The 556021-nt window shown below is 53.8% G+C and overlaps 3 protein-coding genes and 1 non-coding gene across 23 annotated transcripts; 2 read left to right on the forward strand and 2 right to left on the reverse strand.

Annotated features, from left to right (window-relative positions):
• Positions 1 to 10909: 10909 nt before the first annotated feature.
• SH2B2 (SH2B adaptor protein 2) lies at positions 10910 to 34282 on the reverse strand. Of its 9 annotated transcripts, none has more exons than XM_045075008.1 (11): positions 34133 to 34282; positions 33122 to 33267; positions 29302 to 29355; positions 21734 to 22488; positions 18630 to 18731; positions 17001 to 17092; positions 15609 to 15700; positions 15337 to 15501; positions 14597 to 14832; positions 11903 to 12074; positions 10910 to 11438 (listed from the first exon to the last, which is right to left on the reverse strand). In XM_045075008.1, the coding sequence occupies exons 4-11, from the start codon at positions 22457 to 22459 to the stop codon at positions 11095 to 11097; spliced, it is 1929 nt and encodes a 642-aa protein (XP_044930943.1). In that variant the 5' UTR covers positions 22460 to 22488; positions 29302 to 29355; positions 33122 to 33267; positions 34133 to 34282; the 3' UTR covers positions 10910 to 11094. The 9 variants fall into 9 exon arrangements, with proteins under 9 accessions (XP_044930943.1, XP_044930947.1, XP_044930940.1 ...); XM_045075012.1 differs by having other exon boundaries at positions 15337 to 15498; positions 28079 to 29355; XM_045075005.1 differs by having other exon boundaries at positions 28079 to 29355.
• Positions 34283 to 35180: 898 nt separating this feature from the next.
• On the reverse strand, positions 35181 to 387795 carry CUX1 (cut like homeobox 1). Of its 7 annotated transcripts, none has more exons than XM_045075001.1 (24): positions 387492 to 387795; positions 311397 to 311507; positions 224652 to 224699; positions 197081 to 197159; positions 178414 to 178551; positions 174454 to 174577; positions 171568 to 171644; positions 169829 to 169895; positions 140734 to 140782; positions 126129 to 126233; positions 119533 to 119721; positions 111726 to 111784; positions 108261 to 108309; positions 107149 to 107245; positions 105493 to 106164; positions 104277 to 104342; positions 102853 to 102954; positions 99878 to 100707; positions 97851 to 98016; positions 97263 to 97319; positions 76721 to 77023; positions 73101 to 73289; positions 67171 to 67435; positions 51933 to 61931 (listed from the first exon to the last, which is right to left on the reverse strand). In XM_045075001.1, the coding sequence occupies exons 1-24, from the start codon at positions 387552 to 387554 to the stop codon at positions 61205 to 61207; spliced, it is 4632 nt and encodes a 1543-aa protein (XP_044930936.1). In that variant the 5' UTR covers positions 387555 to 387795; the 3' UTR covers positions 51933 to 61204. The 7 variants fall into 7 exon arrangements, with proteins under 7 accessions (XP_044930938.1, XP_044930937.1, XP_004761657.1 ...); XM_045075000.1 differs by lacking the exon at positions 387492 to 387795 and adding an exon at positions 385900 to 386767 and having other exon boundaries at positions 119533 to 119715; XM_045074999.1 differs by lacking the exon at positions 387492 to 387795 and adding an exon at positions 385900 to 386767.
• Positions 183790 to 183895, forward strand: LOC123390732. Its single transcript, XR_006605302.1, has one exon. It is a non-coding gene; the product is annotated as a U6 spliceosomal RNA (small nuclear RNA).
• Positions 387796 to 443263: 55468 nt separating the features above from the next.
• On the forward strand, positions 443264 to 524711 carry MYL10 (myosin light chain 10). Of its 6 annotated transcripts, XM_045075017.1 has the most exons (12): positions 461120 to 461604; positions 462701 to 462843; positions 480948 to 483001; positions 485160 to 485295; positions 502185 to 502326; positions 517648 to 517735; positions 520137 to 520229; positions 520725 to 520800; positions 521633 to 521737; positions 522600 to 522678; positions 524135 to 524183; positions 524446 to 524711. In XM_045075017.1, the coding sequence occupies exons 6-12, from the start codon at positions 517733 to 517735 to the stop codon at positions 524542 to 524544; spliced, it is 504 nt and encodes a 167-aa protein (XP_044930952.1). In that variant the 5' UTR covers positions 461120 to 461604; positions 462701 to 462843; positions 480948 to 483001; positions 485160 to 485295; positions 502185 to 502326; positions 517648 to 517732; the 3' UTR covers positions 524545 to 524711. The 6 variants fall into 6 exon arrangements, with proteins under 6 accessions (XP_044930954.1, XP_044930952.1, XP_044930953.1 ...); XM_045075019.1 differs by lacking the exons at positions 461120 to 461604; positions 462701 to 462843 and adding an exon at positions 443264 to 443946; XM_045075018.1 differs by having other exon boundaries at positions 461120 to 462843.
• The last annotated feature ends 31310 nt before the right edge of the window (positions 524712 to 556021 follow it).

Raw genomic sequence — 556021 nt, forward strand, 5'->3', positions numbered from 1 at the left:
GTTGGGGGCCAGGACTGGGGAGTTTCTAAGGATGCAGGACTTTCAGTGTTAAAAGGAGAACTGGGGCGTCTGGGTGGCTTAGTCGTTAGCGTCTGCCTTCGGCTTAGGTCCTGGTCCCAGAGTCCTGGGATCAAGCCCTACATCAGGCTCCCTGCTAGGCAGGAAGCCTGCTTCTCCCTCTCCCACTCCCCCTGCTTGTGTTCCCTCTCTGGCTGTCTCTCTCTGTCAAATAAAAAAAATTTTTTTTTTAAAGGAGGAGAATCTTGGGCCAACTGGCACAGCTAGTCGCACTGGAGGGGTGGGCACTCCTTTCATTTTTCAGTTGTGGTTGGTATGTAGAGAAATAAAACAGCAAAAATGTTTACGACTATTCTGTAATTTAAGTTTCTCATGGAATTAGCAAGTCATTGGTCTTTTTTTTTTTTTTTAAGATTTTATTTATTTATTTGACACAGAGAGAGAGAGATCACAAGTAGGCCGAGAGGCAGGCAGAGAGAGAGGAGGAAGCAGGCTCCCCGCTGAGCAGAGATCCCGATGCGGGGGCTCGTTCCCAGGACCCCGAGATCATGACCTGAGCCGAAGGCAGAGGCTTAACCCACTGGGCCACCCAGGTGCCCCATCAAATAAATAAATCTTTTTAAAAAGACAAGCATACACGTACCATACAACCCAGCAATCTCACCGCTAGGCATTACTCCAGAGAAATAATTGTCAGGCTGTGATATATCCACATGGGGATGTACTGCTGAGGAATAAAAAGGAAGAAACTATTGATATTTGCAACCACATGGATGAATTTCAAAAGCATTATGCTTGGTGCATGAAGCCGGATTCAAAAGGCTACAACCTTTTGAATGATTCCATTGCTCTACATTCTGGAAAAGCCAAAATGATACGGACAGAACGCAGCTCAGTAGATGCCAGGGGCCAAGGACAGGAGGAGGGATCTGACTTTTAAGGGTGATGGACTTGTTGTATGTCTGTATTGGGGTCGTGGTTATGCAAACATACACGTTTGTCAGACTCATGGATGTTTATGTTTAAGAAGGGTGAATGTGGGGCACCGGGGTGGCTCAGTCATTAGGTGTCTGCCTTCAGCGCGGGTCATGATCCCAGGGTCCTAGGATCAAGCCCAACCTCAGGCTCCCTGCTCAGAGGGAAGCCTGCTTCTCCCTCTCCCTCTGCCGCTCCCCCTGCTTGTGCTTTCTCTCACATAAATAAATAAAATCTTAAGGAAAAAAAAAAAAAGCCCTTCTGAGACAGACATTCTTTTTAAACTTCTAAATCGTGAGATGAAACACACACGCAGAAAAAAATGTAGAAAAACAAGACACCAAACTAACACCCGTGGGACTCCATTCCCATCAAGGTCTAGAACACGGACCTCAGGCCACTCCTGATGCTCCAAATCACGACGGCCCCCACCCCACCATCCCGAGGTAACCCCTCTCCTGGCTTGAATGGTAATCGCTCTCCACCTCTTCTTAATATCTTTATATTTTCACCCCCGAACCGTACATCCCTAAAATTCATGCGGTGGGTTCTGTTTCTGGAGCTCCGCCTACTAGGAATCTGTCTGAGGGCATCTTCCTCCCTGTGCTCACCTGTTTTCTTACTTAAGAGCATCAGTTGTTGGGGCACCTGAGTGGCTCAGTGGGTAAAAGCCTCTGCCTTCGGCTCAGGTCATGATCCCAGGGTCCTGGGAACGAGCCCCCGCATTGGGCTCTCTGCTCAGCGGGGAGCCTGCTTCCTCCTCTCTCTCTGCCTGCCTCTCTGCCTACTTGTGATCTCTCTCTGTCAAATAAATAAATAAAATCTTAAAAAAAAAAAAAAAAGAGCATCAGTTGTCAAAAAAAAAAAAAACTATATTCATTCAAATACAGTCAAATCTACCACACTTCCTCTGTGTAGGGCTTTCTGTGTCCTATTTTTAAAAATCTGTTCTTACCGCAAAGTTATGAAGAAACACCCCTCTGTTACCTATTAGCGCTCTCTTGGCGTGCCTTTCCCATTTGGATCTGCCATTTCCCTAAAACTGTTTTGGGGGTGTCAGTGGATGTCAAGTCAAGAACTAATTTCATTTTTTCCACATACCAATATCTGGTTTCCCCAGAATCACTTATTGAAAAAAATTCATCCTTCCTCACTGCTCTTGTGCCTTACTTTAAATCTTCCCAACCAGATTTTTAATTGGGGCCTTGCCCCCCCTACCCCCATCCCCCAGGGCATGACACAGCTCTTGCTTCTAGCTCTCAGTCCCTCTGTGTCCTCGCCCAGATCCAGAGCTGCCTCGCCAGGGGAGTTAACATTACGCATGGAATGCTTGACCAATGGGGACAGGAGTTGGATAAATGCTTCTCCCAAGACTCCCTGGGTGGAAAGTTCTGAACTGTGCTCTATATGGCTTCTTAGAGGGTCCAAGTTGGCTTGAGCCCCGAACGCCCACAGCAGGGAGCAGCTCAATCCTTCTCTCTTGGATTGGTTTTTTTTTTTTTTTTTTTTCCTTCCCGGTTTCTATCTTCCTTGTCCTCTATATTCTCTGTCACCCTGGGATCGCTTCCCAAAATAAATGACTCACACTTCTGAATGGAACCCAGACGAAGACAGTCTCGGTACTAGAAGTGACTCAAGAAAGCATCGCCTCGGGATAGGATTATAGGATTGGACGGGGCCCTGGACAGGCTGCATTTGGGATCCCTGTGCTAGGGGTCAGTGGGGTGGTAATTGCCACCCGCAGGCAATTACAATGTAATCACTCATGCTTTCTCCTGTGACAGCTGGAGCTGACATTCAGGTAGAAGGCACTGCATTGGCCTAGACGCCCCGATGATCCTTGAAAGACCTGGGAGCAATGGAAAGTAAGAATTGTGCTGTGGCCTGTTTTCTGAGAACTTGAAAACAGGGTTGAAAGAAGAAAACGCACGCTTGGGTTAGCCAACCATGAACTCAGGACAGGCTGCGGAAGTCAGAAGGCAACCAAGGTGACTGGCAACACCAGGAAGACAAGATGGCTTGTCTAGGATGGGTCATCCTGCATCTGTCCTAAGCCACTCCAGGGATGGTGCAACTGGTCCAGAACCAGACCTCTACTCAACCACACAGAGAACAGAAGTTCAAGTGCGATCAGAGCACGGTGACAAGCAGATAGCCTGCCATGTCCTGGGAGGCCTTCCCTTCCTGGGGCTCTTTGCAGCAGCTGCATTTGCATGAGCTTTATTTGGAAGATTTCCACCCTTTGCTGACTCATACGCAGCTCAGGTCAGCTCACACTCCCTGTGTTCGCACCCCGCACCCCCCTGGTCTGTTGAAGCTGCTGCAGAGGGGGAGGGGGACACACCTGATGAGTCTTCCTGCTGAATTTCCTTCTGGGGACACTGCTGTCTCATGGGCTGGCCTGGATAATCTTGGACCAGGGGCGTGACTCACTCCTCTTTACCTCCCTGGCAGCCCCAGTGGGATGCGCAGGGCCGGCACCCTGTCCTTAACAGCTGCCACCCAGCTTCGTGAGGGAGAGAGGCCAGCCGTCACCAAGGCTGCAGCTGCTGTGCCCCTCACTCCCCTCCAGTGGCTGAAACTCCACCCTCGCCGCCTCCAACTCGTCTCACTGCTACAAGCTTTGGAAGCGTAGGAACTTGGATTTCAACCCAGGCTCTGCCCTTTGCAGGTTTTTGGATCCTCAGGGAGTCACCGATCTTTCTGAGCCTCAATCCCTGACCTTTAAAATGGGAATGGGGCGCCTGGGTGGCTCAGTGGGTTAAAGCCTCTGTCTTTGGCTCAGGTCGTGATCCCAGGGTCCTGGGATGGAGCCCCGGCATCCATCGGGCTCTCTGCTCAGCGGGGAGCTTGCTTCCTCCTCTCTCTCTCTGCCTGATTCTCTGCCTGCTTGTGGTCTCTCTCTGTCGAGTAAATAAATAAAATCTTTAAAAAAAAACAGTTATAAAATGGGATTAATAACGCTATCTCATGGGATGATTTTAAGGGCCAATTAAGATCGAAAGTGGCATTCGGCTAATGCAGTCTGGGATATACCTGCCACCCTCGCCAAGGTCAAGCCTGCCCCCTGGGCTCGGCGTCCTATTTCCCGGGACCCTCCAGAAGGCAGTTCGTCCGTTCTTTTCAGTCTGTCCATCAGCATATAAACATGCCCTTCCCCTGGACTTGTCTCCTCTTCACCATCAAACTTGTGCCTTTTTAAAAAGCTGAATTGTGGGCGCCTGGGTGGCTCAGTGGGTTAAGCCGCTGCCTTCGGCTCGGGTCATGATCTCAGGGTCCTGGGATCGAGTCCCACATCGGGCTCTCTGCTCAGCGGGGAGCCTGCTCCCCTCCCCCTCTCTCTCTGCCAGCCTCTCTACCTACCTGTGATCTCTCTCTGTCAAATAAATAAATAAATAATCTTTAAAAATAAAATAAAATAAAATAAAAAGCTGAATTGTGGGAGCGCCTGGGTGGCTCACCCTCAGCTGGACATCTGATTCTCGATTTCTGCTCAGGTCATGATCTCAGGGTCATGAGATCGAGCCCCGTGTCAGGCTCTGGCTTGAGATTCTCTCTCTCCCTCTCCTATGGCTCCTCCCCCTCTGCCCCTCCCCCCACTCGTGCTCTCTAAATAAATAAATGAATGAACGAATAAATAATTTTTGAAAGGTTAATTGTGGGGTTGCCTGGGTGGCTCAGTGGGATAAGCCTCTGCCTTCGGCTCAGGTCATGATCCCAGGTCCTGGGATGGAGCCCCTGCATCGGGAATCTCTGCTCAGCGGGGAGCCTGCTTCCTCCTCTCTCTCCGCCATAAAATCTTTTTAAACAATCAGTTAGTTTAGGGGTCCCTGGGTGGCTCAGTTGGTTAAGTGTCCGATTTGGGTTCAGGTTATGACCTCTGGGTCCTAGGATCAAGCCCCATGTCCAGCTCTGTGCTCAGCAGAGTCTGGTTCTGCTTCTCCCTCTGCCCCCTCTCCCTGCTCACGCGCACGCTCTCTCTCTTAAATAAATAAATAAAATCTTTTAAAAAATCAGTTAGTTTATGGGGTGCCTGGGTGGCTCAGTTGGTTAAGCGCCTGCCTTCAGCTCAGGTCATGCTCTCCAGATCTAACCCTGCATTCAGCTTCCTGCTCAGCAGGGAGTCCGCTTCTCTCTCTCTCTCTTTTACTCTCTCCGTCTGCCCTTCTCCACCGCTCACTCTCTCTCAAATAAATAAATAACATCTTTTTTAAAAAGTTCATTATATAATATATGTATGTGCCCAGATGGCTCAGTCGGTTAAGTGTCTGCTTTTGGCTCAGGTCATGATCCCAGGATCCTGGGATGGAGCCCCGCCTCAGGCTCCCTGCTAAGCAGGGAGTCTGCTTCTCCCGTTCTCTGCCCCTCCCTTGCTCATGCTCTCTCCTTCTCCCTGACAAATAAATAAACCCCTTCTAAAAAAAGGAGTGAAAAATATATAAATCACATCCAATTTACCATTTTAGCCATATATTTTTTATTTTAGCTATGTTAAGTGTACAATTTAGGGGCATTAATTATATTCACAATGTCGTGCAACTTTTACCATGTCTATGTCTAAAACTTTTCTGTCACTCCACATGGAAAATTTATACACATTAAGCAATAACTTTCTCTCTCCCACAAACCCTCAGTAACCCTTAATCCACTTTCTGTCTTTAGGAATTTGCTGGTATCTTTTAAAGCTTCTGAGCACCAAATTTTAATCTCAATTAAGCCACAAAATAGAGTTCCAGGAGCACCTGAGTGGCTCAGTCAGTTGTGCAGCTCTTGATCTCAGCTTAGCTCTTGATCTCAGGGTCGGGAGTTCAAGCCCCGAGTCGGGCTCCAGGCTGGGCATGGAGCCAACTTAAAAAAAAAAAAAAAAAAAAAAAAGTCTTCCAATTTACAAAGCTCCATGCTGAACGTCACAGTGCATAAGTCTACATGGGCATAAAATCTGTCACTGTTTTACTTTTAATTAGTTCTCTCTAGCTAGTCTAAAACAGGGTGATTAAGGTCAGTGAGAGAACATTTTCCAAGACCACACAAGAAAGACCCCTTTCACCTCTAAGGTCTGGGTCCTTGTCCAGTTTGTTTTACAAGACCAGAAGTCTTGATCATGTTCAAGTAATCAGGAGGTTAATTTATGCCACAAGTAGACGGTCGGACAGGGAAACCAGTGGAGGGCTCTTTGGACAGGAGGCATTTGATTTTTTTTTTTTTAAGATTTTATTTATTTATTTGACAGACAGAGATCACAAGTAGGCAGAGAGGCAGGCAGAGAGAGAGAGGGGGAAGCAGGCTCCCTGCTGAGCAGAGAACTTGATGCGGGCTTGATCCCAAGACCTCAGGATCGTGACCTGAGCCGAAGGCAGAGACTTAACCCACGGAGCCACCCAGGTGTCCTGAGGCGTTTGATTTCCTATTGTGCCGTTGTTTCTCAGCTTCTTCTGAACATTCTTTTTCAAATACATGCAATTTGTCTTCACCCCCCCCCTTTTTTTTTTTTAAATGTAAGCTCTACACTCAAAGTGGGGCTTGAACCCATGACCCTGAGCTCAGGAGTGGGATGTCCTGCCAGCCCAGCCAGCGAGGCGCCCCTGTCTTCACTCTTTAAGAGCGGGGTTGTTCATCTGAAGGCCTGGGATAGCTCATGCATAAATCATTCCGTAAGTCCATGAACTTGAACGGGGATAAAATTACATCGTTAACTAACCTCTAAGAACTACAGTTCTTTGATTTAAGGAGAGACCACAGCAGTATTAGCGGCTCCCGCTGCTTTGCCACGACTAGAAGTCAGGCATATTTTCCTATCAGATCTCGGTCATTGCAGAAACTTTGAAGTGTGAATTACACTAGTCACTCTTTGGAATTACGGTGGTTATTAGAGCCGCTGCTAGAGTTTGCTATTTGAAGTGTTAATAAAGAAGCACGTATATTACCGTATCATAAGTCCAAAATTTTACTTGATTTATTTTTTTAAAAGATTTTATTTATTCATTTGACACACAGAGATCACAAGTAGGCAGAGGCAGGCAGAGAGAGGGGGAAGCAGGCTCCCTGCTGAGCAGAGAGCCCGATGTGGGGCTCGATCCCAGGACCCTGAGATCATGACCTGAGTCGAAGGCAGAGGCCTTAACCCACTGAGCCACCCAGGCGCCCCTGAATTATTTTTTTCTTACAGTTCATACTTGGTTTGAATGCCAGTATAATTTGTTTTCTTTGTGAGTCTACGCATTTGTTTCACGGGTTTTAAAACACTATTCTGAGCAGGAGTCCTTCGGCTTCATCAGAACGCCACGAGGTCTGAGGCAGAAAACAGACTGAGGGGGGCGCCTGGGTGGCTCAGTGGTTTAAGCCTCTGCCTTTAGCTCAGGTCATGATCTCAGGGTCCTGGGATCGAGCCCCACATGGGGCTTTCTGTTCAGCGGGGGAGCCTGCTTCCCCCTCTCTCTCTCTGCCTACTTGTGATCTCTATCAAATAAATAAATAAAAATCTTAAAAAAAAAAAAAAAAGAAGACGGACTGAAGATCTTGTCCTTCCCTACCGGCAGGATGGCAATCTGGGTCAGATGAATATATATATATATTTTTTTTAAGTAGGCTTTATGCCCAGCTTGAAGCCTTAGGTGGGGCTTGAACTCACAACCCTGAGATCAAGATCTTAACAGAGATCAGGTGTTGGACGTTTAACTGGCTAAGCCACCCAGGTGCTCCCTTTTTCACTTAAAAAAAAAAAAAAAAGATTTGAGGGGCACCTGGGTAGCTCAGTTATTAAGGGTCTGCCTTCGGCTCGGATCCTGGGATCAAATCCTGCATGGGGCTCCCCACTCAGCGGGAAGCCTGCTTCTCCCTCTCTTACTCCCCCTGCCCGTGTTCCCTCTTTCGCTGTCTCTCTGTCAAATAAATAACTAAAATTTTTCAAATTAAAAAAAAAACACACATTTCATTTATTTCTTTGAGAGGGAGAGAAAGCACGAGTTGGGGGAGGGGCAGAGGGAGAAGCAGGCTCCCTGCTGAGCACAGACCGGGAAGCTAAAGCCGGCTCCATCCCAGGACCCTGAGATCATGACCTGAGCGAGTCACATGCTTAACTGACTGAGCCACCCAGGTGCCACCCACCCCCTTTTTTTTTACTCTTTTAAAGGATTTGGGGAGAATGAGGATTCAGTACTCAAAATTTGCATTAAAGGGCTGCTCTGTTGTCTCTTAATGCTGAGCATAGGAGAAGCCCCCTAGGTCCCAGGAATTTTCTATCTTCTACTCCAAAAGGGTCCAAACTTGGCTGTGAGGAGCACCTACCCGAGAAGACCGTCTATTTGCATCACTGCCGGCACACTGATTCTTTCTCTGAAAGTACTTTCACCACCAGGGCTGTAAAAGCCTGGCTTTGCGAGTTGACGGAGCCGGCACAGGTGCGGACCCTCTGCCCTCCCCGCCGCGCACGGACCTCCATTCCCGTGGCCATGGCCGCCTTGGGGCAAGTTCAGCGTCCCTTCCGCAGGCAGGGCGGAGAGCATTTTCGCACTTCGTGGCCTGGCTGGTGGGTGACTGAGTAAGGGAAAACCCACCTCTTACCTGAAGGGAGAGCCCGAAGAGATGACAGAACCGGTTGGATGGGGACCGGGCTAGAGAGAGACAGACCATGCCTGGGACCCCTGCTGGAGACAGGCAGGATTTCTTCCTTCTCTCCTAGGTGTGGGGATTGGAGTCCGAGTTCTCCAAGGGGGTCTGACTGGCCTCCAAGCCTCAAGCCAGAGATCCCCCCGGCCTTCACCCCTCAGTCTCCGCGTCTGCAGCTCATCTTTCCTCCTCCTCCTCTTCTCTGCCCTGGCCCAGCTCATGGCCCCGCCCCACACCTACAGCAGCCAACCTGGCCCCCGCCGTCTGGTTTACTCTGTCCAATCCATCCTCCTCCCGACCCTCTGGCCCCACGGTGATCTGTCTAAAACACAAAATGGACCACCTTCCCTCCCATCTCCAACTGGCTCTGGCTCCCCAGTGCCCTTCAGTTCTGGCTGGCATTCAAGGCCTTCTCAACATGGCTGCTCTCACATAACCACTCCCTGCCCCTCGTACCTGTGGTCCCCAGCCCCCTCAAGGCCCCAGCTGGCAGCCCGGGCTCGTGGGCCATGTGACGGCCGCGCACGGGCCAGCCCTCTGTGGCTGCCCATCGCGCCGCATTGGGCCTCCCGGGGTGCCCCCCGCTACCCTGTGGGCCTGACCTGGCACGTAGTGGGCACCAGAAGTGCTCCCCACACCCCCAGAGATGCTGCTGCCACTGGGCCACAGCCGTGGTTTCCCCAGGGTCCCACGGAGTCTGGGCTTTGTGGAAGCACCACTTTGAGTGGCAGGTCTGAGGGTCTCACCCTGAGGGAGAGAGCCTCCTGCTGCTGGGCCCTTGTGTGCCGTAGAGAACCCAGGGTGGTCCCCATTCTCTGCTGTTCTACCCCAAATTCACTTTACCCTGGAAACACCTCAAGAACAGTGCCTGATGACCATCCCCGGGGTGGGTACAGATCCTTTCCCACTTTCTCATGTGCACCCAATTCAGCAAAGGCAACAGGCTCCAGTGTCCTCTGCCCTACCTCCATGCCCAGATTCCTCCTCGGGGCACTCTGCAGTGGCCAACTGTGTCAGGAGGGACGGAGGGGAGGACCTGAGGTCGATATGCTTCGTGTTCAAGTCTTACCCTCTCCCCTGAGGCTACTCTGAACCCTTGCAAGTGGCAATCCAGAGGGAGTAAGGTTGGAGCCCCAGGCTTGGGGTGATATCTGCGGCTCAGTGTCTTGCTAGAGGGGAGGAATGTTCCAGGACTCCAGATGACTGAGAGGCAGAAAACAGCCAGAGTTCTCACCAGCTCTTGGGCTTTTGCCCAGGGTGAGCCTTACCCCAGGCCCCCTGTGCTTCTCTTGGGGTGGGACAATCCCAAAGCACCAGGGCATGGGGGCAAGGAGGTTCCAGGTACCTGGATGGAGATACTGGGGTGCAGGCCGCTCCCCAGAGCAACAGCCTGTACTCCTCCCTCTCTGAGGTGCGGCGGGAACATGGCTCAGTGCCTCCCAGGTCATTCTGTGAATCGGGACTGGGCAGTCGCAGCAGCAAAGCCCTGGGAGCTCAGTGGGGGAGCTCATGCCCCTCGGGTGGAGAAGGGCCTGTGGGTGCTGCAGACCCAAGAAGGCAGGGGCTGGGGGTCCGAAATGCACGTCCTTGGGTCTGTGGCCACAGGTGTTTGCACTGGAGGAGGGGTGCTCTTTAGCTCAGCAGGAAGGAGATGGTCCTCAGGGGGAGCAGTGCCTGGGAGCTGGGTGCTGTGACCTTGACCAGCCTGTGTTTCCAGTTCCCCTGGGGACACAGGAGCCGCTGCTGGACCTCGGCCAGCAGGACAACATGGGCTGGCGCTGCGGGACCGAGGGTGAGGGGACCTGCAGTCCCCTACGGGAACACCCTTACTCTCTCTTAGCCAGCAGTGGGGGACCAGATCCTCATCCTGGCATTCAAGGCCCCTAGGCTTGCCCCCGACCTCCATCTTCACCACGTCCTTGCGTCAGGGACCTCTTCCTTCTCCTCTTTCCCTCTGCCGCGCTGTGTTCTTTCCCCCAAGCGTCCGCTCAGGTCACCGCTCACCCGGAATTCCACGAAAGCCCCCTCCCCCATCCCTTCCCCGTGGGCAGTTCCCTCGCGGGTCAGCTCTGTGCCTCCTTCAGGTACCACTGGTTGTCTCCCTTCTGGATGTCTCCCTGCCAGACAGGGAGCTCGGTTCCCTCAAAGACAAAGCCCGGCCGTCCCCAGGCCACTGTGGGCTCGATGCAGAGGAAGGAGGTGGGGGGTGCCATGTGTGGTTCCCGCCCCCCCCCCCAGCCGTCCTTTCCCGCAGTCCCAGAGGAGCGGCGTCCGGGAGCGGGGCATCAGAAAGGATGACAGGAGAGCCTTGTGCAGTCCCTAAAACAGGCTCTTTAATAACATTTATGTCTTCACTGAAGAGCTTCGCTTTTCCCACCCAGCGCCGGGCTGGGGCCGGCCGGGTCCGCCGGACAGACGGGCGGACGGGCACGGGGGCGACCGCACGGCGGGCGGCGGGGCCGGGTGGCCCCAGGGCCTTGGCGCCGCCGCGCCGGGCTAGTAGAAGGAATACTGGTTCTCGACGGCGCGCGTGCGGCCCCGCGCTCCTTCGCCCGCCGCGGCCTCCGGGGGCTCGTCGGCGCCTCCGCCCGCCGCCTCCAGGAGGCGCTCGGCGCTGTTGCTGCGGCTGCGCGCGCTCAGCGGGCCCTCGGCGGGGCGCGGGGCGGCCGGCGCGGACGCGGCGGAGGACGACGAGGCGGACGAGGACGAGGCTCCGCCCGCCTCCGAGGGCGAGGCGGGCGGGCAGGCGGCGGCGGCCAGGCTGGAGAAGTAGTGCTGGCCGGCCGGGTCGCTCCAGCAGGCGGGGGGCGCGGGCGCGGCGCCGGCGGACGGCCCCGGGGCTGTGGCGGGAGAGCGCGGGCGCGTCAGGGCCCAGGCGGCCACCGTGGTCCCCGCTGTCCCCAACCCCCACGCGTCACACGGAGACCCGCGGAGACCCGCAGGGGCCGGGTGACCTGACTCTCCTGGTTCCAGACCCCCTCCCTGGATACCTGATGTCCCATATGCCGGACACCCTTCCCAGCCCCTCCAACACTTCCTTCAGCCGCTCTCCGCGGGGCCCCAACTTTGCAGGGGATCCGTGCGCTGTGAGCCACCTCCTTCCGCCTGCCCCCAGTCACTCAGGACCCGGACGGGGCCCGCGCCGCCACTCTCCCTCCATTCCTGATGGCCCAGATTGCTTACACCTGCTCAGGACCCCGTGTTCTTCCCACGGAGGCTGGGTGGCCCCCTGTGGGTGCCTCCCTCCCCCTACGGCGCACCTGTCTTCTAGAGCCATCACATAAGCCACCTGGGGAAGTCTTACCGGGTGGGGGGCCCTGGGCCCGCACGTAGCTTCGTAGGGTGATATCTGCAGAGCCCCCGGACTCCAGTGGGATAGGGTGGGTGTGGAAGTGACGCAGCATGTCGAGCACGGACTGGAACCACAGGTGCTGCACGTGGCACTGCCCGTGGCTGTTCAAGGACAGGCGCAGGTGCTGTGGGCACAGGTGGATGTGGTCAAGCCGTGGGGTCCCCCGCCAGCCAACTGCTTTGCAAGCGCCTCTGGAGGTCATTACCAGTATGGAGTCTCACAGAGGCCATGCGGGGCTGTGTCAGAGCTCACACACTGAGCCCCATCTCAGGGGGTCACTCCCCTAGTCGGGGGGCAGGGTTACATTTGGTCCTGCATTTGGTCCCTATGCTAGGAGCACACGCCTCGTGCCCTCTGCACCCCCATCTCTAGTCTCCAACAGTCCCAGAAGGTAGAAATGAAAGCCCCCATGTTAGCGATGGGGAAACTGAGGCACAGGGAGGGTGGAAGGGACTCCCTCCCCCACCCTAGTCACAGAGATAGAAAGAAAATTCTTTTGTGTGACTCTCCCACTCCGGCAGGCTAGGAATCTGCCTGCTGTTGTTCCTGCAGAGCAGAAGCCGGGGAGAGGGGTGTCGGCGGTGGGGGTGGGGGGGTGCGCTGGGGGAAAGCAGAAACAACCCAGCGTCTAGCTGGGGAGGAGTGACCCCATGTCCTTCTTAATGGTGCTGCAGTGGGAGCACCGGGAGCACGAGGAACAGGGCTGGTTCCTCCGCGGGTCTCCAGGGCCCGCATGCGACAGGTGCCTTAGGGGGATGAGCCGCAGGTCTCTGGTTTCAGCCCTGTTTTGCTCCATGTGTGTCCCGCAGGAGGAAGACCGACTGTCTCGTGGGGGGCGAGAAAGGGTCAGAGATAGAAGGGTTTTAGGTTATGCATGTGACTCCAAGCCCAGGAGGGCAAGGTGGCCTGGCCCCCTGCATAAAGGACAGAGAAGCCCTGGGGGTAGGAGGCACGAAGGCACCCCCTGAATGAGTTCTGCCACTCAGCAGGGCCCGTAATTGCCCGAACAGTGTGGCGAACCCACAGAGCGTTCCTGGCAGCCCAGGGCAGGGGCTCAGCAGGAGAGGAACAGCATAGTGGAAGGGGTCCCGGCACAGCCTCAAGTCTGGGTGCGGCCTTCAAGGGCACGGGTCCAGGCAGAGTTGGGCCTCAGGGGGCCGGTGCATCTCAATTTTCAGGAAAACCTTCCAGATGTTTCTTATCTGAAGGTGAAAGGAGCTGCCTAGGAGGTGTGCACGCAGGGGACTGGAGGTCCTGCTCTACCCCACAACCAACTGGTCAAACCGTGGCCAGTCACCCAGCTCTGAGAGGGCAGCAGTTGGGGCGAGTTCAAGGCCGGGTCATGCCCCAGGAAGGAGAGAAGCCTCCTGCCCTGCTTCAGCCGCCTCCTTCTCCCCCTCGCCACCATGCCCCACAGAGGGCTGGGCAGCATCCTAGCCTCTGGCTTGGGCATGAGTCAGATCCTGGCTCCCGGGAGGCCGCCTGGGGCGGTGTTGGCCCAGAAGCAAACTTTGGGCTGCTGGGGACAGCGTTAAGCGCCCGGTTGCCAGAGGAACTGGTAAGGGCAGCTGCTTTCCAAGGAGGTGTCCCCAGGGGGGAGTGGTGCCTCTTCCATGCTGGGGCCACCGCTGCCAAGGAGAGATGCCCAGGGAAGGCCAGTTGGGGGTTGGGATACTGATCACCAGGGCAGGCCTGGAGCAGGAGTCCTGGGGTGCCCCCTCCTCCAGCAGGGAGGGATGGGAACCATGTCCTGGGAGGAGCCGGGGCCAGGTCTCTTCCTTTATGGGAAATTTGGGATGGTGGGGAAGCGGGGTCGAGGTTTCCGCCCATTCTGGTCTCATTGTAACCACAAGCCCCGCCCCCCCTCCACATGCACCAACATCATTTGACTTTTCTGGGATAGTTTCCTTTGCACCTTATTATTATTAGCACACAGGGTCCTTCCTTGAGAGCCCCCGATCTGGGCGCACTGCTACCCCCTTGCTGTGCCCCGTCTGGACTGCCCTTCTTTACCTTGAGGATTCTCAAGGTCACTGAGCCCTTACTCTGGCTGTTGGGGTCGGGAGAACCGCTCGCCGTAAATGTGCGGCAGCCCTGTGGCCCAGTCCGAGGCCTCTCCTCCTGCCCGGCTCTTGAGGGCCCGCCTGGGTGTGGTTCTGTGATCCTGGGGCTGCCACAGGCCTGGCTCAGAGCTGGGGCCCAGGAGGTGTTGGTGAACTGACCCGAGCCGGGAAGAAGAGGGGCTATCTGCGGGTGGGTGGGGCAGGAGGGCCTTGGTTGACCTTGGCCCCGCACCAGTGTGGCTATGGGCAGAGACCCTCAGAAGCCTTCGTGGTAAGCGACCCCCGGTGCACAGGGTCAAACTGAAACCCTCAGAAGGGCCCGGCCTCCTGTGGGCTCAGCCACCAGTGGGTGACTTCCCCATCTGGATAATTAAGAAGCCACATCTGGGGCTGAATGCAGCCCTCAGGGAGGTGAGTGGGGGGACGCAGGTGGGGTACAGGCGCGCCGGTGGGAAGTCAGGCCTGCTCCCGGGGCACGGGCACAACCTCGGGCCCGGCACCACCTCAGTACTCCTCCCTCAGGGCTGGCCACACTGCCCCTGCGCACCCCACCTCCCCCCCGGACCATCCCCAGCCGACTTGCCTTGGCTTTGCCCTGGAAGTTGAAGGTCAGCACGTACTCCCCAGGCCGGGTCTCACTCTGGCGGATCACGAAGAGGCCGTGGCTCCGGGGCCCCCCTGCTAGCACCAGCTGAGCTGCCCTGACCCGCGACAACGTCCCGTGGAACCAGGGGTAGTCGGAGAGCTCCAGCTCGGGCTCAGCCTCGGGCTCCGGCTCCGCTCCCTCCTCCCCTAGAGAAGGAGGATGGTGTGAGGGGCCTGGGGGAGCCGAGGCGGGGGGGTCCGTGAGAGAGGACCCGCAGCGGCTTCTTGGGTGTTGGCATGCAAAATGCTGTTGGAATGATCTTAGAACGAGTCAGGGAGCCAACCCAACCCACTAGTTCAGCGTATCAGGTAAACTGAGGCAGGGAGAGACGGACTCTCCTGGAGTCAATCCGTAGGTCAGCAGGAAACCTGGGAACAAGTCAAGTCTCCTTGTTCCCAACCCTGGTCCCAACCCTTCACCTTCTACTCCTTCCTCTGAGCATCTTTTATGGAATCCAGGGCCTGTGGGAAGGGTCACCTTCCCGGACTTCCCCATAAAAACCAGAACTACTGAGCTGCCACGCAGTGTGCCCGGTGGGATGGAACTTCATGGCTTCTGAGGCTCGAGAAGGGCCTCAGAGGGAGCCTGAGGGCCCCTGTGGGCAGGAAGAGGACAGGTGTGTGGGCGGGGGGCGGGGGGCGGGGAGGAGGCCCAGGGACAGAAGACTGTGCACACACCTGTAGTACTGCTGTCCCTGCCCCCACCGCCTGGGGACTCCAAGGTCTCCAGGAAGGTCTCCAGTGGGACATGGGCCAGGGACTCCCCAACGCCATCTCGAGCTCGGCTGTGTGGAGCTGTCACCACGGCTGCCGTTGTCTCTGGGGGCCGGGGCAGGTCGCCTGCTGGAGAAGTGGCAGGTGGGAAGCACATCATCTGTTGAGCCATCTGGGCCCCAGCGCCCCCTCTGACCCTGCCCTCCGCTCCCCTCACCCGCTCCGCCCACACGTACCGTCGGTCAGCAGCTCACAGCTGCAGGAGGCCACTCGGCTGGCCAGGCAGCCTCCCCGGGCACAGGACAGCTCAGTGTCTTCCTCGCTGTCCCTGCGAAGGTGGGAAGGCACAATCGTGTCCCGCCACGGGCGGACCCCAACCACTGGCTGCACGTGGAGCCCCCAGTGACGGCTGATGGTCCCATGGCCAGCGGCAGCCCTATCCTGCTCGTCTGGGTCCCTCTGTCCCATACCATCAGCTTGCTCTGTGGCCACGGCGGACATGACTAGGCCATCCAGGGAGGTCTCCGAGTCTCCGAGTCCTCCTCGAGGCCACGTGAACCCTGCCCACTGACCCATGAGGGGCTGGCCTCGTCTTGGGACCCCGGGGGCTGTCCCTCAAATGATGGCAGGACAGCTCCCTTCCCCACCCTGGCCTTTGTCTCCCTGTCCCTGACATGAGTTGTCTGGGGCCCAGCCAGCTTCGTAAGACCGCAAAGTGAGGTTCACCTTCACAGGGGCTGGGGGAGGAATGTGCAGGCAGATGGCAGGGAGGGTGGCGGGCGGGCGGAGGGCGGGGGGGGGGGATTAGAGCCATTTGGGGGATGGGGCGGGGGGTGGGGGAGCAGCCTGGAAAGCACTCAGGCCTTTAATTGCGCTTCCTCAAATGAAGCTGTTAATTAGAAAGCAGCGGCCCCTCCCCCCGGGCCTGGCTCACCCCATTAGCCAGAAGAGCTCCTGCCAAATCCTCTGCTGTTGGCCGGCCTGCCCCTCCCACTCCTGGCCTCGGGATCTCTCCCAGAGCACGGAGCCAGCCTCCCGGCTGTGCGCCCGCACACAGCTGACCGTAACTGCCCTCTGCTCGCGCCCAGCCACGGCTGCCCACTGCACCCAACCTATCAGCCTCTCAGGCTCTCATCAAGACCCCCCGCATCAGCTCTACGTCTGGGGGCTGAACGGCCCGGCCCTCCCCTGGAAGCCCCAGGCCCTCACACCCCTCTGCCTGGCTCAGGCCTGCTCCTCCTTTAAGTCTTGGAGGAAGGGCGGACTTCTACCGTACGACTCTGAGCCCTAGGGCCGGATTCGGGGCCTTGCCTCCATTCTGCCACCCCTGGCCCTTTGGGCTCCCCCTGTCACTGCCCATGTCCTAGTGGTCTCAGATTCCCCTATTGTAAAGGCAAGTCTCAGTCCAACTTTCTTCTGGGTCCCTAGGCCTTGGCCCTATGGAGCAGGTCCCAAAGAGCTTGTCGGGGCTAGGGGTACAGGTGACCCCAGCCGGGACTGCTACGAGAAAACCCACCTCCCAAACTCAGGTTCTGCCCCCACCAAAGACCTCACCCTGTATGGGGGCACCACGGGGCCCTACTCGGTCAGCACCCCCAAACCCATTCTGGGGCCGCCTGGGCACTCACCCGGGGTCCACGCAGCCCTGGATGTCAGCCACCCACGAGTGCTTCTGCAGCGAGTCAATGGTCTCCAGGATGTACTCGGCTCCGTTCTCGACCTGGGGACAGAGCGGCCCAGCGTCCAGCCCTCAGCACAGGGCTGCAGACTCTGGGGCAAACGGTTCGCCCGCCCCTCCCCCATGGGGGCTCACGGGCACGGGCAGCAGGAACGACAGTGGGGTCACCGTCCGGCACCACCTCAAGCCGGGGTCAGGGGCCGGCGGCAGAGCTGTGGCCGCACTGCCAGCAGCCCCTCCCTCCGGGACCCGGCAGCAGGGATTGCTGGGGCTGAGGTCCTGTCCCCTGAGCTCAGGTCCTCGGGTCCTGCAGCCGCAGCCTCTGAGGAAGCCACGCTGGCCTGGCACCCCGGAGATGGGGCGGAACAGCACCCCAGCCGTCAGGCCCTTGAAGGTCCATAGCCTGGCACGCGGAGCTAAAGGCCTCCAACGCCTTAGCGCCTGGAGCCCTATCTCTGGGGCCACGTGAGCGGGAGAGACAGCGCCCAGAGCATCATCCTGCCCATGTGTGACAACCTCCTCCCAGTGAGGGAGGCGGCAGGTTGTCCCCATTTTATGGAGGACAAGACTGAGGGTCAGAGAGGGCAGGTGACTCGCTCGCACATGCGCTCAGTGGCAGCACTGGGACCTGAACCCAGATCTCTGTGATGCCAAGGCCCCAGGCTCTCAGCTTCCGGTGTGTGTCCTGGTGAAGTGCAGTTGGCTGCCTGCCAGCACCTTGGAGCTGGGAGGGGCCTCAGAGACCACCTCCCACCCCAGTCTGACTAGATGGGGAAACTGAGGCTCAGTGTGGGGCCGGCGGGTGAGCCCCCGCGTCGGGGCTCCTGGGTGCAGGCGGCAGCATGGTGGCCAGCTGGCTGTCGGGAGCGAGGCCCTGGGCCTGTCTCACCCAGTAGACAAGCATGCCAGGCGGGGAGGGACTACGTCCTCAGCTCCTGGGGGCCTGGGGTGACTCAGGATATGGGGTTGACACATGTTTGGTAAATGAATAAGGGAGTCTGTGGCTAACTCTGGGCCTCCTTGGGGACTTGGCTTGACAAACACCCAGTGCTTTGAGGAGGTCCAGGGCCACAGCCCTGGCAGCCGGGAGCTGTGTCCTCAGCAACCCAAGCCGGCCGCCCTGGCGGGGTGGAGCCTGGGAAAAGGACGAGTGGCCCCCAGACCCACCGGGGTGCCTCCCCGCCCACCCTCGGTGCCTTTGTGCCCTCTGTGGGACCGGGCCGGTTCCCACACTCCGGTGCCCAGAGCCGGGGGCATTTGCATAACTGCCACAGGCTACGGGGTGGGTATATGCTGCGTCCAGTTGGGGAAGGGGGGCGAGGAAGTGAAACTCAGGGGAGCGGCACTAGGCCAGGAGGAAATGGGAACGGGGGGCCCCAGACGGTGGGGGACACCCAGAGCCCACGGCGCTATAGCCCAGATCCGGATTCAAGTCCTAGCTGTGTGCCAGACACCTGTGGCGGGTCCAGGGCCCTGCCACCAGAGCTCCCTCCCTGGGCCCCTCGGCTAACTCCTCACCCTCTCTCCAGCGCTAGCCTGGGGCGGCGGGGGGATTTCTGGGGCCGGGGGTGGGGCTCACCTTGAGCACAAACGTGTTATCTTTCTCCGGCATCTCCAGGGGCATTGTCGTGCGGACCTCAATGATGGCCGAGAGAGGGATGCTGACCTTGGGCCTGGAGGCCTGGGAGGCCAAAGGGGCAGTGAGAGAGAGTCAGCCAGGGTCTTCTGAAACCCTCTGCACCCTCCCCCTCCTCCGAGGTCAGGGGCGCCCTCGGCTGGGGGCACCATGGCGACCCTGGCTCCAGTTCCCAGATGGGTAAGTTGAGGGAGCTTCTGGGAAACAAAGGGACCTCCCCACACAGTCACACGGCAAGTCACAGAGCTGGAACAAAATTCTGAGTCTCCCACCTCTGAGGGCCAAGGGGAAAACTCCACCCGGGCTGCCCTCCTGCCCCGTGCACCCTCCACATCTGTGGTTTTCCCATTCTTGACCCTGACCCATACCAAGCAATAGATTTGACATTGGGACCCACTACATGTGAACTTAGGTAAGAATGTCTTTGGAATGAACATCTCACCAGACAATGTTTATCCTGTGTGTAACGGGGTAAGATAATTTCAAGTCCATCTTAGTACGCCTGAGGAAAAAAAAAATGCTGCCCTCCCCGCTTTAGACCAGACTTCCCAGAGCATGGCTCTGGAGTCCCTGACTTAGAACGGGGCTCCTGGAGCAGGGCACGGCCGTGTCCCGGGTGGAGGGAAAGGGACCAGTGTGGGGTTTAACCAAGGTGAGCTGTCAGGGCTCCCACGGAGGGCCGCTCTGCGCTTGGCCCTTCCCACTTTGTTCCAGAGCTCCTGGCCACGGCCCTAAAATCCCCCAGGGCTGGCTTGAGACAGCTTCCCAGCAGGGCTTGGGCTCCCGAACAGGGACTTTCTCAGGAGGAAAGGGAAGGGCCACACGCTGGGTGGGCAGGCTGATGGGAATTCCTGGTAGCCCTGGCCGCCAGCCATCGAGCGCAGGGCTGGGCTTGGAGCAGAGACCGAGGGCCTCAGCGGACCAGGGCAGGCCATCCCGCCAGCCAGTGGGGCCGGGGCTCATGGTCCCGGAGTCAGGAGAGCAGATACAGATGGGACTGTGCGGGCCCAGACTGGGAGCTTTAGCTGGGCTCCCACGGGCCGGAGGGGCCGATTCCCGTGCCTGGCCTCTGAGATGCGCCGTCCTAGCTCAGTGAGTGGCTCTGCCCCTGCTCTAGGCACACCTCGCCGTTTCCCTTCCCCAGCCAGAGCCAGCAGGCGGTGTCCGCCTGTAGCCTTTGCTCCCTCAGCTCATGCCTCCAGAGAGGCCGGTCTTGGGGGCTCTGCTCCTAGTGGACACTGAGACAGTCCAAACTCCCCCTCCTTCGGGCCCCCAGAGGTCCCACTGCCCTCTCCCCCGAGGTTTACCATCCCGTCCTAGACATGCAGGCTTCCTGATGGCTTCAGAATGCTTGGGTCGGGCCCCCTGCTCCCTGGCTCCCCAGGGCTGTCCTGGCAAAGGGCTTCCTGCAGGAGGAGGGTGCAAGTGGCCAGAGCCTTGACTCATGGGGACATGTGAGAGGGAAGGCTGAGGACCCCGGGAAAAGGTCCCTGAACCGCAGACCCCACGCTCCTGGGCTCTGAGGGTGCGGCCAGGCCTCCAGGGGCAGAAGGAGATCTGGACCGTGGCGGGGTGCACAGAACTAAAAAGCTCTGGGAGGGGGTATCAGGAGGGATGCCCCGTGGGGGCTCACTCACCCTGGGGCCCAACACATTTGGGGAGCCTGACCTGAGCCCTTCCCGTGGGTATCACCTGCCTTCCACGGGGCTCCCTCCTGAATTCACAAATACTTCCTTGGGAAAAGGAGGGTCCAAGGCCAGATCAGGGGTTAGGAACCCAGCTGCCTGCCTTCCTGCAGGGGCCCTGCCCTCCGCCAGCAGTGCATGGTAGGACAGGAGAGACTCAGGGAGAGGCCGAGCCCCTGCACCCCTCCCCCCCAAGGGCAGCAGACGCTATTTACAGCTGGGCAGCTGTAACTGCCACTCAGGCCCAGAGGCATTGAGCCCTGGGCCTTTGCCCTTGCCCTCCGGGTGACTCTGGGCCAGCCCCACCCCGCCTGCCCCACTCACCAGGCCTCGGTCTCTCTCTGACAAGTGGTGGAGCTGGACTTAGTGGTCTAGGAATTCTCTCGGGAGGCCTAATGGTGGGGGCCTGGCAGGGAGAAAACCCTTGGGATGTCTGGGTCCTACAACTCAAAGGAATACGTGGGTTTCCCCGGGAAATCATTTCTCCAGAGTCCGCGTGGCTCGTGGGTGTCCAGCCTTGGGGAGCCCACGCCCTGCCCCTTGAGTGGGGAGAGGCAAGGAAGCGCACCCAGAGTCCTGACAGCCTGGGAGATGGAGAGAGCCGTGAGGCTCGGGGTGACTAAAGGAGCCAAGGAGTAGAGTGGGCCCAGGAGTTGGGGGAGGGCTGGCTGGTTCTTGGGGTGCTGCCAGCTGCTGTGCCAGCACAGCCTCCCCCCCTTTCTGAACCTCCCAGTGCACAAGCAGCTCCCATGTCCACGCTCCTCCGTTCTCGGGACCACCAGGGTAGTGGGTATTAATAGCCCAGCTCTGGCACCCACCAGCTCTGGGACTTTGGACGGGGCCACACCTCCTCTCAGAGTACTCCTCTGTTCTTTCTTCTGTGACTTGGGGACCATGACGCCCATCCAACAGGGGGTCTGGGGCATGAGACTGGGCCCCACGCTTAGGGCTCGGTGTGCCGGGTGTCCTCAGAGAACAGGCACTATTGTTCCACTGATTCCCACTTGCCCAGTACGGCAGGTCAGCCATCCTGGAGGAGGCCTGCAGCTGCCCCCAAGGCCAGCTGCCCCCAAGGCCAGCCCCCAAGTTGGGGAGAGGGCGGGCTGCTCTCATGGGGCAGCAGTGCTGGAGACAGCTAGATGCTTAGCTTTCAAAACCTGGACCAGGGAAGGGCCACTCACCAGGGGCTGGGCCGCAGCCTGGGCGGGGGCGGGGACGACAACACATTTAGGGCACCCTCCCTGAAAGTGCGACTGTCACTGGTGTTTGGGAGGCCCCAGGGGACAGCAAGCCAACAGGAAACCTGCTGGAAGCCAGCCCTGGCACCCTCAGCGGCTGCCTGGGTGGGGGCTGGGCACTCACCTTGGGTGGCACGAAGAACTCCAGCCGGAAGCGCTCGCCGGCCACTGCCCGGCGCAGGAGCAGGCGGCACTTCTGCCACTGGGCGGTGCCGCCGGAGCCCGCGGCCGCGTCGTCGGCCACCATGAAGCGCAGCGCGCCCTCACGCTGAATGTCCACCAGCTCCACCTTGGCCGCCAGCGTCCGCGACAGCCGCAGGCGCCTCGTCCACTTGTCACGCGGCTCGGCGGGGGGCTCGGCAGCCCGCGGGGTGGCGCCCGCGTCGGGCTCGGGGGAGGCGCGCCGGTGCCACATGTCGCGCACGCCGTCCACCACGCAGAGGCTCATGTTGCGCAGTGAGAAGCCCTTGCGGACGCGGGCCTTGGCCACCGCCTGCGTGGACACGTCCTCCGAGCTCCGCGAGTGGCCGTAGGCGGCCGCCTTGAGCGCCGCGGGCCCCGCCGGCTCGGGCTCCATAGCGTCCGGGGGCTCAGCCGCCCCCCGCGACGCCGGCCCGGCCACCAGCACGCGGCGCACCTCCTCCCCGAAGACGTCCAGGAAGTTGGCGGCGAAGTGGCGGGAGAAGGAGGCTCCGGCGTCGGGCGTGTCGTAGGCTGGGTTGTCCCGCAGGAAGCGGCAGAACTTGTGGGCGAAGTCCACGGCGGCCGCCTGTGCGTGCAGCTCGCAGAACTGCCGCCAGTCGGGGACCGGGGCGGGGGCGGCGGCGGGGCCAGGGGCGGCACCATTCATGGCTCCCGTCCCATCGCAGCCCCCTGCGGCTGGGGGCGACAAGAGCGACAAGGGCGGGAAGTGACTCCGGGGCCTCAGCAGCCCCTGGCCCCTCTCCCTGGGACTCCCTGGGGCTGTGAGGGGGGCGGGGGTAGGGGGGTGACATCCTGCAGCCTTCAGAGCAGAGAGGGACAACCAGGGAGGTGAAAGGCAGTGTCTGCAGAAGGGGGTTCCCTCTTCCCAGCCACTCTTCAATCGACATTCTCAAGGTCATTTCTGGGGCCGGTGGAGGTTGGGTCCCTGGTGCCTAGATCTGAGGTCCCCAAGAGTCTCCTGTTACCTACTTCCAAGCTGACCTCTTCTGAGGGCCCCCAGAGACAAGTAGACAGGAGGAAGTCATGTGCATTCCTCTTAGCTCTGCCTTTGAAATATGCCAAGAACTCAACCTTTCCTCCACTCTCCATCAGGGCTGCCCTACGGGGCCCCACACGACCCCTTCTCTCCCCTGCCCTACTTTAGCAGCCTCTTCACTGGTACCCCGGAACTTCACCCCTCATGCACACCGCCCCTACCGCTCCCTGTACCCCGCCCCCCACCGCCATCACTGTTCTCCACCCAGGAACACAGTCATTTCTCCTAAAACAAGACAGATCAGGTCTCTCCTTTACTCATAATCCTGGATCGCCTCCCATTCCACTCAGAGTAAAAGTAGATGTCCCACTCATAATCCCCATGGTGTCACATGATCTGCCTCCACTTATCTCCCAGAGCTTATCTCCTGCCACTCTTCCCACCCACTCTACTCTGGCTGCTGCTGGGTCCCACCCCAGGGCCTTTGCACTTGCAATTCTGTCTTGCACTTGCCTGGCACGTTCTCTCCCCTACACTCTCTCAACTCCTTCAGGTTTCTGGTTCTACACCGTCTTGCCCAGTAGCCTTCCCTGACCCCACTCTGCTGAGAGTAAGGAATGTTCCCACCCCACCCAGCGCTGCCGTCTGCACGTCTTAAGCTTGCTTACTTTGCTCCATGGTGCTTATCCCCATCTGACACACCATTTGTTCCCTTGCCTGGTTGTGTTGTCCTACCCCCTCCCACCCCCCCTGCTCCCCACCACACCCTTCCCCTGAGAATGCAGTTTTAAGTTGCTGTGTCCCCAGTGCTGGGCTCATGGTAGGCACGGTAAACACTGAATGAATGGGGGCGCCTGGCTTGCTCAGTCAGTAAAGCATGTGACTCTTGATCTGAGGATCGGGAGTTCAAGCATATAGAGATGACTAAAATAATAATAATAATAATAATAATAATAATAAAAAACACGGAATGAGCAAATGAATGTGTCTGGCACACATTCACACAAGGATGTGTCAGGTATGTCACAGCTGTCACTGCCTAAGCCCTCGCATGGTGCCTGAGATCACGCAGCTCATTAGTGATGGGCCTGGGATCCTCCCCCTGGTCCAGGACCCCGGGGCTCACCCCTCCAGTGCGGATCACGTAGGATCCACTTTTCCTACTGGCTCTGAAGGCACGCTGCCCTCTTAGACTGCTTTCTGTCCCCGTGTCTCCACTCTTCCCACCTTTTGGAATCCTGTTCCCTCCGGGGCTCCCATCCAAACCCGGGCTTCCTGCAGAGGTCCTGATGGAGGGACTCCGGCCCGCTCACCGGCCAGCTTCCTCCGGTTCCCAGGCCCGTCCAGCTTTTACTACAATGGCTCACCAAACTACTGGTTGTGCCCAGGCATTCGGGGGCCTTGCCCCCTTGTCCCCCAAGGTAACCACCACTCCTGGGGCAATGGTCCAGCCCAGTGTTTATATATCCTACCCCTGCCCCCAGGCCAGGATGAAAATTACCAGTGGGAGTAGCTGGGGTGGGGTGGTCCCACCCTGCCTTGAGGAGCCCCTGTCTGAGGGGTTCAGGGAAACTAAGACAGAGGGTCATGCCCTCACCTGTCCTCCCAGGATCCCCACATTTCCTGGCATGGCCTTTCCCTCGGAGCTCCTGGGACCCAAACTTTGTAATTAAACGCCTCATAAAGATAGCTGCCCCGCTTCTGTGCAATCCTCTGTGGGGCCTCTGGCCCATGGGGCCCTGTGGGAATTCCCACTCACCTCGGCCATCGATCTGCAGTCAATAACCACAGGACAGCCCCAGGGAGGACATGGGCCACTTGACGAGGCCACTTAGCACAGAGGACAGTTTTCTGAACCAGCGGGACTGCTTAGAGACTCCTGCCCGGTACCGACGGGGGAGAGGGCAGCAGGGAGCTGGCCCTTATGACAGTAAAGAGAGAAGCGAAGAGTGACCCCTCTGTAGGGATGAACGGTAACTGGGACCCACTGGTCTTCCTTTCTTCCTCTGGCGAACTCCTACTCATCCTTCAATAATGAATGCAGGGGCCACTTCCTCCAGCCTTCCCGGACCTTCCCCTGCCTCCCCCAACCATGAGGCAGGAGTGTCTCCTCCAAGCTCTGACAGTTCCCTCCCAGGACCCCCTCTAGCAAGGTGCCAGTGACGGGGTGCTCCAGGTGTCCATTCCCAGGTCTGTCTCCCCATCTGGCATAAGACGCTCCTTGGGAGCAGAAGGCAGGCCCGAGTCATAGGCCAGAAATGAGGGCAGAAGTGGGAACGCACCTGCCACCACCACTGAGGCCTCGAGGGAAGGTTGAGAGCCAAGGCCCTGTCCGGACTTGCTGAGGCGGCACATCTGCAGGGGGAGGAGTCGGGGAGCGGGGGGAGAGCCCTGCAGCTAAGCCTGTGAGGCCCCGTTCCTGTGCTCCAAGCCATTCACCCAGCGGGGCCGTGCTCCCTATACTGGCCGCTTCTCTGCCTGGACCGCCGGGAGGCTCGCACTGGGTCGCACAGCAGCCCGGCTGCCCCACCGGGGGCCGGGGGTGAGCGCGCAGGGAGGAAATCAGTCCCAGTGCACATCTTCGCACATCAATTCCTGGTCCTCCCATTCTCCCTGCTGGGTGAAGGCGCAGAGCCGAGGGGCAGGGCCCTGGGGGGAGGCTCTCACAGTGTGGGTCCCACCTAGTCCTCACAGGAGGTAGGGGTGGGGCTCAGAGGAGAACCTGCCATGGATATGGTGGCCCCGGTCATGTCCTGGGTAGGGACCGGCCTGGGAGGCACTGGGAGGTCAGGCCTGCCTAGACCTCCCCGAGCCACCCTTGCTGGCTGGCCAGGAGCCTGGAGGCCTGAAGCCCAGCCCGGCAGCCCTCAGCGTCCCCTGGGCCTAGTGGGGGCTACACGGGAAGGACAGGGGTTGAGCCCTCCAGAGGTCAAATTTACAAGCAGCAGGACCAGCAGGGAGCCCTGCACTGGGTACCGATGGGGAGATGGAGGCCCAGACGTGGCTTTCTGTGAGGGGGAGGCCACCAGCCACAGAAGAGGGCTCAACCCCAACCCAACTGTCCTTGGAGTCCAAACTGGGGATGACACCAAGTGCAATGAACTTGGCTGTCCTGGGCCAGGCCTACCGGCCCCACTACCCCCTGGGTGAGGGATGCTGATCACAACACCCACCTCGGAGCCTGCTTGCTCACTTTATGGGAAGTGAGAGCCACCCCGTCCCGGAAGGACAGTATAGGGTGTCCGTGCGGCCATGGGCAGAGCCAGGGGCCCCTTAACCTCTGCATGACGAAGCCAGGAGGCCTTTCCAGCCTTCTCCAGGGACCAGCCAGTAGACAGATCCCTCTCCCATTCTGCAGGTGGCCAGACCCAGATGTGGGAAAAGCAGAGCCTCAGGGGGGAAGGCCATCCCAGTGGTACCAGAAGCAAGGTGGGTGAGTTCAGTCTGGTGCCCTCTGTCTGGCTGGCCTGGAAGGCTCATGGATGAATCCAGCTGGCCCTGGGCTCTCCCTCGTCCAGCAGCTCCTTGGGGATCCCCCTGGGTGTTTGCCTGTGCCGCTCCCCTGCTTGGACGGCCGTCTTTGCTCTCTGGACTACTAAATTCTCCTTGGCATTTAGACTGCGTAAAACTTTTCTTCCAGAAAGTCTTCCCCCTACACTGGCCCTCCCTCCCTGAGCTCCCATGAGGTCCCTGTGGCCCTTGGCCCTCTTGCTTCTGTGGGCAAAGTCCCAGTTCCTCTGCCTATGGCCCCAGGAAGCCGGAGAGACCTGCTGAGTCAGGACAGGAAGGCGCCGGATTGGGCGACAGTGGGCTCGCCATCTCAGTCCATGCCCTGTGTCTCCTCTGGCCTTGGCTCCCCACCGGTGACACGATGGTGCTAAGCAGTGGCCTCTAAGGCCTGGGGCTGTCATGGCCCTTGGACACTGAAGACTGTGGTCCCAATGTCACCCCCCCCTCAAGGGACCAGGGACAGGCAGGGGTTGTCTCTCATCTTCAGGCTTCTTCCGGGAGGACCGGAGCTGGGGACGAGGGGCGCCCACCCGGACAGACCACCCTCCCCTGATCCATCACCCCGCGGGTTTCCAGGCTCCACTGACCTGCCTGGCTCCTGCTTTCTTTTTGTTCCCACTTCACCAGGGCTGGAGCATGACGGGGGAAGCCTAATCAAGTCCTTGCCTGTCACCTTCCCAAGCACGGGCTCTCCTAACCCCGGGGCCCCGCCGAGAACCCAGATGAGAGACCCCGCCCTCTAACCGGTTAGAGGCCTGGGAGAGGGGGCGGCGGGCCTTCCGGGGTAAAAATAGCGTTCACAACTGCAGTACAAAAAAGAAGGCCGGTCATCAGCCCCCGCCACAGGCAGTTCCGGACCCCACGGCCAGGTCATTCCTTAAAATATGGATAAGCAGCCTAGCCACCCCCGCTAACAGGCGGGCAGCGCATCGGTCCACCCCGCAGCGGGCAGAGGCCTGGGGAGCAGGAGACACCAGCCTGACCCTCAACCTGCAGGGGCCTCGGGGCCTCGTGTGCGAAGCCCAGCAGCAGTTTCTACCTCCACGGGAGACGATCTACCCCCAGGGAAGGGAAGGAAGCCCTGCAAGGCAAGCTAGCCAGCCAGCACCCCGCAAAGCCGGCTCGCACAAGCTTGTCCATCGCCAAGGGCCTTGACCCTCCTGCCCCCTCGCTCAGCTCCACGCTCACCCGGACAGCCAAGTGCCAACGGGATGCTGGGGGTCAGAGAGGAGGGTGCTGTTCTGCGCTGGGGTGGGCAGTGGCCCCCCCAATAACCATTCACGATGGGGAAACTATGGTCTCTACCTGGGGCCCCCCAACACAAGATGAGGCCTCACTCAGCCTCAGCCATGCCCACTGATGTCCTGTCCTCTGGGCTTCTCAGGCCGGGGCGGGCCTGGCTCACCCGACCCCACACTTGACCATGAACGCTCCTTCTGTCCTCTATCGTGCCGTGCTTCCAGCTGACCTCCTGGCCTCTGGGGGGAGGTCCCCTGCAGCCCCCGCTCTGCACCCCTTTCCTCCATGGGACACAGACCACGTCTGGGCTAGTACTTCCTTCAGGAGTGCCTGCCACCCACAGGCTGGCTGCCTGAGTTTCCCCTGGGAAGGAAGGCACGTTCCCTGTGTCACTGTTGGACGTTGGCTCTCTAGGCTAGTCCCCAGCCCGCCCTATCCCCAGAGTGTGTCCCCCCAGGGCAGGGTTCTGAACCAAGACCTCCGGCGAGTGAGGTGTGGCTGGCATTCCCCAAGCCTCCCACACAATGTATCTGCGCTCACCCCGTGACCCCGGCGGAGGCACAAGTTGGCATCGCTTCTGGTCCGAACAACCTTGAACCTGCTGGGACTTTGCTCCGACCGGGTGTGGGAGGAAGGTTCTCCGGCTAGTGACGGGGACAGGTGCAGAGTCGGAGCCCCTGGGACTCTTGCCTTGTTTGGGTGGCAGTGGGTTGGAGGTTGGAGGGAAGGGTGCTCAGGTGGGCCTGGCTTTTCCGAGCATCAGTGTCTCTAGCTGGAAAGGGGACCACCCTGCTCTCCCACGCGGGCTGCCTCGTGGTCCAAGGCCCACGCTGACAAGCCCCATTAGGAGGCGGCTACCGGGAGCTGGAGCCGTTCTGTGCTCAGTGCCACCCTCCATACCTTTCACATGCTGCCAGCCTTTGCCCCTGGGGGAGGGTGGAAGCCCTCGGGTGAGCCCCTGGGCTTTCACTAATGCCCCCAACCTGGACAAACCCTGCTGGCTCTGGGACCTGCAGACCCCCTGGTCCTTGGGGGTCCCCAGGTGCTCCCATCAGAGGCCCCACTGCCTGTGCATCTCCCCACCTGGTCACCTGACCTGTGGGACAGTGCAGAAGGTTAACGGCCTGAGATCTGGGGGAGCCGGGCTGGTTCAGTCGGAAGAGCCTGTGACTCTTGATCTCGGGGTTGTGAGTTTGAGCCCCATGCTGGGTGTAGAGACTGCTCCATAGGTAATTGGTTAAGAAATCAAAGCTCCTCTGCTTCTGTTTTGTAAATGTTCTGCATCCATTCCCTCTTGTCCTGTCACTGCTCTGAGCAGATGGCTACAGAGGCCTCCTCCCTGGTCTCCCTGTTTCCCATGGTCCCTGCCAAACCCCAACAAATCCAGGCTCCACAGTGGGGCCAAGGTCTTTTCCTAGAACCCACACCCTATTGAGCTACGCCCCTGTTTCAGAACCTTTTTCCCTCAAATGTGCCCCGCCAGGAAGAGAGGATTCACCCACTGCACAAAGAAATGGGGTTCTGGCAAGCGTGGTGACTGACCTATTGGTCACTGGGTTCCCACTGTGTGTCAGGAGACATGCTGGGGAGTCCAGGGTCATAGAATGGGCAAGAGGGGAGGGTGAGGCCAAATTCAGGTCTGTCCCTTTCTGTAGCATACGCTATTTGAAACAAGGCCCTATCCCTGGGGAGCTCTCCTCTGAGGGGATTCAGGGTGGGGGGGACCCAGGCCCTGCCTCAGGAGAAAGAAGGGAGATACCCACCCTGAGAAGGGGTATTCTGACAGGAAGGAGGACTGGCGAGTCCTGAGCTGGGCCCTGGAGGAAACAGAAGTCAGACAAGCAGGCACTGGGGCCCAGGACAATGAGCTATGCTGGGGTCTGGGGGCTTGGGCGGGAAGCCCCTCCTCCTTCAGAAGCACCTGGTGCTGGACAGTTCCTGGGCAGGCTCTGTAGGTGGAGTGCAGGCTGGGATGGCTCCAGCTGCACTATCCCTGCCCTCCCCGAGTACAGAGCAGAGGCACCCTCTCCCCAACCTTGAAGTCTCTCCTTCTCTCCCAGTGCCATGGATCTCACCTAGGCCCAGATTCATACCCTTTTCGGACCTGCCTGGCCCAGCCCCTGAAACCTGTAAGACACCCACCCCCTCAACTCCTGCTACCCAGCCCATCAGTCTGCCTTCTGACTTTTCCATGACACACATACCAGCGACTCCTAACCGAGACCTCAATATCCCCCCCGCTCAGATCTGAGTATCCCAGACCTCTGCGTACTATGGGTTCTTATAAAGCTTCCTTGGGCCTTTCTCTGAGCAATACACTCCCAGCCTGGCTGATCTCCAGGCACCTCAGACTCACCACTTCCGAGTTCTTTTATGTCCTCTTCCTCCAACCCCTGCTTTTTCTCTGCTGGGAGCCTCAGTACCCAGCCCAGCATCGCCCCACCTGCTCCAACTCCTCTGCCCCAACAGCTGCCAGGCCCCTGAGCCGCTGGAGGCCTTGGGAACACCCCCTTTGTCTTGTCCCCGCCTCCACCCTCACTCTCCTGCCCCTCTACAATAGCACCAGACCATGACCCCCCGCAGGTGTTATATACCCACCCCCAGGGGGGCCCTATCCACAGAGAGTCCGAAGAATCTGGAGAATGGGGTCCAAACCCTGCATCATCCACAAGAGTCAAAAGATAATATAACCCTACACACTGCTACCCTGCCTAGCTCTGCCCAAAAAGGTGCAGGCTGTAACTTTCTCTAGCTAGAGTGCAGCCAAGAAACAGACCTAACCAGGTGAGGGGGGAGGAGAAACTTCCCCAAAGCTCCACGGCTGCCACCTTCCCTTGGTCCCATGTGAACAATGAGAAGCAGGAAGCGAAGCAGGCTCCGAGAACCCCATGGGCACGGCAGCCAGGAGCTGCCACGGCACCTAGAACCCCAACTCCCCACAACCCAGGATGGGCACACAGCGGAAGAAGTAGTGGGCAGGACAGGTCAGAGACCCGTGGCTTAGAGACCTGGCTTATTGGTTGAGTGACTCTGGCCCAAGTGATTTCACTTCCCTGAACCTGTTTCTTTCTCTGTAAAATGGGGGTAATAATAGTACCAAAGCCACAGGGCTAGTGTGAAGATTATATGAGACTTGGGGGGACATCAACTCAAAACCAAAAGCTTGGCCTTGGGGGAAGCCCACTCTTCATTGTGGGGGTGTGTGTGTGTGTGTGTGTGTGTGCGTGCGCGCACGTGTATTCTCCCTAGGAGACCCATTAAGGAGGGAGAGGGGCTTAGAAAATCTCGACACATTTTCCACAACAGGTAAGAGGAAAAGCATGTATATATGATGAACCCTTGACTACTTAGAACCATTTGATTAACCCGCTTCAAAATCTCTGACCCACCATCTGCATGCCCTCTAGAGGGAGAGCGGGGTAAAGGGAGCAGAGCAGTTGGTGGGAAACTCTGCCTCCCAGACCCCCATAAACGTCCGGACTCAAGTCAGCATAAGAGCACTGCCCCTACTACCAGACCTCTCCCAAAGTTCCTAGAGCTGGAAGGTTCTAGGTCACTCCCCTGACCAGTCGCCTCCTGGATGGAGCAGGGAAGCTAGGAAGGAAGAAATCTGTTTAAAGCGGCAACAGAGTTGGGGGGGCGGGGTTCAGGTCACATCCCCCATAGAGGCAACTAAAGTCTCTTAGGGAAAACTCGCCTCCCTCCTCCTGTCCTCACTCACCCCATGATCGGTGGCCTGTGTTGGAGTGGACAACACTTGCTGGCCACCCAGCTTGGAGGGAGGCAGCACCATCTCCATTTTACAGGGTCCATAATGGAGGCTCTAAGTGCAGAGGCAGGGTTCAACCCGGGTCCACCTCCCAGCCCTGAGGTTCTCCTCTGCACCAAGTCGGTGTGAACACTGATTCTGGCTTATCCCTGTTCGGTTACTCCTGAGGCTGGCTGCCGATCCGCCCTGAGGGTCCTAAGGGACCCCAGTCACTGCCGACTTCTCCCTTTAAAGACCTCCCTTCGTGGGCCGATGGGGGTGCCCGGCCGGGTCCCAGCCTCTGCTTGGCCTTGGCCCGCTGAGCTGGCGCGGTTCCGGGCCCCCGCGCGGCCCCGCAGGTTCATCAATGGCTGAGGCCGGAGGGCCTGAATGGAGGGCATGAACCCGCCCCTTCTTAAAGGCGCCGGCCTCTCGGGCACCCACAGCGGTCCTCCCCACTATCGAGGGCGGTCGGAGAGCTCCTGGGGGTGGGCGGACCGAACTGGCGACCGTGAGAAAGACCGCCAGGGCCGAATGGAGGGCGTGCCGGCCGGGCGACTGTGGACTGGATAGGGTCTTCCCGGGGCTCGCACCCTCCTTCCAGGTTGGCCCGCCCCCCTCCCTCGCAGCCCAGGGAAGAGACCCGGGCTCCCTCGCGCCGCTCCCCAGCCAGAGACCCCTCCTCCAGGGGCCTCGCAGCGCTCGCCACACCGCGGGCCTTGGGCCCTAGGAGGGGGCGGGGGCGCAGCTGCTCCGGAGGCGGCTCGGCCCCTCCCGCCACTCCCGCCCGGCCGGGGAGGGGGGAGATTCGGCGAGGGGGTCCCCGCCGGGGGCGCATCCCCTCCGTCGCGCTCCCTCCCACCCGCGCACACAAAGACGACACGCGCGGACCAGGGCGCGTGCGGCCGCGCTTCCCGGGGCAGCCGTGCGCACACACACGCACACCCTCAGGGACGGCCGGGGTCTGGGGAGATGGACGAGGGAACTGAGGACAAGCAGACCGTACCTACAGGCGCTCAGCTGCGGCTGGGCGGGCCGGGGCGCCGGCGGAGCGCTGCCCCGACCGCGGCCCGGCTCCCGGGGCCCGGCGGCTCATGGCCCGCGGCGGGTTCGGGCTCCCTCCGGGCGGGCGCCGGCGTTGGCTGGGGCTCCTCCTTCGCTCGTCCGCAACCTCGAAGGCTCGTGCGCTCCTCGCGGGCCCTGCGCGGCCCCGGCTCGGCGGTCCCGGCGGCCGAGCCCCGCGCGCTGCGAGCCCAGCCCCGCGCCGCGCGCGCCCCGCCCGCTCCCCCTCGTGCCCCCCGCCCGCGCGGCGCGCGCCTCCTCGGCCCCGCCCCCGGCGCGGGCCCCGCCCCCTCGCCCGCCTAGAGCCGCGCCGGTCCCGCCCCCGGCGCGCCCCCAGCCCTCCGCCGAGCCTGAACCGCGCCCGCGGCTGATGCTACCTTGGTTGGGGCTGCAGCGGCGGCGGCCGAGCCCTGGGGCCCGAGGGGTTAGGGTCTGGCCTCCGGCCGCCCCTTTTGGAGCGAGAGTCCTGGAGCGTGCCCTGGAGCGGGGTGGGTGGGGGCCGGGTGGGTGGCCCGAATAGTGGGGTGTATGGGGGCGTCGGCGCCCCTGGGGATGGGCGCCCGGCGGAGGCCGCCGCTGTCTTGGCTCTTGCGCCGCGGGAACAATGGGAGCCTCGAGGAGGCCCAGATGTCGCAACGGGGGAAGTCGACGTCTGGTTCTCATAAATCCCGAGGGCGAGCACCACGCCCTCTTCTTTCGCCGCTCCCCGTGCCCGGAAATAGCCCAAGGGTTACAGGGCGGGGAAGCCCCCGAGCACTGCCCCATCTACGCACCTTCACTGTGATGGGGAGACTGACGCCACCCGGAGAGGTCTTCAGAAGGGGCTGATGGGGACCAGACACAGACCTGGCTTCTTCACCTCCGCTGAATTCTGCAGCCCCCAAACCCAAGGCATAGGTTAGGGCAGACACCACTCTGGCTGAGAAAACAAAGACTCCTTCTGGTCCTTGCGGTGCAATTGTGGACTGACCCCTGGCAAGCTGGGGCCTCCAGGGGCCAGAAAGGGGTCGGGCTGAGTGGGAGGGTGGGTCAGACATCAGACCTATTGCTTGCTCGTGGGGAGAGACGGGAGGGCGCTGTTGCTCCTTCTCTCCTCCTCTCCCTTGCCTCCTGCCCCAAGCCCTCACCCCCCGACAGGTGGTCAGATCAGTTCTCCCTGCCCTTACCAAACCTTCTGCAACTGCACCATGGGCAGTTCTGTGGGGGGCCGTGGTCCCCCCCGCGAGCTCAAAGGCCTCCATCTGTTGTCCTCTTTCTCCCATACTGATCTCTGACCTTGGTGGAGAGCCCTTTAACCTTTCACAAAGCCCTGTCCCCTCTGATTTCCCAGGAAGCAGGGCAGGCGAAGAAGGGTTTTGATCCCGATCTGGGAGACAGAAAGGGTGGGCCTAGAGAGGAGCAGTGGGTTGTGAAGGTGTAGGCTGGCCGGGAGCTCTGGCTTCCTGCCCTCCCCCCATAGCCCTGGGCTGCCCTCTTCCGGGGTGCTGAAGCAAGGCAGGATTCATCGGAGGTCCTGGTCCCTAGTCTCTTCCCTTCCACACACAAACTAGCCGCCTTCTCAGCGGTACCTGGCCAGCAGGCACTCCATGAAAGCTCAGACGTGGACCAGCTATCGCTTGGAGCCTCCCAGAGGCCTCTGTGGCTGGCTGGGAACCAGGAGGTCTATGAATGAAGCCCGGAGAGCTGTGGGAGCCAGTGTGGGTGGCCTGGCTGTGGACCCCACCCTTCTGGGAGATGGGAGAGCCTGCTCCCCTCTCCCCCCCCCCCCGCAACCACAGACTAACCTGGTTCTGAGTAATGGGTTGAGCTCTGCCAGTGGGCTGTCATTGGCCAGAGGGTCCTGGGCAGGACGAGAGCTCTGATCCCCAGGGAGGAGGAAGTGAGCCGGAGCCAGCTGTTTGTGACTCCGGCCCCCGCAAGGAGGAACTGGTGGGAGATGTGGAAGTGGCGGGAGGGTGGAGGGTGTCCGGGATTGGCCAAAACCAGCACTGTCATGGGGACAGCAATGACAGGGAAGATAGGTTCAGCCGGGGTCCCTGAGGGCAGGAGCACCTCTGGGGCCTTGGAGGACATTCTGATGGGGCGGATGGTGAGGGGTGCTGAGGATGGGCCCCCAAGGAGTGCCCCTGGATGTATGGGCTCTAGAGTGTTCAGGGAACGCCGGCCTGGTGCACTGCAGGGTGGGAGCTGGGTGTGGTGCGGCCTCATGGGCCACCTGGCCAGTGGGGTAACGCCAACCACCACAGATCAAGGGGGAGACCCTTGGTGTGGGTGGGCACAGGTCTGTGCCTGGGGCACAGGGACCCACATGAGTGGATGAGCAGAGCTGGGTCGAGGCTGACCGGTGGCTCAGGGGGTCCCCCTGCACGGCTGGAACTCAGGGGACTTGGTCGGTACAGGCTCTGCAGTGCCTGGCAAGCTGTGGCCCAAGGGAAAGGGGCATAGGGTACGTAGCTCCATGACACCCAGAAAGGGGAGAAGGGGTTCCCCCGGAGCTGACATTGCACGTCCCAATGCAGCCTCATAGTCGTCTTCTTCCTCTTCTTCTTCTTCTTCTTCTTTTTTTTTTTTTTAAAGGAATCGATTTCTCTTTTTGATCAGGCAGCCTGGCGGCTCATGGGAACTCAGACATTGTGGGTTTGGGTTCTAGCAAAGGTCTGGACCCACTCACGGAATTCCTGGGGGATGGACAAAGGAAGGGAGCTCCCATAGTTGAAGGTCATGCCTCCCATCAGCAGAGCATCTGAAAGGTCCAGCCCCAGGTCCCAGGCGTGTTGCTGTGGGCTCCCAGCGGCCGCCTGTCCCCCCAGAGTCACAGAGCATGGCCACCAGCACAGCTCAACTACGTGTTTATTTGAAATGTGCAAAGCTGAACGCGCAAGTGCAATTCTACCTTAGGGAGATCAGCCAGTGGCCCCAAGGTGGCCATGCTAGGGTGGGCCACGGTCTGTTCTGTCTTGGCTGAGAAGCACCTGGGCCCCTCAGACCAGTCCTTAGGGCTGAAAAGCCTGGGGCACAGGGGCTCACTGGAGATCCCTCCTTGTCTAGAAGCTAAAATATCTTGCTAAAGAAGAAAGCAAAAATCACAATGGGTCTGGGGGCAGGGAGAAGGTGACAGAAACTATCCTATGCCCTCCGGGGCTTCCCCTCTTTTTGGGGTGGGGTGGGCTTGGTGACAAAGCCTGCTGGCCTGTGAGGAAGGGCCCTCTATCTCTTGAGTGAAAGTGGTGGTGGTAGATCGTGGGGGAGCCCGAGGGGATCCCAGACCTGGCTCAGACCTGGCACAGAGAGACCCAGGGGACCCGACCCAGATGAACTGTGCATGGCCAGAATCAGCGAGGACCCAATCAGCATCATGAATGGTGATGGGAGGTAACTGCCACCAGGGCCAGTGGTCAGGCTGCGGGCCGAGCCAGGTCACCAGCCCAGGATGGGGCTGAAGGGGCCCCCTTGACTCTGCCTGGCTGGGCCTCGGGGGCTTTTTGGACCTAGGGATCCTGATGTGGTTGACATTCTCATAAGAGTTTCCAGGGGGACCTGGGACCTCTGGCTCTGGAGGGCGGAGGGCAAGGGCTGGTTCTGTGGGGAATTCTCTGGGGAAGTCGAAGTCATTAGAAGCAGCCAAACAAGCAAGGGGTAGGGGGGTACAGCCATCAATATGCTGGGGAGGCCTGGGGACATCACTGCCACAAGTCACCGGCTGCCGCCCCATTGTCATTCTCGTGGAACTTGTGCAGGTGATCGGCGAACCTGTTGGGGATAGAAACCTTTGCTGAGAACAAGGGTAAAAAGGAGAGAAGTGTGTGTGCGCACATCCGCATGCACACTCACGCACATGTGTGGAGGGGGAACGGAGATCCCCAGGGGGTGTGCTCCCTGTGACAGGGGAGGTGCTGGGGAGCCGGGTGGGGGGGGGAAGGGTGGCGGAAGGTTGGGGGTGGGGAACACAGGAGGGGCTCGGTGGTGCAGGTGGGGGAGTCAGTGCAGGGCCCTGGGACCCGGGTGTTGTCCTCACTTCTTAGCACAGAAGGTGGCACAGTCCCTTTCCATGCTTTCACTCCACGCCAGCTTGTAGAGCACCTGGCCAGGTAGAAACACAGTGAGCCCGACGCACGGCCCTTCCTGCCGCCCCCTCCAACCCCCCCGGGCCTGGCCTCCTGGGCGCGCAGGACTATTGTCCTGGCCCAGGCCCCAGGGCAGGAGGCCTTAGAGATGCCCCTGTGGCCGCCTGTTTCACACACAGTCAGACGGGCCTCGACGTGGCAGTACTGTCCTCGCCATTGCTGTGTAGGACACTGGCAGGCCGGGACCTGTTGGCCCCTGGGGACAGAGTTGGAGCCCAGGCTAAGTACGGAGGGGCCATCCCTCCCTGGGGCCTTACTCGGGATGGGAGCCTCCAGGGCTGGAGGCTTCCACGGGCCCGCCTTGCCCTCTCCGATTCCCTGACCCAGTGGACTTGCCGACGTCCCCAGGACGGTCACTCTGCACTGCAGGAGATTCAGTTCAAGATGTCCCTGCGTGTGCAGCCCAGCCGGCTTTTCCTTAGTGACGTGAGGCACACCTGCATGCATTCCCGCCTGCCTCGGGCCCCCACAGTGGTCGTGCCCTCCCCCAAGCCCTCCAGAGTGGGCCGTGGGTGAAGTCAGCCAGGCCCCTTCCCCAGAGTGGCTGGGCTGCTGCCCCAGGCAGAGGGCCTGAGGGGTGGGCTTGGCACCGTCCCCTTGAAGAGGACAGAAGTGGCCAGGAGCAGACAGTGTGGCCTGGGCTTGGCCCAGGGAGCCAGGCTGCCCTTGGCGGTCCGGGAAGCGTGGTGGAGGCATCCCTGGCCTCCTGCCTGGATACTCACCAGGAAGACCAAGCAGTGCAGGAAGAGCGTGTAGAAGAAGCCAATGGTGCGCGCCATCTTGTTGGAGAGAACCAGTCGCCCCTGGGGAGCAACAAGGTGTGGCGTGGGGGTGGGGCAGGCCTCACCGACCCCTAGAGGGCTGCCCCAGGTTCCTGCAGAGAGGGCCCCACTACAGAGAGGGCAGCGGTCTCCCACTGTGTAGCCTGGGAATTGGGGCCACAGGAATGCTAGGGAATGGAGCCCCCTGTGGCACGATTCCAGAACCTTCCAGGACCAGCAGCTGTCCGGGAGGGAGAGGGACCCTGTTCTAGGCCTCATGGCCAGTCTCAGCAGGACCTATGAGGGGTGAGTGGGGTCCCTGGGGCTTCTCCAGATGGCACTGAAGGCAGGTGTGTGGCAGAGGAGGGAACTCACCATGCTGAGCGTGGCCTTGTCCCAAGGGCTCAGGCTCAGGTACTTCCGCTGCCGCTCCTGAAGGGGGAGAGAGGATGAGGGGAGGCCCCCCAGGGCCCCAGAAGCCCCAGGCTGCTGCAGAGGGGGACCGCAGGGGGCTGCTGGGGTCTGTCTTCCCTGCTGTCCCCTTCCACTCAGCGTGACGCCCCAGGCTCGCCCAGCGAGGGTGCGTCCTGCAGGCTTCCCCGCGGCCCGCCCACCGCCTGGCCAGGGAGCAGCCCCTGCGGGCTCACACACCCGCTTGCTGAAGGAGGAGAAGGGGTCCAGGCGTTCCTCGTACTGGGAGGAGTACCGCAGCTCCGTGTCGTCACTGCCACCGCTCTGTGTGAGGGGGAGAGACCCCGTCATTCAGGGAATGACCAGGAACAAGGCCGGGGTAAGGCATCCTGAGGCTGGCAGGAGCAGAGGGGAGCCTCAGTTTCCCCATCAGCACCACGCTCTAGAGCTGGGAGAAGGCTGGGTGACAGCATGAATGTGGCCGGGGCCACGCGTCCGGGAGTCGTGCCCGGGTTCAGAGACTTCCCGCGGGCTCCGGGTCAGGGTGACTCGGGGCAGGTAGAGGGACTGAAGCCTATTGAGCTCCAGTGTACATCACAGACAGGGCCAGGCCAGTGGGGGCCAGTGGGGGCCAGTGGGGACCAGTGGGCCTGGGAGGGGTTTGCGGGAGCCTGCAGGGTGGCTGTGGGCAGAGGGAGGCACCAGAGGGGTGAGCCGGGCTCCCCAACCCCAGCAGGGCCCTGGGTACCAAGTAGGAGTTAGCGCAGAGTCTGGCGCCCTCTGGTGGCCCGAGTGCAGCTCCAACAGGTGGAGTGGGGGAGGGGGCGGGAGCTCTGGTCCTGGGGAGGCCCCCACCCTGAGGGTCCCTGCTCCCTGCGTTTCTATGGGCCACCCTGTCACCCCACAGTCACAGAAGGGTTTCCTCCCACGAGGGGGTCCCCTGTGAAGCCTGGGGGCTGAGAGAAGCCAGGGAGGGCCCTCAGATGCCCAGAATGGAGTGAGTGGGTTTTTATTCTGTTTTCTTGATTGGTTTGGGGGTTATTGGACCCAAATCTGGGTTTTTGTTTGTTTGTTTGTTTGTTTTGTTTTTTAAGAATGTGAGTTTCAAACATACGGATTCCCCAGGGCCTCTCCGGCCTGCTCAACGGCCCTATGGTTTGATCCCCGGATCCTGGCTTCACTAGAGGATCACTCCTGTTTCATAGAGGGGACGGCCCGGCCCATGGGCCCACCAGCCCTGCCTCCTGCTGCCTCTCCCCGCCTCCTGGCTGGCTCTGATGAATGAACCTGCACAGAACCTCCACTGTGGGGGCTTTCCTCAGTTCAGGGAACACAGCTGCCAGGCAGGGCAGACTGGATGGCCTCTGGGGGCCCCTAGGCCCAGTGCTGCCCAGCGGGTCACTGCCCCCCAACTCTCTCGCCTTGGAGGGCCTGGTTGGCCTCTCTCCTTGCCTGGTACGCCTGGGGCCACAATCGGGGAGGGCACTTACACGGCCTGGGTAGCTCTGCAGGAACTTGATCTTCTCAAAGAGCTTGATGTTGTCTGCACGCAGGCTGTCCAGCTCGCTCTGCAGGGCCTGGATGGTGTGCTGGGCCAGGCGGTTCTCCTGGTGGGGCGGGGGGGGGGGGCAGCGGGCAGGTGGGCAGGCAGGCAAGGCCCACGGTGGAAAGGGTAGTGGGGAGAGGCTGCCAGACCGGTGCAGGTCCTGCTCGTCTACCCGGAGCCCCTTCTTGGCCTGTGGCCATCTCCCTGACCTTCTAGACTCTGGCAAGTCCCCTTCTCCTCCTGGGACCCCACCCCAAGCAGAAGACAGATTTGGGGCCAGGTTCCTTCATGTCTTGAGTCGGTTTGTTTATGGTATCATCAACCTTTGAAAGAACTAGCGAGATGTAATTCGTGAAACGAACATCACTGTCTTTAGGATTATTTATTTATTATTTTATTTAGTATATCCACAGTGAATATGGTGAACCATCCCTGCCATCTCACTCCACGATACGTTTATGACCCCAAAGGAAACCCCCGACCCCTCACTCCGTCCCTCTTCCCCTACCCCCTGGTCACCACTAATCTTTCTGTCTCTTTCGATTTGCCTCTTCTGGACATTTCATAGAAATGGAGTCAGACGCTACGTGGTTTTAATGTTTGCCAATCCGGGAGCAAATGAAAGGCGACCTCGGTTTTCAGCTTATCCAAATGCCTAAGTAGGTGTTTTCTTCATACTGTTTAAAACATTTAAACAGGACTGAAAAGTACACGGGACACGGGACACGGTAGTAGGGCAGTTTTTTAAAAAATGAAGCCTAGGGCGCCTGGGTGGCTCAGTGGGGTAAGCCTCTGCCTTTGGCTCAGGTCATGATCCCAGGGTCCTGGGATCGAGCCCCGCATCGGGCTCTCTGCTCGGCAGGGAGCCGGCTTCCCCCTCTCTCTCTGCCTACTTGTCATCTCTGTCTGTGAAATAAATAAATAAAATCAAAAGAAGCCTAGAATTATCACGTGATTCAGCAATTCCACTTCTGGGCAGCTACCCGGAACACCCGTGTTCATGGCAGCATGGTTCACAGTAGCCAAAAGATGGGAGCAAACCAAAGGCCCCTTGACGGATGAACGGATAAATAAAACCAGGTACCCAGTACAACAGAATGCTGTTCAGCCTTAAAAAGGAAGGACCTTCTGACACCTACTACAGCAGGGATGAACCTTGAGGACATTCTGCTCAGCGAAATACGCCAGCACGAAAAGACAACTACTGTAGGACTGTACTCACATGAGGTCCTCGTGTGGTCAAGGGACACAGAGAGGAGTAGAGGCGTGGTGAACCCGGGATGGGGGCGGCGGGGGGAAATGGAGTTCGTGTTTAGCGGGGACAGAGTTTCAGTTTGGAAAGAGTAAAAAAGCTCCCGGACGGGGATGGTGGGGCTGTTTGTACAACAGCGTGAATGTACTTAATGCCCCTGAACCGTACACTTAAAAACACTTAAGACGGTAAATTGTATGTGTTGTGTGTTTTACCACAATTTTTAAAAAGTTAGTACCTGATTGAAAAAAACCTAGATTTTTAAAGCAAAAGGTAGAATACGAAAACACTTTTCTTTCCACTTTATCTGTTTTGAAGGCCTCCTTTTAAGGGCTGCCCAGTATTCCATTGCGTGGCTGTCCCTAGTCCCCGAGGGGAGTGAGTGTGACGTTTCCAGTCCCTGCTGTGAGGGGCGGCTCGGACCATCCCTCCTTTGAAGCAGATCACAGGAGGTCCGATGGGGCCGGCCCAGCCTTGCCACTGGATCAGCAGCAGGCCTTGCCTGCCGTGGGCACCCAGTTAATGTTGGCTTCTCCCTGGCCTGAGCTTGGGAACCCCAGGGGGTCAACTGTGCGTTTGGAGAGGAAGGGTCTAGAAATGTCATCATCAGCTCAGGCAGTGACTCTTTGAGAAGGATGGAAAGCTTCCGGGCTCCTGTTTGCACCGGGAGAGCTCAGGGATGGACCCAGGAGGGCTCTGGGGGATGGGGAGTCTGCAGAGTCCCCAAGGCTGGGACAGCGCCCCCTCCAGGTACACTTCTGGTCTGTCCCCAGGCCCTCTGCAATCTGGGTCTGGCGTGCACTGCCTCTGTGCGCATGCCCGGGCCTGGGCCTTTGTACCCTGATCACCCTGACCGTCTCTTGCTCCTCCTCTTTTCTTTCCCTCCCTGACCCTCTCTCGTATCCTGTTCCCCCTTCCAGGACCGCTCCCCAGTTGTCTTCCCAGGCCGGGTTCCATCGGGAAACTGGCTGCCGAGTGACCCTTCTTACGCTCCATTCTGCCAGTGTCACTCCCTTGCTTAAATCCTCCGGTAACGCCTCAGCCCAGCAGTAGGGCCCTCTGTGTCTTATTCCTGCAGCCCTGTCACAGGCTTTCGGGCTTGTTGGCCTCCTGTCTCTGCTCACCTATCTGTCCTCCACTTGGAGCATCTGAGTCTTCTTTCAAAGCCCAGTGTGGCATAACCCCCTCCAGGAAGCCCTCCCTGACTGCACACAACAAATCTAACTCCTCTGTGGTTTATGGTCTGTGACACATCTCTCTGCTCCCAAGAACTGTGGGTCCAAGGGACATAAGAGAGGGAACAATGCAACTCACGGCCTCTAGCTCCTGGTTCCGGGCACGGAAGCGTTCCCTCTGGCTGGAGATGATGGAGAGCAGCGAGTCTACCTGGCCCTCGGGGAGGGCGCCACTCGCCGGTGCCGACGGTCCTAGGAGGTGGAGGGGAACGGTGGGTTCTCAGGTCGATAGCCCCAGCCCAGAGGGAGCTCTGGCCAAGGGCCATGAGGTACAAGGCACAGGTGTCTGAGCACAGGTGCTGAGAGGCTGTGGAAAGGAAGGGCTATCCAGGGGACTAGGGATCCGAGCAGGGGAGGGCCCCTGTTCCTCAATATGAGGATCTGAGACCCTCGCATCTTTCGGACGAGGCCCCCCGTTCCTGGGGAAGCGAAAGGACACTGGAGGCACTGGGAAGCCGTGAGAGGCTCCCTCCAATGTCCCCGCCCAGCCCCAGGTTCCTCCTTGATCCTGACGCCGGAGGAGGCCACCTAGCCAGCACTGCTGGGAGCTCTCTGGCTGTCTCTCTTCCCGTGCCAAGGCCTCCCTGGGGAGCTCATCACGACCCATCAGCCATCGACAAGGCCACTGGCAGGGCAAAGGGGGCCCCAGTCCTAGGCGGGGTGTCAAACTAAGGCATTGAAGGGCGGACCCAGCCCCACTTTTGGTTGCTGCTGCATTGCTAGGACGGGGGGCCCTGACCTTCTTGGAGGAAGGGGGTGCTCTTTAGGGATCACGGCTCAGACTGTAGCACCCCCTTTCTCCTTTCCCTGCTCCCGCCCTGCCCATTGCTGTGTCGGAGACGGGCCAGCCCCTCCTTACCATAGAACAGGGCAGTGGCTTCCTTGATGGGCTCCGGGATCTTCTCCAGGCCGTGCTCAGCTGCGCCCTGCAGGGGGGAGCAGGCGTGACCATTCCCTATGTGTCACCGAACGTACCCTTTCAGGGTGCCAAGCAAACGGGGGTCAAGGACCAGGTGGGGCGGTCTGGCGGCGGGACTGGGCCGGTGATCACAAGGGCTCCTAAAGGGAAGGCTGGGCCTTGGGTTGACCCCGAGGCAGGGCCCCTGTGGTGGTGCCATCATGGACCACTGGGCCCTGCTGGGCCAGCCCCGCTGCTCTCTCCGAGCCCCATTTCTTCTAGAAAATGTGGTGGGTGACAAAGTGACCCCCAGGACCCCGTGGGCTCCAGCCTTCCACGATCCCTGGGCCTCGGGTCCTCCAGCTGTGGGATGGGTCGGTCTTCCTGCCTGGCTTCTGCCCACAGCTCTCAGGGTGGAGGTCCCAGCCTGGCCCTGTGCCCTTTGGCCTGGCGTCCTGAACCGGGCCTCTGTGATGAAGTGTGCAGGCGATACCTGCGCTGTGGGTGACAGCCTTGTGGGCCTTGTGGGGGCAGGGCCCGAGGAGCCGGCTGGTTAACCTGTGAGGTTTTCCTGGATGAGAGCTCAGGGTGGCGAGGGGGTGGGGCAGAGGGGGCGGCTCACCTCGGCGTCCGGCCGCTGGATGGTCTGGATGGTACTAAGGTCCTGCTCCAAGCGGGCGATCAGCTCCCTCTGCTCGGCTGCTGTGGCCATGGCCTCAGTGACATGCACCTGCAGCTCTGCGCAGCGCCCTGTGTCAAAGGAACACACGGCCATCAGAGGGAACCTGGTGTGGCCCGTGGCGCCTTTCCCACTCGGCCTCTCCGACCCACAGCCCGAGGGCCCACCAGGAGGCCGGCCAGCAGGGCCACTCCTGGCCCTAAGAACTCAACATGCTCCTGAACTTCTCCAGGCAGGCGAGGGAGCCCAGGGTAGGGATCCAGGGTTCTCCCCGGCTCTGCTGTGACCCGCCGGGAGCCTGGCCAGCCCGACTGGCCCCTTGCCCTTTCAAGGCCTCACTTTGCCTCTGTCAAGCCAGGCAGAGACATGGAACCCAGCACACCCCAAGTTTCTGCCAGGGCTGATGCTCTGGGATAAGGACCAGAGGTAGGAGTGGGGGAGAAAGGAGGGGCAGCTGGGGATGGGCGGGCCTGCTGGAGATCAGCAGGAGGTGCCCGAGGGAGGGGTCCTGCCTCTGGAGCTGTCACCAGACCCGCTTGCCCCCTACCCCGACAGGCTCCAGCCCAGTGAGGGGGATGGGGCGCCCCCCCTCCCCACAATACCCTGACCCACACGGTCTCGACTTCCCTCACTAAAGTGCCCATGGCTGTCTTTGCGACAAAATCGAACCCAAAATAATTCTGTATGGAGACCTTCCTGTCCTTTTGGAGGGTGAGAGGTGTTGGAAAGTCCAGGCCCCGGGGAGGGGTGGGTGCCAGGAGCGGGTGCGCCCGGGGGTTGGGGGGTGCGCAGCCCAGGTCTCATTTCTAAATAGTGGCAGTAGATCTTGCTTGGCCACCAGGGGGCTCTGTGGCACCAGAAATGCCCAAAGGCTCCAGGCTGGGGACCGAGCCAGGAGGATGGCCCTCTGCCCGTCCTGTCACAGGGATTTATTTGCCCATCACCACGCGGCCTGCTGACCTGCCCGCCAACCCGGTCTTGGCTACACTCAGCGTCTTGAGCCAGGGTGGGGGGCCGCTGACCTCACCCCCACCCCCGCCCTTCCTGCTCCCTCTCCTGGGTGCCCGCTGCACGCCAAGCTCTTGACACATCTCGCGACAAGCCAGTCAGTCCAAAAAAGGTGACCCCCATTTTTACAGATGAGGAACGGAGGCCTCTTGGTCCAGGACCAAACCCAAGGGTGTCCCCTCCTGGCTATGTCCAAGCCCTTCCCCCACAGCGGGGTCTGCACTGGTTCCGGCCCCGAATGGACTTCTGCCTTCAAGCATTGGTGCCTGGCTGGTGCTGGTGGAAGTGGGGGACCCGAGATGGGGTTCAGGGAAGAGGCTGGACCTGAGGGCCCAGGGTCAGGTCATGGAGGGAGAACGGGGTGAGGGTGGCAGGGTATAGTTGGGGGAGCCCGAGGTCCAGCCGGCAGCGTGCATGTAGCCTGGTGCCGAGGAGACCGAGGGTCGATAAGGCACCAGCAAGATGATTGCTTGAGCTGCTGTTCTAACCGGCACGGTCTTGGTCAGGCCCCTGGGGTCCCGGGGTGCCCGGCCCGGGGTTCCCCTGCACTTGTACCCATGCCCCAGCTGGCGGGTGCCAGGCCGCTGCCAAACGCTGCTGCACCTGCCCCCAGACACTGGGATAGCCGTTGAGGGGCTCTCTGCGGGGAGCAAAGCTGAGTGTCGGGAGTGGCCGTTCCCCCCAAGAGGGGACTCTGGGCGGAGCTGAGGGCTGGCCGGCCCGCACTCCCAGACGGCATGGAGCTCGTGAGACACAGGGAAGGGGCTGGGCGAGGCAGGGCAGCAGAGGTGATGCGGTGAGGCTGAACGGAGGCCCCGGGTGTGGTGGGATGCGGAGACCGCAGAGGCAGGGCCAGGAGCCCAGCTGGACCCTAGCAGTGAGCTGACACCCCACACCGGGGGACGGGAAGCAGCTGCACGTGTGGCGTCTACCCCAAAGAAGAGACCTCAGTTACAGACCCTGCTCAGAGACCCTGTCCCGGAGCCACTTAAATCTGCCGTGTCAGGGTCCCCTGGCTGTTACCCCTATGCTTTCCTCTGTCTCTGCTGGGGGAAGGAACAGCCAGACCAAGAAGTTGGGGGCACCTTTTTGGGAGACCACTTGGTGTCAAGGGAGGTCCTGAGCTGGACTCCACCAGAACTGGGGCAAGGCAGTAGAAGGTGCTGGAGACAGTTGTGATCCCTTTGTCATACAGAACCCAGGAGGTGAGGCCCGTGCCTGGAGCTGGTTCCCCAAATGTGGAAGGGGTGAGCAGCCGCACGGTTGGCCTTCGGTGAGTAGGAGGTACTAATGGAGTGGCTAAGGGGTCATGTGGATGGGGGGGGGCGGGATGCATGGCCGGAGGCCAGAGATGCAGGCTGCGGAGAGCTCAGGACCGACCCCCGCCCCCTGGCCAACCCCCCAGGGCAGTGAACATGGAAGCCCAGAGACAGTCTGCAGTGAGAATGGCCAGAACTTTCAGGCACGCTGACATTTTCAGGGGTGTCCCAGAAAAGCCCCTGAGAGGAGGTGGCAGGAAGCAGGGGGAAATCAGGAGAAAGTGTGTCAAAGTGCCCAGCTGAAGAGGGACAGTCGGTGAGTACGGAGGGGTCCTTGGGGTCCCCAGAAAGGCTAAGCAAGGAGATGGAGCGAAGCCTCTGGTCAAGGTGGTGGTGGGACGTGGAGGCAGGGGTGTGGAGGGACTTGGGAACGAGCCCACTCTGGACAGATGCCAGGGGGCAGGGCCTGGTGCGGGGCAGCTTGGGAGTAGGGCGCAAGCAGAATGCGGAGAGGGAGAGGTCAGGTGGGGGCAGGTGTGCGGGCGGGAGTGACGGACAGACAAACGCTAGGGGGATAGAGGGGAACCCTCACCTCTTCAAGATGGCCCATGTGAGACGGGCCAGACTGCCTCCCCCCGGGAAAGTTCCTGGGAACTCGTCCTTTGGGAAGAATCTGGGAAGGCTGCCTCGGGGATGCATTTCACAGATGGGGGGGGAAAGAAATCAAAGCAAAGTCGAGGTCAAGATTTAAGGAGCCTGGCTATGACTTAAGGTCAAGGCACAATTTCCTTCCTTCCTTTTTTTTTTTTTTTTTTTAAGATTTTGTTTGTGAAAGAGCAGCAAGAGAGAGTGAGAGTGAGAGTGACCACAAGCAGGGGGAACAGCAGGCAGAGGGGGAAGCAGACTCCCCACTGAGCAGGGGGACCAATGCCAGACTCGATCCCAGGACCCTAGGATCGTGACCTGAGCCGAAGGCAGACGCGTAACTGACCGGTTACCCAGGCGCCCAAGGCACGATTTCCGACTGCGGATCGATTACATGCAAAAACTTATCACAACCGGATGGCAGACCCAGGGGCGTCGTGCTCACGGCTTTCCCGCACGTGGGGGGCCCTCCTTATTCAGCCGCCTGCGCGCCCGGTGGGAGCATGGGAGCTGCCCCTCACCCACCATCTCTGCACCTGTCTGTCCCCACAGGTGGCCAGAGACGAGTGCTGGGCTCCTGTCGGCGCGGCCCCTCCCTCCGCCCAGCCAGGGTCCTCCCTCTCTCCTGCGACGTCGGCTAATGTGCTCCTTGCCACAAGCCGCAGGAGCGTGTTGGGCTGCCCTCTGAAAAACACACACACACACACACACACACACACCCTCTCGACTCTACTTCCCCTCCTGCAAAACTCTCTGAGGAAGTTCACCTGTTCTCAAGCGTCCACATCCTTAAACCTTTCCCTTCGGACTTGGACGCCCACTACGCTGACTGTCCTTGCCAAGGTGGCCGATGGCCTCATGCATCGCCGTGTCCCCATCCCTCATCTTCCCGACCTGCCAACTCCTGGCTTCCAGGTCACTGCGGCCTCTCGGGCCTCCTGCCTGGCTGGCCGCTCCCCGTCTTTCCTTTGCTGCTACGTCTCCCTGCAAAGCTCCCAATGCTGCGGGACCTGCGCGCTGTCCCCACACGCCACTCTCCTGTCCTTCACTCCAACCACCTTGCATGTCCTCCGGGCCACTCCTCTCCCCAAGCTCATTGCATGGAGTCCAGACCGGTCCGAACTGAAGCCCGATCCCTGCTCCTGGAACCTACTTCGTTCGCCCCAGCAGGCCTCCCTTTGCACAGCCCGGGAGGTAGAGTCCTCGGGGATGGGGGAGCAGGGGCCAGGCGCTGCTCACTGACTCAGCCCAAAGCCCAACCTTGGCTCTTCTCTACCCCTCTGTCTCCATCTACTCTGTCTCCAGTCCTGTTTTCGGCTCCACCCTCAAAAAAAAACCATCCAGAATCCAATCACTTATGGCCACTGCGCCACCTGGTGCAAATCATAGCCTGGGTTTCTTATGGCAAGAGCCTCACAAAACAGCAGCCAGAGAGACACTTTCCAACAGTCAGATCAGACCACACTCAGTCCAAACCCTCCAATGGACCCCAAACTCTACGACGATCTACAAGGCCCCATCTCCTGCCTGTGTCTCCCTCTCTCTCTGACCTGGCTGCCCCCAACTCTTGCCCGTGGTGGCTTTGCTTCAGCTATTCTGGCTCCTGGGCACCTTAGTACCACAGGACCTTTGCACTCACTGTTTCCCCTCTGCCTGGAATGTTCTTAGCTCAGGCATGGGCATGGTTCACCCCCTCCCCTCTGTCAAGACTCTGTTCATGCTACCTGCTTGGTGAGGCCTACCCCGACCACCTGATTTAGAACTTCCACCCCTCACCTTGCTTTTCCAGTCCCCCTTACCTGGTTTTTCTCCTCTAACATTGACCACTAAGGCACTATGTAATTCACTTGTACTCCGTCTACTGTCTGCCCGCCCCCTCTGAAAGGCAAGCTTCTTGTTTGTCCCTTACTATCACTGCGGGTCAGTGGCACGGTGAGCCCTCCATGTCTATCAGCTGATGGGCTGAGTCCACTCCTCCCAGTGGGGAAGCACCCATTCCTTTAGGTAGAAGGTTGCAAAGGGATTCCCGGGGCACGGCCTCCTGGGCTGGGTCCGAGCTGGCTGGGCCTTGCTTGGCCAGCTGGCCTCTGCTGGTCCTGCCAGCTGGTAACTGCTCAGGCCTCACTCAGAACCCTCTGGAACCCTCCAGAATCTGCTTCGTTCTCGCCAACAGTGTGGCTGACCCCCAGGCCCCCTGCCCACCCTGCCCGTACACGGGGCTCACTGTCCCCCTGACTTGTCACGTTGCAGACTCTGTGCCCCTGCTTCCCCTCACTTGGGGGTGCCCCTCACCCCCCGCCCCGTGTCCTGCAAATGCCTTTTCCCATTTTAAGGCCTGGGTTATGGTTCCGCACTGCTCTGTCTCCCCTCTGGGCTGGGAGCAGCTTGAGGCTGCTGGAGCATGTCCCTGGCACATGGTGGTTCTCGGTGACGATCTGCTGACTATGGCCGTCAAGGAGCCCCAGCCTCCTCGACTCAGCACTGCTGACATTTGGGGCCACATCATTCTTTGTTGGGGGTCAGGAGGCTGCCCTTCGCCTTCTATCAGCATCTCTGTCCTCTTCCCTCTAGGTGCCAGCGGCGCTGCCCCAAATGCCCCCAGTCGCTGCCCAACGCCCCAAGGGGCAAAGTCCGCCCCCCTCCCCCGGTCGAGAACCACCATCCCAGAGAATCTGCTCTCCTCCAACATAAGAGGCTCCCGGGTTTGGGGGGTCCCGGGGCAGGGAGCAGCGTCAGCAGATGCCTCAGTCCGACGGAGCCTCTAAGAGGAAACCAGCTCTGTAGACGGCGCAGCCCCCCCTCCCCCGTCCCCAGGACAGAGGCACAGGAAGGGGACTTCCTTCCTGTCTGTGGCCAAACCCAGTGTGGCAGCTTCAGCCACACAGGAACTGAGACTTGAATTTTTAGCCGAGGCCGGAGAGAGAGAGCTGCTGGGTGTGGGGGACTCGGCTGCCCAAATGCGGGCATCACGGGCCCCCCTGTGCACCACTGGGGGTGGTCAGGCCGCAGCCACAGGAGCTCTGGCTAGCCCGCACTCCCACGGAGGGGCTCCTCTGGCCCCAGCACGAGGTGGAAACGACTTTGACCGGAGGGAGCTGCTCCAGCCTCCAAATTCGATGACGCAACGCCCATGCCAACCGCCAGCACTAACAGGTCCTGGGCACCTGCCGTGGGCTCGGGCCCTGTCATGAACACCGGGGTCATCCCTCGCTCCTCCATCCCACCGCGGCAGCCCCGCGAGTCTGGCATTATTCCATCCCCCTCCGCAGAGACAGAAATGGAAGCTCAAAGAAGCTACGTTCATTCATTGTCTCAGAAAGGGTTTCCTGAGTTGACGAGGTTTTGCCCAAGGTCGCGCGCCAGCCAGGGCGAGAAGATGGTGGGACTCGAGCGCATTGCCACCCGACCACACACACAGAAGGGTCCCAGCGCCTCACTGGGAAACGATTGGGGTCCTCCAACCTCACTCCCCAGAGCCCCCCACTCCACTGTCCCTAACAGAGCAGCCTTTCAACTGTCCACAGACCAAGTTCTTGAAAAAAGAAAAAAAAAATGGCCTTTCCCTCTGGACATTCTGAGAGCCCAAGCTTCCTGGAGGAGGCAGTCGCTTCTGAATGCCCGTCGCACACTGGGCACACGCTGCGCCTCCCACTTCCGCCGACGTGGCACCCCCTGCACTCGGAGGGCCAGATGCACAACAAGGGTCTGCTGACCAGTAGCCCTCCCAGGCAGCACCAACACCAAAACGGCTCTCCCAAGCCCTCGGGGTTCTCAGCTCGGCCCCGCGCCCCTGCCCAGGCACCAATGCCACGCCCAAGAGACCAACAAGCTCTGTGCCCCCCGAAGCCGGCACGCTAGGCATTGTGGAGGCGACGGCAACGTACCCCAACCCAAGGCAGCCGCTCAGAGGCCCTTTCAGAAACACACGCGGACAGGATCCCAGCGGATGCCTCGCACACCGATGATTACTGCTGACCCTTGGACAACACGGGTTGCAATCACGCGGGTTCACTTACACGTGGATTATTTTTACAGTTCCCTAGTATAAATGGGTTTTCCTTGTGCTTTTCTTCATAACATTTGTTCCTCTAGCTTAGTTCATTCTAAGTATACAGGATATTATACGTATAAACACAAAATACGCGTTCAGCGACTGTGTTCTGGGGTAAGGCTTCAGGTCGGCAGTAGGCTGTCAGCAGTTACCTTTCGCGGGAGTCAAAAGCTACCCGTGGGTTTTCAGCGGCGTTGGGGGTTGGCGCCCCTGACTCTTGTGTTTTTCAAGGGTCAAGTGCATGTCCTCAGGTGGCCTTAGCCTATTTCCTGGAGTCATCAAACAGTGCACATCATTTTGTCCAGACCCGCTTAAGCACAGGGAGAGGGAGGCCACACACAAGGAGGCTGAGACTGCCTGGATCGGGGGCGGGGGGCACCACCCCGTTGCAGTCAGAGCACAAAACCTTGCTCCCTTCTCTGTCTCGGGAGCTGGCCGTTTACACAGAGCCAGGCCTAAGGAACCATGGGCAACTAGAGTTTTGCTTAATTAAATCCTACTTTAAAAGCACCGGGGGAGACTCTCTGGGTTGGAAGTCTTTGTGCCAAGTGTTCTTTATTTTTATATTTTTTACATGTTGTATTTTAATTTAGTTAACAGATCTTTAAAGAGTGGGGGGGGGGCATGCCTTAACTAGCCATCGGAGAAGTAGCAGAATGTTAGGGGAGTCAGACTTAGAACGTCAGACTGGCAGAGCTCGGTCGGTTTTATCCTTAATTCTTCCCTCTGTGGGGGCAGACATCTGGGGACAGCTCTAGCCACGCTCGGGTCTGACAGATGAGACTCAGGGCTGCCCAGAGCACCTGGCATTGGCAGGAGACTGCCCCGTGCTCGCGGGGGCTTCTCCTGCCGGAGGGGCGACAGCTCATGCTTCTGTACCACATGGGGGAGCGTCACATTCTGAAACCTACAAATTCACGCACATTCTGAAACCTACACATTACGGCACAACAAACCAATCTCCCCTGCCCCGTCACACATCGGTGAGGATGGCAATAATTTTCCAAACTTCTAGATTTCAAGATGAGAAACCACCTCAGTCACGAGCACGTGGACCACCTAGCCACCAATTCTGCAGAGCTCTCTCTCGGGTCCAGCCCCGAGCGCTGGCCGGAGACCCCTTCTCAGGAGCCTGATCGTTCCAGAAACCCACAGGCGCCATGTCTTCCTTTCTCTTTCCACTCACTTGGCTTGTGTCACCGGGTACCCCAGGCCTGTCTTTGACATCGGGATTCAGGGACCAAGTGAGAGACAACCCCTGCCCCCGCAGCCCCACGCACACAGATGAGGCTAGGCCAGGCCACTGGCTGGGTGCACACTGCCCTGCAGGGGTACCTGGCCGCAGTCCCCCAGGGCACCCGAGCTCCACGCAACCTCGCCCAGCACCATCGGCCACCATGCCCAGTCCTCCAGAGCCCGCGCGACAAGCGATGGTGTCATTTCACAGACAAGGAAGCGGGTGCCGGGACGGTCAGCATTGAAAAGCTACTGAAACAGTAAGGCCCACGACAGCAAGCAGAGCAGGGACGCAGGCCCAGATGGAGACGCGGTGCAGCACGCGCTGCCCAGACCCCGCCGCGCATCCCACCCCACGCCTGGTCTCTGCAGCCAGATCGGCATGGCGACTCCTGGGGTACCCTTTGGACCCAGAATGAGAGTGTTTGCTGCTTCTCCTCAGGCCGGGGCACTTTTAAATAAAAACAACCCACGCATTCTTGTGTTTGTATAAAAGATATTTACTTCAATTATCACACCTAGGGTGCTAGTGAGTAATAATACATGGTGTGAGTTTCATACAGTGATATTGCTTCTCCATATCATATAGGGACCGTTGTACAGTGCTGAGAACAAACATCGTATGGCTAACCAAGGACAGAAGGGACAATGCCAGGGGCCGACGGGTGCCTCCCCCACCCCCACGCCAGCTGGATCAACTTTTTTGACTCTTAATGTCGAAAACAAATAGCAAGAAAAAAAAAAAATGTTACCAGAGATGGGTCACAGCAACACAACAGAGGCTTCTCGAAGCTATTTGTACAAAAATGACGCCTTTTTTTTTTGTTGGTTTTTTTTGTTGTTGTTTTTTTGTTTTTTTTTTGTTTTGTTTTTGTTTTTGGTCAGTTGGGTCTCTGTGAGGATTAAAAAAAAAAAAGTCTGTGATTGTATTAACAAACGAGCTCTAAAAACATCTAAGACTTAGTGCGTTACAGAAAATATAAAATACTGCTAAAATGTAAAGACACCACAATACACGGGGGGGCGGGGCAGGGGGCGGGGCAGGGGGCGGGGCAGGGGGCGGGGCGCTGAGCTTATGAAAGGTATCCCGGAAGAAGTCCGCCACTCTGCGAGCGAGCTCGTCTTGTGCTGTGTTAGTAGTCTGGACAGGAGCGTGGCGCTACCCGCTCTCATGGCAAAGTAGTTATTGCACATCGCAAAGAGCTAGGTCTCACTCAGCGGAAAGGGACGCGGGGAAGCCCTCCTTTCCTCTTTTTTCTTTTCTTTTTTTTTTTTTTTCCTCCCACTTCTATTTTCCGACGAATTATGCTCAAAGGCTGTAAGAATTTTTGCATGAATCCTCTCGTCTCCAAAATGCACAGCATTTTCTGAGGGGTCTCGGTGGGACGGGAGATGCCCGTTTTCTCAAGGACAGAGGCAGAAAACGGCTCGAGAGAGGAGAGAGAGAGAGAGAGGGAGAGAGAGAGAGAAATGCATAGACTAATTCGAGAGAAATGAAAACCCTTTGGTGGTGGTGGGGGGGGCAGGCGGAGGGATGGGGGCGATGATTTCATTGGAGGGCTTTCTTTCAAAGAGACGAGAACAAGATCAGGACCCCCGACGATTTCAGAGAAGGGGAGAAGTCATGGCACGGAAAGCGAGGCCGGGGTTGGCTGTGTGGCCCCACCAGGACCTTGGCGTCAGGGGGGAGCCCCATCCTCCTGGGCCAGACCCTCCTCACCGTCACACCTGATTAGCAAGCATGATGTCCCCCCCTCCACGCTTCACCACATTAAGGGGGGCAAAGGGGCTCCCCCAGGACCTCCCCGGTGAGGGTCTTCAAGCCAAAGCTGGACTCGCAAACACCGCTGTTTCACAAGATGGTTTTGACCCAACTTTGTACGCAAGGGAAGCCACCACAAGAACGACAAGAAAAGCCAACACGACAGAGCAAACCAGTGCGAGCCTTGCGAGAAACCTCTCTCTCCCTTGGAAGCCACGGTCTTGCCCAGGCCAGCCGCGCCTGCTCTGACCAGGGCTCGCTGGAACTTCATGAACCCAGAAGGCTTACCAGAGGCTCTAGGAGGCTTTGGGGGGAACTGAACTTCGCTTTTCTAAGTCTCTGTAGCCCCTCAGGCGAGTGTTTTTCAACTCTTTCATTTAAAAAGTCAGACCCGGGGAGACCACCAGCTTTTGAGCGGCTACCCTGGAGACAGGTGTCTGATTCTGCCGGAGAAGCCTCCTCTGCCCCCCAGTCAAATCCCCAGACCCTTCGGTTCTTTTGGGGGGGGGTTGTGTGTGTGTGTGTGTGTGTGTGTGTGTGTGTGTGGCGGAGGGGAGAGGGCAGGAGGCAGAAGACAGTAACCACCGGAGTGATAGCAAAAAGCATTTATAGCAACAACACAAAACAATACACTCCTGATAAGAACTTAAATGATTAACCCTAACAATAAATAGAAGAGGATAGAAATAAATTTCTTTTTCTTCTCAAGGAAACATCCTTTTATAATTATCCTCACGCACGCTGGCAGGTCAGTAGCAGTCAACTCATCTCAAGGAAAGGTTAAGTGCTGGAAGGGATGGCCTGGTCTCACAATCGGGAGGGTTCTTAGCTGCTGAGTCACCCCCCCCGCCCCGCCCCCCACCTCCCCTGCCACCCAGCCGGGTTCCCCCCCAGGGCCTGTGGGCCCTGTACACCTAGCTTGGGGGGGGCGGTCAGCAAGAGGCAGGCTGAGAGAGGGGCGGGGGCTGGGGAGGCCTGTTTTCCCTTCAGTTCATAAACAAACGGAACTACAGTGAAAGTTCCCATCCACAACCTGAATCGTCCTGGTCTAAAGCTTACTTTGAGTTCATTTGGTGTGCAATACATTATCTCTTAAAAATGAAGAAAAATGATTTCTATTGCACAGAGCTTTTTACACACATAGTCATCTACTTAAGTGCTTTCTGTTTAAAGCAAACTATACACACGCGCGCGCACGCACCCACACACACAAAGGACAGCAAAGAAAGCAAGCAAAGAAAAAGATGGAAAAAATGGGAACGGAGAGGAACTTTCAAACAAAAGCAGCCCCGTGCCACTTTTCAATGCATCTAGCTGAATGGTGTCTGGTTTCACCAGTGGAAGTCCTAACGCTTCCTTACACTGTGCTTCTGATTATTTTCCATAGGGATGTAGCCGTGACATTGGGATATAAGGCACCTTTCCTTTCTGATCACAGAAAGCTTGATACATAGCATAATAGCATATTTTGTGGTAGAAATTAAAGCCTAAACACTAAGGAAATGACAGGAACACAGACTATACCTAACGTCACTGGAGAAACTAGACCCATGGAAAGCAACTCAAAGTTATTTTCAAAGGCTTTTAACAGGGGGATGGGGAAGTGCACATTTATGCATAGCCTAATGCCTTTCTCTCGCTAGCCTTTTTTAGGATTCTTCGCCTACAATGCCCAACTTTTAAAGTTAGCATTCCGGAGGAGACTAGGCGCTTTGGAAATGTCTTGTTAAAGCTAAATGTCACTTCATGCAAAAATTAGAATGGAGATACCACCGACAGTGTGGTCACAGCATCTTTGGAGGGGAGGAGGAGGAAGGATGGCCGCAAGGCCTGGGCAGGTGCGGGCAGGTCCCGCCAGTGGGAGAGACTGGGCAGCTGCATCTCCTCCTTCCCTGGCGAGGACGGGGCAGGGAACTCGGGTGCGGGCTCATGTCCTGCCCAGCTCTCTGCCCTCCATGCCCCTCCTCTGCCTTCCTCATTCACTCCGGGGGCTCGGGCCTCTGCTTTCAGCACACCTCTAAGGGTTTACAGACTGGATCTTTCTGGAACTTTCCTTGGGAACTTGTTTCCTGGTTATTTTTGTCTACAAAAAGGCAGAAACCGGTGGGAATGGAAATACATGTTGCTAAACTGGACCTCTGTCTCCGCGAGTGTGCAGGCCAGACCCGGAAACGGAACTCTGCTGGAGGCCCCGGGCCGCCATATTGCCACTTGGGGCGGGAGCTCTGCCTTAGGGGTCATGAAGCCTCCCCCTGTTGCCACCAAGGCCCACATGAAACCACAAAAGCACCGGGGTGGGGGTTTCTAACTGTGGGCTTTTTCTGACAAATGCCCAAGTGCCTGACGATGACACAGATCCTTAGGCTTCCGCTTCTAAATCTTTCCCATCAGGAGGACACACTGGCCACCAGAGAGTGTGGAGCCATGTCTAAGCAGCCGCTCTGGGAGCTGGGCTTTTCTGCACTGCGTAGAAATCGGTACGCTCTTTCGGGAAGAGTCTTGTGATTGAAGACTGGGTTTGCAGACGGGAGAACACCCTTTCCTGTCCTGTCCTCGAGACGCTTCCAAAGGACACCTCACAGCGGAGCCGAAGTCACTTCCCTGTGCCAGGGACAAGTAAGGACAGAGTTCCCCAATGCCAGGGAGGAACCCCGGGGCTGTGTCCTCACATGGCCAGCCAGGGGCAGCCCAGGGCAAGGGGAACGGCTCTGACACATCCTGACAGCTGAGCGGGAACGGGCAGAAAGCGAAGGCCGGCCAGCGCGGGGCCCTCTGAGGCCTGAGACCGCCCCCGCCTGCCAAGGAGACGGCTGCCAGTGTGTCAGGAACAGGTGAAGTCGAGAGAAGAATCCACGTGCCTCGAGCAGCACAGCTGTCTGTCTGTGTTGTGCTCACAAGAGAGGAGAGGGAAGGAGGCCTGCCCACCAGGCCCAGACACATTCACGAACGCCACGATTCTAGCACTTTCGCCCCCCCCCCTCCTGCCCCGTGCCTCGCGGTTCTGAAGGGAGTAACGCCAAGTGGGAGCACAGGTTAGTGAGGTAGAAGGGGTCAGAGGAGTGTGCGGACAGGGACGACATCTCGGGGAGGGAAGGACACGGCCTGCCTGAAGGAACGCGGCCAACAGCCCGCCCCGCGGGCCGCGCAGGCCCGAACCTCGCCTTGCTCCCATCCCCCCACGCGGCTGGCTTGCTGGCTCCCCACAGAGGGGGCTTGCGATGGCTAAGGGCAGACTCTTGTCTTTAGGCCTGTCGAGAGGCGCCTGTCCTAGTGCATTTAAGGCAATGGCTGTTGCCCCCCAGCTCAAGATGGAGTAAGTCATGAACACCGCTTCCCGCGGTGCGCATCCCCGAAGGGTGTGATCTACTCCCCGCACCCCGGGTCCTCTGTTCTCTTCAGTGAGGTTTGTTTTTCTGAGATGTGAGGAGGAGAAACATTGCATAGAACGTCAATCGAGTTCATTGATCACTGCTGCGAGAGAGGGCAGGAGTTCTGCAGGTACAAAGAAACCCAGTCCACCTGCTGGGAAGGTACCCGCCTGTGGACTGAGTCGTGCGTGTGAGACAGAGACTGGGGCATGATCTCAGGGCCACGAGCCCACGCCACAGCTTTCCCTCCGATTAGAGGACAACCTGCCTTCTGCTTGGTTTCCTCACAGCCCCACGACTGACAGGGCTCGGGCCACGGAGGGAGACCAGGGGTTTCCTTCCTCCTAGAGCCGGCCGGCTGGGCCGGGGGCTGCGGGTCCACGAGGAGGGTCTCTCACAGCCACAGAGAGCACAGAGAAACCCTCAACCCTGTAGCTCTATGAGTCTGGACCACTAGCCAGCGGACCCGAATGTCCGCATCGGACAGGATGGTTTTTAAATGGGGAGAAAACAAAGATGCCGAAAGCCAGGACACGGGGCAGGGAGCCCACAACTGTCACCTTTTTGCCTCAGTCCCTCTCATAGACATTGTGGCTGTGGTTTAAGAGTAGTCATAGGAGTCAAGAGCCTGGTATTTCCTGGAGACTTCTGGAAGCCTGCGTCCCGGGACGGTCTGCTGCTCACGAGCTACCTCAGGTCTGGGTGCTGTTACACACAGGTCAGCTCTGAGAATAATTGAGTTGAGCCAGCTGGCTGGGATAATCCTTTCTAAAGGGCGGCCTGACTGGCGGACAGAAATCACAGACATCCGACTGATCCCGAAGTTCAAGGTTGGCGGTCACCTGGGAGCCAGGCGGTGGAAGCGGGCGGGCCCAGGTCTGGGACAGAACCCACACCCCTTCCACCTCAGGTACCCCACAGGGGAGTATGGGTGGGAGCCCAGGGTCGAGAGGCTGGATGTGAACACTGATTTTATACCGGGCCTCCACTTAGCCAGCTAAGTAATGGCAAAAACCTTAAGTCATGAACACTCCCTCCAATTAACAAAAAGGAGCCATTTAAAATGGTATAATGGAGCTTGTAATTAAGTGTTAGTGTTTTATACGGAACCGTTTTCCCCAGGGGAGAGGTACAAATCAGCTTTTTAAACTGATGGAGCAGAGAGGGGAGGGGGTCGGCTGCCTGTGGGAGCGACTGCTTGGAATGCCAGCCAGCTGAAGGTAAGCCCCCCGGAGAGGATGCTGTTCAAGGCACTTGAATATTGCTTATCAAGATGAAAGATCAACCCTTAGACTCGAACTGAGAGGTGTGACAAGGAGGGGGGATGCTCCCCCGACCCCCTGAAAGGTTTCTGTTATTTAGTGGCAGCTCTTAAAAGTATTACAGACAGTGAAAGCTTGACACAAAAGATCATACGGTTGGGGTCACAACTGAAAAAAATAAATAGAGGAAAAAAAAATACAAACACAGAACCGCAAGCAAACTTTAACCAACTGATTGTATCGAGCACCCAGATGGAAGTCTGGCAAAAAAAGGTAGAGTGGAAATCAACGATAACCTAGTTAAGAAAACAAAACAAAACGAAACAAAACACAAACCAACCAACAAAACCCAACAGAAAGGACTAAACCGCTTTGAAGAGCCCGAGTGGCTGTTTTACTGTTTCCATTTGGCCACTAGAATGGACACACTTATTTATACTTTCTCAATTTCCTCGGGTTGAACACCTTTGTAAATAACAGTCATGCCTTTAAAACTAAAACACTACCCTAGTATTTCGGTTAACTCCCTGGTTTTCATTCTAATGAAAAAATCAGATATTCAGAGATTGATCACACACGATGACAAAATTCCCTCGAGGTTTTCGTGGAGAGGACACCACAGTACTGTCAGGGGCTCCGCTACTCACTGTCCTAGGGGGTCACTAACGCAAACTCGCTCTTCTTAACGCACCTGCATCGAGCCAGATGGTAATCTGCTTCCCCTTAAGCTCCTCCATTTTGAATTCTCTTCTCACTGAACCAGGTATCAAGTTCAGAGATGAAACGACCATCCAAAGACAAACAGCCTGCCTCCCAGCCTCCTAGAGCCTTCTGAAAACTTCTTATTCATGAAAAGGCATTGTCTTTAGTGTAGTGACTCTTAAATTTGTGAAAACTTGAACTAAGTGCTGCGGTTGCAGGTTAAAAGACTGTAAATGAACTACATAATTCCTAAAACATCATGCAAGAAATGTGGTTTCACATCTTACAGTCAAAGTCCTACAAAGTTAATTAATACAAGCACACTCAGGTGTAATAGTGGGAGCATACCTTGAAAATTATAACTCCCTCCCACCCCCCCAAATCAAAAAAGGTAATATTAATTAAACTTAAGAAATAATGAATGCACCATTAAAATGCCATCCAAAGATGTTGACCTAAGACAAAGGTTCCAATGATACACAATACGGTCAAAAAGTTTTCAATCAGTAATATACAGTAGGACAACTACATCTTGTAAATTATACCCAATACTGCCGGCAGTCTATCCCTCTAAGAATATTTGCCCCTTTCATCCCTTCCTAACAATCAGATAATAAAATACAGCACCTATAAATAAGCAAAAAAAAATATATATATATACCGAAATCATCTATTGTTAGTTTAAAGATATGGCAATAAAGGAGTCTAAATTAGCAAACTTGTAGAAGCCATAACTGATAAAACAGCTTATTGAAAAAAGGTGGCAGTAATGCACTCTATGTGTGCACAGGTACTTAAGAAAATACACAGACGTATAAAATTGCACACACGCACACACGCACACTCTCATCCGCCTCTATTCTCACGCATATACACATAGACAACAGGAGGAATCCGAGACAAGTTAGACTTCTGATTTGTACTTAGACTGCCCTAGACTGTGCATAAAAGGACTGTTCCAAGAGGCAGAGTGAAGGGAGGGGCCGATGGAAGGTCTGGTCTGGAAGTGAAGAGCGACAACGTTTTGGTGTGAGTGCGGGCCGTCTCTACAGGGGTGGGAGCAGAGCCCAGACTGCCACTTCTCTCTTCTGCAGGGAAGGAAGCTTCCCACGACGTCAACAGTCCTCAGTGCTTGTGGTGGGAAGAGCGGGTGGGGTGGGGTGGGGGCGGGGGAGAGAGAGTGCGCGTGCGCGAGAGCCCTGCCCAGGCCCGGGGAGCGGCGGCCCCTGGTGGGGCTCAGTCCATCAGGCGCCCGGGAGCCCGGGAGAGTGCTGTGCGGTGTGCTGCCTTCTGTGCCAAGGAAAGCCTGCTGCCCACGCCGGCCGGGCCCCTGCGGCCCCCGACTCTTTCCTCCGTGCTTTCCACGCTCGCACGCGTGCCGACGCGCTAACACAGACGTAGACACCATAAATTAAACAGAATGAACGGGGACATGCTACAGTTCTAACTTGTCTCCTAAACCTCCGAGATATGAGGTCTGATCAGCGTGCTCTGCGGTTAGAGGTTAAAAAGCAGATTATAAAATACCTAGATTCGGATCTTTTCTTTTTGTCCTGATTTGGCCTAGAATGGAGTGTATTAAACAGACCCTGGCCGGCAAAAGCCCAGGGGTCAGTTAAAGCTATGGATCACTGTGCACTACATGTCAGGATTCTATGCACGTACGAGAAAACACTACCTCAGCTACCACAAAATCAGATCGTTTCCTGATGTGACTTCTCTTTCTGTTAAAAAATATGTGGAGTAAATGTGTTTTATTTTAATTCAAAGTCTCAAACGAGAAGATTCTTTACTTGAAAATATTTAGGAATCCAAACTAGTGTGTTTAGAGTCGGTTTGACTGTGCAATCTCTTAGTGGCAACTGAACAGCTACAAAAACGTTCTTTTTTAATTTTTCTGAAAAATCCCCCCTCCCCCCCCTTTTTTTTCCTGGTTTAAGAAGATAATAGTGTATTATCGCTCTGAAGCCATTAGATGGCAGATAAAAAGCCCCCTTTTAATATGTGGGTTTGATTTTTTTTTTTTTTTAAAGCCCACACGAAAGAGGAGGGCGCAAGGCAAAGCTGTAAGAGTTATTCCAGAACCTGTGGAAATCACTTAGGGCAATAAAAAAAACACTTCAGGGTACAAAAAAGCTCGACTACACATTTCCGTTTTCTTCCTTGAAAACACGACATAGATTGGGCTTAATGCTCCTTTGTTTTCTATATGCACCTTGGCCTATGGCGATTTTGCCCTGTGGCCCGCAGGGCGGTAAGTGCGCAACACGGTCCAGGCCGCGGAGTCGGCGCCCGCCCCTCTGCCCGGCCCGGCCCGTCGCGGCCCGACCCGGCCCGGCCCAGCCCAGCCCGGCGCGGCTCGGCCAGGCTCGGCTCGGCTTGGCCCAGTTCGGCCCAGCTCGGCCAGACTCGGCCCGGCTCGGCCAGACTCGGCTCTACCCGGCTCGGCCCAGCTCGGCCAGATTCGGCCCGGCTCGGCGAGACGCGGCTCGGGGAGACGAGGCTCGGCTCGGCCCGGCTCGGCTCGGCCCGGCTCGGCTTGGCCCAGCTCGGCCAGACTCGGCTCGGCCCGGCCCAGCTCGGCCCAGCTCGGCCCAGCTCGGCCCCGCTCGGCCCCGCTCGGCCCCGCCCGGCCCGGCTCGGCGGGCGGCGCCCTCTCAGAACTCCCATTCGATGGGCTCCTCCCGGCTGGCGGCCTTCTCCAGGCGGTGGATTATGCTGTTCAAGTTCGCGGCCTTCTTCTTCCTCAAGGGGTTGTCTCGCGAGTCCCTGGCGCCCGCGGCCTCCGGGAGGCCGAAGAGGCTCTGCAGCGAGCTGGCCCTGCGGGCGGCCGCCGGCGCGCTGGTGCTTGGCAAAGCGGAACTCCTGTCGGCGCCGTCCCGGGCCCGGCAGGGGCCCTCCGCCGGCGGGGCGGCTGAGGTAGCGGCGTCCTCCCCGGCCGCGGGGGCGGCGGCGGCGGCGGCGGCGATGGCGGGGTTTGGCACGGACCCCGGGCCGTCGGCGGGGCCCTCGGGCGGCGGTGGCGGCGGCGGCGGCGGCGGCGGCGGCGGGGGCGCCCGGGGCCGGCCCTCGTCGTCGGCGTCGTCCGGGGCCGGGGCCCCCGAGGGCGGCGGCTGCGCCTTCTCCGCCGGCCTCGGCGCCTCCTCCCGCTCCTCCGGGGCCTCGGCCGGCCCTCCCTGAGACTTGGCGGCGGCCGCGGGGCCGCCCGGCTCCTCGGCGTCCACGGCGCCCGGGCCCTCGGCGGCTTCGACGCCGTCGCAGCTGTCGCCCTCCGAGCTGGGCGCCGCCCGGCTGCTTCGGGCCGACGGGGAGTCGCTGGCCCCGGCCTGGCCCTGGCTCCCCGCCTGAATCTCCTCAATGAACAGTTCTCTGCGGATCCGAGACCTGCGAGACACAAGCGGGAGGGCGCCGTGAGCGGGGCTGCTGGGGGGTCACCCGCTGGTTCCCAGACCCTGCGCCTTGGCCGGGGGTCCCTCGGCTGGCTGCCGGCCTCCTCGTCCCCGCGAGGACGGCGCGCCCGTGTGCCTCGTCCAAGGGCGCCCTCCCCACATGCCCCTCCCGCCCCGCCTCGCAGCAGGTTGCGGGTGGCCCGGTCGCACTCTGCACACCCGGGCCACGCCCGGGGCGGGGTACACGGTGGTGACCTCGGACGGGACTAACAGCTGGAAATGCAGGACGAAGGCTAACGTGAGAGAGAACCAACGAATACACAGCGCCCAGGGCCAGAAGCTCGAGCCTGGTGCTCTGAGCCACAGGCCGGGGCCAGGGCCCTGGGCAGGGTCACTTTCGATCAGGCACGAAGGAGACCACATGCGCGCTCCAACACACCAAGCATGTTGCCATCAAGCAGGACCGCCCCTACCCGGGGCCCAGCGCTCCCTTCCTTTGTTGGGTCTGAAGGAGCAGCTACAGATGGACCCTGGCCTTCCCCGTTTTGGGGCCCTGAGTGACATCGAGAAAGGACTCTTCTTAAGTCTGTTCCTGTGCCAGAGTTCCTCCTTCCGTCTGCTCACAGCACTAGGCTCCATCCGAACTCTCTAGATGGTTATTCTGAAGAGCCGAAAAGCCTCTGATCAGTGTGCCAGCTGTTACTGGAAAAGCATCCTCAGGTCAGCGGGCAGAAGCCCACTGTCCTGCAGAGACTGGGCCTCCCGACAGCCCTTGGTTAGGCATGCGATGAAAATATTTTCTGCAGTACACAGACCCCAGGAGAGCTGACATGCTTGGAGAGCCCACTATATGCCAGGCCTTGTGTTGTGGATGTGGGGAGTGTTGAAGCCAGGGAGAGCGTTTTCAGTCCGGTGTGTCTAAACCCTCGGTGGTGGTGATGTGTTCACGATGGTATCTGCTCCCTGCACAGCCTGAGCCCTGACCCTTGTCCCGAGGATGGTTTCTGAGAGAGAGCTGCAGGGTGAGGTCCTAAACCTAATCCCCTCCATCCCCACCCACCGGAAGTTCTCTGGCATAAGTAAAGACTTTCTTCCTTCTCTGGGGCTACCACGGGGGCCCGTGAAATGCAAGTCCTTGTAGATAGGCTCCTGGACACGGGGCTTGAGGGCGAGCCTGTTCTGCTGCCTTTCAAGGCCCTCCGCAGCCAGCAATGCCTGCTGGGGTGAACGCCTAATCCTGTCCCTCCCCGGCTGCAGAGGTGGGAGCTAGATGGGCAGGCCACAGGTCTGCTGGTACTAACTCTGAGTCCCGGGGCTGGACTGGCCCAGAACAGAGCACAGGCTTTACAGAACCAGGCCAACCTGGGTTTGAAATCTGGCTTTGTAAGACTTACTAGCTATACAGCTTGGAAGAAAGGTCCTAAGCTGTTTTGAGCTTCAGATTTCTTATCGGAAAAATGTGGAGGATAGCATCTTCCTTGCAGAGCTATTAAGACTACAATAATAACGTATAATATGGGACACAAAGTAGACCCAGAAAAAAAGGGGACTATTCAGACCCTCCACCTGCCTTTTGAGTGACAGATTCCCTGGTGTTAGGTGCTAAGGCTGAGCTAAAAGGCCTGGGGGGAGGGAAGGGACAGCTGCACCTGGGGTCTGGCCTCCTGGCTGCCACCCTCGGCTGTTCGAGAATCTGATTAGACGCTCCTGGTTGACTGCCTGGCATGTACTACATGCTCAACCGACCGGAGACCTCATCCTTCTTAGTCTAGATTTGTCTCCATCCATGAAAAATACCGCCTTCTGATCTAAGACCAGGTCCCAGGAGTGGATCTGGTTTTTAAACAAGTCACACAAGATTCGCAGGACACCGTGGTGTTTTAGGGCCCGGCAGAGTTTCTCCTGGTTTGACCTATTCTTCTAGGAGGAGACCAGGTGTCCTGTGGTAGGTAGTCTGTTCTGGCTTTCCTGGCCCTGTTCCTGGTTGAATGGTCACTCTAAGATACTTCTAATGCCCTCAGAGTGAAAGGATAAGAGGAAGTAAAATTGTATTTTTTTGATGTGACTAAAAATTGATGCCCCTTCCCTGTTATTCCCTGTGGGGTCCGGTAGGGCAGGGAAAAAAGAAAATCAACTTCTGCCATCTAACTCCTGCAGAATGTGAAACTCTCTCCTCCCTGAGGAATTTGGTGCATGTGCGCCAGTCCTTACGTGAAGCTCTTGGGGGTCTACCAGGCTAAGTTGGTCTCTGTTGGAAGTGTTTAGCTGGAGAGCTAATGCCATGGAGGGAGAACTCACTCTCTGCTCTGCACTTTGCCTCCTGGGTGACTGAGTGACTTCAGTTCTTTGGGTTTTATGCAAATTCTGAATGACCTAGTGCTCACTTCTCATCTGACCTATTTTGTGGCTTTTAAGATTCTTTTCAGGGGCGCCTGGGTGGCTCAGTCGGTCAAGTGTCTGCCTTTGGCTCAGGTTATGATCCCGGGGGGCCTGGGATCAAGCCCCGTATCAGGGAAGCAGGGTAGCCTGCTTCTCCCTCTTCCCTGCTTGTGCTCTCTCTGAAATAAATAAAATCTTAAAAAAAAAAAATTCTTTTCAGTTCTTTTTTCAAGACCTTCACATCTCACACCTCTTCCACAATATTTTTCCACATCTCTGCAGCTGAAACAAATCTCTGCCCGGTTCTTCCATTTGTCTTAGCCCGGCCCACTTTGTCGCGGTTCTTTCTTTCTTTCTTTCTTTTTTTTTTTTTAAGATTTTATTTACTTATTTGACAGAGATAGAGATCACAAGTAGACAGAGAGGCCGGCAGAGAGAGACTGAGAAGCAGGCTCCCCGCTGAGCAGAGAGCCCGATGTGGGGCTTGATCCCAGGACCCTGAGATCATGACCTGAGCCGAAGGCAGAGGCTTTAACCCACTGAGCCACCCAGGAGCCCCTTTTGCGGTTATTTCCGAAAGGAAACATTTACTGAACATCTACTCTAGATCTGGATCTGAGCTGTTTTGCTAAGTTCCGAGTTCTCCTGCTCCTTCTCTCTCGCGTGGCATACGCTTGAATTTGCTCATGTTCAGTGCACACACGGGGCCTCACCACACTGAGCGGTTGACCAGCTCTGATAGGGTGGGCAGTCCCATAGCTGTCAGCAAGATGAGTGACAGAAGCTGAGAATTCTGGAGAGCGCGTGCCCTGGCCGGGAGGCAGGGACCGCCATTCAGCTGAGGCCTGTAGGTGAGATCTGGGGAAGAAGGTGACCCCAGCGGGGCCGGGGGAAATGGTTCCTGGAGATGCTCTGTGTAGCAGGCAGCAACTTGACTTGGTCCTCTCGAGTTAGCACACTTGCACTAAAGTGTGCAGAAGGATCAAAGTACATATTCAAATGCACCTCTGTGTCTGGAAAGTGAAAATGGGGTTGCACGACACCTGGCAAAGGTGGAGAGGCCTCCGGGGAACTCTGCCCAGGTTCCCATTCATCCTCCTTCATTTCCCTTGTCTACTGTTCTTGAAGCTTCCTTCCCTGCAGAGGGAGCGCCACCGTCACCCCTGCTAGCCTTGCTCTGCCTCTGGTTTTAGCTCATCTGTGAATTTAGGATGAATAAGCTGGTCATGCTCAGCTCGTGTGCTTGCTTTGTCCTCACAGGAGGCAGCCCACACATGGGGAGGCCTGCGGGCGACAAGTGCTGCCATGACGGATAAATCTGCCTGGTTCCAGGGGGTCAGGCAGCAGGGCTGTTAGGCTCTCACGCTAAGCTACAAATGCGCACTTAGCTTTCATCAACAGTCAAGGTATTATTTTGGCTTCTGTCTAATATTTTAAAAACCCAGTTGGCTCAGCACCTGGGGGTGGGAGTGAGGTTGACAGGCCACTGGGGAAACCACAGCAGAGCCTAACAGATAAGGCAGGGGCCCGCTGTCTAGGGTGTGCTACTGGCCACTGCCTGTTTGAGGTGAGAAACTGAGAGGGCGCTACCTGCACTGGCTACGTGTGTGTACTGGTCGCCTGGGTAGAACCAGGAGCACCTGCCCCAGTTTTGTTGAGCCCTGGAGAAAAGGGACATTTTGATGACAACCAGCAACTGACGGTCACCTCCAGGGCATTCGGCGCTCACTCCCACCACGGCACTGGGAAGTCGAGGTTTCTGGCAGAGAAGTCTGGATTACAGCTATGGTCAACAAGGCTGTGTGTCCGTGGACTTTCATGAGCTCATCCCAACATTTTACCCTTGTCTGCTTTGTTCTGTGGGACAGCGCTAGGCACTTCTGCCTCGGTCCTTTACTTAACCCCTCGGAGTTTTAGGTTTTCCACCTATGAAGTGCAAGTAAAAATGTGTCCCTTAAAAGACTGTGAAAATCAAGTGGGACTGTGCTGATTAAAACATTTGGGGGGTGTCTGGGTGGCTCAGTGGGTTAAGCCGCTGCCTTCGGCTCAGGTAATGATCTCAGGGTCCTGGAATTGAGCCCTGCATTGGGCTCTCTGCTCAGTGGGGAGCCTGCTTCCTCTTCTCTCTCTGCCTACTTGTGATCTCTGTCAAATAAATAAATAAATCTTTAAAACACTTGGGCTCAGTGTCTGGAGATCTAGTAGATGCTCAATAAATCTTCATTAACTTAATTTATTTAATGACAAAACTACTCAGATTTATTTGGAAGATAATGCTGTACAAGACTCCCTGGGTTTCCACTAAGAAACCTCTGCTGCAGGGCGCCTGGGGGGCTCAGTTGCTTAAGCAATTGCCTTCGGCTCAGGTCATGATCCTGGAGTCCTGAGATTGAGTTCCAAATTGGGTTTCCTGCTCGGTGGGGAGGCTGCTTCTCCCTCTGACCTCACCCCTCTCATGCTCTCTCTCTCTCTCTCTCATATAAATAAATAAAATCTTAAAAAAAAAAAACAAAAAAAGGAAGAAACTTTTGCTATTGTGGAGCCACGGATGCCTACGTTCTTTCTGAGTGATGACTGTTTTTCTGGTCACAGCAGATGTGCGCGGTCTCTGACCACGTGATCCTACATCTTGGGAGTTAAAAACTCTAATGAAACTCTGAAAAGCCAACTAACCGACCAAATGCCAAGCTTTTAGGAACCCCCAGCCAGCCAGGGCCAAGTCCCCAGAGCGTCATCCCTATGCACCGTCCCCAGCCACTGTCTGCGGGACAGACAAGCCGCTTCCTGAGGGCGGACGGCGCGCTCTCCCGGAGCCCTGATTCCCTGGGCCCAGAGCGGCCTGAGCCGAACCGTACCTGTAATTGTGGAACCAGTTGATGACGGTGCTGGTTTTCAAGTTGAGCTGGGTGGCGAGTTCTTCGATGGTTTTTGGTGACGGGTATGGCTTTTGCTGATAAGCTCGTTTCAGAGCTTCTTTCTCCTCCGGAGCCAGCACCACTCGGGGTTTCTTCAGCTGGTGCTGGGGCTGGGGGCTGGCGCCCTGGCTGTAGTCAATGCCCGCGGAGGGGGGCTCGCAGGGCTGGCTGTCGCTGACTGAGCTGTGTCGCCGCTTCATGTACGCTGAGGGAGGAAGAGAAAGCGGACTGAGCTGCAGGCCCCACTGGGAGATCCGCCCAAGGACCCAGCCCCCCTCCAACAGTACCACGGTGCCCATCGGTTCACAATGACTTCTGTGTAGACCGTGCCAGCTGGCCGTTCTGCCCTGCCCTTCCAAAGAGCGTCTCAAAGCGCTTGGACTAGAACTGTTTGGAATCCCAACACACACTCATCAGGGACCTGCTCTGCTGTACTGCGAGGTCGCCGGCCATCCCTGCTTAACGGCTTAGTGGGGGATGCAGAGAAGTGTACAGGTGACCCCTGCAGAGCGTGCGAGGGGTCAAGGGAAGCTTCCCAGGAAAATCTTGAAGGCCAAGGACTGATTAACCAGAAAAAAATAGCCTTTTTGGAGGCTATTCCAAAAAGTGGGTCAAGCATGTGCAAAGACCCAGGGGCACGAGATGGCACAGTTCCAAAGTGTGTGTGCGCGCGTGCACAGGGGGTGTGGAGGGGGATGGAGGAGCTGGAGAGACAGGCAGAGTCTGAGTAGATGGGACGCTTGGACTTGACCTTAAATGCAGTGGGAAGAAATGAAAAGGTTTTAGTTCGGGGAATGGTATGAGCAGCTATACATGTTTTGGAAAGGCTGCTCTGGCCGCAGTTGGGAGGATGGGGCGGATGGGAGGGCTGGCAGGAAGACCCTCAGTTGGGAGGTAAGAATGATCAAAACTGGAACTGGGGAGGCGGTGGAGGAGTTGGAGAAAAGAGAGGGCGCGACGGTGGAAAGGGCCAGAGCTGACAGGACCGGCGGACAGACTCCTGATGGACCGAGGCGAGCGGAGGAGACCCCGGTCTCCGGCTGGGCAGCACGGAAGAAGGGAGAAGACGGAGATTCGTCTGGAAACAGTGAAACTGGAGGGGGTCTCTGAGTCGCCCGCAGGGAGATGTCCAGGAGGCAACGGGACAGGCAGGGATGCAGCTCAGAGGAACAGCCGGGCTAGGGAGAGGGATTCTCGGACCACCGGAACCGAAACCACGGTTGCCCTCTATGCCGTTGAGGAGAAAGACTGGGGCTGAGAATGGACACCCATGGGCAGAGGTCCGCCAGGAAGCAGCAGCCAGGAGGGAGACAGGAGGAGACAACGGTGGGGGAGAAGGGGTGAGTGAGGAGAGATGACTGATAGCCTCAGTGCTGCAGAGAGCCTGATGAGGACCCAGAGCGCGGCTTTAGCGGTTAGGACAGAACTGGGGGCTGCGGTGAACGGTGCAGTGTCGCTGTGGGAGCAGAAGCCGGGCGGCAGGAGGCGGAGTACTCCACGGGAGGTGAGAAGGTGATGGCAGGGAGCCTGAGCTAAGACGTTAAGATGCTCAAATGAGAAAGAACAGCGAGAGACAGGATGGCTTCTAGAAGGCAAGTGAGGGCTGAGGGCGGATTTAAAGATGAGAGCGAGCTGACAGTGTTTCCAAAGCTGAGGGGAGAGAGCTGGGGGTACAGGTCAGAGAGCGGATCCCTGCAGGTGCCGCGGAAGGCAGGGCGGGCGGGGGCGGCAGGTGCAGACAAGCTGACGGGGCAGGGTGGGGGGGGAGATGGGGTGGGAGAGCTGGTGGCCCGCGTTCTCCCGAAGGAGGGAGGCAGGAGCAGAGGTGACCTGAAGTGATGGGGACAGAGTCTTGAGAAGGGTGGAAGAAAGGGGTGGCTGGGGGAGGGGAGAAGAGCAGGGACCCTGCTGAGGCTGGGGCCCCCCCAAATCTAAGGCGGCACCAACCCATGTAGAGCTGGGGTGCCCCGGTCCCGGGAGCCAAGGAGGGCGGGTGGAGAGAGCCGGCAGGGCGCACTAACCCGAGGCTGGGATTTGCTGGGGGATGGGGAAGGGGAAGGTGGAGAGAGAGGAGTCCATCTCGGACGGCCAGAGCATCCTGGAATGATGGATCGTGGAGTCTGGGATGCTGGCGGAAGGAGCTAAGGGTACCAAAGGCCAAATGATGGGGCGAAGCATGGCGGGGGTGGAGATCGGGGGCCTGGAGGCCGAACGAGCCAGGGAAACATGGAAGACAGCAGAAAGTGGTCAGCGATTGGGGTGTCTGGGAAGGAGAGCAGTTGTGGGTGACGGCAAGACTCGGGGAGAAAAGCCCAAGGTTGAAGAGGTCAGAGAACTTGAGGCCCGAGACGGGGTGGGGTGGGTTTTAAAATCCCCTTGGATGGGGCAGGACACGGGTATGCGGGAACGCCGCAGTCTGGGGGCCACGGTCTTGAGAAAAAGTCTAGAGTGACAGAGAGTGGGGGCACTGGAAGCCCCGTGGCTGGAAGGGGCCGAGGCGGCGGGGGTCTGCCCTGGAGTGCAGGGGAGGGGGCTGGGCGCTTCAGGAAACGTGCACCTGCCCTGGAAGGGGCAGCAGGTGACAGCCCTGTAGGCCACCAGCTGGGAGGGAGCAGAGTAGTCCTCATGTCCCTGACATGGTCTTTTACCAGGAGAGGACTGGAGGGGGCTGCGGGCAAGGAAAGGGGACGCGCCTCCAGGTTCAAGCTCTCTGTTCTGTCTGTGCTGTCGGGCTTCCCCTGCCCCCTCTGTCCTGACGCACTGCCCCTTCCCAACTACGCTTCAAGTTCAAAGCCATGCAGACTTCTCCAACAAATGAGTCCTCCACAGTGAGCTTTCTAGTGGGTTAGCTAGAACATGGTTGGAAAATTCCTTACAACTTCTTAAGACGGATGCAAAGTGGGACGTAATATTATTTCCTTCAAGCGGCAGCAGGGAGGGGGGGGGAGGAGCGGCCGCAGCAGCAGCAGCCAACACCTGCCAAGCGACCCTCCCAGTTATGCCCCGGGAGAGGGACCTTGGCCGTCATGGTGTACAGAGGAGGAAACCGAAGCCTGGGAGTGAGATGACCTGCCTCGGGTCACACAGCTGGTACGTGACAGGCAGCCCTGACGTCTGGGTCACAGATGAATGTCACAGGAGACGACTGTGGATGGTCGGGGTTCATCTGCAGCCATAGGGGAGAGGAGCCCACGAGCTAGCCCAGGCGGTGCGCGCGTGCGGGCGTCCAGGGGCCGCGTGAACAGGCTGGTTCAAGGGCCATCTCGGCAAGGGACAGGAAGCAGAAGGTGGACCGCGGTGGAGACGAGATGTTCAGGGGAAGGAAGAAGGACGGAGAACAAGACGCGGGAGCGAACAGGAGAAGCAGCAAAGCTCTCGTTCGGGAAGAGCGGGAAGCAGAGAGCACGCCGGGTCACTCGGAGCGTAAGTTCTCCTCCAGTCTAGACCGGGAGCCACGACGGGCTTTCGTCTGTTTTAAAGGGGCCCAAGTTATTCTAAAAACTCATTTGCTGAGCGGTTCCGTGTGCTGGTGGTTATGCTCGGCATGTTCTTTCTGCTGCTCACGACCTAGAGAAGTCCGCACGACCGGCCTCGTTCTACAGAGGCAGAAACTCTGACCAGAGAGTGATGAACTAACTTGCTGTTTTAGGATTGTATCTAAGAACACAGTTGAGGAGTCAGTGGGGGGCACCTGGGTGGCTCAGTGCGTTAAAGCCTCTGCCTTTGGCTCAGGTCATGATCCCAGGGTCTTGGGATCGAGCCCCGCACTGGGCTCTCCAGGGAGCCTGCTTCCTTCCTCTCTGCCTACTTGTGATCTCTGTCTATCAAACAAATAAATAAAATCTTTAAAAAAAACAAAAAACATAAAAAACCAGTCAGTGGCCAGAATGAACCTGGGCTGGTGTGCCCAGTGGGTCGCCCCCATCGGGTGGATGACCAGTAAGAGGCGGAAATCATGGCAGTGCTACGCTCTGGTTCACCCACTGGTGTGTCTGGGGAAGGTTCCTCTAGTTAGCATCCCTGCTAGAGGGAGGGAGAAGACGATGGGTCCACAGCTGCTTTTAGGGACCTTGGGATTTGAGGAGGGGCTGGGCCCGGCTGAACAGTAACTCTTCTGTAACACAAGATGGCGCCCAGAGCCCATGCTGAAGGGTGCAGGACTAGGAAGCCCCCCGAGATCTACTTGTGGGGACAAGGGTTCTTCCCTAGTGGCCTTCGAGGAGAAACATACCAGGGGGTGATGGAACCAGGGCTGTCCCTCTCCTGATGCCTACAGTCACGGGGGTGGGGGGCTGCTCAGGGGGTGGCCTCGGAGGGCTGGCCACAGGAGGGGGCTCCCTGGCACCAGGAGCAGCCGCCACACCGAGCTCAAGGCGGCAGGCGTTGCTTTTTGACAGCGTGCGGGAAGCCTGAACGTTGCTTAGGTGGGCACTGAGAATCGTTGAAACTTGGTAATGGATGTACTGGGTTCATGATACTGTTCTGCCTTTTTGTTTCAAATTTCCCAAGGTAGAAAGTTAAAGAACTTTTAGGGGTGATGTGGCACCAGGTGCCTGTGGCCGCCCAAAGGGCTGTGGCCTGTGTCAGGGCCTCGGTTTACACACTGGAGGGCGGGCCTGAGCCTACCGGTCCCAGGGTGGCGGGCTCTGGGCACAAGGAAGCGCGACACCCATCCGAGAGCAGCGGCTCCGGAGCCGGCCAGCCCGTGACTCTGGAGTCCTGCTCCCGCCTGTTAGCATCAGTCAAGTCTCAGGACGCCAGGGCTGCAGCTTTCCTGAAGAACACGCCTACACTGGGCTGAGCAGGGCGGACTGCGTGAGGCCTTAGCACAGCCGCTGGCAAACAGGAGGCCCGACCCCACGGAGCTCTTGGAGGAGACATCAGCGACGCTCCCTTCCTCCAGGAGCTCTGGCCCTTGCCTTGGCTAGGTGACAACAGTGCCACCAGGCCGGCCGTGAACAGCAGACTCTCTTGGTGAACTCAGATGGTGTAAGCCTGGGCTCCGTGCCCAGCCCCCGGCTCAGTCACGAGAGCCCCAGCCACGTGGGGGTGGCGCCTCGTCTCCACAGCTAAGGGATTCCGATGTGGCCACTCCACGAGCTTACAGCGCTGTGCCCTCTGAGGGCAGGACGCACGAACGAGCAGCAGCGGGTGGGAGAGCAAACCGGGAGACGGAGCAGACATTACTTGGCACCACTGAGGTGCTCCCGCTGGGGGATTTCTGCTTTGGGGTCTCCAGGGCAAGAAGGCTGATGAGAACATTCGAGAGGGCTGCAGGTGTACACGGAGAGAAGAGCCGCACTTGGCCTTCAAGGGGGCTGAATCCCGCACGGCCCCACAGCCCATAAAGTAACAGCCACAGAGACCTGTTCTGGCGAGAATTCGCTCTTCTGTGCTCTAGGCTTGGTGACCTTAACAGAGGTACGCAGCTTCTCTGAACCTGAGTTTTCTCTGTCTACCAACACGTTTATGAATGATCTCACCAACAAGAGACGGTACGGAAGGCCCTGGCTCGTGGTTCGCCTGCACGAGACATACGACCCCACGCACCCTCCATCAGTGATGTGGAGCTCACCTTTTGGTGGCTTTAAAGAAGAAACAGGGTACAGTGATGGCCAGGGCGACCATGAGGAACCGTGCGGTGGCCCCTCCCTGACGCTAAAATGTATTTGGGTTCAGTCTGCTGGGGAGAAAGTCACAGATCTTTCCAGTCTTTGTAGGTACTCGTCAATTGATGATCGTTGAAAACCCCTTTCTGCCCTGCCTGACCACAGATCAGTGGCCCTCCCCAGCTCCGCGCACAGGCCTCACAAGGATCGGCGCATTCGCAGATAAGAAGGCAACTGGCCAGAGCGGGCGGTGGGGCTTACCTTTCTTTTCCATGCGCTTCATGTCCATCAGCTTCTCCACGTTGTTGGGGTCATTCAACCACAGCTGCATCCGGACAAAGGGCTCCCGTCCCTTCAGACTGAGCTTGTGCCAGGGCTTTGGGCGAGCGAGGAGGTCGGAGACGGAGCCTTGGGTGAGCCCTAAGATGGTCTCCCCAAACAAGCGCTGACCTGGGAACAGAACCGAGAGAGATGTCATGACGGAGATCCTAGCATCTGGAAGGACAGGTATGAGCTGAGGTTAAAGTCAGACACGGGGCCTGAAGCCCCAGAGTCTGGTCAGCTGGGTCCTGCCTTGGAGCAAGCACTTTCTAGAAAGCCTTTCTTCAAGGGCGCCAGGATGGCTCGTAGGTTAAGGGGGCGACTCTTGGTTTCGGCTTAGGTCGTGATCGGGAGGTCGTGGGATCGAGCCCTGCGTTGGGCTCTGCGCTCGGCGCGGAGTCTGCTTCAGACTCTCTCTCCTGCTTGCGCTTGCTCTCTCTCTAATAAATAAAATCTCTCTCTCTCTCTTTTTTATTAAGAAGCATCTCTTCAACCACACTTGTGACAAGCTCCATAGGTAACGAAGTCAGTATTCCTCGAGCATTCTGCGGGACACGATGATGTTTCTCTCAAAAAAGCCTCCAGGCTTCGGATGTACTGAGGCCTGGATAACACACCTGCAGCGCTTGTCAGAGGTGGTTAATCCCTCGCCGGAGCCCGGGAGGTTAAGTGGCGCATGGGGAGCCCGTTCTTACACAACCTCAAACCACAGGGCTGTCTGGCTCCTCTCGCGATTAGCGAGGTTATCCGGTCTTGCTGAGAAAACAGGCCACTTGACCCAAGGTCACAGCAGGAAAGAGCAGGAGAAAGAGCCCCTCAGCTCTGTTTTTCTGAAAAGCAGGCCATTTCCAATTCTAAAGTCCATTCCCGCAGTCTAAGCTGCCTCTGCTGCCTGGAGCTCAAAGGGGATCAAAACCCCTTCCTAGATGCCTTTTCTCTGAGGCCGTGGTGGGCAGCCTGCTCCCCGGGCTGATCAGAGGGAATTCTGCTCTGGAGAGCTGAGCAGCCCCAGGTCTGGCATGTTTGTCAGAGGCTTGAAAAGAAAATTTCTCTTCTCTGAGAGCCATTCAGCTGCAGGTTAAGAGGGGCCGGCACTTTTGAAGGCGCGAATGAGAATCAGGGACGGCCTGAGCGACTGGATGGCAGAACACAAATAATAGGACTTATTAGGTGGAAATGGAAACTGGGATCAGACAGGCCAGCGTTTGGGGCCACAGAGTGTAGGGAACGTGACCCCCGGGCCCAGAGCAGCTCTGCCCCTCCGCGGAAGGGTGACTGTGGGTGACAGGTCCATGCCCTCCGTCTGCGAGACAGAAACACCGCTGCGTGTGCTCACAGTGCAAGTGTGAGAAATGGCAGAGCTCCCCCTTGTAAAAAAAGCCGGGCTTCAAGCTGAAATTTACTGCACGGAAAGCTCTGGATTTGAGAATGGTTTTTTTTTGGCATCATTTTAATTTATAGATACGTTTACCGGTTTCATAAACCTGTGGTTCCCTACATTTTAAATTCTTAGTTTACACTATAAACATCCTAAGTCCTTACCAGGTTTCTGTTGTGGTTGTTTTATATAAAATTTTCTCATTCTCATCTGGCAAATGAATCCGGTCTCCTCCCAAGGAGGCTGCTGTGTTTAGCAAAGTCATAGATGTAATAAACAGCTCGTTTTCTGCGTGACCCACCTTGTTGGGCGGTGGGGGATCAAAACGAATATTCTTGGACATTTTTATTACTTCCAGAGGTATCAGAGCAGCAGCTCTCAGTCGTTTTTGGGTCATGGACCTACTTGAGAGCCCGAAGAAAGCTACCGGCCCTTTCCCGATGAAATGTGCACGCACACACACTCTGCTGCTGATTTCAAGTGACTGGCCCGGAAACCCCGCAAGATCTCACCTGGAGAGGCAAGAGGACACCTGGGCCTCCAGCCGCAGGATTCAGCTCTAACTTGGCTCCCTCTGCACCCTTTACTCCACTGAGAGACCCCAGCAGGGGAGGCGGCTGAGACCAGCTAGAGTGACTGCGAGACTGCTTCTCAGCTCCACACTGGTGCTGCGAAGGAGCTCTTGTGGAAGTGACTGCTCCGAGAGGAGGGCGGCCCCTCTCTCCGGTGTGGGCAGGTTCACCCCGGATTTGCGCTTCCCAGCCCTTGAAGATGGGAGCTCCACGGGCCAGTGGGGCTGTGATCTTGCAACTTCTCAGTGGCTCATTTATTTATTTTTAAAAAAGATTTTATTTACTGATTTGAGAGAGAGAGAGAGAGAAAGAGCGCACAGAGGCCAAGTGAGAGGAGAAGCAGACTCTCTGCTGAGCAGAGAGCCCGATGCGGGGCTCGATCCTGGGACCCTGAGACCGTGACCTGAGCTCAAGGCAGACCCTCAGCCGTCTGGGCCACCCAGGCGCCCCTTCTACATACGTGGTTTAGAAGTTTTCTTCAGCTGCTTGCCAGTGATTAGAAAAACGACATTTCCTGTGGGGCAGTGGGCGGCAATATTCTATCGGGCCCGCTTGTTTGGACACATGACAAGGCTGTAAGGGAGGGCTTGTCCTGTGTCCAGGAGACCCTGTGTGTTTCAATCATTGATGAACATGGGGGACATCGTGGCCATTTTTATTTCTTTGAAATCTTAATTTTTTTGAATTAACTTAATTACAAGCATTCTCAGCGGATGTTACTTTTTCTCTTGTTTTGTTTTGCGCATGCGGTGGGGTGGCACGCCGGCCACTGAGCCCCCGGGCTGTGCAGTCACCGCACAAGCTTCCCTGCGACTTCCTTCTTTTCCTATCCCCTGGGAAACGCAGACACGCAAGGCCCCTCTGCAAAATGCAGCTGCTCTTTGGGGTTGTCTTGACACGCACCGCACAGAACAGTGCCTCTTAAGTGACACCGACACTCGGGAAGTAAGGACAGAAGCGTTTGGGGCACTTGGAGCGCCTGGGTGGCTTAAGTCGGTGAAGCGTCTGACTCTTGATCCTAGCTCGGGTCTCGGTCTCAGGGTCGTGAGTTCAAGGCCCGCATTAAGTGACTGGGGAGTGGCTGTTTCCGTGCCCCGGGTGCCTGAGCCACGAGAATCCCATGTGGTTAATACTGCACCAGGGGAGCACAAGGGTTTATAATGACCAAACGCTCTGCTATTGCCACAGTCACAGCTAGTGTCTGTGTGCCACAGAGCCCCTCGGCTGGGGCAGGCACGCGGCGGATGGCCTGGGTCTGGGGTGCGGCCAGCTCAGTTCCACAGGGGCTCCCTACTGCCTCCCAGTGGAGGGCGTGGGGAAAGGGAGACCGCTGCACCAGGCAGGAGCTGGGGACCATAAGGGACCATAAGGGACCATAAGGGACCATAGGGGACTATCAGCCGCCGGGCGGGGTGCCACTCACAAGCCCAAGCCACCGCCCCACGGTCCCAGATTTGCAGGGGAGGCTCCGAGAGTAGCTGTTCCTAGAGGCAGCTATCAACGTTTAAGCCCGCTGGCAGGCTCAGCCCGGGTGCCCTCCACCCATCCGTCCAGAAACCCACAGGAAGCGACCCGCCGCCCCCGACCTGGCAGCCGGGGAGGGAACCTACCGAGATTGTTGTCCGTCAGCACCTCCTTGACCCTCTTGGTGATGCCGTAGGTGTCCAGCTCTGGAGACATGGCCACCAGCTCTTGGATGCTGAGGGCCGAGTGTCCGGAAAGAGGCAGCGGGGTGGCGGGCTGGGAGTCGGAGGCAGGTGGGTCGCTGGGCTCTGGTGGTTTGCCATCCTTACTAGCTTCGATGGGGGGACAGGGCTGTTGGACCAGCTCCGTCAGACTCTTCACGGACTCGCTGGAGCTCATCGGTGACTCGGGGGCGGGGCTGCAGCTGGCGGAGGTCTTTGGAGTGCTTTCTGTAATTAAAGCACACGACAGTCCGGGTCTGAGAAGAGGTGGCTTTCACGGCGCACGTCTGCTTTCCTGACCTAGGAGGTACTGGTCCAAAGCCCGCGCGGGCGGATGGCGTGGCAAGGTGTGGTGCTATGGCGGGGGGAACCTCTCACGTTCCGACAGAACAGAACGGACCGGCCACAGGAGCCTAGTCAGGGGGTTAAACAAAAGGTTTCTGTGGGCTCGGAGCAAGGGCGCTCTGCTGAGAACCTGCTGGCCTACGAACCGTGGGCTCTGGCAGTCACGATTCCTTCCCACAGGACCCCATCACTCCCGAAGTCTGACGAACCTTGGTGCAATCATAATCTGCCGGTTTATTTTGTTCGTAATTTCCAGAACAAAATGAATGGGTGGGTTCTTAAAGGACTGCCCACGGGGCGTGGCCACCATGGTGAGGAAGACCCTCCAAGAGGAGATGTAAGGCCTCGGTGGCTGGCCCCGGGGGGTGCCCAGGACCGAGTCCCGGGACTCCATGTGGGTTTCTGCTGTGACCCCGGGGGGAGGGCCCCCCAGCACCCAGCCTGGAGGGAACCGACCGAAGAGGAGCGCCCACTCTGTTCCCTGTCAAGCCCCAAGATGCGCTTTTGAAGGCCGAGCTCGGTTTATCCATGCCACCCACGCTGCCCCCACCACCGGGACAGATGGGACCAGAGTGGCTCCATGCTCTCCCTTCTTAAGAAGGGTCTCTGCCCCATCACAGGTGACCAGCGGGAACTGCCACCTGAGCTCTGCTGGGGAGCTTCTGGTTGGTCAGCATCACCCGTGAAACCCAGCATCCACTTTAGTTTTGGGATGTCTGGAATAAAGAAAGGCTTTGGCCATTTCCAAATAAATTACGAGAGAGAGATAGGCTGTGTCCGGGAGGAAAGCCCAGAATCATTTAGCACCACGGCCCTACCCATGAGGTAAAATCTGCCCATGGCTCGAGGTTTAGGATGGTCCCCCTGCCCCCCATCAAGCAGGGTACACCACACAGCGTCACGTGTGAGGGGCCAGGCCAGGTGTCGTCACATGGGTTCTCTGGCCCCAGACAGATGATACGTCTCAGAAAGCAGCCCGCTCGTGGAACACTGGCACACACGGGCATCCCCCCCCAAACACTCGCTACACGACGAGACAAAAATGTTAACGCTGAGTAATGACTGAGTTTCAAATAGCCACAGACATGCGGTGTCCTTTCCTGGACATATCACATCCAGGATAAAAGCCTACCCTAAATTCAAGAGTGTGGGAGATGTCTTCCGAATACAAGGGCTCTTTCGTATACACACCCAGGAGAGAAAATCCCAAATGAAACACCGCAATTCAACCGATAAACCCGTTTATTGTCCTAAGCAGGAACAGAGTTCCACTGTCTCATAAACCCGTGTCCTCAGCCTCGAAAATGTGGCTTAAAGAAAAAAAACAAAAACAAAAACAAAACCAGAACCTGGTGGTTTGCGAAAGATGTAAAAGAGATAGGCGTAAACAGCAGAAATGATCTGTACAAATCTTTAAGGCATTACGAATCCTACAAATCGGATTTCTCCTCTCCGCTCACCTCCAGGTCATCGCACAACTGGATATAAAACCCAGCAAATGTTATTTTTGTATCTGAAGCAGCAAAGAAATTGTACTGTAAATTTGCCCTGATTCACCCATGCGAGGGAGCGATTTGGCAGATCATCCATCTTGCTCACTGCGGACTGTCAAGGATGGCACGAATCCCCACATGATAAACAGATTCCTTCTCAGGTTTGTGTCCTGTAACCCACAGCAAGGTCAAAAGCATGGCTGCCTGGCGGCTAACAGACCGCACCGGGCCCCTGCCATGGTGCTTTCCCTGTTTCGTGCCGCGCCGGCCGAGACTGAGCTCCCGGCTCCCGGGCCGGTGGGACGTTTCTTCCTCCCACGCGTTCCCAGCAAGGGCTCGCGTGGGTTTTTGCCACTGAGAACCACTGAGAAGCCCTGAGAGAACCACACCGAGGTACTGGTTGCACATTCCTGGCGCCTCTCGGAGCTCCCAACCATGACTGCAGGCACAGCCAAAGCCCTTAAGATCGAAAACTCCACCGGGGACCTGAAATGTACCGGGCATGTGCTGCCGGGCTGGTGCGCCCCAGACTCCGCTCTGAGTCCGGGTCTAAACCGTAACAGACTCGAAGCAGAGCGTTCGTGCTGGGGGACGTTATTCAGAGACAGACACACATGGACACAGATGCCACTGTGTGCTCAGCTCACAGAAAGCAGGATCGGGCCCCGTGTTTGGACGGGCACGGACAGATGCAATAGCACACGGCCTGGTCGGGAGACGCCGCGAGTCCTTACGCGGAGAACATCTCGGTGGAAAGAGTCGTTCATTCATTCCTTTCCTTCCTTCCTCCCTCTCTCTTTCACTCTTCTTTCTTTCAAGATTTTTTTTTATTTATTTATGAAAGACAGACAGAGGGAGGCAGAAGATCAGCAGGCTTCTTGCTGGGAGTGGAGAGCCTGACGCAGGGCTCGATCCCAGAACCCTGGGATCATGACCTGAGCCGAAGGCAGATGCTTCACCGACTAAGCCACCCAGGCTGAGCCTGGAAAGAGTCATTTCTTTAGAAAACTGTTTCCAGTGAGCACCCAGCTCCAGCGAGCCTGGACCAGCAAATTCAATAACCAAAGCCACTTCCTGTGCGTAGGAAGGTCATGTGGTTGCACGTCCTTGACCATCACGACAGAACACAAGACGTCAATGGAAAAGAAGAAACATTCCTGTTTTTTTTTTACCCCAAATATCAGCAACTGGAGGCTTTTGTCTAAAGCAACAATTTCTGAAGGAATAAGGCTTTCTTCCACTCCATGTAATTCAAAGTCATTTTGAAAAGAAAAAATAGGAGGCGGCCTGGGCTTGGCTTTAAGATACGAACTCAGGGATGGGGCGACCTCTACCAGCCAGCTGGGTTCACATTAACGACATTCACAACTTCTTGGGACACCCTGGTTTCCCCACCTGGAAAATGCAGACAGCGTTGTAACAAGGAATAAACCCCCCATGTACCTGGTGCTGAGAAATGCAACTTGAATTTGATGGGTTTTGTTGTTGTTTCGTTCTTATAAAAAGCTATTAAACTGTATTGAAATTTTTTTTTTGTTGGGGCGCCTGGGTGGCTCAGTCAGTTAAGCGTCTACCTTCGGCTCAGGTCATGATCCTGCGGTCTTGGGATCCAGCCCCGCGTAGGGCTCCCTGCTCAGTGGAGCCTGCTTCTCCCTCTGCCTTCTCCCTCTGCTACTCACCCTGCTTGTGCTCTCTCTCTGACAGATACATAAAAATAAAATCTTTTCTTAAAAGAAATGTATTTGCTTAGAGGGTGCCTGGGTGGCTCAGTGGGTTAAGCATCTGCCTTTAGCTCAAGTCATGATCCTGGGGTCCTGGACTGAGTCCCATGTCAGGCTCCCTGCTCAGTGGGAATCTATTTCTCCCTCTCCCTCTGCCCCTTCCCACCGATGCACTCTCTCTCTCAAATAAAATAAATGTAAAAAATGTATTTGTTTATAGGAAGGTCCCCTACATTTAGGAAAATCTTGTGATTTACTGTGGTTTCTTCCACAGTTCCTGGCATGGGACAGATGAGATGACATTCTAGTAAAGGTAAGACCACAGGGACATAAAGCACATCTGTGACTGCTGGGGGCTGGGGGCCAGGGCTAGGCTACAAAGGGGCAGAAGGGAATTCTGGGGTGGGGGCGGCGGTGATCGAACTAGCTGCGTCTTGATTGCCAGAACTCACGGGACACTTCCAGGGGCGCAGAGGGAAGTTTGCTGTGTGTAAATTATACCTCAGCTCCAATTCATTCAGGACAAAGTGCCGGGAAAGAATGAAGAGATGTTTCTCGGTTCATTCTTTCACTCGTTCCATAATCTGCTGAGTCGGGCCACTGGCAGTATGGCGGTAGCCTGGCCAGAGGTGGCCCTGTCCCCTTTGGGGCTCACACCTACGGGGGAGATGGCCATTCAACACAAGTCCCTAAGGGGCAGTGAGGGTTCTGATGAGGGATGGGGGCCAGGGAGTGAGGAATGATGTGGCCTGAGGAGGAGAGAGGCCCCCGCCCAGAGAGGGACATTTCTAGCATGAACAGGAGTTAGCCGGGGGGTCGGGAGAGGCAGGAGTGTCAAGGAAGGAAGAAGGTAGCCAGCGCCGGTCCTCCGGTGGGCCGAGGCAGGAATGAAACGCAGGTAGCAAGGATACAGGGCAAAGAGAGACCCCCCAGGATGGGGCTGGGGCTTTGAATGGGCTAAAAAGTCTGCTTTAACTGCTGGGCACGGGCACTAGGGAGCCAGGTTTAGAAGACGGGCCTACCCCTCATCCCAGCAACGCTTCTCTTCTGGGGACGCCAAGTGGCCACTAGAGTGTGTATTGAGGCCTTTTCTGGAAGAGCAAAAGACCGGAAACCGTGTCCGTCACCAGCAGACCAGGTCTCCCAATCGCGGCGTGTTCCCGCAACGTACCGCGAGCTCTGAACCGTGGTGAGGCCGTCGAGGCCGGGACCATGTCTACCGGCGCCCGGAGCGTACTGGGGGAGGCCACGAAGCCAGGGACAGGATGACACAGAGCATCACGTTCCTATGTGCTGAGAGTCTGCACCTCCTCCATGTTTTGCGTGGCTACACGGCTATGCAGAGGTGAAGATTTAAAGTCATGCCCAGGAACGATAAACAGCCAAGTCCAGGAGAGAGAGCGGTCGCCTTCAAGGCGGACTGGGATGAGGGAGGGGGCTGAACTCCATCTCTGATGTTTTGTTTCTTTTACAAATACAGGACCGCACACTGACCCCACGTTCAGGGTAAAGCTGGGTGTTGGTATATGGATATTCGCACGTGTTTCGGAAATTTTAAATATTACAGACCTAACATTAAAAAAACAAAAAACCAAAAAACAATGCAGTTAAGTTCCTTGTTGCTTCAGGGAGAGAATGAACTTGCCGACAGCAAGGTAGCTGGGGCCAGGAAGCCCTGTGGTCCGGGGACAGTGGGTCACAGCCCGTAAGGGGGCACTACATACAGTGGGGAGATTTTATCTAGGTTTCAGACAGATGTAGGGGGTAGCTGCAACAGGCCTTAGTGGCCGGGTGGATGTGGGGAGAGGGCTGAGGAAGGGGGAGAAGCAGGGGCGCCTCCTGTGGGAGGGGCCTGGACATGTCCGAGTGCTATTGAGAAGGGGCTTGTGACAGCAGGAGCATCCTGGGGTGGGGTGGGGGAGACCATATTAAGGAGCCTTATTTTGGGGCACCTGGCTGGCTCAGTCGGTTAAGCATCTGACTCTTGATTTCAACCCAGGTCATGATCCTGGGGCCGTGGGATCGAGTCCCACGTTGGGCTCCACGGTCAGTGTGGAGTCTGCTTCTCCCTCTCTCTCTGCTCCTTCCCCAGCTTGTGCTTTCTCTCAAATAAATAAAAAATAAAATAAGAAAGCCTCATTTTATCCTCATTCGTAAGAGCAGCAACTACGTAGGTGAATGTCATTTCCTGTGCATTCCCTCGTGCCAGGCGCCGGGCTAAGGCTCTGGAGAACGACCGTCCGCCCGCGCTCCTTGTGGGGACCTCCCAGTGTGAGGCAGGTACACCCGTCTCCCTCCTTTGACAGACTCAAGATGTCCTGTCTGGTGACACAGCCAGGAACCGGTCAGATGTTCTGTATTCAAAACAGGCCACCCGTACGGCGGGGCCTGCACCTGCGTGTCCACTCACGGCCGCACGACGGGGCCGGCCTTCCACGACACGACTGCTCTACAGTCCAGATGTCAACATGCCTGAATCTCAAAAGCGGGACGGGCCGCACCCCAAGGCCAACCTACTCCTGGGATTAGGGGAGGGAACGCACTCGTACCCAGTGCACACGGGCCAGTGAACGGAGGCCGCGTTTAGACACTGCTGCATCCGATTCCCCTAACGGCCCCGCGGCGGGAATATAAACCCCGAACTCCAGGTGGGGAAACCGAGGCTCAGACGGGCAACGTGACTTGTCCAGGTCACGTGGCTAGAAAAGGCTCTGAACCGGACTGAGCAGGCCTTCCCCCCACCCTTTGTCTGGCCTGCCCGTCGTCCATTCATTCGCTCGCTCGCTCGCCTACTGAAATCCTGAAAAGGATCCTGAAAGCATCCTGAAAGCACCTACTGTGTCACGCAGTCTGCCGGGCACTGGGGACAGGAGAAAGCAGACCCCCATCTCGGTGAGAGAAATCAGACACCCATCTTGCCTCCGCGGCGCCCGCAGACAGCAAGGCCAGGCCAACTGAAAACGGGCAATTTGCATATTGGAAAAGCCCAGCCACACAGCTCGTCTATCCAACGTTGACAGCAATGGTAAGGTGTTCCATTAAGAAGCGATCCGTTGTGGATTAATTTTTTTTTTTTTTTGCAAAGCTTTGAATCTCGCACGGGAGTCGGGGCAGTGACTCGAGGCCTTCTGAAACGCACGAGGCATTCAGGGACTATAAAAGGATTATGAAAAATATTATATTCCAAAAACAGCAGGCAAACAACAGCTGCCTTAAGTTTTCAATAGCAGCCGGTGGAAAACACTCACCCGTGGTAATTTCCAGAGACCAATCCCCCTGTAGTTTATCCGATCCACGGTTGAAATTTCCATACCCGACCCTCTATCTGCAGTAATAATAACCCAAATTCCATTTAGTGTTCATTTGAGCAGTCAGGATAAAGTCATTTCTTATTATCTCCCTACTGTGTAAAAAACAGCTTGAAGGTAGGAAGTCAGCAAGCATTTTCACCAAAAAGTAATTATTGTAAGTGACATTTTTACTGCTGGCGTGCCATAAGGCGGACTGTGCATTCAGAAGGACAAGTTGCTGAAACAAAATGACAGGGTACTCTGTGACATTCTGACAAGAACCCAAACATTATTTAACTGGTGGCTGGTCTGATGCACCACTTTTCATTATGTCCATAGTTTAGGCTTTGAGCCCCTGCCAAGCCGGGAAATTCCAAGTGACTGTAAAGACAGACAAGTATGGGGAGAAGAGAGAGGGGAAGGAGAAGATGGGGGTGGGGCGCTGCCAAACAGGGCTGGGGACAGCACGGCCGGGGCCCGGCCCATGGGGATGGGAGCGAGGGGCGAAATCAAGGAGACGAGGAAAAGCGGCTGCGGGGGTAGAGCAGAGTGGAGGACCGGGCCGGGGGCGGGGGGCGGCAGGCTCGTGCGCTGTGGCTGCACGGTGGGGCCAGGGTGGACCAAAGGTCCTGGGGTGCCCCGTGCAGGCATCCTGGGTCCAGGGGGAGCCCTGGTGGCCTGGAAGGACCCTGTCCTGCCCGGGGTCTTCCCGGGAGACGGGGCTGACAGCTTTCGAAGGCCACCACGGTGTGGCCGGCAGTCTGCAACGCTTCCCAGTGGAGTTCAGATGTGGGTTCCGTGCCGCAGCCGCGGAATCCGAGCTGATGCGTCGGGATCTGCTTGCCTTCTTCGAAGAGACCCCCCAACCCTGTGCCTCTCCACCTCGAAGACGCACGGTGACGCTCGTTCGCCCTCCTGATTTCCGTCAGAAAGCGACCAGGCCTGCCCCACACGGTCCCACGAGAGCCCTTTACTGACTTCCCCAGTGCCAGACCCAGACCCAGACCCAGACCCAGCAGCGGTGGAGCCCAGCCGTGAGGATGAGCTCCTCCGTCCCGAACCCCGCCTCAGGGTCTGACAGCAGACACCTGCCGCCCCTTAGGACCACCGCCGACTTCTCCAGGCCAAGAAAAAATGTGGAGCTGTTTTGTTTCTGAGCCTGAACAGGGCTTCAAACAAAATACAAGGACCTTTAATACATGTCAGAGCCTTCTACACCCTTGGTTGTTTTCTACGGAGAAAGGAACAGAGAGGACCTAGTAGCACACAGACGTGTGTCCACACTACAGAACAGCCTCCTTCCCGAGGGCTGGGGCCTGCGTCTGACGCCATGGGGAAAGGCGGCCAGGGGCCTCACCAGGTCCCATTTCCAAGGGTCCCCGGCGGTCACCCGACCCGCAGGAAAGGACCATTCCCAAACAGGCGGTGGCATCGAGCATCAGTGCATATCATCCCCGCACCCAGGCCTCGCCTGCCCCCTCCTTGGGCTGGCAACACTGTCTCCGGGCCCCGAGCCAGCTCAGTTATTGCCTGAAGTCACCGGAAATCTCAGCAAACTGACCCAATTCCTTGTGGTTCCTGTTTTTCTTCCCCCGATGGCAGAAGGAGTAACCTGGGCAACGTTTGGGGCGGGGGGAGCTGGGGAGAGGCCCCAGAGGCTGGGTGGGACCTGCTGCTGTGTCAGGAAGGGAAAATGTCTCTATCGGTCCTAGTTTCTTCTGGAACACACCACCAGTGCTTCTCTCCCATACACACGGCCCCGGGCCAGCACAGAAGGCAGGCAGATGAGACTAGAGCTCTGGTGCACGGTAGGTACTGGGCTCTGTGTGTGTGTGTGTGAGCGAAACGTTTTTAAAAGCCTGTCCAAGGAAACTCGTCTAGTGACGTCAAAGCCAAAATACTTCACTTATTAACAAAGAGAAAAGCCCCCATAAAAGTAAGGTTGTTTTTTAACTTGACCCATGAATAGTGTACCTCCCCAAACTTGACCTCTAAGCACTTGGAGAAATGGCCTGTGTCTTTCATTCAGCGAGGCGGTCCTCTAAGTGCCGGCAGGGTGCTAGGAGACGGGGCGCGGTGGGGAGCCGGGCAGACTTCACGAAGCAAGTCATGGTCACCAAGACCCCGAGACAAGGGCAGGGCAGGGACGCTTGGGGGGTGTGTGGGGTGGGGGGCACCGTGACATGGAAGCTGAGGCTGGGTGAGCCGGGAGTGAGTGAGGAAAAAGATGGGGGCCGGGTCGCACACTGAGAAGGTGGGGCTCTGGGTGGGGAAGGGGCCGCAGCAGGGGAGGGCCCCAGCCGGCTGTGCCATCTGGAAGGAAGGCTCTGAGGCGTGCGCCAGGGTGGGCACCGCGGGAAGGGGAAGCAAAAGGATCGGAGAGACACTTAGGGAATAGAAACTGTCGGCATGCACACGAGCGTGTTCGGGAGGGTGCGTGAGGAGGAGAGAAGAATGGAGAGAGGCTGCCCGACTTGGGCTTAGACCACAGGAGTGGGGGCAGCGGTATGCTGTTCACCGAAGCGGGCAGTTCTGGGGAGACAAGGCTGAGTCCAAGGTTGGGTGGACTTCACCAGAGGGGGCGCTGAGCTCCCGGCTCTGGTGGTGGCAGTGGGCCCGCCGCCGTGGGACCAGGGAGGAGGCAGGACCGTCCTCGGCTGGGCACCTCAGCCCGGTGCATAGCACGGGGGGGGGGGCAAGAGATGGTTTTTCACTCTTTTCTCCCCCAACTGGGAAAGCGCGCGCGGTGGCGGTTGGGGAGCTGGGGAGACGTTCTCTGTAACCCTGGGGCTGACCCACGTGGCGCCTTCCTGTGGCGGTGGCCGAGTCGGGGTGGGCTTGGCAGACGATTCGGGGCATCTGTCTGCCCTCTCTCGGGGGGCCTCGTGTTTCTGGTGTGTGTTTTATAAGCTCTGAAGTCACTCTGCACATCAAAGGCAGAGTTTGGGAATTCGACGTTCATTGAACTCAGCTCAAAATTAAAAACGCTGCTCAAATTACCATTCATCTCTTGTCGTGAACTCGGCCTGGCAAAGTTACAGAAGCAGCACTGGGTCACACACTTGGCCCAGCTTCAGGAGCTCGGTGCTCACCCCGGTTTCCAGCTTTTCTACAGATCCATACTGATTTAGAAATAATGCTTTCAAATTACCTTCAATAACCTTATTACCGAAACAGCTGTGTGTATGAACACTTATCAATGCGTCCCTGTGCATTAAGAGAAAATGTATGTCATACAAACAGTCTAAATATATATTACCGAGATGGGAAAAAACAAACCCTCTAGTTAAATTGCTTTGCTGTAATCAAAGATTAATCACCGTGCGAGCGCGTGTGAGTGTGTGCGCCCGCACGCCCGTGTCCTCGCTCTTCCTCTAGGTTCCTTCCTGGCTTCGGGCAGACCTGCCCGGCCTTTTCCGAAGGCCAATGCTCCCCGGCGGACAGGTCACACTCGCTGTTCCGAGAGCAGAACTAATTTCCCCAGATTTGCAAGAGGCGGTTTTGAATGTGGTTTTATTCCTGAACCTTCCAGGCCTGCGGCTCAGAGACTCTCCTTTCCCCAGGAGCCGCGGGGGAACCACAGGCTTTGCGGGGTCCGTCTGTCTGGAGGTGCTAGCGTCCCCCACCAGGAGTGGCCCGTCCCCTCTCAACGACACCACCGGGCGGCCTGGCGTGCGGGTAATGATGTTTGGACTGTGACAGAATGTTCCTTAGAGAATCCGGGGCTGACGGCAGCCGCTGGACATGCCGGTGTGGGGGGGCTGCGACCCGGTTTTCCAGCAGGACAGTTTTCCAGCGGGTGGGGGGGCTGGCACGCCCCCTCCCTGGGGCACCGGGTCGTGTGGGGGCAGCGGATGGGGACTAGGCAAGCTATTAAGGTGCGTTATTTTACACCTCCTCCTGATCTCTCCACACTGCTTTACTTAATTTGTGATGAAATTGTTGAGAAAGGGTACTTAATGTAGGACAGTCAGTAAAAGTAATTTATCATCTCCCCGCTTCAGTGCTCACGTTATCAGCGAACTCATTTTCCGCATTCATCATGCAATCAGCCTATTATTTGCATATTAATCAGGCAGTGGACCATGAAAGAACTGTATCGCAGCCAAATGCGGCACTATCTCAGGAGAAACACTCCGTAATTATCATACATCAGTGTTATGATGTGGTAATTGATTATAACATCTTTCGGCTGCCCCTGGGGAGCCCCGCTGCTCACCCGGCTCCAGGCACTCTGGACAGACTGTCCTCCTCCTCCCCAAAACAGACGAAGCACGGCTCTTTGCTCTGCTCTATTATTTCGCTGGAGTATGGATTCTCTCTCCCGATCTCAGGAGCTATTTCAACCACGTGGAACCGAGCTGCCCGTGACGCACGGGGCCGAGCGGGTCTAGCCAGGAGGAAGGCACATCCCTCTGCACTCCACGCCCCCTCTGTCGCTCCCCCTTCCCAGCTTTTGGCTTCGGAGGTACTGCGAACAGCTTCCCAGAAAGTTTCCTTATCAGACAAAACGCTACAGCTCCGGTCCCTCCTTGTCGCAAAGTTGGTACAAAGGCAGTTTGGCTGCTTTATTTAGGTGCCAAATGACAGACTAATTTTGGTCCTCTTGTAAAGGACAAATCCAACATCTGCCAATTCAGACTCGGGCTATATTTAGGGACTCTACTTCCAAAGGGAAGAACAAAACACAAAATCAGGAGGAAGCCGGTGATGGAGGCTCCTGGCTGGCTCTTTAGCGGAGACGCCTTCCTCCTCTCGCGAGGGCCCCGAGTGTGGCCCAGGGGCCAGCGTGCATGGGGGGACCAGGGGCCTGGGGGCCCGGGGTCCCGGGCTGGCTCAGGGCCTCCGGCAGGGAGAGGGCACGACAGCCGAAAGGCAGGGCTGTCCCTTAGCACGGGAGAGGGCGCTGGGCCACCGTGTGTATTTCCCTTGGATGTAGACGGCAAGGTTTCAAAGCAGCGTGGACATGTCTCACGGGCCAGATGGATTACAAACGTTTCATTGCAAAACTTCACAGAGTTGGGTCCAACTCTGCCACTGACCCGTCACTGGGTTCTCTCCCCTTCTCCCGGCCGAAATATAAGGGATGCATCCCAGAATAACACAGGTCTCAGATTTTCTACTGTCTTCCTGTCTTGGATCTGCTTTTTTGTTATTTGTCCAAATGTGTAATTTGAACCGGTTTTGCTCCTTGGTTTGAAACGTGGCCTTCACTTCTCTCTGAGTGTGGCTCCAAGGACCTACGTGGTTCCAAGGACCCCCGTAGTGGGGGGACTACGCCCTCAGGGGCAAAGGGCAGCTCGCCTGGACCCCAGCTGGGCCGCTGGTCTCAGGACGGTCTTCCTGCCGTTTCCATCTTCCTGACTGGGGCCAAAGCACCTTTTATTTCTGGGCCTTGGTCTTCTCCGTCCATGAGACCGGGGAAATCACGTCCTCTTACTGCTGAGGGATTAAAGGTAGTAGTAGTGTGGCCGGCACACGGACACACAAATACGTGCGTTTCCTCATTTCACTCCTACCACATTTTTTAAACTACCTGAGCATGTCCAGCCGTTCAAGCGTTCTTCGGCCTTCGCGAGAACCAAACCACTGAAAGCCCAAGTCCTCGTTTGCCCCTGGGACCTACTTTTGCTTCTTGCACTGAAGGCCCAGTGTACGGTAAATTCTGTTTTCCAAAGGAAGTCTAACGGGGACCGAAGGCAGACACGTCCAGAGGCCCGTGACCAGGGCCTGCAGGGCTTTCTCCGAAAGGGGAGCTGGGGTGTGCCAGCACGGAGGGGGACGGTACTATCCCTCGCCTCTGCCAGTGGTCAACCCTTGTGTCCAGACAAGATGGCCTGGTTCCATGATGGTTCGCACCCCAGACGCCACGAGGGGTAACCCGCAGTCTTATTCTGGAAGCTCAGGATTTGGGATCGACTTTACACAACGGTGGCTGCACAGGCAGCTTCCAAACAAGGATGGCATTTCAGAGAAGCGGAGACTCTGGAGAGCGACGCGCAGTTATCCCTTCAGGGGACCCTCGGTGCCGGCTGCCACGCAGCGATGTTCGCGCGCAATGAGCTCCACCCAGGGAGTGAGCGGCTCGAATTTTTTCCCGTTTTGAAGGCAGAGGCCTGACATTTGGGATGTGCATGTGCACGACGCTGCAGCTCTCCCTGCACACCGCAGCGGCACAGGACGGTACTGGTTGTGGCGTCGGCAGAAATAAAGGCTCCGACAGCGCTTGCTCTGGGCCAGCCTGCTGTGGAGGCTTCTGTGCACAAAGTCATTTAAACCTCCCAACAGCATAGCGGACAGGTACTGTCTTCTCCCCCTTACAGACGGCACTGAGACTCAGTGAGAGTCACTTGCCCAAGGCCACACAATCGCTCGCTGGCAGCGGCTGGACGAGCCCGTGGCAGTCCGCGGAGCCGGCCTCATTGCGCTGCTCATTGGTGCTCAAGGCTGCTGCTCTCTGTGGGAGAGTTTCTTAGGTTTTGCTGTTAAAAGTAGTATTTTATTTTATATTTTATTTTATTTTCTAGATTTTATTAGCGAGAGCGTGTGCCTGCCAGTGGTGGGGAGGGGCAGAGGCAGAGAGAGAAGCAGGTGCCCCGCCCAGCAGAGAGCCCGATGTGGGGCTCGATCCCAGGACCCTGCGATCATGGCCTGAGCTGAAGGCAGTCGCTTTAACCGACGGAACTGCCCAGAGGATGTTAAAGGTAATTTGCATCTCTCTCACTCGTGACTGGTTAAGTGAAATACGGTATATATCCAGACACGGGACTCCCTACGGCTGTAAAAACAGGACGTGTACTCTGTGTACTGGCCTGGGAAGCGTCTGCGGTGTATTGCTAGTTGAGAAGAGAAGGCACAGCCCTTTGAGGCCTGCGGGCTCCCTTCTCTGCGGAACAGTATCCAGCACCGGCTACGGGGAACTGGGAGCAGAATCGTCTCTGGGGAGGGCGGCTGGGAGACTAGGGGATTAGGGAAGGTGGGCGACTTATTTTTAAAGAAGTGTGTAAGCCCTTCAAAATCTCGCCTTTTATAATCATGGTGCCATTTCATTTATTCAAGAAAACCCACAACTCATCATTTAAAAAAAAAGTCAAATAAATCTGTTACTTTGAGTTACTCTAATTCTCTCCTTTTTTTTTTTTTTTTTCCTTTTTGGTATTGGCATGGTGGCAAATCCCACTTTATGCCAGAGCAGCCTTTCCCGGGAACGGTGAGGCTGACATCTCCTGCCTGAGAGCAAACCCCGAGCAGGCTGCCTGCTCAGTGCTGGCTGCCCAGGGAGGCCTGTGCGGGGCCTTCAGGCACAGGATGCTCCAGGGGAGGGCAGGCGGGGCTGGGCCTCCACTCTCCCCTGCCCTTCTGTGTTGTACTGGGGCTGCTTCAGGGTCATGTGGCCGGTCTGCTGCAACCAATCCCACGATAGTCCCAGGGGCTACGAGAGCTGAAAAGCAGCGTGGGCATGAGCACAAGGGGAAGGTGGGACCAACGAGTCACACTGCAAGGGAATCTGTCAGAGGGCAGGCTCCTGTCCCATGGCGTGCGGGCTGGGAGGGGGCCCCCCTCTGAGGCCCTCATGGGCTTGCTGTGCCCCAGTCTGTATCTTGTCGCTCTTGAAGGATTAGCTGTAGTACAGCCAAACCCCTTCTCACCCGAGCTCGGCTGAGAGAAGGTTGGCAATTTCTGAAAGACATTAATCAGATGGAAATTCACAGAGCGCAGTTTCCGGGACCATCCTGGCAGGCACGGGGAGACGCCTCACTCTTGGAAGAGCAAGTTACGGCACTGCACCCAAGGTGGGCAAGGAATTTTCTAGGCCCTGGTGGGAAGTTCCTGAGTTGTACCTCGCCCAAGGGTCTCAGGCCTGGCTGGTTCTGGAGCACACACTCCTCAGGCTCACCTTCTCTCCAGAAAGAGCCACCGGCAGGGGAAGAAGCACGGAGATGAGAGGCAGCAGGCTGGCTTCCCAGGCCCAGCACCGCCAGGGGACAGGTCGCCAAGGTCACCCAGAAAGAGCAAGGAGCCTTGGTCCCTCCCACGTCTGTGCTTTTCTCCCTCCTGTACAGCCTCCAGGCAGCACAGTGACTTCAGCTACACAGAGGAAAGACAAAATTCTCCCAGAACCCACTTTCTTCCTGTCATTTTATTATTATTATTAAAAAAAAATATTTTAAGTAATCTCTATGCCCCAAGTGGGGGTCAAACCCAGAGCCCCGAGATCAAGAATCATGCGCACCAGCAACTGAGCCAGCCAGTCGCTCCCTACTGTCATTTTAAGAGGAAAATAAAAAAGCTGACTGAGGCGCTTCTCACCTTTTCCAAAGGTTCCACCCATGCCCCGTTCTTCCCGGCTCCGAACCTCATGCCTGCAGAGCTCCCTCTGTGATGTTCTCCCCACCGGCGCCTGGCCCTTCCCGGCTCGGCCCCTCCTGGGGACTCCCTTAGTGCCGCGGGGTCTGCACCCACACATGCCCGACGACAGACAACAGGAAGGGAGGCTGTGCCTGCATCCAGAAACCTGTCTTTTCTGACCGTACGGAAGCCAGTCATTTCTTTATTATGGCATTCTTGATACAATGAAAGCACCTTAACGTAGGTTTCAATCAAGAAAGAAAAGGAACGAACGAACACTGTTCTGCAGGCCACCGAGTCACCGCATCCTGGCGACAATGAGTGGGTACGCAAGGCTGAGCCCCACATCCCATGAGGGCCGGCAGCCATCTTGCTCGGGGAAGGGCACGTGCTAGTTTGCCTTCTAGAATTCTCTTTTGTCTCTCTGTTGTCTGAGACTAGGTCTAAGTCAGTTATATACAAATCTTTTCAGGAGTTAGAGAGTAACTCTTTCGGGAGAGAACCAGCGGTTACTATCGTTGATTGATTTATTCTGATGAGAAGGAAAGGGGGCGCCCGGGTGGCTCAGTTAAGTGTCTGCCTTTGGGATCGAGCCCCAAGATGGGCTCCCTGCTCAGCCTGCTTCTCCCTCTGCTCCTTCCCCCTGCTCAAGCATGTTCTCTCTCTCAAATATATAAATAAATAAAGAAGATTCCCCACCCCCCCAAAAGGGAAAAAAACCCCAAATCAAATCTGGTCTAATGTGCCAGATGATGAGTTTCAGACAGGGCCACGGAATCTTCTGGGGGTGCGCCCAGCCCCTCCCCTTCCTATTGCCATGCTACCCAAATGCCTGCATGAGAATCCGATAGCTGAGTTCAAAGCACTAACCCTGCACATACTTTCCCGGTCATCTCATGGGCACAAAATGAGAGTCATTATGCATATCACAAAGGAATGTCAGCCTGTCCCTCACCAGGGACTGCGGCCGCGGGACTCTCTGGGGTGCACGAGGCCATGTACGGCACCCAGCCCGTGGCCGTCGTGTCAGTGAGGGCGCACACGTGAGACCACCCACGTTCAAGACGCTGTCACAGCTGTCCCCTCCAGAGGCATCTGATGCCATGCTGAGAACAAGGACACGGAGCCATGGAATTCTCCACGGGGGGGGGGGGTGGAGAAGACTTGGAACCCACAGCCCCCCACTGACACAACACTGGGAAAAAAGCTTGATGTTCTAGAATTCAGCTGAGGAGGCTGGGCCGTCCTTTCGTTTAGAGTCTGCAATAATCCATCGGAGGCCGGGCCGGAAGCTTGTAAGCTCCAGTACCCAAATGCTCTCCTCTTAAAAAGTTACACAGCGGAGCGCACTGTCCTCTGGAATGTAGACTAACATGGCATCCAGGAAAATCGCTACCAACCCCCCCACTCCGGCTCTTTTATTTCTGCCCCTTTTAGATCGTCTCTTGTCTCCTTCCTTCCCTTGGGGCAAAAAGATTAATCACACCAAGGAACTGTGAATATGAAATGAGCTTCAGGGAAGGAAAATGGAAAAAAAAAAAAAATCCAGTGGCTTCCTGGAGCGTATCTACCTAGTGATCCAGGCATGGACCTACCTACTTAGCTATCCGTGGGCACGCATGCAACCCCCTTCCTTGAAGCTTAAGGTTTTCTTCCCTTTAATAAAGCCAGCTGCCCGGTAAGCTTGGACAGCAGGACCCACTCCAAGAAGACCAGCCGCACAGGGATCGCCCCCGTCCTGTAAGCGCTTTCCTGGCTTCCCCAGAGCACCGCGATTGCTAGGCACTGCGAGGTCGGCTGATGCGCCATCCCGGGAGCAGACGACAGACAAAAGACGACGTGGAGAGTCTATCCCTAAAGGCCGCCCCGCCAATCCACCTTCAAGCACGCCTGCCCTATTCGATCAAAGACGACCCTGGATGGAGCTGGCGACGCCCCTCCCCGAGACATTGGCCACTTTGAAAGAAGCCGGCTCAGAAATGTTTGCGGAGGGCTGGGCTGCCTGGAAACACATTCACTAGTACGATCTGAAGTTCTGGCCTTTAAGCCCCACAGCCTCTTCTTTTTAAAAGATACTCATGTGACTGGCACGGAACCCCCCGCTTTCCTGACCCTTCATCGAGGCCCCCACAGCTTCCGAGAAAACGCACAGGTCGCCAGCAGTAGAGGGCATCAAGCTTCCTGAAGGCCCAAAGCCATCACCCCAATGCTCAGATCATCAAAGGAACATTCGGGAATGGTTCCGGTCACCGAGAGGAACTGGTGATGGGATTCCAAGTTCGGTCTCTCTCTCGCTGTGAAACTCACCAACAAGCTTGACCTACAAATCGTTAAGGGAAACAGAGACCCTGGGGGCGACAGCGCCGGGCAGGAAGAGGCAGACGGGGATTCTGTAGTGAGGCAAACGGATTCCCGCGTCAGCAGTCTGCGGCTCGGATGAGTGAGGCCACACTCCACTTGCGGGCATCATCACCATGGTAACGGAGCACAGAGCCCTGCGCGGGCCCACGCATTCTCCGCTCTGAGACGTACCTCCCTCCCTGAAGGGCTGTGGACAGGCCGGTGTCCCAGAGGCCTTCCGCGCTTGGGACAACCCTCACCGCCAGGCCAGCTTGGAAACGCTGAGCATTTCTTGCCGGTGTTCAGGAACCAGCCCACCTGGGGTTGGGGTAATCCTCCTGCTGCCACCAGCCCTCACGGAGCCACGACGAAGGACAGCATCTTTCTAGGTCCGCGGGGCATCTTGGAAGGATTCCGTGGTAGCCATGGTGAGGACAGAGAACCAGAACCCTGGGGAAATCCTAGAACCGGGGCCTTCATGACCGTGCCTTTGGGGCAGTGTCACTGAAGCCTTCCTCAGAGACACCCTGATTCTCTGCTGGGTCGGGGAAGGTTCTGGACTCTCCCCTGGGCATCCATCCCAGTGATTTACCAGTAGTCACCATCATAAAATGATTCTGTTCTTCACATCTAAATTCCATATATTGAAAAGCTCAGCGACTTTGATTTTTAGAAACGCTCTTGAAAAGATAACACTGATAGTGAAGAAACACTCCTGCCACCATGATAATCGTCCCTCTCGTTCCGACAAGCACTATCTAGTCTTTGCCGATCCAGAGAAACATTTTGGCTTAGCTACCATTGTGATATTAAAAGAATTTAGGAGGATCTGGGTGGCTCGGTCGGTTGAGTGTCCGACTCTTTGGGCTCAGGTCATGATCGTAGGGTCCTGGGATCGAGCCTCGCATGGGGCTCCGCACCGGGTGGGGAGGCTGCTGGACATTCCCCTTCCTCCTCTGCCCCCTCCCCTCCCCATGCATGCATGCGTACGCACTCTCTAAAATAAATCTTTAAAAAAATTATATTTTTCTAGAATATATGAAATATTTTTCGATTTCTCTCCACAATCACCATGACTACTATGTCCACAGTTTCCCTATTGCTGACTGACAACGTGCATGGTGGGGGAACGGTCTGCAGTCCGTCTTCGTCTGGCTGAGGTGACACGGGGAGAGGCCCGCCTGCCCCATATTCATGGAAACCACTAGAAAGTTCTTCAGTGCTCACTTTTACCCAGGGGCTCCCTACCTCTGCCAATCTGCAGACCTTCCAAGAGTTCCACACATCGCCTTATTCTATACCTTACAAATACCATTTACGGCCCTCCGAGGAGCCTGCCGTGGTTTTCCTACGTTGGGAACGTGACGACGGACAATGGAAGTCCAGCACGGTACCAACGACCTGCCATACGAGAAAGAGCGGAAGGCCATTCTTTTTAAGGATTTGTTCGCGCGTGGAGAAGATTTGGGCATCGATCATAACGGACCTGGAATTGCAGGTTTCCCGTTTTATTTAGGAGCAAGTGGTTTTGATCACATCCTGCCCAACGTTTGGTCCTGACTCCCGTGGGGCAGGAAATGCTCTCGGAGGGCTCAGTGGGAGGTCAGCTCTCCATGGGAGCAAGAGGCAGGGCCAATTTTCCATGCAAGCGTCTGCAAAGCTTGGGTGCAAACAGCTCTGGGCACCACTTGCCCTCCCGCATCCGGAAGGGGCGCTGGGGTCGGGTGAGTCCTCCGGGGCTTGCCAGTGACACTGCCCGACCCGCAAATGATGCGAGAAGGAAGAACCTGGGATCCTTCTGCGGGCGGACAACCGCGCCAGTTAGATGCCCAGCCAAGGAGATTGACCATTTGGGTACAGGCAGCCTCCCGCCCCCACCTGGGTCAAAAGCACACGAGGACACCCTATGCGCGACCCCGCTGGGCACTGTGCCACCAGCGGCCGGTCACTGCATCTGTGCGTGGTTTGGCATCTCCCAGCGGTAGCGGCCGCTGCCGGCCAGCTGTTCCCCACGCTACACATGTTTTCCCTCGTGAAACTTGCAGCAGGCTGGCGGGCTTCGCGCTCCTCACTTAGCTTTGTTTGTGTTTCCAATGAATCAATGGGATATGGAGACTAATCAACATGTTTAGAAAAGTAAAGGAAAAACGAGGAACAGCTCAAGATGCCGCCTGTGCCTGGAAGCCGGGCGAGCCGAGCTCTGCGCCAGCGGGAGTGTGCGGAGGACACGCAAGGGGGTTGGGGAGCACGGCGCCGCTGCGAAGGGTCTGCAGGGCAGGAACGTCGCCTCCGAGACCTCGGGGCTTCAGACGCCAGTGAGCAGCCACTAGTGTCCCAGTCGGCGGGCACTCCAGGCCCCCCACCCACCCCCGCCTCCAGGCTGGATTCGCATCCTCAGCCCAGAGCTCCCGGGCATCAGTGGGTCTGCATCCAGTCACACCCCGAACGGTTCCCAGCGGCCCTCGGCTGGCTCCTTTATGTGACCCTGCCTGCCGTGTCCTTCCCTAGCCTTCTTGCTTGAAGGTGGCCCCAAGTTCTTCCAAATGGACTGAACTTCTCCCCACCATGACTCTGCTGGGGGAACATCACGCATCTGATCCTGTTCCCTCCTATTCATCCAGAAGCCCTCTGGGTAGAGAATCTGTCTCTGGCCCGGACCCCAGCCCCCAGGCCCGAGCACCAGAAGCCACAGACGGGTGGAAGACTTTGGTGGCAAGCAGGAACATGCTGGAGGAAACCCCTGCTCACCTGCCAACTCTCCCTGTCTCTATTAGAATGTAGGACCACGTGAACCTAGCGTGCCAACGGGATAGAGCATTTTCAGCCCCGCTGGATCCAGCACCAGGGATCCACCAGACCAGCGGACAGGGAAACATACATACAAGGGACGTAAGTATTTCACACCAAACAACAGAAATCAGCTACTTACCTGAGCTCACACAGCCCTGCTGCAGGGGGTCCTGTAGTGACGTCACAGAATGGAGAACTGAGTAAGACAAGGGTGACAATTAGATGAGGAAACAAGCCACAGCGCTTAGAGCTTCCTAATGCACCCAGCCCAGTGGAATGCGGGACAGCGTAAGGGCCCCGAAGGTCCCACTCCTTCCGGGGGGGCCCGAACTCGGGGCCCGTGCAGGCAGGCACAGCTCTGCCGGGAGAGAGCCGGGACCTCCCGGCGGGGGCAGGTGGAAGCCAGAGCCGTGCTGTCTTTCACCTCTGAGTCTTTCGCTGATTTTCTCTCCTGATTCCCTGATTTAGCTACTTGACTTTTACTTGTATTTATGTATCAACAGCATTTTCTTAATTAGTAACTCATTTCCCGCTGCTTATAAAATGAGCGAGGCACGATCTTCTCTCCCCTAAAAGCTGCCGTCGTCCCAAAGCGACAGGTGGAGGAGGAAGGGGACAGTTCACGGCCTCCGGGCACCGGGCGACCCCTGAGGACTCAGCGGGCGGCCTCCTGGGCACATTTCCCCTCCCCCTGCCCCGTAGGTGCTCTGGCCGGGGCTGCCCTTACCTGGGCCCTGCTGCTGTCCCTGCACGGGCAGGACACCCTGGCCCAGCTCGCCGTTGAGCCAGAGCTGCATCCGGATGAAGGGTTCACGGCCTTTCTGCGTCAGCTTGCTCCAAGGCTTTGGCCGGGACAGCATGTCACTGACGCTGCCCTGGGACAGGCCTAGGACCTGGAGTGGCAATCAAAGACACGGCATCAGGGGCGGGATGTACCACGAGGCCGAGATGGGTGACACCCAGTGTGCGTTTTAGGGGCTGAGCACAGACCGTGTTCCCCCGCCCCCACCCCACCCCTGGGCTGGCAGAGGACCCCAGCCTGGGGTGGGGGAATAAACGTTTCAGGGTCACGAGGGGGCATTGCCCTGGCAAGGGGGCATTAATGTCCTAGCTTTCTGCTCCCGGGGAGAGGGAACAGGATGTCGCCAGGGGCCTCAATCCTGCCGAGGCCCCGGGGCTCTCATCCTGACACCCTGAGGAGGCAGTATTGAAGCCATCTTGCTCTCTGGGGGCACCAAGAAAGGGAGAGGTGCTGGGGGTGCCAAGGACCCCTTTGGCAGCCAGAGCAGCGGATGTTGGCGGGAGGCCGGTCGTCCTTGGGGTGCCGGGCCAGGCAGGCCTTTGGAGAGGTCCGCTCTCTCTGACCACGCCCTGCTCTGCAGTGGGGGCCCAGAGGTGAGCCGGCGGCAATGGGGGCGCCAGCCCGGGAGTGAGACTCCCTGCAGACGACCGACAAGTTGCACGTACATGCCCGAGTTTTCTCGAACGCTCACATATGGCCATACATATGTATGGGCACAAACACCCCCCACAGGACACAGATGCAGCCCAGAGATATTTAGGGGCTGCATTCGATCACTCTTTTGAAAAGTTCTCAAGTTCCAGAATAAACTGCACTCACGGGCCAAACAAGTTCAACGCTATTAAGTCTCTGCTAAATTTAAGGCATGAGCACAAATGTCTATTTAAATGTTCTCCCATGATATTTTTACAACACTGAACTAGAAATTTCAAGGGACTTTAAATTCTCAGCCTCACTTCTCTCCACCCCATCACCTTTTGCAAAATCAGGACAAAGAGATCACCGTTGAGATATTGTAAGGCTCCGAGGCTTGCGACGTTGCGAACGCTGACGGGAAGGAAGGCAGGACAGTGCGGGGCTGGAGGGGACACGGGGCCGGGGGGAGGGAGGGAGACCCCGCGTGGGGCCCCATCAGAGGCCACTGCTGACCCTGCCATGTGCCCTCCTCCAGGGAGGCTGCCTTTTAGGGGAGCGGAGGGCTTCTCACGATGCTAGGAAATGACGCGGAGTTATTATGTTTATCTTCTGCTTTACATGCCCGGTAAATCCCCATTATTCTGAATCTGTTACCGGGAAGTGCCAAGAACAGAAAGGGTCTGGGGGCTCATTCACGAACTGTTGTGCTTTCAGGAGCCAGGGAGGAAGACGTGCAGAAGGGGACTCCCGGGGCCAGCTGCGGGCACGGCCCCGCCGCCTGAGCCATGGATTCTGGGCAGGTCATTTCACCAGTCTGGCTGAACAGATTATGATTATGATTATGATTACTCGGAATTACGAGAAGGTACGACTGATTATGCCTATCACGTGACACGAGATTTTCCTATCTCGCGCCTTTTGCGTCTCTGCACACTGGAGGGCTCCCTATGGGCTCAGATCTTTTTTGGCCAAAAAAAAAAAAAAAAGCCTGTGGAGGTGCGTCTGGGCCCCATCTGGCAGAGAGGTGGGACTTGAACTCAGCCACTGGCCGCCTGGGGGGCTACAGTTGACCTCCCTGAGCCTCACTTCCATTTTCCGTCGAGCGGCGACCTCAGCGTCACCGGGAGCAGAAAGGAGCGTGGGGGGTGGCGGGGCCTCACCCCAGCCGGGGACACGGCAGATGGAACATTCGCCGGCCAGCCCCTCCGGAAGTCCGGGGGTGGACGAGCCTTTCTGCTCCGCGGCTCAGCACAGGGGCGACGGCCACGTCCTCCAGAGCGACGGGCAAAGCCAGGCCCCGGAACCCAGCCCCTCACCTTCTCCCCGAAGATCCTCTGACAGATGCCGTTCTTGGCCAGCTTCTCCTTCACCTGCCGGGTGAGCTCGATGGTGTCCACCTCCTGGTACATGTAGATCTCGTACTGCTCCGGGGTCAGCGGAGGCACCGAGGGCTTGGCGGGCTTGGACATGGGCACGATCGGGGAGGAGGGCAGGGGGCTGTTCTGGGGCGTCTCGCTGCGGCTGGCCCCGGTGAGGCTCAGCTCCGAGCTCTGGGAGTACGGTGACTCGGCGCTGGGCCACTCCTTCCAGTACTCCGACGACGAGGGTCCCTGGAGCTGGCTGCGCTCGGCCCGCGGCTGGCTGCTGCCACCTTTCTCCTTCGCGCCGCCGGTGTCTTCCGACTTGGTGTCCTCGGGGGGCGCGGTGCCCTTGCGCTCGGGCTGGACGGGGCTCCACCAGTGGTCCTTCCACACGCCGCCGCGGCCCAGCTCGCTCTTCACGTGTCTCAGGACCCCCTGGGCGGACTCGGCCGCTCCCTGGAGGTCCAGCCCGGGCGTGTCCTGGGACTCCTTTTTGAGGGCCGGGGGGTTGGGCAGAGCGGCGGTGCCGGCATCGGGGGCAGAGGGGGGCTTCTTCAAGGAGAGGGCGAGCGGAGGGTAGCTGGACACGGACGACATGGGCGAGGAGGGTATCAACTTGGGGGTCAGGATGGCGAGGTCTGCCTGGGACAGTGGCGCGGGCTTTAAGGCGGGGTCGAGGGCGGCCTGCTGGGCCTCCATTTCGCGGCGGGCCTGCTGCAGGATGGAGCGGATGGCGTCGTCGGAGCTGCCGCTGCTGGACGTGGACGACGGCTGGGCCGGCTCTGCTGCACGGAGCAAACACAGATGTGAGATGGTGGTGGGCTCACCCCCTGCGGCTGGGAACTCGCTGCTTTCCCCCAGCTTCCTTCTAACCGGGCCTCCCACAGAATGCGGATTCTCCGGGAGAACCAAGCTGCCCTCTTCTGCCAACGTTTCCTCGGGCAGGGGACCCCGCGAGCTTCCTGTCTGGGCAGGGCCAGATGGACTAATGTCACCTCTCTGAGAGCCGCTGGCCTTTACCTCACACCATCTAAAAGGGTTCGTTATCCCCGCGTGTGGGGGGCAGAGGGCAACAGGCAAACACCCGGGGACACGCCACCATCCCTGAGGATTTCTAAACAAAATTCTCGTGTGCTAAATTCCAAAACTGTAGTGGTTGTGTCAACCTTTAGGAACAGAATTTCTGCTAACGGTTGCAGCGTGAGACCAGTCTCCAGTGAGACACGGTGTGCCTGGGCTGCCTCACGTTTCTTCCTCCCGGGGCAGGTGACTGTGGCGTGGCCAGCAACAGTGGCCAGGCCTTGGCCGGGAAGCCAGGGCTGCGACCTTGGGGAAGTCACAGGGGATGGCTAGGCCTCAGGATGCCCCTCTGTGAGCGTGGGACGGGTGATGGGTTAGATCGAGGACTCTTAATGAGGGCTCTGCCCCAGAATCACTCGCTGGGCTTGTTAAAATGCATGTGCCCAGGCCCCAGCCCCCAGAAGACCGAGGAGCAAGGCCCTGGCTGAGCTGCGCAGGCTGAAGGCTCCCGTTCGCAGACACTTTCGCGTCTGGGGGAGGGAATCACACAAGCCAGCTCTTCATCCACCTTGAATGAGTTAAAAAGTCCTTCAAGCAACAGGGACAATCTTTTAGGCCTCTCGAGGCCTTGGTTTTACTGGGTGACCAGAGGCCCCGCTTCTCAGACCCACGTGATCCCCACAGCACCCTCGGGGTGCAGGCGGAACCCCACTGCTCTGCAGGAGAAACCGGGCCTTTCTGCTCCTGATTCGGGGCTGCCTCCCACCCCATCAGGGTGTCTGGCCAAGCTTCTTTGTTCAGCCACCGGGGGGAGGGCCTGGCTTGCAAGTCAGCTCTGGTCTGGTGAGGATGAGCTACGCCACATGGAAGGTTCCCCGAGCGTCAGGCCTGAGGCCTCACAGGACAGTCTCCCCCCCGGTGCCCTGGGGTCTCTGTGAGGAGGCAGATGGTGGCAGAGGGGCAGGTGCCGGGACAAGAGCTGAGAGACCCGGTTTGCCACCCAGGACCTGCTGTTTAACAAGTCTGTGCACAGCGTTCTCACTTGGAGCCCGAGTCTGAGAATCAGCGGGAGAGAGAACAGTACGTGTCTCTCAGGGCAAGGGGAGGACCGAGGCTAGATAGGACGGGGCGTCAAAACTGCCAAGCCCAGGCCTGGTCCCCAGAAGGGAGCTCCGGGCTCACACTGAATGAATCACGCGGGAGTGGGCTGGCCTGGGGGGAGAGCCCGGGTGGTGGCCTGGAGGGAGCCCTGCGCCCAGGTCCGCGGGCGAGCGGCTCCGCAGACGGGGGCCTCACGGGTACGGGGCCGGTGTGTGCCCATATGTCGCACCCCAGAGCGAGACCCCAGGCGCTCGGGTCTCCTCCTGGCAGCAGGTCTGAGCCGAATCTACAGCCGGTGTGCCTCACGGTCAGCACCCCCGAGCGTGGGAACACTCTCCCCCAGCGGATGAGGCAGCTCTCAGGGAGGCCACCGGACCGCAGAGCCGGACCTCTGCCCACTACAACCTCCCACTCGGCCACGTTCATTCTGGAAAGCAGCTCGGGACTGATTTTGCACCCGTTCTCTTTCAGGGTTTAGGCAAGCATGTATCTGAGTAACAAAGCCCGTGTGGCATCCGGAGAAGGAAACGACACACACTGCCTGTCCACGTAAGTCAGGGACAGTCCAGGCCAGGGGTACCCTTCTTGAGTCAATGCTAGGATGTGGCCTGATCAAAAGACGGGTAACTACAGGAAGATGGAGATCACGCAGAACTGCTCCCCTCTGCACTTGCCTAAAAGCTTGAAAACACACCTTCTACTGCGTGGGGTTTTTTTTTTTTTTTTAAGTTAATTACCGCAAAGCACAACACTCATGACAATTCTTCTAATTAAGCCTGGAAGACAGTGGTCAGTAGCGGATTCCGTACCCGTTTTCTGCACCTGCAGCTCCCGTTTGGCTTGTTCCAGGATGGACTTGATTGCTTCGTCGGATCCGGAATCGGAGGCTCGGATCCGGGTCGTGATGTTACCTGCGGGAAAAAGCCACAGCCATGACGTCAGAGCCGCCGATGGTGAAGCAAACAGCCAAACACAAAATCAGTGCTGCGCGAAGAGGTCATTCTGATCAGCGGCTCCCGAGCCGAGCCGAGGCCGGTGGAGGTTAGGGAGGCAGGCGTGGCCTCCCGCTGAGCCGTACCTGCGGAGCGTGCCACGTCACGGCCCCGGGCAGGAAGGGCTTCCTGCGGAATCTACCTGGTGGCCAGCGGGACGAGCTCTCCCAGTGACCCCAACTGGACGGCACCCGCGGGGCGGGACCAGGGAGAGCAGGCCAACCCACTCCGGCGCGAAACCAGAAGAAGGCCCGAAAAAGGCACTGGTGTTTGCGAGTTGTTTAAAAGGGACCCCAACAATTGCTTTGGCCTGGGACCGTGCTCGAGGTTCTGCACGTCTGTTGGGACACTGGTGTCCCCCCCTCAAAAAGCAACGATGGGAGAGGCGGGTGGAGGGTGGAGGCGGATGACCTATCGGTCAAGGGCACATACAAGGTGAAGAGGATGAAGGCTTCCTGTTTCGGCTCTAGGATCACATGCCGTCTTTCAAAAATTTATGAATGAGGCGAGGAGCCTGCAGGGCTCCATCGAGGACAAGACCTCAGTCTCTTGGTCACAGGGTGGCGCTCTGCAGAGTAGCCACATGCACGGACACGCGGAAGCTACGGAGGCCCGGGGGCTGGCCCCGGCTCCTTCTGGAAGCCTTCCACAGAGCATATCTGACTTCTCCACTGCCTTCTAAGTATGCGCCACCACACCAAACCATTGCAAAACAAGCAGACCGCGGGGGCCAAGCCCCTTTCAAGATGCAGCACCAAGGAGCGCAGGGGGGGACCAGAGGAGAACCGACCACGTGTGGAGTTCGCTGGAATTTGTTCGTTCTGTAGCACCTTTAACCCAGTTCAGAGTTTAAAGGAAGTACAAGGAAGCAGCAGCATGTCACCTGACTCAGCCATCTGATTTTTCTCAGAGCGATGACTGTTATGCTCTTGCCCGCTTCTGAGAAAGGTGTGGGGGGGTGTAATTTGCACCTGAACAGGGGCAGGGCTGGCACTGGGGCACTGATTCTTAGGGGCGCTTTCTCTCCTGGCCTCTTCCGCACCCGGCAGAGCGCGGGCAGCTCAGGAGGAAGGGACTGTACGTCCCTGGGCCCGTGCTCTGTTTCATACTTACTAGCTGTTTTTCCATCAGGTTCCAGGCCAGAATCACACTGCACAGTGTTTAACCCAAATGCACAGCTAAGGACATGCTGCTTCCTAGATTTTACTAACTGCAAAGAAAAACACCTGCCTGCGACATACCTTCGGACCCATTTCTTCGTTTCGGTACTTCCTGAAATAGTCTGTTCAGGCTCTGGCCTGGGTTCTCTGTTGAAAAACAAGTGTGGTAAGAACAAAACAATCAGGGGGATGGTGGTGTTGACGGTATGGGCTGTGCGACATGACATCTGAGCCGCCTGTCACTACAGAAAGGGCTCAGGGCTTCCTGTGCGACTCGGGAGTTAACCAGAAACTTCTGAGAGGCCCTTCCCTGGCCAGCCGGCCTGCAGAGGCCACGGCTCTGCTGCGGAAGATCAGACAGACCTAAAGAGTGGCCCACGGCACCGATGCCATGAGGGTCCAACGGAGGGAGCACCGCCTGCCGCCAAGCGCATGGCCCACCAGCCCCCAGAACAAAGCTCACATTAATCATCCAAAGACAGTCGATTTCAGTAAACATCGCCAGAGAGAGCTCGATGTGCTTTGTGCAAATCGACACCGTTTGGAACGGCTCCCTCCTCCGTTTGTCGTGTTTCAAATGCGTCTGGTAAGATCTACCCCTCTCTACCACTGCTGGTTTAGCAGAACGAACCCTGTCGTTCAAGAGGGATGCGATTCTTTCAATCAGGGACGCGAACGGACTTTTGCTCTTTTGGGGGAGTGTGGGGCAGGTAGGCTGTTTCAATAAAACTTTCACGCGTCTTTCTCCAGGCAGGCGTGTTTGGCTCACGGGGCTGCACAAATCGCTAACAGAGGCCAGCACAGGGAGGGAAGCCGGCCACAGGACACGCTCCCTTGTGGGTGCGGGCAAGAGGAGAGGACACGTGGCTGATACGCTCCCCCCAGGCCTGACCCCGGCTGCTGCTGCCGCGGCCCTAGGGCCAGATGCCACCAGAGGGCTCCGTGGGTGAGGCCGGCACCCACGGCCCATCGGACCACTGGACATTACACCCGTTGGGATGTGTGTACGGGGTGTGATTCTGTCTGATTCGGTGAGGTTCTGGGTCTCCTATATGCGAGGTGCTCAGCAGGGGTCAGAGGCCATGCCCCCCCCCACACCCCCCCCCGCCCCAATCTACGGGCTCTGGCTCACGCCTGCCGACCCTCGGCCCCTAGAGATGGCAAAACTCAAGAGAATTTTACCTGATGTGATGCGCAAATGTTTTGTCGCGCGCGCACATGCACAGTCACACGCACACGCACACACACAGCCCTGACCGGGCTCCCACGCTGGCGCCGGCCCCCGAGAGCCTCTCACCTCTTTGTCTGCCTTGGATGCTGCGAAGAGCCAAGATGTTCTGCTCGTCCGAGAGGAACTGCTTCATCTTGTGAAAGGGCTCCTTGCCGCGAACGGTCAGTTTATTCCATGGCTTGGGCCGGGCCAGAATCTCGCTCACGGACCCTTGAGACAGTCCCAAGACATAGTGTCCGAAAATGCGCTGTCCGATATTGTGCTTGATCAACTGTTCCTTCACCTGCCGGGCGATTTCGGCCGTGTCTATCTCCTCGCCCTCGGAGACGCTCCCAGCGCTTTCTGACTGGCTGGGAGACGGGGCCATGCCATTTACATCTGGGCTCTGTTGTAATGGACTTTGGGAAGATATGGAGTTTGTGCTGTATGGACCTGTTGAAAAAATCATGCTTGTGCTTCCTGCTTCCTGTATGGCCTTGGAGTAGAAGGACTGCATGAGCTGTCGTTGGAGGAGGGAGTTTAGTGCAAATTTTCCCGAAGAAGCCAGGGGTAGGCTGGGGCTTGCCAGGGATGAGCTGAAAAAGTCTTGCGTTAACCCCGCTGGTGAGAACTGGTGTGTACCATTAGTATTGGAAGCCTGCTCCCCCGTGTTGCGGGACAACTGAGGAGGAGGGGAGGCCGGCATGGGTCCAGGGCGCCGACTCTCAGGCTGGTCTTTCCCTTTTCTCCTGGCTGACCCTACAAGGAAGGGCAAACATAATGCATTATGGGGGATTCAAAAGGGAAAAAAAACCAAGACCAAAATGCCAAGTTTGCCCCGCACAAGGGAAAAAAAAAAAGTGCAGATTTTTTCCAAGGGCCAATGAGGTGTGTTGGTTTGTTTTTCGATTGAATTTTTCAGTTAGCCAAACGAGGCCCCCCGAAACAAGCAACATGCATTTCATGTTTGCACCTTTCTTGTACGTTGCAGCCTGGAGAGTCCCCTCGACACGGATTCAAACCCCTAACGTGGCAAGGGGCCGGTACCACACACAGTAAAGAGTCGACAGGTCGCGGGGCCTCGGGTCGGCCGCTAGCGTTCGAGCTATTACCAGAAGGGCCCCGCCTGAGGCGCAGCAAACACTGACATTTGGGGACCAACGGATCCTCGCACACCACTTGCTCTGAGGCGAAAGCACTGCACCGAGTCCGCTCGATCGAAGGCACGCACATTTTTAAGAACGAAATATCATCGGAGCCCGAGACACTGTTAAACGGTTTACCAGCTGCCAAAACCAGAAGCAGTCAGTGACGCCACCATTTTGGGACGAGCAAAGAAAGGCTAAGGACGGGGGACGCGCTCCCAAGGAACACCTGACAAAGGAAGAAAAGCTCCGCTGAGGCCGGGAGCAGCCCCCGAAACACCACGAGACAAAGGCCGCACGCCTGGGAGCGGACCGGCGAGGCCGCCGTCCTCCGAGGGTCCCTCCCGGCCGCTCCGGCCACACCGGCCCTAACTGACCTCCGCAGGCGCCTGCGGCCACACGCCTCGTCGCGAGCCTTGGTAAGCGGGGCGGGGGGTGAGGGGAGCCGTGAGGAGGACCCGGAGGAGACCAAGCGCTCATTAGTCAAGGCTGTCATCGACCGCTGCTGCTCCCGCCATGCATCGACTCACGGTTCACCTTCCTCTTCCTCGGCCCCTGGCGGGGACCGAGCGCGGCCCACGACACCCTGTCAACCTACCACTCAGGTCGCTGTTGGAGATGCGCAGTGCGGCGTTCTCGGACTGCAGCGAGCGGTTCTTCTCCAGCAGCAGCACCTCCAGGGGCTTGGATGCGTCCTAGATGGGGCAGAGCAGGGCTCACCATGGGGCCGGCCGCCCTCCCGCTCCCAGGGGCCGCTGGACCCCGTGACCCCTGCTGTGATGGCCTGTGCACCTGGCTCTCTGGCGCCAGTGCGTTCCTGGAATCTACCTTCCCCTGGAGATGCTCCCACACCAGGGGCGAGCACTCGAGTTCCTTTCCGAGAGGATGCGCTCCTGTCCTGGCCATTCTTCTTTTAGCCCTGCGCAGCTTCTAGAAAACTCCCTGCTCTCTGTGCCATCCCCAGGTTCCATGAGTCTAAACCTGTGCCTTATTGCGAGGATGGGCCGCCGAGCCACAAACCTGTCTGCAGGTCACTGCAGAGGTGACCCTTTCCTTGCGGCCAGCCCCAGAGAGTCAGCTGCCGTCGGCGCACAGGGAGCAGCACTCCATTTGATGCCTTAAATTCTACCTCGCTCCCAGGCTCCCGGGCACCAGGGTCATTTTGCCCAGTCTCTTTTTCACGTGAGGCAACAGATAAAAGTTCCTGGGGTGCCTCAGTGGCTCAGTGGGTTAAGCCTCTGCCTTTGGCTCAGGTCATGATCTCAGGGTCCTGGGGTCAAGCCCCGCGTTGGGTTCTCTGCTCAGCGGGGAGCCTGCTTCTCCCCCACGCCCCCAGCGCCTGCCTCTCTGCCTACTTGTGATCTCTGTCAAATAAATAAATAAAATAAAATAAAATAAAAAAGAAAGAAAGTTCCTAAGCCAGTCCATTTGGGTCTAAAAGTGGTCTTATCCACGTTCTTAGCGCCTGCCTGAGTGGAACCACAAAGTCATGTGAACTGAGAGCTACCCGTCTGGAAAACACTCACTTTTCTTGCCTCTTTTTGATGAAAGATAATGCGCTTGAACTTGCTTAAGGTTCCCGGGAAATGACTCGTCAGCCGTAGGCGGGAGGTCTCATGGAAATTTCGAGAGCGTGAGGCTAGCCCAGGGACGGACAGTGACCACGTGAGCTGGCCCTCATGCACACTGATAGCAAGCGAGAGCACGTACCTGTGTCCCAGCGCCCTCGGACGGTGCGAACTCCATGGACTTCAGGATGCTGTGGAGAGCAACACAGAGCGGTTATTCCCCGCTCCTACCTTTGACAATGGCCGCACTAATGAGCGCGAACATCGCGCTCTCCTGCACTCCAGGAACGGACACCCTGACAGCTTTAACAACCTCTCTGGCAGCAGCAGCATCTGATAGCGTCTCTAGAATAACTATTCAACTAGCAGTTGGCCAGCGAAAGTTTCCTGCCCGGCATGTAAATCATTCCATATGGAATCACACCAGGGCTGTTCAGAGTATAATTTTAAAGTTGAACACAGACGTAACATTGTTGCAAGTGGAATGTATTTGCCAGGCTTACAGGGAATGAGAAAGTTGTAAGCAGGAAGCCAGAGAGAGAAACCTCATCCCTCCCACCTGCCCCAGGGCCAGACGCTCACTTGGTGGCGGGCACGAGGGACCTGGGAAACTAGGCAAAAGGCCAGGTCCCAGAGTGGTTGGCTCAACGGGCGGCCACAGCCCTGCTCCAGGGCCCCCCGGCGCTGCAGGGGAGCGGGACTGGATCTCCTTTGTTCTCCTTGTAGCTGCAATCACCTCGGTCCTGGCCTGTTTCCACCAGTCCGTGAGCCCAGCGAGTCTGGGTGCCCAGAACCATGGTTTCCAGCGTTCCTTTCAAAGGGACGTGCCTTCCTGTGTCTGAGTCTATCCGGGAGGGAAGGGCGGTGGGCCCACATGGCCCCAGGAGCTTGGGAGCCCCGGCACCCAGCCACCTGAGCTCTCCCAGCGTTCTGATGGCCGTGACTTTGGCCTCTGTCCTCTTTAAGTTCCGCAGAAGTGTCATCAAGAGAACCCGGTGTAGGGGCGTCTGGGCGGCTCAGTTGGTTGAGCGTCTGCCTTTGGCTCAGGTTATGATCCCAGAGTTCTGGGATCGAGCCCTACATCGGGCTCTAGGCTCGGCAGGAAGCCTGCTTCTCCCTTTCCCTGCTGTTCTGCCTACTTGTGCTCTACCAAATGAATGAATAAAATCTTAAGAAAAAAAAAAAAAGCAGCATGTTGTACAAATGCCCAGGGGCCCAGGAGATCCCCCTGCTACAGCGACCGTGGCAGTCACTAAGGAGCTGACTGCTGTTTGTGGCTTTATCTTCGCAGTGACCTGCGTCACACAGACCAACAGAACAGGAACGAGAGAGCAGCTGGGTGGGAGAGGGGGAGGTGGGGAACCTTGTAATTTTATTTTATAGGGAGCTATTGAAAATACTAAGAAGTCGGGGCCGCATTGCGTCAGCCGGGAGAGAGGTGACGAGCAGTCTAGAACTTGTCCTCTTTTAAGGCCGTCGCGTTTGTGCTATGTTCTTGTCTGAGATCTTCTCGAGAGCTGTGTAACAAAAGGCTGAAGTGAGCCTATGAGCTTACACCCCAAACACCAGCGTCGGCTCATGTGTTCCCTGGATCTTTACCGATGGCCTGCCGGGTGCCGGGCACTCGGAGGGCCAGAAGCGCTCTGCCCCTCGCCCTTGCAAGCTCCACAGGCTGTCACAGGCCGGCGACAAACTGCAAGCAGCACTCGAGGGAGAACACCTGCCGGGTGCCCTTGGCAGCAGAAATCTCCTCGGGGGTGGAGACGGGGTCCGTCTCCGGAGGAGTCAGTTTCTGAGAAGGGCCCGGGACAGGGATGGGACAGCAGGCGGGCGCGTGTGTGGAAGGGCCCTCAGATCACTAGGAAGCGGGAGGGCAGGAATGTATTTTAGCAGAAAAGCCACCCGAGTGGGGCCTCCAGATGCCAGACCCAGGGCTGGGGGAGGGGGCGCGGTGTGTGCCTGCGGCAGAAAGGGCTGCGGGGAACGTGCGCGCCGCTCTGGGAGGAAGAGGCCCGCCAGCACGCAGCGGCCGGCCGCGTGGGAGGGCAGGGACCTTGAACGTGCTGCGGGGCTGAGCTACGCGGAGCTGCAGGACTGAGCTTCGGGGATGGGAGGGGGCGGGGGGCGAAGGCCTCCCCATCCGAGTACTAGGAGGCACACGTTGTTTGCTTGTGAGTGGGAGGAAGAGGAAGGGCGGGCGACGGGGCCAGGAGGGGCAGACAGGGAGGGTCGGACCCGGGGACAGGGCGCGCCTCCAGCCGGAAGAGGCCGCACCTGACCGTGGGCAGGCGTAGGCAGGTGCAGGGGGTGTTCCAGGAGGTGCTGCAAGGCTGTCTGCGGCCCGGGGGGCGGGACTGTCCAGGGAAAGACACTTTGCACGGCGGGGCACGGGGCGAGGAGCCACTGGCACGCGGTCGCCAGCGAGGCTGGGGGAGGCTGGGGGAGCTCGTGACCGAGGGAGGGCGACGGGCCCTGAGGGCAGGAGGTTGAAGAGGCCTTCCCGTGGGCTTTTTTAAGCAAACCCGAGGGAATGGAATTCAGAGTACCAAGAACAGCATGGCGAGTGGGTGTAGGCTTATTTTAAAAGGAGAAATTAAAAGTGTTGGGGGGGGCTGATGGGATAGCAGGGGAGTCGGGAGGATCTGGGGTGCGGGTGGGGGGCGTCAGCCTGGAGACAAGGGAGGGAGATGCCCCACCAGAGCGGGGGTCGGAGGCCGAGGAGGTGTCTTTGGTGGGGTTGGAGCCCAAAAGGGAGGGGCAGAGGGACGCCTTTGCTGCAGCAGTGCGGAACCCAGGCCGGCGGGGCCCAGTGGCCGTCTGGCGTATTTGGGAGCCCAGCCATGGAGGTAGGGATGCCCGTGAGCTCCAGGAGGGCCGGAGGTGGCCCTGGGTGAAGGATTTTGGGGCGACAGGGCACGGCTGGGAGGCCAGGCACGAGGGGGCAACTTCTACTTGGGAATATTTGCATTAGACAGGCCTTCAGCTTTGTCTCCCGAATGGGAAATTGTACCTGAGAGCGGGAAGTCCTGGTGTCTGAAGGTGGTCAGGGCGGTGTGAGGCCATGTGTACTCTTTCCACTGGAAAACACTCCCCTCGGGGCGCCTGGGTGGCTCAGTGGGTTGAGCCTCTGCCTTCGGCTCAGGTCATGATCCCGGGGTCCTGGGATCGAGCCCCGCATCGGGCTCCCTGCTCAGCAGGGAGTCTGCTTCTCCTCCCTCTGTCCCTCCCACTCTTCCTCAAATAAATAAAATCTTTAAAAAAAAAGCAACCTCGAGACAAAACATTTCCCTGCTCTGCTCCTGTCTGGGAACTCACTGCTGGAACACAAGCTCGTATTTCATAATTTCTATCAGGGCACCGTCTCTCCCAATTCTGTGCATACTTAAAATGACAACTTCTCAGAAGAAAAAGTCCCAAGAGCTCAGGCACAGGCCTGAGTGCACACGCCCGTGGCACCGAGCCGCCCGGGACCCGGCCCAGGGATGGAGCAGTCGCCAAGGCCCAGAGCAAGGGCCTGCGGCCGCCTCGTATCTGGCATAGCGTTTCCTTAGCAGAAGTCGCCAGCGAGCTCTGGCTATGGGGTGGCCATGCCGGTGTCGCCACTTACTTTAGTTCTTTCTTCACTTCTTCATAGTCAGCCTGTCCTTTGAGTTTTTCTTCCAGTTGCTGAAAACAGAGGAATATTATTAGTGGCCGTGTCTGCAACAGGTTGCTTCAATATGAACCAAATGTTTATGTCTCCATCCTGCACCCCCAAATCTGCATGTTGCATTCCAGCCCTCCAGGGTGACGGTGTCAGGAGGCGGGGACTTTGGGGGCGACTGGGTCACCAGCAGGAGAGCCCCATGGATGAGATCAGTGGCCTCACCCCAGTGTGTGCGGACATGGTGGGAAGTCTCTGTGAATCGGCCAGGGCCCTGATGGTGGGACCTCCCAGCCTCCGGAACTGGGAGAAATACGTGTTTTTTGTTTAAAACACCCCTGATGTCCTATTAACGGCCGTCTGCACAGACTAGTCCCCAGAGAAAGGCCAGTTGTCCCTAGAAGGCACACAAACACGTCAAAGTGAATGGTGCCAATGTGCGGGGTCCCTTTCCTGGCCATCACACTTCTGGTCTGGTGCGAGCGCTGAGTGTATACGAGCCAGTGTGAACACGCACACGCACGGGGATATATGGTGTAATGTCAGACTCAACCAGGGTAGAACGGAACTTTCCAAAAGGGGAAAACAGAATGAGAAAAGGCCATTTTGTACAAAACGGCAAACAGAACAAAGAGAAGTTCTCGGCACTTGTGTGGCTTTCCGCGAGCTACGTTAGGCTAGCTGACGCGTGCGGTCAGTTGTCGACACCGCTGACGGGACCCTGCTAACGAGGGGCACAAGCCCTTGGTCGCTGAGTGTTGGCATCGGAGAGGCACTGTGGGGAAAAAGCATCTGCACCTTCAGATCCGTCCCCCAGCCCCCCGATGTGGGCGTTTCAGGAGTGGAGGCCTGCTCAGCTGGGTGGTCTTTTTGTCAGGGTCCCGCGGGAGGGCCCTGGCAGGGCACCAGGCCAGCGGGGCCAAGGCTGGGCACAGTCGACTCTCCGGCCCTCGCATGCCCTTCAGAGGGGGGAGGAGACGACACACACCCCAGCTACGCTGCTGCTCTGAGAGCTCGCGGGGCACCAGTGGGGCTGGTCTCCGCAGGCTTTTCTTGCTTTGGGTGGTCAGAGAGGAAGTCTCCCTCCACGTCGGTGCTCGGACTAGTGGCTTCCGTCCTCCCACAAAGGGGAAGGGAATGAGGCAGCCTCATGTAAAACAAAGACCCAGCCCAGCCGGGGCACAGCTGACAATTCAGCACGTTCGCAGGCTTGGGGTGAACGAATTCCAGGTCCCAAATCCAAAGCGCTCCCAGTTGCCTTTTAAGGTTCTGCTTGGCCAGCCACGGCTACGGCCACAGTTTAAGGCTGACAGAGAATATTCTAGAATTTGGGGAGGAGATGCCCATCGGGCCCATTAGTTCACCCGAATCTCAACTTGCTGGCTGCTGAAGAGTTCAGGTGTCCTGGAAACTCCACTCACTCAGCTCATCTTTGCCCATCGCCTTTGCTGGCCGTTTCTTGTCTGTATGTCCATCGCGTAAAAGGGCTCTCTGTCCTAGCTCCCTTTTATGACCTCCTGCAACCTGATGTATCACGATGGTGTCTCATCATACCCAACGGAGTGGGGGCGGTTAGCATGCACTCATTTTCCGACCACAGATCTCCGGAGGTGCTCTCGAAGAAGTGATGACTGCGTTCTTTCTCTAGTCGTGGGCCAGCCCTCCCGAACAAGAGACCACTGGGTGCCGCTGGACGCAGAGCGCCTTTCAGGCTGTGGAATTCAGACGCTGGATATGAAACGCACAGAGAACTACAGTAGGAAGGGCAGCGAGACGGGACAATCCAGACCACTTTAGAAGCCAGCAAGGCTCTGAACCTGGAATCAGGTCTGTCGCTTATGAGCGGGACACCTTGGGGCACGATAATCAGTGTTTCATCTGTGAAATACTCAAGGGCAGCAAAGACCTCAAAGGGTTGGGGGAAGGAGCACAGGGCCAGGTCCTGGTGTAGATGTGGCACTACAGGGCCTCTGAAGTGGGCTGTCACCAACGCCAAGCCTCCCAGGGAACACGGCTTTGCAGACCTATGAGGGGCCCTAATTAGAAGGTTTTAGAACTGGAGTCATGTCACTTGGTTGGATGTGACAGTTTTCACCGAGGACGGACTCGTCTGCTGAAATTTCTGCTGCCTGCCCGGGGGCATCTTAATCAAGAAGAACCTCAAGTTTGCTTCTGTAAACCTCTGACGCTCGTTTCTTGGGGCCGACACCAGGATGCAGGCCTGGCAGGGCTGTCCGACAAAGCACGTGAGGACCTGTGAGCACCGGGAGCCCGTCCTCACCAACGTCTCTGGGGAGTGGCACTTCCCAGAGCCACACCCTGTCCTCTGCTTGGGTCTTTGACCAGAGACTCCTCACTGGGTGTCTGAAAAGCCTAGTTTCAAAAAACTCTCAATCTGGACTGGGCAACAGGGGCCCTGGCTGTTGTCCTCTGGGGAGAAAGGCTCCTCCCAGATTCTGCGAGCGCTCCTTGGAGGGGCCAGATTCAGGGCTGGGTTCTTCACCCCCTAAGACTAGCTCATTTAACTGCCGCGCTTCTGTGGAGGTGGCCGTGTGCCCCCAAAAAGAAAACAACCCCCCCGAGTCCCACCATCAGATCGCACTGGGGCACGGGCCGGCCCCACCCACGGGTCCCTGTGATTCCAGGAGGAACTGACAAGGCGCATGCTGGCAGGCCAAGCCGGGTGCTCTCTGGAGGCCGGGGCTCCGGAGCCCAATAGATCAGCCAAGGCCTGGCTCTGCCGCTCAGTTGCAGGGTGACTTTGAACAAGACACAACTTCTCCGAGCCTCAGTTTACTTGTCTATAAAATGGGGATAATGGCATCCACGGTAAGGGGGCTTTGGTGAGGCTGGACAGGATAATGCTCACTGGAGTGTAGTACGCAGCAAAGCACCCTGGAGATGGGGGGCGGTTACTGTTCCTGGTGTCATTAGGACTTTATCCCTGGGGGGTGGTACTGAGTAGGACCGTATGATTCTGGAAGGGGCTCCCTGGTTCTGAATACAAGGGCTCTGTTTACGAAGTTCTCCACTTCCTAACAGGTGTAGCCTGTAGGGCCTCATCCTCTTCCTCTGGACAATGGGGACAGTAAGAAAATGGGTCCTCGCGGGCCAGCAGCGGGGACCTGCAGGACGAGTGCAGGCTGCCAGCACCCCTCCGACAGGACCGTCGTAGGATCCAGTCCCATCCGTTCAGTGACACAGCACACATTCATGGTCCCGGGAGCTCAGCAGGCACTCAACGAGAAGACTTTGAGTTGCCAGAATAATTATCCATATGCAGTTCTTAAAATGCTCTAGGGATACCAACTCACAGGACTGTTGGCAGGAAGACTGATGCGGACACCTTCAGGAAGGCGTTTCTTTTGGGTGGCCCGGCGAGGCGAGCCTGCGGCTGTGTGTAGGTGGTGAGTGACACTGCGTCTTCACGGGGATCCCTGGGCTGAGGGGCCACCAGCCGTGAATAGGGACGTGTGACCAGGCTCCCTGGTCCTGGGGGTGGGGGGTGGGGTCAGATGCATCGCCCCTTGGGTTAACACGCCATGTCTGAAGTCCTGGCTGAGGCCGTGTGCACCTTCCTTCCCTCGCACAGGGAACCGTCTGGTCTCCACAATTCCTTGGTGAGAGGTTGACTTAGGATCTACTGGGTTAGTACCCAGGACCAGACTGTGGCAGGGGAGTGATGGTTATCCTGGAGGGCTCGCTGTCGGCGGGAGCAGCGTGACCCCGGATGGGGAAGGGCGATCCCCAGGAAGGCAGCCCTGTTGGAGGTCACTTCCAATTTGCCTGTGCTGTGATCCAGGTGTGACGCTGGCAGCTGACTCCTCCTCACAGAATGCTGCCATCACAGACCAGGAGGGTTCAGGCTCAATGCTCAGGCCATAGGGACACTGCCTGCAGGTGGAAACACCCGGGTCTGACGTGAGGTGACCGGGGCACGTGTGTCTTTCTGAGAGAACAAGTCCAGAAGTAATCAGCTCCTGAAAGCCCTCCTAGTGCCGCGTGGTCTACTACAGCCGCCCTGGGAGGGCCCCCTTGTGACCTCCTGCTCCCCCCACAACCTTACGCGGACCTCGAGGCCTATAGCTCGGATGGAGTCCTTTGGTTTCTCCAAGATTGATTCCAGGGCGCTCTTCCCTGGGCCCTCACCCCAGTGGCTGGGCAGATCGCCTCTGCTTCCTGTGCAGGCGTAACCTCCACCCTCCTCCTCCCCACGGAAGCCTCACTCCTTCCTCTCCCTGAATCTGTGCTGCTCACACGGTCTTTGAGACGCAGCCAGCACAAGGCTGGGGGAGGCCCGGCCCCAGACTCTCTGCTCCCGGGACTTTTGATGTTTGGGCTCATCTGTGCGACCAGGGTACGTCTCTCCTGCTGGGGCACGGGAGCAGTGGAAGGACTCGAACGGGCCTCCCCTGACCTCAGCAACCTCCTCTGCGAGACCACGATCGCCATCACGGCGGCTCGAGGGGCGAGCCTGAGACGTCGATGAGACGCTCACTGAAATGCGACTGAAGGTAGCCTCATTGCGGAGAAACCCGCAGCCGGGTTAGGGAGCCTGTGTAGCGAAGCGCCAGCGTCCAGAAACCAAGAACTGAGCCAAGCTAGAGAAATGGTTTTCAGTTCTTTCCCTGGCCCAGCCCTCGGAGGGTCACAGCGTGCTCCACGGGGCTCAACAGGGGCTCAATCAGAACTGCAGGGGTGGGGGGCAGAGAGTGGGTGCGGCATGTGGTTTGGAGACAGCTCCCCGCCCCAGGTGATTCTAACACCCCCCCCCCGCCACGGGGAAGTACTCATCTTTAGAAAATACAGTGTCTCCCAAGGGGAGATTGGCATTCTTTTAGCTAGCCTTTCTCATAAATAGCCATTTTCCACTAAAGCTATTGGTAGCGTGATCTTCTGTGCTTTAGCGAGTGAAATGCAGGTGACCGCCTAATTAGACTGCGTCTGTCCTGAGCCGCTCCAACAGAAGACCACAGAACAGAGTCATCAAAAATAGCAGTCCTGTAATGGCAGTGGGTTATTTCCTTAATCACGAACACAGAATTAGCCCACACAAGCAGCGATGTGCCCGAGGACTTGTCAGATTCGGCAGGTAGGAACCTCTCCGGCTTCCGAGTCTGTTTCCACGTCTGTGTGAAGATGGGAGGGGCACCCTGTGTGTGGACAGCGAGGCGTATAGGGTGAACTTGGCTTGAGAAAGCAGAACACGGAGAAAGAGAGACGGGCAGACATGCAACTGTTGATTCACCCTCCTGGAATTACCAATTGATCGTCGGGATGAGGAAACGTTGGTTGCAAGAGATGGAGACTTTCGAGGTGCTAGAGAAAGCAAACCCGCGGGTCCCCAAATATATTCCATTTCAGGGTATGCCACCGAGAAAACCCCGACAAGCTCAAGAGCAGAGACACTGCCCTGTGAAATCAAGTCCCCGAGCGCCATCGGCATTCACGGCAAAACCATGTCCCCTGACGCCCCAAAGCGGAGTGGGGGCCGTCAGCCGAAGCATCCCCAGCCGGCCATCCCGCTTTGAGCCCCGCACCATGTGTCCCGGAGTCTCTGGCTGCTGGGCCAGAGACCCTCTCACCCCCTTGCCCGTCACAAAAGCATCAGGTTGCCAATTTGATGGGTCTCATTCAGAACATATTTTTCCTAATAACCGTATTGCTGTTTAGTTTAGATTTGAGACTATAAATTATACACACTAGGAAAAAAAAAAAAAAGCAAAGCCCTCGGAAGATATCTCATTCCATTAACCTGCCTCCTTCGGGTGAGGGAGGTAGATGAGCCTGTCTGGGGAGGCTAATGCCTTTTGTGCGAGGGTTTGGTATTGGGGGGATCTTCACTCCTGGTGACAAGGGGTTAAGATAATTAGAATCAGAGAAGTCTCGTTACTAGAGGATATGTTTTGATTATTAGATCAGATGAAGATAAGGGAGCGATAATTTTGGAAGAAGTATTGCCAAATTGTTTCATTAACTGCACCGTATTAAAGAATTCCCCCAAGATACGGATAAAGAACATTAATTTGTGAAACTGCGTTTCATTTTTTGTGTGTGTGAAGGCAAACATTAAAACCTTAACTGATTTAGAAGCAATTGCTCCATAATAAAAAATGTAAGGTCTATAGCCTCCTTCTAGTCAAACGCAGGATGTATCTTGAGTCATACCCCTTAACTATAACAAAGCAGCGAAAGGCAAATTATCTAATAATAATGTCACTGCTGGGGTCAGAAATGGCTGTAACACGAGAAAATTAGATTTAATCTAGAAATAAAAAATGAACGCTGGCACTCATTGGGCAGGCTGATGGGAGAGTAAGAACCACGGAAGAAATAAATGCTTTGGTCGATAACGAATATGTCAACCCTCTCCCCACATCAGCAGGACTGGCTCCTCAGAGGGGCCCAGGCACCCGGCAGCTAGCTTCTCGGACGGCGCACGACGTGCACTCCGAAGAGGCCAGGAGGAAACCAGGAGGGAGAGCAGTGGGTGCCCCGGGTCAGGGAGGTCAGACTGGCAAGCCGCCCACCAGATGGTGGCTCGGCTTGAGGTCAGAAACACGGTCGTGCCTCGGGAAGGGAAATCTCAGTTTTTCAAAAAAAATTAAAACGGGCCTAACTACACTCTGGAATTCCTTTACGTAAGAGAAAGTTTTCCTGACATTTTCACAGCTGACCTTGATGCACTGTATTTAGTACACGAAGACTGCGCTTGGCCATCATTCGCACTGCGCGAACAGATGCTGGGCGGGCATCGCGCAGGCTGGGGAGGGATGGCAGAGTGGGGGCCTGTGTCGCCCGGGGGCCGGGCCCACACCCTTGCTGGTCCCGTCGCCTATCATCAGATAGGACACCTCTGAGGAGGCCCTTCTGGCCCAGACACGCCACAAGTTTAGTGTGCGAGGATTTTCCTCGTGTTGTGCTAACTATAACAGGTTGAAAATATCTCCAATCAAGTATAATTATTTTTTAAAATATACTGAAAGGCTGGCAGAGCTGGACGAAAGGCATGTCTGTGCAGATGGCCTGCGACCTTGGCAATGACTTCAATCCCACACAAGCAGGTGCACAAAATGTCCTTCTTCGGGAGGCCAGGTGGGGAAGCAGCACCGTGGGTGGGCCCTGAGGACGGGGCCTTCCACCAAGCACTGCCTGCGAGGGACAGCCCGTGAAGGGCAGTGCCATCCTGGCAAGAGCTGGCAGAAGGGTTCAAACTCACTCTCCCTGCCTTGGGCTCCGGACTCTGCTTCTAGCTCCCTCACGGAGATTCAAGGCTGTCCTACGTGCAGTCAGTTCCAGACAAGACGCTCTCCGGAAGGAAGCTCTGCCAGCCCCTGTGTGCCTGTGCCTCTTTTAGAGATGTGTCCAGGGGAACCTCATGCCTCCTTCTGTTCCCACTGTTCTCACCGGAGGGAAAAACTCTTGCCGATGGTTGCAGCTCAGGCTGACAAAACCCTGAACCGTGGCATCTGCTTTTAAGGTGAGGATGGATTCTGACCGTGACCTGGGCAGACCACAAACGTGAAAGACACTTGTGCAACGGCCAAGGCGGGGCTGACAAGGTGGCCTTGGAACGAAGGCCTCTTGCTGCAGTAAAGGACACCCAGCATGTGTCCCAGACAGTGAGGACAGAATCGACCCCCTGGGCCGCTTCGCCCTGGGCTCCCTGCAGGGTTGCATGCGGAGGAAGGCAGAGGCAGGGTGTGTGCGCGTGTGCGCGCGGGTGCGCGTCCGGCCCTCCCTCGGCCCGTGGCCCGCACGGCGCCCTTACTTTGAGTGTGCTGTTCTTGGCGCTCAGCTGCTGCTCGAGCTGGGAGATCTGGCTGGCCGAGTTCTCCCGCAGCTTCGTGAGGCTGGCCTGGAGTCGCTGCACGTCCTCCACCAGCTGCGCGATCTCCCGCTCTTTAGCCGCCAACTCAACTTCCAGGCTGGAGCGGGTCAGCACCTCTATGGCCTGCTCCTGCGGAGGAGAAAGGAAATGACAAAACTGTCCTGGCTTCAAGCGGGGCTTGTGCTCACCGGCGCTGGCAATGGAGGCAAGAACGTGCACGTGGAGTGACAGGGACGGCGCATTTGCCTTGAGATGTCACCTCCTGCCTCCGCTGGGGCGGACGTGCCAACGCCCACCCTGCCCACCTTCCCGTCTGCACCATGAACGCGCCTGGATTTGGTCACCGGACGAGTATTTACTGGGTGCACACCCGGAACCAGAGACACGCTGTGAGCACCGGGGGAACAGTCCCCATTGTCCCAGGGCATCCTGTCCGTGCGTGGCATCCTGAGATGCCAAAGCCTGTTGGGCCCCAACTGTGCCACCCCGAAACTGAAGCAGGGGCGGGGCATGGGGACAGACTTGGGGGAGGCAGTGGGGAGGGTCCTCGTCGAGATGGGGACACCTGGGCCACCACCTGAAGGTGACAGGGTCTTTCTGCGTGCTGGGGGTGCCAATAGAGCAGGCTCCGAGGGGGTCCCCTGATAGAATGCAAAGTTCGCTACTGTCCTATCCAGAGGCTGGGGTGGTATCTGACCAACTGATTCCTAGTTGGCATTTTAAAGAAGAGCTAAAAGATGTGGCAGGGCGCATTTAGCATTTCTTTGCTTAGGAACGCTGATAACTGACGTTAAAACCTTACTGCCATCCACCCTCCCAACCCCCCGCCCCAATTTGCTCATTTTGGAAACTATACAGAATAGGAAAAAGGTATTTAAAAAAACAACAGAAGAAAAAGTCAATTCTACTCCCCAAGGACTAAACCTGTCCTTTTTTCAAGTTTTAAAAGGAAGTCTGGAAGCTTTCCTGGTGGGTGGCCGCACTTTTTCTGGGCGTGGCCAGGGGACAGGGATGGAAAGACAGGACACCCTGGTCTCTGTGACAGCAGGGACCTGGGGGCAGCTCAGACTACAGCGTGGGGTGTCATCCTCGCTGTTGTGCCCCTCCCCCTGAAGTGCCCCAGTTCACGTCTTGCTCTCGCCCATGCTGGCAGGTGCGCCCCGCCACGCCAGGCACAATGTGCTTGTCCCGGGGTTATCAAGGTCGGGGACAGCCAGCAGTCAGGGAAGCAGGTTTTTCACATCCCCCTGCCGGGAAATTAAGGATCCAACCATTCAAGAATGTAAAGCTTTGTGTGCAAAGGAATGGCCCTTTTCTTCTTACTCTCTTGGAAAGTAAGGCCTTCATCCCCCCACCCCCCAGTCCTGGCAGACACGCACATGGCCCCGGGGAGCACCTTCCCACCAGCTTCTTTAAAAAGGCACGCGCTGTCCTGATCAGCTCTGTTCCGAGTGTGCTCCCTGGGCTGGCACCAACTCAGGAAAATGTTGCCGGTACACAGGGAGACAAGCCCGGAGAGGGAAACTGAGTGTTCAGAAACTTCCCTAGCAATTCAACGTTACTGTGACGCGCCGACTGCCTTCTGTAAAAGGACCCATCTGCAACAGTTGGGGAATTAACAACAAAACCAAACCCGCTCGCCCCTGACCTCTGAGCGTGTGGGAAGCCCCGCCCCCCGGCAACGCTGGCTGGGACCCAGGTCAGGAGCCAAGGGGACCTGAGACCCGTCCTCCTGCCTGTGTCAGGGGTTAGCGCCCAAGACAGGGAGAGAAGCGCGTGGAAGCGAGCCATGAGGAGGAGGGAAGGGGGCAGAAAGACTGGGGGGCTTGGTCAAAAGAAGAGGGGCTCCATGTCGGGGTGGGAGCACTAGGGAGGCACGGAGATTACAAGAGCAGGGACAGGGCAGGAGGGGGCGTCACCAATGCTGTGGACAGCTCGGAAAGGGGCGAGCCCCTCGCCACCTGACGGCCGTTGAGGAGAGCGGCCGGGGTGCCCACACTTGTGGCAGTGGGCCTGGGGGGGCACGGAGGGGATGCGATGAGAGGGTATGAGGGAGGTTGGTTTCATGGGGTGCAAACATTGAGCCACATTGTCTCATTTTAACTTATTTATCAATTTTCCAACCTGATACCATGATAATGGTTTCAAGTGCTCTCCGGGAGAGTCTGCATCAGGAGCCCAAATGGGGCTCTGGGGCTTTATTTTCCTAGTTTTAATTTAATTTAATTAATTTATTTTTAAAAGATTTTATTTATTTACTTGAGAGAGAGAGAGAGAGAGAGAAAGTGAGAGCAGGAGAAGGGAGAGGGTCAGAGGGAGAAGCAGACTCCCCGCTGAGCAGGGAGCCCGATGCAGGACGTGATCCCGAGACTCCAAGATCATGACCTGATCTGAAGGCAGTCGCTTAGCTGACTGAGCCACCCAGGGGCCCGATTTTTTTTATTTTTAAAAGATTTTATTTATTTGACAGAGACACAGCGAGAGCGGAATACAGGCAGGGAGAGTGGGAGAGGGAGAAGCAGGCTTCCCACTGAGCAGGGAGCCTGATGTGGGGCTCAATCCCGGGACCCCAGGTCACGACCTGAGCCAAAGGCAGATGCTTAGCCACTGAGCCACCCAAGCTCCCCGAATCTGGGGGGGTTTAAATGGGGAAGGGCAAGTTGAATATCCCAGGGTAAGTGGTTCAAATGGTATGTGTAGAAACAGCAGCCAGCGATGCTGAGCCTGGAGTCAGGACGGGGACCAGAGGGCCATCTGCTCAACTCCAGGGCCCGAAACTGGCCTGGCCCCACTCTGCCCGTGCGACCTTGGGCACGTCAATGGACTCTCAGGCACCCAGGCCGGATTCCTCATTCATAACATAGCCAAAGTCATTTGTGTCTTACATAAGCTCCAAGAGATGAGATCATCCTCCCCAAAGCAGTAAGACCTTGGAAATGAGACAGAGAAGGTCATTCTACTCGAAGCCCAAACGGGCTCACTTCCTGGCTGTCCCATCACGAGGACACGCGGGAGATAAGAACTAGACAAGGGCCCAGGAGGCGATGAAGGGGCAGGGGGTAGAGGGGGCGGAGGTGGGTCTCAGCCCCTGGGCGCAAGCTACAAAGGAAGTTGTGTGATGCAGTGAGCACGGGCTGAGAGGGGTGCCCTGCACGACTGCGGGGAGGTCAGCGTCAGGCACTGGAGATGCTCCTGCGATCACTGCCAGGAAGTGAAATGTACACGATTCAAAGAGGGTCAGGACCGCGGGCTCCCGTGTGTCTCTCTGGGCCTCAATTCAGCTGTACCTGAAGCACCCCGGGGCTTTAGAAAATACATGGGCTCTGGGCCCTCCCCTGGAGCCTGAGGCTCAGCATCAGGACTCTGGCTGGGATGAGCCTCTGAAGGAAGGAACAGAACTAACTCCCCCTGGGGGGCACCAGAACCAAGTCCCCAGAGTCTGTCCCAGCAGGGATATCCCTGTAGCTCCAGGCTTCCACGGCCTGTAGGGGGTCCTACGTGCTTCCGGGTGCCAGGTCTCGGGTGTGGGAGCTGCGATGGCTCAGCGGCCAGGAGAGGATGTGGGAAAACTGTCTGTAGAGTCTGAAAACATGGTTAAAAAGGCAGGCCTTAAGATGATGAGTCCAAAGGGAAAAATGAATGTTAAAGCAGAAGTTACTGATGCAGGACTTTGTCCCCCTAAGCCCTGTTCACCCGCCCTCGCTCCCAAGCTGCGCGCGTCTGAGCCCTCCAGCGGAGACCAGCACGCCCAGGCTGAAATGAGCTACAGAACCATCTCTTTTACCCTGCAGCCATTTCCGTATCAAATATGGATGAGACACAAGAGCCCTACTTGAGATGGGAAAAAAACCCAACATGACATGATGGTGCACCTAGGACCCCAGACTCAGAGAGAGATGCCCGGCTCTCGGCTAACACCTGACTTACATTTACCCCGGGCGGGGAAAGGGGAGGGCCTCAGTTTCACTTTCTTACCGACCCTCTGTGTTTCTGCCAACACCAAGTGGCCGGACAGGCTGATTCCATCTGGAGGATTCACCTGGTAGGGTCGGCTGACACACAGGCGTGTTTCCTAATATTCTGGTTTGTTTCGGTTCAAGGGGCGGCCTGCCATAAGTACTTGACAAAGGACCCGCTTCCGTCCTGTCTCACTGACCGCACGCGAAGGCGAGCAGCTCGACGGAGGGGAGAGGAGTGCGTCATGGAGGACGACTTAGGCTCAAACTCCAGCTTGATCACGGTCGAGCTGTGTGACCTCGGGTAAATGACTTAACTTCTCTGAGCCTGTTTCTTTATTTGTCACACGAGGATAACAAAACCCACCTCTAACGACCGTGTTGTCTCAAGACATAAATGAGCCAACCAGATCAAGCCCCAGTGCGGCCCCCACCTCAGCGTAAGAGCCCACCGCGAGGCGGCTCGCCTTCCACGACCGGTGAGTCCGTTCAGACACCCAACGGATCGGCTTTTGCTCCATCTATGGCCTCCACTGTTTCCCTGCCGCGTCCTGCCAGCCAAGCCCAACAGACATTTTCCCACTGGCCTTGTCTGCTGTGTTTGCTCCGCGGCTGGCTGGAGCTCGAGTTGGAGCTACTGGGAGCGCAGGCCTCGGTCGGGGCGCGGGGAGGCCTGGCAGGGCCGCTCTCGGACGACTGAACCCGAGCCACGTAAACACGGCACTTAGCCCGTGATGAAGTGTTTAAGCGCCTCGAGGACCCACAACTTACTCTACCTGTAAAAACATTCACTTCCTTCTGAGATGCTCTGGTTGCTGCCGTCTTGGATGGTGCCAGAAATCCTCTCAATCAGAAACATTTAGCTCGGGAGCCCCATGCAGACACACGAGGATGGACGGCTTTCTCTCAGGAAGCCCAGGCGACCACAGAGGCCGGGAGAGCAGCCGGACCAACTCCTTCCTCGAGGGTTTCTTGCTGCCCTGGCCATGGCGCCAGGTCCCATGCTGGCACGTGTGGGTAAAGGGACAGTGACAGAGCCAAGGGGATGTTTCAGGTAAAATGAATATCGGAGTCCACGAAGTTGTGATGGCTCCTTAAATGGAAATCTTTCCTCTGCACTTGAACCCCTTAAATCATGTTCTCTGGAATGTTAATTGACTAATTATTTTTAAAACGGAATGTCAACTTAAGGAAAGGAAATGAAAAATCCGTTCTTAAAAAGGGGTCCTCACACTAAAACTCTGCTTCGGATTCTCTCCCGGGGAATCATTTTAAGAAGTCCTGCTTGAGTCCTGGCTGGGCCACTGGGGCCGAGCCTTCTGGGCCCACAGGTTTACATTCTGGAACTTTCACTTCATCATGTAGGTGAAGAAAGGAAATGCCTGCCTCACGGGTTACGCGGAAGAGTGGTTGTCTAAGCGATGTGTGAGCGGGTCTCCTGGTAAGACCGTGCCCCCTCTGGAAGGGCCTGCCCCTCCCTGCTCCCTTGTTCTCCCACTGTCCACACAGCAGGCCTCTGCTAAAGGAAAGGACACCCACAAACACAACTCACCCACCACAGGCCTCGGGAGCAGGAGGGCCCTGGGAGCCACTGACTCCTGCTCTGTTCACAGGAAACTGAGGCCGCCCAAGTTTGGCTACCTGAGGTCTGTCAGCAAACAGGGTATGAGCTGAGCTTTGAACCCGGGGCTCCTGGATCAGAGATGGTGAGGCCAACCGCAGTGAGTCAGTGCTGAGGTTCTGAGTGACTGTGATTTTAGGTTAGGACTTGCTCTAAGCGCTTTGCTTATAAGGATTTCCAGAACTCTTACAACACACATGATGAAACCCAGGCCTGGGGAAAGTCAGGCTACTTGTCGCAAGTCATGCAGCGCTGGGGTCTGACCCCAGAGGCCTGGCTCTGACATCCAGGTCTCAACACCACGCTGCCCCCCATCACCGCTCGGCGCTCAAGGCAGGAGCCTGGAATCTCAAAGTCAAGGCTGCCTCGTTCGAGCTGGGAAGTTTCTGTCTAAGAGCAATCTGTATTCATCTCAGGAAAAGGAATAAGATGTGTGCCTCACTCCTTCCGAATGCTGGGACTTGGAGTGCATATGCTACTACATGCGCTTGGGAGCCCACGACCACTTTATTCCCTCTCTGGCCTGCCCTGCTCGTCCGCAACTGTTTTCTCAGGCCGGAAGGACACACTGAAGGCGAGACCCAACCTCCCAATTACCCGGTGTAATTCTGGCAAGGCCCCTGCCTCACACACCCAACCTCTGGCAGCGGCTGTCTCTGAAGAGGCCTAGCCAGGAAGGCCCTCTCTTTGGTGAGGGGAATCCCCCGCCTCGGCCTCCAACTTGGCCTTCATGCCGGGCGGGGGACACGCTGACCACTGAGCTCGAAGCCCAACCGGCAAAGCTCTTCCTCTGACCCGTACGTGTCCCATCCCCAGAACGCCCGAAGCATTCCCGTCCAACACAGCAGCGTTGGTGAGAATATTCTCCCGAGAAGGCCCGTCGAGTAGCAAGCAAGCAGCTAGAACCCAGAGGGGTGGAGGCTCGGCGGCCAGAGTCCCCGCGGGGCCGGGCTACCCACCACGTCCGGCGCCTTCTGGATCTGTGAGGCCAGCTGGAGAGAGTGGTTGGCCGACGAGAGCTGCTCTCTCAAAGTCTCCGCCTCTCTCTGGGCCACCTCTGCCCTCTGAAGGAAATGAAAAGTGTGAGAAGAGAAAGTACATTCGGTTTAACAACTGACAATTATTACAAGAACATTCATCAATTCATGCCTGACTGACTATAATTGATTTTCCTAAACACTCAACCTAATAAATGCGCGAAAAAAACATAGAATGTGATGGATTTTTATTTTAAACAGTACAAGGAAGAAATAATTGAGCGATTATGACAGTAATTTAACGCTAGGAGCAAGGAGTCCCCTGCTGATACTAATGCTCCGGCCCACTGAATTTCCCAGACTGAATAAATACGAGTGGAAATAGAGTCTTTTGATTCAATTTCTTTCTATTCTCATAGACCAAGAAGATTTTATTGCAGGATTACTCCTGGGAGTAATTCTCACGGGTAAACAGTGAATTAAAGACACTTTGGCCATTCTCTTCCTGAAGACGCGCACAATGTTGTGGTTGTTTTCCTTCAGCAAGTATTTCCATGAGCGAACGGGGTGGAAAGGCCGCCTCATCTGCGAGGGCCGGGCTTCGCTCGGCGCGTTTAACCCTTCGCCCGACAGCGTTTTCCGACGCGGACGCGGGCACGTGCAGCCAGCCCGGCCGACCTAGGGGCCCGAGCCGGGAGCGCGGCCGGGCCCGCTGGGGGCGAGGGAGTGCGGAGCTCACCGCAGGAAGGGGGCCGAGGGGAAAAGGGGGGGCAGCTTCTGCCACCGGCGCTGTCGTTCTGCCACCGGCGCTGTCGTTCCCAGACGAGAAAACCAATGCAATTGACGGCAGTGCAGGATTTCCCACTGGACGGGGACACGCCGGTGCCCACGGCTGGGAGGGCATCGTGGTGCTGCGGATTGAGCAGCGGGGGCAAGTGACCTATGCCCACCAAGCTTCTTCCGTCCTACCCCCCCCCCCCGGAATGGGACGCAGTCACTTGGTCAGCTTCTCAGGGACCCGCGGTGATCAGGGTCCACGGGAGCGCACAGGACTTATTTACGACCAGGCTTGTCCTGCTTTTACAGTTATGATGGAGATGAAACTCGGGGACGGGGGCGGGGCGCGGATGGTGGCACTGGGTGTGTGGACCAGAAGTCACAGGCTGCTCTACCCACCGGGCTCGCACTATGCAGGGAGAAAAGAAGAACGAGAAGGTTCTGGCTGAGCAGCGCTAGGTCGTGTGTCTTCCTTTTTTTAAGAAAGATGTTATTTATTTGGCAGAGAGAGCGAGCGAGAGCACAAGCAGGGTGAGTGGGGGAGGGAGAGGTAGATTTCCCCGCTGACCAGGGAGCCTGATGCGGGGCTCGATCCCAGGACCCCGAGATCATGACCTGAGCCGAACGCAGACTCTCAGCTGACTGAGCCATCAGGCACCCCATGCCGTGTGTCTTACTTCGCAGCGCGACAGTGTGTGTGGGCTAATTGCTAAGAAAGGACTGGAGAGGAGAAACTGAAGTGAGCCTGCCCAGGTCCTTCTAGATCAATCTAGCTGGCCGAGGAACGGGTTTGGCAGCCTTGAGCTGTTCGGCTGCAAGGCTGTTCTGCGAGTCTAGCTCTGCAAGCCAGCAAATTAGGATATTTCTAACAGCGGTTACTTCTGCCCTGGGCACTGCTGGTGGCCGTCCACCCTGCTTCCCCCGGGGCGCTTGGAACTTCGCTCCGTCTAATTCAGGCCAGGCCTGTCCCCGCTCACAGGGCTGCCTCCCACCCTCTGCTCCAAAACCAATCTGGAACGGCCCGCCCGGCGAGGTGGCAAGGCTACCGGCGTGGCGACGGGGGCAGGGGTGATTCCCTTTCCAAGGTTTTCTGATAACCGTGTCATTATTCCTGAAAAGTTTACTCTTCTCTTTCTAGTCGGTGAAGCCGTTGGGCATAAAACCTCCAGAGCTCTGCCAGGAATGAGGTGTATTTGACATATTTCTCGCCTCTCGGACAGGCAAGAAGATTTCTTAGCCTGGCGGAGAAGCTGTTTCAGTTGCAGCCAATGAGGCTGTGCAGCCACCCTGCCCCGCCTGGCGATGCCGGCTTGGCGCGGTTCCAGAAACACCGGAGCGCGGGCAGGCCCAGGCAGCGGCCACATGGCAAGGCTCTCATACGGGCATTTCGCCGTGTGGGCCCAGCTCAGGGGACACAGGATCCCGCTGTTGAGGATTTTCTCCTCGGCTGGTGGGAATTCTCTGGAGCTTCAGCACTTGACTCAGTTTCCAAGTTCACGTTGGGAGTCACTCTGCAGCCTATCCACGGTGGTCGCAGTCTTCTACCACATTGGGCTTGACCTGGTGACTTTGGTGCAACTTTTTGATTGGTTAGGATCTGTGCAACTTGTTTAGGGATCATGCCCGAGGGGATGCTTTTATAAAAATAAAAGCACATGATGGGGTGCCTGGGTGGCTCAGTGGGTAAAGCCTCTGCCTTTGGCTCGGGTCCTGATCTCGGGGTCCTGGGATCGAGCCCCGCATTGGGCTCTCTGTTCAGTGGGGAGCCTGCTTCCCCCCCACCCCCTGCCTGCCTCTCTGCCTACTAGTGATCTCTGTCAAATAAATAAAATCTTTAAGATAAAATAAAATAAAAGCACACGAAAGAAAAGGAGTTGAGGTCATCTGTGCGGCTGAACAGGCACAGAGAGGATCAAAACTAAAAGTGGTTTGAAGGGCCAGGAGCAGACGCCGGTAGGCAGCTGGGGGGGAATTAGTTCCTACGGTTGTAAATTTAGTCTCATCGTTGGCAGCTGAGGCAGGAAAAAAAGAAGGGGTGCTGTGCTGGGTCCACCCCGTGCTGTCACTCGTGCGCAGAGGGCCTCCTGGCTTCCTGGGGACCACAGTCCCACCAGACGGAGTTGTGTTTCGAAGAACAGGCATGAGTGACGGCAGGCGGGCGGCTCTGGAGTTTTCTGACCAGGAACGCCAGGAGACAGCCATCTCCTTGTTTCCGCGGGGCGGGCTCCCTCGCCCCTCCTTGCCCCTCGCGGAGGCCAAGCCTGGGAGGCCCGAGGCCAGGGTTCTGGCTGGAGGCTGGCGCTGCCCCAGGGCTGCTGCTGACTTTCTGTACTTCCCTGGGAAGCCAGAGTCGGTGCTGGCAGCCCGGGGAAAAGTGAAGCAGGAGGGCACCCGACGAGCGGGGACACTGCCTGCCTCTGGCGGGAGCCCTGACCAGAAGCGCAGATGCAGCCCAGCTGCCGCGTGAGGCCTCACAGGCCTACTGAGGCCCAAGGAGGTACCAGGAGTCCAGGGCCCGACAGCGCCCACCACAGGGGGACAGGTGTCCAGTCATGTGGACTATTAAGGCCCCTGCTAGGCGCTGCCTCGGGTGGTCATTGCTCCTTCCTCATGTCAAGATGGAAGACTTCTTCGGGAAAGATGACCAGAGGCCGCGGCAGGGCTCCAGCGGTCGGCAGGCAGGCAGGAAGCAGCCAGCAGCACTTTGGTGTACGAAGTCTTCCATCAGTCAAGCTCCCAAAAGCAGTGCTGAGTCCCACTCATGTGACACTGGCTGGCCCAAGGCACAGTTTTGTTATCTCGGGAAGGGGAGCCTGAACTGTGGGTCCGGGGGGGTGTCCTCATCTGAAAACGAGGCCCACGGGGACCTCCTGGCCTCCACCTGCCTCCTCAGGGCTCCCCAAGGGCTCCAGGAAGGGCAGGAAGGAATCTTTCCCTCAACGCAGCCCCTGAAGGAGAACACATTAGAAGGCCGACATAGGATGCTGACAGCTATTTCCAGACCTTAAAGTCTGAAAAATCTGATTCATAAAATATGGAGGAGGCACGGTGCGGTGGGCCAGGGGGCGCAGGCAAAGGCTCGAGCCTCGGGCAGCTGCAGCTGGCGGGGCGGGCGAAGGCCCGGGGGAAGGCCGGTGAGGCCCGTCACTGGCTGGCGTGAGGCGCAGGGCCCGGGCCCACGCAGGGGGCTGTGGTCAGGCATTGTCTAGGGAGGCGGGTTTTCGCTCTCCCCAGAACCAGGCTTGAGACCTGATGGAATCCAGGCTCTTCCCAGTTTACCCATTTCAGGTGTAGTCCCTGGTTTGAAATGGTTGGTGTGGGTATCTGATCCTGGCTTCTGCCCAGCTTGGCCCTGGTCTTTGTGTCTTGTCCCCTTCTGTATGTGTGGCCATGAAAGCCCAGGCCGGGGGCCACCAGTGATGAGTGAGCCCCTCCAGGGACCGAGCGGCCACATGAGTTGGCAATGGGCTGAGCCTCCGGGTAAAACCAGGGCTTCCCAGAGGTGGGAACCGGCTGGGAACATGAGTCCATCAGCAGGCAAGCCCTCCTTCTATGATTTCGCTAAAGCTATGGGAACAAATGTCTACAGGTTTAGTGGATTTTAACAACACACATTAATTATCTGATACTTCTGGAAGTCAAGTCTGCAGTGGGTCTCACTAGGCTAGGATTGCCGTGTGGGCAGGGCTGCACTCCCATCTGAGGCTCGGGGGGAGAATCTGTTTTCCTGCCATTTCCGGCTCCTGGAGGCCACCCACATTCCCTGGTGCATGGCCCCTCCGTCCACCTTCAAAGCCGGCTCACCGCTCTGATGCGGGCTCTTCTGCGTCTGAGGACCCTGTGGTTACACGAGGTCCACTCACACGCTCCCGGGTCGTCTCCCCACCTCAAGGTCAGCTGTTAAGATCCTTAGCCTCTGCCAGGGACACTAATGTATTTGCAAGTCCCGGGGTAAGGAGGTGGCATCTCTGGGGGCCATTTTTCTGGCTACCATACTCAAGGTACAAGTAACACCACATTTGGACAATTTCGAGAAGAAGGCACACTCTCCTGGGGGATGACCTCCCGGCCTGCTCTCCACAAGGCCCTGTACTCTGGGAGGAGAGCAAAAAGAGAGGGTAGGCTAGCGAGGCCAACAAATGAGCCTTCCAAAGGGACAGGCTCCGTTGCTCTGGAAAGCACACAGCCACCTCGTGGTCCTCTTTCCAAATCAAACCCACACACGACCCCAGAGAACAGCCAGAACCCCAGAGGTCACCCCACTTCAGTGATGTTATAGAAGAGAGATCAGGAAGGCCTACTACAGGCCAGAGAGGAGTCCCTGTGCCCTGTGTCCCAGGCTGGCCTTGTGCCGGTGGCCGGAGTCCGTGTTTAGATCCACCTAGCTCTAAGACCTCCAAGTTAGGGCAAATTAGGACGCGGTTAGAGAGATACTAGGTCACCTGCCAACCTTATGAAAATCTCCATGCGATCAGGACACCCTAAAACATCACACACCTCCCAACCCAGCGGCCTATATCCCTTTTCAGATATTAGTTTGGCTCCCCGAGACCCAAAGCCTTAGCTAAAACAGTAATCATCATATCATCATCATCGTCAACATGCCCAGGAGTTGGGCCCATCACCTACTGGTACATCTGCTTATTTTATGTCGAAGAACTGGAATCTCAGAACCTTTAAATATCTACAAATATGGCAGAATCTTATAAAAAACCACCTAGAATTAAAATGGCCATCAGGAAGAACATTCCAGTTAGAGAAGATCACTTAAGCAGTGTACTTGAAAGCAAGGGCTCCCAAATCAAACGAACCCAATGGGGATACCTGTTTAACTGGCAGGCAGAAGTCTCCAAGAGGCTTTAAAATTCCAGAACAGTTTCATTGCAAGGTGCATTGCAAAAGGCTAGTTAATCAGTGAATACAGGTTTATCTACTTTGGGCTTCCCTTTACAGAGGAACTAAAGATACTGCGGTCAACCAGTAAGACACGTTTTGTGCCACACTGAAAACTTACTATGAGAAACCTCGTTTCTAGAAATTATACAACGTATCTATATACTTGCCAAGCCACAGGGCATTGATGTGAAAGTTCAGGCTTACTTTCTTCTTTGTTTCCACTAGATATTAAAGGTTCCTAATGGCTAAAAATTCTAATATAGTTAATGAAACTACTAGAAATAATAAAGGAAACATCATATGTAAGGAAAGTAAGATGGGTGTCTTCAAAGAAGGTGTGAGGACTGGAGAGGCATATGCGTTGAGGGAAAAGAAAATGATTTTGTCTTAAAGTGAGGCTATTTACTTCAGAATGGGTAAGAGGAAGAAACAGGGCAAAACCTGAATGTAAAAAAAGAAAAGTTGTAGACTTGTGGAAATGAGATCTTTGGAAAGAACTTTCACGTGTGGTCAAGCTAGCTAAAATTAGAATACATGTAATATATTTTGATGTTAAATGGTTTTTAACTTCAAAATTGATCTGGTGCAACATTAGTGTTTGGTTTTCTTTTCTTTTTTAAAAAAATATATCTTATTTTTAAGGAATCCCTTTACCCAATGTGGCGCTCAGATTCACAGTCACGTGCTCTACTGACTGAGCCAGCCAGGCGTCCTGGTTCTCTCTTTGAGAAGGACAGAGTTTTCTGGAACTACTGGTTTGCTCTTGATAAAAGACTGTAAAAGGTCTTCTTTACCTTTTAAGGAACCTGCCCGGAAAACAAAGATTTTTTGTCTGGTTAAAATAATTTCCCAAGTCTTTGTCAGGTCTTTGATTTCTTCTTCTTCTTCTTCTTTTTTTTTTTTTTTAACATACATACACTCATTCATTCATTCATTCATTTATTTGACAGACAGAGATCACAAGTAGGCAGAGAGGCAGGCAGAGAGACAGAGGAGGAAATAGGCTCCCTGCTGAGCAGAGAACCTGACACAGGCTTGATCCCAGGACCCTGGGATCATGACCTGAGCCCAAGGCAGAGGCTTAACCCACTGAGCCGCCCAGGCACCCCAGGTCTTTGATTTCTTAAGAAAGCGGTCTTCTCTACTAAAAGAGCTAAGGATTTTTTTTTTTTTTTCCCCAAACAAGTATTTAACTTCCGAATTTGCCTTCAAGGTCTTCAGTTGTCACTATGGTTAAACAGAGGAGTAAGTATTGTGTCATAGTGACCTATGATTCTATTTGACCAAGTGTTCTAAAATTCTTTGATATTTTTTGACAAACTTCTGTGCTAAATGAAGTCTTTTTGACTTTGAACTAACTTTGAGATTTTTCTGAGGGGTCCTTGGACATCTCAAAGGATTTGTTCTCTCACCTTATAAAAAGGGAGATGTTAAAAGAAACTCGGCTTATTTGGTTTGTTAAATCACATGGGAAACTTTATACTGAGTCTTCTTTATGCTGCATTTGTATAGTTACATTAAGTGTTTTTAGAAATTGTGTGAAATTCCTAGGAATCTGATTTGTCCTGGTATTATGTCATGATTCCAGTCATTATCTTAAAATGTCATCCCTCACAGAAATGACTACAATTCCTTATCAAATGAACTGTCAGCAGATCTTTAACAATGCACATTTTAAAGTCTTTGTCATTGGGGCACCTGAGGGGCTCAGTCAGTTAAGTGTCTGCCTTCGGCTCAGGTCGTGATCCCAGGGCCCCGGGGATCGAGCCACATGTCACGTCAGGCTCTCTGCGTGGTGGGAGCCTGCTTTTCCTTCTCCCTGCCGCTTCCACCTTGCTTGTATTCTCTTGTCAAAAAAATAAATAAACAAATAAAATCTTAAAAAAAAAAAATAAAAAGTCTATGTCATTTACAGAGTTACTGTTTTACTCAGATGCTTTTGCAAAAGTTTCCCTACAAAAGTACTTCGTCTTCATGGGGTTTCATGGAAAGGACTGTGACAAGTCTGAATTTTGGATAACCAAGATCATTAAACTGAACTGGGTGAGAATTCCCAGAACTTACGGGAAAAGCAAACCAACAAAAAAGCAACCCAAAAAACCCAACTGGGTTCAAGCAGAATGAGGGTTAGTAACAAGTAAATGGATGAGCGGAGGAGGGTAACTATAATTCTTACGGCTTCTTGTTTGAAACACTGATGCTTCAAACAGCGATTTGGCAATGTTTACATTCTTAAACAAAACTGGAACATTTACTTTTTCTCCCAACCTGATCCCTCTAAAGCTCAGAAACTACTCTTTTCACGGCAATATAGTCAGTTTTTGTGTAACTTCAATGAGAAATGTGTTCTCCTTATGACAGGACACAGCTGGAAATATTGGGAATATTACCAAGGGTTTGTCCTACTGGTCCCTTTTGAGAGAAATGCAGACTTGGATAGACCAGACAGCTTTAAGGAACTAAGGCTGACTTTCTGGGGCCATTGAAGAAGGGCTGGTTCTTTGCTTATGAGGTGCCAGCTTTGAAAGCATGGAGGAGCTGACATGGTCAGTCACTGTTCTTGCTGCACTTATATAAATAATCAGGCCAAGCTGAATGTAAAATTACTCCTACTGTGATTTTCTGTAGTAAAAAGTGAATAGGGGTGATTGCAGAAAGAAAATCCTGTAACTGTCTTTGAAGTTTTAGGATAAAACCTATAGACTGGACTGGATCTTGAATTCTTCTAGTTTCCTCATATCTGGCCACGACTCTGGAAACTGATGCTTCCAATTTTCTCCCACCCTTCTTCTTCTTCTTTTTTAAAAAAAGATTTTATTTATTTATTCGATAGACAGAGATCACAAGTAGGCAGAGAGGCAGGCAGAGAGAGAGGAGGAAGCAGGCTCCCCGCTGAGCAGAGAGCCCAATGCGGGGCTCAATCCCAGGACCCTGAGATCATGACCTGAGCTGAAGGCGGATGCTTTAACCCACTGAGCCACCCAGGCGTCCCTCTCCTACCCTTCTGATTTGGGTTCCCGAGGAACAAAGACTGCCCTTGAATCTCCTTGGAAGGGAGAAGAGGTCCTCCTCACTGCCCAGATGGCAGGCAGACTCTAGGGACCTAAAGTGGCTACAGATGTCATTGCTCAAGGAGGCTCCAGCTGACGGCTGGTCTTGGTTGAACGCTGAGACCTTCTGCATGGAATGACTAGGAAGAGAGGCAGCTAACATCGACTTGGGCTGCTTCTCCCCAAGATGCCGAAGACCTCACACTTGAACTGAACATGATACCTTTTCTTGTTCCCTTTTGTTCCTTGACTCTGGGGTTAGCCCGGGAAGACAACACCAACATCCATATCTCCCAGGCCACCGCTAGGAGTTGGGTAGCCTTTGCCTTTCAGACTGCTGGATTTGTCGTAAAGAACTCCCACCTGTCCATTAACAGCGCCACCTTAGTGGGAACGCTCTGTGCCCGGACAGGGCTCATCTTTGCCTGTGGCGGTTACCATTCTACCTGGGCCTGTGCCAATCTGGCTGGCGGGTGTATGCCTGGGCAAGGGCTCTTGGGTTATCCAACGTGCCCCTAACTGTGTGCAGATGGAGATGGATCACTGCAGCCTCCGAGTTTCGAGTCAGAAAGGACCTACCTACTGGGAGGCATTGGTGATTTAGGATTGGCTTCCTCTGGCCAGGCCCTCCTTCCCGGGTTAGCAGTAAATGCCATGAGGTTACGACCAGGGACCACTCCTTAACTCCTGAAAGCACCGGGGGATCCATCGCCAAAGCAACGGCCACTCAATAAAGACCCTTAGAGTCTCTGGCCAAGGTTGTTTTTGGCCAGAGAAGGGATGATGGGAGAGGCCTTGCTTCTCCTGGCTGAACAAGGTAGGGCCTGTGCTGGGACCAACACCCCTTTACTGCACCTGGGGTGACGCTTCTGAGAAAGCAGAAGTGTCTCTACTCTTGTGCGCAGAGACACTGGGCAGGCCTCCAGGCTTACAAAGGGGACTCTTCCAACGGGATAGCTCTTTGACTTATTTGATTTTGAATCGTTTGGGTCTTGGGGACCACGGCTCCAAAGTGCGCTCTGGATACTGGGAATAATCCCGCTTATAATATTCACTATAACCTCCTTGGTGCGCTGTATTCTCTCAAAAGCTTTAAATGCAGGCTCGAGGCCACGAACCGTCAAGCGAATGATCTCAAGACTGGAATGTCAGAACGACTCCGCTAAGAAACGGCGAGCCTGAAGTCGTGACCCCGTGACCACCACAGGAATTCCACAAAAAACACTGGGATCTGGGAATATCACACAGAAGATCAGCAGTAACGCCTTCAATTTTGACCACGTCTCTCACTTAGTCTGAGAGTCGGATCAAAAGGGAACAACTGTTAAAAGAGAAACAACAGGCTCCAAATGGGAGTCCCTTGTGCCAAACCCCATGTCAGCAAAACCGAGACGGAAGACCTAACCTAATTGCAGAGTCAGCCTCTCCCGGGAAAGGGACTTTTAACCCGTCGATCTGGAATTTCCTGGTCAGCGCTAGTGAGGTCATCTGTCCGAGAGAGCCCTCCCGGCCCCTGTACGAAGGCACCCGCCTGAGACAATCAGCTCTTTCCTCGTCCTTCCCTTTTCTCTTTTCTTTTTAATATTTTATTTATTTATTTGACACAGAGAGAGAGAGATCACAAGCAGGCAGAGAGGCAGGCAGAGAGAGAGAGAGGAAGCAGGCTCCCTGCTGAGCAGAGAGCCCAACTCGGGGCTCGATCCCAGGACCCTGAGATCATGACCCGAGCCGAAGGCAGAGGCTTAACCCACTGAGCCACCCAGGCGCCCCTTGTCCTTCCCTTTTCTGCCTACAGAAGACTTCCATTCTGTACAGGTCCTCAGAGTTCCTTTCCGTCCGCTGGATGGGCTGCTGCCCGATTCATGAATCGCTGAATAAAGCCGATTAAGAGCTTCAAAATTTATGCAGTGGATTTGTTTTTTTTTCAGCAGTGTTCTCTCAGATGTGTGAATTACCACCCTCATTCTGTAGATGGGGAAACACCCCAGGAGCCTAGGGGTTCATTCCAGGCCACATGGCTTGGAAGTAGGAGATCTGGGATACAAAGCCAGCTGTTCCCCACTGGAACCCAGAAACCTTGGTCCAAGCAAGCACCGTGCCTTGCTGGGAGTTCCTGTGGCTCTTTTCCTCAGGGGGGAGGGGGTGAAGCTGTGCTTCAAGCTGATGGTCCCCCCAACTAGGGCAGCCTCCTCCGTCAGATCAGGCAGGTTAGCAGGAGGAGGGCCACTCACAAAAAGGACCTTCTCCTGCCCCCGGCTGGGGCTCTGTGCTGCCAGCAGCTCCCATCAGGGCTGATCGGAAAGGTGCGCGGGTGAGGGTACAGCTGGCCGAGTGCTAGAGTGGCCGAAGCCCCCAGGTGGCTTTCCACGGTCGCAAGGCGCAAAGCCGGGGCTTCTTATTTACCACGCGGTCTTCAAAGCTCTGAATCATCACGGCCACCAATTAAGGCGGTGGGTATGAAGGCAAGTGCCTTGAAGTTTGACGAACAGGTGCAAATGAGACCCCGAGCTGTCGGCCGCGGACTGCTCTTCCACTTTTGCACAATAGAAACACAAGTGCTGTAGCCGTAAAACAGCTTCAGGTCTCAGTAGAACATTCTGACTATAAACCTAGTGCAAAAATAATGTTATATGCCAATGAACTAGTAAATTGCTCCTCCTGGGGATTTCCCTTGATGGGAAAGGCGGCTGAACCAGATGTCTGGCTGCGCCTGCACAGGGCGCGCGGCTCCTTCGTCCCCCTCCTCCGGCCCTGTCGCCGCCGCCTTCTCTCTGCTGGGGCCCGCCTCGTTGCAGTCCCCGAGTCATCCCTGCCCTGATGTAGCACGACAGCTGCTCTCCTGGCTTCCAGTCGTTCCACTCCCGACTGTTCTCTGATGTTCCGCCAGGGGGATCCTTCTAGAACACAACTCTGACGTCTCACTCCTGCCCAGGATTCTCCACCATGCTCAGAAAGAGGCCTTCCACGCAGAGGCCTGACGTTCAAAGCCCTCCCCCAAACCTGGATCTAGGTCCCCTCCTGTAGGCCCACTTTCCCACCCTGCACCTCCATACTTTGGCTTTATGGAATGGCCCAGAACGCTCAGGGCTCACCCTGCCCTTCTGTGCCTGCCTGCATTGCTGTCTTCCTCCTGACCACAGAGTCAAGTGCACTCCCTCCTCCTGTTCCCTCTGTGTTTGATCCCTGACCTCAAACCCTCAGCAAGGGCTGGGCCGCACCTCCCTTCACAGCTCCGGGGGCACACAGGTCTGGGCATCTCTGGAGAGCCAGGACTGACAGAAGGCTTCTCTAATCGAGACTAAGACCAGCCTCCAAGTGTGTCCATGACCATGAAAAAGCCTGACTCCTTCCCTGGGCCAGGCCTGGAGAGCTACGGGACAGGATCCATGATGTCCCCACCCGAGGGCCTTCCCCTTTGTGACCGTGTCACATCCCAAGTTCCTGCAATTATTCCTCTGGTGCTTGGTGTCAAGCCCCAATGTCTTCTTTCCCTTGTTCCCCAGAGATCAGGAATGTCCCCAAACCTCCTGATTTCTTTTGTTGTTAGGGTCCCTTTCCCGTCCTGGCTGTGGGGTGGAGCCCGAGTGGTACTCCACGTCCCAGGTGTCCTCATAGTGTGCTTTCCAGAATATGTTATAATTCCCCGGGCATGGACTGGTTGCTGCAGATAGGCGCAGAACTCCACCTCCTTCATTCTAGAAACTCTACTTCTATGAATGCAGCCTGAGGTTGCGTTCATTTCTCCGGGCAGCCACATCAGGCTCTAACTCACCCTGTGCTGTCCGTGAGAACTCACCGATGCTTCTCCCATGCCCATTGCGCTGGTATTTCCCCAGCACGGGACTGTACAATTCTCCCACCAAATACACGCTTCTCCAGCAACTACAGATTCATCTAGGTTCCTACTTTGTACTCGGGCATTTTAACCTCTAACCCTCCGAGCAGTCGTGCAGAGGAAGTACCAGTTATCATGCCCTTCCTTTCTTTCTTCTGTTTTAAAAAAGTTAAAACATTTTAATTATGGCAAAATACACAGAACATACACCATCTTAACCAATTTTCTAGCATCTGCTCCAGCACTGTTAATTAAGGACATCCACGCTGTCGTTCAGCTGATCTCCTCAAGTTTTTCATCCTGCAAAGCTGAAACTCTGTACCCACTGAACAAGCCTCAGCCTCCCTCGCCCGGCGCCCGCCAACCGGGATTCCGCCCTCTCCGTGACTTTGACTCCTCTCTCCTGTAGCGTGTTCGCAAAGTTCATTCTTTTCCTTTTCTTTTCTAAAGAACTACTAGCGGGCCACACAACCAGCACACACAGGGCTGGGACCTGAACCAAGGGGTGGCCCCTTTCTCCGCAGTCCCGCCTGGTGTCTCCCAGGACGGAGATCCGGCCAAGCGGCCTTCAACACTTGGAGAGGCACGCCAACTTGGCCAAACTTCTTCAGTACCTGGGGACTGCCGCAGAGCCAGTATGGACAGTCCGCTCGACCTCCCCAGCCTGCGGCTGTCTGGTGCACAAACCCGGAGCTGAAACCCCAAAGCACCGTCAAAAGGAGAGGCGCGCTCGAGACTGGCCAGGAACAATCATGGATGCTCAAAGAGCAACGGGCTGACGGGAGCGGGTGAACCTTTCTAGGACCTCCTTCGGAGCTAAGGCCTTTGCAAAGTTGAGCAGCGCCAAGTCAGTGCGAAGGGGCCAAGTCAATTTGTTTGCAACTGAAGGTAAACAAATGCTAAAGCACTTTGGGGAGGTGAAGGGGAAGCAGCGCTGGGCAGCGAGGAGCTGTGCGGACACGGGTGCGTCTGGGAGCTGAGAGGGTCTGAAGAAAGCCAAAGTGACGTCTGTTTGCGTCCCGGGTTCTGAGGGTGGCCGTGAGGAGCGCGGGCTCCAATCCCGGCTCCGCACCGGACCAGCCACTGACCTGTTGTTCCCCTGTCTGTAAAGTGGGAGTCTTTAGAGCAGCAACCCGGGTGGGCTGCACGGAGGGCTCAGAGGCTCAGTGCCTGGGATGCGCTCAGAGGAGAACCAGGCACAAGTCGCTCGAGAGCCATTGGCCCTTCTTGCGACGGACAGGGCCACTAATACACAAAGATTCCACCTGAGACAAAGCGCTAAGCTTTCCTGCGACTGTGGCCACAGCCTGGTGCCTTCTGAGGCCGAGAAAGCGATCTCAGTTTTGACTCTTTCTCCCCACGAATAGAGGAGCTAAGCGGGGAGACTCTTTTCAAAGCAGCAGCACCATTCGCTAAAGCGCAATGTTTTCCTTCCCCGGGGCTGCGTCCTCGGAGAAGAAGTTAGGGGTTCTGTGTTTGTGTGGGGGGCAATGTTCCAAGTAGCTGAGTATTTATTTATTTATGTGAGGAGGCCCCATGCCCCGTGTGGCACCCGATGCGGGGCTTGACTCATGACCCTGAGCTCAGGATCTGAGCTGAGATCAAGGGTGGGATGCTTAACTGACTGAGCCCCCCAGACCCCCCGGCGGCTGAGTGTAGAGCCGCCCTGTTTTGTGCTGGACACAGTGCCAAGCACGTTCCCCAAGGCCCCTGTGACTCGCTGGTACAAACGCGAGCCTAACGGCTGCCGTGGCACCACAGTCGGTCATTTGAGAAACGGATTAAGGACAAGGAAAAGCAACAGCCACTGTGTAGTCACCGAGGGAGTCTGGGATGCTGGGACCACAACCGAACACTCTGCCAAGGGACCTTCCACATGCTTCCCATGACATTGGGAAACATCGACATTGACAATCACGCGTAAAAAATACGAGAATACCAGGCCTTTGAACTTAAGACGCATCTAGCTAGACGACATACGTGGCTATGTTGTTAGGATTTTTAAGCCTGAGGCCGTGAAACATCCTACCTGGTTTGCTCTTTCAAGGTCCGTCATGATCATTTCAATTTCGTCGGCCCTAGAAAGGTGAGAGAGAGAGAGAGAGCCGTTAGTGGGCAGTGGGCGGGCTCGGGGTGACCACGGTTCCCAGCTCAGCACAATGACCTGCCCCCTGGACCTGTGAGGGGCTCCGCTGCCCACCTGGAGGAGGTGTGCTTGTGTTGTGGGAATGGCCACCCTGCCCTTGGGGGTTCCAATCTCACTGGGGAGACAGAGTCACCGAAATACGAAATAGAGTGTGTCCTACCGGGAGTTTGAACAGAGCGCCCTGAAAAACCAGGAGGCAGAAAATTCTCGGGGGAGGGAATCTGGGGCGGCTTCAAAGGAGGGGATGTGTGAACTGGGTTTCGAAAGACGAACAGAAGTCTGCCAGGGTGGGGCGAGCCCCAAGAACGGGGAGAAGGATGTGGCAGGATGGAGATGGAGGCTGGGGGACCCTGTAGTCGGCTCTGTGAACCACCCAAGTTCACGGCCTTCACCTGGCTGGCTCGTGCACGTGGAGCCGCTAGGGTCTTTTCTCCCTTTTTCTGTTTTCAAAGTTCTCCTTTGAGTCATCTGAAGGCAAATATATGACTCCAACATATAACATCATGAGAGAGAGAGTTCTAATAAAGGCCTAATTTCTTTATTAGCAGAAGGGTAGAACGGGCTACTGTCAGGGCCCCATCTTCTACGGGACTGCTCCCCATGGCCCATCAGGAGGCCAAGGCTGAGAGTGGCCGCCACCCAAGGAAGACTCAACGGGGTCATGGCAGCAAGGGAGCCCAATGTCACAGCCACGGATCCTTGCTGGGATTCAGGGGCCCCCCAGTCCATCTCCAAGGAGACCTACAGGCCCCTGTGCCCTCCCTGGTGCTCTACACCAGGCCCTTCCATGAAGCTCTGCCCACCCCTCAGCCCCAGGGCCCTGTGCTCCGACAGCTCCCACCGCCCGTGAGGCTGTAAAGAAAGAGCCTTGGACTACATGATCTCCCTGGCTTGCCCTCCATTCCGGGGACCGCATCTCCTACTTCTGCCTGCACCCCCAGCACTCTCCAAAGCCTCCTGATGGCTCCATCTCCTGAAGGAAATAGTCCAGTCCCTCCCCGCCCCGCACAGGTTTGAGTCGACAGGCTAGAGGGGCGGTCCTGACAGGTTAAAGGGGCGGTCCCCACACAATGGGAACTTTTGAAGGCTGGGCTGCGTGTCTCCTGCACCCTCATCTGTGCCGGTGCAGGGCTTGGCTTCTGGCTAGAGACTGGGGTCCTGGAGGAAGCGTGTCCTGCCAGCGGCGGGCCAGTCTTCCCCCTGGGCCAGCTTGGGGCCCCTGGAACAGGCCCAACTCTGAGCAGGTCCTTCTGTCCCTGAAAGCTGCTTGTGTGGCTCTCACCGGCGCCCAGCCTTCACATCAAGAGTTGGCTAAACCGGACTCGGGCCCTGGCTGCGCTGGTTTTGCTCTTCGCTGCGCCCAGCGCTCCCTCTGGCCCCGAGGCCCTTCCAGACGAGGCAACCGTTTCAGATCCCGGCAGCCTGAACTGGGTAACAGAGGCCCCGTGATCAGGTTCCGCGCTCATTAGACCTGTTTGAAACAGTATCCTGCTTCCAGCTGGGCCTGAACAAAGTCTGAAACAACTCTTCAAATGGCCTCGTGAAATGAAGCTGTGTTTAGGGGAACTCTGTAAAGAAGACCCAGTCTGGGCCCCTGCCGTGAAGTGCTGGGGGTGGGGTGGGGGGCGGGGGGCGGCGACATTAGGAACCGCCTCACCAGGCAAACCTCTAAGACCTCTTGGAAAAGCCTCAGTACTGCAGAAGGGAGTCTGCGGACTCCTAAAGGGCAAAGAATCAATTGAAGGGTGAAGGTCTTAAACCGGGCAGAGGCTTCCAACCAGGTGCAAAACTTCGCTGGGCTCAAGGTGAAAGAATACGTTAATGGCCTTGTCCCAAGGCAAATGCCATTAAGCACAGTTTGGAGCTTTAGTCAGACAGTTAATCATCGCTGTGTTTACAAAATCCGATCTACGGTGGATTTCCTCGGCCACCACCGGCAGAGCTCACGTACTCCGTCATCCCATGACCATTTCCCAGCACCTGCCAGTGTCCACGCCCTGGTCGGGGACTCCACAACAGGATGGGCCCGTAGACACGCAGCTCCTGCCCCGTGTTTGTGGGAGACGGCGGGAAGGCATCACGGCCGGCGCCAGGAACCAGAGCTGCAGGCCGCCACGCCTCGGTTTCCCCCTGGGCAGATCCAGGGAGCCTGACGCTCAGTTGTCGGTCTGCAGGGCAGGGGCCTGCCTGGAAGGAGCCGGGACCCTGAGCCTGTGGCAGGGAGGCTGTCCTGCGGGGTCCTCTGTGGGCCCCCGTCTCCTTCCTTCCCTCCGCAGCACGCAACCTTGGCTTTGCACCTGCTGTTTCTTTGGCCGTTCCTGCTGCCTTCCGGCTTGTTCTTCCATTCGACCCGGATAGATGCAGCTGCTGTACCTGTCAACTTTCTTTGGTTCCTTAGTTTGGTGGTTCTGTTCTTCCTACTGCATTCAAGTTTTTTAGTTACTCCTGGTTTCTGCTCTACCTTGCTTACACCTTCCTGGTTTGCTGGAGTATGTTCCCACGCCCGTTTCGGTGCCTGCGCTCCATCTGTATGGTTTCAGATCACAGACACTGTTGGGTTTGGGGTGTGTCTTCCAGAGGGGTGTTCCCCTCTGGGGCTCACTTTCCCCTCGAGTACCAGCTACTCCTGGCAGTGCAGGCGGAGGGAGGACAGAGAGGCAAGTTCTGCTCAGTGTCTCTCAACAGGAATTGTCCTCAGCGGTAACTCCCCTTCATCTGGAGAAGCCTCTGGCCAGGGCTTTAGTTCTCAGAGCGAGGCTGCACGAGGAGCTGCCCTTGGTACAGTCCCCCAGTCCCAGGGGCTTAGAGAGAAGGGGTGGACCTGTGGCCTCCTGGGGGTCCAGTGGCCTACTCTTGCCTATTTTCAGCCACTTCTTGCCTCGCTGCTGCCAGTGGCCAGGGGGCCAGTTCAGGGTCCAACAAATGCTGTAGAGAACAGAGGGTTTCCTAGGGTCCTGGCTTCATCTAGAGGCAGCGACGGGCCAGGCTGGCATGCTGCGGGCTGGGAAGTGGCAGCTGGCTCCTGCCTGGTTTGGGGAAAGGGTAGTCTCAAGAGCCTCCTCGCAAAGGCAGACTCTCAGAATTTCTTCTCAGACAGCAAATGGTTGTGGATACCCATTAATATACCGAACATCCAGAACACAGTGCATCATTTCCAAAGGATTTCAAGGCACTTATTTAAAAAAAAATTAGTCACACTAAAACAGGAAGGTGCCTTCTTGGCAGTCTGAGGCAATCCCTGGAAACGAATTTCAAGTTTTTCCATTTTCTGGTCAGTTTCACTTGGGTTACTAAGCAACCGGTAAACTGACCAAAATATCGAACCTGATAACAACTAGTGCACTTACCTTTTCATTCCGGGAGCAACTCTCAGATTTCCAAAGCTTTCAAATGATAATCAAAACACTGAGCTCTGTGGTTCAGGAAGTGTGTGTGCATGGCGGGGGGTAGCTATTCAACACTAGGCATCCTGATGAAGACAGGGCCCAGAGGGGCTGCGGTTCCCATTCACAGAACGGACCAGAAGCCACCGGAGGAGACAGTGGAAATAACCAGGGATGCTGGGAGGGAGGAAAGGCTCAGATTCGTATTTTTTAAAAGTCTGGAGGCTCATAACTGGCTTTTCCAAGGGGCACACTTCTTAAAAGGTCAATGAAGATACAACTAGCCGGCTATTTCTGTGTGATGAGGGGTGTGGCCATTGGCCAGTGTAGACGAGGACCAAGATGGCGGTTCTGGAAAGCGTGTGCTGGCGTCGTCTTGAGGACACACCTGCCACCGAGTCCACTCCCCTCCGAAGTGCTGCCCTTAGCGCCCCCCACGAAATTAATCCTACCAGACACTCTGCCCTTAGTAATACAAAAATGCCCAGAGGTTAATACCACTGGAAACATCCTCCTAGAAGGGAGTCATGAAGGCCACTGCGTGTCCTTTTGTAGCACGGGTGTCGACAATGGTTCAGAGGCTTTTCATTCTGCTCATTCTGAGTCCTGCCTGCAACAGGACCCAGAGCCCGACATTAGCCTAAAATCGTTTCTTTTCCAGAGTCTATAATAACTAAGCATATTGTTTGCTCAGCGAAACGATTATAAAAATTTGGTTCCTTCACCTTTTCACGAGCTGACAAAATAGCTTTCGCTGATCTGTTAACCCGCACTACATTATTCTCTGCTTTGGCTTCAAACGGCGGAGCATTTCTGCTTGGCCTGGAACATGCAGTTCCTTCAATCAGTTCCCTACAGATCATGTTGGGGTGTCCTCTGGCCTAGCACAAGATTTTCATGAGGAACTTAGAAGGACAGGGTCAGTGACAGGAGGGAAACGACTTCCACTCTAGGCCCCCGACGCTAAGGCACGGCAGTAGGGCAAGGCTGGCATGGATTTCAACTCCAAAGAATCACAGCCCCGTCAGGAGCTGTGAAAACAAAGGGCATCCACAGGGCAGCTAGAAAAGCCTCCGGGGCGCCCTTCGGGTCTGTGTGTCTCCTTGGACCCAAGTCAAAAGCCAAGAGCCTCAACATGAGATTGTGAAGTTCTTGGGCACCCAGAGAAGAAGCACTGAAAGATGAATTCTCCCCGCTTTAAACTTAATAATTCTATATGAGGATTTTATAATGGTGTATTTTTTCAGTATTACAGTGAAAATGTTAAAAAAATTTTTTTTTTACAAAGCCCTAGGATGTTTAATAAACATCCTAGGCTCCCCGCCTCCCCCAACCCGTCCCGCTCACTGCCGACCCCAGAGGCCTGGCCTTGATGGGTCTCTGCCATCAGGAAGGCGGTTACTTTTCTGACATCTTACACCCCAGGCCTGGCTCTTTGAGCACAGGGGGCAGAGGTGACGCAGAAGCAGGGCTCCCTGGACTGGGTTCAGAAAAAGAAGGTAGGAAAAGGAAAAGGAGGTAGCCAGGGGGCCAGATGTTGAGGAAGATTTCTTGGCTATGGTCTGGAATCCCCTAAATGGGGAGTGTGTGTGTGGCGGGGGAGGATTTCTCTGGAAAGGTAGCTCCCAGCCCCTGCGTGGGAATGCAGTGTTACCGAGAGGAAAGGTTGGTCTGCAGAGTCTCCTGTGAGAGTCAGGGCAAGACTAGACCCAGAAAAGGCGGCACGGCGCCCTCCTCCAACACTGGCACCAGCTCGCTCTGCTCCAAGTGGGACCCCGGCACTGTCTCCTCCGTGGGGGGTGCCGGGAGAGGAAGAGACCCGAGTGATTCTGGGACAATGTGGCACAGTGACAGCCCTCCGAGGGACAGATGGACAATGTCTCCTTTGCAGACAGGAGGAGGCAGAGTTTCACGGATTCGGGGACATCTGGTCTACATCCCAGAGGGCAGAGGAGTTTGCGGGCCTGAGGGAGGACCTTCCAGACAGAAGAAAGAATCACAACGCGGTGGGTGTCCGTTTGAGCCTGGAACAGCTTCTCGGTTGTTCTCTTGGGCTTTGGAGTGTCCTGTGCCCTTGTGTGCCCATGACGGGGCTGCGTCCTCCTGCCTTTTCCTGTCTCTCAGTTCTTTCTCTTGGAGGATGGCAGTGACCAGCACTCCCAGAAGCACATGACAAAGCAAGGTGGCAGCAGGGATCCCTGCCTGGCGTCTTGACCGCCAGGGCATGCAGTCATGTTGCTCATTTCGGACTTTAAATAGATGTGTTTTGTTTTGTTAGTGAAATATCCAACTGTTCCTATTTTATTAAGACTTTTTAATAAAAGATGGATATTGATTTCATTAAGTACCTTTTAAAAAAGCATTTATGGAGCAAATTAAAAGGTCTTTCTCCTGTGACTCGCTAAATCGGCAAATTACACTAACTGTTATTTGCCTGTTTGGTTGTGGTTAGTGTGCTCCCGAATTCTGTGTGCTGACATTTTATTTAGTATTTTTTTTTTTTTATAAATACTTTTATATGAGATTGGCTTTCAGGTTCTTTTGTCTTATCTTTGCCATTTGAAGTCATATGACATACTCTGAAAGCATTTCCCTCTCTCTGTAGACAAAGCAAGCTATTAGAGATTTGACGATGCTGCCCTTTTTTTTTTTTAAAGGTTTTATTTTCAAGTAGTCTCTATACCCAACATGGGGCTTGAACTCATGACCCTGAGATCAAGGCTTGCCTGCTCTACCGACTGAACCGGCCAGGCGCTCTGACGGCATTGCTCTTAGAATACCCAAGCTCGGACTCTCTCTGTGCAGTGTGCACGAGGCTGCTGGGCATGTGAGCCCTGAGATGTCTCCACCTGCTGTCCCCCTCCCCTGGCCCGCACTGGCCTGGCCACCACCTCTCTGGGAGGGCCCGGTCAGGCCACGGACTAGCCCTTCCTTCCACTGCATTCCCTGGCGGTTTGTGGTCAAGCCCAGTCTGCAGGCCACCAGTCCGCTATGTTCGGAGCCGTGGATTCCAGGAGCTTCTTTTGGGCTTGCTTCCTCCCAGGAAGGCCTGAACACCCCTCATGCCCTTGAGGGCCCAGGCCCTGCAGGGAGCAGAGGCTCAACAGCAGATTACAGAACCGCCTCCCATAAATACCTCGGCTCCTTCTCCAGACTTTAGGCCATCAAGGCTTCAAAACAAACAAGCCTGAGAAAGGCCCCGCTTCCCCATCGGAGCCACTGGGCTTGGGGAGGACTCTGCTCCTGGCGGATTTTTCTGTTTTTTAAAGATTTTATTTATTTATTTGACAGAGAGAGAGAGATCACAAGTAGGCAGAGAGGCAGGCAGAGAGAGGGGAGGAAGCAGGCTCCCCACTGAGCAGTGAGCCTGATACGGGGCTTGATCCCAGGACCCTGGGATCATGACCTGAGCTGAAGGCAGAGGCTTTACCATTTTATTTATTTATTTGACAGAGAGAGAGAGAGATCACAAGTAGGCAGAGAGGCAGGCAGAGAGAGGGGAGGAAGCAGGCTCCCCACTGAGCAGTGAGCCTGATCCGGGGCTTGATCCCAGGACCCTGGGATCATGACCTGAGCTGAAGGCAGAGGCTTTACCCCACTGAACCACCCAGGTGCCCCCTGGCGGATGTTTTTTAAACCCGTTAGAAACAGGCATCCCGTGTAAATGTCCTCCTGACGCTCAATCAGTTAATGCTCTCGTGGCTTCTTCAGTCCTGTTCCTGGGAAATCTGCTTGGCCACAGGGTTGTCCCCTCTGCTGGGGTCCCTACAGGTGGCTGTTGTCACTAGTCACCGTCCACGGCTCAGCCCTGGTGGCTGTCCTCTGAAAAGCCTCCCAGCAGCCCTGCTCTGCTCTGTCCACTCATTTTTGCACTTATTCTGGTCTCCAAGTATCTTATTCATATATTGATCACTCACTCGCTCACTGCTGTAATCTCAGAGAACACAGCAGGGGCATGCTAGATATTGGCCGGCTACATATGCAAATACGCGACATCTGCGTGCTATGGAAAATCCACTCTGCACCTGACAAGCAACCGTTCGTGGGCTGGTGTTTTATTTTACTTTTATTTTTTAAAAAAGATTTTATTTATTTGAGAGAGAGAGAGAGAGAGAGCGCACGAGTAGGGGGAAGGGCAGAGGGAGAAGCAGCCTCCCCGCTGAGCTTGATCCCAGGACCCTGAGATCATGACTGGCGCAGAAGGCAGATGCTCAACCGACAGAGCCACCCAGGCGCATGGGCTGGTATTTTAAAGAACAGAGGGCGTAGGGGTATTTTGCCAAACTGCACACATGACTTTCAAGGAAAGAGTGTGTAAGTTGCTGTAAGGGCCTATTTAGCCAGAGGGATTCCATCTTGGGTTAAACAGCGATTTTGCTGTTTATGCAGTAAAACTTAAACTGACCCTGCCCCACCTCAGGAACTTATTTAAAAACAAGTCCCGGGAACCAGTCCCAGGTAACAAAGCCCAAATACAAGAGTGTGTCAGGCCAGGTGGAGACATCCAATGTGGGGGGGGGTGTGCGCATACTGTCTCCCTAGTTACCAAGAAGTATGGGCCCTGCCCTTTGGATGCCTTTTGGGTGCCAATTCTGACCAAGGTGATAGGCTAATTCAAATATCTACTAGGGTAAATTGTAATTCAATTGGTCACTTATGTGTGACCTAACATGACTGTGCAGCTTTCTCTGTGTGTTACAGTTTCATTGGCCACCTGTGCGTGGCCAGGCCCAACCACATGGCCTTTGCCCTTAAAAGCTAGTCTGTGAAGCAGAGAAAGGTCACCCTCTCTGTAAGAAGCACGACCCCCAACGTTCGGTCTGATTCTTGATGCTTGGCGCGAAATAAAGCTTTGCTTGACCTTCGCTTTGTATCAGTCTCGCTCCTTTAATCACAGACCCATTATTGGGGGACCTTTCAGTTGCTTTTGCAGATTTAAGTTTCTTGCCACTTTTCATAGCCTTTGAAAAAGGGGAGAATGATCTCCTTGGAGAAAAATGTATGTCAAGATCTGGAATTAGGCTCTGTTTTGTGCACTGGACCGTGAGCTCCCCGGGACGGGGCCAGTCAGCCTGGCTCCCAGCGTTTCCCTGTGCCTGACACAAAGCTGGGCAAAAACTGGGACTCGGCAGAAAGCGGGGAAGGGTCTTCTGGACAACCCTGTTGCATATGACCAGACCTATCTCTCGTGTTCTACCCGAGCTGAGCTAGTTCTGCCCTGGCAGGAGTGGAGGGCAAGGGTGAAGCCACTAGGCTCCCTTCCAAGCCTCCGATCAAACAGGTCACTCCCTCCCGTCAAATCAAGGGCCCAGGCAGAGAGGACTGTGGTGCTTAACCTCCAGGCCAAACGTTCCGGAAATCGTGGGTTTTCTTCTTATTGCAAATGAAATCGTGTTCAGACAGTGAAATGGCCAGAACGTCACCTCTGCCTGCTCAGAAATTAACCACAATTGGTTTGTTTTTCTGACCATTCTATTTCAGCTTAAATGATACAACAAGTAACAAAATCAATTGCAGTTCCGTCTCCGCTTGTCAATCCCAATGGGGAGAAAACTTCCCTCCTGGCCCCACTGTTTAGCTGACTCGGGTGGCTAGCTGACCGATGGTCTTCTCCGGCCTGCACGAGGCTCAGCATTGGGCCGAGCTAACAGGACAGCTCCAAGCAGCCCGTCCCTCGCCAGGGTCTGACCCTCCGTGTGATCACAAACAGCCTGTGACTGTCACTCAGGCTTCAGTCATCTCTGGGCAGGGACACGGGACAGCTGTGGCTGACAATCAGATTATGAGATTGCATAATTCATTCTGTTTTGGCTACTGAGACCATCCAAAGCCTCTTGGGACAAGTGTCTGGATGGAAGTTTGGGGGGCTTCTTGCCATTTCTCTAGCGTTCTAGCAAGGATGCTCTCAGAGCAGCAAGGAGCAGGCTGGATGGAGATTTCTCTCCTTAAACCAAGTGCCGGGGGCCCCTGGGAGGATGGAGGTCCTGGAGGTGAAATTAGGGAAGATTGTGGTCTGGAAAAGCAAACGAGCGTGGCCTGTGGAGCAAAGAGGCTCAAATTCTTCCCCACTGCCTTAAATGTTTGACCTTGGGCTGACTCGTGAGCTGGACAGCCATCTGCGCCGCAGGAATAATGCAGCCTTTCTCAAGGAAATCGGCACAGGATAAAGTAAGAGCATTGCTGGGGTGAAAAAGGGCATTGCAGACCAGGACTCACGCACATAACGGTTCTTACTGTCGCGCGTGAAAACCAGGATCTTTCTCTTCTGCCCAGGGCTGATTTTCAATACCCGAGAACATTACAAAGATACGCAACACCACCTAAAGGGTGGCTTTTGCCCAGAATTTCCAGTCGGAATCTGATCGAGCTTCTAGGTTCAACGACACACCTACAGGAATTAGAACACGGGACAGAAGAACGCGCTCAACCACTTCCGGGGATGCTGTCAGCGAAACCCGGACTGTGGGAAACTCTTCAGGACAAACGAGCCAGTTTCTTACGCAAACAAACTGCCAGGAAAGGAAGAAGAAGGGGGGGGTGGTCCAGAAAATGAATGAGGCATACCAACCAATCCCAAAGTCTGGATTTTATCTGAATTCTGAGCCCAGCAAACTAAAAAAATTAAGCCATCTATGACTGGGGGTAACCAGAAATGTAAGAAATAAAGTCATTATGAAATTAGTTTTTGATCTGATGCAAGTATTGCATAGAAGGAGAGTCTTTACATGAGGTCGACATGTTTAGAGGTGAAGGGAAAGGATTCTGGAAGAGCCCAAGGATAAAACGGGGTGGGGGTGGGGACAGGCACGACAGGTGCCCCCTAATGGGGAAATCTGGAACTGCAACCAGGCACCTCGGGGTCCCGTCATCTACTGTGTGTTGGAAATTTAGCACAAAAAGTAAACTGAAAAAAGCATAAATAAGAAAAGCTACGACCCTCACAGCAGTTTTGTATCCTTCCAACACCAGGCGTGGACTAGTGAAGCTTGTAGGAGGTCGACCCTGCCACCCGTTTGTGCAGGAACGAGAAGCAGAGCAGGCGGGCGGCTGCCGTTGAGCCCCAGAACCCCCAGCAGTGGGGGGGCCTCTGTGCCGATGTCCAGCTCCGCCCGGACGCCACACTTTGCGGGCTTGTGTGAAGTCAATTAACTCCCCAGAATCTCAATTTACTTGCTCAGCAAAGGGGAGAAAAAAAATGCACACGGAAAGCTCATCTCCATAAGATAAACATGGATGGAAAGTCAAACGTGAATATTTTTCTTTGATCCAGAGAAAGGCTGCTGCGACCAGAGAACAGGAGGAAAATGAACTCCAGACGGGACACCCAGGTCCCGCGCGCAACCCCTCACCGCTTGCATTGTGTCTGTGCCCCCCCGCGGAGCCAGATGGCCAGGACGAGGGACCTTCCAGCAGAGATCTCCACCAGCAGCCTGCGGACCCAGACTGCTGCCTGCTCACTTTTCGTCTTTAAAGCGATGTTAGGGAGGGGCCGCCGTTCGTGCCATTTTTCATGCACGCATTTAAGTGTCTCCTGAACGCATTCAGTGTAGGCTCTGTCAGCACATCCTTCCGGAGGCTGGAGCCCTGCTTCCCCAGTCTGAGCCCTGGCTCTTCCAGAACCCCCTTTCAGATTGTTTCTCTTTCCCTGTTTGCTTACCCCGCAGCCCTGCCTACAGCTGACAGGCGCTGGCCCGGCTACCGGCCCGAGGCTCGAGAGAATGCCTCTGATTCCGGGCCCTGCCCCTGCTGCTCGCCGGCTCCAGGAGTGAGCAGGGCACGCTTTGCTGCTGGGAGCCACAGGCCTACAGGAGGAAACCGCTCAGATTTCACAGGTGGGGAAACTGAGGCCCGGGGGCAGAGTAGTGACGGAAGGGGCTCATGGTCCCAGGGAGCAGCAGGCCCAAGGCGGGAGCCCTCCTTCTCGTCCCCAGCGTAAAGAACCCTAATTTACCCCCCTTCTCCCCTAAGTACTACTTGGTAGGATATGTTAAGAGGAGGCTTGGTGGCAGAGAAGCTAAAGCGAAGAATAAAAACAGTTCTCGTTGCACAGCTACGACTCTCAGCTGCTCCTCCCTCCTCTCCTCCAAGCCCACGGTCAAGGCGACGGGCCCCAACCTTGAGCGCCCTGCACGTGAGCCAGCCCGAGGTGGCCTCCGCCCCCAGGGCTAGGAGGCAGAGGGGCCCAGCACCCCTCAGGAAAGACAGCAACCTTCCTCTTCCTCTCGCTGGCACCAAACGTCTGCATTTCGGCCGCGTAAGTGCCTTTTTTAGGGCAACTTGAAAATGAATAATTCAGCGGTTCCTATTCTACTTGTGAAGTGTTAGACAAACAATCCAGACGGGGCCAGACTTGCTGGCCCCACGAAGACCGTCCGTTCCCTTCGTTCTGACATCATCGGATTTGGCCATGAATCTTTAAGAACACCCTCCATCCTGTCTAATCACTAAAATACCACAAAGGAAGTTCACAATACTTAGACACCCGGGCGGGGGTGGGGGCGGGGAATAGAAAGGTTAATTGCACATAAAGTTTTCCCTCGTAGCCAAGCAAACAGTGCATCAGTCCCAGTGATAGGGAACTCTTTAAAAACCCTACGTATGGAATGTCTTAGTCACTCCAGGCTACCGTAGTTGAGCTTTTTTTCTTTTTTTAATTTTAAAGATTTATTTCTGTATTTTAGAGACTGGGGGGAGGGGCAGAGGGAGAGAGAGTCTTAAGCAGACTTAGGACTGAGCATGGAGCCGCACGTGGGGCTCGATCTCATGACCCTGAGATCATGACCTGAGCAGAAGCCCAGAGTCCTTTGCTCCAGATATCCCCCACAATGGAGCTTTTAAAATTCAAATCCAAGGCCTAAAAGTATCTTCCCCGCAGAACTCCCCTTGAACTCCCCTCATCTACCCTAAGTGCCTCAGGGATTCTGTGTTTTGTGTTAAGGCCACTTTTGAATATTTTGGGAGGTCGAGGTGATGACAAATTTTTTTTTTTTTTGAGGTGATGACAATTTTAAATTAAACAAAAAACCTTCCCGGTTTTATTAGAGAATTCATTTGGGAAGGGATTCTTAGTGGACAAGCCAAACCCTCTTTCACACGTCAGGGCTGGAGAGCCACAGCTGATGGCATCTCGAGGCCCTGCCTCAGGAGGACATGTACAGCCCACAGCCGCCTTACCACTCGGCTACGTCTGTGATCACTGATCACAGTAATTCTGGACAGAAAACTGAATGTAGTCACTTTTCAAACAAGGTAGGGGCCCCCCCAGGTTTAACCTGTAGGAGAAAGACCCCGAACACCCAGGGGATCAATTTCTGAGATCAGTAAAAGTTAAACAATGCATCCGATCCTCTCCTGCTGCCTCTCTGCCTACTTGTGATCTCTGTCAAATAAATAAGTAAAATCCTAAAAAAAAGGAAAAAGAAAAAAGAACTTTCCAGACATAAGGCACAGTAAATGATAAAGCACAACAAGCTTGAACTTGTCTTAAATCCTGAGGCAGGAAAATCTATAAAACAGGTAATATAAAAACGTACAGAGATGCAATATATAGAATATAATCCTATTATAAAACCCACTACAGAGCTCGGAGAGCAGGGCACAGGGAACGGGTTCTAGCACATAGAATTGGAAAAGCAGGTCACGGTTGAACTTGAATGGGGGAAGCGCTAGATTGGCCGCCGTGAACAGGACAGACAACTCAGAACCCAGAGGCTCCTTTATTCTCCGCACAGAAATAAGAGAGACGCTCCTTTCAAGAACAGGAACAAAAGAAGAAGATTGGATGTCCTGGTTGTTGCGAAAGGGCGCAAATGCACTATTTGCGGGCGATACAGTCACATGCTCACCAAATCCAAGGGGTTCACTGCAGCAAATGAGTGGAGATAACCCATGAGTTCAGCAAAGCCTCAAGTTTTTTGGTAAGTACATAAAAAGAAAAAAGAAAAAAAAAAGATACAACTCCCATGTGCCAGTAATAAATATCCAGAAAACAGAAGATCTATCTTACCTACAACAGGGATATAAATATTAAACACATGGGAATTAAAAGAACACGGCATGAATTCCTTTTCTAGAAAATCGAATTATAAAGTGCTAGTGGCAAAGGAAGTTAATGATGACATTTCTTACTTGCAGTTGCATTGAAGAGAAATAAATTATAAATTCTCCCAAGCTGATTAATAAAACTTGGTGAAGTGACAAGTTGTGTGCCAAAAAATTAGGGGATGAGAATACCAAAGGTCCCCCCCCACCAATGATCTATCGATCGATCTATGGATCAATCTGTTTAGAGTGGGGAGAGGTGGAGGGAGAAAAAGCAGAGCCTACGACGAGCGTGGAGCCTGATGCAGGGCTCGATCCCATGACCCTGAGATCATGACCTGAGCTGAGACCAAGAGTCAGAAGCTCAACCAGGCACCCACACTGGAGTTTTTTTTTTAAAAAAAAAAAAAAAAAAAAAAAAAAAAATATCCCAACAAGAGCAAAGTGGGTGTGCAAAACACCCAAATGGAAAACAGAGACATGAGCAAACCCCCGTGGTGCTTATTAGAACAGAAAGTTGATCAACAGAACGGCATTCCGGACAGGAATCCAGATGTATATGTAGATATTTATGTCGGATTTTTCCAGTGTTCGACACCAGCGGAAGGGATCGTCAGCCGCTGTGGGACGAACTGGATATTCAGACGAGGAATAACAGACAGACACGTACTCTACCTCATATGCCAGAAGGAATTCCAAACAGGCTGAAGTTAAATCATAAAACAATACTAAGAAAATGGATTGGAAAAGGAAAGACCATCTTCCGCGACTGAAACTGCATTGAAAATAACTTGTGATACATTTGATGGCATCTGTCTCCTATAAACTAGATAGAATATCTCTGCACAAGGAAATCACTAGAACGTAAAAATGTGAGTAATTAAAATCCAAAATATGTGTAGAAATTACTACCCTGTTTCCACCCTAACCATGTTCTTGGGATGTAAGGAAACACACAGGGTAGAGAGACAGGAAAATACCGAGTTTTGTGCTAACGTGAGGTCCCACCTCGATGGCAGTGAGATGGTGAAAATCATTGCAGCCTGCCCCTTATCTTCTGGATTTGCCACAGAAGTTCTGAGACAAGCAGTGTTTCTTCTCCAGGCCAGACTGGAGTTCTGGGCTTACACCCCTGGAATTTGGGCTGGGGTTGGGGGAGCAGAAAGCTGAGCTGTTCTTGCAAAACGGTCCATCCCTCTGCAAAGCAACAAGCTAAGAAGTCTTAAGACAGTCTCTCTTTTGCCCTATGATCTCTCTTTCTGAAAAACAGTTTTGGGGATTATTTTTCTGAACAAAAATTCATCACGAACAACCCAAATAACCCAGGCGCTCACCAAGCAAGAGTGGTAAGAACAGTTACATAAACCCTAATTCATTGAGAGAAGAAAATACAATTTTGCCACCAAAATGACAAATCAGCAGATGAGCAGGTGTTACAGGAACCTACAAGTGATGTAAGACAAAAGGACAAAGGACAGTATACAAAGCAGAAAGTCCTGAGCTCGTCCGTCTGTGTCACCAATGTGCATGCGTGGCTATGTGATGCGTGTACCCACTGCCATGGGCATCTGAGATATGTAGACGTGTCTGTTCTCGAAACTGGCTACGGAGAGATAAAACATGGCTCAGATCTCATTTTTCTATTGAGATGGCTAATTACTGAACTGTGAACAACGGAGCCAGGCCCGGTGGAGGGTCACGAAGCCCTCTTGGTAGCGGCTAGCTTTGCCACAGGAGCCGGAGCACAGGGCGTCAGACACGTTCGCAGGGATGGCAGCAGCACCCATCACCTGGCCCCTGGCAATGCGACCACTGAACACTTTATGCCTATTAACCTCTGGGAGCTCGCGTGGAGGCAGACACAGTCACAGAACATGAAACCCAGGCCAGCGGGAGGCTAACTGGACTCGCCCGGGGGCTCACTGTTTGCGGCAAGTGGACCCGGGTGAGCCCCCAGATCTGTCCCCTGTGCCAGGAGGCTCAGCCTCCTCTCCATAGGGTCTGCGGGGTACACTTAACTAAGCTTGCAGGAGAGAAGTACGGGCTGCTTTAAAGATACACACATTCATGAAGACGGTTCCAAAGTGCTATTTCGTCTGTCGTAGTGATGGACTCTAAGCTGGACAGAGATGGGGCTGAACACGGGCTGTGCCTTCGGAGGGAGGGAGGTGCCTGATGGCTTCAAGGCCACTTTGGATCCACTGATGTGAAGGCTCCAGAAGGACTAAACAGGTACTCATTGAACAGGAGATTCAAAAGTCAGAAAGTGGGACGGTGAAAAGGCACCTGCCGGCCCCAGATCCCCTCCGAGAGCCGGTGTCTGCATTGACAACACGCGGCGCGGGTTCAACGCTCAAAGTTCAGAGTCCTATGCTTCCCGCTCAAGTACATGATTTGGACGACATCTCTCCGCAGCAGCACGTAAGGAGCTTCTGCATCCGTTGAGTCACAGCAGACTCGCTTAGCGATCACCCTGCATGAGAACTCCAGAAGGCCAGAAGCAGAAGAGCTCAGGTCGCCGTGAACCAGCCCTGCCCCTCGGAGCCCCTCAGAGTCCCTCGCACCGCTCTGGTGCCACCAGGACCCTGGGGCATTCGCAGGCCACCGAGCAGACTCTGCCAGGCTTGACCCAGCAACCTGGCTGCATGTCCTAATTATGCATTAGAAAACCCCTCATTCGGTACTTTTACACCTGGTATTGGGACACCCTGGGGAGAAGTCCAAAGGGTTGCCAGACACCGCACAGCAGAGCCCACGGGGCTGACCGTGAGAGCGCCAGCTACAGCTACACGCACGCGCGTGCCTCCCACCCCTCCCCTCCCCTGAGTGGGCTCTCGAGATAGGCTGATATCCCAAGGATCTTGTTCATTAGAACTTCTGGTGAGGGGCAGACACAGTGACTGTCAGAGTACCAAGGTCAAGGACATGAGATGATGCAGGGAGGTGTCTGCTCACCCCCGTGCACTAGCTCGAGGATTATCCCAACACTGACGGACACCCCGGTCAGGCACCGTCACAGACTCTCGGAACCCATGCGTGAGCCCTTGAGGAGCTCCTGGGCTGGTATGACAGACGGGACTGTCACACACCAAGTCTGACACAACGCGGCCCCGTGGAGGTATGCATGCGCTCGAGCACTGGACGCAGACGAGGTGCTCCAGAAGGGCCATCGGAGTCCTGTCCCTTGTCCTTATTTGGGCAATTCTGTCTTCAAACCAAGTATCAGCCAAATGAAACCACAGCGCCTAGATCAGTTTTCTGAAGGGTGGTCGCCGGACCCCCACCCCAGGTAAGTAATCTCCGAGTAAGTGTCCACGGCAGAGTCAGCGCCTGTGGGTGGAGCCCGTGCTCCGGGCTTTTGCCTTTCATTTGCGACCGAGGCACCCTGCTGTCCCCGACCATCCGTGGCAGCCAGGGAGGCTCTCTCCCCGCCTTGCCCGTTCCTTCCCTTGCTTTAATTTTCTTGGTAGCACATGACACCTGACTCTACCTACACGTTCATCACCTGGCCATCTGCTCTCTGCTCAGTGGTGGCCTCTAGAGCAGGGACCAAGAACATCTGTGAGCGCTGAGTGGGCGCTGTTCTGGGCACTGGGGACACAGTGGCAAAGGGACCCGGATTGTAAGGAGAGAGCGATCAGCCGAGAGAGAGTCAGAAGGAGGAGAGGAAAGTGGGAAAGTTTGGTTTTGCCGTGAAGCTTGTGATATTCGTTACGGGCGGGTCGGGGCCAGAAACATCAGTGTGGGAGCCATCAGAATACAGATGGGATTTAAAGTGAACCTCCCAGGGTCAGGACGATCAAGTACAAAGACGGGAGTCCTGAGGCCCATGCCTGAGCCCGAGCCCAGCACCCAGGATGCACTCAGCAGATAATGACTGAACAGACGAAGCTTCAAAATAACCCTGGCACGGGGGAAAGGGCACTGCCTCCCTTTTTGTGGAAGGAGAAATGTCCCTTAGCTTAGACAGAAAATGCTTTCACCCCTTCCCCTCGTTAGGAAAATGAGCTGCAGATTTCCTGATGCTCGTTCTTTTATGGTGACGGAGCTTCGCGCCCCATGTTAGGCCGACAGCATATGCTGCGGACCGTTACAGGCTTGGCCCCTCCGACAGCCTGAATCCCCGCGTTGCTTCTTCCCACGGGGGTCTAGGCATGTGGGGGGCAGACCCTGAGGGGCAAACAAGCATCCTCCATCCCCAGAGGAAGGGTCCATCCACACAGCTGGCACTGCTGCATCTGTGGAATTGGGACGCTACTCACCCCTGCCTTAGGCCCAACTGTTTCACACCTGGAAGAGGGGGGTTTCGTGACAGCCGCACGGACTATCACTAAAACCCCCCGTAGTGGGGGACAGCACTATGCGAAGTCGTGGGGTAAAAAAGGGGGAGGGTCTAGTTGGGGCCCTCGAGACGCTGCTGGTCTGTGATGGATGCTGAACCTTCCCTGAGCCGTGGTCCACAGTCTGGCAGAGAGTATGGACCTCTTTCTAGAAAAAGGTTTTCAATATCCAAGTTTACTATGGGAAATAATCATTCTGATGTGCGGTTATTACGGTACCTAAAAAAAAAAAAAAACCAAAAACACCCAAATTTATGATGTAGTAACAAACATTCTTTGTTATCCGTGCAAGGAATAACGAATCTGAGGGTATTTACAACCATTTTAACGTGATGCAAGATCCACTTGCAACCGAGCCTCAAGATTCTTATTCCGGTCTGGTGACTTCACGTGCAAGGGAAGGAAAAGCTACTGCACAGTCAGATGTCAGTAGAAAATAAAGATGTATGTTTTCTGGATCCAGATTCATGATCCCCGCCCCACCCCGCATTCCCTCTGTGGAAAGAGAGGGACCAGAGCCTCCGCTCACGTGTCCGCGCGGGCACAGGCACGGGCCGGAGAGGCGGGAGCTGCTGCGGAAGGAAGCTGGGAACTCTGAGCGGGGATGTCGGAGCCTGGTGAGCCTGGGAAGGGCCCGCGACCCCCCGAAGGCAGGTGGGGAGCTGGAGCTGGTGTGAAATGAGGCTGTGAAGTATTTGGGGGGGGGGGACGCGCTCATGAAGCGGCTCAGGGTTGGGACTGTGAGGATTTTTCAGTGGAAGCAAGACAGAGCCACGGAGAGACTTTAAGGAGGAAGGATTTTAACAGGATCAGATTTATATTTCGGGAAGACACTTTGGGCAGACAGACACTTGGAGGATGGATTAGTCCAGGGAAGAAACTGGCGGCAGGGAGATCCGCCGGGAAGACAGTGAATTTCGGGGCCGAGAGATGAAAAGAGCCAAATTATTACAGTAAGAAGTGAGGGATACGGAAGGTCTCGAGGAGGTGGAATTAATACGGATTAGGGCAGCAGGAGGTGAGAGTCGGGAAGAACCCTCCGTTCTCTGGAATAAAGGCAGACCGTGCTTGCCTGGGGTGGGGAGGACATGCGAGGGAACAGTCCGTGGGGAAGAGGGGAGTCACGGAGGATGGTGAGTTCGCTTGAGTTTGCGACGCCCACGGCAGAACTGTCTAGAAAGGAGGCGGAGCTGAAAATACAGAGCTTCCCACCGTGGGCCTCATGCTTCTAGAGATCTTCCCCACCCTCACATCAAAGAAGGAGCCCCCGAAAATTTCTCCTCGTGTTTTCATGCTTTCATTTTTTACATTTAAAGGATTTTAAACATTGAGACTTGGTGCTGCTGGGGCTCAGCTCTCTCTTATCTTCCCCACGGCCAATTATTCTGGTGCCACTTATGAGAAGCGCCATCCTTCTGACTTACTTAAACTCACGCAGTTTTTATAGACAGCTTCTTCTCAATTTTTTCCCCCTTAATTTAAAAGCCTTCACTAATATACAGAGCTACCAGCAGGGAAAGAGAGAGAGAAAGAGAAAATAAAAAAGACAATCAACCATAGGCCTACACACAGAATTGACCACTTGATGTAAGTGGTTGATTCTTCGTGACTGATGACAACTTCTAGATTTCTAATTATGCTTGAGTTTCCCACGAAAAACATGGGAGCATCTGGTGGCCTTTTTGTTGGGTAAATCCTGAAAACTGTACAGCCATCTTCTGGCTAGAAGAAGGTGCAGAAGCACGTTCGCGTGGGAACAGGCCGTCTTGGAAAAGATAAATGAAAAGGTACAAATGTATGTATGCCGTCCAATAAAATTTTGAGACTATGCTGCTTTGGTGCTCCAGGCTATGCTGAGAACATCCCAAACATTGCAGGACTGAAAAAATTTCTTTTTTTCCTCCCGACTCCTTTAGGTTTACCTTTAGGGAAACGAGAGGGTGCACGTGTGGTCATCGGGGGGTTAAGCCCCCCTGGTGCCGATGTCCCGAGTCTTCGCTTGTTCATCAGGGTATTAAATCTGAAAGCTCAGGAGAGCAATGCAGCCGGGCTGCCAGAGTGAGGCTATAAAGTTCTGCATTAAAAATTCATATCACAGGCTCGCCTCGGAACTCGGCTCTGGCTGAAGGGGGAGCGGGCGGGGAAATATGAGACACCCCACTGTCTTTCTGGCAACTGGAGACATTCCTCAACAAACAGCACCTCAGGAAGGGAATGAAAGGCCAAACAAGCCGTGAAGGAAATCAATGAGTTCAATTATCTAGCTCGCTCTCGCTTTCCTGGAGGAAACTTTTCATTCTTAAGGCTGGTTCCAAAAAGTTTTTTTTTTTTTTAAACGCTATCCCAGAATAAGAGCCGCAGACATCTTTGCTGGTGCCCAGATGTTTGGCAGCTCTCTTAATGTGTTTTACAACAGTCCAGAGAGCCCCAAATTCTCCAAGCCACACGGGGTGAGGCCTCTCCTGGAGTCTGAGAGTCGCCTCGATGTGACCCTCCAGAGGTTAGGGCATTAACAGGTGTACAACGCTAGGCACTTGGAGCTTTCTGCTTCCCGCCCAGCAGCACCCAAGTGGTAAGTGGTCAGGATTTCTAATTCCGAGCCCTCAGGACGAGGACTCCCCCAGCTGCAGCGTGCCGACGTGGACAAAGAGGCCTGGTGGCATAGACATCCTGATTTTCCCAAGGTCACCACGGGAGAGGATGAGGGGTGGCTGGGGCCCACTCGCTGAGGGTCCGCTTGGGGCATTCCTCCACCTCGCTGTTGAGGACACCACGTCCTGAGGACAGAAACTGGGTGCCCTGCCCACGGTTACTCGTCTCACTGGGTCAGCAGTCAAGCCTCATGGTGACCCTGAGAGCGGGGCTCTCCCCCTTATGCTCCCACTGTCCCCCGCGTCTGGGTCGGTGGCTTCCCTGCAGGCCAATCTACAGAGAGGCTGTGCAGGTCCTGCTGGCGGACAAGATCGGAGATTCAGCTTCTGGGAAGCAGCTGTGGGGTAACGCTCAGAGCCCAAGAAGGGGGCGGGCTCTTCGATGCTGCCCACAGCCGTGCAGCCCGGTCCCATCGTTCTACTAACGAGGACACGGCTACTGTGAGGGAGGGGACTTCGTCAGGACCCACCTGTGACAGAGTTGGGGCCCGACCCAGGATTTCCTGACTCTAGGCCTAGTGCCTTCCACCGTCCCCCAACCAGAGGAGGCTGTGATGTCTATCACCGTCACAAAACAGCAGTCTGGTAGTGAGGCGAGGGATGCTGGGGCCCTTGGAGCATTCTGGGGTCCAGGCTCTCCCAGTATGATGACGCTACAGGGAAGCCACTTGAAAACCCCGCAGCCACTAGTGGGACAGTGGCATGAAAAGACGGCACGAAAGGAGTTTTCTAGTTTTCACCTGTGAGGTAATGACAGCAGTGTAGAGCCGGGCTCTACAAGAGGGCAACCGAGGAGTAACTGACCCCACAGCACACCTATCTGATGGAGCGCTGGACAACACCCATCCGGTTTCCGAAGGGAAGTTACCGACAGCAAAGAAACAGTTACACCTCAAGTAAGACAACAACAACAAGCAAACCAGCCACACCAGCAGCCTAGAAATGAAATCTGACGCAATCTATACGACACAACAGCAACAAAGCACTGTCTAGAAAAAACACTGGAGGGACTGGGCCAGGATGTTACTGACGGTTCTCTCTGTGCGGTAACGAGCGATGACCTGTTTTCTAAAACTGTTTAGAATTTTCTACATTTGGTGTAACACACACGGAGGACTCCTGTAATGAAAAATACTAAGTATCCCACAAAGGGGACTCTCTTCACTGATCGGGGGGTGTGCCGCGGGAAGGTCAGTCGCGCCAGCCCTCCTGCCTCCCTTCCAAAGGGCCCTGGGCCGGTCGGTGCACCTCCTGTCACATTCCCCTCAGCCACCTGGGAAGCACGGGAGGAGATGGGCCGCCTCCTGGTGACCGGTGCGGTCCTGGGCCTCAGCAGTAGCCAGGGACTCCTGTGCAGAGGCAGAAACGCATGGCTTTTGGAGGAATTCCCAGGGGAGGGCCCGAGGCAGTGCGCAGTTCCAGGCAGGGCCTCCACAAGCCTTCCTGCCTAAAGCACTTCAAAGGTTCAGATGGCTCCTGCTTTCCTCTTAGAGGTCATCAGCTTCCTTTGGGAGTCTCCCAGGGAGTAAACAATGTCACCGGTCAGGGTCCAGGCCGCACGCTACAGAGACCCCACCCGGCTGTCGTCAAGGCGAAGGCTCACGCTGACTGACGAGGTCACCCACGAGCGTGGGGACGTGCACACGGTGTACGGACAGGACAAGCCCTCTCCGGAGGCAGTTCCGCTGGTGTCTGTCACCACCGAGCGGGTGGCAGGAACACTCGCAGTACGTCCTGGACGTAGGCAGGCACAGGTCACGACGTCCGTCCGACAGGTCTCTAGAGGCACTGGGACGGCTGTGCTCGCCATCAGTCTCCTTCTCCGTTTCCTTGAGCTGCAGACTGTGAAGTTCCCAAGCTTTACCTTGATCCCAAAATGAGGGAAACCTCAAGGGTCTCTATAAACACGACATTTTTATAAAAGCATGCCAAGCCCCGGCGACAGTCAAGGACTAATGCTTTTCTCTCTAATACGCTCTTCAAGGATGCCGGAGGAGCGGGGTTACTCTCTCTCTACCCACAAGCTCGTTTGTACACACACCCCGCCCAGCATCGCGTAGGCACATGGGTACGTGGGTGTTTCAGCATTCGGAGCGGGGCACGCGAGCCCGTGCGCAGATGGCATCGGGAACGTCCCCGCCCCCTTCATTCTGCAGTCCCCGCACTTGACACCGGGCCTGACATTTTAACACAGGCTTCTAGTGAGCGTGGCTGAAAGGGGGGAGGCGTAGAGACCCCGGTCTCCTGCCAATGCTGGGTAAACGTCCAGACACATCTGGAGTCCACGGGACGGGTGAAGGATCCTCGGCACTCAGAGGAAATTCGACGTGGACTTGGAAAGACGAAACAATCCCCTTCTTCCCACACAGTGCCCTGGGCTGGGAAGAGCCTGGCTCTGGGCTGTGCTGCTTAGAGACGCTGCTGTTGCTGGAGAGGCCGAGGAGAGCCCTCTGGGCCTCACCCAGGCGTCGGATTTTAGGTGTGAGGTGAAATGCTGATACAGGGATGGAGAATCCTAGGATTCTACAAAATGCATGTCACGCTCTTTGGGAGCTAAAGCCACAGAGCGGGGAAAGCCCCCTCTTCTCCCCTCAAAGTCCTTAGCTGTTCCCCGCAAGCGTCATCTGACCGCCTCTAGGTTGAAGGGACAGCAGGTTCTTTATTCAAGCCCAGCCCCTTGAAACCATCAAAGTGGCTGTCTCTCTATTTTTAGGGAAATTAATCTAACCAGGATAATTACAGCAACTCATACTGGAAATTGATGACTCATCAAAAAGACAGGAAACAGAAAATGTTCCGCTCTTAAAGGTACAGCCGAGAGACTCCATTTCAGGAGACCAGCGCCGGTGTTGTCAAGTTCAACGGCGATGCGCAGGCGTCCAGCGGGATCGTCAGAACAGCTGTGCGGTTCTCGGGCTCCGCCGCCTGCGCTCTACCGGGCCCCCTTCCACAAGTCCTTCACGGGGAGGTGTCAAAATAAATAAATAGAGGAGCAACCAGTCTGCCAGGGCTGACAGGAGGGGGCCGGAGGGAGAGCGAAGGCTTGAGGGGCTCCACGGCGACCTCTGGCCTGGCTGGCCCTCCCACAGGTGACACCGCTCTCTTCAAGGCGGTCACGCGTCACCACCTCAGGGTGTGCAGGGCGCTGGATTTCGGGGCCAGGCCAGAAACCTCCGGGGACTAGTCCCCAGTGACCCGCGCTCGCGGAGGGTGTCCACCCCACCGCCAGTCTCCAGCAGGTGGTCTGCACGTAGCCCCACCTGCGCATCGGGTCTCCAGCTGCCGGTCCCCTCCCCTTGTCAGAGCGCCTCTCGGGGCCCACGCGCCCCACTGCTGGGCATTTCTGCCCTCAACGACGTGGGGCACATACAGGCCCCCTGCCCAGGCAATTCCCACAGAGCCCTAAGCCAGGCTCACTTCTCAGAGTGCACGGTGTCCTGTGAGAAGGCACTGGTTCCCTACGTGCTCGAAAGAAAATACTCTAAAATTAACCCGAGCGAAGTTGTTCACAAATGTCCCTTTTTGTAACACACGATGGAAGTCGGCGTGTATACAATGCAGGGCTTTCTCAGAAGTACAGAGGAAAGGACTAGAACATGAACAACCTTAAGAAATATGAATTCTTCTGGCAGGAAAGGCTCGGGAGGTGCAAATTCTCCTAAGACTCACATTAGCTGTAAAACACAGAGCATTTCAGTACAATTCGGTATTTTCTTCCACGGGAGGCTCAGACACACAGGCCACAATCGAGAGGAACGCAGTGAGCGGACTGTATGTGTTGTAACGGAAGCTCTTTCTGTGCCAGGATTCCGGGGACCCAGCAAAGAGGGGACCGTGGACGGGAGGAGAAATTCCTGCACTTCGGCCCAGGATGCTAGTCGGGGAGACAACGCTCCCCTCCTGCAGGGTGCGGTGCTGACCAGCCACGAACCCAGGCGGCTGGCTGTGGAAGGTGAGGGCCAGGCTCTCTCCGGGGCCAGGTGCCACGTGCCCCGAAGCAGCTGTCCACCTCCACGGGCATCCAAGGACCTGTTTACTTACTAAAATCCACACCCCTCTGCTTGGCTGACCTGTGCAGGTTGAAGTCAATCGGGTTGCTAACTTTCCATCTGCTAATGCAAGTGGGAAGATCGGGACCCAGGGTGCCCCTCTCGGGGCAAAAGAAAAAAAAAAAAAAAAAAAAAAAAAAAAAGAAGAAAAGAAAAAAGAAAGGAAAAGGGTGTGTGGGGGGGGAAGCAGAGACATAATTCATTTATTTAACCCAGAAACGGTTATACTCTGCAACCCTGCAATCCTCTTACACAACTGTTTTGGCAAACCCCCCTATGTTCCAACAAATATTAAACTGTGCTTGCCACTTGTCTAAGGAATCTTGCATTAATAAACATGAAGAAGAACACTTTTACCTCCCACTCTCAATGACGGGACAAAACAAAGACCAGCTGTATTCATCAATGGGTCCTTGTTCTGCACATAAAGGCTAATTACATTTTGCTTCAAGCCTCCGCGTGGAAAACTTCCCCGCTGCAAGTCGGCCCGCGCTGTCCCAGCTGACGCGGGGTGGTGACTGCTCACAATAAACCGGGCTCTTAGACCGGCCTCGGGGCCTTCGACCTGCGGGGCTGCTTTCCCAAGTGCGGGGGACATCTCCCAGCGACAGAGAGGCGAGGGCAACATGGGCTCTTGGAAGCCCCTGGGGAGCCCACCTTCCCCAAGGTCTGCTGATCAGAAGCACATACCAGGCCCCACTCTGCTGATCACGGAAGACGGAACGGTCACTATTGGCCATGCTAAGGGCCGCCCGCACCCCCTCCCCGACTCTGCACCAGGCCGCTGTGCGTGTCCGCCGTTGGGTGAGGAAAGTGGGCGTGGTGGTCAGCGAGTGCCCCCACGGCCACGGGAGAGGCCCGGACCCCCGCCCTGTGAGCAGGGAAGCCTTCTCCGAAACCAATGCTGGACCCTGCCACCCCATCCCCCTTTTGTGATTTAAGAATTCCCTACTCTCGGAGAGAGAGCAAAGAAATGGTTTAGAAATGTTTTAAGACCATTTGTGCGAAGGTTTGCCCCCGGTGGGCTTCTCCTCGTACGTATTCACGAGAAGACGTCTAGGCTACTAGGAGACACGTACGGTGGGCCCGAGGCGGATGGCGGAGCGACAAACCTTCCCCATAAAATAAAGGGGGCGAGGGATGCGAGGTGGGAGGCTCCACACACAGGCGCTCTCCCAGGCCGATGGACTCCCCGCAAAGCTACAACAGAGTCGTGAGGACTGACTCAGTCCATTCTCCACATTTTTTGTGGATTACTTACTCTGGGAAGCATGTACAGTAAGTTTGGCCCTAGGCTGCCTTTTGTTAGCAGTCAGTCCACTTCCAACTTGGGAAATGCCCAACCCCTATGCGGGCCTGAGTCCACTGTCCTTCCCCCGCTCCCAACACACTCGGCATCCGCCCTGCCCCATCCCCATGTCTGGCACGTCTGGCGGGTGAGCCCGGCGGCCCCGTGTTCTCGCACACCCGCACTCCTTTGCCTCGAGCAGCCCCTCACCCGAACTCATCTTTCAACCACAAACCACATGTCACCTCCTTCAGGAAGGCTTCTCTGATTACCCTTTCCTTTTGCTCCAGCTGGCTGAGCCTCCCCTAGAGGCTGCCCACTGGCTGCTGCTGAGTTCGGCCATGGGAGTTCTAGCAGTGGGAAGCGCGGAGGGTAAGGGCAGGGGTCACTCTTCGCCCCAAAGGCCACAGGTCCTCGCAAGCCTCAGTGTGGTACATCCCGGCCAGTCCTGGCTCAAGCTGCCACATTCCCTCTGTGGCATCCCTGCTGCCAGCCCCTCGCTGGAGTGCGCAGTCTTGGGGACACCCTGGCAGCACACACGCTGTGCCAGCTGACGGCCCCCCTACCACAGCAGTGATCACACTGGATTCCAACGGCTTGTCTCCCCGAAGCTTCTACCTTGGGATTTTCAGGACCGAGCACAGGGCCAGGCTCAGAGGGGGCCCTCTAGGAATGTCGGCTGTGCTGAGCAGTGGCTCTGTTCTGAGTCGTGACCCTCCTGAGTTAGGCTTGTTCTTGCCAAGCACACGCAGGCGCGCCGCACCCCTGCCTCCCTGCTCCTCTAGGGGGAGGGCAAGCAACTCCCGGCTCTGATCCTGGAAGGTGACGCGCCCCGAGCGCCCATGGCCCTGGAAAGCAGTCTGTGACAATAGCCGGTCCCGAAGCAGAACATTCTGTTAGAATAAGCAACTCTCATACATTCTGCTTCTATTTCCACTTACTGGAGTTTAGCGAACATAAGCAAGTCACCCAGGGGTTTTCATTTCATTGGATTTTTGGGGGAAAAATCTTTTTGGCCTTAGGACACACTGAAATGATGAGAAACAATCTGGAAATATTTCTCACTGAGCCCACACCAGTGACCGCCACTGCCCATCAGATGCCAGTAGAGTTGTAGGAGTTGAGGGGAGGTCTGGGGCCTCTGGGGCCCCCCTGGTGACCTTGCTGGTTCAGGGGACCCAAGATTTAATTCTTACCTGTAACAGGACAGAGCTGGCTTCTCTGTCCAGCCCAGGAGTCAGTGTGTCTATAATCCGTAACTAGAAAAACACTCAAGACTGAAAATTATCTCTATCATCTTAAGAGGCGGTCACCTGGGAGCAGGGCCCTGACCGGTGGCCGTGCTGTCCTCCCCCAGCGTCAGCCTGGCCTCTAGCGAGGTCAGAGAGGGTGGGGACAGAGGAGGAGAGACCCTGACCCCCTGGGCTGTCTCCCGGCAGCTCCCCAGCCGCCAGATTCCCCACCCAGCGCGGATGGAAACCTGGGGGCGGGGAGCGTGTCAGCCCTTTCTACATGGCTCTTTTGGGCTAAGTCGCTTCCCCAACGCCTAAGACAAACCATTCAATGGACACAAATTTTCTCTGTGGCTTCTCTAGAAGCCCAATAAAGAAAGGATGAGTCTAACCCAGGGACCAGTACTTAGCACTCAAGTGACAAGTAGCATTATTTGCTGTCATTTCTGAATGGCTTCGGTAGAGGCCGGATGTCTCCAGGCTGCTTCTCTTCCCTAAGCAGGTGCATGTCTGCGGCTAACGGCACCTCCTCTCCGGCACGCCCCGGGAGGACAGGGCAGGAGGCACCAGCTTCTGGAAGCTGAGCCTCTTAAAACATTCTCAGAGTAGCGGCTTTCAAAGTAATTTCTGATTGAGACCCCCCCGAAAGAACTGCATTTTACACGGCAACCCAATAACCGTACTTTTGTGTTTTTAGATTTCTACACACAATGAACACGAAAGTGTCACAAAACAATACTCGACTTTACCCTGTGCCGGGAGCCGGGATACTGTCTACTCCGCTCTGTTTTTCTGTTTTCCATTCTTTTTTATTGCTCAACCCGCCGGGTGCCGCTCACTACACTGACTTTGTCCCTGACACCCAGTTTGAGAAACACTGGCTTAGAGGGGCTCAGAGACGGGCTGCACAACTTTTGAAGTGAGCAACAGAGCAAGCTTTGGTTAATTATAGAAATGCAAGACGTATCTATGTCTTCTAGAAAGAAATGTGGGTTACAAAAACAAAATAATAAACCTTGTCGGGGGGAAAAAAAGAAGGAATTTACCAAGAAAGACAATGACTATTCTTAGTAGAATAAAATCCAGGAAGAAATAATAGAAAAATAAGGGTGCCAGGCTGGCAGAATAGGGGGCCAGATACCAACGCCCCCCCACCCGCCCCGGGCAGTGATGCCCGCACAGGCACAGCAGGAGCACAGCGGGGCACCCTTCTTACTGGCACAGGCAGCCTGGGGGGCATGGGCTTCTGGGGGACACTGGGGGAGGCTCCCAGGACAGGAGGTGGCTCAACTTCTTGTCTGGTGGCCCTTCCTGTCTGGACTTTGACAGGGGAGACTGGGGAGGGACAACTGCTGCTGCTTTGTCATCTCTCTTGATTTCTGTCACTACTGTTCCTTCTTTTCTGGTGTTCTGCACGTGGGTGGAGTGTGCCCGTGCTGCCCCAGATCACGGATTTCCTTCTGGCAAGAGCCTCGTGTGACACACGCCCACCCCCAACAGATGCAGGCCCTGTGTGTCCGTACATGGATGTGTCTGTACATGGATGCCCAGTGTGACGCGCGAGTAAATACATCTGTGTGGGAGCCAAGGTCGCAGACACAGGGAAAAGGGGACGTCATCTGCACAGACCCAGCTCCCCCAAGGGTCCCATGTGTCCCCTCTTCTGTAAGATGCCCTGTTCCCAAACTTTCTTAGAAAAAAAGCACATGCTGATGAGGCTTCCTAATAATTAAGGACACAAGTTCCAGTGTTCGACGATCTCCAGAGCTTACTGTCACACCACGGTCATCAGATTGACGCGAGCAGCTCATGGTGGTGCTGCTGTTGTCCCCACGGTAGCCCTGAGGCTGAGCGCCTCCTAAATCCCATACCGTTTTGTGAAAGCCAACAGACAGGAGGGCAAAGTGGGGTGGCGGGGTGTCTTCCATGGATTAACAAAGCTGGGGACACCTGACCGAAAGCATGCAGACGGTGGAAGCCAGGCAGAGACTTACTTGGCAGTAATTTCTTCATCGTATTTGGTTTTCAGGTCGAATAATTCTGTTCGAGTTTTTTCCAGGGCTGAAAGGCAGAGGACATAAAACCTTAATATAAGACACCAGTCGTTCGAATTAAATCAGAAAAGGTAAAGTAGGGGCGCCTGGGTGGCTCAGTTGGTTAAGCCTCTGACTCGGTTTCGGCTTAGGTCACGATCTCGGGGTCACGAGATCGAGCCCTGCGCTGGGCTCTGCACTGAGCGCGGAGCCTGTTCAAGAGTCTCTCTCTCTTCCTCTGCCCCTCCCCCCGCCAAAGAAAAAGAAAGAAAGACAAAGGACACAAGCAGTGTATACGCATCCGAGGGGTCCAGGATAACGGAAGTGCACAGAAGGGGCCCAAATCCCCTTCCCTTCCGCCTCCTCTTAGCCACGCCCCTCCTCGGAGGTAATTCCTGTTATTGGTTCAGTGTGTAGATTCCCTGCTTTTACATATATTTTATTATTTAAAAAATGCTCTCATACACAGTTACATATATATATATTTTTTTTTCTTCCCCTCCCGACCCTGCACAGATAGGATGATCCAAATACTTTCTGAGACTTGCTCTTTTCCTTGAGCAGAACTGCATGGAAAGCTCTCCGTATCGGGACACAGGCAGTAACAGCAAGCTCTTGCACGAAGCCGGCCAAATGCTGGGCACCTGAGGACCCTCAGGAGCCAAGGTCCTGGGGTAAGGAGCCGAGACATGCTGGAAAGACAAAAGCCAGCGGGCTGGCTCCCCAGGAGGCAACTTACGTTCCCAGCAATACCAGGAGTGTGACTATTTTCTTATACTCTCACCAACACTGCATATTATCAATTAAAGAAAATTCTTCTGACAGTATGACAGGCAAAACAATCTTTCCCCTGATTTAATGAGCATCCTCTTGCCTGTTAAGAATTGTTAATATTTTTTCATGCATGTACTGGCCACGTGCGTGTCCCCCCTCAGACCACCTGTTTGCATCTCTGGCCCCTCGTTCTACTGGACCGTTTATCTCTTTGTATGGATTTCCTAGTGAGTTTTTAAGGTGTCTTGAGATCTTGGGGGGTCTCATTCACGTGTCTGGAAATGTGCTGTGGTTATGTTCTCACACTCTGGCATGAGGTACTCCCTCGGATTATGAGGTCTTCTGATGTTTTCCCCCCCACGTTCAAATTAAGTATATGACGCAGTTTCCCTTTCAGGGGAAGAAAAGAAAGAGAAAGAGAAAGAGAAAGAGAAAGAGAAAGAGAAAGAGAAAGGAGGAGAAGAAAAAAAAAGCATAAAGAAACGATAAAAACTCCAGAACAACCTTTTCGGGCATCTTAAATTTTAAAGTTCTACTAGTACTGTGCTTAAGACGGGAGGAAGTGTTGTTTTTTTTTGTTTTGTTTTTCCCCCTCTTGGTTCCAAATGAGACATCGGTCCTTGACAGTTGGGCGATTTAGATGTGTTTGTTGGAAAAAGAGCAGAAAGAAAGGGCGGTGTGTGGAAGGGATGGGAAAGGAACAGACCCTCCCACCTGGATGTGACCCACTCAGGGTGGGTAAGAATGAGGTCAAGGTCGAGAGGCTGGGGGGAGGGGTCTGAGGAGCGTGGGCGCCTTCACTCGTCCAGGGGGCCTGGGACAGGGATGGGGGTGTGGAAGGGGGAGTCGGGGGACAAGGGCACAGCCCAAAGCCCCCCACTTCCGTCTTCCCCGAATGGACTTGACTAGGATGCAGAACGTCCCACCTGTCTGCAGACTTTGAACTTTGTGTTCCGCTTCCTCCAGCTTTGAGGTGGTAGACATCTGCGTCTCCTGCAGCTTTCTAGAAAGGAAGAGAATAAAGCCAACTTGGTCATCTTATTCCCCAACGTGAACGTCCTATGTGCTTTGGAGCTCGGCGGCCAACAGTCTTTGTGGCAATCCATGCCAATGGCCCTGGGTGCATGATGGGGCTACCGCTGGGGGCGCCACGAGCGTCACGTGGCTGCTCCCCAATCTTCAGCGCCCAGACTCTGTACCCACATGCGACACAAGGTGGAGCGTGCATCCCGCGGGACCTGATGCAGGCTGATGGCCACAGCCGGGCATCTTAAATGTAACTTGCTCTTCACGTGCCAGATATTTAAAAAAATAAAAATAAAAATCATCATCACGCACTCATTGTTTTCCGAAGTTCCCCAAGAAGAATGATACATTTACATTTTGCTGACACAATGAAGGAATTTGTTGGGATAAAGGATGTGCTAATAGATGTGACAGCTGCTCCACGTCTGTTATAATGGAATGTAAATGTGACCATAATACCTAATGCGCGATTGTCAGTGTTTGAACCCAGCGTCCCCGGATTTACATTTCCCCTGATCTCCAGATGAATTCCCTGGTCAATAAATAGCATTCCTTCCTCCTCATCTGCAGAAAATGTCTAAAAATAAGTTTATTATTTTTACATCATATGAAGAAAACACACGCTCTCAGACTAACAAACCTGGGAATACAAAAAAGTAGAAATTACATCGTTTAAAAAAATTGCTCAAATTTCCATCCCTTATGGAGAAGGGATTGCTCACGTTTTCACATATTCCAATTATAAAACTATTACAGGTTCTGAGTTAAAAAAAAAAAACAAAAACCCACCGGCTCAAGTATACTATAAACTCACACGTAATATACAACAGTGTAATAGACATTCCCTGTCCCTTTCAGTGTGAAAGGGATCACAGCACACGCGGCTTGCCCACTTTTTCACTTACTTCCTTACTTTGGAAATGTTCTACACCAGCATACGTGGCTCCCCCTCATTCTTATTAAATTATTAACGTAACCAGCCTCTGCGGACTGTTGGATTGTTTACTGCCTCTTCCTACTAAACAATTCTGCAGTGATCATTATGTAGACATTGTTGCGTAATTGTGACAGTGAATCTGCTGGAGGAAGTTCTAGCAGAGGAGTTAGAATGGTCAAAGAGTACGTGTGATTTTTTTTTTTTATTATTGTTGTTCTGATAGATATTGAGAAACTTCCCAGTAACCAAAAAAAACTCACTAATTTAAACTCTTGCCAACAGTATGTGAGTGTTTGTTTTCCTGCGCCAACACTAGATAAAATTAAACTGAATTTTCCTGCTGAGTAAAGCTGAGCATTTGCTTCTCTTCATAAGAACTGTCTGCGTATCTCCGGCGTCCACTTCATAGCTCTCGTTTTTTCCTACTAATCTGTGAGGGCCCTTATGTGGTTGGAAAACGTCTTCTCAGTTTTTTGATGCTTTTACAATGTTTATTGTTATTTATTTTTAAATAATCAGTTTTCAATTATGATCAGAAAGAAATACCTACTCCAAAATTACTTAAAACAGAATACTTGCCCAAGTTTTCTTCTGGTATGTACACAATTGAATTATTAATGTTTAAAGCCTAGATTGCTTTCAATTTCTTGGTGTAAAGAATGACATTAAAAAAAACATCATCTAGCTTTATCTTCTCTCCCGAGTGGTCAGTCTGGTATTTGCATCTTTAAATATAATTAATTCTTTTACCTAGTTTGAAAAGCCAATTTAATAATATCAGATTCCCTGATGAACTTACTCTCACCATTTTCAGATGCATGACTTTGCTCTGTGTAGCGGTAATCACGCTGTATGTAATTGTCTATCCTGCATTTTCCACTCTGTGTCATGCTAGATATATCGCTGGTCTTACTTCAAATTCTACACTGTTATTATTTTAATGGCTGTGCCATGTTCCAGCTGGCGATGGCCCGGCTCTACCTACACATTCCTCTCTGGCCGGCATTCTGATGGCTTGCCTCCCCAAACCCTCACCCTAGGTAGTATCAGTAACATGGTGAGAAACTGCTCTGGGCGTCAAGTGCTGTTCTAGGAGCCCTGACCCTGTGGGGCTCCCTTTTCCCCTGGGGGCAGTACCCAGCCCTGCTCTCCCACACTGTACAGGACCTGCTTTGGTCCTGCAGCGAGGACTCTGGGAGGCTACGTGAGACCACGGGGGAGGCCGAGGCTGGAGTGCTGACCTGGGCTCTGGTCCCACCTCTGGGACGGACCAGGCCGGCCGGGAGAGCAGGGCAGGTCCCGGATCTGAAGCCTTGTTTCTCTATCTGCAACAGATTTTACTGACATTGGCTGCTTGATATATGGAGTGTGGCGAGGTACAGAAAAGAGGCCAAAAACCCAAAAAAGCCCCCCAAAAAACAAAAACCCCAAGATTTGTGGCTGATGTTAAATATCTGCATTCATTTCGGCAGGTGGCAGGATTTCAGCGTGCGTCTAGGGCGTCCCCAGAGAGGGCACAAGGCCACACCCTGTCATCTCAGCTCACATCAGTGCACGCCAAGCGCACACGCTTTGTGCTCAAGCCTTGGACCCGCGTGGCCTTGACAGACACACTTGACTACCTGACTCCACCCTCTGGTAAGTAACAAAGCACGGCCCTCAAGGTAATCTCCCAGATGACAGAGTAAGGGACACCTTGACTTTTCAAACAAAATTTTGGCGAGAGCCGCGCGGAGTGTGGCTCGCCATCTGGGCTGGTCTCCCGAGCTTGCTCCGAAGGCTCCTCGCAGAGTCAAGTTCAGGGCTAAGAACATCGTGTCAGTGCGTGCAGACCCCACCAGACACTCACCTCTCCTTTTCCGCAAAATCATTTTGTAACTTCTGTTCCTTTTCGAGAGCTATAGTCTCCGCTTGGTTCTTCAGAGTCTGTTCATATTCTCGGATTTTTTCTTTAAGTGCTTTTATCGTAACCTCTGCAGAAACAGAAACATATGGGAGTGAGCGGCGCAGATTCTGTGCGGCTACACACACAAGCCTTCTGCGACCTGGTAGGATCGCTGTTCTAAACTTTAGCTCCTCAACCTTGACACAAAATCAATGGTTACGAGTCCCTTCGGAGACCTTTTACTCTCTAAATGTTAAATTGAACTTTAAACATTTAGGCTGCGGAGGATCAATGGATTTTGCTGGGAAGAAGAGTTACGGTTTCTTCAATACGACTTACAAAAAAGTGGGGGGGGAATCAGTGGTCATACAGAATATCATCTTATTGATAAGCTTTAAATTAGTCCTCTACTGAGGGAAGATGAATCGTGTTTTTGTGCAGTTTAAGTACTTTCTCACAGTTCATAACAGTTCATAAGCGTGTGTGCGTTCTGGAAGAAGGCGTCCTGGCCAAAGTCAGGTGAGTCTAGAGACGTGCCTGGCCCCATGCTGCGGTCCTGTGGGTTCACAAGTGACGGGGTACCGTGGGGGACGTGGTGTGCTAAGCAGGCACGGTGCACGTCTAAGGGACGCACCCCGGAACTGGGAGCTGTGTGTGCGGAGCAGGGGACTCCTGGAGGAGCCAGATCTCTGGGAGAGTGAGTGCCAGGGGTGTGGGCAGAGGGCTGGGTGACGGAGGAGCTCTGCGGGGCTCAGTGCTCAGAGCCCCTCGTGGGGCAGGGCTGGCCCCAGAAAGCCTGGGCCCCACCACCACTGAATGCGTACTTCTAGCCCTTGTTTTAATGAACCCAATGGGAACGCCAAAGCAGACGTAATGGACAGGGCAGCGCCCTGACTCAGACCCGTGGGTGGCTCGAGGGCAGGCCTATTCCGCCTGCTCCCTCCACAGACACCCCCACCCCACCCTCTGTGCCGGACCGTCCCTGGCAGGCACTGAGGTCCCAGCTCCGAGCAGAGCAGAGCTCTCGGGGAGCTGCACCTGCTGCGCGTGATCCGTCTCGTAGAAGGCGAGGCCGAGAAAGGGCCAAGGCACGAATGAATGGGGGAGCCTAGGCAGGCTGACTGGGGGAGGCCCGGATGGCGTTTGTGACAACGGGGCTCCAGGCTCATGCGACAACACTGGCTGCCAGGTCTTCGCCCAAGTCAGAACTTGCTTCGGGGCCCTCGGTCCTTCAGGTTGTGACCCACATGCGGCTTTTACAGCCCCAGCTGCACAGACGTGCGGGGCAAGGCCGGAGCCCATGCGCGGGCGGTTAGTACCCGCATGGCTTAGGGGAGAAAAGCCAAAGGCTCTTCCACGAAGAGAAGAAATGGGCCCTTTTCATGAATTGGAACCTGAAGGGCTCTCCGTAGAACCTTCCACTTTCATTCAGTGGAAACCTCTGGGTTCTCCTTAGAGAGACAGAGAGACAGAGAGAGGAAATTAAAACCAATGACCCCGTCAGGGCATCTGAAAGGAGAAAGGGGGTCTTTCTGCCTTTGGGGCTGGCTGTTTGGGGCCTGAAAGAAATACTGTGTGAGCCTCATGGCTAAGCACACACGTGGCTGTAGAGCCACAGTGACAGGGACAAAGCTGGGCAGGAGCGGACCCAAGTAGACACCACAGGTCAGCTCCGAAAACACACGCACGCTCTGTAAGTCCAGGTCCATGTGACTGTGTCACTGTGGAGCATTTCTGCCTCTCACAACTGGTGGGAATTATCTGTGTTGCCCGTGGACCTCAGTGCTCACTCCGGCGGGGTTTCTCAGAGTGACACAGCCATGCTCCCCCCAGGGGAGGCCGGGGCACCAGCCGGGGGGCTCCCACTCTGTCTGACGGCATCTCTTTGCCATCCCCACCCCGCCCGGGCTGCTTGCTGGCCAGCCGAGACTAAGCCGGGGCTGGCTCGTCCTGGAGCCTCTGGTCCTCCTCCTGCAGGCCGGCCTGGGTCCGGGACATTCCCCGGGCGGGGGGTGCCAGCTGGAGCCCCTCCCTGTGAGCCCGTGAAGGGGGAGGAGACTGGCCGCACAGAGAGAACCGCAGTGCTCTGCTCTATAGGCGTGCCTGGGCGCCAATGTGCTCAGCTTTAAATGGCGGGGAAAGTTCTAGCACATGATAAAGAGGCCCCTTCTGCTCTAACTTTGCATCCATCTACACTACGGCTGTGACGTAAACACATGTCATGTGCACCCCACCTTTCCAAGTCAAAACCATCATGTACTGGGAAGAAAGGAGCGGAAATCGTCATTTTGTAAAGATATTAATAAATAAGGAACGGTGAGAATTTCTAGAAAAAACAGCCATGGGCAGTAAGATCCTCTGATATTTACTGAGTGCCAGGAAAAGTGCGCTAAAGAGCCCCCCAGCATCTCAAGAAAGCCCACCGCAATCCTTAGTGGTTACGATGTGAGGCCTCCCACCCAAGAAAGAGAGGATTTTCACGAAGTGAGGTCCCTCAATCACTTGTTTAAGGTCTCAGAGCTAAAAAGTGGCCCTGGAGGGTCTCAAACAGGTCTGTCTGCCTCCGGAGCCTTGTTCTGAAGTCTGGGGACTAGGGTATCTCACTGAAAAAAGCCCATCAGATGGGGCCTTTGGGGAGGACATCCCATACGGTAACGGTTCTCGCGGGGCCGCTGGCCCTGGGGGAGCCAAGCGAGCCCGGTCGCCGAGGGAGACCATACAGGACCCAGGGCCCACCTGCACCTCCTCCAACAACAACAAAAAAATCCATCCATAAAAAACAGGACTAGCGGGTCTGTCAAAATGAGACGTCAGAGGTCACGGGAGGGAGAAAGGCAGCCCCCTCCTCCTGAGCAGTGCTGCTAGGAAGCCGGATGCGTGCATTCCCGGGTTCTCTCTCACCTGGAGTGTGGGGGGAAGGCGGCCCCTTCTCTAACCTAGATCCCAGCCCGCTGTGTCCAGTGCCTCACTGTGAAGCAGGACAAAGCTGTCCCGACGCACCCCAAAGACTTACTGGTCCCTGTGGAGCCAGAGTGAGGTGTACTCCCCCCGATACAGGGGAAAAGGGGTCCTCAGGACGCCTCTCGAAGCCTGTCTCCAATGGTCTCAAAGCCAAGGATACTTTAAAGATCTAAGTGATTGTTCTCCAGTGCACGGAACAGATTGGAGAAAGGGCTGCTCCCCCAAAGTCACCCAAAAGGCCAGCAGCCCCTGGCTCCCAGCTCCTTCCTCGCCCACATGCCTAAACCAGAACACACGGGTGACGTTTTAGGTGGCGCTGGCAGAACGACTGGCAGCGGCTGCGACATGGGGCTGCGCTCTGTCCCCGCGACAGGCAAGCCTGCAGGCTCCCGCACACGGTGACCACATCTGGATTCAAGATGCCGCAGAGACCCCTCTGTTCTTCCCCGACAGGAAGAGCTGGGCGACCTCTGCCCTCCCGGCCTCGGTGGGTCGCCGGCTGGGCAGCCGGGCCAGTTCTCTTTCATTCAACTCGGAAGGACTAGGGGATGTGGAGCAGCGGCCATTATCAAAGGACTTACAGGCTCCGGCCCTGTGATCACGAGCTGGCTCTCTGACAGGTGTCGCCCACAGGCAGCCCATCAGCCTTCTGAAAGGCTGACCCCATCCCACGATGATCTAGGAAGAACTGCAAAGACTCCTGGGCAGGCCCGTCCTGGGGCTGCAAGAGCAGGTGTCGTCACCGTGCTCGGGAGAAGTTTTGCTTCTAAACGGCTTCGCGTTATTACTCTTATCATCTCTCTCTAACGAATCTGATTTGGGTCCCACCCTGACTTCCTGACGTGGAATCCAGTTAGAGCTCGTCCGGAGAGCGTGGGGAGGCAGCTAGAGGCAGAGGGGAACAGCAACAACAAACAAGGTGAAGACAAGAGAAAGTAAAGCACAGAACCGTCTGGCACCCACCTTGATTTTTCACTTCGGCAAATTCCTTGTTGTACTCTTCCAGAGTTTCCCGAAGTTTCTGGTTCTCTGTTTCAATGTCGTGCAGACGCTGCACTTTGAGCTGGAGCTGCTGCCCGAGGTCCAGGGCAGGCACGGGATCTACGGGACAGGACAATGCACGTCACCCAACTCCGGGCACAGACCAGCCACGTTCATGGCCCGGAGCAGGCCAATGGCAGGGCCCAGGAGGTCAGCCTCCCCTGGCTCCCCCGAGGCTTCTCTGGCCCCTGCAGAGCCCCAGGTGACAGGCCAGGGATGCTTCTCTGCAGCCTACAAAGGATGGGCACGCAGCCCCAGCCTCCAGGGCCACAGTTTGTGGTTGTGGTGTGGCAGTGGCCACGGGTGCACTGGGATCTGCCCACAGCTCTGGCATGGTGCAACACTCGGAGGATTTCTGGGTCCTCGAGCTGATGGACAGGAAGGGGACACACGTGGCAGAGGCAAGGGGAGGCATCAGAAGCCTCAAGTCTCCTATAATGCTTGGGAGGCTGGAAGTACCACTGATGCCCTGACAGTGTCTTGCTGTCACGGACACCCTGAAGGACGTTTTCTCACTGGAGCTTCCCCACCATCCCAGGGCGTGTTGTGTTCCTGTCTCACAGGTGGGACTAAAGCTCCTGGGAGCACAGTGGCTTGGCCAGGGTTTCCCGGCTCCGTGGCGGGCCGCCCAGCTGCAGGGGCGAGACTCCCCGGGTCACAGTGCGGATGCGGGAAACCGCACCTGCACGGGTCGCATGACGTCCCGCGGGCCAACTCGGTGTGTGATCTGCGATCAGACGGACCTACACAAAACTGGATTCTCCCCTCAAATTCCAGACTGCAGAACGGAACTTGCAATACTGACTCTTGGCCTTTTGACTCTATTGCTAACTCAGCGCGCGGTGGGGAGATGCTGATGCTCTTCATTCTCTCCTCCGCTGCCAGAAAGGTGCGTCTCTGGTCCACCTGCTGGGCACCGGGCGAGTGCCTCCCCTAGAATTCTCGGCCGGTCCGCGTGGAATAACCCAGTCCGCTGGGCTTAGAGGAGATTACTGGAGATATTTCTGGTATGGACGCCAGTCTCACTTGTGAGGTGGCTGCGAAGATTTAGTCTCTGCGGCAGGAATGCTAAACACCGGGCCCCGAGCATCAACAAGGGCATATATTCAAGAGCGCACTTGATTTTCAAATACCAGAGTCATTAATTTTTCAGACCACCCTCGGTTCCTGGAAGCGAGGGGAGATGTCCCATGCCTGAGTCGGCCAGTCCGCCAGGAGCCAGGAGCCCTGCGAGATGCCAGCGTCTCCGCAGAGTTTACAAAGACGCCGGCCCTGGGGAATGTCCAGTGCAGTGGCGGACCTGCTTGCGGGGCTTTAACACAGCACTGGCTGTCATGCGACCCCTGGGGCCGGAGGGGGGCATTTATCCCGGGTGTCTACACAGTTTATGACTATGTCACTTTCTCATTTGTGGCTCTGCATTATTATTTTAATCAGCATTAAAATATTTACATTAAATTAGATTTCAAAAGCTATTCTGGGGAGACGGGTCCTTATAAGTAGGGGGTAGTGGTAACCCAGAGGCAGAATTCCTCAGAACATTCCAGGTGCTGTGTTTTTTGTCCTTTTTTTTTTTTCTTTCATTTCACGCTTCTCCAGGGTACTTTCCTACCTCCCCACCTCCAACACCTGCCTTTTTCACCCTTCTGTCTCCCAGTGGTCCCACGCGGGTCAAAAGGCCTGAAGGACAGAGACAGTCCGCCCAAGGGCCCTCTTCATCTAGAACACCCATCTGAACTTGACACTGAGGTCAGGGAAGGATTGAGAAGAACCACTGCACTTGGATAAAATTCTATTAACGTTTGCGCATGGAGGCTTTCCAGACAGCTGCCCGTACAAATTATATTTTTAAAGAGCTAAGCAAGTATCCTGCCCTCTCCGTCCCAAAAATTTCTGGCGACAACTTTTCTAGTCCATTCCTTTTAAAAGGCCAGGACCCACTGTGTCTGCTTCGAATAAAAAATAGCTTCCCTCGTTCGATTCAGCCAGGAACTCAGTGACATATAAAAAATAACATGCACATTATCAAGTGAATGGGAACTAGACCTTTAGACAAAATTTCAAAGCATTACATTGTAAATGAAAATTCTGGCAATCTCATAATTATTCATTAGGCATGTATATTTAATTTAACACTATTAAAGGTTAATGCCTAAGTAGCAAAACTGGTCACAGAATAAAGAATGAACTCAATGTTCAAACATCTCTATGTATTAAACTTCAAACTTTACTACGGTACAGTTGAACGACTAGACGCCTCCAGCATTTGAATATTGTTTTGGATTATGTAAAAGGCATTGCTGAAGTCGCTCTTAGGCTTAATTTTTATTACTTGTATTAAAGGAACAGCTAATTACCACATGACAATATAATGACTCTAGCATTTTGGGCTGGAGACCAAAACAATGAATCTCGGCGTGCCGAACCCCAACCTGTATGTTAATCCAGGGGAAATCATGGCTTTTTGTCTCATTAATGATTCCCAGGGCCATTAAACCCCACACAAGTATTGTTGGGTCTCATTCTGAATGTCACAAGCCTCCGACCTCGGCAGCTCAATTAGGGAATTGCCTGGTGGAGGCCAGAGAACACACCAAATCCTGCAAACCCGTCTCCTTGCCTCTTCCAGTTCAACGGGCTTGAGCGTTGGTTCCATCCGCCCAACGTGACAAACTTGCAAAGTGTTTTACAATCATCTGATAGTTAATTCCTAAAACGCTCTTTGAGGCATTATGGAGCTCATTATGCAACACAGGACCCAGAACATAATTACAACAAACAACAACAATGCCATCACCTGTATTTACCCAGCACCTTCTCCTAAGTACATGTAACATGACCTCATTAATTCCAGCCGGCACAGTCAGAGGTCGGGGGAGGGGGCGCTGGCACAGGGACTGGGGGGGCGGGGGGGAGAAGTCGGAGGCAAACAGGCGCACACAATTCTAATTAGGATTTCTGCTTCCTGAACCAGCAGCCAACTAAATTATACTGTCTCTTCAAGCACTAATTTAACAAGTATTTCCTACGCATCTCTCTGCTCCGGGCAAGGCCAGGGTAAGGCGCTGGGACGAACGTGCGGCAGCATCAGCTGGGACCAGCCTCCCGGGAGAGACACAGCAAGTTCACAAATGACCAAAGGGAAAGCAAAGCGGGCGACACTGACGAGATGAGCTGGAGACCACTCCCGGATGGAGACCATGGGGGCAATCGGGCCTGGTGGGAGACGCAGCAAGTGGCCACGGAAGCGCCAGGCAGGACCAGGAGAACACTTCAGTCTGACTGCTGGCGCCCATGTACGTTTCATGACGTCAGGACCGTTCTAGGTGCTGGGTGGGGGGCATGGCAATAAGAAGACAAAACCCTTGCTCTCAAAGGCCTGACATTCTACTGAAATGAAGGAAGTGGACAAAAAGCAAAACTAAACAAAACAAAATACTTTCAAGCACTGCCAAGCAGGACTATGAGAGGAAACAGGGTGTGGGAACGGGGAATGGGTCCTGGAGACAGATGGACAGGGAGGGCTTCCTGGAAGAGGTGGCGCTGAGATTAAGAGGCAGGTGCCAAAGATGAGAGACTCTGAAGCCTCTTGGCAAAGAGAAGAGCAGTGCAAAGGCCCGGAGGCGGATGTGAATGTGGCATATTCCAGGCACAGAGAGAAGCCAGCAAGGCTGCGGTGAAAGGAAGAAGGACCGCAAGGGACACATCGTCAGTGACTGAGGCCTGTGTTTAGGTAGCTAAAGAAGAATACAAACAAAGTTAAGGAGAGAAAGAGAAGACATAAAGAAGAATCAAATAGAATTCTGGATCTGAAAATACCAATTACTGCTGACACGGTAAGTAGCGCATCAGTCTCATTAAAAATACAACGTCTGAATCAAGTTTGTATTCAGTTCTACTCCTGATGGGAAAACCCGTCAGCAGAGGACGCTGGTAAGGTAAGCCTCTGGCCTACAAGAAGAAAACTGCAGCACTCAGGACCAAAGAAAGGCTTGTTGGTTTGGTGGCAAAGTATTTAAGAGTTTTAGGCTTAAAGACGAGTTATGCAATTTTCTTTTGAAAAGTTAAATGTTCCACATTAGCTGCCCTGTTCTCTGATGGCAGATGGCTATCAGTAGTACGCTACCTTGCAGACATTTTTGAAAAAACAAACACATGATCTAGTTGATGTTCTAATACTGGGCAAAAAATCACTTCTTGAAAGAAGCTCATGCTATAGTGATAGCATTTCAAAAGCAGGTATTTGGAAACATTCCCATCATCATCTAAATGTACAGGCAAAAACAACGTCCTCTACGAAAATGTCTCAGCTACAAAAATGACTGCAAAAAATAGGATAATCGGGGGGGTGGGGTGGGGGGAGATAAGTTAATAAAAACAGAACTAGAAATGACAAGAGATAATGGGATTAGTTGATGACGATGTCAACAGCTATTATAAGCCTGCTCAAGGATTTAAAGAAAAATATAAACACAATGAGGAGAGAAATGGAAGCTACAAAGAAGAAGCAAATGGAATTCTGGAGCTTGAAATACAATGTCAGAAATGGAAAAAAAATAATTCCCTCAACTGGCTTAACACCAGATTAGACACTGCAAAAGAATAAAGATCAGTGAATTCACAGACCCAATCATAGAAACTGTCTGAATAGGAAGAATGTTACTAAAGCCTCGGCAACCTACGGAATGGTACCAGGAGGTCTAATGCTGGTCCTGAAGAGGGGCAAGGAGTTGATCTGAAGAAACAGGGGAGAAATATTCCAAATTTGGTAAGGGTTATAAACACGAAACTCCAAGAAACTCAACAAATTACAAATAGGCTAAACACAGAACACCAATAAACTTCAACAAATTGCTGAAAAGAAGAATAAAAAGGCAATCTTAAAAGCCAGAGAAGAGAAGGCTTGTTCTGTGCAGGGGAAGAAAAATAAGACTAACTAGGGACCTCCTGTCAAAAATAAAGCAGGCCAGTTCTGAGAGACAGAGAGAGAGAGAAACAAACAAATAAATCCAAAATTGCCAATGTACAGTTTTATACCCAAGAAAAATGTCTTTCAAAAAAATGAGGTTGAGTTTTGTTTTTTTCCCCCTCAGATGAATGAATGGTCAGCATGCCCACACTGTAAGAAATGTTAAGGGAGATGATATAGACTGAAAGAAAATGGTGCCGGACAGAAACCTGGATGTGCACAAAAGAATAAACAACACCAGAAATGGTAAATATATAAAAATAAAATGCTATTTTTCTCATTTTTAATTTCCCAAGAAGATCATTGACTATTTAAAAGCAAAAATAGTAGCGCTTGCTTTGGCAGCACGTATACTAAAACTGGAACAGTACACGGAAGATTAGCTTGGCCGTGCACAAGGATGACATGCAAATTTGAGAGGCATTCCATATTTTTCTAAGGTGAAAGAAGAAAGCAAAAATAGTAACAATGTACTGTACCATTAGAACATATCTAGGAATAAAATGAATAACGATACACAAAGGACTAGAGAGAGAAAATAAGTGTATTGGAAGATTCTTCCATTGTATGAGAAGTAGTATAATATTATTTGAAGGTACAGTGTAATAAATTAAAGATGGTGATTGTGAACGCTAAGTAATCACTGAAAAAATAATACAAAGAGTTACAGATAACAAGACAATTGGGGAGGTAAAATAAGATCATAAAAAATAATCAAATGAAGCAGGAAAAAAATAACCCAAACCAGGTAACACAAGTAGGAAACAAACAGTAAGTTAGTTGGCAGACTTAAACCCAACTTTATCCATAATTATACTCAATGTAAAAGACCTAACGTTCCACTTAAAAAGAAGATTGTCAGATTGGACAATGAAGGAAAGCATAGCTGTTTATAAGAAATGCAACTTAAGTATAGTAACAAAAAACAGGTTAATAGTAAAAGCATAGAAAAAAGATCAAACATGAAAACATTAATCAAAAGAAAGCTTGTGTGACTAAGTTCAAATCAGACAAAGGAAACTTTAGTAGGACATGAAATATTACTAGGGATAAAGAAAATCATTGTATAAACTTAACAGAAATTGTATGATGCATTTCCTGCAACCACAACAGAATAAATCAATGACGTAACTTCCCTACCCCAAGAAGAGTGAATAAAACCCAAAGTAAGTAGAAGTTGGTAAACAGTAAAAACAAAGAGTAATAAAACTTAAATCAGAGGGGGAAAAGAGAAAAAGTAAGGCAAGCAAAAGCTAGGTCTTAATAAAAAAAAAATCATTAAAATTGACTAGCCTCCAGCCAGAATGATCAAGAAGAAAAAAGAGAGAATCCACAAGTTCTAAGATCGGAAATGACAAAGAAAGTATCACTACACATCCTACAGATACTTGAAAGATAACAAAATATTATGAACAAAACTATACCAGTAAACCGGATAACTTACATGAAATGGATCGTTCCCTGAAAAATTACCAAAACTGACGCAAGAAGAAATAAAACATCTTAATAGTCTTTTATTTTATTTATTTATTTTTGAAAAAGATTTTATTTATTTATTTGACAGACAGAGATCACAAGTAGGCAGAGAAGCAGGCAGAGAGAGAGAGAGAGAGAGAGGAAGCAGGTTCCCCACTGAGCAGAGAGCCCGATGCAGGGTTTGATCCCAGGACCCTGGGACCATGACCCGAGCCGAAGGCAGAGGCTTTAACCCACTGAGCCACCCAGGTGCCCCATTTATAGTCTTTTAAATGTTAAAGTTAAATTTATAATTAAAAATTTTGTACCAAAGAAAACCTCAAGCCCAGATGCCTTCACTGGTGAACTAGAGAAGTTTTAGAGAAGAACAATATATATCTTACACCATAACAGAGATGGTGTAATATAATACTGGTGTCACGGATAGATATCTTACACCAACTCTTTCAGCAAACAGAGAAAGAGGAGGCAGCACTTCTCAACTCATTTTGTAAAACCACAGTCCTATATTCCTGATGAACGTAAATGTGGAAGCTCTTCATGAAATATTAGCAAATCGAATCCAGCATATTCTAAAAACCACAACACATCATAACCAAGATTTATCCTAGGAAGACGAGGCTGGATTAACATCACACCATCAACCACGTAACTTCACCGTATGAAGAGCATAAAGGTAAAAAATTGTATGATCACCTCAACAGATGCAGAAAAAATCTGAGAGAACTCAGTATCTATTCATGACAAAAACTCCTGGCAAAGTAGGAATAGAAGGGCATTTTCTCAACCCCATAAAGAGTTTCTATTAAAACCCCACAGCTAACATCATACTTAATGGTGAAAGACTGAATGATTTTCCCTAAAGGTGGGATCAGTGCAAGATGTTTGCTTTCTGTACTTCTATTCATGGTCACACCTGAGGTCCAAGCCAGCGCAAGAAAAAAAAAAAAAAAGAAGTATTTGACATTACAGATTGGAAAAAATACAGAACCCATCAATAACACTACCAAACAATTTGATCTGGTATTTATGAACATTCCACCCAACATCTAAGAAGTACACAACCACTTTGAGTGCACAAGGAACATGCAAGATAGAGGATCCCAAGGAATTTACCAAAAAGCTTTCAGAAATAATGGGTAAGTGTGAAAAGGCCACAAATATAGTATTATTATATAAAAATTAAGTGCATTTCTATATAAAAGTGACAAATGGAAAAGAAAATTATAAAGAAAATACTATTTACTACGGCATCCAAAAACATGACCTACTTGGGGTTATGCTGGATGAAATATGTGCCAGGCTTGTATGCTGAGAACTATAAAATATTCCTGAGGGAAATTACAAAAGACTTAAATAAAAACACCATGTTTGAAAGGAAAGATTTGGTAGTCTTAAATTGTCCATTGTCCTCAGATTATCTATAGAGGAACCCTGATTAAAATTCTAGGACACAATGTGTGAAAAGACGACCAGGGATACCTAGGTGGCCTCTGCCTTCGGCTCAGGTCATGAACCCGGGGTCCATGGATTGAGTCCCACATCAGGCCCCTCACCTGGTGGGGAGTCTGTTTCTCCCTCTGCCTGCCACTCCCCCTACTTATGGGCACACATGCCCACATGTGTGCTCTCTCGCTTGCTCTCTCTCTCTGACAATAAATAAATAAATAAACAAAATCTTACGAAGACCAAAGATAAAGAACTTCTATTACCTGATTAACACTGACTGTAAAGCTCTAGTAACCAAGACAGGGTGACATTAACATAAGGACAGACACACAGAACAATGAAATAAAATAGATGGTCCTTTACTATATATATATATATATATATATATATATATATATACAGATAGATGCATATATGTCTGTCTATATACATAGATTATATACACAAAAGAGAATCTAGACAACATCTCACACACATATTGTCCATTAATTTTCAATGAAACTTGACCTTAATTTCAAACCACACGTAGAAACTAACTCAAAATGTATTATCGGCCTAGAGGTAAAATATAAAAATTATATAACTTCACTGAAAACCACAAGAAAAAAAACATAGAGCCTAGTCAATAATTTCTTAGAACATAAAAAAAAAAAAAGAAACCCAGACCATAATAATCAGAGTAACTTGGGCTTTATTAAAATAAAACCTTATCCTCATATGAGGAGAAAATATTTGCAATGCATATATTTGACAAAGGACCTGTGTCTAGAATATATAAATTATTTGCAACTCTGTAATATGACGATCCATTTTTTTAATGGGCAAAAGATTTTAAACCCTTTAAAAGCGAAGATCTAAGAATGACCAAAAGGCGCATGAAAAAATAGCATCATCTGTCATCAGGAAAATGCAAATTAAAATCACAACAATATAGGCTATACTCTCCGTGGAATGTCTAGCAGTGAAAAGACTGACAACACCAATGGATGGAGAGGACATGGAGGAACCGGAACGCCCACTGGTTTCCTGCTGGGGGTTAAGATAACACAACTGCTTTGAAAGAACACAGCTTGGCAGTTTCTTGCACCTGTAACTGCATGCCTGCCCTGTGTCTCAGCAATTCCAGTCCTAGGTAGTTACGTATGTATTTGTACTTACGTATTTATAAGATTTTGATCATTTATGAGAGAGAGACAGAGTGAGCATGAGCAGGGAGAGAGGCAGAGGAAGAGGGAGTGGACTCCAGACTCCCCACTTAGCAGGGAGCCCGATGTGGGGCTCGATCCCAGACTCCAGGAGTACGACTTGAGCCAAAGGTAGATGCTTAGGTGAAGGAGCCACAAAGGCGCCCCTAGTCTTAGGTATTTAAAAAGTATGCCCACACAACAGCTGCTGATGAATGCTTATAGAGAGTTACTCACAGCAGCCCTCACGCCGGAAACCATACGGGTGTCCATCAGCAGGTGCATGGACAGCAGGTGGATGGACTACCCACACGGTGGGACACCATTCCACACCGCAAAAGGAGAGGACTATGACGACAGAGGTGGATCCCCAACACAGCACTTTGAGGCGAAGAAGTCAGACACAAACGAGAACATGCCAAGGTCTCCATTTATGTGGAACAGCCAGAAATAGTGAAACTGATTGAAACCGACAGAAAGCAGATCGGTGGTTGCTGGGGTCTGGGATCAGGAGGGAACTTTGGAGGCGATGGGAAGGTTCCATGTCTTGACTGGGAGGGTGGGCACGCTATCAAGCTGTACACTTGAGATTGGTGCGTTTTACTGTCTGCAAATCATGCCTCTACTAAGTTGACTTTAAAATATGGTATTTTGGGGAGAGCACAAAGTTTTTTGCACTGCTGAGAAAATATAAATTTGAAGTCGTTTTTATTCTTCATCACATCTTTTAATTCCATTTTCACCTTATGATTTATAATGTATTTGCTACATTCCTCTAATTAACAAATGTCTGTCATTTAAAAAAGTGAATGCATAAGCATAGGCAAGGGGTATGATGTCAAGATTCGGGGGACGCGAACAAAAGTAGTTTGGAGACCACTGACTTAGACCCATCCAGCTGCCGTGCACAGGACGGCCGGGAGACGGGACAGGAAAGGTTGAGAGCCCAGTGGGGCGAGAGGGTATGGTGGCTCGGATGAGGTTGGTGGTGGCATCTGGAAGGTAACACACAGGAAGTTACTTAGGGAGAGAATGTAAAAGCAGAAAAGAAAAAGGCTCGGCAGAGACTGGGAACTGCCCACATTAGGAGCCCAGCAAGGAAGAGGCAGTTGTGGTGTCGGGGAAGGAGTGTAGCATGTGGGGGGCGGTGTGTGTGTGGGGGGAAGGTCAGCAGGCATAACTGACTCTGGAGTTTTGCTCTCATGGGGAGTAGAGAGCTGGCCAGTGGCTGGCAGATGTCACCCTCCTCTGATCCCATATACTTTCTCAGTGAGGTCTGAGGTGTGCGGAGATCAGGGTGGAAACAAGGTATGAAACAGAACACGGATGGGGAAGAGGGGCTAGTCTGTGTTCTTTAAACTTGAAGTGAACTGACATCCTCTGGTCTTCTCGTTTTGGATTCTCAGTGTCACTGTAAAGGGAGTGCTGGCACGCTCTGAAAAAACTCAATATGGGGGGGGGGTACGTTCTAGAAGGAGGACGCCTCTGGCCTTCATGGAGCACGGTCGAGGCTGGGAAGCAGGGCTTCTGATTCGTGGGGGCCCCCCCGGTGCGCTGGGGAGGGTGTGGACAGGCTCTGGTGAGCTGCCTCTCCAGAGACACCACGAGGACTGGCAAGAACCATCTCGCCAAAACCAAGCCCACGTCTGCACAGAGAGGGCTGCGGGCAGCAGGGTTGTCCCCCACCATTGGGGGGGAGGGGGGTGAGTGCCATCCCGGCGATGACATCACAGCGCAGCAGACGCTCCTTTGCGCCGGGGCACTCTAGGCTAATGTAATCATACGATTACATAATTAACCCAGCTGTCTCATTAAGAAAATCAACTGGAATTCAGGGCATAATTAGTCATACAGCAATTAGCATGCTGATGAGCAACTGATGAAAAGCTGTCTAGCTATCAAGTGTGCCAGGACCACCCCGGTTACGGCAAAGGGGGGAAGAGGCGACACACCTCCCCGCGCGAGCGAGCCCAGGATCCCCAAGGCCCGGCTGGTGAGTCCCCGCACTGTGTCGAGGGGCTGGGAAGCTGATCGGCAGGGAGAGCCCAGAGGAGGAGAGGTGGCACGCGGACGTGGCCGTCGGCGCTCAGAAACCCATCTTGTCACGTCTGCCTTTCTTTAACATGCAGCGATGCCTTGGCCAGCAAACCTTCGGTGCACAAAATGAAGATGCTCATCGGGCCCCAAATCTGCGTAAAGCTGGGCAAGAGCAGTAGAGAAGTATCTCCCTGTCTGGTTTACGATGACCCCAGGGCTGGGCAGAGTGTGACTGTCCCTTGGCCTCTGGTCCCCAGGCTGCTTCGGGACCAGCTCTGCGCCAGCGGAGAGACAGGAGGGCATCTGCAACCCGCAGCCTTCATGGCTTGGTCCTGGTTCCTCTTCTGCCCATCAGGGTGCTGGCTGGTGCTTGATTCTCGCGTGTGAATGAAAATGCTTTAGGAAGGTAAACTGCATATGTGCAAAGGGGATCCCGAGGTTACAGAGTTCTCTCTGGAGGGGCCTGGGCACCGGCTTGGCTGCCAACACCAGGCGATCTGGAAAACACGGACTGGAGCAGCCTCGCAGGATCAGGCAGGAGAGGCCACATCCCTACAGTCTTAAAAAATGCCACCAAGGAGTGCGTCCTTTTTAATGCTGGTATGAGAAGCAAGGGCTGTTTCTAACTAGATCCTCAGATACCGTTTCTTTTTTTCCAAAGTCTTGCCATCGGGATCCTTGGTCAGGGGCAGGCGGGGAAGGAGGAAAGATGGATGTCACGGTATTTTCCAATTTTAAATGATGGTGTGTCCTCCCTCGAACCTGGCGTGTCGGGCACAAAGGCCCAGACGATTATTGTCTTCTTACGGAGGCGCATTAAAAAGCAGTTCTCAAAAACGGTGACGTTCTACTTTATTTCTGGATCCTCAAACGCTAGGCGGCCGGGGATATTTACCAGGGCAGGTTTTCCCGAATGCAAATTACAGCCTCCCAGAGGAGCACCTGGGAGCAGGGGCATTTTCGAGAGGGTTCTGAAAACCGAGGGGCCTCTCTTTGCCCACTCTCCTTCAAGACTTCTGCAGACCAACACCTCGGCTCACACCTGCAGGCCAGTTACTCCATGGAAATCAAGGGAGGGCAGGCACTCGTGAAACATGGAGTTCTAGCAGTGTTTCATGAGCCAATGAATATTTTATATCGCTGGTAATGTGCTTCCTCAGATTTAAATCTTAAAATAAACCCTTCCAGGCACTGCCTTTGTGTTTGAAGGGTTTGTGTCTGTAGGACCTAAACCACATCTTAGCAAGGAGTGACAGATGATTCTCTGTTGGGGGTTGAGGGGGGGCGGCGCGGACAGAGGCACGGCGGCGACGGGAACTTGCAGACAGAGGTTCTTATGGTGAATCTAGTCTCCAGTGCGGAAAGCCTCTGGGCCCCCCGTGTACAGGCGGGAGCTGACCCCCTGGTCTCGTCTCTCCGTTTTCTAAACTTCAAAAAGACCCTGTTGCCAAGATGTTTCTGAGACGGAGAAGTCACAGTTGTGTTTTACACAAATTGGTGCCTTACAAACACTCCACCGCCTAGTGCTTCAATTCTGAGCTGTTTTCTATTAATAAGGGCAATTCAGAGATGAAGATGTGATTGTTCTGATTTCTGCTTTCCCCCCGACTATAGAGATAAATACATGCTCATTGTGGGGGGGAAAATAATCTGAAAAGTACCAAGAAGCAAGAGCAAGTCACCCATGCCAGGTTGATTCCGGGCAGATCACGCACACCGTAACTCTGGCTCAAGATACGGCACCAGTCCAGCTCTGCAAGAGCCTTCTGGAGAGGTCGTTCTAGAATATTTCCAGCTATGGGCGAGGATCACACTTTAAGAGCGGAACCATTTATTTTTCTTTCCACTGCAGTCAGGGATGGAGGCTGCCTGTTTAGCCTGTTTAATTGTGGAAGTATTTTCTCAAAGAATGGGCAGTCTCCCATCAGGCAGAAAGGAACCAGCCAGAGGCAGGCGAGGGTCAAGGCTCCATCCCGTTTGTGCCTTACGTGCTCTAGGGCTTGGCACAAAACGCACCGCCAGGAAGTGCTGGCCGAGGGAATGTGTTTTAGGACTTCAGAAACAGCACGCCTCAAACCTTCTCTCGCACACTCAGGGTCACTGCTGTTGATGGATATTCAGTGAACTTGGCTCTCACCCACAAACACATGCCCACCCACAAACACATGCCCACCCATGCAGGGGGACGCTGGCCTCCTGAGTGAACCGGCCGCGGAGGGACTCCCCCTCTGGGGGCGCCTCGCCCAGGTCTCCTTACCAAGTCCTGTTGTTGGCAGATGGCTGTAACGTCTTCATGAGCTCAGCTCATTTGTAATAAATACAAATCTCAATCAGAGGTGTATTAAAAGAAAAAAAAAAACCGTAAATACGTCCAAGTTGAAGCTACCCCTATAGGCTGACCGTGAAGAGTATGATATAAAACACGTCTGTGATGAAACTGACAGATGAAGCCATCTTGACAAACGTAGTAAAATCCTGACTTATTTATGAATCGAAAGGTAAAACCGCTCTCATTGACAATAAAGGCAAAGACCACTTTCAATTAGAACAATGATTAGAGACGATACTAGCAGTCGGGAAGAGAGGCTCATCCTGCCAACTGTCTATTGGTCTTCCCTTTAAGACTGACTGACTGATTTTAGAGAGAAAGGGGGTAGGGGGACAGAGGGAGAGAGAGAGAATCGCGAGCAGACTGTCCGCTGAGCGTGGAACCCGATGCCGATCTCACGACCCTGACATCATGACTGGAGCCAAAATCAAGAGCTGGACGACGCCTAACCGACCGAGCCCCCAGCTGCCCCTGCTGGTCTTCCTTTTCATTAATAAGCCAGAGGAAACCATGTATAAGCAAGCCCCGACACCCCACCGCGTTCTGGTGAGGGCTGGCCCCGTCACCTTCCTCAATCATCCCCCTACCTCCTTCGTGCAGGCAAAATCCATGCATTTGCCTCTAATTTTACTCCCGCCACCCGAAACCAAGTGACCTCATCTCTCCCTCCCCATGTCCCCTTGGGCACCTTTCCGATCTGTTGTCCCAACTGCAATCAGGAGTGTCATTTCCCTGCTCACAAGCCGTCCCCAGTTTCTGCCTGTGAGATGAAGCCCAGAGTCCGTCCCATCCCCGACCAGGCTCCTGCCTGCCTCCCCGGCGAGGTGACCACGAGGGCGTGCACCCCTTACTGGGGCCTGTGAGCCGCGGCCCCTTGACTGGGGACAGTGTTTCTGTTTAGATGACATGGTCCTTGGCCCCTCTTGTCACTGCCCAGGGCGGCTGCCTGGGACCCTGCCCCGCCCTCACCGAGCTCCACTCCAGGCCTGGTGGGCGTTACCTCCCAAATACTTGTCATACCTACACTTTAATTGCTATGTGTGTGGTTGCTTTTAATGCCCACATTCCCCAGCCCTCCGAAGTCCATGGAAACAAGAAGCCATCTGGCTGATTCACTCCTGACTCCACCCCTGGGGCTCAGCGTGGTTCCTGCGACCCAGGGAAGGGACAGCTTCCGAGGCGCTCACCAACTCACCCCAGGGAGGGAGGCGTCGCAGCAGTGCGGAAAGAGGGCGTGTTTTGGCCAAAGTTAGCAGGGTATTTCCGATAAAAAGCATCTTAAGATGCCCTCAAAATGGAACACGGAATGAAGAACAGTCTGAAGGCAAATGAGGAAGGTGCTAAATTTGGGGAGAGTCTTACCTATTTCAACTGTTTGGGGGACTCATCAGGACAATTATGTATCTAAACGTTTATTCAGTGTCTTGAAGACGAAGGTGCTTGGGCGAAGAGAAGGGCCATCGCTTGGGATTTGGGGCGTGGAAGATGTAAAACGGAAGAGCCACAGGCCCAGTGTTTCTTCTCCCCCCAGAGTGGCCCCGGGAGCCACTGTCAGCCTCGGGAGCGTGGTCTGCTGCGAACAACGGCAGACTGCACGGGCTCAGCAAGAAATGGTGTGTCTTTCGCTGACTCATTCGACCAATGTTTATGGAGTTTCCGCGACGCGGCAGGCACTGGGGGAGACGGTAGGAAAATGACGAGGGACAAGACCCCATCCCCGTCTCCCTGCTGGGCCAGAAAGGAAAAACAGCGGAGTGCCAGGAGTTGTAACGGGGGCAAACGCAGGGTGCCGGATGGGCGTGTGTGTGTGTGTGCGTGTGAGTGAGAAGGGCTAAGCCAGACCTGGGAGGTCCCGTAGGAGGGTCTCAGGTTCATCTGGAGGAATAAGGTATCCGCTGTGATGGGGCCTGGCCTGCCTGTGGGGTGAAGGATAAGCCATTCCTACAAGCCTGGAGACTCACTTTGAGAGGCGGTAGACACGAGGGGGTGGCCTGAACTATGAAGCGGAGAGCAGAAGCGGGGGTGGAGAGAAGTGGATGGAATCGAGAACATTCTGGAGGCAGAATGGCCAGGACGTGGTGACGCCGTGCTCTCGTGTGAGCAGCTGGGTTGAAGGCGGTGCTGGTTGCTGAGAGACGCAGAGCGAGGAGCTGGTTTCCTCCGGACACACTGGGTGGTTTCAGGGCGCCCGTCAGTCATTCGGGGGGCATGCCCAGGAGCTACCGGCTACGTAAGCAGACACTCAGAGGACTCAGAACTGAGCTGGGATGGAGCTCTAAGAGCCACTAGAGTGCCCCTAGGTGAGTTCTGTTGCTGAGGACTCCCGGGTGGCTCTGGGATGGCACCACACCTTGGGGCACACCACGTATCACACCTGCTGTACGCCAGGCCCTGCTCCAAGCCCTGGGCACAGAGTGACAACGCAAAGCTGTTCCTCAGTAGGACCAGCAGGCACGAAATAAGAAAAGACACAAATAAAATTTCCGCATCGTGGGGTGCGGGGGTGGGGAGAGAGGGTGCGCCTGGGTGGCTCAGTCGGTGGACCTAGTGCCTCTTGGCTTCCGCTCAGGTCATCATCTCAGGGTCATAAGGTCATGCCCCCCATCAGGCTCCACGTTCAGCACGGAGCCTGCCGGACATTCCTTCTTCCCCTTTGCTCCTCTTCCTGCTAACTCTCTCTCTCTCTCTTTCACAAATAAATAAGTTAAATCTCTAAAGAAAAAAATGTTTGGATGGGGAATGGGGGGTGGGGGGTTGGTTCTGTCAGATTTCTGGGCCAGCCTCCTTAGTCGCTGGCGCTTTGTCTCCACCTCTCCCCGGAGCCAGCTGTCGGCTCTTCCCAGGCTCCTGGAGCTCAGCCATAGGACGCACAGCTGAAATACCCACCCCATTATTCCCGACAGCTGTCCTGACTTTTCCGATGTCGCGTGAGTTGCTGTTTTCTTAAGACCAGAATTTAACACTCTCTCCACCCCCACACTGATGTTTCTGGGTTCAGGTGGACTGCGGCCGAAAGCACACAGACAGTGAAACCCCAGACTCCCCCCACCTGCCTGCCTGTCAGTAAATGCGAGGCTGTTGCCCAGGCCCTTCCTGTAAGGCTCAGCCACAGGATTACTTCCTCTGAGCAATAAGCAGACTTCAAAACCCAGGTGGAGGGCTCCAAGCTCCATTCCTGCTTTGCAAAGAACTTGCTGGATGTGTCAGACCCCAGCATTTGTAAGAAAGAAATACCTAGGAAGTGCGTGAAAGCGATCTTACAGGGCACGCGGATGTACTTTGATCGACTTTTACTCTTAACAGAAAACATCAAACGTCATTTGCTCCCACCGCCTTACCCCGAAACTGCCAACTTGAATTCTCCAGCCAGAAATGTAATTATGAAGAATATCACCAATATGGGAAAAATGCTGATGGTACGATATTAAGCAACAAAAAAAGAACAGCTACCCGCGTTATACTCGAGATTCTATAAAAATTATAGGTCTATAAATGAGGCCTGCTCAGGCAAAGAGGAGAGTTGATTTAAAACTGCCTCTATGAGAAATTTAGATGGAGACTAACTGCAAAACGAGAAAGCCAGGAACTTGCTGAAGGGATTGCCCGGCTGAGAAAGTTCACTAAAGGAAGACCCAAGGACAAATGGACTTTTTAAAAAGAGAGCATAGGTTATTTAGAAAACAGCAGCTGAAGGCTCTCTGGGTCTCTGGCAAAGGCAAAACAAGCTTGTCCCCTTTCAACTAAGTCATCCACACAAAACTTGCAAAAAGAAAATGCAAGCAGGCCTACCAAGCTGCCAATTTCTGAGAAATAGTGCACGTTGGGCACCAAATGATCCAGTTACCCTGAAGAAGCCTCCTCATAAGCCTTGTCCAGGGTGGTCGGGAAACCCCTAGGTGGATACAAACTCTTGCAGAAAATCAAAAGGCTGCACTTTGGAACTAAGGGCTGGAGATGGTCCCCAAACAGTGAAAAGTTAGAAGAAAGAAAACCATTCTCATCACTAGGCTGTTCCCCCACCTTATTCCATTTTCCAGATGAGAAAGCTGAGGGCCAGAGAAGAAAAGGAATGTAACCAAGACCTCACAACAGGCCCTGGCGGGAGAATCTGTATCGCTCCTCTCTGTCCAGAGTGTCCAGAGTGCTTTCCACCACCCCTCGCTTGGCTTGGCCTCTATTAACTCCCACTCCCAGAGGGGACAGCCGAGCTTAGTGAATCCGAACTGGAATTCAAGTACAGACACCAAGGAGGTCTACTTCTGCTCTGCTTTGTTAAAAGCAGCTCTAGTAATGTCGGTAATGCTCAGAGGATTACTAAGAGTAAGTGAGCACTTCCAACTGCTGGTAATTTGGCTTCCTTGGTCTGTAGAGGAGGACGTTCGCACTACTTTCCTGATTTTCTGATCTGAGTCTTTCCAAGACTGAGCTGGGACCCATGTGATCGTGTCCATCACCTGCCCATGGTTTCTAGGTGATGGGACACCCGGGAAAAGACGACCAGTGGGGCCAGTGGGTCAAGGTGCTCTGAATTCTGCCTCACTTTTCTAAAATAACGAATGGAAAGCCATTCCCTCTCTGAATGTCCAGCAAGCATGATTAAAACGTTAACTCTTTAGTTCCTTTACAAGAAGAAACCACCCACCTATGTCCCAAACAGGCTACCTCTTGCCCTTGGCTAGAACTTAAGTGAAAGACTTGGCCAGAGGATGCTAATTCCCTGGATGACCTGGGAGGGAGGAGGCGCTCCAGGGGCCCTATCAGGGCCATTCCCGAAGGTGGAATCGGTCAGTCCAGAAGCATGAACGTTCACGATGTCTGCCTGGCACAGGCATGGGTTCTGTTTCTTCTCTGAATGCACAGCACTGCATACCGAGGCTAAAGGGAGCCCTATAGGTTTGAGTTTCTGCACTTACAAAGGCATCAACTGGAAGTTACATGGTTAACTTCAGCAGATGCACATCTGATTTCCATACCCATCCGAAGCTTGGGTTTTCGAGAATCCATATTCCCAGAATTCCCAGCTTCCTGGGGAGCTGCCATTGCTGGTCTAATTCCCTTAGGGAAGCTGAGAAGAATAAGCCCGAGACCCACCAACGCACCAACACACAACGCCCACTGGCGGCTTCTGGAAGGGCGCGGGCTTACCTGGAACGTCGATCAATCTTTTGTAGACATTCAAGAAGGCTGCCTCGGCTTCTTTGCTTCTTTTACTCAGTGCATCAATCTGAAAGGTGACAAAAGAAAGAAAAGAAAAACAATGAGCTCAAAATTTGTCAAGAGGTCATTGAGAAATCATCACGCATCTAGAGAGTTCCCAGGGCAGAGAGAAGTCTGGTTTCTTCATGAAAATGCCAGGCAGTCGGGCCTTCCCCTCGGGGAAGATGGTGGCAAACACACGAAGGGGCGACAATCCCCGTGGGCCCAGCTGGTGAGGGTGGCGGGGCAGAAACAGGGCTGTGCAGCCACGTGTGACCAGATGAGAAAACGGTTGCTGTCCTTACTCTGTGAGTGTTTACCAAGAGTTGGCCGTACGCCTGCTCCAAGCCCCAGGAGCCGCGGTCCAGCAGGGGGAAGAGGTATGCAAACAGGGGGCTAAATCCTACTTGAGAAGAGCAGAGCCATGGGGACCCCGAGAAAGAGCCACCAAGCAGGAAAGTGGGTGACATTTAAGCAGAAACTGCAGGAGGAGTTCAGCCAGGTGGGAAGGAGAGACATTGCACATTCGAACACCCAGAGACAAACCCTTCAGTCTGGGGGCTCACAGGTCCCGGTTAAGGATCTTATGAAGGCCAAGGGCCCTGCTTCTAAAAACACACATGCACAGTGATGTATTCTCCTTAGGATACTCACAGGTCCTCTTGTGTTCCATCCATGGGATCCAGGGTGAGACCCCACCATGGGGCTGTTACAACACACCCCGACACCATGGAATGTGGGGGTGTGCTGGGATGTGAATGGGGACACTCGGCTGATGCGACCGGGCAGGGGAGCAGGGCTCAGACCACGAAAGGCCCGCGGTGCACATAGGAGGTGACGCTCAAAGGGGGTCAAACTGAGCTGACAGGAGGCACAGAAGAACCAGACAAGTCAAGGACAGCCCCCAGGTCTCTAGCTGAGGCACCAGGCTCGTGACGGTGGCCAGGACTGATGAACCCACCCAGCCGGGCCAGTGGAACATCTCTTCATCAACGAAAGGGGACACGTGACACTCCTAAGTGTGCCAGACACACATCCAAAGAGCCCTTGCTTGCTATGAACTCGGTACGTATTCTGCTCACGTAACATACTTGTTGAAACATCCGATCACTTTTCATACCTGAAACATTCAAGATGCTACATGTACCGACTTCATACTGGCTCAGGAAAAGGACACTAAATTACATATTCCTTCTGTCCCCTCGCAGAATTATACGCTCTGCCTCCAATGTTATTAAAGAGGCAAGAGGATGTGACTTAATTATAGGGTCCCTCGCGGGAGCCAACCAACAATTTGTTCAGGGCCGAGAGAGGCCACCTGATGAGGGCTAGGAAGACGCTGGGGAGCAGGACTCGGGTCTCAGGAAACCCAGGGCAGAGATAACCAGCATTGCCAGTCCCAGCCAGCCACGCTCCAAAATTCCCTTTGAAGTCAGTTGCTTGGAACTCAGATACATTTTCCTCCCATAAAATAAGACAGTGATTTTCTTTAGGTGCCGTGGAAGTGTCCAGAATAATCCCCAAGGATGACTTAAAAATGACAAGACAGTTCTTGCTTTATTTTTACAATAAAATGGTATCCCCCCCCCACCACCCCGGCCCTGAGTATTAGCAAAAGGGCTCACTGTATAATTAGAAAAATATTAAAAAAAAAAAAAAAAAGAGAGAGAGAGAGGAAAATAAAAATTTGAATTCTGTCACTCTCCAGTAGAAGTCACCCTCTGTCTCGTTTCTAGCTCCCTTCACTTTTTTTTTTTTGGTTTAAAAAAAATATAAAAGAGTTGAATGAAATGTAGTCACACAGGCAAACTACAGAGAGGAAGTAGGTTAGCGGCTGTCTGGGGCTGGAGAAGATGGCGGGTTTGGAGGACAGCTTAGGGGTGCTGTGTTGCTTTGTGGGGCGATGAGACGTTCTGCAGTGGACTGCGCTAACAGTCACACAACTTTCTGACTAGGCTGAGAATCAATGGGCTGCAGACTTCCTAAGGGTGAATGATGCTATGAGAATTACATCTCAATAAAGCTGTTAGCAATGTCTGCACCTCAAATTAAGGCACATGTAAAATTCCGGACTGTGCGATCATAACGTGTGAATCTTCTCCAGTATCTACTACAAAATTTGGAAAATGTCTTAATAGTAGTATTTCATTTGTATCTCAACTCCCCACGTGTAGATGCTTTGAGTGAAAGTGCACTTGGGAGTTCCGTCTGCGGACGTCTGGCACACTCCCTGCGCTCTGGGTCTTTCTGCTCCCTCTGGAGAGCAATGGACTCACGGGGAGGGAGTTTCTGCCCAGGCCCCAGGTCGGATGCTTTGGCTACTCTTTGTGACTCCAGGCACCGACAGAAGCTTCTCTGCTCAGCTCAGACCCGTGCCGGGAGGGTCCCTGGCTTTCCTGGGGGCTTTCCTCTGACCAAGAGTGCAAAGGGTCGCGGCCTCCTCAGTAGTGGACAAAGGATGGGCTCCGGAAGGACCCCGTCTCTCCCATGGGGGCTGTTGACAGGCAGGGCGCAGGAGTTACCCAGCACACTTGGGGACAGTTCAACTTATGGGTTGAACCGTGCTCCCTGAAAAGAGACTGAAGTCCTGGTCCCCAGCACCTATCAACGGAACGTTATGTGCAAATAAGGCCTCTGCAGGGAAGCAAGTTAAGATGACGTTGTTCGAGTGGGTCCTGATCCATTATGACCCTGTCCTTACTGAAAGGGGAACACTGAACCCAGACATAGTCAAACCCCCAGGGTGGACCCCACGTGAACATGAAGGCAGAGACTAGAGCGGTACCTCTAAAAACTAAGGAACACCAGCAAACCAGAAGCCAGGAGAAAGGCCTGCGGCAGATTCTCCCTCACAGCCTCAGAAGGAACCGACACTGCTTAGGCCTTGATCTTGGCCTTCTAGGCCCCAGAACCGTAATAAATCAATGCGTGTTGTTTACACGGCTCAGTCGTGGGTTACTTGGTCGCAGCAACTGACAGGCTAACATAGGGACCGTGATGCTGGGTTCCCTTCCTGCCTGTCCCCTTGCGACAAATGCAGGATAATTCAAAGCCAGTCCCGAGAGAACAAGGTCAGGCCAACGAGCTTCATTAATTCATGAAGCCACTGGACGACGAGGATTCTTTTAAGATTTTATTTATCTATAGGGGGAGCGGCAGGCTCGCTGAGCCCGGAGCCCGATGTGGGGCTCCATCCCAGGACCCCGGGGTCATGACCTGAGCCAAAGGCAGATGCTTAGCGACTGAGACACCAGGTGCCCCGACGACAATGAGGTTTCTTAAGAGGTGATGAGTACTCCACGTGTGGCTGAGTTTCTGCTCGACGAGGTCCCCGACCCAGGCCTCTTATACGATTTCCGAATCTGGTAAGATTTGTGGATTCGGGGTATTCTGAGACTTTCTACTCTCACACACTCTTCAGACACCCCTACGGGCGGCAACCCTCAGCCAGGACTGGGCCCCAGAGAGGATCTGGTCAATCCTCTCCCTGTCCCAGCTCCGTGCTTCCCGGGGTGGCTTCCCCACACCGCGGCTGGGGACTTGCTATCTCGTGCTCCTGCTTCCTTGACTGCCCTGCGGAAGACCTACCCATGCTCCAAGGGGACCTGGGTGTCCGGGTCCCTTGGCTGGCAGGGCTCTCTGAGCCTGGAGCTTGGGGGGCCGGCCTGATCTGTACAGGGGGGTAATGGCACCCACCTCCCAGGGCCGGGCAGGTAGAGGAGGTCACATGGCTAAGGCGCTCATGGAAGGACTAGCTACCTGACAGTGACTTTGTCACCTTCAGCAGCTTTCCTGGACGGGTCCACGCAGTCAGAGCACGGAGAACGGGGCGTGGCTATCCCGTCTGCGACTACACCCAGTCTGTGGCAGGTGCCCCTGGTCTCCACCTGGTGGCCCTGAGAAGTGGCCTTAAGGCGCAGATGGTCTGAAGCAGAATCCGGGCTAGACACTCCGACGACTTCATGTGCAAAGACAGCCGGAGGTAGAGAGTCTGCCCCCATCCCCACGCCCTTAAAGCCACGGTGAGCAAGGGCAAGGGCACAGGTGGCGGCACTGGGGCAGAGGGAAGCTCTGGGCACACGCTGGCCCGGGCCGCAGGGAAAACCTGTTCTGCTCCAGGGACCAGCCTCATCTCCTGCCACGCCCGGTTACTCCCTGTTCCCTGCGGAGGAGAGCAATCTCCCCGCAGCCCGGAAGGCGCCTCCTTGGAATGTTCCTCCCATCCTTGAGGCTCAGCTGACCCATCTGCCCGCCACCGCCTGCCTGCGGGACACTCCCATTGTCCCCTGGGATCATTCTGGGGTTCTAGTACTGCGGGTGGGGCTCCCTGAAAGCCCACGATATGCTTTCTGTCTCCACCGCCTTTCCTCCCCAACAGCACGCAGGAGGCGCTTACTACCTTCTCATATGCGGGCGGGACAATTTGCCTCAATCCATCAGGTTTTACCTGCGGAAGTGAGCCGGTGGTTAAGGGATCCAGTTTTAAGTCTTTATGAAAATGCTTAATATGTCAAGAGCTCTTTGGGAAGTACGGTTCCCGCGATGACGTGATGACAGCCCCTTGGCTGGAGCGAGCACACCAGAAGCATCTTCCCCCTCTGCACGCGCCCCACCACGCTCTCCAGCCGCCCCCGGCAGCGAGCTGGGCGCCCCCCCCCCCCCCCCGCCCAAGCAGGAAGCCGGGTGGCTGCTCTCCAGTCTCCCGGACCCAACAGTGACCCTCCCAGCAACACCATCTCTGCCATGCTGAGTTTGGCTTTTCTGCACAGAGAATTAAAATAGATAGAGAAGGGCGCCTGGGTGGCTCGGTTGGTTAAGCAACTGCCTCCGGCTCAGGTCATGATCTCGGAGTCCTGGGATCGAGCCCCACGGCAGGCTCCCTGCTCAGCGGGGAGTCTGCTTCTCTCCCTCTGACCTTCTCCCTTTCACGCTCTCTCTCACGGTCTGTCTCACAAATTATAAAAAAAAAATAAATCTTAAAAAAATGGATAGAGAAAGGTAGTTTATTCTAAATCTGAAACAATTGGGGTGCCTGGCTGGCTTAGTCGGTGGACCATGTGATTCTTGATCTTGGGGTTGTTAAGTCTGAACCCCACATTGGGTGCAGAGATGGCCTAAAAGTAAAATCTTTATGAGCAAAAAATCCAAAAAAAAACCCCAACCAACAACACCCTCCCCCAAAAAAACCAACAAAAAAAATCCCCAAACCATACCAAACCAAACCAAAAACCCTGCTTTAGAAACTGGAGACAACCCACAGGTGTTCACAGTAGCACACAACACACTCAGAGGCCAGGTCTGGAGACGAGTTCACGACGTCACTGGTGCAACCCCAGAGATCGTGAAGGCAGAGCAGGTGCCCAGCCGTATCGACAGAACCATGCTCTGCGGCCCTGGGAGTCGTGTGCAATCTCGAGCTGTCGCTGCCCGTCACCGTCCACCTGCCCCATGGGGCGGACTGCACACCTCTGTCACTGCCACGTGACTGGTGGGGGACCAGCACCTTGCATGTGCAGGTGCTCTCCCCACCCCACTGATGGCAGGTGTGACCGCGGGGGCCGCTTTGGCCAATGCGACGCAAGCAACAGTGCCACGTGCCACGCCAGAGACTCTGTTAAAAGCGATCACGTGGTTCACGCGCTGCGCTCTTGTCTTCTGCTGTGGGGCCAGCGCGACCTGACGGGGGCCGCTTCTCTTATCGGACTCTGTGGACGAAGACCACACACAGTCCCATGGCCATCACGGCCGCCCACAGCTAATATGTCACATGGGCGAGAAGTGGTCTTTTGTTGCCACAGGCCACTGAGACCTGGGGTCGCTTGTTACGGCGGCCTCATCTAGCGAGCGGTCTGGTCCAAGTCCAAGGGAGGTCACACCGCTAAGCCAGCGCGAAGTAAAAATAAGGAATAAACCACCGATATCATGAGGGCCGAAGGACTTTTTTTTTGAACTATTTTTTTGCCACAGGCAGGGCAGGGGGAGGGCAGGATGATAAAGCAGAAAGGGCACAGGACTTGAAACCGGAACAGCCCATTTGCGACAGGGCTCTGTCGCGCATTCGGAAACACTAAGCCAGCTACATAGTCTCTGCCTCTTTGAATTTTATTTCCTGTGCCCAGGAGAAGGGAACGGCCAGAACGTCTGCCGAAGGAGCCCTGCAGAATCGAACAGGACGAGAATCTGACCGCGCAGAGCTGTTCACAGGCTAGTTCTCAGTGTCGGAGACCATTCCCGACCCGTGATGTATTTAGAAGGTGAGCCACCACACAAACAGGAACCAAATTATGTGTCATTTTCAGAGGGTCAGTTAGAAGAGAATCTACACACTCAAGGCATTACTTTTTGTACAAACTGCCACATCACTTTTAAAAGAATTAACCCCAGGATGCCTGGGTGGCTCAGTCAGTTAAGTGTCTGCCTTCAGCTCAGGTCACGGTCCCGGGGTCCTGGGGTCGAGTCCTGCATCCGGCTCCTTACTCAGTGGGGAGCCTGCTTCTCCCTCTGCCTGCCACTCCCCCTGCTTGTGTTCTCTCTCTCTGACAAATAAATAAAAACTTTAAGAAAAAAGAAGTTTTAAAAACAAAAAGAATTAACCCCTTCCAACAGTCCCATAACCAGCACCCATGGTGGGGGACTGCAACTTTTGAGGGGCACGCTGCTGTCTTAAGGGGACATTGCCTACAAGAGTCCCTCACCCACCTGCAACTCAGAACATTAATGGATTTGAGGCTTTGGGGGCTGGTACTCGACTTTTCAGTGGGGCTCTCCTGATTTCTGCAGAGGAAGGGAATGTGGGGAGAACGAGAAGCTGAATCTGAACCGGGAGATGCTCGCCACAGGACAGAAGAAAGGACACAACAGTGTGATATTTACAGATGGATAAATCCGCCTTGACCAACAGCCTTGACCACCGATCAATTGAGAAGTCCTGATCATTTGGCCTCAGAAATCGATTTCAGAATTAGTATCTCTTTCCTTCATTTGATGCTTTAGCCTTAGGTGACATCTCCCTGTTACTTCCAGCGTGGACACTATAGGCCAGTGCCCAGCAGATCTCCGTAACTGTAGCTTCTCCTTGCCACCAAGCGGGACATGTCCTCCACAGGGGCCCCGGCTCACTGTCCCAGCCCTCAGGAAAAAACACAGAGCCACTCTGCCCTAATGGCTTCTCCTCACTCCCAGACTTCCATCCACACTCCCCAGGCTGCGGTCCCAGAACACTTCCCCACGCAGCCCTTGACTTACGCTAAGTTCATCTCCCACCAAATCCCACCACTGACCACGCTTGTCCACACCAAGCCTCGGTCCCCGCCCCCCCCCCCCACGCCCCTTCACACGTCTGGGTCTTTCTAGGCTAGGTCTTCTGCCGGGAATGCCCTTCACTCCAGGCACGGGGGAACCCAGCCCTCCCTCTTGAGTCAGTCTAGGTGACACCTCCTGTGTGGCGTCCTCCTGATTTCCCCAGGCCCCGCTGGTCACTCAGTCCTCGCGCCACCTGAGCTCTTTGTGAATCCCTGTCTGCCCACTGCTCACACCGTGTGATGACGAGCCACGGGCACGAGCCTCTCCCCACCACCCCGTGGTCTATCCCACGGGGACAGACCTCGTACAGTGGCGCCTCCTGCTCTGTACCCAGCATCCGGGTCCTCACTAACACACGGGGCTGCCTGGGAAGCATCGGTTCCGGGCAGAGACGGCCGCCCGGACTCAGGGACTCCCTGGAACTCAGCGCTGAGCTCTGTAGCACCTGGCACTCGCAGGATTGGCGCAGGAAGGCCGCCTCTTACAATTCAGAGCTTCAAGGAAGCGATCACTAGCTCCCATTTCATCCACTCTAAAAAGTCCGAAGCATGAGCCCGGCTCCGGCCTAGTTTAGGGAAGAGCAAACTTCCTCGTCAGAACAAGAAAACGCCGGAGAGGGGGTAGTGGGGGTGGGGGTTGGGGCTGCAGATGAAATGACTGGGTGACATTGTCTCCAAAACGGAGAAGATAAGAACCCTTCAAGGACTTTTGGTGAGTTTTACGAAGGAATGTGCCTCTAACTGGGCCAGGCACCTGGGAGGCCCAGAACACTCCGGTGCTGCTATCGTTTGACAATGAATGTCCTGCTTGTGTACCAGTGACCCCCGAACCTCCCCGAGGGTGGCCTCGGTTGGGGTGTCACAGCAGCTGCACACTCAGCCCACAGTGAACAGTCAGTGGGGGGGGGGGGGGGCGCGGCTGCAGGTGCCTAGGCCCCGCCCAGGTGGGCCCCACCCATAGGCCCACACCGGCACCTTGTCACGCCAGCTGTGACACACAGACAGAGACAATGGTGTGGACTTTTTACCTAGGGATCGCCCCCCAAAATACGAAACACACAGGTCTCGCCGCTCACTTGGTGTCGTATACTCTGACATGGAAAAGGCTCACCTTTCCAGGGAGCCGCCCGGCCTCGCCAGGCACGGCTGGTAAGGAGCGCAGTGCCACATGGGGCCAAGGGCCTGGCTGCGGTGCCCGAAGATCAGGATCGAGTCCCGGCTCCAACACCAGCACCAGTGAACCACCTCGACCACCAACCAACCTGTGCCTCCGTTTCCTCGTCTGCAAGGCGGGGAGAATAAACCTTGGCTGCTGTGGACGGTGACAGAGCCCCCGGACTGGCAACAGCACTTCTCAGATGCGGAAACTGACCAGGCCCAGAGCCAGGCCCCTAGGGATCCCCACCAAGGCTACAACGACGCCCCAGCACCATGCCTGGGGCTGCGCAGTCAGTGGAGAGAATGTGTGCTTGGAAGGAACAGAACCTCTGGTCTGAAGCCAGCCCCGGGGCATGTGTGCTGGAGGGTCTGGAGGCTGGTTCCTGCAACTATTTACCCCTCGGTCTCTTCATCTGTCTAGGGAATGACTCCCTCCTCACTGAATTGTGGAAATGAACTGTGAGAATCTCCCCTGTCAAGCAGCCGGTATACCCTGGAGGGTACAGAATCAGAGAAAACATCGGTAACTTTTCTAGAAAAAAAATCCAAAGGCAGCATTCTCTTCCCAGCGCCCCGCAGACTGTCCTCCTCTGATTCAAGTCTTGGGGACAGAGAAACACTTAAACCACATTTAAGATACTGTGGCAGCAACGGCCCGCTCGTCAACAACCCATCAGCCTGTGCCCCGGCAATGTACAAGCTAATGATTTAGAAATAAACACGGACCATTAACAGAATTTTCAAATCGATGTGCTCTGCTGGACTACAGGCTAGCAGGGACCAGCAAGAGCTTCAGGGATGCGACTGGATCTGTCTCACTCAGGGTCTTTCAAGAGCAAAACAAGAAGAGCCCCGTGGCCCACGGGAAGTCAGCCGACGATGACCAAGATTCCACCCCAAACAGGCGCATACGGGGCCCCGGCTGTATAGCTCTAACTTTCATTGAACACAGCCACGTAAAAGGAAGAGGTATGTTTTCTGGAGCGAGATCACAGTGGCAGAGAGCACGTTTGCTTTGAGTTCCATGGAGACGCGAGAGGACTCCAGGGAGGAGGGAGCCCCCTTTTCCAGCACCCTGGTGGTCCCTGGAGCAATGGGGAGGGAGGAGAGACTGGGAGCAGGTGTGGGAGCCCAGCTGCCACCACCAGCTTGCTTTCTCAAGGTCCCGCTCCATCGTAACATCCAACTCGCAGACGGAGTCCCGTGGGGAGGAATCACACCCACCCTACTCCCCATCGCAGGGAGCAGACCGAGACTACCCGCATTTCTCTATGCGGCTCAAAGCTGGATGAACAGATCCCACAGGGAGGTTCTGGCTGGTTATAAGGGCAATGCAGCGTAGACGTGGGGCACAACGCACAGCTGCTTCTTATACAAACCATTAAGAATATTCCTTAACTACCTGCCTGCCTCCCCCCGCCTACCTTGACGAAGCGTGTAAGAGAAGAAAACTGGAGAGAAGTCCAGAGAAGACAGTGCCGTGAAGGGTGAGCGGGTAAATAAAGATGTGGGGCCACGGAGAAGCGATCTGTGGCAGAGGACAGCGGGAGAAATACTGTGAAGACCGTGAAAACAGTGACTAGCGTCTCTCTCTGCCCTTACTGCTGGCCACGCACATCTGATGTTCTGGCTGTCACCGTGGATCTGAGGGGCTGCCGTGGGGAAGGATGAGCCATCCTGTCTCTCCCCAGAGTGCAAATCCAGAGCCACCAGGTAGAAGCTACTGGCAGATCACAGCTTCACAGTGGGAAAGCCTCTGCCAACGACATAGGACTTCAGAGGCGGACCATGTGGGCCACCTGAACTGCTTCCTGCTTGGTTCATTCATTCACTCGGTCCATAGGATTGTTTAAAGGTTGGCTAAAATGTCCCAGGAGGTGCGCCGTCCTAGCCTCGGAGGCCAGAACCGACCCTGGCCCCCTCCAAACCTTACAGGAAGTAACAGTACGGGTGCAGAGCAGGAGGAAAGTCTCCCTGAGGTTTCTTCGCTTTTTCTTTTTTCTTTTCTTTTTTAAAGATTTTATTTATTTGACAGAGATCACAAGTAGGCAGAGAGGCAGGCAGAGAGAGAGGAGGAAGCAGGCTCCCTGCTGAGCAGAGAGCCCGATGCGGGGCTCCATCCCAGGACCCTGGGATCATGACCTGAGCCGAAGGCAGAGGCTTTAACCCACTAAGCCACCCAGACGTCCCTGCTTTTTGTTTTCTTATCTGAGGTTTCTGAAATACAGTTTTTGTGAACAGATGATATATATATATAGTAAAAAAAAAATCTTAGGGTATAAAAACATACAGTGTTCAGCAAGGTTGCATAATATGAGATCAATACACAAAAATCAATTATCTTTCTATACACTGGCCATAAACCATCTGAAAGTGAGACTTTGAAATGTTCATGGATCGAGAGACTTAATATGGTTAAGATGGCAAAAGTCCCAAATCGATCTCCAGATTCGGTGCGCTGCCTGTCAGCATCTCAGCTGGCTTTGTTGCAGAAACTAAGTGAGTTGATCCCTAAAACTCATACTGAAATGCAAGGGATCCAAAACAGCCAAACAGTCTTGAAAAAAGAAAAAAACAAAGGTAGGGGACTCACACTTATCCATTTCAAAATTTACTGCAAAGCTACATTAATCAGGAATGTGTGGCACGGGTATTCAGACAGACATGCAGTTAGATCAGTGGAACAGAATTAAGAGTCCAGAAATAAACTCTCACATTATGGTTAACTGAGTTCTGACATGGGTGAAAAGACAAATTCAGTGGGAAAGAACAGTCCTTTAACAGACAAGACAAGGACAAGTAAATATCCATGTTCCAAAGCATTTGGCCGGACCCCTACCTCAACACTGTATATAGAAATTAACTCAAAATGAACCAGAGACCAAAATGTAAGAGCTAGGACTACAAAACCCCTAAACTGAAACACAACTGTAAATCTTTCTGACCTAAGATGAAACACCAAAAGCACAAACAATAAGAGAAAAATAGGGAAAGTGGATTTTACCAAGTTTAAAACTCCTGCATTACAAAGGATACTGCCAAGAAAATGAAAAGACAACCCACAGATTGGGAGAACATTCTTGCAGATCATGTACCTGATGAGGGATTAGTATGCAGAATATATAAAGATCACTCACAACTCAACAGTAAAATGACAATGAACTGAATTTAAAAATAGAAAAAATATCCAAATAGACATTTCTCTAAAGAAGGTAGACAGGTGGCCAATGAGCACAGAAAAAGATGTTCAACATCAGCAGTCATTAGGGAGATGCAAATCACAGCCACAACGAGATACTGCTTCATACCCGCTGCGGTGGCAAGTGTTAGGAAGGAGAGAAACTGGAACCCTCGTGCACTGGAGATGGAAGCATAAATGAGGCACTTTGGAAAACAGCTCGGCAATTCCTCCAAATGTTAAACAGAGTTCCCATATTAGCCAGCAATTCTACTCCTAGGTACGTATCTAAGAGCCGAAAGGTGGCGGAAGCCCGACGGCCGTCCGCTGACGAGGGGACGAACAGAAGGTGACATGTCTACACAGTGGGTTAGTACTCTGCCACAAAAAGGAACAAAGTGCTGACGCACGCTGCGACTTGGATATGTCATGAAAACATGCCAGATAAAAGAAGCCAACCACGACAGACCACACGGGGTACAATTTCATGGATATGAAATGTTGACAATGGTCAACCCTGTAGGACAGTGGTTGCGGGGGTGGGAGGGAGAATGGGAAGTGACTACACATGAGTACAGGCTTTTTTTTTTCCCAGGTGATGAGAATGTTCTGGAACCAGACAGCGGTGATGGTGGCACAACTCTGAGAATACACTAACGAACACCTAATTGTAAAAAGAAAATAGGAAGAGCAAAAAGTGTAAGAACGCAGTGAAAAGTCGGTCTCCCTCCCATCCACGTCCACCTTCCCCAGCGGCCTGGCTGTCAGGCAAGGATTCTCTTGTGCATCCTTCCAGAAACATGTTATGCATTTACAGGCGTCTGCACATACACACGGTCTTCCTTTTTTAAAAATGCAAATGGTAGGAGGGCGCCGGCATGGCGCAGTTGGTTGGGCGTTGGGCTCTCGGTTTCGGCTTGTGTCCTGATCTTGGGGTTGTGGGATCGAGCCCCACGTCGGACCCTACGCTCAGATTCTCTCTCCTCCTCCTGCCCCATTGCTTGTGATCAAACTCTCTCTCTCTCAAAATGAACGAATGAATGCGAAGGGAAGAATATTACAGATACAGCTGCCCCTTGTTTTGCAGACTTAGGAGGAGAAAGAGCTTCCTTCCCGGTGGGAGGGTGGGAGCCGCGGGGGAAGGGCAGCCTGTGTTCACAGAGCGCGCGCTGCCTTTCAGACCGGTGCGGGGTCTGCTGCGCCTGGAGCCCCAGGGGCTTGGAGGGAGAGCCGGGGGTGGAGCTGGGGACGGGGGTCAGGCCAGGGGCCCGGCTTCATGCTGAGAGGTTGGGGGTGTCAATCAGGATCCTACTGGACGGGCAGGCAACTGGGGGAGAAGAGGTGGAGGAAGCTGCGTCGGGAAGGTGGGAGCCACAGCAAGTGAGGTGAGGGAGGCAGAATTCCCGGGGCCCACTGGCAGCTGTGGGTCCCCTCAGAGTTCTGGCCGGGGTGGCTGCAGGCTGGTCATCTCCCCTGAGGTGGGAGAGACAGAGAGATGTGCGTTTGGGTGTTTGTGTGGAGGTAGTAAGTCTACGAGAGGTCACATGGGAGTTCCCGGGAGGCTGATGTGGAGAAGGGCTCAGGCCCAAGACCTCGATGTTTGGAGCCACCAGGCCCTAAACAGCCAGACGAGGTTAACCAGGGGATAAGATGGGTGTGAGTAAGGGCCCCAGAAGGCTGTGGCTGAATCCCGGGGGACTCCGTGGTATTTAGGAGCTGGAAGGATCTGGAGAACTCTATGATCAGGAACTAGATCTCGCAGCTGGGGGGCAGATTTTCCGTGACACAGGTGAGACACACATAAACTGAAAGGACCCATTCTAGGTCATGCTGGCAAACGATGATGTCGGAAGTCAAAACCAGATGTGTCTGATCCCGAAATCTATGGCTTATCGGTTTGGTTTTCTCTGCAGCTCTAGGCCTCCTCCCCGGGAAGGAGCCACCGCACGCCTGGGTAGGAAGGAACACCAGACAGAAGCCAGGAGGTGGAAGGCGTGACACAGGTGTCCCGCGTGAACACCCGTGAGTCCTCCCACCAGGCCTCCGGGCCCCATGTGCCCGCGGCAGCACGCTCCCGTGGTTCCCATGGCGGTGGCACGTGTCTGCTACATTTCAAGAAAACACCTGCTCCAAGGTTCACCCCGGGAGGATGCCAGGCCCTGGGGCCCTGGGTCAGACTTGCCCTCCCAAGCCCCTGGACTCCAGGCCTGAGGATGGCAGGGGCGTGAGCCTGGAGGTGGAGGGGCTCCCTGGGGAGCATGGCTCTGTCCCAGGTAGGTGCCAGGTCCTTCCCTCGACAGCCCCAGGAAAGAGTCCTTTCCTTAGGCTGCCAGGTGTCTCTCTTGTTACGCTGGAAGGCAAAGCAGAAGTCTCACGGGTCTCCCCATCTTCTACTCTGGAGGCAATTTTAAGACCCTTCTCAAGTCTTCTAGAATAAGCACTGGCTTTAGAGCCAGGCAGTGGCGTGCACGTCTCAGCTCTAAGGCTGGCAAGCTGGATGGCTGCGAGTAAGTTACTTGACTTCTCTGGGCTCACTTCTTCCTCTCTAGGGAAATTACCAGAAAGCCCTCAGGGCTGCGCTGTTACGCAGACGAAGTCAGATAATGTACGTGAAGGCTTCCAGCACTTAGCTGGAGCCGATGAGATGTTTTCCTTCCTCTCCCCAAGGGCAGCACTCAGAGTCGGCATGTTTTAGCGGAACCTGCTCTCCAGGTTAGTCTCCTTTCCCACTAGAGGGCTCAGCCGCGAGCTCCCCCGTGGGTCCCACCGGACTCTTACCCCTTCTCCTGCCTCTTGGTCTTCACGATGACAGGGGCTGGGGCCCGGGAACAGCCCCAAGAAGTGGCAGAACAAGACGGTCCCTGGGTGAGGCGGGAAGCTGAGGGGGGTCACGGGCCCACCCGGCCAGGTTGACTCTTTCTGGCTGGCAATGTGGAAGGCTCTGGAAGTTGTAGTTAGATGAAACGCTGGTCATGCCCCCATCCATGGCAGTGAGTGGAATGAGGTGGATGGAACCCATCCATTCTGGGTTCTAACCTGCAACCCTGTTTGTGCCACGTGCGACTCTGAGGCTCGTCTGGGCAGGTGGCTGGCTACCAAGCATGTGGCTCAAAGTCATGGCAGGGGTGGGCTCCTGTAGTCTGGGATCTGTGGCACCTGCTGGAGGGGGTGAGTATTTAGTGACGAGAGGGAGGCTCCAGGGAACCACAGATCCCAGGACAGGTAGGACTGAGCGACAGCGAGAGGGGAGGAGTTAAGAGCACGGAGTGCAGGGGTAGGTGGCGGGGTGGTGGGGGGGCGGGGTAGGGCACAAGACCTTACCTCCGGGCAGGGCACCCGCCATGCTCCTCAAGCTCACAGCTACCCGCCCACTGGGTCACTCTGGCCGGCGATAATGTCACCAGCACAGAGTGTGGGTAAGGCTATCAGAGATCAAGGAAACGGGAACTTCGAGATGTAAAACACTTTGCAAGTAACTGCCAGCAAAGAGTAGCGGAGCGGTCTGAAATAGGGGAAATAGGCCGGGCGAGAGACGGAACTCAGGTGACTCCACATGCGGGCAACGAACTCGGCTGAGCTCTAGGCTGTGATCAAACTGTGTCCCCGAGCTCCCTCCCACGGCCACGCGCACATGTCCTCGGGCCCCCCCTTTGACCATCTGCTCCGTGGTATCAGTTTCACGTAAGGAATTACTGCATTAACCTGATGGAACATAAATAAAACCTAATTAACGTCCAGACCGAGTTTCTCCAAGGGAAGAGAGATCTGCAGAAAATAAAATAGCCTAAAAATTTAAATTCCACTGTATTCGAATAAATGCCACATGACTATTACAAGTTGGATTGATTCTAGTCCAGGAAAAAAAACAAAACACAACAAACTGGGAGATAAATAAATACCACTTCCCATCATCATTCAAATCTATTCCCCCTAATCCTTCACATTTATCGTATGAGGGCAAAGAGGCACTGAGAGGTCAACGGACTTGGTGAAAGCCAAGGTCACTGGTAAGTCAGGCCTCAAACCGAGGCCTTATAACTCTGGGCCCTTAGCTTCATATCGCAACTGCCTCTTGGTCTCACATGATTTCCTGCAAAGTTCTGGGAGTGTGGGCAGACAGAATAGAGCCTTTTTAATGGACAGAGGATACTTTTGATTTAAACACCGGGGGTGTTAACCCTCCATCCAACCATCCATCCATCTGTCCATCCAACCATCCATCTACCCACCACCCACCCAAAGTTCACTGAGGGCCTCCTGTGTGCCCAGCACGGTGCCACATGAGGACACAGATCCTGCTCAACTATTAAGCGCCATGGAAGCAGCATGGGAGTTCATTACCTGCAACTACAGACCACAGTCTGGTTCAGGTCCAACCCGGCACACAGGAGTTGTTCAGCAAATACTATCGAATCAAAGAATGAATGAGTCAACACTGTCCTCCAGAAGCTTATGCTCTGGAAAGGGAGCCTGCCCTAGAGAGTGTGGCCTGAGTCAGTGGGACCAGGATCCTCTCCTGGCCTGAACAGCGTGATGAGCAACGAAGGGGGAGGCCTCTGCCGAGGTGACCCCCGCTCAGCTGGTCACAAAACCACTCTGGTGGCTCCAGGACAGGGATGCCCTGACACAGAGCCTGCTTCCCGAGTTACTGCGGAGCAGAGATGCAGGGGGCAAGAACTAGGGCTCCTTTCAGGCACGTGCATGGGTTCCTTTAGCGCGCAGGACCTCGAATTCCTTTCCTGTGACCCTCCAGTCTCTAGAGGCTCCGGTGCTGAGCCAACTCTGCCGACACCGTGTTTGGCTCACTTATTCTAGAACCATCTGACTGTCCCTCTCCATTCCAACTCAGTCCATTTCAATTCTCTCAACGCCTCCCTGGGACCCGCTGCGTGCTGGAAAACCCTCCAAGCCCTCCTTTGGGAGCAGAGTCTGCTGGGGAACCCTGTGAGAGCCCCGACTTTGGGCGGTCTGTCTCGGGGCCTCCGGTAGAGACAAATGAAAGCCGGGCAGGTGGGGGGGGCCCAACCGCACGTGGGTCCGTGCTATAAACCTCCAAGGCCTCCGCCGACGGTTACCAAGAGGATGTTAAAAATAATTATCCACTGAAAATATTAGATTTGCTCTGGATTGTTCATTACATACAATGGCTTAATAGGACTTTTATTGAATAGCTGCAGAGCTCTGGGCCGAAATCAATTTGCCATACACTCGGAATTTTGATGTGTGCTGTTGACTTCCACAACACGGAGCAATTTGTAATAGCTTCGGCTCGCTGTTGTTTCCAAAGCTCTGCTACATCACAAGCATTTATTTCTGACCACAAAATTACATTTATTCAACAGAAAGCAGCTCCGGGTCTTTAAGAGGTTAACTTCTGGAGTGCTTGGCTGCTGGCCAGCCCCTGGCGGAGGCGCGGCGCGGGCGCAGTGGCACACGCGGTGGCGGCCGCGCCGGGCGGGCGGCCGTGATTAATGGGCCGCTGAGTGCGCCCCTCTCCGCGCGCACACGGCTCGCTCCCCTGCTTCCATAGATCACGGGCTTAGCCTCCGCATATCTGACTGAAATTGAATTTGGCTTCTCTCTCAACCGTTCATTTCCTATGTTAGGCAAGGTTATATCCTTTTCTGCATGAGCAGAACCAAACTAGCTGCAGCTACAGAGGGGAGAATGTGTTTTCAATTAGGAAGCTGGCCTGCACGCGCAACCGCAGCCCCGCCGCTGCCCTAATGGAGCCGTCATGGAAGGAGCCTCCAGGAAGACACCGCACGGCGCCGGGCCCTCGGACAGCACTGCGAGGTAATTAAAGCACGGTCACCGTCACCATCGCGGCCACTGCAAATGCCACTGGCATCCCCTCAAGTAGCACACACGTGAAAAGTTCTGAGCATCTGCAGGTGGCTGTGATGCTATGTGGGCTGAGAAGCAAGACCCCTCCTGCCCCGCCCCCCACCTCCCAGAAAGGGGTCAGGAGAGCAGGAGAGGCTGGGGTCCTCGTGAAGCCCGGTCTGCTCCAAACTCGCCTGTCGGGGACACTGGGTCCCGACTCACAGATGGCCCCGGAGCCCCTGCGTAGAAGCAGCCTCGACTGTCCTTGTGGGTCCCCAGGAGCCTCGCGGGGGGTCTCGCCCAGAGCCCCCGCTGAGTACTTATTAATGGGGAGGACATAAGAGGGTGAGGCGTCGAGCAGAGGAGGGCGTGCTGAGCCGGCGCCGGAAGGCAAGGAGAGGGTATGAGGTCAAAGGGAAAAGGGAACTACTCGGCCTGAGCTGGGTCTTCAAGGATGGGAATGGGTCTTCCGGGTCAGGGAGAGCAGAAGGTTCAGAAGATGGAGGCCATGGCTTTACGAGAAGGTCAGAGGCAGGAAACCACAGGGCATGTCTGGGGACAGGACACAGACCAGTCTGGCGGGAGCAGAGGCCAAGGACCGAAAGCCGGGACACAGCTTTAAAGCTCCATCAGGGCGCACCCCACCTGCCCGTGCAGGGAGGCCAGCCCCGTGGTTCCTGCCGGCGGCTGTGCACGAGCCTCGGTGGGGACTTTGTCCAGTTCCAGCTGCTCGGCCCGGGCCCAGGCAGCTGAGTTTCTGGGAACACAAGGGTGATTCTCAGGCAGCCCGTCGGTCCCTCCGAGGACAGGCTCGGGGAACCAGCCGTCTGGCCTAACCCTGTGTGACACCAGCCTGTCCACAACACTCCGCGCGGCACTCGCTGAGCGCGGGCATGACGGGGCCTTGCAGAAAAATGGGTGAGAGGGGACCACACTCCTGACAGGCTGTCCTGTGCCTGTTTGAATGCTCCCACTGACAGGAAACTCACTCCCTTCCATGAGCCCTCGCTCTGTTTCTCAGTGGCTCCAACTGCTGACGAATGCCCTCTTCTGTTCTGCTGATGACGGTCAACCCAAGTATCTGTCCACTGAGTCATACCGTTCCTAAGAGCTACGGGGCTCCCTGCCGCCTCTCTCGCTCACCCGCTCGTTTCACAGAAGAGCAAAGTCGGACGGGAAGGAGGCCCGGGAGCTGCCCGAGGTCACAGGAGTGAGCGGCAGCTCCTGGGCCGACTCCCAGGTCCTTCCAACTCCTGTGACACGTCCTCCGGAGTAAAGCGCTCGGACGCTCCGGCTTTATTTAGACGTGGCCTTTAGATCTGAGCGCTGAGATTCGTTACTGATACGGCTACTGGACGTCCTCGCAACTTGGGGCAACTTTTAACGAAGTCATAGACCATTTACCCACTATGAATTCGCTTCATCTATTCCTTGATTAAAATCTGTCAAACGGCCCTGCAAGTAGGCACAGGGCCTCGGTCTGCCCCGGCCTTCCCTCTGGCGCCCGGTCCCCCAGAGCGCTGCCCCCGCTCAGCCCGCTCTGCCGGACGCTCCTTCGCCAGCCCGGAGCCTGCCCGGTCCTTCTCGCCTCTCCGGGCTCACTCCCCGCGCCACCTCCCAGGAGAGACCCGCTCTACCTGCCTGCCTGTCTGAATCCCTTCACAGTACGCGTCCCGTCTGACGAGACTCTCTGTCTCTGTTACGCTTCCCTGCGTGACAACAAAGGCTTCAAGGCAGCAGGGGCTTGGCTGCAGTGCCCAGGGTTCGAGCCTCAGCTCCTGCTTGGCCCAGGGCGGTGTGCGGTCAGAGGGCTTCCCTGAATGAGAGAAGGAATGGGAACCAGAGAGGAAAACCCAGCACCAGAGGCGAGGCGGGCTCAGAGCCCTGCTGGCGTATGGACCTTCAGGACTGAGGCAGGTTCGATCTGGTCCCTTGTGCGGGCCAGGGGCCAGGGGACTCGGGCAGGAAGCTGCCTGCCATTGGTGGGGGGAGGGGGCGGGGAGTCGGCTCCTCTGGGGGGCACAGATCAGTCTGTAGTGACGTGTGCCTGCCCCCTGTTACGGAGATTTGTGCCCACAGAGGACAAGGCGTGCAGGGCAGCATCTACAGGAGAAGGGCTGGTCGGAAGAGGAGGGGAGCCTCAGAACACGCGCAAAGCTGTCTGCACAAGATGAGCACCCATTGTCCTTATCCGCGACCGGGGAGGGGCGCTAAGACGATGGAGGGCGGAAGGTGTCACTTCCCTGTTCCCCGCACAGTACTGGAGGCACCGGCGTGGGTCGCAGTCCTGCCACGATCACCCAGGTGCCTCTGGGTCGCTCCTTCCCTCTCCGGGCACAGGTTCCTCATCTGTGAAATAAGGATGCTGCTTCCCCCCCAGTCCATCCAGTGGACGCCTACTGCATGCGCACGGGGGCCAGGGGTGGGTACACAGAGGCCGTGCAGACCTAAAGAGTCCAGAGAGAGTGGGTGGGCACAACCGAACCCACAAAGACCAGGACAACAGCACTCGGGCCAAAGGAGACGGTACTACAAGAGAAACACGAAGGGCCCTTGGTGTGGGCAGGCAGAGGCGGCTCCGGAGGGCAGGACGGTTGCAGCGAGCACCAAGAAGGGAGGAGAAGGGGGTCGGACAGGGGGTGGGCTGCAGCCAGGCCGGGAACCCTGAAGGCTGAGGTCAGGGTTCTGTGCCTGCCTCAAGGGCGCGGGAGCCACGGAAGCGCAGTGCTCCTGCTCCCGGCAGACGCGCAGGGCAGGAGCTGGAACGCAGAGGAGGCCCGGTTCGGGAATGACTCACTACGGTGGCCTCGGTGACACATGACAGCTTTGGACAGGCTGTGGATGGCAGGGAGGGAAAGATGCGGGCAGACGAGGGCGCTGGGAGGAAGGATGGAGGAGAGCGGGGCGGACGGGCGAGCAGGCGTCCTAGATGCCCGCTGAGGCTGCCGGGCGCATCGCAGGGCCGTTCCTGAGCAGGGAGGGGAGGCAGCAGGAGACCCCAGCAGGGACGGAAGCTGGAGATGGCATGGTTGAGGGCTCAGAGTCCTCTCCCACGGGTCACCCGAGCTGTACTATGCAAGAAGGCAGTCTCATGTGAGTCTGGAACTCAAAGGAGACAGTCGGAGCCAGACACCTGAGTTTCCAGAGACGGGTCCTGGGAGATGACCGCCCAGCGTGCCGTCGCTCAGAGGGCTGGGAGCCAAGGAGCTGCCCAGGAAGACTGAAAATCAATACCCAGAGAAGTGGATGGAAAGCCAGGAGGGCTTACTATTGGGGGATGTCGAAAGTCAGGACCGGCACGGAGAGGAGCCGTCGGGCGGCCTGAACGCCCCTGAGTTGAGAGAGCCAAGGACGATGAGGGTCAAGGGTAAGGGGACAGACGCCAGACGGGGGTGGGCTGAAGAGTCAAGGGGACACATAAGAGTGGAGACAGCTCTCGGGAGAAGCCCGGCCCAGAGGGCTGGGGGATAAGGCAGGCACCTGTCCACTCACTCTGTGTCACGAGGGAACATATTAGCGCTTACAAAATGCAGATGAGCAGCGATCGAAGACCCAGGACGGGGGTCCCTGCTGGGCTCTGGTTCCTCAGAAAGCCAGAGAGGAAGGGGCAGCGCCTTCCCAGTGTCGTGAGGACGGGGTGGGCTTATGCTCGGAAAGCACCCAGCACGGCACGTGGATTCGCTTCGCATGCCACGAATGCCATTTCGGACACTCACACAGCCCCGCCACAGCCCCATGCACGGCCTCACCGGAAGCATCCACTCGCCTGGAGATTAAAATTTATTTTATTTCATACATGAAATGCAAAGAGAGGGGAGAATGCCAAAATACGATCCCGAAGCTACTGCCTCCTAAGCCTGTGTCTTCCTTTTTGAAAAAGGTCGCTCGTGCTTACTAAAGAGTATATAAAGTATACAACAACAACAACAACAACAAAAATCCACCAACAAAAAAACCCGAGCACCTGTGAGTAGGAACACCGTCGTGACCTTTGAAGCCTCCTTGGGCCTAGCTAGGATAACCTGTATTCTGAATTTCCCACTTAACCTTTTCTTTATGGGTTTATTACATAATAAAAATATATGCCTAGACAATGTCAGCTCAGTAGTGCCTGTTTTCTTGTCATTCATTCTCCCTTGCCAGGACGTTCTCTGCCTAGTCTTTCCACTGCTGATGAAAACGCGTTGTTTCCGCCTGTTCGCGAGTTTCAGACACTCCTGCCCTGGCTTCCGGGGGCCCATGTTTCAGCTTAGTTAGAATTTACACTCAGGAGTGGAAGCGTGGGGTCAAGGTGTGTGCGCTTTCGTAGCTCCAGTATCTGTCGCCAGACTGGTTTTCACAACAGTTACACAATTTCCACTCCTACCTTGGGTTTTGGATTCTAGCCAACCTGGAAGCCAGGAGAAAGCTGTGTTTCACTTATTTTAATTTGCATTTCCCTGATTATGAGGTTGGGCATCTTCTCATGTGTTTATTGACACATTCTGATTTTCTCTGAGGATGCTGTTCGTGGCTTTTGCCCAGTTTCCTACTGGGTTATTTGACTTTTTCTTATGAACAGGTAAAAGCTTTTAATACTTCCTTAATACTAATCCTTCGTTAACTATGTGTGTGGCAACTGTCTCCTCCTGATTTTTTTTTTTTTTTTTTTTTTTTTTTTTTTTTTTATTTATTTTTTTTCTCCTCCTGATTTGTGACAGGGCCAGGGATCCCCCATAAGAGATCTGTTTACAGTTGGGCTGGTCCTACCAGCACGATTTGCATCAGAGACATTTGGTCTTTATTATGAAAAAGATTCAGATGAGTTTAGATTATCCAACAGATAAACTGTCTTGAGAAAGGTGAGCCTTTTCCTAATATACACAAAGGTAAAACTGCGCAGGCAGTGCCCCAGGCTTACTCTGCCACCTTCTGTAGGCTGTCTTTCTGTAATTAAGTAAATAAAGCTTTTCCTTAAAACTTTTAATGCAGTTAAAGTGTAACAGTTCCTTCCCTTATGGTTTCCAAGAAATCCTATGCAACCCGAAGTCATCATATGCTATATTTTCTTCTGCAAGGTTTAAAGTTTTGCCTTGAGTCTTCATTTGTAATTTGTGTCTGCATATGGTGTGAGGTATGGATCCAATCTAATTCCATAAGGATAACCAATTATCAGAGGACCATTGATTGAAAAATCCGCCCTTTCCTCACTGATCTATAGTCCTGTTTTTGCAACACTCATGGCTTCTCTACATGCACTGGTCAGTTCCTGACTTCTTTATGATGTCCCATCAGGGTATCTGTCTATCCCGGAGCCAATCACTGGTAGCCTTCCATCACGTGGCACGGAAAACCCCCACCTTGTTCTTATTTCAAGCTACCTTCACCACTACTGAGCCCACCTGCTCTCGCTGATCACTTCTGGAATCAGTTTTTCAAAAGTTTTGTGAAAAATTCTGTTGGAATGTGGACTGGAATTCCAATGACTCCCTCTAATCAATTTGGAGGAAATTGATTATTATTAATAATAGTGAGAATTTCTATCCTTGCATACCTTCTGTCCCTCTACTTAAGTCCCCCTTAATACCTTTCAGTATAAATGATCCACTTTTCTCCAGAAAGAGTTCCTATGCTTTATTTTATTTATTTCTAGGTATCCTTTATTTTTTGTCGCTAACTCTAGCTGTATTCTTTTCAGTTTTCTGTCAGTGTAGAAGTATGTAATTACTTCTGTATATTGATTTTGTATCTAGCAACCTTGTTAAATAATTGAGGGCTTCTTTGAAAAATGATAGTTTTGTTTCTTCTGTGATAATACTCGATCTTTTTCTTGTCTTCTGCAGTAGCTGAAACTTCTAGTACAATGTCGAGTAAAAGCAGCAATAGTATACTTACTTGTCTTGCTCCTGGTTTCTAAGGGAATATTTTTGATGTTATTGGGTATAATGATTTGTTGTAAGTCTTTCGTAAATACTTTCCCCCAGTTAAAGACGTTCCCCTCTATATCATATGGCTGGTCGGTTTTTTTGTTTTTGTTTATCATGAATGGATGCTGAATTTTATCAGATTCTTTTCCTCTATTAAGATAATTTCTCCCTTTAATCTGCTAAGGATATTAATGTGCATTAGTAAATTTTTCTAATGTTAAACCAAACAGCATTCTTGGGATACACGGAACTTGACAGATTCCTTACTAACACCCCTTTGGGGACTTTTGCTTATCTATTCACAAATACGATGGACTTTGAATTTTCTTTTCTTGTGCTATCCTTGTCTGGTTTTGGTACCCAGGTTACACTAACTTTGCAAAAGGAGGTTAAGAATGTTCTTTCTTTTTCTATTTCCTAAAGGAGTCTGCACAAGAGCAGAACTTCTCTGTTTCGTGAATGACTGATAGGATTCTCCTGAAAACCGTCCCTACCTGATGGAAACGTTTCCGCGACAGTTAACAAGGCTACTCAGGGTTTCCATTTCTTTTTTAATCAGCTTTGGAACATTCTAGTATTCCAAAAATGTGTCTGTTCTGTTTAGGTCTTAAAATTTTTTGGCATGAAATTGACCATAATATTCCCTTACTGTTTTTTTTAAAATCTCTGATGTGGCTGTAAAGTTATCCTGTTACCATCACTAACCTTTTCTTTTCTGATTAGGAAGTATCTTCAAAGAACCAATGTGGTAGTCTCGTCAAAGAACCAATTTCTGAGCTATTTCTCTCTTGGGTCTTTTTTTTTTAATTCTTATATACTTTTATTATTATTTGTATTTATTCTTTCCTTCTTCCTGTTCTCTTTGAGCTTATTCTGTTGTAATTCTCTAACTTTTTAAGCTGGATGCTCACAGGTTTTCAGTCTTTCATTTCCTCCCCGATATAAGCATCTAAGTTATTTCTTAAGAGGATTTTCCTCTCTGAGAACATTTGTCTTAAGCACCTAGCTCCCCTACAGCCAAGAGGAGGAGGACCCAAACTAACTCCTTCCCCCCTCAAGCTTTTTTTTTTTTTTTAAGATTTTACGTATTTATTTGACAGAGAGAGATCACAAGTAGGCAGAGAGGCAGGCAGAGAGAGAGAAGGAAGCAACCTCCCTGCTGAGCAGAGAGCCCGATGCAGGACCCTGGGATCACGACCTGAGCCAAAGGCAGAGGCTTTAACCCAGGCCCTCCCCCCCACCAACCTTTCATACCAGGAACCATTGTCGGGAGGAGAAGCAAGGAGAGGCAGAGACAATTTCCACGAGTTAGCACTTTCCCAGAGTGTGTTACTTCACTGAAGGGACTGTCTGAATCGCCGGACTAAAACAAGTCTTAAACTGGATTGACTGCTGAGGTGGCCCCTTCTCCCTCACTGATCAGTTGGCCGGGCTTGTGAAACAGGCAAACCTAGGTATGGCCACCAATCAGTCAATGCTTCAAACAAATACAGGCATTCGCTACTTTCTCTTAAAGCTATTTCCTGAGCAGATGTGCTTGGTGCCCCTTTCTCCTCATGAGCCTGAAGAAAGGGGGGAGGCCAAAATGCTACCTCCGGAGGCCCTCACTGCTGAATCACTTATTCCCATGACGGTACAACACACTGCAAACACGCCCTCCTGCAGGAACTCTGAAATCCTATGTGAATTTCTCGCTGTCTGAAAAAGATACCTTCTTCTTTGTTTTGTTTTTTCTTTTCAGGATCTCAAATAGTGAAGTTGTCTATATAGATTCCAAGGCAAAGAACACATTTTCACAATGCCATACCTTGTTCTGGGGGAACGCAAGCACTTTGGGATAAATTCAAAGATTATAGCCAATAAATACAGTTGCATTCAGCAGGCACTGATGAAGGATACAAGAGTGATCCTCTGATTAGAGAAGGCAGCGTTTTAGAAAAACGAGCTGAATGGATCCTGACCCATCAAAGCACCGAGACACGCTGGCTTCTGGCCTTACTCATCAGAAAACCGACCCTGTCACGTGGTCCCCGTCTGCAGCTGCCCTCTGCGATGAACGTTCCTTCTTCAGAAAAAAGGCGGAGTTGGCCCTTTCTACTTAAATTAGCTTACTAGAAAGCACAAATTATTTAATATAAACAGAGCAATTAGCAATGGTAAATATTAGCAGTGCTATAAAAATATTTATTTTTCAAATCACCTTTGTTAAAAAAAAAAGGGAATTAAAAAATCTGGATGTCTCCTGGGCATTTTGAATTTAATATATCTGGAAGCACACCCACTACCTCATTCGGAATGTGGGGTAATCTATAACAGAAGTGGGTTACATTCTTATGAGTGAGAGGGTGTGAAGACTGTTTTATACTGGAGGAAAATATGTATGTAATATAATGTAGTATGAACGTGTGTGGGAGGGTGAGGGAGTAGATGTATATAAATACGTATACGCCCATGCCTGAAGTACAACACGTGAACTTGGTTGAACCCCAGATCAGGGGCAGGGCAGTTATAAAAAACATTTGGGGAGTGACTAGGGAAGACGGATTTGGGATGGAATTTTAGCTACCGCGGAATGACTGCTGCTTTCCTAGGTGGGATACTCGGGCTGACGTGGTAATATTGGGGAACAGCCTGACTTTTCGGAGACGCACGCGTGCATGTGTTTAGGGGTACGGAGCCGGGCTATCCGCATGTGCTTTCAAATTCTGAGCGAAAGGGCAGCAGGAGCAAACGTGGCGAAATGCTCGTGTGCGGTTGAGTAGGGATAAAGGGGGTATGCATGTTCACTCGACTAGATCTTTCTCCTTTTATGCAGCTTGGCAATTTTTCCAACAGAATGAAAAACAAGCAAAAACCCAAACCGGCACACTGGGCTATTTCGGGGGCAGAAACACTAAGCCACCGGGCCTCACAGAGCTGCTGAACGGGTAAAAGAAGAGATGGGATCAATGCGGGCAGGTGTAAGGTGACAGTGGCCCTCGGAAAACCAGGGTTCGGAGACGCATTTGTGAGGAAAGGCAATTCATGTCCTTCCAGCCCTGGGACAGTGATACCCCCGGGCCTGCCGGGGCTGAGCTCGGGAGGGCTTCCTGCGGCAGGGGGCGGTGAACAGAAGGGCCTTCTATGGTGTCCCTCCCGACACCTGCGGCGGCGCCCGAGGTCCCTGCTCCTTCCTGCACGGCAGGCCTTGCCCTCTGCTGTCACCTGCTCCCTGGAGACTCTGCCCGACGGCAGCCCCGACCCCTGCGTCTGGAGCTCCGGGCCCAGGATGCTGGCGTCCTCACAGCGTGTCCCAGAAGCCCTCTAGAAGCTGCCGTCTCACTACCTCAAACCCTGCCTCCTCCCCGCGTGCTCCGAAAATGCAATTCTCAAGATGCTACCGATGGGGGTTCTCCCGAGGGCCCCGAGAAAGGCTTGTTCTCATCACCACTGCCATCGGTCCCACAGCGGGAGCAGAGAGCCGGGGACGGCCACCTCCACGACAGTAACGACATGGCTGGTTTTCTGAAGTTCCTCGAGTCTCCAAAGAAGGCAGGGGGGGAGCAGGAGCATCACCCACCGCAAGGGCCCCCATCTGCGGGGGCTGCCCGACCTCGTGTCAGACGGCGCGATCCTTCTCTGGAAGGCCTCGGGGGACAGCTCTCCCTTCCACCGAGCCCAGGCTCGCTCCTCGGGGCTGCCTGTTGCTCTTTGTTTCCAGCCTCGAGCCAGTGAACTCCCTCCTTCCCCGGCAGCTGGGCGGGAAAGCACCAGGTCGCCCCCCTTCATGCTTCCCGCATGGGAGGGCCTCCCGGGGGCAGCGGCCCCGGGCCTGTGAGGCTGGGGAGGCCCGCGGGCTCCTGAAGCCTGCAGCGTGGACACACCCCGTCCTCTGGGTGAGGCACAAGCACGCAGGCCGCTTGGCCGCGAGTCACCCACATCCCCCCACACTTCAGCTTCGGTTCCGCTCTCCACGCGGGTCTTAACTGAGGACCCGGCGGAAACATCACACCAGGAGGCACAAAACCCACATGACATTGAGTTAGTGCAGCTGGGAAGGCTCCATCTGGGCGAGCACCTTCTGTCAACGGCATTTATTTAATGAGAATAAAAGGCAAGCGCAATGAGCTAGGAGGGGTGGCTCAGGATGTGAAGCGAACAGAGACGCTTACCTCGCCCTGGAAGCTCTTCAGCAGCGGCGCTACGTGCTTGCGCAGATCCTGGAGCAGGAGCGGTGGGTCAGCAAACGGCCGTGGCAGAAGGAAAGAGAAGGGAAACATTCGTTAAGGCTTCCTAGAAACAGCTTTGAATTCAGCGACAATCCCCGTCAGACAAAGCCATCCTGGTGCCCTCCCCTGCCTGTTTCCTTCACTCGGACAACATAAATCCCGCCGCTGGCGCTCCGTAATGTCAGTGAACTTCCTGGGGAAGGAGACCACTAGGGCCCCTTCTAGCCGAGTCCCAGCTCTACCAGTCTTGCTCTGAATGGGCGAGGGGCTTGAGCGTTGGCTAGTGTCCGTTGCAGACCACCTGCTTAGTAGAAAATCGAGCTTTTCTAACATTTGACTCATGTGTATCTGAAAAGGATCCGGGACCAGCATCCTGCATTTTAGCTCTGTCTTTTGAGCGCTGTTACTGGGGGTTATGTCTATTTTGGATCCGTGTCTGATCCGCTCAATGGACAGTTTCATTCCAAGCCCTCAGTACCCCTATCCTGACAATGGAACACCCCAGAGGAACGTCTGTATGATCTCCTCGAGCATATTTTTTTTCAAATGAAGTGACTGATGCACCACGTAGTGATTATAGATAATAAGACTGTATTATAGACTTCAAAGCTGCAGAGAGACGAGATCTTAACTGTTCTCAACACAAAAGAGGAACGACAATGATGTAGTGTGATAAAGGCGTTAGCTAGCCCGACGCCAGCGGCAATGCCGCCATATGGAAAAGCGCCGAACCGACCCATCTTCCCCTCCACCTTACACAACATCGCGTGGCAACTGTAGCGCCACGAAAATAGAATGAAGTAACTGAGAATGTGTGCTTTGAAGACTCTGAAATATACTCAAATAACGCAACTTCTCCTTCATCGAGAATGGGAGCAGACGAGGTATCTACAGAGCAGATCGGCTTTAGTAAGCCTGGCCCAAGGCCAGGCATCTACCTAGTTTCAGGTCCCAGAGCTGACGCACATGCCGACTGGTAAGTGCTGGTAAATGCTGGACATGGGCCAATCAACCCATAACGCAGGAAGGAGGTAACGTATTATTTCAGGATAAGAGCCCCCAGGTGCCACAGGGAGAGCAGACAGGAAGGGTAATAAACCCAGATGAAGGAGGCGAGCAGGGCTTTCACAGAGGAAGCAGCATCTGGGCTGCAAAGGCGGACAGGACCTTCTTGGGCCGGTTCTCAGTGTGCCCATCTGTGCACGCTGCCTCGAGCCCGCCGTCAAATACACAGGTGCTACTGGGCAAATGCAGAGTCTGGACTTGTCTACAGCTCCTGGGTCAGAACTCAGTCCGTACGATGGAAAGAGGCTGGCAGAGCCCTGATTCCGAACTCGGGCCCGGCCGCTCACTCTGGGAGTGCGGGATGCCACTCCACGTCTAGAAGTTCAGCTCCCTGCACTCCAACGTGCGCCAGGGTAACTGTGTCTTCCCCGAAACACAAGCAGCGGGGACAGCACTGCTCCCGGCGTGGAGTAAGTACTTAATAACACGAACCACCTTTACTATTGCAAGTAATAGTAGTCACCACTCAGGGAAAGGCCTTCTAGCACATTTGGAGTCACCCTGAATCCGTCTGAGCGCACAGAAGACAGCCTTCTCTGGAACCAGGATTTCCCAGTCTTGTTTGAAGGTGGATGACGGGGGAACCCCTGCCCCCCACAAAGGGGTGGCGGACAACCCCTCAGCCTCTCCTGCTCCGGACGCTGTGATTCTCTAAGCAGACCCCCAAGGTGACCCGTCGTTGTCAGCTCTGCACGCACAGGGGCACGTGGGCACCCGCTCGATCCTCCGCTAAGGGATGAACAGGATTCTGTGTTCCTTCTGCCGAGCACCTAACCCGCCGGCCCTTCTTCCATCCTGAGCTCTGAAACCAGCTCCCGCCCTCACCGAGCTGAGCTGCATTAGGAACAACAGCGGCTCCTGGTGTTTCCTGCTGCTGTGTCTTTGGCGCTTTCCTCCGAACCGGGGCCCTTAACCATTGTGGGTCATGAAGGCTTCTGAGAATCTTCGGGAATCTATTCCCTCCAGCTGTGACTCTGCAAATGATTTTGCAGTGGCCTTCCTGAAGCCTACCCACACAGCCCAGGTTAGGACCCTTCGTTCCAGCCCGTGCTGTCCAAGATGGAGCTAGTGGCTACTTACACTTAAATGTAACTTCATCTATATTTAAACGTAACTTAATTAAACTGAACTTAAAAATCCAGTTCCTTCCATTGAGGAAGCCACATTTTAAATACTTAGCAGCTGCACAAGGCTGGCGGCTACCACGCCAGGCAGCACAGAGCCAGGTTCCCCCAACACCGCTGAGCGATCTCTTAGACAGGCTACATGCTAAGCTCTCTGCCAAACACAGCTAACCCACGCTGCCTTGCACTGTGACCCCGTAGAAGTACTTAATCAAGAAGCATTAATGTTTCCCTTTTAATTACACATTTTCCCGTATGTCGCATTCCTAAGGGTGATACCATTACTTCCCTGGAGAAGGCAGTAAGCTTGTTCCTCCGCTACTTCCTTTTCTATGTTCTTATACCAAGTTCAACGACATAAAAGGCAGTCAAACTCTTTATCAGCCTCTTCCGGAATAAATAAGGCCATCTGTGCTAGACCGCCCCCAAGGGCACCCACGTCCCTCCCTGGACCTGGGGGTCTATGAGGTTAGGGACGGTGCAGACGGGAGAAAGTCAGGGACCCTGAGTTTGGGGAGACGCGCCTGGATGGCCCATGGGAGCAGGCGGCCAGGAAGAGGGCGAGAAAAGTCCCTTAGCCCTGTGTCTCTCGGGAGGAGGGAAGATACAATGTACACCTAAAGCTGGTAAACGAGGATCCGGGGATGGAAAGGGGGGGATCACCCTGGATCCCAGTCAAGGTCAATGGTAAAAGCCCATGTCGTAACCACAAGGAAATGAGCCACGCTCCTTTGTCAGAAACCTGGGAACATAGGTAATGACGTGGGAGGTCTAACGTGAACAGCCCACTGTGGGTTGGGGACAGCCCAGTCCCCGGCCCTCCTCCTCCGTCCCTGGGGCAATGACAGACAGGTGGGATAAGCCCACTGCACTACTCTCGTCACAAACTGCAAACCCAAGATGATGCATGGGGTTTGCTGTTCGTTTTCCGAAAAGGCTGACTTGGAGGAAGGCGGCTGGTGAACGTGGCACGGCTGCATTCTCCGGTGTTCTCACCAAGCTGCCTGGTGCTCGGGTGCACGTCCCAGTGGGTAAGGAGGAGCTGGGGAACATTCACGAGGCAGTGTTGGCCTAGTCCGTGGCCCGCAAGCTCGGCTTCCACAGATGGGCCGAGTATCGTCCTCTCCCGAGGCCACAAACCGGGGCGCCCGAGTGGCTCAGTCAGTTAGGTGTCTGACTCTTGATTTCGGCTCAGGTCATGGTCTCAGGGTCATGAGATCGAGCCCCGTGTGGAGTTCTACCCTCAGCAGGGAGTCTGCTTGAGGAATCTTTCTGGCTCTCCCTCTGCCCCTCCCCCCGCTTTCTCTCTCACTTTCTTGAATAAATAATTAAAAAAAAAAGATTTTATTTATTTGACAGAGAGAGAGATCACAAGCAGGCAGAGAGGCAGAGGAAGAGAGACAGGAGGAAGCAGGCTCCCTGCCAAGCAGAGAGCCCAATGCGGGGCTTGATCCCAGGATCCCGAGATCATGACCTGAGCCAAAGGCAGAGGCTTAGCACAGAGCCACCCAGAAGCCCCTCAAATAAGTCAATCTTTAAAAAAAAAGAGTCCACAAACCCATGTTCATCTACTTTGTAAAAATAAGATGTGAACAGTTCGAGGACAGTAACTTCGACGTGATGCTTGTCCACATCGGTGGACCCCATTGGTAGGTACCGTCGCCCCTCCCAGGCCTGGGCTTCGAGAGGGCCCCTAGGGAGCTAGGCTGAGCCCCCCGCCCCACCCTCGTATCATCTGCAGGCCTGCCTTGCTGGGTGGAAAGCCTTAAGAGTCCCCTTCCCTGATGGCCCTTGAGCTCTGGAGAGGGGACTCCTAAGGCTTTCTACGTGTCCAGATCTGGAAACTGGGACCTGGAAGCAGCCAGGCCCAATGCCACAGGACGTGCTTCCTCTTCCCTCCAGACTGCGGGCTGCTCGAGGGCAGGGAGTAGGTTTTAGTCCCCCTGCAGAGTCCCAGAGCCGGAAGCCAACCCTGGGCTGGACAATATTTTGCTGCGGAAATCTAGGCACGAGAGGATTTAAACCTTGCGTGGGTCCGCCACCCCTTTCCCGGGTGGGTTGATCCCACCTCATGCAGTATGAGGGCAGGGCTGCAGGTGTGGGCCCCCCAGGGGCACCAGGTGCCCTTTGGGGCCCACAGGCTGGTTGGCCCCAACACGAGATTGCTCCCCGGAGACTGAATGTGATGTCAGCCCGTTTCTACAGGAGCACTGATCCCAGTCTCCTGCGGGTCTGAGACGGAGCCTGGTACACTGCAGGACCTCCGAAGACACGGCGTGGGGGCATGAGTGTGTGAGCGGGAAAGAAGCGGCTGAACAACCCCTCAGAGTGCATCACAGACCTGCCGGGGTAAGGCGGCGCCTACATCAGAGCCAGGTCCACGGTCCAAGCCAGCGGCGCCCACCGAAAACCAGGCACCGACCACCTATGCACCTTAAAATTTTCCACAACGAGATGGAAAGAGCAAAAAGAAACTGATGAAATGAATCCATCCAAGATCTTTTCATTTCCCATATAATCAATGTAAAAATGAATTTAATGTATTATTATTATTTACTTAACTGACAAAGAAGGATACTTCTTTTTCTCGTGTTAAGCCTCTGAAATCTGCCATTTTATAGCTCGGCACATCTCGCTTTGGACTGGCCACGCGTCAGGTGCCTGCCCCAGCCCCCGCGCCCCGCCACCCCATCATCTCATGGAGCAGCTCAGGGCTACGAGAGGCGGCAGGCAGCAATCGGGACTCTCGTGGGAGAGCGGGTTGAGGCTGGCCAGTCCCCCGCTCTCAGCCGATCAGAGGGAAGAACAAGGATGAGGAGAAGCGGGAGGACCGCCAGGGGAAGGGATGCGTCACAGACATGAGGCGCGACAAAACCGCTGGGTTTAGCAGTCGGAGCTCGTGGTGGCGTCGGGGCGCCCCGAATGGACTGGGGATGGGAAGCAACCTGTGAGGGGCTTAGGCGCTGGCGCTCTGAGCTCCAGAGAGAGATGGGGACGGCGGGGAAGAGGGTCTCAGGCTGAGTGAACGCCAGTTCTCGTGACTGAGTGTGTGACACACAGCAGCCCTGCCAACAGAAGGGACAGACACCCACATTTTACAGCCGAGGAGACGTGAGGCTCAGAAGAGGAAGGAAACTTGTCCAAGGCCTGTGCCACAGCGAGATTCTGTAAAAGAATCAATCACCTCGGCCAGGTGTGGGCACCGGGATGACAGCTGGGGCCACCTGGACAGTGACATGGGGCGGGGCACACACGCATCACTCAGAGGAGTCCTACCATGGGCCCAGACTCAGGGGGGAAATGGTGAACCTGGACAGGGTCGTGGAATGTGAAAGGTGACAGGGTCCAGGCATCTGGGAACCCCATGGGTGACAGAAGAGAGGGCAGGGCGTGAGCGCAGGGAGGTCACCCTGCAAAGCAGCGCCTCCTGCTGGGCTTGCCCTCAGTGACCCCGCAGCCCACCAGCCTGGCTCGGGGCCCAGCTCGTGGGAACACCTGCTTGGACAAGTGGAAGAGAGGATACAGGTGTCCCTGTGTTCTGTCACAGCTCTCCGGGATGGCAGAGGAGCCGAGCCTCCCATCGTGACTGAATTAAGGAAACTCATCTCCACTGTCCCTGTTTGGACCAACCCACTGCACAATTGTTCCCTAGGACGTAGTCACATCTCATGACAAGCTTGCTCAAACAACCTTTTAGATAGACATTTCTAAATTCTTTTTTAAGATTTATTTATTTGAGAAAGAGAGAACGAGAGTGCATGTCCCTAGGGCCAGGGAGCAGAGAGGGAGCAGCAGCTCCCCACAGAGCAGGGAGCCCGACGCGGGGCTCGATCCCAGGACCCTAAGATCCTGACCTGAGCCAAAGGCAGAGACTTAACTGACTAAGCCACCCAGGTGCCCCTCAAATAACCTCTTTAGACATTAAAGCTGGATGTATGTGTTTGTACACACACATATGCGTGTATTTGAAGGGCTTCAGAGGTAAAAAGGGAGTAAATATTCATAATCAGATCGGCAAAGCCGTATGCACGTGTGTACTTCAAGTAAGCAGCTAGAAATCCCCCATTCTAATTTGATTTTTGGCTGTTTGAGAAATTCCTTATCCAATTCTGCCACCTGCGAATATCATCTGCTTTTGTACCAAACTAAGGAGACGGGGCCAGGGTGCTCACTTGTGACCCGGGGCCGTCCACTGCCGTTCGAGAGCCCGTGACATGACTTGCTGTCCGCACAGCACCACAAAGGGCAGACAGAGCCACGCTGGCCACCACATGCGTCTGTGTGCCCTTCTCTGCAACTGTGAACCGAAGAACGTGGGCGCCAGGCCAGTGAAAACCATACTGGCATGAACCACTAATGACGGACTGAGCACAAAGATTAAAAAAAAAACAAAAACAAAAACAAAAAACTCTGCAATTTCGGGGTACCCACTAATTACACTGACAGGTTTTGCAGCGCGGTTTTAAATTCACTTTGATTCTGTACCATTCATTGAGCGAAAACAAAAAAACACCTTAACACACAGAAAGTAATGTCCTTGAGATTATTAATATCGATGCCTGTTGGCGAAGCCAGAAGAGCACATTTCAACCTTCTCTCCCTTGAGTGCATTCCAAATAACAAGCCGTGTTTATAGAGAGGCGCTTCTAGGTGAAAAGGATTTTCATTGTTCTCCAAACCACTGATTCACAATTCACTTCTGAGATCAGAAAATTGAACGGCAAAATGCAACCGAGGAATTTTCTGTGTAATGATGACTCCTGGAGAAAATCGTGCTGATTTAGAAGCCAAAAGCAAACCAAAACAAAACAGAAGCACCACGTGGTGTTCAGATGCACCTGTTAGGCCGACACCCCCCAAACACAGCCCCTGGCCGCGCACGGGGTGAATCTTTGGCTTTCTGCCCATTCTGGACATTTGGGTGGTCTCCCAGGAAGGTTCTGTCCCCACCGTGGAGCCTGGTGTTCCCTGTACCAGGGAATCTCTCCCATTCTGCCGGCTGGGCATGTCACAGAACCCCGTGCCCCCGATATCGAACTGGTGGCCACCGAGGTCCACGTCTGCGGGGAAAGAAGGGAGCCCAGGGCACGGCTGCTTAGGCTTGGAAGGACAAGCAGGTGAAGGGAGATGGCTTGGCTGTCACGTGTCAACAGAGGAAGGCGGTGAATCACATCTTCAATCACAAAATGGTTCCTGTTTTCCGAATATTCTATTCTAGACTTCTCAGGCTATTTTACTAAATTTTATAATGGTCCTTTCACTTCTGCTCCACGGTAAGTCACATGCGTTTCTGTGAAATGACATTTAAGGCTCACAACTGTCTGACGGCGTCTCTCAGAGGTGTCTCGTTCCCTCTGGTGGCAGCCCAGGGATGGGTCCTGTCTTCTCTGGGGACAATCTGGCCTTTCCAGGAGCACTGGGCAGGGGGTACAGGGGAGGGAGGGCAGTAGAGAGGCTGGTTGACATCACCTCTGAGCGGCTCAATCAGGACTCTCACAGGGCTGCCCAGAGCCCTGGTCCCGGGGTGGGCGCAGAAACCTCAGGGACCCAGCCCAGTGCCAATGACAGCGGTGCCACCCCTTCAGCGACCTTCAGGTTCCAATCAGGGCCAGCCTCCTCTCCCCCCTCCTCTGTCTCAGCTCCCTTTTTGCTCGCTGTGTTCGGGTGGTGAAGGCTGGATTGCGTATTAACCCTCCACAGAGGCGAGGCTCAAAAACAGGAGTCTGGCTCGCACGGAAAACTCTAGAATGCTTATGTGTTGGGTGATTGCAAGTTCCAGGTCCACCCAGGGCTATAAAAGGGGGGGGGGCTCCAAATGAGTTCACTAACCCCTTGTTTCTCCCTCACTACTCACGCCTCAAAGTAAGACGACTCTGACCTGGAAAGGTTTTTGGTCTATATTCAAAGGCAGCTCCTGTGTAATACGGCATTTCATTAAATGTGGTATTGTCACCTGTGAGATGTACCACTAGTCTATGCTACACTTTTTTTTTTTTTTTTAAGTAGGCTCCGTGCCCAACATGGGGTTTAAGCTCTCAACCCTGAGATAAAGAGTGTTTCACTGACAGAGCCAGCCAGATGCCCCTATTTTGGGCTACACTAAGGAAAGGGTGCTGCTTCTTAACCTGGGGTGTCACTGACCTCCCTCCTCACCCTGCTTCTGAAGATGGCAGGACATGTCCAGTGTAGGCATTATAATCGATAAATACAGCTGCCAACGCACGGACGTTAGAACAATAGCCCCTGAGTGGTTTTTGTTTCGAAACTACGGTGGCCTATATTTTGGGTGTGGTGGCTATGTTTTTCAAAAGGTTCCCTGTCTCTCAGAGATCTGTCCTAAAATGTTTATGGATAAAATATGGTTTTTGCTTCAAAATAATTAAACAGGGAAGGGGTGACGGGCGAGAAGAAGGGAGGCATGCGTTGGCGGGCCGGTGGCGGTCACAGATGGACCGCGACACGCGGGGCTTCGCAGTAATCTGCACCCTATCGTGTGTCTGTTGGAAACAGAAAATGTTTTTCAAACACTGGATTTCACTCTGAAACACACGAAAGCCTTCCGCTGACTGATCACAGGGAATGGGCAGAGAAAGAATTAAGACGTCAGGTGGAGGGGCTGTCTCTCTTAAATTACAAGCTGTCAGCTTGTCGCCTGTCACCTTCGTCAGGTTAACCTGGAGATGGAAGGGTCATCTGGTCCAACCTCCTGCCCGAGGCAGAGGAGCTCTCCGTGGTGTCCCGGCCATGCGGCTTGCCCTCCCGAGGGCCCTCCAGCCCTGCTGGGACACTCGTGGTGCGAGAATGCGGCTCGGCATGGGGACAGGGCTCTCCAATGTGGCAGCTGTGGTGCCACCATTGAAGGCAAACATTTGGGAGGAAAGCTTTCCTGAGCGGGCGTAAGGACTGTGACTAGCAGCGGCTCGTTAATGAATATGTCACAATCGCTGTTTTTCTGAGAGCAGATTCGAGGGAATCCACTCGCTGACTTGCTTTACCATGTGTTTCCTCGAGTGGGGGACGAAAGAAGCAGCTCCCAGGACCTGTGGGTCTGCCCGGCAGTTGGGAACACAAGCGGCTCTAGCTCAGCTCCCTCTGGCCCATCCAGGATTTGCAAACCCCGCTCGCCTCGCTCCGCAGACCCTCCTCGCCACCCCCCGTCTTCCCTCGGGATCAACTGCCCCTCTAGGCCTCCTGCCTCCTGAATCTACAGACAGTCCGGTTCTGGCCGCTGGACACCGAGGTCACACAGACGCCAACTGTGGTAACCTAGACGGAGTCCCTTCCTTTGCCAGTCAAGAAATCCCTCTCTAGAGTATTTTCTTGAAAAGTGCAAATGCATTTGATTTCAGCAACAGAGTCCGCCATTTATAAACGCATTAAAACAGCAAGCACAACATCAGGTTAGAGACAAAGACTGTAGTTAACCGAACTACCACTTGGCCAAAACATGATTAGAAATTGGTGATTTTTTTTTCCCCAACTGAGAGACTCATCAGACTGAAATGAGAAAATGATCTTTTTTCTGCAGCTTAAAGCCAAAAGCCTGAATACTGTTCAAAACCATCGAGCTCCTGATTCTCTATTCTGATGTCTTGGCTGTCCTAAAATATCCTGATGATGTCTGAGTCATCCTTATTAGCAAAGAAAAACCAGGGTGGCCCACCCCGGCGCAGGCTGCCCTTCTAGACGGTGATGTCACAGTCAGCTTTCTTACTGACAAGCCGTCTCTGGGCTACAAATACCGTCCGTGTGTTTTTGTCCAGTGCATTTTTCTAAGGTCCCGGTGGCACCGAGGCCAGAATCCTAATTATCTGGGAAAGAAAAACTGCTCTCGGGACTGACTTCCCTGCACGGCGATCAGATTCAAGGGAATCTCTCCCGTATCGGGGCAGGCAAGGGTACAGCCCGGGTGTTGGAGGCTTGAAACCCGGACAACACAGACTGTACGACGCGTGGACCGTGAGCTCAACTTTTAAAAATGCAGTTTGGCGCAAAGGGAAGTTTCTCTTTGTGCCGCGATCCCGAAACCTTCGCTTCTGGTCTCATCACCTGGAGAGGAATCACGCGGCTATCAACGGAGCACCCTATTTTTGGTTACTTTTATAGGCGGACGCGTACTCCCTCTGGGACAGAAAAAAAAGGTAATGTTAAATGGCATTTAAGCTCGAGTGTTAAATAAAAAATACCTTTCTATACCACAGCAGGCGGTATGTCCTGGCAATTTCTCGAAGATTTTAGTTCACAGATTCGAGAAAATTCCATTAGCTTTAATTATTTATCAGCAGTCAATTTCGATTACCGTAGTTGACCTATTTCTGCAGTGCTTGGGCCACCCAGCAACGCGGTAAATGAAGAGTCCTTTTCTACAACGGCTGAATTTCTGAAATAATAGAAATCTACTTTAAGGAAGGAATGAAACCCCAAACCTGTAATTACCACAATACATAACCTGCCATGCTGCCTTTTTGGAGCTGGATAAAATGCACATCTTTGTGAGTTTTTTTGGTTATTAAATGAGATTATCTTGAAAGGGATAAACTTGCTCATGCTATAATTTCTTCCCATTTAAATTTCTTTGCTCCACTGAAAACATGTTCTGTATCTTGGCCCAAGAGTCTCTAACACTGACGGATACGCCTTTAGCACGGTGCCTGATCGAACTGCCTAACAGGAAGGCCTGGCTTTGCGGAGCTGCGGGAGAGGGTTCCTGGTGGAACCCAGTGGAGCTGACAGTCAGCTGCGGGCACCTGAGGGTGGAGGGGGGGACCCCCGAGTGCCCTGGGCAAGAGCACGTGGTGTCCTTCTTTCCGAAGACTCGTCTGATGGTGACGAGTGGCAGGTGTATTGGGCCACTATGCGCGGACTTGGAGTTAAGGTGATGAGGACTGAGGATGGTGCCCACGTTCAAGACACAGAGGCCCTGGTTTGAAGGATGAACCAGAATTGCCCAGTGGCAGCTTAGCAGGACGGGAGAACCCAAAGGTTGCCAAGCCAGCGGCTGTCAGAGTGAGACTCCTGGGGATGCCTGGCTCCCTGAGGTCCTTCCAAGGGTCCGCGAGGTCCGCACCATTTTTTTTATTTGCCTTTTCCACCCTCGTTGTCTCGTGAAGGCACGTGGAGTTTTCCAGATCTAGGACGGGTGATGATGTCATCGCTCTGAGGTAAGGCCGCATGTGCTCGATGTAGTTTCGTGCTTTTAAGAAGTGTCAGTTTTAGCCCCTAACATATCACTATGGATAGACACACACACACACACACACACACACACACACACACACACACAAAAGCTCTCAGGAGTCCTCGGGGTTAAGAGGCCAGGACACCGGAGAAATGGCGGCTCTAAGGTTTCTGGTCCTGGGGCAGAGAACTGCACCCAGCTGTGAGGACAGCAAGGCGGCCTGATGACCTGCTGGTGTCCCGTGACGCAGCTGGGCCAGCCGGCCACCCCGGAGCACTGAGGCCCCTCTCCCCGCTGGTGCTGGTGTCTGCAGGGCAGAGGGCTGGGAAGTGTGGCTCTCATAGCCGGGGCTGGCGTCAGCCCGGCCTGGTGGCTCAGGGATTTCCGGCAGGACTTTTGGTGACCAGGGGAGGAGGCGACCTCAGCTTCCTCTGACCCATTCGCTACATACACCTGATGCCCCTCTAGGTCACTTTCTGAATAAGGGCTCATGTCTAAACCCTTTATTTCCAAACTTTGAAAATATGGCTGTGACTTGATTACACAGCCACACGTCGCTGGGGTTTGAATTTGTCGAAGAGACGACCTGCACATCAGGCGCCTAATTCATTACAGAACCATCTGAGCATTGACTTCATGCCACAAAGGGGCCAGAAGTCCCAGTCCTGCCCTCATGGGGCTTACATCCGCTGTGAAGGCTGAACCAAGGCTAGACTCCCAGTAGGCGGCTGAGGGGCAGCGCACACCCCAAGCCCGCTCCTGGGGCCCCTGATGGTGTGTGGGGCCCCAAGGAGACCCTCAGTTAGTACCTGCGGCCTGAATGAGGGGACAAGCAGATGCTCTTCTCTGACTCAACACTGCACCCACCTTTTATGGGATCTGCTGCAAAGGGGATTCATGAGCCGCACAAGGGCCCTGCCCCAGGGATGCCTTCCTAGCCCAGGACTCTCAGAAAGGAACCCGGAAACGTGGCTCTGACGTCAGCACACACGCCCACTGTAACTGACGCCAGACCGTAGGCCCTGCTGACATTCAGACAGATGGGCTACTTGTTAGAATGTACATTAATCCGCCAGTTTCGTGCTTCTACTTCTGGGAATTCATCCACAAGAATGACCAGAGACGCACGCAGAGATTTATGTACAGGAATGCTTAGCATGTCCTGTTTAGAAAAGAGGAAAATTAGAAATAATGCAGACGCCAACAGTAGGGGTTAGTCAACTGAGTAAAGCAACACAGTGGCATATTAGGTAGTCGGTAACAGTATTTTTAAAAAAGATTTTACTTATTTATCTGAGAGAGAACGAGAGTACAGGCGCCCGGGGTGGCGGGGGCGGGGCAGGGGGAGATGGCAGAGGAGAGAGGGAAGCTGACCTCCCGCTGAGCAGGGAGCCCTATACGGGGCTCGATCCCAGGATGCTGGGAGCCAGACCGGAGCTGAAGGCAGACGCTTCACAGACTGAGCCACCCAGTTGCCCCAGCAAAAGTGGTTTTTGAAGGATAGTCAGTACCATGAAATAAGGTACCATGGCCAGTTAGTTACCAAATTATTTGTTGGGTGGTTTATTACATGCCCCTGGACCCTGTTACAAGAGCTCTTTCAGTCATGAGCCAGACCTCTGGGCGCCTGCACCACCTGGGGGAGAGACGCTAGTCCAGGGGGCACCCCCTGAATAACCCTGCCTGTGGCTGGTGCCCTAAGGCGGAAGCCTGTGGCGCAGGGGTATCTACGGGGCAGACCCGGCCCTGGCCAGCAGGGGGCGCTCCTGAGAAAGGGCACCTAGCCCCGATCTGTAGGACCAGCGGGGGGGGGGGGGGGGGGGGGGGGCACCTCAAGAGGGAAAGGGACGCCAGAGACTACTAAAAGGGCTTACAGTATGACCCCATGTGGGCAAAATGAATAAATGTACATATATGTGTGTTTGAGGTAAAAAGGCAAGAACTATATCGGCGTTACGTGGTAAACGAAGAGAGTTACACCTGGTTTTTCTTTTCTTTCCTTTTTTATTTTTTAGATTTTTATTATTTATTTGACACAGAGAGAGGGATAATGAGAGAGAGAGAGAGAGAGAGAGCACAAGCAGGGAGAGCGGCAGGCAGGCAGGCAGACAGAGTGGCAGGCAGAGCGAGAGGGAGAAGCAGGCTCCCCACCAAGCAAGGAGCCCGATGTGGGCCTCCATCCACAACCTGGGGATCATGACCTGAGCCGAAGGCAGCCATTTAACCAACTGAGCTGCCCAGCCGCCCCTAATTTTTCATTTCTTTGCCTTTAAATGAATCACATCCTCTTCATAGCAAAAACACTCTTTTTTCTGGATGGGGATGGGGATCAAGTAACAGTTGAAAAAGTAAGCGGGGTTTCTAAGGTTTGCTGAGCAAGTGGGTCGCCCTCTGGCTCTCCTCTCTGGTACAATCGCCACCAACATGGTGACCTCTATGCATTACTTCAGTCCACAAGGCCCCAGAGAAAATAAATACTGTACCTGCTAATGCATGGCCCAATTACATGTACTTCTCTAAGGAAAAATTATTTTATAAGCACAATAAGAGTTAGCAGAAAACCTACTGGTCTATTTCTTTCTTTTTTTCATATATATAAAATACTATGGTTCGGGGACAAGCGTGCTACGAAACAAAAATGTACAGCATGATCTTTATTGTTTTAAAATATGTAATATTTATGAAGAAAAAAGAGACTGGAAAGATCTAAAAGCAACACGCCAACATTTATATCTAGGATTACAGGCGATTTATTATTATCTTCTTCATGCTCTATGCAAATTTCTATAACGAACGTTCATGCTTACAGTCAGAAGACAAAGTCGCAGATCTTAGACAATATCGGGGAACACTTAAAACATCATTGCAGGGGCGCCTGGGTGGCTCAGTGGGGTAAGCCTCTGCCTTTGGCTCAGGTCATGATCTCAGGGTCCTGGAATTGAGCCCCGCATCGGGCTCTCTGCTCAGCAGGGAGCCTGCTTCCTCCTCTCTCTCTCTCTGCCTGCCTCGCTGCCTACTTGTGATCCCTCCTGTCAACCCAAAAAACCAAACACCACATCGTTGCAAACTGACACCAGAGGGGCAGGGAGGACCCAAGAACCCACAGGAGGATCCCAGACAGGAGGGGGTGCTGGCGGCTCAGCGGGCAAATCACCAGACAGGGACAGACTCTGCCGCCGAGACAGAGAAGATTTAAACCCAGCTCTCTAACATATCCACCCCTCTTCCCTGGCCTGGTCTCCCACTTCGCTTCTCCACCTGAAGGCCTCGCTTCAAATTTCTGCAGCATCTGTGTGCAACTAGCTTACCTGAAATTAAGCATCGCAGAAAAAGATAGACCTTCGTCTCAACTTAATAATCAGTGCATATTGTTATTAATATTTACTTGCTTCACAGAGCCCCTCGGAGGACTAATCAATAATAAACGATAGGGGATCGCCTCGCAGGCACAGAGCAAGCTGTAAACGCCTCCTCGCTCACACGCACACAAGCCCACAGAGGCAGGGGCCCTCCTTGGCGGGGTCCTGCTTCTTGGCGGCAGGACACGGTACTTGGCGACCTGGGGCGCAAGCGGAAGCCCCCCTCCCCCCGAGACGTTTATGGCTTTACGATTATGACTTGTATTTTCTCTTTTCGGAAAACACTACAGAGCCACGGGCACATGAAACGCAGGCCATAATTTCTTAATTTCGAAATGGAATTATTTATATCATACCACTGGAAACCAAGTCTAAGAAACATATGTGAGTCAGCGGCCAATGAGGGAATTTAAACCTTCGGAATCAGATTTTATGTCTAAAGACGCTCAGAGGCTTCCCAGTGGATTACCTCAACCAAGCAATTAAAGAGAAACAAAAGTTTCCAGGGCAAAGAAAGATTTCCTGGCCCCCTCCGCCCCAGCAATCCAGACATGTGGCGGACGACAATGCCTGGCTTCAGGAAGGGCGCCCAACCCGTGCCACCGAAGGATGTCCTTTTAAGGCACCAAGGAAGCAACTCCTTAGTTTCTCGAAGCCTGATCCAGCAGGTGCCAGCCCTCAGGGACCCCAGAGGTCAGGGATCAGGTGTACGGCCTAGGCAAGGGCAGGGTGAAAAGGCAAGTCATTCATTGTATTTATTATGCTAAGGCCTCAAGGTTCCAAAGTTCCTTCGCTCGCTCACCGCTCCCCGACTTGCAGCTTCTGGTAGCCTGCAGAGCTCAAGGACTATGTCTGAAAAGAAGTCGGCTTACTACCGACGTCTTTGCCCAACACTGCAGTTCAAGGCAGGCGTGCCATTTCAAAATTAGCCCATTTCACAGGAAATCCTGGGTGCAGAAGGGGGAGGAGTGTGGGAGGAGCAAAAGTCAAACCGGATGCCCCTTTGGGATGTGTTCTCTTGGGGTGCCACGAACCGAGCTCCTAAAGGCACTTACAGACAGCCACCCACTGTGAAGGCCATACAATTCGGTTTCTTCCAGGCCTACTGGCCAGGGCGTGCCGGGACCTGGATGGCAAGACCCAGACTCGGCTCAGAAACCCCTGTGCTTCAGGAGGAGTGTGTATGTGAGTAACTCAGTGGAAAAAGCAGAGCCCTCTGTTCCTGGTGCGGGGCGGAGGCCGACCAGCCACAGAACATACACAGGGTATCTGGACCTGGGTCTGAAGAAAATTGCTAATGCTTACAGAATCACCAGGCTTCCAGTAAACCAATGGCTTTAAAAAACACTTCTGGAATTCCTCTAGCAATCCTCCCCAGGCCTGTTACCAAATACTAACTTCTACAGGGTTCTGGAATCTTCTTCCGAACACACAGCATGGCTTCTTCATAGTGCAACAATTCAGGAAAGAGATGCAGCTTAACAAATTCTCTATCTCTTGGCCAGAGCCGTGGGCCCCACTAGATGAATCAGAGAGAAGTCCATAAACGTGGAGAGCATTTGCACACACAGACTTTTCTTTTATTACCTTATATGGCAAATATAGATCTATTTATCTCTGATCAACGTGGGCTTTAGTTTTTCCTACCTTACTGCCTTCCTTAAAAATGTCTCTTGCTCCACGACTCAGCCGCTCACCCCACCACAATACTGATATTCATAACCCCGGGCTGGCTTGTTCTTTTTCTTTCTTTCTTTTTTTTTTTTCTTTTTGGTATGAGGACAGAATGTTTTACATCGGTAAATATTTGAGGCAGGTCAAAATACCTAGCTATTTACATTCTTGCGACACCACTGCTGAACAGTAAGGGGCTGTACGGATTTCCACAAGAATTTAACCTAAACGAGTTTTCTCCCTCAAGGAATCGTGTTTCTTATCACACATTCAGGAATCAGTGAAAACATAGTGGTTGGGGCTGATTTTTTTTTTCTTTTCTTTTTTTTTTTTTTTTGACATGTTCCTTAAAGAGATAAACATCAGAAATATTTTCAGGCTTCCATGACTGGCTAAGCCAGTTTTAAGAGCGCTCTGGAGAACCCTTACGCGTTCACTCACTCAGTAAAGGCGGACGGAGAGTCAAGTGAACAGAGATGAACCCCAGACCTGCCCCACTCCTGAGGACACAGAGAGGGGACAAGGCACGAGGGGGAGGAGACAACAGAGTGCTCCCGCCTCCACAGAGAGGGCTTTCGTTGTGGGCAGGTGGGGGTGCGTTTGGCAAAAAGGGGGATGTGGCCACAGAGGGGAAAGAGGGCGGGCGCAGGGGAGGCAGCGGGAGGGGGCGGACCGAGGGGTCAGTGCCCCTGCTGGGAGAATGGCACAGGCCGGGTGGTCCTCTGGGCAGGGGGAAGGAGCTGGGCTTCCTCATGACCCCAGGCTAGACTTGAAGGACGTTCGGCCAGACGTGGCTCTCCCTTCTCCTTTGATTTTCCTATTCACCCGTGCAACGAGCAGAGTCGTCAGATACAACCTCTACAAGATGCTAAAGGCCCACCAGAGATCAGTGAGGGACCCTGGCCGCAGGGGCCGGGGTTCGAACATCTGGCTGTCCGACCCAAGGCGGGGTGGACTCACCTGTGGTTCCATCGGGCGGCTCCTTGAGAGTCTTGGACGCAAAAGGGTGTGTGTTGGGAATGTCTGTGTATTTGGAGGACCTGGGAGGGCTGTTTCTATGAACAGTGCCAAGTCAACAATATGGTGACCAGTGCTTGCAAGTTCCTTTGGTGAAATTATTTCTGAATCCCCTTTAACTGTCGCCCGGAACGATCTGTACCAAGTATCTATCTTAAATTCAAGTGTCACAGGGCACCTGGGTGGCTCAATGGGTTAAGGGTTAAGCCTCTGCCTTCTGCTCAGGTCATGATCTCGGGGTCCTGGGATCGAGCCCCGCATCCACCTCTCTGCTCAGCGGGGAGCCTGCTTCCCCTTCTCTCTCTGCCTGCCTCTCTGCCTACTTGTGATCTCTGTGTCAAATAAATAAATAAAACCTTAAAAAAAAATTCAAGTGTCACGGCCAATTATTAACCAACCCCCCACCCCAGTCTCCTCCGAACTCCACATGGCAGCTCTGTTCCACAGAGAGGGTCGACAAAGACGTGCAGGAGAAGCCTCTTTGTCTCCCAAATCCCACCGGCATCCTAAGAGAGCAGCAAAGCTTTCTAGAAAGGCATTTCTTGGTGGTCTTAGGGGAGAGTTGAGGGGAGTGAGTGGCCTCTGCTGGGCAGAGGATCGCAGAATCAGAATGTCCCCAGCATGCTGAGCGCTGGGCTGGGCAGTGTGCTTGGACACGTCACCCTCTTACGAGTCTCACTCTGTCCCCAAAGCTCTTGCAGGATTCCCGCTACCAGACAGCAATGCTAGGAGAGCAGACGGCCACGTGGGTATGCTAGAAAGCATACGACAGATCCAAAGATGGGTTCTTCTACCCAAAACAACCTTGTGAGAGGTTACAGAAATAAAGTTGAATAAAATATGATACACGCCTTGGGCTGAGTGAGGTAAAGCGACAGTCTGACTGGCATCTTCTAGAACATTCCTCAGCTTAGCAAGTCCCTGGTGCTCGCACACACCAGCCTCCCCGGAGCTCCAACAGAAGTCACCTGACACTCTATCACGCAGACCTGCGCAGGGCTCCGTCTCCTCGTGGAGCTCCTTCCCCGTCCAGGCTGGCTTCCCTGGGCGTGGCCGGACCAGCCGCCGACACATGCATTCCCTGAACGCAGATTTGATTCGAGAAATGCCCTGTCTGCGTGGTTCAGTGGCTCCGTGAACCAACCTCTCTTATGTAAGCGCATCTGCCAAGTCATCCTTACGGAATATCTCAAATCCGCCTGGGCTGGAACTCCAGCTCTGCGGGGTCCTGGCTGCATGGGCTCAGAGGCTGACTAAGATTCCTCTCTGAACCCAGATGTCCCCCTTGGCGTGGCCTTGTCCGAATGACGTCCGACGCACAGCAGTCAAGCAATAAGCATTTTGGGGTGAATGAACCGGTGGGTCCTCCAGGTGGCGGTCACCGGGATGACGACGGTGACATTACGCCCTTGCTGTGCGCGTGCGCCTCAGAGCCCCGGGACCCCTCCCATCTTTCACCTGCGGGTCTGCACAGTGCTCCTTTGTTGCCCGCCGGCCTTTAGGTAGTCTAATCTGACTGATGGCCAGGCTGTTCCTTCTCCCTGGCGCCGGATCAAGGGCCTGGCATTTCCTGGGTGTTCATGCCACGCTGCTGACTTTGGGGGAGCCAGGGCCGTCTCAGCGACCCCTGTCACTTGAGCACCGCCCTACGCCACCCCTAAAACGCTGCCAAATGCCGCTCGCGGTGTCCTTTACAGGGATGGGCTGCGAGGACCTTCCCGAACAGAGATTTCCGAAGGTGATCTCTGCTAGTCTGGCCCTGGGAAGGTCCACTGAATGTCCTGGGTTTCCTCCACTGTTACCCCCAACCTCGGCTCCCTGCCCCCTCCTCCCAGATGACGTGGCAATGGCTTGCTGTGCCCATCTCATGGATGCTCGGCATTTCTGTATCGGGCCAGAGAGGCCGCTCACCTCAATTTTTGTCTTTTCTAAATCTTGAGCTGTTCTGAGAGGTTGGATCAGGCGACCTCTCCTTCCCAGGCTCCCTGTGTAGGCCAGAGACGCTCTCTTTCTATGTCTTAACATGTACCAGAGAGAGATTAAGCTAAATGAGGCATGCCATTCATGAAGGCTCACTGAAATTATGCCTGCTAATCTTTTAAGTGGCAAGAACATTATGCAATACAAAAGGAATCTTAGTAATTCTAAAGCTCTTACCCAACTGAGAAAGCCCAAATTTATAGAAACTAGAGGTAAAGATGTTCCAGAAGACTGCCCGAATTGCCCCCACCCCTGGTGTGGAGAAATCTAGAAAGATCCTGTAGTGGGCGAGAGAAGGGTGGAAGGTAGAGCGCACAGGGCACAGGGCACAGGGCAGGAGGCTGGGACCCAGAGCGGGCCTAGGCCCGACGTCCTTTGAATCGCTTCACCTGTAGAAAGAGGCTTGGTGGAGACTCTCTCTCCTTGGTGGGACTGAGCTGTTTCCCAAGCCTTCTCTGCTGTGCCTGTAAAGCCTTTCTGCGGTGTGTACTTCTGGGAGACGGAGGACGTCTGTGGCCACAAGGCAAGGCATTCTATGGGCCTCGTTCACGAGGCCAGCGCCGTGGCAGGCCCTGTCTGTGCCATCTCGTGCATGTATCAGAAGAGCCCTTCAGGCTCGTGGAATGATGCTTACTGTGGACACAGGGATCAGGGGTTCAAAAAGGCGGTGTTTCGCCCGAAGCCATCTGGCTGTAACGCAAACTTGGGGGCCGGCTGGTGCGAAAGCCACTTCGCTGTGTGGCCCCCACGCTAGGCTGGCACAGGGCCAGCCAAGTCTCTGTACTCTGTCCTGCCCGTTCACCTCTGGGGCCACTGAAGCACACGTGTCCAAGGGTTCCCTGAACCGTGATGAGCGATCGAGAACCCAACCTATTTCTGATACACCCCATGTGAACCTTGCCCAGTGGGTGGAAGAAATTCCGGACAAGGGCCTGTTGGTGCAAAGCCACGATTTCACGTAACTGTACCTTCCTCTCTCCTCCGGAAACAGTATTTCCTTCACCTTCAGTCTGCAATTTGGTATTTGCTACATGTTAAGTTCTTACACGTGTCTTGTCCTACTGGAGGCAAGGAAGGGAGCCTTGGCCCCCGCATGCAGGTGTACAGCAGAGCAGGACAGTGTGAGGCTCGGTGCTCGGGCGCTCCAGTGCAGGGGCTGAACAGGTTACTCTGCCCACAGGGAATAGCGGGGGTTGGGGCCTGCTCTTCCTTCCACTTGGAAGCACAGGGGATGAAGAAATGCGTGCAGATAAGGCCACGGCAGGGAGGGCGGGGACACACAGGAAAGAAAGGCACAGGGAAAACACAGTGGAGGCTCAGGAGAGAAAGTCCTTCTCGCGGATCAAGGCAGGCCAAGAGGAGGAGGAGGGCACTTGAATTAGCAAGGCTTGGACGCGGAGGGCGAGTAGGGAGCGGGAAGCTTTCTAGAAAGAGGTGACGGTATAAGCAAAGGGAAGGAAGAAGTGAGGCAGGTCCCCAGGGGCGCGTCACCACCACAGCAAAGGAACACAGGGATCCGATCGGAGCTTGCTTTAGAAAGGCCGACCTGAGGGGGGTCCCCAGGACCGGCCATATAGGGAAGCATGGAGCCGAGGACGCCAATGGGACAGTATATCTAGGCAAAGGTGATAAAACCAGAAATGGGGAAAAAATCAAAAGCTAAAAAACAAACAGAAAAAAAACCACAAAAAACTCCAAAACCCACAAATGGGGTGGCTGCAATGGAGAAGAAGCAACACGGCGTTCTCTAGAACAAGACAGGACCCGACAAGCGTGGTGACCCAAGAAGGGAAGCCTGGGCGGAGATGAATTCTGCGTGAAGGCCGAAGCTGGGATGAGGGGCCGTGGCCCTGTGTGCAGGTTCGAGAAGAAAGGATGGGGCCAGGCCCCAGAAGGTGAGGACAGTGGGAAGGAAACCGCTTCTAGAATACTAGGACCTTGTAGGACCCACGGTTTCTTGCCCTGGGAACTACCGATGACACTCAATACGAGTGAGGAACTGCTCTAGTCCACTCCTGCCACCCATACTTTGCCCTAGATTTTATCAGTTTCTGAAGATGATGGGCCAAACTCCTTCACGAGAACCCTCTTCTCTTCCCCGAGGAAAAAAATCCACTGTCCCTGGCTTCTACTAGGTACTCGAAGGCTCCCCTCTGAGGAAAGAGTGTAGATGCTGGGCGCGCCGGATTCTGATAAGGTTTCCCTGTTTCAAAAGTAACCAGGCAACTGGTCTCATCCTTAAAAATTAGTAGCCGGAGCCCCCAAAGCTGGTCCGTACCCCAGGAGATGGATCTATGCGACCACCTGTTTTCTTCTTCATTTCCAGGCAGAAAGGGAATGACCCTGACATAGAACGCAGGGGGCTTTCCTTCTGAGCAGCTGCACGCCCCACCAGAAGCCTAGGTCGGCACCCAGCAACGTGCGCGCTTAAGCTTCCGCGGCCTTGTTTTCCAAGCTCGTCTCCAATCACCTGCAGAACCCGACTGCTGGCTAAACCCCTCCCGTGCCCGCCCGTTCCTGGCTGCTCTCCGCTCCGGGAGCCCAGGCAGCTGCTCTTCAGGGAAAGGGCTTCAGGGGAGCCGCTCCCCCTGCACCTGTAGGAACGGGTACCACAAGGGACACGATGGGGACAGGAACGTCGGTGAAGAGCGGGGAGGTCGGTGAGGCCTCCTCAGGCGTGCGCTGTGCTCCTATCCGCCTCTATCAAAGGCCGAGTTCTCCAGGACGCAGGGAAACCCCGAGACAGCCAGGGACTTCCGCGGGAGGCTGAGGAGGGGTGCGTCGGGACACAACCTGCAGAACCCTGCCCACGACAAGCAACAGACCACCTACTCCGGTGTGTGTGTTTGGGGGCGGGGGGGTTGGCAAGCTCCTCTGTCCCACCAAATCCTACCAGCTGCCAGTATATTTTACCCTTTTGAATGGTTACATTTGAAATGCTTGGTTAAGTCCCTACACGATGGCCCTGTTTTGCCTCTTGGCCAGCCGGGTCTAAAATCTCTAGTATCTGGGCCTTGAGGAGAAAGTCTGGGACCCCCTGATCGATTTCCCCATTTCTCTCCTTTTCACTCACCACCCCAGTCCCTCCCATGAGGAGGACGAGTGTGGCCATGTGGAAGGGGCCGGGAGGCCGGGGCAGCTGGGCACATGGCGCCCAAGAGCCTGCTGCCGCACCTCGGGAGGAGCCTAGCCAAAAGCTTGCTGGAAACATCAAATGAGACGCGGGGGACAAATCTCTTCAAGGGCTCGGAAGGCTCCGGGGATGTGCGCTGCTTGTCACTGAGGCTTACGCAGGAGCTGATTTATCACCAACCTTTATTTTCGTCTCTTGTCAACGTTGAAGCCTGACATACTCTCCGAGCACACACCGATCTAGAACGCGTGTGAGGATCCGCTCAGCTGCCAGACAGATGACCTGAGCAGCCTATCCCGGGCTCCCATGACCCCGTCTCATCCCCAGGTCAGGCTAACCTCCCGGAGCCCATGTGCTGGAGACGCTCGCCCAGGCCGAGCTCCGCCATCTGGAAAACCTCCCCGACTCTGCGTCCAGACCTATGTGCCAGGAGACAAAGGATGAAGCCGTATTTTTTAGGAAATGCAGCCTGTCTGCGCATCTTGTAACACAAAGCACAGAGCGATGCAGGGGAAGGGTGATACTTCACATTTGAGGTCATTCTAAAACTGGGGTTGCCACTTAAGTTTAATTTAAGTGACACCGTGGTGACCTTATTAGCTTGGGAGTCCCGGGGCACTTAATGCAGCGGCCTGGGAGGCGGGCAAGCTCGCCGCTCCAAAGGAAGCGGAGGATGTGAAGGCCTAGGGTGGCCTGGCGGAGGGGTGGGGCAGGCGCGGACCCCCAGGGAAGCCGGTCCCGGGCGAATACTGTGTCCACAGGAGTCCCTCCCTCTAATCCTGAGCCCTTCCAATAAGGCCGCTGTCACTTGCAAATACAAGGCTAATGGGTGGCCCCTCTTAGGTCACTTTCTGGAGGGCTGAAAAGTAGCCTCCTTTATTGTGATTATCTTCCACCGGCCCCCCGAAACCAAACTGTACCCAAAACAGCAGGGAGATGCATGCCAGCCACTTCTGTCTGGGGCACTGTCCCCCTCCCCCGTCGGTGGGCCTGCTGGATGGGGTGGGACAGAGACCTTCCCTTGAAGGACCAAGGGACTCTCTCTAGAGTCCCTCCATGGGTGGCAACAGCTAAGATTTCCCTTCTAAGGAGTAAAAGAACTCCACCCAAGGGGGACACTTTTTAATAATACGTATGTGACAGGTGGGGGTGGCCAGGAAGGCCCAGAGCTACCGGCTCCATTCCCTGGAGGCCCCTGGATAGTGATGGCTGACAACAGGGAGCCCCAGCCAAACAACAAAGCAGACCTCACATCATCCTGAAGCAAAGAGGGGACTGAGCTCTGGGAGGCGTGTGGCCCACCAGCAAGGTGTCCTTGGGCCACGACATCTGGGGACACCACCACCGGGAACTGTAACCGTGCCAGGAAGCATGAGCGCTCAGACGAGACCCGGGAGCCCCCAGAGAGCGGAAAACCTGCAAGAAAACATGAGGCGGATATCCGATGGAGAAACAGAGCCACCCCCAAATCCCACAGCCACTGACGCAAGAGGGAAGGGCCCAAGCCAAATGTCTCTCCCTCCCAGCCCAGGACTCGAGGTGTCACGCACAAGTCGCAACCATACACCCTTTTACCTCATCCCACGGTTCTGACCATCCCTTAATCAACTTTCTTGTAAAAAAAAAAAAAAAAAAAAATCACATTTTTCCATCAACAGAAGTAGCGAGCGCACAGCGAGGTCTCTAACTTGAGCACATTCCGTAGAAGCCGTTGATCCGGGAGTCAGCACTTGCGAGGCGGGCCCTGGAGCAAGTCAGGAGTGTGGTCCAAGACGTGCCCAAGTCCAGAGGTGGGCAGGCCTTCTTCGAACACACCTGCTGGGTCACCTCCTGCAGCGGGCCCACCCAGGGAGGGCCAAGTGCTGGCTCGAGGTCCCCAACACCCAAGACACCCTGTTTACAGGTCTGAGACCCCTAGAGAGCCCCCTGTGGGCTGGGCCATGACTTCTGGGTGTTTCTATTCCTGGCACCAGGCCTGACAAGTAAGACGCATTTAATACAAATGTTTATTAAAGATTTTCAAGGTGGAGAAGGAGTATTTCCACTTTCCACCCACACCCCAAGTCACAGCTAAATAAACGAGGGATGTTTGGTTAGAAGACAAGGAACTCCCGAATCAAACAATTTGGTTCATGGGGGAGCAGTGAACGGGAGCTACTGGGAGGGCCCCAGGCAAACGCCCCTAGTCGGTCCCCCCCCGGCCTCAGTCCGGCAGGTGGGCGCGCAGAGCCGTTTTTCGAGGACCCCAAGCTATCCGACGAATTTGCCGAGCGAAGTCTGCAGGACGTCGGTCGAAAGCAAAACGTTTAAAAATATCCTGCCCTAGCGACTGCCAAACCCTCCCCCGAACCCATGAGCACACCCCACCAAGTAAACAGTTGGCTGAAGGGGGGACCGGGGCGCGTGGAAAGCGGCGGGACACGCTCTGCGGCAGCCTCCACACGAGGATGAGAGAGAGGCTGGGTCAAACCGGCCTACTTGGGAAACATTTGGAAGCAGTTTCACTGACAAGTCGCCTGCGAGAAATACTGCAGACAGAGTCCGATTTCTATTTTGGTGCGAACATCGGGAAATGAGCTTAAGACACATGTGTCTCAAGTCAGGGCAGCTGCGTTTCCAAACGGCTCAAAATAGAGACTCTTTAAAACACGCTCACAAGACACGGACAAAACCACCAGGCCCCCGGCTTGGGACAAAGGATTTCATTTTCTTACCAAACTGAAAAACTTCAAAAGAGATAGAGTAGTTGTTGTTGTTGTTGTTGTTGTTTAAGTGATAGAGTTTTAAACTCGATCCAATTCAGTGCTTTTGTCAGTAATCTTAAACCGAGTGGCTGGACCGCTCTCGGGGCAGAGCGGGCCGCTGGGCCAAGGGTAATCTTGGAAGCAGTTGGGCCACGAGTGGCGCTGCTAGAGACGAGCCCATCAGCCGGTGTCGGGAGGTCTTCTCAGACAATCTGTCATGGGCCTCGGCGGAGCAGAAACCACACTCGAACACTCTTAATTGCGGGGCGCTCTCTCAAAGCAGTGGCAGTCCTGCTGTCTATAAATCAGAGGGCTGCAGCTCCCAAGCTGGTGTATTTGCTGGAGAATTGAGATCTCAAAGTAGTCTTCTGACACTCGTCGTCTGGGAAGTTCAAAGGACCACGCGCAGGCGTGGCCAGCAGGCTCCTGCGGGGACCAGGGGGAGGGGAGGCCCGCCGGCAAGTAGGGGAGAGGCTTCTCCAGACTCACACCCAACTAAGGGACGGAGGGACGCCCTAGGGACCGGCCCCGTCCCCCTTCCCAACAATCATATGTCCCCTGCTTCAAGCTGGCCAGGGGACAGCGGATGCCCCAAGATGTAGCACTTGATGACTTGACAGAGGCCAATGTGTCCTTCCCAAATGTACAGAACAGGGAGGGAGCTGGGAGGCCGGGGCTCTCCTAGGGTGGGCTGGGCAGGGCAGGGGCAGGGAAACGCTGCCGCCCAAGGGCTGAGAAGAATGGCACTTCGAAGCCCCGCCATGAACCTGAGAGCTCAGAGGCCTTTAGCTCTCATGCTCTTGACTTCAGAAAAGGAAGGAGAAAGACTTTGCTGGACGCAGACACAGTGATGAGGAAGGGCTCTCTGACTGCAGGCACTGCGGGGGGTGGGGGGGGGGCCTGGGAAGCGGGCCCTCCGCCCCTGCCCAGGGTCTCTGGGGACCACGTGCCAGGGCTGCGCTCCTGCGCTTCTGGGGGAAAGCCAGTCTCCCCCCGGGATCGGTTCACCCTCAGGAAGACTGAAGTCGGGAAAGCCACCCCTCTGATCCTGTCCTTCCTGAAACCCTACGGGCCCAAGCAAGAGCTGCTTCTCCCCCAGCACGCAGGGCTCGATTAAGGATGACGGGTGCCTTCCAGACAGTCCTGGGTGGACCCTCAGCCGGGGGTATGTCCTCTGTTGGGACACCCCGACCCGGGGCGGGGGGGCAGGAAGTAGCTGCCTCATCTCTACATCCCAGGCTCAGCTCTGCAGTGGGGACTCTGGACACCCAGGAAACATGGGGAAGCAATGGGTCATCTCTACTCGGGTCATGGCCCAGGATCTGGCCGCGTGCCTGTCCCGGGGGGGGGGCATGCTGGGGAGTGGCAGGGTGAACGGCCACGATGGAGTCCTGCGAAAGGCATCGGTTTAAGAGCAGTAACAGAGCGGAGTAGCCGACTCTCAGGCGGCTCGGGGAATCCCCGGGCTGGGGCTGGAAGCCAGGCCACCGAGAACCGCTCCGTGGGGCCCAGCAGGGCCCCGCAGCACTGGGTGGGGTCGGCCTGATGACCAGACACTCTGACCACAGCGCTCCCTCCCTGAGAGCCCCGTCCCGGGAAGGGCGAAGCCGAGGGCTGTCAGCAGAGCCCTGCCCCGGAGCCAGGGCGCTCGGCTGCCCTTGGCTGGCTTCCTCCGCTCATGGGGTGGGTGGCTCTGAACAGCTTCCTAACCACGAGTCTGTTCTTTTCGTCTGCAGAAAGGGGAGGAAATAAGAAAAACGCCCAGATACGGACAGCCCAGGGCAGCGCCAAGGAGTGATTCTGGGAGGGGCGGCTCTGTTTAGGTGAGCCGGTCAGAGAAGTTTCTAGAGGAGGCTGCTTTGAACTGGCACACGGAAGAGTGTGGACATCGGATGGCAAGGTAAGGACAAGGCCAGAGCAGAGGAGAGAGAGGAGAAGGGGCCGTTTCGACAAGCCACAGAGAGAAGGATGCTGGGAAAGGAGGGCGGGAGTCAGGACGACAGCGGTGCGTCTGGGGACCGGCCTTTCATTTTCTCCCCTTGTGTGTTCGCTTTGGTCCTGCCACCTCCAGAGCTGCCTGGGGCCCCTCCAGGCTTGGTCATGCCAGGCGAGGCAGAGACAAACCGGGTTAAAAAAAAAAAAAAAAAAAAGACTTGCTGGAGGGACCGGCTGCTGCCCACCCCCAGGCTCGGAGTGGGGACTCCTCCAGGATCAGCTGGGCTTGAGGGCCCGGGACACCCCCCCCCCCCCCCCCCCGTGGAGCAGCCTTCGCTCTGCCCTCTTCTCCCAGCGCCGACCCGGAGTGGAGGACGGTGATCCGGGACGTGCCCAGTCACCTTCCGGCCACCCTCCCGGGCACAGCCTCCCCGGGACTTCTCCTCCACGAGAAGGTCAGACATCTCCACCAAAATGTAAACTAGGCAGATGGCCCCGCAGCTCGGGGATAAATACGAATCCGCACTGCCAAGCTGACTGCAAACGACCCGCCAATCTGCTAAGTCCCCACAAACACAAGTCGCTCTGCATTCACCAGGGTGTCTTCTTGCCGACGGGACCGGGGCCAGGCCAATGTGCTTCCCAAACATCAACAAGAGTTTTGTACAAGGAAATCGAAATCCCTGACAACTACAGGCTAAAGCCGTTTTAGAACGATCTGCGGGGTTCTTTTCTGCACTGGGGTTTCTATTTTGTGACCAAAATCCCTTCCCAAGCAAAGAGTTACTAGAAGTTCTGAGGACGTTTTGTTCCAAGTGACCCTTAGCGCAGAGAGATTCAATTACGGTCATTCAGTCGAGAGGCCGAAGGCCCTAATTTAAGCCAAGCAGGTTCAGATGGTGCTGACTTGGAGGAAGAAGAGATCCAGACTCATTAATTTTCTAGAGGAACAACAGAAAGAACAGGAAGGACCTGACGGGGTAAGTGGTGTGCCATCACCGTGCACGGTTTCTCCGGTTTAGATGAAGAATGTTTCTGGAACTCTTGTGGCGGCGGTCCCTAAGCCAGGGTGGCTCCCTCGCAGGAGGATGTGAGGTGGCTTCCAAGCGACCCAGGAAAAATGGCGGGAGCCAGGAGCGGGGGGCGCTGGAGACCCCAATCCCTCACAGTTCCCAACAACTAGGGTCCAAGGCAGGCAGCAAAGTCACTGGGGCTTCTACGGTTTCTCTTCTGGATGAACGAGTTCTTTGATGACGTCCCAAACCTAAACCAAGACCCTCTGTGCCTTCCCCGGGAGGCAGAAAACCAACAGATCCACAACAGAGAAGGCGGAGGCCTTCAGCCCAGGTCCAAGTGCAACTATCTGGGTGGAGAAAGCCAGCTAAAGATAGGCCAGGCTGACCACGCTGTCCCAGGGAGACTGCTGCTAGGCTCCTACCAGCAGAGCTCTGGATAAAATTTAAAAATAATAAAAAAAATAAAATAAAGGTGACTCCTAAGGGGCAGCGAGAATAATGCAGGAGCCTGAGGCCCTCTGGGGATAAACTTGGGGAGCCCTGCTAAGGCGATGATTAGGGAGGGGAGCGTCCTGCGTTCGCTCCCAGGCTGCAGGCTGGAGCAGCTCGATGGGCAGTGCAGCCACCACGGGGGAGGGAGTGTGCAGGAGGGAGCGCGCCTGAGTGATCGGAGAGGACTTTGGACAGGCCATGTTTGATGCACGAGGGCACTGGGTAAATGGAACCAGAGCCGGTGGGCCTTGGAGTTGATGGACACAGGGTAAGCGGTGCTCTTGGCACGGCCTGGCCTGCTGAACAGACGTGTAGGCGTGAAAGGTCAGGACACGCCTCCAGGAGCACCAGGGGGACAGAGAGGGGACCACAGGTGACCAGGCAGGGGTGGTCATGGAAGCCAAGGGAGGGTTGCCTAAGACAAGGCCTGAATGCGTCTTCTGCACTTGGAGACGTGGTCCAGGGACAGGGGCCGGGGCCAGTGGAAGAGCCTGGGGACACAGTGGGTGTGAAAGGAGGAAGATGCCCAGGAAATCCCATGCAAACTGCTGGGACAGGTTCAGAACCCATGCAGGCCACGCGCTGGGGAGTGGAGGAGCTGCTCCCTCTCCTTTGCACGGCGTGCAGTGCGAGTGGATACATGAGCGAGGGAATGACAGCGTGGTCTCGTGCAGTGGCCATCAGCTTCCTCCTCACACAGCAGGCCTCTGACACACCACGAAATGGACCTGTGAATACTTCCTGGGGAGGCCCCGGAGCCACCCCCAGAGCACCCTGGACACTCCCCCCCTCTTGGAGCCACTGCAGCTCTCAGCCCCCATCTCCCGACAGAGGGCCGCTGCCTCTGATCCCTGACCCTGTCTTCTGCATTCCTCTGCATCAGCAGTGGACCAGCCAGTGCTATTGTCTGGAGCAGAAGAGCTGTCCCAGGATGTAAGGCAGAGAACCTCAGGAAAGGTAAGGACGTGGGGCCGGCCCTCCTTTTCATAGGGGGACAAGCTGAAGCCCAGGCAGACGGAACCCCAAGCTGCCTGGGGTTGGCACAGCACGGCCGGCCCAACTTGGGGTGGCCAGAGGTTCCCCAGATCTGCAGAATGGGGCTATTATCATTTTACACATACTGTATTATTCTCCACTGAGACTGTAACCACCATACTTTCTAACAGTGTATAAATGCTGTACATAAAGAAACCCCTCAACTGATACAAGAGCCAAGTCCCGTTAATCTGTCAAGAATCTGATGCACCACCTTCCAGATGCAGCCACGGCCATCAGATTTTGCTTCTTCGTGTCTGAGTTTACTGGTCTAGCCCAGCTGAATTAAGAGACCTAAATCAGTGGCCCCCACGGGCCACGAGGCCAACTAGAAAAAGTCTATTTATTTCGGTTTAGAAATATGTACTGAGGCCCCCCTCCGCTGGGCACTAGGCATGTGGGGAGGACACTGCCTGGGCCTTGGGGACCCCACTAGCCACGGGCAGTGTATGAGCTGAGGGGACCATTGGCACCCAGCTAACCGGCTGGTCACGCCCGTCCCCACCTCCCTAGCAACTTCACAACAGAGGGAAAGCTCCACGGTATCCAAGGGGCCTCCTCCTGTGACCCTCTGTGACTGTGTCTGCACCTACCTGAGACACAGACCACGGCTGCTGTCTGGGGGGGGACCTCAGCCACTTGGCCCGGGTGCCTGGCTTCTCTTGGGTCAACTTTTTGGCTGCCCCTGTGGAGCACTTCAACTGTCCTGCCTGCAGTGGCCGGGGGAACCCACGGTTTGTTTCAAGTGCTGCTGTGTCTCCACGGCTCGTTTTCTTACGTGCTCTTTTTAATGATATGAAACCAGAAGTGCTGGATCTCATGAGCCAGCTGCGGATGAGCTGCCCATCTGTGCTGGGTGGGGGTGGGGGTGGGACACTGCACAAGGGGATTCCAAAATCCTCGTGTGGACTTTATCCTGCGATGGTGGCCGGCCACCCTCTCCCCAGCGTTCCCACCGCGAATGTCAGCGGCACGACTGGGTGCAAAGGCTAAGAGCTGGGGGAGGATAGGGAAGAAATACGGCCTGCGGTTCTCCCCGACCACACGCCGGGGAAGTTCTGCTTCTTGCTATTGAGCAGTTACTTTACTATCTCGTCTCCTTTCAAGTTCATTGTCTCCATGTACCCCGTTGATTCTTATTTGCATGCAGATCCTATTCTGACCCCGAACCTTCTACTCCAACATCTGTCCACGCCAGATGCCCCCAGAACCATCTAAAGGGAAGAACAAGGCCAAACATGCTCTCCCTCTAAGCCTGACGGGTCTTCATCTGTGGGAGGGACACGACGACATGTACTTGGAAGATTCTGGGGCAGATCTTAGCAGGGACGAATGCTGACTGGCACTTAAATAACTGCACTCTGCACCTGCTGCTCTTCCCGGCAGGGCTGGGGCTGTAGGGACTGCCCTCCACCTCTCGGCCCTCCCCAGCCTGTCTTGTCTCCACTGGGCTGAGGCCATCCTTTTGCTGGTTCCTTCCCAGGGCTCGGGAACCCACGCACAAATCAGACCCAGGGAAAACATGTGCAGAGAGATGCCCTGTGTGTCTTCTACGGAGCGGTCACGGTCCTCCCCCCTCTACCCATGCAGCTGCCTTCCTGCCTTCCACGCCCCTGGGGGCAGGGGTGGTGGCGGAGCTGAGAATGTGAACAGCTGGAGGAAATCAGGCTGGGGTCAGGACACGGTGCCCCACCTGCCAGCTGTGCCCCCACCCACTGGCGCACCCAGGACGACTGGGCACCAGGCTCAGCTTCCAGCAGGCAACAAACAGCACTGGGCCTCATCTCCCTCGAAGGGGGGGGCATGAGGTTCAAGCTCTTCAATACCAGGACCTCTAGCTAGACTTCATGCCGAGGATGGCCAGTGGCGGAAAGCTCAGGCGTGGCCTTGAGCTTGGGCTCTGCCCCCTTGGCAGCGCTGTGACCTTCGGGGAGAGCCTGGAAACTTTCCTAATGCTTCTGAGCCTGTGTTTTCCCATCTGTGAAATCAAGATACAATCACCGCCCCCCCCCACCATGATGCTATGAGCTTAAATAAAATGCTGGCCGCGGAGCATGGAGCACTGGGCCTAACATAAAGCCAGCAACCACTCCCAGTCGCACCATCACCGTCACTGGTACCGCTGCTCGGCACAGGCAACAGCCCAGGCAAAGTGCCAGTAGGGGTACCGCATGGGCCCTCAGAATGCACAGAGGCAGGACAGAGTGAGGAAGGTACAGCGGGACGGGAGGGGGCCTGGGAAGGTCAGAGGGCAGGCGGCCAAGCTGGGCCTTGGAAGGGGGGCAGGCTAGCGACAGGCAGAAAGAGAAGGACGAGCAGGCCCAAAGGCCCCAGAACGTGGGAGCCCTCGCTTCCAGAGGGCACCCCGGTGTCTTCCCCACAGGGAGCCTGGCGCCCCGGGCAAAGGCTGAGTCTGTCTGTCTTACTGTGATCCCTCATCACAAAGAGCCCCGGGGCACCTGTCAGGGTGCACAGGCCTTGTTCCAAATGCCCCGAGAGGCAGGGAAGATCACGAGCATGACGACGGGGCCAGGAAGGGACGGGAGGACGCGTGAGCAGGGCCGTGGAGCTGGGACGGAAAACCCGCCGTGCAGCCGGGAGACCTGGGGGGAGCGGAGAGGCAGGAGGTGCACGGGAGGGGAAGGCGCTGCTGACTCAGCGCGCAGGGAGGGCGGCGGACGGGGTGGGTTTTCAGGCAAGCTGAGCCCCACTGAGGCGCAGGCACCACCAAGAGAGCTTCGAGCTGTCACGGCCAGCGAGGGGGACGCTTCCCTCGCAGCTCCCCAAGAACTCCGGGCTTCGGCCTGCGTTTCGCACCTCCCACCCCAGCTCCCAATTGGGACGATCGAGGCTGCGAGGAAATGAGCTCGGGACACCTGGGCGCCACCACGGCTGCCTCGCGGGGACAGCCTGTGCCAACAAGACAGCCACCTTTTCTGACCTTGGCTTTTCTTGTCAATAGCTGTTTTGAGTTTCTTTCCAATGTACGATACGCCACATATTTGTTTATCCCCCGCGTCAGGAATAAGAGGGCGCCGGACCGATTGCGTGACTCTCCTGTGTTCTGTCACACCTGTCACTGACCGGAATCCCTCATCAGCCTCCAGCCACCAGGCGCCCTCAGGCACGTGCTCTGGGCCAGGACACTGTGATGACCGAGGAAAATGCTGTCCCTGTCCCTGGTTCTCTTAGGAGAGCCCAACGAGCTCCACTGCCCCGTGGAGTAATCAGGCTAAAGGCCCCTCACCCCCATGAGATAAACCTCATTTTAATAAAAAGAAATTTCAAAGGCGCGGAAACACGACATTACTTGACAACAGACCTGGCGACAAGCAGGGCTCTGGCATCTGTCGTTTCTTCCGCTGGAGGACAGGACAAGCTATGAGTGACTACTGCCGCTCATGACTGTGCGCAGTGTCCCCACCTCTCGGATCTCACGACCGGGATAAAAGCAGCTCCTCGCGTGTGCCACACGGCTCCCCCCCATCCACGCGCTGGCCCTGTGTCAGGACGGAGTGAGCTACCCGGGAAGGAGCCCGCCCAGCCCCACCGGAGGCTGAGGGCATTCCTCGGAGGCATCCTGCGAGGGGGCAGGAGGCAGCGCTGAGTCGTGAGCAAAGCGCAGGGATGAAGAGAGCCAAGTGGGGGCAGTGACAGGGAGAGGACAGGCTGGGGACTGCACGCAGGTCCGCAAGGCTGGAGACGGGCTCGAGCCTGGAGTTGGAAGGCGCTGGCCTTGTCCTGCAGGCAGCGGGGAGATGCCGAAGGAGCCAAAGGAGGCCCAGTTCCACGCTAGAGAAAAAACCACCCGAGATGGATAACCTCAGGGTCCTGCCGGGGCAGAGGTCCTGAAAGACCTCTGCTCTAAGTAGTAGGGTCCAGAGGGAGCTCTCCATAGGTCGACCCCCGACTTCTCACCTCCAAACCACCACCACTTCACACCAACTTGGAGATTAACAACCACTCGCTGGCCTGGATCCTTTATGGAGGCAGGGGGACAGTGGGGGCTCTGTGACAGCAAGGGCTCTGCGACAGAGGCCATTTCGGACCCAGGTTCCGTCACGCACGAGCACGGCGACGGGGCCCTGGCTCTCCTCCTGCTTGGGAGGATCAAGTCGAAGGATAAGTGTGGCCCGTAAGAGGTATCCAGGACGTGCTGCTGGCTCTCCCTTGGATGAGTCATGAGATGAAGAGGTCTTTTTGCTCAGTCAACCGGGAGCTCAAACACTTTTATATTTTCTTTCCTCGTGGAAAAGAGCTTTGCATTCTCAGTAACAAATACATGCCCTGAAAACAAGCTCTGGGAACAAAACTAAACAAGGAAAAGCACTAAATTCAACATTCTTCTTGGAGGAGAGAGAACCACCGCCGCTGTCAACGGAGGAAATGTTACAAAAATATTAAGACCCAACTCCAAGTGCATCACTATTAATGCCAGTTACCGAGCGTTGTTCTCACTCGTGCGAAACTGCACATACAGCCGGGCACCACTTTCTATCTGAAAGTGCTACCAGGGACTCTGGTTCACATTTCAACACTGTAACAAGCTTCTCGGGGAGATTCCCCAGCTTGGCAGCCATCAGGCCTGCGACTACCCAGGTTCTCCTCCCGGGAGGACGCCTCAGGGGCCGACACAGCAGAGACACTTGGGGCCTTCCTGCTGAGGGGCCTCACTCCAGGAAAGCTGTGTGTCTTCAGAACATTCTAGAAAGTACATTTCTGCAGGCCTCCTGCATTGCCGTTTCAAGAACCTGTGTGGGCACTTGCCCCGACGAAAGAGGAAGCTCTGTAATGCTAACAACCATGTTCCCTCACTCCGCTTGGTAAGTTCTGTTTCTCCAGCCCAGCAACACCAGCCCAGTATTTACTGGGCACCGTACTCTGTACCCTGCTCTGGTTTACGGGACCATCGCATTCACTCGCCATGACAAGGAGGCGGCTCCTGCCGTCATTCACATTTTACAGACGAGGAAAGAGAGATCAGGGAACTTCCCCCAGGGTCGCCCGGCCGGCCGGCCAGCGGGGGTCAGGCCAGGGACTCAGGGCCACTGGCTCTCAGCCTCTGCACTGCAGGGGTGCCGGCAAAATGCAGCAACTCGCCCCCACTGCATTTCATTCACTGCCTACTGCCTAGCTGCAAAGCCTGCAGCACCGGTGGCATTCACATGCCCCCCGCAGCTGGGCAGTGGGCACCGCCCCAGAGCTGCCGCCATGACCTTGGAGGAGTGGCTTCCCAAGACAGGCCGCTCCCCCTGGCCCGGCTCCCAGGCTGGGCCCTAAGTGCGGGGACGGGCTGCGGCAGGGGCACTTCCCACGTTCCGATCTGAACCGCCAGCCGAACCCCGGGGGGCCTGGCCGGGTCTCCCCCCAGCCCGGGAAGCCCTCCCCAGCGCCGCCGCGTCTCCCCTGGCCTGCCAGCAGCAGGGCGGCTCGGAACCGAAGGTGAAAGTATCTGAAAGCCAAGACTGTAGACTGTATACACATAGCAATTTGTTACTGTGAAAAACCATCTGTTTCTCGGTATTACAATCCTCAGAGGGCAAATTATAGCTAGCGTTCAACATAAAACATCAATTTAAACCATCAACTATTCATAATTTCAATTCTTTATTGGAAACCAAGGACATAAATGTCAGGGAATAAAGCAATATTTCTTTTATTAACTGTTCCATTCATCTGGCTATTAAATAAAAGCAGGGCCCCAATAAATGGCAGGAGTCCTTGCCTGACAGCCACACCAAATAGCTCTATAATTCTCAGATGTTTTAAAACAACGAAAACTGCATTATTTGAAAAGTTAGAAACTTTAATATATAATAAAATTAAGATTAATGCCATCTTAATACCTTGAGAAACTGTTTGCAGTGCCCTCGTCTTCAAATGGATTTCTTCTTGCACGTTTTATTTTTAACAGTGCTCGCTTTGTACTGAGAACACGCCAGTTGTACGACCAGGTCCTGTGGCTGCCGACCACCTCCGGCACTTTTCACGGCCATCTAGTTTCCCCAGGCGGGGGCGGGGGGGGGGGGGACGACACACACCACCTCCTACTGCGGGGCCTGCACCATGTGAGGCACCATTCTGGAAGTGCGGCTCCGGGAGTGCGTGGCCTTCCAAACCCAGTCCCGTGGGACACCCGCATGTGGTTCAGTGAAAACAGAGAGAGGGCAGGGCAGCAAGTTTCTATAGAGCAAGCAATCTGAGCACAAGAAACACTTGAAACGTCACAGACGATGGAAGAAAATATTTGCTGAGCGCCCTTGTGCCCTGGGACCTAAACTGAGATCTTTATGTGCCTCTGTCTCATAACCATCCCGCAGGGTGGGGACATCTCCCAGATTAGGAGACAGGCTTAGAAAGGTGAATCACCCGCTCATCCTACTCCTGGGAGTGCCGTGCGCTAACCAACAAGGAAATAAAGAGAAACGAGACATGGGGGCCGTACCCAGCACCTTCCAGTCTACCGGCCATATGGCACAGAAGAAACCGCCGAGCGTGACCATCAGCAGCAGCAGGCCGGGGCATCAGGGGCACAGAGAGACTTAACACCTCAGCCCACAGAGGGAGGGACAGCGACCTGGAGGTGCCTGACAGGGGGGCAGGGGAGGTGGCGGCAGCAGGGCAGGCTCCCCGGGGGAAGAGGCAAGAGGCAAGAGGCAGCGCTAGGGCTGAGTTTTACACAAATACTTTCCTGTTTTTCTTTTTTCAAGGTTTAATTTCTAAGACGGAGGCTGCCACCGTCAGAATCGTTATATTAAGGAAAACACCCAGCACAGCATTTGAGGAAGAGCTTGCATTCAGAAACGCTATAATCCATCCTGCAAACCCAGGAGGGCTCTATTCTCTTGGCCACAGTCTGACCTCCTGCCAGCACAGCGGCCCTGCCTCGCCAGCACTCTCCGCACGCGCCCACACTTCTTAGCAGGGCTCACGGTGTGGGTTTTGACGGCTGTGCAACGTTCCCTCCTGGGGAGGTGAGCTGTCCGTCGCTAGGACAGACACGCTGCACGAATGAGTACACTAGCTGGTAAGGAAGCACCTTACACGGGCAGAGCACAGTGCCGTCCACCACGCGCTCGGGCGGGTACCTCCGTGGGTCCCCTGTCAGCACCACCGGGGGACCGAATTCCGTACTGTCCCGGTTTTGCAGATGAGGAAACCCAAGAGACCCTGTGACTTTCCCTCCCTTCTCCTGACGGGCACTCCAGGGCTGCTCCCGTCTTGTGCCGTCTAGGAGCTAGGAGCGGTCTCAGGGACCGTGGTGTCCGCGGTGCTGCCGATGGAGACGACGGTCAAGGTTCGCGTGGGCTCCTCCACCCCAGAGCACAGAGCAGAGCCCGACCCGGCCCCATCCTGCACTGCCAACTCTGGAAGGAGAGAGAGCTCTGAGGGCAAACTACTTTTTACTGGTGCGTTACTGGCCACAGCTGAGTCATGCCTTTTAGCCTGAAATGCAGGTAAGAAGAAAATCCGGCGATCAGCAGGCAAGAAGATACCTGCAGAGATATACTTGCCTAACCTCTCCGGGTTTGGTTTTCTCTCTTTTACTACCTTCTCACTCCGGGTCATTCCGGTGAGTACAGGGAACAATGGTGGACGTGCCCTCCTGCAAACGTGAGCCACAGAAACAGCCCGAGTTTCCTTAGTCGGGGCTTGAGCCTTCAGACGCGCTGACGTTTGCATTCCCAATTTAAACGCCACTGAGAACCCTCTAGATGTAATTTTAATAAACCCGTATCTGTCGCAGAGAGTGACTGAGGGCCCCTCCTGGGAACGGCTCACCACCCTCATTCGGCCACTAATGGAGCGGCAGCTCTGTGGAGCTCCGGCCACACCGACTTTCCGTGCTCTGACTTGATACTGGTCACTCTCGTTCAACGAATATTCCAGGACCCACCACATGGCAGCCACTACGGCAGATTCGGAAACGAAACAGGTTTCTGTGTTCACGGAACTCAGGTCCTAACAGGGAAAGATGAGTGACGAACAGATAGGTAATGTGTCAGGAGGCAGCCGAACGCAGCAAGGAAAACACAGCCACGTAAAGGGGATTGGGGGGTGGGGGGGGACACACGGCACGGGGTCAGGTTTCGCAAAAAGAAACAGGCTAGTGTTCAAGTCACAGATCTACCCCCGGTCTGCTCCCACAGCAAGCGAGGGGTGTCGAGGGGTGTCTGCAGCGCCCCCAGGACAAGCTTGATGTTCACGCACCGATTTCCCCTTTATTTTCAAAATTCCAAGACGCAGCATGCAACCTGGTGGCTACAATACTGAAAACGAAAACTCTGGTGTGAAGCACCCAAAAAATTGCACGCAGAGGCTAGATCTGGGGAGAGGAGAGAAAGCGTCCTGGGGAGGCCTGGTACACCATGCATGGAGTGGAGGATTCTGGGCCCTCCTGGGTCACGGGGTCACCCTGAGGACTGGCTGGCTGTCAACATACAGCAGCTGTCCCTGGGGTCAGAAGAGGGGAGAAGCTCAAGTCTCAGCACCTGCCCGGGGACCAATCGACCACTTCCTCTGCCTTGCCATTTTCCGCTCCAGTGCCGGCTAGAGACCTGGTCAGCTCTGTTGATGTGGAAGTTCTTACTCTGTAAGACTGTCTTGTTGGGAGGCAGCAAGAAGGGAGCCCTCTCTTTCTTATGGTATTATGACATTAATGCCAACACCGGGGCGACCCTGCTGGTCCCTGAGCTTCGGGCTGGACTTAGGGCCCAGCTCGCTGCATTCCAGTACCTCCCACTGGGCCTGGCATCCACAAGGGCTCACACACAGCCCCGGAATGAACCACCGAACTGGGACAGAAGAAATCCAAGCCCAGTGAGGGCAGATGATCTTGCCCAAACACAGGCTGATCAAGGAGCACTGGGAGTCAGTCCCAGGAATCTTTTTATTTGGGATTTGGGGCTCTTCCTGAGTTACTGTTACCTGGATAAGACCCTAGAAGGGACCCTTTTAACCCCATACTTGATTTAGAAGAGTATGCTGATGGCTAATGGCATGGCTTATCTAATTGCAATCCAAAATCCAGGAACATCAATTTCTCACGCTGTTTCGTCAAGCAAAAGCAAAACTTTCCAGCACTACCAAATTCAAACCTGGCTCTGCCTATGTGCGTGATGACCTGCTCGGAGTGAGAGCCCCTCTTCTGCCCTGCAGCCCCTCCACCAGCCTGTCCAGTGCAGCTCCGGCCTGCTCCTCTAGCTCAGAACCCAATTTCCCAGCCTCACAGGCCAGGGCACGCCAGTGTCTCCCCACTTGTCGCCTGGAACATTCTCTGGGTAGTAAAAATACTCCTCCTCTGAGAGCTGACAGGAGTCGAGTTCCTTGCCAATTCAACAGGCACTCCCGGATTTATGGGAAAGGGCGGGCAGCCCCTCTGTAACTTGTAATCATTGGCCATGATTCCGCCCACAATGACACGGCCAGCTCGTTGACTGATGTTTACTGAGCACCTACTGTGTCCCAGGCTCCATGCTGGGGGCTGGAGGCACAGCTGTAAAATGACCCAAATGGTCCCTGTTCTGCTGGGACGAATGTTCCAGCCTGTGCAGACAGACAGAAGGAGAAACAGCACAAGACATGTGTGCCTGTCCTCCAATAAGGACTACAGCCCTGGGTGTGAGTGCTGAGGACTTCTGGGCAAGCCAGGGAGCGGAGTGTGGGGCACAGCCTGGGGCAGGTGCATGCGGGCATGCATGCGGGCCCCTCTCCTGGGGCCCCCACAGCCCGGGGACGGTGGCACGGGACAGCAGTAGGGGTGGGCGAGCAGGGCGCCTGCAGGATCCGAGCTGCGTGGGTTAAGGGGAAGCGAAACGCCGGAAAGGAAAAGCACATTCAAATTCTAGTTTCAGTATCCACTCAAGGGAACCAAGTCTAATTTAAACAATTCTCTGTAATGTGAGTTATGGTGACTTCTGTTTCCCCTGAACTGTGATGGGCAGGACAGGAGCACGGAGCGGCACGCGGGACTCGTGCACCGACAGCGGGACGAGACACAGCAGACCGCCGGATGCGGATTTCAGAGTTTTCCAGTCTGTGTGATCACACCGCGCCTCCTGAGCGCCAAAACGCGGCCCCAGTCACACTGGTCATCAGATCCTTGATGGCCGCTCGGAAAATGGAGAGAAGAGGCAAAGCGGACGGCAGGAACCTGGGGTTCCGTCTCTCTGGAAAGCCCTCGGGCGAGCACTTCTCCCGTGTTTGGGCTTTAAGGGAAAATTCATCTCAAACTCCTGCTCCCGTCTGGGTTTTTAAAGTAAAATCGCTATGCATATTTTTGGCTCACGATCCCCATCTCTCAAAGACAAACCTTTTTTTTTTCCTCTTTTATTCAGAGTATTTAAAAGAATACAGCGCTGGGAAAATTAGCTATCCGACTTGGAAAAAAAAATAGATCTCTACACTTCGTACCCCATACACGAAACTGCCGTCAGATTTAAAGAAAAAAAAAAAGAAAGAAAGAAAAACCAGAACTCTTCCATTGCTCTAAGAGGATATATACATATATAAAAAATGTTTATATTTACAAGGCAAATGATAGATTTGGGGGAAATATCCGTAGGACAGAAGGGACAAAGAATTAATACCACACTCTCTATAGACCAAGAAGAACCAAGAAGCCCACTGGAAACTGGGCAGTGAATTTGCGCCCGAGATACCAGGGGCTAACAGACACGCCAGAGGACAGCCGACCTCACCGTCGGCTGAGGAAATGCAAATTTAAGGCAATCTATTTTTTTTTAATTAGTGGAGAATTTGCGAGGGTGTGAGGGAAAGGACAGTCCCGCTGTCTTCTCTGTGCCCTGGGGAGGGTGACAACTGAAGGTGCCATGTTGAGCCCAAGTTGGCAGAACCAGCACGAGGAAAACACGGTCATGTCCCGTGGCCCTGAGAGTTTACGCTGAAAAATCCATCCGTAGGTAACAGCTGTCCAGGGGTCAAGGACTTGTAGACAAAGACACATGCTGCTGCTGGACTCATTCCACAGGCATTTATGCGCCGCTTACTGTATGCGACACACTCTTCTTGGTGCTTGAGTTACCCCAGTGAACACAAGGGAAGGGGATCCCAGCCCTCACATTCCGATAGGGAAGAACAATACGGTGACCTCTGGAATGGGGGACAGACAGAGGGCACTTCACCTTTTTTTTTAATGTAATATGTGTCTGTAAGTAGTTTTCATTTTTATGAGCACATTAATTTTGTAATAGAACGCTTTTTAAATAAAAGAGCCCTTACCGCACAGAGGCCAACAGCTAGTCGACTCCAGGAGAGTCCCTGTGTCCCGAGGATTGGGGGCGGCGGCTGCACAGTCACCACCAAAGGAAAGACAGACAACCCCTGGAAAACCTGCCCCTGTCCACACCCAGAAGGCTCCCTCTTGGTGGCTGAACCCAAGATGTGAAAACGCTCCATCTTCCTTCCCGTCCCTCCCGTGTGTTTCCTACGCACGTAATGTACAAATGCATTCTTACTGGAAATTTTAAGAAAGCGTAAGCAATCAAAAAGTAAGGCCCCAGCATGCTCATCTGAGCTGTCACAGTGGCCAGCAGCTCCTCTCTCTGACACAAAAGGCACTTTTTAAAGTGAATGATCCTCTCCCGAGCTGAAAAGGCCAACCTGTAATATATCTACATCTATATTTAGATTATAGAATTAGATCCCAATTTAGCTGACTTTCATCTCAGAGCGTGTGATGTTTCCCAGGACGGCCTGAATTAGATTTCCTACTAGTTAGAATTTCCTGTAAGCTGGGATTAAAAGCTCTGGTTTCCTAGTTTCTATCTTAATCATTATACAACACTTCAAATTTCTTAAGAAGTTTTGAAAATATTAATACGGCATTTCATCTCCTCACCATCTACAAAAGACAAAGAGAAGAGTGAGGCTCGGCGGCGCTGTTGCCAGGAGACAGCACGGAACAGAGACCTGAAGGGACTTGGTCCTGTGGCCTTGGCCTTGGTCAAGTTGCTCAACCTTTACGGGTCGGATTCCCAATCTTCAAAATGAGGATTGGGGGCGGGGGAAAAGTAGGCAAGGGCGCATCCTGTGAGAGCGAATCCTTAAAGACGGTTTCCTTCTCCCATTCCTGTAAAACTTTTCTCAGTTCTGGGGGCTTCTGAGGGCGCTGGTGACGCTCTTGGATCTGGGTGTTAATGGCAAGCACATTTGGTTTGGGGAAACGGAGCGGGTGTACATTGAAAGAAGCATGCGTTCTTCTGTAGGCTCATCTACCAAACATCATTCAAACAGAGTGAAAGGGGACACTGGTTCCATGGGGCCACCAAGGCTCCAAGGTCAGCGACTGAGATCTGGCACCGGCTGGACGGGGCGGGCTTGAGGCAAGTCCCTCCCAGGAAACGAGGGTCTTCCGGGGGCTGCGCTGTCGTGAGCGTGAGAGGGGTCCTGCCCAGGCCGCAGAGCCAGGGGTCCTGCCCAGGCCGCAGAGCCAGGGGGCAGCAGCCGAGGTCACCCGGGAGCCGTGGCCACTGAGCAGGGAAGGGCACGAGGTGACTTCAGGCCACAAGGGCGATCCAAAGGTGTCCAGCCTCTGCTTCAGACAGCAGGCCCAGCTGCGCAGAAACCCAAAATCTAGGTTTTCAGAGCCCAGATGGGTCTGAGGGCCTGGACGGGGACGTAGTGGGGGAACCTTCCACGTCCCTTGTACCCCAGAGCGCAAAGGCAAGGACTTCAGCTGCCCGAGAAGCAATCCTCTCCAGCCCACTGTCATTTTCTGCATCAGACAGGGAAGGCAGTGGCTGGCTGTGCTGGCCAGTAAGAAGATCGAGCTTTTCACCTTCAGGTCACTGACGAGACGCCGTCCGGGTCGGTGGGGACAGGAAGTCGTGACTCCCTGCAGGCAGGAGGCCACATCTCTGAATGTGGGGAAGGGAAGGCGTCTCAACAGCCCCCAGGGCGTCCATGCAGACGGCACGCGGGGATTTCCTGTGACACCAAGGCCTTCTTCTCCGGGAGTCGACTCTCCTGATGACGTTCCCCGTGGGCCGCAGCACACCGGTCTGAGAGTTCTGGAGATTAATCTCAGGGCTGTGAGGAGTAAGGGGCCTCTCCCCTTCTCGGTGGCTGGACCCAAGGTCATGAATGCACATTCTATCCCATCAACTCAGCAGACCAGCTTGCTGGCAGAGCCGGTCAGGGGGAGCAGGACTGCACCAAAGCGCCAGGAGTCGGGGGGCTCTCTGACAGGCTCGGGCCTTCTTCCAGGCTGGCTGTGGCGTCTCTCTCCACCCCAATCTTAACCCAGACAGCATCAGATGCTGTTACCTGTAGCCAAGAAAATTCTTACAAGCCAAGTCCTTGTCCCAAAACAATATGGAGCTAAGAAGAGGGACACTAGCGGCTTAAGACACGGAGAGCTCTCTGCTTCTAATGATTGAGATTTTATATGCCACATCTGCCTTGTATCCGAAATCAAAATGTGTCTCCCACACCTCGTAAATCCCAACAGAAACAGACCTCTACCTTCAGAAATGGGTTACACTCCAAACTACGGGCGTCTAATTCTCTTTAATTTCTTCAGATAAATATAATGCTATGTCTATTAACCTACAAGACATAGGGCGCCTGGGTGGCTCAGTCGGTTAAGCGGCCAACTCCTGGTTCTGGCTCAGGTCATGATGGTGTCAGGGCGGGGAGATGGAGAGCCCTGTGTCGGGCTCTGCTCTGCGCAGGGCGGTGGGAGCCTGCTTCAGAGTCTCTCCCTCTCCTTCTGCCCCTCCCTCTGTGTGTGTGCGCTCACTGTCTCTCTCTCTTGCTAAAATAAATAAATAAATCTTTAGAAGAAAATGAAAAAGACACATGCCAATGGCACTTGGTTGCCAGCAATTTGGTAACCAGCAATAAAATTTAAAACAGGAGTCCTTTTCATGAGGATCTGGGGAAAATTTTTTTTACCAATACCAGAGGGGCTGTGCTTTTCCTTAAAAAATACTTTGTTTTTAGCTCATAGACAATGTGAGCCACATGACCCATCTGGTTGCCCTCTTTGCGCTGGATGCCGGGAAGCTCAGAGTCAAATGCAGACCATTTCTCACCACTATGAAGCATACAAGGCCTGGAAATGTAACTGGCTGGTTACCCAGCTTGGGTCTAGTCACGGTGCTCCCCTCTCTTTACTACTTCTTCCCATCCCCACGAGCTCCCGGCCTCATTGCCTTGCTTGTTATACCCGTGAAATCTTTTTTTTTGAAAAATAGAATACGACCAGGACAAGAAGAGCATAGTGGTGAGAAAATGGTTTTAGGGTCAGACAAGCCTGGAGGCCAAGGACCTCTCTGAGCCTGAAAGTATCTTTTCAGGGTTTTTGTGAGGATTTAATTAGCTGACGTGTGGGGTTGTGCTTAGCTCAGTGCCCAGCACAAAACAGGTGCTTAAGAAAAGTCCAATTTTTAGTTCCACTGGGTCTCTTCCCTTATCTTCTCTCCCCTTTACAAGGCACAATTGGTAGACAGCCCACACAACGTCCCCAGACAGCCCCAAGGAGACCAGGCGACCCAAGGGCCAGTCCCCACCAGGAACATGAAGGTCCGACACATACTGTGGGGGCTTAGGGAGACCATGCCCCACTCTCGGCGACTAGGCTCTGCAATCCTGGGAGTGTGGCCCCTGGATGATGTCCCTGTACCCCAATTGAGTAGATCTGAGCAAGTTTTTCCCTCAGTCACCAGAGGCAGAAAGCTGCCTCCCCACAAGGCCACGGCCACGGCCACGGCCACAGCCACGGCCAACGAGGTATGGCTAAGAGCTTTGTCTCGAAAGTGTCTTTAACAGAAGTGCTGAAAGTCAAGTCCACTTCTCTGTGAATGCTCTGCCCCCCGTTGTCTATTCTGGGCCACCTGGCCTCCATCGCTCAGCAGGATTCTGGGCCATTTTCAGCAACGGTCGGTCAAGTTTTGTGGGGGAAAATAAAGGCTAATTCGAATCTGAACAAGCATAGTTAAGTACAAAGCCCAATCTGCTGCTAAAAGCAGCACGTACCCCATTTGAAACCCAAATACAAATATTTCAGCTTAGCCCCAAGAAGGAACATCCATTTTAATTTATGACATGTAAACTCAAAGTTCCAGCCCACGTCTGCTCCCCCAGGTTTTCAAAAGTATAACTGAGAGCATTAACTGACTCTCACGAGAAGATGGGGATGCGCTAAGAAAGGCAAAGGCAGGCGGCCCTGGGGGTTCCGTGGAACCCTGACTCAGGGAGCACCGGGGTCAAGGGCACAGAAAGTGCCTTAATTATTAGCACAGGCCAAACGCCTCATTTTTCAAGGTAAATGCTCATCCCAATGGCTACGTTAAAGTAGCCGCCAGGAGCACACACTGCACACATTTTCCAACTAAAGATAGAAACTATGCTTAAAAAGCTAATTTGGTATTTTTAGAAGTTTGGGTTTCTTTGATCCGGCCAAAAGAGGCTTAAAATTCAGCTTCCAACTATTTTAGTCTCTGCTTCACAACTTTGAAATAGCTGGTACATCTTAAGTTCCTTTCAGCCACTGAACGCGGATGATTCTATAAACCATCGCGCTGAAAATTCAGGAAATTCGGCTGAGAACCCAGGACCAACCTGGCATCAGATGTGCCTTTACTGTGAGGATTCCACTTGTGTAAAAATGGAGGTGAAATTTCAGAAAGTGGGATTTGGTCACCCGTCCTTCCTTCCTCTCTTTTTTTTAAGTTTTATTGATTTATCAGACGGAGGGAGAGACAGTAAGAGCATGAACACAAGCAGGGGGAGTGGGAGAGGGAGAAGCAGGCTCCCCGCTGAGCAGGGAGCCCAATACAGGGCTCGATTCCAGGACCCTGAGATCATGACCTGAGCTAAAGGCAGAAGCTTAACCCACCGAGCCACCAGGCGCCTCTGGTCTCTCATGTTTCCAACAGAACTCCCGTTTCCCCATCTGAACTCCAGCTTTCTCTCTGTAAGGCTCGGGAAATCCGGGCGCCTGCCAGTTTAACTCAACGCAGGCAGCACACCTCCCTCAGGGGAACGAGGCCTGCCACCTGCCAAGTGCTCGCTGTCACACCAGGCGCTGGCACTGGGAAGCCATGGCCAGCCCTCCTGACCAAGGAAGGAAAGGGGCCACGAGAGGGGGCCAAGGCCACAAAGCCAATCAGCTTCAGAGCTGGGATCAGCCTCCGGATCTGCTCCTCCCCAGCTGTGCCTCCTGCTCAGACTGTAGGGACATCCGGGAAAGGGCTGGAAGATTCTACATGCTCTTCCTGTGGCCTCACCATCCACATGAACCACAGTCTTAGTCACTGGGTTCTCCTGTTTGAATCTTCATTCGATATGTAAATCCCCTACCATTTAATTTTTATGTGTAGATCGAAGGGGGAAAATGGAGAAAATCCTAAGGCATGACGAATCTTTCTTCACTTACCATAGGTTATGTCCTAATATTATAAGTTGAAAACATCCTGAGCGGAAACGCAGGTAACTAACACACCTAATTTCCCAAGCACCGCCCCTTGGCCCAGCTGCCCCCAGACGTGCTCAGATCACTTACGTTAGCCTGCCGCTGGGCAAGATCACCTAACGTGCGGCCCAGTCGACTATCGGGTGTTGAGTGTCTCGTGTGAGGAGCTGAACGCTGTACTGAAAGTGAGAAACGGGGTGGCTGACTGGGCACGGGACAGTTGTCGGGATATCGCTGGCTGGCTGGGGGGCCCTGGCTGCCACTGTCCACCATCAGCAGACGGCACACAATACATCGCCAGCCCAGGGGGAAAAAAAATCAAAATTCGGAACTCAGAGGACAGTTTCTGCTGAATGTGTCATCACTTTGACAAAGTCAAAAAATCCGAAGTCGAACCACTGTTAAGTTGAGACCATCTGTACAGTTACCCCAAGTAACAGAGACTCTTCAAACCGCATTACCCCAAGGATTCTGGGGGGTCCTAGCCCAACTACCTCATTTTACAGATGAGGAACCAGGTCCGGAGAGAGGAAATGACTTGTCTAGGATAAATTCTGATTATTTGTTTCTGGGGACCCTTTCCATATCTTTCCAGAAAGCGCACCGCTCGTATTGTCCCTTCGTATGGCGCAGATCATTTCGAGGATGTGGTTTAATCACACAATTCAGCTAACAGAATGTGTGTTTGTGGTTTCACCAGCGACAGATACATGCCCCAGCTAAGCAAGTGGAGTTTATTTCTTTAAAGCATTTGCAGACCATTATTTGCAAAAGAATTGTGCTCAAGGAACATTACACAAACAAGAAGCTTTTAAACGCTTCTAAAACCCGCAGTTTTGAACCCCCCCTGGAGACGGAAAATCCAAATTGTCAACTACTCTCAGGTCTGCTGTGGCGTTTCAGAAGCTGCTAAGGCTTTATTAGTCTTTGAAAAAGACACTTAGCTAAGTCGCAAATGTGTTAAATGGAAAAAGACTCCAGCAGTCCCTTCCCAAAGGCAGCGGGGACCCAAGTCGCAGGGCTGAGTGTCGGCTCTGGGACGGGCTTGTGAAGTCCCTCTTGGATGGGTGGGGACATCCTGGCATGAGCCCCTCACAGAGTAGATGCTCAAGAAACGGTCCGTGTCCTTGTTCTTCTACAGAGAAGCTCCTGCTCGTCCGTCCAGACCATCCTCAGACCCTCCAGTTCCACTGAGTGTCTCATTTGGGCTTTTAATACCACTCTGCCACCATTACGTCATAACGGCATATATTTGTATATACTGTACTTTTAAAAATAGTGCGTCCATTTTCAGGTCTGCCCCCTGCCCAGCCCCAAAGCGGGGACTGGCTCCGGACCCAGAGAACCTGCTGTCTGGCATGGCCGGTCACGCGTGTCTGCAAGAACTAGCTTGCGTGGTGCTTTCCTGGGCTTCTGGCTTCGTCTCCCTAACTCCCAACGGCGAGTGGTGCGCCTCCCCGTGTATCCTCCAAGCCGTTTCTGGTTGCCTGGGAGTCACGCAGAAGCTACGTGGACCCCCACCACGTTAGCAACCGATTCGTACTTGCCCTTACTCCCAGCCAGCCTCTATTCTCAACACTTCACCTGCGTGAATCCACTAAGAGCTCACGACAACGTCCCAGTCCCGCGCAGGCAACCTGCCCAAGTCAGGTGCGGCGAGGGCCCAGCGCAAACCCAGTGGGAGGCGAGTTGACGCCTCCTGTAGCAACACAGTGACACTACCCGCCCACGCAGAGATGGGCCTGTGTCCTTGACAATGCCCAGAACATCCCAATAAAACCAGGAGCTGCACACCTCCGCCCCTGGACTCTCGTGGTCAAGGTCACAGACAGGTCCTTGCTTCCGGCCCTGGAAGGACACTTTTTTTTTTTTTAATCTTTTTTTTTTTTTTTTTAAGATTTTATTTATTTATTTGACAGAGAGAGACCACAAGTAGGCAGAGAGGCAGGCAGAGAGAGATGAGAAAGCAGACTCCCCGCTGAGCAGAGAGCCCGATGCGGGACTCGATCCCAGGACCCTGAGATCATGACCTGAGCCGAAGGCAGCGGCTTAACCCACTGAGCCACCCAGGCGCCCTGGAAGGACACTTTTGAAAAGGAGGATGCTAATTTTGGAACTACGTCAAAAACTAGAAGAACTCTCTTGTCTCTTCGCTGCTTAAGGAATGCAGAGGCATTTTCTGCCCCAAAGCGTGAGACCTCGAATACCTCACAACCCCGAGACGGCTTACGACATGATTAAATATCTAATTTTTATTATGTCCCAACAGATCTGCTTTAGATAGGTCACCTCAGCGAGGCATTCAAGTTATATTCTTTGCGGATTCCATTTATAACGGATAGCTCATCAGGGCCCACTGGGTCATCACTGTGGACGCGACACCCATGTCTGTTTCCCTGAACTCGGAACCCTGACTGCTTATTTCAGGCCACCGTGCACGTGTGGCGGATGTCACAGCTCTGATCCTGCGGATCTTTCTAGGTGGGATCTACAGAGCTGAGTCAGGCGAGCAACCCGGAGCCCATGCTGCTATCTGAGGAAGGTAAAATTGCTCCAGCACAGACCTGCCATCTCGGACGGTGCTCCGCGGGACTGACTCTTCTGTTTGGCCAGAAGGCTCACTGATGTCAGAGTCAGGCTTGACACAGAACAGAAGGTGTCAGGGTAAAGGCATGAGTGCTCAGCCGGAATCCACCACCACCAGGAAACCCTGTGCACGCACGACCAGACTCGAGGCAAACACGGTGACACCATTAAAACACACACACGCGAGCACGAGTGCACGTTTGGGAGGGAAAGGCCCCCCTCTCTCCCCTCCTTCAAAATAATCCCGCCCCTATGATCTGGCGGAGATCAGACAAGAAGCTTGCTTCGGGAACCCTTCTGTTTCACTAGCAGGCCTGGTGGAGGGCCACGTGCCCTCTGCTCTGGTCCAAATCCACCTGCCCTCCGCGGCCCCTCCCCGCCCTGACACCACCTCTGCGCACCGGAGCCCATCCGAGGGCCCTGGGGTTTGCTCCCGGGACCCCAAGTCTACGCAGAGCCGGCAAAACCACCTTAACCAGAGTTTCTGAAGTGGGTCGCACCGAGCTCTGGTTTCCAGCCAACAGGTGGGCATTCGCACAATCAGAAGGGTATGAGCACAAAAGAGAACACGAAACTGGACAAACAGGGCTGGGCTTCTGACTTCTCGGACCCTGCATGTGTCTTCCACAGTGTGCTATGCCCTGAGCCAACACTGGAAGTAACACACAGACACCGACACATGGACACACACACGCACCACCAGCACGGGCCGGGTCCTGGTCTGAGTCCCGCACTTGTGTGAACTCCACACCTCTCCTAAGGAGCCAGTGAGGCGAGTTCTCCACAGAGAGGGAACGTGGCTGCCTGGGGTCACACAGTAAGAGGTGGGGCCGGAATCCGCACCCAGGTGACCCGGCTCTCCCGATGTCCCCCTTTAGCCACAACCGCGCACTCCTTCTCAGGCGTCTAGGGAAAGGGACAGAGCACTCGGTAAAGGACTAACACTACCGTCGACTGGAACGTCAGAGCGCAGGGTTTCCGGGCCTGAACTGGTCCCTGAGCCCTTTCGCCTGCGAAGGCCTTCTGCCCCTGATGGTCTCTGGAACATACTTTGGAAAATGATCCCTCGGGCCAATCTGCTGTTTCGTGTCATGAAAAGAAGGGGAGGCCCGAGTCACGGAGCCCGGATCCAGATTCCTGCCACTATCATTTCATGCAGGTCCCTGAGCTTCGGGTCCTTTGCCTGTGACACTGGGACAAAAATGGCCAACCTAGACCACAGGGTCGCCGAGAAGGTGGTAGAAATCACATGGGGAAAGGGCCTGTGTGAATTGATAGTAAGTAGCCGGTGGCCTTACCACAGCTACTTATCCTGTCACTGGGGGCCTGGCAAGTTAGTGACTCGAGTGGGACAGGACTCAGCTCTGCCCCCGACCCCCGCTTCCCCTTTCTCCCGTGCAGTGCCCTCTGCCCCTGCTTTCCCGCCCACAAGCCAACGGCAATACCCTCTCTTGAGAGAGAGTAAAGGAAGGAAGAAGGAACGAAAGCCAATTTCCTGACTCAAGGACAAATTACCGGGTCTAACAAGGGCCAGAACCTGCTTAAGTCTTATCCCCCAAGACCACGCTGGCTCCCGACACGGGAGCCCCAGCATGGACAGGCACCGAGCAGGTGCCCAAACGCATGGACAGATGAGTGAGTCACCAACATAACTCTCCGCCCCGCCCCCATTAGCAACAAAATATCAGCTAAAAGGAAGACTGGCTATCCATGCTCCGGCAAGAGGAGGGGACGGTTTTGGAAAAGCTGGCAGGCTTTTCTAGAAGACGAGGGTGACCATAGCCAAGGCGGGGACAAGAGTCCTACACGGGGATGGGGTGCTGCAAACACAGCAGAGAGGCACAGATTACAGCTCCACCGAAGGAGTAAGTGTTTTCGGGCCGAAGCAGGACTTGGAGATTGATAAATGTGGTAAGATGACTCCTCCTCATGACGACAGGGGGAAGCCAAGAATTCGGAAGGCACTGGAGGAGTCCACTTCTCCTAGAAACCAATATTCCGCACAGGGGTGCCATCCCTGCAAGCACAGGACTGTATCCACTTACACACGCCTGCAAAGCGGAATCCGTGTGCGGGAGGGCAGCGCAGAAGAGAGACGACAATTTGTAATCTTCAGTCTCTGCAGGCGGCTAAAAACAGCCCCTGAACGAAAATGCAAGACTGATAGACGCTAAGCTTTGGCTGAAATCAAGATCAAATTTCATTATCCAAAAACTGTAAACAGGGGATCCCAAAAGGGCAGAGCAACTCAAAACTCCGCTCAGGGACATTTTGGTTTTGTTCCCACAGTAACTGCAGTCGCCAGAGGGGTGACTGGCGGGTGGAAAAGGGGCTTTTTAAGGCAAGATGGATACAGGAAAACAGTAAAAAGATGAGACCAACGTATGTCCCCTCAGTTCTTCGAACATCGGATTCCCACCTTTGGTTTGGAGGGGGTTGGCGGGGGGAGGCACGGGGCTGCTGCGGTTAATGAATTTATTTTCTGATTACAGAACCCATACACGCCGCAATCACGTGGGCTGCCAGCACAGAAAAATACAATAAACAAGAAAAATTACTCGGTGTCCCGCCCCCAAGGTGCTCACTTGCCGTGCTGGGGTAGAGCGGCGCATCTTGTCTGTGTATTTCCTTTATAATTGCAATAATCCTCGGTATGGACTTCCTAAACTGCTTGTTTTGGTGAAGCCCGCCCCGACACTACAAACTCTCTGCAAACATAATTTTTGATGGCTGCTCGTGGTTGCTTTTTAAAACATCCTGCTTTAGTTGTTGGAATACTAATCAATATTGTGACGGAACGAACAAACAGATAATAACACGCCCCGCAGATCTCCATGTGGGGCTACAGTGGTGAGGCTTCCCAAACCGCCTGGGCAAATTATATTGTAACAGAAGAATGATTATAACAGTAATAACCAATATTTATAGCTAGCTTAAGAATTTACAAGGCATTTTCGTGTGCCTTAAGCTTGTTCTATCCTCACAGCAACGCTATATAGGAGTTGGGTTTTTTTTTTTTTTTTTTAAAGATTTTACTTGTTTGTTTATTTATTTGAGAGAGAGTGTGAGCTGCAGGGGAGAGACAAAGAAAGAGAGGGAAGCAGACTCCCCCTTTGAGCAGGGAGCCTGATGTGGGACTTGATCCCAGGACCCAGAGATCAGGACCTAAGCCAAAGACAGGCACTTAACCAACTGAGCCACCCAGGTGCCCCGGGAGCATGTTGGGAGGCTCTCACCAGTCCCTCTACCTCCATCTCCATATCCAGCATCCCACACGTATTTCAAAGTCTCTAAACACGAATCTCATTCTTCATTGTACCCCCAAACCAGTCCCGTTTGGATTCTCATTAACGATGCCATCCACAAGAGCCCAAGCTAGAAAGTTCCCCCCTTCTCCTGCTCTCTCCTCCCACACCCCTACAGCCAACCATTCCCAAGGCACCGTCCCCACTACACAGAAAGGCCTTGGTTGAGCTCACCTTTTTCCACGGGGCACAGTGACTGGCCAATAAGGGACCTTCAGCAGACACGGCGGGTAGAGGGAACCTTCTGGCTCTGTGCACTGTGCTCAGTTACAACAACACACTGCCCGCCTTGAAAGAGAATTAAAGCTGTGGCAAATGCACAGGAAAAAAAAAATCTTCCATCTCACCGAATTCTCTTTATGCGATCGTGCTCTTAAAAATAACCAAAAATGGGAGCCTCGGAGGCTCAGCTGGTGAAACGTCTGCCTTCGGCTTGGGTTGTGATCCCGGGGTCCTGGGATGGAGCCCCACGTTGGGTTCCCTACTCAGTGGGGAGCCTGCTTCTCCCTCTCCCGCTCCCCCTGCTTGTATTCTCTCTGTCAAGTAAATAAACAAAATCTTTAAACAAAGAAATAACAAATAAAAAAAAACGTATTTCAAGGGCTTGTTACAGATTTTATCTGAAGCCACGACATCTATAGCTTTCCCTGCTAAGAATAAGAATCTCACAATTAATCATCCAATTAATTTTCAATTCTCCGTTTACAAAATGAATCTCATTAGTGAAACCTGGAGCAGGGCGAGGCAAACACAATGAACCTTGCCACAAGCTAAAAAGATCGTGAACTCGAAGTGGATAGAACATGGGGGTCCGCTTGGTGTCCGTGGTCAAGGGCGGAAGCAGCATCTAACTGGGGCCTCCTTGCGAAGCCAGGAAGCCGTAGTACGTTCCCTACAATTCACCTGAAGGGACATGCTATTACAGGGCAAGTGTGCCAATTTAAGGCGTCTGGATGACATTCGTGTCTTATTAAAACAGCAAACCTATTCTTTGGAAGAGAACAATGGTATCCTCCACGGCACTGCAGAATCATCTAGTTATTGCCCTATAAAGAGTCGAGCACATAACTAGGTTGTAAAGGGTCCGCAGGTTGTACCATGTTCCAACAGAGAACACGCACATGATAAAATCCTCGGCAGAACATTTCCCCATTAATTAGGCAACGAAAACAGCAGCCTCCCCAAGTCGAGCAGGAACAAACAGGAAAGAAAAGGCTGTACTTCTTGGGAGGAGGTAAGAGACGACACGCACACAGAGAAGTTAAAGGTGGCGAACCCCACCCTCCGTATGGGCCATGCTGACAGAAATAGTTAGGGATCCCCCTTGGGCTCCTATGGTTTCTTCACCCTGCTGGAAGGAACAGAGACCCCCCTCCAGATGCCGGCGTCCCGGCCTCCACGCCCAAGCAGCAGGGCCGGGCCGGGAGTGCCCTTGAAGAAGGAGCCTTGGAAAGGCATGGCACTTGGGAGAAGAGAATCAGCTTCTTCTTGGACAGAACGGGCTAAAAAGGGATGTCCAGCAGCCCGAGGTGACAGGCTAGTGTGACAAAAGGACGGGCAACTCAGAAATGGTGATGCCAGGCAAATCCCTCTGCTGTAGCCACGCACCACCCACCCCGCCCATCACACATGGACAGACACACACGCGCGCTGGCGCACCCTCAGAGGAGGTGAACTCTGAGAAAGAGGCTGTTTTTCCTTAGAGTAAAGTCGTCTTCCCTCCACAATGTGAAAAAACAACTCCCTCTTGGACAGATGGCCCTAGTGAAAACCTCAGGGCCACCCCAGACTCCCCCTCGGTCACGCCTCCCCCTGAACCAAGTTCTCCAGATACTGCCCCCTCCAGTGCCCTGGCACCTTACTTCGGCCCCAGCTGGGGCGCTCGGCTGTCCGCTCCGGCCCAGCCCACACCACACCCCCACTTCCACCCTCCCCCGGCACGTCTGGGCCTCATGCACCCCCTCCCACCTCCAGGTTGGGCGCTCCTGGGGGAGTAGGGCAATCTTTCCACACTACACACTCCTGGAACTTCGCACGGAGTCTGGCATGTGGTTGGGACTTGAACCACAACGATCGTAAGAACAGCAGGTGTTCTAGACACGTGCTGCAGCCAGGGGCTCCCGCGCCTTGTCCCACTTAAACCACGCCAACCAACTCCAAGTGACAAGTGCCAGAAATCTCCCATTTTACAGCCAGGGACACTGAGGCTTAGAGGTCCAGTGATGATCCTGGGGACAAGAACGAATGAATGGTGGGCTAGGATCCCGGTCTCGACCTGTCTCCCACATACAACACCTGGTAAGTGGCTTCGTAAATACCAGAGCCTTCCAGAAAGTCTCTTTTCTCCTTTGCAAAGTTGAGCCTTTTCTTACTGTTTTCAAATTGGAGAATAATAGCATTCTCGCTACCGAAAATTTGAAAAATATAGAAAGGCGTCACAAAGAAATTTTTTAGAAATCAAATGCTCTCACACCATCCAGAAATAATCCCTGTGAAGGCTTTATTTTCTTCCCTTCTTTTTTCTACGGACTTATGCGCACCAGCCCTTGTGTTTATGTAACGGGTATCTGCATGTGTTTGCATTCTGTTTGTATTTTTGTGTATTCTTCTCTCCTAAAACTAAGGTGACAGAGCATCTGTAACTCTTGCTTTGGGTTACAGTACGGTCATTCTCCATGTTATTAAGCATTCTTGGGAAAATACGACCAGATCTGCCCACTTCAATGAGCGGATTTAACAGAATTTAACTACCTCCTATATTGGACATTAGGCTGTTCCCAGCATTTTAGTATTATAAATAACACCGTAACAAACGCTCTTGCTCGTGGAGCTTGGAGCACATTTCTAATCTTGTCCCCGAGGACGAAGTCTCAAAAATGGGATTGGTGGGTCAAGGGAGGGTACACATTTTGAAGGCGACTGTCCTCAGAAAGATCCAAATGGACAAATCTGTTAGGCCATTGCGGGAAGTGTTCTGAGGGAGAAGCTGATTCCATAATCCACCTGATTGGTTCAAACTGATCTACTTACCACTGAGTCACAGGCTATCTATTCTCTCCCGGGTTAGGTTACAAATCAAGGAGCTGGCATCACACGCCGGTAAGTTAGCCGGTGATAAATATAACCAGTTTCTGCAAAAGGCCATTCCTAATTCAGAAATGGAGATGACCTAAGCCTGGCATCGTCAAGGGCACACTGTGAGGGAGGCGCTGCGGTTCTCAGGTCGGCTGGGGCCCGTGCATGCTGTCCCCTCCATGAGAGGTGCGGACACAGCGGTGGGGACTCGCCCTCCTCCCACGCTGCTCTTTTCCTCGCGACTCTGGAGTCATTGCCTGAGGAGGGACCGACGCTTCCGGGCAAAGGACAAGTCGTGACTCTCAGCTCTGGCACACATCAGCTTCGTGTGGGCAGCCACAAACCCCCATGTCCAAGCCGTGGGTCCCGTGCCCTCTGCTAGAGTCCCCGTTGGTGATCCCCCCCCCCCCCCAATGGGAACAGCTCCTTGGCTTCTCCCCAGGGAAGTGGCCAGAGCGGTCCGGCGACCAGGCCAGCAATAAGGACCCAGCGTGGGACCGGGAGGGAGGGGGTCCCGCTGCATGGCCCCTGGGAGATCAGGCTGTGGAGCTGGGGGGTGGGGGAGCATCCTGGGCAAGTTCCCTCCTTTATAAAACAGGGATGCTCTAACGCCTGCCTCAGCTCTAGGCCTTCAGCAAGGGAGAAAAGGTTAAGTGCTCGGCATGGCGAAGGCCAAGTTGCAAGTGCTTGCTACTATTGTTACTGAGAAGTGAGTCCCCTTCCCTCGCAGTGGACCCCCCAGTCCTGCATTTAAACAGCTTCCCTGCTAAAATACCAAAGTGTGATGTACTTCTTACTTGGAAAGACTGGCCCCCAGCACCAGGGAAACCTGAATGCCGGCCGTGAGCACAGTGGACGGACCCAGGAGTGCACCCTGGCTTCGCTTGCAGACGCCATGCGACCAGAAGCAAGTGATTCTGGAAGTCCCTAGAAGCCGCAGTGTCCTCTCTCTACGGTGGGAACAGCACGGTGCCTGCATCGTCGGGCTGATTCAGGCGGTAAGTGAGACGACACACAAAGGTACCTAAGGGGCGCCTGGCTGGCTCAGTCGGTTCAGTGTCGGACTCTGGAGCTCAGCTCAGGTCTTGATCTTGGGGTTGTGAGTTCGAGCCCCACGCTGGGCTCCACCCTGGGCATGGAGCCTACTTGAGAAAATAAGAATAAAAAAACAAAGGTGTCTAACAGGCCAGGCAGTATGCCCGGCAAATAATGAGGAGGCCGAGGATAAAATTATTATTATAATAGCCCTTACTTAAGAGTTCTGACCTCACTGGTTATGATTTCTAGAAGCAAGAGCCTAAAACTCTCAGGACATGCTGACCACGCAGAGAGGCAAACGTGCAGTGCCAAGCCCCACCCCCAGAAGTAGGGCGACCAGGGAACCAACATCATTTTTTGGAGGCGGTGGGTTCCCAGGAGGAGCCTCTCGAGAGCCAAAGCGGTGCACCCCTTCGGTCACCGGTGTTGTGAGACAAAGCAGACATCACCGATTCAGCCGTCTGGCACCAGTGTGAGCCGCGGCCCGAGTGTCCAGCTGACCCAGGCCTTATCTATATTTGGTACATGATGTCAACCTAGAACATCTTATTCTTTCGCATTTAATAAACCAGCTTAACACACCATTACTCACCACCCCAGTGAAGTCATTTTGAAACTCCGAAGGCGGAGAGGGTACACCTCACATTTCTTACTAAAAGAGAAGTAGCCTAGCCCCGCACCGGCGACACGTGAGCTGCCACCAACACCTTGAAAACGACGGAGGGCCACTTCCCCCACCGGCTCGCTTTACGAGCCCACGGACGAGAAGGCCGACAACAAACACACAAGGAAGCTTTTTCTTCTAATAAGCACCTTTCGACAAGAAGCTACCAATTATGAAAACCAGAAATGCATTTAAAAGCTTCTCGTCGTGCCCAGTGGAATGCCAGCCGCTTTTTATTTATCGCTTATTTGGAAGGGAGGGGGATCGAGGAGAAAATTTCCTCTTCCTTCTCTAACAAGATGAGTCACAATTTCCAAACATCAATCAATGGGGGGGCAGAGCGGAAATGACTAGGGAGTCCCGCCCGCACCTCCTGGAGCCGCAGAGAGCCAGGAACCCCCCAGACACTGACTTCACTCCCCGTCTCCTCACACGTGGAGCCCAGGCAGCTCAACCAGAAACAGGCACCACGCCCCCAAGCACAGTGTTCCTCTGCCCATGAACTCAGCAGCTCGACCAACTTCTCCGGGCTGCCCTGTGCGCTGGGCGCTCAGAGATGAGCACGACGGCCCCAGCTGAGGAGTCCACACCCGCAACTACAGGCTACGGAGCGGGGAAACCCAACAGGCAGGGGTAGCAGTGGGGCTGGGCGGCTCCAGACATATTTCCAAGACAGGCAGCACCCGAGCCGAGTCATCCGTGACCCACAGAAGCTGGAGAAGAGAGCCACTCTCTCCAGAAGGACACCTGTGCCAACGCCCAGGTTGGGAAAAGGACAGGCCGAGGGGCCTATGGGGGGCTTCAGCCAGAGCGCAGGGCCCCCCAAAGGCAGGAGGGAGACCGCTCAGAGACCAGATCTCGAAGGGCCTCCTGTCCCTGCTGATGCGGGCCTTCATTCCGGAAGTCGACACTTCCGGAAGGCTGTTCTGTGGTTCTCGAACAGGGGTTCGCACACCTTAGCCACTCAGCCTTGCCAAACTCAGCAGTCTGGGGACGCAATGCTGCTGGTCTGGGACCATGCTTTGAGAAAGACTCTTCTATGGAACAGAGGTCAGCACCCCAAACCTGGTCTGTGGCCGGCTTTATTCTTCTGTATCAAATTTTACTGGGACAGGCCCACCATCTACATATTGTCTACAGTTATTTCCCAGCACACACAAGTAGCTGCAAAGGAGACCATCTGGCCTGCAAAGCCCACAGCTTTCTTACCACCTGGCCCTTCAGGGGAAGTTTGTTAACCCCTGCTAGAGGATGTTCATAGGTGATTAGGAAAAAAAAATAATAATAGTTTTACAGACAATTGATTTGCGAAGATACTGGATTAATCTATGTTCAGCAGGGTTTCTTTCTGCAGGGCTTCTCAGAGCCTTTATTGACTTGAGTTACTTTTCTGGGACCGGTGTTCCCTGGACCACAGCGTTAGTCCATGGGATGCCCCTGAAGAATTCCAAGCAAGGAGGCTCATCGACAGAATTGTATCCTAGGAAGATCACTCCAGGGGCAGAGAGATTGCACAGGAACGTAACTGGAGATAACGAGACCCAGCAGGTGGTTGCTATGGTAACCGCACAAGCTACGATAAGAATATTCACTGGGGCAGAGGTCAGCAAACTTCTTCTGGAAAGGGCTTTGCAGGCCACACGTCTCTGTTGCAACTACTCAGTTCTATCCTAGAAAAAGCAGGCACAGACAGTAGGTAAACAAACGAGCATGGCTGTGTTCCAATAAAACTTTATTTACAGAGTTTTGTACAGGGTGATGGATGGTGGTGACGGTTGCATGACTATGTGAATGTCCTTAATGCCACCGAACTATCCACTCAAAATGGTTAAAGAGGTCATATTTATGTTAGGTATGTCTTACTGCAATTCAAAAAAAAAAAAAAAAAAAAACAAACAACAAAATTTATGAACACTGACATCTGAATTTTGTAACTTACGCAGATCACAAAATGGCCTTCTTTTGTTTTCTTTTAACCATTTAAAAGAGGAAATGCCATTATTCTGAGCTGGTGGGGCAGGCAAACAGGTGGTGGGCTGTGTGGGTGGCCGACCCCCACGTGATACAACGGCGTAAAGAGGAGCCAAGAGATTCGCTGGCTGGGCAGGAGCTCAAACCAGGAACGGGTGACTGGCTGGAGGAGGACTGGACTGGACTGGACCTGCGGGAGGGAATCATGGAAGGCAATCCAGAGTGGCAGGCGAGTAGGCAAAGCCCAGACGACCAGCCAGCACGTGAAAGGAAAGGTCCAGGGCTCAAGAAAGGAGCCTGTACAGGACTGTCAGGGCCTGGGGGGATGCTCGAGAGACACCAACACCCCAAGAGAGGCCCGCGCTGCAGGCTGACAGCCACTGGGGGTCAACGGTTTCTCCCAAGGGCCACTGTCTGCCCTAAGGGCCTCCGGCCTTCTCCTCTCAGAAGCCCCTCCCTCAGTGACCGTGCCCCGCAGACCACTGCCTGGCAGAAAAAGAAGCTACTCAGCCTTATCCAAAATTAATTATTACTGTGAAATCCAGTCGGGGATTGGGGGTTAAGAGATGACCGATGCCTCTTAAACAGTCTATGTAGGGAAGGACACGCCACGGATTTTTAAATTTCCAATCTGCCGTGGACTGGTATTTTTATAAAATACAGCAAAAATGCCACTTGGATGTCACCGTAATGTCAAGATGCTATAAACGTTTTTAAATGTCTGCTCTGAATGTCTAGGCTTCTCTAGCTCCCGGCCAGTTAACGACCAGTTAACTGGCCCTTGGGCCACACTATGACACACTTTGAGTGGCACACTGGCCTAGAACGTGCCTCCTGAAGTTTCTGCTTAAAACAGAGCAAAATGTACAAGCAAATCAGGCCAGCAGCCCTGACTCCCCAGGGACAGGCCTCTTCGGAAAACTGGGAACCTCACCGCGCCAGGCAGAAAACCACCTGCTGGCAACGGCACCGTCAGGGAAGAGACCACTGTGACCGCTCGTCCGGGGCACAGATCAGACCCCAGAGCAACCAGTGGGTTAGCACTGTACAGTGGGGCAGGGACCAGCGGGCTCATGATGAAAATGATACCCCAGCCCTGGGACATCTCAGGGAGACGGGGGCGGGGGGACAGCACTCCTCCATTATGATAACGAGATCAGACAACTCTAACCCTGAAGATCTACAAAATGAGCAGCATCGGAAGGCAGCCCCCTACTGCAAATGCTCACGTTGATCATAAAATCCCAAGGCATTTCGTTCTCCAGCGAGAAGCTGATCCCCGAAGTCTATCTGGGGCCCAGAGGGAATGCACTGCTCACTCCATCGGGGCAGACATGAGTTTCCCATTTAAGAGATGTAATTGCGAATCATTTTAGAAAATGCTCAACAACTAATTGTCGTTATAATACCAAGTTTACATAGCCAAAATAATGGACAAATATCACCATGTAATAGAATAGTACAAAAATGGTAATTTTACTATGGAAAGTTGGAACTTGCCATTTCAAATTAGCAGAGGCTGTGAAGTGGGCATTACTGACAATGTGAATATAGTAATTGGGGCTGATTTCTTGGCGCCTGGCCGAATCTGGCTGCCTGGCGTCCTGTGAGTTAATTATAGCTCTGTTAACAGAGCAGGAACACTTTGCAAAAAGACGCAGAGATAAAACTCAGCTCAGGTCTCTGCAGATGAGGCAAAATGTGAATGTTTTGGCTAGGGATCTGGTGCCACAGACATCATTCTCCGTTAGTTTCTGAAAGTAACAGCTCGAAGGGAATACGGCCACCTCATGGCAAAGGGGTCAATGGTCAGTGGGAGCCAAACTTCTTCTGGAAGGTGTCCTTGCTAACCCCAAATTTGTCTTCGCACTTTCCACACTGTCGATGTAACGCCTTAAGTAAGTCATCTCAGTCTACATCCAAAAATATTTAATTTACTGCTCGAAAAGTTTCCTTAAAAAAAAAAAAAAAAAAAATCCAAAGAAATCAAAATATGTGATTCTCCCCAAATTAGCTCTAGCCACAGACTGAGACAATTATTTCACTGGAGGCTTTTAAAAAATCTTTCTTTTCTTTAATTTTAGAGATTTCGCTGTATACTTTTAAAATTTAAGGGGCGGGGGGTGTGCCTGGGTGGCTCAGTTGTTAAGGGTCTGCCTTCGGCTCAGGTCCTGATCGCAGGGTCCTGGGATGGAGCCCCGCATCGGGTTCCCTGCTCAGCGGGGAGCCTGCTTCTCCCTCTCCCACTCCCCCTGCTTGTGTTCCCTCTCTCGCTGTGTCTCTCTCTGTCAAATAAATACATTAAATCGTTAAAAAATAAACTAAAAATAAGTAAAAAATAAAAACATAAAATGTAAGGGGGATTCTTGCTACCCCCACACCCAAGTCACTGCCTACCAATGCGCACCGCACTGAGAGGCTCCCCTCCTCAGGCCGCCCGTGGACAGGCGCGCAGCATTAGCTTATGGATTTACTGGGACGATATTCAAGCTCAGGGTCACTCTCGGGCTGGTGAGGTTATTTCGGCGTGAAGTTAGTCAAGTTTTAAATCTGTCACCAAAGCATTTAAAATAAAGGTCGCTGCTTTCTTGCTCTTCAGCCTGCTTCCACACTCCTCCCCCCCCCCACCCCCCGCTGGAAACAGGGACAGGCCATCCGGGCATTTTCTGTGGTTCCCCTTCGCTCTGTGTCTTCTTCCGGTCACTGCCAAGTTCTGTGGAGAAACTGGCTCTTTGGTCTCACTTGATACTTGCCCCAGCCCTGCCCAGCGGTAGCATGGGGTGGGAGACAATGCTGCAATCGGCAGAACCGGGCACAGAGACAAGCTGAGTGCCCTGGACATGCTCTTGGCTGTCCTCAGCTGTAAAGTTAAGACAGCAAGGTCTACCTCGGATGCCCACAGGGGACACATCCAACAGGCCCAATACAGCCCTTGGCTTTGGGGTTGAGGACACGACACATGCTAACCTCCCTGAGCCAGGCCCAGACCAGACCCTCTGCCTCTTCCCTCTGGCCACCAGACCCGGGTTCTGAACCCAAGTGGACTCTTCGGCTACAGCCGACTCTCAGGGTGTCCCCAGGGACTCCAATCCCATGCAGAATGTCAGCGCCATGGCCCCTCGCAGAGGGCCCAGCACAGAGAAGACACTCACTGAGGACAGGCTTCCTTCCATCAGCCCCTGTGCATTCTCAACAGCAATAAATTACCTCTTAGATATAATCTACAAAAATGCAACAGAGGGAATTTACTTCCAATTTAAATAAAATTATTAATGACTGTTTTGAGTTGTTTTATATTCCTGGCAATGAACTCTTAATTCCACTGAATGGTTTCGGCCGTGCTATGCTTTGTATCTAAATGATAGTGGATGTGTCGAAAGCAAACGTATCCCGGAGCTAAGCCGGGGCCCAGCCAGGGTTGGAGCGGGCTGCGGTCCAAGGCCTCGGGTGGCTCTGCCAGGCGTGCTGACCCCACTCCTGCACACACCTGGCCCCTGCCCCACGGGCTCCTTTGTCTCTGGCAACAACGAGCTGAACCAGAAGTTCCACAGTGGGCATGGGGTGGGGGACGCGCAGGGCTGACGGTACTTCGGGGGACAGTGCCCTCTCGTCGTCTCCCTCTCCGGCATTCGGTCCCAGCCCTGAGTAAAGCAACAAGCGGGGCCGACCTTGACCCACGTGCTCCTCCCCAGGCCAAACCGCAGGCCCTCCCTTCCTCACGCCTGGCAGGCAGGAGTGTGGGCACACAAGGCACCAAGGTGGCCTCGTAGGGGCTCCGGGTCTCCCAGGGGCGACGCGGACACAGCCACCTGCTCGCTGCTCAGGCCCAGGTATCTGCTGGAGGCCAAACGGGCCTGCCAGAAGGAAAAGCCGTCACCAAACGGCAAAGGACTTCTCTGAAAACAAAACCAGACTCCCCCAGAGGGGGACAGTGTGGCCAGTGACGATGACGGAGCGGAGGTAATGTGGAGGCATTGGCCAGTCAGCAGGGCCGGTGGAAAGACCAAGGGCCCCGCTCCTGGACACAAGTTGGTGACTCACTGATACACGACTGTGAGCACCCGTGGCATGGGCGGGGCGGGGGGGACCAGATCACGGGTCCCAAGTGGGGATTCAGCGGCCACCACTGGAAAGCAGAGGTGAGTCTGGCCGAAAGAGAGAGCACTGAACAGCGACAGACGGTCACTCTCCGCGGTTCATACAGGTCCATGTGCCCGGGCCGCCATCTCTCCCTGGGGCCTTCACAGACTGAGCCGGGCCCACTGTTACTGCCCTCTCAGCAGGAGGGCTCAATTCATACCAGCGAGAGCACGGGACATCACTCACACGATCCTCCTCGGGGAAAGCAGTTTTGTCTCGCTAGTGCACAATGAAAAGCTGGAGTGACAGACCAGGGCAGGTCTCCCCACTCTACGGGGTAAGGCTCTGACACAGTGCCCCTCCCCCACTGCCCACAGCGCCCCCTGTTCCAGGAAGAGCCACCGGGAGGGGCCAGGCCAGTCCCTCTCCCCTACCCCCCACCACCCTCGCCTCTGACTCCACCACCACCTCCTGCTCTCCGTGTCACTCGCACCTGGAATGGCCCAAGGGTTCTTCCTGGAGTCATGGTGGGGACACAGGGCTTGGCAGGAACCTGTGTGTGTGGCTCAAGCTGTGGCACTGTTTGATTAGACACAGATCACTTCAAATAACAAGGAACCCGAACTGTCATCGAGGATGCCCTGGCTGAACACCTCAGGGGGAGCCCAGCACGGGATCCCTCTGCAGCCATGAAAAGCACAGGCCAGACCAGAACAGACTGGACAGACCCCCTCCTGCTCCACTATTTACAGAAGAGCACGTATGTGCTGTGCCCACAAAGCCCCTGGCACACAGTAGGTGCTTTCCAGTCTTAGTGCGGAAACCCCGAGCCTCTGTGTGCACACACAGAGATGGGGAGACGCTGTCTGCAAAACGTTCACAGCTGTTATCTTGGTTGGGATGGCAGATGTGGGGATGACTTTCTGTTTCTTCATTAACTGATTGTTTTACAACTAGCCCATGTTACCCTAATAATGAGAGGGAAAAAAAAACAATCATTGTTCTTCCATTTTGAAAAAGCAAGGGTAGGCTCTATACAGGCCGAAGTCACAGACAACTGTGGGACAGCACAGGGATTACCTCACCGACAAAGAGAATCAACAAAGAGTTGCCATCAGACAAGCGCCTTAACAATGCTTCCATCAATTACTCATGTATGTCACATTCTTTCTATGTTAGGGCTCCCTGGTGGGCGCTGCGCGGCGCAGACCATACGTGGTCCCTGAAATTACAGCCTGACCCTCCAAAAGCCAGAAGGTACCCACGGAGCTTTCTCTTTTAAACAGAAATTCACGCTGGGAAGGGACACTGCTCCTCATGTCACCCCCACTACCGCTCCGCCTGGCTCCTTGCTTTGCGTCGGCCCACGACACACCACACCGAAAGGAGAACGCACTAGAACGGGGCCAAAAGATGCTCCGGCTGAGTCCAGACACATGCAGGTAGGAAAGCACCTACCTACGTACTCAGAGCTGGACAGGTGACTCACTATTCCGCAGTTCGGTATGTACGTGTTCGCCAGGCTGGGAAGGAAAGTGACGGTCGCCAGACACCTGCACGCAGGGGGCGCTAAGCTACAAGGGCCAGGGACGTGGCTGTGAGGACTTAGAGACACCCAGTCTAGCTGCATGGCGGCGGCGCTGGGTGGTTCAGGGGCCTCCCAGCAGGCCGGTGGCCTCATGACAGGGACCCAGGTCTGCATGTCTCTGAGGCCAGACACACACGCGCAGAGGCTTCCAGCAGGCCGGGGCTCATGGCTGGCTGCTGGCGGGCAAAGGGCAAACGGCGGGGGAGGAACACCCTGCGGCCAGGGTCTTTAGGAAGAGATGCTGCTCACTTTCTGCCCTACAACACGTGGTTGGCAGAGCGACAGGGAGACGCCGCGGCCGGCTTTCTGGAGCACACTGCCGAGAGAAAGAGAACAGTTTTTTGAAATAGGACCTGATGCAAGTTGAGACCAAAAGACACACATGCAGAAACTGGGCCTTTTGGAATGGGAACTCAAAAAACTTTTGTTCCGTTTCACTTATTCTGTGAAAGCAAGTCTCTGAGCCAATGCGTCTGCGGCGGACGGCCTGCTGGCCTCCCGGGAATGTTCCCGACCGGGCGCGATGCTCCGCCCTGTTTGGGAGTAGCCCTTCTCCCCCTTAGTCATACTTTTCTGGAAGTCCTCCAGCCCTCGAGCTCAACCTGCCATACCCTAAAAAGGTAGGTGAACAGGCCTTCCAGGATTTGAGTGTCTCTCTCTACCTACAGGAAAAGAAGTTGGGTGGTTTTCTGCCCAACGTACAAACAGCCCTAGGAGACGGTGTGCGTCGCTGGCACGTCTGTTAACCTGTCCTGACACCACCGTGGCCAGCAAGACTGACTGCGTGGGCTGGGGCTGGGGGCAGGGGCCGGGGCCCTGGTTCGTGACGCAGCCAGTTGCTCTCAGCATTTTCTAGTCTTTTAAGGTTTGCAATCAATTCTGGCATTCAGCAATGCAAAAATGCCCCTCAGAACCAGGGCATCCAAAAGGCTTAAGTGGGGTAATTAAAAACGCAGAATTCTTCAAAGGATGTTATCTGTTGACTCGTTAATATAATAGAGGCTTCGTTACCGAGCTGTGATCCCAGCATGAAATGAAGCAGACCGAGCTCAGGAATGTCAAGACATCAAAACCTCCGGACAGGAGAGGACAGGAGAGGCGGCAAATCGAGTCTCAGCGAGTCGGGGGGGGGGGGGGGGGTCGAACCTCCAACTGGGGAACTGCAGTCTCAGCAAGAGAGAAATCCCAGTAGCATCATGAAATTGATTTCAAGAAACAGATTCCACTGAGACACTTAGTTTTTTGAAAAGCTTGCCTAGGACACAAAGCTGCTAAGTCCGTCTTCCATTTCCATCTTAAGGGTTCTCTGGGAACGGTGTGGAAGGACATGGTCTACTGAGGGACCCCACCACGAAGCAGGGCTCCCCGAGGGAGGAAGTCTCCGAACAGTGACAGAAGCCACCTCTGAGCAGGTCCCCGGGGAAGCAGAGGCTGTGACGAAGCCATTCACTGCTTTTCCCTGCCGAACAAACTCCAAAAAGTACGCAGGAGACTTCAGCAGGGCTCGAGGCTCCTGGGTCCCCCTCCTCCGAGTGAGCTGGCCAGCTCCGGCAGCCTGTCGGGGCTCCACCAGGCCTCAGGCTGACAGGAACAAGCTGGCCCACTGGCTGCTTCCATGGAAACGAAGTCGGATTGGCAACAGGCCCCAGCTTTAAAAGAGCCACCTGCCTCAAGGAAGCCCGGCACGCTGCCCTTTTCCTTCTGCCGTTTCCAATCCCCAGCCTGGAGAGGAGATGTACAGGGTGGCTGACCTCGGGGGGGCGGGGGGAGCAGACCCTGCCCCTCTCTGGGCCTTAGTTCTCTCTGCAAGAACTGGACACGCTGGGCTACTGATGGTTCCCCCCCCCCAACCACCACCCCTCAGCTGTGACAGCTTCCTTGGGTCCCGCAGGGGTCCAGACCCCTTGGTGAGCAGCTGCATGACAGCATTTAACCAACTGGCCCATGAACACATCCACGTGGGATTAAGGAGGCGCTGAGGGATCGTTCTTACCTTCCCAGAGCTTCCATCAAAGCTGGAGAAAGCACATCACGCGAGCTCCAGGATCGGGAAGCGAAATGACAATACAAGGAGATGTGAGGACATCTCCGGTTCAGAGCACCGAGCGAGCCAGACACCTGTTCCACCGCGGGGCTGCTCCGGAGTAACGGCCAGACCGCAAGCTCCCAATCCATCCTGCCACACCTGCGACCCCTGTGCGCGCCACACGGGCTCGCCTCGCCCTTGGCCTCTGCCGCTGAGGCTGGCATCTTCACAGGGCGGATCTCTGCTCGAGGCTGCCTCCAACAACAGCCCTCAAACCCTTCCCGCCCTTGGGACACAAGGGCAGGAATCGGCCAGCTTCACCGACACCGAGCCCTCCTTCCTCGAGAAGACTGCTCGCACTTGGACGAGGGTGAGCAGCGCAATGCGGAGGAACGGAAGAACACTGCCCGCGGTCGCCCTCTGTGAGGGTGGAGAAGTGCACGTGCCCAGCCTCTAGCCTCCAGCCTCCCTGTCAGGCCGATCAGGAGTATCAGGCAAGGTTAGGTGTGCAGATATCCACACCTTTTTTAAAAAAATAACTTTATTTATTTGAGAGAGCGCGAGTATAAGCACAAGGGGGGGTGCGAAGCAGAGGGCAAGAGGGAAGCAGACTCTTCCCTCAACAGGGAGCCAGATGCGGGGCTCGATCCTAGGGCGGCAAGATCAAGACCTGAGCCCACAGCAGACGCTTAACCCACTAGACACCCAGGCGCTCCCCCACCTTTTTGAGATTTTATTTTTAAGTAATCTCTAAACTTAACCCGGGGCTTGAACTCACGATCCCCAAACCAAGAGTCAAGGGCTCTACCCACTACAGCCGGCCAAGTGCCCCAGCTGTGTGCTCGGCTTTCAACGTCCCAGGGCACTGGATGTTGGGGATCCGGAGCTAATGGCACTCCGACCAGTTCACCAGTCTTTGCCTGCTGTGGTCCATGCACACAAGCGAATTCTACCCTTATAAGAAGGGTACTGACACTGTCACTGGCACAGCTAAAGGGAAAGAACCAGACTCCAAGGCTGTGTGGCCCATTTATGTGGCATTCTGGCCAAGGTAAAACTGCGGGAACAGAAAAGAGACCGGGGTCATCAAGGGTGGGGGATGGGGTTAGAGGCTGATCACGAAGAGGCGTGGAAGGGTCTGGGGGACGGCTGAGTTAGGACTGGGGGCTCATAATGGTACACGTCTCAAAAATTCACAGAAGCAGACACCTAAAAAGGGTGATATTTCGCTGAGCGTAAATCTGACTTTAAAAAAAAAATCTCTCCGCAAGTGAAGAATTGATTTTACACTAGTATCTCCGGGCTGTTACCAGAGAAGGAATTACAGTGTAACCAAAAACAGGTCACAGTTTTCTCACCGACTGGTAACATTCAAGCCCCGTGAGTAGCTAGGGCCAGGATACTCACTACTATAATTAATTCACTTATTCACCCTTCTCCAGGCTTTTTATGGGGGAGCCGGGGGTGGGTTAGTGTGGGTAGAACAGAGAAAGAATTTTCTGAACTTAAGATGGTCTCTTGTTATTTATAAAACTCTTCGGTGTCTGCTCAACTCCAATCAGCTAGAAAGTGCTGGGGAGGAGGAAGTGCGTGAGTGGAAAACCACTAACCAACATCAGTAATGGGAAAACAGGAGACTCGTGGGGCCTCCAGGCCTGTGATGCGGGGCTCTGTGCTGGAGGGGGTGGGAGAGCAGGGCTGGCAGAGCAGGGGTGCCATGAGGCTCCGGGGCCAGGCTGGCCGGCGCAGATCCTGGTTGGCCGTGTCCCAGGTGCATGCCTTCAGGCCAGCAAAGCCTCGGCCCCCTCCACGGCACAGCAGGGCGAGGACAGCCTGCCTCGGGGGTTTGCGGGGACAAGCACACGGCGCGCAGGTGCAAGGCGCGTTAGCACAGCGCCCAGTGTGGCAGACGTGAGCTCTGAGCGCTGGTGCCTGTGATTACCGCTACAGTCATACTTTCTGCTTGCAACATGGCTTTAATTCACCCAAAGAACAAACACACGCATGTGCACACACGCATGTGTGCATACGCTTGTACCACCACTCCACGCCACTCTGGGTTTCTGCCCTCCACCCACTCTGGACATCCCACCAGAAACCCTCTGAGGTAGGACAGGGGACCTGAGCTTGCATCGAGGTGGCGGTGGGTGGGGAGAACGGTCTGTGGTTCCCACTAGACCCAGGACAGCTCTTACGAAGCCCTCGTACCCCATTAGCAGGGGCTGGGACATCTCCATGACCCTGGCCTAAGCCAAAGCCTGGGTAATCTCTGGTCCCCAACAATTCTACAGGAGCCTGGCATCATCTCTGTACAGCGCCGAGGCCTTAGCCAGGCACGGAACGCTGGACTGGAAAACCCAGAAAATGCCTATAGGTCTTCACATTCATGACAAAACGCATTTCCACCAGGCTTTCCCAAACCCTGCAAGGGAGGATTCCCACCTGTCCTCCGGGAGCAACGGCCCTAACATGTCACGGGTGGTTGTCTGCACACTTACGACTGAGGCGGACCTTCCCACCTGCCCTAACCACCCCTGGGCTTCAGGTGGCCCCTCCACAGGCACTCCCTGAGCATCGAGGACGCTGCAGGGCATCAGAGATATGAGAACTGTAGAAGGAGCTTCCTCGTGGCCCCGCAGGGAAAGCTTTCTACATCTTCATGGAAGAGGAAAGAAGCCACCCACACCGAGGAGACTAAGGGAGCCGGGATGACCCGACCGGGTACAAATTCCCCAAGCAAGAAATGGGGAGAGCAGGCAGGGGGTGAGTGCTGGTCCTAATGCTAGTCCCCAGGCCCGTCACAGGAGGTCGTGTCTCACTAGGTGGCAGGTGAGGCCCAAGGACACAACACACACACCCAGGAGACTTTCAGATTAGCCACCTTAGGAAAAGACACTGGCACAGGGTGGTGGTTCCTGCACGACAAGAAGCAAAGCTGATTTCTTCACCATCAAAACCAGGAGAGACAAGAAACGGGACTTCACAGCTGGCCGCTGCTGTAGGATTTCAAAAGCCTCAGGGCCAGCGCTAACAGGGAACCGAAAGCAAGGAAGCCCGTGGGACCAGGGCTGGTCATCCCCAAGAGTCCTTGGCCATCCTGCACAGGACCACCGCTGTGTCCTTCCGCACACCCGAGAACACAGCCGTAGCGGGGCTTGGCCAAGCACCCCATCCTTCTGGCTGGCTTTGCCAAATCCCTCCGCCACCGCCTTCTCGGCCACTGCAAACCCTGTCCGCTCCCCCTCCCACCCCAGCGCGGGCCCTCCCACTCACCTCACAAGCACAGTTACTTCTACTTCTCCAGGAGGGTTGGTGCCACTACCTAAAAGCTACCTTCACTTCTGGCCCACACCCTATTATCCACCCAAACTCACTCCTGCCCTCCAGCCAGGGAGCCTGACCCTGAACCCCCTTCCCACACCCGCGGAATCACACCCCTGCCCCTCACGGGCTTTTGCTCTCCCCGCCCACGGCCACCTCGATGCAAGCTCAGGCCCCCTGCAGGGTGGGGAAAACTGCCCTCTTAAACCTTGTCCTTCTCTGGCCACTGCCTGCCTCTTCCCTGCCCTTCTCAGCCAAGCATTTCCCAAGGTCATGGTCTCTGGTGCCCCAGGTCCACAGTCAGGGTTCCACACCCGTGTCTCCTGGAACAACTTCCTATGTGTCGGCGTGTGGTCACCGCCACTGGAAGGTAAGCATTGAGAGGGCTGGGATTTGGGGTTTCTGTTCGCTGCAGTGTCCTTGGGGCCTGGAATAGTACTAGGCACCAAGAAGGCACACAACAGGGGTTTGCTGGCTGAAGACGGTAATGACCACCGCTGGTTCCCTCGCCGAGCGCGGGGTTTCTTGCCGGCCCGTGACCGCAGCAGCTCTGGCACTACCTCTGCTCCTGGAACATCCACGCGCTATGCCAGGGCGTGCAGCACCAGCATGTAAGCCTGGCCCTGGGGCCACTTGTGGGGGGGGTCCAGGTTCCTCAGTCTTGCTCTGGAGGCTCTGCCCTGTGCCACCGGCCACCCCACCATTCTGCAGACTGTTCACTCCTGGCGACAGCCCCGCCACCAGTTATTCCAGCTCAGGGCTCCTGCATCTCCCATGGAGCCCCTTCTCTGGGCCCCACCATTTCCATTTTGTCAATGACAACTCTTTACCAGAATGTTCCATTTCCGTACCCATCTCCGGCTCCATTGAGGGGCAGCCCTGGGGAGCTCTGGGGACCCCCAGCACTTCTCGCGTGGCACAGGATGGAGAAGGGGCTAATGGAAGCAGGCCTCAGTCATTCAGGCCCCCGGTTCCCAAGTCCAAACCACCGCACAGCTGCCCTCCAGAGCCCCTCCTCGTCCCCGGCCAGCGCGATGCTGTTCTCGCCTCCACTCCTACAGGACACGGCAAACCCAACTGCACTTTGGCCGGAAAGGACTTGAAACAAACCCGAAAGTTTACTTTGGAAAGGAGTTAATAATAAAAGTTGGAAGGCGTCTTTGGGACGATAAACACCTCCTTTCTCCTTTCTCCCAGCTTCTGGCATGGCACCTTCACCGGGTGGAAATGCTTTCGGGGACACAACCGCAAGGCTCACGCTGATGGGGCCACCGAGTTCAGGGGCAGGGGGTGGAGGGCAAGGGGATAGCACACCCCGCAGGAAGCCAGAGAATGGGTTTCTCATCCACCGCGAGCGGCAATACCATTTCTCTAATCTCCTCTCGCCGTTCGTGGAAGAGCCCCGAGAGGCTTAGGACTGAGAGCAACGCTTTTAAAAGTTGGACGGACTCTCGGAACCCTGCCCTGCCCCAGGGAGCCAGAGTAATGCCCACTCAAGTTTCTAGAAGGAAACGCAGAGGTGCACAAGGCACCTTCTGAACCCAACAGAAATGATTCCCACCGGGGGGCAGCAGGCTGGCCAGAGCAACACAACCAGAATAAACACCTCCGAGACGAAAGTAACGCTCCGAAGAAAAGAAGGCATGTCCAAAACTGTCTGACGAGCTAGGCCTCTGAAATAAGCAAAAACAAAGAAAACTGTCATTTCTTTCCATCCTCGGAGAGGAGGAAGTCAGGGCTTTCCAAGCTTACGCGGCACCCCTGGGCTTTGAGATCATAGCTTGAACCGTGTTAAATTCTGAATTTTTAAACACACCACTCTCCTTTGAACAATGACCTGCAATCCATCTCACAAAGAGACTGAGGAGGCTACAGACTTCCTGATAAACATATTAAGGCTCCCTCAGGGAGAAACAATCCCTCCTCTGATTGGCCACAGTCATTTCCATGGGCTGAGACATATTTTATACTGAAAACTTTATTGACCAGCTAATGAGAGGCAGGGAAAGGAGAAGATTAGAAATTTCAGATAAAGCAAACTTCTTCAGGACACCATAAAGGGCCCTTCCAGCTTTGTCACTACCGTCAAAATCGCTTTTTAAACTTCCACAATAAAAACCAGAAAGAACTTTTTTTTTTTCATCAATTCAGAGTGAGGCTCTGCAAGTTTTCCTAACTTAGGGCTGGAAGACACAATGATTATTTTTAAATGTCTGGTTAAAAATTAGAAAGTCTCAAAGGTAAGCCACAAGTATGTGAACTAGCCCAGAACATTTCTATTTCTGGTCAAGCACCAAGCAGTGTTATAAATGAATGAATACATTCATCTTCGTTTTATAATGAACACAGTCAAATGCATTTAGGAAACGGAAAAAAAAAATCACTAAACCAGAAATTCTGATTTTCTGTGCAACATGAAACCTACAGAAAATTATATAGAAATTAGTTTGATCTAAATATCACAATCATTTTCTTCTGCCAGTTTTAATCAAAAGAAGAAAGAAAGAGGGGGAATGTCTACTGAGAAATTCGTGACAGGGCGCCTGGGTGGCTCAGTCCATTAAGAGTCTGCCTTGGGCTTGGGTCATGAGCTCAGGGTCCTGGGATGGAGCCCCGGGTCGTGCTCCCTGCTCAGCGGGGAGCCTGCTTCTCCCTCTCCCTCTGCCCCTTCCCCCCGGACTTGTGCGCGCTCTCTCTCTAATAAATAAATAAAATCTTTAAAAAAAGAACCCCTGACAGTTGATAATGTGGGAAAACAGACTTAATGTTGTTTGGTTAAGGAAAAGGTAAATAGCTAGGCTCCCAATTCTTTTTATAAAAACTAATTCATTATTTTTTTTTAAAGGAAAAATGTCCACTTAAATATAAATACTAACAAAGGCTCTGTATTTTTTTTTTCAAGATCTTCAGAAACCCCGGAATAATGCTGCCAACTAAAACACCTACTATGAATTTAGTAATGGGTTATGCAAACATAAATTATAAGGCCAGACATTTTAAAAGGAAAAAAAGGTGATTTATTGACGTGCTGGAGACACGGCAGGATAGAAGCACTATTTCAATTTTCCATATATTCCTCAACGCTGCAGATGTGTTAATGCAAAAAGAATTTTAAAATAAAAAGGACTCTCGGCTCTTCTGGCTCTAGCATATCGGTTCAGTTACTTAAAAAGGGTTACCATGGAACTCGCTTCTCACACTTATAATTAAGAAAATGAATACAAACATTTTATCTAATTGAAGTACAAACAGATCTGAAAGAAAAAGACAGACAGACATACTTCCCTTATCTGCAAGGAGCAAAGGGAGTCAAACCACGAGCTCTGTGCTCCACGGTATTAGCCCAATCTGTCCAGATCAAATTTTTCTACTGTTTCCTGCCTTCCTAGATTCACAGGTCCCTGGCAAGGGTGGTTCATACTCCTGTGGGAGCCGGCACTTTTTCTTTGCTGTGGCAAAGCCATCATTTAGATACCTATGAAATGCTTTTCATGGCTTGTTTACGTACAAACAGAGTAAATCCAAATTTCCTCATCGTCATGGACTTTTAATTAAAGGAAACAGAAGCTATGGTTCTTCTCCGAACAGGTCGTGGAAACCACGGCGGCTGATGAAAATGCCGGTGTCACACATGTCCCCAGAAAAGGGGTCTTCGTTTTCCTTCACTTGGCCAACGGGCGACAGCTTTCCAAACGGTCATTTCCGGAAGCACCCGTGACTGGCTGCGCAAGTCTATCTCAAAAATGAGCTGAAAAACGCTGTCTTAGGGAAGAGTGCACATTTTTCAACGCAAACACGAGAAGAGCATCTCTGTCTGGGCCCCCGCACACTTCTCCCCCGAGAAGGCTGATCTGTGTGTGTACACACACACACACACACACACACACATACAAACACACTATGGGCTCCTGGCACTTTGATTATGTGAACACACCTGACCCCAGGGAAATAGGCTGAGACCAGCCTCCATATTTCAGACAAACCAAACAGCCAATAGACAGTAATGGCTTTAAGCTACTGATGGCTGGGGCCAAAAATGAAGAACCACTTAATCTTCTGAACGAAACTGTCAGTGTTAGGAGGCCCGCGGCCGACCTTCCCCCTGATCTTAATCACAGCCACCTATGATAACAGAGTGGGGTTTATTTTTTGTGCCTGGCTCCAGACCACGATGATCAATCCGTCGGTTGTGACTATCCTCCGTGCACACAATGAGCGAGGGCAAGTTGAGAGAGCACAGCCCGCACAGATCCCTGCAGTCGCGCACAGAATGAAAGTCACCCAGGATCTAAAGCGATGCCATCAAAACTCTCCATGCTTTGTAAGGTCTCTCCCAGCTAATCTACAAATTCAGTGAAATTCCAATACAAAGCCCACCAGAATTTTAAAGGCGGAAGTAGATAGATGGTTCTAAAAGTCCTGTGGAAGTACAGTCGAGAACATTCTGAAGAGCCGTGAGGACAGCCCCTTCCCCGCCTGGATGCCCGGCCTTGGCCATGAGCCTGGGAGAGGGGGACCTCAGGGAAAATGTTCTGAGACAAGGGGCTCTCAACCGACAGGGCGAAATCAGAGCCACACCCACGAGCAGCCCCAGAAACACATGACAGGCCTGACGTGAAAAGCAAAACCGAAAAGCTACTGAAGGAAAGCACTAGAGGCCATCTTTATGACAGGAGCGCAAGAAAGATTTCTGAAATAAGACCTAGGAAAATGTAAGCTTTACCTCTAAAACTGAAAAGGGTTCATCTGAATTGAAATTAAAATCTTCTTTTTTTTCTTTTTTCAGATTTTATTTATTTATCTGACATAGAGATCACAAGTAGGCAGAGAGGCAGGCAGAGAGAGAGGGGAGGAAGCAGGCTCCAGGCTAAGCAGAGAGCCCGATGGGGGGCTCAATCCCAGGACCCTAAGACCATGACCTGAGCTGAAGGCAGAGGCTTTAACCCACTGAGCCACCCAGGCGCCCCAAAATTAAAATCTTCTGGTGACCAACGACACTGTAAACATAGCGAAAAGACAGGCCAGGCCACGGCCCAGGAACTGCCTGCAAGTCGGTTAAGAAAAAAAGTCTCGTAGATAAACAGAGGACACGAGCAGTTGAGACTCAAAAGACGACACTGTCCAGGCAAGTCATTATACAAAAGGGTGTCCACCCACATCAGAAATAAGGAAATACAACAAAAATCAGTGAGGACATGGCCAGGAGCTCGCCAGTGAGGGTAACAGCACGAACCACCAAGAGCAAGTTCGGGCCACATGGAGCTGGTCAAGGCTGTGACCGTGATCACACTTCCGGGTGTCCACCGCAGGAAACACCTGAAGCCACGACGCCCGGGGAGGGGTATCATCGCAAGGAAACCGTCCGGCAACAACCAAAACTCCACTTGCCATCTCAGTGGGGGGACGGAGACGTCCCCTGGGGTTCCCGCAGACAGCGAACCACTGTGTCCTTTAGCCCAAATGAACAGACTGGATGTGTGCAGGCAGCGCCCAGGACTAACTCTCTAAAAGCCAATGCCTGGTAGAGGCGCCAGCGGAGGGGGGGGCGCTCCGTCAGTAAAGCATCTGCCTGCGGCTCAGGTCGTGATCCTGGGGTCCTGGGATGGAGTCCCGTGGTGGGCTCCCTGCTCAGCGGGGAGCCTGCTTCTCCCTCTCCCCATACTCATGTTCTCTCTCTCAAATAAACAGATAAAAATCTCTAAAAATAAAAAAATAAATAAATAAAGGTATCATTTGTGAAAAAGGCAAGTGTCAAAGGATACATACGTACATAGCAAGATACCATTTGCATAAACAGTAAAACGCGCGTATCCTCACAACAATGCCCACGGCTTATGAGAGCATAAACATTGCCACGAATGCAAGAAGTGTACGGAAAGGAAACCTCGGTTTTAGAACAGGGAAGAAGGCAGGAGAAGGAATGGAAGTAGGATTCAAGCTGTGTGTGCAAGGTGTTATTTCTATCTGAAAAAAACCAGGCATCGGAGGCAAATGGGCAAAATGTCGACATCTATCTGGTCTTCACGAAGGGCAGGAAAATGTTTTGTTTTCCATACTTTTCAGTATGCTAGAAATATGTCACACAAAAACTGTTTAAACCCAGTTACTTGGCTTGGTGTACAAGACAATGAAGTCACTGCAGGTAAAATTCTACACTGAGGCCTGTGAGTGGGGCTCAGGGGAGGCACGGGGGCACCTACCTTCTGGATCTTTCTGCCTAAGTGGCTACCCCCTCAGACAAGCTCTTGAAAGCAACGTGGGCCAGGGTCTGTTTGGTGCAAAACCTTTATAGGGGTGAAATGTGTCCCATCCCTTACAGATGCAAGATCTGCGTGGCCCAACACGAAGGCGACGGGGAAGGTGTCGGGCTGTCACCGGCTGTCCAATTTCAGGATACTTGTCCCAGAGGCTCTCTGCAGCGGTTTCTTGAAAGCACTCCAGGTGCAGAGTCAGTGAAGAGATGAATAAATGGGGGGTCCAAGTGGGGGCCCGATTGGCCTTCTGGGGCTGGAACATTGAGTGAGGCAGGGAACCACCAGGAGAGGCCTCCCGCAGCTGGCAGGTGCGTCAGGGGGCAGTCACCCAGCCTGTGTTCTCCCGACTACATGCCCCAGGGAGGCTAGCTGCTGGGGCCCCGGGAGCAGGGGAGGGCACCTCCACGAGCTCCTCTGTAAAAGCTCCCTGAGGACCTGTTCCAGCAAAGACCGGCCGCCCGGCGGCCTGGACTGAAAATCTCCCGCCAGCTTCGCCACTCAGGAGCTCTGTTTCTTCCTCCTCCTCTCTGGGCCTCAGTTTCCCTCTCTTTGCATTAGAGATAAGCTGTGTCCCTGCAGCGACCAGAGCCCTCCAAAAAGAATAACCCTGGGATATCCACTCCACACACAGCGGGATCACCATGACTCCTAACTGGATGCAAAACAAATTCTGAACGGAAATCCCCAAGAGGTCAAGTAGACGGGACAAGCTAGGAAAGGGCAGCACCTAAGTCTGGGGCTTATGGGGAGGGCCCACTCTACAGAGGCCCAGAGCCCGGCCACTCAGCATGCCATCGCCTCCTCTCTCTGATCAAACCGCAGAGGAGACCTCGCTGGCCTGGCTCTCCAATCCGGGCCTCGACAGAGCCAGAATCGGGATCTGAGGGTCCAGATTCCCAACAAAGCACTCAGGGCACTCTACTGACGACATCCTAAGGTCTTTGGTCGTCTGGTAAAAACACCGGGCTCCAGACAAAATGACTCTACTCTGCACAGCAGGCTTATAATGCTCCTTGTAAACTTAACTTTTTACGCAACTGCAGGTTTGCAAGTTCAAACCGAGAGCTGACATGTCGGTGCCTAATCAATGTACAGGGGTCAGTCACGCCCACCCCGGCCCGCAGTCCCCTACCCCTGGCGAGGAAAGAAACACTGGAGACGACAACGGTCAGGGGCGGCAGGACCTGCCATCCCACTGTCTCTTTCTCAACTGACATTAGTGCAAGACAGAAAGTCAGCTTCTAGAAGCTAAATGGGGACAGGGTCGCACAGTGGTGACAGCCTCATCCTCAGGGGCCTGCTGCCTGGTAGGCAGGTGGCTGACATGCGATAAACTGGCACTCTTGTCACTCCCCACCCAGGGTGACCGCGAGGGGCTGCGAGGTGTCTGTAATGTGCTCAGCATAATGCTTTGCTCTTGGGAAATAATAAATATTAATCAACAGTTCGCCACAATTCCAACCAAACTGAACGGCCTTCACATTTAGTCATCACGCCTTACAACCGGAGCCCAGCAAAGGAGTCCGTGGAGAAGACCCTCCCCAGAATGACCTCCATTCAAAAATGTATCTCCTGGAAGGTCAGTGACCGGAAAGATGTGTTCAGGGCTATGTGTCAAGAACCGCTTCCAATGAGCGAGCCCAGCCCGTGTATTTCCCTCTACGCACGGCCGAGCTCCACCACGGGAGAGGGAGACCACCATCTCTATACATATGGAGCGAGCCTGTTTTCATTTCGTTTAATCTACTCAAGTCTGCAACAGAAACCAGGCCTCTAATTGCACAGGCCCAGAGGCCGATCTATGCTGGAAGAGGATCCTGAAATGTTCGTGTTCCTTTAGGGCCTTAAACTACACTCCAGAGGGGCGCCTGCGTGGCTCAGTTGGCGAAGCATCTGCCTTCGGTTCAGGTCAGGGTCCCGGGCGCCTGGGATCGAGCCCCGTGTCCGGCTCCCTGCTCGGCGGGGAGCCTGCTACTACCTCGGCTCCGTTTCCCCCTCACACTCCCTCTCTCTCTCTCTGACTTGCGATATACTCAAAAACACAAATTCTCCTTTCGGAAGATCAGGTTTTAATAACGTACGTACAACACACCATTTATTGAGTGTCTACTATCTGCCAAAGCTACTCTGGATAGTCTACAACAAGTCGTCTGACTCATTGCAACTCCGGGATACTTGTCATCACTCCAGAGTTTGGACGAGAACACGGAGGCCCAGAGAGGTCGTACAGCTCAGCGTGCTGTCGACCAGACTTCCACACCACATGCATCTAATTACAGCCTCTTCCTTTTGACAGTTATTAAACTCTCAGATAATTTGTCTCTTATACTCAAAATAGCCCTTTAAAGACTGCAAGACACAGAAGGAAGCGACACACAGGCTCAGGAAGGAAAGGGAACGCCGGCCCTGTCCAAGTTTCAGGGAGTGATCGGGACAGACGGCCCCATGGGGTTCACAGGAAGCAAGCATGGCCTGGGGTGGCGGTGGCGATGGGGGGCTCTCAGACGCCACTCTGCTGCCCCTTGGGCGGGGCTCCCGTGTCACTGACAGCACAGACTGACAGATTAATCCTCCACTGATGACCTAAGAATTCACTTTTCTGGGCCAAAGGCACTGGAACAAAAGAAGGAATCCCCCAAACTGACCAAACTTCCTAGCATCCAAACCCAACAGCATCCCAGTCTCAGAACATAGAGGGACCAAATGGGACATCTGAAAGTAGCTGATTTTTAAACAAAGATCATCAGGCTTTGAGCTGAAATTTTAGGGACCCCACTTCTAAACAACCTGACCAAATTCACTCTTTGGGGGGGCGATTTCTATCTTTGACTCAAAAAACTGCCCTAACCCCCCAAAGCGCCCTCACCCCATCCATCCTCACTCATTCCCCAGTGTCCTGTGTCACTTCTGACTGCCACCTGCACCATCCTGCCTGTGGACCACACATTGGTCACTGCCTGCCTGTCCTTCTATGAGACCTAGAACCTTCTCTCAGTGCCTGCTATCTCTCTGAACCTCAGATTGCCCCTGGACCCCCGCAAGGGCTCAGAACCACGCTTAGAAGGGAGGGAAGGAGGAAAGAACAAAGGGCGGACAGGTTTACTGAGATCCTACTATGTGCTCCATCCGCCTGAATTCCTTTCACCCGCCCAGGATCTGGGACATGATCTGTCCCGCACACATAGACAGGTCCGGGTCTTGGAATGCTTAGTGACCCTGGTCAAGATCCCCGGCCCGAATATCCACTGCATCCACTTCCGGCGTGGGGCTGTTAGCTTCCAGGCATCTCACACGCTTCTCACGCGACCCCCCGAAGTATTCCTGTACACGGAGGGGTGAGCACTGGACTTCCGCCCAATCTGCTTGCACCCGAGCCAATCCACCTGCTCCATGGGCCTCCTGGTGCCTTAGGCTGTGCTGCCAGTTCTGCCGGGAACGCGGGGCGGACAACAGAGCCACCAGCCACTGACCGACTTGAGGCTGACTTCGCAGTGACCTGTACCCATCACCCCCTCATGCTCAAGGCAGGTTTTCTCACCAAGGGACCCCAAAGAGGAAATAACCTCTTGGGTAGATAAACTGGCTTACAGTGTTTAATTGGTAACTGTTAAAAAAAAAAAAGCTCACTTTTAATTTTTAAACTTTTTCTAGTTAAAGTCTTATTGTAACTTAACAGTGGGTGATTCTAGAATGATTAAACATCCGAGTTGATTATTTGAGCTTTATAATTTGGCTAGGTACAGGAGTGGCCTTTTAGAAATGAAGTCTGTGCTGCCTAAATGAAAATTCACCAGATACTTCTCTGGGGGGCATTTCTCCAGGGTATCAGAGAGGACAGATGAATAATTTCCTACCCCTACAAAGAAAGGTATTAAGCAAAAACGTTGGAGAGGAAAGTCACATGCCGTAGAGTTTACCCTTTAAAGTACACAGTTCAGTGGTGTCGGACATATTCACAGAGTTGTGTAACCGTCACCACTACTCAATTCTAGAACATTCTCTCCACACCAGAAACAAAACCCTGTAAGCATTAGGACTCGCTCCCTTCCCCCGGCAACCTCTTGTCTACTTTCCGTCTCTATGGATCTATCTGCCTGTTCTTGACATTTTGTATAAATAGAATCATGTGGCATTTTCCATCTGGGTCCTTCTACTTAGCATAATGCTCTCAAAGTTCATCCACGCCGGAGAAGGTATCAGTGCTTCCCTCCTTTTTATAGCTGAATAATACTCCTTTGTATGGACACACCGCATCTCCTTTAGGAGTTCACCTGTCGATGGTCACTCGGGGTGCTTTTCCTCTTGCGCTATTTTGAATGATGCCGCTATGAACATTCGTGGGCAAGTTTTTGTGTGGAACCGTTTTCAGTTCTTTTGGATATATACCTAGGGGTGGAAACGCCAGGTCACAGGGTAACGCTATGTTTAACATTTTGAAGTATCGCCAAAGGAAGGCGTTTCTTAAATTCTTTTTTTTTTTTTTAATTCTGCACAAAAAAAAAGAAACTGAAGCATCAAATACAGTGTTGTTAGCTGCCTGTCTGAGAAATGAATCTTGCAGAGCAATTTGCATTTTTAAGAATTCTGTTTTGTAAAGAAAAGATTCCTAAATAAATGTTATAAATATGGTAGGATTTTTTATGTTACAATTGTCGTCAAGTGTCCACGGAACGCCAAGTGCATAGCTGGACAGAGGCCTTGCCCTTCGGAAGTGGAACTGTACTAACACTGCTGGTCCCCAGGCCCCCAACACGAGCTCTGTGCTGGGGGTAGGGGTGTCTAGCTGGTGTCCAGGCTGCACCCCCCAGTCTTCCAGACTTGCAGGCCGCCTCCCCCATCACAGCCCTCCCTGAAAGGCCCAAGTCCCGAGAGGCACGTCTGGTGTGCCCTCCTCTGTGAAAGTCACAGTGTGTCAGTGGGCACCGTGGGTCGCGGAAGAACGCACTCCCCTGTCCTACAAGATATACGGGAATTTACGCGGCTGTTTCCAATCTTTTGTGTGCACTGCTTTTAGAGTCTTAGGAGGACAGAAGCCAAAAAACAAAAAGGTGGTTAAAATATGAAACAGCAGTCAACTGGAGAGTGCGGCCGGCCTCCGGAGTCTGTGCATTTGTAGGAAAAGAAGGGCGGAAAATTCGCTCGCTGCTCAATGCAAACATTGCCGGTCGTTGCTGACAGTGTCAAAGCACAGTGAGATGGTCACAAAGGCACAGGGAGTCACGTGTGAGCCCGGGGACCGCTCCCCCATCCCGACTCCACGCTGCTGTGGCAACACCAGCCTTGCCCGGGGCCCCTGCGGCTGCCCCCAGCCTCCCGCGGAGTCCCGGCCACATGGGCTCAAGGCAGCCCGTGCAGGACGTGTCCATCCGAGCTGCAGCTTGAAGTGACTCTCTTTTTCCAGGCTGAGTCACTCCCTGCAGTGGCTATATAAAGGCTTAGAGGCAGTGACCGAATGCATCTGGGCCCGGGCCACGGCTATATATTACTGCCCGCCCCCCCGCCGACTCCTCCTCTCACAGGGAGTGCACAAGGACTCCCGAAGCCGCCAGTGTCGTCCTACACCCTCCCCCACAAGCACCCCCAGCTCACTGGCAAGAGGGGCGTGGGGGGTCCTGCATGGGACAGCCACCGTGATCAGCGCCATGCTCTCTTTTCTTATTCCCACAGTCCCTCCTGACCAATACAGAGATGACCTTGGCTTTCCTGAAGAAGGTCCTACCCCCACCCCCACCCCAGCCTGGGGCCCCACCTGGCAGAGGTGTGAAGGGACCCACAGGCCTAGCTCCATCTGCCGATGGCACGAAGGTTTCTTTCCGAGTCATACCTCGACATGACCCTGTACTTTGTACAACAGCTTCCCAAGAATGTCAAATTCAGAAGAGCACTCTAGCCTGGGACACCAGGGGCAAGCTAAGACCGTGCCACTCAGGACAAGGATGCCGGCGAGCAGGCAGTCAGGTCAGCCGCAAAGAGAACGTCCCGGTCACGGAGCCGGGTGTGCGGGCTGGCAGCAGGCCCAGGGCCGTCTTCCAGCATAGACTGTGGCACGCGGGCAAGGGGCGGTGGGTCCTGGCCAGGCTCTGTCGGGACAATGGGGGCAAGACGGGCCCAGCACGTGGGCAAGAGGGATGCGGAAAACACGACCGGGAATGCGAACGCGCTGGGCCAGGTGTCGTGACGACTAAACGCTCTGGGCAGCCAGAGCTGTCGAGGCACAAGGACGTCGGGGCACAAAGGACCCCCGAGAACCGCCGAACGGCGACTCAGATGATGTGGCCCCTTTGACAGGAAGCATAAATCGAATCCAGTCAAGTCGGGCAGACACGTGCCTAAGAGGGACTCTGGGGCAGCAGCTGGACACACGGACAGGACACACAGGCGGGCCCTGAGTATGGTTTCATGACGAAAGCCGTGCACCCCGGGTCTTTGCTTCCCCTCTTCTCCTGCCCCTCCCGCCCATGCAAAGGAAGATTCTTCCCTTTGAAAAGAGCTGGAAAAGAACAAACAAGAGCCCGTGCTCTTTGTGGAAGCAAATGTGACCCTGAGGACCGTTCTTCTGCGAGCCAACCATCCTGTTCCAACGGTGCGGCCGGTGGGCTGGGCCTGTGGTCCCTGGCGAGCGCCCCAGGACCCCACCGCAGGGGCCTGCGCTGCCCTCCGCCCCGGCGTCCCAAGGGTCAGGACACCAACTGAGGGCCCACAGCGCCAGGGCTCAAGTCACAGCTCAGCCGAGTTCTGGGGGACAAGTGTGCGCTCTCGGAAGGTTCCAGTTGTACCTTTCCTAGCACTTCTCAGGCCAGGTAAGGATGTTGTGCTTGCTGGGGAGGAAGATAAGGAGCTATTCAAGAGTACGGGCAGGACTGTGTGCTCGGGGGGAACCAGCTGGCACATGGAAGGTGTTCAAGAAATATCTGTAAAATGATGACCTATTACCACAAAACAACCCTGGAAATATTTCAGGCTAAAACCACCTGCATTTGATGTGTTGTTTTAAAGTCCCCCGAGCTAGCTTTTAAGAGCAGAAACCTCCAGAGGGTATGTTCCAAGTTCACAGCAGCAATATACAGTCCTGGATTCTAGATGCCAGGCTTGTGCGAAGCCCTCCACGCGCTCACGCGCAAAGACACATACACAAATCCACACCACTCACATACAAACACCACAGACACACACACACACACAGGGACACACACACGCACGCACGCACACGCACACAGGGCAACCTGGCGAGCTGGGCCCCCTCATCACACTTTGGAGAGGTGGCAAAACTGAGACTTTGGGAGGCTCAGAAGTCTGCCAGAGCCACCAGGCGGTAAGTCACCTGAGGTAATCTGTATGGAAAGTGACAGAACCTAGAAATGCCCCCATCTTTTATGTTCAACTCTCAATTATTAATTCGACAGGGAATGGATGCTTTGTTGCAAAGTTAAATTTAAAAACCATTTTTCTTTGAAAGGGACTCTTTTTGTGAATCAAAGCAACATATAAAACGTTATTTTTGAAGTAACTGCGACGTTCTTCATGTTGACTTACAATCCGGGGGTTAAAAAGACATCGCAGTAACGTCAACCGACTGTGAATGTATTCATTTAATGACAGAAGATGGACACTTTAAAAAAAAAGTCCTTCACGTGAGAAACCTTCGAGGCTCTGGCCAGCGGGACGCCTGCTCCTCAGTGCTCTGGTGTCTGTGCCTGGAAGGACTAGGAGGCTGTCCGCGGAGCCCACCTGTGGAGCCCAGCCTGCCCTCTGCACTTGAGCTTTTCCAGCTGCCCTTGGGGCAGGGCCAGGCGGGAAAATACAACCTCCCCGTCGGGAGACAACCCTACTCACATCACCTCTGCCTCTTCTCCGGTGCCTGACCTGCGCGCCGGCCCCACTAGCTGTTCACAGACACTCGGAGCGCACTTTCTGCTTCCCCAGAACAGAGACGGACCGTAGACTTCTCGTCAGCCGGCAGCACAGCCCTGGCCTTGGCCCTGCCACGCTGGCCACCCTGGAACAAGGGCCCGCTCCTTCTTCCCAGCTCTGGGAGGCGTGAGGTTCCTGGTGTATGTCTACCCCGGGGAGATGCCTCTCCCGCCAACAAGCTGATTTTTATTTTATTATTATTATTATTTTTTACCCCTGAGAACAAAGCTCTAAGCAGCCTTCACTTTTACACGCCCAATCTCTGTAAGAGCTCCCTCGACTGCGTTGACTTGGTCAGGGGCGGAGCGGTCCCCCAGCGGAGAGCCACAGGAAGAACCGATGCTGGAGAAACAGTCGGGCCCCCGCACTGAGACCCAGACAGACAACTGAACAGCCCTTCTGGATTGCAGACCCCACACTCACCAGACCTGCCCCCCACACCCCTGCCCTCCGTGTACCCCAGAGGACCCCACTGTAGCTACTCGCTCCGCCCCCCCCCACCCCAGTCTGGCCTCCTCTCTGGAGCATTCTGGCTGGTTGGTGGCCTAAGTGAACCTGCCTTCTCCACCTGTTCTGGCCCCAGCGTGCCCACAGGGACCCACCCAGATTTCAAGGACGGACCCGGGATGGGAAAATGCAAGGGGAGGCGGCGCGGGGCCCACAAGCAGCTTCGGCCTCGCCAGCTCCCCGGTAACTCCTGGGGCAGCGGGACTCTCCTCCCGCAGAAGCAGCCTGAGCGAGCACTAGCCTCGACCCGCCGGCGAAGGCCAGGAGCAAGCAGGACCGCAACGTTCCGTCCCCTTCCAGGTGTGCTCTGAGCCTGCTTCTCCAAGGAAGACAGTGTCTCAAAACGTGCCCGGCAAAGAAACACCCCAAATGGCATTTACCACCCAAGCTGCTTCTTCCCTGAACCTCTCCTATTTACTGGGATCGGGAGAGAAAATGCCACAGTTCAGGGGGGGCTTCCTCAAGCTCTGGGAGCCGATCCCCGGTTTCCACGTCAGTGGAGGGGCTGTCCCCAGAATTTACCAGCTGGGCCCTCAGCGGCGGGATGGGCTCCAGCCCTGGGATCTGACAGGAGCCTGGGCCTCCGGAGGAACATCCAGGAACGCAATTCTCCACTCCTCCTCCTCCCACCACTTACCACAGGACGGGCCACATTTACTTATTGTCTGCTGCCTGGGAAGGATGACCTTGACCTTCTGCTTTACGCTTTCTATGGAGAGCCCTGGACTTACGGTCAGCAAGGGAAGGGGAGTAAGAACCCAGGAGAGCAGATGACCACTCGTCACTGGAACGGTGTGAAGAGTGGCTGGAGAGACCGAGGTGAAGGGGGTCGGCCAGGGGACACGGGGTCAAGGACAAGGAGGAGAGCTCGGGAAACCCCACAGCCGGACCCTCCTGGAAGGCCTGCTCTGAAAGGCCCTGACAGGAGGGCAGCGCCTGAAGGAAGGGGGTCCTGCTGCCTGGCTGCTCCGTGGGCTCTGGCCTTCACTCGAGACGAGGCGGACCATGGAGCGCAGCGGCTCCCCCATCCCCGCGTGGAACGGTGACCCGGGCCTCATCACTGTAGTGCGCACTTCTGCTTGGGTAACACATGCCAGAGCCACGCTGAAGGGCAGGAGGGGGGGCAGGCGGTGGTCTGAATGTAAATCTCTTACGGGGACCTGCCCCGGGAGAGCCCCTTGCTTCCCGCTGGGCCATCCTGCCTTCTCCCCCACATATTTATTCTGAAATAGAGGATTACTTACTTATCCCCCAAAATGATTCACGACAACCCGCCCTCAAACAGCGAGTTACTCCGGCCCACCAGAAACGGGTCTGCTTCTGACAGTTCCCATCGTGCCTCGATTTCTCAGAAGTACCGGGCACCTCAGCGGCAGCCTCCCCTCCTGACCTGCTCCGTGTCCCCCACAGAGGCATGTGGGCGGCTGCGGTCTGCTCTCACCTGAGCGGGGGGGAGCGGCAGGCTGGGGCGAGGGCCCCACAGCACGAGAACCACCGCGGGCCAGACCGGCGGAAGCTCCCAGAACGCAATTCCCACGTCTGTTCAACTGTCTCTCAAACTTTCCTTGCTTTTCATGTCTTAAAAAGCCTCTGAGAGGGACCGAGGGGCCTGGGCAACAGACTGGGAAGATGCTTCCCGAACCCCCCGAAACACTGCCTTTCCAACACGCACTTACAAGAGAGAGCAGAAAAAGTAGCTCGTGAGGAGCACGTCTGCAGCGCCCTTTAAAGCGTATTTCGGGAAACAAGCGTCTCATAGGCCCTACCCGACGAAATGTCTGGTCTGCAGGCAGCCTTCTCAGATACGTGTGGCCTGCAGATATCACACCGGGGAAGGGGCGCTCTGAGGACCCCCACACCCCATCCCACTACGCCCTCGTGCTCGGGGCTCCCGAGGACGCGGGGTGGCGTGCTTACAGACGTGGGCGAGGAGCGCGGGGGCTGGACGCCCAGATGGGCCACGCCGCTGGCCACGTGCCTGCCAACACCCAGCCAGGCCAGTGTCTGCCTCTGGAATGAGCTCGTGCTTTCTCCTGTCCAGAGAGCCCCAGGTCCCCACCCGCAGAGGGGCACACAGCCTGCTGGGGACACAATGCTTGCACCACGGCTCCCGCATACGGACGGGAATGAGGAGACCCCCGCGCCGAGACCGGGACGGTACTGTGGCCTCACCTCTGGAGTGTTCTTCTTGAACTCGCGGCTCTGCTCGATAAGTCGCTTTCTGGACTGTTCGCTTTCATCTTGCCGGTTCGCCAGTACTGTTGCGGTGGCATCGAGTTCCCTCTGCGGAGACACGAAAGGGAGGACCAGATCGTCACTGCGCTGCGAACCAGAGGAGACCACATCTGCCTTTGGCAGAACCCAGGAGGGGTCCCCCGTGGCTATGGGGAGTCTCGGCTCCCGGGCAGAGGGGGCTGGAGGCGGCGGTGGGGAGGAAGTGGATACTGAGGCAGTTCCCCTCCAGTCCATGCACTGGTCCCAGAAAACCCGAATGGCTCAGCTCGGTGTGCCCTGTTTCCACGCACACGAACACCTACTTCCAGGACAGAACACGCCGAAACGTTTTTCTCTGCTAAACCCTGCAATCTGTCTGTCTTCAACCGCGTGGGCTGGATCTTTGGTGGCGTATCACGTCCAGGACTATCCGAATTAACCTGCTACTCGCTTTCAGGGGGACCTTTAAGAGCCTATTTCCAAGAATTGTGATTTGCGGTATGTGGTCAACTCTGAAAATGAGGCACCTGGAAACGGCGGTTTTCCTCCAACTATTTTCCTCGCACGGACACCCTGAGAGCTGCCAAGAGCAGGTCCCCTGGAAGGGGACCTCTGTCCACACGACAAAATGACACTCAAAGCAGAGACGACCTGTGCCCTGGCCTCGGGAATTCTGGGAGGAGCTGTCAGCAGGACCGGTTTCAAACAAGGCTGTGGCAGATGGGCCCAGAGTGGTGTCCTGGCTGACAGCAGGGGCACGAGGACATGCCGCCGTAGCCACCGAAAGGCCGCTTTTCTCACTGAGTGGACTTCGTGACTAAAGACACACACCGGCACATTCTGCTTAGGATACAGTGCGGCTGCTCCACGTGGCTTCTCTATGGTACGGCCCCTCCCCCCGAGGCCCGGCAGAGCAAGGACCCAATGGCAGACCGAAAGGCGGGGGAAGTCAGAGACAGAGATCCCAGGAAGTATGTGCCTCTCCCCTCCACGCACCCTCCACCAAGCCCACCAAGTCCCGCCTGTTTCCCTTTTGGGCGGAAATAACCCCAGCAGGTCTGTAGGGCCTCCTGGTGGGCACTCCACTTGTGCCCGCCAGGGTGGGCCACTGCCAGACGAGACGACAGGGCACTGTAGCCAACATCCAGCGTGCTATCGACTGGGGAATGGCAGACAGTTTTAAGGGGGGGGGCGTGCGCATACACCCCCCCCCCCACCACGCTCTCCCCTTTCGTGTTTCTGGCATTACAGCAAATCTTGGGCAAACAAGTCCAAAAGAATAACATGGGCTAGGATTCAAGAACAGATGTCAAAGCTACTGCAGAAAAGAGGGAAACACTGCACATTTTGATAGACCACATTTGAAACACATCCCAGTCGAGTGAAGGCAGGAAAAAAAGAGCAACCGAAACCCATGTGGCGCTGCGGGGACGGGGACGGGGAAGAGGGAGCAATCGCAGAGAAGCAGAAGGCTTTTCAAAAATATAAACAATCTGGTTAGGAGGAGGACTTCGGCGGCTATATTTAAGCGGCAGCAGCAGAAGTTATAAAAGGAGGCTTCAAGAAGTGGGGAGCAATGCCAATATTGAAACATGACAGAAAAAGTAGAGTTGATGTTTGGTTCCCATTGCCCGCAGATGCAGAAAACGTGGAGAAAAACAAAGAGCTCGGGACCGCTTTCAAGGAGGACCCTCCTTCCTGGAAGGGGAGGGGGTGTCACCCAGTCTGCTGGAGCCACTGGACGCTGGGGTCACAGAGGTGACCGTGCGGCCCGGCCCTGACCGCCCCCCTCCCGACGACACCTTCCTATCCAGGGGGACCAGCGTGGGGACAGTGGGGGCAGTGCTGCAGGAGACATGGAAGAGCCCTGGGGTCCCTACATGTCCCTCTCCCTGGAGTCCAGCCCAGCCCAGTGCCAAGGAACCTCACGGGCACATCTGTCAGAAAGGCCAACTCAGAAGGGCTGAGCCCGGGACAGGTCGCTTGGTGGGAGACAGCAAACCCACCTTCGTCGTGGAGCCACAGGGCCAGTGTGCCTGGGGTGACCTGCTGCTGGTAGTTGGGGACCCGCCACAGGCCTGCCACACTCTCTTCCCCACGCATGCAGACATATGCACGTCCACATGAGAAACCAACAGGGGGGCCCCAAATTTAATACCACGCCACCACCCGCCACCGTGGAAACAGATTGGCACAGCAAGGAAAGGTTGTGCTTGCCCGGTCGGACTTAGGGCTCACAATCTTTGACCGGGTCCCTTGCAAAACCTCCCCCGAGTCCTTATGAAGGACACTGAGGCTTTCTAAGGCTGTTGGGACAACACAGAGAAGAGACAGCTATTAAACATAAGCCAAATACTGTTTTATTATCTACCCGGCCTGCCTATTCTCAAAGTGTCAAACATAATGACACATTAACAAGGGAATTTAATGGGTTTAGGGGAGGTGGCGGTGGGGCCCTAAAATACAGAATCCTCAGTCCCTGAGTCACTTAAAAAAAAAAAAGCATGGAGAGTCCCCTCATCTGAAAAGCACTAAAACCTCACAAAGGGGCGGGGGAAGCAAAAACTGGGAACCAACTGCAGTATCCAACAAGAGTGCACCCACATATCCACTCGAGGACCATTTGGCAATGGTTTAAAAAAAAAAAAAAGCTCCATGCGCACTAGGAGACGGGATGATCTTCAAGACATATTTAAGCAAAAAGAGCAAAGTGCAAAACAATGCTTGTACTGTTTGAAAGGCTCTCTCTACATACCCTTGCATAAGCTCTGATTGTCTCCAGAAATATACAAAAGATACTTGTAACTGCTTGGCTCTGAGAAGGCTTTGGGTGGGGGGAGGGAGGGGAGAGATGGACATGCCCTTCACCGGACGGCTGACCCTCAAAGAACACGGGTTTGACCTGCGCGGGGCCACTTAGGTAGGTGTGGGTTTGTTGTGACGCGACACCGTACATGTATTTTCTCTTCCTTTTCGTTTCCTTAATAACGTTTTCTTTTCTTTCGCTTATTTTATTGCAGAATACAGAATACGACACGTGACATACAAAATACGAGTTAATCGATCATTTAAGCTATGCTCAGGCTTCCACTCAACAGCAGGTTAAGTTTCAGGGGTGTCCAGAGTTATAACGTGAATTTCTGACCATGCGGGCGGTTGGCGCCCCAATCCTCAACGTTCAAGGGTCAACCGTATCTTTTGACTATTTTAGCCGCGTGCATGTATTACATAATTAGAAAACCTGTACTATATGTTAATTTCTTAAATCCCGCTAATGTGAAAAAATACAGATTTACATACAGAAATATATTTTACATCATGCGTCCCATACACGCAGGTTCGTGGTCCCTCCTTGTCCACCTGCCCAGGAGCAGAGGCCTGGAATAAATGACCTCTTGACTCACTCTGGTAATTCAAAAAGGCAGGCCAGCCCGTCCTTTGTCAAAACAACAGCTGTTTCTTGCACAACCCGCTGCACACTGGCCAGTCTCGGGGCTTAGGAACAAGGAGGAGGTGGCCAGTTGCAGAAAATACCACTCACCCGGGCCAGGACTTTCCTGGGGAAGGGCAGAGGAAGGCGTCCCCTCGAAATGATTAAGAAAGATTCTAAACATCTGACAGCCCCAGGTCCAAAGGGACGGGGAGGTGGCAGGGCTGGCGGCAAACCCGTGGGCTCTGGGCACATAGGTACTTCCAACAAGGCCGAAAGAGGTGGAAATCATCCTGGAAACGTGTTTTACATGGACAGGCACCTGGATGCAGAAACTGCAATTTTTGTTCCAAGTCACCAAGTGGCAATTGGCGCCAAGAGGTGACGAGGTCCAGAGCAAGACCAGTGGCTTTGGAGCCAAGGCTGTGTGTGCACAGGCACAGTCCTTGCTGGGAGACGGCGGTCTGCCACAGAGCTGCGGATGCCTGCAATCCTGCCGGCCTCGCCGCTAAGAATTTCTGGGATGCTCTTCCTCTTTTTCGGACGGATCCTCCAAGGGCAAAGCTCCTAACGCTTTCACTTTCTCTCTGCTGGAACGCCAGCCTCTCAGCCAGTGTTAAAGATGTATTAGCCACAAAAATTACAAAGTGCCACTAATGGCCTATTTAAAAGAAAATTTTCCCAAAAATAAACGAGTCTTCGTAACATCACTGATCAGTCTGAAACTGCTCACCTTTGGAGTATGTACGTCCCCTGTTTGTCTGTATTAAACCGGCGGGGACGGGGTACCCGCGGTACTTCTCTGAGGCTCCCCTTCTAATGCTCCCAGGCCAGGCCGGCCTCGGCCCCCTGCTCCCTCTGGGCTTCTCCCCCAGCACCCCTGGGCTAGAGCATGAAAAGTATTCTCTGGTTCTTATCTCTGACTTTCATTCCAAGGGTTAGTTCATCTGGTGTTTCCTTCAGGCTCACCTGACAAGCCGATCAAACAGCAAATCTTGAATATGAATTCCAAATGGCTTTCTCGGTAAAACTACGAGGACTCAAACAAAAAGCACAAGGCAACCCCTACCCCGGGGCTTTTTCTGCTTCCTTTCCAGCAACAGGGTCGGGGGACCAATGAAGCTGTTCTGGCTAGACAGGGCTGTAAGGAGCCCGAGCGACCACCGACCAGCCTCCTTCCATCACGCCCCCTTGCCCAGACCCCAACACAGAACATCCGAAGACCCTGCAGACACTGGCCTCGGAGAAGCCTGGTTTGGAATCCAGGCTCCATGCCTGCTGTAACCTGTGTGGTTCTGGGTAAATGACGTTCCCTCTCTAGAAATAAAATTTAAGATAAGCCCGTTCAATTTGTGGCACGGGACGTGATCCATCAAGAGCACGTACTATCCTGTACTATCAGAGCCACATACTTGACCGCACACTTGACCTGGGTGGCCCGAACTTAGTCTGCCACCCAGGACGGAGGCTCCAGGGATGTACGGATGAATCAGAAGCTGACTCCGACCTCCAGGTGCCCATGGTCCAGCCAAGGAACCAGGCAGGCACAGAAGAGCAACAAGACAGAAGGGACCGGGCCCAAGGAACCAAAACAGAGCCAAGGTTTGGAAGAGAACATAACTTCCACCAAGAAAGCATTCCAAGTTTTCACGAAAGATGCCCATCTCGGCTGGGGCCCATGGGTGAGAGGGACTAGGTCCCCATTACCCTCTTTCTCCTCCCCCGGGGCTCACCGAGTCCCTGGCACAGCCAACGGCGTAGGTGCTGTCAGAGACCCAAGAACAGGGCTCAGAGGAACCAGGAGCCTGGTCAGCAAACACCCCCCCCCCGGGTAGGGGAGGGGGCAGAGACCCAAGAGGAACAGGCCAACATGGAAATACATGGGTTCAGATAGAAACGTAAAGGCCATTTCCCCAAACGTGTCCCCCAACAGTGACCAAGACACCCACCGCGAGCGGACAGGAAGGTGTGCACACATTTCCTGTACTTGCATATGCACGAGATGCCTCTGGAAGGCTCTATAGGTACAAGATGTGGTTACCACCCTCTATGCTGGGAGGAGACTGGACAAGCAGGCCAGTGGCCAGCAGGGAGATGCTCTCACCTTCTCCCCTTCATACCTTTGGAATTCTGAGCACCTAACTGTAATGCCGTCTGCTAAAAAGTACACCTTTATCTTTCCAAATCTCCCTTCTTTTCCCTGTAATGGGATGCAGGCTCTGATAGACGGATAAGGAAAAACTGACTGCCCCCCTTCCCAGAGCGCTGCTCCCCGCGGAGCTGCAGGAAGTGCATTTTGTTCTGTTGGTGGGTGTGTGCACTGACCAAGGGTGATATTTAAAGGAAAACCTTGCAGAACACCCAGAGTAAATGCTACAGCTCTCGCTTAATTTCAAGTTTAGATAGAAGACCAAGTCTGACCCGTTTCCCAAGTGCCCTCTGCAGACACCTGGCGCTCATCCATCGGTTTCCTGCTCACAATCTTTGATTCAAAGCGAGTGCCACCAGAGTCTGAGTGCCGGCTCCAGGATTCTGTGATGGGATGGCACGGAGGGGCCAGCAGTGAGCACTCGCTCAACAAAGACGCACTTGCCACAGAAGTCACACAGCCTTCAGCAGGGACCCTCTCCACGGAGGGGCAGTGGATGAACTGAACGGAGAAAAACAGCACAACGAAAGGCAGGAAGGCAGGGATCCTGGAGTCATACAGGCGGTCCAAGACTTAGGTGCTCAGCATTCCCCGGGGGCACCTATGACCACGGACGGAGCTGGGGGAGCTGTACGTGTGCGGAGGACACACACACCCCCTCCAAGAGAGGGAGCACTGCCCAGATCTGAGCTTGTCATTCCCTGCTCAGAGCCTCCAGTGGCTTCCTAGGGGGCAGGGCACACGGGCTTTTCTCTGCTGTCCCCAGAAGGCCCGGCCCCCTCCTTTTCCCTTGGACCCTCAGCACCGGCTGTTCCCTCTGCTTGGTGGCCTGTCCCTGCTCCCCGCCATCAAACTGTCAGATCTCCAACTGAATACCTTTCCCAACCCCATCCTCTTCCACCCCACCCCGGAAGAGACTGTAAAGTGGGTGAGCCCAGCTCCCCAGACCACGTGTGCCTTGTGGAAGCAACCCTGGTTTGCAGTTCGCGTGTGTGTGCAAGTGTGCGAGGTTGGTGCGTCTCCCCGTGGGCCGTAAGCTCCAGCGGGGCCTGCCTTTTGCTTGCTACAGAATTCCCAGCACTTTACGTGGTGCTGGGGTACATCACAGGCAGGCAGTCAATATTTGCCAAATGAAAGAATAAGTTTAAAAAAGAAGAAAGAAAAAAAAAAAGAAGGCCAAATGTACCAAAGAGGGGACAAATTTAACAACTGCAAGGCCTCCAGTCGGAAAGAGACACGGCTGCAAGCACTGAGGTCCTGAATGGCAGAGAATGTTCTAGAACAGTTTAGCAGACTGGGGGCTGAGGAGGAGGAGGAGGGGGTCAGGCTGACAGAGCCGGCTTCTTAAAAGGCAGGATGGACGGGGAAGGCGGCAGGGGGTCCTGGGAGAGACCCACACTCCCCTCTTGCTCAGCCTCCAAGGATCCTGGTTCGAGCCCAAGAATGGTACCATTTTATAAAAATTGGGATCATTTGCCCAAGAGGGACTCCTTCCTGACGGAGCCACCCTGGCGAGTTCTCCGAGCAGCAACCCAGGAAGCCACTGTCATCAGCACTCCGTCCCAAGAATACGGAACGGGAAAACGGGTGGGAAACATCCATCCCAGAGACAGTGCTTTGGGGTAAAAGAGGAAGCAGCAAAGCAGACATGGGCTTCACTGTTGAGACTCTTCCACTGCCTGTGAGTAGGGTTCCTTCCCAGAAGGAGAGCTCAGGAGGGGTCCTGGGGAGCGAGTGCTCTTCCCGAGGCAGGGAGCGTGCTCTCTGGGGGCAGCCCCGGGGAGCCCGGCTCCTAGCAGGGGCTCAGTAAACACTGGCCAAGCAGAGGTGAAACACACACCTGCCCTGTGACTCTCCAACTCAGGGAGCAGAGAGGTGGGTGTGTGGACAAGCAAGGGGACTGCCTCCAGCTCAGGTTTCTAGCTTGGGGGTCGGGGGGGCTGAGTCAGAAACATGGTGCAGCCCCATGAAATGAACATGGCTCTTCCACTAACAGCCTGGGGATCAGAGTCCCGGCGCAGGACACAGCCTTCCGGCCGGATCCCCACACCCCAGTGGCCGTACTCCCAGTGTGGGTGTCCCACCACGAGGTACGAGGGTCCTGCTCCCCGACATCCCTCGAGAAAGACAGGATCTCTGTGCACAGTGTGCACACGGACCGGCCGAGCTCTCTATCCTAAAGCAGGGACACTAATACACATCTCACGGGGCTGCCGCATGGATTAAACAGGGTAAAATGCCTACTATGAGGACTACGGTCGGTTCTCTCTTCTCTCCCTATTCAAGCGGATCCAGCCTCGTGTAAAGGCTGTTCCCTTGAGATCCTTTTACCCTGAAGATGGTAGGGGTCGTCTGATACGTACTCAGGACTTAACCAGTCTGGGACGTGACCTAATATTATTAGTTCCTGATCTAGGAAATTCAAATAAAACGATTTACTCCAACACAGACTTACTGCCTGTCGCTGCCCCGTCTGAAGGCGACACCCCCGCCAGGAATGGGTAGAGGGGGGAGCGAACAGTGGTGCGGGCAAGGTGCCTCGGTGTCAATGTTTAAACAGAATTTTCAATCAAGTGAATGTGTTACCGACTCATAAAATAAAAAGTGAATAAAAACAAATACCCTGGCCTAAACAAAGGCTACCAGTACAAGGTTCTCACACAAGCCCTTTTTGAGAAGTCCTCGGGATGGAGAAATTTCGACAGAGAACCAAGGTTTTGTTTTTTGTTGTTTTTCACCCCGTTGCAAACCCACTATGCAAAGACAAAAATGCCAGATGTATCCAACAAGCACTGCGCTACATATAATACTTGCCAGACTCTCATTGAAACAGTGAGACATGAGAGACGGCGTCTCGGTGATGCATAATGAAAGTGAGACGATCAGAGCACCGGTGCGGCGGGGAGGAGGCCCGTGTGGCCGGGGGGCTGCGGCAGCGAGACGGAAGGACGCCTTTAACCCCGACAAGAGGGAGTCTGCTTTGCGAACTGACCAAGGCAGAGGAAACTGCTGATACCTGCCCAGTTCTGAGCTATAAAAATGTCTGCTTTCTAAGTAGCCTTCTTTACCGCTCTCTTTGTCTCTATTATACAAAATTAAAATCTGCCCGCCGGCCTCCACCTTGTAGACACACGTGGCCCCACATGGCAGGAGTGCTCGCCCCCCCCATCCTAGACTTCTCCGGAGAGCCCCAAAGTGCCTGCCTTCCTCCTCTCCTGGCCTCTCCACCTGTCCTTGCTGTCTGGTTCTCTCATTTGCTTGGGCTCGCTACTGCTTTCTCCCCTGCTTCATTCTCGGGTTGCAGCGAGGGCCTCCTTGGCTAAACCCCTTGTCTTCTGCCTCCTCTGTGTTTCCCCAGGCCACAGCCTCCACGTCCGTGCCCCCCACAGGACCCGGGGACGGCTGCTGAGGTCCAACCTATTGGCACCGCCCCCCATCCTGTAGGGCTCGGGATGCACTTCAAAGTGAAGCAGCCACATGAGCTCTGCTCATCCCACATCCCAGATAGGGAGACTGAGGCTGGGGCAGGTAAGAGACTTGCCTTTGCTAACAAGCACCCAGGGAATATAGCTCCCTTGACTTTGGGACATCCATCACCCTTCTTACACTTAGTACACATCAGGACATGTGTTTTAAAACCAAATGAGAGGGGAACCTGGGTGGCTCAGTCATTAACCATCTGCCTTCGGCTCGGGTTGTGATCCCAGAGGCCTGGGATCCAGCCCTGCATCGGGCTCCCTGTTCGGCAGGAAGCCTGCTTCTCCTTCTCCCACTCCCTCTGCTTGTGTTCCCTCATCTCTCTTTCTCTCTCTCTGTCAAATAAATAAAATCTTAAAAAAAAATAAATAAAGCCAAATGAGAACTTGTCACCATTTTAAAACACCCACAACAGTTGGATCCGGGGTGTCTGCGGTCTAGCTCTGGCTGCGGGACAGGAGATGGGTGGGTGTCAGAGAGAAAAGATACCTCGAACACCCACCACTGCATTCAGGATGCAGAGAGGCTGCCCTGTCAACCAAGTAATTGGGCCCCAGAACCAATTAACTAAAGGAGGGGGAGGACAGGGAACTGCACTAGCCCCAGCAGCCACTAGCCACGTGTGGCTACATCCACTGAAATTAGAGATTCCGTTTCTCCACTGCAGTAGCCACGTTCCAAGGGCTAGTGGCAACTACACGATGACAAAGGTACACCGGTAAGCACCACTGCATCAATGCACTGCACTCTGCTGGTCTAGAATGACTCTCCAGGCTCCAGGGGGGATGCTATTCGCTGCTACAAGACTGACATTTAACAGACAGATGAAACCAACGAGTAGCCGGTGGGATCCGCCCAAAACACACCAACCACATAGGGGTCGGGGGTGGAGCTGAGAGCTGGATCTGGACCTGGAAGACCATCTCCATGGAAGCTGAGGTTCTCCGCGGTAAACCCGGTGCCACCCCTTCCCTGTGCTCCAGCTTAATGCACCTGACTTTCTCCAGCAAACAGGAGGGAAGGTCATGGGCTAAAAAATGAAGCAGGAACAGAAAAAACGTGCTCGAATCTCAAAAAATAATTAAGCCGCTGCCAGAGGAATAGCTCTGATCTCATCTACGCTGGTAAACGTTTTCTTCCTAAAGTATTTGTTTCAGAAAATAAAGCCTTTAATTTGAATGCTTTAGGAGCCAAAATTTCTGTCTGTTGAAAATATTTGTTTCTATTGTTTGGCAGGAATCAATTTGTTAGGGCACCAGCCACTCTGGCAACGGTTCCCTTCCACTTCTCTGGGAAAATGCTTGGCGGCAAAGCCATCCACCGCCCTGCAGCTCGCTCTCTCTCTCTCTCTCACTGTTTGGGCTACCCCAGCCACAAACATCTGCCGGCACAGACACATGCCGTGCAACAAGCCAGCCCGCCGGTGTCTCGGCTGCGACACAGCCACTCTGAGGGTCCGTGGGAATATACGACTGGACTTGGTGGGCAATCAGCTGATTTTGATGATCAGAAGCAGCGCCCATTTCATGTAATTATTTTTGTGAGTGAGAGAAGACCTGTCACCCAATTGTGGGTGACTTTCCCACATAGCCCCATCTTTTATGGCACGAATGAGGTCTAGGAAGTAAGCAGCTGGAGAATTTCTGGGCAGCCAGGCTCCATCCTGCCTACGAATCGCCAGGTCACCAAGACACCCCGAGCCTCGGTCTGCTCATCTGTGAAACACACCACCGGCCCAGGCTCGCAGGGCTGCTGGAAAACCATGTGGCATGAAGGATAAGAAAATCTCCGGGAAGTCAAAACGGCTCCCCCAAAATGGCAGCTCTTACTTTCTTCTGCAAGGGTGAAGTATCCTCCAAAGTCCTCACTTAAGCCTTTTTTGCTCGCTACGGGGGGGGGGGGGGGGGGGTAGATGGGGCGCTGAAGAGACAGATCATGAAAGTTAAAAGCTATCACAGTTATAGGTGAAGTGCTAATAACTTCATTTTGAAACTGTCAGGTTAGGTTTTTTTAAAATCACAGCTGTGGCTTGCACCAGAACTCTACCTGTAGCTGTGCTCCCTTCTCACATTTTAATTAGCAAATAAAACTCCGCAAAAGCTCTCAAAAAAAAAAAAAAATTTTTTTTTTTAAACCTGCAGTTTAGAAGGAAAAGTTTTTTTTAAAAAGACGGCCCAGCAGCTCCTGTGGAAAAGCAGACCTGTAACGGACATCGACCCTCGCCGTGCGTTCACAGCACTAGAGCTGCGTACGTGAGGCCAAGAGATGCCACCGTGGAGCCAGCTTCGATCTTGTTTTTGCAGTTAATTTTCGAGATTTGGGGTGCCGTGTTCAGCGAGCGAGGTTTACAGCATCCTGCCATTGGTTGGGAACTGCTGCCCGCCAGATGGCCCGGCAGAACGCATGGCAGAGAAGGCGAACGTCGCCTGTGATTCCTTCACTCTCTGCTGGCACCGTGCTGCGGGCCGCTGTCAGGAAATCTGGGTGCTGGGCACCAACAGGTGACAGGACACGAGGGCTCCTGGTGCCCAGAGCAGAAACGGGACTCGAAGGGGGGCCGCTTCAATCCTCCAAGAGTCTCACCTCAAGCTGTGCTAGGTGGATGGGAACCCCAGGGCAGAAAAAGGGGGAGCTCCGTGAGCTGCCCTGCCACGTGCTGCCACCAGTCTGCCCACTCTGGGCACTGGAGTGACCATTCCCGTCACCAGCTGCACTCCATCCTGTCCAGGGAACTTTCTGGGAAAGAGCTGGAGAGATGCTTTAACTCCGACTTCAGAAAGCCAGCTAGAGAGCTTTCACTAACTAACGCACACCCACGACAAACTAAGTCTAACTACACAGTGCGGTTCACACTCAGCCGGGGCAGCCCCCAATGCCCTCTGAGCTCTGAGCCGGTGCGAACAGTCCCCTCTTCACCCCGGGGCTTGACTCCCCGGTCTCCACAGAGCCACATGGGTTGCAAAGGAATTTTTTTTTTTTTTAAGATTTATCTTCCAAAAAAAAAAAAGAAAGAAAAGAAAAGAAAAAATTTATTTATCGTAGAGAGAGAGGGTGCAAGCGGGGGAAGGGGCAGAGGGAGTGAGAATCCCAGGCAGACTCCCACTGAGCAGGGAGCCCGTCGTGGGGCCCGATTCCAGGACCCCGAGATCATGACCTGAGCCAAAACCAAGAGTCGGACACTTAACCGACTGCAGCCACCAGGCGCCCTGGGAACGGCTCCTGGGGCAGGAAGCGAATGCCAGTTACAAAGCATTCTGATCTCCCCGTGACAGCTCCAAGTTCAGGTTCTCCGCACCTGTTTTCCCCTGACTCCATGTGTCCTTTCTTAATTGCACAGACGCCACTGGTCTCAGCCCAGGAATGACATTTCTCTGTACCCCACATTCTTGGTTCTCTACGGCTGCACCTCTGTGACTTCTGGAGAGGCACAGGGGACAAGAGGGTTCCAGTCTGAGGGCAAATGGAAGACCCCCGTACAGCATGATGTACAAAAGGACACGTCTCATCTCACCCCACTGGCCCTCTCAGAGATACAGCGACGTCGCCCGTGCACGGCCCCAGGAGGCAGCTCCGCCCAAGTGACCCCCCTGACACTGGCAACTTCTCCGCCCGTGGCCCTGCATCACAGGCAGTGACGCACCAGCAGCAGCCAGTGTCCTTCCGTGCCAGCAAACACTCGGTTCTGCCAAGCTGATGTAAACACAAAGGAAATATTGCCGCAGATCCACAACGATAATCAAGAGTGTCACTGATCATGAACAAACACCATCAATTATGTTTCATATACTCCACGAATTCTGGAAAGCGCGGCAACGTATTTATCAAGATTTTCAACAAGAGCTGAGACGAAAGAGGGTTTCCTGGTTTACTCCAGCCTCCACGCCCGTCCCTCTAAGTGCCTGCTTAATGGGTCCCAGTGGGTTGCTGGGCACCTGTCGTTTACTTTAGAAAATGGACATGATCACCGAGCACGAAAGCCTGGCAACATGTGGCGGCAGTGGGAGCGCCTGGACCAGGGGAGAGCCAGTGGGTCCGACGGGAAGAATCCACCGGTATCCAAAAGAGTTCGAGGAAAGGCTATGACCAGCTTCACACTAATCACACTCATCGGGGGAGTTCCCGAGCTCTCCGTGGGAAGGACAGGGCGCCAAAAGGCCAACACGCCGAACTTACGCGCAAAGAGCTTCCGACTCAGTAAAACAACTGGACTGTACTGTAAGGCAGATCGCTGCAGGACAGGTACCCAGATGAGCTGGGAGCTGAGAGGGAGAGAGGGGACCTCCTGGCGGCAGGACCGGGGGTGGCCGTGAGGGTTGGGGGAGACGTCATGTGGCGGGAGCGGGGAGAGGAGGAGGACTCCAGAAGGCCTAGGGCGGGCGGAGGTAATAAAATCAGCTGCCTCTAGAGTTCACATCACATCCCTTGTTGCTTTAATCACCACGGGGATCCTGCGACGCGGTCGTTATGGCCCCTTTGCCCGTGAATGAGGACACAGTGGTGAAGGCCACCTGACCAAGAACACACCACCGTGCGGGGAGAGTTTCAAGGCAATATTTTCTACACCTAAATCTGCTCCTTCCACGCCAGCAAAACACTCTCAAAAAGCACAATAGGCTTGGGGCTGGCGGGCTCGGAGGGCACAGAGGGCAAGAGCTCCAGGGCTCCGTCCTGGGCCCCGAAAGACTCTGTGCTGAGTCAGTGTGTCTCTGCTTCTCCAGTCTATCGGTGACCAAGGCAGCTCTTCTGAAAGATCATTCTGGCAGTGACGGGGAGAAGGCACTGGAGGGAGCGGAGGCTAAGAGTGGGCCCAGCGATTCAGCAGACGAGCCACAGGACAAGGGACAGGGTCGCCGAGGGCTCCAGACGCCCGCCCGAACGCCTGCGGAGCAGGCAGCTGCCCAGCCATGTCTGAGATCAAGAAAAAGGAAAGAAACAAGAACTGTCTCTAAATTAATCCTGAATCAGCTTCAGTGGATAAAGTAAATACAGGAAGCAGCCCCGAGAAGAGAAAATAGGATATACTAAAATGGAATTAGGAGCCTGGCATTGAAGACCGTGGAGACTGACTGGCCCCAGCCCAGCTGCTGCCAGCTTGTGCGCGCGTTCCCGCCCCCACCATCCCCCACCGCCCCCTGACACCCCCCAACCAGGCTTTAAATACTCACGGGGGTCCCGGAGCCAATCGGCGTCGGACCTGTCAAAGCTGACTGCTGGAATAAAAATGGAAAGGCCGAGTGGCAGCCGTAACATGGAATTTCCTTGTTTTTATTAGTTTAAGGCTCTTAAAGAGTAACTTTTACATTGGGGAAAACTTTTCAAATATGTACTACTTGAAACTTAGATCCAGTTACTTCTCACATGTTTTCAATCACTCCGCTTGCCAATTTTACTAGTTATCAAAAGACATTTGTGGTTTAAAAGCAGGGGAATGGGTTTCCCCCTCCCAGTACATCTGCCCTTCCCCGGGTGACCTCAGCCCGCTGGATCCCTAAGCCGGCCAGCTGCCAGAAGGGGCTGATGGGCCAGCCCGGGCTGTGCTACTGGATCTCACAGCTGGAGGAGGAGGACAACTGAACAACGGTTCAGTTCCCAGCGCCCACACTGCAGGGACACCTGGGTAAGGATTTTTTTTTTTTTTTTTTTAAAACAAAAACTGGTAACATCCAGCTTTTTGCAGGGCTGTAGCTACATGGATATATCCAGGAACGGGAGTTGGTTACTCAATTTTCAGTTCCTACAGCTAAACCTCTGGAGGTCTGGCGATGATAACAGGGCTGGTCGGGCTTCCTTCTGGTGATCATTCAACACGGAAGCTGGGCAGCCAAAGACTGAACCGTGCACGATGACCCAGGTGTGATCTTTAAACCAGCAAAGTGGCACAGGCCTCACCCGTTCACTGTTGGAAACCATCTAATAAACTAAGTGCTGATCTCCAAATTCACCAGGAGCCCCTTGTTCCATTCTCACTGTGTTGGCCAAGCACAGGCTGGAGTGGCTGAGCTTCCAAGGGTGGCAAACCACACAGCCGTCTCCAATCAAATGACGTTCAAGTCTGTGCCATCGCCCCGGAGGACAGAGGCAGTTTGAAACCTCATTAAAAACAGAATGAAACAGGGGCACCTGGGTGGCTCAGTGGGTTGACGCCTCTGCCTTCAGCTCAGGTCGTGATCCCAGGGTCCTGGGATCAAGTCCCGCATCAGGCTTTCTGCTCAGCAGTGAGCCTGTTTCCCCCCCCCCTCTGCCTGCCTCTCTGCCTACTTGTGATCTCTATCAAATAAATTTAAAAAATATATATATTTAAAAAAAAAAAAAAAACAGAATGAAACATACCCAGGTGTCCTAAATAGTTGGCTTGGTACCAGCTCAGAGCGAGGCGCACTGGGCGTACTGGCTGAAGGAGGCTGACTGCCCCGCCCCCTCCATGCACTCAGTACTCCACACTTGGTATCATGTGCTTGACAGTCCCTCCCTGTCCACTTGGGGGGCCCCGTGGAGGCAGGCTGCCCCCTCCCAGGGCCAGGCTGCCTCTCTGTAGCATCAACGATAAATAACACAGACTCCTCAGGTGAGAGCACTGGGGTGGCAAACGGGCTATGGGTCTGTACATTTCTAGTATGAATATGTCCTTCCCCACAAATACGACAAAAAAGGCAAACAAATGCTCTTAAGTGGAAAAACTTCAGATGTAGTTTGTTCGGCACGGGCTCCAAATTCCGGGCATAAACATTTATTTTTAATCGAGCTGCATTTTTTTTTTTTTCATTTAAAACCTGTTAATTCCATGACTGAGAATTCATCAAGTTTCAGACTGGAATTAATTTTAGCAACTGCTTTATACCAAAAATATTAGTAGATGTGGCTGTGTAACCGGCCGGCTTCGCACACTGTCATTGAGAAGTCTGCGCATTCACAATGCTCTCAGAGAGTGTGGTTCACGCCGACAGAGCGGAGTCTGGAAGCTGGTGAGCTCCATCTCCTCCCGAGGAGCCCGCGGAGCTGGGGAAGCAAGGCTGGCCATCTGTCTGCCCGCCCTTCTTACACAAAACTGACCGTGGCATTCCGTCCCCTCCCCACTCAGGGTGGGGACTACCCCCGCACACACCCAGGTGCCTTTCACCACATGCATACGGGTTACACACCTACCCGAGGCGGGAGGCTATCCCCACAGTGACTGGTGTGTGACACCAGTGACACCTGCCCGCCTGCTGACCCTCTTTCGCGAACTTCACCCTCGCGGATTGTTGTGCTTGCCTGGAAGGCCGCCTGCGTTGGTTAGGGCCCGCTCAGGAGCGTGTCGGCTGTGCTCTACTCTCCTGAGACAGGTACCCTGCTTTATTTTATTGGTGACACGAGCAAATGTGGCCCGATTCCTCGAACGCTGGGCCACCAGCGTCACCTCCACAGTTAGGCAACAGTAAGCACGTCTGCACCGATTCTGCCTAAAGACTCGATCCCAGTGACATCTCTCAGAGGGGAGCTCCGACCTACAGATCACTGCAGGGGTCACTCGAGCCCCACGAGGAGGGGCTCAGAATTTCAAGGGCCTCAGTCCTTCTCCGCTGCTATCATAAGAATGCAGGTTCTCCTGCCACTCCGAGGCTGAGCCCAGCCAGGGTCTGGGAGAGTCACCCGGTGAGGCTTATAGACACCTCTGCCCACTGATGAGCACAGGCCCCGCACAGCGACGTCAAAGTCTCAGATTCCTCTTTTCCAAATAGAATCCAGAGCCGACGGCCCCTGTCTCTCTTCCCTGGCACTCCGGTCCCCAAAGGCAGCCAGTATCGGAGCCAGGCTCAGCCCGGCAACTGGGCTCTGATGGCTTTGCGCTGGGCTGGCCTCGCGGACGCTCTCTACCTCCTCCTGCACATCTCCAGGAGGAGCATCTCTCATGTAATTTCTCAAACGTCCAGCATCTAAGGAAGCAGGAAAGCCGACGCGGCTCAGCCAGGGATGGGTGCTTGGCGCACGGGGCTCGGCAAGGCCACCCTCCCGGCCCTTCGGCGACCAGCTCTGCTCTGCACACGGACCACGTCCGGATGGGGACGGCCTGGAGAAGTGCACTCTAGGGCTACACAGTTTATCTGAGTTTAACAGTCAAACCAGGTCCTCCTCTTCAGGACTCTTAGTCCAAGAACCTCCCTTAGGGAGTTTAAACAGCTCCCCTCCCCGGCAGCACCGCGCCTCACGATGATAGATCCGTGAGGGTTTTATTTAAGACCAGCACTAAAGTGTGCCATTACTTACGAATCCGAGGGCCTGCGAAAGTCCAAAAACGGCTCTGCAACTTGATTCTGTATCACCAAAGCACTTCCAGCCATGAAAGCCTGGGCCACGATTCCGAATGGAACGTGGTCACACCTTGCCTAACTTTCTGGAGAATCACGATACCTCTAGACTTGTTAGCTGATTAAAAACGGGGAGAAAAGCCCCAACACGGTCCCCCCCATAAGACATTTTCCTACCTGGCAACCTCACCACGGTGACGAGGCAAGACCCCCGTGCAACCTCACGAGTGTGCAAAGCACACGCAGGGGTCCGGACGGCAGCAGGGACATCGGCACGAAGAATGTGCTGCTTATTTACAACATCTCCAAAGCGTTTCGGGCCTAACTTGAATATATATTTTGCACAGTACCAAAACTTTTAAATATCCACAAGAAGATTTCATTTTTATAGGCAATAAACATTAAATCTAAAGGACTGGAACATAAAAAGTGTTTTAATGCCATATAAATCACCTTTCCCTAGACAGACTAAATCTCCGAAGGTTTTAAGGACTGCAGTATAAATTTTTATGGCAAATTATCTACATAGAAATTATCTGCACGAGATGCACTTTCATCCCTCTTTCTCATTTACATAGTGCTGACAATCTTTTCCATCACAACAGCCCATCCAGGCTGGGGACGCAAACGGACAGGGAACAACAACGAGAGCCCGAGCCAGGCGGGGATCTTCCTTCCTTCTTTCCGCCCATCGTCGGCTCCTGATGCAACTGGGTCTTGTCTGTTGTTCCACAAAAGCCTCGGGCTAACCCTCAGCCCAGGGGGGTACGGCCGCCCCAACAATGGGAGGAACATTCACAGGCTGAGCCCCAGACATGCTTCCTACCGAGCTTCTCCCGGGCCAGGGGCCAGCCTGCCCGATGCCACTGGGACCGGTGGTTCTACAAACTTTCTCTTTGCCGGGCAAGTATTGTGCACGTGGTTTTGTTTTCTAGGTTCCTGTTTTAAAAGGAATCCCAATCCCAATCCCAGAAATTAGAGGACTGTCCCATCAGAGAGGAAAACGTGACCCATGTTATCAACCACCATTTTATTGTATCAGTGAATTACACAATTTCAAGCCTGCCCCGCCAAATCCAAGGAGACTGAGAGTTTCTGTGCCCTCCTAGAGTTCTTTTCTGGTAACAGAACAAGAAAAAGTAGCTAACATGCCTGCCTTCTGGCCTGCTCTTAATCTTCGCCAGCCAGTCTGAAGAAGGAACAAGAGAAAAGGTTTTCTGGAAATAGTTTCCCTATTGGTTTTATCCGCATAATAAATATTAAAGTTAATTTTTTGTGTGTGCCTTTCATCTAGGAGAGGGTTAGGCCCTTTAATGGTCTAAAAACTTAAATACAGCCCTCCATCACATTCTTGCAGGGCCTAATTAAACACAAATAGATCTAGCACCACAGAATTCTGCACAAGAAACGAGAAGAAAAGAAGTATTTTGGCAAAGGGGCACCGATTTCGACTGACTCCAGCTTGGATGCAGAAGCATTAACGACCGACTGATGGAAAGGGAAAGTACACTTGAACAGCATTTTTCAATTAAACAGTCACTTTCTCATGGAATAAAAATCCACATAGATTTTTAGGCTGCATATAACGCAGTCATGATGAGCCCATTTCCTCTGGTTCATTACAAAATTTTCTTGTTGAAGTGGCAATTTCTGCCCTGGTCGTCTAAATGAGGGTAATTAGAAGCCCACAGTAAGTTTTTCAAAACAGAACAACCCAAAGACACTGCGGAGTATGGTACCACAAACATTGTGCTTTGCAAATGAAGGAGGCAGCATTTTCTCTCCAGATTAAAAGACACTTGCTGCCAACTAACAGCAGCTTGTGTAATCTTATTTAAAATGTGCTAAAGCATTACGCCACTTCACCAAATGGGAGGAAAAAGGAGCAATACTGAACCTAAAATGAAAAGAATCGGACCAACGCGTTGCTTCTAGGTGTCATTTTCTCAAGAAGCGCGCCATCTCCACTTGCCATGGGTCAGCTCAGAGCAAGGAAAGGGACAGGTCATGGACAGCCTCACTTGCCATCGGTCAGCTCAGAGCAAGGAAAGGGACAGGATGTGGGCAGCCTCACCATTTGAACTCATATAGGAGACGCTCCTGGGCTCTGACTCACTCAAGATCTAGTGAGGCCCCTGCCTCTGCGTGACCCTCTGTGGGGACAAAGAGCTCAAACGGGCACCACCCCCTGCCCACATGGGGCTTCTAGTCCAGAGTCTATAGGAAGCAAAACACGGCCACCCGGTTCATCAACAGCATTAGCGACAACAAGGCCGTACAAGGAATTCGCTTTAACGGTTATGGACACTACGCAATGAAGACTAAGAAAAAAAAAGAGCAGATGTTCTCCATACAGAAATTCAACACCCACATCAACTGATTTAAAAACCAAAATGTCACAATTTATTTTGAATTTAGGGGGAAAAATAAAAATAAAGGACTGCTGCCCCAAATTTAATATTTGAATCCAATAGTCCCAAATCTGGGATTCAAATGCTTCTAGCTCCGTGAATCCTTCCCTGTTCGCCCCTGCACGCCCTCTGTGGCCACACGGCACGTTCTGTGCGGTTTTCAGTTATGAGTGGGTCTTCCAGGCCCCACTGAGCACACCTCTAGGAGACGGGGCTGTCTTAGGTACCCCTGCACTCCCTGCAGCGCCCAGTACAGGTCAGAAGTCCGTGCCCATCACTAAGTGACTCTTGATCCAAGAGTCACTGCCCTCACTGTGGAGTTCATTCTCAACAGCCGACTTCCCTGGCTTGGAGTTCTAAATAAATGATTAAACAAAGTGCGTTTGGCGTCTCCATCTGAGAGCTAAACATCTCTGCGAACAGAATCACACGACCTATAGTAATTCTAAAAGATACCTCCGTAGGAAAGGGTTGGAAACGCGATGCAAAAGCATTTTTTAAAAAAAGCAAAAAAAAAAAAAAAAATTCTGCTAAGCGATCTAACACGAAGAACTAAGGCATCCTACTTAAGTGACAAAAGAAGAGTCGAAAATAAGAAGCAAGTGGCAGCTTAAACAATGTCAAACCACACTTGAGAAATAAAAAAAGATCTCATGTTAGCGGGTCAAGTGAAAAGGCAGACAGCAGTAACCACAGCCACAGAAAGGTCCGAGGTTACCCTGTCCAGTTCATTAAGCAGAGAAGGATTTAAAAACCCAAATAAATGCTATTCAGAAAATAGCCAAGTAGATTTGTGCTCTAGCAGGGGGAGAAGCCACACAGGGTAGACTCAAGCTGCTATTTTCCCACCCAGACTGTATATACGTTTTATAAAGGGGGCCCCCCATTTTGCCCTGTACAAACCCACAAAGGCGGCAACTTGAAATCCTAAGGCATGGGTTTCACCCTGCTCCCAATCCATCTAGGGCAGGGCTCGCTGCCAGGCACTCCGTACCCTCCAGCCCTGACTCCTGCCCGGGACAGAAAGCAGGCTCGGCTATCCGGTCAGGTTGGACCCAAGGCAGGAGGGAGGGGGGGGAGGAAGGCCATGGGGGGCAAAAGCTCTCCTGCCAGTCTGCTCTGACCCCCAAACTCTCGTCTCCATTTTAGTCACTGTCTGGGATTTCGTTATTTCTGGAACTGAGGCCCTGCCCTTTTTCTCACCAATGCCTGCTTACCCCACTGCCAGCATGGGGGTCCCTGCTCAGAGCCCACAGACCCCCTGACACCCCAGCTCTTTAGGTCTCTGCCAGCTTCACGGCTCCTCGTGTCTGTCTGTCTGCTATTCCACATCAGACCGCCCTGGTGCTACAAGCCGTTCACCGGTGACCCCAGGTCTTTCCTTGCACTCTCTTCTTCCGATCCTTGCCTGCCCCTGGCTTCTCCTCTCCTCCAATCACCTGGGACGGCCCACCACACACCGGAAGAAAGGGTTTTACTGTCAGGGCAGCCGTGCCTCTGCTACAGAGACCCCGGTATCCCATCTAAGCTGAGCAGGGGCAGGAAAGCTGGGGATTCCAGAAAACAGAGCATCCCCCATCATTATTTATTAAAACCAAGTTTCTGCACCCCGCGGGCAACCAGCAGTATGACGTCTGCAATGGCAGGGTTCCTTCTAAGAAATTATTTCCTGAGCACTTCACACGCCCTGGATGTTCTAGGAAGAGGAAAAAGTGCTATACTCTTCTTAAGGCGATTTTATGAACCCTTTAATGCTTAAAGTTAAAAAAAATTTAAAAATTTTTTTAAACATTTAAAAACCCAAAAACTAAAGGCCGGGGGGTGGGGGCAGTGGAGCGGAACAACCCAAAAGCTCACGTGTACCCGGAAACTAAGTTGCGGTACAGAGATCAAGGCACTGGATTGGAGCAAGGGGGTGCCTCTTCCATAGCCCATCCTGGGGGGCGGGGGAGGTCATGGGGGCGGGGACAGGATTCTCTGAGCATCCATTTCCTCATCTGCAAATCACAGGTGATACCAAGGTCTGTGAGGTAGGGTTTTTGGGAGAACCGATTTGATTCAGTGAACTTGAAGGACCGTCTCCTACGCGCCAGACCCTGGGGAGAAAGGCTAGACGGAGCCTCATTTCTCCGTGCCTCCAGTTTAGGAGGTTTGATCTCCACAGTGAACAAGAGACTCAGGCTGACTATACAGACAAGGAGAAAGACCGTATTCCACTGGGCGCTAAACACATTTATTTATAAGTAAACACGAATATACAGAGGGACGTAAATCTGAAAGCAAACAGGAACGTAGGTGAAGAGCCAATGGAATTAAATGAGACGAAACTCAGTGTTCAGCAACAAGGGAAAAACTTCAAAATGTCCAGTGTATGCCCCGCAGCGAGTTTTAGCTTGGAGGTCCCTAAATTCAACTTTCTACATCAGTTTCTTAGTATGGGATGTGTTCTCCTGGAGTGAGCCTACCGAGGTTCCCATGCCCGCTGAGCTCAAAGGACACCTAAGAATTGAAAGCTTCTAAGCAAAATCAAGGTCATTTTCATCACTACATGCTCTTTGGTTTTGGTTTTCCAATCCCTGGATACTATGAGTAAGGAATGCCCTTGGAGAACAGATCCGAGAGGAAGACACAGTTTCGGTGGCTTGTACCACACAGTGGCTATGGGTTCTGTCCTGCCAGGCTCCTCCTGGAGGCCCCCTTCAGTGCCAGGAGACTAGAGTTCAGGCAGGCAGTCCCAGGGCTGGTACCGGTGTCCTGGGTGGCTCTTTGTCAACACACAATTCAGAAGGGAACGGGCAAAGGAGAAATGGCACTGGTCCTGACCTTCCAGAATCTTCCACTCATGGAGCTCCTTTAAAGCCTCACTTCCAGCGTCCACCAGGTCAGAGGGGACTCCCAGCACTGCAGGGACCCCATTCGCAAGAACATCTATTCTTGGGCACAACTGTTTTCCTGGTTCTGTGCTTGGAACAGGACCGGGGCTGCACCGCGGTTGAGTCTTGGCTCCTTCTGTCACCATGGAGCAGCATTAAACCCTGGCTGGCTGGAAAACATTGTACGTTCCCGGGCCGTGTCCAAATCACAATGAGGTGAAGGTGACCCAGAGCCAGTGGGAGGAAAGGGACAGGAGTGGCCATTTGGGGCCTCCTATAAAGGCCAGAGCCTGCCTGACCTCCACCCCACCCCTCACCCTGGCCGCAGCATTCTCAGGGACAAAAATCCAACCAAATTCAGCGGGGCTGGGGTGGACACTTGCAAGATCAGGACTTTCCAAATACACACCACCCCTGGGGGGGCCTCACACTGGACTAAGTTTTCAGTGGCCGGGGGGGGGGGGGGGGCTGTGGGCGGGCTCCCAAGTATGCCTGAGCAAACAGATAAGTCAGCGCAAAATGCCAGCGCCCTTTTCAAGGGAGGTCCCTGCAGGCACCCGAGGCTGGGACCGACATGTGACAAGGTCTCTGGGCTCACATTGGCACAGATATTCGGGTCAATCAGGAGACGGAAGAGGCCTGGGAAACTTCACCTGCCACTCGCAGAGTGTCTTCAGGGAGGTGGGGGGGGAGAGGGAAGCACAGGGACCCCGGACCAGAACTGCCACCTGTGCCTCACTTTCGTCCTGGTGAGGACAGACGGAGCTGGCAGACAGGAAGAGCTTAGAACAGTCCCCAGCACGCAGAGGAAATACTCCACAAGCCTGAGCCACTATTATTATTCCTTGATGCCAACGGTCTCATCAGAAAGAGCCAGGAAAATATCCTTGGATGACAGGATTATCTACTGGCTAATTCACGAGATACGAAGAGGAAATCTCGACAGCGCTGAGCTGGGTCTTGAAGGACAAGACAATTCTGCGGTCTCCGATGCCTTCCCCCTCTTCCCCTCGGGCCTGCCAGAGGAACTGCCTCTCCCAGCGTCCACCCAGAGGCCTCGAACCTCCCTAGTGACCGTCCCCACTGACCAGTCCCTCTCGTCTCTGCCCCAACGCTGCCCGGGGTGATGTGACCCTTGCCCCCGCCTGACCGGAAACCCTCCCTGAGCAGGGCACCCCCGTAACTGAAGCTATCGACGCTCCTCGGGGAACTGGGAGATTTCTCCCTGCCCCCAGCCCAAGGAAACAGATCTCAAAACGTTGGCCACATGAAAGGCTCATGTGTAAAAAAAAAAAAATTCGGTTCAACCAATATTTCCGCTACATGCAAATCACAGACCCGGGCCCTGCAGAGGGCACGCGCAGACAAGAGCGGAAGAAGCTGGTGCTTCAAAGTTCCTGAAAGCCAGTGAGGAAGTGAGGGGACCAGAGCGAGAGGAACGCTTTAGAGAAGAGCATTCTGTGGCTCTGGCATCACCACAACTAGGCAGAAGCAGAGCCCAGGATTCCAGAAGGCAAGGGGGAAACGGCTTCTTCGAATCACTGAAGATCTCATTAGAACAAATCCCCTGTTTATCCAACATCTGTGGTGTCACTATGTAAATATCCATTAAAGTGCCAAATCAAGTATTAAGCACTTCTATGCTCAAGTCAATGTTCTAGAATGCACAGGACTTTGCAAAAAGAAGGGGGGGGAGGACATTAAGCAGAATTAACCGTAATCCATGAAATTGGCAATCACGTGCACTTCTGTCTCAAAGCCCCACCTATGAGCGCTTTTGGCTCTCTCCAGGAGGCCTGCTTTCCCAGGCACTCCGCATGGGACACAGCGAGGATGGCGCTACAGGGGTTAAGTAATCACCTGTCCGAAGCGGCGGCACCAGGTCTCTGAGATGAGCACCCACTCCTCACCGCACCCCTCCCTCAGGAGCGCAACGCCTTCCCCACCCTAAGAACTTGCACTGTGGCAATTACTGGAGAAAGAAAAAAAGCACGTATCAAACCGTAGGAGCAGAACAGCAAGGAGTTCTGGAATCAGATTATTTCTGGGAATCCGTCAGGAGGACGCTTTTGACTACAGAGAAGATGAGGGATCTCGAGGTCTGTGGCCAGGGACTCCATTCCCCCCGAATTTCTCAATAGCATCTGGCACACTGTGGGGCCTCTCTAACATGAGCTAATAAAAGCACAACAATAAACAGAAGTAGCCTTCTGAACTAAAGCCAACTCTGCCTGCACGTACATATTATAAAAATCTCACGCAAGCCAACAATTCTTATATTATGCTAGTTTCATCCCAATATAATTTCAATAGCTCTATTGTAAAGCGAAATTACCGGCAGGGTTCTGATTAAAAAGATGGCAACATTCCGCATTCAGACCGTGTGACAGACTTGCCCCATAATATAAATAACTTGATTTAAAAAAAAAAAAATCAGGGTGATGATCACCACTCCTACACACAAAAAAGCCGGTGAGATACGAAGATTAAATGAACAACCATCCCCATCAGTGTCTCCGATTTTAAAAACTGAGCCTGTGAGGCTGAGGTTGGGAATCTGTCACTGATCTGACTCTCTAGTCCCAGTCTCCTAGTTCCAGTGACTCAGGGCCCTGCACACATTCCTCGACAAAGGGGACGTACCACCACACAGAGGTGCTGTTTCTTAGAATATGCTTCCAGAAGCCTGCGAAGGCTTTATTCCAGAGTCGCAAACCCCAGGACAACCTGCAGTGGGGGCGTCCGAGCCTCCAGAGGTCACCAGGTCATCACGAAAGGAGGATTCTGATCTGGGAGCCTGGCTGGGAGCAGCGACCCCTCACACACCCCTGGGCCAGGTCCTCCTGGCACCCACTCCCCACCGCACCATCGGCGCGGCCATTGGCGGCTGCCGTCCTAAGCACCTACATGCCTCACCGCACAGAGTCCCAGGTTTCAAAGTAAAAACATGATGACAGAGATCACCCCACTCACGTTCGGTAGGGGAGACCAGGGAGGGCAGGCACCCTGGCTTGCTTTCCATGCACAACTTCCTTCACGATTTCCTTCTTTCTACAATGAAGTCGCGCTGATGGGTATTTGACAATCCCTGCAAATTTCCTCCCCCCCCCCCAATTTCAGGAAAATAGGTCCCTGACAAGAGACACTTACACTAAGTGGGCTAAAGAGAAAGCTCTGTGTGGGGGCGGCTCCGCGGTGTTCCTGTCAGCTGGCCATCCGCCCTCCAGCAGAGACTCTGGGTGACTAGTCCCGGCCGCTTCACTGAGTTGGTGGACTGACTGACCACGCTACGCTTACTTATACTAGCCGTGTCGGCTTCCTCTACTCGGAGGGCAGCTCCTGGTGCTGGATCTCAATGGACTCAATCGACATGGGCCGATTGCACTGGGCAGCGGGAAGCCTGTGCGCTTTTCCCCGGCCCTGCGAGGTAACCATGGGGAGTGACATGGTCTGGTCCCTCCCTGCCATGCACTGTGCTAATAAGCACTGTCCTCAGGAGCCTTCCCCCACTATGGACCCTCCACCTCCACCCTAGGTCCTAGGCCCTTTCTCAGACAAGGACACGGGCTCAGAGATGGCGAGAACCAGACCCCTGGCCCTACAGCCGGGGCCTGGCTAGCTCTGTCAGGTTTCTGAGCCAAAGTCTCCATTCCCAGGTGGCCTGCCTCTCCAGGGGGCAGGGACGAGGCTGTCCCAGATGCTGGTCAGGAGTCGGCACGTTCTGCCACGGTGTTTCCCCGCAGAGGTCCGCCCAGCCCAGGCGAGAGCAGGCGTGGCGTCCATGGTCCTCCGCATTGTAGGGAGCCTCCCCTGGGGCTCAGGACCTGGTGCCAAGGGCCACAGTAGATGGTCAGGACCAGCAAGGGCGTCACTGTCGCTGTGCTGCTCAGAGCACAGGGGCACGCAGCCCCCGTTTTTGGAAATAAGTTTCCATGTTAGAATCAGACTATGATTCAGTTCTATTGTGACAAAATGACGCGGCCGTCCTGTGGAAGTGCGGGAAGGAGCCACCGTCACGATCACCCCCCCCACCACCTCCCATCTTCACAGATCACCCCTCCCCCCCCTTCAAGGAAGTTTCTGGACGCCCAAGGGACACGGAGTTGTTCGTTCCCCTTTCTTTGCAGACAGAAGCCCCGATCACATGATTCGGTGGCCCAACAGGTTCTGTCAAATTGCTGAAAAGGCAGAAGAAATTCTTGACAAATCGGGAGAGTCAGAAAATCAATTCCCAAATGCCATGTAATTCACTGACAAGCCCACCGGGGCATTAGGACTGAATGGGAGCGGATTTCTTTTCTTAAAAAAGGACCAAGATAAGAGCAAGAAACATATTTACATTTTGTCTGCAGACCGGGCTCGAGAGCCGGCGAGCAGGAGTAATGAGAACGGCCCGTCACAAACAACTCGGGCCTGCCAGCGATGAAAATTAATGGGAAGGTAAAGAGCTTCTTTTGATGCTGGAAGAGCTCCAGTAAAAACTGGTCTGTACATGGGAACACGGTGTCAGACTAAGAGAGAATCAGCTTGTCTGACTTGTGGTTTTCTTGACAACATTCATCTTCTCTTGGCCTGATACAGGGCAATTAGTGCTTGTCAGCTGAATCATGTGTTATTAAGATCATTCAGGCATTTTTTAATTACGGTTAGCGAGACAGACAGTAATGAGATCTCCAGCAACTTAAACTTCCCACTTCCTTTTCAGATAAATCTTAAGCTGCCTTTTTTTTTCCCCCCCTCTAGTGATGTTTCAAAAGAATTGTTTATTCCTGCAGGTAGGTACAAGCCGGCCGGCCCTAGCTTCCCCTACTCCACATAAAGCATTGCCTGCTGAGGGGCACCCCCAAATCAATCAGACAAAGACACCTTTCTCAAACATCTGCTCCCTCTGGTGGGACACGGGGCCGGCAAACCTGGCTCGAGAAAATGCTCATCACCCAGGATTCTGTTCTGGAGCCTGTTCTGGATCTGCAGAGCTCCCTGCGGCGGGCGGGCCCCCCACTCGGCTCGCTTCTCTCCCGTCCCTGAAGGGTCACAGCCTTGTGCCTGAGCCGCCAGGAGCCCTAGTCCTCGGTCCAAACCAGGCTCTTCTCCATTAGCTCTTCCAATCACGGGACGCCAAAACCCCAGGAAGGCATAAAAATGATTTAATTTGCTTTTATCGTCTATATTTCATTCTATTTGCCTTTAAATTAACAATTCGCAAAAAGGTTAGAGTACAGTATCTGTTTCAGCTTGAGCCCGGGTTCATAATTTTTGTCTTCTTAAATGCTCCCTTTACATCGATATTTCATTGAGGGAATGATTTCCTTTCCTGGGAGATTTCAAATTTTTATGGTCCTAGTTCTCCCTCTTCATACAGCCAGGAGCCAACGAGACTTCTGAGCTATTCCTGGCGCACCATCTGTTTCTTTACGAGGCCAGGGAGAGGGGTCTGGGGGACGCATGATAAGGAGGAAAGGCCCCCAAAAGCCCACTCCTGCGGGGGCCGTGCACCCGCCTCCGAACTCGCTGAGCGCGGCCCTTCCGGGGCTGATCGGTTCTAGGGAATACGGACTTCGGAAAGTCCCACAAGCGGCTTCAATCACCAGTCAACACGCTGAAACAGAACTTTCTGAAGGCAAGTTCTCCAAACCTTATGACCCATCCCTAGCAGTATTTTTATGAAAGCCATTTTTAAAAATCCTTGTCCTAAGTTTGTTCAAAATGTTCCTTCCAGTGGAGCACATTATATAATGCATTCTGGATATTCTTGTGCTTTGGGTCCTGTGTGCCTTCCCTTGTTTTTTGAAAGCAAGCCTTCTCCTGTAGGCTTTTATACAATCCTAGACCAGCGCGCGCCACAGGCCAAAAACACGTCCCTTTCTCCCCGCCCCGGAAAGTCACCTCTCCCTTCCAGCCCAAGTTGACTCCTGTGTGTCACCACCCACCATCGAGGTTCATGAGTGGGGGAAATCGAGAGCCTGATCCTACGGTCCCACACGTGCACACACGTCCCCCGATGCAGAGGGGGCCTGGCCCGTGCTGAGTGACTATGGCTCTCCCAGACGGCTGCCTTCTGTGGTCACTGTGGTGATGCCTCCGGGCAAGGACGGACCCTATAGGGAAAACAATGCCTGCATCTGGAACTGAACTGGGGGCCCTACAGGCAGCCCACTTAAGCATCCAGGGAGCCCGCTTTCATCTTCCAACAAGGTGAAGCCATGGAAGCAGCAGACCACGCTGGATCTCGGGAGGTCTCTCCCCTGAGCCGAGGGAATCCGCGGTGGGGGTCCCACTGCCCGAGGAGCCTGACGGGCCTCTGGAATGGGAGACAGCAAGCCCAAGGAAACACTGAAGCCCACTGGAGCCATGGTAAGACCAGTTTCATCCAGGTAAGCCTGGCCTTGTCCAGGTAAGCCCACCATGGCGTAAGACCAGGTTCATCCCAGTAAGCCCATCTTCATCAGGTAAGCCCAGCCTCGCCCAGTAAGACCACCATCAGGTAAGCCCAGCCTCATCCAGGTAAGCCTACCCTCATCCAGGAAGAGGCTAACAGCCCCTGAGAAAGAAACCTTGAAATGCCGATGGTTAGAATTTGCTAGAAGGATAGAGCAGAAAGCTACAGTGTTTATAAGGACAAGAAACCAGGCAGAAAAGAAGAAGAGAGGGAGGGATCAATCCTACCTTCAGTGTCCTTGCATAGGGCGGCATTTCTATGTTAAAGCTATCAGGAAGGGACACAAGAGGGAGCAGGAAGGAGTCAAGGTCACCCGCAGCTACCAGGTGGTGCCCTGTGTTCCCACCAGTAGCCCGCATGACCTCTCCTGGGCTCAGCTCGACAGCACAAGTCAGCCCTGGGGGACACTGTGCCTTCCAGGAGTTTGAAAAAGCCCTGAAATACCACGTAGGTTTGTGTCACTTACATGGAATGGACAAGGCCAGGGTACCCCATGAGGGCTCCCACCCTCACAGGAGTTTGAAGAAAATGGTTCCTTTTCTTTAAAAAGCCTGTAAGCGGGGTGCCTGGGTGGCTCAGTCTGTTAAGCATCTGCCTTTGGCTCAGGTCATGATCCCAGGGTCCTGGGATCGAGCCCCACACCGGGCTCCCTGCTCAGCGGGAAGTCTGCCTCTCCCTCTCCTACTTCCCCACCTTGTGCTTGCTCTATCAAATGGATAAATAAAATCTTTAAAAAACAAACAAACAAACAAACCTATAAGCTTCTGGTTCATCCTTTTTCTATTAACAGCATCTTAAAAAATTAATTCTAAGCACCTTGTTGGAAGATGAAAGCGGGCTCCCTGGATGCGCCTGGGTGGCTCAGTGGGTTAAAGCCTCTGCCTTCGGTTCAGGTCATGATCCCAGGGTCCTGGGATCAAGCCCCACATCGGGCTCTCTGCTCAGCAGGGAGCCTGCTTCCCCTCCTTTCTCTCTGTCTGCCTCTCTGCCTACTTGTGATCTCTCTCCCTGTCAAATAAATAAATAAAATCTTAAAAAAAATTAATTCTATTAAAAAGCATCCGTTTGTTCTCATGGATGGGCAACCACACTGTTTTGAACAGAACTGCATGAAGTCCAGCCAGGTCCCAGCTAGAGTGGCACCCCCAACACACCCCCGGCCCCAGGGCACGGTCTGCCGGCTGCAGAGGACTGGGTGACAGGCTGCGGTCACTTATCACCTTCGGACCTGCCTACATTTTGTCAGCCTCAGCAGCCACCACTTGGGTTCCTCGAGCTCTGCCCCATCAGAATGTTTGCTTCAAACACCATTTTGCTTAACTGCTAGTACCTGTTGCTTGCTAGTGGTGAGGTCAGTCCCGAAGACTCATTGCTCTTCTGATCTCACACACTGAAAGCCACTGTCCGGTTCATAAACGGAAGTGGTGCTGTTTCAGGCTGGAAAGGAGGGGAGGAGAGAAAGGGGCGGGGAGGAAGGGAGGGGTGGGGGAGGGGGAAGGAGGAGCCAGGGAGGACATCTGCCCACAGTTACCAACGCTGCTCTCTCCTCTGACTCCACGATTCCACACGCCGGAAGGTAAAGGTTGGTTTTGCTCTGGTTCCTGCATTCCTTATGTGCATACTATTTGCACAAATGGAAGGATCATGAAAGAACTAGAAATCCCGGTGGGCTCCAAGGTGGGGCCATGGGGAACAATGCTGGAGGAAACTTACATGGGCACGTGGGAGGAAGCCGGCAGCACCCGTCAAATTCAGAGATGCCCCTGTCCCTGGACCCCACCACCCTCCTTGCAGATAAACCTGTCCGGTGTCAACCAGTGTGTGTACAGAGTTCTTCAAGGGGGCGCCACTGGACGAGCAAAGATGGAAGCCACCAAATACTGGTGGGGACCTGGGTACATCAGATACGGCCGTCTACAGCATGGACTATCCTGTCGCTCTGAGAGAGAGAGAGAGAGAGAGAGAGAGGGCGGGCAGGCTAGAAGACAGAATAGTAATAAGCTTCTGTCTCATTTGGAAAGTCTAAGAAACAGTTAATTTTAAAAAAAATTAAAAAGGCACAGAAGATGGTGTTTAGCATGGTAGACAATACGTACGCAGGGAATAGGAACATACAGTCTGGAAGGAAATAACAAGAGATTCTGAGGAGATACTCAAAGAAATCTGCAACAGTGGGGGCGGGGAGGACACAGAGGAGACTTGCCCTTACTACTCGTGTTTTGGAACCGTGAGACTGTGTTACTTGGAAATAAGTAATACAAGGAACTTAGTGCAACTGCTGCTATAAAACTGGCCCAACTTTTCTGGAAAGTTCGGGGACTATGTACCCCAAGTCTTAAAAATATACTCACACCACTCCTTCCGCACTGCTTTTAGAAATCTAACCTACAAAAGTCATCAGACATCAAGAACAATCATCAAACACACACAGAGACGAGTAGGATGCTTATCCCCACGCCTAAATATAGCGAATGTCCAAAGTACTAAAAAGAGCGGAAAGAGAAAAGGATCAATTTAAAGCAGTATGGGGAACACTGTATGATGCGTAACTTCAACAAGCAGCACACTAATTACCTTTAACTAACACAGAAAGATCTTAACGTCACAGTGCACGCCAGGGTAGGGAAAGATTGTTACACAATTGTATCCGAAGCGTTATGCCACTCACCTAGTTTTCTGTTTACACGAACTAGGTTTCTGGAAGGACCTCTACTCAAACAGAAACAGTAACAGGCTTAGTAGTGACTGGTTTCCTTCTTTCTACTCTCCTATAGCTGCTTCATTTTTACTAGCATTTCTGACTTTTTAATTTCAGAGATAAAGTTATATTCATTTTGCAAAGAAAAATGTAAAAGGCCAAATAGTTGTTTGGTTTGTTTTTTTTCCTAGAAGGCAAAATGTTCGGGCGCCAGGGTGGCTCAGCCGGTTAAGCCTCCAACTCTTGGTTTCGGCTCAGGTCCTGATCTCGGGTCGTGGAATTGAGCCCTGCTTCCAAGCTCCGTGCTCTGCTAGGAGTCGGCTGGTTCCTCTCCCTCTGTTCCTCCCCAGCCCCATGCCCCATCCCCAGCGTACCCTCTCTCCCTCTCTCTAAAATAAGTAAATAAATATTTTTTAAAAACATTAAGGCCCACACACTAACAAAGGGAACCCTGAAGGCCAGAGAAAGAAGAGTTCTGCGCCACAGCAGAGATGCTGCTCCTGTGATCGTGCAGGGGGGTGGGGGGGGGGTCTCCCTTTCACGGGGCCTGACCAGCCCCAGCCCAGGTGTTCTTTCCATAAGAGGTAGAAGTGGTAAACAGAAACCGGAACCAGAAGAGCAAACAGAACGCCAGGGGCTCGACTGGGGAGCTGGAGGAGCAGAGAAGGTTCTCAGCCTCCCTTCTCCTTCCTTCTATGTTTGGCACAAACAGTTCTTTGGCTTATTATAGGGCAGTGTGACAAAAATACATTCTAACGGCAATTAAACACCATGTCTAACAGCCAAGTGTTTTCGGTTAATAAAGGGCTCTGCTTTTCATAAGAGAAATCATTGTCTAATTCAAGGCGGCTGAAATCTAAGCCCTCATCCTGATTTCTCGTGAGTGATTGGGAATACTTTTGAAAGCAAGGAGAAACCTCACCCCACCAAAGGCGCGGCACACAGAGCTTACTGAATCTGAAAGGCCGTGAACTTGTCATCAAAGTGGCCTGGTTTGGGGCCTACCTTTACCACTTAATGAAACAGTTGCCCCGGGCAAGTTCATCTCTTCAATACCCCCCACCCCTTTCCTTACTGGAGAAACAGAGAGACCCTGATGCTAATAAGTCCCTGGGCAAGACACTGGGGACATGGCAGCAAAGACGACAGGTCCCAATTAGCCTTATTTCCCCTTCTTGACCTTTTCCTAATGATTTCCAACCAGAACTGTTAAACACTGGAATAGTCGAGCCCCTGGCAAAGTGGCCAAATAAAGTCTATCAACAGAGGCTACTAATGAACAACGCACTCAGGCTGGAAGCTCTGGGCTAGGCAGGCCCCGTCCAGTGTCAAGAACTATGAGATCAGGTGCCCTGGAACTCTACTCAGTGATCCCAAATCATTTCATTAGGCTGAAACTGATTTCAATGGTCTTAGCAAGTGACGTCTCTGCCACAACTCAATTTGTCAATTTCGCTTCCACGACCCCAAACCTGCCTTCCCCAGCGACAGATGCCCCGGGTTTCTCCTTCACACTGCCAGGCTGGATGCACGGCCTAGAGGGAAGGTTGCCCTTTGTCGGACAGGGCAGAGCCCAGCCTGTCGCTGACCAGCCCGGGGACGCGGGCCAGCATCTGGACTTCCCTGCGAGAGTCCAGGATGACTCCGCCTTCCGCAGCGGCGGGCGCCCGGGATCAAAAGGGATCAGAATCCCGAGAGTTCCCAACAAAGCCTTGCACGGAGGTGACACGTCATAAATACTTCCTTCCTCCTCCGAGAGTCTTGTTCCTCTCCGCTGCTGTCTGGGGTAACGAGCTGACTAGTACTTAGACGAGAGTCCGACAGCTCCCGGGGAGCTCAGGCTCCTCGTGTTTCTGCCACTTTTTAAGTAAGACGGAAAGAACACTACCTGCCTTCCATTCACCTCTAAGGATGTTGTCGGGATTAATTGAATGGGGCATATTAAGCTCTTATTTCCTCAGAAAGAGACACTGAATAAGTAACAGGATATTATTCCATCAACGGCCTGCTTTAATGTCAACCCCCACAACGGGCGCGAAAGGAAGGTACCACTTCCCTCCCGTCCTGACGGCAATAATCCTAATTCAATTAAGCCAGAAATCACATTCTGAGAAGCATCTCTTATTTCAGGGACAATGGGAAGCCATTCCAGACCCACGGCCTGGATGAAGTTAAATATAATTCAGAGTGTACTTGTGCGGAAGCGTCCCGAATATTGCGAGGACTACACAAGGAAACGCAGGCATTCACTCCAGCGGTTCGCCTGCCCTCATTTTTCTGTAGCAAATTCACCATTATTGAACAGACACAGTGGCAAGGACCTATTTTTCCACCAAAAGGCACCATCCAAAGGAGAAGACACACCTTAGAATTGTCTCCTTAAAATGGAGACAAACCTAGAAAGTGTCATCTACCTTCCCATGTTTAAGATAAGGAAAGAGAAAAGAAAATAAGAGAACATAAAGGTTCTTCAACAGATACAATTAAAGGCACCATAATTGTAGTATTCCGTGAGCGAGGAGATGAAATATACATAAAACACCCCAATGTTGAGAGGTTTAGGCCTTAAGTACTGTAGATTACCATTCACACATTGCTTTATTTTTAAGAGTATATTTCCATCACACAGAAAAGCACAAATTCCTATGTATCTACCACTCAGCTTCATCAAATCTTAACATTCTGCCATCTTTGCCATTTTTAAAGGAATAGAATATATGCTCCTTCGACGCCACTCAGTCCCATTTTCTCCCTCCCCCCCTCCCCGAAATAATCACTTTCCAGAATCTGCCACTTACCTTCCTCAAGAAATCGCTCTGTATTTTCTAGCTCTCCACGAGCCTATCAACAACACAAGGTATGGTTCTGCACGCTGACCTCCACAGACACACGCCTGCACCGCGCACACCCATCAGCGGCCTTTCTGGGCTCTCCGCTGCGTGTGAGCGGTCCAGCCGCGTGCGGCCTGCCCTCCAGACCAGCACTGGATGACGGCCACGCTCCCCCAGGACCCTAACGTGCTTTCCGGCTGTTTCCTCCCATGTGCCGGCAGGACGGTTTCTGCACGCATGCCCAAGACATCTCTAAGGCGGCTCCGTTGTACTAGGGAGCCCTCCACGAGTCACTCCAAGGCAGTCCTTCTGGACTGCACGCCCACCGACAGGACAGAGTTCACACTGAGCCCTTGGGATAGTCAGACTTCAGAGGTTGCCACTGTGATGGGTGTGTAAAAGGGGGAGGGGCTTTACTTGGGAAAGCTATCACCTAACTGAGAACATCCCCTCCTGGTCCTCACCGTGGGACCAGATCACATGGAGCCGAGGCCCGTGTTCTGCTGAGCCAGGGGCCCCCAACAGACTAAAATTGACCAAGGAGAAGCTCTCAGATAGCCCGTGCACTGCAGGAGTCCAAGAAGAAAATGTCAGAGGGGGACACAGGGACCACCAGCTCTGAGCGCCCCCCACATACACACACGCCAAGCCCTCCAATCAGACAGGGGAGTCCAGCACATAAATATTTACAGAGCTCATATGTGCAGGGCACTAGGCAAGGGTGTTTTTTTTTTTTTTCAATTATTATTTATAGGCTTCAAAATCATCTATCCTAAAATTACTAAGTACCAACTTTAAAAAAAAAAAAGCAAACCTCTCTATACTGTCTTTATAGCTTTATCTGAACCACTTTAATAGGGGAAAAATGAAAACTACCACAAAGAGGAAAAAATCTGGCTAAACCAGCTCTGCCTCTCAAGGTGCTGTCCTACAGCCTCATCAAGACAGCTGTGATGTTTCCCTTTTAGTACATATTCTCAAGGTTTCCTCCAGAAACCATCTGACAAGATTCCCTAGGTGCTGTCACCCATTAATTTTTAGACAAGAGTTCTGCAAAGGGCAGAGAAGAACCAGCCGTGACTGAACTAGCACGCTCTCCTTCCGTCCGCCGGAACACCCACTCTGGACCCAGAGGTGAGCGGACAATGCGACCCGCCTGCAAGAAGCCGACACCGGACCTAGCAGCTGCTCTGGGCTCCGTGACCTCGAAGGGCGCCCCGTGGGGCTGAGGACGCAGGGATCCAACTGCAACAAGGTGCTCCCGTGGGCCGAGGAGCAAAGGAGGGTGGGGACACACTCTCCCCTAGCAAGGACATCTCGGGAGGCTCAGAGCGGGTTCGGGGAGGATGGGCCCAAACCAGAGGGACAAAGACCCCGCTTCCTGGTGGGAAGTACGGCTGTGGGGGAAGGACTCGGACGGGCAGGAAGCCATCAGAAACCTGAATGAGGCTTCTTATCCTACACCCTCTCTGGCTGTGTGCCCAGAGTAACCACCACCTCACAGAAGCCTCCTGACCTTGGTCGACCTTGTGCCGAGCCATGTCCCTCCTACCACCGGCCATTCCCTTCCTGCCTCCTTTGCTGACTTCTCTGCCTCCACGGAGCCTCCCACGGAGCGCTGCCCACGCCTACACTCAGCCCTTGGCTCTTTTTCCTTTAAATTCCATCCCTCGGGGAACTCATCCACTTACAGGGAGTTAAGAACACGGCCAGGCCGGAGGGCCCGGGGCCCGTTCTGACTTCCCCCCAACCCCCTTCAGGCCACACATGGCCACCCCTCCTGCCTTCTGGTTACTGCAGCAAGAACTCGATTCACATCCCAGTCAGGCCCAAGGGCACACCCAGGCTCCTCCCTCCCGAGCCCCCCGCCCCCAACAGCAGGTACTAGGTCCTGGGCAGAGCGGCCCCTTACTCCTTCTCACCTCTGACACCCAGCACAGGCCCCCGCCCCACTCGGCTGTCCGAGGCCAGAGGGCTCCTGGCCCATCGCCACAGCCAGGGCGCCCTTCTGCGCCAAGTCTCCAATGGCCAGTCAGTCCCCGTCGCCGCGCCTGGCTCGCCCGCTCTGTACTCCACGCCGCTGCCACGCTTCCCGGCTCCCTCTCAGATCTAGCCATGGCCCCCTCAAGTGCAGAGCCCCTTCTCCCACCCCGCCCCCCGCCCCTCCCTGCCAGCCTCCTGATCCTCACCCTCCGCCTCCCAGGGCAGACAGGGCCTCCTCCCAGAAGCCCTTCCGGAGCACACGTGCAGCAGCCGCCCTCCTCCGGTCAACTCACAAACTGTCTGTTCCCCTCACAGTTCTGGGAAGCTCATGAGATTTCCTGCAGGTAACACGGCTGACTTCTCCCACAAACAGCCCATCACCCAGTAGAGGGAGCCCCCCGAGAGGGGGACAGGGTCACGGTCATCACGGAACGCAGGGCTGTGGGCCCAGCGAGGCTCCACGCCGGGAAACCCATAGCTCTTACGCGTACAGGGCAAGAGGGACGGAACAGGGGGCGTCTGCCTGCAGCCGGGGCAGTGGTGCGGGGCTGGAGGGGAAGAGACAGGACGGGGGCCCATTCAAGACCCGTCCCCCCGGGCAGCCGGAGGAGGGGCCAAGGCACAACAAGGCCAAGACTCAGCAAGGCAGGAGGACAGAAGCTCTGCACGGGCACAAGCCCACTCTGCAAAAGGGGGGGTAGGCACGGGTGCGGCCCAACCGAAGGGAAGCAGGGCCACCAAACAACCAAGCCCGCAGGACGAGACTTCTAAGACCTTGACGCTGAGGCCACGTTAAAGGTTAAAGCCGCTAAGTGAGAGAGTCTACAAAGAAGTTGGCTTCAAAAGAGAAGAGCAAACTATCTGAAGTCTGGGCTTCTGGAGACGCCCAGAGATGAATGTCCAGAAAGGAAGAAGAGCGGGTTCCACGATGGCCAGCGGACGCACTCGCGGGCCTCTGCAATGTGGCCCCCGGCCCGGGGTTCAAGGAGGGTGCGGCTCACAATCTCACCAGCGCCCTACGTGCCCATCCTCACCGCCCCGCCAACCCCCGCCTCCCCTTTGCGCTGGGGGCGGCGTCTCCCATGGGCCCGCCGGGTGCGATTTCACCCTGCCCGCTGCCAGCCCCGCACGACGTGCAGGGGTGTCTCTGGGGCTCTGGCTGTGGGACTCGCCACTCGACGGCCAGACGTGGTCAAGAGCCTGCAGGTAAAACAGAGCTTCTGAAGGGCCCCCCAGACAAGCGGAATGCTGCTGCCAGGGCTGGCTCCAACACACACGTTCTGGAAGGAACCTCTGTGTCAAGAACCACACTGTGTCAGCCACCGAGGCTGGCTCTTTCCTGCTCCGTGAAATTAAGCATGTGGAAGAAAACAGCACTAAAACGCTTATGGTAACACCGAGCACATTCGTTATCGCCACGGAAAATCAAATCACACCGAGGCTTCAGATCTAACTTTTAGGAAACTTTCTGAACCTTCTTATAGGGCCGTCTCGCCCACAGGCCCCAGGGGTGCCTTCTTTAGAAGCTTTGAAGTCAGCAAACGCTGAGAGGACAAAGGAGAATCACCTTTACCTCAACGTTTCATGGCCTGTGCCGTCTGGAGGGTCTCAGGGTTGAAATTCTCCTGACTCCATTCGCCACCGGCAATTTACTGAGTTGTTCGTTATACCGACCATGAATGATCAGCAAACAAGGACACCGGCTCGTTTATCGACGCTAGTTTAATTTGAGCCCTTAAAATAAATGTTCGTGTCTGCCATAAAGGGCCTGATAGGATTCTTTTGTCTGGAGACTATCAAGCGAGAGCGCGCCAAATGCCCTCCTTTGGTAGATTTCAAGGTCGTTCGCTTTGCCAAGGTCTCTCGAAAACAAGTGTTGTTTTCCTTTGAGAGCATCAAAATCAAAGTCCCGTGAGGGCAGGGGTGGTCATAATCCCCAGTCCCTAGCACTATGGCGGCCTCTTACACAGCAAACAACGAAGATGTGCTTAACAAACGGGCGCCTAAACCCTCCACCACCGCCGTCATAAACAGCACTCGACGCATCTCTGCTCTCGCCAGGTGTGGGCACCCGCTTCCTCCATTCGTATCCGTGTTTACAGGCCACACACAAATGTGCAAACACTTGCCGGCGGCCCCCAGCAGGGCATGCCCTCCCCCCCGCCGTGGCTGCTCGCAGGGGACCATCGGATGCCCCCTCTGTCCCGTCCTGCCCATGTGTGCTCGACACCCCGCACTCGACAACAGCAACCACAACGAGGAGGGGACGGTTTTTGGTTTTTTGGGTTTTTTTCAAAAGATTTATTTATTTATTTGACAGACAGAGGTCACAAGTGGGCAGAGAGGCAGGCAGAGAGAGAGGAGGAAGCAGGTTCCCTGCTGAGCAGAGAGCCCGATGCGGGGCTCGATCCCAGGACCCTGAGATCATGACCTGAGCCGAAGGCAGAGAGAGGCTTTAACCCACTGAGCCACCCAGGCGCCCCGAGGAGGGGACGGTTTAACCAACATCGGTCTTTATCATCACTCCCTACCAAGGGACTCGTGTGTCATCTGAAAATAATATACTGAATTAGACAGGATTTCTAGTAAACATTTCGGGGCACGAGAAATGCACGGACTCTACAGATTCTTAAAGGAACAGGGAGACAACTCCAGGGGAAAGAAACAGACTGGACTTCAGCATGAACATCGGTGCCTCTGCGGCATCCAGAAATATGTGCTCGAAAGGTCATGTGCATAAGCATCCACTGTGAAGAATAAAAACAGTTGTTCTGGGTTTCCTGACAAATCAGAATAACCACTCTGTAATGACAGCAACTGCTGGTGGGCGTGTGCAGCAAACAAGCAAGGCGTTGTGCACCTGGCCCTCACTGCCCAGGGACCACGGTGAGCCGTGGTAACAGGCGTGCAAGGACAAGGCAGCCACGGCCAGGAGACCAGGACCTCGGATTCCAGGAACTTGGACCCCAGCCTTCGCCTCTGTCCCGCGGGGCCGAGGCAGTGAGCGAAGCCTCAGCCCCTCTGGCTTCCAGCTTCTTCACGACAGAGGATTGGTCTCATTTTGGTGATTCTACAGATCATTTCAAACAGATGATATATACACCGTGAAAACTGTCAAGGGGGCGCTGGGTGACTCCATCTGACCCTTGATCTCAGCTCCAGTCTTGATCTCAGGGTTGTGAGTTCAAACCCCGAGATGGGATCCAGACTAGGCATGGAGACTACTGGGGGACAAAAAAAAAAAAAAAAACCAAAACAGAAGAAAGAAAACTGTCTAGGAGAGTTATTTCACATTTTTTAAAAAAGATTTTATTTATTTATTTGACAGAGAGAGAGATCACAAGTAGGCAGAGAGGCAGGCAGGAAGCGCGGGGGGGGGGGGGGCACGAGCAGGCTCCCCGCTGAGCAGAGATCCTGATGCCAGGCTCCATCCCAGGACCCTGAGACCATGACCCAAGCCGATGGCAGAGGCTTATTAACCCACTGAGCCACCCAGGTGCCCCTATTTTGCATTTTTTTCTAGAAATAATAAAGGTGGCTCCCTAAATACATTCCCCATCTTGAAGGACCCGCAGAGGAAATAATTAAGTTTAAATGAGTTATTAAAAGTGTGCGTGCCATCACTAGGGAATCACAAATCAAAACTACAATGAAATACCACCTCACGCCCGTTAGGATGGCTTCTAGCAAAAACAAAAACAAAACCAAAAATCAAAAACCAAAAAAACCACCCAGAAAATAAGCACTGGTGAAATAGGGAAACCAGAGCCCCTTTGCACCGCAGGTGGGATCGCACAGTGGTGCAGCCGCTGTGGAAAACCGTACGGCCGTTTTTGAAAAATATTAAAAACAAAACCACCATATATGATCCAGCAATTCCACTTCTGGGTCTAGACTCAAAGGGGACTGAAAGCAGGGTCTTCAGGGGCTATTGGTACATTTGTGCATGTTCCCAGCCATGCTACTGTGACGGCTAAAACGTGGCAGAAACCCAAGTGTCCATCCGGGGATGGAGGGGTGAGCATAATGTGGTCTAGCTGTACGATGGAATCGTATTCAGCCTTAAAAAAGAGTAACATTATGTCACGTGCTACAGCATGGAGGAAACTTGAGGACATTGGGCTGAGCCAAAATAAGCCAGTCACAGACAGACACTGTTAGGATTCCACTTACAGGAGCGCAGACACAGAAAGTACAATGGTGGCCACCGGGGGCTGGGGGAGGGGGAGTGGGGAGTTAGTGTTTAACGGGGACAGAGTTTCGGTTTTACAAGATAAAAGAATTGCAGAGATGGACGGTGGTAATGGCGGCACAGTGATGTCACTGAACCACACAGCTGACAACAGTCAGTGTATTTTACAATTTTAAAAATGGAGGGGGGCACTTGCCATCACATATCCATTACATGGGCCTCCTGACCTCCTGATGGAAAGACATACCATCATCTAGAAAGGAATCTAGTCAAAACAAACAAACAAACAAACAAAAAACCCACACCCAAATCTGATCCGAATTCTGATTCAGAAATAGATTATGGGGGAGAAGGTCATTAAGAGAATTAAAACACCAAGATGCATGAACCAGTCACAATACAAGGATCTTGGTTTCTGATTCAAACAAATTTTCTTTAATTACAAAACTTAAGGGAAAATGGAAATTTTGAGTACTCACTAAATACTTGTTATTAATGGTTTGCTTGTTTTTTTGGGGGGGGGTTGCCATCTGTGGGTGGGGGGGATATGATAATGGATTATGCTTGTGTTTAAAAAAAAAAAAAGTCTTTATCTTTTAAAGATACCAACTGAAATATTTATGGACGAAATACGACCGGCTGTCTGGGATTTGTTTCAAAATTAAGTTGGGGTGGGCAATGAGAAAGTACACCTAAAACAAGGTTGGCTGTGAGCAGATAATTCTGGAAGCTGGACAGTGGGTACAAAAGAATTCATTATGCTCTTCTGTTTGGGTATGTATCTGAATTTGGACCAAATTCTCCAAATACACTGAACGATACAGGACATCCATCCTTTCTACACATTAAACTTCAGGCCCGACATTTCCAAACACATACCCGGCACTTATAAATTCTAAGAATTCCAATGTAACACTTGCCCCCACACCCACCCTGGGAGTAAAACGATTTAAGGGCATACTTGGGTTGCAAATTATCTCGGGATTTTATATATGTCCCTCAATGCCAATTAGGTCAGTATAACTACTCAAAAAGAGGAGAAACCCATCCTTTACAGGGAACGCAGTGGGAAAGGGGGCGGGTCCCGAGCCCGCCCAGCTGGGAGCCGTCCCTGAGCACCTTCTGGGCCAGGGTCAGGGGGGCTGGCGTTGAGAGGGTCACATTTCATAGGCAGCTGTTCTCTGTCAAGCTGAAGGGCAATTGCCGGCTGGAAGGGCAGGCAAATAATCCCATGCGTGGCCTCATGTAATTTGTAAAGTGAACTAACAGAACATCATCTCCTCTCGGATAGGATGTATTATATAAACCCACCAGAATGGAAGCTCTTTGAGGGCAAGAACCCTCCTGATCTCTACCAACCCCAGGACCAAGAAGTGTGTCTGGGCACACGGCCAGGTGCTCCATGCATGTTTCTGGAGTTCCCGAGAACTTGAATAGATCGCATAAATACGCATATTTGTAGGGAAAGATCCAAAGGAAGTGAATCACAATGTTAATGGTGATCATGACTCCGGGAGTGTGATGATAGGTGATGGACACGTGACGCTCCACCACCCTCCACCAGACTAGACACATGCAGATCCCGGCCATGCCCCAAGGCCCAGGGGTCCCATTACCACCAAATGGGGACCTTGCATCCACCCAGCCCCTCGCCCTGAGCCCCCAGCCCCACCCCTGGCTCACCCTGAGGCAGGCAGGGCGGGGGACGTGTGCCTTCTCCTCTCCATACAGGAGCTCCCAAACAAACAGCCAGCACTTGAACGAGCTCTGAAGCCCCAGCCTCTGGCGCAGTGCCAGGCAGTCTGTTAAATTCAGATGACCCAAACGTTTCAGTTCCAAAAGACTGGGGTGAAAATGGGTTGCAAATGGGACACCTGGTAACTGACCTTGAACAGCTAACTACGAAATGTGGAAACTGACCTTCTTCCACTTAGAGGATCCACCACTTCACAGAGTCACGAGCCAAAAAAAAAAAAAAGGAGAATCTGGGCCCACGAAGGGAAGGGATCCCCCAGGATAAAAAAAGATGACCAGGAGCACACATTCAACTACAGGTGGACAATGCAGCCAAAGGCAAACAGGCGAACTCCCATCAGGCAGGAATGAGGTGGAACTCGTCCTGTCGGAAGCAGAACCCACCAGCAAAAAGCACGTGCCTCCCTCCTCCTCCTCCAGGGAGCCCGAGCAGCCCACTCCAAAGCAGCAGCAGCAAAGGACCTGGGGCAGGACTGAGTGAAACGGACCTCCTCCCTCATGACAGTCAGAAACAATTCTCCAGGGTGCCACACTACAGAAACTTCTTTGTCACACTGTTGTTGTTTTTAGGTATGATATTGGTATATGATGTTAAAAAATAAATAAACACATGACCTTTTAGAGATACATACTGAAAATATTTATGGAATAAATAATCTGAGGCCTTTTCTGGAATGCAAGTACGTGGGGGGCAGCGATGAAACTGGACTGGCCGGGAGCTCCTAACTGGTCAAGCTGGTTGGCGGACCACGGGGGATTCGTTTTCTGGCTGCCTCTCTACTTTGGTGTACGTTAGAAATTTTCCCTGAGGAAAAGTTTTCTGGAGGAGGGTGGAGAGAGGGAGGGGAAGCGAGAAAGAAACGGGGGTAAATACCCCTGCTACGGTTGTCTTTAAGCCTCCGCCCATGAAGGTGCCTGGACGGTGCGGTCAGTCAGGCATCCAAATCTTGGTTTCAGGTCAGGTGATGATCTCAGGGTGGTGAGATCGAGCCCCGCCTGGGGATCCTAGCACAGTCCGGAGTCTCCTGGAGATTCTCTCTCCCTCTGCCCCTCCTATTCTCTCTCTCTCTCTCTCTCTCTCCCAAAAATAAATAAGGGACGCCTGGGTGGCTCAGTCGGTTAAGCTGCTTCGGCTTGGGTCACGGATCCCACTCCTGGGATCGAGTCCGGCACTGGGCTCCTTGCTCAGCGGGGGGGCTGCTTCTCTCTCCGCCTCTGCCTGACGCTCTGCCTGCTTGTGCGCGCTCTCGCTCTCTCTCTCTGGCCAATGGATGAATGAATGAAAAATAAATAAATAAATCTTTTAAAAAGAAGAGAGACACTCTCCATAAAGCTTACAGAAGGAGAAAAAATAAAAAAGGAAGAAAAAGAACAGCGTGGCTCACGAAGAGGGGAGTTTATTGAACAAGTAAGTTATCAAATCAGTGGAGAAAACAAGCCGTGTCAGTATTAGATCATTAAATCAGCATTCTGGCAAAGAACAATATTTCCAAACGTTCTGATGACAGCTGGATCAAACCCGCCAATACTTGACAGTAATAAATACAGTTATTTGGGAAGAGAAATAGGGAGTGACCTTACAGCTCCACTGAAATATGCCAAATAAGGGAAGCCCGAAGCTGCAGGAAATGGAAAAGGCCGGCTAATATTTGGCAAGCTTCCTTTATGATCAACAAATTAAAATGTTAAGGAAGCAATTTGTTGAGAAAAGATATTTTTAAAAGGAGCTGAATCATGCAGGTTCAGCCCCGGATATGGTCAATTGGTAATTTTAAATCATTTTTTAAAAGTTAATGTTTTTGGCCCTTAGCAATTGCACTGAAGACATCAGTGAGTTAATCATAGACCGGCCCCCCTGCCCTCCCCACTCAGGTGGGGAGGGAGGGCTGCCAGCCCTGGGTCAGTGTCGGTGCCTCTCTCTGTCTCTGTCTCTCTGTCTCTCTCTCTCTCTCGCCGGCTCGGCTGAACCCTGGTTCACAGCGACTGCAAAGTCAGCTGCCATCCGAGGTGCTTTCACGACAGGAAGATAAACACGAGTCCAGCTTTATGTTTCCAAAGACGCTGGACGCCAATCCATTTTCAACCCTTAGCCATCTGACCTACTTTGGATCTAGAACGCCTAGTGTTACTGGATTTCTTCAAGGGAAAAAAAAAAAGGAGAAGTGTACTGGTTTCTGAGATCCACAAAAAAACAGCAAGGCGTCTGTCCTTGTGATGAAGAAGCCATTCCCATGCTAGGGGCCGAAGTGGACCTTCATTAAGCTGCCCGGGGTTCACAAGGGGGGAGGGGGGAAAGGCGGAGGGGGAGGGGAGGGAGGGGAGGGAGGGGAGAGCCTTTATAAATAGTGGCTCACGTGATAGCAAGTCATTGAAGAAGACAAAGTCTGGCAGAGGGGCGGGAGGGGCCGGGAGGGGGTGCTGTCTTCTCCGGGGTGGCAGGGGACGCCCGAGCTGAGACCTGGAGGAACTAAAACCAACTGAGGCAAACCAAAGTCAGCCTTTGGACCCCCCACCACACACACCACCACCGCCCCCCGCCCCGCCCCACCAAAAAAAAACAGAAAGTGAAAGGCTTCTGGTGAGACTCTTGTCCATTTACTTGGTTACAAGCTGCTTTAGCTTTCTCATCACCTTGTGGAATCCAGATACAGACTTTTTTCCTATCTTTTTTCTCCTCAAGCTCCCTGGTAAAAGGGGGCATTTCAAACATTCAGCTACCTGCAGGCCACCTGCCCACGGGGGGCACAAGCCTGCCCAGAGGACACCCGTGGGGACACACAAACTCAGCCACGCTGCTGTCCACACGCTTTGCGAGAAGCCGGCCGACCTGGAGGCCCCAAGAATTTCTGGGGAGCTGGTTCCAGCAGCTGGCCAAAGGCCATCTATTGTCCCCACCAGGACTGAGAAGAGAACTTCCACATGTGTTGGTGACGCTCATTAAACTGGCCTGGGGCAAGGGAAAAAGCCACTGCTGCCACCTTCAGAGTCAGAGTCAAGAGTCAAGACTCTCACTGCTGCTCCCCACTCCTGGCCGGGGGACAGAGGTCAGTTCGGCGGGTCTTATAAGGACTCAGAAGGATCTGCTTCCCATCTTGTTACTTTAGTCCCATTCCCATGGTCTCTGGGCAAAGCTGGTAACTGCACAGCAGCTGGGAGCCTGCCGGACCATCGCACTCTGCAAGGAGCAGGCGGGCCGCCCGAGCGCGGGGAACACGGACACGCCACCCACCCAACACACCTGCAGAGCGGCGAGGGCCTCCAGGCCAGCTTCTGTGACCTGGCCGTTCAGACAACTCGCTGCCACACTCAGGATCTCTGCTGCTAAGCCAGCCTGGGGAAGCAGGTCTCCAAAAAACACCAGGAAGAACAAACAGCTAAGAGGGGGGAAAAAATCCCTGCAAGGAAAGACCAAAGACACCTCCCTGCACTTATGCAAATGCCATAGGAAGGATTAAGTCAGTCTGAGCAAGGCCAAGGGAAGGGGGCAACAGCCAACAGCCTTGTTATGGCAGGAGCTGGGGTGGGGTGGGGGGGCGGAAGCTGCCCACCCCCCCCACCACCCCCCCACCCCACCCCCCCCCGCTGTCCACCCCTTAGGCTCAGTTCTGAGAAGACAGTCCCTCAGAGTTCAAAGGAGCCCGGCACAGTAATCCTCCCTGGTTCAAGTCCATGTTCACCTGACTCTAGCCTCACTCCCCGGGCTTTATTTAATTCAAAACAGCTGATTCCAGAGGTGTTCATCCTCATTTTTCATTCTAGTCCACATCATTCCAAAAGCTGACTATTAACTAAGAGCACTGAAAGGCCTTTCTGCGTTGAAAACATCTTTTATGTGTTGAAAGTGGATGAAAGCCATGCATTTTGACTCCTGGAAAAAAAAAAGGCATTTCTTTTTATTTCTACAGATATTTCAAAAATATGACATTTATTGAAGGCTGTGACGATAACACGCGAGGCAGCGCAGGAGGAGCCGGCGTGCCAGAGCCTGGCGCGGCCCCCGCACGGACATCAGCTGCCTGCCTGCCAGCCGCACGACTCAAGGCCCCGGGTGACTGACTCCAGGCACAGTGAGGGCAGAAATACAGGCCAGGCCCAGCGGGCCCCAGGCTTCGGAAGAGGGCAGATTCTGTCTGTTGGAGGCCATCGGAAGGGCTCCTTTCAGACAGAAACAGGAACTTGAGCCGGGCAGGGCTTCAGAGGCTAGGGGAGAAGGATGGGAGAGGGTGCTCCTGGGGGAAGGCACGGCGGGGTGAGGCTCGGCGGCAGGAGGCTCGGCGGCATGACAAGGAGGGCGGGTTCAAACGCCCAGGGGCCTGGTACGGCCAGCACGTGTGGGAGTCAAGGAGGCACAGAGGGACACAAAGAGGTCAAGGGGGATGAGGCCCAAAGCGGGATCCCAGAATTGATCTGGCTTCAGGCAAGCAGTTTCGGTTTAACGACAAAGAAGGGACCAGAGAGAAGAAGCAAGCTTTGGGAGCTCCTCCTGGGGGTCAGGAGGAGGCTTTTCCTCAAGCGCCCCAGCCATGGTGGCACAGCGGCGTGACCGGCTGCCCCCAAGTCGTCGAAACTGGAGAAACGGTTGAACTTCATCTAACTGGGGCAACTTTTGAAGTCACTAACCACAAGGAGGAAGCATTCCCCTTGGGCCTGCAGGAAACAGATTGCATCGCTGTGTCTGTCCTGGCTCCGAGAGCCACAGCCCTCTGAAGGCTTTCCGTCAAGAGGGAATAAAAACCGTCTGCTCGTGCCGTCCTTCTGTGAAGGCCACGGCATTTCCCACATCCACCAGGCTTCTGGACGGGCCCATTTTTAGAGCCTTCAATTAGAGAATGGAAAACACAGGCTCGGATAAACAATTAAGGCCAGGGAGGAGAACGGACGGACACACAACTCTAATGAGGTAAACAAACCCCAACCGTGGCATGACATTCTGGTCATTGGTATCGTGACAATTTCCAGCGCACCAGTCACATGCACACGTCGCGCTGACCCAAGCTGTTTCCCGTGGCGGGGGAGGGGGAGAATGTGGAGATGGTGCCACACTGAACGCTGGGTCTTGAATTGTACTGTCCTTGCAGAACCCGCAGCGCCACCTGTAAGAGCCTCGATTTCTTTGTCCATCGAGGAGGCATGACCAGGTCCTACAGAACAAGGACATCATTTACCAGGCACGGTTCCTCCCACCAGGACGCCCAGACCAGCCAGGCCTTGGGGGCTGCATTAACGGACTCTGGCAGCGCTGCTGGGGGAGCAGAGGGGCCCAGGACAACTGGGGTTCGAGAGACGGCACCCCTGAGGCTGGGAAGACAGCGGGCTTCTGCATGAAGGCAGGGTTGAGCTGGGTGGGGGAGGCGGGCCTCCAAGGGATGGGGCTCACCCCAGGTGCAGAAGATTATAGGCAAGAGGGGAAGGAGAGGGGCAGCTGGCTGGCTCGTTCAGAAAAGCATGTGACTTGTTATCTCGGGAGTCCTGAGTTCTAGCCCCACACTGGGCCTCGAGATTAGATCAATAAAAATAAACGTAATAAAAAAGAGGAGGGGGGCAGGGAAATCACAGAGAGGGAGGTATGTAACCTGCAGCAGATCACTGCAATCCCCAGCGAGTCTGTTTTTAGTCCTTTGGAGTGTGTGTGCATGAGAGAGAGAGAGAGAGAGAGAATAAAAACGACTGGGAGCTCACGGCTAAGAACGAGGTGCCATTTCTTAGTCCAGCAAAGACGGGAGGGTTAATAATAGCTCCCGTCGACAGAGCAGCGCCCCACAGGCACCTCGCATCTACCCCCTCATCGAGTCTTTGTAACAACCAGACAAGAAGGTCTCGCCTTTTCCAGATGAGGGGGGGGTGGCCCAGCAAGCAGCTGCCAACGAAAGCAGGACTGGAACCCAGGCCTCGCCTTCCAGCACCCACCTGCTCCCTTTGTCCCGGCGCGGCCGAGGCCCCCGACGGCCCCCGACAGCAGGGAGACCGGTGCTCTCGGCGGTTCGTGAAGCCGCCTGAAGACCAGCCCAGCATGTGTTTGCCACGTGTCCCTCCCTGGCAGCCTGGCTGGAAGCAGCTCCCAAAGACTGCTGTGAAAGACAAAACTGGTGTTTCCTATAAAACCAGGGTCATCCTCTGCAGCCTTCCGCCCCGACCCCCACCAAAACTCTAGGCCTTTCGAAAACATGTGAGATCCAGGCTCATGGGCTAGATGGACCCACGGGTCATCTCTGTGCCCTCGCACAGAACAGTAAGTCTCAGCTCACGGGACAAAGGGGAGAAAGGAGACGGCAAAGGAGAAGCACCCCCTCCCAAATGTCAGAGGCTGCAAAGCTGCCGACCCCGCCACTGTGGCCTCAAGAGACCAGAGGAAGATTACACCCTTGACCTTGGAGAACTCGGGAGAGGCTCAGACAGGGAGCAGCGGGGGCTTTGGGAGGTGCGGGTGCGAGGTGGGCAAAATGCCATTTCGAGGGGCAGGCAGACCCCTCCCACTACAGGCAGACTCGGGACATCCCCACCCCCCACTGCCAGCAGAAGCCGCTTTCTCTCCATCGCGTGCAGCGGGTCTGAGCAAACGTTCCGGCCCCTTCCCCAGCCCGGTCACTGGAAGACCGACGGTCAGATGCACAGCCCCCTACCAGCCCTCCCTGCGGGGAAGCCGAGGGCCTCTCACTGGAGAAACAGTCAGCTCGAGAGCAGGGCCACAGACACCAACCCTTCGGAGACACCCCCCGGAAAACAGCTGGCTGATCTCTCACAGCCAAGGCCACAGCCGACTGTCCCCAAACTGCACACACGCACGCACCGCGCCTCCCGCACAAGCCTGCCGGCGCCCTGCTCTCCAGCGCGGACAGATGAGGGAAATGTCACCAGGCATTTGACGAAACCTCTAACGGGGACCAAAACACAGAGAGGAACGGAAAAAGACGCAGCGACAGGAGAAAGGCTAAAATAAAACCAGTCTAGTCACGCAACTGGGTACCAACATCAAAAACGGAGACCACACTTCCTGCGACATCACAGATGAATCTCGGTGACACATAGTCCAAAAAGCAAGTGCCAGCAGTCTGCGTGCCGAATTAATCCCATTTTTATAGCGCTCAACCCCAAGCACGGGTAAACACCACAGCATTTAAGCGCACATACATTTGTCATAAAACAACACTATTTTAGGACTATGATGTAATAGAATCAGAAAGTGGGGGGGGGAGGGTGCGACGGGGGGGGGGGGGGGGGGGTGACCTGTCTGGGAAGGGAGGCAGGGAAATGGGAGAGGAGGACTTTATACATCGACGCAAACGATCGGGGATGTTCCTGGGAGGTGGTGGAGTGGAAGGAGGAGAGAAGATGGCTGGGGGTTAGTTACTGCCCTTTGTGACCAAAATGTGTTACATGCAGCTGTTTACAGTACTTAAATAATAGTTGTTCTTAAGAATTTTAAAAAGTAAATATGAGGGGGGGGCACCCACCTGGCTGAGTCGGCTCTTGATCTCGAGGTGGCGAGTTCAAGCCCCACACTGGATGTGGCATTTACTTAATTAAAAAAGAATCTTTTTAAGTAAAAATAAAGAAGAGTCAACGTAAGCAAGAGAACTTTAAAAAGAAACCGCGGTGAATATAGCCAGTGAGATCAAAGAGGACCCTCGGTCGTAAGAATGGAACATTCAGAGAACTAGAAAGACAACTCAGAAGCTACAAATATGACAGATGAAAGTTCAGAGAGACCGGGCGGTTGAACAGTTCTCCCAGATACATCAAAAAAGACAAAGACATGAAAAATAAAAGGTAAGGAAAATGGCCAGATATGGCCAGGAGGCCGCATGTCTGAATAACGGGTTCCGGAGGCCAGAGAACAGGCGAGAAAACAAGACCCGCCCTGAGGAGCATTTTCATGATCTCCGAGAAGAGGAAGGCTAAGACCCTGTCTCTAAAAGTGGCAGAGGGACCTGGCGAAAGGCGGGAAATCAGACCACCCCCGACGAGGGGGGAGCCCCGGCTGCCCGGTCTCTCCGATTCCAAGGGGCGCTGCTTTCCACTCTGGGAGTCTCTGCCGGACCTCTGTCAGGAAGCTCCTGGAGGAGATCCTCAAAATGAGATATTAACCAAGAAAGACCAAACCACAGAATTCAGGAGACCAGGGAGCCAAAGCAGGAAGGAAAGGGAGGCCCAAGAGGATGGGGAAGGGGAGCAGGCAGAGCCAGCGGTAGAGCGGCGGAGGGGTAAGGGACCAGGAGGGGTGCTGCCAAGAAGGCAGCCCCGCCGATCCGATGGGTTCCCATGTTGTCAGAGACACGCGCTGCCGAATTTGGGGAGCAATCAGACCTTGTGCAGAGAAACCAGTATTTACAGAGTCATGGCCACCGGAACGCTGAGTACGTAAGATTCAGTCAAGCCCCAGAGAGAAAGGGGACTGCCCTGCAAAGAGGGGCAAGGAGCAGGGGGCCCTCTCCTGGGGGCCTCCACTGTTCCTGCGCTTCTCACCGCACCACCGCAGCGAACAGATGCCCGCACGGAAACCCCAGGTCCAGGACCTGAACCCAGCTTCCAGCCAGAGACGGTGCTGAGACGCAGCCACTCACCCCGGGGGGAGACGTGGGTGGGGGGCTGGCTCTTTTGTCACCCTGAGCAGGTTTTGATTAAAAACTGAAAATAAAGTGCTTTGAATGAAAGAAAACGTGCCATAAAACAGTGACTACCTTTAGACAATTTTTATTTTACAATTAAATACATTCAAGATGTACTTCCTTTTTTCCTTTTGTGGTTCCTTCGACAATTCCACACTGTGACAACCGCAGGGATCCCATGGAAGTGTTTATTCTGCTTTAATAACTGTTTTTCCTCCCAAGCTTCTCTCATCTCCCATCATCCTCTTTTTTAAAGTTTATTTATTTTTAAGTCCTCTCTACACCCAACATCGGGCTCGAACTTGCAACCCCAAGATCAAGAGTCACATGCTCTTCCAACCGATCCAGCGAGGTGCCCTCCCTGACCATTTTTAAAAAAGATTTATTTATTTGAGTGAGGGGGAGAAGGGGAAAGAGAGAGAGAGAGAGAGAGGGCTCATGAGGGGGGAAAGGAGAGGCAGAGAAAAAGAGCCCAACATGGGGCTTGATCCCACAACCCCAAGGTCATGACCTGAGCAGAAAGCAAGAGCGCAGAGGCTTCACCGACTGCGCCACCCAGGCGCCCCTCCCTGACCGTCTTCTAATGGTAGAACCTAGGAGCTTGGCTCTGAAGGTCAGCTGGAGGAGGACCCCTGCAGCTGTGGGGCCAGCCGGGCACCCAGAAGCATCTGCAGGGGAACCAACAGCCCCTCCCAAGCACTGACTTCTTTTTCCTTTATCACCCAAGAGTTCCCATCCACAAACTTTCTGACTTGGCTTCTGAAACCCCTGCTGACACGCGTCTGGAGAACGATTTCGCCATTTCCTTCCGATTTCGTATCGCTGTCACATACCTGCAAGTCAGGTCAAAGTGCGTTTTGTGTGAACTGCCTACGTTCAAAATTCTGGCAACAGTGCCATCCCGTTCAAGATTACCTGATTTGGGCGGGGGGGGGGGGGGGGCACTCAAGGCAGTGCCCTCTCGAGAAAAGGACAGGGCTGACTACATAACCACCCGAATCTGCTGCCGAGGCAGAAACACCTACTTGGAAACAGGCGTCAAGATCCCAGCCAAGAAAACAGAACTCAGCCCGACAGGTAAGTCACATGGCACGGTGGCTGTGTCCTGTTCCTCGCCTGTCAGCCACCGCTGGAGGAGAGCAAGCCGAAGCTCTCCAGGCCTCCAAGGAGGCCCCGCCAGCGTTCTGCTGCTCGACCCACACCCTGTTTCCTACGCGCCGTGCATTTAAGAAGCTGCCGGGAATTACGCTCATCCTTCGCGTTAAGCGCGATCTGTGAGCCCAGAGCCTCACCGCGCAGAAGTGGTGAATTCTGAACCAGGTCTGCCTTCCCCACCCCCTGGAGGCCTAGCACGCCGAGAACAGAGGAGGAGAAAAACCGATTCCTAGGCAGTCCCCACCAACGCTGGGCCATGCTTTTGCCGCCTGGAGCCGAAAGGACCTTCCGCTCTGCAATTCCTCTTCTCTGCAGGAAGTTTGCCACCAAATGGTAACAGCCAAAGGTGGCAAGTACCGCATGACTCACGTTTTTCATGTGCCCACTGAATGCTTGCCGCGGAAACCGCTCACACCCAGGAGCAGGCTTTGGCCTGAAAAATACATTATTCAAGCTGAGTCGGGTTTAATGTGGAAGCAGGTATTTTTAATCTTATAAGGTGGAAAAAAATCTCTGGGGAAAAGTGTAAAAGAAAAACACAAGCAACGCAACGTGTGTACTCAGTGACCCAGACAGCCCGGGCACCAGGGCTGACTCAGTGACACAGGACGCCTCAGCCTGGGTTAGTACCACTGTTGTTTTTTTGTTTTTAAGATGTATTTATTTGAGAGAGAGAGAGAGAGAGAAAGCAGGGGGAGAGGGAGAGAGAGAATCCCAAGCAGACTCCTCACTGAGTGTAGAGCCCCACAAAGCGCTCGATCCCACGACCCTGAGATCATGACCTGAGCCGAAATCAACAGTCAGACGCTTACCCGACTGAGTCACCCACATGCCCCACTATCGGTCTTTTAATATAAGGCAGTCTCTCTATCGGTGAGACTATCTGCCAGCACCAGAATACTTTCCCTGACTTTTGCAGGCATGAAAACTTCGGATAGTGTATCAGGCACTGTCCTGAGCTAAGACTTCAGAAAAACCCCATAAAGTACAGAGTTTTCCCATTACCCTTTTACAGAGGAAGCGGCTCAGGCCCAAAGTCACACAGCTAAGAGATGGAAAAGCAAAGGTTCCAAGTCAGAAGGGTCACCTGCCCCGCAGGCCAGTGGACCCTCAGCCAGGAGGGCAGGCAGCTGGCAGCGGGCTCCGGGCACAAGCAAAGGCCGTCAGTCTAGAAAGCCCCTGGGCTCGCACGGCGAGCAGCGCAGCGAGCACTGGAGAGGCTCCCGGAGTTCATTTCCCAAGCAGGTGTCCTCAGTCTCGCCCCAGCATTTGCAGCAGCACAGGGGCAAGTAGGGCCTTGCCCGCGGGGTGGACGGCGTAGGCATCTAGCCGGAATGTAACTCAGTCACTTCTCAGTGGCTCGGGCTCATCCCAATGACGGTCAGGGTTTGAAGCCCGGCATGAATCCCTACCCTCCTCCAGAGTGCACGCGTAGAAGCGGCCCCGACACCACCGGCCTGCGATTCTTTGGTCTTTCTGGTCTTCTACATCCAAGCTGACAGCTGTCCTACCACGAGAACTTCACCTGCCTTCCTCCAATGTGTTGTTTTAATGTGTTAGGACCTTGAAAGGCAGACCATCTGATATTATCAGAAGCGAGGGTACAGAAGGAGCTGGGGTTAGGAGAGGTTAGGGAGGGAGCCCGAGAGCCTCCGTGCAGAGCTGCCCTGACTGTGGACCAATCCCTGGCAAGCAGCTCAGCCTTCTGCCTGCTGCTATCCTGTGTTCTGGAAAGCTCTACAGGGAAGATCAGGGAGGAGTCACTATTAAAATACGAATTAAATAAAGCCAACCCTCCCTTTTAAGAGGATCTAGACCAGTGCTTCTCAAATTTTACTGTGCATATGAATCACCTGGGGATCTCATAAAAATGCGGATTCTGACTCAGGAGGTCTGGGCTGGGGCCTGAGAGTCTGCACTTGTAACAAGCTCCAGAGGGTGCCCAACTGCACGTGTGGGGGCTCTTTGGGTAGCAAGGGTCTAGATGTGGACCAGTGCTGTCCAACAGAAAAACAGTATACGCCACAAAGTCATGTTAAATTTTCTGGCAGCTGGCCCCAGATCTGGCGAGCCGGCTTCCTCTCTTCTGTCCCCCACCTCATCCCCATGCCATGGGCTAGGGCCTGCGGCTGTCAGCTGGGAAGTAATCAGAATCTTAGCTGTGTTCGAACAGGATAATGAACCCCTAAGTACCTATCTGGTCCCTCAGCTTCAACAACTGTGAATTAATGACCAGCCCATCCCATACTCTACTCCTATTACGAAAAATGTGTTACAAGGAGCAACGCCCACTCCAGCCTAGCAGAATCAGAATCCCTAAAGGTGACCCCACGCCCCAGGGGATCTGCAGACTGATAACATCGGAGGCAGGGAACCCTAGGAAAACAGGTGTGGCTGCTGCAAGGACTCAACGGTGCCTCAGGGGCCTCACTGCACCCCTGCCCAAGCCCTCTACCCTAGGGCAGGTCCTTCTCCACCAAACCCAGAGGCTGATAAGCCGAGGCCTAACTCTTTCCTCTCTCCCACAAGGGATCAGCTGATACTCTGCAGCCTAGGCCGAGGGGACCACAGGTCACAGGGAAAAACAGCCAGGAGAACAACCTCTAGCCCAACAACTGGCACAGAGAAAGCAGAGTTAGTGGACCTGACCGACCCCAAACTTCCGACGGACCCAGTCAAAATCAGCCGAGAGGAGAGAGAAGTTGGTGGGAAGAGGGCAGAGAAACTGACCTCAGAAACAGAGGAAAAAACAAACACATGAGTGGCTCTTAATAACTTCACGAATAGGGGCGCCTGGGGGGGCTCACTGGGTTAAAGCCTCTGCCTTCGGTTCAAGTCATGGTCCCAGGGTCCTGAGATCGAGCCCCGCATCGGGCTCTCTGCTCAGCAGGGAGCCTACTTCCCCCCTCTCTCTCTGCCTGCCTCTCTGCCTACTTGTGATCTCCGTCAAATAAATAAATAAAATCTTTTAAAATAAATAAATAAATAACTTCATGAATGATCCCGATTCTGAATTTCAGAAAAATAAAACACAACGCACAATTCTAAAATCCAGCAGGGGGAAAAACATCAACCCAATAAAACATCACAAGAAAAGATACCCTGATACCCAAAAATAATGGTAAAAAGAAAAACATAAGGTAACACTGCAGAAGTTCTAACATAACCACAATGACCCTAAATGGACACCACTTAAATTCACTAATTAAAGACAGACTCTCCACGTGGGTTTAAAAAACAACATCCCACATCCTATATCTAAGACACACTGAAAACAAAAGGATATGGAAAGACTGAAAATAATGTTAGAGAAAGAAGCTTTACAGGGCATACAAAATCGTAAAACAGAGCAAAGAATAAACAGGATTCCTGTAGCATCGACACAAACAGAATTTAAGATGACAAACAGCATACAGGGGAAGAGTGAGTCTCCGTATATACCAGGAGAAGAAACCATTAATCAGGAAAATGTAAAGACCATGCCTGTTACATGTAGCTAACAACACAGCCTTAATGTAATGTAATTAAAAAAAAAAAAAAAAAAGCTGTCAAAGCCATAGGAAGAAAATTAGCAGAGACATGGAAGAATTAAGTACCATGAATAAGCTCAAAAAAACACACAGAGAGAAAATTTTATCCCCAAACAAAGAAGCACATTACTTCTGCGCACATATGGTTCACAAAAATCCACCAAGGGCAAATGCACCCAAAAGGTCTCTTGCATATTTATTCCCAAGAAACTGGCATCATCGGAGTTATTACATCCTCCAACCAAACGCCGTCAAAATAGACATCAATAGCCTAAGACGGTTTTGTTTTTTCTTTTTAATGTCAAAAAACTAGAAAATATCTACTATTAACTAACCCTCAGGTTAAAGAGGAAATGATAAGGGAAATTATAAAATGAAGACAATTTTACAAAGTGAATAAAAAATGAAAGCACTAAGTGTCGAAGTTTGTGCAGCACTGCTAAAGCGAATCTTGGAAGAGGTATTATGGCTTTGAATACCTTGATCAGAAGACGAGAAAGAATTTAAACCAAAAAGCTGAGCATTCCAAAAAAAGAAGTCTGGAAAAGAGAGTGGCCTCTAAAAGACAGGAGTGAAATGAAGCAGAGAAATCGGTGACATGACCAAAAAGTAAAGGCAAAACGAAAAGTTAAAAATAAAGGCAAAGTCAGAAGGGCAAAAGCTGGGTTTCCTTGAGGAATTAATAAGGCAAACAGAAACTCCACAGGAGACTGAAAATAAGTCGCAGATAAATTCAGAAACCGAGATTCTAGAAAGATGATGTAAAACAGCTAGCACTAAAAACCAGATTTGCACAACTCATGAAGGTATTGTGGACACTCCTACAGGAATAAATGTTAACGGGCACCTGGGTGGCTCAGTGGGTTGGGCGTCCGCCGTCAGCTCAGGTCATGATCCCAGGGTCCTGGGATGGAGCCCCAGGTCCGGCTCCCCACTCAGTGGGAAGTCTGCTTCTCCCTCTGCCTGCTGTTCCCCCCGCTTGTGCTCTCTCTCGCTCAAATAAATAAATAAAAATCTTAAGAAAAAAAAAAAAAAAGGAAGAAGAAGAAGAAGAAATGTTAAATGTGTTTCTAGAAAGTTATCAAATGCCCAAACTGGTTGACAAAAGACTGAAGACTAATAAAGGAAGTGATATGGCAAATGCCCGTCAGCCACGCTCGGTCGCAGCAGCCACGGTAGAAGAGATGAGCCCTGCCACAGAGAAGCTACAGAGACCACCCTCGTCTTGGAGGAAGGATTCCAAAACATCCTCCACCCATTTCATACGGGACCCGTCTAATTTCAATTCCAAATAGGTAAGGCTAAGAAAAACATAGGCCAGTTTCACTGGATTAACACAGACGCAAAAACTCTGTGATAAATCCTACCTATTTTAAAACCCAAGACAAGGAGGAGTTTACCCAGATGCGATGCGGGATTTGGCCTCTAAGTATCCGTGAGTGTCATGTAATTTATCACACGCGCAAGCGCCGACTGAGGGATCAAAATCACATGGACCTGACAAAGTATTTGCTAAAGGTCAACACCTGTTTATTATTTAAAACAAAAGAAAACCAAGCCAAAGGGAAAGAGAGGGGAAAGGGACTCAGGGTACCTCCTCAGCCTGATCAAGGCTTCTACCAAAAATCCCCTTTAGGCACATGCCCTTGGCAACCAGGAAAGAGCAGGCCACCGTCACCCGCCGCCAGACAAGAGTCCCTGATGTTCCGGCCCGCCAAAAAAGTCGCTCTGGCTCAAGGAGTGGAAGGAAAGGGACGAACAAAAGTGTCACTTTTTTTGCATATGATATTATCCCCTGAGAAAGACAAGAGTCAAGGTAATCAGAAAATAGGAAGAGATTCAGCAAGACTGCCAGTTCCCCAATCAGTAAACAAAATCAGTTGTCTTCCTCCACGCCACAATCATCAATTAGGAAAAAGAGGTTTTTTGGGTTTTTTTTAGATAAGACACTGGTCACAGCACTACTGCTACTTCTAATAAAGAATTCATGAAACCTTTTTGGAGGAAGACCTAAACAAATGGAGAAATCCCTTTGTTCGAGGATAGGACAACTTAAAAGCCCTTCCTTCTGCACACCCCCTTGGGATGCCAAGATTTGATGAAAAGGAAGAGCAAAGAGGATAAATTCACCTGATGAGAAATTAAAATGCAGGGCGCCTGGGTGGCTCAGTGGGTTAAGCCGCTGCCTTCCGCTCAGGTCATGATCTCAGGGTCCTGGGATCGAGTCCCGTATCGGGCTCTCTGCTCAGCGGGGAGCTTGCTTCCTCCTCTCTCTCTCTATGCCTGCCTCTCTGCCTACTTGTGATCTCTCTCTGTCAAATAAATAAATAAAATCTTTAAAAAAAAAGAAAAGAAATTAAAATGCATATAAAGTCTCCATAAAATGGTGTGGTACTGGTGCAAGAAGAAACAGATTGGGGGGTGGGGGTGGGGGGAAACAATGACCCCAGAAACATACCCACATATATATGAGGGCAGGACATAGAAGCAGCAGCTTCCCCAAAACCACTGGGTAGGAGACAGGATCGATCGGGGGTAGTGCTGGAAAAACTAACTCCCTCTCTGTACAAAATCCATCTCCAACCTAGAGACCTAAACGTGGAAGACCAAGGTATGGGTAGCAAAATACAAGGATCGCTGGGGCGCCTGGCTGGCTCAGTCGGCAGAATGTGAGAGTTCCAACTCAGGGTTGTGAGTCTGAGCCCCACATTAGATGTAGAGACTACATAAATAAATAAACTTAAAAAAAAAATACAAGTATCCTTGTGATTTCGAGTGGGGAAAGATGTTCTCAAGATGGAAATCACACCTAACCTGAGGGTAAAAGTCTGATGGATTTGACTTCAACAGAATTAAGTTTTTCTACATACTGAAGGACACTCCAGACAAATCAACCAGAGAGACTGGGAAAAGATTATTTGCAAAGCAAAAACCAACAAGGTATTAGCATATAAAACACACAAAGAACTCTTGCAAATCAACAAAAACATGGTAAACCGCTAAAACAAAACAGCACTATATGACCAGACAATTTACAGAAGGGTAAATCTGAAAATCTAGCAAGTGTAAAAGAGGTCGGTAACAAATACGAACCTTACCAGTGATCAGAGAAAAATCACACAACGCTGAAGTACCACTTTAAAACCATCAGAACGGGAAAAAGTCTCCAAGAAGTGCTGATGTGAACGCGGAGAGCTCGGCGGTGCCTCCGCGGTGCCTCCGCTCTGGGAAGCAATCTGGAGGAGCTCAGTGAAATTAACAGCCCTTGTCGCTCTGGACTCAGCAATCCACTCCTGGGCCACCCATGGAGTGAGGTATGTTGGGATGCCCAAGGCATTAGGATGTTAGAGGCCACAGTGCGGGGCCACCCCCACAGAAATGGACACAGAAGCTGAGGGGGGGTGCTGCGGACTTAACCGTGTGTCCCCCAAATTTATACGATGGAGCCCTAGCTCTTGATGTGATGACATCCGGAAGTGGGCTTTTGGGAGGTACTCAGGTTTAGATGAGGTCATGAGGGTGGGGTCCCCATGCTGAGATTAGCGACCTTATAAGAAGCGACACTCTCTCCCTGAGAGGGGACGCTCCCTCACTCTCTCTCAGTCCCCTCTGCGGCGCGGAGGATACAGCAAGAAGATGGCTGTGTGCAGGCTGGGAAGACACTCTCCAGGAATACAACCTGCAGGCCTTTCAGCCTCCAGAACTGTGAGAACTAAAATGTGTGTTGTGGAGCCACCCCCATCTATGGTATTTTGTTGCAACTTTGGATGGAATCCAATGCTGCTACCATGAAGGACGACCAAAATGGGTAGGGAGGAACACGGACAGATCTCAAAACGAGCGATGAGTAAAAAGGAGGGAGAAAGACGTCCAGCACGATGCCAGGCAGGAAAGAAGCCGTCTATCCCCCCGAAGCAGGCCACACAGTTCACAAGAACACGGCCAAGGAAAACTGAACACACTAGCACAGGGGGGCGGCGTGGTCAGAGGAAAAATTTAATACGATGAATTCAGGTCTGCTGTGAACTGAGGAGTGATGTAGGGCGAGAGACACACGCACACTCGCTCACACGCACACCCTGGAGGCAAGCAGAAAATGGGAATCTGGATTTTCCTGCCCCTCGTGTACAAATGAGTGTTAAAACTCTTGGAGTTTGACTTAAGGATTTCAATCTTTAACATGACAAAAAGAGTTGGCAAGCTGTCCTCAAACTCTGAAAATGACTGTGAACTGAGTTGGTAACGGCCCCTCGTGGCGATTCCACTCCGGAGGGGCCCTGACACACCTATCCGGCTAGACAGACCCGCGCAGACACATGTACCCAGCTTAAAAGATTTGGTATTTTGCTGTAACTTATGGAACCTGTCAATTTCATTCACAATTCACACCCGATTCTAATTATACTTAACTGAATATTAACCATTCTAATTGCTTACTGCTTTATTGGCTCTATCCAAAGTATTGAGGGACATCTGGCTTGGCAAATGGGATCCTGCCTGCTACTAGGAGAGTGAGCTTGGAGCTCACGTTCCTCCTCAACTCTCAAGTCCATGGTCACCCAGGACCGGAGCATCTCAAAAGCATCACCCAGAAGTCCGTGCCAGCAGAGCAGCCAAGAGAAACTTCCTACCATCTGGATGGTAAATGCAATATTCCTGCTTCATCCGTGGTACACACGGCTGGGGGCAGGGTGCCCGCAGGACGGAGAGCCCAGGCCCCTTCCGTCTTCCTGCTCCGCCACCCCTGCATCTGCCCCATTCTGGAGCAGGGGCGAGGGAGGGCTACAATGCTCAGATCAGTGACAGCTGACCCCCAGGTTCCAGGGGGACTCTGTCCCGGCTCATCTCCTTTTATGAGAAAAGAAGCACTTTCTCATGAGCAACTCTGACACTGCCTGTCTCCGTGGCCAAAAGAAAGTAAAATCCCCACCACGCGTGGCTGGGGGAAGGCACTGCCTGGGCAGTTTAGCCAAAATTCTTGTGTCTTCCCGGAACAGCAGGAAAGAGTAAGGAGGCAGGCGGGCGCGCAGGGGAGGGAAGACACCCCGGGCAGGGGACTACCAGGGACTGCTCTCGGCCAAACACACAGCCTTTCCCCCAGCCCCTCTGTCTATTGCACTGGCTGCAAAGGCGGGCAGCACCGCCACGCCAGGCCCCAAGGAGAAGGCCAGAGGAAGATGAGCACAGGGCAGAGTAAGATGGAAGCAGCCTTCATGTTAAAATGAGAACCCTGGGGAACAAATAGGAGCTCCACACAAGAGGCCAAGCTCAAAACTGTGGACAGAGTCCCCCATTTGACCCACCACTTCCACTCCCAGGTACGGACCCAAGAAACCTGAAAACATACTTTGCACAAAAACTTGCTCACGGATAGATGTTCCCAGCAGCCTTATTCCCGAGAGCTCCAAAGCAGAAACCATCCAAATGCCCATCATTTAGGACAGGATGATCAGATGCTGTATGTCCGTACCACGGGACATTAGTTAGCCCTGAAAAGGAATGAAGTATGGATCTGACCCACAGCACAGACGGGCTTGGAAGACATTACGCTGAGCAAAACAAGCCAGACACAGAAGGCCACACACTGTAGGATTCCATTCACATGTGAAATACCCAGAACAGGCAAATCCATTGGGACAGAAAGCAGAGGAATGGGTATGGGGAACCTGCGGCGGGAGGGGGGAAGGGCAGAGGCGGGGGGTCATGGCTAACAGGGCGGGCAGAATTCTTGCCGGAGTGCTGGCAGTGTTCTACAACCCGAACTGCGGTAAGAGTTGCAGGACGTTATGAATACGTGCAAAAAAACCAAAGTGCATGGTTTAAAGAGGTTAAAGCGGTGAATTTTACATAAATTTTATCTTAAAAAATAGAGATACAGGGGCTCCCGGCTGGGCTCAGTCGGTAGAGCATGCAACTCTTAATCTTGGGGTCGGGAATTCAAGCCCCATGTCGGGCGTAGAGCTTACATTAAAAAAAAAAAAAAAGAAAAGGAAAGAAAAGAAAAGTAGAAAGTAACAGAACAGAGGTACTGGGCATTGTGTCCGGGCAGCCATTCTTTGAAGCATGTTCAATAGGAAAAAAAAAAAAAAATGTTTTCGAGAGCACTCTGCACCATCGCCCCCCCCAACACCAAAATGGAAAACTAGTTGTACACTCAAACGTTTCCAGGTCACACTGTCCCTTAAAAAATAAAGGTCTGTAAGATTGTCAGACATCCTAATGGCCCTAACCCAAATCACAGCCTCTGCTCAAGCTTCTGAGAGCGGGGGCTCCTTGACCAGGGAGGCCCCCTCCGCACACCTAGTGGGGAAAGGAATATGCTGGAAAACCTAGAGACAGCACTGTGAAAACCTCTCTGAGATGTAAGAATCAGCTTTTGGGAAAACGCCCTAAGCCTCTCGAACAAACAGCAGGCACCTCGCAGACTCGGCACACTGGCCCCCAATGCCACACGCAGGCGCCTGTGTTTCGAGCCCATTCCGAGAAGCCTCCGTGGAGGAACAGCTGGATGGCAGGTGTGTCTGGGGTCAGGACGGGCAGGCGGGCAGCTGTGCCAGCACAGGGCGGAAGGGCCTGGCCACTCCATCCCCGTGGGAACGCTGCACCCCCCGCCATCCTGGAGCTGCTCGTCCCCCAGCAGGAGGACACGTGGGTGCCTTAGGGGGCGGCGGTCAACTCGGGTGAGTGTTTCCAGCTAGACAGTCCCTCCTCCTAACACAAGGTCAAACCACCACTGCGCGCAAAGTGGAGGGAGACTTTCTGGGAAGTCTGCAAACACAGAGCTCGGATCTGGCATCCCAGGCTCCATTTACTGGTTCCAGAAGCCCTGCACTTCGGCCACCTGGAAATAACACCCACAGGAACCTTTTTAAACCCACTCACACCTTTGCTGTTCACCCCAAGGTGGTTCTCACACCTTTTCTTCTCTGCGTAAACCGTCAACTGTCTGAGCTGCTCTTTGACACTTCCCATGTCCCTGAAAGCAGCCTCCCTCCCGCACCCCGGGGAGAAGGGAAGGATCTCACAACAGGGCCCTCAGCTTCCTCCCGGCACCCCAAACTTACAAGTGAGTCCTCTTCGACCTGCAAACAAGTTCGAGCCTTGGCATCCCCAAGTCCCCTTCCCGCACGCCACCGCCCGCCCTCCCCGCACTTCCCACGGAAGTGCGTCTTGTCTTGCACATCGGCTTGTCCCAGAGAGAGGTGGGACTGAGAAGCACCCCAGGCAACCCACGAGGCAGCCGCCCTGTCCCCGGGGCACAGGTGGCTCAGGTGCTGCCCAGAAGGTGGCTGTCCTGATGGCTGGCAGGCGCGAGACCCCACCAGTACCTACCTACCTGACTTGCCACCAGGTATCACGCTATAATTAGTCATTGTAATTGAAGCTGAACGTAATTAATTACATAATTTCAAAGTGTTCAAGTTTAATTCCATTAAAATTACATCATGAAACTGGGGAATTACAAAGGATTTACCGACAAAAAGCAAACACGGGAGAAGAAAGAACTCCAGGCCAGCTCCCTGCACATCTGAGTCACGCCCCGCGCTCAAGTACAGGGCAGTCACCCCACCTGCTTTTAATAAACCCGTGGGGCTGGGCCCGGCCGCAGTGTGCGAGGGCCAGCGCCAGGCGCCAGGTGACACTGGCCTGCCTGACGCTCAGGGTCAAGTGGACCCAGAAGGCCCCTCCCTCCCTGCCCTGCTCCCACACTCAGGCTCTCCGCTGATACCTCACCCACAGCTGATACCTCACCCACAGCCAGCCCCTTCTCAGCCACAGCCCCCACGACCCCAGGGGCCCTGCCCCAACACACCAGGGCTCAGGTTCCTTCCTCTTCCTCACCCCCCCCACTCGGGCTGGTATCTCTTCCCCTGCCCCTCCCCAACCCTCCCCAGGACTAGGCCTTCCACACAGAGTCTCCTGCCCACTGCTTGTCTTTTTTTTTTTTTTCTTTTTTTTTTTGACAGAAAGAGGGAACACAAGCAGGGGGAGAGGGAGAAGCAGGCTTCCTGCTGGGCAGGGAGCCTAATGCAGGGCTCAATTCCAAGTCCTGGAGATCATGACCTGAGCCGAAGGCAGACACTTCACCGAAGGGGCCACCCAAGCGCCCCTGCCCTGCTGGTCTTTACCACCTCGCCCTCCTCACTCTGGCCGGTGACTGAGTCATGTGACTCAGTGGGGCTTTCTTTGCACAGAGGTCCTGCTGCCTACTCCACGCCCGGGGCACATGCAATAAAGAATTTACATATCCCTTATGCTTACTTTCTGTCTCCCCTGCCAGAATGTAAGTTCCTTGAAGGCAGGGGTTTCCCCACTGTTCTGGCCATTAGAATCCTGTGCTAGAACAGTGCACGGCCCAGCGGTGAAGTCAATGGAGTGAAATGGCCGAGGCTCATCTTCCCAGACCCTCCGCCCTTATAACCTGACACCTGGGGATCCTGTGTGTCCTTTGGTTCCCTGACCAGCAGAGCCGGGGGCTTCCTCCTCCTGGCGCCCCAGGGGTGATCGGGCACCACGGAGACAGCCTCCCTCGAATGAATGGCCCCACCAGTCTGCGACTCACCCCCAAACAAACAAAACTGCCACAACTTCTCTCACACATGCTGCCTTATTTCTAAGACCTCTGCACCCTTCTGCATATATTTTTTAAATTTATAACATCATTACCAAAAAAGCTGCACCATCCAAAAAAAAAAAAAAAATCAGACATGCAAAAAGGTCATACGAATTCGGAGTAGCCTAAAAGCTCCATTTTCCCATGATAATTCCCTGACTAACCTAGATTGAGACCTAAGGAGTGGATGGGGGGAGGGGTACTTCTTCTCTTGGGACAGACGCCTTACAAAGCCAGTCTCTCACTGAATGCACCACGACATTGCCTCTGATGTCTAACTGAGGACTGAACTCCCCGTGTGCCTGGTGCAGTCAGGTGATGCTGCCCAGATCTGAACCCAGCATCCCTGAGCGTTTAAATCAACTGCACTCCCGGGGACTGAGCGAGGGGGATCGTGTCCTGGCCAGCACAGGGGGACACATAAATATTAGGCTCTAAAGCAAACTGCTCTTAGCCCCAGCTTCAGGCCCGTGTCTCAGAGAACAGCCCTGGTTAGAGTCATGCTCCCCAGCCCGCCTCGCCCCTGCCAGCTCCGCCCCGCCCCCCTTCCTCCTTCCCCATGGTCCAGGTCCCATGATCAGGCGTCTCTCCCGCCTACTGCCATTTCCCCAAATCTCTTCCGACACACTTGCTGCCTGCACAGATGGGACATGGAGGCCAGCAAGGGGCACAGAAAGGAGGGCTGCTCTGGGTTCGAGGCGATCGCTGCGCCCCCACTATCAAGTAACGTTGGCTGCTGGGAACGCTCGGTGCCAGGCCAAGGAGGATCGGATTCCCTTCTCTGGGGAGCTGGAGCACTATGAGTGGCTTCTCAAGTCGCAAGGCTGGGGAGGCTCTAGGAAATTTCTCAGATCCAGCAAGGTCTCAGCCAGAAGGGGTCCGCCCACCGAGGTCAACCCAGGTACCGGCACGCCCACCCCCCAGGCTTCACTTCCATCTCCAGCCGCTCACATTAAGTGACCTCCCGGCCTGGGCTCACTTCAGGTGGTCCATGGACCTGGGTCCCGCCCCTGAAGCTTCCCACAGCCTCATCACAAGGACGCCAGGGCTTCTACAAAGCCGGTCTCATGGATGGCAGGGGTCGGCGGGAAAGCCATGCTGCTCTCTGGCTTCTCACCAACCAGCCAGTCCTCTCTCCTCCCCGGGGCCATGGTGTGGATGACAGGAGAGAGAAATCAAGGGCCCAAAATGCACCTGCCCCTGGTCAGTACTTGGGAAATGATAGCTGTCGGTGTAAACTTAGAAAAAAAAAGAAAGAAAGTTGAAGACTGCCTTGTCACCAGTGGGCATGAACCCAGTTATTATACGTCCACCACGCACAGCAATGCTGCGCAGTGAACACTCAGGCGGGGGTCCCCCGGTTCAGAGTAGCTCTCCAGCCCTCCCCAGCACAAATGATGCCCGCCTCTGGTGTACCAACGGCAAAGCAGACAAGTCCTCCCCAGGCTCCTGCCCCCAGGATTCAAGTTCTCACCTACGCTTCAACACCGACCGACCTCGAACTCTCCACTGAGCTCCCCTCTCCTTCTCTCCAGGGCTCAGCCCCCCAATTCCCACCCAAACTCCCTCCCCCCCAAATCCCACAGATGCCACCAGGAGCATACCCTCTCCCCCAGCCTGGCTCCTCCTCTCGCTCCTCCAGTCCCTGTTGGGGGCAGGGGTGTGGGGGCAGGGGTGCGGGGGGGGGGGGCACCCTGCCCCCATCAGCCACCCAGGCAGGCCCCTGGGGTCTGTGGCTCCTCTCAGCTGCCCCTGGCAACCCTCACTTCCCCAAATCCATGCAAATGCTTATGTGGCCAGACAGTGACGTCACCTCCACAAAAATATCCTAGGTACTTTCTTTGTAAATGAAGAAGCAGAGAAAGCATGCCGGCTATGAAGGCCAGTGCTCAGGAGAGGGCCTGGCCCAGGGCCTTTGCCTCGCACGCCAGGCCCGTGGGGCGGCTCCTGCGGGCTGAGCACATGGGGGACATTTCTCCAGGGCTGACACCCAGACCGTCAGGCCTCTTGCTGCCTGCTTTCCCTTGCACTGGTCGGGCTCTAATCATTACAATACGCACTTTCCCCATTCTTAGGGGGAAGTTTCCTCCCATTCAGGCTCTGGGCAGCGGCAGAGAATAAATCTTTGTCAAAGAATTGTTCTGCCTAATTCTATTTTTAAAAATGTGGATTTTTCCCCCTATGTTTTACGTATCACAAATACAATTACATATATTTTAACCAATGTACATGTCGCTTTACAAAGATGGAATTTAATAAGTGGAAATAAATAAGAAAGGCAGGTTCCTTTGGCGCATACACTTATCGGAGCTTTCAAAACACAGCCATTTTCATATATGCCATCTCCCTTGCACAATCCTATGGCGAATTCCGTTTGCACTCTTAAGTGAACCAGCTGAATGAGTCTGAAACCAAAATATCCAGGACTGTGCCCCCTTAAAGGCCGGGATGCTGCTGCCGCGGGACTCGCTGGGCGCTACCATACAGGGTTGGATGAAACAGCAGATACAGGACAACATAAGGGGCAGACCAGGAGCGCTGAGTGGTGAGGCACAGCCGGAAGCCCTGGTGGATGCTACATGGGGTCCAGGGAAGGGAGCCAGACCTCAGGGACCACCAGGCACACCCCAGCTGCTCTGCTGGGATGCCCTCTCTCCCTCCTTCCCCAGGTGCACAGATCTCAGCTGAGGCCTTCTCTCTGTCCCGGGGAGGCTTTCCCCAACAAGGACTCCGTTCTTCTGCAGCCCTCCGACCACTCACGGCGCACGGCTCCGTCACAGACCAGACGCCCGCTGCCCGCTGCCCCAGGTGGCGAGGGCTGCGACCTTGCCCGGCATCACCAACTCCTGGAGCACAGAGGCTCCCGCAGCACTGGGTCAGAATGGAAGGAACAGACTGCGTGAAAGGTGGTTTGATATTCTGATGTGCAGAGGGAGGGTGAGAGCATTCCCCAAAGTGAGCATCGAGCCCAGATCTTTAAGTGGAGCAAGAGGTTTGGGTAAGTGGAAGCAGCCATCAGCAACTCTGCGTGCTCGCCTAAGGAAAGTGGTCTCCATTCGGCACCCAAGTGAGCCCCTGTGGGCATTGAAGGAGAAAGAACAGCACGAAGGGATCAATGGTTTGGGAGGATTAATCCGGCAGCCACGTCTATAATGGACCGTGACCTGTTTCCAACACACTTTTGAAACAAGGAAAGGCTACACACTCAGCTCAGCTCTCGTGTGCGAGAAAGATCCGGCTCTTGCATACAACAAGCAGCCCCCAGAACCAATTGCACATGCACACACACACACACACACACACACACACAAGATTTATTAAAGTACTGGTGCATTGTAAAATGACAGCATAATTACATACCAACACGGAGCAAAGTAAAACAATCGCAAACCACTTCTCGCTCCCCTGACAGTGACATTTAAGCCACAACTGGCAATACCCTTCCTCTCCCAATCCCACGTCAATGCTGACAAATTTGAGCAGGGAGAAGAGAGCCGATGGAGCGCCGCCCCCGCCCCAATCCCGCCAAGGTGACCGGGTCCCAAGAGACGCCTTTCTGACCGCTTAGCACTGCTCTCCAGGCCCTTGGCGCTCACTGGCCTCCTGAGCTCACGTGGCACTGTGTGGTCCCTAGTGGACCAAGTCTCCTGGATGGGCGCCTTGCAACAGCCCGGGCTTCCTGTCGGGCTCCCGGGCCCCCCAACATGCCAATGCAACAGGAGCATGACCCCAAACCTGACCTTGCTCCCCCACCTCGGCTAATGCTGGGACAGCACACGCTATTATGTAAGCCAGGAACCGACGCACAGCTGAAATGAAGCGATCCCAGTGAATCAATGCTTCCACGAATGCTCCTGAAGTCGCAGTTTTCTGTTTCAAAATCATACGACTGAAAAACGTCTCTGCCCTCTGAACAAGAAGGGAAGTTGGAAATTGATTCGCGGGGTCACCCATAATTTTAGTTGTAACTTCTGGGTGTTCGGAGACTCAAAATCTTCCTCCTTTTAGAAGGTCTGTGTTCTACGGGCAGTTGCTACCTACAAGCTCAGCGAGGGCAGAGCAGAACAATGTGAAACAGAAATAATTCACTGTACACAGAATCTCGTGGGTTCAAGTTCTAGGTCAACTACCATGGTGAAAAACAGAAAATAAAAGACATGTTTCACCATTATCTGCCACACCTTTCAGAATGAAGCAAAAATGGTGATAGGAGCAACAGAATGTTCCTATTTTCAGGGTAAGGAAAAAAAAAAGTCTTTTCCAAACCTAATCAGAAAAATTAAATGCACAATTCCCTCCAGCAAGAATTTTATTTTTAATTTTCATTTACATAGTATCTTTCTTCCAAGAATCTCAAAATAATGGAGCTCCACAAATACTTACAAAGAAAAAAAAATACGAAAACAACAGTTGTCACAACACAGGAGGGGACAGGCTTGGCAGGGCCGGGGCTCAGACGAGGGGCAAGAAATGGCAGGCGGCGGTGACAGCAGGCGCCCGGGGCTGGCAGCGCCTAGGCTGAGAGCAGCGGCGCCTCTGAGGCCCTTCCCTCCCCACGGCCCACGGGCCTGGCTCCTGCTTGCAGCTTCAGGCTCTTGACGACAAGGATTTACCTCTGGCGTCATTTATTAGCCATCAAGCTATTCTGCCCTAAACAGCGATTACTCCCCGAAAAACAGGAGGGAAGCTGGCGATCAACCAGAGACGCTCGCTCACAGGTCGAAAATATCAACAGAACCGAGATGCCTGAAAGGACTTCCTATTCTTTTGGGTCTTAAAAACACAAAACTATATGAGAAAATAAAATATTAAAAATGTGCTGGGGGGAAAGAACCAAGGTAAGAGAGACTTTTAGGAGGAAACTGGGAACAAGCTTTTAAGCTAGTTGGGGTTTTTTTTGTTGTTTTTTTCCCAGCTAAGTGGACAGGATCTGAACGCCTTACATTTAGCAAAAAGCTGTCAACACCCAAATAAAATCTTAATGACAGTCAGAATGGCATTCCATTTCTTGCAATTTCGCAACGTTCACTTAAGAAAGAGTTCATTTGTCAATTTGTTTTTCCCTTCACCAAACCCGGAACACCTCGCAACCATACATAACTTCTTAAAAAACGTTAACTCATTTAACTTATTGGATAAACACGGCCAAATACAAAGATGTTAAGAAAACAAGCCCCATGCTGGCAGGCTCAGGATACTGCTAAGAGAGAACGAGCTTCCGAGCAAGTTCTGGTAATTTCTTCCTACATTAACTTCATAAATCACAGCCAGAAGCATTGAAGGTTTCAACTGTCAGCTGAGTGGGCCCCACTGTGGCCCCTTGGGTTTTATAAAGGGGGTGGGCCAACTCGTTTTCATAGTGTTCAGTGAAAGGAAGGAGAATCTATTCATTTCCGTGTGAATTTCCTACCTGGCTATTTTTCCCAGTTGCTTTGTGGTGCTGAGTAAATTCCCGGGAGGAATGAAGGCTTCCCAACCTCCCTCCTTCCCCAGCCACCTGTCCGATGGGGAGTGGGGGGGTGGCCTTCTCTAGGTGGGAATCCTACCAACCACGACTGAGGCACTTCCCTGGGCTGCCCATGGCCCAGGGTTCTAATAAACACAAAAACTCTGCCCACTGCCCTCGGCATCCTGCAGCAAGGAAGAACCTTCAGATTCAAATGAAGCAAATGACAAGATTTATTTCGTGCACTATCATCATCCTCTCAGAATTTAATTACAGCAAGAATGAGAATTATTTTTATTAGAGAGCTGTTTACTTTTCGAAGGAAAGGTCCTTGATGGGTTTTGCAACAAACTAGATGTCTTTCAAAAACCCGTTTGCCCTCATGATGTTTTTTTTAACTGCGACATATCATGTGAATAAGGTAGAACGTGTACTTTTTAAAAACCCAAAGGTGCTTCAAAGCTGTTTCTGCTCTGGGGCCGATGAAGGTCCCCTCACCCCTTAATCCCAGGTCGCTTCCTGCAGGGACACCTCCCACCTAGCCAAAGGCCACTGTCCTTTACACATTTCTCAGAAGACAGCAGAAATGAGGACTGATTACAGCTCAGCAAATCTGAACCTGGGGCAGACCAACAGCTCAATACAGATCTTAGCCATCCTCTTCAATAAAATCAATACCTAAACACCAACCAAAGCCTGCTTCTTAAACTTAGGGCAAAACCAGGGCTGTTTAGCCGGCTCTGAAAACTAGAATAGGAAAGGTGGCCGAGATAATTCAGAGAGTCCCACCACTGACATCTGTTGAAACCAACTCAGTTTGGCAGTTGGGTTTGTTTGGGTTTTTGTTTTTGCTTTTGTTTTGTGGGGGGGGTGGGGGGGTGCTATGTGAGTTTATATCCCTAAATGTAGAGTTTTTAGGAAAAGTAATTTCTCTCTGAATTCTAAATCATTATCAGGGTGTAATAAAATTTATCCAAATGCTCATGTCAATAAATGTGTATTAAATCTGAAATCACAGGTGAATCCACAACTTCTTTGTCATGAACGCTATATAATACAGATATTAAATCACACTTCTAATTATGACGTTATGGTTCCTTTTTCACCCCATGATCGGCACATGCACCTTCTTGGGTGTCCAGACAGACACAGGCATCTAGTTCCTAAAATGCCCAGCACGACTGGAACGTCCAGGTAAACAGTAGTGGGGCACAGTGAGAGGTCACGGGGCCCCTCTTCAAATAGCTTCAACAAAACAAATGGCCAGAAGTAAAAAGTGTCTCTGTGCTTTGCTATAATAAGATTCAAACACAGGATTCCAAGAATTCCACCTGTTTTCAATTAGATACCAGAATTGCTTGAGTGTTTAAACTACATTCACTTGCTACTTATACAAAACAATTCTTCCGGGTTTTTTGAACGTTTTAAGTATGTTAAAATAAGATTAAGGGTCTGGTTTAAACAATCAGAGGCAGGGGAATTTCAGTGGAAACCAAAACTCTCTCTCTGCAGCCACAATGCAGAGCTTCAGACAAAACAATAGAACAAGATAACCACTTTCTATCTTTGACAATTACTTGTAAAAATCAGACCTTTCACAGGAAAAGCAACTATATATCTACATGCTTATATGTTAAATGAACTATATATCAGCTTTTAAGTAATTCCTAAAGTAAGGTAGGATCGTATAAAGTAATTTGAAGGTCCGGTTTGTGGGGCTGGCCATCAGATACACCTGCCTTTCAAGTATGCGAAATATACATGACGCCAAATGCATAAACCTGTAAAACTGTGTAAAACAAAGAGCACAGGGAGGAATCTGGCCTAGCTCTGTCGGGATTTTTCACGTGATGAATTTCTCTTTTTTAAAAATGTGCCCGCTTCCCTCTAACAAATTTGTTCTTCCTTCGTTACACTGAGGATGTTCCTTGTGCTTCAGAAATGAGCTGAAACCAATATAGATCTTCTACCTCGAGGCTTGTTTTGTGTCCTAAGATGGACCGGGAGCACAGCCTCAGGGAGCACAGCCTCGGGAGCAGTTGTGACTGTTGACTGCAACAGGCAGACCCCGAGGGGTGCTGGCCAAGAAGCACTGACTACTGTCCCTTCTGCGGGGTCTGTTTTAATTGTACACAATTAGGGCTGGAGACATTTTCAAACACCACTAAAGGTCTCGGGCTCCATCGGCTCCCCAGACAGCATTTTTCAGGTTAGTTCAGTGGATTAGGAGAGAGTAATTCCTTAGGGGATTGGCAATTTGTCCCCCTGCCCTCCCAACTTCCTCGTGTAGCTAATGACTGGCAAGAGCTACATGAAAAGGGGGAAAGAGGTGGGGGGGGGGGCGGGACTCAGCCCCAGCTGTATCAGGAGTTCTAGCATAACCCTATCCCTTCACTGCCTTGCACCTTTAAAAAAAAAAAAGAAAGAAAGACTACATAGTTTCACACAGAAGGGGGAAAAAAAAAACCAACAACCTTTAATCCACGGACAATGACCCCCTCCCACACCCAATCTCAAAGACACTGATATTAAAAGAACCAAGAAAACAAAGACAGCAGCTGTGTAGAACTCCTTGATGATTTGTTTCCTCGGTATTTTCTAAAGGGTACTGAATGGGATACTTATTGTAATCAAAATAATATACTTCTGGGGAATACTGCCATAACAGGAAAACACAACATAAAACCTATCAGAGAGACGGACTTTCGGCAAAACTGGAATTATTTCCTGATTTTGAAAAAGAGGAAAATGTTTCAAGGTTACTTTTGCAGACACTCCTTAAAGGGGAGCACGAGTCATCAGGTCGGAATAACGCCCCAAAGGGAAGCCAGTCACTGGCAGGCCCCATCCCCAAAAGCTTCGCTCACACACAGTTACATGAGCTCATTTTAGAAAGTGTCCTCTTTTCAAACATGTATTTAAAAGGCAAATTTATACAATGGTGTTTTTCTTGTTACCAAAAAAAAAAAAAAAAAAAAAAAAGCCTGGTTTTTACAAGTCTGGGGTAGGATAAAAAACTTGTCCAACTAGTCTTAGCAGCACCAAAGCACTGACTCTTCCATACCACAAGCCTTTGGGACTCAAAAGGAAACGAAACAGAGCTCAATCTCAGAAGCTCTCTTCCTGGGCACTCAGTCCACACCCCAGAGCAGCTTCAAGACCAACCCGAGGCACAAGGACTAGGGCCCGGGGCCCTGCCACGTAGCAGAAGCATGGGAGGGGCACAACTGTCTTGTCCCCAACTTGGGTCTGAGTCTAGTCGAGACCCAGCCTCTTTACCCTCAGGTGGCAGGGCCATAGCCCACACTGGGCTGCACGGGCCACCCGATCTCTGGGTCAGGGGCTCTGGAAAGAGAAGAGTCTGAAACTAATGAATTCTCTCTTCTCAAACTGCAGTCTCATTGGCTCACTTACTGTCTGTGGGAACAGAGATGACGTTAAACTTGACACCAACTCAAAAGGCCTCTTCAGGACCCAGAGAAAGAACCAGGTTAGCCTTATACTTGAACTCTGGTACTCCATAGCCCAACGAAGGTTCTAAGACCCTCGCTGGAGTAGCAACAGTTACTCATCTAATGCCAAATCTTTATCTATCACCCAAAGCCAATGGATGCTTAGTACAGAAAACAAAACAATAGTGATGCTCGCTCCCATAATTTGCTTTTTCAAGATCAACACCTTAAAGTTCATTCACATAAACTGACAAGGAAACTTTCAACCCAATCCCGTAGTTAAACATCCTCATGATACCTTGAAGCAGCTAATCAGCCGCGGGTTCAGGGTGTCACAGGGTTCACAAAATCTAATACCTCTCTGGAAACCAAATCCATCTCCCATGGAGTTTTGCCAAGATGCTTAAAAAGTAAACCTCACTGAGGTTCAGCTAAATGTCCACTTAGGAAGACAAGAAAAAAAAATAATAAGGTTTCTCTCTTCAAAACTCCACAACGGGTTTTACAGTAAGCACAGGAATTAAATTATGGTAAAAGGGAGCTATTTTTACTAAAACGGGGTAGACCAATTTATCAAAAATGCCATTCGGCTGTGTTCATAACATTCAGGAATCTAATTTACACAATAGACACTTTGGAGTAATCTATTTTAGTCAATAAATACTCAAACTCCTTTAAGTTTTAATCTTATCAGAAATACATATTTCACATAGTCTTCTTCCTAGTTAAGCGAGAAATCTTAAGAAATTTCATAACGACTATGAGTCTGTTTTATCGTTCCCACGTAGACAGGAAAAGAAAACAAGCGTATACAATGAAAGTTGTCAGACTCCATTTATATACGTTTTAATCCAATCCGCTTCATTTCATAGGAGGTTGCATCTGGAGTTCATTTGCTTCCCTCCTAAAAGTATCGTAGGTCACTATCACCGGTCCCCCGGGTTAGGAAAGTTCGGTCAAGTTTACCTTCCCGCACCCCTCAGAGTTGGGCGCTGCGGCCGTCCCTAAGGAAGGCTGGGCGACCCCCGGAGCACCGGATGGCCCAGAGCCCCGGCGAGCCGCAGACCAAACCCCCCCCCACCTCCACCTCGCCCCCGGCAGCGCTCCCCAGGCTTCTGGCCCACACGCCGCTCACCTTCAACTTGGCTCCGGCTACGCACAACATCCACCTGGCAGAGTCCCGGGGCTGTCCAAGCTCCGCAAGTGCGGAGCCGGCAGGTTCGGGGCGAACCCCGAGGGCGCGCCGCTCCTCCGGGTGAGGGGTGGCAGGCAGGAACGCGCCCCCTGGGCACCGCGGCGGCACCGGCCCCGGATGGGAAGCCCCCGCATGATCCCCCCACGGCGCCCTGGGCTCGGCGCGCGGATCGTGGCCGGGCACGCCACAGTCGAGGGGGGCCCCCGGGGCTTTGCTTTCGAGAACCCGACCCGAGAAGGCATTTCGGAGAGGACCGGCCGCGCGCTCCATTGCGCCCGCGGACCCTGCTGGGAGTGAGGGGGGCAGGACCCCCGAAGAGAGGGCCAGAGCGGAGCGAAGCGGGCGGGTCACTGGGGCCCCCCGGGAGTCGCTGGGCTCGGAGCTAGAGCCGCCCGGACAGGCGGCGCGGAGGAAGCGTCCCCCACCCGGGCAGACGGCGCGCCGGGGCGCAGCGCAGGGCCTGCGCTCGGGGAAAGTTGCTGCCCTCGGTCCGCACCGGCTCCCGCGGGGCGCTCCGACCCACGGTCTCCGCGCGCCCGGCGCCCGCGCCCCTCGCAAGTTTCCCCCCAAGCGCCCCTTCCCGGGTCTCTGGCCGCGGAGGCCGGCCCGCGCCACTCGTGCAGGCACACAAAAGAGCGGGGCGGCTGCGGGTGGCCCCGGGGCGCCCGCCCGGACGTAAACAAACCGCCGTGTCCGCTCGGGGAGCCCGGCGCCGGGTGCGGGAACGGCGGTGCGGCCCCGGCCCGCTGACAGCCCGGCGCGGCGGCCGGGGCCCGGGCCGGCCGGGGCCGGGGCCGGGGCGCGCGCGGACGCCGGGCCGCCCGGCCGCCCGGCCACCCGCCCGCCTGGCCGGAGCCGGGCCGCGCCGCCGCCGCCGCCGCCGCCGGTGGCCGCTCTGACCCTCCCCCGAGCCGGCGGCACCACAGCGCCACCAGCCCCAGCTCCGCCGCGCCGGCGGCAGTGGCGGCGGCGGCTCCTCCTGGAGAGGCAGGCGCTTCACCCCCCACAGCAACTCCCCACAAACTTTCCCCGGGAATACGGCGGGCCGGGGGCGCGGGGCGCGCGGCCGGGCGCCGCCGCCGGGCCGCAGCCCCCTCCCGGCGCAGCGCCCGCCGCCGCCGCCGCCCGCCGCCGCCCGCTCCCCGCTCGCGCGCGCACCCCGCGGGCCGCCGGGGCCGCCCCCTCCCCGGTCCCGCGGCGGCGGCGGCGGCGGTGGCGGCGGCGCAGGGCCGGGGGGGCGCCCGGGGTGGGGGCCGACACCGGGGGCAGCGGTGGCGGCGGCGGCTCCCGGCGCCATCTTGGGCTGATCGATGAATTGAACAAAGAGGATCAATTTCTGATCAAGCGAGTTATCAATGGGGGCCGGGGAGCGAGAGGGACTTGTCCCCGACTCGGCCCCGCTTTCCCCGGCACCCCCCTCCTCCCCGCCGCCGCGGCCCCCCGGCGGCCGGGCAGCCCGGGGCCCCGGGGGAGGCCGCGACCGCCCGCAGCCCCCACCCCCGGGCGAGAGGCCGAGCGAGCAGAAGCCTGACCTGCAGCTGCTGTAAATCAAAGCGCTTCCAATATTGAAACATCGATCCCACATTGGCCGCCATCTTGAGACATATTGAGACGGAGTGAGAGGCTGATAGAGAGGGGGCTGGAGTTCAGGAGCCGCCAGGAGGCAGCAGGCGGGCGGCGCCAAAACCCGGCCTGGAGCCGGCCGCCGCCGCCGCCACGGAGGACGCGGACTCCTCCTCACGGCGCCGCCGCAGCCATGGCGAGCCCGAGCCGGAGCCGGAGTCGGAGCCCGAGGGCGCGGCGGCCGCCGCGGGGCCTGGCGCGTGCGGCCCCTGCCCCCTGCCCCCCCCGGCGCCCGGCGCCCGGCCCGCGACCCCCGCCCCTCCCGGTCCCCTCGGCCCCGGCGGGCGGCGGCGGCCGCCGGCCCGGCCCAGAGGGGGCGCTGGAGGGCGGCGGGAGGGGCGCCTGGGCCCCCGCGGGAGGCCCCGGGCCGGGCTCACCTGGGGCTTGCTTCGGACCCTCGGGGGTCGCAGGGGCCGGCGGCGGCCGAGCGCAGCCCCTCCCGGGCCCTGGGTCGGGGGCTTTCGGCCGCGTCCGAACGGACGCCGCAGCCGCGCCGCTTTCGCTCGCTCTCCTGCGGGCCCCGAGCGCGCCGAGCCGCCGCGACCACCTGCCCCGGCCCCGACCCCGCGCCGGACCGGGCCCACCGCGGCCGCGCGTGTGAGAGGCGCGCTGGCCGGCGGCTGCCGCACCCCCACTGGCCTGGGCCCCGGCCGGATTCAGGCCGAGCCTGCCGGGGACGGCGTTTCAAGTTGGGGGGAGTGGACTTGGGGTGAAACCAGCCCTGACCCTCTTGTCGCTGCACACGTTAACGCTCGGAACGGTGGCAGCGCGGTCCCCGCGACGCACCGAGGTGCGCCGCAATCCCCGCGGCCGGGGGTCCGAGCGGCCCCCACCCGCCCGAGCTGCGCCCGCTTAGGCCAGGACAGGAAAAGTCCTGGCGCACGTTGTGTGTCCCCCCGCAAGCTTCAGCGGAACAGCCCTGGAAACTTCCTGTAGTTTCAGACTCTTCGGTTTTCACTCCTGGTGCAGAAACTTGGAAAGAGTAGGTGCACTTACAGCAGAGTGCCGGGTCCCTGGTTTACAGAAATGCTAAAATTAAACCCAAGAGTCAATTCGCTTTTGATTTTTTTTTTTTTTCGCAGAAACCTGGCAAAAGCACCCGTTTTATGATCGTCGTTTTTAATTGTTATACACACGTGTGAGTTTGACTCTCCAGGACTTTCCTGTACTCGCGCTCTCCTGCACTTCATGTGACGTGTGATTAGTTAAAACCCCCCAAATTCCTTGATCTTGAAAACTACATGTAAATAAAATTCGTATGGAATAAAAAATACAACGTGTAAGTGGGATAGAACTGCTTTCAACCGAGTTCAAGGGCTCAGCGCTGATCCATGGGGGGGTGAATTAAGCGTTTTTAAACGAAGGGCCTGGAAATGAAAGGCCACAAGATTTAGAGAACACACGTGCCCCAGGTCTCGCGCTGCCGCCCAGGAGCCTCAGTGTCGTCAACGCGCAGCTCCCGAGGTCAACCGGGGGGTTCCCTCGGCGTCCCCGTCTAGGCTTCGACTAGCAGGAGGGGGAGCAAGCAGGTGGGTGGGAGGGCGCGGGCCGGGGGCGCCGCGAGCCTCGGCCCCAGATGCTGTGACGCCGGGCAGGCCGGTGGCGACCTCGGGAACGCCGAGGACCGCCTCGGTGTGGGGCGCCCGAGCCCGCGCGCGCAGTCGGCAGGCGGCCGCGCTGCAGCTCCGACCGCGCCGCCCGGTAGAGGGCAGCGGCGCCCCGACACTTGCGTCCTCGGGTCCCCGCGCACGTGCCCACCCGCGCGCCCCGCGCCTGGCCACGCCCTGTCCCGGAGCCAGGCCCCGGGCGGGAAACTGCGCTGCCACCTCTGGGAACCCCTGTCCTGAGGGGATGCCACATCTAACCATGCCTTCCCCACTCCCAGACCCTCCTCTTGAGGGTACGTCTGCGTTCCCCTCCTATTTGTGCGGTGGCAGGCAGGCGAGACCTCGGAATTGCCCTAAAGGTGGCTAGACAAAATGTGCAAGGGCTTAAAAAAAAAAAAAAAAAAGAAAAGAAAAGAAAAGCAAAAAAAACCTCCCGTGGGGAAGGCTCAAGGAAGGATCAGGGAAATGGTTTGGATTTGGTGCAGATGTTCTCAATCTAATTATCGTGTCGATCCCCTGGGTTTGAACCAAAAAAAAGTGAAATATATATGACCTGTGTAATACTCCAGAAGTACATCTGGTTGGAATTCAGGGTTCTGAATCCACTGCAATATTTTAGAAATAAATTTGATGAGTATTAGATACCCTTGTTACAGTTCTGGTTATATTTATATTATTTGCATGCTAACTTGACTTAGTGGAGAAACAATACGCTGAGTGGCCCAGAGGTCAAGTTCTATTTAAATAACATTTAGATGTCTTCTATCAAAGTTTTGTGTTATAAGAGGCTTCTTGCTCTCTTGGGGGGCAGAGGGGGTGGAGAAGGGCAAAATGTTACCACTTTAAAATGGCATATTCAAAATAAACCACTGATCAAACATTATCTTAGCAGAGTGAAGTAATCAGCAGGGATCTATGAAAGTACAATTTTATTCTTCTTGAGTGTAGACATAGGGTCAGAAGAAATAACAGCTATTTCTAAAGACTATTTTCTTTGTTATTTTTTTCAGCTTGACTTTGTCTCACCACTGTAGGTTAGGACTCGCTGACATTCAAACATAGTGGATCTACAAAACTGTATTCTGTATAAAATATTCAGAAGATGGAAAGGCTTTAGGACTTAGACCTAACCTGTGTTAGGACCCACAAAGACAGTAAGATGATGGCTAGAACCTCTTAGAACAAAGGTTGGTTAGCAAGGTAACTGGCCTACCACAGAGAAGCATCTTGACTAAAAGTCATTTTCTTACAGTGGAGCACAAGAAAAATAATCCAGAGGTATTGTGCTCACTTTTTGAGGTTCAGGCTCTCCCTTTAGGAAAAGAAAGCTCACAGTTCCCAAGTTTGTGACTAATTCTCCATCCTCGGCTTTCAAAAAAGCAAGCCCCAAGTAACCAGATGGGGGGAGAGGAGGCGGGGAGTAACCAAAACTATGTTTGTTCTTGACACCTTTAAATGAAATACAGCTTAGCACCAAATAAGGCAACTAGCAACTAGGCTCTGAGTCCAGAATTCCTAAATTTCTTTTCTGACCCATTTTGTTTTGCCTCAAAAAAATACAGTGGCCATCTTGGGGTGTGATAATACTGATGGATGTAAATTACAGTAAATGGTAAAGTACTTTTAGAAATTTACATTCTCCTACCCTCCTGGCATCAGTGGACCCTCCTATTTCCTGTCATTTACACATAGCTGATTAAATGCTAAGGTGAAAATCGGCAAATTCTCTAAAATACCATTTGGGTTGATGATGACTAAACTCGTCCTGGTCCGCAGCCCTGGAAGAAAGGAAGATACATTGCCTTGTTTTCTAAAGATGCTAGGTTAGTCCTTGTTCTGATACACTTAACCTAATTTTTTGAAGGAATTAACCGTCAAGAAATTCTTCCAAAATGAATAATGTCTCACAATGTAGAGTATTATATTAAAAAACAAAACAAAACAGAACCATCCTCTTACCTCTCACAAAAGAGTCATGTTCCAAGATCTTATTTATAATGGACTCACAAAACAAAGTTGCACCTAGAAACATTATCTCCAGAAAAGGTTAGAAAATGATCTAAACTCCACAAATAATGTAAAAAATTCAGAAATCCTCTATCCCGTGTGATATCCCATGTGAAATGAAAGCTAAAGAAATCATTCCGAAACTTTCATTCACTTTCTGAATATTTTCGCACCCAAATTAGAACTGGTTTTGAAGGGTGTTCAACAAGAAATATTTCAGATAAGCAGAGGCCAAACATGATGCTAAATGTTTACATCATAATTTATTCACAAACAAACATAAACGCATGGTTACTTTGCGGCATGTGGGCAAAAATGAACCATAAGTCATAAGAAAATCTCAGTTTTACAGAGATAGAAGTTGAAAATTATATCAAGGTATTCATTCAAGTAGACGGAATGTGTAAATGTTTTAAATTTAGGAATATCTAAGGCCAGACAGAAGTTTCGAGACACTTTAAATTTGAAGAGGCCTTTTCCTTAAATCAAAAGAGTATGAATAACAGAAGGAAATTACTCTGTCTTCCTTTTGTCTTTGGCCACTGCCTTCCAGAACAATTTGGCATGGACTACTGGAATAAATAAAAGGAAGATTCCAGATCCTTTTTTGGGGGGGGGGGGAGCTCAAGAAAACCAAACTACTTTTAATTGTTTTGTTTTTTAAATAATACTTTATGTTAATTATTTCTAAGTACACTATTCATTCTACTATGTAAATACCCACCAAATAAAAGTACACATTTTGCTACATGTAATTACATGCATAGTACATAATTCATCTCTATCCGCCAAATGTATGTGTAGTTATATAATTGTACCAAGAACCTGCCAAACTTGTAAGAAAAAACTGTAATGATTTCTAAGCAGTAGGCTCTCCTCTGCACCACCCCATCAGCCTGTGTCTGGTGACAGCATCTCTCAGTCTCCAAGACCCTTTTAGAAATCTTCAAAGACTTAATTTCCACCATTTCACTTTGCCTTCCACTTCTGGACAGCATATGTCGATGCCACTAGCTCTAGGTATCTTTCTGCACCTCTAATGATTACATTCTGCTCTCCTCGCTCGTACACGAGCAACTTGGAGCTGGATCTTTCGGCTGGAGTTCAGCCTTAAACTTGGAAAGTACATCTAGCTTCATGGACTCAACCGCTCGCTGTTTGGGGACTCCCAAGCCCCAAGGAGGAATCTGGGGCTTCTCATCACCCAACAATTTCCCCCAACCCCACCCCACCAGCCACACCCCCTCTCCTACCAGAGTCTCTTTTCACCAAACTTCTATTCTAATAGAAATTTTCTTGAACTTTTGAGTTTACTAGAATATCATATCTCTTTCTCCCCCTTTTTACCTCTTCCTCATCGAGAGATGCTCGTGTTAATGACATATTACATATCTCCTATGCCCTATGGAAATAAACACCTTCCTGTATGAGTCCCACTGATGTCATTGCTGAATCACTAGAAATTAATAGTGTACATCGACAGTAGTTTGAAAAGGCTTGAAATATGTAAAGTACCATATAAATATTATTATTATCTTGCTTAATGTAAAGTTCATATGCTATGCTAAGATCTTTTTTTTTTTTTTAAGATTTTATTTATTTATTTGACAGAGATCAAGTAGGCGGAGAGGCAGGCAGAGAGAAAGAGGAGGAAGCAGGCTCTCCGCTGAGCAGAGAGCCCGATGCGGGACTTGATCCCAGGACCCTGAGATCATGACCTGAGCCGAAGGCAGAGGCTTAACCCACTGAGCCACCCAGGTGCCCCTAAGACCTTTTATTAATTCTTTTTCTTTCCTCCTGGGAGCTATGAGCCATTAGCATTATATTTATACTGACCTTTCATTATTAATATTGCTTGTACGATATCAGTTTGCTAGCCAATATTTTAAATACACAGCTATATAGTTAGGTCCCTGGTGCCAAGACATATAGAGTAGAGACATGCTTTTTTAAAAATCACATTTGCAACATGAAGCAAAGTATTGTTTTGTTTCTCTACCAGATCATTTATGACACATCTCTACAGTTATATGGTTGGAGTTGAATGAAGATTTATTTTCATGAAAGGTAATTAGATTTTCTTTTGTCGTGAGCACTGTTGGATTGGATATTATTTCCCCCCCCCCTCCCCGGGTAACTGTGGTTTGGAAGATCCTGAAAGCTTGTTCCACTGGAAAATAGGGAAGCTGCTATTTCTAGCAGCGAGGAAAAAACTTTTCCCTTTCCCTCAAGCTCCATTCACGCTAAATATTTGATCTAATGTCAGTTTTTGAGGCTCTGTATTATAATATCTTTAGAGGTTTAAGCAGGTAGCAGGATCTCATAGAATGTCAAAATGTTGTTTTTGTGTGAGGTAGAAAAAAGCCAGGAGAATGGGTCTCTAATCTAGCAACCATTTTTTCTAATTAAAATATTCTCAGGCCCACACACACGTCTAATCTGAAAAGCAAAAACGTCCAATAAAAGAATGAAATGAAAATATTTTCAGCACAGAAGTACTTCTGGTGACAAAACAAGCAAACCCACCCACCAACAACATCAACAACAAAAAAACACAGAAACAAAACAAAATGAAAGGACCGAAGTGTCCTGCAACACAGAAAAAAAAAGTGCCCACTGTCCATCCAGAATGGATGAAATAATGTGCAACATTAATGTTGCACATTAACAGTTATGCTTGTAAAATAGGTAACAATACAAGAAAATGTTTATTCTCTAAGAGGAAAACAGGCCATAGTGTGAACCCAGCTGCAATACAGCATATTCTGTATTCATACAAAATACCATAAGATAAAGCACCTCAGTGTTAACTGTGCCGGTCTCTGGACAAGGACTCGATGGGTAAGTGTTAGCTTCCTTAACATTCCTGTGTTTTGTATAATTTCTACATGAGCCTATGCTATCTTTGTAAAACAGGAAAATAGTGAATATTATTCAAAATAAGGACGGCGAGAAAGGCTGATAGGGCATTTTTTTTTTTTTAAACAGTAATTTAACTCTAACCAGAAGGGGTAGCGTGACCTAGTGATTAAAATAGACAATTGAAAACAGAGGGAAAAATCATGTCCTAATTTTGCCACTGAGTCACTGACTTTGCCTCAGGTTTCCTGCCTGTAAAGTAGGAATAATTAATACTTTCTTGTAAAATGCTTTTGAGCTCTCCAACGAAAGATCCCATAAAGGTACAAAGTGTAGTTCTATTAATACTAATTGAAGTGAATATAAAATACAAAGGCCTTCGAGAAAAACCGAAGTCATTATGGTCGGTGGCGGAAGACACAACGGATATAGTGCCAGGAGCCAAACTGTGGCCGTGTAGGCTCCTTGTGTTCTTTCCAAAAGTTGTTTTGGGGGTAGATAAGTATGTCACCAATAATGCTGGAACATTCGCTGTCTAATCACCGAACACTATCTGTTAAGCCAAACTAGAAAGAAACACAGAAGCCGCGGACAAGGTCCCAGCCCTTCCAAGCTTACAGTTTTGTTGGGAACAGGTCCATAATAACAGTAAAAAAATAACTATTTTTTTCAACGGTGGGAAAAAAAAATAACAATTCAACTGAAGCAGAAGACAAACAATATCCAGGAAACAAACTGAAACGCTAATATGTGCTCTAAGTTTCACTTTTTAAAAAAAAAAGTTTGTTTTTTTTTTTTTAAGTAAGTTTTATTCCCCACATGGGGCTTGAACTCACAACTCCAAGATCAAGAGTCATCCGCTCTATGGAATGAGTCAGCCAGGCGCCCCCATAGCACTAGCTCTGATCAGAGCAGTGAACTGAGATGCCTTCTCGGTTTCAATGAGCCAAAGACGTTAGAAGCACTGGGCTGGGGTGTGGGACAGGGTGTCACGGAAGAGGTGGCAAGAAGACAGAGGGTGCCTGGGGCCAGGAAAAGCACGTAGAGTGTCGCAGAGACTAAACCCACGCAAAGATGGGAAACAGCGAGCGGGGCTGTGTAGCTGGGAGCCCAGGAGGTGGACAGCAGGCTGACATCTTAAAGGCTGCCGGATGACCCAATGCTGGTGGCATCTCCAAGGGGGCCTCAGTGTGCACAAGAGAGGTGCCCATCTCATGGTGTGCCGTGAGGAAGAGCTCAGAAAACTTCCATAAAATGCTTTGAGTTTTACCTGTATGGAGTGGACACCCCATGAAAGCGAAACACTGCTTAATCTCATTCGAGGCAATGACCCCCACCCACCCTAACTTCGCTTCCCGGCCTTCGCGCTCCTGGAATCCCATTTCACAGACCAGCAGACTGAGGTTCAGAGCACTCGGAAGCTGTTTGAGGAGGGGGCTGGATTTCTCAACCAGGTTGCCAGGCACCTGCTCCATTTTCCAACAACCTTTGAAGGACGTGATCTCAGCCGGCCCCTTCCCACATGCCTCTTTGAAGCTACGGAGGCTTTTATGGATTTATTCCTCCAAAAAATATTAATCGAGGGCCTCCTGTGTGCCAGGTCTGAAGCCCGAGGGAGTGTTCTGCTCCTTCCCTGCAGGATGGTTGAGCACCCTGGGAAGAGATCGCAGAGGGAGACAGAACCTCCCCTCGTGGCCTGCTCATCCCACGCCCATCATTACTAACCAGTAAATGACTTTGGCTTCCCTGACGTGCCCCCTTCTTACCACAGAGCACTGTAACCCTTCAGCCTCTCTGCTTTGGCAACATAAGCGCTTATCACCAGAATGAAACCTTTGGTAGGTCTGACCTTGGCCGAAGGCTACTCTTACGAATATTCAGCCTCAATCTCTGTTTACCGCTCCTGCCCCAGACCTTTTATTTCAGAAATCAGGGCTGAGACCACAACCCCAGACCGAGAGGCAAAGCTTCCTGCTTTCCCAAGTGGGATGTGGACTAGAGTCCACTCAGCTCTGTGTCAGGCTGGTGGGGAGTGAGTGAGTGAGAGTGAGTGTGTGTGTGTGTATGACATGCGCACTAGGGGCAGGCAGGAAGGCGAGGCAGTGGGGAGGGTATAGAAAGCCAAATGAAAGCCAGTAGCTTCTGCCCTTGGAGGGAGTTGAGAATCTGGCTGAGAAGACACTGGAAACCTGTCATTGGCTCCGTCCTACAGATTATTTGATGTGCGCGAGAACATAACATCTGATGGGGGGGGGGGGATCCCCAGGAAACCCCGATTGCAGGCAGGTCCATTGCCATAGGGGATAGACCCTGTCCTTGAGACACCAGGGTCCAAGGCACCCAGCCCCATTCTCAGCCATGCACCTTCTTTGGTCTTCTTTCCCCTTTGGGGACCCCCAAATAAAACAGATTAATGGAAACTCTTGGAAGAGGTTACCTACGAATAGAGCCATGCAGGATATCCTGTTATCTATGGATGTCCTGAGGGTGAAAAGGCCAGATTGAAAGTCACAAGCCTGGAAGAGTCACCTTTGTCTATAAAACCACCAAACAACAACAATTACTATCCAGGGAGCCCCTGCCGTCCAGGACGTACACCATGTTATCTCTGATCTTTGCAGCAGGTTTGCGAGGCGCGGAGCATTTGATATATGAGAAAACTGGGAATCAGAGAGGTAAGGAGACGTCTCCAATGTCTGGTCTTAGGGTCTGGCCCTCTACCTCCCTGAAGCTGCCCCGTCACCAGCCCACCCAGCCCCGGGGCCCCAACCGGGTAGGAGGGAACCCACCTGGGACTTGGGACAGGTGGCCTCTCTCTTCCCCCCCCTTCAGGAAGTCCTGAGCATTGCTGGCCCGGGAGGGAATCCATTCCACCTTACCTTACAGCAACCTGCTTGCCGGCAGTCCTTCCCTGTGGAGCTTTTGTCTCCGGACATTTCTCTGCGGCTGTGAAGGCTCCAGACACCCTGGTCTGGGGCATCTATAATAAAGATTGATAACCTGACCTTGGTCTTGAATGAGACATCGATTACAAATGAGAGGCAAAACCGGGAGAGTCAAAAGTCGCCTTCAGTCCAACAGCCCAGACCGGGTGTTTGGCAAGGCAAGCAGCAAGGGAGAGGGGTGTGTTGTCCTAACCAGCATTGGGGACTCTCCTTGCTCATGGGGTTCTTAACTTCTTCACCTTAGGGGAGTCTGGTCTAATGGACCGTCTGGGCAAATATCTGATCAAAGATCCCCCTTCTGGCTACAAGTGCGCCTGGGAGGGTGGGGACACGCGTTCGCTATCAGAGGCTAAGCCGAGCCCTTCTGAAAAGCGATGACAAGTCATTCCAAGCCCGTATCCTACCCTCTCTCATTCCTAAATGCAACGCCGACCTGTGAGTGGGAGGTGGGATTAGTTCACACAAGCTCCGTTGATCCGATAGCATTTTATGACCGACCAGGGCGAACCAGGTGGTGGGGTTTGGTGAGGTTTTCTTTGGGAACTGCTCTGCGTTTCGCCCTTGAGCCGCTTGCCTCCCAACACACCCCCCACCTCCCCTTCGGATGTGGTGGTGTTTTCCTTCAAAAACAGGTTGCCTTGGAGAAAAAAAAAGAGAAATGACCCCTGTGGCCCTCGGGCTGTCCTCTGTAGCCTGATCTATTTAAGACACGTTCTCTTCAAACAAATGCTGCCCCAGTTTCTCCGAGGGCCGTCTCTTCCCCTCCTGCCCTCCCGCCACCGCCCGTGTGCATTTGACACCAGCTCAGGAATCTTGTAGCTCCTCGCCTTTCCATTCCCGGCGGGATTTGCTATTCAGCGCTCCAAAGCGGAGACTTGTTTGCACCTCTTGTTTCAAACAATAGACCAAATTTCCTGTCGCTGCTTCTCTTAAAAGCTGCCTGCCTCGTGCTTCCCGGGGAACAATTGGAACGGCCACTGGGCCAACGGAGAGACCAGCTAAATCTTCTCAGAGGACCTGGGAGCTCTGGGGCTGCTGGGCGACGTTGAGTGGGTGGCTTAACCTCTCTGAGAATTCGTGGCCTCCCCTGTAACCTGAACCATAGCTAACCCGTCCCACAGGGCTGTGGTGAACTGAGCAATAATGATGCAGCAAGCTCCTGCCTGGTGATGGAAGTTAGGAGAACATTCCTCCATTCTCGGCAGCCTGGATTCAAACCCTAGATGTAGCAGGATCTTTCTCTGTGTCCTTGGGCCCAAGATGGCTCTAACTCTGTGCCCACGCTTCCCCATCTGTAAAATAGAACAATTATGGTACCTACCTTACAGGATTAAAGAATGCCTCAGACTTGGGCTCGGACCTCACCCAGTGAAGATGGAGTCTCCCACAGCAACCCTATTTCACATTCTACTGCCTATAATTCTTTTCTCTGCTGTTACAATTTTTGTCTACCAGCCCAGATCCATCATAGAATGTTCGTAGCCTGTTGGGAGTGTGATGTTTGTTCATACTTTCTGGTTCCTGGAGTGTGGTTTTCAATTAACTCCAGGATAATGAAACTGCCCAGGGAAGGGATCCATAGCACCGGGGGTTCGGGGCAGCAGATCTCCCCTGTATGATACTGCAATAGTCCGTACATGACCTTATGCACACCTCCAGACTCATAGACTATCAGTGAACCCTTATGTAAACTGTGAACTTCAGTTCATAATAATGCATCAGGATGGGTCCTTCGCTGTAACAAATGTACCGTACTGACACAGGATGTTAAAGATGGGGGAAAGTGGAGGAGGGGAGGGAGGTATATGGGAAATCTCTGTACCATCTGCTCACTTTGATTGTGCATCTAAAACTGTTCTCAGAACGAAAGCTGCTCATTTAAAAAGAAAAAGGTGAAGCAGGTACTGTTGTATATTGTCCCCCTCCTAACGCACCCAGGAATCATGACCAGAAGCCAGGAAGTGACAGCGTCGGGATCTCCATGGATGACCTGAAATTAACCAGTTTTCTGGTCAGCAGTTCCGATGCTAATGGCCTACGGTAAGCCAGCTCTGCCCCTGGAGGTAGAGAACCAGACTGGAAGCTTTCTCTTGGGTCTCAGGATTAAGTCCCTTCAATGTCTCCTAAGTTCTGGAAGAGACAGGGCTGTCAGCAGAAGTCCTTTATCTCCTTGTCCTGAGTTCACAGAGCAGGAGGGACCCTCGGGCACGTCCTACCTTCTGAGTCCTGGGTTCTTCTGTAACCACAGTAATGGACTTGTCTTTCAGGTTTTTGAGCCACTGGCTTCCTCCTACTGACTTCCAAGACATGGTTCGGTGGTCAAGTGACTCCCGGAAGCTTCTCTCTGGCCCAAAACCTCGAAGGCCCAAACTCAGTGAAAAAAGGCAGTGAAATCTTAGGGAATAAAAACAGGCTTCCCACCCAACACAAATCCCACTGAGGGACTGAGGTCTGATGGGTTAGTGTCCTGAGGCCAACATTACAATGCCCCTGAAGTTAAAAGCAACCACAGAAAGACGCAGAAACGCCACAAACATATTTTAAATACAGACAGAAACTTCCCCGGCATATCCTGTCTGGTTGCCAAGTCCCCAAACTCTTACCCTGTGAGACTGAATTTTCAAGGCATGTCACCAATGAATAAAACCATCAATTTAGATATATTCACACAGTGTGTCATGGGAGGGGGTTGGCACCATTACTGTTATCAGGCGTTAAGATTGCTAATATCCAACGGAAGCCAAATCACAAGGCAATGGCATTTGATATGAACGGCGGGGTTGGGAATTATAGGAGGTAATTATCACAAGTTGTCTTAGCAGCATGATTTAATGGAGAAAGCACAAAATGGTGAAGCGGGACGTGTGGGGTCAGATCAGGTCGTGCTGCTTCCTGGTTCGGTCGCTGCATTGAGCCTCTCTTTGCCTGTCTGCAAAATGGGGGCAAGCTCAGGGACCTATTGCAGAAATTATTTAAAATAAGACACGTCCAGTGTCTGGGAAAATTACCTAGCTCAAGTCCCAGCACCGTCTGGATTCCATCCTTAAAACAGTTGTAGATCGTTACAAATGATGTTTCTTTAAGATTTCGCCTGAGCCCAGTAAGACAGAGTAGGTGAAAAATAAACATGAAATGATACATCAGTGACATCCCCTCTATTTTGCTTTGCCGTTTCCAAGATCTTGATGTAAATAATTTACAGTGTTAAAAATGAGTTAACAGCAGGTCTTTGAAGGACAAAAGAAAATCCTTTCTAAAATGAGGGATAGTCTTCATAATGAAGGACTGTTGAGTGGAGGAAAAATTTAGAATTTAGACAAGCATCTTTTACATAGTTATTAATCTGGTTGGATAGGATTTTTAATAATTAAATGGTATTACTGCAATATAAGTGATATTTTATTAAGCTTAAATGAAATGTACATTTAGGAATTTCATTCGAAACATCACCAGCTTTGTTGTTCTATTTTTCGTAATTGCCTATGTTTGGAAATTATGTTTTATTTTTCTGCAACGCGTTGTCTGCCTACGGACCTAGGCTTTTGTTTTATTTATAGGAATGTTATTTCTCCGGTTCTACGGAAATGGATATGAACGCTCTCAATGACAGACTCCAAAGTTGGCTTCGAGTTTCTGACTAATCGTTAATGAAATATCCATCATTGATGAGGGAGGAATCATAAATTGCAAGGAAACGCAGCTTCGTTTCATAAACGTCTCCCGTTTGTTTGACAGCTTTGGAAATTTCTTTGTCGTTTTGGAAATCAATACAACAGACAGTTAAACACCAGACTTCACTGCTCAGCCCGAGACGAAATAAAAGATTGAAGGCTCCTCCATCACCAGCTGTCGATTTCTGAAGATCATATTGCTGAATGCAATCATTTTTTTTTCTCCGTCCAAACATTACTCAGCCTCCGTGAACTCTCCTTAAGGGCCAGATGCACACACATTATGGCTGGGAATTCGCAGCGCAGGGAACGGGACAGCTGGTGGTTATCGGTTTAGTTGATCGATACGGACAGGTTGGTGACGGAAGCTACCCTTCCCCACCACCGCACCTGCTCTCCTATTTCTTCCATTAGCCAACTAGCCCCGATTTAGCCAGCGAGCCTAACTTTTTCTTCTGTGTCAACACTCTTCCTTCTCCCATAGCTTCCCGACAGAATGAGCCCCTGGAATGATGTATCTCAACAGGGGCTTTGCTTCCAACTCCCTCCTGCTTTGCCTCTGGAACCCAGCTGGGCTGGGCTGCTCCAGGTCTTCCAAAACCATGGGCTCCACCTGGCCGTTCGTCTCTCCCTCCCTCCGCCCTGACTCCATCTATCACAACCCTCCTCCGGCCCCTCCTGGCCTGGGGTAGTAACAGCTTCCCGCTGCTGCTAATCTCAGGGAGCCCAACACCTCTTGTTGAAGCCTTCCATTTGGTCCACACCTTGTGTCTAGTCCCTGGTTAACGTCTCTTGAATCATCTGTGTTTGATTCTTCTTTTCTGGGAGGTCCCTGACTGATATGGCAGGAATTCGGAAATACGTACTGAACTTGTATGTAAATGAACGAGAAGGCAGACGTAGTAATATGATTTACATTCAGCCAAGGGATACTCAGCTAGGGTCTCATTCATTTCTTTCTCCCCGTGGTCAGAATGCGGAATACCAAGCTTTTAAAGTGTCCCCGGTCTTTTTTCTGCTAACCCCCAGCAGCAGCGAGGCTGGGACCCCTGTAGAATAGGGCAGTGAAGGCGTACAGACTCTCCTGCAAATGGCGGGGAAGTCGCACAGGAGACCCCCTGCTCCCCGGAGACACCTGCGGTTTCTAAGCCGGCCTGGTGATGGAGAAGGGCATTTCTGCCCAGGAAGGCTGTAGCTAAGGTCCTTGGGTCAGAAGGCAAGGCCTTCCCCTATCACCAGGGACTGCCACAGAGAAGGAAGCCCAGAGGCCACTGGATAATCACCTTCTCCACCTAAAGAGTGGGGGTGATGACACTCAGCCCAGAAGGGCTGATCTGAAGATAAGGCTCTGTTCACAGAAGGAACTTGGTCCGATCCAGCTCCCACAGACCCTCTTGGAGGCAAAGGCAAAGCAGCATCTCAGCTCCCGTGAGAATTCTGACATTTTAAGTTCTGAACGTGACGATCACTTGGGAGCAGTCATCACAGAGAGGACAGGTGAGGGGAATACAACACAGACTTCAGAGCAGGTCTGGGTGGGAGACCTGTCCCCTCCACTGTCCTGCAGGACAGCTGCGGGCCAGTCACAGACACTGAATGCGGAGAGGGGGAGGTGGAGAGCTTCTGATCTGTGAAGTGGCACTAATTCCACAGACCCACGGCCACAGTGGGGTTAGCGTTTGCAGGTTCCAGGACTTGAACCCAACCCTGAAGGTCTGTGATCGGTGCTAATTTTGCAGATTCATAGGCAGCCCGTGGGCAAGGGCATGGGAGCGGGTCATTCTGCCAGAGAGTTCTCTGACAGCTGGTCCGGCATCCTTACTGAGCTCCGTCCGCCACTGTGGACCCATTTTGAGGGGTAGAGCTATGCTACAGTGTATTTGGTGACCCTGTGCTTTGGAGCAAGGACGAGTGAAAACGCTTGATGGCGAATACATGAGGTATTACGTGTGTAAGTTACTGGCTATGGTGTCTGGTACGCAGAAGACGCTCAAATTCTTGGGAGCTCGGACTCATCACTGGGGTTCCACTTTGACGTTCTCAGTCTGCTCATGGGGACATCTCAAGTCCTCTGGCCAAGCTAAAAGGAGACAGACCAGGCCTTGGGGAAGGCAGCATGCCCCTGGCCCCCACCCCGAGAGGGCATGGCTGGGCTGGGCTGGGCTGCTCCAGGTCTTAGGTGGGACTGGAAAAAAGGAGATGAGAAGGTGATTAAGAAATCAGATCTGGGAAGGCCTGCATGGTTCAGTCAGTGAAGCGTCTGCCTTCAGCTCAGGTCATGATCCCAGGGTGCTGGGATCGAGCCCCATGTTGGGCTCCCTGATCAGCAGGGAGCCTGCTTCTCCCTCTCCCTCTGCTGCTCCCCCTGCTTCTATTCTATCTCTCTCTCTCTCTAATAAATAAATAAAATCTTAAAAAAAAAAAAATCAGGTCTGCATGACCTAGGTCCTGCTCGTCAAGGACGTAATAGAAGTGGATATCAAGGGGCTGGTTGCTGGCTTTGCATTCAGAAAGAACAGAAGCAGGGCACCAGGGGCCCAGACCTCTCTGTTTTTCATGTCCCTTCCATGCCGTTAAGCTTGGCTTCTGTCTCCTCCAGTGTGCAGGACATAGGGACTGAATCACCCATCTCACAGTCCGCAGGGCCACCTGGGCGAGCATCCGGAAATACTCTTTCTTGGCCTGTCTCCAGCTAACTTTTTAGTTTCTCCTTCGTTTTCCCTTGAGTTAAAACTCTTAGCCTCCTGTCCGGCTCCAGACACTTCCCTGCTTGGGCAATGCACACACACACAGAGTGTAGCCCCAGCATGGCCAGGCTCCACTCTGCTAGGTCAGTGCCCTTCTATCCTGATGGACACTAGCTTGCTAGCATCTCCTGACACCGGACACCAGCTTTGCCGCTGACTCCTTTCTTTGCCCAGAGCTTAACCCCCCCAGGCAAGGGGCAGGCAATTTTTCTTGCCTACAGTTCAGCCAGCCACTCTCTGGGACAGGCAGACGCCCCCGACTTTCAAGGTCAAAACCATCTTTTGGCATTCCCAACGACAGATTCCTACCCAGAGTCAAAAGTCACTTGCAATTTGTTTGTTTAAACCTATTTCAGTTACTGGGGCACCTGCGTGGCTCAGTGGGTTAAAGCCTCTGCCTTCGGCTCAGGTCATGACTCCCAGAGTTCTGGGATCGAGCCCCATATCGGGCTCTTTGCTCGGCAGGGAGCCTGCTTCCCTCTGTCTCTCTGCCTACTTGTGATCTCGGTCTGTCAAATAAATAAATAAAATCTTTAAAAAAAAAAAAACCTATTTCAGTTACTTTTTTAGTTTTGGCCACTGGACTCTCTCTCTGCATTCTCATCACCTACAAGCCAGGCACATAGTAGGTGCTTAGTAAACACATGATGAAGGAAGGAAGGCGCCAGGTTCGTGCTTCAGGGAAAAGTCCAAGGTCAGAGATCACAAGGTCAAAGTCGATCGCACCAAGCCCCTCCTTTTTGGGGTCTGTCCTTGAGTTTGAGAACAGGAGAGCCACACTGGCCTCCGCTACTCCATTCCCTAGTGACACTCCCCCTCTTTCCCCACAGGGCACCGGCTCTCTGTGATGTCCCAAGTGCCTTCCAAGCATTCTGGCGCCCGTGTGAAAGGAGCCGGGCGGGCGAGGCCCGGAGCCTGCATGAGGCCATCAGTGAGCTCTGAACCTGATAAAACCCTGACAGTTCCAGAAACCAAGCTGGACTGGGGCATGAGATCATCAGATGTTTGAGATACTTGAATCAACTTGTTCACAGCCTTCCCCGGTCATGTTTTTCATAATTCATGATTCACAGGAGATTTTTAACAACGAAAACACTCAGATTAAATTTTTATATGCGATGTTTTTCACTCTTTAGACAAGCGTTATCAACCATTTTGATCACAAAAAAAAGAGAAAAAAAAAAAACTTCTGCCTACTTCCATAATTATTTAAGGGTTTTTTTTGTTGTTGTTCTTGTGTTTTTTTTTTTTTTTTACTTGTTTTTCTGCTTAATTTGGTTTGGAGACAGGAACTCTGGGTAGTAAAAGGTGGCTTCAAATCATGGCTTCTCAGGTGACTCAGAAAATCTGATGATCCGATTTGCTTTCATTGGTGGGACTGGACATCATGTATCACTGACCGCCCCACCACCACCAAAAAAAGCTTCAGCAAATACCCTAAAGTCAATTTCCCTTCTTTTACACTGAAAGAATATTTAAAGGGTTAGCCAGACTCTTTCTATCCTATATACATCCAAGTTTTTCAGGGGCAGATATAACCAACAAGGGACCTCCCATCTCTGGGAGTAAAAAGTGACTTTGCCAATTCTCCAATGACGCTTGTTGCCATTCCCATCCTAAAATCTTCTTGCTGATCTTTATTCCTCCACGGTCAGAGTCGCTGCTTCTTCACGGGTGAACCTTGTGCCCAAATGCCTTCCAGTGACGGAAGGGGAGGAAAAAAATATTTAAAAACAAAGAGGAACCAATTTTATGTTATGTGGATGGTATCTCCATTTTCAAACGGTCTTTAAAAAAACAAAAAACAAAAAACAAAAAAACACAGGGGAAAAAAGCAGGAGACAAGGCGGGGATCAGTTTCCTCCTTTTTATGCCAGAAATGTGCTCTGATGTTGCTATTTTAAAGATTATCCCTATTATGGTCCTTTGGAAACAAGTCTGCCTTCTTTTTAAATTAATTCTACCCCTAATATGGGGCTTGAACTCATGACTCTGAGATCAAGAGTTGCCGGCTCTACCAGCTGAGCCAGCCCCGGGCCCCTTTAGTCTGCCTTCTTCTGTTTTATGCATTCTGGCAGGCCAGGAGGGCAGGCTCATGCCTTGAAGAGAAAGCTCTTTGCTTTTAGCAGGTGGAAAGTGGCTGTCCGGCCTTTTGGGAGGGCAACATGGTAACTGATGGGGCCCCTGCCCAGACCCTCCCTCCAAGACTGACAGGGTCAGGCTGCCTTCCTCTGGGAGTGCTGTAGGGCCCACAGTGCTCAGCTGACTCCTTTCTCAAGGACTGCCCCCCGCCACCTCCACCCCTTGTTCAAGGTCTTGCCCCTCCCTGGGAGGCAGCTCCCAGCTAAAGAAGGCCAGCTCCCTTGCCTCAAAGGGTGACAATTCTCATGGGTCATCCCAGAGCCATAGGACTGCCCGAGGCCTTTTTGTGACTGCATCTCCGGTCAACCCTTCTCCCTGCTGAAGCCTGCTTTCCTTACAAATATGGATCCAGAAGTATCGATCCATTCCCAGTAGACTTCCTACCCATGAGTCTCTGCTTCAGAACCTGCTTCCTGGAGAACCTGACCTAACGCGGGCCGGGAGGGGGAACGGGCTGCTGAGGGTCCCAGGGCTGCCTCTCGAGGGTAAAGCTTTAAGAACACGAGGATGACTCTTGGGCCAAGAGTTACCTTTATGCTACTTCTTTCGTCTTTTTTAACAGCTTTATTGAGATAAACTCATGTACCACACACTCTATCCACTTAGAGCGTATCCTTCCATGGTGTGTGGTATGCTGAGTTGTACAGCCATGTTCTAGAACATTCTCACCACCCTATGCCCATGAGCAAGCACTCGTTATTCCTCTCCCTATTCCTCTGTCCCAGCCCCTGGCACTAACTGCTTTCTATCTCTACAGAGTTGCCTCTTCTGGACATTTCCTATAAATGGCCTCTTATGATCTGTGGTGTTTTGCGTCTGGCTTCCTTCGGTTGGCGTGGTGTTTTCAAGGCTCAGTGCCGTTGTAGCATGTATCCTTCCTTTCGTGCTCACGTTTCTGTGGGACCACACACTTTCCCTTCTTTTGAGTCTGTACCTAGGAGAGGAATTGCTGGGTCGTAGGTTAACTCCACGTTTAACCTTTTGATTAACTGCAGACTGTTTTTCCAAAGCAGCCGTACCCTGGGACGTTGCTACACACGTTGTAACCCTCATGCTTTTGGAATAGGTTTTCCTGGGCAGGTCTTTCTGGGACGTGCTTTCTGTACTTCCTTCCTATCCTCACCGCTGACCCATTTCCAATGATCTTCATCTTTATCATCCTGAAAGCCCACCTGAAACCTCACCTCCTCTAGGAAGCCCTCCCTGATTACCTCAGCCCTCTCTCTGTGTACTGGTTGCTTTCTCTTCGTGGTACGACATGGGGAAGGGCCCCGTGCTTGGCCCACCTCTGTTTTCCCTGCATTCGACCTGGTACCTGGCAAGAGAAGGGAAGCCTTTGGAAAATGGCAGCTAGACCCGGTGGATGGAGTTCAGATGGTGACGGGGAGTGTGCAGGAGAGTGCTGGGCTTGGAGAATGGAGGGAGCCTCAGGCAACAAAGGACAACTGGGCAGAAACAAGTTCTTGTTCACAATTCCTTTGGCCCTGGCCAGCCAGTTTCCTGTGGGCACAATAGCATTCCTGTAACTTGCTCTCTTTTGTTCACCTTGACTGTGGAAGGGAGCTTTCACTGTGTTTTCTGAAGCCGACTGATCACACTAGCCCCAGCCTCCATGGAAACCTTTTGGGGCTGAGCTTTCCAAAGCAGCACGACTCCAAGAGGCCCCCAACAGCCTCAGCGAACAGGGTCAGAAGCAACCAGTGTCACGCTGTTCATCACAAGACCAAAAGTCACTGTTCTATCAGGAAACAAGTGGGATGGGGAGGTGTTGGGGGGGGCACCCTGTAGAGGGAGGCTCTCTGACTCCTTTTCCGCCTTGTCTGGTCCAAGCCAACCGGGACTTCCGGGGAATTAACTCACCTGATCGTAAGATCACAGAAGTGTGAGGCTCATGGGGCTGGAACACACGCCAAGGGCCGGCTAGACTTAAGGGTGGTCCTGGGATCAGCAGTGTTGGCATCATCTGGAAGTTGGGTCGAAATGCAGGGTCTTAGGTCCTACCTTGGGCCCGCTGAGTCGAGATCTGCATTTTTCAAAGATTTTGTTTTTGAGAGAGGCAGCCTCCCCAAGGAGCAGGGAGCCCAAAGTGGGGCTTGATCCCAGGACTCCAAGACCATGACCCAAGCCGAAGGCAGATACCCAACTGACTGAGCCACACAGGCACACCAAGATGTGCCTTTTAACAAGGTCCCCAGGGGACTGATGGCTCGTTAAAGGACACTGACCATCGGCCACCAGCCCTCTGCCGTCATCCTTCCCAGTAAGTCTGGTGCCTCTCTTGGGGGCATCACCAGAAGTTTTCCCCTTCCCAGGAGCTGAACACACAGGGGTTCCCACTCCCAGTAGGCTTGATGCATCCCATATGAGACCCATCAAAGAGGGCAGACCGTCCTGCTACTTCTTAGCTGAGCTGGTAAAGATCGTGAGGAAAGAGTACAACAGGCTTCTCAGAAGCCACGTGAACACACTTTCTGGAAGCTCCCAGGAGGAGAAGAAATGGGGCAGAAGGCAGTGACGGAGCTGCGTGTACCTGCTTGGACCCAGTCAAGGTGGAATCCTTCGCTGGCAAGTCTGGCCTTGTGCAGGTATTTAGAAGAAAACCGTAAGCAGGCTTGGCCTCCTCATCCAAAGGCTGCTGGAAGTTAGTTCACAAATACCTAATTATCATGCAAGTGTTCTGCGAAAGAGAGAAACGCCACTGTACCCATTTTACAGATCAATAAAAGAAAGCACATGGAGACTAGCACCTCGCTTCCTGGGGCCGCAACTGGGAACCTGGCCCGCCAGCCTCTTGCTCTGGCCCATAGGGGTGGGGAGCAATGAATCTTGTCCTCCGAGAGCTGGGACAGATGCCCAAACTGAGCATTTGCCCCACGGAACACCGTTCCGATAAACTCCAAGATGCACATGAAATGGAAATAGAGACTGAGCCGGAGCCTGTACCACACTTTGCCCACAAGAGATGCAACACATTTTCATAGCTGAAATTTACATAGTTCTTTATTCATGAAATTATGAACAGCTGCTATTTTGCCGCATTCCCAAGAAGAGTTGAAAAGGCAGCGGGGAAGAGAACAGACACGCTAGGCAAACTCCATCTGCCCCTCGAGTCTGACACTTTCTTCCCTGCAGATAGCAGACAATGGGGTTACCAGATGTCATTGCCTGCTTGAGAAGGACCCAGAAATTCTGTGTCACCGTGAGCCAGCCAGGGCAGCCGATGCCTTTTCTTCCTCTGAAAACGAGAAACGCACCCACTCAACCCTCCAACGGTCTCCATGGCCGTCCGAAGACAGGCTCTTCCCAAAGGAAGGCTGATGGTGGTGAATTCTCAGGGGGACCTCCGAACTGTCCCCCAGCCCGGACCCACGTCCACACACCCTGGGATCTTGCTGGCCTTTGAAGAGGGCTTTCCAGTGCGTGAGTCTCCTGGATGCCCATCACCACCCTTGGGCCTTCCGGGGACCCTGGAAGGTCAGTTCTCACCTCTTACTACAGGATGGACACCGATGCCAGGTCCCTGAATTGGCAGCATGAGTTCCCCCGGGCAGTGGGTCAGGTTTTTCTCGTGCTCATGTCCGCGGAATGGGACAGTGTGGGCTAAACGCCCCCACTAGGTCCTCCGGCCCTTTGAGCTGTCGTTGTGCGGCATCCCCTGCCCAACACGAGTGTCCAAGAAGTGTTTTCTGTTCCCCAGGCCCAGCCTCTGTCTCACACCGTTCTCTTGCCAAACACCCATTGGACACTCGTGTGCCTCCTCCCCCCTTGGCCACTCAAAGTTCCCTCAGAAATCAAGAGGGGCCTCATCCTCCCGTCATACGGGGAAGAGGGGACATTGAATGCCAGAGACGTCATAACCGCCTTTCCCTTTCCCTGCAATTGTCTCTGGATCTTTATTCCAGACGCCACAGGATGGCTTCCCATGGCCGTTCAGGACAGAACACTCTGGAAGGTCATCCGGCAAGGAAGAAGCGGGGATGGGAGAGATCCCTGGACCATCTGGGGCTGGTGAGGTGGGGTGGATGGTGGTGGCTCGGGTTGTAGGCGTGAGAAAGGCCAGCAGCCATGTTGCACACCGGTTAACGGGAGGATTGTGTTTTTCCTGTTTTTCGGAGAGCAGCCTTCCTCTCCACACCTTGAGGCTGAAATGAACGCAGGGAGGAACACATTCTCAGAGATGTCGTAAGGCAGATCAATTACCCCACTTTCTTTGCCAAGGCAAACACTGGGCTGCCTTCTCTGGAAGTCAAAATACCAGGAGGGGAGGGTCACGAGAGGGTATCATCTTATCTCCTTCTAGCTTGTTTGTGCGTTGGGAGCTTTCCTTCTCGCTCTCGCTCTCCGAATCGGAGAGAAAGGGAAAGTCAGGCAGGAATGAATTCTGAAGCCAGGATGCTGGCTCTGGCAGGGGCTGGTGATCTTGGACATTACCTCGTGGGCTTTGATCTTTATCAAGGCGAGGAAGGAAACATGGGATATAATTTTGTCTCCATGTTGGGTTCTGATCGTGACAGACACGGAGACCCAGATGATTAGTTTGACCCTCCGAGGCCACTTTCTGGTTAAGGAGTCGTCAAGCAGCCAGCTAGCACCCACTGAGCAAGGAAGGCGGGTGGGGGGGGGGTCTGCTCTCTGGAGATGGGCTCCTGGTGTAAGAGTCAAGCTTCCATGCCTGGGAACCATCGGGGAAGAGAGGTGCCCATGGGCCAAGGGTTGAGCACAGTATCTCAACTGCGACAGTGTGTTTAAAGGCACTTTGCAAACGGTGTGTTTGGGTGCAGCCAGGAGCTCCCTCGTGGAGAGGAGGGCAGGAGGAAGACTGGACCTCCGTGTTCTGACGGGCATTATGGGGATCTGGCCAGCAGTCCCCAACCTATCCCATCAGTTGACAGACCAGACACCAGGGTGCAACAGATCACCAGGGGAGCCAGAGGGAGGAAAATCAACCGGAGGCTCCCAGTGCCAGGCAGGCTTGGTTACCCCACGCTGCCCACCTTGGGCGGGGGGCATCCTGTCGCCTGAAAGAGAAATAGACTTGCTCAGCCCTGGACAGAAAACCCCAGGGCCCATTGGCACCCACCTTGCAAGGGCCTTGCTTGGCAGTCAACATGATCACGATACAGTCATAGGGGCTCCAACTTGCTACCGAGAACGCGGCTCGTCACTCACATACCCTTTCCTCCAATCGAATGGCGGAGGGCCATCCCAGGCTTAAAGCTGCAAGATGCTGTGGCGTCAAGATTCCCGTTGCTCCGTGCTTGATTTCATGTAGTCAGGAGCACAAATGTGTGGCAAAGCCCTCCATAGATGTGCCCCACAGCTGCCTGGCAGGCTCTCTGTGTGCCCCTTCCGGATGGGCCTCCCACTTTAGGGAACTTGAAAGCCCACCTGGCCTCTTCTGCAACACACAGTAGCAAAATAAGTCAAAGAAATGTGAAACTGTAAAAAAACAGCCTCGTCAAAGCCTTAAGCCAGCCTGGGTTTTGTGAGGGCCTGGACGTTCTCACCAGCATCTCCCACAGCTGGAAACAGAAGCTGGCATCCAGACCTGAATCTGGGGAGCGGGACCCCCGGTGTCTAGAATCCTAGAACAAGAGGATTGTTTCTGACCGGCCCCTGAGGCGCGGTACCCATGGAGAGCCCCAGGGACAGCTCGCTCCAGGTCAAAGCTGGTGGAACCCCTGTTCTGGGGGCCCCGTCAAGAGCTGGAACTGTGGGCCCCAAGGGTGCCCAACTGGGGTGCCCAAGGGCTCAACTCTCTCCTGCCTAGAACCAAAGGAAGAGAAAAGACCCGGGAGGGCTTTCCTCTCCTGTTTCCAACGCGGACCACCCTCTACCCTGAGACCCATCTGCTCTCTGAGATGGGAGAGGGAAACAGGCGAGGGAAGTCAAGAAGACAAGAGAGCGGGAGCCGGGGAGCCTGTGCTGCTGAGTTTGGGGTGGGCGTGCCGGGGCCGTGCGGGCACCCCATCCTGCCTTCTGGCCAGTGGCCCCCCTGCCCCTCTGCCAGAGCCCGCAGCTCTCCCCGGGGGATGGGGAACGGGTCCTCGGGCTTCCCTGCAGCCCTGCCAACAGCCCAGGCTTGGCGACAGCCTTTTCTGCGTTCTGCTCTTTTCTGAAGCCTCCATTCAAACGCTTTTTAGCACAGATGCCTCATGCATCAGTCCAATGCTAAAAAGATGCAGTAAGTGAAATTTTTGCCATATGTTAATACACATGTTTTAGTTTCCATAAATGCTCAACGCGGTTTTTATGGTACTCGGAATGGTGGTGTTTATACTCTTTTGAGGGGCTTTGAATTCAAATGTGCAAATGATTTTTTACAAGATGTGATTCAAGGACGAGCTACAGTTGGGGTCGCCTGCCATCCAGATGGAGGAGGCTCTGGGAGGCTGTGCGCCTGCCACTTGTGACTCGGGGCGAAGCCTGCCGTCCCCGGCTCCTCGCTTGGGGGGGTGGGGGGGGTGGCACCGGGGGCTGGCCGGTTCTCGGAGCTGACCAGCACCTGACTATTTGGGAATCAGAGCAGAGAACCATCCGTGCCTCGCGGACTCCTTGTGACCAGGCATGCTGGGGGGGCCCAGAGGAAGGGGCAGGGGTCCCTGAGCTAGGGCTAGAGGATCCAGCCCCAGCCTGGCAACACGCTCCTCTTTGCCCTGCTAGAAGGCTCCGCTCTCTGTCCGGATGAACCATCCCCCGTCATCCTTCCCTCCGTGCCTTTACAGGGGGTGCTCTCTCTGTTCCAAACTCCTTCCCCTACTTGGCCACCTAGAAAGTCTCTGCTGATCCCTTAAATTCCAGCTTCTGCCTTCCCTGACCGGTCCTGCCCCCACCGTCCTGTCCCGCCCCGAGTGCTGTCCCCGCGCGATGCTATCTCATGTATCTCAGGGTAGGGCTCCTTCGGCCTTGGGCTGCCCCCTCAGGACATGCCTGTGACTCTCCCCACGTCCTGCCCTGGGAGGCCCACAGAAGAAAGCAAGCAAGGAAGAGAGAAGCAGGTGCCCAGCCCTGGGACTCAGAGTGGAACTGTGGTGCGGCGCTGCCGACCACCTCCCTCCTGCCCACAGGTCCCCGGGGAGGAACTGAGCTGGGCTCTGTCATCAGCCAAGTGGCAGGGAGGGTCCGCAGCCCCCATCGGGCACCTGCAGCCCTCTACCCCTAGCCCCCCCCACCCTGCAGATCAGTGCCAGGTCCTGGGAATAACCCCAGGGCAGTGAGGGCATCTCTGAGCGCGCCAGTGCTCAGCTAGTCCTGGGAGGCAGAGGTGTCCTTGAGGGTGGCCTCCAAGGCCGGAAGGGGAGCCCCAGGGTTCCTGGCCACCCAGCTGGAGTGTCCTAGGGTCTGCTCCCGCTGTCTGGATGCCAGCCCTTCCCCCTGGAGCTCCGTGCCAGGGTGTTTCTGCTCTCGGTCTCCCCCTGAGAGTTTGCCCTCACATGTCCAGATTTGTCCACGCCAACATCTCAGGCTTTGTGCCCTCTGTGGGGAGAGCTGATCTGTTCTGGGGAAGCCCGGGGTGTGCGCGTAAACATGGCAGGGGGGCGTCTCTGTTGTCTTAACCGTGCGTCCCCGAGATTTGGAAATAGGTTAACTCCCCTCCTGGCAACGGGGTTTTTTTCCCAGGGGATCGAGGGGCAAGGGTACATAATCTTGGAGCCCCAGTTCCTTCAGGGGGATTCGTATATATGTTGCCTGTAATTATAGGTCGATAATGATATAATTTATAGTATGTATATCATCATTTGTGAGTGACTGGACGAGCTGGCAGCCGAGAAGGGTGCAGCCATGTCATAAGCTCGTAAAAAGGTAATTATATTTCTTTCTGATCTAGCTTTCGCCTACCTGGCCAGGCTGGGGAGTTGAGAAATAGGTGATGATGGCTGAACGAAGAAATCGCTGGAGGTTCAATACATGTGGGCAGCCGCCTTTTTTTTTTTTTTTTTTGGTCTGGAAGTAGGCTCTGACTTGGGGCCAGGGAAATTGTGGGACGAGACCCCTTGGTCCCAGTTTAACACAAAAAGTGCCCCCAGAGAGAGAGAGCGCATGGCTCGAGGACCCCAGGGTCGGGGCCGTGGGGTGTCGTGCCTGCAGGAATTCAGAAGAGCGCTTGATCTCCTAAGACCACCTCCACCCCCCCCCAAAACTGTTGCTTCCAGAAGGAGACTCAGAAGACAGTCTTTCTCATTGTCTCTCTGCCCCTGGGGGAGTTCTGGGGCTGGAGACGCTTGTCATGTTTTCCAAGCCTGATGGAATCTCCCGGAATTTAGATCTGGATGGAGTTTGGTTGGAGTTTGGAGCGATGGTTGGGGGAGATTGGGTTTTATCTGCACCCCATCGCCCATTCTCAGTAATAAGCGAAGCTGCAGAAAGCCCTTGGCCTGAGATATAATAGTGTAATGTAATTATGGTAATGATACTTTGTAGTTCCCTAGCGCCTTTCATCTGTGGATCTCCAAGTCCTTTATAAACATTAATTAATTCCCATAACTCGGCGATGAGGTAGGTAAGTATCATCACCCCCATTTCACAGATGAGAAAGCCAAGACTCAAAGAGGGTAAGTGATTAGCTCAAGGTGGCCCAGAGAGCCCACTGGGTCAGCTGGCAGGAGTCTGGGATGTCCATCCGTGCTCCCAGGCTGGGTACCTCCACGGTGGCAGGAGGACTGCCGGTATCCTGGGTTGGGGGGGTGGGTCCCTCTGCAGGTCAGGTGGATATCCCCCGTGTGCCCACACCCTGGCCTTGGGGACTAGAGAGGGCTCTGAATCTATTTGGATAAGCTCAGGGGTTCCCAGGAGCTTGATCCTTGAAAGAGAATCCGTGAAGCAAGCTTGCCCTTATAGGGGACAAGTGGAACTCTGTCCCGACCTCTTCTTGTTGCTACACATTCTGCAATGCCTCCTTGTCACCACCAACCCAGGCCAGGTGGCACATCAAACCCAGACCATATTTATTTTTGAACCCCTGCTAGCTACCGAGATCAGAGTTTCCTCCTGCAAGGGCCTGATATAATAGAAAGACATCTTGCTGGGAATTAAACACACACACACACACACACACACACCCCAAAATCAAGTCTGGTCCAGGTTCTGTTCCTTCATAGCTGTGTGACCTTGGGCAAGTCACTTTCCCTCTCTGGGCCCTGATTTCTCTAACTGATGCATAAAGGAAGAAGCGGGTCACCATTTATTATTCTTCCCCAGTGACATTCTATGATTTCTCACCTCCCACTTGGAGGGCAGGTGGCCTCCTAACCTGGGCTCCCTTCCTCTCCTCTCTGTCTGCAGTCCAGCCCACAAACTTTCTGAATCAAGGACCACCATGTCACTCTGCCAACAAAACTTCAGTCGTTTCCGTAGGCCTGCAACGGGTCCAAACCCTTGAACCTGTCATTCAAGGTTTTGCATGAACTGTCCCAACTCCCCTGTTCAACCTAGGGACTCCCCATCATGAACCCTTGGCTCAGCCAGACCTCCTTCTCCTCCAAATAAACTGTTCTAGACCTCACGGCTTTGGCCATACCATTTTGTCTGACCATGTTCTATGTACTTTTTTTTTTTAAATTTTATTTATTTATTTGACAGGCAGAGATCACCAGTAGGCAGAGAGGCAGGCAGAGAGAGAGAGAGAGAGAGAGGAGGAAGCAGGCTCCCTGTGGAGCAGAGAGCCCGACGCGGGGCTTGATCGCAGCACCCTGAGATCATGACCTGAGCTGAAGGCAGAGGCTTTAACCCACTGAGCCACCCAGGCGCCCCATGACCATGTTCTATGTACTTTTGAGGCCGACTACTGATCACTGTGTTGGATACTAGATGACAAACCTGTCTTTCTTCAAACTCAGTTCACACCTTTTGTGGTTTAGGAGATGGTTGCCCGAAGAGCAAATGTGAATTTGGGCTGCATTACTAGAGGTCTAGTAGCCCATGCAAAGGGAGGTGACTGGTCTGTTCTGTAGAAATGAGAGTTTTTATAGAAGTAGCAGGCTGATGAGAGAGCTCTGTCATGTGTAGGGAACACATGTAGGTGTTCCTGTAGGAACGGGTAGGGAACCCACAAGCATGTTACTGGGGGAAAACTTGGTGGGGCGAGAGACCCTCCTTCCCCTAAGGAAAGATTGTCATGGGAGGCCTCAAAGGGCCCAAGGGCAGAGCTTCTGGGAAGCAGGATTTCAGTTCAATGTAGGGAATAACATTCTTTCCCACCGGAGCTGTTGGGAAGCATGATGGGGAACTGAGATGCCTGTCATTCTTCACTCCACCGAGGCCAAGGGAAGATAGCCTCGTCACAGAGGTACAGCAGGAGCTGCTCTTTGTGGCATCAGGACCCAGGGACGAAGGCTGCTCGGGATGGCAGCATGGACCCCTGGGCCTGGGCGGCCCTGTTACCCACCCAGCTCCCTCTGCTGCTGCTGCTGCTGTCTGGAACCATCTAGAGAACCTGGACCGCAGCATCCTTGAGATGGGAGCTCATAGCCCCCCTGCCTGGTGCTTCCCCAAGCTCCTGGTGGGTGTTCTAAAAGAAAGGACGGAGAAGGGTTGCCTGACCCGTCAGACAACATTCCAAGAGAACAGACTCCAGGAGCAGAGCCCTGTCTGGGTTCTCGGGTCCTCACTGAGAGCCAACTACGTGCTAGGCCCTTTCCATCTATTCCCGAGGGACGATTCGGTGTCGGCCTTCTTCCCTCCATGCCAGACCCTGGAGCTGGCCCAGAGGATAGACAGAGGGCTCGGACTCGGGGCTATCAGATTGGAATCTCCACTCTGTTCCTTCACTCGCTGTGTGGCCTCAGGGAAATTGCTTAACCTTTCTGAGTCTTGAATTCTGGGGGTAACGGTGTCCACTTCCTCGGGTGGGGATGAGAATTGAGTGGACAGTGATAGGGGATTACAGACTGTCCGCCACTTCACCTGGGAGAGGGGAGAGCCCATCCTCTGATGAGTAATTAAAAGGACTTGGGATAGTGGTAATGTTGGGGCTCAGGGCAGCATGAGGAGGAGGAAAGGCGGAAAGATTAGCCGTCCAAGGGCAAGGGGCTGAATCGGCCAACCACGGAGGCGATGGAGGATGGAGAAAGGGAAAATGCATTTACAGGTTCAATTCATTCATTCATCTCACAAATATTTCATAGGCACCTCTCTCTCCCTTTCTCTTTTCTTCTTCTTTAAGTAGGCTCCAGGCCCAGTATAGAGGCCCAGTGCAGGACTTGAACTCATGACCCTGAGATCAAGACCTGAGCTGAGACCAAGTCAGTCATTTAACCAGCTGAGCTGCCCAGGCACCCCTTGTGGGCACCGCTTAAATGCCAAGAACTGTTTGGGCACTGGGGATACAGCAATTAACAAAACAAAGTCACTGCCGTGCTTTCTTGGGGAAGACTAGTAAACAAAAGAAAACCATTAACATATAGCATAATAGCAGGGGCTGTTCAGAGCTTTGAAGAGCAGTAAAGCAGGGTGAGAAGTGCTGGTTTACCAAGGGGCTGTGCAGGGAGGGCCTCTCCTGGAACAGAGATGTTCCTGTTTACAGGATGTTGAAAGGAAGAGACTCCTAGATAGAGGGACAGCAGGTGCAAGGGCCCTGGGGCAGGCATTTGGGGCCAGCAGTGTCATCCCGGCCATGGTCCATGAAACACCTCCTTTGAGTATGGCTCTGGCTAGCCCCAGGTTAGAGGCACACATGCAGACCGAAACCCTGAAAAGGGCAAGCTTCCATGTTGAGCTAGCTCTGCCCACCCCCCGGCCTACTGTGTGATACAGACAGCACATTTTCCCTCTCTGGGCTCTGCGTCTCTCTCTGCATAAGGAAGGCTTGGCCTGAGCTCCAAGGGTGGGCTCTGACATGTGTGAGCTTGAAATCTGGAGACCAGAAAATGGGCCTGTGCTGTGGCACAGAGAAATGCCCCGTGGCCCCCTACACTTGAACCCCCTCACCCTGCCTGGTGGCAATGGCTGCAGGGACAAGCCTCACAGTGGGCACCGGTGGCCTGTGTGGTGCCCTCCCGCCTCCGCATGTGCAGGTGACAGGCACAGCTGTTTGTGGTGTCTTCTGCTTGGAGCAGTTCCAACACCTGAAAGACTTCTTGGTCTGAGTGGGTGTTGTGGGGAGCTGGCCTGGATTCCTGGAAAACGAGCCAGCCTATAGCAAGGCGTCTGGGCAAGCTAGGACCTACTCCAGGGAAACCCTCCAAGCCGGGACTGCCCCCTTCCTCCCAGGGCGCTCTAGTATCTGCCCATGGAGACCACCAAGCCCAGCCTCTCGCCTTGACCCAGGGGGCTTTTTGCAGCCAAGTCACCTGGACTGGGCCTTTAAATCCCCTACTCCTGGGGCTGAAGCTTCCCATCCATAAAGCTGGGAAAACCCTAGGCTCTCCTAGGGTTAGGAGACGACTCTGTGGGTGGGAAACCCTTGGTGAATGTGACGATCTTTACAACCAAGTTGGTTTACACTGGGAGACTGACCAGGACCCAAATCAGGGCCCCTGGATGTCTTACTCTGCCTTCTCCCTTTGACCAGCCTGCCACCTGTGGGTTGGGGTGTCCCATGGAGTCCTGCCACCCTGTACGTCCCTTTTGCCTGCCTGTGGCCCTAAGTTGTCCCAGCTGTGTGCCATTCACCTTAAGGAGCTACTCCAAGTCCCCTGTAAATCGGTGCCTTTCAGACTTAATGTGTGCATGACTCACTTGGGGATCTCGTTAACACGAGTGCTCTGGTTCGGTAGGTCTGGCAGTGGGGGAGTGGGGCACCGGAGATCCTGCGTCTCTAACAGGCTCCCAGGGTTTAGGAAAACATTATCCAATGACACTTGTTAAAGATGGGAGGGACCGTCATGTTAGAGCCTAGGGTTTTGCAGTTGGGGAAGACTGGGCTCAGCTCCGAGGACCAATGACGGGAACTCAGAGGCAAGGAGAGCAGGGTGGGCTCAGTGATAGAAAATTAGTCGGAGGAAACACCAGGAGTGAGGGGGATTCTGGCCAAACCGAGCTAGTAAGATTCTTGCCAAAAGCAGGCCAACGTGTCGGCATCCCCTAGGGGGTGGTGGAAAGGGTGTGGAATTTGGTCAGACATCAAGGGTGATCTGATACGGAGAATGGGGGATTCTGGTTGAACTGACTTAGCAGGATTCTTGCTAAAACTGGACAAGGCTGAAACAAGCATGGAAATCTAAAAGGGAGGGCCTCGCTTTTAGAAGATTTAGGGGATTGCAGAAGATTTAGGGGATCGCGTGTAAACTTGGGTCCAGGGGAGAAGCTTTGCCACTGGGTGATGCCCTATAGGAGTAGGGACCTCCCTTTTAGGAGAAAACCACGGATACCTGAACCTTCATGTGTGGAAGACAGGGTTCAGAGTCTCCCCTTCCACACCGTCTCCTGCCCTAATCCTATATTCCCCACAGCACGGACGAGCACCTCCATCATTCCCTCCTTCTCAAAGACTTTTTAAAAAACGTGTAAGTTCCATACGATACAATATATCCCTTTTAAGTGCATTTTGATCACTGTATACACTCGTGTAGCCATCAAGTTCTAGAACGTTTACCCATGCAACTCTAGAACTTTCCACAAACCTCCAAAGTTTCCTTTGGCTGTTGATAGCCCCCATCCCCAGCCAACCTTCTCAAGGGCTACGCTCCTACATTCTTCTCCGGTATCATCCACTCCATCTCCCTTGCTGCTAGGTCTTCCCCACTGGTGTGCCAACACACTCGGGCATGCCCTCCCTTGACCCCACGTACCTGCTTATCAGAACAAGGTGGGCTGGAGTTGCCGGTTGGCCTGCAGCACCTCTGAAGGCAGGGACTGGCTCCTGTTTTCTCACTATCTCCTTCATGGTCACGAAACACTTGTTGAAGGAACCAACATTGAGGCTTCGGGTTCGAACTTCCACGTCCGTTTATACATTGCTAAAGGAATAGATGTTCGTCTATCTTGAGTGTGAAAATCCATCTGTTTCCATAGATACCTGATCATAATGACTAATTAAACAAAAAACTTATTTTTTCTCCTTTATTGTCTCTCTGATAGATATCCTTCCTTATTTTCTCTTTAGTTAATGCACTTTTTTTTTTTTTTTTTGCAGTGGGTTGGCGGCGGGGAGGGGTGCATGGAACATTTCCAGTCTTCTATGGCTTTAAGAAAGACTGCATAGGGGGTGCCTGGGTGGCTCAGTGGGTTAAAGCCTCTGCCTTCAGCTCAGGTCATGATCTCAGGGTCCTGGGATCGAGTTCCGCATCGGGCTCTCTGCTCAGTAGGGAACCTGCCTCCTCTTCTCTCTCTGCCTGCCTCTGCCTACTTGTGATCTCTCTCTCTCTGTCAAATAAATAAATAAAATCTTAAAAAAGAAAGAAAGAAAGAAAGAAAGACTGCATAGATAGAATGCAGGCTTTTCCTTTATATACTGTGGTCTTTTGTGTTTGCTCTTAAAGATGATACCGGGTGGAAATCTCTTCCTGGCGCTCTTTCAGAAATTTTATGCATTCACTCATCAAATAGGCCCCATGGGCTTCAGGAAAAGGTAGATAAAACACAGTCTAACTGCGGAGGCAAAGAAGCAGTGACTCGGGGCTCACCGGGACATTTGATGGGATAGAGGGGTACCCAAGAGGTGGAGGAAACACAGAAGAGGGAGTAGATACCCTAGAGAAGGGGTCACAGGCGAACTCCGAGGCTGCATTTTGTTTTGAAGGATGCATAGGAGTTCAATGAGAAGTATGGAAGGGCATGAGACTGGAAGGACCAGTGTGAGCTAAACCACAACAGAAATAGTGAATTCTTATCTGATGCACACCTTATGGGAGGCGAACTCCGGGGGGCTTTCAAGGTACGTGCTCAATCCTTTAGTCTTCGCTGCAGCTCCCCGAGGCAGGATCCTTATTATCCTCATTTTTCAGCTGTGGGAGCTGAGGCAGAGCGAATTTAAACAACTTGCTCAAATTCACGCGCCCCAAGTCTTGGACCTGGTCTTGCCAGCATCCGGACCCAAGCAGCCGGACTCCGGAGCCAAGTTCCTAACCACTTTTTCTACCCTCCATGGGTGATGCCCAAAACATGCCATGATGAGGGTCTGGGAGGTAGGGGGGTAGGGGGAGAAATGGGGTTATTCAGAGACAAGGGAAGTTTTTCAGAAATTTGAAAGGGCCCCAAATGCTGGGCTGCGGAGCTTGGACATCTCCCTATAGAGCACGGGGACGGGGGTCATTTAAGGATTTGGACAGGGGAGGAATGAGAGCAATTTGCATCGTGGACCACTGCCCAGGCAGCCGCTTGGCGTATGGAAGAGGAGGGCCAGAAGGTCGAGGCAGAGGAGCCCAGGAAGGGATCGGGAGGTCGCTCCCCAGCGGCGTCGAGGGGGACAGGGAGGAGGACCAGGCTAGGAGCACAGCAGATGGATAAGGAAGTGGGCGAGGTACCAGCAGGATCCAGACACAGCTGCTTTCCTCCCGCCCCGTGACTGCAGTGGAGGTCAGGCTGGCCTGACAGGCTGGGCAGGGCCCAAGGTCACAACGGAGCAGGCAGCTGCCTGCCTCACCGAGGTCAGCCTCACTGACCCTAAATAGCAGTCCAGGGAATGTGGCGTCTCAGGAAATGCCACCCTCCTTTGGTCACACTTGGGCAGGTAGGACCTGTGATCAGGCAGTTCACCTAGGTCCAGACACTTGGGTCCCCTGCCCGGAGAGCCTGCTGTCCCTGGGGACAGAGCCTGCTGGGGCCCCAGTCGTGTTTGTGACATGTTACCCATCATGGGTGGAACAATGCTCAGGGGCTGGTGGTTTAGAAAGGGGGGTTCCTTTGGATGTGAAGGAGCCTCCCAGTGCTGGCAGAGAGCCTGCCTCTCCCCGCAAAGATGGCCAGAGGTCCTGAGAAAGCCCCCCACCGCACCCCCAGCGGCACACACTCACTTCTCTTTGGCGGAGCTTTGAAAGCCAAAATCAGGTTGGGTGGAGGGACTGGGAACTTCCCCTGAAACGGAGTTTGCACATTGCTTCTCCTTGGGTTGTGTGGTTTTGAGGGTGTCGGTGGGGATTATGGGTGGCCACAGTCATTTCTGGGAAGCTGTGGCTCCTTCTTCCTTCCTCGGGGCTCCAGAAGAGATGAGCCAGAAGAAACCTGTCTTTTGCAGGCACCGCCTTGTATCACGGGAGGCGGCGAGGAGTTCAGGTGACCTTTGAACAACACGGGTTTGAACAGCACGGGTCCGCTTACATGCGGGTTTTTTTGGGGATAAATCAGGATAGTACGTACCTGCGTTTTCTCTTCCATATGATTTTCTTTTTTCTACCTTTTGAAAAAACTTAATTGATTAATCAATTAATTGATTAATTAATTTCAGAGAGAGAGAGCGCATGGGTGGGAGGGGCAGAGAGAGAGAGATTGGGAATCCCAAGCAGACTCCAAACCGAGCAGGGATCCGGTCATGGGCTCCATCCCACGACCCTGAGATCACGCCCCGAGCCAAAACCAAGAGTCAGCTGCTCAACCAACCAAGCCCCGCAAGTGCCCCTCTTCCGTATGATTTTTCTTGATAACATTTCCTTTTCTCTCGCTTACTTTATTTTAAGAATACAGGACAGAATACATATAAATACAAAATATGTGCCTATCGACCGTTACGTTATCGGTAAGCCTTTTATCCAACAGGAGGCTGCTGGTTACGTTTTGGGGGAGTCAAAAGTTATATGCAGATAATTGGCTGCAGGAACCGGGTGTCCCTAACCCGTGCATTGTTCAAAGGGCACCTGTAGATACTAGGCTCCTGTCCCCAGTTCCTGTAACAGGGCTCCTCAAACCTTCGGAACTTCCCGAGAGGTAGGGGAGTTAGGAACATCTTCTGCTATTCGTGACAAGGCCACTTCATCCACAACCTGAGCTTCTGCTCACGAGGTGACCTTTGGTGTGCCCCTTGATGCTTCCGAATGGCTGCTTGCCAGGGGACCCAGCTATGAGATTAGAACTCTCCTCCTCACCCCCTGGCCTGGGAACGGAGAGGGACTGGAGACTGAGTTAATCACCAGTGGCCGATGACTTACCCAATGGTGCCTCCGTAATAAGAATCTCCAGGGGCGCCTGGGGGCTCAGTTGGTGAAGCGTCTGCCTTCGGCTCAGGTCATGATCCCAGCGTCCCTGGATCGAGTCCCGCTTTGGGCTCTTTGCTCAGCAGGGAGTCTGCTTCTCCCTCTGCCTGCTGCTCTGCCTGCTTGCACGCTCTCTCTCTGTCAAATAAGTAAAATTTTTAAAAAGGATTTTTACTTATTTATTTGACAGACAGAGTTCTCAAGTAGGCAGGTAGGCAGGCAGAGAGAGAGGGGGAAGCAGACTCCTTGCAGAGCAGAGAGCCCGATGTGGGGCTCGATCCTGGAACCCTGAGATCATGACCTGAGCCGAAGGCAGAGGCTTAACCCACTGAGCCACCCAGGCGCCCCAATAAATAAAATTTTTTAAAAAATTTTAAAAATAATCCCTACACAGAGTGTTCCAAGATCTTCCCGGTTGGTGGCCGTAACCAGTGCTGGGTGGGGTTGCATCTGCAGGGGAGGGGAGGCTCCATGCGTCCCCTAACCCCCACCTTCTCGCTCGATGCACCTCTTCTTTTGGACCTTCATTTGTACCTTTATAACACTCTTTTTAAAAAAGATTTTATTTATTTATTTGAGAGAAAGAGAGACAGTGAGAGAGAGCATGAAAGGGGAGAAGGTCAGAGGGAGAAGCAGACTCCCCGTGGAGCTGGGAGCCCGATGCGGGACTCGATCCTGGGACTCCAGGATCATGACCTGAGCTGAAGGCAGTGGCTTAACCACCTGAGCCACCCAGGCACCCTATAATACTCTTTAGGGTAAAGAGGTAACAATCAGTAAAGCGTTTCCCCGAGTCCTCTGAGCATTCTAACATATCACCAGGTGAAGGAGGAGGTCGTAGTAACCCGTGACTTTGCAGCCAAGTCAGACAGAAGTGTAGGTGCCCTGCACCCAATATCCTGACGCCTGACATCTGCAGTGGGGCGGGGGGGGTCCTATGGGACCGAGCCCTTGAGCTGGGTTAGTGGGGTCCGTGCTAAATCCAGGGAGTTAAGGTTAGAATTGACTTGAATTGTAGGACACCCCATTGGTGTCCAAAAAGTTGGAGAATCGGTTGCCGTGTGGGCAGGAAACGTACACAACTGGTGTCAGAGGGTTGTAGGCAAAAACCGTTTCGAAGGGTCTACCTCCATCCTACCCTCCAAGCTAGGAGCGTCCCAGCTAGGACACGGGCTGGGTGGTTCCTCTGCGCATCCAGGGCCTGGCTGCAGGCTAGGAAGGGCTTGGCGAAAGACCAGGGGGTCAGAGAATGAACGGAGGCACCCCAGCCTCCCAAAGAGATAGGGAGAAGGACATGCCGGAAACCTGACAGAGAAGAGTCCGAAAGCCATGGGATGAGCTACCAAGGCGGGAAACACAGTAGTACAAGCAATAACAGTCTTCTCATCACGACAGAAACTGAGAGCTGACACTACCACGTGTGTAAGGGCAGGACCTGTCTGCTACGCCCTCTTTCTTTCTTTCTTTTTTTAAAGATTTTATTTATTTATTTGACAGAGATCACAAGTAGGCAGAGAGGCAGGCAGAGAGAGGGAGGGAAGCAGGCTCCCCGCTGAGCAGAGAGCCCGATGCGGGGCTTGATCCCAGGATTTTGGGATCATGACCTGAGCCGAAGGCAGAGGCTTTAACCCACTGAGCCACCCAGGCGCCCCTAAGCCCTCTTTCTTGATAGCCACTCTATCTTTCTGATAGCCCCATGTTCACGGTGACGAACGCACAGCTTTATGTCCCTGGGAAGACAAACGTCTCGCTCTCCTCCAGTTATTGGATATACCGCTCCTGGTCAGCTATGGTTTCTTTCTGGGTGAGTGTGATTATTGGGAAAAGATGTGAAAATCAGAGGCTGTGTTCATATTACTGAGTTCAGCTCTGCCAATCTAAAAACCATATGGGTAGTCGAAATGGGGCTCCAATGAGTATTTTGACTGTAGGACAGTCTGACCCGGAGGGTACTGGCCCCAAGCTTAGAAATAACCCCCCCCGGGGGGGGGCATGCACATGCATGAGAGAGAGCAGGGGAGGGACAGAGGGAGAGGGAAAATCCCAAGCGGACTCCACGTTCAGCACAGACTCCAACAGGCACTTGATCTCATGAGATCGAGGTCATAACCTGAACCAAATCCAAGAGTCAGATGTAACCAACTGAGCCACCCAGGTGCCCCCATTTCCTAGTCTTTAATAATGGACTCAGAGTGGTGCAATCCAGCCCTTCAAGTGGTTCCTTATTGTTGATAATTCAACTGTATACAAATGACACCGATATAGATACAGAAAGTAATATGGTTTCAAGTCAGGTCGCCACCCATAGTTTGAGATGCGTGACGGATACGCCAAAATATTTATTTACCTACTTACTTATTTAATTTTTTAGTAGGCTCTATGCCCAGCGTGGGGCTTGAACTCACAACCCTGAGATCAAGCAATGCAAGCTCTATCCGCTGAGCCAGCCAGGTGTCCCTTAAAATTTATTTTTTAATAATATGAGGAGTTTGGGGCGCCTGGATGGCTCAGTGGGTTAAAGCCTCTGCCTTCGGCTCAGGTCATGATCTCAGGGTCCTGGGATCGAGCCCCGCATCAGGCTCTCTGCTCGGTGGGGAGCCTGCTTCCTCCAATCTCTCTCTCTGCCTACTTGTGATTTCTGTCTGTCAAATAAATAAATAAAAATCTTTAAAAGAAAAATAATATGAGAAGTTTAAGGCAAATCTGGAAATTCTGAAGACTCCTAAAGCTCACATTTGCACGGGGTGGGAAAGGAGGTGTATAAAACACATTCCCCTCATTACCCGTGCCCACGGTTTGCCAACAAAATACACCTGCAGAGAAGACTCCTTCTCGTGGCACAAGGGGTTTCTGTTTTGGAGGAAAGAAAAAACATCTCTGCAAAAAATCTGAAAACACAGAGGATGTAAAACGCACCTGAAAATCACTGAGTTGGGGCGGGGCGGTGGGGGTAGCAAATATTGATTTCCTTGTGAAACCGTCACTAACAAATTATTATCTGCTCACTCCTAACAGCTCCAGGAAACTAGAACATACCTGAAATTCAGAGTTAAACATATTTTATTCTGTGGAAAACAGTGTTTACCGTTAAGAAGTCATGACAAGTGTATTTCATCTACGAGTAAAGGCGATTTGGAAGGAGAGAGAAAGCCAGCTTCTAACTCGTGAATTCATCGAGGCCTAACGAAGTCAGCAAATTCAAAGGGAAATGACCTGGAAAAACAAACCAAACCAAACCAAACAAACAAACAAACAAAACAACCTGAAACATGACAGGGCACAGCAGATGAAATCAATGTGTCCTGATTCAATACCACGCACGGGACAGGACCATGGGTCGGTTGGAGAAAGAGCCCCCCACCACCCCCCACCAACACGAGGCTCAGGTAGGAAAAGGTCTCAATCACGATGTCAATTACAGAGACGCGTAGATGCTGCTGGTATTGAAAAACCTGACCCGTGGCAACTGACATGGGGTCCTATACCTCATCTGCGGACAATCAAAGCGGGATTCCTAACACGGGCGATCAAACCTACAACAACCAACTCGGAGACACTGGGCTGCCCCGTCATGTGGCGTGAGGACTAAGAACCCGAACCATTCCAGAGTCCTGTCACGTCCATCGGTGGGACCCTATAATGTCGAAGCCTTTGCAGAAAAATGAAAGAAAAAAAAAAGTGACATGCGTTCACTGCGTTAGGTTCTCTGTTCCACGCCATCCATTCATCTGTGAAAAAAACTGGCGATTACCCAAAACACATGTAACCAGAGCGACGAAGCCACACGGAGTTGCGGGGGTTGGGAGGGCACCCGAGGTAGCTGGCGCGAGTCACACGGGGCCACACGTCGCCAGGCTTTATCTGCTGTGATTGAGCCGCTCGCAAAGATTATTGAAACTTTGGAGGCAGCATTAAACGATTATCAGACACACAGGTGGCCGATGAATTGTGAATTCCTTTACACGTGCTAAATGTTATAGTTCTTTTTTTTTTCTTTTCCTGATGAGCTTCAAAGTGAAACCGTAGACATGTTTTCTTGTTGCCTTCAGAAGTAAAAGCAATCTTTCACGGTTTATCATCTTAGAGAAATGATGACTATTTCAAAACCGTTTGGTAGAGAGCAAAGGAAACTTGCCAAAAACTAATCTTGGGGGGTTCAAAGTAAAAACAAAACGAAACAAAAAAATAAATAAGTAAAATAAAAAGAGCCAACCCATCCTTTATTAAAGAGAAGAAAAATTCTGGCATGGGGCAGAAGGTGTGTGTGTGTGTGTGTGTGTGTGTGTGTGTGTGTGCACGCACTCATGCTGGGGGGCATGGGGTGGCGGAGATCGTGGAAATTCAGAGTGAATTTTTCCCTCCTTTGTCCGAAGAGCACTGAACAACAGGTGACCTGCAAAGTGTTGGTTACTGTATCACTGAACTTACGTGCACACTTTTCGGTGCATAGTCACAGCAAAACAAATGATATTTTTAAATAGCCGTTGAAATGCAATGAACCGGTGAGTGAAGCGATGGCCGGACAGATGGGATACATTTGCAGACCCGATGTAGGAAAGACCCTATAGCTCGGGGCTCAGCCTCCCAGTGAGGGCTGGTGTGGATCGGACCTTCTACACCATCACCGGTGGAGTGGAAACCAGAGCTTTCTGCTCGGCTCTGGCTTAACCAAACCCTGTGGCAAGTGAGGAGGCTTGTGTTGGACCCTGGGCTGGTCCTGGTGGCTGACACTGATAACAGCTGGGTGGGTCCTGGCACCAAGAGGAAGGACACAAAGAAGCTCCATGGGGTGACAGAGAACCTTCTAGGCCCTTCGAGGTGTGTGGGCCCGGATTCCGTAGTTTTCCCTTGAAACCTGAAATCATGGGTCCCCAAACTAGCTGTCCCCGTCTCCGTGGAATGAGGTGTGCTTGTGGGAGAGACAAAAATAGCAATCCTCACGTTGCTTTGTGAAAACACTCACAGGTGATTTAAAAATAAGCCTTTTGGAAAATAGTGAACCGGAGACTTGTCTTAGGTCCACCGGTGGAAGGGGTAGTTATCGCCACATGCAAGCAAGTCAATGGTCAGACACTCGGACGGCATTCCGATGAAAGACGAACCGAAGCCTGGAAGGAAAAGTGAGGTGGCCGGGCCGGACTGGCCCAGTGTCCCTTCTGCAAACTTCCATTTTGGGTCCCCCTTCTTCCAGAATGCTGCCCTGGGCTCCAGCTGGTGGCTGCTATGGGAGAAAGCAGGTGTGGGGAATCAGAAGGATTCGGCGGGGTTTCCTGTTTCGGGAGTATGTAGTTTCCATCTGCAGCGCCCACTCCCTCTATCCTGCTGTACGGACCTCACCCCATGACCTCTGGGAGCCTCAGCCCCAGCCTGTGACTTGTGACCCGCTAAGGCCTCTGCTGGAGGGCGTTAACTCACATGATCCCTTCCGGCACCCCAGGGCATTCTGTGTGACTCTCTGAGGGAGGAGACAGAAACAGAGTTCTCCGGAGAAAGAGCACCGACAGGATACATACAGGTAAAAAGAAATCAGATCCTGTGATTATGGGGGTCTGCAAAGTCCCAGGATCTGCCCTTGGCAAGCTGGTAGCCCAGGAAAACTGTTGAGTTTTAGCCTGAGAGTGAGAAGAACCGATGGTGAAGTTCTAGGGCAAGCCCGAAGGCCTGCGAACCAGCAGAGCCAGTGCTGTACATTCCAGTCTCAATGCTGGAGAAGACCCAGGTCCAGCTCAACAGTCAGGCAGAGAAGCCGTTCGTGCCATCAACTGATTGGGTGAGGCCCACCCATATTGGGGCGCTCCATGGGCTTGACTCAGTCTACTGATTCAAATGCTAATCTCATCTAGAAACACCCTCCCAGACACACCCAGAAATGAAGTTTAGCCGAACATCTGGGCACCCCATGTCCTGGTTAAACTGATCCTCAAAAGTCACCCCCACCAGAGAGGCAGGCCCTGACCACTGGAGCTGTAGGCTTGCAGACCCCATCCCAGAGCCCCACTGGTGGGTTTCAGGGCCTGTGTACGTGATCTGCTGAGGCCTCCAAGAGATGAACTTGGGTGGGGGAGGGCTCCCTGCAGACCAGACGCTGAGGCTGAACCTGTAACTGGGCACCTTGTCATCTGGGTGGGGACCCTGGACTCCCCAAACCTTAATTTCAAGTTCAATGGCAATAAAATAATACCTTCCCTAGGATAGCACCAATGAGACGTCACCGTATCGAGAATCCCAACCCAGTTCCCATCTCCTGGCATGCCTCCTTCCCCGGGGTTCTGTTTTCCCATCTTGCATAGGGCTGTCAGATAAAAATATAGACCAGATACTTCCTTAATATAGGCACGTCCCAAGCATTGCCGGGGACACCATTATACTAAAAGGAAGAAAAAAATGAGTGGGGCACTTGGCTGGCTCAATCAGTAGAGCATACAGCGCTTGATCTCTGGGGTTGCAAGTTCAAGCCCCACGTTGGGTGTAGAGATGACTTAAAAATAAAATCTTGAGAAAAAATGTGTTGTTTATCTGAAATTCAAATTTAACCAGATGCGCTATATTCTTCTTTGTGAAATCCAACATCTCTGTCTCTGCAGAAAACCCAAGGTGAGGGCAGGCCCCATTTTAAGTAACCTTCCCCATGCCCTTAGATGACCAGAAGAGAGATTTATTTCCATCTCATTATTCCTGCCTCAGGTGGAGAGAAACCATAGGACTCCGGGGATGCAAGGTCACGCAGAGAGTAAGACAGTGGGGCCTGGCCTCACCCCGAACCTGCGGGGGTGCGGTGGGGGGTTGGGAGCTGCTCTGAGAGCCAAGGACAGCTGCCAACCTCCTGGTAGCTCTCACACAACGTTCCTCCTGACATTCACATTATCAGAGTATTTAGGGTGAAGTTACTGTGGCCTGCAATTTACTTAAAATGCCTTAAAAAAACACACCGATGTATGGACGGATAGAGGAAGAGGTTAGGCAGATGGATACATGATAAATCATAATAAAAAGTTAGTGGTGGGGGGCATCTGGGTGGCTCAGTGGGTTAGGTATCTGACTTGGGCTCAGGTCATGATCTCAGGGTCCTGCGATGGAGCCCTGCTTCAGGCTCCCTGTTCAGCAGGAAGCCTGCTTCCCCCCCTCGGTCTCTCCCCACTGCTCGTGCTCTCTCTCTCAAGTAAACACATAAAATCTCTTGAAAAAAAAAAATATATATATATATATGTAGAACCTAGGAAGAGGTATCGATTTTGCTGTATGTTTGAAGTTTTTCAAATTAAAGTGCTGCGAAAAATTAAATTAAAATGAATTTTAAAAACCCCGCTGATTACAGACAAATCTCTCATCTCACAACTCAGCAGTATTTCGTTGTATGTCTCCCCCTGCCTTTTTCTGTGCCTCCGTTGTCTTACAGAATCGAGATCATTCCAGCTACATAACTTCCTTCCTGCTTCTCATCACATACCCACCAGTCAGGAGTTTGCATTACTCGTGGGTTAGACGCTTACCCAGACTTATCTCATTTAATCCTGTGTCATTGTGATGCAGCTCCTGTGTCAATGAACCGCGTCCACAGCGTCTTTTGCAACGGCGACAGGGGATTCTGTCACACAGAATTAGCTCCCTGTTCTTGGAAGTTTAGGCTGTGTTCCCTTTTTTTAGCGTTATCCGTACAATTTCTGGAACGCCCGCGGGCTGAAGTCTCGTTGCTCATCTGTCCTCCCCCATCCCTCGGGATGGCTTTGGAGCCTGAGCAACTCTCTGGCTCTAGCTCCCCTTAATGGCATTTTTTAAATAAGATATTTATTTATTTATTTGATAGACAGAGATCACACGTAGGCAGAGAGACAGGCAGAGAGAGAGAGAAGAGGAAGCAGGCTCCCCGCTGAGCAGAGAGTCCGACGTGGGGCTTGATCCCAGGACCCTGAGAACATCACCTGAGCCAAAGGCAGAGGCTTAACCCACTGAGCCACCCAGGTGCTCCTCCCTTTACGGCATTTTGATGTCCTTTCTGGGCTACGTCTTGCGGTCCCTTTGGGGCCGGAGGCCTTGCTCCCAGGTGGGGCCCTGGCGCCCAAGGCGGGCGGGACTCCACCCAGGCGCCCACACGGGTCAGCGCCCTGCAAGAGCTGAGAACACCTCCAGGTGCTCTCTATCCCCTGGACAGGGGCCTGTTGTGGGAATGGGGGTCAGGGGTCTGGAGGCCCCTGGAAGCCTGAGCTTAGAGGACATGCTCTGGAATCGGGGCTGGGAGTACTTCTAGGAAGAAGGTATTCATTAGCAAAGAGCCCTAGAAGTGAGGAGACATCTTTCCAATATGTTTTCCATTTCTGTCTGGCGTATCAGCACTTTCCAGTATTTAGAAGCTGTTTCTGGGGTCGCCTGAGTGGCTCAGTAGGTTAAAGCCTCTGCCTTCAGCTCAGGTCATGATCCCAGGGTCCTGGGATCGAGTCCCACATCAGGCTTTCTGCTCAGCGGGGAGCCTGCTTCCTCTTCTCTCTCTCTCTGCCTGCTTCTCTGCTTACTTGTGATCTGTCAAATAAATAAATAAATAAATCTTTAAAAAAAAAGAAGAAGAAGAAGAAGCTGTTTCTGTCTTCTCTAGCTTAGTGTTATACCTGGAGTTTAAACTTGGGCCGCTGCTCGAGGCTGGGCCCAGACTGGAGGGTGGGGAGCCTCGGGAGCAGCTCTTCCTTCTGCTCTGCCTTTTCTGGGAGGTGTGAGGTCTGGGAGAGCAAGGCGTCTGGGCTGGCTGACCCTGGGCACATCTGTTCTCTCCCCTGTTAGCCTCAGTTTCCCCATCAGTAAAGCGAAGGCAGTGCTTTCTCTTCCTGTGGACGGCTCGACAGGAGGCACACACGGGCGTGAGGCACGGGGCCAGAGCCACAGCCGGCCCTCGGGTCGCGAGTGGGGTTGGCTGCCTTCTCTTGCCGCCCCCTTAGGGAGGTCGCCTTGACTCGCAGACTTGGCTCCGTTCCATCTCACTCGGCTCTCCTCCCTGGAGCCCGAGTGGAATGTTTTCTCTTCCCTCCTCCTCCTCTTCCTGTGCACTGTCTGTGGGACTCCTCTGGTGTCCCGGGTTCCCCGGGGGAGGCCGGAGCCCTCTCTCAGCCCGGCCCCTGCCCCGTAGCCCACCAGCCTGTTTCCAATTTGGACGCCATGGCTCTTTGCCCCTTCAGATCACAGCCGCCTCTTTGATGGAACTAATGATGATCTAGGACTCTGGGGCCCCGGACCTCCCCACACTGAGATAAATCCTGCTTCTTTGCAGACAGGGGGCCTCCGGCCCCCGCAGCTGACGCCCCTCCTCCAGGCTGGACTAGGAGGGGAGGTGGCTCTGGGAGCCCCCCTCCTGGAGGGCTGTGAGGGCCTCCACTGGACCCAGGGAGACAGGAAGAGGGGGGTTTCTCCAAGGCTCGAAGAGGGGGTCCCACCACTTGGGGGGGCAGGTCTGTGAAAGAGGCAAGTGCAACGCCCCCCATGCTGCCCCCCTCAGCTACCCTGGGATTTGCTGGGATTGACCGGTCACCCTTGAGCACATTGTGCCTCTGAGCCCGTCCACCGGGTAGGGGACATGCTGGGCACCACGTTTGCAGAGGCTGGAGAGGGCTTGTGGAAGAGCCAGCAGTGAGGGGAATGGAAAGGCAGCACCCCTTTCTTCTCAGCAGCCCCATGCTGCTTCTCCACCTTCCTTCACTTCTTCCTTCTGCCCCTCCCGCTGCTGGCTGCCAGGATTCCACCCCAAATGTATCAATGTAAAAACAGAGTTCATTCAGGTTTAACCAAAGAATGTTGGGCTTTCCCCCAGCAAAGGGCCCCATCAAACCACTGTACTTGAACATCAGAAACACGTGCGGCCCTCAAATAGGGAAGCAAGAGCTCACCTGGCTCCTCCCTTGGGGGTTGAACTCCCAAAGGGACACCTGGCTTTGCCTCTCAGCCATCTGCTTGGGTGGCTTCCGAGTCCCCCAACAGTCTGGGGCTCTGCCTGTCTACCCTGACCCGTGTGACCCAATTTTCTGAGCCCTATCGCTTCTTAGAAGAGACCTCCACCAAGACTGGTGGTGACCGAAGGTTAAGGGAGGAGAGTGTGGAACTTCTACCTCGGGGCCTTGTTGGGGGGGTAGGGGTGCCAAGCCCACCTTGTCCGGCTCTGCCACTCTGAGCAGCTTCGGCCCCGAATCCCGCCCTGGAAACCCTCTCATCTTTCCAGGGAAGGGATGTGTGGTCCCAGTCTCCTCTGGACTGGGAACCTGGAGGCAGGCGCTGTTACTGCTTGTCCTTGAGACCAGGGCATTCTCAGGGCCTGGGCATACAGCAGGTGCCCAATAAATGTTTGCAATATGGTGCTCATCACCCAGCATACCCTCTCTGTTCAGTCATCCATCAGACAGCCAGGACCCCTGGAGAGTGGGCTTTGGGGAGGTGGCCTGGTGTTGGTGTAGGAGTGGGGGGAAGCCTCGTGAGGTTATGGTGGCGGCTGGGGGGTTCTTCCCTGCTAACCTAGACACCGACCCTTGACCTTGGCTTTGCACAAAGTACCTGGGCTGTGCCTTCTCACCCTCCTGGGCGCCGGCCGGGCACCGGGAGGAGGCGGCGTCTGCAGTCTGTGCCCATCACCTGAACTGCACCGGGCGGGGTGGATAACAATTATTGGGAGAGGTTTGGGAAAGAAAAAAAAAAAAGAAATCATTATCAAATAACTACAGCTTGAGAAAGTTGGCGGGCGGGACGGAAAACGCGGCCTGGATCGCGCCGGGGCGGCCGCCGCCGCTCGCAGGCGCCCCGCGGTAGCCAAAAATGGAAGGAAGCACATCTGCAACGCATTTACGTGCTGTTCACCTTTGAGACCGCGCGGCTGGATGGAGGCGGTGAGTTCACGCGAAAGGAAAAACTCTTTAAGAGGGCTTTCCTTCGGGGACCTGCCGGGCGCGGGGCGGCCGCGGGGCTCGGCGGCGGGGAAGGGCGCCCCCTGCCTGGCGCGGGCGGAGCGGGGACTAGCGCGGGGCGGGGACCCGAGAGGAGGCTCAGTTTCCCAGTCTGGACAACGAGGGGCCTGGCTTTTCTGGGCTTTTCCTGGGGGTGGGGGACATTCCAAGAGTCTTTGCTTGTCATTGGTCGTTCTCTGCGCGTCCCTGATGGAGGGAGAGGGACCAGCCCTTGGGTGGGGAACAGGAGGAGCCCTCATGATGTCCTGCGGGTTCCTGGGCTGCTGTCATTGCATTCCCAGCCCTGTCTCTACATTCCAGAGCCAATGACGTCTTCTGGGTGAGCGTTTGTCTCCTGAGCTGGGCCAGATCCACCTTCCTGAGCAGTCTCAGCTTGGCTGGGGCAGGGGAGTGAGAGGGGCCTTTGCTCCTCAGGGTTAGGGGTGAGCTCCCCCACTGCAACCTTCTCCTTCCCCGGCCATTCTAACCTCTGGGGTCTTCAACACACCCCTCCCTCCCCAAACAGGCCCCAAACATTCCTATCCCCCGTGGAGCCCCTTTTGTCCTGATACCCACCACCTGTCCACCTTTCCCCTGGGATTTCTTCCCCAATGGTCCAGCCCTCTGCCTCCCCCTGCCCCTGGCGCTTTGAGCCCCCCCCCCAAGCTTCCCCACCCTCACATCCCAGGATTCCCGCCTGACTCCAGGGTAAAAGCACATTGTAGGCTGACTCAGGCTTCCAGAAGAGTCCCTGAGTTTCTCAATGTTCAAAGGGAGGCAGACTGAGGGGAAGCATAGGGACTCTCTTCTCTGGGGACCCCCTACACACACACACACACACACACACACACACACACGACCTCACTTTGCCCAGGAGAGACACAGCTGGTGCAATCTCAAGGGGATTTCTGCCCATGTCATTATGTCCCCGTGCCCATGAGGAGACAGAAAGCACTGGGAAAATATTGTTAGATGGAGCCAGAAGCTCAGACAGTCCCTCTGCACGGATCACGGTCAAGTGTGCACTTAAACACGGTAAAGATGGTAAGTGCTGTGTTGTGTGTGTGTGTGTTACCACAATTAGAAAACAATTTTAAAAAGAAACAGAGCAGGGATTGAACTCGGGCCATTTGGTCCAAGAGTCTACACTCTTATCTCTGTCCTAGACTACATACCTAGGAGCAGCTCGATAGATATTTGTTGAAGGAATGAATGGGGAATGGATAACTTCAGAGGCTTGCACACATGTCAGTTTCCCTTCGGTGTTTCCATGTAACCCACAGCCCTGGACACATGCGGCCCCCATGTGTGTCTTCACCGTGGTGGTCTGTGATCGCCAATCTCCCTGCCCTTGCTGTTGTCTCCTTCTTGCCCTGGTTCCCCAGCCCTCCTTCGAGCAGCTTTGGGGCAGTGCTACCCAGCCTGCATGGGGAGGGGAGGCAGCCAGGCGCCGGGGACAGCCATGAAGGCGGCCAGCTGGGGTTCTCATGATTTCTCCTTCCTCCTCAGGTGTTGCTTTTTTCTGGTACACTTGACCTTGAACGTGACCATGACCGGAGGCATTGTCTGAGAGATGGCTCGGCCCTCTTCAGCGCCAACTTCCTTCCTAGATCACCTAGGCTGGGTGGGATTCCATTTAGACCATTTGCCTGTGTTTTGTGGCATCTCCACTATAAGTCAGGGATCCAAGGCTCTGGTTCTCTGAGCCTCACCTGGCTGTAGGACTCGGTTTCTGGATAATAGGTAAGAGAGTTTCTTTTGCCATCACTGGTCAGAGTTTGGTCAGTCCAGCCTCAGGCTATGCCTCTGTGCCCGGCTGCTGTAGGATCATTTCTCCTGATTGAATCCAAGCGAGCTCTCCCTCTCTGTTCACTCTGTGCCTCTGTTCCTTAAGTGGCCCAGACATGGCACAGGTTGAGAGGAACCGACAGAGAGGTTCAGGATTAGTCAGATGGGGTCAGCCTTGAACTTGGACCTTGGGTACAGCTGAGGTTGGGGCTTTGGGGCCTGGCAGGGTGGGGATGAGCAGGTATGGACAGGGTCCTACACAGCCAAGCGTTCTGGGCAGGTTGACACGGGCAAGGTGGGGCCCAGGGTGGTGTGGGGCCCAAGGCCCGGGGCTGGGCTATACCTTCGCGGTTCCCTAGGAGGATGCAAGATTCTCTTTAGAACAGGACCACCAGGTCAGACAGAGCTCACACCACGGGGCATCAAGACCTCTTTGCTGGAAGATTGCTGGAAGTGAAAAAATGGCGAAGGGTGGAGCGCCTGGGTGGCTCAGTGGGCTAAAGCCTCTGCCTTCGGCTCAGGTCATGATCCCAGGGTTCTGGGATCGAGCCCCGCATTGGGCTCTCTGCTCAGCGGGGAGCCTGTTTCCTCCTCTCTCTCTGCCTGCGTCTCTGCCTACTTGTGATCTCTGTCAAATAAATAAATAAAATCTTAAAAAAAAAAAAAAAAAGAATGGCGAAGGGTCAGTTTCCGTCACGGATTCTCTTACTTTGCATTTTTCATGAAGAACCCAGAGCTCCCAATTCAGGGGCCAAAGCAAACTTCTCAGCCCAGCAGACCCAACTACGTCTTGGTTACCCTTCTGGGGGGTTATCTGCAACCCCCCCAGCCTCTTCCCCACAGCTGGAGGGAGCTTGGGGCGAACTGAATCACTTCCACCTGCCCCAACTGTCCCTGTCTGGAAGACAGAGCCTGACTCTGGCAGGACAGCTGGACACACCTTTGACATTGACTGTATGGGGACTGCTTATCCCATCCACTCTGGACCCAGGGCCCACCTGGGCTTGCTTTTCTCCCTCCTCATTCTCCGCAAGAGGCTGGTTCTGGCACCAACTGTCACCAAATGGTAAACAGCCCAGCACAGCCCCCCCTAAGAGGCTTAAGATAAGAGACACCCCTACGGGGAAGGAAGAAAAAAACCTAACAGGAAGCCAAGTGGGTAAACCGTTACTGGCAATGCTGTGAGGGTTGTGTCTCTCTGTCTTGGGCGAGAGACTCTCTGCCTTTGGCTCCCAGGCTGGGGTGGTGGGGAGTCACAGAGGAGAGAACTCTGTGCACCTGGGCGAGGGCTGGGGGTACCAGGGAGTGGAGTCACTGAGTCAAGCCGCTTCCTCTTGTGAGCCTCTGGCTTCTGCCAAGGTTCCTCTGCAGAGTCACTTCTGAGAGCCTGGAGGCACAGGGACCAGGAGCAGAGACCCTGAGGCAGGCAAGCCCACCTTGACCTTGCTGAACGTCCTTGGGAAATCACTTGGCCCTCTTGAGTGCCCTTCTTGAGACCTTCTGGATGTACCCCCGAACCACGTCCTGGGGATGCTGAGGGAAGTGGCTGACATGATTAATGCAGGTGACGTGCCTGTGCCCCACCCCCAGTGCCCGCCACACCGTGAGTGCCCAAGGAAAGGTCCCTGCTCTTCTCGCCAGCCGTGGCTGACTGATCGGGAGAGAGGCCGCTGGGGACAACCTGGCTGGTGCCTTTTGCTGTCTGGAACCTGGGGAGAGAACACTCCCTCAATCATCAAGAGCAGGGTTAGGTCTCCTGAAGAATTCCCCCTACCTCTACCCTGAGCATCTCCTCACAGAGACAGAGACAGAGAGATCTCAATCCTAGCTTGAGAAATACAAATCAAGCACTTTTTTTTTTTTAAAGATTTTATTTATTTGAGAGAGAGGGAGCACGGGCAAGGGGGAGGGGCAGAGGAGAGAGAGAAACAGGCCTCCCGATGATCAGGGAGCCTGATGAGGGGCTCGATCCTAGGACCCTGGGATCATGACCTGAGCGGGGGGTGGGGGGGAGATGCTTAACCGACGGAGCCACCCAGGCGCCCCTGAATCAAGCACTTTTAATTCAATGCACCCAGTATGTTGATTAAGCACCCAGTGTGCACCGCCGGAAGCTTGAAAGATGGAGGAGTTGCCTAGACACTGCGTGTCCTCAACTCCTCACCGTCTAGTGCAGGGACTGGAAACTGCCGGCTGTCTGGGGTCATGGACAGCAGAGGAAGGCTGAGCATTCAGTAGGAGGGAAGGTGACAGAGAGGAGGGTCCCCGGGGCCAGGACCTGGTCACCGAGTTCCATACCTGTCCCTGATGGCAAGTTGGCCTCCCCTGGAGGTGGAGGTGGCCAGTGACTCTGTTTGGCCTGGGCAGCCGTGACAACAGACAGAGGAAGGGGCGTCCAGGCCGCACTCTCTCCCCCACTTCTCTGTCCTGTCCTCTCCGGAGTCGGCCCACGCTGCCTCCATTCCCTCTTCCTGCCCGAGCTTCCTCTGTCCCCCAAACTGCAGGAAGGTGGGGGCGGGGCCAGCCGGGTCTCCCAATGTGGGGTCCCACCACCTAGGGACCCCGAAGAGCTGCTTCCAAGCAGCTGTAGCAACAACCCACTCGACCATCTGCCCCCCGTTCTGTTCCCTCGCCCTCCGGCCCTCACCGCTGAGCGCCAGCCCGGGTACCCGGCTGCCCCCAACACCCCTGCCTGTGCGTCCCCAGGCGAAGCCCATCTCCCCAGGTCCCCTGCTCAGCTCCGCCCGTTTCTCCTCTCCAGAAACACCGCCACCATCCACCCCGCTGCTCAGGAGAAATTCCTTTCTTCCTCTCACCTTTGGGCCCCGATGGAGAATCACATGGTGTGGACACCTGCGCCCCTCAACTGCACAGCCACCACCCTGGTCTCAGCCGCCACAGCCCAGCATCTGGACACCCGGAGCAGCTACGGCACGGGCTCTGCCTTCCACCCTCCTTCTAGGCAACAGCCAGAGCAGCCGAAATGCCCCTCAGGTTACGTCTCTCCCTGCAGAAAACTCCTTACAGCTTTCAGTGAAATTTAAGGTAAAACCTGAACTCTGTGCCACCGCCCCCAGGGCCTCCATGAACAATCCTGCGTCTCTGTGGACGGGAGGCTCCATGAGGACAGGAAGGGGACAATTTCTACTCCCTTTGCAATTCATAACGCCTGGGTCGGGGGGAATCTCCGTAAATATTAGTGGTTCGAACTCAAGGACATGCTCACTCGTGTTCTCCCTGCACAGCTGTTCACGCAGGCCCTCCCCTGCGCTGTGTCCTGCACTGGTTTGGGGAAACGGGGGGTGGGGGGCGGTGGGGAGCTGGTGTGCCCAGGCCGAGGAATGGTGACACAAAGTACCAAGCCCAGGGCACAGGGTTCCGTCCTCCAGAATCACCTTTTCACGCCGGGCTGCGGTCATCTGGCCCTCCGTGAGTCAGGCCACTACAGGCTTAGGGTCAGGAATCAGGGAGCGTTCGCTGGGGCTCCCGGAGGGTGGCAGAGAGAATCCCAGCCCTCTGCTGTTGCCCCGAGCTGGACACGTTGCAGAAGTTCTCCGTGCCCTTCTCCTAAGGCCCTCCTGTGACCGCCTCATGCACTAGCTTGCCACCACCGCGGCCGTGACGGAGGTGAAGGAGCCGCGGCTCACACAGGGCAGGCGGCTGGTCTAAGGTCACGCAGATGGTCATCGAGCATTTTCTGCACGCCATCCATGCCTGGTTCTCAGCATTCTATGTCAACTTTCATACGGAAGGCTCACATACTAACCCTGGGAAGTACATAGGGTCATGAAAACGGAAGCCCGTTTTCACACAAGGCTGAACACGGCATCTCCTGCAGTCCCGTTCTCCTGAGAGCTCCGCTGACGTGTCTGTTTTTCACTACAAGCTTCCAGAAGGCGGTGGTGACACCCCTGAGGGCCTTCTCTGAGGCCTGTTCTGTGAATGGAGATGACCCGGGGCCCCAGAGAGAGCACTACACCTGGAGTCACCAAACCTGAGCTCTAGGGAGGCCCGAGACACTGGCTATATGCCTGGGACACCAGCTTCTGAGCCCCGGCCCTGTCCCTGACCGGTGGGTGGGCGGGAGGGGGGGGGGCTCTTAGTCTCTGTGTCCCTGTCCTTAACATGGGAACAACAGTAACAAGACTCACCCTGCTGAATTGTTGGGTAAGGACAATGAACGTGTCGCTGGGGTTCTGGGGAGGCCAATAAATACATTCTCTTCTCCTCCCATGTTCAGAACGGAGTGGACACGGACTCTTGCTGGAGTTGGACCCTCTCTGTGGACGGCCGATTGGAAAGGAGCTTGCCCAGAAGGGACAGAGCTGGGCACGATCACTTCCTTCTCCAAACTCTACCAATTCAGGCAGCCCATTCTCCTCCCCGGGGAAGAAGTGGGATGGGGAGCAGGAAGTCAATAGGCACCCCACACCCTCAAAGGAAACTTCGGGGGTAGGGAAGCAATTCCTCCCTGATATTTAGAGAGTGTCCAGCACTCAGTAAATAGGATAATCACAGCTCCTATTTCCAGCTTCTCAGGGGTGCTTTAGGGCACCCATCTGGGTGGGTGATATCGTTCCTCTAAGCCTTCCTATGTGAACATGAACAGCCCTGGGGTACTGATCCGAGTGGGAGCGAGACGGGTTCCCTCGTACTTGCTCTTTCTTTTTGGCCTCTGCTGTGATCTGAATGTCTGTGTCCCCCCCTAAATTTGTGTGTCACATCCTAGCGCCCGGTTTGTAATGGTGTTGGGAGGTGGGGCCTTAGGGAGATGATTAGAACCCTTTGAATGGGACTAGTGTTCTCATAAAAGAGCCCCCAGGGAGCTCCCTTGTCCCTTTCTGTCATCAGGAAGGGGGGTTATGAACTAGGAAGAGAGCTCTCACCGGACACCAAATCTGGCGGAGCCTTGACCTTGGCCTTCCCAGCCTCCGGAACTATGAGAAATGAGTTTCTGTGGTGTATCAGCCTTTTAGTCTCTGATGTTTTCGTGGCAGCAGCCAGGATGGACAAAGACACCTTCCTCGGCAGAGCCCATGGGAGCCACAAACTCAGTTGCATCTGTGGGTGGTAGACAGTCGGTCCGCCCTACACCTTGCTTCTTCTAATGGACCCAATTCTCCGGCCATCAGGACTGGGCCAAGTGGTAGTCACCGGACACAGATGAGGCCTATCACAATCCTTCCCTGGGGGCTTTACCATCTAGAGTGGGGAGAACAAAACTTCTTCTGTGTTCTGGTGCCGGAGTTCGAAGAGGTGAGCCTGAAGCTGCCCGGGGGAGAGAGAGGTCCGCGGTGAAAGCAAACAGGGCTGGCCCGCGGAGGAAGGCAGGGACAGGCAGCAGAGCCAGAGGCGTGCCGGGCCCTGCCCCCGGAGGGCCGAGAGGCCAGTGCCTCCCCCCTGCCTGGCCTCCACTTAGGTCACTGGAGTCGATCGATAAGTTTTCCATTTTGGGTTAAGCTCGTCCCCTATGGGTTCTGTCACTTGCATCCCCAAATCCCACCTGCTGTGGCCTTGGAACGTTCTGGCAAGGAAGGGCCACGAGAATGGGGACTTTGCATTGTTCTCGGCTGTCACTTCAGGGTCTATGCGGAGCTGATGGGAGGTGCTCAAATAAACATCAGCTGGGGGGCCCTTCGCATCGTCCGGTGGCTGCATCAGGTCAAGATCACGGGTCCTGAACGAGGCCGCCTGCCTCATTCAGGAGGCATCCCACCTCCCCTCTGCTCCCCACTTTCTTCTTGCCTTCTGTGGCCGGGCCCTGAGCTAGCGTTCTGGCATGCAAAAATTAGGCCCAGCCCAAAGGCCTTGCCTTCCCCGAGCTCGGATTCTGGGTGGGCCAGTGGGATGGAATTCAAATGCCCACACGAGAAGATTGTAAATGTACCTTTGAGGCACAGACCAAACATGTTGGGGCTTGGAGACAGAGAGAATTTAAGGTGAGCTTCTAGACAAGTCTCTTCTGCTCTCTGGGCCCAAATCCCTGCCTCGAGGACTCAGGCTTATAGTGAAAAGGGACAGGGGGAGGCTCGGTCAGCTGGGAATATAGTTCAGAGCCGATGAAGGTTCGAGAGGAGGCTTCGAGGGGAGGGTGTATCCACTGGTGGAGAGCCTGAGGCTGATCTGTCCGTCCAGAACCCTGACTCTCCCCTCCTGGGGCTATCCCAGATTCTAGGTCTGCCTGGTAGAGCAAGTTATCCCGCTCAGAAAGCTCAGGAAGCCAGAGATAAGGAGGAGAGGCCAAGGGCCATTGTAGTCCCTCCCTGGCCTCCTGGTATTTCCATGCAGCCCTTCTAGCCCTGGCCACCCTCTTTGATTTGTTAGCTACGGGATTGTCAGAGAGTGAAATGAAGATCTCCGGCCCGCGAGATTCCAAGACTTCATTACACACGTTACTATTTTTCTAACACCTACTACTGTCCTTCATGTTGGGCCCAAAGTTGCAGACCATTCCCTTCTTGCAAAATATTCAGGGTCGGGGTCGATGGCAGGAATGTCCCTGGATTCCTCTGGCAGGAACCAGCCACCAGCAGGGAAGTGGGGAAGCCCCAGGGGGTCCTGTGCAGGGTGGGAGGTGGGAGTGGGCTGGGGAGATCAGGCTTCCCATCTCCCTGAAAACAGCCCTGGGCTAGAAGGCCGAGCTCCTGGTTTTCTTACACAAGTTCCTGCCTTGCTTGGAGACTCAGTTTCATCATCTGTGAAATGGGTGTCCTTAGTGCTCTCCCCCCACCGAGAGTGGTGGCGAGGACAGAACGCATCATGGTGTGCGTGCTCAAGTCTGGGATGAGCAGCGGGCCCCTAACGAAGGCTGGATCTGAGCGGCCGAATCTGTCTGAGTCCCCCCTTGCAGAACCTGGAACGGAAGGCTGTTTTCCTGGCCAGGATTCCTCTGCTCACTTGGCCGGTGTCTCCTTCCCTGGTGCTGCTGCCGAAATTTTACAGTTCACAACAATCCTTATAATCCACTGCCTGACCCGTCACCATGCAGGACCTTGTCCTATCCTTTCTGAGAACGGCGCCCCGATCCTGCCTCTTCTTCCCATTTATTTCTGCTCTGCTTCTGGGGGGACGGAAGCACAGAAGGGCGCTCGCCACTGGAGTGTGACCAGCTGGCTTCCCGGGGCTGTAACTTTGCCCCGGTTTACTCATCCAAAAAATGCAGAGAAGTCAGCCTCCCTGATAGGGGAGTAAGATATGCGTGGATCAGGGCAAGGGGAATGCCAGCGCAGGGAAGAACCGGGAAGAACATTCAGAGGCTTTCCTATTCTGCTCTCGCCCTCCACCAGCAGCAGTGACGGCCGGGGACCGCCCCCCCCCCCCCAGCAGCCCCACCGCTAGGCAGGCTTGAAGGAAGGATCTAGAATCCCCACGCTTCTCTCAGAGGAAGCCAGTAGCTCCAAAGTGGACGCCTTGCCCTCCCGGAGCTCCGATCCAGAAAGCCCGTCTGAGCTGCCTACATTCCTCCAGCATGACCCACCGGGTGACCGAGCCCCTTCTCTCCTTCCCGCGCCCGCCTGGCCACGTGGAGGGACAGAAAATCCACGCCTGTATCAGGGAACCCCTAAGCTGTGAACTCGAGGTTGTGCCCTCCCTTCTCCTACACCTGACCGGGATAGAAAGCCACGGTGGGCACAGTGATGTGCCAAGGGGGACTGGGGGCGGGGCAGGAAGTGGTCTGCGGTCCTTCCCACTTGCAGGCGGGAAGGGGCTGCGTCATCTGTAGATTTCATAACAACAATGACATCGATCTAGAGTTTGCTTGGCACATATTATCACTGTGTGCTGCTGGGGCGACACGGGGTCAGGGATAGAACACTTCTCCGCACAGGGCAGGGCAGCGCCCCCTCGCCTTCTTGCTGTGCTCTAGGAGGCGGGGCGGGGGTGGTTTGTGGAGTGGAGGGGGGGTGGGGGGTAGGACACAAGCCCCTGGGAGGCTGGTAGCTGGTTCTTCTGCTCTTGCTCTGTGCCCAGTGCTGGCCCTCCTTTCTGATTGGCTCACCCCTCCCAGCCCCCACCTTCCAATGCAGAGACGGAAATGCCCTTGTAGGGGTCAAGCGGCCCAGAGAAGTCAAAGTGGCAGTTGAGAAGGCAAAGCCCATCTCTGCTTAGAACCCTCCAGGGCTTGGCCTCATGACAGAAGAGAGAAGCTGAAGCTAGAAGACCCCTCCAAGCCCTCGTAGACCGAGGCAAGGACTTCGGATCTTGTTATAATCCCAGTGGAAAGCTCCGGGAGGGATCTAGGCAGAGGAGGGCCGTGACCTGATTGACATTTGGGGAGAATGGGATAATTCAGGCTGCCGAACCCAGGAATGGGTTCCGATGAGTCTTCAGGACAGCATTCCTTTATTTATTTATTTATTTTTTCCATCTACAAGGCTTTTGGGATGTCTGCCGTGTGCCAGGCCCCAGGCCAGCCATGGGAAGGAGGCCGGGTTGGGGGTCAACATGAGTGAACCAGAGAGGCCTCCGCCTTCAGGGGGTGCCCGGGCTGCGGAGGGAAGACACGCACTAATCCAACCATCATGACAACTTTGGCGATGCCGACCAGCGCTGGAAAGAAAGGCGCGAGCGTCCTGGGGCACCGAGGGAAGATGTTCTAGAAGGTGGTGTGACCTAACCAAGTAGGTGTGTGAAAAGCAGGCGGGAAGGTTGTCCAGGCGCCCGGAGGCTGGAGGGGATGAGGGACTTGGAGAAGTTGCAACGGAGCCAGTGTGGTTGGCAAGCGTAGTTACAAAAGTTTTTCTCTCGTAAGTTCTACTCTCTTAGCGTCTTTCAAATATGCAATACGGTATTTTTTTTTAAAAATATTTTATTTATTTATTTGACAGTGAGAGATCACAAGTAGGCAGAGAGGCGGGCAGAGAGAGAGAGGAAGGGAAGCAGGCTACCTGCTGAGCAGAAAGCCCGATGTGGGGCTTGATCCCAGGACCCTGAGATCATGACCTGAACCGAAGGCAGCGGCTTAACCCACTGAGCCACCCAGGCGCCCCTGCAATACGGTATTGTTAACCAAAGGCCCTGTGCTGTACGTGGGGGACTTATTTATTTTATGGCTGGGAGCTTTTACTTGTAACCCCCTTGTCCCACTCCCCACCCCCACCCCCCATAGGGATTGTGTTTTAGAACGTAATGTCAAGGACAGTAAGAAAGCCACAGCCAGGGGACACAGCCTAGGCCTGGCCGGGCCTGCCAAAGCCACCAAAGTCACAGAAGCAACAAGTGGGGACTCAGACTATCAGGCTCCAAATGGTACAGCCGTGATGGTGGCTGGAAAGTTATGCCCCGGGCGGGGTGTGCTGAGTCGAGCGCAACCTGCGGGGAACAGCTCCCCAGTGGGCACCAGACTGCGGCCCGGCCCTCTGACTCAAAGGTGCAGAGAAATACACGTTGTTCCTTCTCTGGGCACAGTGACCGCAGCTTTTGGTCTTGATAAGTAGATTACGTTGATTCATGGCTTTGGGCCTCAAGTCGCAAAACCACAGCCTGGCTCGGGATAGTTCACTGGGGAGTAGAGAGAGACAGCTGGTCAAAATGCAGCCGGGAACCCGCCGGGTCTTAATCACGGGAAACCCTGTCGAGTGGGCGCCGGGTTTGCCTGGCACGAGAGAGAATGTCGTTTTTCTGCTGGCTCCTTGGGTGGGAGCACCTTTGCCTGCAAAGAGCAGCTGTGCGGGGGTGGAGGGGGGGACCCGGTGGCTCAGATGTTTAAGGGTCTGTTTGCAGCTCAGGTTGTGATCTCTGGGTCCTGGGATGCAGCCCACGTCCGAGTCGGGCTCCCGGGTCAGCAGGGAGTCTGCTTCTCCCTTACCTCTTCCTCTCCCCCTGCTCATGCTCTCTCTCTGTATCTCTTTGTCTCAAATGAATAAATAAAATCTTAAAACAACAACAAGGACGAACATGACAAAAAGAAACAAAGAGCCCTGGGGGCAGGAAAGCAGGGCACTGGGCTGAGTGGGGACGTGGGGGCTTTCCACTCCCGCGAAGCTCTGAGGAGGTCATTGCTGGGGTGTATGTGTGTGTGTGTGTGTGTGCGTGTGTGTGTGTGTGTGCGTGTGTGTGTGTGTGTGTGATAATGGCTTTGTTGAGATATAATTCACATGCCATGAAATCCACCCATTTGAGATGTATAATTTAATGGTTTTTAGTATATTCATGGGGTCGTGTGATCATCACTGCAATTTTAGGACATTTTTAGCACCCTCAAAAGAGACCCCGTGCCCGTGAGCAGTCCCTTCTACATTCTCTCCCCTGCCATAGCCTGTAGCAACCACTAGTCTGCTTTCTGCCTCTGTAAATTTGCTTATTCTGGATTTTTGTAGATGGGGTCATCTAGCACGGGGTTCTTTGGGTCAGGCTGCTTCTGCTTAGCATGGTGTTGACAAGGGTCACTGGTGATGTCGCGTGTATCCGTACATCATTCCTTCGTGTTCCCCGATAATAGCGTACCGTGTGGCTTGGTCACTTTTTAGGCACTTGCCACTGGCTGGGCACTGGATTTGGGCCACTTCTGGGCACGGACGATGTTGCTACGATGCTTGCGTGCGAGTTTTCTTGTGCACGGAGGCTGCCCTTTCTCTTGGGGTATCCACCTGCTTGGGGAGGAGCTAGGTCCCATGGTAACTCCATATTTAACCTTTTTGGGAAAGGCCAGACTAGTTTCCAAAGCAGCTGCACCAATTTCCATTCCTACCAGCGGCAAGAGAGAGATCTGGTGTCCACAGCCTCACCAACACTCGTTAGAGTCTCTTTCTTCCTTTCGGTCTTCCTTCCTCCCTCCCCCTTTCCTTCCTTCCTTAAGATTTTATCCATTTATTTGACAGAGAGAGAGAGAGAAAGGAAGAACGAGTACAAGCAGGGGGGGAGTGGGAGAGGGAGAAGCAGGCTCCCCGCTGAGCAGGACCCTGGGATCATAACCTGAGCTGAAGGCAGACACTTAACTGACCAAGCCACCCAGGCGCCCCCAAAGTCTGTTTCTTTTATTACACATCCATCCTAGTGGGTGAAGTGACATTTCACAGGGGTTCTGATTTATGTTCCCCTAGTCATTATGTGGAACATGTTTTTGTGTACTTATTGGTCATTTGTAAGTCTTTCTTTTAGAGAAACATTGATTCTGATCCCTTGTCCGTGTATTTTACGGCTCGGTCGTCTTTTTATTATTGAGTTGTAAGAGTTTTACGTATTATACATACATATATATATATATATATATATATATATACACGCACACACACACATAATACATATATATGTATAATAATGTTTATATAAAAACACACACACATATATATTCTTTCCAGATGAAGTTCCTTATCAAATATAGGATTAGCAATATATCAGGTGAGCTGCTGTGATTCCTGGCGACCATCCCCTATTGGGTGGGACCCTGCTTTTCTTTTCCTGACAACAGAATTCTGAGTAAATGTGGAAGGAGCAATTGGCTTGAGAACCACCACTTGGCAAATGCCGGGGTAGAGATCGTTTCCAGCGAGAATCCTAAGCAGGTGTTAAAATTGGTGGGCAGAGTGTATACAAGAAATGGGACATTTCCAGTTTTAAAGTACCCTCCCTACAGGATACTTACTGGTAAGGGGACAATAACAGCTTTACACTGGGGGAACTTGGCAGGCAGCATCTACATCAAACGGGCCACGTTAATATCAACCATATTGGGGTGAGCTGACGTTGTGCGCCCCCTCGTATAAAGCACTCAGAAAGATACAACCTGCCTTTTGTGGCATTTTTACCCCAAATGCATACCCTGGATTGAATGGTGAGGAGACATCCAGAAAAGCCAAAGAGAGGGGTGCTCTAGAAAAAAGTGGCCAGTACGGACACGAAAGTGTCAAGGTCGTGAAAGCCAAAGGGAAGGACTGTTCTGGCTGAGAGAAGACAGGACACTTGTGATGACTGAAAGCAAGGTGACCCTAGGTTGAATCCCGGACCAGAAAAAAAGACACTAGGGCAACCACCCCGGAAATGCAAATAAGGTCTATTGATTAGGTACTAGTATTTTTTGATTTTTATCATTGTCCTGTGGCCTGTGTTGACATTTAGTGGATCTGGATTGAGTAGATGGGGATTCTTTGTACCACTTTTGCAACGTCTTGGAAAGTATGAAATTATTTCGAATGAGAAATTAACAACAAGGACAATGAAATCTTGCTTTCAGAACTCCTTCAAGGCTGAAGGAAGAGTTCCAATTTCTTAGCCAGACTGTCACCAGCCTTGCTGGTCTCACTCCAACCCAGCTGGAACACACAGGGTGGGTCTGCCTGTCACCCCAAAGGCAGCCACGGGTGGGGGTGGGGCGGGGTCCTGGAAGGGTTTCCCACGGGGGAGGGCCATGGGTCAAGTCCGTGGCATCTTGGTGGGTGGATTCTACTGGACACGGAGAAGCCAGGGGAGAAGAGAATTTGCCAAAGTCCAGGGGAGAGAGAATGAAGATAGAGAGGCCAGATTCCAGAGACGTTTCGGAGGTGACTCGGTAGGCCTTGCTGATGGGAACGGGGGTGGGGGGATCCAATGGGGGAAGCAAAGGTGAGGGTAGATTCTACCTGGGCAGCTCTCCAGGGCACCCAGTGTTTCATATTCATTCCTGCAAATGTGTTCTCCATGCTTCCCACCTGCTCTGTGCCTAGAAGGCTGACCGCTGGTGGATTGCATCCCTCGGGCTCTCTCTGGCTTCCAGGTATGTTCAGCCAATGAGAGAGCAGAGCAGCAGATTACAGGACAGAGATTGGGGTTGGGGTCTCCCCCTCAAAGCCCACTCTTCCAAGTGTGCCAGTGGCTGGATCAATCCCACGGAGGCAGGCATCGGCTGGGCGACGCTGTGCAATGCTGCTTCCTCCCGGTGCCCTCCGTGCCTGGAGAAGGGGGGCAGACGAGCGGCGGATCCCGCGTTGGTCCTCTGAGCCCTCGCCCTTGTAGCCAGTCCCCTTGTTCAATTTCTTCCATCACCCCTTCGAGGGCGACATCTATTTCTTACAAATACCCTCAGTGCACAATGCCTTCTCGGGAGTTTGTCGCTGCTGCGGTCATTCCTCTGATGCTGCAAATGCTCGGTGTCTGGGGGGGTAGGGATGGTTGGGACGCGAGGCTCTCCTCCTGCGTCTCTGAGCTCGTGTGCACGCGCCCCTGCCCGCACTTCCGGCTTCCGCCGAGGGGGCGGAGTGTGGGCGCTTGACCGGACCAATCAGAGTCCTCCCCGCCCCCTCCCACTTCCGGGGCGATTTCAGTGCGGAGAGACCTGTGAGTGCTAGAGCCCACTGCTCCCCGGGCCGGCTGGTGAAGCCCGGGTGGCGGCAGATGATTCCCCCAAATCCTCCCACGCACTAGGCTCGTTCAAGTTGGCTGCCCGTCGCTGATAGTCTCGAGCATATGACTAATCCAGCTGTTCAGCGGGACGGCGGGGTCCTAGGACAGATGGAGCTCCGTACTGAGCGCAGCTGTCCCCGTGGGCTTCGATTTTGGAGCCGAAAGCCTCTCCCGGCTGGATGCCGAGATCCGGGCGTCGTGTGCCGCAGTGAGGAACCTGGACAGGCGAGCAAAACTGAGGACCCAGACCAGAGCCCGTCTTCCTCGCGAATACAGGCTTCCTGTGGGCCCTGGCTTGTGCTGCACGAGACGCTGCGGCTCAGGGTCGCAGCCCTCCAGGCACCCTTGGATCGTGTGTTTGTTTAATAAGGTACAGGTGCCGCAGACCAGTTAAATCAGTCTCCTTGCAGGTGGGGTCCGGGTATCAGCGGTTTATCAACCTTTCTGGGTGATTCTAATGCGTGTCGAGGAATCACCCGCCCCTGCTGCTTTGGAAGGGGTGCTGAGGACCCAGGGTCCAGGGGGCGGTGGGTGCAGATAAGATGCAGAGGGTACATCCTCTGGGCTCGAGGAGCCAGTGCAGGTAAGGAGTGAAACAGCAATCAGAGAACAATGCGAGGTAGTCTGTGTAATTAACCACCATGCCCCCTGCTGCCCGCTCTCTGAGCTCTGGAAGCTCCTAGAACAGGGCCACCCAGGGGCCTGGAGGGCCCACTCTAATCCCACATGGTGCACTGTGCCTCAGGCTTACCAAGTGTTTGGGATCCGTCTTCTCCCTCAACCCTCCAGGGGTTCTGGTTAATGTGTGGGGTCCATACCTTGATTGCACCGAGCTCATGGGCTGTCAGACATCTTCCTAGCTGTAGATCACTGGGCACACGTGAGCTCATGGCCCTTGGCATTGCAAGGGGACACAGTTGGTGGGTCATGGCACTAGATGGAAAAGGCCCTTCCTAGGAGTCACCCGAGGACCTACGGCTCCACAGCCTGCCCACCTTCAGTGTGACGTGATCACGTGCTATGCTGCGTGTTGGAGGCGGGTCTGGCCAGCTTGCCTCTCCTCTTGGCTACAGCATCAGGGGGCCTGTGGCTTCGGGCACCCCTGGACTCAAGATGCCGCCACAGCTCCTACCCCTACTCACCTTCCTTTCTTCCTTCCTCCCGGGACTGAGGTTGGTTGACTTGGCAACCAGGGGGCATGGTGGTTAATTACAGACTACCTCGCCCTACCTTGGCCCTGGAAGGTGGATCCCTTTCCAGAGCTCCCAGTCTGATGGAGGAGGCAGACATGACAACCAATGATGACAGTACAAGTCTGAGCAGGGCGTCTTAGAGACGTGCTGATAAGGACTCCGGTCCAGCTGCCTCTCGCCATCACGGAACTGCTTCAAGGCCATCTTTCCCATCATGTCTCTGGTGAAGCCTTCTCTCGTTCCTCCACCTGGAGGGAGCTGCCCTTCATCCGTCCTCGTCCATATGCGTTGTGCTCCCCTCCACTCAGTATCTCCCCACCTTTTCTGCCATGGTGAACTTTTAGGGCTTGCCCCCTGGCCCTGCTTCTGTGCCCCATTCAGTTCTGGGTCCCTGGAAGGCAAGAGGTACCAGGAACTGGGTTGGGTGTGAAGGTGAGCCTGTCCAAAGGGCTGAAAATGCATCGTCTTGAGAACTGGTACCAAATTCCCCCTTAGAAGCAAATACTCCTTGTTCAAGAAAATCGATCAGCCTCTCCAGGGGAGGAAAGGGGATGACAGGGGCTGGACTGTTCTTCTTTGACAGGAGGCAGGATTTGAGGGCCAAGGGGAGGAAGGAAGAGTGGGGGGAGGCCAAGGGAGAGATGCAGAGAGACATCTAGGGAGAAGAATTTTAATGAGGCTCCTATAATTGCAAAGCAGATCTTTCTGCCTCTCCAGATGTCCGTTAGCCTTCTACCCACACAAATCCCTGGTATGAGAGGGTTTGGGGTTGGAAACTAGGGAAAGCAGCTTCTGTACCTGGGCGGCTGGAGGAATTTTGAGCGAGGAGCTTAGACCATCCAAACTGATCCTTAGTCGAAGCAGGGCTCCGGGTCACGGGCAACCGTGGGATGTGGCCCATCTTGCCCCGCCACAAGATTCTGCAGGTATCTTGAGGAAGGATTTCCTATTTTCCAACCATCCACAGGCCGGGGCAGGCTGTGGATCATTCTGATCTCGGCTGGTAACACTAGGATGTGAGTCTCCGTTGACCATGACCCAGAGAGGCAGAGACCCCTGGCCCTTTGAGGCTTGTGCTGACCGTGGTGGCCTGGGTGGTGCAGTAGAGTAGCCTCGTGGCCTCTGAGCAGCTCCTCAGGAATGTCCTGTGTCCAAAGGGATGCCCTTGACTTCTGCCCAACGCCCCTCAGGAAACCCCTCTTGCTGCCACCTGCCTGGACATCCACACAGCAAGCGTCCCTGACAAATGGAGAGGATTAAATCTCCAGGATACAAATCAAGGTGGGATAGAGAGACCTTGACGCCAGTCGGTAACTCCAGATTTATTTCCTGGGAAGTAGTTTTCCATTGGATTTGCTAGGAAACCCACAGTAGATGGAGCGGTAGCCCCGACCAGCCCTACAAATTCCCCTTGCACAGATGCGAGCTGGAGCCGGTGATCACTGGCCTGTGGGGTGCGGGTAGGGGTGGGTGTGCCCACCACGCCCCAGGGCCAGGCTGTAACTGCTTTTCCCTGTCCCGGCGTTCACAGAGCCCCGAGAATTCTGGCCTTTCCCACCCTGCACTCAGTCACTCAGCAAACGTTCCCAGAAAAATCTCCTGTATGCCCAGAGCACTGAGCGCTCAGAGCGGACCAGATGTGACCCCTGACCTCCAGGGGTCGCCACCCAGTAGAGACACAGAACATGTGTCCATGGGACAGCGTGGAAGGGCATTGTCAGATGTCGCCCTGGGAGTTCTGGGAGCACAGAGGAGGCACCTAGCCCAGAGGCTGTGGGGCTGGAAGCTTCCAGAAAAAGATCACGAGAGGCTGAGTGAAAGGATGCTAAGGAATTAGCAGAGGTGGTTAGGGGTGTGGATAGGCAGAGGCCCAGAGGGGAGAGCCATGCCCCATAGCCAAGGAGCCGACCTCAGGATCCAAAGCAGCCTCTCTGCTCAGACTCTCTGAAAAAGCCAGAACGCAGCAGAGCCAGGAGCGGGGACCCAAGTTCCATGGCAAATCCCACAGCATACCCTACGGGAGAACTACCGCGGGGCCGGGGGGGCACACTTGGGCTCCCATCCCAGTCACAGAGCTGCCTCCCACTAGCCGGAATGGGTAGTCTCCTGGGCCAGCCCTGCCCACCCCGAGTCCAGCAGGTGTATGGCTGTTGGAGCCCAGGTCACGTGATGAAACCTCTTCTGTGAGGGAGGCTGCGGGGGCCCGGCCGGCTTCGTGGGAGAAGAGGAAAGATGCTAGGTCATAAGGGGGGACATCCCCGGAGGGAGGAGGACAGTCCAGGGGCGCTGGGCAGGCCAAGGAATGGTGTGCGGGCGCTCTCTGAAGCCGAGGGGGAGGGCTGTGCTTGGTGAGGGGGGCCCCGTGCCCACTGAGCGCTGCTGTTAAGGGCACCCCAAGATGGGCCATGGATGCCTTGACTTCCTCTTATTTTATTTGCCCTTTTGCTCATTCATTGGGTCCATGATAGCTCTCATGTTCGGGGTGGGGGGGGGGTGGGTCGTGGAGCTGTGCTGCGGATTAGGGCCCCTGGGCTGAGTCACTTCCAGCCTTTCTTGTCCCCTCCCCCGTGCCCCTCGGACGCCAGTGTTTGGGGTCCCACCTCGAAGGGTGAGTAGGAATGAGGCGCGGGAGAGCCCTCTGGAGACTGCGAAGGGCTGTGCTCAACTGGGAGGGGCTCTTGGGCTCCAGGCTTGGGTCCGTGGGCTGTGGCTGGGCCCTGCCCCAGGGTCCCCCCAACTCACGCGTCTGGTCATTGAGGAGGGAGACAGGGACAGCCAAGACTGAGACTGTGTTTTATCACCTGTCCCTGCTCCTTCGCCGGGAGCAAGAGAGGCCTTGTTCAAGCAGGACGTGAAGAAATCAGTGCTGGGGAGAACACCCCAGGCCAGGAGGTCATTAGGTCAAGTGGTCACATTTTCCTCTTTTGGGGACAGCTCTGCGGGAGAAGGGGCCTGGGCACTGACTTGGTGACGGTGACCTTGAGAGGTCCATCTGGGAAAGCCCTTTCCTGCCCCTTAGATGAGCATAGCGCTTCCCCATCACGCTTCCCCCGTGTCTGGGCTGGTGGGTGAGGGGTGGGGGGGTGGAGTCACCTTGTTTTGTGATCCCTCTCCCCCGAGGGACTAACGCTGTCGGCCCAAGAAACAAGGCCGCCTAGTACCAAGTGTCCCCCCCACCAAGGGTCCAGAACTTTCCTCTGTGGCTTTGCGCATGGGGTGGCGGGCAAGGCAGGTCAGGAGGACCCTAGGGCAAAAGGCCCCAAGGGAAGCTGAGTCTCCCCAAGGCTTGGAGCCCATGGCTTTGTTCCAGAGCCGATGACTCCAGGCCCGCATCCCTGCCCTGGCCACTTGGGAGGTTCCAGACACCAGGGGCCGCGGGCTGTGCATCCCAGAGGACTAGGGGAACCCGTGCCCAAAGCTCTGAGTGTGTTTCCCTCCTTGCTGGGGAACACGGACGGTCTTCTCTAAACACGCCTTTATTGCCATCCCCGGCCTGGGAGGCCTCCCCATGGCCCTGTCCCCGCCCCTATGAATGTTCCCCTTCTCAGGGCAGGGGCATTAGTCCTGAAGTTGTTGTGCTGTCTCTCTAGGGGGTGTCCAACATCCATCAGCCTTCCTTTTTCTTTTTCTTTGTTGTCATGGTGACAGCGGTTGACTGGCAATCACGGACCCACAGAGGAAGTGCACAGGGTCCTGAGGGAAGGGTTGGGGGGTGTGTGGGGGCACCCCAGTGTGGGGGTGTGTGGGCACCCCACCCAGAGCCACTGTGAGCCTTTTGGGGGGGGTGCCCTGTGCTGGCTTCTTTCGCTTGGTGGCGAGGCAGGTGCATAGGGCCCGGGAACCCCCCTCTGGCTTTTCCCCGAGACGGATGCCATGACTCGTTTCTTCCTCCTGTCCCTTCCAAGCTTGGCGGTGCCTGTCTGGAAAATGGTGGCTTCTCTCCGGAGAAGCTGCCGCGTCGTAGAACTTGTTCGTTCTCCCTTTCCCACTTTGTTCATTGTTTCTTGAGCCTGCAACGAAATGTGTACCACGACTTTTTACAGAAAGAGCTCTAACCACGGACGTTCCCCCAAGCCCCCTGCAGTAGCCATGCGTAGCCCCTTCCATCCTCCAGCGGCCTGGTGGCGGACAGGCCTGGGATCCGCGGCGAAACTCCTGAGTGTCCCGGTCTGTGTGACTTTGGAGAGACCATGTCCCCTCTGGGGCCTCAGTTTTTCGTCTGTATAATGGGAATGCTGTCACTCACCTGACCGGGGGTGAGGGGACAGGACGGGCTTGGGTGATGAGCCCAGGGGTGCGTGGGGTCCCCCGAGAGGAACGGTGTCCCCAGTCGCCAGTTCAAGCCTGGCCGAGTCCTGCCCGGCTCGTGAAGAACGTTGCTCCTCGCCCCTTCCTTTCCCGAGAGCCGTCCGGGAGGCGGTGGCCCCCCGCGCCCCGCTCCACCTGTGGGAGCCCTGAGTCGCCTCCCCCCAGGGAGGTGGAGATGGGCTCCTCCCGGCTCCTCAAGAGAGCAGCAGCCATTCCTGCGAGTCAGAGGAGCTGAGAGAAACCGTGGGACCGAAATAGCTCTTTTCCATAAACAAAGCTGCTTTTCGTTGGGGAGAATGTAAACAGGCAGATGCACGAGGAGCCGGTGCCATCCGGCGCAGCGGTGGGGGAGGCGACAGCGGGAGGCTGGCCCGGTCCCCGCGGCCCCTCACGAGGCGGGAGGCCGGGCAGTGCCCACGCAGCCGCCCTGCTCAGGCTCCCGGTGGGCCCCATCGGGCAGGGCCGGGGCCTCCCTTCAGACTGGATGGAGTCCCCAGGGTCAGGGGAGCAGAGGCCTCTGGGCCCCGGGCCTGGTGTGGGCCTGGCAGGGAGCGGGCGTGAGGGAGCACGGGGGTCCCTGTCCCCCAGTCCTCGTGCGGAGCCTGGTTCCCCTTCTCTGCTCCCCATCTTGGGTCCCCAGCACCTCGGCTCTCTTCGGAGTTGGTTATCCTGTGCCGTGACTCGGCCTCAGGTCCCATGAGTGGGCCTTACCCCGGGAGGGATGGGTCAGGGCAAGAGGGCTCCCTGGTGAGGCGTCTGTCCATGGGGCAGGGGGAGGATGAGTGGGGGGGAAAGCAAGCGAGAGAGAGAGAGAGAGAGAGAGAGTGTGTGTGTGTGTGTGTGTGTGTGTGTGTGTGTGAAAGCGTGTTCCAGCCCATTTGCCTCTACTCAGGGCACACGGGCTTGTGCCTCGGGGGTGTGGAGCCCCACAGAGACCCCTCAGCTGGGTTCCCACAGCTTCCGAGGGCTTCTGGAGAATGGGCCCGTTTCTGGGTTGGCAGCTGTGACTTTACTGAGACCACAGCCCTGTTTTTGGCCAGGGGTTGGTGGTCCAACCTTAGAGCTGTCCCCTGGGAAGATGGTTTGTAAAAGAACAATAGAGTTCTCGAGCCAGAGGGAGCCTTGACCGTCACACTGAAATCACATGACCCCCGTTGCATCACATGAATACACATGACCCCCGTTGCACCTGTCCCGGGCTGTGTGTGACAGCGATGTGGTTACATGGCACTTACAGAGGAGAAGACACGGCCTAGAGCCATGAGGGCACCCGAGCTAGAAGCTTCTGGGATGACCGGCCTGCCTCAGTGGCCGTCCTCCATTGTGCCAGGAGGCCGTCTCTTATCTAGAGAAACTGAGGCCACTGTTTCCTTTTGCAGGGGTGGAAACGGAAGCCCAGGGATGGTTAAAAATAAAAGAAAGAAAAAAGAAAAAAGAAGAAACCTCCCCCAAGGTGATAGAGCAAAGTGAAGGGCAGAGCTGGAACCGCCCCCCGTGCAGGCCAAGGCCAGGGTCCTGCAGGCTTCACGGCTGTTACGTTGTCTGGGACGTGGGAGGGCAGGCAGGTGCCTGGGAGGGAGCCTGGGGAGCTGCTGGGGAGCGAGGCGGCTGGGTGGCTCCCGCCCGCAACAGGGGCAGAGGAGGGCCGCTGCTGGCCCTGCCCTATGCCAGCAGCGTTTGCGCTCTTCTGTAAAATGGGTTGATGATGGTACCCGCCTGCCATGGGGGACAGGAGCGGGCACCCACTGAGACTCAGGCGCCATCCCAGGAAGCCGTCCTCGTCCTCCACCCAGCCTCTGCATGTCTGAGTGTGGTGACACGTGGCACTTGGAAAGCAGCCTCGGGCAGAGGGGATGTGACAGTCCTGCTGACAGGTCCCTGTCCCGGGACAGGCACTGGAGGCCAGACTGAGGCCAGGTGTCGGCTCTTCCTGCAGGAAAGCTGGGTGGGGACAGAGGCTTGAGGCCTGCGGGGAGGAGGGGACAGGACTTGCCTGCAGTTCCAGCAGCTCCGTGGGGGGGGGGGGGGCAGGGAGCCTGCCTCGGGAGCCCAGGAGGGAGGTGGGGCCCGGAGCGGGGGTGAGCCTGGGCAGCACCATGGAGGGACAGGCCTGGGCTGTGTTGAGGGCTCCATGGGAGCCTGCTGAAGGGGCTGGTGGGCCGGGAACGGCCACCCCGGTGACCCTCCGGGGGACCCCAATGAAGGTCACGAGAGGCCACAGGGTGGGGTGTGGGGGGGTCAATCTGGAGAACGAGGAGGTAGGCCAGGAGGTGGGATCCGCGGGGAGAAGCCTCTCTGGGCAGGAAGGAGTTTGAGTCCTGGACCCGGGGCCAAGAACCACATAAAACCATTTTCTCGGTTCATGCGTCCCCTTGAGAGAGTCTCCGACGGGCTCCAGAAGGTCTGGTCAGAGCAGAGGATTAGCATCCCTGCTGGTGGAGGGACAAGCTGGGGTCCCCTTAGGGGCTGACTCCCACAAAGACCCCACGGTCTTTAGGAATCCCTCCTCACCGCGGCCCATTTCCGAGAGGGGCCTGCTTCCCGTCTCTGCTCTCCTACCGTGGTACCCAATCTGTTGGGGTCTGCTCGCTAATAATGTCCTCCGGGCCCGCACCTCTTCTGCCTTTTCCTCCACTCGCTCCTGGCCATCGTCCCCCTCTGGCTGCCTGGCCAGCTTCCTGGTATACTCAGGGCTTCCCGCCTTCCTGTACTGTCTCCCCTAACTCTCCTCGCTTCTTGCTGGCTGATGGAGTCAAGAAAAAGGGCTCAAAGCCCCGTGGGGCACTTAGAACTCCCACAAAGACCTTGTATAGCTCCCCAGGGCCCACTCAAGGGAGCCCATGTTCCTGGGGCTCCCCTGCTTCAGGCCTTGACCTTGACCAGGCTCCAGCTCTCAGACCCACGTTCCTCTCTGAGCTCTCGCCGGATCACCGGCCAGAATGCTTTCTCCCAGGACACCTTGCGGATGTGTGCTGGGGGAGGGGGGTGGGCATGGAGGGGACGGGAGGTCAGAGGGGAGGTGGGGGCTGGTTCTCAGCCTGGATCCACTCGGCCAAGCTCTAGTTGGCTTTGGTGGGGGGCGCGGTCCCCGATCACACATCCTTCCGGCGTCGACAACTCAGGGCAGTGACTCGGGCTGGCCGCACGAGAGTGGACAGCTGCCTCCGCCATCGGACTCCACTTCCCAGCTCTCCGCTTAGCCTCCTAACAGGGTGATTGGGGTTCCAGCAAAATCCTGGGTCGGGGCTGAGCTGAAGCTAGGAATCCCAGTCCAAGTCCGACTTAGGTCTACCGACGGGAGGCCAGCAGGTTCCCGAAGCCTCCCCCGCCATGATGGAGGGTGGCCATGGGTGCTGAGTTGCACCTCTGAGGACCCACACGCTTGCCCACCCCCAGGGAAGTGGAAACGTGGTCGGGGGGGGGGGCCCTGAGTCACCAAGGCTGCCTCCATGAGGTCATCTGCGGCCTCCTTCCCGCACAGGGGGCTGGGCTCGGCGGGGGGCTGGCCCCGGGGGATGGGGCAGCCTGGTCCTCCCCTCTCCCCCGCCCTGCCCTCTCCCTGGCAGGCAGGAAGGCGGGCTAGCTATCTCTGCCACCATCTAATTACCCCGAGAGGTAATTGCTCTGGGTTTTCTCTGACACCTTGAGATTTCTCTCCAGGGCCTTCCATGGCGGAGCCAAAATAACCCTAAGGAGGCTGCGGGCCCCAAGACAGCACCGATTGCTAAACCCCAACAACTCCCCGTCAGCCCCGCCGCGACGTGCCTGAGCTTTGAGACAGCGCGAGTTTATGACAGGTCCCATTATGTCTCTTGCACAAGCACCGAGTGTTGAAATACCCAACGGATGATGGCAGTGTTGAAATAACCTGTCGTCTCAGCACTTTCTCCGTCATTAGCCAGATGTTCCAGCCCTCAGAAGCGTTTGCAGCCTTTTGCAGGGAGGGGGCCAGGAGGGAGGCGGCTGCGGCCTGGGTGGGGAGGACGGGGCTGGGGGCCTAGAGTCCTGGGGACAGCGAGACAGGGGCTGGTTCAGCCTCGGAGGAATGTGGGAACGGGCAGAGGGTAGGTTGGGGGTCGGGCTCCTGCTAGAGGAGGAGGAGAGGCTGGCCTCCACTGTCCTAGGGTCCCTGAACCGCCACAGGGTGGCCCTGCGTGTGTTCTGCCTGCTGGGGCAGTTTGGGGAGGGAGAGGCTCTGCGGGGCCCATGGGGAGTCGGGCATATGGGCTCTTACTTTGCTCTGAGCGCAGCTCAGAAGTGACATCCTGCGACCCACCCCCACGCCCCGCCCCCCACCAGAAGAAGAGGAAGTCTCCTCCTGGCTCCGGCATGTGCCCCCGCCAAACACTGTGACTTCTCCCGCCGCCAGCCCTGCAGTGGCCTTCGGGAGACCACACTTTAGCCAGAGGGGAACTAACGGCAGGGCCAGCTGGCCGGGCCTGGCACCCACTGATCACCTGCCTGAGAAGTTTCCAGAATCAGCCTTCTGCTGTGGGTTCGCATCCCAGCTCCATTCCCGCCGCCTCTCTGGGCCTCGGGGTCTTCATCCGGTGGATCTACCTGTGTTTGCGTTATACACACTGCCATGTTGCACACCTAGACGAAGGCACTTTTTGCTCCTTTCTGTTGGATGACCTAAGGTCCCTCGCAAAGCATAAGGATGCTGGCGGCGTCCAAGCCTGGGGAGGGACAGCCAGCAACTGCGGAGGGGACTAAAGCATTAGTGGGGGTGGATGAGAGGCTGAGCTCCTACATCTGTTGCTGATTTGGGGAATTAAGTGGAGGAGTTTGCAGCTAATAACGGAGCCCCAAAGGGGCTACGGCTGCCAAGAGGGTACAAACGGGAGGGGTGATCAAGTTTTGCCTTCCTGTTTCTCTTGCTTCTGGAACCCATTGCGTGTCCCCGCGTACTATCAGTCATTCACACCTTAGTGAGAACGGCTTCCCTGGGAGCCTGGCCTCACACCCCGGAGATGAGAGTGCTGCCATCTTCAGGCTGTGTGGCCCCAGCCCAGCCTGGACTGTCAGTCCTGCCCCCGTTCCTCAAGAGCACTGGGGCAGCCTTCTGCCCAAGGCTCCCCTCATCCTCCTGGCTCAGAGGAAGTTGGTAGGCTCTCAATCAGGGACCCAGCCTGGGGCAGTGGGACAGCTGGTCCTGGGTGTCACTTGCTGTGTGATGTTGAGCAATTGCCTTTCCCTCTCTGAGCTCCAGTTTCCCCATCAGTATTAGGGATGCAGAGAACATGTGACTTCCTTAACATGTGATATGTTAAGGCGTGTAGTACCTCTGCAAGAGGGGATCTCGTGGCCAGGACGGCTGTGGCTGGGGGGACTGTGGGGGTCAAACAGGAGGCTGAACATGGAAGGGTGGTGTGGCTCTGCTGCCCAGCGTAGGGGTGGCCAAAGGACTGCTTACCCCAAACTTCAGCTTGACACAAAGTCCTGTCTCAATGGGTTGGCATCTCATGTCCTCTGTCATCACCTCCCTGGGTCCAGGCCACCATCATTTCGCTCCTAGATGGAGTGAGGAGCCTCCTGACAAGTCAGTCTCCGCCTGGCAGCCAGAGTGATCTTTTTGCTTTCCAAAGATCTTTTAAAATCCTAAGCCAGATCGAAAATCACCCTCCCACCTGATTGGCCCTGATCAAACACTTACTGATGTCTTTCCATCGCTCCAAAAATGAAATCCAGGCTGTTCATCGTGACCCCTCTCCAATGCCCCCTCCTTCCCTCAGGCTGCCTCAGGGCCTTGGCACTTGCTGTGCTTTTTGTAGCCACGTGCTCCTCCACCCAGCCATCTCTTCTGCTGGCTCCATCCTTCCCATCGTCCCAGATTAAATGTCACCTCCTCCAGGATGCCTTCCTGAACTACTCCCTCTAATGGAGCTCCCACCCCTCCAGTTATTTTCTGTTCGTGTCCACTTATTTCCTTTAGAGTCCTTATCAGGTGTAATAATCTCCCTGATATATTGTCTTTTCCGTGAGAATATAAGGATCTTGTCTCTCTTGCCCATCACAGCATCCTGGCTGTGTTTGCACACAGTAGGTACTCAATAATAGTTGTTGAAGGCACAGAGGTGTCAAATGTTGAGCTAACACATCGGTGTGAGCCGAGGATGATTTATTGAAGGCTTGCTCTGGACCGAGTGGTTACCCTTCCCCACCCCGGGCTGTAAATGGCATCCTGGAGACTTGTGAAGACTATTCCTGCCTGGGCTCCTCCCCGGGAGACGCTGATGCAGCTGGTCTGAAGAGGGGGCTGAGCGTCCTCTAAGCAAATCAGATGTGTTTCCAAGTTTAAGAACCACTGATGTACTCCTGTGAAAAACAAACAAAACAAAACACAAAAAAACAACAAAACTGTTTATTTTAAGCTAATTTCAGACACAGGGAAAACTGGCAAAAACAGTTGCCGAATCCCTATGTATCTCTCACCCAGCTTCCCCTATAGAGTTAGCATCTTCTAGAACTACGGTGCAAAGCCCCAAAGCAGGAAATTAACATTGGCACAATCCTAAGGCAGTCAACGGCCGATCTTGCTCCAATGTCATTTGATGGTCCCCTACCGTCCCCACTGTGGGCCCAGGACCCTAGCCGGGACCCCACTTTGGCTTCAACTTTCATTTCTCTTCCACTCACAAGCAGGTCCTTGGTCTGTCTGTCACTTTTATAACCTTGACACTTTGGAAGAGTCCCGTTCAGGTGGTTTTTTTTTTTTTTTTAAAGGTTTATTTATTTGACAGACAGAGATCACAAGCAGGCAGAGATGCAGACAGAGAGAGAGGAGGAAGCAGGCTCTCTGAGGAGCAGAGAGCCCGATGTGGGGCTCGATCCCAGGACCCTGGGATCATGACCTGAGCCGAAAGCAGAGGCTTTAACCCACTGAGCCACCCAGGCGCCCCCCGTTCAGGTGTTTTTTTGAATCTCCCTCAGTGTGGGTCGGTCTTGAGTTTTCTCGTAATTGGGGTGCAGTTGTGCATTTTAGCGACAGTGCCTTGGGAACGGTGGGCTGTCCTCAATGCATCGTGGCTCAATGTCTTGTTATGTTAGCCTCGATCGCTTGTCTGCCTTGTGTGGACCCTGTGTCTCCTTGTAGAGTTACTGTCCTTCTCCCGTCACTAGCAAGTAAGTATCTGGGGAGTGATCTTTCAACAAGAGGCAACTCCTGTTTCCCTTCAAACTGTTGTCCATTAATTTCAGCATCCCTGGCAACAGTAATCACCCAGTTGTTTGCTCGAGGGCCGAATTTCTGTTTCCTTCTTTCCTTCTGCAGTAACAGTTGGCATTCTAGTGCGCAGAAGAGCTGTCTTTTGTCCCCATGCTCTTGTTTTTCTCTGTGTGGATGAGTCCCTCTTCCTCCCCGTGAAATCTTGCCACCTTGGGGACTAGACGTCACCACTAAGATTTAGGAACAGGGAGCCGTGGTCAGGAGTCTGTGAATCACTCACCCGAGCTCTCACGGCTGGTAAGTGGCTGAGGAGGGCATCAAAATTACCCCAGATTCAAAGCCCGTCTGTCTTTTTGCCTGGATCACTTCCGTGGGCTCTGAACTGCCTGTCTCCACCCTTGGCCTTGTAATTCCCATTAGTCTTTGCCCTTGACTCTAGAGCACCAGAATACTTGGAATCCTTTGCAGGGTTCCTCTCTAGTTTGAGCTCAAACATCAAACTCCTTAGCCTCGGTGAAAAGGCCCTTTTGGATGTCACCTCGGGTGCTTCCTCGGGTCTTGTCTCTTCCTGTCCTTCCTTTCAGGCTCCAGCAGTGTTTTGCCCCAGGACCTTTGCACATGCTCTCCTGCCTGAGACACTCCACTCCTTCCCTAGTACACTCCGACTCTTCTCCAGGGCGCGGAGTCCGGCATGCCTCACACTAGGGATGCCTTCTGAACCCTCACACCTGTCTGGGACCTGCTTAGGAGCGACGGTGTCCCTTGGGCTTCCCTTGATAGTGGCATTCGTTGCCTGCCTTTTCTCCCCAGTTACCGCTCTGGGTCTCCTCTCTCTGGTTGGACCATGAGCCCCTCAAGGGCAGGGATTGGGTCTGGGGATCCCCAGCGCCCGGCACATCAAGGTATTCAGTTAACATTTATGGAATGGATGTAAAATGGACTCTGAAGCCATTTCTCATTCTACAGTCCTATTTACCTATGGCGTACACGGCAGTGTGCCAAGGACTGTAGAAATGGACAGGAAATTGGAGGGAGAGGAAGTCTGCCTGTAAACCTGAACTGGAGGAGGGCCTTGGGAAGACTCAGCATGGATGGAATGTCTCCTGTCGGCTCAGCTATCCACCCCACTCCCAGCAGCATCATTCTGTAGGAAAGGAAATGCAGGCTCAGAGAGGTGGAGTTACTTGTCCGGGGTCACACAGCTCGTTGGCACCAGAGCCGAGATTTGAACGCAGGCACAAGCCACTGCCCAACACAGCTTCCTTATACCCCCGTGTCCAGACAGAGAGCTTCCTTTGGGTCCCCAATCCAGTGGTTTTGCGTGGCCGTTCCCTATATCCCTATGTCATTTATTGCCCTCCAGACCCTGCCTCTTTGGGTGTTTCTGTTACAGTTAAAAGAGCAATAAAACACAGCATAATTGGAAGACAAAGGCAACTGGCTGGCCAGCCCGCCCGAAGGAGCGGAGTGCCGGTAACTTGGGTGTGATCCTACCTGTGAATCATGCAGAGAGAAATTACAGCCTTCCGTGTACAGGTGCGTACAAGCCGCCGGGTGGGGTGCGAGCAAACACGGCATTTAGTGGGGCAGTAAAGCCCAGGCCTGTGGTGGGAGAGCACAGGGAGACGCCCCCACCGCCCCCACCCGCCCCCTTGCCTCCCTCCCCCAGGGAGACACTGGTGAGGCACAGCCTTTTAAAGTTTACAGACTGCTCCTGCTGGCGTGCTCCTTCTGGACAGAGCCGCACCCATGCTGGGGCCCGACCATGAGGGGCTGAGTGCTGCGGGTCAGGACCCCAACATGCCAGGCCTGATTCCCTCCCAGGGTCCATCAGGATCAAGGGTCCCAGCCCTGGACAGGTTGCGGTCCAACAGAGGATGTCTGAAGGGGTGTCCCACCATCTCGACGAATCCAGGAAGGCTTCCTGAAGGAAGTGGGGTGTGGAGAGGCATCTAGGAATCCCTTCTTCCCCTTCTAAGCCTTGTCTGTGCCTGAGGGAAGCCATTTTGAAAGGGAGGAAAGGGACACCCTCCAGGTCCCCACTGAGCACCAGAGCCTTGGCCACCAACCAGCATGTCAGCTGATGGGCCCTTGGCTCAGAAACTGGCTCCCGAGGGCTTACTTGAGCTCACTGAGGTGGCCTCTCTCTCCGAATCAGAGAATCCTCCTCCTTAGCAGGAAGCAGCCCGCACAGAAGGCTGGAGCCAGGGCGAAGCGAATTTCAGGGACATCGGGCCTGTGGGGTTCTGTGGGTTCGTGCACCGAAGAGGTCCCTTCTTGATCTAGAGCTGTCCCCAGGGCTCTGGCCACGAGTTCCCTAGCCCTACAGATAGGTCTGTTGACCCCCAGCCCGGGTCACATGGTTGTGGGCTTTCTGAATCACAAACACGTCCTTGCCTAGAACCTGCGGTGGCTCCCACTGCCTACAGCCCTTTCCCCCCAAATGGAGGGGGACAGAGTCCTGTGGCTCTGGGGCTTGGTATCTAGGGATTAACAGCCCGCCAGACAAACACCTGATTAGCATCAACGTTTACTTATCTGGCAAGTCATTGATCCCTGGAGAAGCAAGTCCCATTTCCATCCAAGTTCCCGCCTCCCAACCTCCTGCCTCCTAGAGAAACCTTGAGCTTCTTGTGGGTCCTTCCAGTATTTCTTTACCTAAATGCATAACGTGGTACGTATTTGCACGCCTATGTCCTGATCGCCTCCTTGTGCTTAATAACATATACGGGAGACTTCGACATACGGAGAGCCTCCTCCCCCGCCTTCCTCCCCGTCCTCCTCATCCCCGTGCTCCGTGTGGTCCAACATGCTCCGATTCCCTGCCCCTCTCACACGGACCCTTGGTTGTCGCCAGATTTTCGCCATCACACACAGCTGGGGCCAGTGCGCCTGCACGTGCTCCCTTTCTCACGTGTCCCCCGTGTGTCTGTAACTTCCCAGCAGCGGGATTGTCGGGTCACCAGGGTCCACGCGTCTGTAACTGTGATAAGAACGCCGAAATCATCTTTCGTCGCGGTGGTATCATTTTGCATTCCCATCAGCGACGTGGGAGAGTGTCTGTTTCCCAACACGACAGCCTTCCCGAGCGGCTGTGTTGTCAGACTTTTGGATTTTTGCCTATCTGATCGGTGAGAAATGGTATCTTTGTTAGTCTTCCTTTACATCTCTCTTCACAGGAATGAGGTGGACTATCTTCTCCTGGGTTGAAGGGCTGCTTGTAATTCTTTTCCTATTATTATTGATGTAATTTATCACATTTTCTGGCTTTTCCGTTTCAAGTCACTGTTGGAAGCGTTTCCGCATGCCGCGGTTTATAGAGGGAGTCGGCCGGATTGTCTTAGGGTTTCAATTTCTTTTTATTTTTGAAGATTTTTTTTTTTTTAAATTTGAGAAAGAGAGCACGAGCAGGGAGAGCGACAGGCAGAGTAGGCAGAGGGACAAGCAGGGTCCCCCCTGAGCAGGGAGCCCCATGGGGGGCTCGATCCCAGGACCCTGGGATCATGACCTGAGCTAAAGTCAGACACTTAACCCACTGAGCCATGCAGGCGCCCCTTAGGGATTTAATTTCTACTTCTAAATCTTGGATCCCTTTGGTGGTTGTCCTGGTGGTGTTCTGGTGAGGCATAGGTCCAGTTCGATGGGTCCCAGTTGGGCCAACACCATTTACTGAAACTCCTGCCTCTACTTCCCTGAAAGTTACGCTCATCCTTCACGAACTTCCAGTGTTTCGGCAGGGGAGGGTGTATTTCTAGTCTTTCTTTCTGTGCCTTTGACCTATCTCCTTGTGAATGTGGTGATTTGAACATGTGTTTTTCTTTTAACACTAAGGCTACACTGTGGAGCAGAATGCGAAATTTGCATGTATTTTCAAGATAAACCTTGAAAGCTTCGAAGTGATTCTGAGTTTGCCCTCAACCCTCTTCTCTCTTCAACAGACCCACTTTCTGCTACACACCCCTGATCTGGCTCAGGGTGTCAGCCACTCTCCGCCATTAGGAGAACTGCGGTCTAAGCGCCGCTAATAGCTATAAGCTGAGCTGTCACCTCTTCCAGGAAGTCTTCCTGGCTATCTCCTCGCCCCCGGGCAGAGTTAGCAGCTTGCTCAGCCTGCACCTGTGTGCCCTCCTCTCGCAGCGCCCATTAGCGCTATAATCTATGATCACCTGTTTACTCGTCTCAGGCTCAAGTCCTCCTGGTCATGAATCAGTCAACATGTTCCTTACTCATTTATAGGGCAATAATCTGGCTGCAGCCCGAGCGCCACGTGCAAAGTCTTTGGTTCTTGCGAAGTGTTATTCAGTCCGTGGGCATTTTCTAGTTCCTTCCAGAGGCTCGGTGCTGGATTTCTCGGCTCTTCCCATCGCCCCCGACCCTCAGCCTTGCCGCTGCCTCCTGCGGCCTCCAGGCAGGCTCCCTGCCGGCCCTCCTCATCCTTGGGAGAGGTGGCTGAGGGCTGAGGGCCCAGACCCCCACTTGTCTTGGACCCTTGTCCAGGAGAGCTGAAGGGCCGCCATCATGTCTTCCTGGACACGTCGCTATGGCTCACCAGGCCTGTCTAGGTTCCCATAGGCCCAGCTGGCACGTCCCCAACCCCGCACTTTCATGGACAAGCGCTGAGCCACAAGGATGGGGGGAGGTCTCATCTTGTTGGAGAAAAAGCCCCTTCCTTCATCTTCCAGCAGAGGACGCTGAGGTGGGGTGGGGAGAGACAAGGCGAGAACCAGGGCCCCCTGCTTCCCAGGCTGGGTAACCTATGGAGAGGTTTTGGCAAGGATCCCCACCACGGGGTCTCCTCGGGTGACACTGGTTCACCAGCCAGTGCCCTGGGTCCTGGCAGAGTGGGACCGAGGGCTCAGAGCAGGGCGGGGCAGGCCCCACAGCAGGGCCAGAGACCGGCCAGAGCCAGTTCTGAGCCGGGGCCTTGAGGCTGGAGCCAGAGGAAGCGGGCAAGGATCGGGGCACAGAACCCCAGTGCAGGGGACAGAGTCCTGCTCTTCTAGACGCGTCTTCTATTGCTCCCTGTGTGACTCAACACCCTCTCCTGAAAGATGGGACACCAGGCCTGGGCTTCTTCCTGCTTTCAAAGGCTGCTGTGTTGAGTAGACCGTGGGAAGGAGGGTGCTCTGGGAACCAGGAAGCTGACTCTGGCATGTGGCGTTGTCTTCAGGTCCCCACAGGGTTCCCAAGAGTCCCCAGAAGAATGGCTCAGTGAGGAAGCCGGGGAGGAGGGCTGGCCCATTCCATGTCACTCTCCAGTCAGAGCTATAAGCAGGTGGACTGAGCTTAGGAGGTGGTGAGTTCCCCGTCACTGGTAGGGTGAAAGCAAGAGCCAGAGGATCCCCGGGCCGGGAGGCTCTAAAAAGACACAAGCTTTTGACCCTTTCCATACTGAAAAGTCTCTGGTGGTTGCTTTGAAGACTTATTTCCTTTCTAATACAACATTGCCTGTCAATTCTACTTTAATAAGAAAATAATCAATTTCACCAAATGATAAAAATAAAATAAACCACGAGAAAGAGAAGAAATCAACAGACATGTACACACACCCAAAAAACAGACTTGAGCTCTTACAAAAAAAAAGAAGAAAAAGAGCAGGAGACTTCTTTCCTTGACCCCAGGCTTTGGCAGCGCCCCACCTCCGGGCACACAGGGCCCGCTCCGTTCCTGCCAGCGCAGAGCTGGGGTGGGGGACAGCGGAGCTGGGGACCGGGAACCCAGGTACTCCCATGATGCCTGACACATCGTGTGCTCACGGCCAGTCTGAGGGCACTCCTGGCTCAGCGTGGCCAGTGATGGCAAGGACCCGCTTAGACACGGGGGGCAAGGGAACCAGCTCTTTCTCTGTGAGGCCCCCCGCCGTCTGCTCCCCCAGGTAAAACCCCTTACCCGTGTCTGTCCCACTGGGAAGCAGTCTCTGGAGTTCAGACAGACACTGGGCTGTGACAAAGGTCCCACTGTCATTGAACTCTGATCCTGTGGCTCAGAGAAGGAGGACTAGGGAGTGGACCCTTAACGGACCCCTTTATTCCCCTGCACCATCGAAGGGGAGGCTGACCCCACTGACCTTGACTTCTGGGGGGCTGTAGCCCTAGAACATTCTTACTCCCCACACTCAGCTCCCTCCTCCTCCTGCTTCCCAGACTCCTCTCTCTCAATCCAGCAGCCCAGCCCTCTCTAGAGGGCTGTCGCCCCATCCCTCCTGGTCTGTGGGCACTGGTGTGGGGAGCTCTGCCTGTGCCCCCACCTACAAGAGGGAGATGGTGGGGGCTTCCCGGCCCCAAATCTCTCTCTTCTCCCACAACAGCTGTGGATGTCACCCAAGAGGGAAACACACCTTGTTTCTCCAAGAGCAGCTCAATTTCTCAGACCATGAGCCCTGCAGGAGAAAAGGCTATTTCTCTCTATGATGTGACTTTGACTGTGACCCTTGCAAAAGAGTTCACGCCTCCATCCAGGCGGGGACGCAAGTGTCTGCCTTGTCGCTCAGCCCTGCTGCTCCTTCCGCCAAGGTCCTTAGCCAGAATGCTGCAGGGGACCCCTGCCTCGGGGCCCGAGTCTGTGACAGACACGGTGAATCAAACACAGCCATTAACAGCCCGGCCTCTGGAGCTGGGTCTGCCTGTGGTTCTGGGGCTTTCCCAAGCTTTGTGACCTTCGGCAATTTCCTCAGCCTCTCTGAATCCCAACCCATCTGCCACCTCCCTCCCCTGGCTTGAACTTGAGACAAGATAGTGGCTCCGCCACACAGCCGCCGCTCAGTGAGCTGGGCTCTGTCGCCAGCCTCCGGCCCTTGGCCCTGTTCCCCTACACTCTGTCCCTTTCCGGGCCCTGGACTCAGGCCCCTTCTGCCCACAGCCCCCCACCTCTATCCCATTAGAGCCAGATCATAAAACCTCCAGGGGAGGGAGGCTGGTGACATCTTTAGTGGCGACATTTGGGTGAAAAATTCATGACCATCAGTTACTGAAGGAAGAGGGGAAAAATGAGCCATTTCCACGGCTCAGGAACGTGGCTCTCCCTGGCTGTGAGTCCACAAATCTATTTTATGTGACGAGATCTATAGTCTAATAGAAGGAGCTTATCACAGACTTAAGAAAAAGTGCACAATAATGCAGCGCTGTTTCCCCACCTCTCGGCCCGCGAGGCGCCCTCCAGGAAGATGAGGGCAGGGGCTCTCCAGGAGCCACGGAGAGTTCACGAGCCCCGTGGGGGGCTGGCTGGGTGGCCCCCGGGGGCAGGGGGACAGGTGAACCGCTCGCCCTGCCTCTGTGCTGCCCCCCTGGAGACCGCTCCCCGACCTCATCACCATGGTGGGAACCCGCCACCCTGTCATGTCAAAACCTTGGCCAGGCCTGGGGGTCCCGCAGTGCCGAAAAGCCAGTCCGTCTGCCGGTCTGTCAGCACAAAGGAGGAACGGAAGCTTCTCTTCCGCTACTGCCTCTCATCCCGGGGAGGGGCAGCCAGGCTGAGGGAGGAATCAGAGGCTCCTCAAATCCTCTCCCAGATGCAGGTGCCTTGAGCCCAGGTCTGGGTGGGCCTGGGGCAGCTTGGAGAGGAAGGGGCTCGGTGCCTGCCTGGGTGGCCAGTCCTCCTTAGGGAGCCTCGGTGTGGGGCTTAGGAGGCTGGTGCTCTGTCTGCAGGAAGGCCTGGGTCTGTCCGAGCAGGTGAGGGAGCTCCTGCCCCGGGTATGGGTAGCGATGCTGGGACCTGACCCGGGGGGCAGGCATCGGCCGCTGGGTGCAGCCCAGGGACAGATCCTAGCCATGGAGGCGCAGGGCAACTCCCCCTCCAGGCCCTGCTCTGTTTTCCCCACCCCACTGGCCCCAACCCCCAGCCTCTAAGACCCACCTGCCCTCATGGGTGAGCCAGACTGGGGGTCCTGATGGAGACTTGGACCAGCTGTGCGCGTGTGCCCCGCACGAATGAACGAGCGAGCAAATGAATGAATGGCGGCGGGTGGCCAGACTCCAGCTTGGTTGAAGCCTTGCCCCGTGTGGGGCACGTGGTTTTTTTTTGTTTTGTTTTCTTTTGTTTTTTAATAGAAGCTGCGCTGAGCTTCCCTGGGAATAAAGTCTAAAGCCATCCGGGTCTTCAGAACCCCATCTTGGGTGGAGGACAGTGTCTCAGTGCTGGGGATGGGGGTGGGGAGGTCATTTTCATTTCACATTTGGTTGTTCGGTTAGGTGTATCAACCTGGTCTGGAAAGGAATTTCACAAGGCATGCAGGGGAGCAGGCAAGAGGATGAAAACTAAAAAGAAAATGAACCCAAAGGGGCAGGGACAGGGTCCCCCAGAGGGGGAGGAAGCAGGTGGCAGGTCTGGTTGGAATCTCGGGGCCATAACCTCTGACCTTCCTTCCCTCATCTCTAAAATGGGGCAATACGGAACCTCAGGTTGTTCCAAGGACGGGATAAGAACCCTGGGACGCAGGCAACACAGTGATAGGCTCAAAACATGACCAATGATCAGTCAATAAATAATCGATAATGGCACTCTGATTATTACACGGCCTGAGAGCTATTTGCTGGCCTTGACGACTGGACCCCTAAGGTCCTAGTAGGCCAAGCAAAGAGGGAAACTGATCAGCCATCACATCCACGGTGGCCCAGGGACCCAGGCAGCTACAGGAACACAGACATTCTTCGCAGGGACTGAGGCCTGGAGCAAGGTCTTCTGCCCATCCCTGTAGGCCAGCACCAGGGCAGGTGGAGGGCCGCGTTCTGCACACTTTCGCATCACAGGGGCACATAGGCAGCCCAGGAGAAGGCATGCTGGGAGGGCCCAGGCCCTGGGTCTGATGCACAGGGCAGTGAGGGAAATCAAGGCAGTGACCTTGTTTATGGGCAAGTGGGCGGGGACTGTTGTTCGGCGGTGCCTGGAAGCCCAGCCCGGGAGTGCCCAAGACTCAAGCGAGGGCCGTGGGGGAAGGAAGGGTGGCACAGACTTAGAACTGACTCCCAAGGGCTCTGAGGCACCAAAACACAAAGGGTGACTCTTTATCCTTCCTCAAGGCATACCTGGCTCAGGGCAGCCACTGTCTTCCCCCTCAGCCACTCTGTCTTGAGCTCCGCACAGTGCAGCCTTCACTGAAAATGTTAGCTCCCTATGAAAGCTGGCTGCCACCCTCCCCAGCGTCTCTGCCCATGTTCTGCCGGCCCCTCTCTAGGCTTCCCGCCGTGGTCCTTGATTGGCACTCTCACTCCAAGACACACCAGACTCCAGCTCCCATGCTCCTCCCACGGTTTCTCCAACTCTCACCTGCCCCTGGGCCTTTGCACATGCTGTTCCTGTTGGCAAAGTGCGTTTCACCTGCATCTTCTCTTTCTGGCTATCAGTTTCAGGTTATCAGTTCAGAGGTTACTTCCTCTAGGAAGCCTTCCCTGATTGGCAGATTGAGTCAGGCTCCTGCCATGTGCCCTGAAGCTCCCCCGCTTCTGCTCTCATAAGTGCTCATATGGCTCCAGGCTAGAACTCCCTGTGTCCTCTCCAGTACCTATGCCACATTCCGTGAGGGCAGCAGCTTTGTCTGTCCGGGCCACACTGTGTCCCTGGTGCCCAGCACAGGGCCTGGCACGTAGGTATTGTTGGATGACTGAACGGTGTATTGTCAGTCGTGTGGTCACGGAATGTGGCTCCCTGGCCTGGTCTGTCCCAAGTGCAGGCAGGGACAGTGGGCTCTTCTGTAGGCCTCAGCATTCCAGGCACCCATCTGGCAAAGGCTTTCCCCAGAAATGTCATCCCCACAGCGACCTGTAGCAGTAGAGGGAAGAGGGCTCCCAGCAGGTGGGAAACGAGAAGATTCTTTCATCCGGAGGCTCTAGGAAGCCAGAGCATCCACAGAGGGAACAGGCTAGAGCCCAGGGAGCAATGTTTTAGGATTATTTCTGTAACCTCTGGGTTTTTTTTCTTTTTTTCTTTTTTTTTTTTTTTTTAACACTCCCCAGGCTGGAGTGACCTCTAAAGCCGGGTTTGCAGGTGCAGGGAGAAGCAAGCGTCCGTGGAAACCACAGCCAGCCGAGCCGGGAGGTCCAGGGAGGGCCCAGGAGCCGGCGGGACGCGCGTCAGCCAGAACCGCCCTGTGCGCCTCCACTTTGCGTCCTGGGGTTCCGTGTGTGACTTCACTGGTGAAGCCGGTTTGGCTGCTGGAGCCTCAGGGAAAGCCACTGATCTGGTTCAGGGCGGGCGATTACTGGCTTGCCCCCTGAGGCCGCCCTGCCAGACACTTGCTTGGGGTGCGCAGGACAGGTCAGCATTCGCCAAGCACATGGTGACTGAGCTACCACAAGGCTCTGGCGGGAAGTCAGCCTCAGCACCCGGGGCCCAGCCCTGCCCCTCCCAGGACCTCTGTAGTCAGACCCCACAAAGTGGGCAGCGGGGCCCGGACAGTGTCTGAGTGTGTGGACTCAGCAGGCTGTGGTCCCATTTCTCATTTAGCAATATTTACTAAATGAAAGAGGAAAGCTGGCTGGCTGGCTGGCTATTTTCAAAAGGGAGTTTTATTAGTGCTCAACGTGGGCACCAATTTGGGCTTCTGCATAGGGCTAAGGAGGGGGTCAGCCTCTAGCAACAGGGCCAGCCCTGATCAGGGGATGGGTTTTGGTGCATCTGAAAGGCACGCAGTGAACATGCTTGAAGGGGATCACCTTCCTTTAGTAGATTAAGCATCTCTGTTGTGATGCTGGGTACAGCTTGCACGAGACCTTTTTTGTTTTTCCTAGAGTGTTCGAAGGGCACCTTTAGCTGAGCCCCTGTCCCAATTAGGCCAGCTCCGTGCTCGTGCTGAATGAATTCGGGAGGGGCCCTGCCTTCCCGACCTCGCTGGTGGGTCACAGTTCTGCCATTACCGGGATGGTGTGAACAGATTCTCTGTGGCTTGGGTTTGCCACCGTGTCTCCCTGCGTGGACCCTCAGAAACCAGCCCATCCCATTATCGATGGTCCGCAGAGGGCCCAGAGGTGACTTTTAAAATATTGGCTCCTGCAGGGACACTCTGAGGCCACATTCGCTGGAAGCACCTGCCAGGGAGGACGGGCGGGGTGCTAGGGGAGAGTCAGCACAGATTTGGGTGCTCGTGTAGGGGAAGGAAGGAAGCAAGCGTGTGGAAGAACAGAGGTCGTGGCCTTCCTCTGCATGGCCCGGGGGGCCCACGGTCACCAGGGCAGGGGAACAGGGCAGGTCTGCTGCTGGGAGGTCCCACTTGCTTCCTGCACTGTCCTGTCCCCACGCTGTCCCCCGGCCGCTGAGGCTAGATTCTGGTGGACAGCTGTCTCTAAAAAGAGACAGAGACAGAGAAAAAGGGAAGAAAGGAAGGAGGAAGCAGCAGTGTTTGCTGCTCGTCATGGTGGACAGTCTCCTGCCAAGGTTGAGATGCTCACAGTCCCTCTAGAGAGGTACGGGCAGCCCCGGGCACACAGCTTCTCAGAGCCCATGTTTGTATTGATGAAGCCCAGAGAAGAGACCAAAGCTACCCAGGGGCAGGGGCAGAGCAGGGCCAGAGCCCAGACTTCTAACACCACCACGCCCAGCTCCAGGAGGCCATCTTGGGGGCATTTTCCAGAATGGTCCATGGTGCCCAGTGACTCAGCCTGAGATCCCGAGAGAGAGAGAGAGGATGGGTGCCGGTGGGCTTCTGGGGTCCTGGGGGCTGCCAGGGCTGGCCTGGCCTGAGCCCGCCCAGCATACCCTTAGATGACCCGGGACATTAGTCCTGGGGACTGGAGGCAGATCTGGCCACACAGGCGATGACAGATGTCACGTGGTGGGTGACAAAGCTCAGGGCCCAGTGTGGGACATCGCTGGCTGTGAGTCACTCCCTCCAGCTGCTGTCACCGTGCCCGGCCCCTTGAGCGAGCATGCGTGTGTCTCAAATTCGGGGTCCTCTTGGTCGTCTCTCTCACATACGTTTCCTCTCACTGCGTGTCTCCACAGACCTTGGCTCGGGTCTCGTCACTGTTCTGGTTTGCCCTGTGACCCTATGACCCTGCTGGTCGCCTGCCCCCTCTGCGGTCTGGTCTTATCCTCTCCCCTGTCCTAGCTCAGCCCGCTGGACCCGACAGTACAGACCAAGCAGCTTAAACACCAGGCAGTCTCTTTCTCATGGTTCTGGAGGCTGATCTGGGCTTGTGGGCGGCCCCTTCCCAGCTGGGTCTTCGCATAGCAGAGAACATGCTCGGTCTTTCTTCCTCTTCTCCTAAGGACACTGATTCCACTGTGGGGGCCCCACCGTCATGCCCTTTCCTGCACCTAATCACTTCTCAGCGCCCCCCAGCCCCGCACTGGGGATGCTGGAGGGACATGTTCAGGCCCTGCCATCCCCCAACTGCCCTTCTAAAAGCTTCTCTGTAAACTGGGTTCAGCACGAAGTGGGGGTTCCCTCTCGTACAGCATCCTGCCAGTGCCCTGGTCCTTCACAGCTGGCTGAGTCCACTTTTGTCTGAACCACAGGCCAAGTGAGGGGCTCAGGTAAGGATGTCCTGCCCTGGAGGGCCCACTGAATCCTCCGCTGGTGGAAGAATCATGGAAGGCTTCCTGCAGGAGGTGATGCTGCTGGGCCCTCAGGGACAATGCCCAGAAAAACATTTTTTTTTAAATTTTATTTATTTATTTGACAGAGAGAGATCACAAGCAGGCAGAGAGAGAGAGGAGAGGGGAGGAAGCAGGCTCCCCGCTGAGCAGAGAGCCCAACGCGGGGCTCGATCCCAGGACCTGGGATCGTGACCCGAGCTGAAGGCAGAGGCTTCCACGCACTGAGCCATCCAGGCACCCCCAGAGAGACGTTTTTCCTGGCAGGACGATCAGCTCCTGCAAAGGCTGGCCTCAGAGGGACCGGGGTGGAGCACAGAGTCACAAAGTCCGAGAGTGGCCCAGTCACCCATGCCTGGGGGGTTATTCTCGTGCAGGGAAAGAGGGGCTCATCCCAGACAGCGAGGGTCCACTCCCTCCCCCCCCCCCCGGGAGCATGGCAACCTTGGCTGCCATTGACCCCATGTGTGACCTCGGGCTCTATGAGACCACGCTGCCTTGTTGTCTGGAAACCCCGCAGAATCTTCGGGAGCATACAGGAAAAGAAGCCCCTTACTCGGAGCCTGGCCTAGAGCGGGGTCCACGTGTGTTGTTGGCGTCCTGTCTTCCTCACAGGAATCGAGCTAACAAGGGGTAGGGATTGGGCCGATTCTGCCGAGGAAGGGGGCATGGTCTTCCTGTTTTGGGGTTGCAGGGGTGGAGGCTGGTGGTCCTCCGTTGGACGCTCTGAGCTGTAGCGCGTGCTGCTGTGAGGTTGCCCAGGGACACAGACACTTGACAACGGAGGGGCCAGAGGCAACGGCGAGGTGATCCCAGGGGGACGTGAAGGGGAAACTGAGGCACCGTTCCTTGCCGAGCGCAGAGTCTGTGACTGAGTTGTTCACTCTGACCTCATCTAGTCTGCGGACAGGGAGCAATCAATCCCATTTTATAGATAAGGTAACGGAGGCTCAGAGAGAGGAAGCCCCGACCAGGCTCTCGGGCTCGTCTCCCTCACCAGGCTCTCAATGTATCCACCTCTGCGCTGGGCCCCGGGAGCAGGATGGTGTTGTGGGGTCTGTGCCAGGGGAGGGCGGAAGGAGCTGCCCAGGGGCCAAGAGGGGGCGCCGGGGTGGAGGGAGCCCAGGGGCTGTGTCCTGAGCCCTAGCCCGAGCCTGGGGCTGGCAGGGAGCATGGGCGGAGGTCTGGGGACACGGGGAGCGGGTGTGAGCCTCTGCCTGGGAGGGATGGGCTGGGCGCCTGGGCTGTCCGGCCCTCACCTCCACCCAGCGCCGGCCCGTCCATCCCTATCTTCGTTAGCGCGGTGCCACCTAGCGGCTCTCGGGGGAAGCGGCGGCGCGACCTCGTCCCTGCCAGCAAGTTGGGTCCCAAGTTCCTCGGGTTCCTCCTCTGGCCTCTGCGTCCCCAAGGGAGAGAAGGGAGGAGACACCCCCCCCACCCCCACCCCCACCCCCGCCCAGAGGAGCCGGCGGTGACACTTAAGGGGCGGAAGGGGTGGAGGCAGAGGCTGGAGCGAAGCCGGCTTTGACCTTGACACTGGTCCCTGCTGTTTGCCTCTAGCTCTGCCCAGGGAGGAAGCAAGAGAAGGTAGAAGCCCGTAAGGCAGGCAGGAAGAAACACCGGAGGTGTCTGTGGTGTGGACACCTCCTAGGTGGACACGGACCTAGGATTGCGCGGGAACCCATTACTCCTGGAACCTCCGTGGGAGGCAAGGCCGTGCACACCTGCGCTGTGATGTTAGGGGCATTAGCATGGTGGTGGCATCTGTGCGCCTGTGCGAGTGTGCGACTGTGCCAGTGTGTATGGGAAGGAGCCTGCCCTTCGTCCACTGCACGCTTTCCTGGGGCAGCTCGAGCCCCCCTTTGTCCCCAGCAACCTGCTCCCAGGTGGGGCCTCTTCTGTCCCCATCCCCGCCCCAGCCCACAGTTCCACTGTCCTCATGACTCAGCTTGTGGCCGCTGAGGGAAATCCCTCCTTAAAGCTGGACCCCGGGGCTCCCCAGTTTCCACCTCAGTCTGAGAGCCCTGGGTAAGGGTCTTCAGGCAGAAAATCTGAAGCCATACAGCAGCTGCGTGGTGTGTGCCTTAAAAAGCCAGGGGCACGAGGACGAGGGTGTTTCTTCTGCTGTGTCTGGGGCCTGGAAGAGTCCAGAACCTGACGCTCCACACCCCGAAGGAGGAGGCCTGGAGACCCGTTGCTCCCTGAGAGCCACTCCACTCTGGGAGTCTCTGTTTGCTGGAGAGGAGGGGACATGTCAGCATGTGAAACAGGAGAGGCGGAGGAAACAGGAGGCTGGTGGCCACGAAAGTGTCCAGCATCGTTTGTCCTTTTGTACGCGATGCCCTTCCCAGGAGCGATCAGGCCACGGATGTCCACGGCGGAGGGGGAGGGGCTCCCACTGGCTGAGCCCCCGGTGTGAGTATCTCCTCACAGAAGCAGGGACTGAACCTTGGGGAGGAAAAATCCTTGCCCAAGGTCCCCCTGCTTCTAAGCGACAGAGGGAGGATTCGAGCTGGCTTGACCACCCCAGGGCCAGGTAGATTCCTAAAGCTGGAGGGCCAACCGATATCAAGAGCATGGTGGGGCCTGGGTGTGCCCCCAGCTGGCGTCTGCTGCCCAGGCACCCGGCCACTGCCATGTGTGGACAACCATTTCGTGCTTGAGCGTTTGGCTCTTGGTTTTGGCCGGATTCTGGAAGTGGGGTTTTGCCCCCTCTGAGCCGTGTTCTCCCACCGCCATGATGTGTCAGCCTACAGGGAGAGACTTTCTTGGAGCCTATCCAGGGACAGGAGTCTCTGTCCTTTGCTCTGGTTACAGCTCCCAGTTTCCCCCAGGGAGGCAAGAGGCCCTCCTGGAAATCAGCAAATTTTTTTTTTCCCCGAGCCATCCGGCTTCCCAGCAATTCCCGCTCTAACTTCCTCCTCCTTTTGCACCCCAAGGGCTGGGACTGGCTCCTAGGATCCTTGATGTCTTCCCCTAAGAGACTGACTAGCTCCTCCCCCAGGGCCCCAGGGAGACCCACAGGGCAGGCCTACCAGAGGCCACATGGAGGCCTGAACTGGTCGGAGAGGCGAGGACTTTGCTTCTGCTTTCTTATCCGGGAGGAGGGCACCAACTCCAGAAAACTCTGACCACCAGTATCTTTGGGGTGGGGGCTTGGCCTGTGGGACTGCAGCTCCTGTCCTGGGCCTCCTGTTCCTCTGGGCTGCCCCTGGGCTCTGGCCAGCCTCTCAGACCTCCGTGCTGTTTCTCAGTTTCCTCTCCAGTAAGATGGGTTTAGAGAGAGGAACGAGTGCTGGGTGCTGGGGCTTCCTTCCACCTGCTCTGCTCTGGCTCTCCATCAGACCCCCTTGGACCCCAATCTTGCTGCTCCCAGTCCTTGGTCAAGTGAGTTTCCTGCTGGGGCCTCCCATTAACCAGATTTGGAAAACTGAGCCCAGTAGTATTACTGTCAAAAGACAGGTAGGGAGATTGAAGCTTAGGGAAGAAATTGATCTACCTGAGGTAGCACGGAAGTTGGCAGGTGAGTTGGGCAGGAGCCCAGAACCCTGGGCCATGATCCTTCCCTTGCTGGGGATGACTAGGTGAGGAGTCCTAGGAAATATCTCTCTTCCTTGTCCCAATCAACCCCTCCAAATAGTGTGAGCATATATATATTTAAAAACAACACAGACGTTTACTTCTTGCACACAAGCAGTCCAGGGCTTATCGGGAAGCTCCTCAGTGTCATGGGAATGTCCTTTCATCCCACTGGACTGCCTTGCTCAAAGGTGACTTCCATCTTCGAGTCCAAAAAGGCTGCCGCAGCTCCTGCCATCATTTCTACACCCCCAGCCAGTGTGGCAAGGAGGAAAGAAGAAGGGGAAATGCTGAAACCTTTATTTCTTCTTCATTTTTTTAATTTAAAAAATTGGGTTAAAATACTCATAACATAAAATTTACCATCTTAACATTGGAAGTGTATAGTTTAGGGCTACGGGGTACATTCATATTACTGTGCGACCAGATGATGAAGGTATTTTCTGGAAAAAATTGGGGCTCAGAGAGGGTGTCTTGCTCAAAGTCACACAGTGTGTAAGTGGGTCTTTTGACTGTAAGGCCATGCCTGAAGTGGGTGCTACTACTTATCATTAGGGCAGGGACCATGTGAGGAGTCTCGGACGTAGAGTGGGGTCCCAACGAGATGAAGGCCATCTGGGCCTCTACCCATGGGATGCTGGGCTGGGAGTTTCCACCGAAAGCTCACAGGGCTTACATGAGCACCCCACCGGTCCCTCCTCTGCTCCCCAGAAGCTTTAAGATGCTGGGAAAAAGAGGAACGTCTTAGGAATGAGGTACTCTAGTTGGACTTTCCCCAGGATTGGTTTGCAGAGCTTACTACTGAATGATCTACTGCGTAGCCCAGGCCAGAGTGTCGTTGTGGCGTCCCAAGTGTGCATGTGCGTGTGTGTGTGCGCGCGCGCGCGCACTTGTCCATGCCTGGTGTGAGCGCAGAGGCACATGTTTCTGTGCACACACACGTGCGTGCACACCCCGCACGTTCAGAACGGCCACCAGCAACTCGGGACCCGGTGGGCTCTGTGGCCGCCCGGCCCCGCCTCTCCAAGGAGGGACCCCGGGGCCCTCGGCAGCGAGCGGGGAGGGCGGCTGCCAGCTGGGCCCGGCGGGGAGTTGTGTCTGGGGTGGTGTGTTGGAACTGGCAGCCTAGCATGTGAGTCACCAGCCAAATTAACTCAAGTTTCCTTTGGGGAAAAATGTAATAATCAGTTATTGCACTCCGTTCCATTTTAGCAAATTAACTCGTCCAGTTTTTTATTTCTATTTTTTTTTTAATGTGTCGGTTGGGTGGGTACAGAGGGGGTGGCAGAGGCCGGGGCCGGAGCCGAGCAGCTGCTCTGACAAGGCCCCCGGTGCTGCTGAGCGCAGACTTTGCGAGAAATGGGGTCCCGGCTCGAGGAGTGGGGCCCGGGGACTGCTGCTCCTGGAGGCTGACGTGGCATTGGCTCCTGCCGGGACCTGGGGGAGGAAATGCCTATTTGGGGAAGAACTTCGCTACCCCTGAGCATGTTTCCCAGACACGTTTTCTGGGACCATCAACTAAAGGAGCATAAGGGCCCCCCATCCTGGCCCAGGCCTTCCCAGCTTAGGTCCTGCTGTCTCCGCAGAGCTTCCGGACTGTCCCCAGCCCATAGACACTCCCCTTGCCCTTCCCACCTCCCATTGCCCAGTACCATGATATGCTGTCCTGGGTGCCAGATTGGCGTCCAGTGTGGGCACGGAAAAACATGCCGGCGTGCGTGGGATGTCGGGTGGGGTGGGCAGTCCGAGCAGGGCGTAAAGGTGACGTCTGCGCCCAGCCAGGTCCTTGGCCTGGGGTCTGGTCTGTGGGGAGGTGGCTGCAGGCAAGACCTAGGGTCGGCATCCGGCCAGAGGAGCTGTGGATCTTGCAGTACGACTCCCTCTGCCCGGAGCCTGCATGACAGAGAGTCACGGCTCAGAATGGGGAGCCCCCTGCCCCAGCCTTGACTGGGGATCGCATGGCGGTGCCCTGGGAGGCAGGGTCTACTTTCTGGCCATGAGGAAGGGGCTCTTGTGCAGGTCGGTGGTCTTGGAGAAAGCATCATGGCGGGGCCATCAGTACCAGAGAAAGCCAGGGATTCCCAGGGGATGCTCCCGGGTGCTTCCCGGTTCTGGGCAAGGTCAGGAGGACGGAGGACCTAGATTAGCAGGCTTGAGAGTCAGGGAGATTGACTTACTGCAGGGAACCGACTGAGGAGGGCCAGGAAACACTGGACATAAGAATCCCAAGGGTGAGGGGCACCGGAGTGGCTCAGTCATTAAGCATCTGCCTTCAGCTCAGGGCATGATCCTGGGGTCTTGGGATTGAGCTCTGCAGCAGGCTCCTTGCTCAGCAGGGGGTCTGCTCCTCCCTCTGCTGCTCCCCCTGCTTGCTCTCACTCTCTCTCAAATAAATAAATAAAATCTTAAAAATGAAAATCCCAAGGGTTCTTTGAGCTGTCTGCATGAAGCATTTCAGTGGTCCTCCCAATGAGCTTACGGTGTGGGTACAGCTTCTGCGCCCATTGTAAAGCTGAGCAAACCAAGGCTTTCAGGGCAGCAAGGCTGCCCCGAGGCCCTTCACAGGCCACCCGTGGTAGCCCATGGCTCTGCCCTGTCCCTCTGTGGCTTCCTGGGGGACTCCACCCCCTCATACAGCTGTGAGCCCTGGGGCTGGGCACGAGACTCAGAACTTTGGGACCCTTTTGTCCTGTGACACAGGCCAGGCAGCTGCAAAGTGGCCCATAGAGACCTAGATCTTCTCTGTCGGGGTGCTGGAGGCCAACAGCTGGGGTGTGGTGAGGGGCAGCCAGTGTGGGCGTTCACAGCCCCAGCAGACGGCCTCACAGCCCACACTGTCCCGAGGGGGCTCACGGCACTGCTGTTTGGGTGGCTTGGTGGGGCCCTGGGCTCCCTCTGTGCGCAGGAGGCACCCCAACTTCCTGAGCAGGCGGACTGGGGAAGGGGAAGGAGCGGGGATCTCTGCCGCAAACTGTGGTCCAGGCTCCGTTCAAGCAGTGTTGGGTGTGTCTGGAAAGTCTGGTCGCTGCTGTCACCACGGTGCGACAGTGGGGCAGGAACTGAGGTGCCCACCGTGAGGGCCAGTCTCGCCTTGTTTGTCACCAAGCCATTCGTGGGTGACATCCAATGGCCCAAGCAGTGCAGAATGACCTTGAGAGCACCTTGTCTGAGGGCTCCCTGGGGGTGTCTCAGACGTGTGTGGGGGGACACTTGTCAGCGTTCACAGTGCTGGGAGGGAGGACTGGCACTTGGCGGGTAGGGATGCCCGGGACTCTCTAACGTCTCGTGGGCCCCGCAGCCCCGCTCTGTGAACAACGGTTCCCACATCCCCCACAAGCTGCCGATGTCCCACCAGATGTTCCTGTGGGTGAAAAACTTGTTTAAAATGGACTGAACCCTCCCCCCGCAATAAAATAAAATAAAACAAGAAAAAAAACCCAAAATTAAAAAATTAAAAAAAAAATTTAAATGGTCTAAACCCAGAACCAGACTCTGTTTTACATATTAATAAACAGCATTTTTTTTTTTTTGCACAGTCTTAACAAAAATGGAATCTCCAAGGCGGGCAGCTCCAGCAGACAGTGAGGAGAGACTGTCTTTTGTTCTGTCTTGGGATCTTACCAAGAGCATCCACGGTTCCAGAAACGTCTTTCCCCAGACGCAGGGCTGCTCGAGGTATTTGAGGGGCTGGTGTCGCGGCCCGGCGCTAGGCTGAGTTTGGACATGTCACATTCATGGTGAGTAGATAAGCAGGGGTCGCCATCCCCAGTTCCAAACCTTCGCTTGGACCTCCAGGGAACACATGCCGAAACATTTAACGCCAAATGTGGTTCGATGTTATATCCCGTTCCTTTCATTTCTCTTTGATATCACAGGTAAAGACATCATTATATCAGTTTTCAAAATTATATCTGTGAATAGGTCGTATTGTCAGTTCACGTCATTTCTGGAGAGAGATGGAGGAGGCCCGCGAGCATCTGTTCTGGGGCAGAAATCCTGGCTCCTCCATTTCATGGATGGGGAAACTGAGTCCAGGAGGGCCCCGTGACTTGCTGGCTGCGGCCCCAGGAATGGGCCGGACAGAACTGGAATGTGGGTCTCCCCGCAGGTCCGGGGCTCTTCTTGTTTCCTCAAGAAAGAGGCCACCCTCCTGTGGCCACCTTCCTCCTTGGCCTGTTCTCTCATGACAAGCCCTGCTCCCTAATACGAAGGGGCAATGAAAGATGTCTTACCCGTCGACTTTTGTCATGTCATGGAAACTTCCTGAAAAGCCAGCGAGGCCCCGGGCTGTGCGGACCCAGCAGTCTGCCAGGGTCCGGGGCCTCCCCTGGATGTGCCCTCCGCTCACTCAGGCCACGCTCCCTCCGGGCCGGGCTGGAGCCCGGGGGAACCCGAGGACCTCCTGGGACCTCATCTGGCCAACGCTATTTTCTCCCTTTCCAGATTGCTTTTCCAATCACCAAGTGAATCTGAGTGAGACTCTCTCTGTTCTTCCGACGACTACCTTTCAACTCAAGTTATGGTTTTATAAATAATATATATGGCAAGTCGGTGCTGAGGAGAGGACGTTCATACGGCTCTGAAATATTTATGGCCTGGAGTGTCTGCTTACTTTTCTTCGGAGTCATTTTTTTTTAGCATGGCCTGCCAGAAAGCGCGACAGCCCAGGACATCTTCAGGTGGCGGGGGCGCGGATGGCCCTTCCAGCGGGGCTGCGGGGCCTATCTATCCTGGGGCCGACAGGGGAGGTGGCAGCTTGGCCCGGGAGCGCTCCGGAGCCCAGACCTCCTAAATTATCTCAGGGAAGGCTCCGCTCGGGTGACAAGAATCCGCGCCACTGCCTTCGAAACAGACGTTGCTTTCCAGCGTGCGGTTTGAATTATAACAGACACTACAACCGGCTTATTTGGATACGCTCTTGAGTCCTGGGGCCTCTGCTGGGCGGTGTGCCCTCTTGCCCTCATTTTACAGGCAGGGAAACTGAGGCTCATCCAGGTTAAGGGCTTTCTCAAGGTCAGTGCCATCCTCAAGAAGGAGCCTGGATTTTCACCCAGGCTGGCTGACTTCTTATCTCTTTCCCACTTATACCAAGCTACCGCCCGGGCTCATGGCTCAGCGGCAGCTCGGGGGCCAGTGGATGGGCTGCAGATCACTTTCCGCGACTGCGCACGTCTGTCTGCAATGGTTTGAAATGCTAGGGGTGGGCCTTGGATCTGGGAAGAGCAATATACTGAGCATCCAGGCTTGAATCCCAATCCTAAGGCAATGGATGCCTTCTTGCATGTGCTAAAGTGGGGCAGATGGTGCTGGAAAGACCCATAGCGTCATCTCGTCCGATTTCCCATGTTTCAGGTGGGAGATGAAGAGCCTGGCAGGGGTAGGGATCTGCCCAAGGCCACAGAGACCACTGGAGTCCATGGGTCACAACGGTGGCTCTTAGAGTCCGGTCATCTGGTCAACCTCGTCTCCCTCTCGCTACCCTTCGTCCACGGGGAACACGGACACTCAGAGTGGGGAGAAGCTTGATCAGCCTCACGCAGCAGATGAATGTAGAGCTGTGTACGTCCTGGTTCTGGCTGAAAATCCACAAGTGAGTTAAATAATTTTGAGACTGTGCTTGAGGGAAAAAAAAAATTCCAGGGCATTTCTCAACTAGTTGGACCACGGAGTGGGCTGTAGTTAATACATTGTAGATATTTAATCAGTGATCGGACCGAGTAGTGAGGCCAGGAAGATCTCACACTGTTTCTCTACCTGGAAGGACAATTTCCTGTAGGAAAAAACATACTCCCCCCCCCCCCCCCGCCCCGAGTTGGTGACTCTAGGCACCCTGAGGGCAGGGCGGGCGCTCTGTCCTAACTGGGGCAGGCAACAGAGCCCAGTTGTGAAATCAATCAAGGATAACATTTCCGAGAAAGTGCAGCTCAGCCCTGAACCATAGGGAACCGTTGGGCTTTTCTGCCTTTGGCCTGGTTCTTCCACGCTGCCCCGTCATCGGAAACCCCCCTATGGTAGCTAGTCTTCAAAGACGGCCCCCACAGCACGCCCCCATCCTGGTGTTCAAGCCCTCCTACAACCCTCTCCTCTGAATACAGGCTGGCCCTGTAATAGAATGTACTGGACATGAATGAGTGACTTCCAAGGCCACGTCAGAAGATCCTTCTCTGAAATGAGCCCCCACACCACCTAAGAAGCCTCCACTGAGAGTGTATGCAGATCCACAAGCCAGGGCCTGTGCTCTGGACAGCCTTCCCTCACCTGGAGTCAGGTTTATACCTCACCCCTGCCCTTGGTTTCCGGCCATCACCCAAAATGTGTGGCCAGGAGGCCCCAGAGTGTCCCTGGGGGGCCCGCGGTGGGAGGGAGCAGGGCTGTGCGAACAGCTAACTGGTCAGTACAAGATGAGCACAAAAATAGAGCAAGTCTAGACACTGGCATCAAACTTTGACATTGCCATGACAGCCAAGCTTTGATCCGTGCACTTATCTCTTTGAATGGGAACTAGACAGTACACAGTACACTTGCCAACTTGTGCGGTATGTCACCTTTGACCTGAGCAGCATTCCGGTCATGTGCAGAGGGACCACATACTATGATGGACATCTAGCTTGAGAAGTGGAGTTTGAGCAGGTACTATGCCTTCATGCCTCCCCTTTGGGAGGACACAACCCTGGGGGAAATACATGCCCTTGGTAAGTGCAGTGGGGGCTGGTTCTCAGGCCCCATGCTCACTCCCCTGATACCTCAGCTGGCTGTATTTGTGCAGTGGACAGAGTATACAACTGTCCATGGTAAATAAGAGTGAAAGCTTGCCCTCATACTGAAGGCTTGAGCATCCTGACCTGTTCTTATTTGAAGCCAGACCTTTGGAGGCTTGGAGCTTGTCTTACAAGAGAAACTTGACTTCCTGTCTCACAAGAAAAAGAGCTGAAAGATCCAAGGACTTTGCATATCTTTTTGTAAGACGAGCTGGTAACATGAGACTCTGGGATCAATGCCTTGATTTTCACTTAAATGCCTAAGAACTCAAGTAGCAAATTCACCTGGACCAAGGTTTTTTGAAATACCTGAGGAAGAGTCAGAAAACTCTGTGGACCCCAAGTACTAACACTTCCAGACCCAGGAGCTAGCTAGTTGCCCCTGGGGGCCGTTTGGGAGGAAATACCAGGTCTGGGGTGGGTCATTACAGTACCTGGTTATCCACAGTACAGCTCTGGAGTCTGGCTTTGGAGGTGTGGCTATGTCAGAATTAATTAAATCCCGGCACAGAGCTCAGGCCAGCCCACCTCCCCAGGGGATACCCTAATAGCCAGGGTCCAAGTCTTGGGCTGGAGGGAGCACTTCCTGGAGGGATCCCCTCATTGTCAGGCCTGGGAGCCCGCAGGAAGGACCTGCCCCTGGCTCCTGGAAGTCTTTTGATCCCTTGGTGAGGGTTACATTTTTACATGTGTATTTTATTAAATCAATTAGCGTAAAAAACACTCACCGGGACCATTTACGAAGCATCTGTCTATGATAGCTACATGTTTGGGGTTCTTTTTATTCCAAGCCATCACCACTCAGTAAAGAGGGCAGAAGACTGCCCCTTCTAACCCCAAACCGCACCCCTTCCCCAAAGCTGTCTACTTGCAGAGCCCTGGATCGGGTGACTAAGTTACCAAACGTGGCAAGAAAGACTCGAGATCATGGAGGAAATTAAGGTCACAGATCAGCTGATGTTAAGATAAGAATTACCTGACATTTTCCAGGTGGACCCAATGTCGTCACAGGGCCCTTTAAGGCAAGAAGAGGAGGTCGGAGGTACTGATTGGAAGATGCTACCAGCTGGCTTTGGAGATGGAGGAGGGTCACGGAGGGAGGCGGAAGTCACAGACGGAGGAAGAGGTAAGTGGACGTGGACCAGACTCTCCCCTACAGCCTCTGGAGGGGAAACACAGCCGTGCTGACTGACTCCTTGAGTTTAGTGCAGTGAGACCCGTGTCCGATCTCTTGATTCCCGAACTGTAAGATAATAGATATGTGTTGTTTGAAGCCACCACAATTGTAGTAATTTGTTACAGCAGCCATTAAACACTAATCCAGTGGGGCTCAGAGAGACTTGGTAACTTGCCCAAGAGGGCACAGTATTAAGGGTTTTCCCAGATCAGCCTCATTCCAGAGCCCCTGCTCGTCTCTGCTCCACACTGCCCCCTGCGGGCACCTGCGGGCACCTGCGGTGGCCTCAGTATGGGGGGGGGGGGCTCGATGAGACAGACACCAAGTGGGGAGGGACCAGGGACCCTGCTGGCCATTGATGGGCCTCCCCTTCTGGCCATAACTCTGAGCAAAACTCTCCTTGGGTCTTCGGATCCTTCGCGCATTGGCACCAAGCAAGGCAGGTGGATTTGCCGGGCCCCTGGCGGAGCCCTGGGCCGGGTGCATCCCCCCCCCACCCCCCACCCCCGGGGGAGGGGAGTAGGGAAGGGGAGGGCTGTCTCTTGGACAGAAGATGCCCCTTGGGAGTGGGTAAGATGCAGGTCTGAACCCCCACTGCGCCACTTGGGCAATGTACTTCTTGAATTTTACCTTCCTCGTGGAGGAAGAAGCGGGCGATCGCGTCCGCCTGACTTCGGGATCTTGGAACGGGATCTTGCCTGCTGCCCCACGTGTGCCGCGTTCGCCCTCGTGAATTTGTAACCACTGTCCAGTACTGCGTAACCTCATCCCGGCTGCCTACCAGCCCCGGGCAGAATGCGCCTTTCTGACTCCCACCGAATCTTTCTTACGGATTTGGCTACCTCCCGGGGCCGGTGGGGTCCAGGAGCCCAGGACAAGGGCTCTCTCCCCGCCCTAGTGTTCGCCGCTGGGACCTGCACGTGTTTGTCATTGTCACCTTCCCGGGGAGGAGGGGAGCCCTTCCCTGGCCATCATCCTGCCTCAACGTCCCCCCCCCCCCCGCCGCACCCCAGACACCTCGTGTCCTTTTCCCCGCCTAAGCACCTACCGCCCTCTAACCTATTACATATTTATTTTACTTCTGTATCTTTACATATCTATTGCATATTTATTACATTTATTTTCCTTCTGTATCTTGCCTATTTTGTGCCTCCCCCCATAGCATTTTCATTCCATGAGGATAGGGACTTGGTGAATCTTCTTCATCGAGGTGGCCCCGGCACCCAACACAGTGCCTGGCACAGAGGGGTACTCAAAGCACATTTGTTGAGTGAGTGAGTGATGGCGTGAATGGCTTCTCTGACCATGATTCTCCCTGTGAGGCATCACCGAGGCCCAGGGACTTCGGGGACTGATGTTCTCACAAAGCCTGCAGTGAGGGTGGGGGTGGGGAGTCTTTTAGGAGGCTGGCCCAGGCAGCTATGAGCCAAGCCCTAAAAATGAGCTTGACACAGCCAGCCTCAGAGGTGAAAAGGACACTGAAGGGGTCCTTGGCCTCTCGAGTTCAGCTGGGGGTACCTGCGGTTATTTTTAGCCGGAGTGGACTGTATTGTCCATTCCGAAGGAGCAGAGAACCAGACGCATGGGCTGGTTAAGGAGCTTGGGTGTGGGCAGTGGTGTGGGGGGGATCTGGGGTCTCTGGGGTGGACGGGGATGGGCAGTGAAGAGAGCAGGAGCCGGAATCCCAAAGGACAGGGCGGCTGTAGAAGGTCAGGTCCCCAGAAGGCAGGCTCTGGATGGAGACTTGGGTGCAGGACGATTGACGGGATGCTCCTGGGATTAGTACCTGGAAGGGAAGGACAGCAGTGGGGGCCAGAGGGAGAGCTGGCCTCATGGCCAGACCTCAGGGCGGGGGCTGGGCCTTCAGAGACCCACACTCAGCCCTCACGGGCACAGGGTTGCCTCAGGAAGGGATCTGGCCTGGGTGGTGGGGAGCTCTCGTGCTGGCTCTGCTGTCTGCCTGCTGTGTAGCCTTGGGAGCTCCTCCACCCACTCTGATCTCCAGCTTCCTCACTTGCACAGTGGGCGGCTCGGGCGCTGGGGAGCATCGGGGGAAATGTGGGTATAAAAGAGCGTGGCCCCCTGCAGACAAGAGCAGCGGGAGGCCTCCACCAGCCAGTGGTGTATGCAGAAGCCAGACCTCCTTCGTTCATCCAACCTGTGTTGCCGAGGGTTGCACCTCTGGGAATGGTGGAGAGCCTGCCTCCTTCCTTGGAGATGTCGCGGGGGTGCGGGGGGTGGCCCCCAGGCTGGGGGACGCTGGGCCCCTTCGCCCCACTGTGAAGCCCACTGCGGGGCTCGTGGCTGAGGGCAAGTGGGTAAATATAGAGCCATGGGCTTCATCAAGGCAAAGCCCGGGAAACCCAGCCCCAGGTTCCCCCAAAGCCCGCACAGCCAATCCAGCACTGGTAAAAACAGCAATTATGAGCCGTGTTATTAAAGGCTGTAGGATTTTAATTAACAATGGAATTACCGGGCCAGGGAAGGGATAATGATGGATTGCTGGAAGGCAGTTGGGGCTGGCTGCCGTTACAGACTCTCTCGGCCCCTGCTAGGCCCCGGGGAACTGGTGGGGCCTCCCCCCCGCCCGCCGCCCCCCACCCCTAAGCTTTCTGGTCCCTAATGAGGAGTATTTGCAGAGAGCTCAGAGCCGGGCTGGTCAAAGCGGGCAACGGTGAGCTCCTAGGGGATAGTGTCTGCCCCAGGGCTCCTAGGCCCAAGTGTGGGGGGATGATGGGCTCAGATGGGGTGTTTGCAGGCAGGGCCAGGATGGGGAGCCCCTCAGAATCCAGGGGCCACCAGCCACAAAGTCTATTAAGAAAGAAACTGTTCTCCCCACTTGAGTCTGCGACTAGCCCCCCACCATCTCCGGGGCCTCCTATGTAGCCTGTACCCAAGTCCTGTGCATATGAAAGTTAACGCAGACCTGAAGATTCTCAGCACATTCAAGTTTCAAAACCAGTGAATTTGAGCCCTTTGGTTTTCAAAACTTTTGGTTTGTTCGTTTCCTGCCTCAGCAACCCTTGTTTCAAAGGGAATCTTAGCAGGAAAGCACACGAACCCAATAGAGGGCTCTGTCAAGGCCAGGGCTGGGGGTGGGGGCGGGTCTGAACCCTCCCCTTTCCCAAACAGTCTCTAGGGCTGCTTCAGACAAATGTAATTTTTTTTTAAATTTAAATTTTAATTTATTTTTCAAAAGAGCGTGTGCGTGCACAAGTGGGGGCAGGAGCAGAGGGAGAAGCAGACCCTCCGCAGAGCAGGGAGCTGGATGTGGGGCTCTGTCGGGGGAGCCTGGGATCATGACCTGAGCCAAAGGCAGCCACTGGCTTGACTGAGCCGCCCAGGGCCCCAGAGACCAATGCAATTTCTTCTCGGTCTCCAGCACCTTCCCCCGGACATTCAGAGGGTGCTCTGAGGCCTTTGGGACTGGAATGGGCAAGGCGGGAGCTGAGTTCCTGAAGATTTGGATGCAGGAGGGACAGGCTGAAGAGAGTTTTGTGGTTGATTACCTTGGATAACCGGGGCGGGCTCTGGAGCCAGACCGCCTAGACCCAGTTCTGTGGTGGATTCATACCATGGGATGTTGGGCAAGTTATACTTGGCATGCCTCAGTCTCCTCAGCTGTGAAATGGGTGTGAGGCAGGACTCTGGGACTCTCTTCAAAAGGCAGGGCAACAACCCCCTACCCAATGTCACCGTATGGAATGTTCTGGAATTCCTGGGCAGCCCCAGGACATTTCCTATCCAGTCACTACCAAAGAGACCCGTTTTAAGGGGCTGGCCCAAGTGAATTCTTGCTCTGCACAGGAATTCCAATCCAATGTCAGATCCAGACCTCCAAAGATTGTGCAAAGGTTAAGACTTGGCCACAGAAACGAAGGGAGTCACCTGTCCACCCCAGTTACCCAGGAGGAGCTCAAAGAATAGGCTGTCCACCCCACACAACACCGAGGTGCCCAGGAAGAGCCTGTCTATGCTGCCCCCTCGGGAGCTGCTGAGGAGGGTACAGGGTCCCGGGGGACAAGCAGAGAACGTGCTTCTAGGCAGAGAGAGGCCAGTTGTCGCAAAAGCTGATGGGAAGACCAGATAATGCAGAGGGGGATGGCCCGTGAGATCTGGCGCGTGTCGTCTTGTCTCATCCCTCTGGAAGTGGGTTCAGAGGAGCAAGTGTCTTACTGGAGGTCACGTGGTGGGAGGTGTCAGAAGTAAGACTGAAATGCCAGTGGCTACCTCCAGCCGGGGGCTCCTCTCCGGGCCCCCCAGTAGCCTCTGGCCAAGAGGTCTGTGTGCTCTGTGAAATGAGCCTGGTACCCTGTACCATGTCCTGGATTGTCTCTTTAGCTCAGCTCTTGACCCTCCTGCCGCCAGGCATCCGCTCTGTGTTGGACTCATCATCAATGTTCAGTCGGAGTTTAAGAAATGACCAACGAGAGAAGTGGAACAGGGTCAGACAGTCCCCAGGATGTTGACTGGTGACACAAACTTCTGTTCTGTGGGAGTAACTGGAAATGGTGCATGGAACCACGCTGTCCCTGCCCTGTGGGCTCAGGACCGTTACAAGGATGCAAGAAGCAGCAGCCCCTTCCTTGTTTGCAGAGCACTTGTCCATGGTCCCATGTGGTTCTTTGAACTCGTATTATTCTATCTTCTAGATGAAGATCCTGAAACACAGAGACGGACACCGTTTTGTTCAAGCACAGTCACTCCCCGATAGGCACTTAAAGAACCAGGCAAATAATGATTGAGTCATTTTGTGGCAGAGAATAAAAGAAGATTCTGTCAGGCTTCTTATTTGTGGATGCCATATTTATGAATTCAGCTCGCTGAAATGGATCTGTAACCCATGCTCATGGTGCTGTCCCTGCCATCCATGGATATTTGCACCGTGGTGGAAAACTTTATTTGCCCAGCGCACCTGTTCCCTGCAAAGGTTGAGCAAGGCTGTGTTTGCTTGCTTGTTTCAGCTCTTGTCCTTAGATCCCGGGGGACTGGAGACCGCGGGGGGCCATGCAGGGTAGCACAAGCTCCAGCCCTGGGACTGATTGCTTGGGTTTGAGTCTCAAGTCTGCCACCTGCCAGCTGGGGAACCCCAGGCAAGCCACTTAACACTCTGGACTTAATTAATTTTTTTTTTAAAAAGGATGAAATTGTTTTATTTGGCGAGAGAGAAGGAGGAGAGCATCTTAAGCAGACTCTGCGCCGAGCCCGGAGATCCACGTGGGGCTCAGTCTCACGACCCTGAGATCACAGCCTGAGCCGAAAACAAGAGTCGGTCATGCAGCTGACTACACCACCCAGGCATCCCTCACTTCATCTTTTTAAAAATAAAAAAATAGAACCTTCTGGGCACCTGGGTGGCTCAGTCGGTTAAGTGTCTGCCTTTGGCTCCCTGCTCAGTGGGGAGTCTGCTTCTCCTTTCCCTTCTGCCCCCCCCACCCTGCTCATGCGCTCTCTCTCTCTCAAATAAATACACAAATAAATAAATAAATTTAAAAAATATTTTATTTATTTGACAGAGAAACAGCCAGTGAGGAAACACAAGCAGGGAGAGTCAGGGAGAGAGAAACAGGCTTCGTGTAGAGCCAGGAGCCTGATGCGGGGCTCGATGCCAGGACCCTGGGATCATGACTTCAGCTGAAGGCAGACACCTAATGACTGAGCCACCCAGGTGCCCCAAATAAACCCCCCCCCCCAAAAAAACCCAAAAAACAAAAAACCTTTCAAATTGATCACCAATCCCTAAAACGTAAATGAACTTAAACTCTCTAGTTACAAAACAAAGAGTGTCAAAGAACATTAAAATAGAATCCAACCATATGCTATTTATAAGGGATACAGAAAAAAAAAAAAAACATAAGGACACGGAAAGATTGAAAATCAAAGGATAGAATGATATGTTCTAGGAAAATGAAAAAAAGAAAAATGGGATAGCTGTATTAATGTCAGGGGGAAAAAAGGCTTCAATTCAGGCCAAAAGCATTACCAGAGATTAAGAGGGCAAAGAAGAAATAAAAAAGATTTACTTCAACAGGAAGATAGACAATTTGCTTCTTTTATAAATTAATCACTCAGGCCAAAACGTTTAAAGCAAGAATTGACAGATATAAAAGGAAATGCGAAAGTCCAATGTTAGAATGGGACTGATTACAATAACTTATAAATCAAGTGGATAAAAATAAGACAGTACTTAAAAGATTTAATAGTAAATCTCACAAACTTGATCAAGCAGATATACAGAGAACATTGTACTCAGCAACAGGAAAAAATTTGTTTTTTCCAAGAGCCAGAAACATTTATGAAAAATGATCACGTTCGTTCATAAAGCTAGCCTCCGCAACTTTCAAAGGATGTGTATCCGAAGACCATATTTTAGGACCACAGTGAAATTAATTTAGAAATCGATGGTAAATCAATAAAGACAGTCTACATTTGGAAATTTAAACAGAAAAACTTCTCAATCCCCAAGTCAATCGAAAAATATCCATATTCACTGGATATAATACCACTGAGAATAAAAACAAATTAAATACAGCTACACTCATCAATGCAAATGAACCTCCAAAAGATACTTAGCAAAAGAAGAAAGTCGCAGAGGAATGTATGCAGTTCGCATCCATGTATCTTAAGGTCACAGACAAGCAGAGGAAACAATGTGTCATTTAGGGATAGGAATGTGGGTGGCTTGAAGGAAAAGCAAGGGAGTAATTAACCTGAAATTCAGAACAATGTATTTCACAATAAGCATCATTTTACAAAGAGCCTCGGTTGGGGAACCTCTCCTTCATCCGGCCAGAAGGGTGACCCAGCTCTCGGCCATAAAGAGCTGCTTTCTGAAAAGATGCCATCAAGACAGGCACAAAACTTGGCTTAGTTCATTAGTGGGAAAAAATTTTTGTTTTGGTCCTGTTGAATTTGGACTTTTTTTTTTTTGCAGATGGTATTCATTTCAGGAGACAGTCTGAGCATCATCACTGTCTCTCATTCGCTGAAACACATTCCTTGCAAATAAAGGCATGTTTCCATCTTGAGCTGCTGTGGTCCCATCTCCTCTCTTACTTTGGGCCCCGTTTCGCTCTTCCCTCCCTCCCCTTGCTCTTCTTCTGCTTGTCCTTCTCGTAGAGTTTCGGCACTGGGAGAGATGCTCATCCCATGCAGGAGTCCTGGGTGAAGATGTGGTCTCTGCTTGCTTACATACCTCTCTTGACGGGGAACTCACTCCTCCAAGTGGACTTATCTGAACCCAAGTCCGACCGCCTTTGGCATCCACCCACTGCCGATGGCTCAGCCACAGGGGGGTCCCCGACCACAGACAGTCTACCTCTCTTCTTTGGATATGCTGTTTGCCACCGGCAGCCCTGTTCTCCCTCCTCCCATGCCAAGTCTTCTCCTTCTGGGGAGATGTATTTAGTTTCTCCATTCATTCCCTCCATCACTGCTGACCTGTCTGAACAGCAAACTCGCTCCCACCTAAGCACATCCCAGAGTGGGGCATTATGAGGCCAGGGGAGTGTTGCTTATGTCAGAATTGGGGTGACGTGAGATGAGATAGACCAGTAGATAGGCAGGGCAATGAGCTGGGGCAGTGGACCAAGTTCAGAGCCCCGTCTCCCCAGCCTGCAGCAGCAGCTGCTCTGAGGACCCCTGGAGGCCCAGTTTATCTACCCCCTTCACCCAGCAGGCAGTGAAGACATCAGCTCCCCTCCCTGCCCCCCCCTCAGGCTTTCTCTCGAGCCACCAGGCTGACCGCCTGCATGCCTGTGAGTCACCTGTGCTACACCCGGCCAGCGCTTCCTGTCTGCACCCCTCAGCCACTTCCCCCCACTGTCGCAACCTAAGTCTTATCAGCACCTAGAACTTGACCTGTAAAATTAAAAATATATATATTTATGTACATATATATAAAAATCATATTAATGAATGCATATGGGTTAAAGAAAAACATCACAGAGAAACGCTTAGAAAAGGAAAAGCAGGGGAGCCCTGGCCCTCCCCCACCCCCACCCAGGCGCCCCCCCACCCCCCATTACTGCTGACTACTTTGTAGTCAACTACTTTGTCCTTCCTTCCACCTGGAGATTACCTTCCCATCTCTGAGTACAAGCTCGTAACCACTTGTATTATCAGCAGGGTGAGTTGTAGGCACTAGAAACAAATCCTGGGTAATTTAAGTAGAAAGAGCACTTATTAGAAACATATTGGGAGATCCATCAAATCAATAGGAGGCTGGAGCTCCCTGGGCCCTGCTCTGTGCTCCCTGCCACTTCTAGAAGCTGAGGGCGGTTCCCCTCCACCACCCCACAACTGGCATCCCAGAACAGAACCTGCCACGCATCTGCTTGTCCATCCCATGGCTTTTGAACCACAGTTCGACCGAGCACATCCAACTGGCTGAGCCCAGCCGGGGCCGAACCTGACCCTGACCGTGAGGGAGGCTGGGAAAGGGGATTTGGCCTTTCCCCGTTTCTTGGGGGGGGGGGGAGGAGGATTCCCCAAACACGGGAGAGGAGCCCAGATGCCCAGCGGCCAGTAAGGATGGCAGGGGTCTCCCATGCTGGGATTTCTTGCTTTATCAATTGTAGCTATCAGATGACTCCTTGTTCCCAGATCTGAGACCTTATGTCTGTCCCCCCTCAGCCCCCCCTCCTCCTAGTTATTTAAGGCTGTGGACCCCTCCCCTATTTGTGCCCGTTCCCTTCCCCCCTCTCCCCTCCCTACCGCCCCCCGTGTGTCCGTTTCCACTTTCTGCCCTCGTGGTTGAAAATATTTGCACTCTTCAACCTGAATGAAGTCTTCTCTGCTTTGTCTCGAGGCTAGTTATGAAGGCCAGGACTAAAGCACGTCCGCTGTTGTGATTATGTACACTCCTCTGCAGACCGGGACACTGTCCTTCTAGAACTTACCTTCATTGTCCCCTAGGGCTGGAACCACTGTTGCCCTACAATCCATTTCTTCCTCTTTCTTGGTTTGCTTTTTTCCCTCTTGGTGGGAGGCGTGGGCGGGCAGGAAGAGTGGAGAAGTGACAAGCTAGCTGAGACTTCGCATGCCCAGTAAAAAAAAAAAACAAAAAACGATCTGGTCCTCTGGTTTGATTGCTGGTTTGCCTGGGTCTAGAATTTTAGGGTAAAAATCATTTCCTTGCTGCATTATGGTCTTAGGGTAGACGGTGCTGTGAACAGGAGTTCCATGGCTGGTTCATAGTTTTTCTGCATGAGATTCGTTTCCGCCTCTGCCCATCAGAAATGTTAAGGACCCTCTGTTGACCACGGGTTGTCCCTACCGAGGTGTCACTGTGATGTGTCTCCTTGTCTTCAGTTTGGAATCATTCACTGTCCTGGTCGCTCAGCCCCATCCGAGCTAAAGCCTTGTGGCCTTTCTGTTCTGGAAACCTCTCCTGGGGGGGGGGGGGGTCTTTGATAATTCATTCCCTCCCTATTCTATGTTCTCCTTCTGGAATTCCCAGTATTAAACCATGGACTTTCCCTCCATCTCATCTTTCCTTTCCTCATTTCTCTCTCGTTCTCCCCTACTTTCTCCCGCGACTTTCATCAGTAACTTTCATTATATTTTTGAAATTCTAGCAAACACATTGTAAGTTTCCTACAGTTCTTTTTTGTTTTCTTATTGAACTCCCCTGGGGCTGTTAATCGGAGTTTTTGTGAAGACGACCCTCTAACCCCTGAATTAGGTCTGTCTCCTCGGAGACCTTTCATTTCAGGGTACATTTCGTATAACACCTGTAAAGTTGAAAGCCAGAAATAATGGGTTTTTCAAACCCTGAAAAGCCCCACGTTCCCGGATTCTCCCAACACCTCCTTCGTGGGTTCATGGTGGCTCCGCTATCTTCCGCTGGACGCCCCCAAGGTCAGCCTGGGTGTTGACCTTCAGCCCACAGAAAGAGAAAGAGCCTAGTGGATGGCACAGGGGTGATTTGAAGTGTGCGCATGACCGCCTGTCACGTGGGTTGGCCAGAGGACAGCACCTAATGGCAAGGAACACTGGGAAACTTAGTCGTGCGCCCCGGGAGACAAGGGAGTGGCTTTGGTGAACACCTTCTCTGTGATATCTACTGTCACCAAGCACTGGCCTCTCCTGCCTTTGGCCACACCCCTCCAGCTCCCTCCCCGCATTGCAGGGAAAGGGAAGGAGGGGCGGGGTGTCTGCCTTCAGCCCAGGGCATCTACAGCAGTGCCAATGACTCTCACGCTGAGAGCGCATCCATCCTGTGCCCCTGTCCCCTGTCCCCCCACCGCCCCAGGCTCCATAAACACGGGTGGCTGATTCCCCAGTACTTCTGATTCAGCAGATCAGGGCCGTGCCCAAGAACGTGCAATTTCTAACAAGTCCCAAGTGCTGATGCCTCTGGTCCACAGAGCGGAGAGGATCTCCCACCTCCCACTTCCCACAGTTTCAGGTCCATGGCTGTTTCAGAAGGCGCCAAGGTGCCAGGATGGGTCCCCCGTGGCCTCCCCGCCATGCTTCTGTTCAGGCTGCTTCTCCCACCAGGAACGCTTCTCCCAGCCCCTCTGTCTCTTCCCTTCCTATCTGCCCTTCAAACCCCCAGTGCTGAGCTGCCTCCTCCAGGAAGCCTGCCAAGACCACCCCACCCTTTGTGATCTTTCCTGCCCCATCTTCTCACCCAGCCTCAGGTTCCTTTTGAACGCTTTGCCATCGGCTCATTTCTTCTCTTCAGAAGCCCCCGAGGGGCGTGGAAACATCTTGCCTACTCAAAACCCTGCACACCTATGTCCGCCACAGCACTTTCCACAGTAGTCAAAAGGGCGAAATAACCCAAATGTCTGTCTGTGTCTGAAGGGGCAAACAAAATACGGCAGGTGTGGACAACGGGATATTAGTCAGCCATAGAAAGGAGGGACAGACTGACACATGCTGCGTGGAGGGACCTCCAGACGCCGTGCCGGTGGAGAGCAGCCCGGAGCGTAGGATCCCATATACGGAGTGCTTGGAATAAGCACATCCTCAGAGACAGCCAGTTCACGGCTGCCGGGGGCCGTGGGAAGGCAGATTGGGGGTGCCTACTGCAAAGTCCACGGTTTCCTTTTGGGGACATGGACATGTCCTCCAGTTGAACGTGGTGACGGCTGCACGACTCTGTGAACGTCCGTAAAGCCCTTGAGTTGTACGCTGGGAGTGGGTGGGTTGTGTGGTATGTGAATTAAATCTCAAAAAAGCTGTTGCCAGAAAAGAAAAAAAAAAAAAAAGCATTGGACGCGGGTGGCAGGGGCCGTGCCTACCTCTTGTGCAAGTGGTAGCTCAGAGGAGGAGCTCGTGAGCTTTGGACTGGGGTCAGCAGCTTGCTGTGTGTGCTGGGGTGAGCCTGTGCCCTCTCTGAGCCCCCAGGAGTGCTGAGCAGTAATGCAGGAGACGAGCCAGGAATCCCCATGCAGCCAGTGGGGTTCTGCGTGAGGTCTGGAGCCCGGACCCTGGCTGGACAGGGGTGGTAGTGGGACATCCCCCCAACCTTCCTGCTCTGGAGGAGGAGGCACCCCCACCACGCTCTGTCTTGAAACGTCCCAGAACGTGAGGGTTTTGAGACTGCAGGGAACGGCAGCAAGTTACCAGCTAAAAGCCCTGGGTTGTTGGAGGTGAGCCGCGCACTCGGCTCTAACTGGTATCCACAGTAATTTTGCCAGAATCTTTTTTTAGATGATGTTTCCTTAACAACCTACAGAGAACTTCACTCTTCTCCCCTCCTAATCCCCTGCTTTGCACAAACATGAAATTAATCTTCTAAATACCCAAGCTGGTTCCAAAAAGAAGTGAGCAGGGAGAAGGGTGAGCGAGGGCTGGGGGGGAGCCCCACTGCCCGTGCTCGGAGGCCTTCTCTTCTTGTTGACTCATAGTCCCGGGAGGGACCCGCCCAGACGCCAGACCCCCCCAAGCATCCGTCCAGCCCGGTTCACCCTTCTCTGGCCATCGGGAGCTCCTCACCTCCCACAGCAGCTTGTGCTCTGGGAAGGAGCTCTGCCTCCAGCAGGAAGCTGGCTTCTATGCATTTCAGCACCCCTGCCTTGGCCTCCCCCTGCCCTCTGGGGCGGAGCCCCCTCCTCCAGGTAGCAGCAGCAGCTTCCTGCCGGGGTCAGGGGTGCGGCTCCCACCAATGCCTTTGCCAAGTGCATCTGAGCCGTGCACAGACACAAACCACCCCCATGACCTTGGACCCACCCCTCCACCGCCCCCTTACTGTCCCACCCCTCCCCGCTACGCCCTGGGTGTCCTGTCTCAGCAAGTGGCCCTATCTCCCCTCCCTGGTGGTTTGTGCTGGGCCAAGTGGCCTGGCAGGAAACTTGCTTCCTAGAACCCCCTCCCCTCGATGCGTCTAAGTTAACGGTAGCCGAAAAGAGAATCTGTGCTGGGGTTGGCGGGGGCCACACCACGGCTGGAGACGGGAGGCACAGACGCGGAAGTGCCAGCAGGTGCCACTCTGTCCTCTTGCTCTCTCTGTGTGTGTTCGCTTCCGGATCCATGGCCGGCTCTCCCCAGACTGCTGGCCCCGCTGACTCACGGGGACCTAGTGCTTCCACCAGAGGCTTGATGAGATCACCCAGCAGGGAGGTGACGAAGACCCGGCAGCCTTCCCCTAGACTCCTGTCCATGTCCGCTCCCGGCCGGGCTCCCACTCCAACAGCCCCACTTGCCTGACTTCTCGATTTCTCTGCGTGTTCCCACCTGTACCTCTGCCTCAAGAGGGCTGGCTGGGGACGTTCCCTCCAGTCCCCATAAAACTCCTCTCTTTGGACCTTTACTTCCGAGCCCTCCCCAGGGGTGTTAAGGCCAGTAATGCCTGTGCTATAAAGCTCACGGTCGTTCCGCTTCCCGGATTGAGCCCAAACGGTAGACACCCTGTTACCCACATCAGAGCAAGTGGGGGCATCCCCATGCCTTTCTGCCTCCCTTTCTCCTCTGCTCAGCCACAGGCCGCAACCTGTTGGCCCTAGCTCATGACTGACCCTCAGTCAATGCCCTTCCTACTAAGGCTCACCCCATCCGGGCCTCTCTCACCGCTTCTCTGCACGATTTGATCTGAGACTTCTGGTTTTCTACTTCTGGTCTAGCTCTTGCGGCTGGACCCAGTGATGGCTTCCCATCTGGGGCTCTCAGCCATGCACAGGGACCAAGACCCTTCTCTGGGGCGGGGTCCGGCACTCACCACCTTCACAGACAAGTCCCTGCCGTTTCCTTGTCCTGGGTCCTACGCCAATCACACTAGATCTTTCCCTGCCAACCAGGGATCTTTCTAGAAAAAATGTCCAACCAGGGATCTTTCTAGAAAAAATGAGAAGCAAAGGCAGTGAGTATCCTGCCGACAGGACATCTGAATCCCCCTCACCACTCCCCCACCCCCAGCCTCCCATCTCTGGAAAACTTCTACTCATCCCTCAAAACCTTAGCTTCAATGCCCCCTCTGCTCACGTGTTCCCTTGGCAGCACCCTCCCTGGCAGGAGGGGCCAGCCTGGAGTTCACCCAGTGTGTCCTCATCTTCTTCCCCACCGACAGCAGCCCCAAGATGCCCAGAGCACAGGGTTAGGCGTGTGAAGGTGGTGACCAGGGTGCACTGGCACAGGGAGTGGGGCTTTAGGCACCAGGAGCTCAGGCTTTTCTGGGTCTGAACTTATCTCTCTGTCTTTCCTCACTTGGAGCCGGGCAGGTGTCCTTTCTTCTCCGGGTCTGCTTCCTCATCTACAAAATGGTAATAACAAAACATAGCTAGGGGTGTGCCGAGTGACCCATGTGTGCTCAGGGAAGTGGGGGTTTGGGCCACCGGCTTATGGACATGAGCCCTCCATGCCTCAGTTTCTCCAGCCGGAATGCCCCTGCCCTCTTTCTCCCAGACAGCTACAGGGAAGGGGATGGATGAAAGGGACTCTCACAGGTGACCTGCCGTGTTGACAGAAGGGGATGGATGAAAGGGACTCTCACAGGTGACCTGCCGTGTTGACATGGACCCACGGGGCACACTTGGCCCAGAGCAGGGAAAGAGTGAGGCGGACTCTAGGATTCTAGTTGTAGGGCGGCGGTGTGTGTCCTGGACCCCAGAGAGTTTCTGGGTGTGGGTCCAGCCTGTGGTGACTGGTTCTGCCAAAGCTGTTTCTTGGGACAGGAAGCTAGAGCTAGAAGAGGTGTGCATAGAGACACCGATGGGAGCTGTCACTATTCCCACATGCGTGGGCCCCTGGGGAGCAGGGGGACACCCAGCCGGAGATGCTGGGGAAGGACTCTCTATTTTGCAGTCCTGGCTGCCATGCATCACCTTCTCCAGTGACCTGGGGCCTGTCCCCTCCCTCTGTGCCTCGAGTCGCCATTTCAGCTAGCTGCGAGGGGCTGAGGAGACACTGGCCACCGAGGAGCCCCTCTCTGATGAAGCCACGGCAGAAGCAGCCTCTGGCCCGTCTGACGTTTGACTTGGCCTGTCATGTGGGCTCTTATCAGAATAAACAGGTTTTGTTGTGCATTTCACAATCTCAGCATCTTTAATTTATCGCACAACAAATTGGAGAGGATTTAGCATGTATTTAATTAATTTGACGAAAGTAGTTCAGCAACTGTAAACAAGGCTGTGGGAACACGCGTGCCGGGAAGCAGGGCCTGGCGACTCCCAGGCTCAGAGCTGGCGTTGGCTTGAGGCTGCAGATAGGTAGGTCCCTGCGGGGCAGGGACAGGGGGTGCTGGAGCGAGGTTGGGCCTGGAGTCGTGGGGTGGCGGGAGAGCTGGGTGGAGGCAGGAGGCCTGGGTTCCTCAGACCCACAAAGGGATGGGAAACCCAGCCCTGTCTCCCACTCAGGGGTTCTCATTAGGATGTCCACGCACAACCAGCCGAATGCTATTTTGCGGCAGGAAAGGTGCTGGTGTTACCTGAGCTCAGTCTGTCCCTGACCTGCTTCCTTCAGCATGAGTCACTGGCATTACCTTTCTCAAGAAGCATTTTGTACCAGTTAGGGACCGTGTTTGCAGTAAGAGAGTAACAGAACCTGTCCTCCAAATGCGGCTTATACAAGGGGTTTCGTGTGTGACGAACAGGACGTTTGTGGCTGGTGCTGGAACGCCATGATGTTCTTAAGGTAGCAGTTTCCCTCTGTCCTTTTCACCATCCTTCATAAGAGTGTCCCCTTCTGGCCTCGAGATAGCTGCTACAGCTCCAGCCATCGTGACTATATCCTCGGGGGCACAAAGAGGGAAGGGGGAAGTGCGTCTGAGCCTGTGCCTCCCCCCATAGGCGCGTTCCTAGAAACAGCACTCAATGCCTTTCACCTGTCTTGGGCAAGAATTTGGTCACATGATTCTCTCGATCTTCAAGAGAGACAGAAACATGGCATCTTGGCTAGGCATGGAGTCAGGGCTCTGCAGGAGAGAAGGAGAGCAGAATGGGCATGGGGTAGCCCACCGGCAGGTCATGGCCTACCCTCCCTAAGCCGAGGTTGTTGCAAAGCCCCCGGCCTGGCCTCTCTCACAGCGGCTGGGAGGCTTGGGTGCCCATTGGAGTGGGGCTACCTGAGCCTAGAGGGGTGTGGGATTCTTCGAGTCCCCAGCTCTGAGGGCAAACACTGGTCCCCAGAGGAGTGGCAGGTGACTGTGGGGGGTGCTGATGATGCTGTCTATTGCCTGCTTGTGGTCCCAGTCAGATAGGCAAAGTGGGCAGGGCCTGCTGGTGTACCCGCAGGATGAGACTGCCTGGCCGGGAAGCCCAACCCTGCCACTTCCCAGTGGGGTCCCTTCGGTGTTCCCAAGACTCAGGTCCTGTCGGGGAACAGGAGGAGGAAGAGGGTTCCAGCAAAGGGAGGGGAGAGAGCATCTCCGAAGTGTTTAGGAGACTTCGGGGGGGGGGGCGCTCCCCAAAGTGTGCTCACCTCTAGCTGTAGCAGTGACCTCCCTGTGCCCACCCTGTGGACCTTGGCCATCAACACCCCTAAGCCAGCCCAACCGGCCACAACGGGCCACCAGCTCATGAAGCCCATCCTGGGAAACCCCTTGGTCGTGGCAGCCCTGGGAGGCCACAGCAGTTTACTGAAAGCAGACATGCTAGCCAGAGAATGGAAGGGGAAAAGCCAGCTACTGGAGAAAACTTCTAGGCCCAGGCTCTGGGTGGGGCAGGAGTGGGGGGACCCAGAGCCCAGGTGAGACCACCCATCCCTCCCCCAGGATTTTTTTTTTTTCCAAACCAACTTTATTGTAACTGGCTTATAACAAAGCGTCTGTTTCTTTTTCTTTTTTTTGCTTCTTTTTTTTTTTCCCCTAATCTCTTTTAATAGGAGTTTGGTTTTGGGGGGGATTTTGTTTTTATTTCAAATTCTAGATACAAGAGAAATCATATGGTGTTTCTCTTGCTCTGTCTGGGGGCATCTGGGTCGCTCAGTGGGTTAAACCTCTGCCTTCGGCTCAGGTCATGATCCCAGGGTCCTGAGATCGAGCCCCACATCGGGCTCTCTGCTCAGCTCTCTCTCTCTCTCTCTCTGTAATTCTTGTCTGTCAAGTAAATAAATATCTTGCTCTGACTTACTTCGCTTAACGCGATGCCCTCGGGGTCCATCTATGTGGTCACAGACAGCAGGATGTCCCTTCCTTTTCTTCTTTCTTTCCTTTTTTTTTTTTTTTCAAGTTGCTGAATAATATTCCATCGCCTATGGATTTATACACACCACGTTTTCTTAACTCATCTGTCGGTGGACACTTTGGGCATTGCCGTGTCTTGGTTATTGTAAATAATGTTGCTACGAACATATGGGCACAGATATCTCTCTGGCACCGTGTTTTCATTGCCTTCGGATATATTCCCAGAAGTGGAATTGCTGGATCATATGGTATTTCTATGTTTAATTTTCAGAGGAACTGCCGTACTGTTTTCCACAGTGGCTGCACCAACTTACACTCCCACCAGCAGCGAGCAAGGCCCTGTTTCCCCCACCTCCTGGCGGGCGCTTCTAATTCCTTGTCTTCTGGAGGCCAGCCATTCCAACAGGGGCGAGGTGAGATCTCCTTGTGGGTTTGGTTTGCGTTGCCTGATGATTAGGGCTGACAGGCGCCTTCTCACGGACCTACTAGCCTTTTAGAGATCTTAGGAAATATGTCTGTCCGTGTCCTGTGTGCACTTATTAATCGGATCCTTTTTTTTTTTTTATTGTATGGTAGGGGTTCTTTATATATCTTGGATATTAACCCCTTGTCAGAGATATGGTTTGCAAGTAGTTTTGTTTTCTGTTCCACAGGTTGTCTTTGTGTGTTGTTGATTATTTGTTTTGGGGGCCCACGATTCTGTCCCAGGGGTGTATATGTCTGTTTTTATGCCATACCATCCTGTTTTGATGACTACAGCTTTGGAATAGAGCTTGAGATTGGGACATGAGATGAGCCCCAGTTCCCATCCCGCAGCCCAATGTGCACACCCCCGGGTCCCTTCCTGCCAGAGTGCACACCTAAGGCCTGACAACAAGCTCTTACTTTCTTAGATTCTTATCTGAGGAGCTTCCTCTGAGCCACCAGCCTGTGCCTCTCTTAAGGACACCAGTCCCGCTGGATCAGGGCCCCACCCTTATGACCCTATTTAACCCTCTCTGCCTCTTTAAAAGCCCCAGATCCAAATGTCGTCTCACTGGGAGAGGTTGCTGGGGGTAGGGGTGTGTGTGTATATTGGGGTGAGAGCCAGGAGCCTGAGGGTTACCTAGTGCTTTTCTAAGAAAAGCAGCGTTTCTTAGAAAGAGATGAGCTCCAAAAGCAAAAGCAGCTCTGCCTTTAGCAGATAGACAATCTTTCTGGAAGGTTCCTGGGGCCCAGCTAAAGCAGTGCCTCCCAGCACCAGGGAGACTGTGCTGCCACCAGGCTCTGCTTGCCAGTCACAGTCTCCTGGAGCAATCCACATCTGGAGACCAAGCGAGGCAAGGGACTAAGGTCTGGCCTCCTCGGCCCCACATGGGAGACTTCCATTGGCCCTCCTTGTTAGAGCACATCCTGTCGGAACGGCTGAGGATTTGTCAGACCCGCCCCATCCTGCTTTGTCCCCCCACCATTCATAAGCAAGATCCTTAATAAGCTTCTTGCATCACAAACTCAGTCTCAGTGTCCGCTTCTGGAAGCCTGGCCTGCAACAACCCCACTGGGCTTGGATGTGCCTTTCGCTCCTCCTGGGGCGTATCAGTCACAGACCCTAAAGTGACATCCGATGACTTCTGCCTTGTGTTGTTTATGCTTCTGTGTAATCCGTACCCTTCGAGTGTGGGCGGACCTGCGACTTGCTTCTAACCAAGAAAATATGGCCAAAGGGTTCAGAAGTCACTCCCATGATTATAAAGTGTTACATACAACCCCAGTGGTCAGCCCGCGGAAGCCCTAGGTCACACAGTCACAAAGAACTGGGATGAATTCTGCAGACACCTTAGTAAGCTCCGGAACAGATTCTTCCCCGATCAAACCTTCAGATGAGAGCACAGCCTGGCCCATAGCTTGACTACTAGCCGCTGAGCAGGGAACTCAGCTGTCCAGACCGTCATCACAGGCAAATGTGTGCACCAAGTCATGAAATCTGTGGTTATGTTTTATGCAGTGATGGAAAAACTAATTTGGGAGGCATCAAAGAAAGAGCTGATCTCTGACATAGCTGTCTCTCACCACTGCAGCACTCCCATTGCCCGAGGGTCAAGTCCCTCACCCATAAGGTGGGGATGACCCCAGCTAAGGCCTGAGGTCACCCCAGCATGGCGGCCGGCACATGAAAGGTGCCAGACGCAGTAGGGTCGCTTCCTTTGTGAAACGTTGACTGCAGCCAGGTGATTTTGGGAAACTGGACTATGCCTGTATATTTGACCCCAGTGTGGGTTTTCTTTTTAAGATTTTATTTATTAGAGAGAGTGTGTGTGTGCAGTGGGGAGCAGCAGAAGGAGAGGGAGAAGTGGCTGAGCAGGGAGCCTGATGTTGAGCTCAATCCCAGGACCCTGGGATCATGACCTGAGTTGAAGGCAGATGCTTCCCGGACTGAGTCACCCAGGCATCCCTGCCTTGAATGTTTTAATACCCATGTCCATTGTTAGGGATTTTATAGTTTGCAAAGAACTTACCCACTGGGCAGGGAGACAGGAATTAACCAGCAGCTAGTGGTAAGCGAGTTACCAGGTCACCATGACAGGTGGTAAACAGAGCTGAGGCCCTTCTTGGATCTGCTCTGGGCAGCAGGTCCCGACTCTAGATTCCAACTGGCCCTTCCAAGATGTACAGCCTCTGAAGAAGATGTATGTATAATGGAATATTACTCAGCCATCAAAAAGAATGAAATCTTGCTCTTTGTGGAAGGAGCAAATATTTTGCTTATATTATGCTAAGCAAAATAAGCCAGAGACAGATAAATACCATATGATTTCACTCATATGTGAAATTTAAGAAACAAAACAGATGAACATATGGGAAGAGGGATAAAGAGAGAGGAGGGAAGCCATAGGAGACTCTTAACGCTAGATAATAAACTGAGGGTTGATGGAGGGAAGTGGGGGGGGAGGAGGGGTGGGCTGGATGGGGGAGGGGGTTGCAGGAGGGCACTTGCTGCCATGAGCCCTGGGCATTGTATGTAAGTGATGAATCACCGAATTCCACTCCTGAAACCAACACTGCAGTGTATGGTAACTAACTAGAATTTAAATAAAATTTTGAAGAAAAAAAAAAGAGAGAAACACACCGCCTGAACCCTGTGTGTGTGAAGGGCACACAGAAAGCAGGGAGTGGGAGAGGCGGGAGCTGGTCCCCGCCCAGGAGCTGGGAGGTGGAGTGGAAGGTTCTGGGTAATGGAGATATGGCCAGTCTGGGCTTGTGGAGGAAGAGCTTGGCTTCCCAGTCTGGCTTTGAGGGGCTTCTGGGAGAGACGTGTGGACTGGGAAGGGGTTTGGGTCCACCTGGAGGCTGGGGATCTACAGAAACCTCCATCTGCAGGCAGGGCAGGAACTCAGGTTATAAGCTCCCAGCCTGGAGCGTCTAGTTTAATAGTGAGGTGTGCTAAGTACATCACTTAGTCTCCTTTGTAAATGGGGACCCTAACTTTCTCGGGTTGGGGTGAAGGTTAGATGAGTCAGCCCAGCTAAAGTCCCAGACACAGCACCTGCTCCATCATAACCACCTGTGAGGCTCGGCTGCTTACCCCTGGGACGGCAGGCACGTTCGTCTCTTGTCTACTGCTACAGCCCAAGCACTTAGCGTCACATGGGACAGGCTCAAAAGATATTTGTGACATGAGTGAAATGGGAGCCACAGAGTCAGCTTTCCCCATCTGTCCTGTCCTGCAGAGGATGTCGGGGTGCCCCCAAGTGAGAGGAAGTAGCCCCACGATCTGGGCTTGGTACAGTTCTTCCTTTACTCTTGCCAGGCTCAGCGGAGGGCAGCGGGGTCAGGGCCCTGGGGGGCCCTGCTGCTGCCTCTCTGCTGATTTCTTAGCTGCGGGGGTTCAGGAGGAGGGAGCTCTGGCCTCACTTGACCCCGCGCTCTGACTCACAGCTCCTTCTGAGCCCACCCAGAATGACTCTCCCAGCCGTCAGGTCCTCTGCCCGGGCAGGGCCTGCCCCCACTGTTTACTCTTGGCACATGGGATCTTCCTGTTTCTAAGAAAATGGCTTTAATTGGTAATTATCTCCTGTTTTTATATAGCGTCTTTCATCCAGGTGCCCGTAGCACCCAGCTTATTAAACCCCATGCTTAGAAGGTGCCGGGACTTCAAACAGTGTCCCTGGTTCTTCGGGGCGCCTAGCAGGCTCCCCACAGTGTGAGCAGCCCGAGGTCAATGTAAGGCGTCGGTTGCACCTCTGTGCTCCAGGGTTGGGTGGGAGCAGGATCATGACCTTGGGAGGCTATATAATCCCCAGTGTGCCCAGTCCTGTGCCGGGGTCTGAGGTGGGGCTAGGAGAGAGGGAAGGCCCTTCTCTTTCTCTTGGAGAGTTCAGTCTTGTACGCACCCCCGCTCCGATGCCCCAGGGCTGGGGACCCCTCCACAACCTTCACGCACTCACCCTTCCTCTGATGATATTAACTGAGAGCTCTCTGTGTGCCAGGGTTGACATTTCCTCCCCTGGCTGATTCTGGAAGCAATGGGAGAGTTCACTACCTTGTATCTCTCCCTAGGTGGGGTAAAACCTAACTTCTCTCTCTGCCCCAAGCCAGCCCACAATCTCCTGATTCCTGCAGCTGTTCCTCCTACAGAGAGAGAGACAGAGTAGGAGACAGAGACAGAGAGACCGAGATTTATTTTAAGGAATGGGCCCATGTAATTATGGATGTTGTTAAGTCCCAAATCCGCAGAGTAGGCTGGCAGCTGGAGACCTAGGGGAAAGTTACAGTCTGATTCCAAAGGCAGAATTCTTTCCTGCTGACAGGAGGTCAAGTTTTTGTTCTATTAAGGCCTTCAACTGATTGGATGAGGCCCACCCACGTTATGGAGGACATCTGATTTACCCAAAGTCCACCGATCTGATCTTATCTAAAATATACATTTACAGAGACATCCAGAATAAGATTTCACCAAGTATCTGGGCACCATGGGTTAGTCCAGAGGACACGTAAAATTAATTATCACAGTCCCCCCAAGTAAGCGGATCGGGAGATGGGACAGGCTGGGATTCTGGATGGCAAGACAGTGTGGAGGAAGAAAAGTTGGAACCCATGACATGGTCAGTAGGGAGGAGTCCTCCTTAAGGGGAGGGCCCTCTTTCCACGCTCTCCCTCTTCCCCACTCCCCATGCGAACCCTCCGTCTGACCATCCCGGGCCTTGCCTTCCTCTCCTGGATATGCCTCCCCTCCCCTCCGGAGAAGGAAATTCCCACCCTCTGGTTCTAGACCAGACAAGGCACAAGTGATGGCTTAGTGGATTTTTAGCTCTCCCATCAGTTCCCTCCAGGGCCCCCTGGGCCCGCCTCCATTCCCTGAAACAAACAGTGTAGATATTCAGGGCATTCGTTATATGAATTTAATTTTTTTTTTTTTAAAGTAAGCTCCATGCTCGATGTGGGGCTTGAACTCAGGACCCTGAGGTCAAGAATCCCACGTTCAACCAACTGAGCCAGCCGACTTTAATTCAAGTCCTTCCTTCCAACAGAATGTTGCCACTAAGCTTCTCTGATAGCGAACCTGGGACCCTCCGCATCTGCCCCACCCCCACCCCATTCTGGTGCCTTCTTTAGGATGAAGCTGGGCGCCCCGGCCTGGCTCAGGACCCTGCTGGAGGGAGCAATGCAATCTTCCCCAGAAGGACAAGAGTGATGCACATCTTGCCAAAGCGAGCACTGTTTTCATGATTTCTTTCTCAGAAGAACACAGGCCAATTTCAAATCAAGGTCACCATACTTCCCTTGGCAGTGTGGCTTTGGCCTTGCTCGCTTTGGAAGGGTGGATCTGCTGGCGGGAGCCCGGCTCCGTCACAATGAACCTGCCCCTGCAGGGACAGACCCAACTCGAATCGTTTGCTTTTTATTCCAAGTCCGGGCCTATTGAAAGGTGGGCAGGTTTCAGTGCATCTGGCCACACACCAAAATAGAATCCTGTGTGGTATTTTGTCACTTGCTATTTTTACTTATTATCCCCATTATAGAAAATGTAGTACTAGCGGTTGTTGGCGTTAGCTGCTGCTAGTAAAGAAGGCACAGGAAACACCGGCCTCCAAAGAAAAGACGGGGAAATTTAGTTACACTAAAATGGAGGACTTCTATTCATAAAAAGACATCCTAATTTTTTAAAATTTTATTTTATTATTTGAGATAGGGGGTGGGGGGAAGAACAGAGGGAGAGGGACAAGCAGACTCCCCACTGAGCACAGAGCCTGACGCGGGGCTCCATCCCTCGACCCTGAGATCATGGCGTGAGCTGAGATCAAAAGCCAGACTCTCGACCAACCGAGCCACCCAGGGCACCCCCATAAAAAGAAATGCTAAAGAAAATAAAAACACAAGCTGTCAATGGAGAAAATGCCAGCAGAGACCGGTATCAAGAATCAATAAGGAATTCCTGTAAGTCGGGAAGGAAAAAACCCGATAGAAAAATCGCCAAATGACCAGAACAGCATTTCATATACGAGTTTAAGAAAAGACCAATACACACAAGAGGATAGCTTCAGCCTCACGAAGTAATCAGGCAGGAGCCAATTAAGATTGCTGTGTGTATTAGCTTCTGGGAGCTGCTGTAACAAGTGCTATAAACTGTGGGACTTCAACAAGACAATGTCATTGTCTCTCAGCCCCGGAGGCCTGAAGTCCAAGGTCACCGTGTAGGCCAGGGTGGCTCCTCCTAAGGGCTTGGAGGGAGAATCTGATCTAGGCTTAGGCTAGCCTCAGGTGTCCCTTGGCTTGCAGATGGCTCTCTACCTGTGTCTTCCCACTGTCTTTCCTCTATGTCTGTGTCTGTAAGCAGACTGACCTTGTATAAGAACATTGTTGTATTGGACTAAGGTCAGCTCTAATCACCTCATTTTAACTTGATGACCTCTATAAAGACTACCACCACATAGGACCATGATCTGAGGTCTGGTTGGGTGGAGTGTCGGGAGGGGAGAATCCCAACATATCTATTCAGGGAAACACAATTCCTCCCATATGCTGTGAGACACCAGGTAGACCCCTTGAATGGGGCCAGAGTTCATGAGTCTGACAACAGGTGTTGGAGAGGATGGGGCTCATACACCAGAGTCTCATATCCAGCTAGTGAGACTGAAAAGCCTTACAGCCACTTTGAAAAACAGCGTGACACTACCTCGTGAAGTTGAAAATGTGCATTTCTACTTCTCACCGTATTCCCGAGAGAAACTCTTGCTCACGTGCGCCAAGAGATCTTTATAAGAGTGTCCAAGGTGGCGGTGTTCATGATAGCAAAAGGGTGACCTTGGTGCTGTGGTCATGACCATGGTTTATGAGAATAAGCCACATACAGCTTCTTATGACGAACTCCGATGTAATGGTTAGCTATGGGCACGATAATGCTGCCTAACAAATGGCCCCACATCTCCAATGGTGAAAGTCATCCTTCATTCTCATGGATCTCTAGTTTGGCTGGGGCTTGGTTGGTCTCGGCTGATCTAGACTGAACTTGGCCGGCAGCCCTGCCCCAGCCAGAGGTCTGTGGGTTGGTGAGCACCATTTTGCTTAAAGAGGTCAAGACGGGACTTGAATTTTTAGATCTTACAGCATGACATGGCCAAGCCTAAAGGCTCAGGGCAGGGAAATAGTTTACCCACGGTGCTGATCTGGGAGGTGAGAAAGCCTGGAGCCAGTCATTCAGTTTTCCATACTTAGTAATATAACGTTGAGGGAAAAAGCAAGTCCCTGAAGACTTCTGCTGTATTTGTACATTAAAGTTTAAAAATAAGCAAAGCAAGGGGCTCAGTCGGTAGAGCGTGTGACTCTTGATCTCAAGGTTGTGAGTTCGAGCCCCACATTGGGTGTGGAGCCTCTTTAAAAAATGAAAAAGAAAAATAAATATAAAAAAACAAAGCTAAATAATATATTAAGTAATCACACATGAATATGTAATAAAACAAAAATAAGGAAGAGAGTGGTAAACACAAAATTCAGGATGGCTTCTGACAGATGATGAGGATATAAGTTTTTGGTGATGTTCTAGTTCCTGGGTCAGATGGTGGATTCATGGGTAACATTATATCAATCAATCAATCAGTTCAATTAAGAAAAAGAAAAGGCCAAGCCTAAGCCAATGATGAGGGTATCCCACGAGTAACAATCATGATCATCCCAGTTCTGTAAACCTGAGTTCTGAGAGGTTCTGCTGGGCCATCTGCTGACTCATGGCCCCAGCCAGACGTGGACAATGTGAGTCTGGGTTCTTACCATCTCCCAAGTCCCAGCAATCTCTTTTTCAGTGTATCTGTTTCTCCCACAAAGTAGGCCAGAACTGTACTCAGAATTCTAGGAGAGCACCAATCCAGAAGAGAGTGAAGAGGGAGTCTTTCCTCTGCTTCACAGAGAACATCATCCTGCTGGGATAGAAGTCCTACAGGAGAGGTCAGTTCGATGGCTGGACCTGTGGCCCTGGGACATGTGTCATATGTGGTTGAGAGAAGGAGTTGAGAATGTGAACCTTGGAGAGGGGTGGCCATGTACAGCCATTTGGGTTGTGCACTGCTCAACTGCAGAGGTCACCATTTCCATTGTATTCTAGGTTCTAGGCAGATGCAATATATGTGAGTATCTCCCTGGACCTGTGCATGGTGTCCTTGCCTCAGTGATTGGGTCTGGAGGTGTAGAACTAAAGACTGAAACATGAGGGTCACTGTGGGCTATGTCCAAGGAGCCTTGATCTGTGCAGCAGAGGCAACATTCAGAATCACTGGGCACCTGGGATTCTAGATCAAAAAGGATTGGTCAGATTGAGGTATGGGGTCAGACAGTGGCCAAGAGGGGAACCCAGGGCTCGGGCAAAGAGAGGGGAGAAACCACGGGCTCAATCCTGGCTGAAACAAGGTTCTGATGATCCCCTCAGCCTTCCCTCCAGCCATTCCTCCCTGAAGCTGGAGCTCTGCACAAGCCAAACACCCCATGTCCCTTGAAAGTGGAAGCGAGAGAGGCAGAGAAGAAAGCATCAAGAACCTGGCTCCTTGCGGGACTGGGGGACCCACTTGGGATGAGGCAGACCCAGTGTTCCCCAGGAATTCACTTTCTGGAGGCTCAGTGATCGTAATCTGCCTATCCACTGGGACAGGGGTGAGTTGGGCGGTGCAGTCTTAAAATTGGGGGGAGTTAGGGACCTTGTCACTGACAGCAACATCTGCCAGTGACCAGATAGGGTCTGTAGCCACAATGGATAAGCACCAATCACGTTCCAGGCATAATGCTCTTAAACCTCGTGACAAACTTGCAAAGGGAACGCCGCTCACTCTGTGTTCCAGGTGAAGACACGGTGATCCTGGGGAATTTGAGTGACGTGTGAGGTCACAGAGCAGGTGCGCCTGGCAGGACTTGACCCCAGGTCTATCTGATATCAAAGTCATGGTCAGACTATGGTTGTTCTGCCAGTCCCTGGACAGATCAGCCCATAAGCCTGGGCACCAGGGAAGGATGTCTCCCAGGGAGGGCTCTGCTCTCCACTGTTCCGTCCACCATGGGGGGCCTGGCCTGTGTGTGTGTGTGTGTGTGTGTGTGTGTGTGTGTGTGTGTATGGGGTGGGGATTGGTTCCTGGCTCTGTGATCTCCCTCAGAGGGTGATTGAGGTCTCGCTGGAGCCATAGGCGGCCAGCTAGGGAAGGAAGCCCTGTTTGCAGGTTCATTTCTGGGAGAGGGCATGTGGGGGCTTTAAAAAGCGGGCCACCCCTGCCCCCCAGCTTCTGATTGACCCCACCCCGAGCCAGGCTGGGGTGGAAGCTGCTGGATGCCAGGCAACCCAGCTAATTGCTAAGCTAGGGCAGCAGGGTGTGGCTTGCCATAATTACAGTTTGCTCTGTTGCCGCTGGCCCGGCTCACAGGAGAGGGCGTGAGGAAGCTCCAAGCAGCAGAAAGCACACATTAGTACAGCAAATTGGGCCTGTTTGGCAGCCTCTGGGCCCCTGGGAGGCAGCCTCTGGGCTCCCAGGACTGTCGGAGCCACCATCGGCTGCCGGGATGCCCCATGTCTCAGCGGAGGGCCTGTTCACATTCACCTGCTCTGCTCCCAGGTAGCCCCCGGGGGTATGGGGTGTAAGCTTCACAGTGACACCCTGACCCAGCCCTTCCCTGATCCAGGCCTCAGTTTCCCGATCTGTCCAATGGAATAAGGGCTGCCCGCCTCTCTGTGAACCAGGGGGCCTGGCTTCTCATCCCTGCTCTGGTCCCTTTCTGACGTCAGGCCACTGAGCTGTGGAAAGACCGTGAGTGACCACCTGCCGTACTGAATGGCCCCAGGTGAACTTTCTGGAAAGGCTTTCTGGGCTCACATACTTTCTGAGGGATAGAGTCCCTCCAGACTGGCTCTGAATTCCGGCTCCTCCACCTACCAGCTCGGTGACCTTGGGCCATGTTCTGCACTCCCCCAAGCCTGGGCTGGCTGGGAGTGATAGTCACAGACTGTGCCTGCAAATTCTTTGGCTCATTCCATCAAGAGGCAGGGTCTATGGGGGTCTCCTTGCCATTGGGTGGGCTTCGGTGACTGCTTTGCCCAGGAGGGTATCATAGAAGTGTCATTCTGGGACTTCTGAGCTTAGATTGCTAGAAGCCAAGGGCTTCTACCTTATTTGTGGGATCAGCGGCGCTGGCGTCCTGAGCCACCCTGCAGAAATCTGATGGCTGTGACTCTGAGTCTTGGCAAGTCTAGACACCAAACACATGAGCAGTCAAGCCTTGTATGGTTCTGGCACTGGCCTTCCCCAGCCGTGACATCTTCCCAGCTGTGGCCTCAGACCTTACGAAGCAGTCATCAACTGTCCTCGCTCTGTCTTTCCTGAATTTCTGACCCACAGAACCTGGGAGCGCACCACTGTAATTTGGGGCGATTCTTTACATAATAATAGCTAATAGCCCCAAGAATGGGATTTAAGTGGGGTCACAGAGGGGAAGGTCTTCCCAATGGGCCAAGGTTGGAGAAGGGTGGCAAGCCTCACTGCCGACACTGGGAGGAGGGAAGACAGAGGCTGCAGAACTGAGGGCTGGTCCCGGCTGGGTGCATGTAGAGGCCTTGGCCCAGCTGGTAAACTGACAAAGCTGCCACAGCGATGCTCCCCAATCAGGCTGCTTCTCTCCAGCTGAGAGCCCCGAGCCCCTCAGCCGTGATTCCTGTGACTGCATGCTGCTGTCCTCCAAAAAGCACCCTTCCTGAAGCACAGGGCTAAGAACAAGCTTAGATCTTCTATTGTTTGTGGTAGTCAGTGCAAGGTAGCACAGTCACCTCCCTGGATTGAAGACTTAGACCTCTATTAATGCAGCCCAAGGATTGGTTCACTTTTATAACCACATGTCTGGGTTGAGCTGACTATGAACCACAATCCCTAGCTTGCTCCTGGGCTGTTGAGACCCCGCAACAACCCAGCCCAAGCGGGTGCTCAGTCCCACCTGCCTTGTGGCTACTTTGGCTGGGAAGATGTTAACACCATCCTTCTCTGGGTGCGTAATACTGCACTGAGAACCCCATGCTCTCATGGCTGGACCCCTGAGCTCTCTCCGTTGTAGAAGGTCACCACGCCAACCCTGTCCACCTCGGGGGCCACTTGGGTCTGAGAAAGGAGATGTGAGCACATGGGAAGAGTCTTCTGCAAGCAGAGGGTCAGGAGGTCTGGGTTCTGATACTCACTTCTCACCATCCCCCCCACCATCACATGCTCAGTAATGAAATCAGAGAGTGGGCAGAGGGGTGCTTCCCCTACCCCCCACTGTCAGAGACTCTCCAAACAAGCTCTAGGAGGCAGGGCCCCCCCAGTACCAGAGAAGCCCATGCTTCTGGAGGCTGACACTCCCCACTCAGAATCCGGAAGGGGCTACTGCGTGCCCCTTCTGGCCTGCCCAAGGCAGCAGGGTTCCATGAGCTTCCGCATCCCTACTCCTGGGTGACCAGGGCCAGAGCTCGGCTCAGGCCAGAGCAGCCCACCACCCTGTAGTTAATATTGCAGGCAAAACCCAGGCTTAGAGCCAATTAGTTGTTTCCCCTCTCTTACCCCAAAGGAAATTGCCTTATGCACTGTCAACTCCCTAATTACCAGAGGGGATGACCGAGATTTTGAAGACAATTAAGGGGAGGTCTGTCTTTTCCCAAACTCCCTGGTGTCCCCTCCTCTCCAGACCCGCCCCTGTCTGGAGCCTTCCTCTAATTTGGAGCCACTTAGAAAAGACAGGGAAACCTTTAAAGCGAGGAAGAATGTCTCCGGAATGCCTCCTGCCTGGTTTATAGCTGTAGCCGGGCGGAGGGGGGAGAGGGGGGTGCTGGCAAACACGCTCGCTCTGCTGAAGCATGAATGCTGAATCCTGTTCAAGGGGCCTGTGGCCACAGCATCCTGCTGTAAAAAGAGCTGTGGTGTATGATGGTTGAAGAGGGACAAAGGAGCTAGGATCCCTCTGCCCATTGGGCCAGGAGACACCCTAAACCAGAAGAGGGAGCCTCCAAGCCAGGTCCGGGAACTCTTTGCCTGGTCCTGCTCGGGTCACCTCTGGATGGTTCAGCCACCATTTCTGAGCCGCCCTGGTCCCTCTGCTTCCCCTCTCCTGCCTGAACCTGGCCCCTCACATATCCGGGCAGCTCTGTGGGTGCTCTGGGATGTGCCATACATCCGCCCTCTCCTTGCGCACTGGAAGCAGTGACAGCTTCCATTTTGTCCCCATGCTCAAGTCCCAGCCCCTCGTGACTTCTCTGAATGGGTAATGGCACTCTGTCCCCTCGCTCTTGAAACCATACCTGTTTTTTTCCCCTCAATGCTCAGCACTCTTAAGTACTCCATAAATATTTGATGAATGAGTGAATAAACCCAGCCTACCTTGTCTGACTGTGTTACTAAAATAATTCAAACCCAGGGATTTGTCAAGGCTGAGATTTTAGTCCCCCAGAACACCAGGGTGGGGCCACAGTAGGTAATGGATGAACATTTGCCAATTTTGAGTTGCCTTTGCTTGGGGGAGGTGGTGAGCTCCCCATCACAGGTGGTGTGCAAGCAAGAACCACTCGAGGGAGTCTGCAAAGGACACTCAGGCTCTAGTAGGGCGAGGTGGGCTGCACTCAGGGGGCCAACGGATTCCGCTGGGGCTCTGAGATCCTTCTAGCCAGAAAGTCTATGACAGTGATTTCCCATGTGGAAAGTTATTTATGAAAAAACCCCTGGGGACCTGATTTACTGAGGCTCCTCTGTGCTCCTAGTGGCCAGGTGGCTAAAGGCCAAGCAGCAATGATGGTAAGGCCCCAAGGCCAAGGGAAAGGCAGGTAATAACTGGTCTACAGAATGGAGGTCAGAGAGAAGCAGAGATTCCAGTGGGAGAAGAGAGGGTAGAGAAACCAAGGAAGGCTTCTGGGAGGAGGTGAGAAGTGATAGAAAATGGGAGGATGGAGGTGTGGTTGGGGTGGGGGAACGTGCTCCATGGTCAAAGGTTTGGAGGAAGGAGATTTTGCAGATCACTGGGAAAATTGTGAAGGTCAAGGAGGTGGCCGGCCGGGATGGGGGCCGCGGAGGCCGAGGACAGCCTGCTGACAGAGGAGAGTTAGCAGGGAGAGTTAGGGGTGAGGAGGAACAGGCGAGGTCACCTGGACCACCTGCCTTCTTGTGGTGTGGGTGACAGCTGTCACCCTGCAAGGGAGAAAGCCATGTCCAAAGGCAGTTGATGTCTTTCAAGCTCTCTTCCAGGTCTGGTGACCCCTGGGAGCTCATGTTGCCCTCTAGAAAATGCCCCCTCCACAAGGGGCTTGGTACTCCTCTGCGTTCCTCAGACCAGCTTGAAATTCCAGCTGGGAAGCTACTTACTCCCAGAAGGCCCCTGGCTGAGAGCATAGACCCCTCAGGGTTCTCTATGACCCTGGAACTGGCCGCCACCCCGTGGTCCACAGAGCCAAACAGTGTGACCCAGCAATGACAACAGACTCTCTGCAGCCGCACCTGGCTGACGGGGCTGCAGGTTTTGTCAGTGTGGCCGATCTGCCTTCCAAAGCCCTTGACCCCAGAGGCCACCTCCTTTTCCTAGTGCTTCCCCTGCTCCGGGCCGCTGCAGGCTCCCCCTGCCTCACCCCTGCTCGCCCCAGGGACAAATGTTCTCCGTCTCTCCCGTGAGTTTTCACAGTCTCTGTTGATTTTTTTGGATCAGCTCTCCCTGCTCTTGTAGCTCTCCCCTGCTTGTAGAAGGAGGCCAGGGAAGGAAAGCATCAGGACTGGTTGGCTAAGCACTTGGTCCCCGCCTCTCACCGGCATGCTCTTTTGGATTTCCTTCCATCCGGCAGGCTGGGAGGCTCTCCGCCTATTTGGGACTGTCCTGAGCTCTCCAGAGCCCCTCTGTGGGTGAGAGGCCCCGGTGGTGATCCCCAGAGACAAGAGCTGATCGTGAGGGTCCTCCGGCCAGCAGGAAGCAGGTGTTAAAGCCCCAGATGGCGAATGTCTCCCCATTCAGCAAGCCCGGAACCAGGAGGCCCCCGGGGCCAGGCTCATGGACCAGGCCAGGAAAGGCGGCTCTCCAAAGCCAACGTGGACAGTGGGCCACCTGCTCAGGGTGGAAAGTTCCATCACAGGTCCCAGTGAAGTCAGGAAGGTGAGCATCAGGATGGGCAGAACCTTCCAGAAACTCCCTTTCTGGAATCACTAGAAAGACTCATCCTGGCACTTACACTCATCAGCCTTGGATGGGTGATGTCACCCACGTGAGCCTCAGTTTTATCCCCAGGAAATTGGGGTGAGGATTCGCTGTGACGTCACGTGTTTTAGAACATGGCCTGACCTTCTGTGTTGTATGAAAGTTAGCTACTCCGCTTATTGTCATCATCACACTCCCTGCCCCCAGGCTGGGATCAGCCATCCTGGGGCCCGGAGGCCTGGAGACCAGCTCCGGGGACAGTTAAGCTATGCAGGGCCTGGAGACGAGCCCCATGCTACCGGCGCTGGCGGCCGATCAGACATTGGGGGGCCTCACATGGGAGCCCATTTGGCCAGACGGCCTGCGGGGGGCGGGGGGGCGCGACAGACCCACGGGGCCTGCCAGGGGCAGGTGCGGACTTGGCTTGGCACATCTCCTGGAGAATTCTTGGGCTGTGTCAGGCCCGGTAGGGACGGGCCCCAGCCAGGGGTACTTGCAGCCAGCGTGGAATAAGGGATCTGATTGTCCAATTCTCCCTCTTTGGGGTCACGTTCACGTTTCTTTGGCCCGCCTCTTTGCCTTTTCAGCTCCTCAGACATTGTCAATGGCCCGAGGGCTGGAGGGGGTCATGGTCGCCCCAGTAACCAACCACAAGGCAGTAGTCGAGTTGCCTGAGGGGTCTTGTGGGTCAGGCTGGTGCAGAAACCCTCTCCCCGAGCTGACTGGGGGTGACATGTGCTTGCACTTCTCACGGGAGGACGGTGGCCCACTCAAGAGTCACAGAGCTCAAGGGGTCGGGCCATGTTGCAGCCTTGAATGCTCCCCACCCGGGGTGGCTAGCCCTGCCTTGGAAGCTCTCCTGACCTCAAATGGCCCAAGGCCAAGTCCTCCCGGCGGGTTCCAGGCCTCAACATACTCTGTGTTCTCAGCCAAGTGCCCCTTCCTGGGCCTTTGTCCCTTGGGTGCAGAGATCCGGTTGGCCCAGTACAGGCGGAGATCCTGTGGTTTGGACGGTATCTGGACCCCACCCACTCCAAATGGCCCCAAACAGGTGTCTGGCAGGGAGGGCGCCATCCTGTCCTTTGTCACCCTCCTAGCTATTGTCCGGACCCGGAGCGCTATTTAAAGAGCCGTCCCCGAGAACCTCCAGCCCTGCTGCGCCCAGAGGGAGCTCTCCAGACCATGGTATGCTGGGGCTGCCCTGCCTCCTGACCCTGACCTCCTTCCTCAACTCTGACCTCATCCTGTGACCTTGACTTCTTGCGTGATTCTGACCTTCATCTCATGCCTGAACTCACCCTGACCTTGACCTTGCTCCTCTGACATCCTTGAACTTGACCTGATGTTGTCCCTAGTCCTGACCTTTCTCTTCACCCTTGATGTTACCCCTGCACCTGGCTTACCCTGGACTGTCCTTAATGGGTGGTCAGTCCATCCATGTACGTCCCAATTTGCATCTCTGCTTCCTGGACTCGGTGGGGGCTGCTGAGGTGAAGCGGTGTGGGGTTGGGGGGGCGGATAGGAACAAAGAAGAAGGGGGTGGAAGGAGACAGGGTGGGCTATGCTTAGAGGTTTCATAGCAGAAGCAGGACTCTGGTCCCATCGAGAGGACATGGTTCCCGGGGGTCCAGGCTTGATATTCCAGGATAGCCTGGGACCTACAGACTGGCGTGGAACCTGCCCTGCTGCCCTCTCTTTGCCTCTGTCCCCAGCCCCTTGGGTGTCCCTGCAGACTCTCAATGGCACGGCCCTTTCAAGTCTCTGTCTCACACCTTCCCTTTCCCTCCTGGCCTGAGAACTCTGACCTGACTGTCAAGTCTCAGTTCAGAAGCCACCTTCTCCGAGAGGTCTGCCCTGATTGCCCCAACAGCATAAGGGCTGCTCTGTGCTCTTAGTGTCTGTCCGTCCCTCCATCATTCCCCACTGATCCTCTGTCTCCGGGGAATCCCTGGGGACAAGGCAGGGCCTGATTCAGCGCTGGGTCCCCGGGACTGGGCACAGGGCCTGGCTGGAGCCCAGCAGGCACCTCATCAGTGTCCCGAGGTTCTGAGGTAGACATCATCTTGGTTTTATAAATGGGGACACTGAGGCTCAGAGCAGGCTGCTAATTTCTCAGCATTGCACGGCTGTGAGCCGCAAAGGCAGGATTAGAATTCAGGTCTAGGTAACCCCCTTCTGCCCCGAGGTGCTCCTTTCGGAAGATTTTCATTTTTTTTTTTTTTTAAGGGCACATTGTAAAAGGCAATTTCCAAGACGGCTGGGCTGGAAAAGGTCCCAGCTGGGAGAGCGGGAGGCCGCCCAGGCCCCTGGGGCTCCCGGGGCCCCTGTGGAGTCCGCAAGAACAATCCTGGCCTCCCTCAGGGGGCTCTGGCAGGGGGGGGGGGCTGGCCCAGAGTGGGGCAGTGGCCCACAACAGGGACACCCAGAAGGTTGCCCGAGACGGGGTGGGGGACACGCAGGCCGAGGGCAGGTCTGAGGAGAGAGAGGCAGACTATCCCACAGACGGAAGTGATTGTTTTTTATTAATCAGAGGGAAATGTGTATGTAATTATGTGAGATGAGCCCCGCAGGGAGGTTCCTTTCTTTATGATGTCTGAAGGGATTTATAAATATTACAGAGGCTTTACTGCACATAGTGTCCTGCCCGCCCCCTTTCAAAGGATTAGTGGAGACAAAGCACCCAGTAAAAGCTAATTAGAAGTCAGCCGGCGGTGCAGCTCCTGAGCCCAGGAGCCGGAGGGGAAATGGGGGTGAGCGCAGTCGGGGGGGGCACGGGAGTGAGTTCGGGAAGGGGAGACCACACAGGGGCCGGGGCAGTGGGGGGAAGGCAGGGGGAGCCCACGCTCCGGGCCGGGGTGGGCAGAGGCTTGGCACCACTGACATGGAGGCAGGAGGGCTGGGGGTCGGGGGACACCCCTTGCCCCTCCGGCTCTGTGAAGCCCGGGCTGTTCTTTGAGGCCTCACAAGCCGCGGCTGAGACTCCTCGCCCACAGAAGGCCCTGGTGAGAGCTGCTGGGGGCGAAGTCCCCTCGGGGGGTCTTGGGGACCCAGAGGTTTCAGGGAATGCTCAAGGTTATGCTCTCAGGCTCCTGATATCCTGTGAGCAGCACGTGGAGTCAGGAAGGCCGACCAGAGACCTTCCGCGTGGGTGGTCGCCTGCTCTACCTGCTGTGGAGACGGGCTCTGGGCAGCCGTTTCCCGATGGATCCGCACTCGGAGCTGGGCCCTGGGCGGGTGTTGGGGAGCCCCGAGGGGGGGACGGACAGAGGGAGATGTAGCCGGACTGGGTCCTCTCTGCTATACCGCCTGGGTCCCCCCCCCCACCAGGTCAAGAAGCTGCTGACTGGCTCATGGGGTGGGGGTCCCCAGGCTTCTGGCCTCAGGCAGGACAAAGGCCCCGCTTACGGGCCAGGTTTCCTTAGAGCCCTGTCCGTCTGCGGTGCCCCGTGGCCCAGGGTGGCCCTGTCACTCGGGACTGGGACAGGCTGGGACGGGCAGCATGGCATGGAGGGGTGGGTGGCAGGTCGGATGCGCGGCTGACCTCGGAGGAAGGCCCTCTCACTGCCTCCCACCTGGCACTTCCCAGGCACCCAGAAGAGCCCGCAAGAGAGCAGAAGGTGGTGCCAGCTCCAATGTCTTCTCCATGTTTGATCAGTCCCAGATCCAGGAGTTTAAAGAGGTCGGTCCGTGTGCCCTCTGGGCCACCGGGAGTGTTAGCGCAATGCATGGAAAGCATCCAAGGGGCTGGCAAGGCCCGGGTCACCCTTGGTCCCTGGGGGCGATGATGACGTCACTATCCTTAGAGTTCCCCACGTTGTGCCTCTGAGCCCAGAGACATGACTTACTGTCTTTGGGCAACCCCCACCCCCTCTCTACCTGAGCCTTTGCTTGCTGCGTGACCTCAGTGAGTCCTTCTGCTCTCTGAGCCTCAGTTTCCCTCTCCGTAAAAGGGGGTTGCCGCAGCATGACGTGAGGGGTGGGCATGGCGCCCCCGCCGTGTGTTGGCGTGCAGTGGGAACGGAATGGGTCTGCTAACACTGTTGTGCTGGTGCCGTGTGAGCCAGGAAACCCGCTGGCCGGAGGTTCCCCAGGCAGCGGTGTGCAGGACGACAGCCCCTTGGAGGGGGGAGGGCACGGGCTTGGGCAAGTGGCTCAGTACCCCTGTCTCCACCAGGCCTTCACCATCATGGACCAGAACCGGGATGGCTTCATTGACAAGGAGGACCTGAGGGACACCTTTGCCGCCTTGGGTGGGTGACCAGCAGCTGGGGGGGCTCGGGACTCGGGGCAGAACCGAGCCCGGGCCTTCTGGAAGGAGTGGGTACCTGGGGACAGGCCAGGGCAGCAGTTGCAGCGGTATGAGGGGCTTGGGTGCGGTGGGTGGCCTGTGCCTGGAAGGTATGGTTTGGGCCAAGGACACAGAGACGGCAGCAGGTGCACGAATGGCCTGGCCTGGGGGCCCGGGGTGGGGAAGGGGACCAAGAAAGCAGTGGGCGATGCTGGGGGAGGTGTCTGGGTTCAAGGTGACCAGGTTTCAGCTGCCAGGGGAAGCCCAGGGAGAGGCCTTAAGGCATGAATGGGTGGGGGTTCAGCTCACGGGAAGGGGGCATAACCGAGTCGTGCCTGAGCTACGCTTTGAGCTCTCGGAGATGTGATTGTCCCGTGGGACCATGAGGAACCCCCAGGTGATCTCCTCCTATGGCATATGAGCTCCGAGCTCCCGGTCTTCTGGCCCCTACGCACTTCCATTTTAGCTTCTTTGGGCCTCAGTTTTCTCCTCCGTGAAATGGAGATAATCACCAACTCGCTCTTCTTTCCACGGAGGCCGAGGTGTTAGCGGGGGCGGGGGGTTGGGCAGTGAGGCTGGGAGCAGCCCAGTGCTGTGGCCAAATGTGACCCCCTCTTAAGGTCCCCCCAGCAGGTGGGCAGGGCCTGAGGGCTGAGGCGGGGTCGGGGCGGCGGGGCGGGGACGATAGAACTGGGAGACCCTGGTCCTGAGCGCTGTTCTCCTGGACTGCCTGCGGGCAGGGTCCCCTCTGTCCCTCACTGTGCTCCTGTGGGTGTCCCCCTCCCCCGCCCCAGGCCGCATCAATGTGAAGAATGAGGAGCTGGAAGCCATGGTGAAGGAGGCGCCTGGACCCATCAACTTCACCGTCTTCCTGACCATGTTTGGGGAGAAGCTGAAGGGTGAGAGAGACCCCACGTCGCCCGGGGCGGGAGGGCGGTCGGGCTCCGTGTGCAGACCGCTGGGAGCATAGGGCAGCCCCAGCTGCCAGCCCCCTGAGCCCTACCCCAGTTTCCACCTCTAGGCCAGAGCAGAAGGAGAACTTCCGGGGCTGGGAGGAGACAATTTGTGTGAAGACCCTCCCCTCCCCTCGAGGGGCTCAGCAGGAGCTCGAGGGGCTCAGCAAGGATAGACCCCCAACCATGACTCCCAGTTCTAACCACGGCAGCTCCTGGGCTAGGATGTGGGGTCAGGGCAGCGGTCCAGGCAGCTCTGTCCCTTTCTCTCTGGGCCCTGGGGAGTCACCCTCTGACCCTTAGTAGAGTTTTCCTGGGCTCGAGGCTTCCCTGGACAGAGGGAGGAGGCCCTCTGGGAGGTGACACTCCTCCCCACCGACACCCTTCCCAATGCCTTCCCTCTGATCTCCAGGCCCTGCCCGAGCCCAGTCTTCAGCCCCCAAGTACAGCACTGTCTTTTTGGCCTGCCAGTTCTCATGCACGTCTTGGGTGATGAGAGAGCCCCAGCGATGCCCCCATGCCAACCCCACCTCACTAATCATGACCTCTGAGCTTTAGTTTGTCTATAAAATCAGGCCAATCATCAGGAGGGTTAAGCCCATAATAAGTGCTCAGTGGGGTCTCCATGTACAGTTGCACAGGCTGCTCATAAGTACACGCAGCACCCTTGGTCATTACTCCTATTCCTTCTCAGAAATCTCCCTTCTCTTGCTCCAACTGAAGAAGCCCCCCCAGGCCCCCTCAACTCCTCGCCCTGGCCTGTCCTCTTCACCCTGGCTTTCTCCCTGCCTGTATGTGCTGTTTCTAGGTACGGACCCCGAGGAGACCATCCTCCATGCCTTCAAGGTGTTTGACACTGAAGGGAAAGGTTTCGTCAAGGCTGATTTGTAAGTCCCCTCTGCCCTTTGTTTTGGTTTTTCTCTTCCCAAAGGTTCAGGTGGTCAGTGAGCTGGGTGAGGTCAGGGTCGGTTGCCGCCCAGTCTCCCAGCACTTAGCCAGCTTGGGCAGTGTCTGGCCAGGAGCCAGGAGGGCACTGCCCTGCCCAGCTTAGCCACCACTCGGTGTCTCTTCCCCTCTCTGGGACCTGGTGCCCCCCATTTCTGTGTGGTATGGGGCATGTGGGGTCACCAGGGGAGATTTTCCCAGTGGTAGAGGTGGGCCTTGAAGGGAAACAAAGGGCTACTTAGGCTGGGGCAGGGAACATTCTAGATGCCACAACACAACTATGAAGGAACAGGGCTTGGCGTTTGCGGGGCTGGTGAGGGGGCGGCTGGAGGTCGGGTGGGGGACGCTGAGCACAGAGAGGGTCTGTGTGGGGTAGGTCCTGCGACAGGCCCTGGGCTGCGTGTCTGCACTGGGGGCCACTGGGCTGGCATGTGGAGGTGGGGGCCCCAATGCCCCACCCCCAAGTTGTGAGCCACATTATGCCCAGGGCTAAGTGAGGGGTTGTTCAGGGCTCCTGCGGGCTGGGGCCCTCTCCTTCGCCCCTCCCTCGGGATCCACGGTTCCCACACCCGTCTTGGGAACCCCCGCGAGGCACTGAGGGCAGCCTCTGTCCCGGCATTCACCTTCTCTCCCACCAGGGCTGGGCCAGGAACACTTCTGGCACCCAGTTTGGAAACCGACAGCCCCACCCCCGGGGCTATCGGACCTGGAAGAGGTGGCCGCCTTCCAGGCAGGCCACCGAGGAGGCTCCGGCTGAAAGGGAGTCTGGGAACAGTCCCCAGCCTGGAGAGTTGGAAACTGTGACTGTCCCACCATAACATAAATAATGGGAAATGTGAGTCGGTCCTTAGCGGGCTGGCCCCTGCGGCGCGCTCAGGCCTGGCTCAGCCCTCTGATCCCTTTTCCGCCCGCTGTGCCCTGCTCGAGGGGCCCGGAGGGGGCCCTCCAAGCTCCTAGGGCATCAGTCCTGTGGGGCTTCACCTCCTGCTGCTCCCCTAGGCCCTGGGGCCGCTCAGACCCTATCCTATTACTGCCAGTCCTGACCTTTTGGCACCTTGGTTGTTCCCTCTATACAAGGGGCTCATAGCACTCACTTCCCAGGGCTATGAGGAGCAGAGAAGACCTGGGCAAGGCTGTCTCCTGCCTCGGCGGAGGGCCAGCCCTTGTATTCTTGGAGGCACGGGGAAGTGCCAGTGCGAGTCGCTCCCTGGCCGAACTAGCAGCGTCCCTAGAAGAGACTGAAGGGTCCACCTGAGGCCACACAGTCGTCTGGCCGGCGTCCTCCTGGGGCACGATGCCTCTCCACCCCCTGTCCGCTCTCACCACCCCCGGGATCCGCATGTGCACCCCGGGGTCGCCCTTCCCCTCAACCTGACCTTTCCTTTCCCCTCCGAGCAGCATCAAAGAGAAGCTCATGACCCAGGCCGACCGGTTCAGTGAGGACGAGGTGAGTGCGGGCTTCCCAGGGCACAGCCTAGAATCTTCCTGGGCAAGGGCAGGAAGCCCCCTTCCGGGGAGATGGCCCCTCTTCTTTAGACGGTGACTCCTCGGGGGAGGACAGAGGTGAGTGAGGCTGGCTGCAGGCCCCTGGCCATCCCCACCTCGACCTGCAGAGAGGGGAGCCGCATTCTGCCTGACACCCTCGGGTGGCCTCCTGCTCCGGCCCCCTTTCGACCCGAGTCCAGGCTGACTCCCTCCTCCTTCCCCAGGTCAAGCAGATGTTTGCGGCTTTCCCGCCAGATGCGTGCGGTAACCTGGATTACCAGAACCTGTGTTACGTCATCACGCATGGAGAGGAGAAGGACTAGCAGGCCAGGGACCCCCTCCCCGCCCCCCCCAACATTCGGAGGTAGCAAAATCCCGTGGTGTTTTGGGGGCGACCCCCGGTGAGCCCCCTGCAGCCAACATGTGCAAAGGAGCGTCTCCCCCTGTCCCTGGCTCAGGGGCAAAGCAAGAATAAAGAATGCTAACAAGGCCTGCGTTTTCGTGATTAATGCTCCGGTTGGGGAGAAAGCGAAACATTCCTGCGTTGTTGGTTTTTCCAAAACTTTTTTTTTTTTTATTTCCCCGGCTTTGCTCAAATGTTCCTGATGAGCTGGTGTTTAGAACTAATTGACAGTTTTAATGATCCCCAGCTGGACCACAGGACATGCCTTCATTTAGGAAGCTTTTACTGAGCACCTGGGGCGTGCAAACCCGGTGCCGGTCTGGGAGGGGGACACACAGAGGAGCCAACCCTGTCCCTGGGCCATAAGGTCGTGCAGTGAGCAGGACAAGATGTGGGGTTCGAGGTTCTTCTACTTTCTTCACGTCCTCATCAGCACTGTTATTTTTGTGTTTTTCTTTCTTTTTTATATATATTTTTAAAGTAAGCTCTACATCCAATGTGGGACTTGAACTCACAACCCAACCCGCCTGGGGGTGGAGGGGGGTGGTCAGAGCAGAGCCCGGGAGACCCGGCATCTGGGAGCTGGGCAGAAGGCAAGAAGGTGGAGATGAGGGGGCAGATTCAAGGGATGCTCAAGGAGCAGGTGGGGACTCCTTCAACAGGACCCGTGTAGCACCAACCACAAAATGAAAGGGCGTATGTTGGACTTCACCAAGAGTAAACACTTGCCCCCAGCAGAAGACATATTGGAAGAAGGTGAAAAGGCAAAACCCAGTATTGGGAATAGATTTTTGACAAAGATCTCATGTCCCAAATATACTTCTAAAAAAATCCTGCATCATTTATTATTTATTTATTTGTTTGTTTGTTATTTATTTATTTTAAAAATAAAATACTGGGGCACCTCGGTGGCTCAGTGGGTTAAGCCTCTGCCTTTGGCTCGGGTCATGGTCCCAGCGTCCTGGGATCGAGCCCCATGTTGGGCTCCCTGCTCAGTGGGGAGTCTGCCTCTCCCTCTCTCTCTGTCCCTCCCCTTGCTCCCCTATGGCTCTCAAAAATAAATAAATAAAATCTTAAAAAAAAAAAAAAAAAGACTTCATGGAGAATTATTTTTTTAAAAATCCTACCCATCCTTAATGGAAAGTTAACAATCACGGACACACAAACACACACAACACACACACGCACACACACACACACACACACACACACACAGTGGGCTCCTGGCTGGCTCAGTCGGTAGAGTGTGCGACTCTTGATCTCAGGCTTCTGAGTTCCAGCCCCACGCTGCGGGGAGAGCTTCCTTAAAAATAAAATCTTAAATAAAGAGAGAGAGAGAGAGAGAGAGAGACATACACAAAAGACAGCATACTTCTTTCTGTAACTTTTTTAAATGATAGCATGCTTAAAAATAACTTTTTTATTAAGATATAATTCATGTGCCATAAAACCTATCCTTTTAAAGTATATAGTTCAGTGGCTTTTAGTATCCTCCCAAATCTGGGTGGCTATCTCCACTGTCTGTATCCAGGACATTTTCATCACCCCTCAAAAGAAACCTGTTAGTTGGTTAAGCCGCTGTCTTTGGCTCGGGTCATGATCCCAGGGTCCTAAGATCGAGTCCCACATCGGGCTCTTGCTCAATGGGGAGCCTGCTTCTCTCTCTGCCTCTGCCTGCTTTCTCTCTGTCTCTCTGTCTCTGTCTCTCTCTCTCTCTGACAAATAAATAAAATCTTAAAAAAAAAAAGAATAAAGAAATCCGTTAGCAGTCACTCCTCACCCCTTTCTGTACTCAATCCCCAGCAACCCCCAATCTACTTTCTTTTTCTATGGATCTGCCTATTCTAGACATTTCATATAAATGGAGTCATATAGTATATGGCCTTTTGTGTCTGGCTTCTTCAAATAACGTTTCCATGGTTCGTCTGTGTTGTGGTACTTTTCCTCTTTATAGCTGGATAACATTTCGTTGTATGGCTAGACCATGTTTTGTTGATGCACTCAGCTCTTGATAGATAATAAGGACATTCCCGCTTTGGGGCTATTATGAGTAACACTGCTGTGAACATTCTTGTGCAAGTTTTTGCGTGAACATGTTTTTTGATTCTCTTCTAAGGATGAAATTGATGGGTCATATAGTAATTCTATATTTCACTTTTCTGGGAATTGCTAAACTGCTTTTCAAAGCACTTTTTCAAAGGGACAGCCCCATTTTATATGCCCAGTGGTAATGTTCGAGGTTCTTCTACTTTCTTCACATCCTCACCAGCACTGTTATTTTTGGTTTTTTCCTTTTTTATATTTTTAAATTTTTTTTTAAGTAAGCTCTACATCCGATGTGGGACTTGAACTCACAACCCAAGATCAAGAGTGGCATACTCCACCAACAGAGCTAGCCAGGTGCCCCACTGTTTTTGTTTTTATTTTTATTTATTTATTTTTTTTTTAAAAAATAGCCCTCTTAGTGGGTGTAAAGTTGCATCTCATTTTGTTTTTGATTCGCATTTCTCTAACGATTGATGAAGCTGAGCATCTTATCATGTTCTTATTGACCATTTTTATCTCTTTCTTTTTTTTTAAATGTCTTTTCAGCTTCTTGGCTCATTTTTAAATTGGGTTATTTATCTTTTTTGTTGCTGAGCTGTAAGAGTTCTTTATATATTTTGATACTAGGCTCTTTAAATACATGATTTGCAAAAAAATGTTCTCCTGTTCTGTGGGTTGTCTTTTCACTTCCTTGATATATTTTTTTAAGATTTTATTTATTTATTTGACAGATAGAGATCACAAGTAGGCAGAGAGGCAGGCAGAGAGAGAGGAGGAGGAAGCAGGCTCCCTGCTGAGCAGAGAGCCCGACATGGGGCTCGATCCCAGGACCCCGGGATCCTGACCTGAGCCGAAGGCAGAAGCTTTAACCCACTGAGCCACCCAGGCACCCCTGATAGGGTTGTTTAATGTTCATTCTTTCTTCCAAGAGTTTCATAGTTTCAGCTTCTGCATTTAGGACATTAGGACATCTTGAGGGTTATGGAGTTGTTGTTGTCTATGGTGTGAAAAATGCCAACAATGTGGGATCTGAAGGGCCGGACCCCAGGCTGAGGTCTGCACATGCTCTTAGACATCTCAGCCCTGTGAGTGCAGGACAGGAAAGGGAGGCACGGAGCTTGCCCAAGGTCACTTGGTGGAGCTGGGACGGGGACCCAGGCAGCCCCGCTGTACACCCACAAGCTCTATCCCACATACCAGCCGATGCAGCAGGGTTGTGTGGCTAGGGACGGAGTTTAGGGACGAAGTTTAGGGCCACAACCAGAAGGTTCCTTTCCTTGTCCCTCACCCTCCTAAGCTCCTTGTTGCCTCTGGGGGAGGTGGGGAGAGAGGTGTGCCCATCAGCCCGGAGCTCCCCGGCACAAGGGCAAGGTCTGCGAGCAGGGGCTGGGGAAAGCCCAAGGCCGAGGAGGAGCAGTACTCCAAAAGAGCCCTCTCTCTCTCTGCCCAGGCCTTGCTCCTTCTGCTCTCTAAGACTTTGGCTTTCCTGGAAATCAAGAGCTCTGCTGCTGAGGAACTCGTCAGACCTGTTTATGCCCTGGGGAACCAGGCCAGAGCCAAGCTGGAGGGAACAGACACCATGGGCACCTGCTGGCCCGCCTCACAGCTCCGGGAGGCCCAGCTCCATGACACCGAGTTCTGCCCGCCCTGCAGTGGCCCAGCCCCACGAGGACATGGGACAGCCAGCTGGGAAGGCCAGAGGGGCTCCATGCAGCTCAGGAGAAGACCCTGGGGGCCCATTCACTCCCCTGTCCCTCAGACATCCAACCACTTACACCCACTCTCTTCCACAGCCCAGAGAGGATCGGTAACACCAGGAACACCCAGCTCTGTCCTCAGTGGGCTCTGGCCCCACGGGCATGGGAGTGAATGGGCTCCGGTGTCTGCCTCTCTCGGCGTCTCCACAGCTTAGGTGGCTCATGGCCCCTCTCCTTCCACTGAGGTTCATTGGTGATTTGACTGCCCCTGACCCAAGCCCACAACCAGCGGCCTTTAGTTTCTTAGACTTTCCATCCAGTTCTTGAGGAACACTTGGCATGGCCCCACAGGACCACCAGACGGGTCCCACTGGATCTTCCTCTACTCCAGGAAGCTGGGTTGGGGGTTGAGTTTCCTGAAAGCCAGAGAGAAATCGGGAGCAGTGTGCGTGAGTGTTGATGGACTCATCATGTCTCCTGAGTTGTATCTCGGATCGCTTTTTAAGGTACAAGAACTGCTTGGGGCCTCCCTAACCTCGCCCTGTACCTCTATCCTCTTGGCTCTGGGCTCCAGCTGCAAATGCTCCTCATTGGGCCCCTTGGTGCCAGACACTTCTTCCTGCCACAGGGCCTTTGCATATGCTTCTCCTGCTGCCTGGCACATTCTCCCGCCTGGTACCACCCCCTCCTCTGCCCACTGGCCCCACTCAGCTTTCTCTTCTCAGTCCTGCCTCTCATCTCCTGTTCCTGTTGCCTGGAATGCGCCACACCCCCTCCAGCGCCTCATCATGGCACCCAGCACTTTTGCTGGGGACAAGTAAGTGGGGTTTTCCTTTCCCATAGGGCTTTAAGTCTGGGATCAGGGTAGATTCTCTCCCTCCCTGCACCCCTAGCACCCTGCACAGGACCTGGCGCTGGAAAGACTCTAGGGAAACATTTAACAAGCTCCAGCAGGCCTGGAGAGCTGACCCAGACTGCATGAGGCCTTCGGAGGCAGCTTCTGTGGTCAGTGCTGTGGGCTCTGGGCCTTCTAGAAGACACTATGGGCCACAAGTCACAGCCAGGGTCCGCAGCATTCCCAGATCCATCCCCAGGGCTGCATGGGGCCTGCCCTATCTGTCTGTGACTTAGTCTCCCCCCCAAACAGAATGGGATCCCATGGTCCCTGGAGTCTCAGGAACTCTAGCCCCCAGGGCAGCAGAGAACCCTGAGGCCATGGGCATCCCTGGGTCCAGCTAGCTGTGTTGCACGGAAGGTGACCCATCTCGAGAGCTGGCCAGATTGGCTGTCCAGGGATTCTTGGTGGCCCCAACCCAAGCCCAGCAGGTGACAGGAAGCAAACCCAAGCACAGCACAGCCGTGGTAAGGCTTCACGTCCCCAGGGAGCTGGGTGCAGGGGGCAGTGGGGGAGATGCTGGCCCCACTCTGGCTCCCCCAGCCAGCTGGGTCTCATTGAGGGTAATTAGCCCTGGGAGCCGCCTGGATCTCGGCATCTGATTTTCCACTGTGATCCGTCAGCCCGGGGCCTTCGGACAGTGGCCCCCGTAAAATCACGAGGGGGTCGCTGTTAAGAGAAACGGCAAATTCCTTCCACCCGTGCGGCTGGCTCAGTTGACTCTGAGAGCAGATTCCCTCCTGGCACTCGCTCAAGAATGGCCAAGTCCTTTGAAGGTCTTTCCAGGACGGACCCCAGGGGCTTGGAGCCGGCTGGGCGGGGAATCTCCCGGGAGCCTCTGCTGACCACGGGAGGGGGGGGCCTCCGGCTGGCCCCTGGCTGCTGGAGGGACCCTGCTGGGCTCCACTGGCCATTTCCGTGGCAACCCTGGGGGTGACTTTGGACCTTTTTCACAGCCAGGAAGTGGCTGGGGTGGGGGTGGGGGCGGGGAGAGCCCACAATGTGCGCAGTCGGGCTGTCCTTCAGTCTGGCTGAGGGTTAGGCTGGGCCTCTGGGGACGCCCAAGTGTTAGTGTCTGTGTGTCTCACACATAAAACTTTCAAGTCTCACCTGACAAAGAACCCTGCTCAGGCCGAAGGCCCTGGTGACTTTGGCTGGCTCCACAGCCTGGATCTCTGAGTTTGCCTCCGGCTTTGTCACTTCTGGGCAAGGTCATTAACCTTGCTGTGACTCAGTTTCCCTATTTAGAAAATGAAGCTCGTGGCAGTGTTAACCTCACGGGATAGCTCCTTGCTTCACGCAGGCCAGGCTTTGGGATCCAGTGGTGGACAGACAGATCTCATCTGGACCCCTGCTGAGCCCACGTCCAGGGGAAGGCAGATGCCGGAAATGACATCATGAGACAAGAAGGACTCAAGGCGATAGAGGGGTAGATGGGCAAGGGGCGGGTGGAGAGGCTGTAGGCTACCCGTGTAGGCCCTGGTAAAGCTGTGTCCTAGGAGGTGGGACACCTCCGTGTCATTGGGAACGACATGAGCACAAGTGTAATTTAATAATCCAAAGTGACAAGTGCAAAGTCAGAAAAGGCCCATGGAGCTGAGAAAGCGCAGAGGAGGAGCCCAATCCAGCCTGGAAGGCTTCCTGGAGGAGGTGATAACCTGAAGAATGCAGACAAAGTGGATGATGACAGGCTTCCAGGTAGAAAATAGAACAAGAGAGTCTTCTGGAGAAGTCCACTCCTGATGACATCACGCAGAGAGGCTCTGTTGGATGTTGGCGAGGCTCCGACCAGCCCGCGCCCTTCTTAACCAGCAGGAAGCAGACCCTAGGTCAGGGGCCTTCCTTCAGACCCAGCACCCAGCTGGACTCGAGCAACACCCTCTCTGTTTCTGTGGTCATCTCCTGTTGATGGCGTGTGGAACTAGCTTTTCACGTTTGGTAGCAAGGTTTTTTAGAAGTGCTTTCTTCAGAAGGAATGTATATCCGTGAGTCAATGTAAGGAACACAACTAAGGTAGACAATACCTAAGAGCAGAAATAATAAATGTGGGGTGGGAATCACTGAGGTTTGGGGGGAAGAGGTGGGTTCTAGAGGAGACTGTGAGAGACTCTTTGGAAAGCGAATAGTCTGGAACTCTCTGGAACATGTGTTCTCGAAGCCCAGTGCTAAAAGCATTAGCTTTTGGTCTTGAGTTCAAAATCCCCTTGAACAGAAGAGGCTCCATCCAGTAGGGTGGGGCTGAGGGAGTGTGGCTGCTTGCTGACAGACAGACAGACAGACAGATGGGCGCTCAGCCACATGGGAGTTTGTTGCTGGGCATGCACGGGAGCTCCGAGTTCACTGTCTTGAAGCCAGACTCCCTGGGTGATTCATGTGCCAGCTCGGTCCCACTGATACGGCGTTCTGGGGCACTTGGCATCTGTCTCTCTCCTACCTGCCCCCTCCGCCCCAGCCTCTCCCAGCTTAGCAAAGCTCGCAGCTCAACTGGCGCCTGTTCAGTGAGGGGGAGTTGATGGGACACCAGGTCTTCTGTTGTGGTTCTGTTGGGACCATTGGCGACCACACGGCAGGGATGGGGCTGGCTGGCTTTTAGAAGCCCAGTTGCTCCTCAGGACAGAAAGATAGGGGTACATAAAGCCCCTAACCTGCTGCCTGGCATTCTGGGGGTGTCCCCCCCAAACACAGCTGCCTGGCTTCCGTGGGGGTATGACCCAACTAGAATCACAGAGCTGGTGACAGGCTGAGCTGGAAGAATGCGCCAGGGTCACGGAGGTGCAAAGTGCCACGTGGACAGACAATGAAGACAATGAAGCTAGGTCCAGAGAGGGGTAGCCCTTTCCAGCTCCAGACCTTCCATAGTCATACCCCTTCCGTCTGCCCCACACCCCTGAATATATTCAGAATCACTCTCCTGTCCAAGTTGCATCATTGGGGTGATAGGTGCTAATGCCTGTGTGTCCATGGGGCCGGAAAGGGGGACAACATGTTAGCACGAGACCTCTTGGGTGCTGGTAGGGGGCTGTGAGACCTCTGGCATGTCAGGGGGAGGGGGCTGGGACTCCTTAGCAAGGAGAGGGCTTCAGGAGAGGGGCTGAAGCAACGCTTTCCCTCTCTGGGCCCCAGATCTTTCTGTGCCAAGACGACACTGGACTGGGGGGAACTGTGGGCGTGGGCCTGGCGACGGGGCTGGGAGGGACAGGCCAGCCTGGAGCCACCCTAATCTGGGGCTTAGCTCTGACTTCAAAGCTGGCGGCTTCAGCTTTGTTGGAATGTCCAGCCATGGTGGGGGCAGAAAGGGGATGCCTGGTTCCCATCAAGTTCCAGAGAGTAACTGTGGCCTCTCGGGGCCCGTGAGGGCGGGGCTGGAGATCTCAGGGGATGCATTTGGGGTGCGGGATCCCCAGTGCCTTATTGCTGTGTGACCTCGGGCCAGTGGCTTAATGTCTCTGGGTCCTTGTAATCCTCATCAGAGAAACAGGGTGAGCGGTACCTCCTTTCTAGAGCAGCACCTCGTCTAGGGTATGGCCCGGGGCCTGGGAGGACCCCAGTTGGGGGGACCCCAGTCTGCCGTGCTGGACCTGATAAGAGAACAACGTCCGCCTTAGGCTCGAAGGTGGGTCCTTATAGCTCCACAGCGCCATCTACCGACAGCTGAGCAGTCATGCCCCGTTCCAGCTTCCCCGGGGCCACCAGCACGAGGTTAAAAATGTAATCTAGTGGGGCGCCTGGGTGGCTCAGTGGGTTAAGCCGCTGCCTTCGGCTCAGGTCATGATCTCAGAGTCCTGGAATTGAGTCCCGCATCAGGCTCTCTGCTCAGCGGAGAGCCTGCTTCCCTCTCTCTCTCTGCCTGCCTCTCCATCTACTTGTGATTTCTCTCTGTCAAATAAATAAATAAAATCTTAAAAAAAAAAAATGTAATCTAGAGGCAAACAAGACTTGAGTATGAGTCCTGGCTGCCAGATTTCTGGATGAAGGGCAAGGCAAGGTTTTTAAGTTCTTCAAATCTTGCTTTCCTGTTAAAGACGGCAGCATATTCTGAGCGTGCGTGTTCCCCACACGGTACACTTTCTAGGCGCTCATACGTATAACTCTCCCAATGACCGTGGGAAGTAGAGCTTACCACTGTATCTATTTCACAGATGAGAAAAGTCGGGGCCAGAGAGGGCAAGACACTGCCCCCGAGCTGCACAGCCTGTAAGTGGCAGGGCTGGGATTTGAACCAGGCAGTCTTCCTCCATCGGTCCATGAGGCCAATGAGGCAGCAGGTAGAGGCACTTTGGACGGGCACAGGTAAGACTCCCAGTCAGGGGCTGAAACCCTTGGTTCAAGGTGGGCGGCTCAGCTAGACGTTCAGTGGGGTATCTCTTTGGGGGGTACCTCCTGCCTGCCACCATCCGTCATGTGATCTGCTCCATGATCCCCGGTTTCTGGGTCTGCAGATGGGCTTACTTTGTATCTCCCACCACTTCCGGCTCTAGAACCCCCTCACCCTTTCCTTGCCTCCCTCACTGTGCCCATCAGAGCGCTGGATTAGCCGAGGACTCCGCTCTCGGCCTCCAGACACCTCCAGTGGGGAGGGCCTTGTCTGTGCCGTCTGGCCCCCCAGTGACAGTAGCAAGCTTCCCAGGGGCTATGGTTGCGGGGTGGAATGACCAAGGATGGAGCCACGATGCTCAGGGCCCGGGAACAACCATCCCGATCCAGCCTGGGCTCGTTCCCTGTGGGCCTCCCGCTCAGCGCAGTACCCATCCCAGAAATGCCCTCATCAGTTCGGTAATTACTGGTTCTCCTTCCTGCCCCACCCCCAAGCCCCGTCAAGCTTTTGCTGGCAGACAGGAGGAGCCTGCTGTAAAAGCTGGAGGCCTGGGCCGGCTTGTGCACACCCAAATAAAATGGAAAGGGAAGTGGGCACCCCCAGAAACCCACTATGCAGTTTGGGAAACGTTAGGATGTGACCACAGATCAAGCTGGGCCCCGAGTAGCCCTGGCTGGGGGCTGAGGACCCTCACTGGACCGCCATCCGAGGAGGCAGTCCTGGACGGGAGTCGTCTCGTCTATACAAACCTGCCCGTGATGGGGTGAGCTCCCTGTCACCAGCTGCTGAGAGGCCTGGGCCACCTGCTAGGTAGGCTTTGACACTCAGTAGCCCTCGGACCTCCTTTCTGAGGTTCAAGCCTGTCACCACCTGGGAGGAAAAAAAAATGGGTACTGGGATCCCCATTCTACAGATGAGAACACTGAGGCCAAGGATGTCCTGGGCCGTTTGTCCTCCAAGTCTGCCATCTCTCTGCTCCTGGGGTGGGTCAGGCTGCCTTCCGAAAACCAGACTTGTGCGGAGAGCAGTGGGCACAGTCATCAAAGTCCCTGGCACGTTCGTTGTGCAGTGGGGGACCTAGAAGAGAGAGGAACTCTCCCTGTGGGGGGCGGAGGGAGGAGCCTGAGCACAGAAGATGGAGCAGGAGATCAGGCCTGAGCAGGAGGAGCTCCGGGAGGCAGCAGAGGCTGCACGGTGCTGGCGGTGGGGAGGCAGGTCCTAAGGCTGGGAGGAGCCCTTGGGGTCAGGTGGCAGAGCCTTGAGCCTTCATCCAGAGCTGGGCCATTTTCCCGAGGGCATGGAGGAGCCATTCTCAATGGGGACCCGCTGAACAGGTTACGAGGCCGGGCACACTGAGAGGGGTGTGTGCCTGCTCCTGGCCTTCTCTTCTGCTTCAGGAGGATTTCGGAGAAGCCAGAGACACCTGCCCACCTCTTCGCGGGTAGAGCCAAGATGCCATGCCGAGAGGGCAGAGGGCAGCCCTTCTGGGTTCATCTGAGTTCCATTTCGTCTGGGTCACTTTGGGCTTCCAGGCCACGTCCTACGAGATCACAGAAAGTAGGGCCTCCCATGAGTGGCAGGCTAAGGAGTTCTGGCAGATTCCATCCAAGATGGAGCTGCTGCTGCCACAGTTGGTGCCAGGGCCAGCGGGCTGCTGTGTGCCAGGCAGTGGGAGTGGAGGGTGCCCCGGCTGGCAGGGGCTGGGTAGACACCCTGCGTCTGTCCGAGCACCCTGCGGTCCCACCCGTCTGAGCCACTTTCAGAACTCAGCCCTTTGTCCATGGAGCGGGGCGTGGGCCAGGCCTGGGAGGCCTGGGGACCTGTGATTTTTGTCCTCCACGCTGGGTCATCAAAGGCTTTATGAGGCCCTCTGGCAGGCCCACTGGCTTTCTGCGAGGTGAGATCATGCACCTGAACGTGAGGCCCGCCCGGCCCTGTACCCTGAAAGGGCCTCTTGTTCTCCCGGACCCGGCTGTCAGCACCCGGCTTGGTAATGGGAGCTGGTTCTGTTGGCCGCTCCTGCCCGGCCAGAGGCTTGGGGAAGGTGGGGGCAGCTCCAGCTTGGCCCTGAATGTGCCCATCAGTTAGGGGAACCCTGATCTCTCTGCATCCCTGGTCCCGGGATGGGGATGCAGAGTGTGGGGAGGTAGGGGGCGCTTAGCACTGAAGTGTGCAGTGATTGGCTCACTCTGCACCCTTGGGTTTCCGGTTACCCAAACGCTCAGCGAGGGGTGCAGAGGCTCCGATGCCTCCCCTGGGGTTCCATCCCTGCCCTCAAGATGCTTCCAGCCCAGGGAGCAGAAGGACAAGTGGGCCTCGGCCACACACCAGGTGGGAGGGCTCTTAGAGGCACTTCCGCAGAGCCTCGGGAGCAGAAGGGAATGAATGAAGGCTTGTGGCGGGAGATGGAAGCTCCACATAGCGGCCACTGGCTGGCACTTTTCTGGACATTTGACTTGAGGTTGACTGGCTATTGACCAGTCAGCACAAGGCAGAAGTTAAGAATGTGCCTCTGGGGGCGCCTGGGTGGCTCAGTGGGTCAAAGCCTCTGCCTTTGGCTCAGGTCATGATCCCAGGGTCCTGGGATCGAGCCCCGCATCGGGCTCTCTGCTCAGCAGGGAGCCTGCTTCCTCCTCTCTCTCTGCCTGCCTCTCTGCCTACTTGTGATCTCTGTCTGTCAAATAAACAAAATCAAAAAAAAAAAAAAAAAAAGAATGTGCCTCTGGGCCCATATCCTCGCTCAGCAGCTTCCTACTCATGGAGTTATGGCTTAGCCTCTCGGTGCCTCGGTGTCCTGCCTCCCCGCCTACACCTCCATGTCCATGCCCTCCAGGTGCACTCCTGGAGGAAGGGTTCCTGGTGTTCTAGGATTCCCAAAGCAAGCAGAGTTTGAGAGCAGAAGGTGTATCAGTGGTGGTAAGAAGCAGGGGTGCTCTGGGGCTGGGATCCCAAGACTCGTGCTCCCCCTTGTTCCCTCAGCTCCTGCCCACGCCTCTCTGCTGCTGCTGCCGACCTCTCCCTGGGAAGCGGTCCCAGAGGCAGGTCTTTACCCCTGAGCCCCCTCGGTCCCTCAGATCTTAACACAAGCTGGGCACATAAGAAGCCTCAGCGAGTGTTTGTTAAGTGAATACGTGAAAGGATATGTGAATGAATGGATGGATGGACGGACAGATGGACAGATGAGTGTGGGTGGATGGACGGATGGACAGATGAGTGTGGATGGATGAATGGATGGATGGACAGACAGATGGACTGATGGATGGATGGACGGATGGACAGATGAGTGTGGATTCATGGATGGACGGATGGACCATGAGTGTGGGTGGTTGGATGGATGGATGAGTGATGGGATAGGTGGGTGGATGGATGGATGGACAGACGGATGGACAGATAAGTATGAATGGATGGACGGATGGACAGATGAGTGTGGATGGATGGATGGATGGATGGATAGATGGATAGATGAGTATGGATGGATGGACGGATGGACAGATGAGTATGGACGGACGGATGGACAGATGAGTGTGGATGGACGGATGGATGGATAGTGATGGGATAGGTGGGTGGACGGACAGATGGACGGGCGGATGAGTTGATAATGGGTGGGTCAGTGGACAGACGGGTGGGTGGGGAGGAGGAAGGAGGGATGGGGCATGGTTTTAATACAATTGTAAAGCATCTCAGCTTCTTTATTTTGCTTTATCCTCATAACTCTGTGGTGTAGGCAGAGCTAGCACCATTGATCTCATTCTACAGAACTGAACATTGAGGCTCAGAAAAATAAAGTGACTTGCTCCGTGTCACACAGGAAGGAAGTGACCGAGACACATGTCAAGATGACTCTTGTCACTCTACTCTTGGTGGCTTTCCCAGTAAACTCCATTCATCCCCTGATTCATTCATTTATTCAGGCAGTCATTGTCACTTGCCGAAGCCTGTTGGGGGCCACCCAGGGCTGGGGACTGGAAGATGCAGCAGATTGTCTCCCTGGCTTTGAGGAGCTCCCGAGCCCATGAACAGCTTGACGGGATCAGGGCAGAGGCCTGGGCTAAGTGCAGACGATACCAACTCTTCTGGGGGCAGGATGTGACTCAGGGGTTCGGAGGAGCCGAGGCAGGGCCGGACCCAGAAGGAGGGGCTGGAGGTGGCCAGGTAGAGGCAGATCCGTCCGCTGATTTCAAGCCCAGGCCCTATGGGACCCAGGCCCACAGCAGCAGCTCTGGTCTGGGACAAGCCAGGCAGTGTGGGCAGCTGGATGGGGCCGGGGTGAGTGGTGGCGGGGCCAGGGCTGTGCCAGGGAAGCTGGCGGAGATGGATCTGCAGGGCTCTAGGCCTCACCTGACGCAGTGGGGAGATGCTGAAGGGCAGGGCTCTGAGGGGGGTCCCCCTGCGGACAGGAGAAGGGTGCTGGCCCTCAGCCAGGCTGCCTCTCGGACCCCTGGCCCTCAGGCCTGCCCTTGGCACCACGCCACCCCCAGACTCCACGACCTGGGGCGCCCCCCACCCCCAGGGCCACACGCCGGGCAGCCAGAGCAGAGGCCCACCCACGACTGCCCACCCCAGGAGCAGGGCCCTCGCTGCCAAAGGGCCGCCGGCCGCTCTGGAAGACCCCAGGGCTGGGTTTAGGAGGCACCGCGCCTGGGCAGCTGCCTCCACGGGCGAGGCCGCCACGCCAGGTGCGCCCGGGCGCTCATTAGGCCCCGGTGCGCGGCCCAGGCTTCGGTGTCTTTCTGAGAATCCCCGCCGAAGAAAGAAATCAAAGGCTGGGGATTGAAAAACAAGAATGGGGAGATATAAAACAAGATTTCTATCTAAATAATTTCCTCTAATTGCTGGTAAGAGACATTAATTTTCCTTTTGAAGCTCCCCGCGGCCCCGGGCGCCTCGGGACGTGCCAAGGTGGCAGCCCGTCTAGCCGGATTATTTCCCCGCCGCCCGCAGGGCTGGCTCGGCGCCCACCGCGGGGGCGGGTGGGGTGGCAGGCTGGGTGCTGAGCAGCTCAGGGTGGGGGGGCCCCGGGTCGGGGGTTGGGAGACAGGGAGGGAGCCCTGGATCTGGTGCACTGAGGCTGAAGCCTAAAAGGGGCCCCCAGAGCCCCGGGTCTGGCGCAGGCCTCCTGACCTCACTCTACCCCAGACGCACGCAGGAGAGTCAGGATCCCGGGAGGCCCGGGTCCCTCTTCTTTGCTGCAGAATTCCCAGGCCTTTGGATGCGCTGGGCATCCGCAGGGTGGAGGCCTGAGGGACTGTTCTCTTGCCTCTCTTGGCCCTGGCTGTGACCCCCACAGAGGTCAAGGTCAGACAAGGCCAGCAGAGATGAGGGAGGCCCAAGCAAGTCCCCGCCTGTTCCCAGCCCCTCACAGCCGCCCCCCCTGGAGGAAGTAGGCCCCATTATCATCCCACTTTACAGATGGCCTGTTGAGGTTCGAGGCTGGGGCGAAGCCTCACAGGAAGAGGGAGACTGACCAGAGCTTCTGGCCCCAAGCCCCGGTCCTCCAAGCGCTCTGGAGGAAAGTGCCTGGGAATCCAGATTCTTCAGCGGCGCATTCCAGGCAATCCTAGTCCGTTCCCAGCTCACATCTCATGTCTTCTGTCCCTTGTCCTGTTCCCGTACTCGGCTGGGCTCCCCTGGCCTCCCCCAGGCCTGGGCTTTCCCTCCCAGCATGGGTCACAAGGACTGCCGTGGCCCCTCATGGCTGGTGCTCCCGCCTGCCTGTGAGCACCCCGGGTATGGGCTGTGTCTGAGCCCCCTCCGTGGCCCACGCCCAGTCTGGGGCTCGTATCCACTGGGGGACACAGGGGATGCTGGGTGAAACGAAGGGCCTTTCAGCTGGTGATGGGACTCACATTGTCTTTTACCCTAAGAGATTTTTCCTTCCCTTTTGATCTCATGCAATTTATGAAAAATAGAACACATGTGTTCCTGATTAATTCCTACAAAATCACGGAAATGTTGACTTTTTTTAAAGAGTCATTTTATATGGAGGCTTCTTTTAGATTCTTTCAAGCCTTCAAGTTTGGGGAGGAGATGGGTCACCCTGCCACCTTCAACTTCTCATCAACACAAGAAGAAACAGCGATGTGACGAAGACTGGCCCTGGTGGGGAGGTGTCTGTGGTCGTGCCCACCTCACTCCCCTTCCTCCTTGGCTCCCCATGGTCCTCAGGATAAAGTCTGGGCTCCTTAGCCTGGCATTCAAGGCCTCTACACCAGCCCTTTAGGCCTCTCTGGGCACCCTCCCCCCACCTCAGGCACCCTGATAACCAGCCTTGCTGAATTTCCTGTTGGTCCTGAAACAAGCCAGTCTGTCCCTTTTGCACATACCGCCCCCACCTGCTGGGAGGGCTCTCCACATGTCACTTTCTCCGCCTGATGAACTTCTACTCATCCTTCAAAACCCAGGTCTAGTGTTCCCTCATCTGTTCAGCATTTGCTGCCTCACCCAGGCAGCCCCTTGTGGTTACCCCCGCATTCCAAGAAGTGAGTCCTCCTGTGACTGAAGGGGCCCAGACACACTGCCTCTGGCCTGCCTCCCAGGGTCACTGACCCGGGTGTGTAAAGATGAAAGGCTGGTATGTCATGGTAAGAAGTAATAAAAGGGGAAAGGCAAACCCTCCTCAAATCAAAGCCATGCACAGTGTTTATTTTTGGCATTTTACGGGTGCTCTTGAGAATGGGAGATGGAAAAAGAGAGTTCCACTAGGGACAAGCAGCAGACTTCACCCTTGGGGTGGGAGGAAAGAGAGAGAAACAACAGCCCCTCGCTTGTCCAGTGCTGACCTCTGGGCCCTGTCTGGATTCCAGAGGAGCCGGAGTTACTACCCCAGCCCAGAGCTGGTCACTGAGAGGATTTCAGATCCCAACAGAGGGTTCCCTCTGGCTCTCCCACACCTCACCTCCCTACCCCCACACAGAACCCCTTCTCTAGTGCTTTGTAGCTAACCTTGTAAGGTGGGCGGCATGAATATGATCCCCATTTTACAGATGTGCAAGTTGAGGCCCAGGCATGAAAGGGTTGGCTTAAGGCCATGTGCTAAATTAGCAGCCAGGCAAAGACTAGAACTCAGGGCATCTGTCCCTACAGTTTAGGCTGGTTCATTTTAGCTCAGCTGTCTCCAGCCCTGGGAGGGGTGGGCCCAAGGGTCTCCAACAGTTTGCCCTGGTATCAGAGGGTATCCTATCAGTCTGTTTCCTCCAGCCACACCAGGCTCTGCCCTCTTAGGTATCCAGCTTTGCAAGCTTACTGCAGCAGCCCCACTGCTTCTATGCTTAACAAGGAGGGTAGACCATGCATGAGGAGTTCCAGTCTTGAAACCGCATGGCCCAGCTGTGGGAGGCTGTTCAGGGAGCGGGCAGGCCCCAGACAACGGAGACCCTCCTATGCCAGATTGCCTCCTCCCTATCCGCAGTGCAGAGGACCTAGAGTAGCCTACTCTCTCCCCATACTCAGGAGAGCCAGGGAAAGCACAGAGGGCTTCCTGCAGGCAGGGGCCACCTGTGGGCAGGAGCCTTGCTCTCCTTCTCTTGACGAATGAAGCCCAAAACAGGGGCTGAGAGGGTCCAGGGGATGGAAAGGCCAGGGATGCTGTTAGGTGCCAGCCCCAACTAGCTCTGGGAGGTGGGAGTGTGGAGGAGCGAGAGCTTGGCCGTCAGAGAGTGCATTACATGACAGAAAAACGTGCGGCCTGCCTGAACCCCACTTCCTGAGCACCTATTGGAGACCCAGCTGTGGACCCTTTATAACCACCATGGAATTCTCCGAGTGACCTCATTTGCTCCCCCCCCCTTTTTTGTTTGTTTTTCTTTGTTTCTTTGTCAGAGAGAGAGGGAGCGGCAGGCAGAGCAGGCAGGGGGAGACGCAGGCCCCCCCTGAGCAGGGACCCCTTTGTGGGGCTCTATCCCAGGACCCTGGGATCATAACCCAAGGGGAAGGCAAATGCTTAACCGACAACCACCCAGGTGTCCCCGATTTGTCCCATTTTAAATAAAAGAAAGCTAAGAAGGTTGGGAAGGATCCATGGGCCACCTAGGGTTCGGGTGGCGGGAGGCGGTCAACAGGCCATCTGCAACACTCGGGCAGAAACGCAAACGCCTCCCAATTAGCCATGCGCTTCTCCGTGTCCCAGCATCCTCTGTGATTTGCCCGCGACCACGTGACTAATTCTGACCAATAGGATGGGAGCAAGGGGTGGCCCCGCCCCCTCACTTCCGGGTTTGCGTCGGTTCCGAGCCGAGGCGGTCTGCATCTCTCTCTCTCCGGCTGCCGCGGTCGCGGAGGGGCATATGTTCCAGATAATGAGGCTCTAAGGTAGAGGAAAAACTCCATGCAGGACTCTGCAGGTCAAAAAAATTAAACTTTTGTGTTCAGTTAAGGAATTGAAGGGTGGTTTGATATTTCTTAATTTTATTGCTTTTTTTATTTTTAAGATTTTTTTGTTTGACACAGAGAGACACAGCGAGAGAGGGAACACAAGCATGGGGAGTGGGAGAGGGAGAAGCAGGCTCTTTGCCCGGCTCCAGAGAGCCCGTCTGGGGGCTCGATCCTAAGACCCCAGAATGACGACCCCGGCTGAAGGCAGACACCTAACCACTGAGCCACCCAGGCGCTCCTAACTTTATGTCTTTATGTGTCAGAAAGAGACACAGAGAGAGAGGGAAACAGACGAGGGGACCGGGAGTGGGAGAAGCAGGCTTCCCACTGAGCAGGGAGCCCAGTGCGGGGCTCCATCCCAGGACCCAGGGATCATGCCCAGAGCGGAAGGCAGACGCCCAACGCTGAGTCACCTAGGCGCCCCAGGGAACTGAGCTTTGAGGCTTTCTCTGATTTGATTACCCGAGTACAATTATCTAGAGTGAAACAGCCCTGGGAAGTAGGGCTTACTGTCCCTATCCTGCAGATAGGGACTGAGTGCACTGAGTGCACTGAGGCAGATGAGTGCACTGAGGCCCAGAGAAGGGATTGGGCTGAAATCCCTTTGCAGAACCACTTCAGCCCACTGTGTCTGGCTCCACACCCCCGTGGGGTTTTCCCTGCGACTTGCATAGTTGGCATATTGGAAAGAGCCTGCGGAGGCCCAGGCCCAGGCCCAGCCTGCTTTTAAACATTGCATGTTGTTAAAACCCCATCAGGCTGGTGTAAACCATGAGATGTGGCTGAAAGCACAAAGGAGGCCTAAAGTGGGGAGACGCATGGGCCCCCCAGCACGGTGACAGGATGTGCACCGGGGCATAAGGGCAGCATGTGGGGCCGGCTGTCAGATGCTCCACCTGCCCCCTAATGGATGGCAGGTAGGGGCGGCCAGGAAGACAGAGGAGGAGGAGGAGAGGGGCCTGATTTACAGGCACCAGGGAAGAAAATGCAGCCAAGATTTATGGAGACTCAAGTGACTCGTTGGAGCCGAGTTTATTATCCATCACGTGCATCTGAATGTGTATTTATGACTTTCCAAATGATCCTGTCTTGCTGGAAATTATGTCCAGAGAACATCAACAGCAGTTCATCTGCATTGAGAAAGCCTGATCCGGAGCGGAGTTCAAGGCTGTTGCGAGTCACCCAGGGAGGCCGGGGGCTGGTCTCACTTGTGCACGCACAGGTTCAAGAAGCGGACACAGACCCGTGGATGCTCGGAGCTGGGCCCTGCACTGGAGTCAGTGTGTGGAGATGAACCCGTCTCCCAGGGTCCTGCCTACAGCCCTCAAACCCCCACAGGAACTCACAGTGACGACTAAGGGGCAGAGGGAAGGTGAGAATACTCACTCTGGCATCTGACTGCTGAGTGACCCTGGGCAAACTACTTAACCTCTCTGAGTCCCTCGTTTTCCTCATCCAGAAAACGGAAGTTAAAGCTGATGGTGACCCCAGAGGGCATTTGAACAAACAAGGTACCGCACGTGAAGTGTTGAGCACAGTGCCCGGCATTCAGTAAGTGGCCACGAATGTTATTTTTCTGTTCCTGTCATGGTTGATACTCTAAGCATCGTATGTCCTATTTGGCACAACCTGACCATCAGACCAAGCAAAATAAGATCTCTGGCGGAAGCCTCATTTAGTAAAAGGATGACCACTTACCTGCTTTGCACACAGTGGACACCAGGGAGGTAGGCCCAGCCAATCAAGATAACCACCTAAGCCATCTTTTTTTTCTCTTGGAACCTTACGAATGCATGAAAGAACTGATTGTCAGTGGCTTTACTTGCTTGGGTCCCAGGCCTGTAGGTAAGCTCAGAACTTTGTCACAGTTGAAAATGAGAGCCAGTATTCTGCTGGTGTGTCCTGGCGGCCTGTGCCCTCCTCGTGTGTCAGTAAATGACAGCCTCTGTAAACACTGGAAGGGCCTTGTCTGCTGCCCTGGCCATCCTAGCCCCTCCCCCAGGACCCCACGATTAGGGGGGTGTCTGAATTTATTGCCCACAAAGCAGAGCCTAAGACAAGGCCTTGGGAATTTATTTGAGAGCTCAGGAAATAAGTAGAAAGAGAGAGAGGAATCTTGGGGAAAGGATGAAAAGCAGCAGATAACTGCTCTCAGCAATGGGGGGCTTGATGCCATAGGGACCCCTGCAAAGTTCAGAATGTCTTCCAGAACTGTCTTTCTGGAAGAAGGAGAATGGAACATTCGTCCACTGTCACCTGTGCCCCAGTGGCTGAGTGTTTCCCTTGGGAGTATTTTCTCTCCCATAATTCTGCCTGCAGTGTTTGCTCATAGACTCAACGGGCCCTTTGTTGGAGAGGAGCCCAAGTCGGAGTGGGAACAGACACGTGTCACAGGCTTACATGGGACACTATCCATGTGCCTGAGGTCACCTACACCTGTCTGCCCAGCTGCTGTGCCATCAGAGGGAAGCTGAGGGGGGGTGACATGGGGACACCAAAAAGCGTCTGCTGCAATCCACCCCTTGCAACACTCGGATCCATCTGTAGCCACAGGAAGTCCACTGTGACAATGAGTCTTCACGGTGGCAGACAGCCATCATCTCTAAAAAATGAATACAGGACTCTGGGAGGATGTGGCGTCAGAGGCACCAGGAATCTCCCTCTCCACCTAGACAACAGTTACACTGGACAGGATCTGTCTGATAGAAGTATTTTGGGGCTCTGGAGTCTATTGAAGGCTTCAGCTTGCAGGGGAAGGCTTAGATGGTGAATTGCAGTTGATCTGGGGGTGAATGATACAGCATATGTGGTCCATCCACACAATGGAATAGGACTCAACCATAGGACAGAACCAGCATCAACTCCTGCCATAACATGCCTTGAGAACATGACGCCCAGTGAGAGAAGCCAGACACAAAGGCCATAGGGTGTGTGATTCCATGTGTACGAAGAATCCAGAACAGGCCAATCCAGAGCCAGAAAGCAGATGAGTAGTCTGGGGGGCCAGAGGGTATGGAGGGATTGGGGATGATGGCTAAAGGGTATGGTTTTTGACTGGGTGGGGGGGATCATAAGAAGTTCTAAAGTTAGTTGTCCTGATAGTTGCACAACACCGAGAATAGACTAAAAGTCGATGAATTGTCACTTTTGGCAGGTGAATTGTGTGGCATGAGAATTATATGTCAGTAAAGTAGTTCTAAAAATTTTTTGTGACTGCAGTCGATTTCAGTGACTTTAAGCTCATAGCACAGTAGCTGCTACCTATCCCCACCCCCACCCGTGGCAGGCAGCTGTGTACATATTCCTGGAGCAGCCTCTATGTAAACGGTGGGAGCCAGGGCTGGGGGAAAAATCCCTCAGACATTCAGAACAACTGCATATTTGGGGAAATTTAGAAAGACTAGCATGCCCAAAGAAAGGCTCGGAAAAGATCTGAGAAGACTTTATGTTTACGCCTCAGCTTGATCTTCAGCACAGAGACAGCCTATAACCATCAAAAAAATAAACAAATAATAAGAAAGAAAGAAAAGAAAAACCAAAGACAATAAACAATAATAACTTTTAAAAACCCAGCAAATCTGGGGGAAGAGGGAGAATAGATTTCCAGACTTACCACACAATTAGATACAGATGTGCAGTTCTTACCAACAACAGCAGCAAATCTCAAGGCATACCAAAGTAACAGGGAGATACAGCCCGATCAGAGGGAAAAAATCATTCACCAGAAACTGTCCCTGAAAATGGCCCTAAGGCAGATATACCAGACAAAGACTTTAAAACATCTGTCTTAATGATGTGCAAAGAACTAAAGGACAGTATGGAGGAAGTCAAGAAAACAATGTGTGAACAAAATGGCAGTGCTGTTAAGGAGATAGAAAACCCAAGGAGATGAAACCAGAAAGATTCTGGAGCTAAAAAGTCCCAACAACTGAAATGAAAAATTCACTGAGGGATTAAAAGGCAGATCTGAGCAGGCAGGAGAAAAAAACGAGTGAACCTGAAGACAGGACCATGGAAATGATTGAGGCGGAGGAACAGAAACAAAACAGATTGAACGGAAGTAACCAGAGACCAAGAGACCTACAGGGGACCATCAAAAGGACCAACCTACACACCGTGGGAATCCCAGAAGGAGAAGAGAGCAAAAGAAGCAGAGAATATTTGAAGAAATAATAACTAGAAGCCTCCCAAATTTGATGAAAGACATGAATATACATTTCTAAGAAGTGCTATGAACTTTAAGTAAAACGAACTCAAAAAAACACACACACCGAGACACATCATAGTCAAAATTTCAAAAGGCAGAGGCAAAGAGAGAACCTTGAAAGAAGCAAGAGAGAAGTGAATCGTCACCCTTGAGGACTCCTCAGTAAGATTACCAGCAGATTTCTCATCAGAGACTTTGAATTCCGTGGGCCAGTGTATTCAAAGAGCCAAAAGAATAAAACTATTAACCCTTTGTCTGGCAAAACCGTCCTTCAAAAGTGAGGGACAAGAGGAGACATCCCCAGATACACAGAGGCTGAGCGAGTTCATGGCCATAAGACCCACTCTGTAAGAAATGCTCAAGGGAGTTCTGCAAGGTGAACTCGAAGGTCACTAGACAGTAACTTGCAGATTATGGAGAAATAAAGATTTCAATAATTAAAGGTAGATATGTTGGCGATGATAAAATCTAGTACGTATTCAGCTCTGTGCACAGTGGGGAGTCTGCCCAAGAGACTCTCTCCTTCTCCCTCTGTCCCCACCCCCTGCCTGCTCTCTCTCTCTCTCTCAAATAAGTCTTTCAAAAAGAATACGGGATGAGTACTCTTGTGTAAAGTATAGAATTGTTGAGTTGCTGTATTGTACCTGAGACTAATATGACACTGTGTGTTAACTATAGTGAAATTTAAAAAAAGAAAGACTAATATATTTACCAAAAACACATTAGTGTAAAAACTAGGATAACTTTGGTTTATAACTCCAAATCTTGTTTTCTATATAATGCAGGAGACTAATGCATTTAAAGGAACTACAAGTTTATGGTTTTTTGCAACACCGAGTATAAAGATGTAATCTTCTGACGTCAATACCTGAAAGGGGTGGGGACAGAGCTGTAAAGGCGGAGAGTTTTTGCATTTTATTGACATTAAACTGGCATAAATTCAGATTTGAATGTTATAACTTTAGGATGTTACACATAATCCCAGCGGTAAACACAAAGAAGACAGCTATAGAATTTACACAAAAAGAAATGATAAATTTCTATATTTCCCTACAAAGTTCATCTAAACACCAAAGTAAGACAGTGATGCAGGAAATGAGGGACAGAAAAAGCTATAAAGCATAGAAAACAGGGCACCTGGGTGGCTCAGTCGTTAAGCGGCTGTCTTCAGCTCAGGTCATGATCCCAGGGTCCTGGGATCGAGGCCCACATCGGACTCCCTGCTCGGTGGGAAGCCTGCTTCTCCCTCTCCTGCTCCCCACTGCTGTGTTCCCTCTCTCTGTGTGTCTTTCTCTGTCAAATAAATAAATAAAATATTTTTTAAAGAAAGCATATAGAAAACAAATAGCAAAATGACAGAAGTCTCTCCTCATTGGTAATTACTTTAAATGTATAGGAATTAAAGTCTCCAAAGACAGAGAAAAGTGTAATGGATAAAAACACATAATCCAACTATATACTATCTATAGGAGGCTCACTTTCTGGGGCACCTGGGTGGCTCAGTGGGTTAAGCCTCTGCCTTTGGCTTAGGTCATGATCCCAGGGTCTTGGAATCGGGCCCCAAGTCGGGCTCTCTGCTCAGCGGGGAGCCTGCTTTCCCCTTTCTCTCTGCCTACTTGTGATCTCTCTCTGTCAAGCAAGTAGATAAAATCTTAGAAAAAAAAAGGAGGTTCACTTTCTTTTTTTAAAGTTTTATTTAAATTCTAGGAAACATACAATGTTAGGGTAATTTCAGAGGTACAATACAGTGATTCATCAATTCCTGGGAAACCTCAAGTCTGTAAGAGACTCGCTTCAAATCCAAAGGCACAAATAGCTTGAAAGTGAAAGGATGAATAAATGTATTCCATGCAAATAGAACCGGAAAGAGACCAGCAGTAGCTATACTGGACAAAACAGATTTTAAATAGAAAAAGAGGTGTTTATAATTTAAGAAGTCCTTTTGATGATAGCCACCATTGGAAAAAAAAAACTTTTTAAAGAGTTTATGAAAGACTGAGAAGGACATGATCTGTTAATAAAAGGCTTGCTGCAGCAAGAATATATAAGTTATAAACACTTATGCACCTAATGACAGACCCTGAAATATATGAAGCAACAACTGGCAGAACTATGAGGAGAAAACATCTCTACAACCTTAGCTGCTGATTTCTTTTTTTTTTTTTCTTTAAGATTTTATTTATTTGAGACAGAGATCACAAGTAGGCAGAGAGGCAGGCAGAGAAAGAGGAGGAAGCAGGCTCCCCGCTGAGCAGAGAGCCCGATGCGGGGCTCAATCCCAGGACCCTGGGATCATGACCTGAGCCGAAGGCAGAGGCTTAACCCACTGAGCCACCCAGGCACCCCTAGCTGCCAATTTCAATGCCCCACTTGCAATGGTGGGCAGAGCAGCCACACAGATATAAATAAGGAAACGACACAGCAAAAAAAATAGATCTAACAGGCACATATGCAACGGTCTACCCCAAACCAGAATACACATCCTTCTCAAGCGCACAGGGGACATTTTCCAGGACAGTCTCGAGGTTAGGCCACAAAGTCAGTCTCCATGGATTTGAAAAGGTGGACCTCCTACAAAATGTCTTTTCTGACCACAGAGAGATGAAGTTAGAAATCTACAACAGAAGGAAAACTGGAACAGTCACAAAATTGTGGGAGTTATACAACAGACGTTTAAGCAACCATTGGATCAAAGAAGAAATCACAAGGGAAATGTGAAAATACTTAGAGACAAATGAAAACAAAAACACAACATATCCAACGTTATGGGAGACAGCAAAAGCAGGACCCAGGGGGATATTTATAGTCATAAACACTTACATAAAAAAAAATCTCAAATCAACAACATAACTTCACAACTTAAAGAATTCTAAAAGGAAGAACAAACAACCCACCGCTCGTAGAGGGAAAGAAATAATAAAGATTAGAGCAGAGATCCGTAAGAGAGAGAACAGAACAATCAAGAAAATCAATGAAACCGAGTCGCTTTGAAGAGGTCACCTAAACCGACAAATATTTAGCTAGAGTGACTAAGAAAGAGAGAAAATGTAAATTACTGAAATCAGAAATGAAAGTTGAGATATTTCTACTCATTCTCCAGGAAGATCCTAAGAGAGCGCTATGCACAGCAAATTGAATATAAACAAGAAATATACCAACAACTTGAAAAACTGTTGGTTCACAAGCTCTTAGGGACTTTCTAAAATTGGCCCCATTTTCAGAGGGCAGGGAGAGGCCTGAGAAAGAGGCCACTGCAGTCTGACAGGTAGCGGGTGTAATAAACCAGGGAACATACATACGAGGCCTGTCTTGGGCAACTGTGAGATGAGTAGATCTCCACACCTACCGGCCACATTTTACAAGTTTCTATAGAAGCCTTAACCGCATTCAGTCACATCTGTCAGTCTGAAAGCCACATCATTATCTCAAGGCTCTGTCCTTGGAGCAGCCACTGGGAGCAGAGAAGGCAAGTAGAACCCATAATCCAAGTACAGGGGAGGTGCTGACAAAAGAGCTCCAACTGCTAGGGTCCAGCCCAAGGGCCAACCAGGGTTCATATCTTCTGGATGACATTCCCCAACAATAACCTAAATAAAGTGATAAAATGGACAATTCCTGGAAACACAAAATCTAACAGCACTGAAATGTGAGATATAGAAAATTTCAGTGGATCCGTAACTACCAGAGGAGATCAAATCAGTAACTAAAAAACCTCCCAACAAAGAAAAGTCTGGACCCGATGGCATCACCAGTCAATTCTACCAAACATTCAAAGAAGAATCAATACCAGTCCTTCTCAAAGTTTAAGAGGAGAGGAGGGAAGAAGAGGAAACACTTTCTAACTCGTGCTATCAGGCCAGCATTAATTACCCTGTACTAAAACCCGACAAAGGCACTACAGGAAAACTATCCACAACGCTCTATCCACGGTTGCAAGTGGCGTATTGAAATCCTCATACCTCTTATGAGCATTACTGCAGAAATCTTCATCAAAACACTAGCCATCCAAATTGAGCAGCCTGTTTAGAGAATTATAAGCCATGACCCAGGGGGATTTATTCCTGGGATGCAAAGATGTTTCAACATAGCAACATTAACCTGTATAGTATCTCACATGAGCAAAATGAAAAACAAACAAACAAAACACATGATCATCTCAATTGATCTTTGGGCTGAATCATACCACCAGTCTGCCCAGGTCTCCAGCTTGCAGATGACAGACTGTGGGACTCCTGGGTCTTCATGGCTGCATAAACCAATTCCTGTAATAAATCTCTTCATGTCTATCTATACAATCCGTATGTCTGTATCTGACCTAGATCTATGTATCCTACTGCCTCTTTTCCCCTGGAGAACCCTAATACAGCATCCATTGATTATCATTTCCCTTAAGAAATATTGAACATTTCCTCATTCTTTCTATGTTGAGTAACTTTGAATTTTTATCCTGGATGTCTGAGTATTATGTTATGAAACTCTGGGTCTGTGGCTAGTTTCAGACCCAAAGTTGTGATCCACCTCCTTTGAGCAACGATTCTAAAACAAGTTCCTTTTTCAGAATCTTGGCAGTACTGTTTTGATCCATCGTGTGTGCGCACTATCTAGAGGCCACCTTGGGATCTTAGTTGTGGTCTGCACTGGGGGCTGATAAACTACAGCCTGTGGATTGTTTTTGTGATTGCCTAGGAGATAAAACTGGGTTTTATATATATATGTATATATATATATATATATATATATATATATATATATATATATATTTAAAGATTTTATTTATTTATTTGACAGAGAGAGATCACAAGTAGGCAGAGAGGCAGGCAGAGAGAGAGGAAGGGAAGCAGGCCCCCCGCTGAGCAGAGAGCCCGATGCGGGACTTGATCCCAGGACCCCGAGATCATGACCCGAGCCGAAGGCAGCGGCTTAACCCACTGAGCCACCCAGGCACCCTGGGTTTTATATTTGTAGGAGAGAGAGAGAGAGAGGAAGGAGGAGAGAAGGAAGAAAGGAAAGATGGAGTATGTGACACAGAGCGTATGTTACCCATGAAGCCTAAAATGGGTACTGCCTGGCCCTTTACAGAGGAAGCTTTCTGATCTCCATTCTCAAAGCCTTTGCTAGGCTGTTTCAGGTTAGTTCCACGCACACACAACTCAAGCCTTGGGACTTTGTGCACACATTTAAAGAATCCTTTTTCCCAGCTCCGTTCTCCCCATGACACCCCCCCTACAACCACTGTCTAAATCTCCAAGACCCCTCCCCCACTTTCCTGGTTCTCGCATTAGAAAGCCAGGGTCTTAGTCTCTTTGTGCTCTCAGGCACTCCCTACAGATGGGTCCATCTCGGCAAGAAGGGGCAACAGAAAAAAGAACAATATGGGGGTTCCTTGCTCTCTTCAATGACAGGTGTCGCTCTCTGACCAGAGAGAAATGTTTAGGTGCCTGTGGGATGGCAGAGGCCATCATGAACAAAGGGGAAAACAAATTGGGCTTTCCTGCTATGTTCTGTGTCCTGCAAAATACATTCTTGATTCTCTGATCAGAAAGACAGGTTTTTTTTTCCTTAGAGCTTCTTCTGTTTTCACCTTCTTTATGGTGCCAGGATTTGAGATGTGCTAGAGTTTAATGGAGAAATATGGAGAAAAACCAGCCAGCCAACCAACCAGGAAACAGTTATCTCACTCTTTGATTTCCCTCCCCAATCCACTTTCTCTGATTTACTTCTCAGAGTCCTCAGATCGTTGCTCTACGTATTGTGTCCAGGTGTTGTAGTTGTAATTAGTGGGACAGTAGGACGGAATGTGCCTTAAACTATCTTCGTGGGTTCCAGAAGTCCAACAGTTGCGTTCTGTAGAGCGATCTTGTTAAGCACTCATTAATTCTAATAAGTTGCTTACAAATTTTTAAAACTTCTAAATGCAAAATAATTTTTTATTTTTTATTTTAAGATTTTGTTTATTTATTTGACAGAGACAGTGAGAGAGAACACACAAGCAGGGGAGGAGGGAGAGAGGCAGACTCCCCACTAAGTAGGAAGCCCGAGAAGCTCCATCCCAGGACCCTGAGATCATGAACTGAGCCGAAGGCAGACGCTTAACAACTGAGCCACCCACGGGCCCCAAAATGCAAAATAATTTCATCTGTGAATAATGGCAATTTACTTCCTCCAATCTCTATCATTTTCTTGCCTTACTGTAGAGGTTGGCAAACTACTTCTGTAAAGGCCAGATAGTTCTTATTCTAGACTTTGCAGACCATATGTTTTCTGTTCCAACTACTCAGCTCTTCAATTGTAGTGTGAAAGCAGCTATAGACAATATATAAATGAATGGGCATGGCTGTGTTCCAATAAGATTGTCTGTACACAAACAGGTGGGGCGAAGCACTTCCAGAATGACAGAGTAAGGACTTCCAAAAATATTCTCCTTTGTAAAAGCAATGAGCATGCTGGCAAAAATTGTCGGAATCAACTTTTTCATGACTTTGGAAATTAACCAAAGGCTTGCAAAAATATGGTGAGTGTTTATTTTTAATTAATTTATTTAAAAAGATGTATTTATTTATTTTTGGAGAGAGAGAGAGAGAGCGGGTGGGCACAGGGGGGTGGCAGAGGGAGAAGGAGAGAGGGTCCCAAGCAGACTCTGCCCTGAGAGCAGAGCCCCACACCAGGCTTGATCCCAGGACCCTGAGATCATGACCTGAGCTGAAACCAAGAGTCAGCAGCTTAACCAACTGTGCCACCCAGATGCCCTGGGAGTGTGTACCTTTTAAAAAATATGGCAGAATCACAGTGAGAACAGCAAGTTTTGTGATGTTTTGACTTGTCCTATTTCCATTTCCTTCTCTCCACCTCCACTGTCAGCTTGAAAAATGACAGTCTCACAACTGTGGTGGCCAGGACAGCCAGCAGCCCTGCAACCACTAGAAGGTAAACAGGTTTGGAGCGTCCAAAAACAAACAAACAAACAAACAAACAAACAAAAAACAACAAAAAAAAACCCCACACACAAAAAACCAAAAAACCAAAAACGCCATACCCAGGGAATTGTCACTAATTGACTTGTCTGGCAATTCCCTGAAAAGCTCCATTCCCAGGACTGTCTTTATTCCACCTGCCTTAAAGATTGCTCTGTGTGAATAGCTCTAGCTCCAGAGCATTTGCCAAAAATAATTAGGTGCAAGTGTTTAACACTGTAGCTGCCTGAAGTGGCAGTGTCTGTTGGGGTTAAAGAGAGACTAAATAAAAACTGGAAAAGGAGATGTCCACAGGGGGCTTTGGAAGGCTCCAGCATGTCCCTGGGACTCTAGAAGGCCACACATATGGGCATAGCTGTGCACATATCCAGGAAAGACTTCTGAAAGCTTGGACATCTCACCTCTGGCTGACCCTGAGGCTCTGCACAAGCAGGAAGTGAAGGCTAGGACAGAGTTGTGAAGCTCCTTGCTAGAGCACTGAAGGCAGAGCCCCTCAACAAGGGGGGGGGGCCTTACTAATTTAAGGGATTTGAGGAAATCTCTAGCCAGTCTATAGCTGACCACTAAGCTAACTGTGTAGAAATTTCAGTGGCTAAACGCAGCAAAGAACACAGACTTTACAGAATTAATCCAGGCAAGTTACTAATGAAACCAGCAGCAGCAGCAGCGAAAGCAAATCACAGTACCAACCAACCCCTGGGAAGTGGAGATCTGATTCCACATTTGCAACATTCTATTAAATGCCCAATTTTCAACAAAAATTGATGAGCCATGCCAAGAAATAAGGCAGTAGGGCCCAGTTACAGGACACTGTCCCCAAAGGAGCCCAAACACTGAATGTATCAAAGTAAATACACTATTAAAAATATGTGCAAAAGAAATTAAAAAGAACATCAGTAACCAAACAGTCATTGATAGGGCACATGGCAATATCCTGGGCACAATGCTTGTGAGGCTTGACCAATTAGACCTGCAGGGACATTCTGTGCAGAGCAGTCTCTGAGCGGTTTCCTCACCAAAAGCTTCCTGATTCCAGCTGCGTTTGTGGCCGTCTTACTGCCTGTTTATTTTCTCAATCCACTCTCCTGTGTTCCTGATGATTTGGAGCTCTTCAAGATTTTCCCAGTGAATTCTTTCTCTGCTTTAGCCAGCCATGCAGAGTGGGTTTTGAATGCCCAAACCCCAACTGATACACTGTTTTCTTTCTTCCTCCCTTCAAGATTTTAAGTAAGTAATTTCTACAGCCAGTGTGGGACCAAGACTCACATGCTCTACCAAGTAAGCCAGCCAGATGTATTAGTTTCCACTTAATGTTACCTCTTAGACATGTTTTCATGCCATTAAATATTTTTCAAAATATTAATTTAATAGGTGCCCAGTATTTCCTATTTATGTAATTTATTTAGCCATACCCTAGAGTTTGAGTGAATTACAAATTTATGTTCTCACAATAAATACTATTGTGTTGGGGTGCCTGGGTGGCTCAGTGGGTTAAAGCCTCTGCCTTCGGCTCAGGTCATCATCCCAGGGTCCTGGGATCTGAGCCCTGCGTCGGGCTCTCTGCTCAGCAGGGAGCCTGCATCCCCCCCCCTCCACCCTCTGCCTCTCTGCCTGCTTGTGATCTCTGTCAAATAAATGGATAAAATATTTAAAATAAATTAAATAAATAAATATTATTGTGTTCACATTTTAGCTTTGACCACCTCCTTAAAATATGTTAGAATTGGGGGTTCCACATTAATGATATGAACATTTTTAAAGCTCTATGGCATAAACCCTGTTGTTCTTTAGAAATTCTCTACCAATTTGTACCTTCATGGTTTAAAAAGCTCAATTTCTGTCTTTCATAAGATTGAATATTATGATTTTAAACAATTTTTGATAACCTGATGGAGAAATTCTTGTTGGTGTTTTAATGAGCATTTCTTTACTAGTGAAGCTCAGTATTTAAAAATATGTCATATTTGTGTTTCCTTTTGTACATTTCTCATTGACTACTTTTCTGCTGGAATGTTCATTTTATTTATTTGTTATTGCTTTTTATATATTAGAGGTGTTAACCCTTTGTCATACTCGTTGCAACTGTTATCCTGTTTATAGGGCAACCAAAACATTCCATTAAATGGCTTTTTAAAAACATAAAGATATTTAAAATACTATGTGTTAAATTTTCTTATTCTTTGTTCTTTTCCCCACTGTTTTTTTTGCTTAGAAGGACATTACTCAATGACAGATCAAATATTTGGCTATAGTTTCTTCAAGTTTTTAATGATTTCCTTTAATTCTTTGGATCCTCTGGAATTCATATCAGAGTATGGTGTGAAGTAAGGAGCTAATTTTATTTCTTTCTGAAGAGCTAAGCAAATGTCCCGGCATCATTTATTGAATAATCTGTTCTTCCCCCACAGATTTGCAATGCCACCTCAGTAAGCTGAGATGCGGGGATCACCATGGCAACGGGGCTGCGTTCAAAGCATTTGTTCTCACAAAGTGGAGGGCTGGTGCCCGGCAGGGCTCAGCCTGGCCTCCCTGCACGTCTTCCCTAATTAAGATGCACCTTTTGGTTTTGAGTCTTCAAAAAACTCTCCCTTTGTAAACCACCGTACAGAAGGAAAATTAAGGCCAAGGCCCTCGGTGCCCCATCTGTGAAGAGCCGGGCCTGCCAGAATGGTTGGAGCAGAGGAGCAGGTAGGCAGCAGGGTAAGAAAGCGGACAGTGACTTGGTCCTGAGAACCTGGAGGAATATACATCATCAAGTCCCCAAAGAGGCTGGGGACAGGATGGTCCCATTCCAGAACGCAGTGCTCACTTGACACAAAGCAGAGACCGAGCTTTTGGTCCAGCAAGAACTGGTGCCCCTAAGAGGCAGGAAAGCCACACTTCCATGCTGTCCGGG

The sequence above is a fragment of the Mustela putorius genome, unplaced genomic scaffold, assembly GCF_011764305.1.
Source record: "Mustela putorius furo isolate JIRA1106 unplaced genomic scaffold, ASM1176430v1.1 tig00000139_pilon_pilon_pilon, whole genome shotgun sequence".
Taxonomy (NCBI): Eukaryota; Metazoa; Chordata; class Mammalia; order Carnivora; family Mustelidae; genus Mustela; species Mustela putorius.

Excerpts from the sequence above, each read along its gene's own strand:
- SH2B2 (XM_045075010.1), bottom strand. The coding sequence starts at position 22,459 with ATGAATGGTGCCGCCCCTGGCCCCGCCGCCGCCCCCGCCCCGGTCCCC. Across the intron at positions 18,732-21,733 it reads AGTTCTTCGTGCCACCCAAG|GCCTCCAGGCCCAAGGTCAG; the intron begins GTGAGTGCCCAG and ends TTGGCCTCCCAG. Across the intron at positions 17,093-18,629 it reads ATAACACGTTTGTGCTCAAG|GTCGAGAACGGAGCCGAGTA; the intron begins GTGAGCCCCACC and ends CTCTGTCCCCAG.
- CUX1 (XM_045074999.1), bottom strand. The coding sequence starts at position 386,229 with ATGGAGCGCGCGGCCGGTCCTCTCCGAAATGCCTTCTCGGGTCGGGTT. Across the intron at positions 197,160-224,651 it reads TGAAGAGCTTCCAGGGCGAG|ATTGATGCACTGAGTAAAAG; the intron begins GTAAGCGTCTCT and ends GTCACCTTTCAG. Across the intron at positions 100,708-102,852 it reads GCTGCAGGTGCAGAAAACGG|CAGAGCCGGCCCAGCCGTCG; the intron begins GTACGGAATCCG and ends TGCTCCGTGCAG.
- MYL10 (XM_004761599.3), top strand. The coding sequence starts at position 516,348 with ATGGCGAATGTCTCCCCATTCAGCAAGCCCGGAACCAGGAGGCCCCCG. Across the intron at positions 520,230-520,724 it reads AGATCCAGGAGTTTAAAGAG|GCCTTCACCATCATGGACCA; the intron begins GTCGGTCCGTGT and ends TGTCTCCACCAG. Across the intron at positions 520,801-521,632 it reads GGACACCTTTGCCGCCTTGG|GCCGCATCAATGTGAAGAAT; the intron begins GTGGGTGACCAG and ends CCCCCGCCCCAG.